The sequence below is a fragment of the Marmota flaviventris genome, chromosome 3, assembly GCF_047511675.1.
Source record: "Marmota flaviventris isolate mMarFla1 chromosome 3, mMarFla1.hap1, whole genome shotgun sequence".
In the NCBI taxonomy this organism is placed as follows: domain Eukaryota; kingdom Metazoa; phylum Chordata; class Mammalia; order Rodentia; family Sciuridae; genus Marmota; species Marmota flaviventris.
In genome coordinates this window covers 25,051,124-25,524,661 of record NC_092500.1, presented here as the reverse complement: position 1 = coordinate 25,524,661, position 473,538 = coordinate 25,051,124, and the positions used below count along the sequence as shown (strand labels likewise).

The 473,538-nt window shown below is 38.3% G+C and overlaps 4 protein-coding genes and 2 pseudogenes across 21 annotated transcripts; 2 read left to right on the top strand and 4 right to left on the bottom strand.

The window, feature by feature from the left end:
* Positions 1–75,657: 75,657 nt before the first annotated feature.
* LOC139705070 (nibrin pseudogene) lies at positions 75,658–77,670 on the bottom strand (annotated as a pseudogene).
* A 54,996-nt stretch (positions 77,671–132,666) lies between these two features.
* On the bottom strand, positions 132,667–163,614 carry Ndufa12 (NADH:ubiquinone oxidoreductase subunit A12). 2 transcript variants are annotated; one of them, XM_027927961.2, is made up of 5 exons: positions 163,480–163,614; positions 162,342–162,424; positions 157,878–157,965; positions 146,403–146,486; positions 132,835–132,945 (listed from the first exon to the last, which is right to left on the bottom strand). In XM_027927961.2, the coding sequence occupies exons 1-4, from the start codon at positions 163,563–163,565 to the stop codon at positions 146,450–146,452; spliced, it is 294 nt and encodes a 97-aa protein (XP_027783762.1). In that variant the 5' UTR covers positions 163,566–163,614; the 3' UTR covers positions 132,835–132,945; positions 146,403–146,449. The 2 variants fall into 2 exon arrangements, with proteins under 2 accessions (XP_027783753.1, XP_027783762.1); XM_027927952.2 differs by lacking the exon at positions 146,403–146,486 and having other exon boundaries at positions 132,667–132,945; positions 163,480–163,613.
* LOC114088263 (serine/threonine-protein kinase VRK2 pseudogene) lies at positions 138,776–139,794 on the top strand (annotated as a pseudogene).
* A 10,021-nt stretch (positions 163,615–173,635) lies between the features above and the next one.
* On the bottom strand, positions 173,636–224,626 carry Nr2c1 (nuclear receptor subfamily 2 group C member 1). Of its 6 annotated transcripts, none has more exons than XM_027952730.2 (14): positions 224,379–224,624; positions 213,486–213,559; positions 208,924–209,154; positions 203,032–203,113; positions 200,045–200,224; positions 198,741–198,888; positions 198,573–198,663; positions 196,582–196,763; positions 195,152–195,302; positions 188,471–188,592; positions 179,850–179,989; positions 177,666–177,803; positions 175,292–175,397; positions 173,636–174,064 (listed from the first exon to the last, which is right to left on the bottom strand). In XM_027952730.2, exons 2-14 carry the CDS (start codon positions 213,537–213,539, stop codon positions 173,890–173,892), a joined length of 1,800 nt encoding a protein of 599 aa, XP_027808531.2. In that variant the 5' UTR covers positions 213,540–213,559; positions 224,379–224,624; the 3' UTR covers positions 173,636–173,889. The 6 variants fall into 6 exon arrangements, with proteins under 6 accessions (XP_027808531.2, XP_071465734.1, XP_071465735.1 ...); XM_071609633.1 differs by lacking the exon at positions 224,379–224,624 and adding an exon at positions 223,936–223,968; XM_071609634.1 differs by lacking the exon at positions 224,379–224,624 and adding an exon at positions 223,624–223,922.
* Positions 224,627–229,705: 5,079 nt separating this feature from the next.
* Fgd6 (FYVE, RhoGEF and PH domain containing 6) lies at positions 229,706–343,493 on the bottom strand. Of its 3 annotated transcripts, none has more exons than XM_071609630.1 (21): positions 343,325–343,493; positions 335,481–337,899; positions 302,193–302,346; positions 288,635–288,702; positions 288,500–288,530; positions 278,461–278,612; positions 275,152–275,308; positions 272,550–272,637; positions 259,087–259,137; positions 255,801–255,859; positions 255,649–255,720; positions 254,686–254,754; positions 254,076–254,159; positions 253,090–253,169; positions 245,994–246,096; positions 245,074–245,220; positions 243,517–243,619; positions 241,810–241,937; positions 235,583–235,711; positions 233,781–233,929; positions 229,706–230,890 (listed from the first exon to the last, which is right to left on the bottom strand). In XM_071609630.1, exons 1-21 carry the CDS (start codon positions 343,338–343,340, stop codon positions 230,854–230,856), a joined length of 4,296 nt encoding a protein of 1,431 aa, XP_071465731.1. In that variant the 5' UTR covers positions 343,341–343,493; the 3' UTR covers positions 229,706–230,853. The 3 variants fall into 3 exon arrangements, with proteins under 3 accessions (XP_071465731.1, XP_071465732.1, XP_027808312.2); XM_071609631.1 differs by having other exon boundaries at positions 243,517–243,607; XM_027952511.2 differs by having other exon boundaries at positions 302,193–302,343.
* Positions 343,494–343,866: 373 nt separating this feature from the next.
* Vezt (vezatin, adherens junctions transmembrane protein) lies at positions 343,867–411,616 on the top strand. Of its 10 annotated transcripts, XR_011707048.1 has the most exons (14): positions 343,867–343,989; positions 371,537–371,671; positions 375,790–375,879; positions 376,837–376,953; positions 380,461–380,636; positions 382,136–382,411; positions 385,160–385,309; positions 387,875–388,022; positions 393,814–394,139; positions 397,723–397,916; positions 405,261–405,361; positions 406,992–407,199; positions 407,303–407,366; positions 409,515–410,587. XR_011707048.1 is itself a non-coding variant. In XM_071609625.1 (13 exons), exons 1-13 carry the CDS (start codon positions 343,954–343,956, stop codon positions 411,125–411,127), a joined length of 2,475 nt encoding a protein of 824 aa, XP_071465726.1. In that variant the 5' UTR covers positions 343,867–343,953; the 3' UTR covers positions 411,128–411,616. The 10 variants fall into 10 exon arrangements, 9 of the variants coding, with proteins under 9 accessions (XP_071465726.1, XP_071465725.1, XP_071465728.1 ...); XM_071609625.1 differs by lacking the exons at positions 407,303–407,366; positions 409,515–410,587 and adding an exon at positions 410,598–411,616 and having other exon boundaries at positions 385,172–385,309; XM_071609624.1 differs by lacking the exons at positions 407,303–407,366; positions 409,515–410,587 and adding an exon at positions 410,598–411,616.
* The last annotated feature ends 61,922 nt before the right edge of the window (positions 411,617–473,538 follow it).

The following is a 473,538-nucleotide window of genomic DNA, read 5'->3' as shown; positions in this document are numbered from 1 at the left end:
GAATAAGAAAAAGACAACAGCATGGGCTGGGGATGTGGCTCAAGTGGTAGCGCGCTCGCCTGGCATGCGTGAGGCACTGGGTTCGATCGTCAGCACCACATAAAAATAAAATAAAGATATTGTGTCCACCTAAAGCTAAAAAATAAATATTTTTTAAAAAAGAAAAAGACAACAGCATAAGAGCAATTCTGCCAACACAAGGACTTTATTCTCCTCCTATTTGTTAAGTCAAAGAGAAGAATGCTAGAATGTGTTCAAAATCACCAGGGAGAAATCGACTGGTGACTGATGCCAGATTAATGGTCTCACAAGCAGAGAGGCATGGTCAGGGGGAAGAAGTCCTTGTTAAACTATCTCCCAAACGTCCCATCTCTAGGACATTATCTTGCTCTGTAATTGGAAGTTTCCAGAATCTTCAATGTCTGTTTGCAATACAGGTTTCCTTTTTTCTAAACCAAATCTCAGAAAATTAGGGAATTGCTTCCCTTCCTAGGCCACTGTGATAGTCACCTAACCAAAACTATGCCAAGAGGCCCCTACTGGTCACCTAAAATGGTCAAATTTATTACAAAGGCACAGTGTGACCAGAGAGGAACCTGGAAGTTCTGAAATAACAATAGCAACAAAGAAAAAACACATCCTAGGATATGTAAACCCTTGTTTCCCAAGATTTAAAGCACTCAAGAATCTTGGGTCTAGGTATTACCCCAGGAGGACAAGAGAGGTGCTGGAAAGGTGCTCAACTGAGTGTCTAGAAAAGCCTCACCTCACAGGCTCCACAGTTGAAGAAAAGTCACGGGAAATGATCCAGAGCTAACAACACTTTCTGCAGTGATGACGATGTTGTCTATCACACTGTCTAATGTGATAGACACACTAACCAGTCACGTGTCTACTCAGCACTTGAAATGTGTCTAGAACAACTGAGGAACTGAGCTTTTACTTTAATTTTAATAACCACATATGGCTAGAGGCTGCTGTATTGGATAGTGCAACTAGTCTAAAAGAAAATTTTTCCACAAGAATTCTACAAAAATAGATGGTTAGGGACCAAGGAAGGATTTCTCCTGAGGCTGTGAAAAACAGACTATTTTACTTAACAAAAGAAGCAGAGAAAATCTACTTGCTCATAAGTTGTGGACACTGCTGAGATGGCTCAAGATAAGCATCATTTCCATTTTACCAAACAAAGAAACTGAGATACAGGTCAATTAAATGACCACTCTTTGTAGAAACTCTACATGAGCAAAGGGTGTCATATGCTGTCTTTGCAAAAATACTCCAATATACACATTATCTCTTTTCACAGATGTGGAAACTGAGGAAAGACTACACAGCAGAGCTAAGATCTGAACTCAGCTCTAACTTCAAAGCCCACACAAAATACTGTTTAGGTCTTTAGCAAAAGTAAGATTCCTTTCTTAGATTTTATCAACAAGATTTTTTGTTTGTTTTTGAGCACCTATTACACACATCACACCATGCTAAGTTCTAGAGTAAATGTGGGGTAGGGAAACAAAACTAAACAAAGAAAACCATCAATAAACTGAACCTCAGAATTGTGTGGGCTTCCTGTTCTTCAATAACAAAGGTAGATTAATATTTTAATTACTTACAGCTAACTCCTCTGGCATATTACAGCAACCAACCAGCCCAGAATAAAAAAATGAGCTAACAGTTTTAGCACTTCAAAAACATACAGAACCAAACACATAAGTTACAAGAGAAAAAAATTTATTAGACTTCATAACAATTAAAATCTTTTGTGCAAAGGACATCATTAACAAAGTGAAAAAACCGTCCACAGAATAGGAGGAAATATTTGCAAATCATATATCTAATATGGGATTTATATCCAAACTATTATTTGTAAAAGAAACTCTTAAAACTCAACAATAAAAAGACAAACAATTAGACACATTTTTGTGTGAACAAATTTTTATTTCTCTTGGTTTTATATCTTGGAATGGAATGCTGGGTCATATAATAATTCTATGCTTAATATTTTGAGGAAGTGCCAAGCTAACATAGCTATACCATCTTATAGGCCCTTGGCAGGGTATTAGAGTTCCGATTTCTCTACATCCTCATTGACATTTGCTTGTCTTTTTAATTTTAGCCACTCACAGAATTATGAAGTGGATCTCATGATGGTTTAATTTTCCTTTCCTAATCACCAGTGATGTTCAGCATACCTTCATGCACTTACTAGCAACCCATGTCATCTCTGAAGAAATGCCTACTCAAATCATTTGCCAATTTCTCAATGATTTGCTTTCATTAAGTTGCAATAGTTATTCATATACTCTAGATACAAGGTTTTTTTTTGGTCAGGTATATTGATACATCATTTGCAAATATTTTCTCCTATTTTGAACCTGTTTTTTGAGTCAAGTCAGGTTCTCCCGAATTGCTCAGGAAAATGAAAACCACAACACTTTTTAAATTAGCATCTCACTGAAGACTTGAATTGGGTGTCAACATACTTTATATACAAACAGAGATATGAAAAATTGTGGTTTATTTGTGTATGAAGAATTGTAATGCAAAAAAACAAAGTACATGTATAAAGACATAAATTGGCATGAACATACTTTATATACAGAGATACAAAAAATTGTGCTCTATATGTGTAATAAGAATTGTAATGCATTTCACTGCTGTCCGTGTATGAAAAAAAAATTAGCATCTCACTTTCTGACGAAGAGCAGTTGAGAGACCCAAGTCCACAGCATGGAAAGGGCTCTAATGACTTGAAAATAATCATTCAGACTACAAAAGGAAGGACATGGAGGAGTACATGGACATAAACACAGAAATTGCCCCTGGGTGTTCCTTCTACACAACTACCTCCACTGTGAACTAGCGCCAAAATCAAAATACATCTGAGAGGAGAGGAGATCCAGATAGGAACTAGATATGCAAACTTCTCTTAATAGATAAACCAAGAAAAGGGAAGAAACAAGATTCATTCAAACTGATCCCAAAGGCAAATCTTGTGGGGAAACCCAACAAGATAAACACAGTAAATTCTCAAAAGAGCCTAGTTATGAGTGTTACCATAATACTGTAATGCAAAAAAAAAAAAAAAAAAAAAAGTACATGTATAAAGACATAAATGCATAAATTTATATTTTTATAAATTCCTACATTAATGTTTGAAACAGCGGTTATATAAGAAGACATAATGGAGAACTGGCTTGACCAAAGTCCACAGAAGAAAAAAAATGGTGTTTTGATCAACCAAAAACCAATGAATACCAACAGTGCAGCACAGCTGCTAAGCAGTCAATATCGCCAGGCAGTCCCTGTTCACACCAAAGGAACAGACAGGTCCACCAAACCTTCCCAGCCACTTAACCTCCTTGAACCCTCAGCTTCCACTGACTCATTTGGTGTCTACACATAGGCTGAGTTTGGATACAAAAGACACAATCAAAATCATGTCCAGAAAAAAGTGACCAAAGTGGCTATAGGTCTGGAATTTAAATTAAATATACAACAATTGATAGAAAGAAGGTATTTGTACAGGTGAAGGCTTAAAGTAGTTGAATAACTTCAAATTAAGAATGGTGCTTGCTGGTTTGTATCACCAATGGGTGAAAATTACAGGTGAGCTGGGGTTGTGGTTCAGTAGCAGAGTGCTTGCCTAGCACATGTGAGGCTAGATTAAATCCGCAGCACCACATTAAAAATAAATAAGGGAGGGCTGGGGATGTGGCTCAAGCGGTAACGCGCTCGCCTGGCATGCGTGCGGCCCGGGTTCGATCCTCAGCACCACATACAAACAAAGATGTTGTGTCCGCCGAAAACTAAAAAAATAAAACATTAAAAAAATAAATAAATAAATAAATAAGGGGCTGGGGTTGAGCCTCAGCTCGCCTAGCTTATGTGAGGCTCTGGGTTTGAGCTTCAGCACAAAATAAAAATAAATAAATAAAATAAAGGTATTTTGTCCAACTACAACTAAAAAGTATATAAATAAATAAATAAAATAAAGTTATTTTTAAAAAAGGAAAGAAAATTACAGGCAAGGCCAAGTTAGGCTCCATACCGAAAATAATTTTCTTATCCAGGAATGGATCCTATGGGCTAGAGAAATTATAAGCTCTTTCTTGTTGGAAATGCCTGGGAGCTGCACGGGGTTATCTGACCACAAGAGCAATCTAAGGAATCCTCTGGTGGGCAAAGGGATATACTTAAAGTCTTAACCCTTTCCAACACTGCCACCTGTGCATCTATGATTCATTCTGCTTATGGCTGAGGTTCATCAAATTAGTGGACAGAGCCCAGGGTTAATCTCTTCTCCAGCCCACCTTGGCAGACCCTGGGGCTGGGGGTGGGGGGAGAGACTGACTGCAAGTGGGCACAAGGCAACTTCCTACAGTAATGAAAATGTCCTAAAAGTGGATTATGGAGTTAAATGCATAACTCCACAAATTCCACACACAAAAAAAAAAAAACACTGAATTTACAATGGGTGAATTTTATGATCTATAAATTATACCTCAATAAAGCTTTTTAAAAGTTGTAGCCCTAATGGGGATATGGCTCCTGAGTTCAATTCCCAGCACCAAATAAAATAAAATAAATAAAGTCGTAGCCCTGAGACACATGAAACACTGGGCCTGGTTCAAAGGGCAAATGTTTTGGTCACATTCATTAGTACAAAGGCAGAAATATAAAGGAGTGGAAGAACCATTTCCCCTTCTATTTTATTTATTAAAAACAATCTCACAGCTGGATACATGACACATGCCTTTAATACCAGCAACTTGGTAGGCTGAGGCAGGAAGATTGCAAGTTCAAGGCCAGCCTCAGCAATTCAGTGAGACCCTGATTCAAAAAACCAAAACAACAACAAAAAAGGGCTGTGTGTGAGCTCAGTGGTAAAATGCCTGCTTGACATACAAAAGCCCTGAGTTCATGCCCCAGTACCATAAGAAAAATAAAATTCTTCAAGTATTTCAAAACTTAAAGCTGTAAGTATGTGAATTCTAATTTTGGAGGTAGTCTAAAAACCAGCTTTCTTGACGACAAGCTTTTAGCATGTTCCCTAAACTGAGTATGCTTTCTAGAATATGGTAAAGAACAAATGCTGGAGTTAGTAATTTTATTATTAACACATCACCATGACCCTATCTCTCTCGAGATTTAAAAACTTGAGCAACATGAACATGTCCTCAATGTACATTTAGTGCTTCATTATCACTAAACTCAATTTAATTCACCACCCAAACACAACCAAGTTTCCTTGCAACCCTCAATCATCATCTTAGGGACTTACACTTTGAAATAAAGTGCCCAAATCATTTTTCTGAATAGAACAAAAGCTATACTACACTCTGGCTAGAATCAAGGTATGTTCCAAATCAACAATAGAAAAAAAAATTTTAAATAGGTACATTTTTGTTGTTTGTTTCTTTCTGACACAACTGTACAAGGAAGAACATGGGAAATGGGGAAAATAACACAGGAAAAATAAAGCCATCTGCCAGAGGAGCTGGCACAATAACACAATAACACTAGGCCCTGCACCAGAGCATCCGTCACTGCAGAATCAAGCAAAGGGCTGAAGTATAGTACAGGCTGCTTCAGGGTAAGAGCTGAAACTCAGCTCAAAAACCCCTTGATTTTTTTAAATTTATTTATTTATTTTAAGTCTTATGTGAAAAGAGAAGGGAAACTGTACTCGGGTGAATTCTATTCTCAAAGGCAAACATCTCTGGTTCTCCTTTCCTTTATTCTGGGCAGGGGATGGGGAAACAAGCATCTGGAAAAATATCTGTGGCACCAGGCAGACCGCACTTCGTCACTGATGTCAAGAAAAGTACAGCAGTCACCTCTGGCTTGTCCCACCAGCCCACCCATACACCACAGCTAAAAACACCCGCTGTCCCAGCACATCTCTCTACAAACACCTCAAAGAACATCTAGGGAGACACACATAATGTGGCAGGGGGCCAGGAGTCTGCACCAGGGAGAGACAATGACCCTACAGTCCCCACACTTGCTGGTCAGCCACAAAAGCCCCACGACCTCAAAACATTCAATGGAAATATGTCATGGAATTTACCTGTCATGAGCACAGCTCCAACTCAGCATCCAAGGAAACCTCACGGCTTCTGTGGGGACTTCCCCTGGATACCATCTAGCCCTAACTGAACAAAATAGGACAAAACACAACTTCCTGGCAGAACTGTCCATCATGGCCAAATGTAAGCGACCCTGAAATCTGACTGGACAATAATGCTCCTATCATCTGGACCTGTCTTTGAATGCTATCTCTGTTTTGGTGTTTCTGCTGCAAAGTTCCTAGAACATGAGTGTTGAGAAGGCCTACGAGGCCTCAGAGAGGTGAACTAACTTACCAAAGGTTACAGAGGAGGAAAGCGGCCCAGCCAAGACTAATACCCAGCTTTATCACCCAAAATTGGAAAATATTATTGTTCTGGATTACAAGAGACCCTGTTCCTTAAAGAGGACATCCTCCACCCAGAAAGAAAGTGCTCACAAGGGAATCTAGTCCTGAGTCTAGGCTGATGCTAAGGTTCAATCCTTTATCAGGATTGAAGTCCTATCCTTTTTCAAGGTGCATGACCAGGGCAAGTTCCTTAACCTCCATTTGCTCACCATTATTAAGGGGCTAATAACAGCATCAACCCTGTATTCTCAGGATGGAATATGTCATAAAGAGTTTCTATATAACTTACTTTGTATACAACCAGAGATACGAAAAATTGTGCTCTATATGTGTAATATGAATTGTAATGCATTCTACTGTCATATATTAAAAAATTAATAAAAAAAAGTTTCTAGTGCTGGGGTTGTGGCTCAGAGGTAGAGAGCACTTGCCTAGCATGCGTGAGGCACTGAGTTTGATCCTCAGCACCACATAAAAATAAAAATATAGTGTCCACCTATAATTAAAAAAATAAAATTTTTTTTAAAAAGAGTTTCTATATAAATTAATAACCATCATCATGAAAGAGAAGGGGAATGAGAGTGAAAAAGTTGGGGAGTCTATGAAAGAAGGTAGAAAGTTAGGGTTTGGTCATTGAAAAAGGAGAGTATTATTTAACTTTAAAAACTTTAAAGACATGCCAAGGATCATATTAACTATGGCTGGTGGGAGGGAATAAAAGCAAGGCAGAGGCATGTTATGAAGTATTATGTATGGTATGACTCCAGGAATGCCAAACGGTCATACCTATGCATATGTGCATACTTCAAGCACAAAGTGCATGAAAAGATGTAAAGTACTAACAGCCACTGTCTGGGCCCCAAGGGACTTACAGTTGGCCTTTGTTGGCCTTTTTATTATTTTTCTTTTTTTCCTAAATTTTATGCAGAAATATATTATTGCTTTAGAAATCAAAACAAACATGGGTTTTAAAGGTTGTTTTTAAAGAAGAAATCTGACACCAGCCTGGTCTCAAATGGCCAAAAGCCTATTACAGAGCAGTTAAAATGGAAAGTGAACCCCAGGAAGCAAGGTCTTTCTCTCAGACAGCCAATGGGAGAATACCTGTGTTCAGGAAGAAACCAAAGGTAGGGGGACAGCAAGAACCTCAAAAACCCACCAAATAAATGTGAAAGACATTGCCTAAGCACTTTAAGCCAGGCAGGGGCTCTGCAAACAAAAAAATCAAAAAATAAAACAAAACAGGATGAGGACTTCAGCAGCTCCTAGTTTAAACAGGGGAGATTATAGGCCTAGAAACAAACACACAAAAACCAGAATGAATCCTGGATAAAGTGAGTCAGCCGCTGACCTTCCCCACCATCCCTGGCAGATCAAGTACCAAAACTAAAAAGCAGAAGATCAAAATGGATGAAAACAGCATTATACAAAGTAACGCATGAAGACACGAATGATATGAATATACTTTATATACAACCAGAGATATGAAAAATTGTGCTCTATATGTGTAATATAAATTGTAATACATTCCGCTGTCATATATTAAATAAATAAATAAATAGAAAGAAAGAAATTAGAAAAAAAATGGATGAAAACAGAATAGCTGCCCCCACTGGAGGCAAGGTATGGGCAGCACTGTGTTCTACCCTCTCAGCCTGAGACCATTCTCTGACCCCAGCTAGGACCAAAACTTCCTTCTTTTGACATCTAGATGAGAGAAACAGGTCTGCTAATTCTAGAATCGCTGACAGATGCAAACTAGAACCCAGAGAGAACTTCGTGTGGGGTCTTATGATGACTGAGTTAACAGGGAGCAGAGGAGGAGAAGGGGAGGTTCTGGGGAGTGAAACTAACCAAATTATATTGTTATATTGTGTGCATGTACAAATATGCAACAACTAATCCTGCTGTATTATGTATAATGGTAGTGCACCAATTTAAAAAAAGAAGAGAAAAAATGAGAGGAATCTAAAAGAAAATGAAAGACTGTGTTAATCTGGCACCCTTCTCAGCAAATCTGCCTCTCTCCCCACCCCTCCAGCTGGAGTTCCCAACTTGCTATGGTTTGGATGTGGATTGTCCCCAAGGGTTCATGTATTAGAAGGTGATTCCCAATGAGGCAATCTGAGAGATGACGGGAACTTCAAGAGGTGGGGTGGTAATTAGGTCTGCCCTTAGAAAGAATTAATGCAGTTTCTGTGGGAAAGTTGTTACAAAGGAGCAAGTCCAACCCTGAAATGCTCTGGCTTCTTATCTTGCCTTGCTATGTCTCTTCCACATGCATCCCCCGCCATGTCCTCTTCCATGATGTGATTCAGCCAGAGGAGTATAGGACAGCTTCAGCAGAGTGAGTGCTATGCTATTCAGACTTTCAGACTCAAAAAAAAAAAAACTCTTACACTGGAGGTTTATTTAGCTCCAAAACGGTAAGCTCATGGTTTTGGAGCTCCATTCTTTATAAAGTACCCAGTCTCAGATATGCCATTATAGCCACTGAAAACAGACTAATAAACTTCCTTTACAGAGATTCCTTGTAGCTCTTACGAAATGGTGGTTAGAAAACATAAGATGCAGAACAGACCTCAGAGAGCAGTAATGAGGCCCCCAGCTCCTGTTTGGGGCCTCATTCTCCTCCAACCTACCCTGTGATCACTGAACAATCATCTTTCTCCCATGCATGGCATCTCTACACCTTTCCCAACAAGGCCCTTTTTGAGTAGCAACCTGGGATTACAGCATGTTAAGGTTTATCCAGATCATTCAGTTCTCCCATCCCACAGATGAGAATAATTAAACAGAATATAAGGAGACCTCTATGACTGGACCTATCAAAGTCAGATGAGATGATGCTCTTTCCCAAGGAAGAGAGAAAGGATCATGCAAAAGAAGCCTTTGTCCTCCTATAGCCTCAAGCACTGTTTCAGCAGCCACCATGGGAAAGGGCCAAGAGGGTCAAGGAGGCCTAATCTGTCTCAGTCTACTGTGCCAATATCCGCCTCCAACTGCCCAGGATGAGTGTGTGAGAAGAGTAGATCCCAGTTTGTTTACACTACTGTTGGCTCAATTTTCTTTGGTTACAGCCAAATCCAATCCTAATCTACTACCCATGCTCATTCTCATCAAAAACGCTTAAAATCATTTCCCCCAAAAAAAGTTATCGGCAAAAGTGATGCTATATTATCATTATAGCTCATGATTATTGTTTTAAACACATAGACACAGAAATATGGGTGTATTTATATATACATAAAATATTTACGAGTGCTCCTCTCCTCAATTTATAATGTGGTCACAAACCAGTAAATTCATCATAAGTTGAAACATGATAAAATGAAAGTGCATTTAATATGCCTAATCTACCCAACATTGCAGCTGAGCCAAACCTACTTTAAGTATGCTCAGGACCTACAGTTGGGCAAAGTCATTTAACACAAGGCTTATTTCATAATAAAGTATTGAATTGAATATTTCAAGTAAACCCCGAAGACAGGATGAGATGTGAAATCACAACATCCAAAAAGTGATGACAACAGAGAGCACTGTAGAGCACCGGTGGTTTACCCTCAGGATCATGTGGCCAACGGGAGCTACTGCAAGGCTGCTGCCTGGATCACAAGAAAGTATCTCCTGCACATTGCCAGCCCAGGAAAACATCCCAATTCAAATTCAAAGTACGTTCTCTACTGAGTGTGGGTCCCTTTCATACCAGCACAAAGTCAAAAAAAAGATCACAAGACAAACCATTTTGAGTCTGGGACTTCTGTTCTATCTTCCAATAAAAGAAACAGGGGCTTCTCGGAGAAATGGCTTACTCAAGACTGGAGCAAGAAAAATATAAGATAAGCTTAGAGCATCTTGGTATGCTAGGAAGTAAGAAAGTGCTTAAAAGTACAGTGGGCGGGGAGAGAGACAGGGGCATGTCAAATAGACATACGAGTCAAACCAAAGACTTTCCGGTAGCCACAGCTGGAACAATTGGAGTAAAAAACAAAAACACAAAAGATTGTTTTAGATTTTAACCCAAAGAATAAAACAAATATCCATGAGCCCATAGTGGTATAAATATGGCTGGACAAGTAAATATAACAGAAGGGTGAAATCTTCTTTACGAAAGATTTCCAAATAATAAATGCAGAAGGAATGAGGGAAATAGAAAATCACCATTAAAACACCATAGTAATAACTGCTCTAGAAAGAGCCATAGATGAATACTAAAGTTAATGAGGGAAACTTTATAAAGAAATAGAATATTTGCACAGAATTCTTTGCACAGAATATTTTAAATATCTGCCTAAAATATTTTAAAAATATTATTAATTACTATGATTAATATATGCCCCCAAATTATTTGATACTCCTCCTTCCAGGAGACGAAGTTTAATTTCCCTCCCCATGAGTGTGGGCTGCACTTAGTAATTTCTTTCCAATCAATTAATGATGGAAAGGGGGGAAACAGCAGATTTACAGTAGCATAAGCTGGCAGACACTGTCTTATAACAAGGAGTCAGGGTTATAAACAATGGGAACCCATGCTGATATCATGTAGACCATGACTGAATGCAGTAAAAAGGGCCCATCACCTCTATTAGATTCTTCCCTAAAATTCATAACCTCAGCCTAATCATGAGGAAACACTAGACTATCCCAATTAAGGGACATTCCACAAAGTACCTGAACACTATTCTTCAAATATGCCAAGGTCATACAAAATGAGAGGAGATTAAAAAAAAAAAAAAAAAAAAAAAAAAAAAAACTTCTTACGCTGGAGGAGACAAAGGAGATATAATAGCCAAATACAATGTGAATTGGCTCCTGGAACAGAAAGAACATTAATGGAAAAACTGTGAATATCTGAATAAAGTCTATGGCGAACAACTAAAGTTAATAGTATTATACTGACGCAAATGTCTTAGTTTTGATAAGTGTACCATGGTCATTTAAGATATTAATATGAAGGGAAGCCAAGTAGAAAAACGGTATAAGAACTTCAAACCATATTTGCAACCTATAATGGTTAATTTGGGGTGTCAGCTAGACTTGTATGAGGGATTCTTTGATAGCAGATGAAGCATAATTTCTGGGTGTGTCTTAAGGATGTTTCCAAGAAACTGGCAATGCAAGTCAGTGGATTCAGAGGATTCTCTCCTTCCCCAAGCAGTTTGCCCTTCTCTGCTGCCCCTGGACATCAGATCCCAGCTTCTGGACTCTGAGACTTAAACTAGAGGCCCCTCGAGGGGGCTCCTGGATGGGGGTTACTCCTGAGGTATTCCTACTCCTTCCCTACCCCTGAAGAATCTCAATTCAGACTGAGCACTATCAGCTTCTCTGGTTCTAAAACTCACGGAAATTTTCAGTCCTATAACTGTGTGAGCCAATTGCCCTAATAAATTTCCTCTCACATAAGCAACTGGTTCTGTCTCTGGAGAAATGCTAACAAACAACTCTTATGTAAATCTAAAATTGCTTCAAAATAAATACCTTAAAAACATAAAAACAAAACGATGTTCTCAGAAAATAGATCATGCTCATCCTAAAGTTTCAGATCCCCACAAGTCCCCTAAGGGTGCCTAGTCACTCCCAGATAAGAAGCATCAGAAACCTCTCTACTATCAACTCTTTGCAAATGATGCCACAGCCCGGAGGACCACACATCAGGAGTGAAGGGGGTTGTCATCTTAGTTACACATCTGAGTCTTCCCACCAAGGTTTCTTCCTAAATCCCACTCCTGAGGGACAAAGGATGAAAACAGTGGGGAAGCCCTGCCCACAGCAAGGTTCCAGCACTCAGCACGATGTTGAGACCTATGCAGGATGAGTGACCAGCACACCCAAAGGAGAGTGCCTCAATATTAACTCATTTTCAGGGAGGGTTTGTTTCCTTCCTTCCTAAAACAACTTGATTATGCTTAGTGCTACCTTGAGAGATAAGCTGTCCCCTAAACTCTCAACCAGCCATGAATGAGATAGAATCTTCCCAATAAACTTGAGGTTACTGAAAAGGTCCCATCACCTAAACATGTGACATGTACTTCATGATCATTCCTGTCATCTCTGGGTAAGGGACATTTTGATTTTTAAGATATAGTGACCAATTATTTGCAAAAAGTGGCCTTAAGTTCTCCATCCCTCATCCTTGTATCCACATCCTCTATTCAACATGATCATGTGGCTTCTTTCAGCACAGGAGAGAGTTGTCTTACCAAAACTTAAAGCTAGGGGGCTGGGGTTGTGGCTCAGTGGCAGAGCGCTCGCCTACATCCCATGCGAGGCCCTGGGTTCAATTCTCAGCACCACATAAAAATAAATAAATAAATAAATAATAGATATTGTGTTCAACTAAAAAATAAATATTAAAAAAAAAAAAACAGGGCTGGGATGTGGCTCAAGTGGTAGCATGCTTGCCTGGCATGTGTGCGGCCCAGGTTCGATCTTCAGCACCACATACAAAAAAAACAAAGATGCTGTGTCCGCTGGAAACTAAAAAATAAATATTAAAATTCTCTCTCTCTCTCTCTCAAAAAAAAAATAAATAAATAAAACTTAAAGCTAGGATGTAAACCGCTTTGGCCAACAGGATGTGGCAGAATTAATGATGTGCCAGTTTTAAAGCTGAGTTTCTGCTCACTCACTTGGAAGCCTGCTCTACAACCATCAGAATGAGACAGGGCTAGCCTGCTACAGGATGAGAACACATATACCATAAAGATGAGCTGAAGTCACCCAGCCAGGCCCCAGCCAACCCACCAAGCGACTCAGATACATGAGCAGTACCAGTTAAGACAAGAACTGCCCATGAGACCAGTTCCTACTTCTGGCCTGCAGAATCGTAAGCTAAATCATTTATTTGTGTTTAAATCATATCATTTTAGGACAGTTCGTTATACAGCAAAATCTAACTGATACATCTTAAGTGTGCAATTTTAATGTTCTTAATTTTTTCTGATATTAGAAATGTTACCTACTTACTGGAGAAAAGTCAGAAATACAAAAAAGGAGAAAATCACCAATGACCTATACTAGAAGAAAACCAACAGCCTGGTATATTTCTTCCATTTTAGTGTACGAATGTGAGTAAATTAAAATGGGATGAATTTTGTTTTAATTCTGTATCTTGGTTTTTCTTCCCTACTGAACATCCAATAGGGAATTGTTCTTACGCCGTTTGTCTCTGAAAACAGAATTTTAATGGTTTCACAATATTCTGTTTATCATGGACATACGATAAATTAAACCTGTGCCACATATTTCGGTAGTTATTTTTTATTGTTGTAAGTAATGTGCTGTGATCTGAACTCAGAAAATTATGTTCACTTCTGTGATTATTTTCTCTAAAATCAACTTCTAGAACTGAAATTCTTGATTCAAAGAGTATGAACTGCTAGTCACAAAGCCAGTCCCTGCATACCACACACTCATCTTCTTTACTGCAAACAAACATTCTATCACGTTTTTTACCCTATGTTCTACCATGTGCTCAGAGTGCCCCCTCCTCCAGCAAAGGAGAGGAACATCTTGACTGTCCAAGCTGTGGGCTGCTTAATCTAGCCCCATCTGTTTTTGTACCGGCCATTTACCACGACTCTGGCCAGTAACACATGAGAAGTCTTCTGGGGGAGCTTTTGGAAAAGACTTCCCTTATGAAAAGAAACCCATCGAAAAAGGCATGATCTCTTTTCTCAACTCTAGATGTGTGAAGATGTGATGCGTGGAACTGATGCAACCTTCTTGTGATGATCAGGAGCTAAACCAAAGGAGATGAACCCATACAGAGGACAGCAGAGCAGGAAAACGAAAGGATCCAAGTCCTTTATGATGTTGCTGATCTGCTGAATCCCCTGGAAACACTCCACCTCTGGACAGTGAGACAATAAACCTAAACCTCTTATTGTTTAAATCATTTGTGGCCAAATTTTATGTTTCTTGCAGGCAAGGGACAGAGACTCTTTCAAGGTTTTCGGCACCTATTACCATACTGAGCTCCCAGAAAGACTGTAGCTACAAACCTCACCTTTTCTGCAGCACTATATGAGCTTAAAAAGTGATTGGGAAAAAAAACAAAAAATGCAAAATATCCACTATTCTAACATCCAGAAACTTATTTAATCCTCATTAATTCAAATTTTTTAAAAAACATCTACAAGTTAATGTTCCTTTGTTTGCATAGGTCAAACAGTGTGTTCCACGAGATTTTTCTGTGGAGTTTATGCTTTGGGATATTACTGAGAATGGGAGCATTTTCCCATTAGAGCTAACAGATTATTGCTGGTATAAAGTTAGTTGAACTCATGAGTTTAACTGAACTCCCAGTAATTCTTGATTTTCTTACTTTTATTGGTATGTAATTACATTGGTTATTTTTAAAGATTTTTCTTCTTCCTACTATCAGCTATGCTTTATATGTTTCATGCTTTCTTGCACTGGCAAAATAGTCCAGAACAATAATGATTACCATGCTGGGTCTTTTATTTAAAACTTTAAAGAAAATCACTAGTGTTTCACTACTAAGTATAATGTTAAATGTTTAAGATTTATGTACATGTATGTAGATGCACACCCATTTTTTTTAAAAGAGAGAGAGAATTTTTTTAATATTTATTTTTCAGTTTTCGGTGGACACAATATCTTTATTTTATGTGATGCTGAGGATCAAACCCAGTGCCCCGTGCATGCCACGCGAGCGTGTGGCTTGAGCCACATCCCCAGCCCCACACATATTATTTTTGATTTACAATATTCTTACATCATTTTAAATAATATCCTATAAGATAATTTTTAATGTTTTTTAGTTGTAGATGGACACCTTTATTTTATTGGTTTATTTTTATGTGGTGCTGGGGATTGAACCAGTGCCTCACACATGCTAGGCAAGTGCTATACCACTGAGCCACAACCCCGGCCCTATAATTTTTAAGAAAAGGATGTTATCAAATGCATTTAGGCATCTATTGGTATCATCATATGATTTCTCTTACTAAAAGTGACCAAAGGGTCCTTTACAAACTTCCCCAAAAAAGTTGAGTTACTTGGATAAAATATTCTGAATTCTTTTATTAGTGTATCTTTCAAACTTCTTAATGTGCTTTGTTAGTTTTTTTTCATCAAGTGGCCAGCACAGTTCTTTCACTTGAGTATGACAGCAATCATAAAGCATGAGAATTATTTCATATTTGGAAATTTGAATAAACTCATACGTACAATTATAATAGCAACCCATGACCCCACAGTAAGATGGGAAAAATCCCAAAAGATTAAGTTAAACAGCTCCCAGAGGAAAGGGCAGCCATCTCTGAAATGAAAGTATTGTGTAAATGGACACTTCTACACTCTGCTACCTTCAGTCTGTGCCTAAGGTTTACTTTTCCTTTTAGCATCTAACCAACTATGCCAGTATTTTCTGATGCTGGGACTTAGTTCTAGCTGGTTTGTTTTATTCTTTTCTTTTGTACCAGAAATACTTCTCCATGTTTTCAAACAGTCATACAGACAAGAAAGAAAACTCTGATTTCTCCATTTCTGAACACAGAGCCATCGACCTGTCCATTTTCCATCATCCCCATTGGTATCCATTATGTATTCACAATAATTCTGCAGAAAGAATTATCAGAAAACCTTCCTAGCCCACAATAGCCAGTGTTTAACAGCTCAGGTGTCCAGGGCAGTAAGTTGAGTGGTTCTGTTGAGCTTGGCTGGAATGACTTACCCCGGTGTAATTATCAGTCAGGGGGTCAGATGGTTGCTGCTTGGCCAGGAAAAGCAGGGTCATTTTAGCTCTGTTATGAGCGTGTTCTCATGGCAATGTTGGATATGAAAGGGAGAAAGGAGAAAGGGGCAAGCTTCTTGAGGCCTGGCATACATCCATCACTAGTACTATATCCCACTGCATCCCACTGGCCAAAGCCAAAGTCACAAGGCCAGCCAGGCTCAAGGGGTGAGGACACAGACTGTCTGTCTCTTTGATTAGAACTGTAAGTCACAGAGGGAGAGGAAGAGAACTGGCTACGGAGCTATCCACGCACTCTACCACCTGCATCTCCTCTCCATCTTCAGCTCACAGTCTGCCCACCAGTGAACCTACATCCTTTCTTCACACATCTCCTTCCCATAGCAAATCCTTCCCTCCACAAGAGGGAGGGCTGGTTTATTAGTCCCACACTTCAGCTGTCTCAGAGAGCCAAGGAAGTGGCAGGGCCTCTGGTCATGGTAAAGAGCAAGAACTGCTCAGTGAGCCATGCAGGAATCCCCCAGGTGGGAGTCTGGGACAGATAACAGACAACATAGCAGAACACGGGGGCATGGTGGGAAGCAAAGGAGGATGAGTGACTGCTGGGGAACCATGTTCCACATGTCTGCCTTTTAGTTAGTCAAGAATATAGGGGAAAAAAGCTGGGTGTAGTGGTCCACACTTGTAATCCCAGCTACTCAGGAGGCTGAGGCAGGAGGATCACAATTTCAAGGCCTTCTTTGGCAATTTAACAAGACCTGTCTCAACATAAAAATGGGCTGGGGATGAAGCTTTGTTATAGAGTACTTGCTTAGCATATGTAAGCCCCTGGGTTTGATCTTCAATATGAAAAAAAAGAGAAAAAAGAAAAGTTTAGAACATAAAGAATAATACTCACTAGGGGCACAGCCTCATCCATGTCAGTAGTGTGGGCAAAGGTGAGCAGGTCTAAGTTAAGGCTTTGTCACTGCTAGCTGCCTCACCTACAGATACCTTTTAGGAAACAGAAAACTAAGGTGCTAGACAAGTCTCAGTGAGGCTTCCAGCAGCTATAGATCTTGTTTTATCAAACTTACATATCTTCACATATATTAATTCTTAAGGTGACTTGTAGTATGACTACTTACACAATTTCCAAAATCAGAAGGAACACTGCCAACAGCACAACATGCAAACCAACCTCTCGAGGCCAGCCTATGCAATTAGATGATCAAAAGCTGACAAAGAAATATTATTCTGCTAAAAAATCTTCCTGTGAAGGGAACTAAACACGTACATTTTTCAAAGCAGCACAGGTTCACCTGTAATTGAAGAAAGATTCAGATCTATTTCAAACAACTATTCTTTGAATTTTTTCACACAAGGGATTACCATTATTTTCCTCATTTCGGTTGTTTTTTAAAAATTCAATTTGTTTTTTGAACAGATGATACATGTACATAGCACTAAATTCATAAGCTACTAATTTACATAAACTGCCTCTTTCATCTTTATCTCTAAGACACTCAATTATCCTCCTAAGTTACAGTTTCCAAATGTTCTATACAAAGAAACAAATGTGTGTATAAGCAAACATGTATACATGCTATTCTTTTAAAACTATTAAATGGTATATATCGGTATACTGCCCCCACACACACTTCATGGTATATTTCAAGCATTAATCCATGCCATAGGCTTTAAAAAGACTATCATATTCTGCTGTATAGATATCCTATTATTTAACCAGAACCTGTTAATGAATGTTTAGATTGCTTTCAATGTTTTGTTATTTCAACTTTGTACACAGGTCACTTTGAATAGCTATATGTGCATCTCTAAGATAAATTTCTGCAAATAGAATTGCTCAGTATATGGTAACTAGGCATTTGTAATTTAGACAGATACAGCTAAACTACCTTCCAGAGACTTAGACCAGGGCATAGTTAATAATGATCCACAGTCCAAATCCAACCCATGATGTCTTTATATTTCTAGAGAGTTGTTTAAAAAATAAAAGAAGAAAGAGGAAGAGGAGGAAAAAGGGAAGAATATATGACAGAGACTTTACATGGCCTATAAAGCCTAAAATATTTCCAATCTGGCTTTTTATGGAAAAAATGTGTAAGCTGGATACAATGGTATACATCAATTGTCCCAACTATTCAGGAGGTTGAGGAAGAAGGATCACTTGAGCCCGGGAGCTCGAGGCCAGCCTATGCAATTCCCATCTCAAAAGGAAAAAAAATTTTGCTGACCCCTACACTAAGCCAACTTATATCCCCACCAGCAATGTACACCAGCAAAGGTTTCTCCACTATTGCTGTTCTAATCTTTGGTTAAATTAAGATTTAAATAAATGCTTCAGGTTTTATTCCAAAGAAAATAAGGCACCCATAATATTTATATATGGGCACTACGATTTTTTTCTGGGCAAAAGTACAGCTTGTTCCAGGATGCAAATATAAACTGACACTTGAATTTCTCACCTCACAGTCACAAGTGGAAAGAAAAGGTTAGAATCCCCAACTGTTGGAACTGGAAGGAATTTTAAAGGTCATTCAGTCTGAGTAGAGATTCTGTGTACCATTAAAATTTCAAAAAGAATTTAAAGGATTGAAACGTTGCTGCCAACCTTTTATTTTGCCAAGTAAAGTCATTATAAAATAAAAGCAATCCAACCACTATCTGCTTTCATTATCACTTAAAAAAGAATTAAAACAAAAAAGAATGGACCCAATATTAGAATAAAGGAGAGTCCATTAAACTGAGTACACTTAGCATCATGAAAAGTCAATCGCGCAGACATTTTCCTTCTGCCAATTTTGCTTCAGATTGAGGAAAAGTCCATATCATATCACATTTGGTAGCCAACCTTGTTGTTTTCTAAATAATCTAAAGCCCTTGCATCCAAATGACATGCTCAAGGTTCAATTCTGATGGCAATCAATTTGTGGCAGACCCAGAACTAGAACATATGACCTCTGCCTCACAGCCCCATGGTCCAGCCACTACCCAGCCCAATCACCTCCTTCCCCATCTCACTGCTCTTCTGTCTGGGGTCTGATCAGCTTGTCTCTCATCCAAATGTGTTTTTAGTCCTTTTCACTGAAGATTGGGGGAGCAAAGCAACAACAAAACAGAAAAATCCCTCTCTTCCAAGTAGCTGGAGAATCCTAAATTCATGCATGCCCAAACAACACGCACTCACCCACTCCAGTCAGGTCTGGTGTCTCCCCCTGCCATCACTGATCCTTATAAATAGTCTCCAGCTCATTCTCAGCCATTATGCTGCCCATGGCAGAGAGGAAGAGGGGAAGTACATGCATGAGTCTCTACATGCATTTGAGAATTAATCAGCTTCCCCTGAATTTCAGAGCCAAGGAATGACCTTGAGTAGGGAGCTAAAGACACACCACAACTACACCGGACCCAAGCCACGGCCCTCCTCTGCCCTCGCCTGGTGCTCTTTCAGCTTTCTCCTGTGTGTCAGGTTGTTTTCTTGAGCCCCTGGGATGCTCACCCATGTCCTGACAGAGACCAGCCTCATTTTGTACCACCTACTCCATGGGCACAACACTGTGGCCCAGCTCCTCAGCCTCTCCACTCAGACACGCAACCACTGAGCTGGCACTGTTGTTTCCAGCTAGCCCTGAAACACAGGTTGAATGATGCTCTGGACTACGAAGCTTCCTGCGGTCCTTCCTGCATCAGGAAAAGGATGCACTGAGAGTGGTGAGCGATGATGACAACTTCAACACACAAGGATTGGCTCAATCATTCTAATTTCAATTAAGATTTTAGCTCTCACACAGCAGGCCTCTCATAGAAATCTTGAGCCTAAGAATTTGTGACACTTTTTTAAATGAACCAAGCAGGACTCTTGCTGCCAATCCAGGTGGTGGTGGTTGTTTTTAAGTCGTCCCATTTCCCACACAACTGAAGATAATTCTTATCCTCTTACAACACAATATAACTCCTGCCCCTCCGTTAATTAGCTTCTCATTTCTTTTAACTTTTTTAGTTGTAGATGGACATAATAACTCTATTTTACTTATGTATTTTAATGTGGTGCTGAAGATCAAACCCAGTGCCTCACATGTGCTCGGCAAGTGCTCTACCACTGAGCTACAGCCCCAGCCCCAGTTTCTCAATTCTTTATAAAGCTTTTTAACAGAAATACTAATCCAGGAGAAAAACTAGTTCATAAATGGAAATTTTTTTATTCCTTGTAACAGGTTATGAACAAAAGTATCCAAATTCTCACCAAGACACCAAGAAATGAAACACAAGTATACTGAACACAGGCAAAGGGAGTGATCTCTTTGCCAATACTTTAAGCTTCCCTCAAAACAACTTCTTCAGGTTTTGGCAGCAGGTTCTGGATAGCATCACATCTCTATAAATCAGCTCAGTCATGCAAACTCAGTTATTTATTCTCCAGAACAGGATATTGATTTAAATTTGATGTTACTGATAAAGGAGGAGGTCAGCCCCAGGGACTCTGGCTCCTTATTGTGGAAGAGGGGGGACTATCTTGCTCACTACAGCAGGCGTTAGCTTCCTAGTTTGTGGTTGAGACTTCCATTTAAAGAGCAGAGAATGGCATGACTCAAATTGGTCCTCAGAGTCATGAAATGACAGAGGCAGAAGACACATAAGTTATCAGGAAAAGCAGTGAGTTAAAGAGACACATCATAGAACGGTGAATAACACAGAACATATATGTATGCATGCATGCAGAAAATTCCCAACTGTCAAAGCCTGTGATATGGTACATGGTTAGCACCTTTTCTCAATGTTTCATTTATTCACCTATTAACTCATTTAACAAATAGTTATTAAGTGCTCACTGGGTACCAGGTATTAGTACTAAGCACTGAGAATATGGTGGTGAACTAGACATTTCCTCAGAACTTACAGTCCAGGGTTTACAGTGTAGTTAATAAACAACTGGGGAAATGGAGAGCAGGGGGAGAATTACCATATGCACCAAAAATGGATTCTCAATTTACAAAGAAGTAGACATACCTATAAGTAGTCTAATTATAGATGAGTAAACCAAAATAATAATTCCATTCACTCAGAAAATGTTTATTGGGGGTGAACTATATGTTAGTCACTGTATTAAAAGGTAAATAAGAAAAATGACTGATGAAATTCCTGGCCTTAATGGGCTCACCAGCTAAATGAGAACATGAAAAAAAAAGTCACACAGAGTTTTTAATATAGGTAGCAACGACTTTCGTGAAGATGGAGAAAATGCTGAGAATGGGGTAAGGCAGGTAAGAGGGGTAGAAGGAGGACAGCCCTGGAGACTGAGCAGTCTCCAAGTATGAGTGAGGGGATGCCAGAAGGCAAAGGCGAGGCTCACATCTGATGGAGGGAACAGCATGTACATTCCAACTGAAAACAGTGCCTTCAGGGTGAGCAGAGAGTGCATCTGGGCAGCAGCCAAAGACAAGGCTAGAAAGGGAAACAGATGCCACGTCCTGAAGGGCTCTGTATTCCCCAACTATGTGACTGGTCTTTGTCTTGCAGGAGACTGAAGCCTCTGCTGTTCTGAGTAGTGAGGGATTAGATCTGCAGGCTGAGAGCATTAACTTGGCTGAAGTAAGAGGTACTGCGTATGCTGCTGGAAATGTGGCTGGAGACTCAAAGACCAGGTAAGCAATAGACAGCCACAGCCATACAGCGACAGTGCCTGAGGCTGGTCTTGAACTTGCAGTTCTCCTGCCTCAACCTCCTGAGTCACTGAGATTACAGACATGTGCCACCACACCTGGCTTGTCATTTTTTTTTTTTTTCCTTGCTACCTTGATTTTAAATCAAAGAGAATTTAACTGAAAATGAAAGAAACATTATCTAAAAAGAGCTCATACATTACCACTAGGTGTGGCCTCTTCATTTAAAAAAAAAAAAGACTTACGATCATATTACAAGAGGAATAAAACTACTTAACCTAGGAATTTCATTAAGGAATTCCCCAAAAAACAATCTAGATGAAAAAATAATTTTGCTCAAAGATATTTTTAACTACACTAGTCAAAATAGCCAATAAATGAAATTAATCCAAATATCAAAAACAAGGAATGATGAAGCCAAATGTCATCTATCAACATGTCTAAATATTACACGAGCATTAAAATAACTATATCCATTCATGGGAATGTGTACTGGGAATAAAAAGCAAACTCCAAAACATGATGCAGGTTGAATATTCCTTATCCAAAATGCTTGGGACCAGAAGTGTTTTGGATTCCAGATTTTTTTTTTTTTTTTGATTTTGGAATATTTTCATACATATAATATCTCAGGAATGGAATGCAAGTCTAAACACTAAATTGTGTTTCATATACATCTTTTACACAGAGTCCAAAAGTAGTTTTACACAATTTTTTTAAAGAATGTTAATATTTATTTTTTTTTTTTTAGTTTTCGGCGGACACAACATCTTTGTTTGTATGTGGTGCTGAGGATCGAACCCAGGCCGCACACATGCCAGGCGAGCACGCTACCGCTTGAGCCACATCCCCAGCCAGTTTTATACAATTTTAAACAATTCTGTGCATGAAACAAAGTTTCACACTGGGGAATTTTCCACTTGTGGTCTCATACTGGCCCTCAAAATTTTTTGGATTTTGGATCATATCAGATTTCAGACTTTCAGATTAGGGATGCTCAACCTGTACATACAATGACTACAACCACAAGTACTATTATATGTCAAGCAGAATGCTAAGTTTTGGGAACACAAATATAAGACAGACATGGTCCCTATCTTCCAAGCTCTCATCATCCACTGAGAAAGTCACACAAGTATAACTACATGCACAAAAAGTTCTAGAGCAAAGCATGGCACTATGAGAGCCCAGAGGTGTACTCACCTAACTCAAAGCCAACATACAAGCAAAGCACAAATGTGGATGCTAAAATCTGGGGCAGAACCCATACCAGTTACAAATCTTGATAATCCCAAACATATGCCTGTTAATTTTGTTAATTACCCTGGACAGAAAAAGAAAAATTCTTTTTTCAAAACTTATGACAGAGCACACACACAAATCCCCAAGAATATTTGCATGGAGTCCCTTTGGGAACCAAAGATCTAAAAGTAGGAAAGTGGAAGGGAAAGATGATCAAGACACAGCATCTGGCTGCTGGTGCTCCTGACAAGAGAAGAAGAGGCAAAGATGACAACATAAGCTCGACACACCTCTGCATCCATGAGAATGGCAATATGACGCCCAAAGCAAGGAACCCAAATACAGGATCAGGTGTAAGAGCAAAAGTAAGTTCCACTTCTCATACACTGAGTATTCAGCACTCTGCTAGGAATTTATCACTGGAGATCTGGAGGCAGTGTGGACTCATCATCCCAAAGTCATCTTCCAGAATGGATGAAGTTCAAAATGGATGGAGCGGCGGGGCTGGGGTTGTGACTCAGGGGCTGAGCGCTTGCCTAGCATGTGTGAGGCACTGGATTCAATCCTCAGCACTACATAAAAATAAGTAAATAAAGGATATTTGTGTCCACCTACAATGGAAAAAAAGAAAAATGGGTGGAGCAAAGGTGTGAACACACCTGACATTGCTGAGTATAAAAGATACTCCCCCTTTATTCTCTTAAATATTTAATCATTTACTTACTTTCAAAAGCATGTTGCCAAGGGCTGGGGCTATAGCTCAGTGGCACAGGGCTTGTCTAGGATATGTGAGGCAGAGGGTTCAATGCTCAGCACCACATAAAAATAAACAAATAAAATAAAGGCATTCTGTCCATACACAACTATAAAAAAAATTTTTTTAAACATGTTGCCATTAAAATACTAAAAATAGCAACACAAAGAAGACACATTGACCTCATCTTTCCCATGGAAAAAAAATTCTCTATTTTATAATGAGTATAAGTTTGAAATACAACTTAATTAAAATAAACTAATAAATCTAACTTTTCTACAGTGATTTATTTCCTTAACATTTTCTTACCAGCCTGTGAACTTCTGAGGTAAGTTCTTCTGAGATAAGTTCTTAGAACTTCTGCAGTTCTAACAAAGTACCTGAGAAATACTCAAGACTATCTATATAGGACAATGCTCTCTCTACTCCTAAGAATTCTGCAAGCAGAGACACTTTGTTATAGTTCTCAACACCAGGAAGCTACACAGTAGTATATGGGAGCATTTGTGTGTCTATACATACTGCCGAATTTTACTGCCAAAAACAACCTGCGCTGCCAACATGAAGGTGGATGCTTTCCCTCATTTGAAACCTACAACTACTCACATGTAAATGAGTGGCAATGAAGAAAATGTGAGAAATTCAGAACCAGTTTATCTTTTCATACTACTGAGATTTTTTTGTTTATGATCACTTATGTGCCAACATTACAACAGTGCTATTTCCAAAAATAACTCAAAAAAGCATTTTCAATTATGAGCCTTGTGTAGCAAAACTGGCAAGGATATTGTAAATCTGTTGCAGATCCTGATATACAGAATCTCAGACTTTCTTTCACAAACATGCTTCAATGAGAAGAAGGTAAAAAAAAATGCCATAAATTTCAGTGTTGCAGAGGGAGAACTGAAAGAGGAGAAGAAAAAGCTGGGTTTATAACTCTGGGTACTTAGCCCTGAAATACCAGCTCTCACTATTTCATATAGACATCCATAAAACGATAAGGTGAGGATAATTCTTGTTCTTCCTGACCCTCTCTCTTCCATGTCCCTTACTATTTTAAAGGGAAGGCCAAGATAGAATTAGAAGGAAGTACTGGGTTACTTAACCCCATCATCAAGGATTGGGAAATATATCAGAGCTTTCCAGCCTGGGAAATTTGTTACAAACACAGAAATCTAGGTCCTGTCACAGAAATTCTAATGCTATAAGTCTAGGGTCAGCTTGGGAATCTCATGATACCCATGTGAAACATGAAAAGGAGACTACACTAACTAAGCCTTAGCAAATAGCAGTAGCGGCTTTCACATCTGTAATGGTTAATCTGAATGGTCAATTTGATTAGATTAAGAGATGTTGCAGATTAAGAGTCTTCTGGGTGTGTCATCTAGGAATGATTGGCATGTGGGATACCAAACTAAAGTGGAGACCCTCCCTAAGCATGGGCAGCACTTGGGAAGAAAAAGGAAGCAGCAGCAAATGCAAGCTCGATTCTTCTTGAATGGGTTCTTGATTGCTGCTGCAATCACCTGAGGATATCACACTCTGGCTCCTTCACTCTTCCAAAGTGGACTCTGCCAGTGATTCTCCAGGGGTTTCCAAAAGCCTTCAGTCCAGGGTAGCACCGTTGTTCCCTCTTATTCTGAGGCTTCAGACTCTTGGACTGCACAGCTACTAGATTCCTCCAGCTCTCCAGCCTGCAGACAACCATGTGGACTATCCAGCTTCTGGTCATTGAAGCCAATCTAATAAATCCCCTTTCTATAATGATACTTCCTGTTGATCCCACTCCTCCAAAGAACCCTGACTAATACAACCTCTTCATGGTTTACAAAATAGCTTTCACATAAGCTATTTCACTTTATCCTGACAAGTCAAGTGCTTGTCAATCATCCCCATTTCACAGACAAGAAAAATAAGTCACAAGCCTGTATGCATCAGACCTCAGTTCAGATGTCATAGCACAATGCTGTTTCTACTACACCATTAACAAAATATCAAATTTCTGAACACAGGTGAACTCTAACCTGACCTTGGGCCTCATCTCACAGACAATTCATACAACCAAATCAACTATTAATTGTAGTGTGCTTGAACAATTCCTGCCTGTGTCCATAGTTCAAAAAGACCTATGTATGGGACTGGGGTTGTGGCTCAGGGGTTATGTGCTTTCCAAGCATGCGTGAGACACTGGGTTCGATTCTCAGCACCACACACAAATAAATAAAATAAACGTCCATCAACAACTAAAAAATATTTTTAAAAAAGACACTTTGTATCCTAATAAGCCACTTTTCATTATATAAGCACCAAAAAAGTCCATTCAAATAGAACCATAATAAATTTGAGATAAAGTACACAGCTTGTAGCACTCTAATTTTATAATCTGTTAATGAGAAATTATCTGAAAAAAGAAAAGGAATGTATCTTATCAAATCCACTTCTATAAAGGAAACAATGTTACTGCCCTCACTACTAATTTCTGTAATGTTGTGAATATTAATTGCTTTATTTTAATGAATAAGTCTAAATTTCTACTTAATGTACCCTAATAAGATCCAAAGAATAGGAAAAGGTGCCACAAGCATCAAGCAGGAACATAGGGTTGTGTGTGTGAGGCGGCAGCAAATGAGGCAGGCAGGGGATTAAGGTTGTTTTTTTTGGTTTGCAATGGGTTTCTGGTTTCTATCCAGGTAGCTGTGCATGACCCACTGAATATAAGGATAGGCTATGGCAGAAAAATATGGCTTGCCTACCAGAAAACAAAGTGCAGATACACCAAGAACACAGTGGACCACTAGTGCTTCAGCGTATAGGGCAACAAATTATGGTTCAGAGAGTAATCACAGCCCATGACCTGTTTTAGTCAGGCCCACAAGCTAAGAATTTTTTTTCATTTCCAAATGATTGGGAAAATCTGAATAATAATAGGTTATTACATGTGAATATTATTAGAAATTCACGTTCAGTGTCCATAAATAAAGTTTTATTGGAACACAGCCACAATTGTTCATTTTTTGTGCTGCCTATGGCTGCTTTCACATGATAAAGCAGAGTTAAGTTGATGCAACAAGAGACCATATAACCCTTGAAGCCATATAACCCTTGAAGCTAAAATATTTACTATCTGCCCCTTCAAAGAAGTTTATCAACCTCTGCTTTAGGGCAAAGCGGTGGAAGACTATTAGGCCACTTCTTGAAAACTGATTCTGATCTAGCCTTCATTTGCTAAATATGAAATAAAATACTGAACTCAGAATCATCTTGAATACACTGTCTTTGATACTGACCTTTAAAGTCATTATCCCTGTCTGAGTGTCCCAACAACTGAGATTATTCCTGTGGTTTCCTAGCCCAGAGCAGGGGCAAAAAGGGCTTCTGCACATTCAATTCCATTATTACAATGATGGATGCCTAAAGAGAGGCAGCCAAGCATACTAATCCAGCAGGGCCCTCTGCATGGCTGTGTATGAGCCTCCTTTTATTGAGAAACGGGTAGCTCTACTCTATCAACAGATACCTCAAGCACTGTTGCCATTTTCCCAGAATCAATATTCAAAAATCAGATATGCAGCATAGAAAGCATAATTCAAAATATAATGGCAGGAGGGTAGCTCAAATTATAATGGCAGGAGGGTAGCTCGTCAGAGTCCAGACAGTTGTAGTCCATTACCAGCAGCCTAATTTCTGCCATCTCTGAAGGCAACACAAATTATGAAACATTTGCTATTGTTGCACCAGTCAGCTAATTCAATTGTCAGAATATTTCAAACCCTGTAATTTGGATGGAAAAGAGAGGGAGACTAGCTCTTTTGAACTGCCTGTTGGACTATTCCATGAGCTTGCTTAGGGGTGGAAATGAGACCCTCTCCATCAGGAAATTTATGTTTGTAAGTATCCTGGGAAGCCAAATAAGCTGTATAATGGTTTAGAATAAAAGTGACTGGGTGGTTTATTATTAACATTGCACAAATTCTAATTTGCAGTTTTATCCCACATATGGTTCAACTCTCATAGTATTTTACTCACATTTCAAACTCCACAAATTCCAGCCCTCTTTCTCAGTGTTTTTACCTAAACCCTCTGTGAATGACACTTTCTCGTTTCATGACATAACTAGTCCTTAGATTCCAAGGTAATAAAGGATCCCTTATACCAAAGAACTCTGTGAGCTTGCTTCCCCAAGGAAGACTTGAATACACTTCAGTGAGCCAGTACACCACCTAATACTGGCTCATGTGAGGGGACATCACACTTCATTTCCCTGAGCCCCAGTCTCTACCCAAAAGTTGGGATTAATGCCACTACCTCAAATTTGGTTTTGACTCAGTAGATAAATTTACTTAAAAAGAAATCACTGAATTATACACTTTAAATGGCTCAATGTTATAATACCTAAATCATTCTTCAATAAAAGTGTCTAAATTTTTAATTTTAAAAATTCTTTTAGGAAGAAGTCATAGATAAGAAACCATCAGTGAATAAAAAGAGAGGAAAGCCTATAGAATGAGGAGCACAACTGTAACAATCAGGAAGACATGCTACTTGAGAAGAAAAGAACAGAAGGCTGAGGTACATAAAGCAGGCTTGGCAAGAGCAATGTGAATGCATGGATGTACTGAGGAGTCCTGTCCTGCTTCAACTCTCACCTTCCCAAATCCCCAACACCACAAGTCCTCTCCCTTGCCCTACAAACTTCATCACCTTTCACATGACCTGCACTTTGGATACATTTTTGACAGTGTACCCATCACACCCCATGGTAACTATTTGTTTAAATGTCTGCTCCTCACTGAAGTGTGAGTTCCTGGAGCTCAAGGGCTGCACATTTTGGTAATTCTAGTCCCCAACTCAGCCCAAGGGCTCAAAAATGTTAGGTGAATGGGGGCTGGGGCTGGGGCTCAGCAGTAGTGTGCTCGCTAGCACAAACGAGACCCTAGGTTGGATCTTCAGCACCACATAAATATAAATAAATAAATTAAAAGGTATTGTGGGCTGGGTTGTGGCTCAGCAGTAGAGCACTCATCTAGCAACTACACCTAAAAAAATAAATATGAAAAAAGGGTATTCTGTCCAATTATAACTAAACAAATAAAATATTTTTTAAAAATGTTAGATGAATGAATGAATAAAGACTGCTAGCTCCAAAAGGGGATAGTTTTGAAGAGCCAATTAAGCATATATGCCTACATGCAAAATATGTGATCTGTATTAGCACAACATCTTACACAATGCAAGCATTAAGCAAATGGCGGTTCTCTATTACCAAACATGCCAAGAACTATGCTACAGAAAGAAAGCCTTTGGTGGGGGTGGGAGGGTATAGAGTTACTAGGGGCTGAAGTCAAGGGAGCTCTTCCATTGAGCTACACCCAGTCCTTATTTTTTGAGACAGAACCTAGCTCAGTTGCTAAGGCTAGCCTCAAACCTGCAATCATCCTGCCTCAAGCCTCCTGAGTCACTGGGATTACAGCCACAGCACCTAAGAAGTCTATTTTAAAGTAATATAATCTATGAAATAAAGATGTTCAAAAGCATGGAAAACAAGTAAACCTAATTTTAGATGATCCTCTGCCCTATCTTCCAGGCTTAAGGGCCCAGATTTTGGCCAGCCTTCAAAAGACCTCACAGAACTATCTACAATTGTAACAGAATCCTGCATGGGCTTGCAGGCTTGTATCCACACTGTGCAGCAGTTGTTGGGTTTAACTGAGGATTAATTCAAGATCCTAGTATGAATGAGTAGGGACAAGAAGTAACAGAGCAATGAAAAATAGAAGCAAAAGACAGTTATTCTTAACACTCTCCTTCACCCCAAAGTAAAATACCATGCAGCATGTCAGGGGACTGTTAGACTACTTATTTAGCTGGTCTCAGATGGAATCCCTTCAATAGATCAATAGACATTTATTGAGTTCCTACTACTGCTTTAGATGCTAGATACTTCAATGAACAAAATATTTAAACATGCTCAAGAAAGGTAAGAGTGGTTCTGCTGATCTAATTTAGGACTTAGTTACAACTAAGAACTGAATAAAGAGCACAGAGCCACGTGCAGTGGTGCACAACTGTAATGACAGAGATTCGGGAGGCTGACACAGGAAGATCTAAAGTTCAAGACCAGCCTCAGCAACTTAGCAAGACTCTTAGCAACTTAGCAAGGCCCAGTCTTGCTAAATAAACAATATATACAAAAAAATTTTTAAAATTAAGTAAAAAGGACTGGGGATACAGTTCAGTGGTAAAGGACCACAGGTTCAATCCCCAATACCAAAATACACATACATACACACATACACAAACACACACACACACACACACACACACATACACACACTTTCTTTTTTTTTTAACTTAATTTTGTTTGTTTATTTTTATGTGGTGCTGAGGATAGAACCCAGGGCCCTGCACATGCTAGGCAAGCGCTCTACCAATAAGCCACAACCTCAGCCCACATACACACACTTTCCATATATAAAAATTTAATATATGACAAGGGTGGCATTGCACATTAGTAGAGAGGGATGAATAATCAAGTGTTACTAGAATAACTGGTTATTGATACAGAAAGAAACCTGAACCCCTAAATTTATTTCTAAGAGTATTAGTTCAAAATAGTAAAATATTAAAGCTGAAACTTTGACTCTTATTAAAAAACAGGTGATTATCTTTAGTCTGTGGGAATGGGATGATTCCCTATGAAACCTCCGCCGAAAACTAAACATAAACATTAAAAATTCTCTCTCTCTCTCTCTCTCAAAAAAAAAAAAAAGAATAAATTGATATCGTCAAATACATGAATGTATTGCCACTCAGTGAGAGAATGATAACCCCAAAGAGAAATGGTCAAAAATTTATGACCAGAAGAGAAAACTCAAAAATGAATCCATTAAATATGTCCAGCCCATACTAGTAGAATCACAAAAGCATAGTGAGATGTCATATCCATAAGATTTGTAAAAAAGTTTAAAATCTAATAGTACCCAGTAGTAAAAATCTGACCATTCCCACATTTTTGGCAAATTTCTTGGAGAAAAATACAGCAACATCTAACAGCATTGACAGTGTCCTTATCCTATCACCAGCCACTCTATCCCAAAATGCCTTACCACTGACATACAAGTAGGTTAAAAAAAAGAAACATAGCAACACTACTTAAAACCATCTAAATATGTGGCAAAAAAGAGAAAGAATAACTTACCAGGTATTCCATTACACAAATATATTTAACTCTAAAAATGTGTGATTAGCTACTGGTATCAAGTGGACAAATGTATATATAATGCTGAGCAAGAAATCAAGTTTCAAAAGAATACATACATACTTGAGTCACAACATACGTATATGTACATATATGTTATGACATATAGACATGCAAAACACCAGTATATATATCATTTAAAGACGAATAATATGCATAATAAAAATATAGTGAATGATAATATGTAGTGAAAGATACATATGTGTAGTATATGTAGTGAAAGTATTTAAATGCACAAATGTGTTAAATTCAGAATAGTGACTACCTCTGGAAGAGGGTACTCAGAGTTCCTTCTCTATTAAAGTTCTGTTTATTGGAGTATTTTATTAATGACCGTGATATGCACATATCTTAAGTGTACAGTTAGAGAGGTTTTGTTTCTGGTTTTGTTTCTGTTTGTTTTTTTGTTTGTTTGTTTTTGAGCACTGGGGATAGAACTCAGGGGCACTCAGCCACTGAGGCTGGCTCTGAACTCACGATCCTCCTGCCTCAGCTTCCCAAGTGGTTGGGATTATAAGCATGCACCACCGGGCCTGGCCCACAGTTAGAGTTTTGACCAACATATAAATGCATATAAACCAGTTACGAGAAGTCAAAACATTTTTTATCACCCTAGAAAGTTTCCTCATGCCCCTTGCTCATCAATCCTTCCCCAGAAACCACTGTTTGGATTTTGATGTTAAACATAACTTGGTATTCCCCACTCTAGAACTTGTCATTAATGGAATCACACAGTGTGCATCTTTTGTATCTGGATTGAGATCCATCCACATACATGCACATATAGTGAGTAGTCTGTTCCTTTTTATAGCTGAGTATATTACATTTTATAAATACACATCAGTTTATTCTGTTTTGGGGGGGGTCTTGTTTGGTTTTTTTTTTTTTTTTTTTTTTCATTTTTTTACTTTTAAGTTGTGTAGGGTACACAGAACATGGCTATCAATTTTTTTTTCTTTTTTGGCAGTGCTGGGGGTCAAACACAGGACTCTACTGAGTCACAATCCCAGCCCCTTTACTCTTTTTATAATCTAAATATTCCCTTTTTTAAAGTGTATGCCTCTAAGTGCTAGAGATTTTCTAGGACTACACACAGAGGTGAAATAGCAGAGTTGTAGATTGTGCGTGTTGTCAAGTCTACTAGATATTGCAGGTTCCAGTTTTGGGTTATATGTCTTCTGAATCAGCACCTCAGAAGATATTGCCTGGGAATCTCATTTTAATAAGCTCCCAAAAGATTCTGCTGTATAACAGGTTGTTTAAATCACTGCTTATAAGTTCTCTAGGTGGCTTTCTATAACCCCAATGGCTTCAACTGTTATCACCTATATGCCAGTAACTCTTAAGTTTATAATTTTTTGACGGGATTAAATCCAGGGGTACCTTACTACTGAGCTACATCTCCAGAACTTTTTATTTTTAGACAGAGTCTCACTCAGTTGCTGAGGGTCTAGCTAAATTTTTGAGGCTGGCCTCAAACTTACAATCTTCCTGCCTCAGTCTCCCAAATCACTGGGATTACAGACATGTGCCATCATGCCCAGATGTAAGTTTATAAATTTAAATACAACTTCTAAGCTGCAGACCTCAAAAACCATCTGGCTACCCAAAGGACTTGAGGAATCTTTAACTCAAAGTATATAAAACAGAAGCAACCTGTCCAATGCCATCACTTGATTTTTCTTCCAGTGTTTTAGGTCTCAGTTCATGTCACCACCACACACTCAGTCTCCTTCAGCTAGAAACCTGAGAGTCAGCTGATCTTCACCACTCTCCTCCCTTTCCCTCCACGTCCTATCAGACACCAAGTACTTTTGATTCTACTGCCAAAGCACCTCTTGAATAGAACACACTTCTGCATTCTCCTAACCATCTCCCTTGTTAGGCCTCTGGTGACTGTAACACCTCCTAACTGGTCTTCCACCTCCAGTCTTGCCCCTCCAATCCATTCTATATCTAGTAGCCAAAGAAAACTCTGGAAACAAATATCTGATTTTCAAAACTCTGCTGAAATATTCTTTCACTGCCCCATGACACTTCATAGCACAACTCACATGGCCATTCCTGACCTGGATAGCCTCACTCTGCCTTTCCAGACATTCCAACCTCAACTCTTGCCCTTGCATCTTTGTCCTTGACCCATGTTTCCAGCCACTCCAAATGCACCTGACTTCCTTAAATGTGCTACTGTTCTCTTCCCTTTTGCATATGCTGTTGGCTCTACCTGTAATACAGTCTTCCTCCCTTTTCTCTGGCTGTCCTTTCAGCCTTCAAGTCTCAACCATTGCCTCATTCTATAAGGCTTATGAACTACCCTGACGAGGCAAAGAAGTCCCACCATAAGGAACTTTAGTACTTTATTTACTAGTACTTTACTAGTACTTTATTCTTCCTTTGCAATAGTATGAACCACAATTCACAGTACTATTTACCTATCTTTGGGAGAGACGGCAAACTCCACGGGATAAGGGCCATGCAGAACTCACCCACAATGGATTCCTGGAACATAACAGGAGGGTAATTTTATTTTTTTTTAAATGTTAATATTTATTCACTTATTAGTTTTCGGCGGACACAACATCTTTGTATGTGGTGCTGAGGATCGAACCTGGGCCACATGCATGCCAGTCGAGCACACTACTGCTTGAGCCACATCCCCAGCCCAGGAGGAGGGTCATTTTAAATGTTTGATGTTTAATGAGTCTTGCCCTATTACCTTTATTCTACATGCCAACAATGCGTATATAGCAGTCTTAGAGTTCCTTCAACTGGAGATATGCACAATTCTAAATGCAGAGAGTTATACGTTTTCTGCAGTGTCCACATTTTATTCTCCTACAGCTTTGGAAAACAGTGTCTCTGCCAAGGGTGGCAAGACTTAGAACTAGCCAGCTTGACTGCAAACCTTTAAAAAAGAAAAAAAAAAAAAAGCCCCATGTATTTTTCAACAGTGTCTCACCTCAGTTACAAGGGAGACATAATGCCTGAAATCTTGTTAGGATTACAATGATTGAAGTGAAAAGGCTCTTGGCAAAAGGATTGGAAGTTTATATTTTCTGTGTGCTGGGATTTTCAGTCTAAATCACAGCTGGGTGTACTCAGCCGCTGCCAAGGATGGAGGACACATGTAAGTTCATCAACCGTTTACCCAGGGGAGAAGCTATCAATTTTACATACCCTCCTTCCATCCCTTTTTTTTTTCTTTTCTTTTTAGCCTAAACATTAAGGGCACAGACTCTGATGCCAGAAGCCTGGTTTTACAACCTCTGCTACATCAATTCTTAGCTGTCATATGTTGGGTCAATTACTTAGCATTCAGTGACAAGCTTCCTCATTTGAAAATGGGAATAAAAAAGCACCCATTTCATGGGTTTATTGTGAGAATGAAATGATTAATTACATGTAAGACAGGGCACCTAGAGCTCAGAAACATTACCTTTTCTTATAATTAGACATACTAGGCTGGTAGGAATGGGTCTGGAGAAGAAGGGATGTGAAACGGAACAGAGAAAACAGAAGCAAAGTAATCTGCTATGCAATAATAACTGAGCACTTTCTAAGATCATCACCAGGACCTCAAAAAATGCTTGACCTCAGGTCAAGCAGTCCAATCACAGCTAGTCAAGAGCAGCGCCGAATTCAACCCAGGCAGGACTTCCTCCAGAGATCAAGTCTGAAACCACTAAGAAACCCTGTCTTCCATCTTTGAAACTTCCCCTTTGGGAAATGGAATTCCCAAAGTATAAGGGAGAAAGTGAACCAAAAGGATGTAAGGAAGAAAGTATAAACAAAATAAGGGCAGACTCACCTATTTTCACAATTTTAAAGAGGTAAAGTGACAGGTTTCCCTTCATCATCTCTTTGCAGTCATCAAAGAGCCTGCTGTCTTTGTGGTCACTTTACTTTGAATCCAGTAGGCCAGGTTAAAATAAAAATCACTGCTACAGACTTCAACAGACTGACAGATCCTTCTCAACCCAGTCGGACGGATTCAAATGTGAAACAGAAATGCCAGACATGAAATAGAAGGCTGCCTAGGGTAACAAGACGTGCAGAGGTGCTCTGGAGTCAAACTGACAAAGGATTCAAAGCCTAGCTTGGCTCTGTCACACCAGAAAAGAGACATGACCTTCCTGAGAGCTTTCTTCATCTGTAAAATGGGAAGAGGAACATTTGCCTCTCCCTAGATAAACCACTTTGATACCTTCCCAAGAAGAACAGGGAGACAGGCACTTCATACTGGTAGAAGCAGAAATTAGTTCAATCTCTTTAGAGGCATTTTGGCAATCTCTCTCCCCATCTCCTTCAATTCAGCAAACTTACCTAGCACTTAAAACATGCCAGGCGGGCTGGGGTTGTGGCTCAATGGTAGAGTGCTTGCCTTGCATGCATGAGGCACTAGGTTCAATCCTCAGCACCATATAAAATAAGTAAATAAAGGTATTGTGTTCATCTACAACCAAAAACAAAACAAAACAAAAATTAAAAATAAAAATAAAACGTGCCAGGCACTACACTAGGCACTTGACAAATATTAACTTGTTCCATTCTTATAGTAGGTTGTTTGTAAAAATAAGCAGGATGACTCCCGACTCCTTTCAATGTATCCTTGTTCTTGGAGAGTCCCTCCCCTCCCACAGACTCTAAGCTTGGCCTCTGACTTGGTTTAGGATAACAGCAAATGCAACTCAGCAAAGTCTTGAAATGTGTTCATGCTTTGACCTCTTATGCTGCTGTACAGAACCCTGAGACCACCATGTGAAGAAGCCTGAGAAAGTCCAAAGAGCATGAGAAAGCACGTGCTATCCCAAATTAGATCCTCAAAGACCAACTCCTCTGTAATCATCAGACTTGAGAGAGGCTATCCTATACCATCCAGCTACCAGCTGACCACAGAAACATAAAAGAATCCAGCAGAGATCCCTGGGTGAGCTCAGACTACCAAGCCAACTCACAGTTGTGAATTAAGTAAAGTAGTTACTGTTTTAAGCAACTATGTTTTGGGGTGATTTGTTATGAAATACAAACTGATATACTCCTATTAGGTAGTAATTATGTTAACTACCATTTTGCAAAAACGCAACTGAGACAAAGAGGGGCTAAACTACTTGCACAGGTTGTAAACAGCAGAGCCAAGACTGAACCCTGGGCAATTAGTGCTCTTAATCCCTACATGATACTGCTTTTTAAAAAGTTTTCATATCACTTGACTCAGAAATTCCACCACTTGACTCAGAAATTCCACCGTAATTTAATCATATAGACATACTCACACACATGCAACATCAGATATGTATAAGTTTATTTACTGTAGTATTATTAATAACAAGACATCAGAAACAAGCAATTTTAGTATTACATATCCATACAAAAAGTATCCCATATGCAACTATGAAAAAAGCAAGTAGACCTATAAATTCTTTTGTTGCAAGGTTCAGAAGAGTGTAGTTATATGCTACCATGTGCATAAAAAAAGGGAAAAAAGTATAAACATAATTGCATATACAGAACATACATACATATAAAATTTTTGGAAGGACACAAGAAATGGACTGAACATCAATTACACTGGGGAAGGAAACCACTGCAACAGAATAAGAGACACAATTTTCACTGTAAACCTTTTAATATCTTTGAAATCTTAAATTGTGTAATATATCTCTATTAATTTTTTACTCAAAAGGTTATGAAAATGAAGGGAGAAAGTAGTAGATGATGGCACAAAGAAAGCATTCACTAAATAGTAGCTACTATTATATTTTTCCACATCTGATTTCTAACTCTTAACAAAAATAAGGCTTTGGTGCGTTTGTGGGAGGGGTGTAGTACTGGAGATCAAATTCAGGGGCTCTGACACTGAGCTATACATACTCACAGTCCTTTTTTCTTTGAGACAGGATCTCACTAGGGTGCCCAGAGTGGCCTTGAATTTGCCATCCTCATCCTCCTGCCTCAGCTTTCTGAGCAGCCAGAATTACAGGCGTGCACCACCATGCCCAGCTAACACAAGTTTTTTTAAAGCAACCAATGCTCTTGAATTCCTGGCTCTGCATAGGAGAGAGCTAATTTTGTATTCAAAAAATAAGGAATAAACCATTAGCTTGCAGTGTTCATGACATAAGGGTCAAAGCACTGTCAGCTTCTTAGAACATTCGGGTTGCTACAACAACATACCACAGACTGGGTAGCTTATAAACAATAGAAGTGCATTTCTAACAGTGTGGTAGCTGGGAAGTCCAGGATGGAGGCCCTGGCAGATTCAATGCCTGCTAAGGGCCTGCTGTCTGGTTCATAAGTGCCTTCTCCCTATGACATCACATGGGTAGATGGAGGAAGCTCCATGGGGCATCTTTTATAAGAGCACTAAGCCTCAGGGTTCTGCCCTCATGAACTAATCACCTCCCAAAGGTCCCACCTCTTGAGGGCCTCTTGTAGGTCAGAAATTCAACATATGAGCATGGGGTGGGGGACACAAACCATAGCACCACTATCAGAGAAACCCAATCACTGGGTATTTTCTATCCTTCATTCTAATAGCAAATCTGCTCTCTTTCTATAGTTATACTGATCTACCACAGGTGAAAGATTGCCACATGATTAACCAAACTGTTAAATTATCTGCTTCTCCAGAACCAGGAATGGTCTGTGGCAGGGAAAAAAGTTTGTAAGCAGTGGAACATAATGTCAAGAACCAGAGCTTTGGAGTCAGGCAAAGCTGGGTACAAATTCTAGCTATAGCCAGGCATGGTGGCACACGCCTACAATCCCACAGGCTTGGGAGGCTGAAACAGGAGGATTGTGAGTTCATCAAAATGGAGGTGCTCAACAACTCAGTGACACCCTATCTCTAAATAAAATACAAAATAGGGCTGGGGATGTGGCTTAGTGACCCTATATTCAATCCCCAGTATCCCCCAAAAAAAAAAAAAAAATTAGCTCCAACATTCAGCTGAGTGGCCTAGAGCAACACACTCAACCTTTCTGAGCTTACTATCTCACTGTAAAGTGTGATACCAGTTGCCATTTCACAGGACTCTTATTAATGTATGTACCAAAGAACAAGATATGCAATAAATGTACACTGAAAGCTACTTTTATTATCATTTAGAGCTGAGGTCCAGCCACTTTCTTCTCTTTTTCTTTCTCTAACACACACACACACCAACAATTAACAACCTTAGGATTCCCATCTCTCTTTCCTCTCCCATCAACAAGTTCAGAGGACTCTCTACATCTCTCCATAACCCCTGCACACAAAGATGGTTTCCCTTCTCCACCCCCATCCCATTCCATAATCCGTTCTACACACAACAGCCACAGGAACATTTAAAAATATATATATATATCACACCACTCCATTCTTCCACTTAAAATTCTCTAAATTACATCCCTATACACTTAGCTGAAATCCAGATTTCTTACCATGGCTAACATGGCCCTCCACCTCTCTCCAACCTCCACTCCTACACATTTTATTGTGCTCCAGCCCTGGTGTCCTCATTCTGCTTCTCACACAGACTCACCTGCTCCTGCCTCAGAGCCTTTACATCTAGAACACTCTTTCCCAAACCTGCACAAAGCTGACTTCATTTCACCAAGGAGCCCACAGTTAAAATGCCAACTCCTCAAAAATGTCTTCCCTGGCCACATAACTAAAAGACTTCCCTCCCTAACTCACTCTCCATTGCATTATCATCTTGCTTCATTTTCTTAGCAGCACTCAACACGAAGATTATTTGTTTTTGTGTACACCTTAATTATCTAATTTCTCTTCTAGAATGCAGTCTCCAAGAGAACAAGGCTCTTGGTTGTCATGCTCCCCACCGTGCAAACTTAGAGCTTAAAACACTGTCTGTCTGTAGTAGGTACTTGATATATGTCCTGTGGTGAGTGGTGATTTAAAATGCAGATTATAGGGCTAGGTTGTGGCTCAGCAGTAGAGTGCTCGCCTAGCACGTGCGAGGCCCTGGGTTCGATCCTCAGCACCACATAAAAATAAAGATATAAAGAATTAAATAAATAAATTAAATTAAGTTAAATGCAGATTACTGAGCTACAGTCCCAGAGATTCCTATTCAAAAGGCAAAAAGTATGGTCCAGGAATGCACATTTGTGAAAGCATCCATCTCAAGGCAGGTACTATGCAAATCATAGATTAAGACACTCTGGTCAATGCCCTCTATCTCCAGATGTTGATGCTCCCTCTAACACGCACAATTTAGGCCTACAGATCCCATCTCTGCCTCCTTCCTTAATTACATTGGTGGCAATGGAGTAAAAGGACATTACTGACCCCTGAATTTGGAGTTCAAACAAATAATCCCATCAAGGCCAGTTTCCATTTCCACTGTTCCACCAATGTCAGGCATGCCAAATAGCTGGGCAACCTGGCTGGAATCCTGTTCACCCCAGAAACACCTGAGAAGATTTGGACTCATTCCAAAGGTAAGTCAGGTAAATTTCCATATCAGCTCAACAGCCTTTCCAGAGGAAATTGGGATCAATTCCTACTTGCTCTCTACACCCTCCAAATATCTATCAATGTCTCTGTATCTCTCTCTCTCTCTCTCTCTCACACACACACACACACACACACACACAAGATTTAATTCCATGCATCAACAAAAAGACCTGAGTTCCTTTTGAAGCAACCCAGCAACTTCGAGGCAGAAATGGTTGGAAGGACTGCTTCAGGTGACCAAAATAATAAGCAAATGCAAACCTTACACATGCAAAGCCCAAACTCCAAATAAAATAAATGAATGGGCTCTGTCTGGGAAACAGTCTTACTCCGTTTTTCCCATTGCTTCTCAGTCTTGCGTCTTCAGGAAACACCCACCCACCCCTAGTTTAGCATCTAAACTCATCAGAGTTGGCCCTCAGTCCTTCAAGAGAGTGCTGAGTAGCCTTCCTTAAGTTTCTTTCACGCCCCTTCCACACTATAAGTGCCAATATCTTGCATCTGATTAAGTGTCCACCCCAAAGTTAAAATCCAACAGGACTGGTAACCTCCAAAGGCACTAACACCTTATGTAAATTAGCTGGCCCAGAGAGGTAAGATGCAGCTGCACTAGGCCCTGCGTGCTCCCAGGCTGTCCTTAAGGTGGACTAAACCCCGCAGCTGAACCTTTTATTTTCGTTTTCCCACTGAGAACTACGGCTGCAAGGGAGGGCGAGCGCAGGGCCCCTCACACCTGCTGCAGGGAAGAGGCGGCTGCACCCCGGGGCCATCCCCCAGCCACGTGCCGGGCCCCCCTCGGGAACTCCGCTCGAGTTAGCCGCTCGCTGCGCCCAAGGAGTCTCAGGAGGACATTCCTGGAGGCGACCCGCGAGGACCCCCCAGTCTACACCCACCGTCCCCGCCCCCGGCCGGTCCTCCTGACCTTCTTGGGCTTACCCTTCCCACCCGCCCCCTCTGGGTAGGCGCCAAGGGAGGCCAAGAGACGCCCGCAAAGTTTCCGAGGTTTCCCAGGAAAAAGCGGGGTGCGGAGCAGCAGCACGCAGCCTCTAAACAGACAGAGGTGCGTGCGAAGAACCGAGGAAAGGGCTCCTAGAAGCCGGAGGCGCGGCATGGGCGCAGTAACCCCGGCCTCGATGGCCAAGGCACGGGCGCGACCGAGGCGGGAGGCCCCCCCCGGGGGTCACCTCTCTCCCACGCCGTCCCTGGGGTGCCCGCTTCCCGCCGGCGTGGGGCCCCGCGCGACCCCGCCTCGCCCTCAGCCCTTCCCGCCGGCTTCCCTGCGAGCTCTCCCGCCGGCGGGCGGGGAGGGACGCGCTCCAACGCGGGCCGACCGCTCGCCACCTGCCCCTCGCGCGTGTCTGCTACGGCGCACTCACCCTCCGCATGGTGCCGGGACGTCCGGGTCGGGCGCGGCGGCGACGCGGACGAGAGGAACAGGCGGGCGGCGGCGGCGGCGGGCGGGCGGCCGGTCCGGAGCTCCGCGCTCCTCCGCGCGCACACGCGTGCGCCGCGGCCGCCGAGCGGGCAGGGGCGGGGCGGGCGGGGGCGCGCAGGGGCTGCGGCGGCGGCGCGGGGCCGGGACCCTGCGCGCCCTTCTCGGGGGGCCCAGCCCTTCTTTCCTCTCCCTCGAGTTTCCGCTGCACCTGGGTTCCGCGAGGCCCGCACCGCTGAGCCCTAAAAAGTTAGAGCTGAACGTTGGGCCCAGCTGTGGGGAGCCAAGTTTGAGGAGCGAGAGGCACCGGCTCAAAGCCAAGGTGGGACTTCTCAGCACCTCCAGAGAACTTTTCCCCCGCTGGAGGAGAAAGTGGCCCGCCCATCAATGCCCGTCCCTACTCTGAAGATTCTGCGATTGTGTTTTGGAAGTCCTGAGCATTCGTAAGGTTTTGGGGGATAGGTTGGGGTGAGAGTTAATCCCGAATTGACCCAGGGCAGGAGGAAAGAATCACACGAAACAGACAAGTTGTTCCCTTTAAGCAAAAGCTCTCAGCAGAAAAGGGGCCCGCACCTCCATTCCTGCAAAACCCACAGGTCTGTCTGGCAAATCCTGCGTGCGAAGATTTCTCATCACAAACGCCTCCCCACCCCCATCCAACTCCTCTAACCACGTGGAAAGTTCATCCCCAAATGCTAATGCTTTTGGAGGAAAGAAGATGCTGGAGTTGGGGGATATACTCTTGCTGGTCATGTAAACGCTACACATTTTTGAGCTAGGAGAGTCTAGGATCCAAATCCACAAGAAAAAGGGCAGGATGGTGAGTGAGAGTCTTCGGGAAGAAACCTGCCCCTTCTCTGCTTTGAGTGCTGAACAAAGTAACGCAAAGGGCGCAGAATTCAAGGCAGTCTGGATTCTGTGTAGGAAAATATACAAATAAATATAAACATCCATCCTTGTTTGCCAAAAGATCCTTTGTAATGAATATAAGGACGCTTGCCTTTCAAAGCCGGCTGTGACAGATTAGCAGGCAGACAGCAGTGGGCTTGTTAAACACAGAGCGAAGGCTTGGTAAACACTTCTAATGAAAGCCTCAGCTTTTGCATTACCTGGCTGCCAATTATTCTGGCTGATCAGCATTTATCACCACTGTCAAAGAAATACCGTTATGATTTTCCAACATTGATAAAGAGTCAGCAGCACTACAGAGACCATAGTATTACACGAAATGAGTACCTATGGTCTAATGAATAAAAACTTCTTGTCTGGATTTCTTTTTGGTGTCTAATAGCACAGATAAGGGGAGGAGCGACTGATATGGGGGAGGGCGATAAAGAAAGAAAATTAATAAAGCCTGCTATATCCCTTTTTACTTTCTTTTATGATCTGCCTACAGTGGGTTTATTCCTCCCTTGATATGAATCTTAGGATTTTTATTTGGTGTTTTGCCTGTGGGAGAATAATAACAACATTTCTAAGTGTATTTACTTTTTTAAATTTTTTTTAGTTGTAGGTGGACACAATAACCTTTATTTTATTTTTATATGGTGCTGAGAATCAAACCCAGTGCCTTGTGAGTGCTAAGTGAACACTCTACTGCTGAGCCACAACCCCAGCCCTAAGTGTATTTACTTTTGAGTTGTGTGCTTTACTTGTGTTATCACTTGCAACCCACACAACGTATGAAGTATATCTATTATGATTTTATGTTTTTTTCAGAGGAAGATACTGAGGCTCGGAGATGATAGGTAATTTGTCCAAGGTTGCACAGCTTGTTATTGGCACAGCCTAGGTTTCAACTCAGGCAGCCCACTCACCTAATGCTATGCTTTGCTCCCCTACAATGCTGTTTCTTATCAAAGTACAGCCGTAGAGAGATATTACTGGAGGTAAAAACACAAGCCTTTGTAGATCAGAACAGTCATTTCCCATCTCTGGGACTGAGTTTCCTCATCTGTAAAATGAAAACTTGGACTAAATAGATGCATTAAGGGCCTGTCCAGAAGTTTAAGTTCAAGATTTACAGTGTATTTTGTGCTTAGCTCTGTGGAAAGTCAACCTGGAGAAAAAATGCTTGTTACTTCATTGGTTTATATAATGTCTTCCAAAAGCCCCTTGTTTTAACCCCAGTTTATGCTATTTTCTACAACACTGCCCTTCTCCTCCTTAACTAACATTCTTTGATTTGTAAATGCAGCACCTAATCTAATTGATAGTAATTTCTATCAATTAGAAATTACTATCAATTAGATTAAAGACACAGTAAGACCCCTGGGTTTTTGTTTTTTTTTTGGGGGGGGGGATCACTTTCAATTGAGCAATTGTTAGTGTAATCTTCAAACATTAGCCTAAATAATTTTTAAACTTTCTTCAGAAACAAAAACAATTATTCAACTATACCAAATAAATGTCAGATAACACATCAGTTGCTATTGGAATACATTCACACTGTCCATCTAGGGAAATTCTCATGTTTCCAATGCCATTACTAACATGAAAAACTAATTTAAAAGTAAAACTAGATTGAATCAGATTTTCCTTTGGGGAACAGGCACGGGGAGGGGCCTTTGTTTCATATGTTTTAAGAATCTCCCATGTTTTAATGATAGTTTTCTCTGTTTCATGCTATCATACCCCTATTAGCCTTTTAAATTCAGATATGTTGTTTCCTTGAAACCCCCTAATTTTTAAGAACATGGTGTGTTTGTTCCTTTTTCAGTTGTGTAATAGTATCTCCACTTGTTGCAAACAGTGATCTTCAAGCTATTGATCTTCAGATTAGATTCATAGGTCGCCATCTTTGATGCTATAGGATGTGGATGTGTACTATTATCAGCAAGTCAACCTAATTTATTTCATTAGTTATAAATGTAGATAGACATTTGAAATAAAGTTGAGCAAATGGAACCAGTTTATAATCTCACATAAACAGTAAAAGAAAAATGAATAAGTTGTTCAGCTGTTTGTTGATAAGAAATATAACCAATTAGCATAATTTCTTACCAGTTTGTTATCCTCCATTTAGAAATGCATTAGTAATGAAATATTGTTTATCTCTGCCATATTCTTAAATTAGAATCATTCAGAAGGGATCTATTAATACCAACTATGGTGGGAGATGGAAATACATTAATGGTTGAATCAATTTATGTTTCCCTGAAACAGATCAAGAATAATTTCAAGGAATGTTTATCACAGCTACATGTATTGAGCACTTTTATGTTCTAGGCACTACGACAAGCCATTTTACATGTATCTGTTTCATCTTCCAAAACCCTACAAGATAGCTGTTAGTATTTCCTCTATAAAGGATGTATGAAAGATTTAGCAACTAAGATGCATCAATCTTAAATAACTTGCCAAAGGTTGCATGGATCTAACCCAAATCTGTCTGACTCCAGAGCCCAAGAGATTAACCAATGACAGATGAATGATGATATATCACAGACTCTTCTCACTCTGAAATTTCTTCAAAGCAATGGAAATATGAGCCAAGAATTTTATATCCAGTAAAACTGACTTTCAGGAATTATTCTAAAATAGAATGAGCTAAGAAGGAGTCCTTAAAGAAGATGAATCCTTAGCTTGAAAAGACTTACAAGGTTAGAACTAGATGAGTGAAGAATATTTTTCATAAAGAAATGAGCAACAATGTGGAGGTGGTTACAGCAGAAGACAGCTCTGAGGTGCTCCTGAGACACATGATTAGTAAGGTAAGCCCATTAATGAGGGGCTGGAGATGCTCAGCAGAGGACCATTGTACACATTCCCTACATTTTTAGTGATATATCACAGTTCTCAAAGATATTATGGTCACTTATTTTGGTGTAGAAAATCCATATGACTGCTATGCCATTTCTTTTCCTCTTGCCCTTGTCAAGGGGCCTGTTTGACTTCCCTGAACCACAATTCAGGGGCTGGGCATTCCATCAGTCCCTTTTTGTGGGAGGGGATTGAAGAAGCAGGGTGGAGTAGAAAGAGCTTACCTACAGCTGATGTGGCATTTGTCAGAGAATTGTGGTTCTGCTCTCTCCTCTGAAGGTCTGTGCCATGGTTTGCCCCTTAATGGATATTTTTAAAAGACAAAACTCACCTACATTCTATCCCAACAAAGTTCACATACTTATTTCCATACTGTTTCCTAGTCTTTGTCTACACACGTCTTTTTGCAATCTGTTTGTGTGGCCATCTCTTCTGCTGGACTATGAGCTCCTTTAAAGAAGGAACTATCATAATTCTCACATCTCCAGAGCCTATTACAAAAGAGGTATGCTCCAAACACATTTAATAAATATGTTCAAACTATATTGTAGGCTGCCATTTCCCTCAATATGTGGCTTTCCATGTTTTTTCAAAGCCTTAATAATTACCATTCTTGGCTGTTTACTATACACATCTTGCCAGGTGTGGTGGCACACACTTGTAATCTCAGCAACTCAGGAGGTTGAAGCAGGAGAACTGAGAGCTAAAGGCCAGTCTCAGCAATTTAGTGAGGCCCTAAACAAATTGGCGAAACAAATTTGAAATAAACCCTGTCTCAAAATAATAAAAGGGACTGGGGATGTGGCTCGGTGGTAAAGCATCTTTGAGTTCAACCTCTAGAACCAAAACAAAATCAAACCACATATCATTGATATATTATTACTTAATAACTGTTCATGTTGCCATTTGAGTTGTTCTCACTGTTGAAATTCTCTTGTTAGCTAATAGTTAGGGATATAATATGATAAGGAGAAAGATTTGAAGAATGACAATGTGGGCACAGTAGATCAAATGGTCCAGAGGTAGGGAGATAAGCTAGGAAGCCAACCTCAGTCACATAAAATCTTGCTGATGAAATATTAAGGCCAGAACCAGGGTGATGGTTGTGGCAATATGAAGGAAGAAACATTTTCTATAGCCACTGCCAAAGCTGGAAAGACATAGTCATGTATTTACCCCAAATGGGGCTGAATGCATGACAAACAGTGGCAAAATTGTCCCAATGGAAGCACTGTTTAGCACCATGGACAGCTCCTGGGTTGTAAAGTAGGCGCTCTAGGTGGTTCGTGGCCTTTTGTAATAAACAATAAGTAATATTGATTGAGCATATGCTCAATGAAAACTTTACATGCATTAGCCTATATAATTCTCATAAGGAAAAAAAATCACATAAAGCTTATACAATGTCATCCAAGTTCATACAGATAACAATTGGCAGAGAAGAGTTCTGAACCCAAGTAGTCTGGCTCCAAAACCCATTGCATCTATTATAAAAGACAATTACAGTTAGGTATCATAAATGCCATTACAGAAAAGCACAGAAAGATGATGTCTGAAATATATGACATAATGCAGGAAAGGGATGGACATCTGAGAATACATCCCAGAGAATGCTAGAACTAAGTTTTAAAAGATGAGTGGGATTTAACCATAGTCTAGAGGCACCTGAAGCCCTCTGTTGAGAAGGATTCTGAGGTCAGATCTAGGCTCAGCAAAAAGATTCCTGCAATAAATTAGCAAATATGGCAAAGAGTGATGGGACACCTGAGGCTGGAGAGGGAGGGGGCCAAATAATGAAGGCTCTTGAGCGTAAGGTAAGAAGTTTAGACATTTTTTCTAAAAGCTATAAAAAACACTGAATAATTCTAAGAAAGATGTGGCAGGATATGATTTACATTTTTTTAACTCATCCTAAGATTTCAAGATAAATATAGCAGAGTAATATATGATCACAGATTCTCCTAACACCTGATGTAATGAATAAAACTTAAAACGTAGAGAGGGGACAATAAATTTATCCTAAGTGTGTGGGGAGAGGCAAAGAGACTTCATCCACACTGTTTGGCAATTACCTAAAGCTCTGATTAGAGCTGTCCCCACAAAACAAGAGTAAGATGAAAAGAAATTAGATAGTGACCATGAAAATGTGGTAGAGCAAAAAAAAAAAAAAAGTGAAATGGAGAGAAAGGAAGATAAAGTATGAACTATCTATGAAGAAACCAGTCTGGAAGAAAACATAATCCCACAAAGTAGAAGGCCCACAAGCCAGGCAGGGTGTCACATGCCTATAATCCCAGCGGCTCTAGAGGCTGAGGCAGGAGGATGAGAAGCTCAAAGCCAGTCTCAGCAACAGCAAGGTGCTAAGCAACTCAGTAAGACCCTGTCTCTAACATACAAAATAGGGCTAGGGATGTGGCTCAATCATCAAAGTGCCTCTGAATTCAATCCCCAGTACCCACCCCCTCAAATAAAACTTTGCACTACAAAAACATAAATAAGAATATGAACCTGATGGGGTGGGGTTATAGCACAGTGGTAGAGCTCTTGCCTAGCATGTGTGAGACACTGGGTTCGATCCTCAGGACCACATGTAAATAAATAAATAAAACAAAGGTTTAAAAAAATCTTTTTTAAAAAAAGAATATGAACCTGAGAAAATAAGACCTCAAAATTGCAATAATGAAATGGTCAAGGAAGAGTAAAAAGGAGATTTTAGAGCTAAGGAAATGAATCAAAAATTGAAACAACACCATTATAGAGCTAATACATACATTACAAAAGCCAAATAACAGGAGAGACATGACTGAAAATTGAATTAATAGCATTATAAAAGGCTTGAGATAATTATGGCAAACACAAAGGGAAAACACAGAGGGAATAAAGCAATTAGGGAAAAGATAATAAGAATATAATAAGAGGACCAAAAGATAATCAAACATAAGGATAATTGGTGTCTCTAATTGATGTAGACAATCCAATAAATGCAATAAAATATGCATTTAGACATGTAATACATTTTTCCTGAAATAAAAGAAGAACTGAATCTGCAGAAGACAATTTATATTATTTGCCAAAAAAAAAAAAAAAACCTGACTTTGAACAAACTTCAAGACAAAGCCTAATTGGGTTACTTATTTTCAAGTAAAAATAATTATTTAGACATCTGTGCAGAACAGATATATCATCCATGGAGGTGGGGTTGGTAGGGGTGGAATCAAGCTGGATACAAATGTGCAAATAACCTTAATGCTTAATGCTAGAAAACAACAGAAAAATGTCTACAGAGCTTGGAGAGAGAAGCAGTGTGACCTAAGAATATTGAAAATAGCCACAGGGAGATAATCTCAAACATGAAAGAACTCAGGGGGTAAAATACCCACATGTCCTTGAAAAGAAAAGTCCAGCCAATCAGAAGCAAGGTAGGAATTTTTTTAAAAATAATTTAGAAAAGGAAATATGTTAGTCAGCTATTTGTTACTATGACAGAATACCTGAGATTAACAATTTATAAGGAGAAGAGATTTATGATGGCTCATGATTTCAGAGATTTCAGTCCACGGGGTCACTTGGCCCTGTGGCTTTAAGCCTTTGGCAGTACTGCATATCATGGTGGAAGTGTGGGGCAGAGGAGGTCTTTCAGGGAATCAGAGAGAGGAAGGGGCTATGGTTCCAATATCCCCTTCAGGAGCAAAACTCACCCACATCATGGAACTGCCTCCCACTAGGTCTTCCACCTCCTCGAGTTTACACCACCTCCAACAGTGCCCCCAGGCTGACACCAAGCTTTCACACATGGGCCGTGGGGATCTTCAAACTACAGCAGCAAGACAACAAGAGGAAAAAGTGCTGAAGACTGATAAATCAGCTAATAAACACAAAACTAAGACCAAACAACAGATGGAAGTTTAGCTGTGGGACAAAATGAAAATGTTACAAATCTGACAGAGTAAATAATGGAAAGATTTTTTAAATTAGGAGGTAGGAGGAGAGTGGGAGGAGGTATGGGGGTTAATTCCCTCATCTCCTACCTGGAGCAAACCTGTTATAATCACCTAAAACTGAAACTTCAATGGAAAGAAATACTTCACCCTTTCAAAATTCCATGACATTTTTCCTTAGCCTTGGGGATGTCTTATAAATAACTTTATTCATGGTGTGGGGGAAAATTATCCCAAACTGAATTATTACCTTTTAATTATAGATTATTTTCTTCCATAAAACAAATTTAAATTCAATAGATTAGTTAAAAATAACCTTGGTTGGGCTGGGATTGTGGTTCAGTGGTAGAGTGCTCGCTTAGTACGCGTGAGGCACTGGGTTTCATCCTCAGCACCACATAAAAATGAAATAAAGATATTGTGTCCACCTCCAACTAAAAAATAAATATTTTTTTTAAATAATAACCTTGGTGGTCATAAAACTATTTCTCCTCCTGTCTTATTTTTACACATAGACTTCTAGAATTATGTCAGCACTCGTGAAGCTGAGCATTGAAGCCAGATCTCAAGCCCAGCTCCCTATTTAAGTTCACCTGATCCTTGTCTTCCACAATAATCAAGGTGAGTCTGTAAGCAGTGATCAGCAAGAAAGCCTCTAACCTGTCCATCGTGTTATATGCCAGCAGCTTGCATGTGGGCAAACTAATTAGTAACAAGACTAGCCCAAGGAAATAATGATCTTTGTTCTTGAGATTTGCACAACTGAAAAGCATCTCATGACCGGAAATTAGAATCAGATATGCATCATTGGCCACAAACCTCCTCCTGTGGGAAAGGTCCCCAGTCTAGGATCCTCCATCTGTTATATAAACTACCCTAAATCAACCTCCACGCAGGATGGCTCTTTAGGATGAGAATCCCTGCCACCTTCTGATCAGCTTGCTCGTTGAAATAAAGTTCTTTTTCTACTACCACCTTTCCTCTCCGCTAATTGGCTTCTGTAGTATACTGAGCAAACTAAGCCTTTGCACAGTAACAAGTATTTCTGGGTCATGAGATTTTTCGGGAATAGGTGATTTATCCCTTGTTACTTTTCTGTATTGCTTGAATTTTTTTTTTTTTTAGCAAGAAACAGATATTTTTCTTTTAAAATAATTACATTTGGGCTGGGGATGTGGCTCAAGCAGTAGCGTGCTCGCCTGGCATGCGTGCGGCCCGGGTTCGATCCTCAGCACCACATACAAACAAAGATGTTGTGTCCACCGAAAAACCAAAAAATAAATATTAAAATTCTCTCTCTTTTTTAAAAAAATTCACTGCTCTATATAATTTGACATGGAAAGATGTCTTTGATAAATTGCTGACTGAAAAGGTTGGTTTCAAAATTGCTCCTACAGAATAATCTCATTTAGTAAAACCTATATATCATACATGCTTATATATGCATTAAAAAGTTTGGAAAGGCAAACACCAAAATCATAATGGTATTTAAGTAGGAACAGAGAATTAAGGGGAGAACTTAAAATTTCTCAGTATCATTTTTAAGCTTTTTAAAAGTTAAAGCTTCGGGCTGGGGCTGTAGCTCAGTGGTAAAGCGCTTGCCTCACACGTGTGAGGCAATGGGTTTGATTCTCAGCACTATATAAAAATAAATAAAGGTGTGTCTATCTACAACTAAATTTTCTTTTTTAAGTTAAAGCTGGGGGGGGATGGGATTGTGGCTCAGCGGTAGAGTGCTTGCCTAGCACAGGGCTACCCGGGTTCGATTCTCAGCACCACATAAAAATAAAGGCATTGTGTTGTGTCCATCTACAAAAAAGATTCTCATTCTCTCTCTCTCTCTCTCTCTCTCTCTCTCTCTCTCTCTTTAAAAAAAAAAAAAAGCTTGGGGCTGGGGTTGTAGCTCAGTGGTAGAACACTTTTGCCTAGCATATGTGAAGTACTAGGTTCAATTCTCAGCACTGCATATAAATAAATAAAATAAAGGTCCATCAACAACTAAAAACATTTTTAAAAAGTTAAAAGTTTAGGGGCTGGGATTGTGGCTCAGCGGTGGAGCGCTCCCCTAGCATGGACGGGACCCAGGTTCAATCCTCAGCACCACATAAAAATAAAGCCATTGTGTTGTGTCCATCTACACCTAAAAAATAATAAAATATTTTTTTTTAAAAAAAATTTAAAAAGTTAAAGTTTAAGAACACATACAAAATATAAATGTGCAACTTATGGAATTACTCAGATGACCACCCTTGCAATGGTCACCCAAATAAAAAAAATCACCTTGCCAAATAACCAGGAAATTCTTCTTGTGCTCCATCCCCTTTCCTCTTCACAGAAGTAAACTTAATTAGCCTGATTTTTTTTTTAAATATTTATTTATTTATTTTTAGTTCTCGACAGACACAACATCTCTGTTTATATGTGGTGCTGAGGGTCAAACGAACCCTGGCCGCACGCATGCCAGGCCAGCGTGCTACCGCTTGAGCCACATCCCCAGCCCCCCTTTTTTTTTTTTTAATGTAGAGACAGGGTCTCACTGAATTGCTTAGATCCTCACCATTGCTGAGGCTGGCTTTGAACTCTTGATCCTCCTGCTTCAGCCTCTTGAGCCAATGGGATGTGACTCAGCCTGATTTTTATAGTGCAAACTTCCTTACAATTCTTTATATTTGTGTCAATCGAGTGTGCATTTCAAGATGTCTTATACATTTTAAAATAATTTGATATGTTAATATCTTTTAATCTATCAGTTTCCCTTCCAATATTTTGTCTTCCTGTATCTGTTAAAGAACCCAAGGCAGTTCCTGTAAGCTGGTTTTGGCTGATTGCATTTTTATGGTGCACATTAACTGGTCCCTCTGTCCTCTGTACTTTACACAGAAAAGGCAAGACAGAAGTTTGATTCTATTCCTTTTTTGACAGTTTTCAAGATAATGAATCGGTTCCCTGAGTGATCAATTATTTGTATGAATTCATGGATTTAAACATTTTTTGGTATATTTCAATCCTTTGCAATTATTATTTTCCTGAAAGTTTAAATTATCCTGGTATTGACTAGTAAGCACCTCTTCAGCATGACTTCTGAGGGTTTTTTTTGCTGTGTCCCCCACAGTGTTTGATACTTTCCTTCCCATTGGGTATGACAAAATGTTCTAAATAAGCTGGGCCCTGTGGCACTTGTCTATAATCCCAGAGGCTATGGAGGCTGAGGCAGGAGGATCCCAGGTTCTAAGCCAGCCTCATCAACTTAGTGAGGGCCTAAGCAACTTACTGAGATTCTGTCTCTAAATAAAAATATTAAAAAAGGGCTGGGGATGTGACTCATCCCCAGGCACTCCTGGGTTCAATCCCTGGTTCAAAAAAAAAAATGCTCTAAATGCATCTTGTACATTTTTTGTCCCAAATATGAACTAGCCATTTCTCTGAGAACTCAGCATTTTTCCAAGAAGGCTTAATTTCTTTTCATGGTAAATTGTATTTCCAGACCACAATCTTGGTACTACAGATGCTCTAGTTGCTACCTTGGTCAGAAATGTTAGGCCTCTTCAAGGGACAGAATTAAAACTACAATACCACATACATGTATATGCAAAACTATTTGTATATAGTCTATGAACTATATTATTTTAATTATCCATCTATATATTTACACATACACATAGTCTTACATGACACTGATATATGTAGTCTCATATGATGTATATCATACTAATAGTTCCAACTCAAGCATATTTGTTTATATTTTACCTCTTCTGTATTATAAGCATTTCTTCCTTCTCCCAAATAAAATCTTGGCTCTTAAGAACACAGGTGATGATAGAATTAGAATATCCTGCAATTACTCATTTACTTTACCCCACTACTGTACCAGAATAGGAATACTACTAAACATGAGACTATTTAAGAATATTTTACATTTAATCTCCCCATTTTGCTCCCTTGTTTTAAATAATTATATCTACATTATCTGATTATATAGCCCTATATCATGTATATATGATACCCTCTTCATTTGAACAAACATTTTTTCTTTTTCTTTTTTCTTTTTTGATACCATGGATTGAACCCAGGGGCACTTAATCACTGAGCACATCCCCCTGCCCTTTTTATTTTTTATTTTGAGATAGGGTCTTGCTTATTTGCTGAAGCTGACCTTGAACTTGCAATCCTCTTGCTTCTGCCTCCAGAGTCTCTGGGATTACAGCCATGTACCACCACAGCTGGCCAACCATTTAGTCATAATGCAAAAACACCTGTATTTTTAATTCTCACCACCAGTTTCTCTTGTCCAAAGCTTGTTCTTAAGTAGAATCCTCTGGAAGGGGTCAAGGGAACAACACTCCCTGAGTTCTTACACGTTGATAACAGTTTCTCTGTTGATAACAGTTGGTAGATAAAATACTTAAATATTTGAAAGTCAGATTTATTGGATATAAAATTCCTGGCTCACATTTCCCATCCTTGAGTATCTTAAATATGTTAAATATGTCACTCTATTTTCTTTTGGGGTAAATCTATGCTCTCAAAAATCTGAAGTTAATATAATTTCTATTGCTGTTTTGCTTCCATGCTCAAAAGAAATATTTCTCTTTTTAAAACACCATACTTTTACATACTTTTACTTATAGGGAAATGCCTATAAGCGATGGTAGTTATGATATGACATTCCAAACTGTGCAGCATATTCTTTTCATACGCAGTTTCAAATCTTTTTTTTTTTTTAATTTTCAGGAGATTTTTCTGGAATCGTTTGTGTTCTGTTCCCTTCCTTCAGTTTTTGCCTTCAGGGCAAACAGGAATCTATTGCCTGAATGTTGGATCTTCTTTTCCTATCTTTAGCATTTGTCGCTTTCTCTTGAAAATTTTAGATTCTTCCTAATTCTTTTTGACTTATAAAAATCCTCCCTTTTGACCTTCTGTTTTTCTTAATGACTACCTCTTGCATTTGTTTTTATTCTTCATTTGTATAGACTTCATTTATTCCCCACTCTTTCCTAAATTCTAGTACCCCACTTTCAAACTTTCTTCTAATTTGATTCAAGTTATTCCTTTATACCTTCTCTCATTTTCCTTGTACCTTTTGGCTGACTTAAATGGAAAGTCATAGTTTGGGTCTGTTCTGGAGGCTTATCTTTCTGGGGCGACTTTACTGCTGCACAGCTGTTATTCTGTTCCATTTATCTTTTTCCTTAAAATAGCTCTGTGTAGGGTTTGATCTGTTCCACCACACGACCAGCACGCTGGTTTCATTTAAGAGGTTCGTAGCATAGAATTTAACTAGTGAGAGCAAAATAAACACACAGACTCAATTACCTTTTTCTATGACCAGGTCCGAGTCGGCTCTCCCCTCTGGCTCCTGCCTCAAGCCACCTGGTGGAGCAGCGAGGCTTACTCAGGACTAGCAGGAGAGAGAGAGAGCACGCCAGGGAGTGGGCTTTTATTGGGGAACAAGAAATTCAGGGGAAAATTCCATCCAATGAAGGTAGAGGGGGGCAGCATTCCAAGGTCAGGGTCAGTGATTGGCCTCAGGGTCAATGGTCAGTCACACCCCCACACGGACAGGCTCTCGCACCTGGAGAGGGTGGGGATTAGCTCCGACACATTTGGCCAGAACGCCTCACACCCAATCAGGGAGGTGCCCAATCACGTGCGAGAATGGCTTCCCACCGATCTGGATAGTTCTTATTGCTTATTTTTATGGAAAATTCATTCTCCTGACTTTTCAGGAAGAAGCATGACCCAGGGTAGCTTTTCCCACTTTCTAGAACTCCCTCTTTCTGATGTTTATATGAAGAGTTTTAAATATATATATATATATGGCAGCTTGCTTTCTGACATGTTTTTGCCTACTCTCCTTCCATGGTTGGTATCTGGACTTCCTCTCGCTCTCCCTCTGTCCTCCTCCTACTATCACCCACTTCCAGTTTCTCTCTGAAGTTGAACCCTATCCTGGAAGGGACTCCTGGCTGTCAGTTTGCAGACTCCATTGGGGATGGGCTGCACCCCTGCCCTCACTGCAAACCCCTTCCACCCACTCGCCTCTGGAGCTGGAAACCTCCTCTGGCTGTTACAACTCCTGTTCTCACACCAGCCTTCTCAGTGAATGCCCGTGGACCCCTGTGGGATTCTCCCATTCTCAGGCCCATCAGAAGCCCCACTGCCCACTCCCCCTGCTTTCCCCTGCCAGATGCTAATGTCATCCCTGTCTCCTTGGACTTGGGGTTCTTGTCACCTGCTTTGTTGTCAATATGCTCCTGGGTTTTGGTTTAGCCATCTAGTTGGCTCTGGTTTTATTTTGGGATTCAGATGCATTTTTAAAACTATAATGCAGCTACCATCTTCCCAGTTCACTTTATTATCTTCTATAGCAATTATATTTATCTGGGAGAAAAAAAGCAACATTTCATTTTTGGGGGAAAAAACATAAGTCTGGCTGCATTGTATTGGATAACTTTGAGGGAATTAGACAGATAGCATTGGTGGGTATGTATGAGCACAGCTGTACCGCTGTTACAAATATAAATACTTCCAGTTAGTAAATAATCCCTGCTCCAACCCCCCTCCCTCAAACATCCCTTCCCTCAGTCCACCTGAGTGTAAAAGGAAATAAAGAGTTAATGTCTGCCCAAGGAGGGGTCCTTTCAGGATCCTGATTCATTGATTCCCATGCTGTAGGGTTGGTTCAATATTTTGAACATTACAAGAGAGACCCCACAGGATTTGGAGACTGACCATATGTGGGAAGAGAGAGGGTGACAAGGACATGCGCCTTTTGACTGGGCCTCAGCTGAATAGTTCAGTCAGCATTTCCTAAGCTCCTCCTGGGTGCAGGCACTGTCCAACGCCTCCAGGGCACAAAGGCTAGAATGCCTTGTCCACACTGGGAAGCAGGGCAGGCCAGGCCAGGCTGAGATTGACCAATTCCCAAAGCAAGTGAAAGAACTTGCATTAAAAAAGAATTAAAGAAGCTGGAGCAATTCATCCCCAAGAACTCCTTTTTTTAGTTGTAGCTGGACACAATATCTTTATTTTATTTATTTATTTTATGTGGTGCTGAGGATTGAACCCAGGACCTCACACACGCTAGTCGAGCACTCTACTGCTGAGCCACAACCCCAGCCCCCTCCAAGAACTCTTTAAGACAAATTTCTCACTCTTAAAGAGCCCACCATCCAGTGACTCTGGGGCCACTTACCCACTTCAAGGATGTCAGTTTTGCCATATTGTATTACAGAGGTCAGTCGAGCAGAAATGGTGGCAGGGGAGTGCAGAATGAGTGACAAAGCTCTCACTCAAGCCATCATTGAAACAATCACTCTACCTTTGGAACATGATTGCCATGAGAGGCCTGCAGCTAATTAAAACACACGGTAAATAAGCCAAGTAAGGAACACTCTGTCCTTGTGCACAATGAATCAAGCAGTCTCCTTAGACACAAAAGCCTGTATACTTATCTATGGAGTGAATCAACCACTTAGTAATTCATGCTCTGTGTCCTCATTGGGCTGGTGATGCTTTGTTTGAATATGGAGGAAAAATGGATATGGAAGGATCACAGACTGAGAACACAGTGTTTGGTTAAATAACAAAAACAGTTTTTCTTATGAAGATTTTTCCACTTGGGAAAATGCATTTGAGGAGATGCTCTGATTTTTGTTTATCTAGTTGCTGAAAGCAGAAATGTCTGGGGGAGGTATAGAGGGTGGGGAAGATCATATAGGACTGAGTACTTACTGTCAGAAGCTAAGAAACACCAAAAAAAGAAAATAAATTACCTTGATATCCCTGATCCCCAAAGTCAAAAAATCCCAACCTAAGACAAAGTTCTTGCTCTTAAAGAGCCTGATCATATTTACTGGGAAAACATATATGAAGTCCCTACTGTGTGTCAAGTATAGTCCTTACTGTCATCAATTTCCACTTTACCCATCAGGGAAATTAACACAGAGAAACCACTGATATGACGCAGCTCAGAAATCCAGTGGTTCTCATAGCGGAAATGATGCTTAAACAGGAACCAGACATATATTATGAGTAGGACATTATTGTTTATACCTTCAGATGGGACTTCTGAGAATGAACACAGTCGGAGCGGCTTGATTAGTCTGTAGGAGTTTATGGGGCATTTGGGAACCCCCTACCTTGAAACCTGTTTCTGAAGCAGAAGAATCAGCCTCTATAAATTGTCATCTGACAAAGTGAGAATATTATATTGGCAACTGCTATCATTAACTGCTAGTAGTAAAGTGATTTGCAATGCAGGAAGGGGACCATCAAAAATCTCAGTGGGAATAGAGTATAGGAAGGGGACTGAGAGTAAAGGAGAAGGAGAGGGTAAGAGGAGGTACTGGAGAACGAGATCAACCAAGTTATGCTGTGTCCATCTACAAATGTATCACAATGAATCCAACCTTTCTGTATAATTATAATGTACTAATTTAAAAATAAAGGGGGCGGCTGGGATTGTGACTCAGCGGTAGAGCGCTCGCCTAGCATGGGCAGGACCCGGGTTCAATCCTCAGCACCACATAAAAATAAAGGCATTTATGTCCATCTACACCTAAAAAATAAATATTAAAAAATAATAATAAAAATAAAAATAATAGGGGGAAGCTGAGTAGAAGAAGGTGATCAAACTGAGGGAGGGGACGAGACGAGGCAAAGAGAAGATACTAGGGAATGAAATTGATTGAATTATGTTATGTGAATGTACAGATTTGTCACAATGAATCCCACTATTATGTATAATTATAATCCACCAATAAAAACCACTTAAAAATACTTTTCCCTGGGAAAGCAGGGGAAAATAAAAGCTTTTCAGTTATATCCCCTTCTGAAGAGATTCTCATATGGTAGTGAGTAAGAGCACAAGCTCTAGAATCAGACTCCCTAAATCCAGATCTTGGCTCCAATACTTAATAGTTGCATAACTGGATGAAGTATGTAGTCACTCCACGCCTCAGCTGTTTTGTTTTTAAGAAGGGGTCTCACTATTTTGCCCAGGCTGGCTTCAAACTCCAGAGTCTTCTACCTCAGCCTCTTGAGTAGCTGGAATTACAGACATAGGCCACTGTGCCCAGCATGCCTCAGTTTTTGCCTGTGTGGAATGGAAATGATGACATTTGTGGTATCATACAGCTATTTTGAAAGTCAGATAATTTACCACATGTAAAGTACTTAGAAAATCACCTCATTCCCTTCCAGGTCCTATACTGCCTCCTGCTGACCTACATCAATCATCCTAGAGAGAACCATAACACAGTCAAGAGGGGGAAAGAATCTTGGAGGCCTTCTACTCTTACCCCCTTGTGGAATCCTCACTGAAACCTTGGCCAAGTGACCTGGCTCCTACTTGAACGCACGCTCATGCCGAGGTTTCCTCCCCACTGAATCACCTGCTCCATCTTAGGACATTTGAAGGGTCTTCTTTGCATTGAGCCAGAGTCTGTTTCCTTAGGCCTTGCTTTATCTGTTGGAATCAGAGATAACAGGCTGTTTCCTATGCCTTTAAATGATGGTAAGCAGCTAACACATACCATTCAGCATATGGGCTCTGGGGACAGACTGAATTTCAGTGTCACCATTTACTGGTTGTGAAATCTTAGGCAACTTAATCTCTCTATGCCTTACATTCCTCATTTGCAACACGGGCATGCTAATACTATTAATCTCAAAGGGCAGTGGTGAGGCTCAAGTGAGATAACTTAATGAGCCTGGTATATAAGATTCAGTAAATATTATCATGATGCCGATGCTATTGCTAACCTCCCTGGACTAAACTCAGGCTAAATATCCCTATTTTCTTCATTTATCCCTCAAATAATTCCAAATACCTCTCACCCCTCTCCTCTGCACAGCTCCAGTGGCCAGGAGTCTTCTCTGACCATATCCTCAGAACTGAGCCCAGGACTCTAGTAGACTATTGCCCACCAAGAATAGGGTGAACCATCCTCGTCCCTTGTTTGGTTCTTTGTTCATTCACTGAGTCATTCATAAATGATTTGAAGGCTCCATATTTTGTTAAGGGATCCTAAGAGACAACTGGCCTTTTTTTTTTTTTAATTTTTTTTTTTGTATTTTATTTACTTTTTTTTTTTATTGTTGGCTGTTCAAAACATTACATAGTTCTTGATATATCATATTTCACACTTTGATTCAAGTGGGTCATGAGCTCCCATTTTTACCCCATATACAGATTGTAGAATCACATCAGTTACACATCCATTGATTTACATATTGCCATACTCGTGTCTGTTGTGTTCTGCTGCCTTTCCTATCCTCTACTATCCCCCCTCCCCTCCCCTCCCCTCCCCTCTTCTCTCTCTGCCCCCTCTACTGACATTCATTTGTCCCCCTTGTATTATTTTTCCCCTTCCCCTCACTTCCTCTTGTATGTACTTTTGTATAACTCTGAGGGTCTCCTTCCATTTCCATGCATTTTCCCTTCTCTCTCCCTTTCCCTCCCACCTCTCATCCCTGTTTAATGTTAATCTTCTTCTCATGCTCTTCGACCCTACTCTGTTCTTAGTTACTCTCCTTATATCAAAGAAGACATTTGGCATTTGTTTTTTAGGGATTGGCTAGCTTCACTTAGCATAATCTGCTCTAATGCCATCCATTTCCCTGTAAATTCTATGATTTTGTCATTTTTTAATGCAGAGTAATACTCCATTGTGTATAAATGCCACATTTTTTTTATCCATTCGTCTATTGAAGGGCATCTAGGTTGGTTCCACAGTCTTGCTATTGTGAATTGTGCTGCTATGAACATCGATGTAGCAGTGTCCCTGTAGCATGCTCTTTTTAGGTCTTTAGGGAATAGACCGAGAAGGGGAATAGCTGGGTCAAATGGTGGCTCCATTCCCAGCTTTCCAAGAAATCTCCATACTGCTTTCCAAATTGGCTGCACCAATTTGCAGTCCCACCAGCAATGTACAAGTGTACCCTTTTCCCCACAACCTCGCCAGCACTTGTTGTTGTTTGACTTCATAATGGCTGCCAATCTAACTGGAGTGAGATGGTATCTTAGGGTAGTTTTGATTTGCATTTCTCTGACTGCTAGAGATGGTGAGCATTTTTTCATGTACTTGTTGATTGATTGTATGTCCTCCTCTGAGAAGTGTCTGTTCAGGTCCTTGGCCCATTTGTTGATTGGGTTGTTTGTTCTCTTATTGTCTAATTTTTTGAGTTCTTTGTATACTCTGGATATTAGGGCTCTATCTGAAGTGTGAGGAGTAAAGATTTGTTCCCAGGATGTAGGCTCTCTATTTACCTCTCTTATTGTTTCTTTTGCTGAGAAAAAACTTTTTAGTTTGAGTAAGTCCCATTTGTTGATTCTAGTTATTAACTTTTGTGCTATGGGTGTCCTATTGAGGAATTTGGAGCCCGACCCCACAGTATGTAGATCTTAGCCAACTTTTTCTTCTATCAGACGGCGTGTCTCTGATTTGATATCAAGCTCCTTGATCCATTTTGAATTAACTTTTGTGCATGGCGAGAGAAAGGGATTCAGTTTCATTTTGTTGCATATGGATTTCCAGTTTTCCCAGCACCATTTGTTGAAGATGCTATCCTTCCTCCATTGCATGCTTTTAGCCCCTTTATCAAATATAAGGTAGGACAACTGGCCTTTTTGGCCCACATCTTGCACTTTTGACTCATGCTGAACTTGCAATGGACAGAAAGGGAGTCAGCAAATTCTGTCACAAAAGACAAACAGCACACATCTTGGGCTTTGCAGTCCATATGGTCTCCTTTACAACTGCTCAGCATGGATAATGCAGCATGAGGGCAACCTCAGACAAAGTGCAAGGCCTTAGTTACCAAAACAGGAAACTGACTAAATTTGGCGTATGAGCCATAGTTTTCCAACTTCTGAACCAATACTTATACTATAAGGAAGTCTTATTTTTCCACCTCTCACCCCCTGGCCAGCTTGTGAAGTTGGTTGTTTTTCTTGTTCATTTTTTTAAATGTAAGTACAAGGCCTTTCACTTATCCCTGTTCAGCTTTCTTCTGTTGGACGTTGCCATTCCTCCATCCTGTCAAGATCCTTCTGAGCCCTAATTCGGCCACAGTCCAAAGTAATCTCTCTCTCTCATAGAACTCTGAGCCATCTGCCAATGATAAGTTGCCTTGTAGTCAAGCAATTGATTAAAAATTTAAACTGGAGGGGCTGGGGCTGTAGCTCAGTGGTAGAGCACTTGCCTTGCAGGTGTGAGGCCCTAGGTTCAAACCTCAGCACCACATAAAAATAAATAAATAAATAAAGATATTGTGTTGATCTACAACTAAAAAGATTTAAACTGGAAAGATCTGAGGATAGCGCCTTGAAGTTTACAACAAGCACCCTCTCTCCTTGTTAATTCTGCTATATTCTTCAGGCTTCAGCCCTGTGTCACCTATTCCAAGATATTTTCTTTACACCCCCTACACATACCTGTCCAGTGTGAGTAGGGTCTCTTTGAATGTAGTTAACACCTTCCAATACTCTAACATTCTCAGTGCCCTGGAATTGTGTCTCTTTCACCAGGCCACATGTTCTGTTCCAGCTGGTGGCACACAGCAGGTGCTCAATAAATGTTGGCAGGACAAATGAATATGTACCTGTTTTCTTCTAATTACTTCTGTCTTGTTGCCTTCCTTTGAATACCAGCAAGGTTACTGGAATTTGATAAACTAGCTGGAGATAAGGTATAAGTGTGAGAGAGAAGCTCAATGTATTGTCTCTTCTCAGATTACCTGGGAAGTTCTGTTCTAGAAGGATTTTTAATGTTCTTATCACAAAGGTCTAAGTAATATGGCAATTTCAGGGGCCAGGGTTGTAGCTTAGTGATAGAGCACTTGCCTAGCTAGCATGTGTGAGGCACTGGGTTCCAGCCTCAGCACCACATATAAATACATAAATAAATAAATAAATAAAGGTTCATTGACAACTAATTTTTTTTAAAAAAATATTGCAATCTCAGGTACCATGGGAGAAAGATTTTGGGAAAAGGATGCAAATATGTTATCATATTCCTCAAATCATAGTTCATTGTATTCTCTTTATTAGACCTTTACACAAGAAAAGCCTGGACACAGAATCTTTGCAGAATATACATAAATGTTTGTAGATTACAAATTATTTCAGTAAATATCACCCGGGCCCCATGAAGTTCTTTTAGGTTGTCCCCAGAGAGTCTCAAACCAAGCAACTCTTATCTTCACTTTTAAAACCAATATCATGCTGTTCAAGTAACAGAACATCCATCTCAAAATCTAGTCTTATCCTGAAAAAAATTCATAAAGACAGAGCTGCAGTTATATTGTTATCATTGTTAATAAATTATTGAAAATTATTGACTGTCTCATTCATACTGGTGATAGGGCAGATCAATTCTTTACTGTGAAGGGACTTGATTTCTCTTTGGTTAGAAATTCTATTAAAAGTTTCCTATAACATGAACATTGAAAACGAGGGTGAAGACCTGGCACAGTTTCCTCTCGCCCTTGTCCTGCGTGGGTTATGAATTTTGGGTTTCCCTTGCATGAAGTATACCGTCTGAGAAATACAATGAAACATCACATGACACAGAAAGTAATTTTTAAAAAGCCAGGGGCAGGATGGCTCTCCAACCTTAGAGATCCTGCTTCCACACTGGAAGGAGAGAGGGAGAAGAGCCCACGTTTGCTTTAATTATACAAGGGGGATTCAAAGGATTTCAGTGGAATGTCCTTTTCCCAAATAAGGTAGGAGGAGGGCTGCTGAGCCCAGTGGGTAACTCCCAAGTCCAGAGCTACAGAGCAGCCTCTCTAGCCCAGCAAAGACTGAGGTCACCACGTGCTTTGCGGAACAAGCCACAAAATGACTTGCAATGCCAGACCAAAATCGCCTTGGCTCCAACACTGAGTAGAGGCTATTCAAATAGCTCAGGTGTGCCCCCCACCGCCCCCCCCCCCAGTTTCCCAAACATAACTCACTCAGCTACTTCACTCAGATACTGAAAAAACACCCCAGCTCAAATCAGAGCAAGGCTTGCAAGGATGCAGCAGCATCCTCAGAACCAGAACCCAAACCCAAAAGGGAAAGGGTAGCAGAAAACTGACTGTCCCTTAAAAAATTTCAGGCTAGTTGTTCCCTGTGTTTCCAGGGACCTCTTGCCCTCCCTGTGAGTTCCTAATAGAGACCAAAGGAGTGAGACAGTCACCTCCCACAACCCCTGGTCCTAGGTCTTTAGGCAGGACCACCTTTCCTCAACTCCTAACTCCTACTAGCCCTCCCTCCTGCCCTCCTCCCCTTTCTTTCCTTCCTTTTCTCTTTATAAGAATTGAGATTGGCTTTTCTTTTTTTAAAAATATTTGTTTTTAGTTATAGGTAGGCACAATATCTTTATTTTATTATTTTTTTTAATGTGGTGCTGAGGATCGAACCCAGTGCCTCACGCATGCTAGGCGAGAGCTCTACCTCTGAGGAGTTGGCTTTTCTTTAGCAGAGGACACACTTCCCCACTTCATCAGAGTTTCTTCTATTCTATTCCCTATTGACTGCTCCACACCAAGCAGCTCTACACATTTAAATTACTTGCCTGGTTCTTTGGAACATGGAGCAATTTGCAAAAGGGATGGCTAATTCTAATAGTTATTCTAGAGCATTTACCATGGGCAGGTATTGTACTATGTGTATTTTCCACATATTATTTCATATATTTACAACTTTATGAGGCTGACAACAACAACAACAAAAACTGCACAGTCTCCATTCCTGCTGCTTAAGCCACCAAGCCTATTGTATTTTTTATGGCAGCCTGAGCTGATAAACAAGAAAACTTCTGGATTATGTTGTACAGATGAAAACCAAGCTTGCTTGTGGAGGGAACTGGAGAAAGACACTCCCTGGATATGAGGCCAGCAGTCTCTAATCTTTACTCTTGTCTTCTGAACTTGCTAAGTACACCTGCTACAGTTTGGCTCAGGCACACAGGTTCCAAGTGGTGCTGTTGGGAGGTAGTGCAACCTTTAAGAGGTGCAACCTAGTGGGGGACTTTCTGGTCATTAGGGACATACCCTTGAAGGGTTCTTCAGCCTTCTCTCTCTCTCTCTCTCTCTCTCTCTCTCTCTCTCTCTCTCTCTCTTCCTGTCACAAAATGAGGAGTTCATCTACCATGCACTCCTGCCATGATGTTCTACTGCCTTGCCCCAGGCCCAGAAGCAAGAAGCCAACTGACCACAGACTGAATCCTCCAAAACTAAGATGCAAAATAAACCTTTTCTTTAAATTATTTCAGGTATTTTGTTTCAGTAATGGAAAGCTGATTAACACAGCATCTAGATTGAACAGTAAGGCCATACCGCAGGAAGCAAAGCCTAGAAGAAAAAGGCAATCTGTTATAATTTTTCAATATCACAGCTAAGCTGGAGAATTCCTCTATGAGAAACCCGAAGGTAGTAATCAGTAACTCACTAGGTCATCTTTTCTGTATAAGAAGAAAGCAGGGAAGCACCTGTACAATGATTCTGCATGTGAAGTTCCATATTATAAATGCAAAAGACAATGAAAGGCTGAGAAAGAATTGTGAGCAATCACAGGGAAATTGCAGTAGTTATATACATTTTACCCCTCCTGGCTTATTTTATATACAAACAGAGATATGAAAAATTGTGGTATATATGTGTAGGAAGAATTGTAATATAAAAAAACAAGTACATGTATACATACATGAATTGGCGTGAGCATACTTTATACAGAGATATGAAAAATTGTGCTCTATATGTAATAAGAATTGTAATACATTCCACTGTCATATATTAAAAAAAAAAAAGACCTCAATTACTGAAGGGAACCAGTACTCCTTAAAGATTCCTCACCACTATCATTCATCATTTTTCCTATTACCAATAAGATCATCAGTGAGCTACATAGACAGCCATGCACCCTGTACATAGAAAGGTCTCAATTAATATTTATTGGTAACAGTGGTGCATTAACTTTATTCCCTAAGTTTCTACTAACTGATGCCAGCAAGGGCATTATTCAGTTTGAAATTTAAAAAATAAAATTCTCATGGTAAACAGATACATGAGGTGGGAGGGAAAGGGAGAGAAAAGGGAAATTGCATGGTAATGGAGGGAGATCCTCATTGTTATACAAAATTACATATAAGAGGTTGTGAGGGGAATGGGAAAATAAACAAGGAGAGAAATGAATTACAGTAGATGGGGTAGAGAGAGAAGATGGGAGGGGAGGGGAGGGGAGATAGTAGAGGATAGGAAAGGTAGCAGAATACAACAATTACTAATAGGGCATTATGTAAAAATGTAGATGTGTAACCGACGTGATTCTGCAATCTGTATTTGGGGTAAAATTGGGAGTTCAAAACCACCTGAATCAAATGTATGAAATATGATATGTCAAGAGCTTTGTAATGTTTTGAACAACCAATAAAAAAAAAAAAGAAAAAAAATTCTCATGGGATCAACCCTACATGATAAAGTTTTCCTAGAGGTTTCAAGATCTTGCTGATAGACCTTTCATTGGTGTCCAGTGCCTACTGGCCTTGGAGAGCACAAGATTTGTGACCATTGTGTGCTGAGGGTTTTTAAAAAGAAGTTCCTCCTCCTGTGACATCTCCAATCCAACTGGAAACCAAGCAACCAGATTCCCGCTAAGCAGATGAGTTGTCCCAGGCCCTGAGTGTGTGGCTCGGAGCAAAAGCAAACCCTCTCCTTGACCCCATGTGTGAGTACAGCCTGAAACAACTGCTCTGTCCTGGGAAGGACCCTTTTCATATATTTCTGGAAGCTCTGCGTAACACATGATAACATACTAGTTTATTTGACATTACATTCAAATAGCAAGGGAAAACACTGCTGATACCATGCCAAGGGAAAATGACCAGTGGACAGGAGTCCATCTGGCTGTCTTGGCAGTTGGAGACCTGCTTTCTGTTCCTATTAGCAATAATTGTGGCATAGACACCTAAGCTTTACCCTCTGTTCCTTTGGACTCTTCCTCAGCCTTATACACTACTTCTGGTTTATACACTATTTCTAGTTTTATATACTATTTCTGGACTTACACTCTATTTCTAGTTGTAAGGGTATGCTGCCAGTTTATGAAGGATAGGGACAAGAGCTATGAAGGAGACAAATAAGAACCTCAGTTATAATAAGAGAAATGCAGAGTAAAACTACACTAAGTCACTATGTCTCGCCATCAGATAAGCAAAAATATAATACTGGATAACACACTTGGTCATTCTGAGGGCAAATAGACATCCTTACACATTGTCAGCAGAAAAGCAAAACGGTACAACTTTCACATAGGGTAGATTGGCAAGGTTAAGCAAAGTTTCACATGCATTGGTCCTTTAACTCAGCAAACTGACTCTGAGGGGTTTTCTATTCCAAAAAAGGAAATGAAAGGATTAGAAGATCACTTCTAGGTGACCTCCAATGAAATGAAGGATCTAGACAATGATCATCAATGCTTCCTAGTATCACAAAAAGAGAGACATCATGTGCTTCCTGATGGATGGTCATAGTACCTTCTGTAAAATATTCTTGCCAAAAAAATCAAAGTCAGTCTGATCAAGACTTTCAATTTAACTACCAAATTATAGAGACTATAAAGGACAGAAGAACAAGTTGAACAACATCATAAGGTATATAATCAACAAAATCCAGACTGTAGGAAACTCTATAAGATAACATGATCTGGCTGAGAATTTTCCAAAATTTATGAAAAATAGGAATCGTCAGATACAGGAATCGCAGTGAATCCTAAGCAAGATATATAGGAAGAAATCCACATTTATAAACATAATATTGAAAATGGTACACAGTAAAAAATAATTAGATCTTAAAAGTAGCCAGAGAGAAAAAAATATTTCTGCAAAAGATAGCTCACAAAAACAGGAGGAATTAACAGATTAGAACCAATATCTATCATTCTTCAGTGACATCAGATCTAAGGGCCCCTTTCCAGAGAAAGAATGCCTATCTTTGGAGAATATAAATGCATAAATCACCTGCTGAAAATCACTTTTTGTTTAGAAATCATTCTTGCCTTCTTTTCTTGTTTCAATTGAAGAATGGGAGGAAACTGTTCCTTCAGTGTTCAGGCAGCAGAATTGAAATTAAATTTCACTATGGACCCTTGATTTATACTCTTAGGAAACTAATAAAAGGAGTGAGCTAGGCTCTCTTCCCTGGCAGAATAGGTGATGCTTGCAGAGATTCGGTTGGTTCCTGAGCAATGATTCTGAGGTCCGCTGCCACCACTAGTAGAACTCACCAGCTCTGGGATGAGGACTGTTGGGACAACTAAGGAAGCTCATGTGCAGGCTGAAGGCAGGAGCATCAGGGCTACTTCCTGGATGAGGCAACTTATGTGATAGGAGATTGGGGAGGGGCAGAACTCTCCTGGATGTCTCTTTCTGCTGGGATCCTGGACAGCACAGACTTCCCCTCCCAGGAGAAGCAGTCTTCATTTTGGCAGGCCCCAGCACCACTTGTATGTTGTTGGGCCTTGCTGATCAACCAACCAAAATAGAGCAATGCTGGCTCTGGCTTGACAAACCATTAAACTGTCCCACTTGGTGTGCCAGTGTCAGGCAGGGCCAGAGGTACCCTAACTAGAAAGAAGAGAGATCTAAGCTAGATATCCCCTCACCCATCACCCCTGACAGCCATCATCCCATCAACCTGGGTTGCAACCTTCACCTTCCTGCTGGCCGTTCCAGGCCTGTGTATTCCATGCTCCATGCATACAAGATGTCATTTAGTCCAACCCTGTGACAATTGGAAGTGTGTACCTGTCCTCTTTTATATGGAGAAAGGAACTGAGGTTTAAGATAGCAAATAGCCAGTGGAAAAACTTGCATATCTCTGTGACTACAGATGCTCTTTCATATCCCTGGGTTCCAGGCCACAGATTTAACCAACTATAGATAAAAAATACTTGAAAAAAGGAAGTTGCATGTTTATTGAACATGTAACTACTATTTTATTTCTTGTCATTAGTCCCTAAACAATATAGTATAACAACTGTTTACATTGTATTAGGTGTTATAAGTAGAGACAATTAAAGCCCATGGGGGGAATATACATGTCATATGCAAAAATGACGCAAATTTTAATAAGGGACTTGGCCTCCATGTAGGGTGCTGGAACCAGGGGTACAGATACTGAGGAATGGCTGGACAGCACCCACATTATTTCCCACTGCTGTAAAAGACTCCTTTTCCTAAGGCCTGTGATAAGGGTAATTCCAGCCAGCACACCCCAACTAATTGCATGGGCTTCATCTCTCTAATTATCTTCATTTCTCTCACTCTTCATTAGAAAACCATTCAGCCAGCATCCTTCTAAATATTTACTCTCCAAGAGAGGACAGGCTGTCCTCCAGTGCTTCCTCAATCAACCTTAAGAGTGCCTGGCCTCCATTCCTCAATAATTATACACTACCTTCATTCAAGTCTGTTCAGTGATTCATCTGTCCATTCACAGAACAGCTCAGGCTTCTTTGGCAATGCCCTGTTGTCCACAGGGTGCAATAAATGCCAGGCAGTTGTCATCCCTTATCATCCCCTACTCAAATGGCCCAGGTCTAGGGGTTGAGACCGGCTCCTCTGGTTCCCTCAAAGACCAGTTAGTAACCTGACATACCCCTGCTCCTTGTTACTCCATATGAATAAAACCTGGTTCACAAGATTTTGAAAAGTTTTCCAATCACCATCACTTGAGCTTCCACTCAGCAGTTAGAGTATCAACCCAGGAGGGTAGAAAGGCAAGATGATGTTTGTTGTCCTGTGACTACAGCATTCATTCTGGTAACTTCAGATATTGGCAGCAGGATGGATGTAAATGGTGGGGTGTTTGCTTCTCCATGTCGGTGAGGCTCTTGCTTACCCTGTGGTTGTTCTCATTAATCAGTAACTGAGACAGCCATCTCCCAGGAATTTTTTTTAATGGTGTTTTACTGTCACTTTATTTTCCTAAAATGTCAGTCGGACGGCCAAGGAAATTTCCACCCGGAGTCCATGGAGATTGTTCTGAACGGAAATAGCCACCATCATGGTTGGCTGAGCACTAAATGAAAAATAGCATTATATGTCAAATTAATATTTTAGGAAAGAAAATATGCATAGCCTTGCTGGCATGCCCAGTGGTGTGATCTCAAGCATTAATTAGTCACAAAGCAACCTAAATGATGACTGGCAGACTAGAGCCACACTGGCCCTCAGTTAGGGAGCTGAAGCAAGAGGGAGAGAAGGAATAACTGTGACCAGGTCTCTATCCATCAAGCGTGGCAGACTGAAGGGGCACGAGAAGGCAAGAGTAATGACATTTTTAAATGGATTCATTTTGTGAGAGGACTGCTGGGTGAAAAGCAGTGGATTGGGACTTGTTAGAAACCACAGCTACAGCCTTAAGAAAAAAACATATTGTAGAAAAATGATGAGGGAAGATCTAACAGTTCCACAAAAAGCAGGTTACAAACTGGATGTACAATATCGTTCAATCTTTTAAAACTATATGAGAGAGTGAGCACATATGCGCGTGTCAGTGATTCTTTAATTAATCTGGTTTGACAATAGAATATTCTGGAATGTTTTTTTAAATACAGATCCGTTGAATATGCCTGTTGAGGTTCTGGTTTGTTAGAGGCAGTTTGGGGCTCAGGTATCTGTTGTTCTAAAAGCTTTTCAGGTGGTTCTCCTTGATAGAGCAGAGATGGCAGGGGAGAGAATGGGGTATTTCTGATTCAAATTTTTTATCTGTGGTTTCTTATATTTACATATTGTTCTGTGAACAGGCATCACATCTACCATCTGAAAAGATTATTAATAAAAATTATGATTTGCTAGGAGAAAGAGTCCCAGGCAACAATAATGATAACAATGACTAACATTTATTAAGTGCTCCCGAGTGACAGGTTTTACTAATGATGTCATTCATTTAGTCCTTACAGTGACTCTGTGACACAGGCACCAGTATTTCAGCCTTCTCGCATATGGAGCAATGAGAGGCCAGAGATTCCAGCTCAGACAACCGGAGAGCAACATATTATGAACACAGGGACGGTTACCTCTGAGCCTGAGGCTTAGCTCCCACATTCCACTTTATTTATGTGGAAAAAAAAATGAGTAGGGCACTTGCAGCTGTGTCCAGATACCCTCTGGGGACACTGAGGGGTCCCCTCCAATCACATCATCACCTGTGCCAGCTTTGAGCTTCCCTGGGTCACGTGACATTTCCCCTGTGCCTTTCCATCAGTGTCCTGTTCTCTCCAGAAACTTCTCAGTATTTGCTAGGTACCTGAAAGGAAGAATGACATCACCACACAAGTCACGGGGGGGAAAAAGAAAGAAGACTGAACACCCCAGGATTCTGGCTGGCTAATAAGCCATGCTATCAGCAATGCTTTGAAAACATTCTTAATTGGTTTTTTTATTGAAGCAGAGAATAAACTCCTCTGAAATGCCCCATGCCACTGTACAGGGGGGTAAGGATGTGAAAACTGCAGGGCTTTCCCCTGGGGAAAGGACGGGGCACCCACTGAGATTATTTCCCCATTTCACGGACGGTGGTGCCAAATCATTCAAGGACTTCCTGCAAGCGAAAATGTTGATGCCCCACACGAACCAAAGGTCTTTGCTAGTTCCAATGCATTTGTGGGTTTCAAAGATGTTTAAAAGTCAACAGGCATTTAAATCCATTCTCTCTCATTGTAAGTTTACCAGATAAAACACAGCATGTCCAGCTGAATTTGAGGTGTGGATAACAAATAATTTTTTGGTAAGGGATGTCCCAAATATTGCCTGGAAAAAAAATATATATATATATATTTCAAAAATTATTTGTTGTTTATCTGAAATTCATATTTACCTGGGAGTCTTGTCTTTTTATTTGCTAAATGTGGCAGCCCTGTTTCATGAGAAATATGATTTTATTTTCTCCTTGGAGATTGTTTTCTCTTCTCAGTGTCACGAGCTCAATGATTTGAAAATGCATAAACCAGAAAATTAATCCCAGCCCATCTTTTTGTACCAAACACCCACAAGGCCTTATTATATATTCCAAATGCATGTGAGCATACCCACCACACGTGCACCCACACTCCTTCACAGACATGCACACACCCAATACATGCACAGTATGAATGGACTTCCATTTCTCCTAACATTCTAAAATAAAAATCCCTCACTCCATTCTGATTTTAATGGCTTTCCCAAACCCTGATTTTTCTTTTTGGTCAGTTCCTGGCTATTCAAGAAGAAAGTCATATCTCCAGACCACTTTGTATGCCCAGCTACACTCACCGGGCTTCCCATAGAGAAGGTTGGCAATAACGAGACTTTATCTCTTGCATTTTAGCAAATTTGAATTTTTCGTTCCTTGCCATTGCATAAAACTGCCTATGTTAGCATAAAGGGAATGAAAGTTGTCTTAGGGTCAGATAATGGATGCAATTTAATAACAAGGAAAAATACAAAATTGAGAATTGAAAACTTGAGCCATGTAATAAAAACATTTGAAAATGAGAGAGAAGAAACATCTTAGAGCATTATGAATCAGCAGTGTTGAATAGCAGTTAAATGAATAATTCCCACACCCAGGCTATTTGAGTTACCAGCTGGCCAAATTACTTAACTGTATCTGTAAAATGGAAATAATAACAAGAACTGCCCCACAGTGTTACTGGGATAATTAAGCAAATATATAAAAACTGTGTGAAGTTGTAGCCGACACATAGTGTTTGCTACCATAATCACTTTTCATTTGCCAGGCACAGCAGTAGCCTTTTCACACATATTATCCCATTCACTTGTCAAAACAAAGCCTGTAAGATATGTGAATATGAGGAAATTATGACTCAGAGAGGTTAAGAGTCCTGCCCAAAGTCACACAGTTGGCATACAGCAAAACCAAGGTTCAAATTTTAATCTTAGAATAAAGGCATCATTCTCTCAATGACATAATGTTAAAATGACAAAAGATGGAAAGTACACAGGTGGCAAGGTGGTGGCTCTTTTAGAGAGGTGACAATATTTCCTCTGTGACCATTGCTTTTGGGGGTGGGCATGTGTCAGAACAGGTATATTTGGTGGAGAAGACAGGACCTGTTTTAGTTACAGACCTTATCTCAGTATCTGCCAGCAAACACCCAAACAAACAAATGTGGGGAGCTGCTCTGGAAATACACACCCTTGAGTTCTGAGCAAGAGATACTGAACAATTATTGTGCCTCTTGGGCTTTACCTCCTTCTGGCTTCAGAAGTAGGCGTTACCCAGTGGGGTTGAGTTACTCTCACCTGTTCCTTTGTAATCCTTCCCCTTTACCCTTTTTGGGATAGAATGTTCCATGGAATCTCCCCTTGTGTGTCCCCTATATAAGAACAAAGAATTCCAGTGGCTCTTTCTTTCAATGGAACCCTAAGGTCAGAGAGCCATCCCAGATTTTGAAAAGGTAATTCTGTGTGGTTTTGCATGCTTTCTTCATTGTTTTCTTAAGTTATTAGAATAGTCAGATCTGTGAACCCAGCATAGGTCGCCAGCTAGGAGAAATGACAATAAACAAACATCTGCCAGCCAGAAGAGGACCTCACTTTCCTGTGACCTCTCCAGGAAAGTCCCCAGGAGATGGAAAGCCTGCGCTGGTCTCTGCCTGACTCTCCATCATTAAGGCAATGTAAGGCCGAGCTGATCCACCTGTTCTGGGTGAGTGCTGGCCACGTTCCCAGGACTCTTCCTTGACTCTTGTCTCTATTTACACACGTACACTTCCACTCAGTCCCTTTAATACCTGTTAGAGGCTGATGATTCTCAGCTTTGTCTCTAGCTCAATCTTCTCCCCTGAACTCAGACCCACATCCGCCTACCCAGATCTCCCCTTGGGTATCCGAGAACACCTCAGACTTAACAAATGCAAAACTGATTTTTTCCCCCAAAGAAACGGCTTCACCCTGGCTCAGTGTGTGACAACTCCTTTCTTTTGCTTGTGTAGACGCAGTCCTTGAATAGCCCTCCAATCCTTTCTGCTGCCTCTGATAGTCAACCCATCAGCTCTTTCTACTTGTTCTACCTTCAAAACACATCCAGAATGAGAAAATCCCCACAGCCTCTGCCTACCATCCTGCTCCCACCGTCCGTACCCACCGTGGTAGATCCTTGTCTCCCTGACTTCAAGCTTGCCTCCTGCCATGCCTGTTCTTCACACAGCAATCAGAGAACTCCTGAAAAAAAAATGTCACATCTCTCTTCTGCTCAAACTCCTCCAAAGCCTCCCTTCTCATAGGAAAACCAAAGCCTTAATTAAAAAGGCCCCAGAAGGGCTGGGGTTGTGGCTCAGCGGTGGAGTCCTTGCTTAGGATGTGAGAGGCACTGGGTTCGATTCTCAGCACCACATAAAAATCAAATGAAAGTTATTGTGTCCACCTACAGCTAAAACAAATATTAAAAAAAAAAAAAAAACAGAAGCCCTCCCTGATTGGTAGCATTCCCTCAGCTCCATGTGCACCAGCCACAGGGCCGCCATGGAGGCCATTACACTAAGGCCATTGAACTTGCTCTTCTCTCTGCTGGGCACACTCCACCATGATGTCCTTGAACCTCACCAGACAGGCCTCCACCTGCTAGAGCAGCAGCCTCTAGCCTCATCTGGACACTCCCTCTCCCACAAGTTATATTTTCACAGCATTTACCACCTCTCAGTACCTGGTGTGATTTATTTATTTGCTCATTGTCTCCATTTTCCAGAAGGGAAGGTCCATGTGGATAGAGATTTTATCTGTTTTGTCGACTGTTGCATCCTCCAGGCCTAGAAGAATATGGGCTTACAGTAAGAATTTGGCAAATGCATGAGTAGGAAGGGCCTTCTAGGCATTCCCACGCCCCTCAACAGATCACCTCGTTGACTGCTTCAGTTTCCCAACCAGAAAATTGGATTTTTTAGGAGACTCTCAGTTCTGCACTCCTTCCCATCTTAGGAATTAAAATTTCTGGGGTGATCCTAAACAGATCTTCACCAGTTCACTTGCTTTTGTGTTGTGTATCCTGCTTCACTTGATTTGGTAGCAGAGGCTCATGGGCAAAGCCACATCGAGATCTCCCTGTGTATCGAAGCCCCCAGGAAGCTCCTAATGGAAACGTGCCTGGGGACATTATTCTAAAGGTTCCAAACAACCAGCAAATGATGAAAACCTCATTGCTCAAGTGGAGAAGAAAACAAGTCTCTCCACTCCGATGCCCACTTCCATGGCAACTCCAAAGGAGTTCAAAAGACCAGACTGACAATACTGCCAGCATTTATTTTCTTTCTTTGTCACTGCAGGAGATTGTATTTGCAGGCACATGCTGAGAAAAGGAGGACTTTAGAATTGAATGCACCAAGAAGGAAGATTTCCAGAACCTGATTAACCATCTTCCGCAGCATGTGAACAATTATTATGATGGGAAACTTATCCCATCATTGGCACATCCAATTAGGGACCTTCCAATCACTTGGGCACATCCATTAGGGACCTTCCAATCACTTCAAGTATGGTCAGCCCTCTGCACCCATGGACTTGACCAAACCCAGATTCCACCAATGACAGATCAAAAATTCCAGAATACAGTGTCTGTACTAAACATGTACAGACGTTTTTGTTATTAGTCCATATACAACATAACTGTTTACATAGTATGTACAAGGTGTTGATTATTATAAATAACCTAATGATCTAAAGTATTCAGGAGGATTGCATAAGCTATAGGCAAACACTACTCCATTTTATATAAGGGACTTCAGCATCTGTGGATTTTGGTGCCTGTGGGGAGGTCCTGGAACCAACCCTCCACAGATACTGAGAGATAATGGTATTAGGTCTCTTAGTGCAGAAATTCTTACACTCTTTAATTAAGCAAGGCTGTTAGAGAAGGCATTGCTGATTGCGATGGGAACATCTTCCAATCCTCTGGCTTCTACAGCATTTTCTAACAGTCAAAGTAGGGTTCTGCTTCCAGAACCCTAAAATGAATATTTAACATCCATTCCAAGTGCAAAACACTGGGACATATGATATCTCAGTAAGCTCCTGATGGAAATGTGTCTGGGGACATGTTCCTCAAAGGATGCAGGATTATCCAAAAGTGAATTCACACTTTTCTCTGGAATTATGATTAGTGATGTACTAGGCCAGAGTACCTGTTAATGGGTCCCAGGTTCAAGGATGCATATTCTATCCACACGCAGGGAATAGTGCTCTAGTGGAGGTGCTTTTTTTTTTTTTTTAAAACTGGGGACTGAATTCAGGGGCACTTGACCACTGAGCCACATCTCCAGCCCTTTTATATATTTTATTTAGAGACAGGGTCTCACTGAGTTGCTTAGTGCCTCACTTTTGCTGAGGCTGGCTTCGAACACACAATCCTCCTGTCTCAGCCTCCTGAGCTGCTGGGATTACAGGTGTCCGCCACCGTGTGGGGCTAACTCTGTGCTTTTTGACACTAAAATCAGCAATAATGGCTTTAGTATTCCTGAGTGGAAAGGCATTCCCAGCACGAATTTGTACTTCATCTCATGTATCTATAGAGATATAGATAAAGATCCATTCATACCATATTTCATTTGTCCTCCACTTTTAAAGATGCTTAGTAAAGACTTTTTTTTACTATTATTTTGTGTAAGACTAAAATAATTGTGCCAATTAAATTTGAACAAGTTATTGAATATAATTGTGTCCTGGTCACAGATGTTAAATTGTAACAAAAACAAACAAACAAACAAAAAACTGTTGCGCTCCTTAGAATTACTTGTGCATGTGCATGTGCATGTGCATGTAGAGAGAAAGAAAGATGGAATTAAAAAAAAAAAACTCATGTAGGTGGTTTGGAGCTGTTTTAATCTTTTCGTAATTTCTAAGATTTAGGAAAGTAACTGTTATATTACTTTCTTAAATCCACTTAGAGAATTTTTTTTTTTTGAAAACAGAACAAACTATATTCATTACCACACACAGCAAATGGAGTTTTGGGCACTTTACTTAATAAATTTAGGACATGGAGTACTTGGGACTTAAATCTCTGCTATACACCATTGAGGCATCCCTATTAGCATGAAGTAAATGCTTGTTAGGAAATCTGTTTCCACAGCTTCCCTTTAAAGTTTTCAATTATCTTCTCCTTTTTACATTAGGATTATATCTAAAGAGATCATCAGCCAGAGAGTCTTCTTTTGCTTGTTGTTTTTGTACCTCCATTTCCTGCTTAAGCCACTCTTCTAATTCTGTATTCTTTCGAGCATGGTGAGCTATCAGATCTGATCCTCCAATGATGTGTGGAAGCTTTCCTGCTCCAGGAAATATGGCCTTCTTGAATTTCTTTATTTGACCATAATCATAATTTACCACACATGGATCTCTGCAAGTGGAATTATTAACCACCAATGATCTAAATTCAGTCAGTAACACCTTTCTTGGAAGCATCTCACTATTGTCCTGAAGGTCATCACTGTTCTCTTCTTTAGTTGACCATAGTGACTCTTTGAGCTCACATTTCTTCCCCATTTTGTTTTCTTGAGATATTTTGCTGCTTTCTGGTATTGTTTCATTATTAAAATTATTATTTGTTTCTATATCCATCCTTAACTTCTTTCTTATATTGAACTCTTCCTCTTGTTTTTCAACTTTTACTTCACTTTCTAACTCTGGTTTCATGCTCTTGAATAACTGTTTTGATATTTCATCTTCTATGGCCAAATCATCAATTTCTTTTCTTTTTTTAATTGATCTAAGGTTTTCTGTAGAAAGAGATTTATCAGAAGAATTTTTCACACTGGATTCTAAATCTTCATCATCTGTAAATAAGTTATTTGATATTTTGTCCACAAGCTCATTCTGAGATAGATTCTCCGCCTCATTTTTCCATAGTGAGAGTGTAGCAGGTTGTGTTTGTTCTAAAAGAGAACAAGACATTTCTATTCTTGCTGATTTGGATGAAGACATTTCTTGATTTTCTTCATCTCTTTCCCTTTTTTTGGCACATGGTTGAAAGTAGTTTTTGATGGAGTTTGTCTGCTGCTGTTGAGAAGACCAATCTCTACTTTTATTTACACCTAGGAATTTGGTTGGTGAAAGCTGATAGTTTGGGACTTTTGTCCTAACCAAAGTATTTAATACTATATTGTTATTATTGGAGCTTGTTTTGGAAGGTTCCTGTACAGTGAATGTTTCTTGTGAAAGCATTCTGACTTCTTGTTCCATCTTGGAGATACTTATTTCTTTTGGCCTTTCATTCAAAAACATACATGTATCTGCTTGCTCTGATTCTGTGTCAGCTACATATGCTGTAGTATTCACTGAAGCCACTGGCATTAGTTTTTTATTGACTGACAAACCTTGTGAAAGGCTGGGTCCCGGAGTCGTCGTCTTTAATCCTGTATTGGGTTGGCCCCGAGGATCACAGTAATTTTCTGTAGTCATGAAAATAACTGCCAATCCAATTTCTGCTTCAGGAATAGGTCTAAGACCTTGCCTTTGGAGCACATCCATAATTGAATGGACCCATTTTTTCTGAGAATCAGGAATTAAGATCTGTGTATTCGTTATTCCTATATCAACAACACAAATTCCAGGAGCTGAAAAGAAACTATCTTCTTCTTCATTTTCTTCTGTTATCAACCTAGCTTCTCCACCTCCAAAAATGACTGCTGAACTTAATTTCTTATGCTGTTTGGCATTTAGAAATATAAATGTTTTCCCTTTGAAGATTTGTTTTCTCTCCTGTTGTTCTGATAGATCAATATTTTTACTTCCAATAGTTGGTTCATCAATAGGTGGGTAAAAACTTTCAATTTGTGGAGGCTGTTTCTTGGACTGAACTGCTTTCAGAAATTCAGTAAAATATTCTGGCTTTACAATTGGACGTCCACAGATGAGTGCACATATTGTCTCTGGCCGGGCCCGCAGCGGGAAGGAGCTTCCACATGGGTCCGGCTCCGCAGGACTGGAGTTGACCACCGGCTGCCTCGCAGCGGATAGCCGATGTGCACGCGATCACAGCCCACTTAGAGAATTTTAATAGAAGTTTTAAAATTATAAACCATATCAAGTTATTTCCTTTGCAACTCTAGTGAACACACACAGATTTCTCTAACGGGGAAATGAATTATGTAATTGCTCTTCCTGCAAAGGACCAAGCCCAGGTCTTTGCTGCTGCCTCAGAAGAGCCTGTAATGAAACAGTGTGGCTCACTGGCTTACACTGTAAGCTCTATGGGGCTTACTATGGAGCTCACTCGCTCTCTCATAGCCTCCCTCAAGCCTCTCTTGCCAGTGGTGATTTTCTGGTAAATCACCGGTTTCTTATTTGCAGAATCAGAGGGTAGAACTAGATTGATTTTGAAGCACCCTTTCTACTTTAACATTTAGCTTTTTAGTAATTCCATTTGACCTTAAAAGTGTAGGAACCAGCTGACAAATGTTTAATGAACTTATTATAATAAGACAGTCACCACTTTTTGAGCTTTTATTATGTGCAATGTGGTGTGGAAATTGCTTTCTGCATAGCACTTTATTTAATGTGATGTAGATGGTGCAAGGCCCATTTTACAGGTGCAGAAGCTACAAATAAAAAACAAAAGGGGGCTGGGGTCGTGGCTCACTGGTAGAGATTTCCCTAGTGTGTATGAGGCACTGGGTTCGATCCTCAGCACCATATAAAAAAATTAAATGAGTGAAATAAATATTTTTAAAAAACAACTGTGGTCATTTATTAAAAAAAAACAAAGGGTCTTCTTTGCTATTATAGAATTGTTGAGATATACTTCACCTACTCCACAGCTCATCCTTTAAAGTGTAAAATTCAGTGGTTTTTAGTATATTTAAAGAGTTATGCAATCATGCAAACCAAGTTTAGAACCTTTTATCACCCCCAAAGAAACCCATATCCTTTACTCCCAGTTACTCCCCATTCCCCACTCTCCCAGCTACTGGCAACCACTAGTCTAATTCCTGTCTCTATAGAATTGCCTCTTCTGGAAACTTCCTGAAAATTGAATAGAAACTGTGTGGTCAATATTTATAGTAGCACAATTCACAGTAGCTAAATAATGGAATCAACCCAGATGCCTGTTAATAAATGAATGGATTAAGAAATTGTCATATATATATGACACACACACACACACATATATATATATATTGGCATACACACACACACACACACACACAAATGGAATTCTACTTAGCCATAAAATGAATGAAATTATGACATTTGCCAGCAAATAGATTGAAATGGAGAATATCATGACACTAGCCAAAATCAGAAACTCAAAGGCCAAATGTTTTCTTTCATAAAGTTAGAGTAAAAATAAGGAAAGGAGGAAGGAAGAATAGGATAACATAAAGAACCAAACAAATACAAATCAACAGCTGAATAAAAGGAAGTCTAGTAGAGTTATGTTGCTCTGTACAACTATAGATGATTGCATCTCTGTGAGGTTTTCTCTGTGTCTTCTATTCCATTGATCTTTATGTTTGTTTTGACGTCCCTCCATTTAGCCTGCTGTAGCTGTTAAGAGCTTAGACTCTGGATCCAGGCTGCATAGGTTGGGATCACAGCTCCACAATTTACTTGTTGTTTGACTTAGGAGAACGGGAGAGGGGAGGGAGAACGGGAGAGGGGAGGGAGAATAGGAGGAAAAAGGGAGAAGAAAAAGGTGGGATCGTGAACTGAAATAGATTTCCATGCATGTATGAGTCTGTCAGGATGAACTCAACTATTATGGATAACTATAAAGCTCTAAAAACAGAAAGAAAATGTATGTGGTCTCTCCAAGTAGGGTCTTGTACCCAAGTTTTTCTGGCTGCAGTGTTGTTTACTGCCCAAGTACTACATGCTTTGGAGGACACAGACAAAGTAGGAGATTTGCATTGTCAGGCTCTCCAGAGAAGCAGACCTGAAGGCAATGTATAGATATATTTTAAAAGATTTGCATTCTTGATGACTGCCATTCTAACTGGAGTGAGATGAAATCTCAATGTAATTTTGATTGGCATTTCCCTGATTGCTAGGGATGTTGAACATTTTTTCAGATATTTGCTGGCTATTCGTATTTCCTCTTTTGAGAAATGTTTGTTTAGTTCCTTTGCCTATTATATATTATATTATATTTTGTTGTTGTTGTGTGGTAAGTTTTTTTGAATTCTTTATATATTCTGGATATTAATTCCCTGTTGGAGGAGCAGCTGGCTCCTATTCTGTGGGCTCTCTCTTCATGCTTTTAATTATTTTCTATGCTGTGCAGAAGCTTTTTAATTTGATACCATCCCACTTATCAATTCTTGGTTTTATTTCTTATGCTCTAGGGTCTTGTTAAGAAAGTCAATGTCTGCATCAATATGTTGGAATGTGGAGCCTCAGTTTTCTTCTAGCTGTTGCAAAGTTTCTGGTTTAATTCTTAGGTCTTTGATCCACTTTGAGTGGATTTTTGTGCAGGGTGAAAGAAAGTGATCTAGTTTCATTCTTCTACCTATGGATATCCAGTTTTTCCAGCACTGTTTGTTAAAAAAAGGCTATCTTTTCTCTAATATCTGTTTTTGGCACCTTTTTTTGAGTATTAAATAATTGCATCTATGTGGGGTTTTCTCTGTGTCTTCTATTTCATTGGTCTTTATATTTGTTTTGAGGCCAACAATAATAAATTCTGGCAAGGATGTGGGGGAAAAGGTACCCTCATCCATTGCAGGTGGAAATGCAAATTAGTATAACCACTCTGGAAAGAAAGCAGTATGTAGATTCCTCAAAAACTAGTAACAGAATCGCCATATGACCCAGGTATCCCACTCCTTGGTGTTGATCCAAAAGAACTAAAATCAGCATACTATAGTGATTCAGCCACATCAAGGTTTATAGTAGCAGAATTCATAATAGCCAAATTATGGAACCAGCCCAGGTGAATGGATGGTTAAAGAAAATGTTTTGACCAGTACTTAGGCATCCCTTAGCCTACTGAAGTTGGCATATAACATCGACCATGACAAGACTAATTCCTGCTTGGCTGAGGGAGACACTGGCCACTTGAAATAAGAGCAGACATAAGACAATATACTAATCACTTTGAGACTCAGACTTGACCTGTCTTGTTCACAGCTACAACTCTGCAGCACAAATAGCTGATATGCAGTAATGTAATGATAACATTTATTATGTATTTAACACATACCAGATGTTATTTAATCCTCATGCCACTCCTATGACATAATTACTGCTATTGTTGTCATTTTACAAAAGAGAAAACAGATCAGCTTTCCTGGTTCTCCAGCTGCCAAATGCAGATCTCTGGACTTTTCAGCCTCCATAACCACAGAAGACAGTTCTTTAATTTTTATTGAAGATTAATTAATGTAAATCTGTATCTATCCTAAATATCTATTAGTTCTGTTTCTCTAGAGCACCCAGAATAAATACAACACCATTTAACAAAAAAAAAAAAAAAAAGAGAGAGAGAGAAAAAAAAACAGGATATAGAGGGTAATCAATTGTCCCAAGTCGTACAACAAGTCAATTGTGGAGCAGTGATCCAAACCTAGGCAGCCTAAATCCAGAGTCTAAGCTCTTAACAGCTACAGCAGGCTGAATGTAGTAGGTGCTCAATAAACATTCTGTGGATAAATGAATGGACACCATTTGGTCATGTCATTGACCCTCTCTGTTGCACTGAACATAGCTGGTCACCAGTTCCTCCGTTTCCTTCATGGGCTTCTTTTCCTCACCTGCTTCCCTGTTTCCTTTACAGGCCAGCATTCTCCAGGCTTCTGCCCTGTGCCAACTGCTCTTCTTCTATGCTCTCCTTGAGTCATATCATCCAGTGTCGTGATGGAACCACCACAGTATATACTGATTAGTTCCAGATCCACCATCAATCTCTGGCATTGACTGTCCTGGAGGAATGGAGTTGAATGTTCATGGCTTCCTGAGACCCCACTTGAGGATTCTTTAAGCATCCCAAAGTCAACAAACATAAGGTTGGCTTATCTTACTGTATATACCGTCAGATTCATCCCAGCCCAGCTGTGAAAAGAGTGCCATCTCCTCTTCTCCCAAACAAAACCTACTTCTTCTCTCATATCCCCCACCCAGTTAACATCACCACCATCTATCCAGTGTCCAAGGCCAACAGGCTGACAGTCATTTTAGAGCTTTCTTCTGTCTCCCCAAAGCCAAGCTATGACAAAGTGTTATGGATCCTGCCTCTTTTCTTGCCGCCGGTAGGACTTTTGACTCTCTTTTGGAGACTCTATATTCCAATAGTGTCCTAACTCCTGAACCAGTCTCTAGTCTTTCTCTCTCACATCTGTCCTCTGAATGCTACCAGCACGAATACCACACTACAATACAAATAGAGCACCCCATTCCAAAAAATATTTAAAAATCCAAATCCAAATGTTGAGCCCCAACATGATACCACAAGGGGAAAAATTCTACTTCTGACCTCATGTGATGGGTCACTACCAAAAAATAGGTGCATTAAACATACTGCATAAGACTACCTGTAGACTATGTGCATAAAGTATATAGGATTCATAAATGAATTTTGTGTTTAATCTTGGGTTCTATCCCCAAGATATCTCATTAAATATATGCAAATATTCTAAAATCTGGGGAAAAAAATGTCAGAAACCTAAAGCACCAATGGTCTCAACCATTTTGGACGAGGATTGCTCAACCTATACAAACCTGCTTGCTCAACTCTATGCTCTTGGATGGCTCTGCCATTCACTGCCTTCAGGATGAAGTTCCAGCCTGTCACAAATCAGCCCTGATACAGCCCCTACCCAAACGCAACACCAAGCCTCTGCCCCATTCCCCACCTTTGCTATCTACCACCTTATGCTTTTGAAATGACAAGTTCACTGAATCTTTCCAGGAAAGCTCCTGCAGAGCCATGCTTTGTCCTCGTGGACTAGGGATCAGAGAGCGCCAGTCCACGCGAGAGGAGAGAGCACGTGCTCAGGGCTTTTCAGACCTCCATTAGTTTCTCCTTGAGGCCCAGCTGCAGTCCTGCCATTTTGCTTCACCAGACACTCCAAAAGATTTATAATTTAGGTCCTTTTTTGGCTTCTGCTGGCTCAAGTTGATGTCGGTACTTGTAACCAAAAGAGTTCCAACAGATACACTGATGAACTGAAAGGAAAGGCAGCTATTTACATTAAGTGATCTGCATAGAAAGAAAGAAGGAGCCTCTCCACAGGAAGAGGAGATGGATTGGGGAGATGGTCCCACCAGCCCCAGCACTGGAGTAAGAGAAGCTGCAAGCAGACACGAAGCTTCTATTTGACAAAGGGTCCTTCTTGAAGAAGCATGGCCTGTGTGCCCAAGTGACAAAGTGCCCACTGAGCAGAGGCTTCTCTCTCTTCGATGAGGGATGTAATCCAGCTTCGCCATATTTGGGTTCCAGGTAACACGACACTGATCTGGCATCTCAAGGGCTGGCTGCCTGTGAAGGGTGATCCTTATTGATATGATCCTTATCCTTTATAAGGACACCACTTATTTTAATTTTCCCTTGAGGTCTCCCAAATATAATTGAGTAAGATTTGAATAGATACTCAAGGTTCTAAAACATAGACATAAGACAGAATCTGCAAAATGTGGGTAATCACCATGAATGTGCCCCCATTTCAACCTACAGTCCAGGAAAACCTGAGGAAATCAGGTTCATAACATTAAATTCACTTGAAAAAGTGAAATAAAATAACTTACCACACCAAAAAAATTGAATTACCAATGGAACACTATTCTTTCTTTAAAATTTTTCTCTATGGCTCACAAGATATGTATGAAATTGTCATCTACTAAAAGAAGCAGCTTATAATTTAGCTTGCCAAGATTTTTCTTGTAATTCAGCAAAGGAGAATGGGAATACAGAAAGCTCCTATGCCAGGCCACCGAAAGTCACCTTTGTAAAAATATGGAGTCCCTGATTTTGCCCATTTTTCTTGAGCTCATTTGGGAAGAAAGTGGACAGGCATTTCTATAAACTTTCTGTTAGACCTACATTTTACATAGCTTGCTTGACCCAATTGTGAAATGACAAACCTTCCACAGCCTACATGAGATTAACACAACTGAATGTCCATCAACTCAATTCACCCACAGAATGGACGTCAGCTGGACTTAAAGGGAAACTTCTTCTCAAAAGAAAACTTTGAACTAAATTCAACTTGACACTTAATATAGCTTTCATGCTTTTCAACCTCTTTTATATTTTTATTAATAATGAGATAATGAGTTTGAAATTGAAGCTGATTAATTATTAAAATCTTCCTTTATAACATCTTAACTTCGTCTGTTATCATGGCAGCCTGGAAAGTGAAATGAAAGCCCATCAGTTCACTGGAAGAGGATTTGGGGGAATTAAAATGTTTTTCAGACAAAACTTTTTTTTTTTCTTTTTAGGTGCTAGGGGTTGAATTGGGGCCTAATGTGAGATAAACAAGTACTCTACCACTGAGTTACATCTCCAGCCCTTAGACAGCTGAGTAAACTAAATCTAGAAATCAAACCTGTTGTATGATAAGGAGCATATCCGAAAGCAAGTCACAGATCCTATGAGCTAAACATTGTTATTGTCCCTGTGTCAGAGTTGAAGAAATAGAGACTTAGAGGGCTCAAGTAACTTACCTAAGGTCCCATGGCCAGGAAGTGGCCAAGCTGGGATTGGCAGCAAGCTGATTTCAGAGTCCATGTCCTCACATGTCACAAGCCATCCTCGGGCTGTGTGTGAACTATTGCACATAGTAGCCAAATGGGGGGATAGGCCTGGCACTGCGGGCCCCCTGTCAGGGTGTGATCCCATGATGCAGGTACACCTCCCCCTCCAACTCTGCCTAAGATCCCACAGGGCACCTAAGATGGGTGTGACTTGCCAAGATGTCAATCAATCTGCTGACCATAAGACATCTGGAAGCAAGACTCCATCCTTGAAATCTTATCCCTGTCTCTGATGTCACGGCTATAAAATAATGGAAACGGGGCTCACACTCTCTTTCCAGCTCTCTCCTTGCAGTGTGGAAGCAGGACCCTTAAGGTCGGAGCCGTCCCGCCCTTGAATGAAAAATTATTTCTGTGTTGTGTGATTGTCTGTCATATCTCTCAGCCAGAACACTTCACACAAGGGAAACTCAAATTCATAGCTCGCGCAGGACGCAGGTGAGCAGTATAAGAATTGGCACTCACAGGACACTAGACAGCATCCTAGTTCCTACTGGATCCTTTCTTTAGCTAGTGTGTGTGTCTTTGGACTGTTTTGGTACTAACTCTAATTGCACCTGTACATGTATTATCTTTCAAGTACTTAAACCCTTCACTAGAAAGTAAGTCTAACTGGCTTAGCTTAAATTATTGTCCACATAAAAATTGTGGGGATGTGAGCTAGAAGGTTCCTCGAATGTACTCACTCCTTTCAATGAGTCCTTTACAATCAAGGCTTGAATAGTGGTAGGAAATAACCTAGAGAGATGAGAAGTGAGAGGACGACTGAGCAGTTGGTTAACTAGCACGTGCCAAGCGCTGTGCTGAGTGTTGGAATGTCTTCCCTCATTTATCTTTACAATCAGGACCAAAGACTATCAACATGCCAATCACATCTTATTGCTAGTTTTAAAGAATAGTGATGACATAAGACAACAGCCCAAAGAGGAATGAGGATAAGGAAAATGGCACAAAGAAAGAGCCATTTAAATTTTGAAATGTATATTCTGAATAGATGTCATATACAAGGGTCCAAAATCCAAAAGATAAGAGGGGTTTTTAAAAAAGTATTTAATGAATGAATTTGTTTAGGGGATTGAATCCAAGGCCTCACACATTGACCGAAATCCCCAACCTTTTTAAAAAAATTTTAATTTTGAGACAAGGTCTATGTCAAGTTGCTGAGGCTGGCCTCAAACTTGTGTCTTCTGCCTCAGCCTCCCAAATAGTTGGGATTATGGGTATGTGCCATTGCCCCTGGCCTAAATTTTTTTATAAAGTCAAAATAGTTTATTGATAAACTTTTCCTTAGATTAATAGTGGACATTTATCATTAGTTTCTACCTCAAATCTCTTTTTGATAGTTCTTCTGTATTGTAAACCCTATCTATGGGTAGAAACAAATAACAGATTTCCCAAGACCCTTTGCGGCTAGGATATAGACATTGACTATTTTCCAATGAGCTTCAAACCTGAGCAAGATATAGAATATGGGTGGGAGGCTGCAGACACACTATCCTCCCAGTAAGCATGGGCACGGAGGCATTTGGTTTCCTGTAGGTGCTCTAATGGGTGTTGTGTTAGTCAGCTATTCATTGCTGTGACCACAATACCCAACAAAACAACTTAGAAGAGGAAAAGTTTATTTTGGGCTCATGGTATCAAAGGCCAACTTCATTGCTCTGGGTCCAAGGGGAGGCAGAAAATCATGGTGTAAGGGCGTGGTGGAGGAATACTGATCGTTTCATGACAGGGAGGGAGGTGGGGAGAAAGAAAGAAACAGAGAGAGAGAAAGAGAAGAAGAAGAAGAAGAGAAGGAGGAGGAGGAGGAGGAGGAGCCGCCACAGCCACCTAGGGGACAAGATATAATCCCCAAGGTCATGCCTCCAGTGACCTACCTCCTCCAGCCACACCCCACCTGCCTACAATTACCATCTAGTGCACTAGTCCTTTTGAATTATGAATCTATCAAGTGGATTAATCTACTGGTGAGGTGACGGCTCTCATATTCTAATCATTTAACTTCTCATCATTCCTGAATTTTCTCATACATGGGCCTTCGGGGAGCATCTCATATCTAAACCATAACAGGTAGCAATCTGGTGGCCAATCCTAGGTTTATAAATATGGAACATCATCTGGCAACTGCAGCAGGACTTCTGCTAGAACAGCCTCAGGATACTTTTGCACATCGTGGTTGGCTGAACATCCCTCCGGCTGTGTAACATCCAGGCTTCAATCCTCGGCCCTTCCAAGAATTCTCACTGCTGTCAGGTAATAAAGTACTGTGAAATTACCTGAAGTGGATTCTTTTTCTGAAAGAGATGCCAGGTGTTGGGAAACAGGGATTAACCAATAATATGTTTGGATTTGAACATAATAAGAATGATATAGAGGTAAAACATGGCAACCAATGGCAAAAGAGTCACTAAACTAGTCAGGCAAGGGTGGCACACACCTGTAATCACAGTGACTCGGGAGGCAGAAGCAGAAGGACTGCACATTTGAGGCCATCCTGTATAATTTGGCAAAATTCTGTCTCAAAATAAAAAATAAAAGGGGCTGGGGATGTGGCTTAGTGATAGAATACCCCTGGGTTCAATCTCTGGGTCCAAAAAAGAAGTAAGTAAAACTTTTGTTACAGAAATTAGTATGATAAGACTTCTGCCTCAGTTTGGAGCCAGACATCTACAGATTAAATCTCAGGATGCCAGTATTAAAGTGAGACCAGCCCCCCTCCCCACCCCCTCACCCCTGCCACACAGGGTTTATCAGGGGAATGAAGGAGACCCTGTTCCACATCTCCTGGGGCTTTCAGTGAAGTCAAAGAAACAAAAGGGGAGCAGAGTAAGAATTTGGAGGAGCTGGTTGAGGAGAACCCTGTGAGGAGGCTTTTGCTCTGCTGCAAGTCTTCTCCCCTGTGGCCTGGGGCAGGGGTGCTGTCCACCCAAAGCCTGGTGAGGAGCTTTTCAGTAGACTAGCAGGACAGCTTTGCGATGTATGCCCTGCTGTTGGGAGACAAAGAGGACTGGAGCCTGACTAATGTGCAGGAAAGTAAAAGCAGCTGTGGACCGACTGCTCCACCAAGGGAACGCAGAAGTTAGCAAGGGCTGGCTGAGCACTCTGCAGAGGGAGCCAGCAGGACTATCGCACTGGGATCAGCGGGCACTCTAAGTTTGTTGAGGCAAGAGGCAAAGGAGACCTCCCATGATCATATGTGGGTTGCACAGGAGAAATCCTTGGGTCCTGTCCAAAGGTCCTCTAAAAGGATCTCAGCAGAACAAAGCTGAGTGTGTACAGTTGGATATCCAGAGACCGAGGAAAGGGCCGAATGAGACCACCTAGAACAGAGATATATCCCCTTAGTCAAAGGAACTGCAGGAAAGGGGGCCTGCAGGGAACCTCAAAAATTCCCATGCAAGGACCAAGAGAGAAAGAATCAGCCACGCTACGGGCCTGGGGTCACTGGCTTTTAAAATGTGCAAGGCCCTGACAGCATGCAGCTACCAGATCAAGTAGTCACTCACTTACCCCTTCCACTCTCATCTCTACCCTACCTTCACCCTGGGGAGGAAAGAAAAGAAGAGTTTGCAAGTAGAGGTAAAGGTAAGTGAGGCAGAGAGAAGCCCAGAAGCTGTGGGGAGTTTCATTCAGGGCTAGAGGAAGGTCAACTTCTCTTCAACCCCTGATGAAGTTTAAAGAGTTGGTGGGAGACACACATAAAATTGCATTTTGATCATAGCATGAATCATGCTATGGCACCCAGGGGCAAAACACAAAATTATCCCCCACATTCACACAGAATGAAGTGTGAAGCTCTGGTGGACAGAGTATCATAGGCTAGAAGGGGAGCCATCCCTCTAACTGCATGGAAAAATTGTAAAAGTATAAAGAAAAAAATGATGGGCTTAGGGATTTCAATTCTCACTTCAAAGACTGGTCAGTGAATGAGGCAGTGCTGTGACCTCCCTAAAATACTGTTATCTCATGCAGGCACAGGGCTAATGAAGCTGAAAATTAGAGACAGAGATGAATCCTGAAGATTGATGAATTACAAAAGAGAGTCTCACCAGTTCTTTCAGGCCACTGATTAGGAAAAAAAGTGATTCTTCCCTGAATACTGGAATGAAGATATTTTCTAGGTATCAGATAACTACAAGAGTCGAAAAACCTCAGAGCTCACAGAGCCTCCTGGGCCAACAGAGGCAGCCCTGCTTCCCATTCTGATGAGGCTGGTCCTGTCTTGCTCCTGGGAGGAGTTCCCTGCATGGTCACCTTGCGGGGGGATGCCTTATACCCATTGACTCAAGACCCACAACTGGAGTCAAATTCTAGTATGCTCTGAAATATAAATCAAATCTGGGAAGAGATTACACACTAAAAGAATAGTGAGATAATAAGAAAGTATTCCAAAAGTGTTAGGAAGAAGAGAGCATGATTTTCGACTGGGCCAAATTCAATCTTACAGAATCCCTCACCAGAAATTGTGGGTTCCATGTGCTAGATCAAACAACTGAAAGAAGTTTCAACTTCTTGTGGGGTTGTCTAAAGCTGAGTCTCAGTGGTGGCCCGAGCTGGTGAAGTGCAGATATCAGAGATTCCTTGATGTAATGTCAAGAGGAGACTGATGTCTTCAGAAGTTGGAAAACCCTAGAGTGGATTTATAAGATCTGGTCTACTCACCCACTGCCAGAAAACTACACATTGGCGAGAGGAGACTTAGCATGCTTGGATAGTGACCACGGGTGACAGAGGTGCTTTGATGGAAAAAAAAAAAAATGCTTCCTAAAGGAGCAAATTTCAGCTTAATTTTGAGAGGCAAATGCATCCTGATTTCTGAAAAATTATCTGAAGAATTTAACTGTTAGGGATATTTAAAGAAGCCTAACAGATCTGAGGGCCCTCAGATGAAATACATGGTTGCTAAAGTCTGATTTAGTTTCCTATAACACCAACGAAATCTAAGTCTGGGGAAGAGAAGACTTAAACTGATGGAGAGTTCAGTACTCACCAGAATCCCAGGCCCAAATCACCTTCCCAACTCAGAGCCCCTTGACTAATGGGGAGACCAGCTGCTCTGGGGAACAACCCTGCAACACACCAGGAGTGCTGGCTGATGTCTTGCTCTTCTCCTTCAACAATGGCTCTTGGAACCATTTACCAGGGTATGTGGGCCCCAGGAAAGGGGTCTGGTAGAACTTTCGGGAGTGTTATTATAATCTCCTAACTAAATGCTAATCCCTGGAGCCCTCAAATGCCATCTGTGGCTGTCTGGAAGGTAAATGGAAGGTTCTGGAAAACAGGTGATAGTGAACTAACTCGTAGTGGGATCATTTACAGTGATCACAGTGGGTCTTTGAACCTAGCCTATAGTTACTTACTTGGTCATTGGTATTTTTCAGGAATTACATTGAATCTTTAAGGATCTCTTCTCTCTTTTAGACTATGGCATATCCAGAGCTAAGGTCACATGCTGCACACTGGGTTCTCTCAAAAACTGTTGGAATAAATGACCCTACCATATAATAATTGCATTAGTTACCTACTTCTGATAACAAATTATTATAAACTCAGCAGCTTGTAACAACACACATTTATTCTCTCACAGTTCTGTGAGCCAGAAGTTATGGCACGGCTTTCTGGGTCTTTTACTCCAGGGTCTCATCTGAGGGTCACAGTCATAGCTAGGCCAGGATTGCCGCGTCACCTCACGATTTGTCAGGGAAAGGACCCACTCATTGACTCACAGGATGGTTGGAGAATTCAGCTCCTTGTGTGCTGTTGGACTGAGGGCCTAGTTTCTTGCTGGCTGTCAACTGGAAATTACCCTCAGTTCTTGCCACTCGGGTCATTCTACAGGGCAGCTACTCGTGGCAAGGCAACTTGTTTCCCAAAAGCCAGCAAGGAAGAGTCTGCTAGCAAGAAAGATGTCACAGTCTACTGTAGTGCACTCATGTCCACACAGTCACATCCCCCCTCACATACAGGCCAGAGGGTCCTCATCAGCTCAGCCTTTTAGTCCCTGCTCTTGCCAGGTTGCATAGGGAAACAAAAGTCACCTTAAGACGAAAATATCACTAATAAATATTATTGAGTTAGTCCCCACTCCAACACACATTTCACTTCTTAATGCCAGACCTTAATGTAGGTCTCATTTTGTCAGAGCGGCCTCTTGCTAATAGTGTGTGTCTACAGTGTAAATACAACTAAACCAATTACCTAGACACTTCAAAAGAAAATGATTTGAATAGTAGAGCTTGGGAGAAGCCTCTGGGAAAACCTATGAAGCTCAAGTAATTTTGCAAAAATGACTCTTGTTTGGATATGTTGGGAAATTTGAGTATAAAAGATTATGTATTCTGCTATCATGGCATTCTGGGAAAATATTATAAAAAATTTCAGCGAAATATATTATGTTCTTCATTCAAAGAACATTACCTAGGTACATAACAGCCTAAATAAACTAACATTAAATATAAGAAAAATAATAAAATAGTCCCATGTTTTATTTCAACTATTTACCATCAACGTTGGTCTTTTGTGAGTGATGCCTGGATTCTAACCCTAGCTATGTCAGTTAACAGCTGTGTGATCTTGGGCAAGTTATTCAACTGTCCTGTGCCACAGTTTACACACCCATCACATGAAGACACCAATGATAATAGTACATATAGGATGGTTCCACAGTTTAGCTATTGTGAATTGTGCTGCTATAAATATTGATGGGGCTGTGTCCCTGATGTATGCTGTATTTAAGTCCTTTGGGTATAGACCAAGGGTGGGATAGCTGGGTCAGCCAGAGACATGAAAATTTGTGCTCTGCATGTGTACTATGAATTGAATTGCATTCTGCTGTCATACATAACAAATTAGAATAAAAAAATAATAGTACATATAGTACCTCCTACCTCCTTTGACCTGAACAATATAGGTGTGAGGTCAGCACTGAGTCAGGTGCCTTTGACTGTGACTTGTGGTTTAAGTAAGGCAACAAGATGCTCCATTTTTCATTCCTAAAATATTGATGTTGGCTTTATAAATCAGAGTGGCTAAGTAATCAGGAAAGCCCAGGAGCACTGCAAATTGAGGTTAACCTCTTCATTTAAGAGGAAATGGCTTTGGAAAAAGGCTATGGGACACCAATCCACTTGAAACAGAGACAACTGACACGATGGACCATTCATAAGATACACAGAAGCAACTTTACCAAGGCCGGGCGATCAGGAGGGGCAGAATCAAAGCTACATCTAGCTACCTCCAAAACACAATGTGATGCTTTTTATGGACACTTCTCTTTGAATGGAGGATAAGCAGCAGAGAGAAGAAGCCTAGACTGGGAGAAATGCCCAGCGCTCAGAAAATAGGGGTGAGCCAGACGCCGGGTGCAAGCCTATAATCCCAGAAGTTTAGGAAGCTCCATCTAGCTCCATGGCTCTGGATGCAGGATGGGGTTCTAGACAGATGAGTGGTACCCAGGGGAGCTGGTGGAATGCTCAGTGCTTCTCAGCCCATATAAAGGAGGTCTACTCCGCCCACTTCAAACCCCGCACCAGCTGGGCTCAGGGGCGCATGCCAATAATCCCAGAGGCTCAGAAGGCTGAGGCTGGGGGATCGCGAGTTCAAAGCCAGCCTCAGCAAAATGAGGCACTAAGCAACTCAGTGAGACTCTGTCTCTAAATAAAATACAAAATAGGGCTGGGGATGTGGCTCAGTGGTCCAGTGCCCCTGAATTCAATCCCTGGTACTCCCCATCCCAAAAAAATAGGGTGAGTTCAGAAGGCAGCCACATCAGCATCCTTGCTTCCCCGCTCCTCCCTCTCCTTCAACAAACCCTCCTGCCCTGAGGGAAAGAGAAACAATCTAAATCAAGAAAGCAAATGAAGGACTGTTGAACCATCTTCCAGCTTTCTGTTTGAACAGACAGAGGAACCCAAAGCAAGGCCCAGCAGTGTTAGAGATCCTTTTCAAAACAGAGTGCATTCTGTGTTCACTGTAATACGCCAGTGGAGCGCGACACAGTTGAGAGAGACACAGGAAAGGGTTACAGGAGACGGAGCAGCATGGGGCTGGGAGGCTCTGGCACTCGGGATTCTGAGCATGAAAGCTGACCTGCCTGCTTTAAGCAAGTCTCCACATCTGCTGCTTCAGACGTGGGTGGAGAACAACCACAACCCTGAGAGTCAGGCTTGGGAAAGAAACTGAAGTGGTGGTATCCACGTAGCATGCCCCTGGAAAATAGGAATGACAGGAGAGGGACATGTTTTCCCACAGCTGGCTCTGGGGACGATCTGGAGAATATAATAAATCACTGATATCACTGTGGAAATATTTCAGTTCATCTTTGACTAAAAGAGACTCTGTGACATTTTAGATTCATCTAATGGTGAGGCTTGAGAAAGAAAGACCTCTCTGACCAAGGAACATGGAAAATTCACAAATTTGGGGTTGTATTTCTCTTCTCAGTAAGATGAGAAAGGGGGATTAGAGAATGTTTGCAACCCTAGAACTTCTAAAAAACAATATTATTCAGGTGGATCAAAGAGCTCAAGTTTAAATATATTTTCATTATCTCTTATAATGCTTTTGGCTATAGTTTAAACATTTAAAGGTAAAAAGACTCTCCAAAATAGTTCAGTCTATTATACTTTTGTTTAAGCTCTCTGAAATACAGCCTGTAATCTTGAGTTTATGAGAGCTACAATGTTTATAAACAATGTTTGTACATGTGTTAGAATGTCCAGTGTGGGAAGTGGAGGTACTCACTGTTTTGGATCAGATTCCCTGGAAGCAAAGCCCAAGACAGGGACGGGCAGCACATGACCTGTTGGGGGAACTCAGGAGAGAAGGAGAGGGCCTGAGGAGGAGCTCAGCAGGGTGGGGTCTCCAGCTGCACGTGAGCTCCAGCCCAATGCCTCGATCCCACAATCCCATGGGCTGCTCATCTCAGAATTGGTCTCTCCTGTGGGCAAGGCAGCCGGCCTCAGTGGAAGGCTCTGTTACACCTGGGGAGAAGGTAGCTTCTCTTTGACTGAGGGAAGTTCTCTGGAGGAGGAGGCCGTGAGTGTTTAGCAGCCCAAATTCACAGCACCTGAAGGATGGGTGTACCTGCCAAATAAAAGGCCCCTGGGCAGTGCACCAATAGCATCCAGGGCACACAGCACAGGTGTGAAAGGGGCACACCTGCCTTGTGAACACCACCGCACTACCTACAGCTTCGCTAGCCTGGTACCTAGGACTTTCACCGCAAGTATGGAAGAGGTTTTCACAGACAGTTGCTGGTATTACCTTTCTCCGTTTAAACCTTTTGAAATAAATACTTGCTCTGGCAGAGTCAAATATAAATACAATGGGTATCTTCATGCCCCCTGCCCATGGCTACGGACCAAAACAGTTTGAGATATATGAGTTGATGATATAAAGAAAATTAAAGGATTGGAAGAAAAGAAATCAAATCAAAACCTTACCATTCTCAAAGGAGGATGATTTTTAAAGGTGGAAATAAGAGGGAGGGAATCATAACAGAAAAAAAACCATCAGGTTTTACTTTATAAAAATATAAAATTTCGGGGCTGGGGTTGTGGCTCAGTGGTAGAGTGCTAGCCTAGCTTGTGTGAAGCACCACATACAAATAAATAAAATAAAGGTCCATCAACAACTAAAATATGTGTGTATATATGTGTATATCTATATATAATATATATATAATATAAAATATATATATATATTGTTGGGGATGCAAATCAAGTCAAGATGGCGCCTGGCAGTTTGCCAGGAGGAGGGGTTTGTGAAGCAACGCCAGGGAGCCATTAAGATGGTGAGGATTCCTTATTGGCTGCCTGCTGTATCTAGATGATGTTAATTGAGTCAAGCTGTGTGTAATCAGTTGGGTATATATACCTCTGCTGTCCCTCAGTAAAGCGGCTCCTGCTACCTCAGGTGCCCGCTATTTTGAGTTCTCACTCAGTTCCCGCTGAGTTCACTCGCAATAAAGTAGTTGCCGCTTCAACCTTCAAGTTGCTTGTCACCTCTCGGTTATTTTGCCCAGCCGGACTGCGGCAATACATATAATATATATATATATATATATACACACACACACACACATATATATATACATATATATATACGTATATATATATACGTATATATATATGTATATGTATATACATATATATATACGTGTATATATATATATACGTATATATATATATATTTTTTTTCAAACCATCAGGGAAAAAGAAAAACCAACACTGCGTAGATAAAATTAAAAGGTAAAGAACAACTAGGGACGAATACTTCTTCAAATGTGAAAACAAGAATTCCTGGGTTGGGAATGTAGTTCAATGATAGTGCATGAGGCCCTGAGCATGGTCCCCAGGACTGTAAAAAACAAATACATAAAAATTAGAATCATAGTACTAATAATTTACAAAATTCCTTAACAAATCAAGGCTACTAGATTGGTAAGGGCAGCATTTTCTCAGTATCCTCCCGGCCTAATTCTGGAGTAAAATGTGTACCCAGCAAAGGACACATACCATGTCTAGTCCTGTTAACATTTTCTGTCACCTTGGATAAGCTGCTTCATAGCTCTATGCTTCAGTTTCTTTATCTTCATATCTCATTACTTCAGTAATGGTAACAACCTCGATTCTGTTACCATAATTAGGGCTACAAGAGTCAGGTGTCCTACTAGGAATTAATGATCTATACATGTAAAAAGAGAAAATGAAGATTTAGAATGAGAAAAGTGAGCTACAGTTGGGGACAGAGCAGAAGTAAGAGGGAGGAATCAGCCGAGGTGTGGCTGACCAGTGTCAGGACATCAGGGCAGGACATCAAGCCTGGTTCTGGTGTGCTCTGGCACGAGGCCACTCTGGCATAGCTAAGGCTCTAACTTAGGTCAAGGAGTGACCAGGGACCCTCAACACTCATGGAGACTTCTGCCTTAGCTACTATAATGGAGACACATGTGTTTCTTCCTCTTCAAAGGCTCTTTGTAGTTAGGAGAGGATCTATGACAAAACTCCAGCCTGTGAATGTGAATGGAAGTGATACATGTCATTTCTGCACTGGTAAATATCATGGTCCTTCCTTTCCAACTGTTGGAAATTAGATGTGGTTCCTCAGCCTGGCCCAAGCAAATGACCACAGGCTCTAGGACAGAGCTACTAGATAGAAAGGGCTTGGAGCAGAGCCACCAGCCAACCTGGACCACTCACATTGCACAGTTCAGGAGGAAGCCGGTTTCATTCTCCCTTAAAGAGCCAAATGACTAGTCTCATTTGAACAATTTAGGCTGGCCTCATACAGCAGTATTGATCTAAACCCCTTTATAAAAGGTGTTCAGATCTTTTCCCAGAGATACATCCAAGCATCTCAGAATAGTTACCCTTCCAACAAACAGTGGGAGACAGCACACTCATGTGAAAGGCTACACATAGAATGTAAAAGTTGCTGCCAAAGGAGCTTCCCCACCCCCTTTGGCCTGCATCAGGGGTTGTCAAACTCTATCTGAAAAGGGACAAATAATAGAGACTATTTGGCTATCTGGGCAACTCAATCTCTGTTAAAACTATTCAACTCTTCCACTTTGTAGCACAAAATCTACCATAAGTACCTAAGTGAGTGGGAGGGGCTGCATTCCAATAAGTCAGTATTTACACAAACAAGATCAAGGCTATGTTGGGCCTGCAGACCATAGTTTGTTGACTTCTGGCTCACAAGGATCCCTGGAATTCCCACTGTTAGAGAATCAATTTGTGTGTGTGTGTGTGTGTGGTCTATACCTGGCAGAATCTTCCTAAAATAAAAAATAAAAACAGGTGGTAAATCAGATGGTAAAAATTTGCATTTGGGGGTTCTAATGACAGCCTTAAGTTGTACCTGATTTTATTGAGAAATTCACATTACAACAAGTTGACATTCCTGACCAAGGGCTAAGACTAAACTTTTATGAAAATATGGGCATCGGGGCTGTGGCCAGGGCTCAGAGGTAGAGTACTCACCTAGCACATGCAAGGCACTGGGTTCGATTCTCAGCACCACATAAAAAAATAAATGAAATAAATAAAATAAAGGTCTCATGTCCAACTACAACTAAGAACTATTTTAAAAAATAAAATAAAAATAAAAATAGGGGCATCATATTTAATCAATTATTAACTCTTCAACTCTCCAATTGAATTCTTTCTAAAATAGATGAATAGCAATTTAACAGGACATTGCAAACACACCAATTTTTTAAAGTTTTATTTCTAGAGAAAGTCATGATTAATTGATCAGTTATCATGTCCAGACCCCTAACTGGGTGCTTTAGATACATCATCACAAAAATTTCCAAGATGCCCTATAGAGGGGAGACTAAAGCTTAGGCTCTTTGTCTAAGATTACCAACCAACAGAAAAACAGCAGAGTGAGAAGGGCCAAATGTCAAAGCCTCTAGTTCTATACTGCAGTGTCCTGGACAGGAGAAGGGAGGGCTGGGCAGAAGGTTGATGGGAAACCAGAGGCCCTTTGAGTTCTGGACCTTGAGGAATAGGTTTCCATGGTCAACAGCATCCAGAGGAATGCCCAGGGTGTAGCTAAGTGGTAGAGCATGTGCTCAGCATGTGCAGGGTCCTGGGTTTAATCCCCAGAACAAGCCCTCCCCCAAGTCATCCAGAAGCCACTGTGTGGTGTTAATGGATCACATTATAACTGACTGGTGAGCTTTCCACGTGTGAACTGTGAGTAGCCTACAAAGAGTAGACTTGAAATTATTAGATTTTTGAGCATTTACCTGTGTTTCAGGCAGCGTTCTAAATACCTTCCATGTATTTTGTCATATAATCTTCACAACAGCCCTTTGAGTAAGTGCTATTATTATCATCTCCATTTTATAGTTTAGGAAACTGAAACACAGAGAGATTAAGTAACTTTTCCAAGATCAAACCGGAAATGGAAGAGCTAGGATCAATCCTATCATGCTCAAAGTCCACCTCTTCACTTCCTAGGCCATACTGCTTCCTGAAACAGCAAACAGTAAAATTCCCCACTGCTGTAATTATTCATATCACTGTTCCTGCTCATTTCTTTAGGCAACTTCCCACAATTTGCAATGATGCACGTTTTGTTTTCTTTTTTGTCTTTTTCACTAAATAAAAAGCACCATGAGGGGGGAACCAGCCACTGTCTAGTTCCTAGTACAGTGATTTCTGTATAGCAGGAAGTGCTTCTCATCCTATTAAAAGTCAAAAGAAGCAAATAAACAGGTTGGGAACCCTTGTGCATGGTTGATGGGAATGTTAAACGGTAGAGCTGCTATAGAAAAAAGTTTGGTGGCTCCTCAAAAAGTTAAACACAGAATTACCGCATACCCAGCAATTCCACTGCTAGGTATATAGCTATATATTCCCAAAATTGAAAACAGGGACACAAACAAATACTGTGCACCAATATGTATAGCAGCATTATTTACAATAGCCTCTAGTTCTATACTGCAGTGTCCTAGACAGGAGAAGGGAGGGCTGGGCAGTAGTGGCCATCAAAAGATGAGTGGACAAAAAATGTAGTAAATCCATCAGATGAAATATTAGTCTACCTTAAATAGGAAGGAAATTCTGACACATGCTACAACATGAACAAACCTCAAAAACATTATGCTAAGTGAAATAAAACAAAGGGCAAATATTATGATTTTCTTATTTATACCTAGAATAAATAAATTCTAGAGCTGTAGGCATTTTCCCCTTTTTCCACAGTATTGGGGATTAAACCCAGAACCTCATGTATGCTAAGCAAATGCTCCACCATTAAGCTACATCCCCAGCCCTTAGAATAAGAAAACCATAGAGATAGATAAAAGAATAGAGGTTACCAGGGTTGACCCAGGAGAGGAGGCCCTGAGATAGCAAGAGGGAGGTGGACAAGAAAGCTCAGAGGGCACAAAAGATGAGATCTGGATTTTTTCCAGAATTTACTGTCAGATCAGATTGAGCCACCTCACCAACACGCAGCAGTGAGCGCGCAGAGCAGATTCTCAAACCTACCCTTACAACAGGCCTGGAGTCATTGTTATACAGTGCCAAGCAAACGTCCCTCTGACCTTTATGTCTCATAAACGCACATGGGGTTAATGACAAGAGGAAGCACATTGGGACTTTGGGGCTGGTCTTGGAGATGAATCCTGTCTCCTTTACTCACAGGCTTAGAAATTCCTTAACTTCCCTGAGTTACTTAGTTAACTCTCATCTATAAAATGAACTAATATCAATTTATTAAGGTAACACCCTATACAATGGTAATATCTATTCAGTAAATAAGTTTTATAGATTGAATGTCTGTGTGCCCCACCCTCAAAGTCATATGTTGAAATCCTAACCCCCAGCATAGTGGTTTTTGGAGGTAGAGATCTCATAAATGGAATTATTGTCCTTATGAGAAGAGGCCATAGAACTAGCTGGCTCACTTTCTGGAGGATGTGAAGAGTCAGCAGTCAGTCTGGAACCTGGAAGCAGATCCTTACCAGGTCCTGACCATGTTGGCCCCTAATCTCAATCTTGTAGCTTCCAGCTTTGAGAAATCAATGTCTGCTGTTTATTAGCTGCCCAGTCTATGATGCTCAGTTATAACAGCCCAGAATGATTACAACTGTGGGGAATGCTGAATACCAGGCTGGTATGTTGTTGCATGTTCTGCACGTTCCATTTCTTCCTCCCAAGCACACAATTACAGTCCTGTGCTCTGCCCATCCTCAAGTAAGCAGAAATTGCTCATACATTCATTCATTCTGCTCCCTGAATTTGAGACCCAAAAGTCAGTACCTTTTTCTTCTGAGCCGGTGCTGTAAGGAGGTATATCTTTGTTATACTACTATTCCTCCTCTGATATTTGCTAGGAACTTGGCACACTGCAGGTGGGAAACATAGACCGTGTTTATTTCACCAAGAGGGAGGCTGGAACACAATGCAGAATCAACGATTTTTCCAGAAATATTCAAGAGAAATCTCTAATTTTCTTCCTTCCCCATGGTCCAGTCCGCCGTTTCGACTGCTTCCTTGGAAACCAGATGAGGTAATGCAGCTAGCAATCAGGGGCCATTTGAGGTCCACAGGAACTGATTAGTAGGGCTGGCTGGGGGTTGATTCGCAGTCGTCACATCTTCTGAAATGCTCTCAAAGTGACTCTCCCGAATGATGAAAATTTCAGTTTAAGAGTCATTTCATTCTGAAACAATTGCTAAGTACCAAATGTCCCTAGCCTGTGGCTCTGGATAAGGAGTGTGTGATGTGCTCTCTCTGATTTATGTCTGTCCCTTTGAGAAAATGCTCCTTGCTAAGTGATGTTAACCTTTTGTATCATCCTCTATTTTTAGCCCCTAAGTCAGTGATGAATCAGGTTATAATCTGACAAGTGTTCAAAGACATATTACAGTGAAATTAAATTATGGCGCCTTAGACATCACAACATTTTAAAAGAACAGCTAGAATGTATTAACCCTGCCTAGTTTCAACCCATTCCCATTGTAACAGGAGTTTTTAAAATAATGGACTCATATCACAAAATTGAATAAGATTCTAAGATTAACTAAATTCCTTCCAATTTTAATCAAGTCCCTGGCAGCTCTTTCCAAAAACAAGAGCTAGAAATGATTTCTCTTGAATATTATCATTATGCCGTGAGCCAGACACTGCTGGTTTAGAAACAACAGTCTCCTCACATACATTTGAGTACCTAGAACATGACAGGCTCTCCTTGGGCCCTGCGAAGCCAGTGATGAGCAAAGGCGAGATGTAATTCTGATCCTTGTGGAGCCAGTTGAGCGAGGTGATAGCTATTAATCAAAAAATCAAATAAATGAATGGCTATAGTTGAAACTATGTTGTTGGGCTTCTGTTCCTGTCTCCCTTTCCACCCGTCCCTTAGCTCTGGTGTTCTCTCTCTCGTTTCCTTTTCCAGCAAGTTCTCTCCATGTGACTAGGATGCCTGCTTTTAGCTCCTGACTGCAGTGGCTCTAATGAGCGACAGTTCCAGAGGAATATTTGTCCTGAGAGGTCCAAGAAAGTTCCAGGGAGGATGCAGACCAGCCTGGTTCAGGTCACATGGCTCTTCTGGGGCAGAAATCTTCTGATCAGCTGGCCCAGGTCACACATGCACTTTTAAGGTAGGGAGAGGGAGGAGGTAGGGTTAGTGTCCCTGGCACCATTGGTTAAACAGGGTTCCTGGGGTACAGGAAAGGGTAATTTCTCAAATGAAAGCATGACAGGGCAACGAGTGTTTGTCCAACAAAGTGTCAGAGGATTCATGTTTAATGAGGAGTCAAGGAAAAGTATCGTAAGTTATGTTTTTTCTGTGTCCTTCCTGTTCCTCCAAGTGTCAGGGGTTGAGACTTACAGCATGGTAGAAAGAGACAGATCTTGAAAACCAGAGAGACAGGCTCAAGCTGCCCACACAGGAAGCTTTCTCCATCACTCCTCTCCTCCCTCACTATTCTTATCTGCATGGCCCTGGGCAAGTCATCTAGACCTCTCTAAAACAGCTTCCTCACTGATGGCATGGGATAATAATTCCACCCTTGTACAACTGTTGGTGGATCAAACGATATAATGTAAACGAAGAAATGCAGAGCGAGGAGTCTTGGAGGTACCTGATGGATGGTGGGTGTTTAGAAATCTCCTGGAAGAAACATGTTGTATAACAAACATTGTAAACAGGCTCCTAAGTTGTGCATTGGGAGGGGTGAGGGGTGTTTGGAGACAAGAGGAAGAAACTGAAGTGGGCACCCCCTTTCTCCACAGAAAAGCCCGCTTCACCATGGCTGATTTTAGGACTGTCAGCAAAAGAGTCTCTGAGAAAGAGTTCAATGTAGATAAACTTCCTATTTTCATGTCGCCCTGTTTATTTGGCCACTGACCGAGAAGATACCAGCACTCCAGGTGCTGGAACACCCCCTTACTAGTTTTCACAAACATATCCAGTATAGTACTTTGTAGAAATGTGCAAACAAGGCCTCTGGCCTTGAGCTGGGCTTCACAGAGATGTCGACATTTTTAAATTTTTAAGGTAAGTTACAACTGGGCTCCATGGTAACAGCTGGCAGGGGGAGGAAAGAAAGGGGAGAAGAAGCTCTCCCCTTCTCAGGTGTTGTCCTTGAAGGGTTAACTTGCCCAGAACAGTGAAAGAAAAAGCTGCTTTTATGTGAACTTCTGCAGACTGAACTTCTGAGCCCCTCCTCTTACATGCTGGGTATAAAGCTCTGAAACTCCCTGAACTTGGGGTTCAGGGGATTAATTGATTACAGAAAAAGCTGTGCCCTCTGAACCTGGCTGCAGCCAAAAAAACTGTTTCCTGCTATCTTCAGTGCCTTGCCTTGTTTGTCCCTACAACAAAACAGCTATACATAAATAAATAAGCAAAAATAAGTGCTCTGATAGAAATAAACAAGGTGACAAAATACAGAATAATAAATGTGGAGGCCTCCTTTAGACAGGCTAGATCAGGAAGGCCTCCCTTGGAGGGAGTAAACTGACGCCTAAAGGATGAGGACCAGATTGCTGTGCAAAGAGTATGGGGAGAGGAAAAGGCAAGTGCAAAGGCCCTGAGACAGGAAGAGAATGGTTGTGTTCAAAGAACAGAAGGAAAGCATGTGGTTAGAAAGGTGAGATTGAAGAGGTAGGAATCAGATCATAGGAAGCCCTCCAAGACAAAGGAAGTTTGGGTCCCACACTGAATGACATAACTGGTTAAAGCTCTAAAAGATAATTAAGGCTGTTGGGTGGAAAATAGATTAGATAAGAGTATGTGTGGGGAGACCATTGGAATTGTCCAGGTAATAGACAATTGGGGTCCAACCTCAGGTGGGGGCAGTGGAGATGGGGAGGAGTAGATGGACTGAAGATCTGTTCTGGTTGTAGGACACAGGTGGGTTTTTATGTGAGAGGGAAGGGAAGGGTGGAATTACAAATGAATCTTGACTCTGGGGTGAAAGTGGGCCCATTTATTGAGGTAAACAATCCCTGAGAAGAAACAAATTTCAGAAACTGAGTCCAAGGTGCCTACAGGGACTCGGGTGGAGTAGCAGTGAGGTGGGCAAGTTGGGTCTCAAGGAAGAGGCCAGAGTGGGGTACAAATTTGCAGCCAGGCACTGGATCTCAGGAGCAGAATGAGAGGGGGCAGTTTCCAGACTGAGGCTGTCCTGCATGAGCCTTGAGACGCCTAGAAAAAAGTCAGCAAAAGAAGAGAAGCCATGACCTGGGAAGGAAACAAGGACAGTTGGAGTGATAGAGATCAACAGAGGGCAATGTTTCAGAAGGAGGAAGCAGTGGACTCTGATGAAAACAGATGAGAGATTAGCAAAATGAGGACATGGGATGACCTTCGAATTTAGGAGGGAGAAATCCACCCTCCCCAGGGTTGCTCTCTGGTCTTTTTAAGACAGATCTGGCAGTGTTACTCCCTTGATTAAGGAACTCAGGGGCTGTCACCCACTCCCCAGCAGGGCATCTTGATCTGCTTCTTTAGCAGACAACCTGGCTCCCTCTGCTCTCATCCTGCGGCCTCTCATGTAAGCAGTGACCAGGTTCCTCCTGCCTCCCCCGCTCCAGGTCTGCACACCCTGTGTCTTAGACATGCTCTGCCCTTCTCCTACCCTGATCCAGCTGAGCTGTCATTCCATACCCGAAAGCTTCCCTGGTTCTACCTCCAGACAGTGCTGTTGGTACCACTGTTTTTTGGTTTTTTTTTTTTTTTGGATGGTGAGGATTGCATCCAGGAGTGTTTCCCCACTGAGTTATATCCACAGTCCTTCTTATTTTATTTTGAAATGAGGTCTCTCTAAGTTGCTGAGGCTGGCCTCCAACTTGCAACCCTCCTGCCTCAGCCTTCCAAGTAGCTGGCATTAGAGGCCTTTGCCACTGTGCCTGGCTCTCAGGATTGTGTAGACCTTCTCCTTGATCACAGTACAGTGCTTCTCAGGTTGTGTTCTCATTGTTCTCACACTTGTCTCACCCAGGAGACTCCAAGCCTGTGAGCCGGAGTCGAGTTCATCTTTAGCCCAGTGTAGCACCTAATTCATAGTAGATGCTGAATAGGTGTTGGTTGAATAAGGTCCTTAAAGACTGTTTGTTCAAACAGAAGTTCTAACTATTTGCTATAGTTTGGATCTTGAACATCCCCCATAGGTCACTGTTGTAAAGGTGTGGTCCCAGGGGCACTGTTGGGAGGTGGTGGAACTTAGAGAGGTGGGACCTTATGGGAAGTCTTTAGGTCACTGGAGCATTCTCCCAAAGGGAACTGTAAGTAGGAACCTGGCCCCTTTCTCTTGCTGTTTTTTGCTTCCTGGCCCTAAAGTGAGCAATTTTGCTTTACCACATACCCCCACCATGATGTGCTGCCTCTCTATAAGCTAAAGAGCAATGGTTTTACCCAATCATGAATTGGAGCCACCAAAACTGTGAGCCAAAAAAGCTTTTCTTTCTATATGTTGATTATCTCAGGTATTTTGTTATAGTAATAAAAAGCTAACATACTATTCTCTTTTTTTTAAGAGAGAGAGAGAATTTTTTAATATTTACTTTTTAGTTTTCGGCAGACACAACATATTTATTTGTATGTGGTGCTGAGGATCGAACCCAGCGCTGCGCTCATGCCAGGCGAGCTCTTGAGCCACATCCCCAGCCCATAACATACTGTTCTTAAAGAAAAAGCAAAGTTGAAATCTATCTTTTGAATTAGAATGTAAACACAAGTTTCCATGACTCAAAAAAATCACCTTAAAGGGTCTAATATTTTAATACCCTCTGTTATGAGTCTACCTATGCCCTGCCCTAATGTTAAGTCCTAACTCCCAATACCTCAGAATGGTACCTTATTTGGAAATAGATTCTTGACAGAGGACATCAAGTTAAAATGAGGTCATTAGGCTAAGCAGAGGGAAGAAGAGGTAAAGACACAGGGAGAACGCTGTGTGAAGATGGAGGAGCAGAGTAGTGCATCTATCTGTGAGCCACCGAGTGGCCTGAGGCTACCCGAAGCTGGAGAGTGGCGCAGAGTGGTTCCTTCCCTAACAGCCGCAGAGGGAATATGGCCTGCCAACATCTTGATTTGGGCCTTCAGAAAGAAAACAAAAAATTTCTGTTGTTTTAGGCCATTTTATTTGTGTCAGACTTAGAAAGCTAATTAAACCCTCCCAACATGGAAGAAGATAAAATATATTTTCTTTGCTTTTTCCTTTTGTCACTCTAAAATTTTTACTCAGTTTTTTCTACATGGAAGAATAAAAAAAGTCTAGGAAACCCCAGATAGCTCTGTATGCAATTTAGCCTAACATGGAATTAAGAAGAATCCCCAAAGATCTACTTTAATCAGCTCTAATCTGCATTTTATATTTATAGTGATATTAAATTAGCCAAATGCACTTTATAATAGTAATGCACCTAAAGGGTGGGGATTGGATTATATTGAATGCTCTATTTTTATTTAATAAAAGAATGTTATACATTTTCTTCTGTACATTTTATAACCCTGAGGAGACTCATTATAAAGTAATGGCCTGTTAATTTAAAAGTTCTTGATGAACACTGTAGTGTTCTGGATTGAAATCAGTGGGATGGGGAGTGGCCATGGTGGAAATTTCCAAAATCCACACAGTGGGTGTTTGTGTGTGTGTACTAATTATCCTTGGCTGATTTTGATAGAATGATAGAATAAAAAAAATATGCTGACACTTTTGGAGGCATTAATTAGTCTAACCAGGAGAACAAAAGCCACTTTAAGTGTTTACTTTTATTTTTTTATTTTATGTATTTATTTATTTTTAGAGAGAATTTTTTAATATTTATTTTTCAGTTTTTCAGTGGACACAACATCTTTATTTTATGTGGTGCTGAGGATCGAACCCAGCGCCACGCACATGCCAGGCAAGCACGTTACCGCTTGAGCCACATCCACAGCCCAAGTGTTTACTTTTATTTTTAACTGATATATAAAGATTGAACATATTTATGGGGTTCTATGTTTTCATACATGTGTACATTGTGTAATGTTCAAATCAGGGTAAACAGAATTCTAAGCATTTAAACAGAGAGAATTTAATTCAGGAAATTGGTTACACATAATTAAAGATCTAAGTATCCACAGCAGCAACGAGGCCAACCTGAAATTAACAGCCGAAGGTGCCACCACTGCCTTCAGGCTACAGCAGGGGTTCTCATAGGGTATTCTTGGCAGTTTGGGTGGGATAATTCTTTGCTGCAGGGGATTGTCCTTTGTATCATAGCATATAATTTAGGCTTGGTCCCTGGCCTTTGTCTACTAGATGCCAACATCATCCTCCTGCTCCAGTTTTTTTTTTTAAACTCTTTTTTTCAGTTGTAAATGGACACAATATCTTTATTTTGTTTTTTTTTTTTATTTTTATGTGTGCTGAGGATCAAACCCAGAGCCTCACACCTGCGTGGCAAGCACTCCACCCCTGAGCCACAACCTCAGCTCCCTCCTGCTTCAGTTTTAACAACCAAAATTGTCTGAAAACTTTGCCAAATGTTCCTTGAGTGTGTGAGTACCTTGAGTGAGGGGAGGGTAGACAGACATTTGCCCCTGTTGTGAGCAAGCTATGCCATTAACTTAGACCCACACATTTATCTTTCCACAAGCTACACCACCATCAGTAGTTGCAATTCACCAAATGCATGTGGGTCACCTGATTCTAGAAGCCAGGTATTTATCAATTCTTTTATTACATTCCAATCTTAATTTTTTATATCTATAATAATACTCAAGTCACACATCATACTTCACACTATGATATATACTGGTCACAGAAAGACTAAGAAAGAGTTAAGGTGACCATAGGGTTATAGGATGTTGTGCCAAGACCACAGGCCGAGAGCAGATATGAATGGAAAGAGCCAAAAAGCCGCTATAGATAGTCAGATAAGAATTGCAATGAACAAGTTCCACAGAGTTGTCAAGACCGAGGGTCCAGACAGACAGAAGTTTTAGGTGTCAGCTGGAAGTGTCATCTTGGGGTGAGCCATGTGATGTTGTCTCGGGCAGGAAAGCCACACTGTGCTGAAGCCAAGAGCTATAGAACTAGAAGTTTGTTGCTGATTTTCCTGGGCAAGGCTTGTGCAAGCGACCAGGTGATGGGGTCAGGGTGCTGCTGTGTCTAATCTTGTGGGGGCTTCTCCTTTTATGAGTCTTAGATGAGGGGTTGTAGCTGGAGAGGTTGATAAGCTCCTGTGTCTGGTGTTTCTGATATGATTTGGGATGTCCACATATCCAGGTACTCCTGATTTAGTTTGATAAATTGACACAAATAAGTTATTTATAGACCTGTGCCTATGGTTGTGCTGGGAAGATAGGGGTTGTTTACTCGTAGAAGCAAGGTGTAGTCATTCCACCTTCACACTGTACACGGAAAGGAGTAGTTTACAGCCAACCACTGCTTTACACAGTGGAGGAACTCCAGGTGAGGCATAGTCTAAAAACTACTATTCTATGCATCATGGAGTAACTCAGAGGAGAGTACAGCCTGCTGTCCACACCCCTTGCTGCAAGGACAAAGGAGGAGGTAGTGGTTATTGGAACCCAGGACCAGAGTCACCCAAGCAAGAAAGCTGGAACCATAAGCACAGAGGTCTGTCCATGATAGCTAGCCACGGAGAAGAGGCCTGAGGCAGAGAGGCTTCTCCCTTGTCCCCACATTCTCAGGCAGGTGGGCACTGGCTTCCTGCAAAACAAAACAGAGTGAGGGCAAAGAGAGGAGAATGGTCCTGAAAATACAGGCTTGGGATCACTACAGGGATTTCCTTAACACTTGGTTTCTGAATTTGGACAAAAATTTAAATCTGACGTCCAACTAGTGCTCATTTGAGATAACAGATTGCCAGATGAATACTGCTTCCTTGAGAGCCAGACTCTCAAGCCACACATGCTTAGCTTTTAAAACCCCTCCAAGGTCCTGGGAGGGCCCTAGCAATGTTTTCAACCCAACCTCAGGTCCTAGTAAAATTTGCACCATACATCCCGCACTTCAGGTAGCATCAGAGTGGCCCAGGCCAGCTTCATTTTGGAGAGCAGACTGCAGGAGATTGCACTGGGTGTCAACACCATCCTGGGACCTGGGCAACAGGATCCTGCCCTGTCCCCACACTTACACTGGCTGCACCCTGGCTTTCCTCCTGCTGAACCCTTCCATTCAGGATGAGAAGTTCATAGGGGGGCATGTGCCCACCCAGAATGTATCCCCCCTACTCCCAGTTCTTACCCATACTTTGAGCACCTAGGATCTCAGAATTCCCTGCTCATATGACCCTAAGCCTGCTTCTTGGATTTCCATGGATCCCTCCCCTGAGTTGTCTTCTAAGAGTAGATCATGCTATAGGGGTGACCACCCCCAAATCCAAATGTGGCCAGAGCATGGCTGTTTGCTGAATGTTGTGCATGACTAAGGGTATCCAAATCCATGCATTGAGAGGTCCCCTTGGTATGGAATAGAGCTGAGGGTAGAAAGAGAAGAAGGGTCATGATCAAGCAAAAACAAAAACAAATAAACTACATAAATTATTCTGACATTGAGAAGCAAATCTAAGGCAAAGAAAAAAAAAGATTTGTTTTTTTCCAAATTATATCCAAAGCAGTAATTCATTAAGAGGAAGATAAGATTCTCCAATCGAAGTAAAGAATGGGCTTTCATATTGTTTGGAAATGTATTTCTTCTTCATCTTACTTGATATACTGACATCATAATCCATCAGAACAATGAGGTTACCAGTGATAAACTGAAGGTCATGAATTCAAACAGTATTTAAGATTAGTAGCAGGCTAGGGATATAGCTCAGTGGTAGAGTGCTTACTGGAAGTTCCATGCCCAGCATGCAAAAAAAAAAAAAAAAGAGAAAAGAAAGAAAAGGGCTGGGGCTGTAGCTCAGTGGCAGAACACTTGCCTAGCACATGTGAGGCCCTGGGTTCAATCCTCAGCATCACATAAAAGTAAATTAATAAAACAAAGGTATTGTGTTCATCTACAACTAAAAAATATTTTAAAAAAAGAAAGAAAGAAAGAAAAGATTAGTCCCTGTGTATGTGTGTGTGTGTGGGGGGGGGTACTTGAGATGCACATGAAATCTTATAGCTTATATATGAAAGAAACTTGATGTAAAGTTTCCTAAATTTGACAACAATTTTAAAAATTTACATGGTTTGATAGCCAGGCATGAGGCTAAAAAACCTTTTCTAATTTATCAATTAAAAAATATTCACCCATGCTACAGGAAAGACTGGATTATCTTTCTCTAGACAACGTTACGAAATAGTTTCAGATGAAGACATGTGAAGAGGTATGCAGCTGCAAAGCAGAGACAAGTATTAAGAGATGTGTCAAGTGATCAAATGATTAAGATACCGTTTTTCTGGATTTGTGTAGTATTTGTCAGCTTCTTAAATTTTATAATTTGCTCTAATTTATTTTTTCATTGAAGTCAACATTCAGTTTCACACTCAATCTTACATTCATCATTTTGTGTTCTGTCCTACAGAAGAAGCCCACTTCCCCCGATCCATGCTTTAGTTTCCACAGGACCTGGACCTTTCCCGGCATCGTCCTTTATTACGTGAGTTGTTGGGGTGTGGAAAAGTGAAGTAAGAGGTGCTCAGGGGCTATATCTGGGGAAATTTATAGAAAATTATCTGAAAGGGCAGCTCGTCCTGACCCCCGTGATGTCAAGATGGATCCTTTCAAGGTAAACAAGTCAGCAACTGGCACTTCCTGAAAGCTATTTTCAGAAGGCTGAATTACGTCCTCATTTCTCCCTGTTTTTGTTCGGTAGTCATGGTGGCAGCTGATAACACGGGAGATAACTGGGCCGGGGCAGATGACTGTTTAGCTATGACTCCTCAGCCTCCCACACCAAAGCGAGCAAAGAAAGACAGTGGTTTAAAAAAAAAAAAAAATCACACACACACACATACACACACACACACAAATCCAGCAGCCCCCCAGAACATGCCATCAATCCCAACAAAGAGCTGGTATCTGTTTGGGGGCCCCAAGGACGGATCCCTGCAGCAGGGATGCAGGTCTAAGGGCACACAGGAGCCACAGCAGATTGGTTACACTTGTGCAACTGCAGGCAGCAGAGCCGTGGATGCTCTCATGGAGCAAAGCACAGGGATTTGTTCCTAGGATGGAATTTATTATTTCTTTTGGAACGAAGATATTTTGCCCTGAAGCGTATTAGGTTTCTGAGTGCTCACATTTCTTCAAAAATAGTTATTAAGATTCACGGATTTAATTTCTGCCTAAGTTGCTATGGTTCAGGGACTTGGAAAAGATAGGCGACCCGGGGCGATGCTGCCTGTCCGTCTCCCAACAAAGCTTCTTTGCTTCCCGGAAGACTTGATGGTTTAAGTGGGTTGAACACAGGCTTTCATCCCTTCTCTCTCCTGAAATCTCAACAGCATGACTGAAAAAGAATAAAACAGGTATAAGAAGGGAATGAATCTTTATGGAGAGAGAGAGAGAGAGAGAGAGTGAGAGAGAGAGAGAGAGAGAGACCTGACTGGAGATTTGACAGCATTCTGGAAGCTGTAGTGTAAAGAAATAGGATTTAGCAGGGCAGAGGAAGTGGGATGGGAAATACCTTACCTCTTTCACTGTCAGGGAAGAACAGAACGGCTTTTGCAAAGTAATATTGAATTTATATATACATATTCTATATATATATATATTTGAATTTATGTGTATGTGTGTGTGTTCTGTACCCAGGAATGTTTTACCACTGAACTACATCCACAGCCCTTTTCTATTTTTATTTTTGAGACAAGGTCCTGCTAAATTGCCCAGACTGGTTTTGAATTAGTGATTCTCATGCCTTAGGCTCCTGAGTTGCTGGGATTACAGACATGCACCCCTTACCCAATTTGAATTTATATATTATGGGATTATTTTCTTTTGTAATATGGATCACTTAAGGTTATAAAATTAAAAGTTTTTACTTTCTAAATAGGGGCAGTTAATCAGGAGTGGGTTGATTGTTATGCTAGACCTGCTTGCCATCCTAAGCCAAGAATTTCTATTTCTGGAGAGACAGAGCCAGAAAAATCCGACACAGGGAGACTTGGGAGGGATGTCACACTGCAAACAGAGGCTGGGTGGAGTCAGCTCTAACTGAAATGCACAGCCTAAAGGGAGGGAAGATTGGTTTCTGCAGGGGAAAACGGGGGTGATAATAACGACAGCTTATGTGTAAACTGTGGCCACGTGGTGTTTACAGTGCTTAATGTACATTGACTCAGTCAACTTCCACAACAACCATACGCTGGAGGTACAGTTACCACTTACATTTTAGTTAAGAAGACCAAGACCCAGAGTTTAAGGAACTTCTGGCTCACACAGCTAGTAAGTAGCAGGGCTGAGAGATGAAGCCATAATCGTATCAAGAGGGGGAAGTGGTTCTTGGGTGACAAAGACATGGAGAACCCTGACTTAGGTTCTCAGGCTTTCCTGGTTCACCGTGTGGACTTCATACGGTCTTATCGGGTTTCCACAGTTACAGTGTGGGAGCAGGAAATATAATAACACTCAGCTGGTTTCTTCTGAGAGATCCTTTTCTGCAGCGTAAGTTTCCCTGTGGATACAGGTCTACGGTAGCCTGAATGATGGTCCCTGGAAACGCCGTGTCTGAGGGTTAGGGTTAGGGTTAGGGTTAGGGTTAGGGTTAGGGTTAGGGTGTCTGAGGCCCTAATACCTCTGGTGTTGTGTGGTCAAAGGCATTCTTCTAATGTGATTACATTTCAGATCTTGAGATAAGGAGGTGATCTTGGAAGGGATCTCCAGCCTTCATAGAAGAGTATGGGCCTCTTTCACTTCTAAGCTGAGGGGAGGGGCTCACAACTACAAATCCCCCTGCAAATAGTGCACTGATCCCATATCACAATTCCAACCACGGGTAAGAACCTGGAACAGGATTTCAGCTGGGACATAACGAAATGTGGGCACTGATTACATACTTCATTGGATACCCATTGTTGTCTTCTATTTTCTGTTGCTATGATAAAATACCTGAGACTGGCTAATTGATAAAGAATAGCAGTTTATTTGGCTCCAAGTTCTGGAGAGGGGCAGTCCAAAAGCATGGTACTGGCATCTGCTTGGCATCCAGTGAGGACCTCCCTGCAGTAAACATCACAAGGTGGAGGGTTAGCAAGTGTGTGTTACCTCATGTCCCTCCTCCTCCTCCTCCTCCTCTTCCTCCACCTCTTCCTTCTTCTCCTCCTCTTCTTCTTTTTTTGAAACTAATAGAAAATATGCTTGATTGGAGGCCAGATTATAGATGATTTTAATTGCAAGGACAAAGGAACTTAGATTTTATTCTACAGGTAATATGGGGGCCACCAGTAGTTGCTAAGCCAGGAAATCACATGATTGAAGTGCTATTTTAGAAAGATTCTTCTGAGGGCTGTGGCTGTGGCTGTGGCTCAGTGGTAGAGCACTTGCCTAGCACATGTGGGGCACTGGGTTTGATCCTCAGCACCACATAAAAAAACAATAATAAGGGCTAGGGCTGGGGCTCAGTGGTAGAGTGCTTTCCTAGCATGTGTGAGGGACTGGGTTCAATCCCCAGCACCACATAAAAAAATAAACAAATAAGTAAAGGTATTGTGTCCATCTACAACTAAAAAAAATTTATAATAATAATAATAGTAATCAACAAATAAAGTAAAGTTACAAAAAAAGCTCTAAAAAAGAAAGATTCATCTGAGAGATGCTATCCAGGCAACTTAGAGTCAGGTGCATTAGAGGACCTAGAATTCTTAGCATGAAATCGTGAGGCCTTAATCTGCCTCTCTCATGGTGATGAAAAAATTGACAAGTTGGAGTCAATGAGGGTGGATTTGGTAGGAACTGTTTTTCTCCTTAGGAATCTGGTCTGGAAAATGGAAGGGTTGCTCGGTGTTCATTTGTTTCTTTTAGGTCTCCTTCTTGCCTTCTGATGTTTCTGGATATTTGTTTATAGTCAGGCAGGTGTCAGAGGTCTTAGTCCATAGGCAGCCATTGCCTTGCACCTAAGGTGGGCAGCGCAAAATCTTGGCAGAGGACAGCAGCTCAGGATGTGGCAATCAGGAAGCCGAGAGCCCCTTCTCCGCCTTGTAAAACTACCAGTCCCATGATGGGGGCCCCACTCTGGTGACCTGATCTAATCCTAATGACCTCTCAAGCCATCACTTCTAAGTACCATCAACATATGAATTTAGGGAATAAGTCTCCAAAACAAGAAGTTTGGGAACCATAGCACCCATCCAACAAATGGTTTATGATCACAGAAAGTAAATCTCTCCCATTAAAATCAGGGAGTGTACTCTAAAACATTGGTGGCATTCAAACAATATACATTGATTTCACTCAGGAATCAGAATTCTTAGTTTGTTACACAGGCTTTGCTTTGGATTTAAGGAAAGGATCATGAATAAAGCCAGGCTCAGTCATATCTATAAAAAGGGTGAAATTTGTTAGTCATGGATAAGAATTGGTGTGTAATCAACAGCTCACCTATTCTTTTGATGAAAACTATGTCTATTCATATTTAACCTATTTTTAGATTGTAAATTCATGATCCTTAATGACCATTATAGCTGGAGGATGACAGGGGGAGCTTCACTGGTTCCTGTTGAATCACCAGAAACTTGAGCAGATGGGAGGAACAAACAGTGTAAGCCAGGAAGGGCACTGAGCAAGTCCTTTATTTAGGGTATATCAGTCATTTCAGATCTGCAACAGGACTGTGAAGCCAATGTGTTCCTTAGAAAGGGGAGAAACTTATTGGGTGCACCCATAGAAGTCATGAAGCAGAAAAGACATTCAGCCAGGAGCTGCAAACAGACTACGTTACTGGTAGAGGAATAAGGCACGGACCTTGACTAACACTAAAAACATGAGGCACCCACTCACTCTCTAGCCTCTGCTCATGGCAGACATTACAAAATGATCACTGCATACATTCTTGCTAAGACAGGAAAGCTCAGAATCTTTCTTAGCACAGGTCTCCAAAGATCTACTCCCTATTAATTGGAGTTGGCCTATAAGATAAAAACTGTTTCTATCCCTGATTTAGATCAAGAGGTAAAGGATCCAAACTTTAGGTAGAATGAAAGCTGTATTAATACCTGTCTTGAGAAATCACTAAAAGCACACTGCACAGAACAAAAATTTGGACAAGAAGAGAAGGGGGTTCTTCCAGGGGCTGAAGCCAAGACAGCATCTAGGAAGTTGCAGGAGGTGACACTAGCCATACTGAAATCCAGACAGATGTTAGCAAGTATTTCCTCATGTCTCTTTGCCCTCAATGGGGCCATGTGCCTATCCTGAACCCACTATGGTCAGCTTGTGGGTTGAAGTTCATCAGAGCCCACCTATGGAAGGAAGATCATTTCCACCTAAGCCACATGACTGAGGGGAAAGAGGCAGCTCTACAAAGGAAACCGAGGCACTCTTACATAAAGAAGGGACAGTGCTGAGGAGTAAGCAGTGAATGTTTATTTCCAGAGACTTCCTGAGAAGGAAGATGAGGTATGTATCTACAGGGCAGTGCGGAGTGACTTGAAGCCCACGGAAATGATTTCTGGAGACTGGATAGGAAGTACTTTCCTTCTTTAAGGAGACCTAGGGATATGTACTTGCCACAAAAATGGAAGCATATTTAGGTTGTAATTCAGAAGGCTCCCAGACCTAGCCAAGGGGCCAGCTTGAATTTTCCTGGGCTTTTAGCAGTTTAGGCCAATTATCCAACATCAAAGGTTGGAACCACCCAGGACCTAGGTCCTACTGCCCAAAGACAATAACAGTAAGCCATCTCTCAACCCAAGCAAACCCCATGGTTGTCATTTTTTTAAAAAATATTTTTTTAGTTGTAGATGGATACAACACCTTTCTCTCTCTCTCTCTCTCTCTCTCTCTCCTTTCGGTGCTGAGGATCGAACCTAGTACCTCACACCTGCTAGATGAGTGCTGTACCACTGAGCCCCAGCCCCAGCCGCAGCTCCAGTCCATGTTTGTCCTTTGGTTGTTGTTCCTCACAGTGGTTAGCAACAAACTGCAGAAGTCCGGTCCTTCGCGCTTGCCTTCCAGGAAAGGAGAGGAAAAGGAAGCTGGGGGATGGAGTCCCATTTACTTGTCATTTCTGGAAACAGTTCTCCCAAGAATGAAAAGAGAGATGGTGACTTTGAAAAGAAAGAAAGGCTAAATGCTTGGGACCTGTAGAAAAGAAGAAAGGTACAGGAAGGGAGGGATAAGAAGCAGCCAAATGGGCTTAACAGGCAGAAATTTTTGCATTACAGAGGAAAAGGAATCTATAAACAAGAAGAAAATCATCAAAAGAAGAACTGGGAGTCTGCTACAGTTTCTTCACAAGTAGGATCATTTAGGTGAGCTATCTTTCAGCTGTGTTAGTAAACCTTTCCCAAACTGACTTGGAAGAGAACATTTCTTGGATTACTTACTTTAAAAGGACGAATGGAGAATGGACTTTAGGCAGGGTTTGATCCAGCAAAATAAAGATTGTAGTGTCTTCTCATCTGCACTCTCTTCATCCTAAGGCTGGCTCTCCTTATTGTTAACGATGCCTGTCAGTAGCTCATGAAGTGGAGGGCATGCTTCCTCATCAATATCAAACAGAAAAGTAAGGCATCTGTGTCCCAGAATTCTTATCAAAGGACCTCTAATTGGATTAGCTTAAGTCTTGAACCTACCTTTGAGCCTATCACTGTGTCAAGGAGGAGGAACATTAAGTTCTGACCAGGAAATGGCCATGGTGTCTGTCACATAAAATCTGTAAGAAGGGTGGGAGTGAAGGTACTCCAAAGTAAATGGACGTTACTATGCAGAAGGCATAAGAATAGAGGCTGGACTGCCAGCAATGATCTCCTAGTGCCAGCTGTACAGGGATATGTTAAGTGTATGTAATACACATTCTAAATTAGGGCCTGGGACATAGCTCAGTTGGTACAATGCTTGCCTCATAATGACAAGGCCCTGGGTTCAATCCCCCCCGCACCCCCCCACACACATGGACATTCTAAATTAAATCAAAAGTAAAAACAAATAGTGAAAGTCTCCTGAAAATGACTTTTGCTAAAAAAAAAAAAAAAGTGACTGGAGTAGAAGGCTCCCATGGTGTGCCTGTGGTCACGCTCAGCTGGCCAACAGCTGTTCCACCACAGGAAATGAGAAGCAGTGAGAACCAACTCCCATGAATAATCACTGAAGATGGATCCTGACATACACTTTACCTAGCATGCTTGGAAGGACTTGTGGATACACCTCAAAGAGTGAGTTAATGTTCTGTTGAGTTCTGGGTTTATTTATTCACAAGGGTGGCTTCCTCCTGAAACCCAGCACTATGTTAACATTCTGCATGTCATTTTGGTTCAAGTAAGCCACGGGAAGATGGATCATTGTTCATTCACTAGAGAATTTCCCGAGTTAAGGAACAGGTATAATTAATAATGTTGGAACAGCCCAGCTAAAACTCTAGCTAGTTATATAAAATAGAAGACAGAGAATAATAACAGTCATTCTTTTGGGGCTTAGAAGAGAAGAGTAAGACAGATTTGATAGCAAGACTATTGTTCTATGGATTTTTTTCCCCCTTTCTGAATGATTGGTCCTAATCCATGTCAGGGGTCTAAGAGTCTGAAAGAGTGACATATTTATCTGAAATTGAATTTTCCAACTATTAGGTCAAAATATAACAATAGATTTCAACATCTTTTCTAGTAATGAGGTGATTGTTTAAATAAATTATGATATATCCCTACAATGGAATTTTATTCATTTAAAATGCTGCTTTAGATGAAAATATATTAACTTTGCATGAGGTTCACAGTATATTTTTATTAAGTAGAAAAAGCAGGTTAGAAAATGGCATGAAGGTTAGAATCACACTTTTATAAAATATTCAATATTTAAATTCTTATACCAAAAAAAATGAAAAAAATATATTTAAAGGTGTTAACAATTTTTCTCTGGGTGGTGAAATCATGAATAATCTTTTAAAATCTTGTTTATATTTTCTAAATGTTCTACTGTGTACATTTATTACTTTTGTAAAAAAAATATAGAATAGGGATAATCTGTTTAAAGCCCCCTCCATATGTTAGTTTTTAAAAATTTGTTCTAATTAGTTATATATAACAGTAGCATGCATTTTGACACATCGTACATAAATGGAATATAACTTCTAATTCTTCTGGTTGTACATGATGTAGAATCACACTGGTCTGTTTGACGTTTTAATTGTACTTCTATTTAACTTTAAAATTCTCGGTGTTCCCATAAGCAGTCTCGAGTCCTTTGTGGACTCAGGTGGGGAATGAATGCATGTGAGCACGGGGAATGAGTGAGTGGATCAGTAAGCACAGTGCCAATTAGAGCAGGAGAGGAAACTGTAGGGAATCCAGTATCAGCCGCTGCTCCCTTCCTTCCACTTAGAACATCTAAGTGAGTTCCTGTTCCCCAGGTAGCCTCATTCCAGGTTAGCAGAGCCAGCCCCACCTGCATGAGGCATTCTGGAGTTTCCAGGTATGTAGATGGAGTTTTCTTGCTCCTAGGAGCAGTATCTCAAAAGTCTAGACTAACTAACTAGGTGCGGTGAGGCAAGCCTCAAATCCCAGCTAGTCTCCAGAGGCAAACTTGACAAAGCAAGCCTGAGACTAGCCTTAGCAACCTTGGAAGACCCTGCCTCAAAATAAAAAATAAAAGGGGCTGGGGGATGTAGCTCAGTGGCAGAGCGCTTGCCTAGCATGTGGAAGACCTTGGGTTTGATCCCCAGCCCTGTGCACACACAAAAGAATCAGTATATCTGATATTAATGTTGAGATTGACAATCTTTTTGAAATGTAAGATCTTTTGTCACGCACAATTTTCAGTTTAAAGTGTGCTTGGCACACAAATATCTATTGTGAGGTATACACACACACATACATACATACATACATATATGTAATTTCTTTTTCTTTTTCATCCTTGAGCTACATCCCTAGTCTTTTTATTTTTTTGAGACAGGTCTTCACTAAGTTGCTCAGGCTGGCCTTGAACTTGTGATCCTCCTGCCTCAGCTTCCTGAGCCACTGGGATGGGCGTGCACCACCACACCCAGCTGTGAGTAATTTTTGATAGAAATGATGAGAAGGGGGCTGAGCTCTACATGTGGGTTGATGTAGGGTAGAAATGGGAAACATACATGGGACTATAGTAACATTCTGTTGAGTGAGTTAATTTGGCAGAAACGGGAATATGGAAGCAAGGGATATGCTCAGTGGTAGAGTACTTGTCTGCCATGTTCAAGGCCCTGAGTTCAGTCCTCAGCAACACACACACACACACACACACACACACACACACATAATGCAAGTATGGAGTCAAAGATTAATCTAAAAGAACTGTTCTATCTGTTCCTGAATCTTTGGATAGATATTGAACTTGCTTCAAATGTGAAGGAGAGAGGACAGCTTGAATCAATTTTATCGAAATTTAAAGGAACAGGAAGATCCCAACTGACATTTGAATTACAGAGCTCATGGTTGCCCTCCCCTCGTCCCCAGCTACATTCCTAGTGACCCTTTACAAAATCTGACATTGCCTCTGCTTTTGCAATTCTGAGAAATCAGGAAGACCTCAAGTTGGCTGTAATTCTAAAGGATGAATGGATGCAGATGGTGTATCCTAGCAACCGCTGAAAAGAAATCAAGTGATACAAGCTCCATGAGTAGAAGCAAAACATCCACCAAAACACAGTGGAAAGTAACATGGTCTAGCTACTGGTTGTCAGGCCAGAACTGGTGACTGTAGGCTGACCTTGCTGTTAGGACACTGTGAAGATAAAACAAAAGCAAAGGGGTGAGCTGGGTCAAAAGAGGCCTCATAACAATGACTCTAAATCAAAATGCTTAAAGTCCAGGTTTGGAGCCACAACCACAGCCAAATAAAATCATTTCATTTGTAAATAACTAAAGGTCAAAGAAGGCTATTAAATAAATCCCTTTAATCTAATGACAAATGACATTTATTTCTATAAAGCCACATAATATCCCATAAGATGCTAATATTCATACCTCATAAGAATGAAAATGACTCCTTTCCATTGCCTTCCTTATAAATTTGGAAAGCACTGATGGCCAAGTACCAACTCAAGAATACTAATGTCCTATGGCAATAGTCAGGGTTATTTTTACTGCAATGAAAGAAACTTAATTGAGGGGGAGAAAAAACAAAAGAGGGGGTGGTTTGTGGGGAAGGAGTCAATCAAAAATTCAAAAGAAGACATCCAAGAATCAGGGTAGCTCTGAGGACCCCACAAAACTAGAAACCAGGTCTCTCTTTCCTTTTCTAAGGGCATTACTTTTATTACCTCAATCTTTTTCTGAAGCTAAAAACATGGTCACCACACCCCTGGAGCTGTCTGTAGTTCTGTGGCCCTGGGAGCAAGGAACACTTTCTCTGCTAGTTTTTCTTGGAAAAAATCCTAGGGAAGAATTTGATCAACCTAGCATGGAATACGTATGTGCCTACTCCTGGGCACCTTGTTAGGGACAGGAGAATGCTGCTAGGATCAGTCAGGTGGGCTCACCTCTGGTACAAGCACGGGAGGTGGTATATTCTGATTAGTAGGGCTGGTATGGAAAGAAGCAGCCCCTCAAAAGACCTTTCTTGTTTATGCAACTTATTTATTATTTATTTATTTTGTACAGTAGATTGAACCTGGGACCTTACGCATGCTAGGCAAGCGCTGTACCCCTGAACTATACCCCCACCCCAGATGTTACTTTCTTTCGTTCTTTCTTTTTTAGTTGTAGTTGTTAGTACATTTATTTATTTATTTATTTGGTGCTGAGGATCAAACCCAGGGCCTTGCACATGTTAGGTGAGTGCTCTACCGCTGAGCCACAACCTCAGCTCCCAGATGTTAGTTTCAAAAAGGAAAAAAAAAAAAGTGGTGTTAAGCAGACAACAAATGCCCCTCACATTTATTGAATCAGTGATGAGAGTAAATTTCATTACCTGCTACTATCATTAGTTTGTCTATTTTTGTCATGGCAAAGGTAGAACACTACAGAATTTAGAACTGTCTGGAATGTACTGTGAATTTGATATGATCTTCCTAAATCATATATAATTAGCTAGCACAGAAGTTAAGAGATTAGCTGAAAATTGCTGAAAATATCAGATCCCACTTTTCTGACAAATGAAAGAAGGGTACAACAAAGATAAAAGTTGATAATCATAGCTGTATTTTTAATTTTTCCAAATATAACAATTAAATTTTTAAGAACTTTTAAAATCAGCAAATAATTTAAAATTGAGTTTCTATTAAAATTTAAGGGAGGCTGGGGTTGTAGTTCAGTGGCAGAGCGCTTGCTTAGCATGTGTGAGGCACTGGGTTTAATCCTTAACACCACATATGAATGAACCAATAAAATAAAGGCATGCTGTTTACCTACAACTACAAAAAAACAAATTTTTTTAAACTTAAAGGAATTTTCTATAAAATCATTTCAAAATATTTTTAAGTCATAGTGATCTATAATATTGACATTTAGTGTAAAGTTCAGCTGAACTAGTTATTTATATGATCTATTCATTTAAAATAAATAATAGTAAATAGGCCTAAAATTGATCATGCTTTCAGGAACTCCACATCAGTAAACTTAATGATTATTTTTAATTTTTATTAGGATTTTGGATCTTCTCCTATGTTTCCACCAAGAAAACTAAGGTATGAAAATATTAATAACAATGTCTACCAAACGTCAGAGACTTTTCCTGCTAATGACTCTGAGGAGGATTTAATTATCCCTCTGTCACAGGTGACTTCCTCCTAGGAGATGACAAGATCCAGTTGACCTAGGTCATTCCAACTTCATAGTCATATTTCCTTCCAGACTGTCATCTTTCTTTCCTGACTCAACAATGCAGGAGGGAAGAATAAGGCTGTGCAGGAGGTTTGCTAATAAGATATATGTCTAAAAATTGAGAGCTATAGGGCTGGGGATGTGGCTCAAGCGGTAGCACGCTCGCCTGGCATGCGTGTGGCCCGGGTTCGATCCTCAGCACCACATACAAAGATGTTGTGTCCGCCGAAAACTAAAAAATAATAAATATTAAAAAAAATTGAGAGCTATAAAAATAATTATTGAATCACAAATTATGTAAATGTGCTATAGAGTTGATTAAACAAGTTAACTTCCTAATTTTAAAACATTCTTTGGGGTTGAAGATATAGCTTAGGGTTAGAGAGTTTGCTTGACAATGCTGGGTTTGACCCCCAGCATTGCAAGAAAAAAACAACAAAACATAATAATAACAAATAACCCAATCAGTACATGGGCAAAGGAACTGAACAGACACTTCACAGAAGAAGAAATGATTGGTCAACAAATATATGAAGAAATGTTCAACATTACTAGCAATTAGAGAAATGAGATTTTATCTCACTTTAGTCAGAATGGCAATTATCAAAAATACAAGAAGACTTCCAAGGGTAGCTTTGAGGACCCCACAAAACTAGAAACCAGGTCTCTCTTTCCTTTTCTAAGGGCATTACTTTTATCACCTCAATCTTTTTCTGAAGCTAAAAACATGGTCACCACACCCCTGGAGCTGTCTGTAGTTATAGTGTACCTTTTCCCCACATCCTCACCAATAATGTTGGTGAGGATGTGGGGAAAAGGTACACTCATACACTGCTGGTAGGACTGCAAATTGGTGCAACCACCCTGGAAAGCAGTACGGAGATTCCTCAGAAAACTTGGAGTGGAACCACTATTTGACCCAGGTATCCCACTCCTCAGCATATACCAAATGCCTTAAGATCAATGTATCATACTGACACAGCCACATCAATGTTTATAGCAGCTTAATTTACAATAGCTAAGCTATGAAACCATCCTAGGTGCCCTTCAACAGATGAATGGCTAAAGAAAATGTGGTATAGATACACAATGGAATATTAGAATCTGTAAACAGTTCAAGATGGCGCCTGGCATTTTGCCAGAGGGAGTGGTTTGTGAAGTAACGCCAGCAAGTCATTGAGTGTGGAGATTCCTTATTGGTTGACTGCTGTATCTAGTTTATGTTAATTAAGATAAGCTGTGTGGAATGTATATATACCCCTCCTGTCCTACAATAAACAGCTCCCACTCCTGCTGTATCAATGTACACAAGTTGTTCGTCACTGCCCGGTTATTTTGCCCAGCCAGGCGGGCTGCGGCAGATGGTGGCCCGTACGGGGAGCCCCGGGACACTAGGGGGTGATGAAAAAAAAAGCTGCCAGTCCCTAGATAGGACGGGAGCAAATTTGCTCGTCCCTAGGCAGATAGGGTGAGAGGAAAAATGGCCATTTTGAGAAAATGGAGAAGATTGATACAGTATGTTTGTGTCTTGTTTTGTCTTGAAATGTTGTATTGTCTTTGTGATGAAAATATAGAAGGGGTGAGAAGTAAATTACTAAGGGAAGAAGGCACCCCAGTGGAACCAAGAGCAGTTAGGGCATGTGTTGATGGAAGCCTGGGAACTCTAGTCAGAAAGAAGAAAGTTCAGAGGAGGAAGGATTATCAGGAAAAAAGTTGCAGCAAAAGGCAATTACTGAATACTTTTCGTTACCGGAGGGTGCGTGAATCGGCGAGGTGGCTGCCACGTGCGCTAGCCGGTCATGGTGCAGCAAGGACTTTCCAAGCGGTGGCAGCTGGCTCTTCCCCGCCCCCCACCCGGGGAGTGGGACGCCACTGCGAGAGCCCAAATCCAGACCTGACCCGGAGGCACAGTCTCCAAGGCTCTTGCTCCCTGTGCCCAGTGGCAGTTTGAGTCCGGGACGCTCCCTGGGACTTTCCTCGGGAGTCCGGGACACTCCCCGGACTCTCTCTGGGGCCATCTGGGGCTGCCCTGGCTGCTGCAGGCGGAAGACGCCCCGCATCCCTGAAGTTTGATCATTTCCAAGGCCAGTAACTACAATGGTTCTCCCACACCTGGAAGCTAATGAGAAATGAGCACTATTAAGACTTATTTCAAATGTAAAAAACCTTGAGATAATGTACTAAATTGTTCAGAAGGTTGTTTTCTTAGTGCCTGCTGGAATACTACAGGATTTTCTTTAGCATCATTGCTGGAGTTCCTGCCTTCATCCCAGTGCCGATGAAGACGAGGGTGGAAGAATTTCCAGTGTTGCTGAGAACCGGACGAGACTTCGGATCAAGCTAGCTGCCTGCAGAACTTACCTGAACTGTGATTTACCTGGACTGTGAGTTAATCTATTTAGACACTGCTTTACCTGGACTGAGACAACAAACTGTAATCTACAACAAATTGTAACTCAGTATCTTTGCTAACGGTGTCATTGCTGGTATAATTTTTCCAAGGGCTTCTTGCATGGAGCCATCAATTGGCTTGATATTGTAGCATTTTGTATCCTCCCCTTCTGCTTGTAGCAGATTATTTACGGTGTTTGTGTAAAAACCACTATGGTCATTATTTAAATTAAACAAAAGGGGAAAATATTAGAGTCTGTAAACAGTTCAAGATGGCGCCTGGCATTTTGCCAGAGGGAGTGGTTTGTGAAGTAACACCAGCAAGCCATTGAGTGTGGAGATTCCTTATTGGTTGACTGCTGTATTTAGTTTATGTTAATTAAGATAAGCTGTGTGGAATGTATATATACCCCTCCTGTCCTACAATAAACGGCTCCCACTCCTGCTGTATCAATGTACACAAGTTGCTTGTCACCCCCCGGTTATTTTGCCCAGCCAGCAGGGCTGCGGCAATGGAACACTACTCAGCCATAAAGAGAAATGAGATTATGGCATTTGCTGGTGAATGGATTGAACTGGATATTATCATGCTAAGTGAAATAAGCCAATCCTCCCAAAACCAAAGGCCAAATGTTTTCTCTGTGGATGCTAACACACAACAGGCAGGGGCAGGCTGTTAGAAGTACTTTGGATTAGATGAGGGGAATGAAGGGAAGCATGGGGATGAGAATAGAAAGATAGAATGAGGGCTGGGGTTGTGGCTCAGTGGTAGAGTGCTTGCCTAGCATATGTGAGGTACTGGGTTTGATTCTCAGCACCACATAAAAATAAATAAAGGTCCACCAACAACTAATAAAATATTTTTTAAAAAAGCAAGAAAGATAGAAGAATTGAATTGGACATTACTTTCCTATGTGCCTATATGAACACATGAGCAATGCAATTCCATATTAGGTACAACCACAAGAATGGGAAGTTATACTCCATGTATGTATGTATGTATGTAAAAATATATTCTACTGTGATGTATAACTAAAAAGGACAAATAAGAATTTAAAACTTAAAAAAATAAAATGTTCTCCAAAAACAGAATAGACACAATTGCATTGTGTAAAATGAGATAAATGCCAATTCTAGGCCCCTAAAATCTCAACATACAACTCAGTGAGCAAACAAGCAAGAAATAAAGGCAAAGCGGCCATTACTCAATCAAACGTAGAAGTGTGCCAAGTGACCACTAGCAAAATGTGAGAATGAAATCTTAGCTTCTTCACCAATGGAAAATTACTTAAGGGTTTAATGAGGCTGTGGGAGCTGGGTGTATAGAGATAGTAAGGGAACTGGGGCAATGGCAGTTATATGACAAATATTAATGACTATCTCATTTCTCAACCTGAGAAATTTAGGTCAGTCTATATGGGTAAGCTGCATCCTAACATAACAATCTTTTGGGGGATTGTATAGTAAGGCCCACCTAAGCAAGGGAGGTCACTGAGGTCACAGAGAAGTACATAATTCTACACAGGAGGGGTTTGTCAAAAGAGCTCTAAACTTTTTTTGTGTGTGTACCGGGAATTAAACTCAGGGGCACTCAACCACTGAGCCACATCCCCAGCCCTATTTTTAGAGACAAGATCTCACTGAATTGCTTAGTGCTTCACCAAGTTGCTGAGTTTTGAACTTGTGATCCTCCTGTCTCAGCCTCCCGAGCCACTGGGATTCCAGGCTTGTGCCATCATGCCTGGCAAGAGCTCTACATTTTTTTTAAATAATTTTTTTTAGTTGTAGTTGGACATAATTGTGCTCTATATGTGTAGTAAGAATTGTAATGCATTCCACTGCTGTTGTGTATTTTAAAAAATGATAAAATCAATTAAAAATATTTTTTTAGTTGTAGTTGGACAGAATATCTTTCTTTATTTATTTTTTTGTGGTGCAGAGGATCGAACACAGTGCCTTGCATGTGCCAGGCAAGCGCTCTACTGCTGAGCCCCAGCCCCAAGAGCTCTACATTTTTTTTTTTTTGAGAGAGAGAGAGAGAGAGAGAGAGAGAGAGCGAGAGAGAGCGCGAGACCGAGCTTTTTAGTATTTATTTTTTAGTTTTCGGCGGACACAACATCTTTATTTGTATGTGGTGCTGAGGATCGAACCCAGGGCCGTGTGCATGCCAGGCGAGCCAGCTACTGCTTGAGCCACATCCCCAGCTCCTGGATTAGGGTTTTTGATCAAAGACATTAACTACTCAGCATCACTCCTCCAGCCTTTGCTAACAAAACTTTAATCTTATTCCCCATTTATGTCTTCTAACAAGGCCAATTCCTTCTCCAGCTCTATGGATGACTCTTGATTAAAAGCCAAATATGGTGTCTCATGATTCCTGCCCAGTGGTTTTGATGTGGGCATCTGATATAATTCTGGCCAATGAGAACATAAGAGGAAGTCTGCTGAAAGTTTCTAGAAAATTTCTGTACTCTCAAGAAGGGCTATAAGACAGGTACATCCACATAGAAAAAATAAAAAAATAATGACCCCTGGTCAATAACTAATAATGACCCCTGGAACTGTGGTGGCTGTTTTATAACTACAGAAAGATGGGAAACCAGAGCCTTTGGTAATGTTATTGAACTTAGAAACAATCTAAACTTTGTAAAGCTAATTATAGTCTGTTATGTATGTTATTAAAATGTTTTATTATTTAATGGAAATTAAGATCAGATTTATTTTTTTTATTTTTATAACTCTATTTTTTTATGTGGTTCTGAGGATTGAACCCAGTGCCTCACCACTGAGCTACAGCCCCAGCCCGAAGATCAGGTTTCTTTATAGCCATGGCTTCTGAGATTTTCCCCAAACCACAGACATCAAAACCCAATGTCAGGCCATTCTAGTCAGATGATTCTTCTAGCCCTCTGTATTTGGGTGGTTTTATGACATTTAGAAATCTGTCAACACCATTTTCCCTCCCATCTCCCCCACCCCCTTACTCCATGTCTTACCCATCCCACAAGCCATACTGCACTTACCTTCAGGTAATTAATTTGTAGAAGAAAGAAGGAAGAGGCTCAACTCAATCTATAATAAGCAAAAAAAAAAAAAGAGGGGGGGTGCTAGGTTGTGGCTCAGTGGCAGAACGTTTGCCTAGCATGTGTGAGGCACTGGGTTCAATTCTCAATACCACATATAAATAAATTAATAAACAAAATAAAGGTCCATTGACAATTTGAGAGAGAAAGAGAGAGAGAGAAAGAGAGAGAGGAACAGAATAATCATATATATAGTGCTCACCCAGGGGACAGAACTGTTGTAAGAGGATTACTCCCAATAATCAATTAGAAATGAGTTTTTAAAATATTTTTTTTAAATTGAGATAAACATTATGAGCATAAAGTTCACCTTTCAAACTACTTCATGGTTTTTAGTATCTTCAAAATGTTGTACAACCATCATTACTGATTCCAGAACATGTCTATCATCCCAAAAGAAACCTCATAACTGTTAGCAGACTATCCTGATTCTCAAATCTTTTTCAATTCATATGTCCTAACAGCCAAAAATTTTACTGAATTTTGTTTCTGTAGTTTGATAATAATGTGGGTTGTTTTGTTTATTTTCTCAATGCAAAATTATGCTTTTATATTATATATGCTTTTTCTAACTATAGATGCTCTCCCAGATTCTGAAGACCAGTCCTGTCCCCCATGGGTGTTATCCTCCTTTAGCTCTGGGTGAGTATAGCTTTATTAGTTAGTACTTGTGAAATGTGCATATTTTGCTTGGATGACTTTCATATGGCTGACTTCTGTGAGTTTTGTTTTTCTACCCAGCTCAAGTTAGAGCTAGTTATTTGTGCTTCCTTAGATAAAATTCTTTTTATTTTATTTTTTTAGTTATTGATAAACCTTTATTTAATTTATTTATATATGGTGCTGAGAATCAATCAAACCCAGTGCCTCACACAGGCCAGGCAGGTACTCCATGGCTGAGCCACAGCCTCTGCCCCAGAGTATCACAAGTTCATTAATGCTGACTGTAAAGAGACGGTTTTTATAAGTGAAAAAATGGTTTGTCATGGTAACTTAATATTAAAATTTCAAATTAGGACAACTTTGCTTGTGCATAATTTTCCACCCTTTTTTATTGCTTTGAAAGAGTATCATAAATCACCTAAAATGCGGTGTTGGTGCTTAGCCTTATTTAATGACAAAGAATTGACCACCATTTTTTTTTTTAAATTTTTATTGTGGCTCAAATTTCCAAGACATGATATAAGCAACCAAATCTGTAGACCTCTCTGTAACTAGAAACATTGGTAGAATCATCATACATGGGAATTTTAAAGACCTGGATAAATCTTCCAATGTATATGCAGAAACTTCATGGATTATATGCATTCACTTCAACATAACACTTTTGAGTTATTAAGATAAAGCAATATATTAGCTTACAGTGATAGATCCTGACAAACACTTCTGGTTCATAATATTCCTATATCTTTAAAATTAATAATTAGGACTGTATTTAATAGGAAATATATCTAATAAGTAAATGCCAGTAACGAACTTCATTACTAGAGGAGAATTAACAAAATCATAGGATTTTTAAATCAGTGAGAACATTTGGTGGCAAATGAGAAAAGCCTAAGACAATCTAGATTTAGAAGAAAAAAAGTAACTTATATTCCTGAAGAGTCTAAGTGGAGTGTAGCTTCAGGCACACGTGGAGCCATGATGGAATCTGTCTTGCTCCTCTCTTGGCTCCGCTTCCCTTTACACTTTTTTTTTTTCAGGCTACAGTGGCTCCCAGTGGCACAAGGTACATATCCTCCACTTTTCGAGTTTCGTGGAATGAGAAATTCTATTTTCCAGTGTTTCCAATTAAACTCCTAGACTTGAGTTTCACTGGATTGTGTTAGGTCACTTTTATCTCTTGGACCCATCACTGAAGTGGGTAGGATACGGCACTCTGAGAACTAGTGGCTGTGATCAAATCCACTGACCCATATGGCCTGCAAGTAGGAGAAGGATGGTCCCCAAGGGAAGCCAGGGTTCTACGGCCAGAAGCAAGGGCAAGCATGAACAGAAATCCTGCACATGCTTTCCAGGAGCCAGGAGTCCTCTGACACAGCCAACACAGCCAGTGGAGGGGTGACCCAGAACTAGCATGGTGTCCTACTCCAGGAGACCATTCACATCATACTCTCTGAGAAATGTACAACATAGTAGCCCCTGCCTATCTCCTCTTCAGGACAGGAGGACTGTTCTTTCCAAAGGATTAAAAAAAAAAAAAATCTACCACCACGTGTCCATTCCTGTATTTCCTTTATATTCATAAATCTTAGTAACACACACAGACATCACCTTCCTGGAGCCAGAGCTGACAGATATAGTTGGATTACTGCCCACTTTGGATGTAACTGCATTTCATACTCACAGTCACTTGGTACCAGTGCCTGATTAAGTTGTGTTAGAGAACAGCATCATAAATAGGACTTCTCTATACACAGAAGTATGACTTGGAGCAAGATGAAGGTATGGAGGTCACCAATCTTTTGGGAAATAAAACATGCCAACATGGTAATTAGTGTTTTTTTTTCTCCTACAAAAACTGGCAATGTAACTTAACATTTCCTATAACTATCTGCATGCTTTAATATTATTCCCCAAAGAGCTTTTACTTTCTGAAGTTTCAGAATTTGCTGTTAAGTGCTGTTGTTGTTTCATTCTAGTCATTATCTCACCTCTAATAAAATGATTACATTTGATCAATACTTCTCTACTTCATTGTCTATTTCTATGGTGTATATAGTGGATAGTGACTAGTGTTCAGTAAATGTTGAATACACAGATATTCCCAGGTACTCTTGTTTTTTTTTCCTCCTAAAAAAAATTTAAAAAGAAATTTATATAAATAAGAACAGGGGCTGCTTTAGACTAAATAGACACAGAATATCCTGCTGAGGAGGTGTGACTGTAAAGTGAGACATCAATAATAGAAAAGAGGGAGCAACACAAATGTTACTAGGCCAGGCAGAAAGAAAAGCAAGGACAAAGCCCCTAGGACAAGACTGAACCCGGCATTTTGAAGAATGGAAAGAGGCTAGCATCACATCATGAGCAGCAGAGGGAGAAACGAGAAAGACGTCTGGGAGGTCCTAGGGCATGCCTCCAACGTGAGCAGGGCAGGACTCAACAACTGCCTTTTATCTGTGAAGTATGTTTTGTGGCCAAGGGCACTGTCCTGTGGCTATGACAATGCAGCAGGCATGGTTAGCCCATAAATGCTGATCTTGGCCAACACATGATAAGGAAATTTCATAGATCTAAATTCAGAATAAGCACCTATTTTCATGGAAACAGATCACCACTCCCTTCCAAATGGAAGATGTCCAGTGAAATGAACCTGCTGTCCCTTCACCACTGGGCTTAGTGTTTATGTTGGGGACCCCCAGAAGCAGATACTGAGAGGGTTTGCTCTCAGGAGGTGGTCTCAGTAAGTACCTGGCTGAGTTATAGGATGATAGGTTTAATTCTGAAGGTTCATTTTTTAAGTGCTTCCCAAACTTTTATAGTAATCTTCAATGTTGCTTTCTTCAAGTCTCTGACTAGCAAGTGATTATAGATCCTGACCTCAGGTCATGTTTCCTTCAAGTCAACGTACAGATAAAAGATATTGCTAAGAGCAGGGTATGGTGGTACATGTCTGTAATTCTAGCAACACGGGAGGCTGAGGCAGGAGGATTTACATTTGAGGCCAGCCTCAGCAATTTAACAAGGCCCTAAGGAACTTAGGATACCCTGTATCAAAATAAAAAAAAAAAAAAAATAGCTGACTCAGTGGTAAAATGTCCCTGGATTCAAGTCCCAGTAAAAAAAAAAAAGTATTACTTAAAATCCTGGGATGTTTGTCCTCTGTTGTCCTTTAAGACAAGGACTCAAAGGGGACTGTGATACACAATAATATACTTGTAGTTGGTCCTACACACTGTCTAATGTCTACAAGCCAGGCTTGCCTTTTTAATTTTCAGTTAATTGGACAGAAACTCACCACATTGGCAAAGGAACGGCAAGGTATAGGTATAGGGGAGTCAAAGGCATGGACAGAGTGGGCAGAACCTGCTGACACTAAATGTGCCTTTGTGGTCCTGTCTATCAGTCAAGTGATGGAGTGCTACTGGAAATGGTTGACTCTAAGCAACTGAATTAGAGAGCACCTGGTATCCCATCATCTCCAACATCCCCAGTAGTGAATTGGCATTTTTTCTCAAAAGAATAGTAATCTTGGGCTGGGACTGTGGCTCAGTGGTAGCACACTTGCCTTGCAGGTGTGAGGCACTGGGTTAGATTCTCAGCACCACGTATAAATAAATAAAATAAAGATCTATCAACAACTAAGGGAAAAATATTTAAAAAAATAGTAATCTTGAAGCAAGTATGGCCCTACTCCCAAATCCTGTGGGCTTCCCTTGAATCCCCTACAGGTTTATCTCTAACTTCAGTAAATACCAGATACCTGGAGAGAGCTGAGTAACAAAGCGGCTTGGACTGCCAAAAGGGATGATTTACTCTGCCAGCTTTTTGGGTCCACTGGTAAATGAATAAAAACACCTATATGTGGCTGAGGATGTAGCTCAGCATGTGGGAGGCCCAGGTTCTCAGGGAAACACCTGTATGCTATTGTCTGTCTTGAAAACTCCAGGGTAGCACAAGGTGTTGTGCCTTTCCTGGTTATAGAAGGGTTAGGTGCAGCAGTTTGTCCTGACCAAGGAAGGGGCTATCTCAATATGTCCTAGACCCCTGAATCCCTCAGAATTTCACCAAGAAGTCAAGTTACTCTATTTCCATGAGATTCAGATCCCAGCTTTTGGCATGCCTATATCCTGGGGTATCCGGGATTTGTTGCTCTGTATCAGTGTAGTGAACTGATGTGACAGCTCATTATTTGGGGAGGCATTAAATAGCCTCATGTAACAAATCTTAGGTCAGATTTGTATTTCTGTCCCTGTCAGGTAAAAGCAAACAACGGCTGGTTAACTGTACAAACCAAACTGGATAAAACATGAAGTAGATGAAGACTTACATACAGAATGTCAGAAGCTGTATTAATGTGTTTCAATAGAGACCATGTCAGCAATAGCAGCTTTAATCCTGGTCATCTCAAGATTAGGTTTCACTGCAGACCATTGCCATTCTCCATGACCTACCAATCTTTCCCATCAATCACCTGGAAGTACACTGTACACGTGAGAATAGGAATTACCACATTTGTATTTTTCTACCCTTTGATGGTTCTACTGATTTCTATAATTATCTCAAAGATACATTGCCTTTTCACTTATTCTTTGATAGCAAGGCATATTAGTCAATTCTTTGCTGAGTAACTTTATAAAGCAAAGAGGTTTATTTTGGCTCACAGCTCTAGTCTAAGGTAGATGGACAGCATCTGTTGCTGGCTTCTTGCTTGTAGCGTTGCTCGTGTTTGGTAGTGGAGGGCATAGCCAAGAAGCTTGCAGACGTATCCCTTTTAGCCTCTTTCCTTCTCCTTATAAAGCAACCAGATACAATCATGGGGGTCCACCCTGATGGCCTTATTAACTCCTAATCACCTCCTAAAGACCCGACCTCTAGACATCATAGTCACAGTAAGTTTCTACTCTCTTAATACTTAACAATGGAGATTCAAATTTAACACAAAAACCCTTGGGGGACACCCTCAAGCTGTATCCAAACCACAAGAGGAGGGAACATTTCCCTGACTTGCCTTTGGCCCTTCTACCACAGGGACACTTACTCCTCAGAGCAGGGAGCCAATGTTCTGCAAAGGATGTCCATCACTTCTACTCTGAGGAAATAAACTGTGAGATAGAGGTATGTATGTGTTCACTGTACCATCAGGCTTATAGTGAAATGGGGTTCAAACTCTATTCATCTCCCTTAAGCCTCTGTTCTGACCAGTTGGCCATAGTACTTTCAATCCCACCCCCAAATTAGTTCTAACTAAAAAATGGGAATATTTCTATTTTCCAAGTACACCTCACTTGAGAAAGTGGCTGGGTGGAAGGGCCATATCTATTATTATAGTAGTACCTATATTTATTATTATAGTAGTCCTTGAATCAAGGGTTAAGAACTTCTAATTATTCACAAGTTTGTCTTGTCAATTTATTTCTAGTGACATTACAAAACAATGCTTTGGGCCTTGACAGAGGAGTTGGTAAAATGGTAGATTAACAGAGCATGTGAAATCTCAATCCAGCACAGGCTGGCTGCCTTTTAGTGTCTGGTTCTATGTTACATTAGCCAACAGCAAACTGCAGACAGCTGCCCAAAACAGCACAATGAATACAGTATCTCCTGAGATACAATTCAACCTGATCCAGTTGGGTATGGGATATAAAGTCTGGATAAGGCTGTGAGCAACTATTGCTTCTTATGACTACAGAAGAGTTTCTGAACTGCTTTTGGATGTTGACTTCTTCAGCTTAGTAGTTCACAACCTTAGCTGCAAATGGGTGGGCAGTTAAAAATGACTGATGCCTGGATTTCTCCCTCAAAGAAATAAGAATATATTGGACTGGAGCCAGAGATAATTCACAGATTAAAATAAAATGTTAAAGAACCCAAACCCAGGAAAGAGGAAATGTCTGATGACCTTCTCCTTAGAGAGCTACAATAAAAGCCATCTTAAAAAAAAAAAGCCACACAGTTCTAAAGTCTCTGTCTTTGTGTCTCTCCATTTAAGTTTTAAATTTCCATGAGAAAATCTGCTTGGCTCAGCTTGGGTGTCAGTCTTCCCCTATCAGCCAGCAATGCAGTAAAGGTAATGACTAAGTAAATAACAAAGCAAAAACACAACCACTGGAGATGTTTTCAGAAAATGGGGAACTCTACACCAGGCAGCCACCTATCTGACATCTACTTTAATTACCTACGCTGGTAAGCTCCTATTTTGCAGTTCATGAATGACAAAGTTAAGAAATGAATGACAGAGTTAAGGGCAAAAAGGCACAAAAGACACTACTTGATCAAACAATTTTATTCAAGTTAATGGTAAGCAGGAAAAGTGCAAATTCATGAAAAGTCCCATATGTTACATGTTGAAACCGATTTTCACTGTCTTTACTTGTGATGTGTTGAAGGTGGGACCCATTCCTGAATCTTCTTTCTGGTGGTGGAATAAGGTACATACTGTTCTGGAGTGCCACTCACGTTGAACTTATGGTTTGTCCAAATGAATTTTCGAGCAGTAGGTGGTTTTGTTGTTGGAGGGTCATCGGTCATACAGTGAAGCCAACGATGCCTTAAAGAGGTGGAAGAAACTGTTATGAGAGGCATACTGTGGGAGGAAGGTTAACATGGCAGCTCTAGAGCAACTTTGTTATTTGGGTTAAAATCTCAACTCCAATACTCACTCACTGAACTTCTCTATGCTTTCATTTCAACTCAACATCACTACTTCCTATAGATGGTGTAAGGATCAAATGAGGTAATATAAATAAAGCATCTACAAAAATTTTTATTATTATCATTACTGTATTTCATCAAATCTAAGAATCATCAATGTTCAGATATATCATTATTTTATGTGTTTCTCAGAAGGAAAATATTTGGCCAATTAAATTATGATAGACTGTCAACTATAATACATATCTTAATCATAAATGTGAAAATTATTTTAGAGCTGATTAAATACAGAACTAGCATTACATGCTAGTGGCTGATTCTGAATTTTCAGTATGCTCATGACACTCTGGCTCATGAAGCTATGGTCCAAAATCCATGAGGGTCTTGCTGCACAAGAGGGTCTTGCTACATTAAGAGGGTCTCTGTGTGCATCTTTAACTCCAGTTTGAGTCCAAACACTATAACATATACAATTTTTTAAAAATATTTTTTTAGTTATAGTTGGGCACAATACCTTTATTTTATTTTTATGTGGTGCTGAGGATTGAACCCAGCGCCTCACGTGTGCTGGGTGAAAGCTCTACCGCTGAGCCACAACCCCAGCCCCTAACATATACAATTTAAATATTAAATCACATCCCCCAAATTCACAACTATTTTGGTTATAAGTGCTTAACAATCTAATTCTAAAGGCTATTTGATAGGGGAAGTGTGAGAAATCTGGCCTAAAAGCTGAGTACATGGAGAAGAAAGGAAAGAGACAGTGATGACATTGCTAATGACAGAGAAGGAGGAATCAAAGTTCAAGAGACAAACATTTAGAATCAAGCAGGAAGCTAAGCCAAGAAATTTATATGGAAAAGAAGTGGGAGAGAGAATTCATCAGATCATCCAAGACCTGGAGCTCACAAGACAGCAATGACCCTATGGAGAAAAGAAATGATGGGAACAGACACAGAACTGCAGCTCCAAGGGAAAAAAGGCAATTATCCAGCTGCAGAGAAAAGGATAAGAGGAAGAGGTTTCACTGGAATAAAGCTAAAGCTAATGAGCAAAATTTATAATACTATGTAGGCTGAAGAAAGTCTGCTAGCAATAACTGACAGACATAGCTAGGTAAAACCAGTAAAACAGAGATACACATGACAGCTATTATAGTAAGGTCTGAAGATAACTGCATCATGATCAGCTAACTCAGTGAAGAATGAAGAAGCCTGTACGAGCTGCATTATATCCTCTGAAGGAAACGGGGGTTGTTGAAGTGACCTGGACCAATAAGCCACAACTGTTAACAGAGCACTGAAACCCTCTGAACTGATCCAGGTGAGACAGGCTCCACTAACCACCCAGAGGAGGTAGCTATGAAAAGCAAGGCTGTCACTTATCAAAGGGCTTTATGTGAGCTTGGTGAGTCAGCTTAAGAAATAAACACTTTTATTCAAATAACTGTCAAGACACTTGAAGGTTAAAATATTTGAGAAGCCACAGTTCAAAGCTTATATATGTATCTATTAGGTCTCTTAAGACAGGAAATGGAGAGAGAGAAAATGTACAAGTAAAAGATAATGTATATATCACAATACATAAAATCTGAAAATGTTTATTCTAGCAAGGCTACAGCCCAAAAGACAGGAGATGAGGAAATGATAGTCTATATTCATTATGGTAGTTTTAAAATAAAGACAAGAAACACACTGATTATCGTCTGTAAGGCTAGTATAATAACCCTTCTGTTGTTACTGTTGTTAAATAAAGGACAAGAAATTTTAACTTTTAGATTTCCACACCAAGAATTTTATTTGCAACAGATTTTCAACTGGGTTATTAAAATTTTTTAAAAATTTATTATTACTATTATTTTGTTACCAGAGATCGAATCCAGGAGTGCCTAACCACTGAGCCACATCACCGGCTCTTTTTATTTTGAGCCAGTCTTGGTAAGTTGTTTAGAGCCTTGTAAAGTTATTGAGGCTGGCCTTGGATTGGCGATTCTCCTGCCTCAGCCTTCACGGGGAATATAGGCATGTATCACCACTCCTGGCTCAAGTCAGTCATTTTTATTCCAACTAAGTAAAGATGTTAATGTACAAACAGCAGTGTCTAGAAAATTCTGTTTTGCTTGGCATTCGACTGACTTCAATTTTTTTTTAATCACTAGTATTATCTTAAAAGACAAAAAAATAAAATTACTTAAACATAATAAAGTCAGTGAGACAAATAGGGAGACTGGGAAAAATGGAAAAGTTACAAAAGAGAAGAATATAATGAAAATGTATTACATTTTGGGAGTAACTCAGTATTCAAATATCAAAGTTGTGTCAAAATAATTAGAAACAAAGATATTAAATCATAATTACTGTAATCTTGTACACCAAATCCATCCAAACCACAGGATGACGTAAATAAATTTAACAAATTAAAAAACCATACATAATTCAATACAAGATGACCAAATCAAATCTTGTTAGCACAGTAACTATTATTTAATTAAATGCAATCTGATTCAAAATCCCATTGGGTTTCCTCTTTAGAATTTGACAATGTATTCTAAGGATCTACTGGAAATTTACCCAAGAAAAAATTGAAAACTCTGGCATTACCAGATATTATATGTCTCAAATATTAGAATGGTATCAAAACTGGTACAAAATATAACAATAGTCCAGCACAATGGCGTACACCTATAATCCAGTGGCTTAGGAGGCTGAGGCAGGAAGATTGCAAGTTCAAAGCCAGCTTCAGCAACTTAGCAAGACCCTGTGTCTAAATAAAATATAAAAAAGGCTGGGGATGTGGGTAAGTGGTTAATTACCCTTGGGCTCAATCCCAGGTACAAAAAAAAAAAAAAGTATAACAATAAAGTAGAACAAACCCCTCAAATATGCCAAAGTATACAGAAGGTAAGGCCAGCATTTTGAATCACTGAGGAAAGTATAAAGTTTTCAATAAATTAGTAAATGCTTAATGGTTTTGGTTTTTTAAAAAAATCAAGTTAGACTTCCCAAGTCATTCAGCTAACAGATTCCAAACAAATTAAAGATGCTCAGATACAATGTGGGTGAATATTTATATTCATAAGATGTAATGATATTCACAAAACATGAACAGTCAACTTCTAAGCTTAACATCAAAGGTAAAAAAAAATAAAGAAAAATAAAGCTAAAGGATTTTATTACATAAAGTTTGAAATATGTGTCCTAAAACACCGCAAACAAGATTAAAGGCTACAAGAAACAAACAAGCTTTATAATATACAGAAAATGACTCATCTACCACTACAAATCAGAAAGAAAATGTCAAACATCCAATGTGAAATTGGAAAAAAGGATATTAAAAGAGGTCATAAAACATTAAAATGGTAAACAAAAACAGTTTGAGAAATTCAAATTAAAACAAGATAGGTGTTACTCAGTGGTAGAGAGTATCAAGCATGTTGGAGGCCCTGGGTTTACTACATAGCACCAAACAAAAACAAAACAAAGCGAGTAAGAGAAACTTTACTAGGTAAATTGGCTGATTATTTTTTAATTTTTTAAACAATACAGTTTTAGTAAAGTTACAATAAAACCAACATTCAACATTCATGAATGTTTTTACCCTGAGTATAAACTGGTACAGCTTTTTTTTTTTTTTTTTTTTTTTTGGTATCAGGGACTGAACTCAGGGGCACTCAACCACTGAGCCACATCCCCAGCCATATTTTGTATTTTATTTAGAGACAGGTCTCACTGAGTTGCTTAGTGCCTTGCTAAGTTGCTGAGGCTGGCTTTGAACTCATGATCCTCCTGCCTCAGACTCCTGAGCTGCTGGAGGTATATAGCTTAAATGGCAATTTGGCAATAGGTGTAAAAAATACTTGTAAAACATGTATGCTGTATGTAATAATTTTACTTACAGGAATTTACCTTAAGGAAATGTGAACACATAGGTAAATGCTTACGTACAAGAAAGATGCTGACCACAGCTTTATTTGTAATAGTGAGAAAATGAAAAGAACAAAACCAAGAATAAAAGGGAATACTTAAATAACTCATGACACACCCGCATGACAGAAAAAGTGTCACGATAAATTATATGTGTGTGTGTATGTGTGTATTCATGTATTTTGAGCCACATCCCCAGCGCTTTTTTATTTTTAATTAGTTAATAAATTAATTAATTTTTGGTGCCAGGGATTGAACCCAGGGGAGCTCAAACACTGGGCCTCGCTAAATTGTTTAGGGCCTTGCTAAGTTGCTGAGGCTGGCTTTGAATATGTGATCCTCCTGCCTCAGCCTCCCAAGTTACTGGGATCACAGGTGTACGATACCATGCCCAGCTTATTTTTTATTTTGAGATAGGGTCTTCCTAAATTGCTGAAACTGGCCTTAAACTTGTGATCCACCTCTCTCAGCCTCTGGAGTCACTGGGATTACAGGTATATGCCACCACACCTGTAATCCCAGTGACTCAGGAGGCTGAGGCAGGAGGATTACAAGTTCAAAGCCACCCTCAGCAATTTAGCAATGTCCTCAGCAACTCAGCAAGACTCTGCTTCTAAATAAAATAGAAAAAGGGGCTAGGGATGTGGCTCAGTGGTTGAGGTTGAGTGCCCCTGGGTTCAACCCTGGTTTAAGGAAAAAAAAAAAAAAAAAAAGTAGGTTGTTTATTTAATTTTAAAATACTACTCAGATAACATTTGTAAATCATGGGCATTGTTCTAAATATTTCACAAATATTAGCTCACTTAATCCTGGTCAACTCTAGAGATACATTTTTAATTCCAATTTAAAGGAAACAAGGGCATCAAGAGTTTATTTAAATAACTTGCCCAAGGTAGTGGAACAAGTATTCAAACCCAGGCTACCTCTTCAAAGAGTCCCATTACATTAATAACACAAAGAAAAAGACATATGTGCATAGCAAATAAGACTGGAATAAAATACAACAAAATGTTAACAATGATTGTTTCTATATGGTGGGATAATAGGTTATGTTTATTTCCTTAGCTATCTTCTATAATGAACACATATTATTTTTTTTAAAAAAGAAAGTATATTAAAAAGAAAAATTCGCCTAATTCAAACCAACTCTGGAAGTAGTTTATAGACCTTCCCCAAGTCATCTGTCATTATTTTGAGACTCTACAGGTTCTATCTACTTCTAACCTCATTTCATCCCACTTAAGCCAACATTAAAAAACAAACAAACAAAAAACCCTTTTAAGTACTCAAATGTTTTAGTGGCAGTGACTGTTTCTCTCAGTCTACCTTAATGAAAATTTCTTCTAAGTCAATTCTACAATGCCATGTCATTCACTAAAGATTACACAGAAAAAGGTCAAAATGACTTTTTAATCTAGAAACCTCAAAATTTTCTACTCATGACTCTCTCTGGCATGTACTTAAGCTGTGATAGCCTGTGACCACAATAAAGATTTATTCTGGATTGAGGACCACACTTTCAACATGTGAGCTTTTGCAGGGGGCATTGCAGATGCAAACCTTAATACTAAATATTATTTTCCCTTTTTCTGAAGAACTTCTTTTAACATTTCTTGCAAGTTGGCCCTCCAAACTAGATAGAGATGCAAAACCATAACGAAAGTGAAATATCAAGAAAATGGCCTGTTATTTTGTGAACTTACATCAGAGAGCTACAAAAAAAGACAGTATAGTAAGTACAATTAGCAAAACAAGCTAATTCTATATATATACTTGCTAAATCAAATGTGGATATAACTCAAACAACTTGATTATTCAGGAAATCCCGTTTTATGGATCTAGTCTGACTGAATTCAAGGGGAGAAGTTACAGATTTATGATAAGAAGAAGATTAATAGATTTACAGAGGCTGGGGTTGTGGTTCAGTGGTGGAGTGCTCGCCTAGCATGTGTGAGGCACTAGGTTCGATCCTCAGGACCACATAAAAATAAATAAATGAAATAAAAATATTGTGTTCATCTAATATATATATATTCATTCATTCACAATGACATAAAAGCAGAAAATCTAATTTTAGGTTAAAAAATCCAGATCAGGCTTATCTTGCAGATTATAACTTTCCTACAGATATCTTCACAAAGTGAACCACAAACAATATCAGAAGAACCCTAGAAAAGGTAATAATAAGACAACAGGATTTACACCTGAAATCCTTGGCTACTGCATGCTGCAGTGGTTGTGTGGTGAACTTCTCTGGGAACAGAACCTAAAGGACCCCATGGCTGTCTAGTTAAGTGAGCTCCCTGAGTCAGTGCTGAAGCAGGCTCCTTCCTTGTTGCTGTGAAACAGCCCAATTTTTGATATGTGTTCATAGTTTAGCATATGATAAAAACCCAAACTATCAAAGGCTCAAGAAAATTCTGAACTCAACTAGAATACCTTTAGAACCACTGAAATTTTCCACTGAAGGACAATGTACATGTTGTATATTCCAACCAATCAAAAAGATGATTCACAAAAGGCTGCTATAAAGCAAGTTAGTCTAAAGCAAAAAAGTAATAGAAAAAGTCCACAACAAGAGAAATGCTGAGTCCTTCCCAACATGAAATAAAGTACAAGAAGAGGACAATATGATTGGACTGATGAATAGTGACACAGCTTAGGAAAGCACAAGAAGACAAAAATATCACGAGTCTTCAGAACTTCAGAATGAGGTAAATAGTTTCCTACAGAAATGTAGCTATATGCAATTCCCAAACTCATTTTTAAACCCTATCAAGATTTTACCAGTCCAAATCAGGCATGGTGGTGCATGCCTGTAATCCCAGCAGCTCAGAAGGCTGAGGCAGGAGGATCACAAGTTCAAAGCCAGCCTCAGCAAAAGCAAGGCACCTGTGAGACCTTGTCTCTAAATAAAATACAAAATAGGGCTGGGAATATAATTCATTGGTCAAGTGTCCCTGAGTTCAATCCCCAATACACACCCCAAAAAAAGATTTTACCAGTCCAGCTGGGTGTGGTAGCACTCACCTATACTCACAGTGACTTAGGAGGCTGAAGCAGAGGATCACAGTTTGAGGCCAGTCTCAGCAACTTAACAAGGCCCTAAGCAACTTAGCAAGACCCTGTATCAAAATAAAAAATGAAAAAAGGGCTGGGGATATGGCTCAGTGGTTGAGAGCACCTCTGTTCAACTGGGTTCAATCTCGGGTACAAAAAAAACCCAAAAACCCAAAAAACAAATAAGCAAACAAACAAAGATTTTACCAGTCCAAACATAATCAATAAGTCAAGATCTCCACCTTCCACTTCCACCTTGGTATACATATACTTCCATGACTGATATGGGGATCACAGATTTAGAAATTTCTACAGAACTGTGGTCTACAACTCTCCAGTTTACTCTTAGTGAAGAGACAAAGGACAAAGGCAGATGTACATCATTATGGCTTTGTCATACTTTTCCTTTTGATAGTAGCATGTGTTGTTTTACATTTTCTTTGAAGATCTAAAATAAAATTCCTTTGATGATTAAAAAAAAATTTATTCTGGAAATTGGAATCCAGAACAGTTTTTTTGTTCATGAGAAGTAATACATAGTTTATTTCCATATCCTGGTTATGAAAATTTCCAACAACTCATCTCTGTAAAGTGTTTAAATGAAATCTTTTTTTATAATTTATAAATATGTGTATATATGTACATATTTTAGTTGTAGATGGACAGAATACCTTTATTTTATATTTATTCTTATGTGGTGCTGAGGATCATATCTGAGGCTCAGTGCCTCACACGTCTTAGGCACTGAGCTACAACCCCAACCATCAAATGGATCTTAAATGAAGCACTGTATAACAAGTGAAACATGCTAAAAGGTGAATTTTAAAAATCAAAGCACTTTTGTGTTCATTTTATAATGAACATAATTTTAACAGGAAAAAGTTATAAAGAATATAACATTGGAGAATCTACTACAGTCATGCTGTTTGTAGTTTTTTAGAACATAATCTCTTAACATTCCAATTTTCTGTAGCAGAAAATAAAACAGTAAGAAAGACCTATTTTGAGAAGAATCATGCAACCCACTGTATTAAGTAATACTTGTTTCAATCCAAATCAACGTACTATATCCCTAATCTGAAAATTTGAGCATCCCTAATATGACAATCTGAAATGCAAAATACATTTTTGAATCAAAATACATTTTGAATTTTGATTTTTGAATCCTGATGTGATGCTCAAAAAGTTTCAGGTTTTGGAATATATCAAAATTTGGATTTCTAGATCAGGGATGCTCAACCTTTAAAATCTGGCAAATATCCCCCCCCCCAAAAAAAAAAAAAACCTTTAAAATTGGAAACATTTCTAGTTACAAGCACTAGAAATAAGGCACACTCAACCTGTACCTAAAAAAGGTTAGATTGAGCAAATATGCCAAGAGGAAAAAGACAATATTCTCCACTATTGATAGCTGACAGTTTATTTAAGGGAATAATATTTATGTTTATACTCATTCATTCAATATTTATTCAGCAACTACCACGTATTAGGAATTATTCTAACATGGTAGTTAGGGAAACAACAAATTAAATGATATATAATAAGACATCAGGCAGAGGTAGGTAAGTGCTACCAAGTAAAAAAGCTACATAGAATAGGAGAAGGGGACAATGTGAGAGGAGAACAGAGCTCTTTTATAGGGCTGGGATTGTAGCCCAGTGGTAGAGCACTTGCCTCGCATGAGTGAGGCACAGTGTTCGATCCTTAGCACCACATAAGAATAAATAAAATAAAGGTACTGTGTCCATCTACAACATCAACAACAACAAAAGAATAAGAGTCAATGGAGTAGGCATCTGAATAAAGTGAAGATGTATATTATGATTTGGATATGAGGTGTCCCCCTAAAGCTCCTATATTAATAGAGGAATATTCAGAGGTAAGGTGATTAAATTATGAGAAATGTAACCTATTTCTATGGGCTAACTGGGTGGCAGCTGTAGACATGAGGGGCATGGTTGAAGGAGGTGGGTTACTGGGGCATGCCCTAGAAGAGTTCATCTTTCCTGCGGCTCCTTCCCTTTGCACTCTCTGCTTCCTGGCAACCACGAACGGAGCAGCTTTCGTCCACCATGCCCTTCTGCCTCACCTTGCGCTCAGAGCAGTGGAGTTGGCCCAACATAGATTGAACCTCTGAAACTGTGACACAAAATAAATCTAAGTTGCTCTCATCAGGTATTGTGGTCACAGTGATGAAAAACTAATACAATGTGAGCCATGCAAAGCCTAGGGAAATAGCTAGGGCACAGAGACTGAGGTGGGAATGTGCTCTCCATTCAAGGATGATGTGGCTGAATCCAAATCAGTAGGGCAGAGAACAGGACAATGTACACAGAGCTAGAAAGGACTGAGAGGACATAAGGTCTTGCAAAACAGTAAAGATTTGGGAGTTTCATCATCAATGTGATGGGAAGCCAATAGATAGTTCAGAGTGGAGATTCAACGTGGTCTTATGTACATTTTAAAAGAATCACTCTAAGCTGAAGGTGTAGCTCAGTGGTAGAGCACTCACTTAGCATGTATGAAGTCCTGGGTTTGATCCCTGGAACTGTAGAAAGAGAACAAAAAGAAATACTCTAATCATTTAGTAGGTGGAGAATACTAGCGTGTTCCAAGAATCCATCTGTTGGGAGGTGGGTGTTGCAGAAGGCAGGCAGGAGATAACTGTGGCCTGGACAAGGGTAATAGTTATGGGGGTAGTGATGAGATATGGAATATATTCAGAAAGTAAAGTGGGGTGGGAGGATAAGTAGAAGAAATATTGAGAGGTATGATCAATGCATAAAGAATGCATGCATGGAAATATCATAGTGATTCCCATTAATTTGTACAATAAATATGTGTTAATAATTAAAAAGAGAGTAAAGCAGAAAGAACTTGCTGATACACAGTAGAGAAAGAAGAGCAGAGATGTTATGTTTCTGATGTGAGTGAACAAGGATCATTTGAGTACTTAGGAACATTTTGCTTGATAGGTTTGTTAGTCTAACTATTCACTGGGCATTTGAAGAACTGGAAAAAAAAAATCAAATATGTTAAATTTATAAATGTAACCTAAAATGCTTAAAGGAATGTAATTAACTAAATTTGCAAATGGTTATAACTGTCTAGGAGAATTTAATCCTTTCCATTGGAGTTTATGAAACATTCATCAAAGAACAAGAGGAAATGATTGTTTTTTATTTTTATGCAAAAAGTATTTAGTATACTAATCTTGTTATCCTATTTATAAATTGAACCTAAAGACTTAAGAAGAAATAGGTTTTAAGACTTACAATTGTAATAGCAGGGTGTTAATTTTAAGCCCAAATTGCCTTTCTATATACAAAACCCTGAGGCACTAAAAAACTCAAATTGACAAGCAGAAAATTTAGTGAGTTGGGAAAGATGTCTGTGATATATTAAATGAGGAGAGGAGGAAGCAAGTCACAAAATACTGTGCATATTATGTCAAAAATGTATATGTACATTGTTGTTTATAATCACAAACTTTCTTCTAAAGAGGGTATGACCAATAAACTACAATCTGTTCTCCTCATTGTGATCCTTCTTGGCCAGTGTGGTGGCCTGCACCTGTAGTCCCAGCTACGTGGGAGGCTGAGGAAGGAAGATCTCCTGTACCCAGGAATTCAGGGTTAGCCTAGGCAATATTCAGATACTCCAACACTTAAAAATAACAACAACAAAATATTGCATTTCTATGCAAAAGCAAACTGTTGAATATTTGTTGAATCAGTAAATGAAAGTTAAACAGTGCTTGCTTCCAGGCTGAGGAAGTATGAGTTTATTTGTTTCTACCTCATTTCTCTGGATTTCCAAGCTTTTCCAGGACTACTCTTATAATCAGATTTTGTGTGTGTGTGTGTGTAGGCAGGAAATTTTTATGTGGTAGGTCCAGGGCCTCCAAGTACCCCATCTACTACCGAGCCACATAACAGCCCAGAAAAAAGTATTTAAAAATAATGAGAGGACTGCTTTAGTAACATGAAACATTACTTATAATATTAATAAAAAAATAAAACTGAATATAATATGAACACAACTACATTAAAATACTTTAAAAGAACTAAAGGGAATATGTGGTTCTCTTAGGGGGCTGTAATGATCACCATCCCTTGTCAGTATATTTATAAACTTTTCTGATTTTTCCATGTCTGTTTTTGCTTTTCTGCAGTGCTGATGAAACCCAGGCATACACCCCCAGTCTCCACATTTTTAAAAAGAAGAGATTCTATACAGATTCAATGAACTTCATATTGCCATATTACATGACACTTCTCTGTCATTATCTTACTCAACCTTTTAGCAACAATAAATAAAACCTGTCTTCCCTTCTTGAAGTACTAAATCTCTTTTCTTCTACCTTGCTAACCACTTCTCATTCTTCTTTGCTGGTATGACCTATGCCCTAAGTTTCAGATTCATATATTTAACAGTTTACTTGACACATCTATTCACTCGGGCTTCTAACAGGTATCGAAAACTTACTAAATCCAAAAGGAGACTTCCAATTCTTATCTTCCACCCTTCCACCACCTTCCCTTCTCCTAGTATGCCATGTCAATGAATGGTTCCACCACTATGGTACCAATCACTCAAGTCCAAAACCAATAAATCGTCCTTGATTCCTCTGTCACCTACACATAATCCCCCACCTGTCATCCTAGTTCTTTACAAAATCTTCTAGAACACATCATGCCAACTGAAAAAAAGTTGACCACAATGATGTTGGATATCCTAAATTAACCTTAAAAGGGCAAAAATATTTATTAGTTTCACACTGACTCTAAAAAACTCTTTAGGACAAAATTATTTTCTTTAAACAAAGAAATCTTTAACATACACAGTTATTATTATTTCTTTTCTTTTTTTTTTTTTTTTTTGTGGCACCAGGGATCAAACCCAGAGCCTTGTACATGCTGTGCAAGCACAAAAACCACTGAACTGCATCCCCAACCCTTAAAAAAATTTTATTTTGAGGCAGCATCTCACTAAGTTGCGGGGGTTGGCCTTGTCCTCCTGCCTCAGCCTCCCCGGTAGCTGGGATTATAATTGTGTACCACCGTGTCCAGTTATATACTGTTATTTTTTAGAGAATATATTTATGTATTACTTGAGTAATTAAACATTAATTTTAATAAGAAAATAAATCATAAGAAGGAGAGATAAGTGCATTACACTGAGAAGGAACATATTACTTAGAAATGAACAGAAGGTGCCACCAAGTGGGGAAACAGTGTATTTGCCATAGAGAAAAATCAAAGCAAGCCATGTTTTATTTTTAACTTGGCTCAAAGGAATTCAAGCTACCAATATTTCAAATCACACACACAAAAAAACTTTATAAAAGTAAATGAAAACAATAATTTTAGACTGATATGCACAAAATAACCCAAACTTTCTACCTTTCCACACTCAACAAATTTTTACCTCATTGAGTTTCATGTAGAAACTACTTACTTATGTGGCTTTTATGTCCTTCATTTTATGCAGAAGTTAAAGACCATAACAAGAAAAATAAAGGCTTTTGGTGCAACCACTTTGGAAAGCAGTGTGGAGATTCCTCAGGAAACTTGGAATGGAACCACCATTTGACCCAGCTATCCCACTCCTTGGTCTATACCCAAAGGACTTAAAATAGCCTACTATAGTGACATAGCCACATCAATGTTTATAGCAGTTGAATTCACAATAGCTAAACTGTGGAACCAACCAAGATGCCCTTTGATAGATAAATGGATAAAGAAACTGGTATATATACACAATGGAATATTACTCAGCATTAAAAGAGAATAAAATAATGGCATTTGCAGATAAATAGATGGAGTTGGAGAATACTATGCTCAGCGAAGTAAGCCAATCCCCCCAAAACTAAAGGCCAAATGTTTTCTCTGATTAGTGGGTGCTGATCTATGAGGGGGTGGGGGCAAGGGAAGAATGGAGGAATTCTGGATTGGGCAAAAGGGAGGGTGGGGAGGGTTTATGGGGTTAGGAAAGATGGTAGAATAAGATGGACATCATTACCCTAGGTACATGTATGATTGTACGAATGGTGTGTCTACACTGTACACAGCCAGAGAATTGAAATGTTGCGCTCCATTTACACTTTGTGTACAATAAATTGAAATGCATTCTGCTGTCATGGACAACTAAGTAGAATAAATTTAAAAAATAGAAAAGAAAAAAGGAAAAAAAAGACTTTTGCAGATGGAGCAATTAACTAACTTTAAGATAAAATAGAGGGCTGGGAATATGACTCAGTGGAATACACTTGCGTAGCATGCTCAAGGCCCTGGTTTCAAGCTCAGCACTGAAAATAAATAAAATAGAGATTAAACAAAAGTGGAACAAAATGATATTTGTTACCTACCTAAATACTTTCATGGCTGGGGGTATAGCTCAGTGGTAGAATGTTACTTAGTAGGTGCAAGGAGCTAGGTTCAAGTCATCTACACTAAAAATACAAACACAAAACAAAAATGCTCTTTTGAGAACATTCTATTCAATTAAATAAATCAATTCCTGAAGAATTCCTGTTGCTAATCCCATAAAAAAATAAAAAGTAGGAAAATGAAAAGGTACTTTAACAAAAACAACAGACACTAAATTATAGTATAATATTAGCCAACCAGCTAATATTCACAAAGTGCCTATAAACTCCCGGAGAACAAGCACCACACGTTTTTCTCACTAATGTAAATGTATAACCCATCAATATCTGATATGGTGGTATTTCAACAGATGCCGTGCTAGGTTCTAGACATAAGTTTCTTATTTTCAAGGCGTAACTAGTTCCATTGCTCATCCAAGACATCTGCACCACCATATACACCTTTTGTTTATTGGTTGCTAGCAGATTCAAAGCAAATGCCTCAAGACAAAGGTAAACAATATGAATCCATTTCCCTGAAAGATTTCTATTTTCCCCCCACAAGATTACAGAGAATTAAGTGAACATTAAGTGAGACAGAGATGGTGACTAAAAATCTTCCTTAATTATATCAAAATCACTAATGCCTCCAAAGGGAAATTCATCACCAGGTGAGATTATTCCGCTACTAACAGACATGTCAAAAGACTATCATTAGGGGGCTGGGCCTCAGTAGTAGTGCACTTGCCTGGCATGTGTGAGGCACAGGGTTCAATTCTCAGCACCACATATAAATAAATAAAATAAAGGTCTATCAACAACTAAATATATATATATATATATATATATATATATATATATATATATATATATATAAAAGACTATCATTAGGAGCAGAGGCTGAGGCAGGAGGATCACAGGTACAAGTTCAGCTTGGGCAGCTTATTAAAACTGTCTCAAAATTAAAAATTGAAAGGGCTGGGGATGGTGGTAGAGTGCTTGTCTAGTATGTATGAGGTATTGGATTCAATCTCCAGTGCTACAAAAAGAATACCATAAGACACCCCTGACACCTGAAAACTCGGAACACAGGACAGGAACCACAGCTTGCTAGATGGGCAACATCATATGTTCCTCTGACTGGGAGTCTTTGCAGTTGTTCATGCAAGTGACAGCTCACCCGGCCACCTGGGAGCTATGTTCTTTAACTCTCTACATGACACAGCATAAGCTCAAGGGACATAAGAGCCACATCAAACAGGTGCAGGAGCTGCCCTGACTCAAAAGCTTCATGCTCCACAATGGCCAATGTCTCGCAAGGTACACGTCAGTCTAAGAGCAGTAGTACTCAGGCAAGCCTAAACACAGTCAACTCATGAAGCTTTCATAATCGTCTGAATCCAGATGCAATTCACCAATCAGAGGTCAATTTTATCTAGCAATATAGTTGATACAATCTATCTGGTTTTCAGGAGCAACAGAGCAAAGCATTTTACTGAAGGTCATGTTCTCTTTACCATTAATTTGTGATGTTCAACTGTATATTGTACTAAGTAAGATCACACTGAGGCTCCTATCACCAGCATTCTTCTCCATCCTAACTTCCAGACTAGTTTTTTCACCTGAATACTCACTATGGTGTGTCTATAAGCAGAACAATTTTTTGGTGATACTGGGGATTAAACCCAGGCCCTCATTCATGCTAGGCAAACGTTCTACCACTGAGTTATGCCAATAGTCCAAAAGTACAACTTGCTAACTACCCCTTCCACATCTGCTTTCTCACCCCAATGTCTTCCCCATCCCAGTTACTATTCTAATAGTAATTCAGATAAAAAAATCTTAACATTTAGGGCTGGGGACATAGCTCAGTTGGTAGAGTGCTTACCTTGAATGCACAAGGCCCTGGGTTCTAATCCCCAGCACCACAAAAAAAAAAAAAAAAAAAAAAAAATATATATATATATATATATATATATATATATATATATATATATATCTTAAAGTTCATAAGGCACTCAAAGAATTCAACAACAACAAATCTGGTTTTTAAAATGATCTGAATAAACATTCCTCAGTATAAGACATACAAATGGCCAACTACAGAAAAAAAACTTTCAACATCACTAATCATCAGGGAAATGCAAATCAAAACCAAAAATGATCCGGCATACTTGTGCATGCCTGTAATCATAACTACTTGAGGGGTTGAGGCAGAAGGATCGAAAGTCTAGGATCAATCAGTCAGGGTAACAGAGAAAGACCTTGTATCAACATAAAATTGGAGATATAGCTCAGTGGTGTAGCACTTGCCCAGCATACACAAGGCCTTGGGTTCAATCCCCAGCATTGCAAAACAAAAACAAAACACCAAAATGAGATATCATCTTACCCCAGTTTGATGGCTTTTATCAAAAAGACAATAATAAATTCTGGTGAGGATACAGAAGAAGGAAAACTCATACACTGTTGGTGAGAATGTAAATTAGTATAGCCATCATGGAAAAGAGTAAACGGTAAAACAAATTATGGTATGATACAGCAATTCCACTACTGAGTATGTCCAAAGGAAATGTAATTAGTGTATCAAAGAGTTATCTGCACCCCTGTATTTATTGCAGTACTATTCATAAGAGCCAAGATCAACCAAGGTGTCGACCCATGATGATTGTATAAAGAAAATGTAGTATACAGACACAACAGAATATCATTCAACCACAAAAAAATGATGAAATCTTGTCATTTTAAGGCAACATGAATTGAACTGGAGAATATTTTGCTTAAGTGAAATAAGCCCATTACAGAAAGACAAATATAACATTTTCTCCTTCGTACGTGGATGCTAAAAGTTGATTTCATAAGTAGAGAGTATAGTAGTGATTCCTAGAGCCTAAGAAGAAGGGGAAGATGGAGGAAGAATAAAAGGTTAGGTAACAGGTACAAAAAATGGTTAGATAAGAAGAATTCATTCTAATATTCCATTGCACAGTTTGGTTAGTATAGTTCACAATAATTTATTATATTTTTTATAAAAAAAAATTAGAAGAGAGAAGTTTGAAGCTCCCAATACACACCCCCCCCCAAATGATTAATGATTAAGGAGAGGGAAATGCTAATTACCCTGATTTGATCATTGCACACTGCATTAAGTGTATTATCATACTGAACCCTTTATCATACTGAACTTTATCATACTGAACTCTTTATTGCCGAACTCCACCAGCACTCCACACACGCTCCCCGGGAACACTCTCTCCCTCCACCGGGGTCTGCGCGCACACTCCCTGGGAACCCCGGGAGAACTCAATGGGAACTCCAAAGTAGCGGGCCCAGGCAGCAAGAGCCACCTTATTGACAGTAAAGTCAGATATACAATTGAATACACAGCTTAACATAACCATCATCATCTCAATGGCTGGCTGGCCAACCACTCCCTTCTGGCAAAATGCCATGAGTCATCCCAACTCGGCTGTGGCCCTCAACATCTCCCCCCTTCTGTTTAATTAAACAACAAGCAATGTGGCTTAGGGACCGTGCCTGTCTTAGGTTGTCCAATACTACATATGGTCCTTACCCGTCATCGGATGAGCTGACCTCAAGGCGTCAGCCTCCTGTCTTAGGTTGGTACCATTGCAATTGGATCTTACCCGTCATTGACTACCGATCCAGCATACAGCCATACTTGTGGATAGGCCTTTGCACCAGTGGGGGGGTGAGGTTCTTTGCCTCACCTCTGTTGGCCCCCAAATACCAGTGGCGGGGTGAGGTTCTTAGCCTCACCTCTGTTGGCCCCCAAATACCAGTGGGGAGGTGAGGTTCTTTGTCTCACCTCTGTTGGCCCCCAAATTTGGCCTTTGCTAGCAGAAGGGAGGAGGATGCAAAATGCCACAACACCAAGCCAAATGACACCAAGCCAAATGACGGCTCTTTTTGTTCTTGCGGGGTTCCGAGAGTGTGCGCGCGGACCCCGGTGGAAATGGTCCCTTGATGGAACAGTCAGAACACACAATACTTGCTGAGAATGCATCACGTACCTGCCCCAGGGAGCCAGGAGGCTGAGGCAGGAGTATCACAATTGTGAGGCCAGCCACAGCAACTTAGCAATATCCTGATTCTAAACAAACAACAACAACAAAAAAAAACCTCACGTACACACAATACTTGCTGATAAAGTTTAGCAACTTACATGAGCAAGGTTTGTGGCACCCCAAAACAACTTCAACAGTAACATCAAAGATCGCTGATCACAGATCACCATAACACATATAAAGAAAATATTATGTATTACAAGAATTACCCAAAGTGAAAAAGAGACAAGAAAGGAGCACTTGCTGTTGAAAAAATGGTGCCAATAGACTGGGTGGGTGTAGGGTTGCCACCCCAGATTACACACTGAACAAAACTTCAATGTGTTAAAAAAATGTAGTATCTGAGAACTGCAGTAAATGAAAGCACAATAAGACAAGGCACCCGTGTACTTATTTTCCCTTGCTTGTCCTGAGAGCATCTGGGAGCACTGAAATCCCAAGAGCAATGAGCATACCTTGCATTCAGATTTTAAGTTTTAAAATACCATTCTCCACTAAAAAAATCATGCAAGCAAACAGAGGTCCCTTGGAGAAATAGCTATTTCCAAGGCTGAGAAAGGAAACTGTAAGGAACATGGAAGATTTTGAGTCAAAAAGCAAGAAAATGCTCCTAGAATGATGGAAACATTTCAAAAAAACCCAAATGCAGTAGGAATGGGTTCCCACTTAGTCAAACTGAGATCAATTTGAGCAACAAAAAACTACAGTAATGTATTATAACCCACTGATTAAAATAGGAATTGATACTGAAATAAATAATAGGTTAAAAGTTTGATGACTAATGGGATATATAACCTTCACATATCTCCCCACAAAATGCTAATAAATTACAAAAGGACAATGAATTAACTTTAGAATGGAGAAACCTGGCAGACATCTCTTAAGTAATAAAAGCTTTCATTAATAACCAAACCATCAAAATTGAGAGCTACTTTATAGAAAGCAACAAAAAACCATGGCATTGCTTCTGTGATATTTCTGTCAAAGAAACAGTCTGAACCTAGTCTTAATGAAACATTCAATAAACTTACACCAAGGGTCATTTTACAACAACTTTAATGTTATTTTCAAAAGTATGAAGGTCATGAAAACCAAGAAAAAGCTGAGAATCCACTCCAGTGTGAAGGAAACTAAAGAAATATAAGCTTCCATGAAAGGTATGATGAAATCTTGCTATGGACATTGTTGTGACAAAAGGTGAGACTTGAATGGGTTCTAAAGATTAAGGAGTAGCAGTTGAAGTTCAGAATATGCTACCTCAAAATGTGCTGCTATGGCATATTGACTATTTTGAGTTAAAGGCATTTGAGAAATAGCAGGTACAAGAAGAATGCTTTGATTTTCCTTCTGTTTCTTTTTAGTTGTTGATGGATCTTTATTTTATTTATATGTGGTGCTGAAAATTGAACCCAGTGCCTCACACATGCTAGGCAAGCGCTCTATCACTGAGCTACAACCCTAGCCCTTCCTTCTGTTTCTTAAAAGCAGGATATAAAATTGCCATGTAAAAATGCCATTCCTATACCAAAAGGAGAGCACTGCTCTTCCTCAAGGAAGGGAAGTTGAGGTGGAGGGAAATACATACAAATAAACTCGTTAACCCTATTATATTTCATCATCTCATTTACAGAAAACTGAAAAACTTAAATTGAGCAAGAAACATACCACTTTTGGTAACTCTGAAATAAACATTTATATTTTTAGAGTTCTATTCTTTTGAGATATTCATTCATATTAATTATATCACTTATGATGTTAATAAATTATGTAATAAGCTCTAAATTATGATTTACAATCTATTTTAATGCACCTGTGTGAATTTCATTAAAATATTCACTGAATTGAAAACTTGGGACTTAATAGGTTAAACTAATGCTTATCTTCCTAGCCATTCTTCATCCAATTGACTACTCTAGCCCAAGTCAATCTGCCTTGTCACATTTTCAAAATGCACTACTCTTCAAACAATTTAGTTACTGCAGTCTAGACCCTGAATGTCTCCCAAAGTCTAGGTGTTGTTAAAGGCTTGGTCCCCAGGATGGCACTAAAGGGAAGTGGTGGAAGCTTCTAGGGGTGAAGCCTGGGGGGAGAAATGAGACTAGGATTTAGGATTAAGAGAGAGAGGAAATGCCCAGGAGCAACTTCGATACAGAAAGTGCTCAGAAATAACTAATCCTTCAGTAGAATGAGGGAAATATGCAAGTACAGGGAAAACTGGTGAGAAGCTGTGCAATTCCATCCTGGCTCCACCTCTAGTACAGCCCCCAGCACCAGCCTGCTATAAATATTAACATCCCACACCAACAGGTTGCTGTCTCTCCCCTCTGGAGACAGTCCACATTCAAACACACCAAAGGCATCTCTCTGGCAACTGCCCTCACTTTCCCTTGAATATGTATCTAGTTTTCTAAATAAACGTCTGTCTGTGCCTTAAAAAAAAAAAAAAGAGGTGGGACCTATTAGGAGGGCTTTAGGTCACCTTCAAAGTGATAAGGTGACTCTAGCCCCTTCTTCATCCTTTCTTTTGCTTCCTTCCAATGAAGTGAGTGGTTTTGCTTTGCCAGTGTACTCTATTCATTTATTTTGTGGTGCTGGGGATTGAACCCAGGGCCTTGTGCATGCTAGGCAAGCACTCTACCAAGTGAGGTAAATCCCCAGCTCCAATGTACTCTTGTCACATTGTGCTTCCTCATCACAGGCCCAAAGCCATGGGGCCAACTGATCATGGACTGGAACTTCCAAAACTGTCAGCCAAAGTAAACCTTTTCCCTTTATAAGTTAATCATCTCAGATATTTTGTTATACTGATGGAAAGCTGACTAATGCCTCAGCATATAAGTAGTAAACATTAGTGTATCATTTAGTCTTTATTTTCTTATAAGGGCTCGTGTCATGCAAAAATTCTATTAAATAGGGCTGGAGGTGTAGTTCATTGGTACTGTGCTTGTTCAGCAGGTGTGTGACACTGTACTTGATACCCAATAAACAAACAAAAAAGCCAAAAAATTATATTATATACATTTGTATGCTTTTCTCCTATTAGTCTGAATTTATGTCAATTGAATGCTCAGGCCAACCGAAAAGCCCTAAGAGGATAGGTGCAAAATTTTGCCTCCTCTATATGGCAAATTATTTATTGATGGTTATATAGGAGAATATTCTTGTTTGTAGAAATTACACACTAAAGTATTTAGGAGTGATGAGACATCATTTTGGCAATTTACTCTGAAATGATTCAAATACTTGTAATGGCTCTGAAAATCTGATTTATTCCATCTAAAAAAAAAAAAAAAAAGCAAATCAGATCACATCCTATCTACCTTACCTTCCAATGACTTCCAAAGAATTTTTGAAAAAAAGCCAAGATGTTTACCATGGCTTACAAGATGTACATGATCTGGCCCACTTGCTTCTCCTATCTCATTTATTAACATCTTCCCTGCACTCATTACACTCCAGACAACTGACCACATTACTGTTCTTTTAACAGACTGAGCAATACACCTCAAACATACAAGGTTTTTGTACTTGTGATTCTCTTTGCTGGGAATTCTTTTCACCCCTCTTCTGATTTTTCCTAAAATGTCACTTCCTCAAAGAAGCCTTCCCTGACGCTTGTCTTCCTTATTTATATTTATCGTTACCTCAAACATTCCACATATATGGTTTTCTGCCTCCTTCCATAAGAGTAAGTACCATGTTTTACTCAATATTGTACCCTCAGTGCCTACAGTAGTGGTAGATAATCAGTAAGTAGTTAAATGAACAAAGATAAGTTGCATGTGTTACTCATTGCCTTTTGTGTACAACAGTATCTAGCCACCTAATTAAAGATAAATCAACCAAACTTCAAATTTATTAATGGATTAAAGAATCCACAAATTAAGAATTCTATAATGTATTATACCTAGCAGAGGCAGGGTATGAGAAACAAACAATTAAGCATCTCTAATACCACTTTTCCTTATGAAAACTCAACATAAACCTTTAAGCTTCCCATACAAATAGGGTCATTAAAAGTACTTGATTTTTCTTGTAATTCTGAGTTTCATTTCACATAATTTAAATCAGAAACCCTAACCCTATCTCCCAAAATGTTGACCATGAGCATCAATGTCAGATTAGCATATTAAAGGAGATAAATGCCAATTCGAACTCAAATAAACAAAACTAGGAGGATATCTCAGCTTCTAGAGCCTGTTTTCCACTTTATGTGGTCTGACAGTCCTCCTCACAGATGTGCCCTCAGAGGTAAAGCTCTTAAATCTAAAACCACAGCTCCCTAGACATTAACAGAACCACAGATTATTATTTCTCATTAAAAACATCCCAAAATCGGGCTGGAGTTGTGGCTCAGTGGTAGAGTGCTTGCCTAGTACACGTGAGACACTGGGTTCAAACCCCAGCACCACATAAAAATGAAATAAAGATATTATGTCCACCTACAACTAAAAAATAAATATTAAAAAAAATCCCTAAATCAAGTCCCAAATGTAGCACAAGAAAGCTCCTAATCAGTGTTGCTTTCTCACGTTAAGAACTAATTAACTTGAAGATGCCAACATTCCCACCTGGACACAGTTGCACAATCCTGTAATCACAGCAGCTCAGGAGGCTAAGGCAGGTAGACTGCAAGTTCAAAGCCAGCCTCAGCAACTTAGGGAGACCTTAAGCAACTTAGTGGGACTCTTATCTTAAAATAAAAAATAAAAAGGCCTGGAATGTAGGGATGTGGCTCAGTGGTTAAGCATCCCTGGGTTCAATCTCTAGTACCAAAAAAAAAAGATGCCAAAAAAAACTCTCAATTCATGCAAATGCAAATAGTAGACCAGTTTGAAAACTGGTTCTTGGTGAAATCTTACAGACATGTTTTGCTCAGCCAACAGCATTTCTAAAAAACTCTTTCGTCCAATCAAGTAGACTATTTAAGTAAAAAATTCATTCCTCAGTTTCATTAGCCATATTTTAAAGTGCTCTGGGACACATGAAGTTAGTGGTTACCCTAGTAGACAGCACAGATATAGAACATTTCCGTCACTGTGGAAAGGTCTGTTAGATATGCTGTATTTAAATTTCTGAATACTTTTTAAAAAAGATTAACACTGGGGGCTGAGGTTGTGGCTCAGCGGCAGAGTGTTCGCCTACCACATGTAAGGACCTGGGTTCGATCCTCAGCACCACATATAAATAAATAAAGGTATTGTGTCCAACTACAATGAAAAAAAAAAAAAAAGATTAACGTTGAAAAAAAAAGAACTCTCACAATGAAATACAGATTTCCACCTTCTTTAGAAAAATCATCATCTGGAAAACCTTAGTGGAATTTTTATCTAACGGAATGAGCAGAGTTGAACAGGGCGCTGCCTTCTTTGATGCAGGGTACTTTTATGCTTTTCAGCTCACTGTGGTCTTCATTACTACCTACCATATTATAATATGAACTTGGAGAGGCTGCCTTTGCTAAATTAAGTAGTGACCCTTAGGCCTGAAGATGTCCTATGAGTAAATAAAAGCAAAATAAAGCATGGCATCCCTGCCTTCTTTTGTATCTATCTCCTTTATCACCTTGAATTTTGGGTTGGTGATAAAGGAGAACCCTACTTAGTTCTGCACGCAAACATGCTAATCCTTTAAGGAGTGCTTACCTAAAAACTAGTAACATAAGGTTTATTAGCTCTAAATTTATCTAATCTATTTCATCCCCCTTTAAGACTTAGCATCTTGTTTCAGACTCTTGGAGTGGTACCTAGAAGTCTTCAGTCACTGTCCTACATATTCTAAGAAATCAACCCATGATGAGACTGCCTCTCTAAGCAGAAGCAATCATCTCATGGGAATAGAACTGTTCCCTTCCAGGATCACAGGTTTGATAAACACTCTGAGCAGCAAGTGGAAATTGGCCCCCTCAAGTGATAAGAGCTTCTTCAGAGCCACCTAATAGAATCAGAACTGAGAGAAGGATCAACAAGAGTACAATTTGACCAAGACAGCTTGGTATATATACCTCTTAACCCCTTCCTCTATTTAAAACTAAAGTTCCTATGAGCACCTTAAAGACAGGACTGAGATGCCAAATCTCTGCCTTCCTGATGTGGCCATTTTGACTAAAATTCTTTTCCTGCTTTTCACCATTACCTTTTGTTTGGTCTTGTGGGTGAGTGGCTAGGCGAGGTCTATTGAATGTCCTATGCCTAGGACTCTAGTAATAATATCTGAACTTCACTTCTTTATGTTACATGCCTGGGTTTCTAAGCAAAATGGAACTATTTCTGCTAATTAAGTTCAACTAAAACAAAATGCCATAGCCTACCTGACATACTTATTTCTAGTTTTTTGGTGAGATTTTTTAGACCACCTAGAAAGAATGTCCAAAGTTCAATTGTATGTCAACCAAATGGTTTTATTTCCGCAATCTACAAAATAGTTAAGTACTTTGCTTCGAAACATTTCATTCAAGAGCATTTAGCATTAGATTTAAAAATATGCATATTATAAAAACAGCTTAAAGAGATCTAAGGAATTTTAGGGTTCTCATTTTATAGATGAGGAAACTAACCTTCAGAAAAATCAAGAAACTCATATAAAGTCAAAATGCTAGAGAAGATCAGAACCAGGGTTCTTTTCACCTTTCCCCTACAAATAGGTAATACATACCACACCATTATAAACCCCAATATATATGTGATGTTGGCATGCTTCTACCAAAAGAGTTACAATCTCAGCTACTTGAGAGGATGAGACAGGAGGATAGCAAGGCCTGCCTGAGCAACCTAGTGAGACACTGTCTCAAAAAATAAAATAGAGGATGAAAACCAATGTTAGCACACTTGCTTACAAAGCAAAAAAGAGAAAAAGAAAGAAAGAAAGAGCCTATGTTTTCTCCTGTTGAATTTGGGCAGAGGTTTCTAACTGCTTTAACCAATGGAATACAGAAGTGATAGTGGATGATCCAAGAACTAAAATAAGGCACTATGGCTTCTGCCCAGCTTGCTCTTCCTCAGAGTACTTGCCTAAGGAAGCCTAGGAAACATAAAGGTAGCCCAATTCACAGCCTCAGCCATGCCCCCAGCTGACAGTCAGCATTAACTGGCAGGCGTCAGGTGAAGAACTCTTCAGATGATTTCAGTTTCCCAGCTGAGGACCCAGACATCTGAGAGTCAAGACAAATCAACCTTGCTTGGCCTTGTCTCAACTCCTCACCCACAAAAATGAGAGACAAATAACTGTTGTTTTAAGTCACTAAGCTCTAGGGTAACTTGTTATGCAACCATTGTAATTGGGATAGAGTCTTTCAGAAGATCAATGTCTGCCTTATAAATATTCAATAAATATTTGAGTAATGAAATATTGCCCAAGTCAAATGAAATAAAATGGTGGCTTAGCTTACCATTCGGGAGGCACCATGCTTCCATCCACATCCCAGAATGTGTTTTTGCCATTCATTTCAGTAGTATATATAACCCATCGGTGACGGCCTGGGTGGAAAGATGTGAGGAATAAAGGAAATCCTTTTTTTTTAAGTAATAAATGCATGATATCAAAGAAGACATCCTTGTTTTTAAAATATTTTTATGTCCTCTTACATAAGAGGACTATGAGAGGAATAATACCATGGGTGTATTAGTGAAGGCAAGCTCCAGCAAGTGTGTGGCTGGCAAGCTTTATCAAAAGCCTGTCTGCCCCCAAGGCAAGATCTCTGAACCAGGGATTAAGACAACTCAATGATGTGGGTGGGGCTCTGACCTTTCCCAAAGGGAAGAATCCTTGCTTCTCCCCAGTTCCCTGCAGAGGGCAGTATCAGAAAAGTTTACCGGAATGTATTCACAGCTGCTCAGTTTACTCAGAAAAGTGCTCTTCCTGAGATCAGAGCAGAATGTATTCACAGTAATCATACTTGAATTATGTTTCCATACAAATGTTTTAAAAAAACATTTCTGATCCTTTTGAAAAAATATGAACTATATATAATAAGCAAATGTTATAAATGATAGTTGGGTAAGTAGGACAGCTCATATCATCAAAACAGTACGGCTACATTTTTAAAAAATATATTTATTTATTAGTTTTTTAGGTGGACACAATATCTATATTTTATTTTTATGTGGTGCTGAGAATCGAACCCAGTGCCTCACGCATGCTAGGCGAGGGCGCTACCACTTGAGCCACATCCCCAGCCCCATGGCTACATTTTTTATTTAACACATTTCTGTGCTATAGTTGGCGGTTTAACCACTGCTTACAAAACTGTTTCTATTGGGTTCTGAAATAAACACCCAGGTTTCAATCAGGGCTTTGTTACTTACTATCAGGCAAACGTTATAAGCTTCAGTTTATTTATCCATTAAAAGTAGATGACTATTTCTACATCTTGTGGTTGCTGTGAAAATTAAATATCAAATGCATACACATAGTTCAATACTGGGTGTATAAATACTCAATACATCAGGCACAGGAGTGTACACCTATAATTCCAGTGACTTGGGAAACTGAGGCTGGAGGATTATAGGTTTGAGGCCAGTCTCAGCAACTTAGTGAAGCCCTGAGAAACACAGCAAGAACCTGTTTCAAAATAAAAAGAGGTCTGGGATGTAATTTAGTGGTAAAGTACCCCTGGGTTCATGAGTTCAATCCCCAATACCCCCCACCACCACCGGGAAAATGAAGAATGAATAGTAATTCCCTTTACCTCTTCCTCACTGCCACTAACCCTAACCCTCAAGTTGGGAACATTGAATTTATTCCTATAATAGATCTTAAATCAATAAGCAAAAGGTAATCTGCATTTAGTTTACAGGGTTCTCCTAGGTGAATATATAATCAACAAAGATTGACTAATGTTATTTATATATGACCTTGTTTATTAAAAGAAATTACAGATATCAATCAATATATTTTCACTTTGGAGAAATCAATCTTTTTAAAAATTTTTTAATTGATTTTTTAAAAAATAAATGACAGCAGAATGCATTACAATTCTTATTACACATATACAGCACAATTTTTCATACCTCTGGTTGTATACAAAGTATATTCACATCAATTCATGTCTTCATACATGTACTTTGGATAATAATGATCATCACTTTCCATCATCCTTGCTAATCCCCTGCCCCCTCCGTTCCCCTCCTACCCCTTTGCCCTATGTAGACGTTCATCTATTCTTCCCATGCTCCCCCTCCCTATCCCAATATGAATCAGCCTCCTTATATCAGAGAAATCATTTGTTTTTTTGGGATTGGCTAACTTCCCTTAGCATTATCTTAGAGAAATCAATCTTAAGGACAGATATGTAAGAGTAAAGTATAATCCTATGAGGCAGGGAAATATGAAGGCAGATGCAGGAAACCTTGAAAAAGGTTTCTTTCATATATTAGGCAATGACAACAGAATTAGGCTCCAATGATAGACCTGGGCCTCAAAAATCTAACATTTTGTTAGACATCAACTACAATATATTATCCAAATGTTAGAAGTCCATAGTCAGACCCAGCAATTCCACTTCCAAGAATTTATTCTTAGAATATCTAAATGAATATGGATGTAGTTATAAGCAAGTTCCCTGTAGCAAAAAGTAGAAGGCAAGCTAAATGTCTATCAACAGTCAAGAGTTTGAAAAAATAACAGTTCTTCTATAGAGTGGAATATTGTGCTAATTAAAAACAGTGCTGTGATTTTTTTTAAATAAAAAAACAAAACTAGGTATTCAAACAAAAAAGAACACTGTAGGTTCATTTAGCTAATAAGGAAAAATGATCCATATTTTTTAATGAAAAATATTTCAGTTTACAAATATGCATAATATAAATAAGTGTAGGTTTATACATTCATTAGAGTCTTAAGTAAGTACAAGCTAATTAAAAGAGGTATTTGATTACAAGGGGGGGGAACATTCATTTTTTTACTTCATACACTAAATTTTAATGTTTTACAACATTATCATTTTCTTAAATTAGCAGAAACGAAGACAGCTGTATTTTCAATGAAGAAAGAAGAAAGAAGTGAAAGAAGAAAGGAAATTAACTTAATCTTAGTTTATAACAGTGATGAGCAGAAAGAATATTGCCCTGGGCTCTGCCACTGTTTCTATTACTTGGTTAAGTCTCTTTGGCTAGGACATTTCTTGGACTTTGGTTTCTTCACCTATAGAACAATAGTTTTTAGATAACCTTTTACAATCTGTTCCAAGTCTAAAATTCTATGGTTTCTATATTGAAAATAGTATGGTTATAGAGTATGTAAGAAGATACTTAATTCTCATAGACCAAACTGCATTCAATGTAACCATAGCATGGTTTCTATACTCCTAAGAAATATCTTTCACTGTCTGGTGATGATGACCTAGTTCCTCATTTGAAAAATGGGGGAAATAAGGAGACTAAAGTATTTGCCTCAAAGAAATCTTGAAGATTAAAGTAGCTGATGAATGTTATTTGTTTAGCATAGCACCTAGCTTCGGTAAACACTCAATAAATGCTAGGTCATTACTTCACATTATATATTTTTCCCTTGGATGAAGACTAGTTGTTTTTTCCTCTTTGATACCTTTCATCTCAATCAAGAGAATTTTTTTTTGAGAATCTTTTTATTATTATAAAAACAACAAAAGCACATAGTAAAAAAAAATCCAACAATTCAAGAAGGTAATAATAATAACAATAATAGCGCTGATATTTACTGAGCACATATGTACCAAGCATTAGGCCCGTGGTTCTCCGGCAATTTTGCCTCACAGGAGGCAAATATCTACAATGCCTGTAGATATTTTTGGTTGTCACACCTGCAGAGAGAAAGTGCTACTTGCACGTAGGAGGTATGTGCCAAAAATGCTGTTGCCCGTTCTACACCTGGGACAGCATGTCACAACAAAGAATTATCTGGCCATGGTGTTAGTTCGAGGTTAAGAAACCCTCCATTAAGATAAGTTCTTCCTGTTCTCTTTTCATCATTTTTTAATACAACTTAAGATGAGAAGACTGAGGCTTAGAGAAGTTAATAAGTTAACCAGGTCACAAAGTTATAAAATGGAGGGATAGAATATTGAACCACCATTATCTGATTCTAAGTTTCTTGTGTTTGGAAATGTAATATGTAAACCAAGAGTATATATTTTCTTCCTTTGAGGATACCAAACATCGTTCTGCAACTGGAGAACTTTATTATGCATATCTTTAACATCTTTGTATATAAAATTATAGGTATATCATTCTTTTTTTTTTAAAGAGAGAGAGAGAGAATTTTTTAATATTTATTTTTTAATTTTCAGGTGGATACACATCTTTATTTTTTTTTTATTTTTAAGTGGTGCTGAGGATCAAACCCAGCGCCCCGCACATGCCAGGCAAACGCACTACCGCTTGAGCCACATCCCCAGCCCAAGGTATATCATTCTTAATAACACAAAAGCATTCTAAAAAGTGTTTAAATTCATCATTATCAACTTATACATGATAATGTTGCTTTTGAGATTTATTACTAAAAGCCTGCTGCAATAAGTGTCTTTGTCTCACAAGAATATTTATAGGATGAATTTTTTTAAGTGCTGAGACAAAAGATAAATGCAGTATAATTTTTCACAAATATTGCCAAACTGTCCTCCAAAATGCCTGAATTAATCTATTCTATCCCTTTCCCCAAATTGGGATATGTCCCCACATGGAAAAGTACCTCTAACTTTGTTAAGTTGCATTCTTGTAATATCAAGTGAGGATTAGCATTTCTCATACTTTTGTTAATCATTTAGTTTTTCTCTATTGAGTTTTTCATTTTTTTCCAAGTAAGAACTCCTTTGTACGGTATGAAAAATAGACTCCTATCAAATCCCAAACCCAAATGCCAAAAATACTGCACTCACCAAAAAATTGCTTGTTGTCTTCATAGTATTTGTTTCCATATTTGTCTTCCCCCACTAATGTACCAACTCTCACATCATTTGCTCTGTAATTATCCCAAAGAAAACAGACATTTTAGAATGATTCATTGTTCACAACAAACCAAAATAAAGTGAGAATACCAACTTTCAGACACAAAGGCTGCTACATCAATTAGAAAAATGAGTTGCTGTGGATGGTCACTGGTTGTATACTTCTAGCCTTCACCTCCAGGCTCTTGCCACTTAATACTGAAGAATCAGCTTTCAGGTTAAGAACTCTAGTCTTAACTTAGCTCATGCTGCCCCACCGTCCCAGTATCATGCAGACAGGATGGGAAAAGATAAACTAATGCAACTAATGCGCTTAAATTACACTAAAAATACAAATGTAACATATTCAAATTATAGGACTTTTATCTACTATCCCTGTGCAAACAAGTTTGGAATAAGCAAATCCTCCAGGAAGTCAGGGAGCCAAAGTATTTCGTCTTTTATTTATTTACTTTTTTTTTTTTTTTTGTACTGGGGATTTATCCCAGGGGGGAATTAACCACTGAGACACACTCCCTGCGCTTTTAATTGTTTGAGACAGGGTCAAATTGCTGAGAATGGTCTCGAACTTGCAATCCTGTCGCAACCTCCCAAATCGCTGGAGTTACAGGTGTTTGCCACCGTGCCCAGGGCTTCATCTTCTAAAAATGATTCAAATATTTCTTGGTTCTTTCATTCCACTAGGTCTCCAAATCGTTTTCGGGGAACTATGTGCCCATCAGGGATGTTTGGAATAGTGAAGACCATTTTGGTTACCTCCTTCAATCTCTTATCGCACTGGGAGGGAACTGAAGGACAGTTCAAGGAAAAAACTTTCCCAAGGTCACCATGTGAACGTCTCTGATAATGCACATTACACTCCAGGGGGCGGGGATGCTCCATCTCTAGAGATGGCTTCAGTTCTGTCCTGTGGATGCCCGGGACAGACTTCGACCCGGGGATTGCAGGCAAAGATTGGGCCGGCTGTCCTTGAGATTCTCCAAGGTGACCCAAGCCTGGGACCCTCCTCAAGGAACCAAGCAATGCAAATCCAGCCCCAGAAACCAAGAGCATAGCTCTAGACGCCTACCTGAAGAAAACTCGCAAATAGCCACGGAGACCGCCGTGGCCACTGACCTGCTGCAGCCCGCGTTTCAGGACCTGCAGCAACTCCATCTTGCCTGGCAGGCCCCGCCTTCCGGGTGAGCCGTGCAAAACCCACCCGGCGGAAGCAGCCACTCAGCCGCAGGGAGCTGACGCGCTGAAGGTTCCGACACTCGGCTCTGAGCGTGCGCAGAACTGCAACTTTCCTGCACTGTGACTTTCCGACTTCCTAAATGGGCGTTGTCGGTTCCTCAGTAGAGCAAAGGCACCTTAAACTTTAATGTTGTCAGAGGTTGCACCTAGAAGGCGAGTGTGTGGTGGAAAGCTCGGCTTCACAAGGCTTTCCAATACAAGGGGTTCCTCCTTTGGAAATTTGTTTCTTCATTTAAAAAGGTTTGGCTCAGACTATTCCAGAAATCCCTTCCAGCACCAAGATTCCTTAGAAACGAGATAACTATTAAGGAATTTACTACTGACCACATAGGAGTACACATGAAATGGGGTACATATATTGGTGATGTGTTGGCAGGGGAGTCTCACCCTTTGCTCTTTCAGACTCCATTCCACCATATCATTTCTTTGAAATGTCAAGATTTATGTTTATTCTGTAATTATAAATTTTCCTAATTTTAAGATAGTTTTAAAAATGGAAACAATATTATTTCTTGAAGGACCAAGTAATAAGACTGCACCCTGAGAAATAATGTAATTTTATGTTAGTAATTCTTCAATTCCAAAGGAGAAATTTCCAATACCAGGATTAAATTTTCCTAGACTCATCAATTGTTCAAAATCGTGTCATAGGGGCTGGGGATGTGGCTCAAGCAGTAGCGCGCTCGCCTGGCATGCGTGCGGCCTAGGTTCGGTCCTCAGCACCACATAACAAACAAAGATGTTGTGTCCGCCGAAACTAAAAAAATAAATAAATAATAAATATTTTTTTAAAAAATCGTGTCATATTCCAAAGGAATGTACAAATGTCCCTAGTTGGTCTTTTATTTTCCTAATAATTTCTTTTTTTTTTCAGTTTGCCCATATAAGATCCACACATTGTAAATGGTTGATTTTTTTAAAAAAATATTTTCTTTAAATTTATAGCCTCCCTCTGCTGACTCATAGTGGGGTAGGGAGGGGGAGCATGGGAAGAATAGATAAATTCTAGATAGTGTAGAGGGGAGGAAGGGAAAGGGAGGAGGCAGGAGATTAGCAAGGATGGTGGAATGTGATAGACATCATTATCCAAAGTACATGTACGAAGACATGAATTGGGTGTCAACATACTTTATATACAAAAAGATATATGAAAAATTGTGGTATATATGTGTATTAAGAATAGTAATGCTGTTATTTGTTTATCAATAAAAAAGAAAATAAACAAATAAATAGATTTATAGCCTCCCCCCTTTTTTTTTCTTCTTTCCTTTTAATTTGTTAAAGAAATAGCCTATTTTTCCTATAATTTTTCATTGCTTGGAGCTTGGTAATTGTGTACTAGTGATACTCTATCCTGTTTTTCCTGTATATTTGTACTTAGACCTAGATGTTTGACCAGTTCTGACTTCTTTCTTTTTCTCCCTTTCTTTTTCAGTACTGGAGATTGAACCTACTTAGTATGTAAGTTAATATTTAAGTGTACATACTATGTACACTTTGTACACTTTCTTCTTCTTTTTTTAAACTCTCTTTTTTTAATATTTATTTTTTAGGTGTAGATGGACACAACACAATGCCTTTATTTTTATGTGGTGCTGAGGATCGAACCCGGGTTCTGCCCGGGCTAGGTGAGCGTTCTACCACTGAGCCACAATCCCAGCCCCATACTATGTACACCTTCTACCACTGAGTGCCACCTCCAGGTTTTGAGTTATTTTTACTGTTAAGTATACTTCGAAGGTAGCCAGAGCCTTTCTTCAGAGAGCACATGGTGTCTGCACATGGTGCTTTTAGCCATCCTTGATGAGCACTGCCTAAATACTTCCATTCCTTTTCATTTATTAACCACAATTCTTCTATAAAGAGTAACCTGCCCTTAACTATTTGGTTCCTGAGATACTGTTCATATAGGAAAGGCAAGATGTACTTTATCCTCTCCCTTATGCAACAGTCTTTAAAATAACAATTTTGGGCTGGAGTTGTGGCTCAGTGATAGACTGCTTGCCTGGCACGTGTGCACTGGGTTCGATTCTCAGCAATCATATAAATAAATTAATTAAATAAAGGTCCATCAACAACTTAAAAAAATTTTTTTAAAAGAAAAATTTGGCTTCTTAGCAGTGTGCTTTGTGCATGTGTGTGGTAAAAAAACAAAAATTTAATCTTTCCAGGGATGGTACACATGCCTGTAATCCCAGAGACTTAGGAGGCTGAGACCGGAGGATCACAAGTTCAAGACCAGCCTCAGCAATTTAGCAAGGCCTGCAGCAACTCAGTGAGAACTTGTTTCAAAATAAAAACTAAAAAGTGCTAGGGATGTGGCTTAGTGGTAAAGCACCTGTGAGTTCAATTCCCAGAACCAATCTCCCCCCACCACAAATAAAACCCCAACTTAACCATTTTTACATATACAATAATGTTAATTACATGCACATTATTGCACAACATCTCTAGAACTTATTCATTTTGAAAATATTAAATTGTATACCTATTAACAGTCCCCCCTCCTTTATCCCTGGGGAAGATACCATTCTATTTTTTGTTTCCAAGAATTTGACTACTTCAGACATTTATATAAGTGAATTCATGTAGTAGTTGTCTTTTTTGCAATTGGCTTCCTTCACATAGCATAATGTCCACAATGTCCACCCATGTTGTAGTATATGACAGTGTCTTCTTTTTTAAAAAAAGTATTTACTTTTTAGTTGTAGTTGGACACAATACCTTTATTTCACTTAATTATTTTTATGTGGTGCTGAGGATTGAACCCAGAGTCTCACACACGTGAGGCAAGCGCTCTAATGCTGAGCCACAAACCCAGCCTGACAGGGTCTTCTTTTAAAAGCCTGAATAATGTTCTATGTTACGTATATACCAGCTTTTCTTTATCATTCATTTGTCCATGTCATTTAAGTTGCTTCCCCCTCTTGGCTGTTGTGAATACTGCTACAGTGAACATGAGTGTGCAAATCTCTCTAAGATCCTGTTTTCAATTCTTTTCAATGTATATCCAGACGTGGGATTGCTGGATCATATGGTAATCTTATTTTTAATTTTAAAGGAACCTCCATATTGTTTTCCATGGTGCCTGGCTCATTTATACTCCTACCTGCTACAATGCGCAAGAGTTTCAATTTCTCCCCATCCTCACTAACATTTGTTACACACACACACACACACACACACTTTAATAGTGGCCATCCTGATGGGTGTGATATTTCAGTGTGTGTGTGTGAGTGTGTACTGGGAATTGAAACCAGGGGCACTTAACAACTGAGCCACATCTCTAGCTGCCCCCCGCCACACACTTTTTTTGTGTATTTTATTTATTAGAGACAGGGTCTCACTGAGTTGGTTAGGGCCTTGCTAAATTGCTGAGACTGGCTTTGAACTGGGAGATCCTCCCTGTCTCAGCCTCCTGAGGGATTACAGGCGTGTGCCACCTAGCCAGGCTTATTTGTATTTAATCTATTTCAGTAATGTCTTATAGTTTTTAATGTTCAAGTCTTCTACCTCCTTTGTTGATTTTATTTTTTGATGCTGTTGTAAATGTGTTGTCTTAAATATTTTTGAATTGTCATTGTTAGTACATAGAGTACAACTGACTGTTTTGTGTTTTTTATCCTCCAATTAACTTTACTAAATTTATTCTAATCTTTTTTCTTTTCCCCTTGGCAGTGCTGAGGATTGAACCAAGGGCCTAGGATCTGCTAGGCAAACAATCTATTAGTGAGCAACATCCCCTGTCTTTGGTGAAATCCTTAGGATTTTCTACATACAAGTTACATCATCTGAGGAACAGAAATAATTTTACTTCTTTTCCAGTACTGATGATTTTCTTTTTCTTGCCTAACTGCTGTGGCTATGACTTCCACTAATATGTTAAATAGGAGTGGGCATCCTTGCCTGTCCCTAATCTTGGAAAACATTTTCAATTTTTCACTGTTGAGTATTTTGTTTTAGGTTTTCACTCGGTCTTTTTGAGTTCCTTTCCCTCTATTCCTAGTTTATTTATTTTTTATCATAAAATAACATTTAATTTTGTCTGTATCGAGATGATTATGCAGTTTACTTCTTCATTCTATTTATGTCGTAGATTCCACTGGTTTTTTGTTTGTTTGTTTGTTGAACCACCCACAGATTTATTCCGGGAATAAATCTGCTGGTTATGGTCTATAATCCTTTGAATGTGCTGTCAAATTCAGTTTGTTAGTATTTAGCTGAGGTTTTTTTGCATTGATAGCCATCAGGGGTATTGGTTTGTAGTTTTCTTATGTCTTTTCTGATTTTAGTATCAGAGTAGTGCTAGCTTAGAAAGTGATTTTGGAAATATTCCTTTCTCTTTGATTTTCTGGAAGAATTTGAGGATTGGTATTCATTCTTTCAATGTTTGGTAGAATAATCTAGTGAAGCCATCTGTTCCTGGTCCTGGTCCTTTCTTTATTTTTGATTGTTGATTTCATCTCCTTATTAGTTTTAAGTCTGTTCATATTTTTTATTTCTTCGCTATTCTTTCTTAGCATGTTTCTGGGAATTTATTCATTTTCCAAGATATCCAATTTATTGATACAGAATTACTTTTTTTTTAAACTATTTTTAGTTGTAGATGGACAAATAAATATCTTTATTTATTGTTATGTGATGCTGAGGATCAAACCCCAGGGCCTCACACGTGCACGGCAGGCACCCTACCACTGAGCTCCAGGCCACAGCCCCTTGTGTTTTTATTAATAAACATTTTATTTCTTTTTTTTTTTTTTTTTAGAGAGAGAGAGAGAGAGAGAGAGAGAGAGAGAGAGAATTTTTTTAATATTTATTTCTTAGTTTTCGGCGGACACAACATCTTTGTTTGTATGTGGTGCTGAGGATAGAACCCGGGCCGCACGCATGCCAGGCGAGCGTGCTACCGCTTGAGCCACATCCCCAGCCCCAACATTTTATTTCTTGGCATCAATTGTAATTAATGTCTCCTTTTGTTTCTTTTTCATCTTTTATTCTTAGTCTAGCTAAAGATTTGGCAAATTTGATTTTCTCAAAAACCAACTATTTTTTCATTTCTTATTTCTGTTCTAATCTTTATTATTCCTTCTGCTAACTTTTGTTTTCCAGTTCCTCAAAGTATAAAGTTAATAGTCATTATAGTCAGGAAAGATTTTGGGGGGGGGGGGTAATCAGGGATTGAACTCAGGGGCCACTGAGCCTTGTCCCCAGCCCTATTTTGTATTTTATTTAGAGACAGGGTCTTACTGAGTTGCTTAGTGCCACACTTTTGCTGAGGCCGACTTTGAACTTGCGATCCTCTTGTCTCAGCCTCTCGAGCTGCTGGGATTACAGGCATGTGTCACCGTGCCCAAGGAAAAGATATTTTTAATACAGTCTCCTTAAAATTTGTCAAAACTTGTTTTATAGGTGGGTGGAATTCTCCTGTAATTTCAGCTACTCAGGAAACTAAGGCAAGAGAATTGCTTGAGCCCAAGTTCAAAGATAACTTAGGTAACATAGGAAAAACCTGATTCAAAACAAAAACAAAAACAAACATGTTTTGTGATATAACATTTGATCTGTCCTGGAGAATGTCCTATGTATGTTTGAGAGGAATATGTATTATGCTGTTGTTGAGTGCCCTTCTTCAGTTAGATCTAATTGGTCTAAGTGTTGCTCAAGTCCTCCATTTTCTGATTCATCTTTCATCTGGTTGTTCTATCCATTATTGAAAGTGGGATTTCAAAATCTCCTACAATTATTCTATTTTTTTTTTCAGTTCTGTCAGTGTTCACTTATATTTGGGCATTCCAATGTTAGGTACATAAATAATTGTTATATCTTCCTGGAGAAATCGATCCTTTTATCACTATACAATTTTTTTAGTCTCTTGTGGGTGATGATTTTCAACTTAGTCTATTTTGTCATATATATAATTTGGCTATCCTACACTTTCAATTATCATCTGCATGGATTTTTTTTTCAGCTGTGTGTGCTTACTTATCATGTCCTTTGTCCATACAAAGGTTTATACATATGTATGTTTTTATATTTTGAGAAAAGGCCTTGCTATGTTACCCAGGCTGGTCTCAATCTCCTGGGCTCAGTAAACTTCCTATCTCAGCCTTCAGAGTAGCTGGGATTATAAGCATATGCCACTATACCTAGCCAAGGGTGTGTACTTCATCTTAAGAATCTACAATCCAGCTTAACAAACAGAATACTGTGATAATATATTTTCTAAAAATGACTTAAAACTCTTTCCTCCTTTTTTTTTTTGTTCCAGGAATTGAATTTAGGGGCACTCAACCACTAAGCCACATTCCCAGTCTTATTTTGTATTTTATTTAGAGAAAGGATCTCACTGAGTTGCTTAGCACCTTGCTAAATTACTGAGCCTGGCTTTGAACTCTATCCTCCTGTCTCGGCCTCCTGAGCTGCTGGGATTAGTGTGCGCCACCACGCCTGGCTCCCGAAATTTAAGAGAATTTTTGCCACTCTTGTATTATGAGGTATAGTTTTGGAAGCTGGGAGTGTAGCTCAGGGGTAAATGCTTGCCTTAGCATGCATTTGGCCCTGGATTTGCTTGACGATCTCTCTCTCTCTCTCTCTCTCTCACACACACACACACACACACAGTTTAATGCTCCTCGAATGTTGGTAGGCCTTTGCCTCAATGAACAAAATGGCAAGTAAGTGATACTGTTTGGTTTGAGAACAGGCGAGAAAAGACGATCACTTCCCCATTGTACTCACTCTTAACATCTGCCCCAGTAGCCACAAGGAAATTACAAGAGGACAGGCACATAGCGGAGTAGTTTCTTTGGCTGTCTTCCTGCCAACATAAAGGGCTATTCTTTATCTTTTAGTCCATAGCGATACGATAGCTTAAACTTTATAAAATTTTGTATGTATCAATTTATAAGCAATCCATATGGACAAAAGTCATGCCTCCCATCCCCCCCACCTTGTCTGGATAACCCCTTCTTTACCTTGGCCTTCTAAGTGAGGTTGCTGAGATACAATATCCTTTCCTCAAAATGGCCAGTACACTTCTGGCTCCACATGTTCTTCTAGAAGCTTGCTACTACTCCTCCCCAAGAGATGCAGAGTATTTCCCCTCCTTTTGAAACTACAGACTTTTATGGTGTCTCTGATGAACAGAGTACAGCAGATACAGTGGATGGCTTCTAATGACACGTGACAAAAGGCAGTGGCTTCCACCTGTCTACCCTTGTTCTTAGAACTGTCAATATTGTGAGGAAGCAAACAAAGGGAGCGTATACTGTGTATACATTCTGGCTTTAGTCCCACCTCAGCAAATGGCCACCAGCAACTTCCAGACATGTGATTTCATAGATTCCAAACCCACCCTTGAGCAGACCCAGATTTGGCTGAATGCAGCAGAAGACAAGCTGTTCCTATCAGGCTGTCCAGGTTGTAGATTCATAAGCAAATCTATGTTCTTTCAGGCTTTGGGGTGGTTAGGAAGCAATAGATAACTGGAGCACTATTGATACTTTTGAACACCCTTATATATCCCTTCTTGTTTGCACTTTCCTACCCCACTAGAAATAAGTAGTATTCTAAATTAAGTATTACTAAGTCTCTTGCCTTTTTTTTTTTTTTTTTGGTACCAGGGATTGAACTCAGGAATACTCAACCACTGAGCCACTGTCTTGCCCTATTTTTTTTTTTAATTTAGAGACAGGGTTTCACTCAGTTGCTTAGCACCTTGCCATTGCTGAGGCTAGCTTTGAACTTGCAATCCTCCTGCCTCAGCCCCTCAAGCTGCTGGGATTACAGATGTATAATACTACACCCAGGAAGACTGTTGCTTTTTTAAACTCAGTTTTACCACATAAGTACTACTCTTCAAGAGTATACCCGCCCCCCCCCCCCCCAACGAACTGGTTAAGTTATACTCTTCTGTATAATTCTGGGATTCATCCACATTGACAATTTACTCCTTTTTGGTGTTGCATAGTATTTCACTGGGTACCATACCACAATTTACTTATCCATTTCCCCATCAATGGATATAATCTGCTACTGCAGATTGAACCCAGGGGTGCTTTACCACTGCACTAAATCCCCACTCCTTTTAATTTTTTTCAGACAGTGTCTCAGTCACTGAGGCTGGTCTAGAATTTGTAATACTCTTGTCTCAAGTCCTTCAAATCCCTGGGATTACAGGTATGCACTATTTACTGTGCCTGGCTTTATTTATTTATTTATTTTTGCTCCTACAATACTGACATAAATGTTTTTTGTTTTGGTCTTGGGGACTGAGCCCAGGGATAACGTACATTTCTACTGCTAAGTTATATTCTCAGCCTCATGACATGAAGGATATCCAAATACTGAGCAAATAAACACTGAAATAAAATATACTGGCAGGATACAGAAATTTGTAATGCAAGTCACATTTTAATATAGTTTTAAAAACACTTCCAAATATATCTACAAATTTAATCAGGAAAAATACCTGAAAGTAACAATGTAATTAATCATTAGTACATTATTTTAAAGAATTATTTTTCTGAATCCTTGGCTTACTACCTTGGATTAAAAAGGTATCAACCTACTGACTTTTCCAGGTGGGCATTTTATATTAAATGAAGCTTTTCACAGCTGATAATTATAAAATAAAGGTGACAAAAATTATGATTTAATTTAAGTAGGGAAAAAATTTCCCTTAATACACTGGTAAAAAGCGTAAGTTGATACTTTTGAAACTTTTTGGCTACTACTAAAAATAGTAATTAGTAAAATCTGCATCACCTGCAAACTTTAACTTTTCCTCTATTGTAAAATTGCTTATTAAAAAATGTAATGAGTGCAATAAAATCTTTATATTTGTGTTTGAAAAACCCACAAGCAATTTATCAAAATAATTCATAATGAAAGCAGAGTAAAGAGATTTAACAGAACCAGCTGTGCTTGTAACAGTACTGTGGAAGGCATCCCAGGAGTCTGAGATGCTGTTGTGGCAACACCAGTTTCAGGGTGAGCCTCACCTACTGCTAAAGCAGCTCTCCTCCATTTTACAGTGAAAAATCAGTGCATATTCCTTTATCTTTGATCAATTGCTTTTTTGTTAAACTCGCTTTGGAAACATGGATGGGCTCTGATAAATCCATTATTTAACAAATTTAGGGTATTTTTTAATAACCTAAAAGGAATTGGCTAGAACCCAGAGCAGGGACAAGAAGCTACAACACAGATCAGAAAAGAGGGAAAGGACAGAGTTATTTTATGGAATAGAACAACAATTTTAATACCTATTTTGAAATACTGAAACATTTTGGGTTCAGTTAGTCTCTACTATGTTTAAAACACAGCAGTAAACCAAAAAAATTAAACCACAAATGCCACCTTATTCTCAAAACCAATTCTCAGAACCATTTGCTGCCGTGTAAATAAAAAGTGCTTGTAACTAATAAGGTATAATAACACTAAAAATCACAAATGACCTATATCTCACTGCCAGCAATGAGTAGTATATGCTTAAGGACATCATGATATTTACAAAAGTCAAAAAAATACATATTCAATTATTATTTCCTACAGTTCTAATTTTATCATTATACCATTGAGCATAAAATAATCTTTTGATATGGCAATTAAACAGATTACATTATGAAGAATAAAATGCAAGGAATTCTCTGTAAGGATATTTGACCACTAAGTGTTCGTACTAGTTCAAAATGAAGCTGAATATGAATAGAACACAATTTGGGGGAAAAAAAGAGACTAATTTATTTGCTTTATAAAATAGAAATCTTAGTTTAGATGGTCTGGAGGTGACAGCTTCAGATGTCATCTTTACCAAGAATAAATCCATAGTATTTCTTATTTATTTATGTAAGACAGAAAGGGATATTTAATTCCTGCTGACTGCCCAGTCACTTCAAAAAGTCTTCTTGAATTTTGGTTAGTCTTTTTTTTTTAAGAGAGAGAATTTTTTTTTTTTTTTTTTTTTGAGAGAGAGAGAGAGAAAGAGAGAGAATTTTTTTTAATATTTATTTTTTAGGTTTTGGCGGACACAACATCTTTGTTTTTTTGTATGTGGTGCTGAGGATCGAACCTGGGCCGCACGCATACCAGGCGAGTGTGCTACCGCTTGAGCCACATCCCCAGCCCTTGGTTAGTCTTTAAAGTCAAAATTTGCACATACTATGGAAGCAATGAGTACAATTTGGTGTTTTCCTGTGTTCTGGAAAAGAACAATAAGTTTATAGCACTATGATCTCAGCTTTCAAATGCTGTGACCAATTATTTGAGAGTTGTAATCTGCAGGTTCCATTTTTAAAATATGTGGGATGACACTGTCAATCCGTACATTTCCAATGAGACCTTTGAAAAATAATTCTTCCGTGATGGTAGCATTCATCAATCTCAAAGCTGGCAACCTGAGTAGGAGTCTCGATAATCTAAAATGAAAAAGAAAAAAGGGGGCAGGGGAACAAAGTTGAAAATACTAGAGATTTTGTAGAAAGATATTAGTAATTTATGCATGTCTATTACTTATAGACTAATTTAATAAAGATCTACTTTTTGTGTGTAAAACCTAAGACAGTCACCTGGATACCAGTGTAGTCTAAAAGGCTCTACATGAAAGCCTTGTTCTCAACTGTTGTCCCACTTGGATCTAAGGACCAGGTAACTAAATTATTAAACCATGGGTCAGGTTATACAATTAAGAATGACTTAGCAACTCCTTTCAGATTGTACAAATGCAATGTTTTGTGTTATTATGATATATGAGATTCAATAAGTTTTCTTGATTATGCTCTGCAAAAAAAACTATTGGAAATGGTGTAACAGATAGCAGTTGTTATAGAACATGGAATCAAGACCACTGGAACCAAACCTTGATTCAACTGCCCCTTATGCAAAACCTCCTCTGGCCTTGCCTTAACAATTGAGACCAAATGAGACAAGAGCTCCTGTATAGCACATTTCTACTACTAAAATACTCAGTTCCTGTTTGTTCCCAGCAGGTGAGCCCCATCCACAGGACTGAAAGGAAGCAGGGTAGGAAAACTAGTCAGATAAACCAAGGCTGGTTTTCTTGATGGAATTGGTTTATAAATCTACATGACTTGGTATAACACAGTGTTATACATAAAATGTTCTTTTATTAGTTTGAAATATGCTAAACTGTTTTATTCATTATATATAAGCACACTTACATAGCTCTTATTGCATAACAGGTGTGCTTCTAAGTACTTCACACATATGAACTGACTTAATCCTTATCACACTGTAGTCCCCCCTCATTGGTGGGGTTAAGTTCCAGGATTCCCAGTGGATGCCTCAAACAGTGACCCTGAACAAGTTACTTATCCTGTCTCTCTTACCATATAAAATGTGAGAACTGATGAATATACTATGCGTAAAGTACTCACAACAATGAACTGTTCCTTTATTTTCCCCTCTGGTGTTGGGGATCAGCCCAGGGCCTCCCACATGCCAGGCAAGTGCTCCACCACAGAGCCACATCCCAGTCACACTACTGCTTCCAGTAGCATTAGCTAGTCCAAAGATAATGCTGCTGAAAACATTTGATTATTCTTATATTGGAAAATAATGAAATAATAAGACTCACAAAATATTTTTAAATGAATTTAATTATATAGTATTTAAGATCTAGATACCTGTAAGTGTCATCTGGATATGTTCTGGTTATATAATCTTGAAATTCTACATAAGCCTTTTCCTGAAATTTCTCAATCTGTTCCATATTTTCTAGGCCTGGATGATCTGAAACAATAAAGAATATACTGTTACCCTAGTTCTGAATGTTCATTTAATGAAATCTTGAAAGTGGAGATGAAAATATAGTTTAGTCAAAAAAGAAGCCAATTTATATAATGCGCAGCACTTTTATTACACAAATATTTATTAAGCCCACCTATTATATACCAAACACTGGACTTTACATACTTGAATTATTTTCTCTCATATACATATTCTAGCATCTAATAAAAAATGAGATCACTGGATGTTACCAAAATAAATAGTTTTCTTGGGCTGGGGTAAGTGGCTCAGCAGTATAGCACTGCCAAGCATGTGTGAGGCATGAGTTCGATCCTCAGCACCATATAAAAAAAATAATAAAATAAAATAAAGGTATTGTGTCCATCTATAACTAAAAACAAAACAAAAACAAAAGTTTTCTTTCTGTTCCAAAGGCAGTGAGATTTTGACCATTTTATGGTTTTAAAAAGGAATGAACAACCAAAATGATACAGCTTAAAGAATTATCTTTTATTAATAGTATGTGCATTTAGAAGGTATTTTAGTATTTTTTTTTTTTCTTAAGGAAAAAACCCTACTATTGTTAGGTAACAAAGTACTTATGAAATTGTGAAACATAAACATTATCACTATCAAAAAATGTAAAATAATCTACATAAGCATTTCTTTTAAATATTGCTTTTTTAGTTGTAGATGAACACACAAGTATCTTTATTTATTTTTATGTGGTGCTGAGGATGGAACCCAGTGTCTCCTCACACATGCGAGGCAAGTGCTTTACTACTGAACTACAGCCCCAGCCCCTACACAAGCATTTCAATGGTCACTGTAACATTTCACAAAACTGGGAATACTAAAAGAACTTCATAAAAATGATGCATTCAACTTTCATCTATAGAAAATGAAGGTGGCACATTGCCTGTGATAAAAATGGAGACATATGATGGCTGCAAGTATGGTTCAGTGGCAGAGCACTTGCCTAATATGTGCAAGGCCCTGGTTCAATCTCTAGCACCATTGAAAAATGGAGACACGTTACTAAATCATGTGAACATTAGAATAAATAGTACAAATAAGCTCTAATTATCTTACTGTTATCACTGAAAAATTTGTTCAGATAATTTCATTATGACACACAGGGACAGAAATACATAGCAAAATGAAAAACAGACCCTAATAAAAACTCTTAAATTTTTCCTATTCATAAATTGATCATTGAAAGCTTTCTGTCATTTGTCTTTGGAAAACTAGAAAACTGGCAGGAAAGTAAGAAACTAGGTCTAATAAGATGTTTGAGAATTTAGCCCCCTGACACAGCAACAATTGTTTCTCATTCTGGTATTTATTATGTCTAACAAAATATACTTACAAAATTTCAATGTTGACCTGACAACCCAAATAAATACAGTCTATACATGCCTTCACTGCTTTTCCAACCTTCCTTTTCATTCTCAGATGTCTAACACCCTTAAAATTCTCCAATATAAAGAATACAAGGAAGATTTTTTGGTAAGAGTTGTGCAATCATCACCACAATCTAATTTTAGAACATTTTGTCCTTCCAAAAAGAAACTTTCTACCTATTAGGAGATACTCCTCAGTGTCCTAGCTCTTTAGACCCTATTGACCACGGTTATGTACTTAATTTCTCTTCACATCTGCCCACACTGCATTATTTTATATAAATGGAATCAAACAATATGTGTTCCACTGTGACTGGCTTCCTTCACTTAGATGTTTTCAATGTTCATCATATTATAGAGCACATATCAGAATTTCACATCTTGTCATGGCTGAATGATACTCCATGGTATATATATGCTGATTCTTCAGTCATCTGTTGATGGACACTTGAGTTGTTTCTACTTTTGGGCTATTATTAACAATGCTGCTATAAAACATTGATATGCACATTTGTAAAAAATATTTTTTAAGTTGTAGATGGATACAATTTTTATTTATTTTTTTATGTGCTGCTGAGGATCAAACCCAGTGCCTCGTGTGTGCAAGGCAAGCGCTCTACCACAGAGCTACAACCCCAGCCCTGATATGCATATTTTTGTGTAGATACATATTTTCACTTCTCTTAGACTGACAGGAATGTAACTTCCAGTCATAGTGGTAATTCCAGGATTATTATTTTGAAGAACTACTGAACTCTTCTCCAAGACAACTGCACTATTTTACATTCCAACCAGCAATGTATGAGGGTTTCAATTTCCCCATTTCCTTAAACACTGTACTTTAATTAAGAAGTAAATGTTTATATACCTGGACTGAAGAGTACTATTGCCTTCAGATAGGCATATTCATATCCATCAATGCAGAGTTTAACCATGCTGTTACAAAACTCCTGTAGCTTGAAGATGTGCTCCATCAACAATTTTCTCCTTTCTGGTGACATTTTATCTTTAATTAAAAAACAAACACTTCTAGTTTTCATCTAAAACATAAGACTATTTCGATGCATGATATTTCCTTCTTACTGATTTCTAATTTTGAATATAATCAATCTATAAATGTTTAAAATTCAGAATATAATTATAGATGAAACTAATCATCTTCAGATATTGCTCATTCAAAAATTAAACTGTTATTACAGTAACACTTAAGGTAACATTTTCTTTCAATAAACATCTTTGAGAAGGAAAGATTTAGAGACAATCATCCCCAAAATTGGCCAAAGTACAAAAGACTCCAAATATAGTAACAGTATTTTACTTAAGCTCATATTGATCGAAAAAATAATGCACAAACCCATCTTTAAGAATTAGCAATACTACTATAATGAAACAAATATTTAGCAAAACAAACAAACAAACAAACCCTGCCAAGATAAAAGAAAAACTGAGAAAAAAAAAAGTTTTACAGTAAATATTTTAGTGTACTGTGGAAGGATGTGTATAAGACATTAGTAATTAGTCAACCATAGCCCTTCTGAAGGTAGGTGGTATGTGGCAAACTACAAGTATACAAGAAAAGAATTAGGAATAGAAGTATATAAATAAGATGGAAATGTGGTACTGCCTTCTAATAGATCTACTGAAAATGAGATTTTTAAGGTGATTTCTCTGCTCTTAAATATGAGGAGAAAGCAGATGATTTAAAGATAATGTAAGGGCTGGGGTTGTGGCTCAGAGGTAGAGCACTCCCCTCACACGTGCCTGACCCTGGGTTCGATCCTCAGCACCACATAAAAATAAATAAGTGAAATAAAGGTATTGTATCCTACTACAACTAAAAAGTAAATATTTAAAAAAAAAAAAAAAAGATAATGTAAAATAATGAAAACCAGAATATAGTAAGGAACTAAAAAGTAGTCCCCAGTATAAAAAGCATTCCTGAGCTCAAAAGGCTGAAACACCCTCCTGGTTATAGTGATAAGCCATTCTAAAGTTAAGTACTTTATAAACCAGTTATTGCCTGTCTCCTGAAATGAATGACAATTGTAATCACCTTGGCATCTAGCAAAGGAAAAAGAAAGTAAAAGTTGTTCCATGACTCTTCCTTTGTGCACATGAGAGAATATATACTCTGTTGAACTGGTATGAAACCAGCCTATACTGGGAATCAAAGGGCTATAATGAAGCAAAGCAGTTTTAAAATTGGGAAATATATATTTTAGAGATTTGAGCACCTCTACATTAGCTTTTTGGATTCTGTACTGTACTATAAAAATACATAGGGTCTGGTCAAAAATAGTCTGGGCTATGTTATAGATGTGATCTGTCCCATTATGTTGCAACTTGGGTGCCAATGTAGGGGTGTTAGGAGGTAAGGCTTTTTAAGAAGGATTAATGTCTTCCCCAAGACTGAGACTCATTCTTTGGAGAGCAGGTTGTTATAAAATCAAGTCTGGCTTCCTTGACTTTCTCTGGCTTCCTCACTAGCCATGTGCTCTCTTTCCTAAAGGTACCTGCCTGCCCTTCTGCTTTTCTACTATGAGGCCCTCACAAGAAGAGGAGCAGATGGCAGTGCCAGCTTGTTCTACCTCCAGAATCATGAGCCAAAATAAACCTCTTTCTTACAAATAACTCCAATTCAGGCATTCTGCTTCAGCAACAGGAAATGGACTAGGATAGCCTGCCAGACTTAAATATCCTAGTTTTCAATTTTGCTGCACTCTCATTTAACAGTATTTTCGGATGATTAATAAATCTTATCTAAAATGTAAAAATTGTGGGGCTGAGCAATAGAGCACTTGCCTAGCACGCGCAAGGCCCTGGGTTCGATCCTCAGCACCACGTAAAAATAAATAAATAAATAAAGGTATTGTGTCCAACTACAACTAAAAAAATAAATATTTAAAAAAGAAAATATAAAAATTGCATTAAAAGGGTAGGTACCTAAAACATTAATATAATCATCAGGATATCTAACTTTAGTCATAACCTTCTGTAAAATGGATGCCTCCTTCTATATCCTGGAAAAGGTAATAAATAAGGTGCTTTTTACCTTGTTGAAGGCTACTGTGAAGACAATTGACAAATGTTGCTAATATAGTTGCTACATTCATCACTTGCCAGCACTGGGCAAGGCCAAGAGTAAAAAGTTCATTCCAGTAAGCTTTTACCAATGATATGCTGTTTTCTTGCCTATTAAAAAACAAAAACAAAAGTATAAATCAAATATTAAAATAAATTTTATAAACTTCAAAACTGATCCATGTACTTAAAAATATTACTGAACTAAAATTACTTAGAAACACCAACTGAGCAAGGATTTATCAATTCTATGTTTTGCATAGCTGAGGGCAACTGATGAAAAGTGCTTAGAATTGAAATATTAGCTCATTATCAGTTAGTTTCTAAGAATAATTAAAAGTAATATTATAAACTTAAAATAAGACAGGAGGAACAGAAGTTTTTGGCCAGTCTCAGCAAGTCAGCAAGGGCCTCAGCAATAAAAATAAAAAGGATTGGGATGTAACTCAGTGGTAAAGTACCCCCTGAGTTAAATTCCGAGTACTCTCCCCACTGAAAAAAGCATGTGTGTATGTGTATATATATCAATTAGCCTTTTGTGTTTGTGTGTGTTGCTGGGGATTAAGTCCAGGGCCTTATGCATACAAGGCAAGCACTCTTCCAACTGAGCTATATCCCTAGCCTGGCTTTCTTTTCCTTTAAATTTATAAAGAGGTAACTGAATTATTTGGCAGTAGCAAAGCAATAAATTTGGTGGAGAAATGATTCATTCTATAATTCAGAAGAGACATTAGTATCCCTGTGAAGGAGATACCCACAATTTTACTATGAATAACACAAAAAGCCAAAGGCCTTTCCTGAATTTCTGAATAAGAACTCTCTTCATAGCATAAGAAAATAGAAAAAGTATTTAGAAGTACAAAGCACTATGGTTTAAAAAATCAGTTATCCATTTGAAATTAGACAAGTAAGCTCCCCAGGTCTCAGGCTGCATAACTTTCTAAAATGCAGAGACACTGTATATACTATATCATGCTTAAAATTATAAAGAGGTGCATGTTCTCACTTATATACGGAAGCTAAAAGTTGACCTCAAAGAAGTATAGAATAGTGGTGACCAGATCCTGGAGGGGGTATGAGGAAGGAAGTGATGAAGGAAGGTTAATGGTCTCAGGGGTGCAGGGGTGCAGCTATTAAAAACAAAAACAAAAGTATAAATCAATACTTGCAATTTCAGTTATTCAGAAAGCTGAGGCAGGAAAATCCCAAGTTCAAGATCTACCTGAGCAATCTAATGTTCTGTAGTGCAATAGTATAACTATGGTGGATAATAATTGAATATTTCAAAACAGCTAGTAGAGAGGATTTTGAATGTTCCTAACACAAAGAAATGATATGTATCTAAGGTGACAGATATGACAGTTACCATGATCAACTGATTATAAGTGTAATAAAATGTCACAATGCACCCCATAAATGCGTGTAATTACAATGCATCAATTAAAAAATATGACTATATTGAGAAACAGATCATAACATGCTAAGTTCTCTCTGAGGCATTGGATAACTAGCAGTTAACAAGATATATTACGTATGCCTTCATGAAAAAGAAGGGAAACACTACAGAAGTATAATTTCAAACGCTCTATATAAATACTATATATATGTGTGTGATTATACACATAGTAAGTTTCAGGTAGTGACAATTCTACATTGCTATAAAGTAGTTTGATACATAAGAAAATGACAAGGTTTAGCTAAGGTGGTTAAAGAAGCCATTGCTGGGCTGGGGATGTGGCTCAAGTGGTAGTGCGCTCGCCTGGCATGTGTGCGGCCCGGGTTCGATCCTCAGCACCACATACAAAGATCTTGTGTCTGCCGAAAACTAAAAAATAAATATTAAAATTCTCTCTAAGCCATTGCTGAGGCAGTGAAATTTCAGTAATTTTGAGAAAGATGGCAGAGAAATTTTTTAAAAAATATGGGACTGGGGATGTAACTTGGTGGTAGAGTGCTTGCCTAGCATGTGTGAGGCCATAGGTTTGATGCACACATACATGCATGCACACAAGCAATATCTATGAGAATAATATTCCAGGAAGAAGAAAAAAATAAATGCAGATGCCATGATGATAACAAGTGTATAATAGGTGTTCAATAAAAAGTGTTGTGTGGGCTGGATATGGTGGGCACTCACTTGCAATCTCAGCTATTCAGAAAGCTGAGGCAGGAAAATCCTAAGTTCAAGATCTACCTGAGCAACTTAACAAGATGCTGTCTCAAAATAAAAGAACATAAAGGTCTGAGGATGTAGCTCAGTGGTAGAGTGCACCTGGGTTCAATTCCTAGGACAGAAGAAAAAACAGTGTTGAGTGAATTACTTAAAAGTGGTCTTCTTGAAATGTTCTTCCCTGCACTGTTTTCTTTGATTCAAGGAGGTTGATTCATTGTGGGATAGGGAGAGGGAACATGGGAGGAACAGACGAACTTTAGACTGGGCAGAGGGGTTGGAGGGGAAGGGAGGGGACACGGAGTTATGAATGATGGTGAAATGTCATGATGATTATTACCCAAAGTACATGTATGAAGACACGAATGGTGTAAATATACTTTGTATACAACCAGAGATATGAAAAATTGTGCTCTATATGTGTAATAAGAATTGTAGGGCTGGGGATGTGGCTCAAACGGTAGCATGTGTTCGGCCCAGCTTCAATCCTCAGCACCACATACAAACAAAGATGTTGTGTCCGCCGAAAACTAAAAAATATGTTAAATATTAAAAAATTCTCTCTCTAAAAAAAAAAAAAGATAAAAAAAGAATTGTAATGCATTCCGCTGTCATATATAAATTAAAAAAAAGAAATGTTCTTCCCTGCGTTGTTTTCCTGGTTAATAGGGTTATTTGACCCTTAACATATTTCAAAGTTGACTTTCTTGAAGAGACATTCTCTTGCAACATTCCTCTCCCTTCCTTGGTGCTAACTATATGTTCATAGTTCATGGTATCCTAATTTATTGTTTTAAGTCTGTCTCCCATATTACATAAATCCTCACTGAAGGCAATGTTCTCTTGTGTTTCTCAATCTCAGTGAACAGCACAGTACATGGCATACAGAAGGAATTCAACACATGTTTTCTGATTTTGGGGGACATACAGCAGGTAGAAGTTAAGACTTAGAAAAGACAGTTAGAAAACCTGTGGGGTATGGGTCCTTCTACAATCAAGCAATCTTTAAACCAAACCTATAAATTTTATTTTAAGATAATGAAATTATAAGATTGGTTTCCTTTGTCCAAAGAGTTCTCAGTTGGTAAGAACATCCTAATCAGAAATATGTGCATCCTAATGAATGGTACTTACTTTTTTTTCCTTCTTAAATTAAGATCATCAGTGTGTTCAACAGAAATCATTAAGAATCATAGCTTTCTTTGTTACATTACATTTTGTTAAAAAATAGAATAGGCCGGGTGCAGTGGCACATGCCTGTAATCCCAGTGGCTCAGGAGGCTGAGACAGGAGGATTGCAAGTTCAAAAACAGCCTCAAGAGAGCGCTCGCCTTGCATGTGTGAGACCCTGAGTTTGATCCTCAGCACCACATTTAAAAAAAAAAAAAAGCCTCAGGCAATGGTGAGGTGCTAAGCAACTCAGTGAGACCCTGTCTCTAAATAAAACACAAAATAGGGCTGGGGTTGTAGCTCAATGGCAGAGTACTCGCCTAGCATGTGTGAGGCACTGGTTTCGATCCTCAGCACCATATAAACAAATAAAATAAAGACATTCTGTCCATCTACAACTGCAAATAAATAAATAAATAAATAAGCAAGCAAGCAAGCAAAAAAATAGGGCAGGGGATGTACCAATCCTCTGCAAAAAAAAAAAAAAATATATATATATATATATATATATATACACACACACACACTCTCAATACAAAGGCTAATACTGCAAACTTAAGAAAGTAATTTTTTCTGATCAGGAATTATTCAGGTGAGATTTTTAACTCCAGGTTGATCTCTTTCTCAGTCAATGCTTCAGAAGGATTATACATCACAAGAAATTGGCTATTAAAATAAGTTTGAAAGTTTAAATACAAAGAAAACCCCTATTTAAAAAATTAATATATAGGGCTGGGGATGTGGCTCAAGCAGTAGCACGCGTGCCTGGCACGCGTGCGGCCCGAATTCGATCCTCAGCACCACATACAAAACAAAGATGTTTTCGCTGAAAACTAAAAAATAAACATTAAAAAAAAATTAATATATAGAAAAGGATTCAAAATTTCAATCTCAGTTTAAGCAAAATCAAAGAGAAAGATAAAAGATACTAATGTCCACCTTCTTACACCTAGCAATTCTTCTTGTAAGAATCTATTTTATAGAAATAATACACAGGTAGGCAAAAATGTGCATTATAGCACTGGATATAACAACAAAGAAAACTGGCAATAACTTAAATGTCTACAAACAAAATACAAGTAAGTTAGTTTATAATAAACCCATAAAAAGGAATAGTGGGTAGCTATTAAGAAAAACAGGGTAAATTACATGTCCTGCCGTAGGAAGAAGTCCAAAATATATGTGAAAAAGCAAGGCAAAAAATAGGCTATGTAAATGTGTGTTCTGATGGTTTAATAAAGGTGTCATAGAAAAAATCTAGGATATCAAACTATTAACAGTGGGGTTAGTTACCTCTGGAGAGTGAGGCTTAACTTGATAGTTCTATACTTCAGTATTATTTTAAACATGAGGAAATGTTAAAAGTGAACCAATTTTCACCTTGACCTCTAACTAACTCTGAAATTTTAAATAGGAAACAGCTAAACAAGGTAATTACCTAGTGAACACAGGAAAGGAAATAAATAATAGAGGCCTGTGCTATACCCTTATAAGAAAGTACCTTGAACATGTATGAATATATGAATACACCAGTTAATCTCACCATTGTGTACATATACAAGACAAAAATAAGATATACTCCAAACTTGTATAAATACATCAAAATGGTTTCTACTATCATATAACTAAAAAGAATAAAAATTAAAAATATATGGAATCAGGACATAAATTTGACGGTAGATCCAATTTTTATTATGTTTATCAATATGACTATAATGTTGTACAAAAAATTTTCTGATTTATTACATCAACAGTGAATTATTTAAAACTGTGTTCAATTTTCACAAAGTTGAGAATATTTGTTATTCTTTATTTCTAGTCTTGTTCCTACTTATAATTTATAGTTTAATTTAACTATTGTCATGAAATATATCCGAATGACTTTAAAAAAAAAAAAAAAGGAAAAGTACCCTGACAATATTGGGAAGGCTCAGAGAAAAGGTTGATAAGTACCATTGCAGAAGATGAGAAACATCAAAATTGTTACTAAAGAAATAAGATAAAACTGGTGATTAAGGAATAAATTACCAGGTAATTTCGTTTTCAAAGGAAAAGTCAAAGAGTTAATAAATAATAGAAATCAATTACAGAAAGCTCTCTATCTGCATCTGGAGTCAAAACAAAACCCCCCAAACCCCTGGTACTCTAGCTAGTTATGTTGTTTAAGTGTTTTTTAAAAGTTCATTCCATTAGGAGAGAAAAACAAGAACCCCCTTTAAAAAAGGTTCCCAAAAGTATGAAGAAAAATGACCACTTCGTACTTTGTAGCAGGCAGAGGATTAAATTTACATTCATTATCTCACATAAGTGCATAACTCATAAGCAAGTGTCTGCTCCTAATCTAGAGGGGGGGGAAATTAGTCTCATTTAAAGTAACCCAGTCCAAAAACATGTAAGTTGCAGAGGAATTAGAACCAGGATTTAAACCCAGATGTTTAAAGGCTATGTTTTTTTTTTTTCAAAAAAATAATAATAATTCCTTACCTAAGTTAGCAGGTAAACTATGAAAGTAAAATTTCTCAGTAGAGACACCTCATTTAAAGCTAATACTTTGGGATGGTAAGGGCATATTGGCTATCAGTTTCTGTTTTTGTTTTTTCCTGTTAGGAAAAAAATTAACAAATGACTATTGTAGTCACATTCTACTACCTATTTCCAAAACATCTTTCCTTTGAGAAGCAGAAGGAGCTGGGTAGCAAATGAAGTTAAGGTACCTTCAAGCACTCAGAAAGCAATATAGGTTATAACGATAGCAAAAAAAGGCACTAGAGCTGGGATTGTAGCTCACTGGTAAAGCACTTGCCCACCATGAACAAGGCCCTGAGTTTAATTCCCAGCACTTCAGAAAAGCATTAAGTTGACTAAATCACCTATACCCCACGATTTGTAATCTACACAAATAACTCATCACATTATTCTTTCCCTGGCACCATCTATTTCAATTGAAGGCATGTCCTTGGGGGAAAATAATCAATGATATGGCAATAAGCCCACAAAGTTACCAGTATATTGGATTGTTTATGGTATTTTAAAAGATTCAACTTTCAGGATTAACATTTCATGGAAGGTTGCTTAAATTACTTAATAGTCTCCTGTGGCAAACAATGTTTTTCAGATTTTTTTTAATCTTTATTTTATTTTTATGTGGTGCTGAGGATCAAACCCAGTGCTTCATGCATGCTAGGTGAGTGCTCTACCTCTGAGCCACAACTCTAGCCCCTTGTTTCAGAATTTTGGTGACATAATATTAAGAATCTAGGTGGAAAGGACTACTGCCATACGTACTCCAGGCAAATCAGGCATAGTGCCCCCATTGCCCTTCAACAGAATGTCCTATGACTATGTAGAGCTTCACTTGAATTATGAAGAAAGAACTAAAAAAAAACCCTGAATTCCTTTAAGTACAGAAATTATGTTTAGAAAATACAAATAACTACACAATTAAAAAAAATTTTAAAGCTACTATCCTCTTCCACTAAGTCATCAAATAACAAACTGCTTATCTGTTTCTCTCTATAAAATTATGTTGTTGTTTTTTTGCCAACTTCTGTATCTAGCAATAAAAATGCAGCTCATGCCAGTTCCTAGATTTAGAAGTTTTTATTTCTACATAAAACTCTTCCATCATTAGTATCTAGTCCTTATCCATCTGATTAAGTCAGCATAAGATCTATATCTAGACAGGCAATAAGATATAAGAGTTTATGTACCACCTAATGGTCTTGACTGCTATCTTAGTAATTATTCTAATCGTAAAGAATCCTGTGGTTGTTACATTGAAAGTGATTTTCAATAAAGACCTCTCAGGGAAATGTGATTATCACACTAAAATTATTTTATAACCAGAAACTTCGGGCTGCCCCCCAACATCTGGATTATTTGCAATAGGATAATCATACTCAAAAGAAGCACTGAAGATCAATGATGTCATGACTAATCCATGGAGTTGAAATTACACCCCAAATTCCTTTCTTAGTTGACATATTACAATAAAATACACCAGGTTGTTTTTCTGGCCTAAGTATACCAGTTATGATCTTAAAGAACTTTTTTTTTTTTTTTTTTTTTTTTAAGGTACTAGGGATTGAAAACAAGGACCTTGCTCTACCACTGAAATAGATTCCCAGCCCTTTATTTTACTTTAGAGACAGGGTCTCGTAAATTGATTAGGCTGGCCTCAAATTTACAATCCTGCTGCCTCGCCTCTTGAGTAGCTGGGATTACAGACGTGTGTCACAGTGTCAGGATAGTTTATTACTTTAAAAATAATAAGTATACAGTGAGATTTGGTGCAATTTAGTGAGATCCTGCCTGAAGAAAAAAGGGGTGGGGTACAGTTTACTGCCTGAAGCCCTGAGTTCAATCCCCAGTACTGGGGGTGGTGGGGAAGGAAATAATAAACTGATATTGTGTAAAATTTTACACTGTGTTTTGAGAGAAGGAGCTAACAGCATTTTAATAGTTATCACTCTAAATCAGGTTTTTAGCCTATGTAATTGTACTACTTAATTCATGATTGAATACACTGATAGATATGTCTGACACTAATTAGTAATTACAGTTTCAAATATGTCTTTTACTTTCATGTTTCAGTTGTTTCTTAGTTACACTCAAAATACTGTCTATCGGGATGGGTAGAGACATCCATTTTAAAAAAAGGAAAAACAGATGGAAAGGATGTGAAAGTAAACTGTTTAGAATACAGATGTACTCTTCAGTGGTAAGATCAACTCTTTAAATCATTGTAATTGTACTATGGGGTTTACATTTTCATTCTTTCTCTTTTTCTACTGAACCACACAATTAGAAAAATAATTATCTCTATTTTTAAACATAAACTTTGTAAGCAAACTTTAGCTCCCAATAACATGGCTGGAATGAATACTGAAAGTGATGGTGGGAGGAGAAACAACCTGGGGCAATCCTACAGCTGCACTGTCCTTGACACAACCAAAGGCGGCCATTACCAATGCCAGCCATGATCTATCAACTTTAATACTTATTATATTCCAACTAAAATTGTTAACTTGGTCAGTAAACTATGAAATATGGATACTCTCCCACATAAAAATAATATAGAGAAATTGTTAGTTAGCTGCCATAATTTGTCATATAAATGACACAATTTAAAAGTCACAATGTTACACGTTTTTATTCCTTTAATGCAAATTCTCCCAAAATAAAAAGTTTTTGCTTAATATACATTTGTGCTACAAAATCACATTTATACTCAAGGACTTCAAAACACTCACCCTAGTGCCTGGAAAGAAGGAATCGAAAGTGCCCAGTGCATTGATAAGAACAGCAGTCTGGAGGCAGACTCCCCAATGTAGTGCACATTCAGGTACTCAGGCATAGGAGAAGGCATGGTGAGCTAGTATGAACAGGGATTTAGGTAAATTATCTTATGACTGAAAGTTCTAAATTATCATTTTTTTAAAAAATTTGAATGTAAACAGAACACATCAATATGAATCTAATATGCTCATAAAAATCTTGAAATTATCCAAATTACTGGATTTTAAGTTAACAAAAGGGTTTATAAATGAGATCACAGTTTCTATCAAAGCAATATTCAGAAAAGCAGAATCTAACTTAATAAATATCAACCATGGTATTATTTGGTTGTGTTACTTCCTATCTTGGTTCATCAATGCGTTTTTTTTTCTCCTTCCCTACTAACAATAGTACACAAACAAATTCACGTGCAATCCTGTTTCATTTAGACTACAGGGTTAATAACATTCAAATGCTTACAGAGGTAGGAAAGTTAACAAGTAAAGCAGAAATACCGGTGCCAAATGGGGAGAGCATACTCCCAGACAAACGGCATTGCAGTGACTTGAATCCAGCATAAATAAAACATGAGAATTTGGGCTCAACACTGCCATTCCTTCAATTTTTCAAAAAGCTCAGGATTTTTGTAAAGTCTTATTTAAAAAAGGGGGTCTGGAGATGTCACTCAGTGGTAGAGCACTAGCCTGGCATACCTGACGTTCTGAGTTTGAATCCCAGTATCACCATCAAAAAAAAAAAAAAAAAAAAAAGTACTAAATAAAAAAGTATTTAAAAAATTATTCGGCCTCCAATGTGGGTCATAAGTAATCTTAACCCAAAAATCAGAAATCTGAAACACTTCATAGCTCAAAAATTTATGGATTTTGGAGCACTGTAGATTTTCATATTAGGAATGAACAACTAGTAAGGTCTCTGTCAATATTCCAAAATCCAAAAAAATTGCCAAAATTTAAAACACTCTGGGTCCAAGCATTTCATACTCAGTCTGTATTTCTATTCCAGAAAAATTCATGCACACACACACACACAAAAGCACATATCACGGGCATCGTGGTGTGCAACTCTAGTTGCAGTTACTCAGGAGGCTTAGGAAGAAGGATCAAATAAGCCCAGGAGTTGAAGACCAACTAAAGACATTCTCTGTAGCTCTACTTCTAATGGTGAAACTAAATGCTGGCAACAACCCCAAATTTCCTCAAGGGAAAAGAATAATCCATACTACAGAACAGAATACCTTGTAGGTATTAAAAAATATAAACTGAGATGCAAAAACTAGAAAAAATATCTTGCAGACATCTAAGTGAAAAAATTACAAAACAGAATGTTGATGATCTGATTTATAATACAGAGAATATTTAAGTGTTCATACATATATATGTATATAGAAAGGACAAAGGAAAGCACAGTACACAGGAAATAGTGACTAACTCTGAGGTGGGGTAAATAGATGTGCACAAATGTATTTTGCTGGGGAACGTATGTATAGCTTTCACCAGGTTCTCCTGGTGAAACATCAAAGTTTACATCAAAATGATGTAAAAATTCTCTAGAAATGCTAGATAAAAATGTAAAGAAAAAACTGTCTTTGTTCAATATTAGCCACAAATGGTTTACCTAATTATTAATGGTGTTAAGGAATAAAACAGGAAGATTAATAGATGAAATCCTATCTAAAGAAAAATAATTTTTTTTGAGGTTCTGGGAACTGAATCCAACTCTTTGCACATGTTAAGCACATGCTCTACCACTGAGCTACATGCTCAGACCTAAGAAGAAAAAATCTGAAATGTTTCATAATGTTTACTGAGGCAGTGAAATAAAATACAACTGAGACAATTCTTTTTTTTTTTTTTTTGGTTCGGAGGGGCACTTGACCACCATGCCACATCCCCAGCCCCATTTTGTATTTTATTTAGAGATGGGGTCTCACTGAATTGCTTAGCACCTCAGTATTGCTGAGGCTGGCTTTGAACTCTCATTCCTCCTGCCTCAGCCTCCTTAGCTGCTGGGATTACAGGCGTGAGCCACTGAGCCTGATGAGACAATTCTTAACACGTCAAGCAAACTTAAACATCTTAAACATTTAAGACAACTGTCTCTACACATGAACATTTATATTTAAAAATTGAGAACTATCATACCATTTCAGAATTTCTCAAGGTGAGTAGGGGAAAAAAAGCCTGAAAATTTTGGGGAATTACCAAACATTTCTAGTTTTATGGGGGAGGAATGAGTAAAAAGCAAAACAACAATAAAAAAATACCCTTTACTAAATAGTTTTAAATGGCCTTTAAATAAATAAAATACTTGCAACATGTAAAAACTAGGTACAATGGCTTTAATTCCCACAACAGTGGTGATAATATAAAACTTTCCCATGTTTTAATCACAAAAGTTGAAATAATTTGCTATATACACTGAAGAAGCTCATTATTAAAAAAAAAACAACTATCACGCTATATTATTTTGGAAAAAGAGGAAATGTTTTATGATTTATCTTTTACAGACTTTAATATGCCTCTACTGTTATGATCAGAAAGTTAATGTGGATGAAGAAACAACATTTTCTTTATACATATATAGAAGTTTCTACTACAAAGCTGTTAAAGCTTCCCCAAAATGTCTGTGGATCTTTATTTTTATAAACAGAATGATACATATTTTCTAAACTATAGAAAATTAATAAATTGAACTGATTTTTTAAGGGGTATAGACAAGACCTAAACTTGACCAATCTATTTTAGAGGTTATCACTTGCCTTTGCAATTATCCTTCTAACACTATTTCTGTATGGAATTCTGCTAATAGTATACATGATGTAGGCTTTACGTTACTTTAGTTAGGGTATGGATTCTACCTTTTAACTCTTTATTAATTATTTATATGACTATGTAGACTGTTCATCCAAAAACCATTTACAGAAAGCATCCCTGTGCTACTATTTCAGTAGAGGAATAAAATGAAAATGGCTAAGCTAGGAAATGATACATGTGTGAGAAATAATGGGCAGTTGGATCAGAATGTGGAAGGCCCTAAAATGAACTTAGTTCCATATGGGTAAGAGAAGCTACTGAAAGTTTTATTGATTTTTTAAATTAATTTATTATTATTATTATTTTTTTGTAGTAGGAATTGAACACAGAACCTTGCACATGCCAGGTCAAGGCTCTACCACTGAACTGTATCACCAGACGTTTTTAAATCTTGAGATGGGGTCTGATAAGTTTCCCAGGGTGGTCTCAAACTTGAGGATCTCCTGCCTCAGCCTCCCACATTGCTGGGATTACAGGTGTGTGCCACTATACCTGGTTTAATTAAAAAACTGGCACCAGATGCAGTATAATCACAGTGACTTGAGATGCTGAGGCAGAAAAATTGCAAGTTTGTAAGCAACCTGAGGAACTCAGTGAGGCCCTAAGGATTTAGTGAGACCCTGTCTCAAAATAAAACTTAAAGGGCTGGGGCTCAGTGGTTAAGTGACCCTGGGTTTGATCCCAGGTACCAAAAAAAAAAAAAAAAAAAAAAATTGGCAGCCCAGGGATCAAACCCAAGACCTCCCACATGCTAAGTGGAGTGTAGCTCCACTGAGCTACACTCTCAGCTCAAGGCTTACAAATAGCCAAGTGGCATTATTAGATTGAATTTTTTTTTTTTTTTTTTAAAGCAAGTATCACTCTAATACCAATGCACAGGACAAGATGAAGAAGACAGACTGGAAACGATATTACTGTTAATAGTTCAAGCTGGAGATTTTAAAAGGTCTAAAATATGGTGACAGGAATAAGCAGAAAGGGACAAACTCAAAAATACCAGAAAGGTTAAATTTCAGTTATGGTATGGATAGGAATAAGGCATGGGGAGAATGACAAGGATTTCCAAGATGCAAACACTGGTTACTAAAAACACTGTGATTCTAATATTGAGATAACTCACACAAAAAAAGAAAAGTTTTGGAAATCATCTTTTGTCTCATAAGTTGATTTCTAAAATGGAAATACTATCTATATTGATTATTCTTAAAAGAAATTTTCACAATCAAGTGAACTAGGTATATGAAATCATACCCAAGACTCGAGTTTAATAAAACTGTTATACATTATTATCATTCTAGATTTTTCAACTTCCAGTTTCATCAGACTATTTTTCTATTATTCTATTTTTCTATTTATTATTCTATTTCTATTATTAGACTACTTTTCTTGACTATGTAGGTCATTTTGAAAAAGACGCTGAAAAATTTCTTAATATCTTTCTTCATCTACCAAGTGAGAATAAAAATTCAAATGTCCCCAGAAGACTGTAGTGAGACTTAAGGGAAGAAATAAGAAATGTATGTGAAAATGTGCTGTAAAAAAATTGAAGAACATGCTATAATTTAGCCTAGCAAATAAGAGAACTGAGCTATCTCATTACAGATGTCAGTCTTCAAGTCATGACCAGTAAATTTCAATGAGAGAACCAACCATGAAATGACCTGGCTCTAGGAACTTTTCAAGAGAAATCAAGGAAACATAAAACTCTCGACATAACAGAACTGTAAATAATAATCAAAACAAGCTGTCCTTTTCAGCAGCAAAGAAGCTTCACAGTGCTAACTCTGAGGACACACGGGGTATAACAGTCAAAGATAGAATGGAAAAAAGCCAATTCCAGAAAGAAAAACAAAGTTCTAGTTTTTCCAATTCATCTGTTTAAAACTCTTATTTCAAGGGAGCAAAAATCTTGAGGACCAACATCAAAGACAAAAAGTTGAACAACTTCTTTCTAAACAAGTCCTTTGTCCTTTTTCCTCACGCTGGGTCCTCTTCCTGCATTTGTCTCATTATGCCCTTCTTCCCATTTAAGTAGAAGAGCAGAAAATAAAACCAACAAAAGAATATCTTCTATTTAGAATAAAAACAACACTGAGAAAAAAATAATCAAAATCTGCCTTGCTCCACCCTTGTTTACACCTAGCATAATTTTTTAGGATGATACTAATTTTGGAGGGTTGGTAACTGAGGATTAAACTTGAGGCACTCGACCACTGAACCCCAGCCCCAGCCCTATTTTGTATTTTATTTAAAGACAGGGTCTCACTGAGTTGCTTAGTGCCTTGCTTTGCTGAGGCTGGCTTTGAACTCTCAAATCCTCCTGCCTCAGCCTCCCAAGCTGCTGGGATTATAGGTGTGCACCACCTTGCCCAGCAGATTACACTAATTATTCATATTAAATTGCCCTGTATAGGGGCTGGGGTTGTGGCTCAGTGGTAGAGTGCTGGCTTGCATTCCTGAGGCACTTGAGTTTGATCCTCAGCACCACATAAATATAAAATAAAGATATTGTGTCCACTAAAAAATAAATATTTTAAAAATGCCCTGTATAGTACAGATAAAACATTTTGAATTTTACTAAAGTTTTCTTTAGTAAAATTTTATATGAAAATTGGCTTCACTAATATATTTTACTATATTAAATTATAGCAATCTGCCATTATTAAAGTCACAATGCGTTTTCTCTAGCTGTTTCTACAAACTGAATTTTACAAAAAGACATTATCATACACAGTTTTGGCTAATGTTATATTTATTTTCTGTTCATTATTTCTACTGGTAATACACTTATTATATAAATAACTGTGCAAGTTTTCCTAAGAAATTTGTTATAATCTACCATAAAATTATGAGCAATCACCCTAAGGCATTACAGAATAGTTAGGCCCTGCATTGATTGCTAAGGAAAACCTCCCATGTATATTCAATCACTTTACATACATCTTGCTAACATCAGCCACAGCTGGCAGAGATACAGAGTGGTTAAGATGGAGCGCCAAATAATAGGTTCTTAAAGTGAGGTCTCAATAGTGAGCATATTTATAACTCTGGAACAAATAACATTTGAAAACAAAACAAATACTAAAAAGTGACTTTTTAGTCTACTACATATATTGTTTCTAGTATTCTATGTGTATAGTTTCCATTCTGAAGAATATATTTATGGCAAAAAAATAAATGTGTCTCCTCCAAAATGGTTAAAAACCAAAAGCTAGGGCTGGGGTTGAAGCTCAGTGGTGGAGCTCTTGTCTAGCACGTGTGAGGCACTTGGTTCAATCCCCAGCACCATGTAATAACAAATAAATAAAATAAAGGTATTGTGTCCATCTACAACTAAAAAATTTTAAAAATTAAGTAGCATTAAAAAAAACTAATATTATTAAAATTTTATACCTTCTTATAACAACACTGAAAAGTTAATTAGAGTGATTAGAAAAATGGAGTTCTTTGTAGTACCACAGAATATCTGGTTCTTAGTTATTGATTTACACCAAAGTAGTAGTAGCCAGGTATTGAACAAAAAGCAGTGTACTTAAAACATCATTAAAGCCAATGCTTAAACTTCAAAATAAAAAAACAATTATGGTTAAAGAGCTGTAAAAGCTAACTTTTTAAGACTTAAGCACACTAATTACTATCATAACAGGATGCTTTATTGAGCCATTATCTTTTCTAGTCAGATGTATACATTAGTTTTCGTTTTGGAATTCTAACCAGGGATATTTTTTTAGTTTAAAAGTACAACAAACACACTTTCATTTTTTGAAAGGAACATCAGAATCAAATAGCACAATAAGAAAATTTAAAAACATATAGAAATACCCTGAAAGCTACATGTGAATCACTGAGAAGTGGCCCCTCTTTTTCGATGTAATTTATGCTTGAATCTCCAGCAATTAGGTGTACGCTTCCTTCCATTCCCTCTACAGTGCTCTCTCCAGGATTCAATGCTTTTGCAAGAGTGTCAAATGCCCTAAAAAGAGACATCAGAAGCTGTGAGCTTGACCAATCTCCAAGAGTAAAATAAAAATTCTACAGAAAATTCTAGAATTGTGACCTAAGCCTAGTGGTTCAGTGATAGAACATTTGCTTAGCATGCAGGAGGCCCACCCTTTCCCACAAAGATTTAAGACCTAAAATATTCTTTAGAAAATAGGTTGGGTATGTGGGGTTAAGTGGTACAGTGCTTGCCTTGTATGCATGAGGTCCCAGGTTTAATTCCCCAGCACCACAAAACAAAACAAAACAAAACAACCTCCACAACTTTAGAAAATAGATATTTGCTATATCAACAGTTTATTTTAATGACTTGTATGATTCTCTTCAAACTCAACAAATTAAACTTTTATACGTATGGTATGAAACACTATATTATCAGATTAATGTAATATCAAGGAATTAAGTTTCTTCTAAAAAAAATCTTAGGGGGGGAATTCTTGTGCTCTATTTACAGAGTTGGGACTTAAAAATTCAGAGAATAATTTAAAATCTGGTTACATAGGTAAATGTAAAAACTGTTAAGCACTTGAAATAAGAATAATAAACTATTAGTAAATAATTATTCAAAGTAACACCCCATATTTTTCAATGATATGCCTTCTAGAGCTCCTTAAAATCTCATTTTAAATAAAGTACTTATTGTGATTCAATCGCAGTTTATCAATATTTTATTTTATTTATTTTCTGGTGCTAACGTTTGAACCCAGGGTCTTGGGCATGCTAGGCAAGTGCTTTACCACTGTGCTACAGCCCAGAACAATATTTAATATTTTAGGTGACAGAACTACAAGAAAAGTTTGAAGACATTTGGTTTCTAAATCCTAAGCGTTAACACTGACAGAATAAAAAACAGAATTCTGCATTATTTTCCTCAAGTGTAGTTCATTCAACTGGGTGTCTTTTACATTTATTTTTATCAATAAAAATTATTGTATGTGGAATCAATAAGACTGTTTAGAAAGAAAATATTTTGTGCTTACATAAACAGAAGATAAAATCTAGCAATTAAAATATCAGATGCAAATTACTACTCAAGAGGGAAAATATTCCTAAATTTTACGAATACATTCTAATCTTATTCACTTATTGCTTATTATTTAGAATGTAATTTGCTCAACATTTTATATTAAATGCAGTTTTTCAGTTAAAACTTACTACACTTTAAATTTTCTAAGTCTAATAGAAACTTTAATCAACAGTGTTTAAAACAAATATATACCAGTAAATGCTAAAACATTTAAAAAGACACTTACCTTGAAACATCACCATTGCTCTGTGTTTCTTGAAATTCACACAAAGATGAATCACCATTGCCTAAACTTTCCATCATAGATATTTCATTACTATTTTGAGAAAGATCTTTAGTTTTTCCAAGGTTTGCTAATGAGGTAACCACACTGGCCAATGTACTTAAATCTCCCTGACATGATTCAGCCTAAAAAAAAAAAAAAAGTATTAAAATTCTGCAAATTGGCATCAATTTATTTTAAAATCTGAATGTCCAATTCTAGATTACAAAATGCTTTAAGTGCACTAAGATAAATGAATGCTTGCCTGGCATGATTAAGCCTCTGGGTTCAAACACCCCCACTCCCTTTAAAAAAAAAAAAAAAAAAAAAAAATCACCCAATCCCATGTTCTTTTTTTATTGGAGTTGAACAATCTTTATACACGGTTAAGATGTTGGCTTTTTCTTACACAATACACTTTCCCCCATTTGACTTCATTTTTTTATGTTTGCTAACAACTATAGAATATATCCTGTATGCATTAGCTGTAATTCATTAGAAACATTTTTTTCCTTAACTCTTCACTTAGTAAATATAACTAAGTGCTTCATTTTCTTCCTTCATCAATTTTTCAGAGCAATGAATTGATACCTTAGCAACTTCTAATGGTGACAGATTTTCTTTTTAAATATTTTTTTAGTTGTAGATGGACACAATATCTTTATTTTATTTATTTTTTTATGTGGTGCTGAGGATTGAACGCAGTGCCTCACACTTGCTAGGCAAGTGCTCTACCACTGAGCCACGACCCCAGCCCCTGCGTATCATTTTCAATTAATACATTTTTAGATATCTGAATTTGTTACACAACCCCAGCCTCTTGTTACATTCTTTCTTTAATGCTCAAATTATCCCATCAAACCTAATGAGAGGACTTCCAAACCTCCTTCTATGGCCTACTGGCAAGATCCTTTAATAATATTTTTTCAATTAGTACTTTGCTTTATGGTTTTTATTCATACTGTTTTTAATATTTATTTTTTAGTTGTAGTTGGACACAATATCTTTATTTTATTTATTTATTTTTATGTGGTGCTGTGGATGGAACTCAGGGCCTCACACACGGTAGGTGAGCCACAATCCCAGCCCCTCATACTGTTCTTTTTTTTTTTTAATATTTATTTTTTAGTTGGACACATGCCTTTATTTCACTGATTTATTTTTATGTGGTGCTGAGGATCAAACCCAGGATCTCACACATGTGAAGCAAGCGCTCTACCACTGAGCCACAACCCCAGGCCCCTCATACTGTTCTTAATCCTAAAATAATAACTGTGTTTCTGTTGTTTCATTTGTTCTATTGATTCTCTATGTGAATGAAGTTGATTTTGGTGAATGTATAGCAAAACAAACAATTTCTGTGCTCTCCTCAAATTAATCAGTAGGCAGATAATTATTTAATAAATATCAATTACATGACTATTACTTCCATGTGTATTTTACTTAATCTTCATAACAACCCTGTCAGACAGGAATCACCATCCCTCTATCATCAACAAAAGAATGATCCTTTAAAATCAGGCAGTAAAAAGCACAGGCGGGACAGGAAGTCAAGTCTATATGACTGTACTCCATGCTTGCAGCCACTGCTCCAAACAGCCTTCTTATATATGAGTAAACAGTTTTAACTTTTAAGTATTATAATTTTCAGCTAAACCTTAAAGACACATGTATTCTCCTTCCATGAAACAACTTATACAGCTAGATTCTCAAGTTTTTGTGCTGGTGATTGAAGCCTGGGCATAGCATACTCTCTTCTCAGTTACAATCTGAGTCCTTTGGGCCTGTTTGTAAGAGAAACTTAATATACAACATTGTTATAACCACTTAATAAAAAGACAAATAGTAAAGCACAGTGTCTGGGCAGATAGTAATTAAACAAAAGTTAGTTCTCTTCCTTTCTTAAAGGAATTATTATATTTTAAAAATTTAGCTTTAAATTGCCCTAAACACACCTTATCTGGTGTCATCAGCACAGTTGACTCAGTTTTTATTCCAGACTGATGAATATTCACAAACATTCCTGAATCCAACAGTCCTGTTGACCTGTAACAAATAAGTTTATGTCTCAGTATCACTGGGAAAAAAAAATAACTAACTACTTAATGTTTGTTTTACTATACCTTGCAGTTTCACTATCTGTTACAAAAGTTGGAGTTGCAGCTAATGGGCTTCGAAGGTCTTTTCGGATATAGATTTTCTCTGTTGAAGCAGCACAGTTAGAAGATTTTTCTCGGGATACTTCAATGGGTTTTCTTTCACACTGAACAGCTATGAAAACGGATTGATTATATCATAATACAGAATTCATGCCTATTATAAATGTAAGCTCTAGGTCAACAATCCTGCTAATAATGGAAGACAAGGCCACTACACTGAATTCGACAGATAACCATCAATACTTAAAATACAAGCAAATTTTTAAAAATTGCTTCATATTTGTAAAATAAACCAGTTGCATCTCTCAGTTTCCTGTCTCTCCTCCACTCCTGTGGTAGAAATACGAAGGAATTTTTATTTTTTAAAAGCTCATTGACACAAAGTTATGAATCCCTCATGTATCTATGAGTTTAAACAAAAAAATGAAATAAAATGTGACCAATTAAAAATTATACTAATAAACACATAAAAGTCTAAGATGGATCTTTTTTAAGCTAAGGGCAAGGAGTTTTTTTTTTTTTTTTTACAAATATTTCAACTGTCTGGTCTTTATTTATAATATATATACTGTAACATATATTAAATTCACGTAGGTATACATAGTACTTATAAGAATTTTATTTCATATTACTTACTAGATAAAGTAGTATGGTTGTAAACTGTACATTTTCTGGCAGACAAATTGCCAGCATTCAAAAAAATTAAAAAACAATTGCCAGCATTCAAAGCCAAGTTGTGCTCCTTATTAGTTGTATACCTTGGATAAGTTTTTCAACATCTGTCTAGTAAAATGGATAACAATAGTATCTTCTGTAGAGAACTGCCCTGAGAGGAAATTAATATATATGCTAAGTGTAGTGTTTGTATTCTGAGAGCTTTTATTAGCCATTATCATTATCTTATTAAGTCACTTTTTAGTAGTTTAATCAAAAAGCAAACTGGGGTTTATAGCTTAGAGAGGTAAAGTGCTTGCCTAGCACATGTGAGGTTTTGGGTCTGATCCTCAGGCACTGTTAGGGGGGAAAAAAAAGTAAACTCGAATCTAGTTAGTCATATTTTTTTGGGTGCCAACTTCAAATTACAAATATATACTAGATATATTAACAGTCAAAAAATGTTTGTTGAATAACACACATATGTACATATTCTTATATTCCGAGTTGGAAAACTGAAATGAAAATTTGGCATTTTTAATGTGTTAATTTGAATATAATTCTAGTTTCCTGGAATTCTTAAAAGTATTTTCTCCTTTAAAGCTAATACATACAGTCTTGTTTCATTCCAAACGCAATACATCTCTGTAACCTGCAGTATTGACAGCGGTTTCGATGGTGTTTATTGATAATACAGTCCTTTGATCCTCGACATGAATATACTAAGTTTTTTCGGATGCTTCTTTTAAAAAATCCTTTGCAGCCTTCACAAGTTACTGCTCCATAATGACGCCCTAGAGATAAAATGTTAAGACAACATAAAAGTCACATATTTTAGAACAGAAATGAAATAAACGCATTTCTTCCTTTTAAATAATAAATTTGATAAAACTAAGATTATTGATTCTGACGTGCAAAATTTTTTTAGGAACTATTAAACAGAATGAAATAATTATACTTTGTGATAAATTATAAAAAATATGAAAATTTTAATTTTATAATGTAAGCTCAACAATGTTAAAGAAAATTTGGGAAAGAGCAATCACCTATAATCCCCTTTTCTTTCTTTTTTTATTAGTTGCTCAAGACAATACAATGATCTTGACATATCATACATTTGATTCAAATGGGGTATAAATTCTTATTTTTCCACGTGTACAGATTGCAGGATCACATTGGTTATACAGCCACGTTTATACGTACAGCAATACTAGTGTCTGTTGTATTGTGCTGCCCTCCCTATCCCCCCTCCCCTCCCCTCCCCTCCCCTCCCTCTACCCAATCTACTGTGACACATTTCTTCCTCCTCACAGCATCATATATGTAATTTTATATAGTGATGAGGATCCTTCCATTTTCCATGCAATTCCGTTCTCCCATTCCCTCCCACCTCTCTTCCCTGTTTAGTGGTAATCTTCTTTAAATTCCTTAATAGGACACCTATAGCACAAGAGTTAAAATCAAGAATCAACAAATGGGACGTATTCAAACTAAAAAGTTTTTTCTCAGCAAGAGAAATAATAAGTGAGGTAAATAGGGAGCCTACATCCTAGGAACAAATTTTTACCCCTCACACTTCAGATAGAGCTCTAATCTCCAGAGTATACAAAGAACTCAAAAATTAAACAACAAGAAAACAAATAACCCAATCAACAAATGGGCCAAGGATCTGAACAGACACTTCTCAGAGGAGGATATAAAATCAATCAACAATTACACGAAAAAATGCTCACCATCTCTAGCAATCAGAGAAATGCAAATTAAAACCACTCTAAGATACCATCTCCCTCCAGTAAGAATGGCAGCCATTATGAAGTCAAACAATAACAAGTGCTGGCGAGGATGTGGGGAAAAAGGTACACTTGTACATTGCTGGTGGGACTGCAAATTGGTGCAGCCAATTTGGAAAGCAGTATGGAGATTCCTCTGAAAGCTGGGAATGGAACCACCATTTGACCCAGCTATTCCCCTTCTCGGACTATACCCAAAAGACCTAGAAAGAGCATACTACAGGGACACAGCTAATCAATGTTCATAGTAGCACAATTCACAATAGCTAGACTGTGGAACCAACCTAGATGCCCTTCAATAGATGAATAGATAAAAAAAAATGTGGCATTTATACACAATGGAATATTACTCAGCACTAAAAAATAACAAAATCATGGCATTTGCAAGGAAATAGATGGCATTAGAGCAGATTATGCTAAGTGAAGTTAGCCAATCCCTAAAAAACAAATGCCGAATGTCTTCTTTGATATAAGGGGGGGGGGGTGACTCAAAACATAATCCCCTTTTCTAACATAGAAAGTTTTTGTTTCTTTTTTTTTTTTAATATTTATTTTTTAGTTGTAGTTGGACAAAATACCTTTATTATTTTTTATGTGGTGCTGAGGATTGAACCCAGGGCCTGAACATGCTAGGTAAGTGCTCTACCGCTGAGCCACATCCCCAACCCGAAAGTTTTCATTTATAAGATCACTTATTAACTATTTTATTATATACTTTAATCTGAATACAATATACACCAGAAAGGAAGATGAAATGTAGTCTAGTATTTGAAATATAATCATCTCTACTCATAAGTTTCACTTTTGAAATTTCTGAAGAAATCTGTTACATTTTGATTATCCCGTGATCATTTCTTTTGCATACTTACTAACAAACTGGGAAAAGTTCTAATGGAGATTTTCATAAAGAAGTTTTAGAAAAGAGTAACAAACTTAAAACTCTTGAATTGTATACCACTGGCATCTGTGAATATGTATGAGCAGATATGAGTATATTTCTGGCATGAAATAATAATGATCAGAATGAAAGTGACTTAACTCCAAGTACCAGTAATAAGCTTTGAGAACAATCTTCTCAGTTACACAGAACACCGAATCCAAAGATTCCCCAAAGCTTTTTTCACTTCAATAATTCAAATTACTTTGTATTCCCAGAAGTTGACAACTGACGTAATATATTACTAAAAATCACATCTTATTTTAAAATAATACACTGAAAAAAATAATAAAGTGATTCCTTTGACAAATCCTCCAATTTTAACTTTCAAAAATGTCTACGTGTACACTTAAAGTGAAACTTTCCATGATTCATTGAAATAATCATTTTATATCACTACAAATCAAACTGCACTGAAGTAGAAGGTGAAAGAAAAGCTCTGGGGAAAAATTAGCTACATTTTGAGCAGGGTGCAGTGGTGCATACCTATAATACCAGCTACCCGAGAGGCTGAGAGAGGAGGATCACAAGTTTAAAGCCAGCCTTGGCAACTCTTTGAGACTCTGTCTCAAAATAAAATTTAAAAAGGACTAAGGATGTAACTCAGTGGTAGAGTGTTCATCTGGTATGTGGGAAACCCTAGGTTCAATCACCAATAGTGGGGGAATAATCACATAAAGTCATATGTCACTATAAAAATGACACATTCCTTTTTCTTTTTTGCAGTGCTGGGGATGAATTCAGGGCCTCACACATGCTAGGCAAGCACTGTAACACTGGGCCACATACCCAGAACTATTTTTGTTTTTATTTTTAGAAGAAAGATAGTATGTATTTTAACAAAACAATACATATAGGTAATTTTTAATGTTACCTGAAGCTTTGTCTCCACATACTACACAAAGATCAAAAACCTTATTTGGTCCCTGGTCTGGGGAAGAATTATCTGTTAAGAGCTTAAAAAAAGAGAGAAAAGAAAAATGTTATTACTCGGTAACAATCTCATTCTGTTAAAAAAATTAAAGAATATTCAGTCTTTTTACTTTATCTTAAGTTAATCTTAAACTGTGAACTCAAATCAATTAAACTCGTCTTATATATAGGTGAAAATTTCAACTATTGTAAAAAACAAGGACAGCAAGAATATCTTTTCAATTTGTTCCATAACAACTCCATTAAAAAATCAAATTCAACACACAATTACATTAATATCTTTTTGATGTTGGTTTTCTTGTTTTGAGACAAGGGTTTTACTATGTTGCCCAGGCTAACCTTGAACTTGAGACCCTTCTGTCTCAAACTCCTGAGTACCAGGGATTCCAGGTATATACCTCTATACCCAGCTACATAAATTTTTTTTCTAAATGCATTTTAACCATAAACATACTATTTCAAAGTTATTTTTATTTGTTCTTTTTAGTTATACATGACAATAGATTTTTTTTTTTTTTTTTTTTTTGGTTTGGGTATTTGGGATTGAACTCAAGGGCACTGAACTGAACCACATTCCCAGCCCTATTATGTATTTTATTTAGAGACAGGGTCTCACTGAGTTGCTTAGCACTTTGCTTCTGCGGAGGCTGGCTTTGAACTAGTGATTCTCCTGTCTCAGTCTCCTGATCCACTGAGATTACAGGTGTGTGCCACTGCACTTGGCTTGAATGTACTTTGATATATCTTACATATGTCGAGGACAACTTTCCATTCTGTGGTTGTACAGGATGTAGAATTACACTGATCATATATTCATACATGAACATAGAAAAGTTACATCCAATTCATTCCACTATCTTTCCCATCCCCATCTCCACACCCTTCCCCGCATTCCTCTATCTAGTCCCAATCCTGTGAACCTCCACTTCTCCCTCCACACACCCTCCCAATGTGATCCTTCCCCATTGTGAGTTAACACTGACCTTTGGTTTTTTGGGACTGGTTTATTTCACTTTAACATGATAGCCTCCAGTTCCATCCATTCAATGGCAAATGCCATAATTTCATTCTGTATGACTGAGTAATATTCTGTTGTGTGTACATACGACATAGTTCTTCTATTGAAGGGCACCTACGTTGGTTCTATAACTTAGCTATTGTGAACTGAGCTGCTATGAATATTGACATGGCTGTGTCACTGTAGTATGCTGATTTTAGTCCTTTTGGCATATGCTGAGGAGTGGGATAACTAGGTCAAATGATGGTTCCGTTCCAGGTTTTCTGAGGACTCTCTATACTGCTTTACAGAGTAGTTTTATAAATTTGCAGTCCCAGCAGTAAGGTATGAGTGCACTTTTTCCCCACATCCACACCAACATTTATTGTGACTTGTATTCTTGATAACTGTGATTTTTTTTTTTTTTTTGGTGGTACTGGGGATTGAACCCATGGCCTTGTGCATGTGAGGCAAGCACTCTACCAACTGAGCAATATCCCCAGCCCAATAACTGTGATTTTGACTGGAGACAAATTCTCAGTGTAGTTTTAATTTTCATTTCTCTAATTGCTAATGACGTTGAATATTTTTTCATATATTTCTTGACCATCTGTATTTCTTCTTCTGTGAAGTGTCCGTTCAGTTCCTTTGCCCATTTATTTTTTTATTTTATTTTTAATTATCTTTAAAACATTTTTTTTAAATTATTTTTTTAGTTGTCGTTGGACACAATATCTTTATTTTGTTTACTTTTAATGTGGTGCTGAGGATCAAACCCAGGGCCTCACACATGTTAGGCGAACATTCTACCACTGAGCCACAATCCCAGCCCCTAAAAAAACTTTTTAAAATGGGGGAGAGGGCTGGGGATGTGGCTCAAGCGGTAGCACGCTCGCCTGGCATGTGTGCGGCCTGGGTTCGATCCTCAACACCACATACAAACATATTGTGTCCGCCGAAAACTAAAAAAATAAATATTAAAAAAAAAAAAAATTCCCTCTCTAAAAAAAAAATAAAAAATAAAGTGGGGGGGAGAGAGAGGGAGGGAGGGAGGGAGGGAGGGAGGGAGGGAGGGGTATAGATGGACACAACACAATGCCTTTATTTTTATGTGGTGCTGAGAACGGAACCCAGGTCCCACCCGTGCTAGGCGGGCACTCTACCTCTGAGCCACATTCCCAGCCCCAGCCTTGCCCACTTATTGATTGGGTTGTTTGCTTTTTGGTGTTAAGTTTTTTGAGTTCTTTATATATCCTGGAGAGTAATGCTCTGAGGTGCAAGTGCATAAGATTTTTTTCCCATTCTTCAGGCTCTCTCTTCATGTTCTTGATTATTTCCCTTTGCTGTGAAGAAGCTTTTTAGTTTGATACAATCCCATTTATTGATTCTTGATTTTACTTCTTGTGCTTTAGGAGTCTTATTGAGGAATTTGGTTCCTAAGCCATCATGATGGAGATTTGGGCCTACCACTTCTTCTAGTAGGTGCAGGGTCTCTGGACTAATGCCTAGGTCCTCGGTCCACTTTGAGCTGAGTTTTGTGCAGGGTGAGAGATGGGGTACTAATATTATTCATATAGAATGTCAAATTATTATGGCAGACATAAATGTTTATAGCAGCTCAATCCATGACAGCTAAGCTATGGAACTAACCTAGGTGCTCTTCAACATACAAATGGATTAAAAAAAAAAAAGTGGTAAATATACACAATATAATATTACTCAGTTATAAAGAAGAATGGAATTCTGGCATTTGCTGGCAAATGGATGGAACTGGAGACTATCATGCTAGGCGAAATAAGCCAATCCCAAAAAACCAAAGGCTGAATGTTCTCTCTGATATGCAGATGCTAACACACAATGGGGGTGGGGGAGGGACATAAGTTCTTTGGATTAGACAAAGGAAAAAGAAGGGAAGCAGGGGCGAGTGAGAAGAGTAAGGACAGTAGAATGAAACTGGACATAACTTTCCTATGTTCATAAATGAATATACGACCAGGGTGACTCCATATTCTGTACAACCACAAGAATGGGAAGTTATACTCCATGTATATATATGTACATACAGTATGTCAAAATACATTCTACTGTCATGTATAACTAAGAAGAACAACACAACAGAAAACCAAAACAAAACAAAAAAATCATTGCAGCAGTTACTAATCCTATCATGACACGTCTTTTTTGTTTGTTTTGTTTTAATATTTTTTAGTTGTCAATGGACCTTTATTTTATTTTATTTGTATGTGGTGCTGAGAATCAAACCCAGTGCCTCACACATACTAGGCAAGCTCTCTACCACTAAGCCAAAATTCCAGCCCCCATGACATGTCTTTGAAGAGCTTAGAAACTGGGCTGGGGATATGGCTCAAGCGATAGCGCGCTCGCCTGGCATGCGTGCGGCCCAGGTTCGATCCTCAGCACCACATACAAAGATGTTGTGTCCGCCAAATACTAAAAAATAAATGTTAAAATTCTCTCTCTCCCTCTCTCTTAAAAAAAAAAAAAAAAAAAAAAGAGCTTAGAAACTTTCCATATGGAATGGCCTGACAAAAACTTTTAAGAGCATAAAAAGTCCTGAACTTTTTGAGGGGAAATGGGTTATTATAAATAAATTTTGATGACATAATTAATCATAACTTTGAAAATATGATCAACATACAAAATTCAGACTTTGTACTAATGAGGTATGACTGGGGACATGTGCAGGTTGAGATCACGGGCTCTGGTCTGATGAACAGTAGCTCCTAACTGACTAGAAGTGAAATTCAGTGGGATGGTCTTGGGCAAATTACCAGGCCTTTTAAATTATATAAAGAGCTCATCACTAAACAGGAGGAATGTGAAGCTAGCAAAGGAACAATAGTTTCTTCTGTTTTAGGGTTATCTTCCAACTTTCATATTTTTTTTTCCAAAGTTTTGAAATACTAACAAATCATCAGTGTGGTCCAAAAACAATGATATAGCATTTAAACACCTTCTCTTGCTACTTGAAAACCCCTGTAATCCCCACCTTTTTCTCTCCATTTAGGAGTGTGAATGTCTTCATGAATAATTTTCATTTTGACAACTTTAAATGGAGGATAAAAAAACTTTAAATGGTAAACTTTAAACTTTAAATGATTCTTAAAATGACTGTCCCTTACTATGTAATATAAGGTATTATTTCTTTCTATATCACCTCAAAAATCAGTCTTTAATAAGTACTTTAAAAAATTCAACACCAAGCATGGTGGTGTATGCTTGTGATGCCAGCTACTAAGAAGGCTGAGACAGAAGGATCAGGAGCTGGAGGCCCGCTTAAGCAACACAGTGAGACCCCATCAAAGAAAAAGAAAAAAGTAATAACAAGTGAACAAAAATTTCTGATAGTAGATGTCCTCTGAAAGGACCTATGACAAGTATCACACTTCCTTAATGGCATACTGATCACAAATGGTGCTTATTTTTAGAGGCTATTATTTTAATACAAAGAAGTCAAAAGGACTGCTCATATTTGAATCAAATCTTCTCAGTCTAGGGGAACTGTAACCTATATCTGTTTCTCTTTTATTTTCCTCAGAGAGAATCCATAAAGTAGGCAAGTTCCAATATGATCTTTATTTTAAAAATAGAGATTTTTAAAAATTTTTAATATTTATTTTTTTTAGTTTTCGGCAGACACAACATCTTTGTTTGTATGTGGTGCTGAGGATCGAACCCTGTCCGCACGCATGCCAGGCCAGCGCCCTACCGCTTGAGCCACATCCCCAAGCCCAATTTTTTTTTTTTTTAAAAAGCAGTAACTTTACAACGAAGAAACATGACATAACAGCACTTCAGCCAGGTGATCAAATTTACCTCACCATCCATATTACATTGAGAACAAATACTTTTTTTTTTTTGGTACTGGGGATTGAACTCAGTGTGCTTACCCATTGAGCCACATCCCCAGCCCTTTTTTACGTTTTATTTAGAGACAGGGTCTCACTGAGTTGCTTAGGGCCTCAATGAGTTGCCAAGTCTGGTTTTGAACTCAAGATCCTCCTGCCTCAGCCTCCTGAGCTGCTGGGATTATAGGCATGTGCCACCGCTCCCAGCAGTAAGTACTTTTGATAAATGATGAACTGGCATTTAACTCCCATAATCTTTTCCACACAAAACTATACCCACCTCAAAACTGTCAAGGCCATCAAAAACAAGTAAGAAACCGTCAAAGTTAAAGCCACCACTATAAACCTTTTAAACTATCAATTCTACTTCTGTGATATTCTATCCTCTATAGAAACAAACAGATAAAGGTGTGAGAGTAAAAGCAGACAATTCATGGATTGCTTGTTATGTCAATGAAGGTGTGGTTGACAAGAAAGTAGGAACAATGCTGAAACCAGCAGCAACACTTCCTAGTTCTTGATCTGGCAGCTTGCTATGAGTACCACAGAAGCCTGGTTCCAGACACCACAGGTATAAAAGTTGTTCCTGAATTTGACAGTGTCTACTTTGAACCTCAGAAGTTGGAGGGGACTCTCAGAACCAAATTTTGTAGCATGCTCTAATAGTTATTCTTAGAAACCTGGCCTAGAATTGTATTCATTATTAAATTGCTCCCTAGCCAAACTAGCTAGAATGGATCTTCCGGATATAACTAAGAACTGCCCAAAATATCTGGGTGTAAGGGAGGGTTATGAAAGTACAATGGCCCACAGGAAAAAGCAGTCACCACAGACACTCTGAACACAATTTACACAATATTATACTCTACATAATATGCATATATTTGAAGTCTTTATGGCAGGACTTTAATTTAAGCTTTTTAACTTTTTATAAGTGTAAAAGGGAGATACTTCTACAGTTATTTACCTGGAGATGTGGTGCAGACAGATCAGGAGTTGTAAAAAATAACTGGTTAACACCAGCTGCATCTGGAGTTGTGAGGAAAACTTTTCCTGGAGTGGAATCTTGTCTGGTCAGAATGACCTTGCTTGGAGTAGAACCATCGTGATTTGTCAGAATGAACTGCTTGCCTTGTGTATTATGATCAAGTGCTGTCACAATCTGGATTTTTTGCCCAGTTTGCTGCTCTGTAACAATCTAACACAATCAGGTTAAATTAATAATCGATTCAGCATAATATTTTGTTTTTCTTAGTGATACAATTTTCGTATATTCGCAAAGCTAGAAAAGCTACCACTATAAACCTTTTAAACTAGCAATTCTACTTCCATTTTACCCTATGGAAACAAACAGATAAAGGTATGATAGTAAATCATTTGACCTTATTGTTTTGGTATGACAGTAAATTATTTGACCTTATATTGATTCCTTTTTCCCTCTTATTTCCCACCTTAATTTAGACAACCATACATTTGTTGTTCTGAATTCTGGGGGGATATAGCAGGGAATGAAACAAAAATCTCTGCCCTCATAAAGCTTTTACTTCAGTGTAAAAAGATACAAAAAAATAATAATATTGTAGGTATTACTATGAAGAAAAACAAAGCAAGATAAGGTGAGATCTGGGCAACAGCTCAGATTTTTATGAAAAATAAGTTTATCTTCCAAACAGTATTTAATAGAGAGAATAGCACTATTTTTCATTTTTTGCAAATTCTTTATGTCTGGTTAGTAGAACTTGGAATTTCATGTCTGCCTCTTCATTCAGTCTGTTGAAATATGTTGTTTGGATTAAATATATAAAGCAAGCACAGTCTTACATTCAGTATATAAGTGGAGCATGGTATTTTTATAGCCTTCTCAAACTGTGGAAACTGTTTTTCTGTTTGTTTAAAGGTTTTTTGTTTTTTTTTTTAAACTATTTTTTATTTATTTTTATGTGATGCTGAGGATCAAACCCAGTGTCTCATAGAGGCAAGGACTCTACCATTTAGCTACAACTCCAGCCTGGAACCTGTTCTTTGATATAACACCAAAACTTGACAAGGGCTGACTTCTCAGAGGTTCACTGTAATATCGTAAAATCCACTGGTCTATTCTACAATTTGAATGGATCCTTTATGCATGCACAATTTTGTAACATTATGCATTGCATTGTTCACTTGCAAAACACTGGTTCAGTGAATAATATACATCTTACAAATGTTGACACATTTCATCACAGGATAATATCACATCATGTAGCTTCTAAAAACTTCTACTGTATATTTGTGAAAGAACAATAAAGATAAGATAAATAATATTTTAGTACTATTATGAGAACAGTTTTGACCCTGCTGCCTTTGTGAAAAGGTCCCTAGATGATACTTTGAGAACATCTGGATGATGGTACTGTGTGTCTAGGAAAAGCAGTATTTGAGGGATTTTTGAAAAATTCTTATATCACTATCAACATAGAAGACTTGTGACCTGAAAAGATGAGAGGATTTTTCCCCACTAGCAAGTAGGCAGTTTTGCAGTAGACATCAACTGGGGGTCTTCTAATTTATTTTAATTCTAACACAATCTACCCTGAAATAGGGTTAGATCCCACAGGTTGAGGCTTCAGTCTTCATCTAACACTATTCCCATTTTAGATCTAGTTAGAAGTCTAGGTACTCTTCCCCCTCTAGTACTGGGCATTGATTCCAAGGCCTCATGCTAGGCAAGTGCTCTATCAATGAGTTACAACCCAAGCTCTCCACCCCACTCCACCCCACCCCGCTCCAAAAGAAACCTCTTTTTTTGAGACAAAAGTTTTATTTCTCACCAAGTTATCCAGGTTGGCCTTGAACTTGAAAACCTCATGTCTGGGCATCCTCTGTAATTTCTGGCAGGGAGTTTAAGTTTGGGTTTTTATGACCTCTTTAGGTTTGATTAATTTGTACAACAGCTTGTAAAACTCAGGGAAACATGTTTATCAGTTTATCATAAAGAATGTTTTAGAGGACAGGAATAAGAAGCCAGACGAAGAGATACAAAAGGTGAAGTATAGAAAGGTCCTGAATGAAGGAGCTTTTGTCCCCATAGAGCTGGGATGAAACATTCTTCTGGCATGTGAAGTTGAGTTTTTGTTTGCCATTTTGTGAGGCTCTATGTTAAGCTTTTCTTTATTAAAAAAAAAAACCAACAACAACAAAAAACCAACAACTTTTTTTTTTTTTTAGTTGTAAATGGATACAATACCTTAATTTTATTTATTTATTTTTATGTGGTGCTGAGGATGGACCAGTGTCTCACATATGCCAGACGAGTGTTCTACCACTGAGCCACAACCCCAGTTCTATCTTTTGGAGTTTTATAGAGACTTCATTGTACAAGCATGACATAATCATGTCAAAATATGATTGGACAAAAAGGGTATGATCTAATACTAACAGAATGAGTGGGGAAACCCAGCAAGGTTTTTGGGTTTTCAAAAGAGCATTCTTTTCTTGGGGGTATGGTGCAGGACCCCTTCTGTAATTAGGGTCTTATCAGGAAACTTTTTTTTTATGCCAGTTGCAAAACAGATTTATTTCTACGGTTTGCATTGGGGAATAAAAAAAACAAAAAAAAGAGTAGGCAAAAGGAGGGTAGAAGAAAGTCACAGAATGAGACTTTGTTTTCTGAGGCTTACATGAAGCCTAAAGTGTTACAAAACCCATGGGAGTAATGAGCCATGTACTCTGAATAAAACCTAAAAACATATCCTACCACAGGCCATTCTCCGATTTCTGAACATGGATCCCTTATAGCAAAACAATCATTATCTGTCAGGGTATCTGCGTACGTTGCAGCATTCGTAGAACAGATATAGCACTAGTATTAACAAAAATACATCTATAATATGGAGAAGCCAGTGTGGGGTCGGGAGAAATAAAAAGAAACTAATTTGTCTTATGTCATTATAAACATTTTTATATTTTTGTACTAGTCAATTATTATTTGTACCTTGTAATGAACTTGCGTTGATCAATTTATAAAAATCAACTGATTAGATTTAATATCTCCTCAGACCAGTCATTTTTTACAGGTAGGATATCCTAAGGAGGCTTCAACTTAATTTTTAATCAATTTCATTATCAATATTAAAAAATTTATATAAGGACATTGAATCTTACCAATGCCACCAGTATTATACCGTACTGAAATATGGTTATGGTGTAATTTTTGTGGAATTATGGATATATTTACTTTATCTTTCTAACACAATCTACCCTTAAATATTAAAACCTTAAACTAGGTATTATTAAAGATAAGTGTTATCACAGTTGGCTATAACTTGGTTATTTTTGGATTTTATGTTAATTGGGGACAAAATCAATTACCCTGACTCATCTTATAGGCTTAGACTGAGACTGGGTTTTCTTGGGTACCTCGGGTTAGCAGGTTGATTTCCCTCCTAAAGGGAGGACATGAGTAGTGAAGGGGTCAGGGCGGGGGTAAGAGTAAGTTATAGACTGCTTTCTGAAGCATGTTTCTGAGGTCTGAAATGCTAATATTATTCTTGTTACTTAAAAAACAACATTAGAGGGCTGGGGATATAGCTCAGTTGGTAGAGTGCTTGCCTCGTATGCACAAGGCAATCCCCAGCACCACATACACGCAAAACAAAAACAACAACAAAACTTTAGATAGGGTAAAGGGGAAAAAAGGAGGAGGGGACATGGGGGTAGAAAAGATAGGGTAATGAGGTGGACATCATTACCCAAAGTACATGTATGAAAACATGAATGTTGTGACTCTACCTTGTATACAACCAGAGACATGAAAAATTGTGCTCTATTTGTGTAATATAAACTGAATTGCATTCTGCTGTCATATATAACAAATTAGAATTAAAAAAAACAAACCCATATTTGACTGTGGGAATAATGAGCCAAAATAACCGCCACAAAATACATCATTTAATAGGTACCTTTTGCTAAAGAATAGGATAAAACCATTTAAAAATAAATTTGTAGCCAGGTGTGGTGGTACATGCCTGTAATCCCAGCTACTCAGGAGGGTGAGGCAGGAGAACTACAAGTTAAAGGCCAGCCTGTGCAACTTAGTAAGACTCTGTCCCAAAATTTAAAAAATAAAAGAGGGTGGAGATACAGCTCAGTGGCAGAGCATTCCTGGATTCAATTCTTTCCCAGTACAAGGAAAAAAAAAAAAAAAAAGTCATCTATACTGTCTATACTGACATAGAATAATTCTTACAGGTCCATCAAAACTGACCTCAGATTTTGCACCCTCCAAAATGCATCCCCTGGGTAGGTCCTCACCAACTCTACACTCTCCATTAGTTGTTTTTCTTTTGTGCTCTCCAGCACACTACACAGGTATCTATCATATTCTTATACTATATTGTGACTGATTATTCAATTAACTCTCACAAGACTGAAAAGCTATCTTAAAGTTGGGGTATAATTCATCTTTGTACCTTCAGAACTTAGCATATACATTTAGCATAAATAATAAAAGTTTGATGAGTCAGTCAATGAACTGTTACCTAGACGTACCTCTCCCATCTGTTGTTCAATAATCTGATGTGCAATTTCTTCTATGGTTGCCATGATCTAATTGTCAAAATGACCTGCCAAAAATAAAAGACACATACTTTTTTTTACAATGATACCCATAAAAACACATTTATGGGGAAATTTATAAACTTAAGATTTGCTTAAAAGTAACTCAGTTGGGGTGGGTGGAAGTAGAAGAGAACAGACAAGATTGGTCTTGTTTTGACAACTGCTAAACATCTTATCAGCTGGTGACTTTCTGCTTTGCATGTTCTGAAATGTCTATTGACAAAACTATTCCAGCACCAACAATTTACTTTTCAAATAGACTAGACAGGAGAACTCTGAGTTGTAGTTTATTAATTTAAACAAAGGCAAACCTGTGAACAAACCTGATAGTTCTTTTATCAATATTTTATAAAAAAATTTATAAAAACTGATAGCTGATTCAATACATTAAAAAATTTCCCAGGCTGGGGTTGTGGCTCAGCAGTGAGCACTTGTCTTGCATGTGTGAAAGAGACCCTGGGTTTGATTCTCAGCACCACATAAAAATAAATAAAAGGTATTGTGTACACACATACACACACACACACACACAAAATCTCTAGAATTTTGCAACTCTTCTTTAGTGGCAATTTTCTATACATATTAAGGTTAACTTGAATTTAATACCTGGTCTCCAAATAAATTTGAGAAACTGAAAGAAAAAAAAAGAGAGAGAAACTGAAACATCAATGGCTTGACTTCAAATTAAGGTTAACTTGAATTTAATGCATAACTGTCTCCAAATGAATTTGAGAGACTGAAACATCAATGGCTTGACTTCAACTTTGCATTTTCTCTACATTTTACAGTCAAGATTCAAAAAACTTTGTGATTTTATCTTATACATTGTTTGTCATATATTTACTAATATTCTCCAAATAGAATTACTATTAGCTGCCAAATTATCTGAATTGTTTTTATCTTTTTTTTTCAGTTGTAGATGGACATAATACCTTTATTTTATTTATTTTTATGTGGTGCTGAGGATCGAACCAATGAATGCCTCACACATGCCAGACTAGCATATTATCTATCACTGAGCCCTAGCCCCAGCCTTGAATTGCCTTTTTCTTTTAATTACTTAGAATATCTTAAGTTTTAATTAGTTGTGCTAAAAGCAATATTCAATATTTAGCTTGATTATTCAACTCTCTCTTACTAGATTGAACAGGAGTAGCCCTAACTTCTCTGGAACCATCAGAGGAGGAGACTGGCCCCAGCATTCTAGGAATAGTTCCTTCTGAGCTGTTGTGATAGTGTAGGTAGCCTTGACAACCTCTGAGACACCCTTGGTGTCATTTTTCCCTTTTAATAAAAAGACAACAATGTTTGTAGCTAGATAATTATACTAGTCTGTTCTGCAATCTCAGAAGTCCAATAGTCTTTCTTTTTCATCTCATCACTGTCCCCTTGAGTCTAAGATTGGTAGCATTTCAACAACTCTACTGGTCTCCCATGCAGTTCATGGAATCCAAAGACAAGAGTCCTCTGCAGATCTTTCATGGATAATCATATTTCTATGCTATTCCCAGTTTCAATGAGATGGCTGCTGGATCTATAAGTCATATACCCCCAATCTCTTGAAAGATGGTTGTTCAGGCACAATCCTTTTTTTTTTTTTTTTTAAGCATTTTTAGTTATAGATGAATACTATACCTTTATTTTATGTGTTTTTTTAATATAGTGCTGAGGATCAAACCCAGTGCCTCACACTGCAGGCAAGTGCTCTACCACTAAGCCATAATCCTCAGGCACAATCTTGACAATTGCTCCATAACATGCTTTATGGATCTCTGTGTGTTGGGGGTTGGGGGAGTTACTGGGTATAAAACCCAGGGATTCATACATACCTGACAAGTGCTCTACCATGAACAATACCTCTAGCTCCCACTTTCATATTTTTCACAGTAGGAATAAGCTAAGAATTTTCCAAATCTTCAAGATGTCATTTCCTTTTCCTTACCAAATCCTTTTTTAAAAAACAATTTTTAGTTGTAAATGGACACAATACCTTTATTTATTTTTATGAGGTGCTGAGGATTGAACCCAGTGCCTCACACATGCGAGGCAAGCGCTTAAGCTAAGAATTTTCCAAATCTTCAAGATGTCATTTCCTTTTCCTTACCAAATCCTTTTTTAAAAAACAATTTTTAGTTGTAAATGGACACAATACCTTTATTTATTTTTATGAGGTGCTGAGGATTGAACCCAGTGCCTCACACATGCGAGGCAAGCGCTCCACCACTGAGCCACACTCCAAGCCCACCAATTCCTTTTTTGCTGGGTGTGGTGGTGCATGCCTGTAATCCCACCAACTTCAGAGGCTTAAAGGAGAAGATCATAAATTCAAGGTCATCTGAGGCAATTTACTGACACCTTGTCTCAAAATAAAAAAGGGCTAGAGACAAAGCTCCATGATGGAATACCCTTGGGTTCAATCCTCAGTACAGTAGGGAAACAAATAAATAAAACCTTTTCCAGTTTATCTTTCCTCTTAAACTTTACTATAAGCAGCAAGGAAAAACCAGACTGTGCCTTCAATATTTTGCTTAATAATATTCTCATGTATGCATCCCAGTTCACCTCTTACAAATTCTACCTTCCACAAAACACTAGAATACAATTCAGCCAAGTTGTCACTTTATAACAAGAATCATCTTTCCTTCAGTGTCCAGCATATTCTTCATTTCCATCTGAGACTTCACAAGAAACACCTTTAATGTTCACATTTCTATCAACCATCTGGTCATGACTTATCCAAGATGAGAGACACTTTCTCTACAGCTTTCCTCTTTTCTTCCTGAATCCTCACCTCTGTAATATAAAATATCCATATTTCTATCAAGTCTTTTCAAGGCAACCTAGACTTTCTACCACATACCTCAGATCTTTCCTAGTTTCTACCTATTACTAAGCTCCAAATTTTTAGATAATTCTATCCATTTCCCAGTATCTGGAGACATAAATAATTATGAATATATCCCATAAAGAACAACAACAACAAACTATACCTAGAAGGAAACATAAGAAAATGGTTACCCAGGGTTCAGTCCTCAGTTCTGCAAAAAGAAAAAAAAAAAAAGAAAAAAGGATATAATGACCACTTCCAAGAGGGTAACTTATTTTTCACTGAATAAGTATTTCTTTAAAATTTGCCTAAATGTAAGAATTACACATGATTATTGCTTGCTTACTTAAGTGTATAAATAGGAAAGCCTAAATTTCAAATATCAGTCCAATTATAACTGTGCTAAGACTTTTTAAAAAAATATTTATTTTTTAGTTGTAGCTGGACGTAATACCGTTACTTTATTTATTTATTTTTATGTGGTGCTGAGGATCAAACCCAGGGCCTTCCACATGCTAGGCGAGCGCTCTACCTCTGAGTCACAATCCCAGCCCAATTGTGCTAAGATATAAAAAGAAAAAATTGGGGTGTCAACATACTTTATATACAGAGATACAAAAATTGTGGTATATATGTGTATTAAGAATTATAATGCAAAAAAAAAACCATTGATGTGGCTGCGTCACTAAAAACAATTAAAAAAAATAAAATAAATAAAATAAAAATTGAGGGCTGGTAGAGAGAGACAAAATAATCATTGTTAGGCTAACAAGCAGAGCTGACCTTGGAGAAAAGTAGAAAAAGGGTCTTAAGACACAATCAAGTATCTTCTTCTCTATTGTCAGCTTCTATGTTGGTAATTTTCAAATTTGTAGTAAAGAATGAAATGTATTCTTATTTCAATGAAATGAAAAGTATTCTTATTTCAATTTTAAAGTCCTAGTAATGGGTTCTGATTAGCCCAGTCTAAGTTATGAGCTTATGTCTTGGATTAATCACTAGGTAAGCCAGGAAAAAAGGTTACTGGAATAGGCAGCTTCCATTTTTGGAAGGAATAGGCAGCTTCCATATTTGAAAGGCCCATTTCTCAAATGATGAAGACTAGCACAGACATGCTACTGACTGTATGAATTCAGCTTGACATGACTGCAGCCACCCTAACTCATAACCCCATGACTGCCCCAGAGTAACTTAATCAGTTTTTCCTGCAGTTTTCCATCAAATTATACATAAGACCATTAGAGTCTGGTATGTAGAAATTTACAACTGGTCCCTAGCACCATGAATATACCTGACTCTTTGACAAGAGCTTAGAATAGGCCAGGTAATTTCCAGTTTGGATGAAGTCACTTCTGTTTGAACCGATATATACACCCCTATTTCTGACCCAAACTATGCAGATCCAACTGGTCCTGCTACAGCCTAAGATCAGCCTTCTTCAAGTCCCTCAACTGACTGTTCTCTGTGAAATCCTGGATCATCTATCTCATGGCATCTTGGGGCTCACTCTCATATACTGGGACTGGGTAGTTCCAGAATGGCCAGGTAACCACTTTAATTTGCTTCTACTACTGATAAAAGAACATCACTAAACTACTCAAAAACTTAATTTGCTATTTATTCCAATTTTCTCTATTAGAGAAATCTCAAAAAAGAAGTGAGGATGGGGGATGAAACCCCTAATAAAATACTAAATATTGTTTTTGGCTTCATTTAGATCAAGGTCCTTTAATTTCTTGCTTTCTGAGTTCTTTAGTAAATAATAACTTTAATTTAAGAGGTATGTTGTATTAGATAATCTCCAAAGTTTCTAGAGAATTCTCAGAAATTTCCCCAAGATAAACATACCAGACTCCTCCCTGCCTTAATTGGTTAAAGGGCATAAGTAGTGATGGTAAGGCAGCTTTGAAATTCTCAATACTAAAAACTTGAAGATTGATTGGATGCAGGGGTGCATGACTATAATCCCAGCTACCCAGGAGGCTGACACAGGATTACAAATTTGAGGTCAGCCTGAACAACTTAGTAAGACTATGGGACAAAATTAATTAAAAAAAAAATAAAAATAAGGGCTGTGGATGTGGCTCAAGCGGTAGCATGCTCACCTGGCACGCACGGGGCGCTGGGTTCGATCCTCAGCACCACGTAAAAATAAAGATGTTGTGTCCACTGAAAATTAAAAAATAAATATTAAAAAAATTCTCTCTCTCTTAAAAAAATAAAAATAAAAATAAAAAAGAGGGGCGGGAGTAGTGGCTCAGTGGTAGAGCACTTGCCTAGCATGTGTGAGGCACGCACCACATATAAATCAATAAAATAAAGGTCCATTGACAACTAAAAAATTATTAAATAAATAAAAGAAAGGGGGGCTGCGTATGTATCTCAGTGGTAGAACATGTAGGCAAGACCTTGGGTTCAATGTCCAGTAACCCCCACCCCCAAAACCTTGAAGACTTGATATTTAAGACCTTTCTATTATACTTTCTCATGCAACAAAGGACATCAAAGCTTACCAATTGCCCTGATATACTGATGTACCGAATTTTCTTTATGGGGGAAAAACTACTGTTAGAGTAAGAAAAGAACCAATTTTATCTACAGTTTCAAAGAAAAGCTAATAAATGAGGAGGTTCATCAATGGGAACTCAATAACACAGAGACACAGTTTTTAATTGTGTCTAGGGAAAACTTAAGTAAATTATTGTTAATGAAGATAATAAAGAATTTTTTAAAAATCAAATGAAAAAAAAAAAAATCAAATGAACATGAAAATATGTATTTCATGTGTGTGTGTGTGTGTGTGTGTGTGCTAGTTATAATATAATGAGTAATTTATCAAGATCTCCAGGACACTGTTGATGTTCTAGCACTCTGAAAAAAGCATATCTATGATCCCAGCTACTCAGAAGGTGGTACATGCCTATAATGTCCCTTTTCTTTTCTTTTTTTAAATTATCTTTATTTTATTTTTATGTGGTGCTGAGGATAGAACCCAGTGCCTCACGCATGGTAGGCAAGTGCTTTACCTCTGAACCAAAACCCCAGCCCATAATGTCCCTTTTCTACCATCAACATGGATGACTTGTGTCCACAAGAATAGACAAATTATAACCAATCTAGTCTCCAAGTTTCTTGACCTCAAAACCTCTTATGGTTCAGCTAACTACTACTTGAATACTTTGCAGCCAGACTGCTTTGGCATATAGATCTTGTTGGGCTCAGTGGGGCATGCTTATAATGCCAGCAACCCAAGAAGCTGAGGCAGGAGAGTCACAAGTTCAAGGCCGGCCTGGGCAACTTTCAAGACTCTCAGAAACTTAGCAAGATCCTGTCTCAAAAAATAAAAAGAAGTGGGAATGTAGTTAGTCATAGCACTCCTGGGTTCAATCCCCAATACTCTTAATATTCTTCACAGATTTCCCTTATCTATAAGGATCTGAGGTGTCATTTGTTAAACTACACATTCTAGCTGTACATATTATTGTAATTTCTTGAGTTTAACCGTGTTGTTTCATACTGCCACATCTTTGCTAATGGCTTTTCTCAGTACCATAAATACTAGGGAATCAGTAGATCAATACTTACTTTCCAAGACTAATTCAGCACAAAAGATGAGGCAAAACAGGTATTCTTTACAGATAGCTGGTAGAAAACTAAACTGTTTTAACCTTCCTAGAAAAGTAATTTGCCATTGCGCATCAAGAACTTTAAAAATGTTCAAACTTATTATCCAACAATTTATTCTACAGTCTTGAATTCAACAAATACTCGTTGGGCACATTTTATAGGCCAGGAAATTTTCTAGGAGATGGGGATACAGGAGAGGATCTTAAACACATCAGGGCTAGGGCTATGTAGCACAGTGGCAGAGCACTTGCCTATCATGTGTGAGGCACTGGGTTTAATCCACAGCACCACATATAAATAAACAAATAAATAAAAATACAGGTTCATCCACAACTAAAAAAAAATATTAAACAACAACAAAAACAAACACATCTTCCCCTTGTTATATTTATGTATTGGTGGGTGAACAGAAAACAAAGAAATAAATAAAATACAGTATCATCAGCTAGTCTTGTTTCTGTTGCAAAACAGAATACCCAAATTTGGATAAGTTATAAAGAAAAAAGGTTTATTGTTGGGTGTAGTGGTGCACACCTGTAGTTCTAGGAGCTCGGGAAGCTGAGGCAGAAGGATCTCAAGTTCGAAGTCAGCTTCAGTGACTTAGAGAGGCCCTTAGTGAGTCCCTGTCTCAAAATAAAAAATAAAAAGGACTGCGGATGTGGCTCAGTGGTTAAGCACCCATGGGTTCAATCCCTGGTACCAAAAAAAAAAAAGTTTTACTGAATTAACAAAGTGCTCCCTAAATGAACAGGAGTAGTGTTAAAGATGATCAACCCTAAAAGAGGAGGTCCCAGGTAATCTATTAGAAGAGACATGAGTTACTGAAGGATAAGTGTTTTTACCAGCCTGAGAGAAAAAGCAAAACACATGAGAATGCTGTCTTTACTACTCCAGAGCTAATTAACAGAAGGCACAGAAACCTACATCATCCCTTGTTCAGTTACCTTCACATCTTTCCCACAGAAATAGATTAAAAAAGAAAAAGCCTATGATGTAGATGGTGCCATCCTTTTCCATTCAGATTAGGAAACTTAACATTGCTTTTTGACTCAACTTCTATATCTGATACGGTTAATTTATTTTCCTAACATCTGCTCCTTGTCCCCATTCTTTCCAGTCCCACTCCCATACTCAATATAGGCTACTATCACCCAAAGCACTATTTTGCAATCTTTGTATTGTGACCTGTTTATGCATGGGTAAAATAATTTAGTAGACCGCAACTAGAATAGAAAGAAGAAAAGAAGGAAGAGAATCGAACACAGTGCATAAAAAAATAAATAGCATATATAGAAATAGCATATCAGATTTTTTTTTTAAAATATCTTTATTTTATTTTTATGTGGTGCTGAGGATCGAACCCAGTGCCTTGCAGGTGCTAGGCAAGCGCTGTACCACTTGAGCCACAATCCCAGCCCGCATATCAGATTTTTAAGGGACAGAAATATCCTGAAGAAAACTATTTCAATTTGGTATATATTATGCAAAACTTATTTGTGTGGTATGTTGTAAGATCTGAAAATATGATATAAAATAACAATTCTCCTCTTTTCTTTTGTGGAGGTGGAATAGGTCCCTTTGAAAATCTGATGAAGTTAAGGTTTCCTCAGCAGAAAAACCCAAGTTCACATTCATTCATACTACAAACCATTTTAAGTGCTATAATTTTCAAAAAACCAGCCCGAGAACCCCAACTTAGGAATTCTTGAGGTAAAATTTTGGGAGTTGATTATATATAACTGAAACCATGGAAAGGAAAACTCCAGATAAGGGAGTTTTATTTTCTATTATTCCTGAATATACCATTTTGATTTCCTCTTCCCTCATTTAAATTCAACTTGACCTTTGAGATTTAGTTCCAACACTTTTTTACCCAATTTTTCTTTCTTCTTCCTTTTTGCCCTTTTCTTGTGGTACTGGGGATTAACCCAGAGCCATAAAATAATGCTAGAAGTGTTCTCCCACTTAACTACTCTCAACCTTTAAAAAAAAAAAATGTATTTTTTTAGTTGTAGATGGGCACAATATCTTTATTTATTTATTTTTATGTGGTGTTGAGGATTGAACGCAGTGCCTCACACATGCGAGGCAAGTGCTCTACCACTAAGCTACAACCCCAGCCCACTCTCAGCCCTTTTAATTTTGACACAGGGTCTCACTGAGATGTCCATGTTGGCCTCAAACTTGTGATCCTGTTTCTGCCTCTAGAGTAACAGAAATTATAGGCATGTGCCACCACACCTGGCTTACCCAATATGTCTAGATTGGTGTAGCATTCATTGTGTACAGTAAGATTGTTAACAAGGATTCAGGAAGAGACTTCCATTCATTACTAACATGTAAAATTTTTATATAGAGTTGCAATTTTCTAAAGATGGTTCCTAAAATATTTAAAAAGACTGTAGGTCATATGACTCAATAAAGGCAAAAAATTCATACATATACCATTACTTATTGTATGCTGTTTTTTCTTTAGTCTTTCTTATTTCCCTTGGATAGGCATCATATACTTTGTGTGGCACACACCATCAATAGGTTCTCAGGAAACATTGACTTGTGTCTTCCTCAAAACCCTTAAGATACCAAAATGTTCTACAATGAATAATGAAATGAGTTACATTTCATGTGATACCCTCCACCCCTTGGATAGCTGAGACTGAACTCTGGGGCACTCGACCACTGAATCACATTCCCAGCCCTATTTTGTATTTTATTTAGGGATAGGGTATCACTGAGTTGCTTAGTGCTTCACTTTTGCTGAGGCTGGCTTTGAACTCCCAATTCTCCTCTCTCAGCCTCCAGAGCAGCTGAGCTGGAATTATAACTGTGTGCACCTGGGGCCCAGGGTTCAAATGGTACTTTTTTTTTTTTTTTTAATACGTGGTGCTGAGAATAGAACCCAGTGCCTCACACAGGCTAGGCAAGTGTGCAACCGCTGAGCCCCAGCCTCAGCCCCAGCCCCTTCCCGTGATACTTTTTATAACAGAAAAATTTTTGTTAATACAATGAAAGCAACACTGTTAAGATCTTTCAAAATTGGTGTGGAAGCCATAAAGGAAGCAGGACTCAAGCTGCTGCCAAGGAATGTGAACTTTGGTCACCTCCATACTTCGACCACAAGACTCTGGAATGACCAGAACTGGAAAATTACATTATACTCACAGATTCAAGATGCACACCAAAATATTATTAGACCCTTGTTTTATGGGCCTTTTTACTAAGCATATATGTTCCTTTTTGTATCTTTGTAGTTCATTGAGCCCTTGTTTTTTCAACATTCAACAACTCACGTAAGTGCCCACCATCCTTGAAACACGGATTCAGAGCTATTTGAATATGTGTCTCCCCAACTGCAAATTTCTAAGACCCCAAAGTTCTTTTTCCTTTCATTGTCTTGAGTTGAACTGATCCACAATCTCTCTTTCAGATCCAACAACTCCACATATAAACCAAATTCAAAATCAACCGTGCATCACCCAACACACAAGTAGACAATGCTAAAATAACCTCAAAATCCGAGGTATACTTACAACTTCCGGGGAAGCAAAAGCCCTAAAGACCTTAACTTCAAGCCTGCTTTTCTCTTCCAGTTACTTTACACGCTGACCTACTTACTGAAGGTTACGGGGCGAGTTGGCAACATTTGTATTTCATAAAGTGATGTTTGCGCGAGTTGGAGGCAGAGTTCTTAACAAAAGAGCTACTGGTAGCTTGGACATGTCTACTGCAGCGAGGACCCTGGGCCATTCCGTTTTTTTTTTTTTTTTTCCCTAAAATTCAGAGGTCCTAAGGCAGAGGCTACTCTCGCCTCTATTTGTCGTGAGAGAAAAGTGAGAGTGGAGAGCGCCATTCTATCTTTACTGTGTAAGCTCGGAATCAGTCCGCGGCCACGGAAAAAGGGTTCCAGGCCCAGAGAAGGAGATGCACCTCTCCAGCGTCCCGCCCGCCGCCGCCATGCGCCCTCGGCTTCCCGGGGCGGGGAAAGCGGCGGCGGTGGCGCCGCCGAGACGGAAGTTTTTCCTGTAGGTGAAAGGTCAGAGGTGCCGCGGGAGAGGGAGCCGTGTGCACCGCGCCACTCGCTTGCAGTCCCCGCGCCCGGCCGCCCCGGCCTCTAGCCTGACGCCGTGTCCCGCCGCGACTACAAGGCCTCAGCCTCTCTGGGGGCCACGACGCTCCGGCCACTCCTCGCACCCGCGGCCCGACCCGAGCAGCCCGCCGCGGCACTCCGAACAGATCGGCAGGGCCGGGCGGCGACCGCAGGCAGTGCGAACGCGCTAGGGCTGCGTCCGTTGGCAGTTGGGATAAAGGGGCACTCCCGACCCCTTCCCAGGCGCCGTCACGGCCCTGTCCTCCCACCCGGCACTTCTTACCCGCGTCTCTCCGCTGCACTAACTCCTCAGTCGGGCGCCGACCCGACAGTCCCGCTGCGGCGGCAGCTGGGTGGGGAAGACGCCCCGGGAGGAGAGTTGGAGAAAGCTGAAGGGAGTGGGGAACCGAGGCGAAGTAGGGGTAAACAGCTTTCTGGGTTTGTGTTTTGGGTGGGGGGGTCAGAGTTCGTGACCCCTCCCTCGGCTCGGCCGTGAGCTCTCCAATCCACGCCTGCGCAATAACGACGTGGAGAAGCAGCGAGAGGGGGTCGTGACGTTCCCTGGGTGGAGCGGAGAGACTGGAGAGTGGAGCAGCGCCCCTGAGAGTCGGCCGCCCCCTGTCGGCTTGGAGGGAAACGGCTCGCCAGATCTGCTTGCCCATCAGCCACTTTTACAAGTGATGTGTGCCCTTTAGCTTAGTGTTTGCCAAATGTAGTCTATTGAAGGCATTTTGGGGTCAATGTTTCAGATTTGAGTAATAACATTAACCGACTAGGTTTTATGCAGTTCTATTTCTAATTTCTGGAAAACTGGATTCTGCTAAATGCTCTTACATTACATTCTATTAGAGAACAAACGAGTCTGGTATATCCCAGATATTTAAACTTCCCTTAATATAAAAATCTGAGGCAGAATCAGGTAGTAAAGAAATAGTAGAGTTTACTTAACTATTGTGCATAAAGAAATAATGACTAATGGAGCAATAATATCATTAGAATGTTGTTTCTGATGGTGTATTTCAAGTACGCGAGACAATCAATACCTTCTGGCCTCAAGATTTGTGAAATGAAATGGCACTACCAGAACCTCACATTCTGACAGTGGCTGCTTGTGATAGGAAGCCCCGCCCTGTCTTCAAAGTACTGTGTAGTTTAAACTTTAGGATAAGCTCTCCTTGAAATTTCTTCGGCATTTAACATAGATCAGCTATAGGAAAGCAGCCACAGATTCAGGGTGGAAATCCATGTTAGGTAAAACAAATATAGAGGAGAGTGGTGGCCCACACTTGTAATCCTAGCTACTCTGAGGAAGCCGAGGCAGGAAAATAAAAAATTCGAAGCCAGCCTCAGCAACTTAGCAAAACCCTGTCTCAAATAAATAAATAAATAGGGTTGGGAATGTAGCTTCTGGTGATTGAGCATCCCTGGATTCAATCCCTATTACTGAAGAAAAAAAAGTAACTGAAAAATGGTAGGGTTTAAAAGACATCACACCAGTAGTAATATTATAGTAGATTTATTTTGTATAAATATAATACATATTAACATTACTTACAATGCTAATTTTTATTTATAAATGATCTGTATATGGACAATAAGATACAAATTATAGTCACTTTAAGTAGAAAGTGTTTCTAGAAATACAAATAAAAAAATAGTTTTTCAAGATTGGTTCTTATATGCCATGACCAACTCCTATTCCAAAGGAAAGGGAATTTGATATTTAGGTTTTTTACTAACTCTATCTTTAAAACAAAATTCTAGTAGAAACTATCTCTTATATGGGAAAGTTCATAGATAATATTTTCCTTTAGAAAATTACATTAAAAGTTTCATAGACAGGGGCTGGGGGGTATGACTCAGTGGTAGAGCAATTGCCAAGCATGTGTGAGGCTCTGGGTTCAATTTTCAGCATCACATAAAAATAAATAGAATAAAGGTATTGTGTCCACTTACAACTGAAAAAAAATTTTAAGTATCATAGACAACAGAATGATGTGTACTGGAGACACTTTAGAGATCCATAAGCAGGAATCCATGTCAACAACAAACAGTATTAACTGCATGCAAGTCACTATACCAGAAGTGGTGGGGCAATCTCAAACAAGAAAAGTTGCTCTCAAGGACAGAATGTGATAAGAATCATATGAAAGTTTATGAACTATAAGACTATAGGAGCATAGAGGAGAATCTACTCAAACTGAACAAGGGAGAAAGGACTAAATCATAACTAGAAACTGTTAGAGAAATCTGGGATAAACAGGCAAAGATGGGGATGAGGTATAAAGGAAAACAAGAAGAAATAGTGTGGACAGAGACAGGCTGGATTGTATGGTTCCTGAGGATTGGTTCCATGCTGAACCACTGGGAATGCCACTGAAGTCTTCAAGAGTAGGAATGAATCAAGACTGGAATTATGCTTTAGAAAAATTGCTCAGGCAGTGTTTAAAATGGACCACACAATGAAGGCAATGAAGAAAAATAAGTGTTTTTTTAAAAATAATTTTTTTTCCAGTTCTGGGGATTGAAGCCAGGGCCTCTCCCATGCTAGGCAAGTGCTTCACCCACAGAGTTATATTCCCAGCCAAGAAGAAAAGTTACTGCAATCACTAGGAAGAGGTAACAAGGACTTGGGCCAGTCCTATGCAAAAACAACAGCAGGACAACGAGGAGGGAAAGGATACAAGAGGAATTACAGAGTCGTTTTTGAGATCTGGAGCCTCATGTGTTATCTTTCTATTACAAAAGAAAATAAACAGATTTGAATAGGAAGAAAATTAGTTCAGTGTTAGTTAACACAAAATTTAATCTGCTTGAGGACTCATGAAGATATCCCAACAGGCAGTTGCAAACATGGCCTTGCAGGATAATGAAGAGAGTAGTGTGTGGTCTAAGTTAGAACAGGGAATTAGGGTTATATTTAAATTGTTGATAAGAATTCTGTTCTATTTTTTCCAGTTCAATGTTTTCTCTGAAAAGACCCAAGGAAGTACTGTGGGAGAAACCAATATATAAATACAGCATCTGCCTTCAAGGAGTGTACACTAAAGTAAGAGAAACAGGGTTTACCTCTCTGAAAATCATGGTAACTATATTTGACTATGATGAACCTCAAACTTTTCAAAACCTTAACACATGGAAGCATATTCAAAGACAATAACAACACATGCTGTGGTAATATTTATATTTTAACTAAATTATTAAAATAGGAGGCTTTCCCTTCTTCTAGGTATTCTTCTAACCAAATATAAAATATACATTTGGTTAACAGAACTATGAAGTCTTCGTCACTTAGTAATATCATGATAAATTATGATTAATCAAGGGTTTGTCTGATGTTCTCATTTATAGAAATGCTGCTGGGACAGGGGATATAGCTCTGTGGAAGAGCATTTGCCTAGTGCAAGGCCCTGGGTTTGATCCCCAATACTCCCCCCCCCCAAAAAAAATAAAAGCTAGTTGCCTAGGCAGGATGGTACATACCTGTAATCCTCACAAATCAGAGAACGGAGGCAGGAAGATCACAAGTTTGAGTCCAACCTGGGGAACTTAGTGAGCCCTGTCTCAAATGAACAAAGAGGGGCTGGGGGGCGTATCTCAGTGATGGAGTACTTGTCTAGCATGTGTAGGCCCTGGATTCAATCCCAATACAACAAATATAAAACAGCAAAAATCCCCACACAAAACAAAACAAAAAACTACTAAATATTCAAGCATTCAGTTGGAGAAGAGGGAAGTATGTATCTTGGGCAGCCAAAGCACAGTAGGAGGATATTGGCTACATTAGAAAACAGGAAAAGAGACTGGAAAGAGGTTCAGACAAGTGAAATCATGACAACCTTTCCATTTTCTTTGGACTCTGGTGGTCCTCTGCATTTACAGCTGCTACATATAAAAGAAGACTGTTGGTTGGGATACTTGCAAGAATGCTGTCTTTCCCCTAGTTTAGCTGGCATCTTGTCTAGATTATTTTCAGCATCCTTTTTTTAGCTTAGATATATAACTGCCTCTCTCCTTATAAACAAAAGGAGACACTGAAAAAGGGTTTCATGGAAACACATGTATCTGTAATATAAATATAGTATTCTTGGGATCTAGAGACTTGTACTTTCTCCACACTTATAGACTGTACCCCATATCATTTTTTTCCTTTAAAATGTTAGCTATCAAGAGATGTTTTTAAAAATAGTTTACAACAGATTGTAAGTAACTGGGTTCTTAGTTAGCACTGAGTGAGCCAGATGAAATAAATAATAATTGATCATCTTTAGTAAGTTATCAAGGACTGATATGGGGGGGGAGAGAATCTAACACTATTTAACAAACTACTTTATGGGGATGAATAATCTGATGCCTTCTATTTTATATTTTTCAAAATGGCTAAAAGAATACAGTTATACATGAGTTTCACATGTAATTAAGGAGAAATACTATAAGTCTGTGCTAGCTTTGTCTTTTCTATGTATGTTTACTTTGTGTGTGTTTGGGTGGGTACAAGAGGTTAAACCCAGGGGTGGTTAACCACTGAACTATAGTCCCAGCCCTTTTATTTATTTATTGAATTCTTTTGTTGTAGTTGGACACAATACCTTTATTTCACTTATTTATTTTTATGTGGTGCTGAGGATAGAACCCAGGGTCTTGCATGTGCAAGGTGAGTGCTCTCCCGCTGAGCCACAACCCCAGCCCCCATCCCTTTTTATTTTTTATGTTGAGACAGGGTCTTGCTAAATTGCTTAGGGCTTTGCTAAATTGCCAAGGCTGTCCTCAAACTTACAATCCTCCTGCTTCAGTTTCCCAAGTTGATGGGATTATAGATGCAAGCCACCACACTGGGCTAGTCTGGTACTTTATTCAGCCAGATGTCAAAGATAGAATAGTCTGGCTGATAATTTTTAGATCCTGAGATTTATGCCAAATTTTAAAGGCCAAGAACTCAAGGGGGAATTAGAACCCCAAATAATCTGTTGTATTGCTAAGTGCCAGACAGTGCAACAGAAGGAAATATTTATTAGGCATTCATTGGCCTCCAAAAAGAATATACTAAAAATGCAGAGGTATTAAGGTGGGAAACTTAATTTATGTGATCTTGATTAAAGTGAGCTACAAAGAAATATCAGTTTACCTGATGTGACAAAAATACTTGGGAGGATAGCATGTTAGGATTGTGTGGAAGGCTGCATAGGGATTATGACAATGCCATAGCAGGAAATAGCCAGAAAAGACTATAGCTACAAACTCTAGATCTAGTTTGTTTGCATCTAAAAGGCCCCATGAAGGCATTCAGGATGTAATTCTTTTGACTATCAGTATCACAATGAATTAGAAAATCCTTTACAATGAAGGAGAAAATTCTTGTACCCTTTAATGATATAGATTATAGATAACCTTGCCTTTTAAGATAATTTATAATTTAAACTCAGTAGACAAAATGTATATTATGAATATCAGGAACAACTTTATAATCACTGTGCTGATTTAATTTTTCTTTTTCTTAAATTTTTTTTGTTATAGATGGACACAATACCTTTATTTTACTTATTTATTATGTGGTGCTGAATATCAAACCCAGTGCCTCACATGTGCTAGGCAAGGACTCTACCACTGATCCACAACCTCAGCCATTGATTTTATTTTTCTATTGTTGATCCACAATTTTATGCATAAGATGGTTCATATATTAAACAATAGTATGCCAGAATTAGCAATGTAGGTGCACAGATAGTTAAAAAAAGGTATTTTTATTACCAAGGTCACATTACAAATGGTATAAAAAGACCTGAAAAAGAATACTATACAATTTCAGTTGATATTGGCTTAGAATTTGTGTTTTTCTAACATGGTAATTCCAGTTCATTTTTTTTTAAAGCTCAACATTATAGGAAATGTAACACTTACAGATATAAATACCTGACTTGGGCTCAGAATTCTCAAAATAGCAGGGAATATTATATAAAATAATACTTGCCATATTTTGCTATTTAAAAAAAAATACTCAATTAATGAAAAGCCCATAGAGTTGATTACTTGTGTCTCTGCAAATGAAAACATCCTCATTCCTACTCACAGTTTGAAAAAAGTCAGATTTCTATTCCTTTGTTATAATTCTTTGATGATTAATATTAACTCATGCCAGAAGACATACATAAGGTAGAAATACTTTAGACAATTTTCTGAAATTTCATTTCACAGTTACTGAGGTAGAAGCTAGCCATATATTTTTCACTGAAAGATTAAAAAAAATTCATCTAACTTATTAATTCAAAGATACGCATTTTTCACCAGCATTTTTATGATAATCTTAATTTCTAAACCAAGCACCACGTGGAAATTTGCTTCTTGATATGTGTTTTTTTTTTTTTTTTTAACTTACGAAGATTTGTCACTAGTGAAAATGTCACAGTGTAAAAGCAGAGAAAATGATGTGGACTGTGTCACAAATAATTAACACTGTATATAATATTAAGGTAAGTTTTCTGGTCTCTAAAGAAATGGTACTTTAGAATTCAGTGTGAATCTCAGAAACAATTCTGACCATTAAGTAAACATCACAACTTTAATAAATAACATACATGAAAAAGCAAACATTAATTAAAAAAACTCCTTATACCTAACAAAATAATTTCTTATATCTGATGAAGTGTTTGGTTGGATTTATCTTGGCAGTGTTTATTTTTATAAAATGCTTGAATTGCTTTTACTCCATTCTGATGAAATTCCACTTCCTTGGAATCACAGAAAAGATGAAACCAATACTGCTATAATATTGTGCCTTCCTGAAATGCTTCTATCCACCTGTTAATAAGAGAAATCTGTTAGATGTGTAAAACCCAATCATCTGATATATGTGAGCACAATATGGATCATAACTGGGCCTGTAGACTGGATTACCATGACAGGATATTTAAGATCTTAGGGCAAACTAAAATCCTTGTATACATGGAACTGCCTTTTATTTGGTAATATGGTTCAAAATTTGGCCTGCCAAGTGTCTCTCTTATGATTATGAGGCAGGCGAAAGGGAACATTTCATGTGTAAAAAGTTCTATAAAGTCCCGATGCTCCCATGTAATTGGTTATGGAAGTAGCTATATCAGCAAAGGCTTTTATTACAACTCCTTTTCTCTTTTCTGGTGTTCTGACTCAGTACTAGTAAGAACAGTAGCTGTGTGCCTGTTTCCTCCTCCTTTGACCCTACCAGAATTTCTTTGGATATCTCCTACCCTCCTCCAGACTGGTCCCAATACTTTTCATTAAAGGACATCAATATGGCATTTAGTCCACTCCCAATTGATCAAAATTCTACATGCAATATGAAAGCTTTTCAAAAGTTCACAGAAGTCGTTCCAAAATTCTTTAGTCTCAATGTTTTAATTATTAAATGCTGCAATTATTCATTAGGCTCTTGGGGGTAGTTTCTTTTCCATACCTATTAGTCTTATTGCTTCTGAACTTATTTTTCCCTTCCTTCCTGAAATATAATTTCTTACAGTAATAGGTTAAAGAAAAAGAGTCCAGCCTGGCGCTATGGTGCACACTTCTAACTCAGCAACTTGAAGACTGAGGTAGGAGGACTGCAAGTCAGCAACTTAGCAAGACCCCATCTCAAAAAATAAAAAGGGTATGGGGTTGTGGCTCAGTGGTGGAGTACTTGCCTAGCACATGTGAGGTACTGGGTTTGATCCTCAGTACCACATAAAAATAAATACACAAAATAAAGTCATTTTAAAATGTCATCTTTGCCTTATTCAAAGCTGGCGGTAGGGGTGGCTGGAGGTATAACTCAGTTAGTTAGTGGTAGAGTGCCCCTGGATTCAACCCCCAAAATGACAACAACAACAACAAATGGTGGTGGTGGTGGTGGGGGGGTCCAGGCAACTATGAACATTTGAAATCACTCATTTTAATTAGTAAGAACATCCCATAATAGATTCAGGTCAAATTTCAAGGGCAAAATTTTAAAAATTTTGAATTTTGTACATAAATAGCCTATAAATTATAATAGCAAAACTTTTAAAGTGTCTCACAATTTTCCAGTAAAATTAACACATTTTAATATTCTGTCATGTACAAAAAATGCAATCCATATGATATAAATAGCTTCAAAGAGAAACTTACAATTTAGCTTGGATCAATTCTAAATTATAAGTTGATTTTTTTCACCCAATTACATTTAATTCTGTTTTAACAGCCTTTCAGTTGAGTCAACTTAATGGTATAAGCAAAAGATCATGTATTTGAAAAGCAATAATTTTTATCGGTTTCATGATAAATATAGATGAAAATTATGAGAAAGACAATATGTTGCAGAATCTTAGGGTGATTACTATTTTGTCCAAATATTTTTTACAGAAAAAAAAGAGTAAAGTAATATAATTTTAAAATATTTTTCAATACCCACAGAGAATTATTTAGAAAAACAGGGGCTGGGGATGTGGCTCAAGTGGTACCGTGCTCGCCTGGCATGCGTGCGGCCCAGGTTCAATCCTCAGCACCACATACAAACAAAGATGTTGTGTCCGCCGAGAACTAAAAAATAAATATTAAAAAAAAAAAAAGAACCAGAAAAACAGCTATGCACTACAGAACATCCTAAAACTGGCCAGGGGTGGAGGGTGGGGGCAGCCTTACAGCATGTTTTTTTTAGTTGTAGATAGACACAATATCTTTATTTTTATTTATTTAAAAACATTTTTTTTGTAGTTGTAGATGGACAGAATGCCTTTGTTTTATTTGTTAATTGTTATGTGGTGCTGAGGATCAAACCCAGTGCCTCATGCATGCTAGGCAAGCACTTTGCCACTAAGCTACACTGTATGTATCTGGTTGGCAGTCAGAACACAGGCAATTCTGATATGTAGATTCTAATTGCCTTAAGAAACCACCAGACTTGCTTATTCAAAGCACTCTTTTTTTTTTTTTTAAATCTTCAAGCACATTAAAGCCCACTGAGAAAACATGAACACACATCTCTTATGAAAAACACAAAAGTGTATTTTGTGAGCCAAAGTACAACTCAAATGAAAAAGAGGTATTTTGTTCAGCAGGGACCCTGACTTCACAAAGATACATACACCTCCTCTAATCTGTTAAACAACTTTATAACATCTAAATAAATCAAGATTCCTGTTGGAATGTTGAAGAGGCTTTCAGCTTTCACCATCTAAAATGATATCCATTTCCTTCTACTCAGTCACTGAAAACAGCATGGAGCCTCTTCACATGTTTGACCTTTTTCTCAGAGAAGTAAGTTTGTAAGCAGCTGTTTCAACTCCTGCTGTTGCACAGCATAATTGAATCACTGGATGGCCAAAGCCCTGGAATGTTTCAAGGGAAGATTCTTAGCCTCAGTGATGGAGAGGTCAGATGCCTCAGCTTCCCTTCCTCAGCAGAGCTGCACCATGCTGCTTCCTCTGAGGTCATGTGTGGACAGAATACTTTGGACAGGACTACCCATCTTCTTTTCCCATCTGTCTCCTGAAACTATTCCAGATATTCCTTGCTTTCCTTTGTTTTAGAACAATTCTAAAGAGTTTGAATAATATATTAAATCTGTCTAATTTGGACCCATGGTTTAAATTTTGAGTTGTCCCCATGCCTTAAAGAAGGTAATCTTAAAGTCAATCATTTAAATAGGAAACTTGAAATCTCACATATAAAAGGAAAATAAGTCTACATTACTTACTTCTGAGCTGAGTGAGCATCATCTGCTTTGAACACATAAAATAACATGTTTTTGTGCAGTAACTGAAATACTTTAGACTCTGAATTCTCATCTTTGACTTGAGTGACAGTGAATCCTAATAAAGGCTGGCTCTCCAAAGCTGCCACATCCTAATTTAAAAATAGACAAATAAAGATGACCTTTTAAACTGAGACACAATTCAGACTTGAGAGCTTTTGATCAATGTAGCTCCAAATTAACTTCATATACATATATGTAAAAAAATTCTATTATTAATTTTTAATTTATTCCACAATATTTATTGAGCCATCCACTCCCCACCTCCAGACATTGTGCTAGAAAATTTCAGCATGTTCACATCCATTGAATTTCACATTATTTTCACTACAACCAAGGAAAGTGACTATATTACTTTAATTTTATGGATGGAGAAGCACAGCTTGGAAAGGTGAGTTACCCAGATCCTCCTAAAGAACAGATTGGACCCTGGAGGTTTTTCTAGGCTGTGAGAACACCAGGGGCTTTGGATAGAAGAAAAGGACAGAATTTCAGCAACAGCTAGAAACTGTTTATAACCCAAAGCCTATTTTATTATGCTGAGGCCTGACCAATATAATCAGGGGACTGTTGGATATGGAAAATGACAAACCCCAAAATAATGTGGCCTAGGGAGAAGGAATGAGGGAGAAGGCAATACATTGATCCTTTCCCGAGACAGTCTTTCCCAGTGACAAGACAGGCCCTGGGGAGGAGATATTTATCAAGTCTGAAATGATAGTTTCTGGGAAGAGGCCAAAACATTGATTCCACCTTACACAAATTCTTTCCCAGACACTAACCACTAACATCACATCCTCCATTTGGCCCAGTAAAGACAGCCCAAACTGACATGCTCATTAATTAAGTCACTTCTCAGTGTAATCAATATAAGCCTAAACTCCCCCTCTGGCCCGTGGCTCATTTTCCACAAGGAAAGTGGGTCCATCAGAAGCGTTACTCCTTCCCTAAATAAAAGCTGTGCTGATCCGTGAAGTTTGCGTCAAGCTCAGTCCCTTTTGTGTTTACAGGGACAGTCCTGAGAGTGTCACCCAAGAGAGCTGGACAGAAAGTGATACTGGTGCAATGGAGATCAGGAATGGGTTCTTGTTTCCCAGTGTTGAAGAACTCACACCAGAGAAACGCCAAGGCAAGTATAGCAAGTTTTATTTAAGAAAGTGATAGAGACAGACTTCTTTAAAGAGAAGGGGGCCTTGGAGCCGAAAGCCTGTGGGAGGGGGTGGACTTGCCTTTCTTATAGACCTCATAACCCCACTCTTTAATCACTGCCTTCTCTTTCTTCCCTGTGTAAGTGACTGGGAGCAGGAGCATGGAAGTTAATTGTTAGCAACCCAGAGTGCAGAGGAGCACAAGAGGAGGTTAACCGTTAGCGACCCATTGTTCTCTCTTTGATAACCAGTTCTCAGCCTCTTGACCTGACCCACATTGTTCATTACCTACACTGACTGCCTGACCTTTGTCTCTGCCTCAAAAGGATAAGAAGCTCTGCCTTTAGTGAAGTGATAGTAGTCACCCAGGAAGACTTGTACTTTATTACTGTGGAAAATTCTTAACAGGTGAGTAAGAGCTCTCTACTAGGTACCCATTAAAAATGACACCACCTTGCTCCAAACCAAAGCAACAAGGAGCTGGGGAAGGGCCTGGATTCTACCCCCACCAACACAAAAAACAAAAGCAGAACAATAAAACGTACACAAACTAAAACAAGACCCTCAAATTACTCATCTTTAGATTTCACATCTTACCTCACTTGCAGCATATGTATACAACACTTTATTTTTTATGACAAACCACAAGTGTTTCCATGGTTTCTTATTGCCCTTTGATCTGTACAAATAGCCACTCATAGAAGAATCTTCTGTGTTTGCTGATACCTGTAAGTAAGCCCCATACATAGTTTAATGGTTTTTGGACAAATTGTAAAGAACAGCAAAGTTGCTTGTAATCATTAAGAATTAATAGCAATCACCATAACAACAGAATCTTTCAGAATGAAATTGTGCATTTTCAAAGTCTGCTACAATACAAATTTGCATGAGCATAAAAACCCTTGCTCTTAGAAACAAGTTCTAGAACTTTACCTATTACCATGCTTGCACGTGTGTGTGTGTGTGTGTGTGTGTGTGTGTGTGTGTCTGTCTGTCTTAGTAGGATCCTCTGAATTTTCTGGTTTGGTAGGAGAAGAAAAATAACCCAAAAGCCATCCATGCTTTTTTCTGAAGATGCAAAATTTTGGGACTGCATATGTTATCTACTGCTTTTCTTGCAACTATTAGGGGGAAATTATTTAAATCGTTAACTCCACTCCTGAAGTAACTTTTTGGACTTCTAAAAACCATTCAATGAATAGTAAGTAGAAAATCCCCTCATCCCCAATGAGGATCTAACCCAGGGCCTTACAATGCTAGACAAACACTCTATCATTGAGATAAAAAGCCTGAAAATTCTATTAATGGAGGTTGTTTTAAGGATCAATCTTGTTCCCCAAACTATGTTCTGAAAGAGAAGAAGCTATTGAGGCATGGTGGTACATGCCTGAAATTCTAGTTACTCTGGAGGTTGAGGCAGGAGGATCTTGATTAGTTCAAGGTCAGCTTGTGCAACTTAGACCTGATCTCAAAATACAATAAATAAATAAAGACTAAAGATGTAGCTCAATGTAGAGTGCTGGCATAGCATGTGTGAAGCCCTAGGTTCAATCCCCAGTACAAAATCAAAAGGAAGAAGAAAAGAAACAGCAGCGTATTTTTGTTTTATAAAAGTTGAAAATGCACCTGGGGTTGTGGCTCAGTGGTAGAGCACTTGTGTAGCGTGTGTGAGGCACTGGGTTCAATTCTCAGCACCACATATAAATAAATAAAATAAAGAAGGTTCATCAGTATGTATGTATGTATTTATATATATATATAAAGTTGAATATGTTCAAATTTTTATGCAAAAAAGCATCAGTGATTATAATCTGGCAATTTAAATTGCTTTTTTTTTTTTTTTTTAAATCATGTTTAGGATTCGCCTTATTAGAAGTGTGGCAGGCAGACTCTGTGCGTGTGTGTGGTTGTGTATGTGTGGGTGTATTGCTGGGAATCCTCATGGCCCATAGGCAAGCACTCTACAAGTGAGCTACACCTTAACCAGGTGGGTAGACTCTTAAGGTGACCTCCTATGATCCTTGTCTCTGACAGTCACAGTGTCATGCTTCCTCCTATTGAGCAAGGACAGAACCTATGACTTACTTCTAATGAAAAGAATCTGATGGGGGGTGGGAAAAGGAAAGACAGTAGAATAAATTGGACATAACTCTCTTATGTTCATATCTGAATATTCGACCTGTGTAACTCTACATCATGTATAACCACAAAAGTGGGAATTTATAGTTCATGTATGTATGATATAAAAAAAATCTGATGAAGGTGAAGGGATGTCACTTCATGATTATGCTAGATTATATAAGACTCCCTCAAGCTAGAAAACTGACCACAGAGACTTTTCCCTTTGTAGTTATGTTGAAAGGTCCACTGGCAAGGGGCTGAGGGTGATCACTAGCAGAAAGCAGCTTCTTAAGAAGCTAGGCTTTCAGTCTGCAACAGCAAGGAAATGAATTCTCCAAAAAACCTGAAAGAGCTCTGAAACAGCCCCTTTCCCAGTTGAAGCTCCAGATGAGAATTCAACACTGGCCAAACCTTGATTATGGTGCTGCAGAAGTCCCAGCTAAAACATGCCTGGACTCCTGAGTTAGTAAATGCAGGTTATTTCAAACTACCAAGTTTGTGGTAATTTGTTATACAGCTATGGAAAACTATTATGGGTGGGTGACAGGGGTTCTTTAATTTTATATTTGTAGTGCCAGGGCCTTGTTCATGCTAGGTAAGTGTCCTACTGCTACCCAGCCTTGTGAATTTTATTTTATCTAAATTTAAGTTTTTTTATGGTACTGGGAATTGAACCTAGGGATGTTCTACTATTGAACTATATCCCCAGCCCTTTTTTTTATTTTTTATTTTGAGACAGGGTCTTACTGAGTTACTAACTTGTTACTAATCAAAAGTCATTTGAACTTTTGATTCTTCTGCCTCAGTCTCCCAAGTAGCTGGGATTACGTGTACACACCACTGTGCCTGACTAGCCCTGTGAATTTTAAAAGTATATCTTTAATTATGCATTAATGGATGAATTATATGAACTTCTTTTTTTTTTTTTTAGATAGAGAGAGAGACAGAGAGAGAATTTTTTAATATTTATTTTTTAGTTTTCGGCAGACACAACATCTTTGTTTGTATGTGGTGCTGAGGATCAAACCCGGGCCGCACGCATGCCAGGCGAGCGCGCTACCGCTTGAGCCACATCCCCAGCCCTATATGAACTTCTTATAAATTTCACAAAAGGATTATATATTGTTTAGTGGAAATTTTAATATCTAACACTAAGTTACAAATGTCAATTAAGTGAAAGTAGACTTATGTAAAAAAAAAAAAAAGCATCCTTTAAAAGTCTATCAAGTAGGGCTGGGGTTTTGGCTCAGTGGCAGAGAGCTTGCCTGGCACGTGTGACGTACTGGGTTCAATCCTTAGCACCACATACAAATAAATGAACAAAATAAAGATACTGTGTCCATGTATAACTAAAAAAATTTTTTAAAAAAGTCTACCAAGTAATACCAGCTACCTTGTTTCTTAAAACAAATTACAATGTTTAACACTCAAATGAGATTTTGCATAAAATACAGTTGCACTGGGATACTACAATGTATTCATACAAGTGTTACTAGCCACACAAAATAAATCATAATACTGAATACCTACACACAGTCTTCTATTATCCATTAAAAAGTAATATTGGTGTTAACAATTTAACCACCTGATTCACTAAGGTTTTAATTATTTTTTAAATAACACACAAGGGCTGGGATTGTGGCTCAGTGGTAGAGTGCTCGCCTAGCATGCATGAGGCCCTGGGTTTGAACCTCAGCACCACATAAATGTAAAATAAAGATAAATGCCCACCTAAAACTAAAAAATAAATATTTTTTTAAAAATAAAAAATAAATAATACTCAAGGAGCAGTCTGTCATTACTAAGGGTACCAAGAATCTGAATGTAATTCTAAAACAGAGGGTTTTCTAAAAGTTTTCTAATTTCACTGGAATAAGGGCTGGGATGCATGTAGCTCATTGGTTAAAGTGCTTGTCTAGCATGTGTGAGGCCCTGAGTTTAATTCCCAGTACCAGAAAACAAAACAAAACTTCTCAGTTTGTCAAAAATTTAAACATGGAATTATCATATGACCAAGCAAGTCCATTCCTAAGCATAAACCTAAGATATATGAAAATATATGTCTACACAGAAATCTGTACATAGATGTTCATAGCCTGTAAGAGCCAAAAGGTGGAAAGATCTCAAATGTCCATCAAGGGATGAATGGATAAATTGTGGAATACAGATAAAATGAAATATCATTCAGACATAAAAGAAATGAAATGGGGCTGAAGTTGTGGCTCAGTGGTAGAGCACTTGCCTGGCATGTGTGAGGTCCTGGGTTCAATCCTCAGCACCACATATAAGTAAATAAATAAAATAAAACATATTAAACTAAAACATATTAAAAAAAAGAAATGACATGCATGATACATGCTATAATACTGACACATGCTGTAATTTTGACAAACCTTGAAAACACTGTGGTAAGTGAAAAGAACCTGGACATGAAAGTCACATAGTCTACAATTTCTTTTTCATGATATAACCAGAATAGGCAACTCCAGAGAGACAGAAGAAGATTAGAGGTTGCTAGAGGGTGGGAGGAGGGGAAAAGGGACTGATTACTGAATGTACAAAGGGTGTTTATATGGAATGATGAAGAGCTTTTGAAACTAGAAAGATATCGTGGTTACCCAACATTGCGAGCACACTGAATGCCACTAACTGTATACTTTAAAATGGGTAATTACATGTTATGTGAATTTCACTTCAATTAAGTGAAACAAAACCAAAGAACATAGCTTCCCAAGGAAAAAACTATAGTTTGATGTTTACAGCACTTAAATATACATATTAACTTCTCCGGTATGACTGTAAAGGTCAAAGAAGTGCTCTCAAACATTAGCACGCATGTGAATCACCAGGGTGCTTGTTAGAATTTTTGATTTTATAGACTTTGGGTGAGGCCTGAGAATTTCCAGGTTCTCAGGAGATACTGATGCAACCGGTCTCGGAGCCACTTAGAAAATCAGTTGACTAAAGGAAGAAATGGCTGTATTCAAGAACTGGAGGGCAGCATAAAACAGGACTAAAGTTAGACTGAATCTAGGCTATACTCTAAAGAGTTTTGTAACCAATGCTGACAAATTTCAACTGAAGATGGGAACAAATTGAAAGAATTGTATTTAGAAACTAGTATGACATTGGAGAAGTTAAAAATTATAGAGAATTGAGAACCACTTCAGTTGATTAAGAAACTTAAGGCAGGTAGGTTATTTATTTATTTTATTCATCCATTCATTCATTTATTTATAAACTTGCTGTTTTGCCCAGGCTGGCCCCAAACTCCTGGGCTGAAGGGATCCTCCCTCCTCAGCTTCCCAAGTAGCTGGGACCTCAAGGGTGAATGACAGCACATGGCAAGAACCTCAAAGTTATGAATGCAGGTTTATACTTGGGAACTGAGGGATAAGAAGAGACAGTTTAGAAGTGCTCACTAAATTGGCTTAACCAGTTTCACATAAAGGTTGGCAATTAGAAACTTTAAATCCTTATTGTTTCATCAGATAAGTTATCAATCACTTCAACTGGGAATATACCTTTAGTTTTACCTATGAATCATGATCCTCATCAAATTTTTAGAGTTGTTTGCTTCCACTTTGTATAACAGAACACCTTCATGGTAAACAAGCAGGAGAATCAAAAACCCTAGTCAGATCTGGAGTTGGTGGCATGTACCTACAGTCCCGGCTACTTGGGAGACTGAGGCTAGCCTAGGCAACACAGTGAGACTGCATGTCAAAACAAAACAGCTGGGTGTGGCAGCACACACCTGTAATCCCAGTGACTCGGGAGGTTAAGGCAAGAAATGACAAGTTAGAGGCCAGCCTCAGTAGTTTAGCAAGATCCTGTCTCAAAATAAAAAATAAAAAGGGTTGGGATGTAAATCAGTAGTAAAGTGGCCCTGGGTTCAATCCCCAGTATCAAAACAACAACGACAACAACAACAGATAAAAGCTACCAGCTCTGTGGGCTATAATACTAGCACAAGAGGAACTAATAAATAACTAATTGTGATGGGAGGGGCCAGAATGGCAATGCTGTCTGCTCTCTGGCACTTGTTGATTGACACTTACATTTGAGGAACTGTGACAAGGTATCAGTGTTGCCTGTGGATTTACTGCTGGCAGATGCTGCTATGACTGTTTAATAAAATTTTCTTTGTTACCACGGTTGTTTTTTTTAAAATATATATATTTTTAGTTGTTGACAGACGATTATTTTATTTACATATTTCTATGTGGTGCTGAGAATCAAACCCAGTGCTTGACACATGCCAGGCAAGTGTGCTACCATTGAGCCCCAGCCCCAGCCTGACTATTTAAAAATTTAAGATTAAAGGATGTCAACAAATAACAAACCATGTAAATCACTAAATGCTAACAAAGGGCCCCCATTATTCTATGAACTCCTTCCCTCTGGAAAGAGGCCTCCTTGAAGTAATTTTAAAAATTCAAATGTGTTCATCTTAGCTTTATTCTCTATCATTACTATAAAAGGTTCTCTGAAGCTTTCAACAGCCATTTTCTAAATGACTCAGGTCATAAGGGAGACCAAGCAAGATTGTAAGAAATCAGCCATCTCCATCACCAGTATTAAAATTCATATTTTAATAGCAATGGGAAATGACATCCTCCTTTATGAAATAAAAACAGCATGTTATGTGCATATGAATAATTCAACCTCTATCTCATTATAAGTTTAATGGAAACACTTACTTCTTTGAGAGCGGCTGGGATTTTTTTCTGTTTCCTCCCTGATGGAATACTATGTAAGACTGATGATAAGGCACTTGAAGGAGATTTGTGATTCCCAGGAGATCCAACCTTAGGGGAGTGCTGGCGATCTACAACAAACCAGATACACTTATGTAGCCAATGGTGATGGGCATTCTGCGCTTCAACTTAATTCAAATCAATAAACACATTGTACAAAATAGCCATAAAAGGATGCTCGAGAAATGGATGACATCCATGGCCCTGGAAAAAGGAAGATGATTGCTGAGAGCAGAGTGAGAGGAAGACTCCACTGTCTGATTTTCTACTTTTTGAACTTTAAACCACAAGAAGAAATTATCCTTTTGAGCCTTTAAATTTCTGAAACATATGAATGTCCTGCCAAATGGAAAAAATACCACCCCCCAAAACTTACCTACTGACTTAAAAAATACCTAACTTTGTTCAGTATCTAGATACTTAACCAAGTAACAACATTACAATGAACAAGGTACTAAAGAGGAGGATACAAAGGAGGGAACAATTAATTCTGACTGCAAAGGAAACCCTAGGAAGAGAAGGAGACATTTACATTGGACACTGAGGCATAAGTAGTTTGCTAGGTGTAAGAGGGGGTTGAACACTCCACACAGAAGTCAGCGTAAGCAACTGCATTATAAAATAAGGAAGCTAGGAAAAAAGGGACCTGGAATGCTTTTTAGGTTGGGTGTGTCAAGACCAGATCAAATTTAGAAATTAAATCTGGCAGTAGTCAGGAGAGATTTGTAACAAGGAAAACTCATAAGAAAATTATTAAAGTAATTTAGACCTCATTAGGACTGATACAAAATCAACACAAACTATTTGAGAAGAAGCTGACAAGATTTAATAACCAAATAGGTGTGGATGACTAGAAAGGAAGATTCAAAGATGAATTTTGAATGTCTACAGTTCATACTATGGGTTCAAAGAACAAAGAGAGGAACAGAAAGGCTGGCAAAGGAACAGGGGATGTGTCTACATGGAAAATGTACAGACTACAATGTACCGTTAATTCACAAATACATGGATTCTGAAACAGGATGTCATCTACTTTTTTTCCCCATATAGATATTCCTCTCTGCTGAGGAGAAGTTATTTTTCATGGACATAAAGGACAATCTTTTCAAGATTTAGATTCTATATGTTTCAGAAATTTAATTACATTTCCCCATCCAAAATGTAGACTTGAATGGTCCTACTTGTATTTGCTTGGCCTGGAGGATGCCTGAAAATAACTAGAGGACATGTATGAAGCATCATTTTGTATTTGTTCAAAAATCTACAATAAAATCTCATTAAAAGTGTTACCAGGCATGTTTCCATAGAGCATGACTTTATAAATAGAAAATGATTCTTACCAGCACACTATTATGAGAAACAAGAAACTTCAAAATAACTTGCAAGTTAAAGTTCCCGTTTGTTTTAAGTATTTCATTTTGTAATTTTATACAATTGGTTTTCTTAGCAAAACATTTTCACACTGTAAAAACAAATTTCAGTCCAACTTTTCTTGGAAATTACCACAAAGTATGAGTTAAGAAAGCTTAATAGTAATTTTAAGACAAGCATCAACAATGCTAATGTACCAAAGATGATTCTTTCAGAAGCCTATTGGAAAGCATCTAGGGAAAAATGGAATTTCTGGTCAAATCTTTACTTATACATTACCTAGTTTCTGCAACTCTTGGAAACAGTGTTCACATACTCTTGCTGGCTGATTTTTCAGGTAATCTAAGCCATACTTATTTGATGAACAAGCCTGGCATACAATCTGAAAACACATTACAATTATTTTGTTTAGAATAACTTTTGTTTCCAAACTATAAAGTAGGTCTTACAGCACTGTCCACTTTTCAAAACAGTTACATGCTCATGTTCTCTTACTTAACCTCATGGAGTTCAGGCATTCAGTGGACTAGCATGTGATATCACACTTGAAAGACAGAGAGGCCACAAATCATCACAGAGCAACTACTATGTAAAATAATGCAGTCAAAGAGCTAATATGCATCAAGTGCTTAGAACAGTGCCTAGCATGCAGTAAGTCCTGATAGCTGCACTGACCATTATCATCATCATCATCACCATCACAGCTGCAGCAATGACCACTTCTATGCTCCTCTGCCAAGTGTCTGGCTCCGTACCAAGTTCTCTCTAAATGGAACCTTGTTCCTTGTTTAATCATTTTATTTTTTGGTACTAGGGATTGAATTTAAGGGCACCCAACCACTGAGCCACATCCCCATCCCTATTTTTTGTATTTTATTTAGAAACAGGGTCTCACTGAGTTGCTTAGTGCCTCGCATTTGCTGATGCTGGCTCTGAATTCATGATCAAAGCCTGCCTCAGCCTCCCAAGCTGCTAGGATTACAGGCATACGCCACCGCACCTGGCTTGTTTAATCTTTAGAGTAATGTGGATATCATTGTTATTAAGCTCACATTACTGATGTCAAGAAGGCTTATGATATAGTTAGGATCTGGAAAGTACCCCAAAGGCCTATGATTAAAAGCACTGGTCCCCAGATTGGGTGTATTGGGGGTAGTGGAACCTGTAAAAGGGGGGGCCTTGTGGGAGGCTTTAAGTTATGGAGGGTATGTCCTCATAGGAAATTGTGGAACCCTGGTCTCTTCCTCTTTTTTAAAATGCCATGAACAGTAAACAGCTGAGGTGAATAGGTTTTCTCTGCTGTGTGCTCTGCTCCTACTCCCACCATAATGTGCCACCACAGGCAAAACCATGAGCCAAATAAACCTCCAAAACCATGAGCCCAAATAAACCTTTTCTCTTTTTAAGTTGATTTTTTCCAGGTATTTGTTACTGCAATGGAAAGCTGACTAAAAAAACTAACAAGTGTCATTAGGGATAATTTGACCACTGGAAGTTCCCCTTGCTATATACTTAGTATGTAGACAGAGGTGGTTTAAATAACTAGCTATAAATGTGAAGATCATTTAATCATGGATTTGTTAGTTTGGGTTTCTGAATGTAAGTTCTCTATTACTGACCTCAGAAAGTACATTTGGGGTGAGAGGAAGGAAGATTTCCCCTCCCCTGTTCCTAAATATTTAGAGAAGACTATCCATGTTTTCTACCACAACCATCTTGGTTATTTTTTCTTTTGCTGTGATGACTGCAGGGGTTTCTGAGGCGGAATATGCTTCCCCACTGTGCACAGCCTAGCGAGAGGAGAAATCACAATGCAGATGGGTTGTCCTCTCTGACCTTTCCACAGGCCCGGCAGTGGTGTCGTCTCCAGGTGAGAGTAAATTCGCTTGTGCAGATCATACACATTGTGGCTCTGGTATCAGGAATCCAGATGGGAGCCTTTGATCCAAGGGGACTAACTTCATCTTTATTTTCTGAGTCAGCCTGCGGGAAAAGAATGACTTCTGATTACCTCCATGCACACAGCCTGTGACAGAACGGAGACTTTTTTAGCTAGTGGTGGTGCCATCTCCGGGTGCTGATAGTATCATTAAAGATGTAGGAGGAGGGGCTAGGGTTGTGGCTCAGTGGTAGAGTGCTTGCCTCACATGTGCGAGGCACTGGGTTCAATTCTCAGCCCCACATATAGATAAATGAATAAAAAAAAGGTCCATCAACACTAAAAAAATATTTTTAAAAAAAGATGTAGGAGGAAACATGGGCTATTCTATTTTTTGTGTTCTCAGGATATTGAGGTTAGCTATATTCTAAAAATCCTCTTACTGCAAAATTAACTTTAAAAGTGGGATAACAGCTGATTAGCTTCTTCCTTAAACTATTTTGTACTTTCTAAATTTCCTACAATGGGGACTAGGGGTATAACTCAGTACAAAGCATGTGTTCAGCATACATGAGGCCATGGATTCCTCCCTAGCAATACACACACACACACACACACACACACACACACACACACAGTAAATAAATAAATTTCCTACAATTAAGTTTTATAACTAGAAAAAAACAAGAGTATGCTACATGTTACCACAGACTCGCAGTTAGACATTCACAGATGGATAAACATGTATTGCTAAAATTAGACACCCACCTCTGATCCTTCTCTGCAACATGTTGCTTTACTAAACCCCTGTGACATATTTCTTTAAGGTAAAAACTGTTTGAAGTACACTGGAAAAAGAAACAAGGAAAGATAATACCTCCTCGAGACTCCTACTAGGACAGAAAGTGGTTCTTTTCTTGGCATACTCTTCTATTGACCTGGAAATTGCTTCTAGCCATTCATCCCTTTCAATGGCAGAACTGTTGGGGGCAAGAGAAGGTTCCATCAACCAGATGTCAGCTTTGACTTTTTGCCTTTTTCTTACTTCTGTTAGTTCTCCCATGGCAACCAACTCCACCACCCTCCAACACTACTCGTCAAAAGCAGCAACTTGGAGGTTTATGTGAACAAATAATCAGAGCAGGCAATAGGAAACCCAAAGCATTTTAGTAAATGCAATGCTTTTGTCCTTTCTAAAAGTACTGCATTATATTAAGGAGCTTCTGAAGGCTCCTAAATTTACAAGTATCTTTGTTTGGTTTATGGGCTAACTGTCCCAATTCATAATTATAATTATTTACATAACCAAAGAGTTTCCTAAGACATAATCTTAGAATTCAGAAATACACCAAGAAATTCTGTTTCAAACACCTACATATAGCACAGAATATTAAATACCTTTAGATTATTAACATATTACCAAAAATTTCTAGAAAGGATAGCGAGGTGAAGGGAATATATTTTTAATATCATAAAACAGATGGTAAAAAAAAATAATAATAAAAAAAAAAACAGATATTGAAGGAATGGTTAATAAGGGTTTAAAAAGCCCACGGCTGTTTTGAGGGCTCCTCTCCCTACTTGGCCACCAGGTTTTCTGTTCCTTCCTCCGAATCATCAGGTGTATCTTTAACTCAACTCTAATGGAAATGGGCCAAAGAAGGGAAAGCCTTCCAGAAAAGGGCATTCTTGTTCTGCAGTTTCGCTCCATGCCTCTCCCCCCAAAACTCTGTCATAACTTCCAATCATCACTGGTATCAGGACATTTAAGAAGCTATTTAAAAATTTTTGTTTGGCATATTTAAAACTGAGAGGCATATATTAAGTAACATAAATAGGAATAAATATATTAATTTATACATATACATGGGGGGAAGAGAGAAGGAATGGGAGAGACAGACTTTAACAATCAACTTAAAAATCCATCATAATTAAATAAAATCCATTCATTATAGATTTGTGACTGTGTAAGAAAATGTCCACTTTCTAAAATACTTTAGAAAATCATAAATTAGAAAACTGAATAGCACCGGGCATGGTGGTACACTCCTGTAATCTCTGCAACTTGGGAGACTGAGGCAAGAGGATGGCAAGTTAGAGGACAGCCTGGGCAACTTGGCAAAACTCTATCTCAAAAATAAAAATAAAAAGGAATAGGAACATAGTTCAGTGGTAAAGTACTCCTGGGTTCAATTCCCAATACCAGGAAAAAAAAAAAAGAAAAAATTATGCAGCAATCTTGATGATTTTTGCATCAAGTGATTAAATGCAGTACAGTATATTAGTCACTATAATTTTAAGTATAAAAACTCCATCATAAGTAATGGCACATATAGGGCTGGGGTTATGGCTCAGCGGTAGAGCACTCGCCTAGCACATGGTGAGGCCCTGGGTTCGATCCTCAGTACCACATAAAAATAAAATAAAGATAAGTAATGGCACGTATAAACATACAATGCTGCATTGAATTTTTTTCACAGGGTTGGTAATTGAATCTAGATCCTTGCCTATATTAAGCAAGTGCTTTACCACTGAGCTGTATTCCCAGCCCCCTTAAAACTATATTTTGAAAGGCCCAGAGCAAATCAAGAAGATACTAGAAACCACTCATCTTTTATACAATAATCACTCTCAGAAATGTACCTCCCTATTAAATAGCTTTGAGTGCCATTTAGAATATTCAGTAGTAAGTACATAAAAAGGTAGGAATACGGTTTACAAAAAAAAAAAAAAGCTTAAAACTAATATATTTTTCAAATATCCATTACACACAAAGAACAAAACAACAAAAAAAGAAACACCTCTCTCTAAACTAAATCTACCTCAGTTATCTCTACTATTCTAGCATTACTGCCCCAAACAGCTACTATCTACTAATGAGTATATGTCAGCCTGTAAGAATACTTCCAAATGTCATCATGCCTCACCCTCAGAGTGACCCTATGGAATAGATACTGAATCTCACACACACCCATCTCCCCTCTATGACACCATCACTCATCATCTCCATTTACTGATAAGGAAACTGAAGATTAGCCATGTTAGATAACTGGCTTTATAGACAACAGGCTACTACCTCATAAGCTGGTATTAGACCCAAGTGTAATTTAAGACTGAACCCTTCACAATCGGGTCATTGCCAGCTTGTTCAAGTTCTTTGATGGACTACACTATGGTGACACATGCTCAGGCTTCTAAGCAAACATTCATATGATATTACTATCTCTCCCTCCCTCCCCCTGGCTCTTTACTGGAAGAAGTAACAGAAAACAGAGGCAGATGGCTAATTTGAGAATGGCTGTTGGATTTTTCTGGAGCCCTGGGAGCCTGTGGAAAGTGACTCAACTGTGCAAATCATGTCGCATATGCTGTTCTCTCATTTAATCATTCCTGGCTCTCTCCTTTGTGGGGTCTGCCAAGACGATGTTTACCAGCTCTTGATAACACTTCCCTCACAGACCACACACACTTGCCCACAGCATCCAGAGGAGACATTCAGCTCTCTTTTTGTAACATGATTAGTCGAAGAATAGGCATCTTTCTTGGACTGGGAAACGGGACATTCTTTTGTAGAATTTGTATAGAACTAGAATTCAAAGTTCTGTCAAGCGAGTACCATTTTTCTGTTAATTGAGATGAATTACCAAGGGGAAAAAAACTCTTCAATCAAAGGGACTGCTGGTGCATTAGACAGAGCTACACCACTGTTTGTACTAACTGTGGGATGCTACTGTGAGGTTCAAAGACTAGACATCACTTTGAAGCATCTGAGTAACATTTACAGGGAGAATATTAAGGGCCAGAAACTAAACCAGAAACTGGGCACACATAATACACCTCACTTTTAAAGGCTCACATCCAACTGAGACGAGAAAAGCAAATAACATAAGAGAGAACAAATGTAAGGCAGATAAATAACAGAAGGGATAAATTACTTATTTAGGTGTCAGGGAAGGTTGCAGAGGTGATGACCAAGTTAGAACTTGAAGAATTACAAGAGTTAGACAGGGAACTGCAGTCTTTCTGTGCAGCCTCATTAAAGTCTTCTAGCTTTATTTATCATCCCAACTGACGACACCCAAATGTATACCTGTAGCCCAGGCTTCCTCCTGACGTCCTGATCCTTACATAAACTACTCTGACAGCTCCACATAGACCTTCCTCACATTTAATGTACATGTCTGAAACTAAATGTCTGACTTCCCCCTGAAGCTGCTCCTTTCTCAGCGTTCCTCTGCATAGTGAGTGGTCCCACCACATACAGACTGGAGACTCCTGAGGAATAACTCCTTTCTCTCATATCCACATCCAATTAAATGCTTCCTTTAGTCCACCTCCCAACTGTGTTCTCAGTAGCACATCACTCCCTGGTATAAATTATTCAGTGGCTTCCTGTGGCTCTTAAGCTAAAGACTCAAATCCATAAGGTGATTCTGCAAAATCCATCCCACTTGTCCTTCCAGGCAGGTCACTCTCCTTGTCATGTTCTAGCTCATGCCACACTGGCCTTTCAGTTCTTTGAATACTCCATGCTCCCTTTTGTCTTGGGATCTTCATACTCATTGTTTCTAATGACCAGGAGGCTCTTCCAGCACCTACTCATCCTTCTTAAGTCAATATGCACAGCAGGCCTGTGGGGATTGTCCTCCTATCCTCTCTCTAAAAATCTAGCCTGGGCAACTTGGCAAGACTCTATCTCAAAAATAAAAATAAAAAGGAATAGGAACATAGTTCAGTGGTAAAGTACTCCTGGGTTCAATTCCCAATACCAGGAAAAATAAAAAAAGAAAAAAAATTATGCAGCAGTCTTGATGATTTTTGCATCAAGTGATTAAATGCAGTAAGTATATTAGTCACTATAATTTTAAGTTTCATAGTACCTAGGACTTCTCCTGTGTACTATTAATCACAATAATACCTACTAGTGGTGATAGTTGCTAAGTCTTTCATTTGTCTTCCCTAATGAAATGTAAGCTCCCTGAAGGAAGGGACTTTTTAATTACCCACTGTATCCTGATGCCTAGTGCAATGCCTGCCAGGCTTGAGGATCCAAATTACTTACTGAATGAAGGAGTGAATTCCAGGTGGGGTAGCTACCTGGGCAAGGCAGAAAGATAGTAATATGCATGGAGACTGTAAACTTTGAAACCAGGCATTGACTTTTCTCTAGAAAGTACTATACGGCACCTTCTTCTTCTATAAGGCGGTTTCATCTACATTAAAAATCTAGCAGGGCCCAGATGTGGTGGTGCATACCTGTAATATCAGTGGCTCAGGAGACTGAGGCAGGAGGATCACAAGTTCAAAGTCAGCCTCAGCAACTTGGCGAGACCCTAAGCAACTCAGCAAGATACTGTCTCAAAAAATAAAAAGCGGGGCTGGGAATGTGGCTCAGTGGTTACGTGCCTCTGAGTTCAATCCCCAGTAGCAAAACAACAGGTTTGTTTGTTTGTTTGTTTTGGTTTTTTGCCTGCAATCCCAATGACTTGGTTGAGGCAGGAGGATCTCAAGTTCAAGGCCCTGTGAGTTAGCAAGGCCCTAAGCAACTTAGTGTGACTCTGTGTCAAAATAAAATGAAAACAGCTGGAGATGGGACTCAGTGGTAAAGTAACCCTGGATGCAATCCCTAGTACCCCCAAAACAAAACACAAACAAACAAAACTTCCCTGTCATGTAGTGTAGCCACCTTAATCTTTACCTCAGCTAGATCTCAGCCAGACCTTCTAGATAACTTGCAGCAGATTCTCCAGCAGCACTTGCTGCTTCACCTTGTACTTTACATTATAAAGATGCGTCTTTCCTTAAATTCATGAACCAACCTCTGTTAGTCACAAACTTTTCTCCTGTAGCTTCCTTACCTCTCTCAGCCTTCAAAGAATTAAAAAGAGTTAGGGCCTTTCTCTGGAGTAGGCTTTAGCTTAACGCCTACTTTGTCTTAAAGCCTGTGGCAGGTTTGATCTTCTATCCAGACTACTCAAACTTTCTCCCTGTTGATAGGATGTCATTCATGCATCCACTGGAGCAGCACTTTGAGTTTCCTTTAAGAACTCTTCCTTTTCATTAACACCCTGGTTAACTCACTTTTAGCCCGTCCTGGTTTTCAAGATATCTTCCTCACTAAACTTAGTCATTTTTAGCTTTTGATTTAAAATGAGATATGTGTGGCTCTTCCTTTCACTGGAACACTTAGAAGATATTGTAGGGTTACTAATTAGTTTAACTTCAATATTGTTGTGTCTCAGTGAATATGGAGGCCCCATGAGAGTGACAGGGGTAGGGGAATGACAGGTCGATGGAACAGTCAGAACACATACAACATTTATTCATTAAGTTTTCCATCTCATGTGGGTATGTTCATGGTGCCCCCAAACAACAAACAGATCAAAGATTACTGATCACAGATTACCGCAATATATAAAATAATAATGGAAAAAGTTTAAAATATTGAGAGGGCTGGTGGTGTAACTCAGTAGGAGGGCACTTGTCTAGCATGCACAAGACTCTGGGTTCAATCCCTAGCATTGCAAAAATAAGTCAAGTCAAATCAAATCAAATCAGATATTGTGTGAACTGCCAAAATGTGAGTCAGACACAAAGTATGCACTTGCTGTCAGAAAAATAGCACTAACAGATTTGCAGGTTGCCACAAAATTTCAATTAGTAAAAAATGCAGTATCTATGAAGCACAGTAAAGACAGGTATGTCTGTATGAGTCACACAGCTTCAGGTTTCCTTACTGCTTGTTTAACATTATGGTAGTATGTTTTGGTTAACACAAGTCACAGCAGATTTCAGTTTAAGGTAATTGGTATCATAAAAAACAATGCATTTAAAAGCAAAAGACTTCAAATTGTATCCTAGCTTCACCAGCTCTGTATACATGAAAGGGAAACTCAACTTTTCTATAATTTGGCTTCCTCATTTTCAAGGTGAGATGACACCTACCTCATACATTTGCTATGCCTTTAAATGAAATGTGAAAATTTTCTAGTAAACTATAAAGCACTAGTTATTTTTTAAAATCTTATGTTTCGGGGCTGGGGATGTGGCTCAAGCGGTAGCGCGCTCGCCTGGCATGCGTGCGGCCCAGGTTCGATCCTCAGCACCACATACAAACAGAGATGTTGTGTCCGCCGAAAACTAAAATAAATAACAGGCAATTTATTGAAAAAAAAAAATCTTATGTTTCACTGTAAAAATATTTGAAATTGTCATGTTTGGATCTGGAATGTCCTTCAAAGACCCATGTATTAACAGTTTGGTCCTTAGTGCTACTGGGAGGTGGTGAAACCTTTTAAGAGGTGGAACGTAGTAGAATAAAGCTAGGATTGGGATGTGCTCTTAAAGAGGACATCCTTCCTTTTTCTGGCCCCTTCCTTTTTCTCTCACTTCCTGGCTGTGATGAGGTGGGCAGCCTCCTCTACCACATGCTCCCATCATAATGTGCTGCCTTGCTATGGGCACTACAGCAATGGGTCCACAGACCAAAGAATGAAACCTCTGCAACTGTGAGCCAAAATAAATGTTTTGTCTTCTAAGTTTATTTCTGACTGGTATTTGTTACAGTGATGGAAAGCTGACTAATACAGAAATAGTCACTCAAAAAAAAAAAAAAAAAAAAAAATCAGTGAGGCTGATAGTGGTAGCTCAGTGGTAGAGTGTCTGCTTAACACGTGTGAGGCCCTGGACTGGAACCCTGGCACTATCAACAAAAACAAAAAGATCATTTTACAGCAGTGTTGTCCTATTTTGAGGGATATTTTTATCTTTGTGCTTCTATTATACTATTATATCAGTTGTCAGTCATTTATGTGCATGTAAGTCAACTTTGGAAAAAATCAGTTTTAGGAAAGAAAAGGAAGGAATAAAAAGTCTAATAAAAAACCTAAATGTAAAAAAAAAATGCAGGAGATATGACACTGTCTTACTGGCAAAAATTCATCTAAATGTGTACATTTAAAAAAAAAATTTACCTGGCTGAGAGAATGAAGGAACGTTCAACACTTTCAATCTTTAATTCATTCTGATATGCTTCCTGGGTGGGTTTTCTGACCTGGAAGAAAGCAAAAAAACCTGAGCAAACTCATCCTATTGTAAATTCCAACTCTGAATTGCAGCTGAAGTTGCCTAGTTGCTAACATCCAGGACCAACATTCCTACTCAGCTTGATCTCCATCTCCATCATCTAATCTCCATCACCTACTCTATGCTTCAGATGAATACCCACATCCAGGCCAAATTTCCCAGACCCAGGCCTTTGGTCACAATATTCCCTCCAGCCAGAATTCCTTTCCCCATATTCCAGTGTGGCCACCTATGAACCATACTTTAAGGCTCATTGGCTCTTCTGTCTTAGACTTCCTTGATTCTCCTCTTTCCTAGATGTCTATCAAAATATGCATGCCAGTTCCTCTACTATGCCCATCAAAAGATGTGTGTTTATTTTATAAATTCCTAAATACCTTTCACTATGTCTTTACAGTGATATTTATTACTGTCTACTGTATAGTGTATTATCTTTCTAACTGTGTACTCAATCTTTCTGGGGAGGGAGGCTGAGGTAGACAAAAAGAATCATTCCTCAACTCATCCTCCTACTTTTCATCAAACCTACTACCATGTTTTGTTTATAGTCATTCTCAATAAATATGGTAGAAATAAATTAATGCATGAGTGAACAAATGACATGAATGAATAAGCAGATGCATGAACAGTAGCATAAGGACAGAGAAGAGTTAATGACATGAGAAAGATGATTTCTTAGGGATTCTTCTCTGCATATATAAACATGTCTGAGTAAAAAAAAAAAAAAAATGTTCTAGGGCTGGGGATGAAACTCAGTGTTACAGTACTAGTCTAGCATGCAGGAGGCCCTGAATTTGATCTCCAGCACCACAAACAAACAAAGCAAAGCAAAACAAACGAACAAACACAAAAAACCTCTAACAGATGCACTGACCTTCATTCCAGCCAATGAGAGCATGTTGTTCAGTTTATACATCCCAGATTGTACCGGTGTTGTATACAACAGGGCATCATTAAACTGAAAGTAGAAATATTTCATAGGACAAATTACAGAAAGTAATACTAGCTACAATGATACTGATATGATAAAGAAAATAAAGGGAAAATATTACCTCATGTTAATAGCTCTCTGAACAAAATACTTATGTTCTGCTGATATATACTAAAACCATGTAAAATGTTTTAGGAGAATATTATTCAAAAGGCAATTTCTAGAAAATGTGTTTCCTTTCTAAGTTCTATAACAGATTTAAGGTTTTCTGAATTCTAAATCCCACCAAGGTTTCAGTCTCCCTGAAAAAATAATTGCTTTTTTAAAAACAGTTCTACCAATCTAGAAATTAAACTAAATTCCAAAAGAAAATCATTTTCTGATATGCATCATAACAGACCTTATTTTCTATACTTGAAATGAAACTAAATAATATGGCCAAAGACTCCACTAAAACTGGTATTTGAATGTGTTGTGTTTGTGTGTTGTATATAAATGTCTTGTTACATTAAGCAATGACCTGGACACATCAGAGTTACATGTGGCCTCTTACCAGGAAAAACATTCGGGGCTGCATGACCTTCCGGGATAGCTTCTTCAGAATTCCTTCTTTGAGAAAAACCTGATTCATCCAAGCAAAAACTCAGTTATTCCAACCATCGCATTACAATTGCAATATACATACAATTTCTTTTTCATTTTTCTTCCCTAAGAATAATTTTTTTTTTTTTTTTTTTTTTTTTTTTTTTGGTGGGAGCCTGGAACAACTAGGACAAATTTCCCTGTGACTTTTTATAGTCATGCCTTTTTTCTATTGTGGTGCCGGTGATCAAGCCCAGGTACTCCTGCAAGTGTTCTATCACTGAGCTACAATCCTGCCCACCCCCAATACTTTTCTTTTTAAACCCTGTAAGTCACTTAGAAACTGGACAAAAGGAAAGATTAAAAAAAAAAAAAAGCCAGAAAATAAAAGGAAAACAAAACAAGAATAGGATTAGATAAGCATACAAAGTTTCATAAATCATATATTGGCCCCAGGGGAACTATATGGACTGATATGTAATTGAGTGCGTACTTAGTCCTGAGGCATATACAGCATCCGGATAACTGCATTTTGTAATTTTCCCGAATTCATTCCCCAGGCCACTTCTGTGCTCTATGAGGAGCATCAAAATATCAATTTTCTCCCTCCCTTCATAATCCTCTTTGCATCAAAGATTTTAAGTATAATTGACTTCAAAGCTGTGTGAGGTTAGCTGGTATTACAAAATAAAAATGATCCCATTAAATCATTTTATTGGGACTCTGTGGGGTCCCTTGCCTTTCTCCTAATTGAATTGGACTTCTTGTCATGGTGACTTACATTATAAATGTTTTGAATGGATGGAGCAATCCATATTAGGTCAGCGAAGACTAACAATAATGAGTAATCTATTTTCATAACTAAAATAAAAATTAGCTACAGATGGTGCCTGAATACGTGTTAAATTTGCAAAAGGTAGTCTATAACACTTACCCGTCCAGGCTGCACTATTTCATGGTGTCCATTTAAGCTGTACTGAATTTGCATAAGTTTCTGAAAGTTGTCCTAGAGAAAGACAACGTAGAGCACATGAAGGCCCAGGCTCCCAGGTTGAACAGTGTACTAGTCAATGATAAGATACTTACTCCTTGCTTCATGGTGTCGTTGGCATGGTTTGCTACCTCTATTACAACTGCAAGGGCATCTAAAATAGAAGGGGGCTTCTGGTTATTACCACTGACACACACAGTTTGCAACATTAAGCATTTCCAGATGACAGGGCAGTTATTTCATAGCAACCAAACTCTGGTGGAGCTGGGTTAACTGTGAGTAGGCGGAAACATAGACAATAAGGTTCAATCGGGATGTATCCAAGGAAAACAAGCAAAACATAATACCTGTGAACAAAAATGAGCCACAGAAAGACTCCAAAGAGACAGGGTAGACCATGTTTATCAATAACATAATTTCAGGGTTTCTTTGTGCTGGGATTTGTTGCCCTCTGGAAGTTTACAAGGGTTAGAATAGGATTTTACCAGGAAGCAAAGGACCACATCAATATAGACTGTCACAGGGAAGAGGGATCATGAGAGACAAGGATCCTGGCATAGGAAACAAGAACTATGAGAAATAATTATTTAAAAGGCTCAAGGGTTGGGGTATCTGGTCTGATTCCAAGAGGTGTGGGTTAGAAAGGAGAGAAATCTAAGATCTAATGTGCTTCCATGTGGCATTTCTGGAAGCACACTAGATCTTAGGAACGTACAAGCATCATTTTTTGAGCTAGCTTATTCAGCTTCATGGATCAATCTATGTTTTATACTTTACATTCGCCTCTTGCCTTCTGCAGTCTTTTGTAAAGTATTTTTTGAATACTCTGGTCTTGTCACCTTTGGAACTGGATATAAAGGATAAAGTCTGCCTTTTGTCTGCTTTTGGGAAGTACTTGTTTTCCATCCAAGGCAGCAGCACTCCCTAGGGACATGTGGACATGTGTAAAGACAACTTGTGGTCATCACAATGACCAGGAAGGTCACTGGCCTTTAGTGGGTAGAAGACAGGGATTCTAAACACCCTGCAGTACTCAGAAATCCACAGAAATAAGATTATCCTGTATAATATGACAGTGGCATCACCAACTGAGAAAAAATGAACACATGATGAATAGTCATGCCCTTCAGAGGCTTTGTGGAAGTGATGATGTTTATCAATGATAAAAAAAAATAAAAGACCAATTTTTTAAAAGGGGTTGATATTTTTTGGTTTAATTACTGTAACTCATCAAGAGACTCTCTAAAAATAACCCTGAAACTTTCCATAGTCTTTAAACATTATTGCGATTAGTTTGTGTGTGTGTGTGTGTGTGTGAGAAAGAGAGAGAGAGAGAGAGGGAGAGAGAAATGTTGGGGATCAAACCATGTCCTTGCTCAAGCTAGGACAGAGTTCTAGCTACACTCCCAGCCCTTTCACTGTTATTAAAGATAAGCAGAGGGGCTGGGGTTGTGGCTCAGTGGTAGCCCGCTTGCCTAGCATGTGTGAGGCACTGGGTTCGATCCTCAGCACCACATAAAAAATAAACAAATAAAATAAAAGGTATTGTGTCCATTAAAAAAAAGATAAGCAGTATTTCCTTATATAGCAATCCCAACCATATATCAGAATTTATGCACCTGGCACGATCATCAGAGCACATATTCCATGTTACCCTATGTGTGTTCCCCGCTTTCTGGCCTGATGGGGCTCCCAGTGGGTAGAACAGAGAAGCCTTGGGATGTAAGAAGTGCATGAATGATAAAATGGCTGTGACCTAGTCACCTGGTCTCCAAGCTCTGTCTTCTCCAGTCCATTCTGCGATTCTGCTTTCCCCACATCATCTCTACAAGAGGGCCTGGTGACTCTTCAGCTGGCTGTCAGCTTACCTCGCAAAGATGTATTTTATCTCATCTCCCTCACCCTCAGGCAACCTAATCCGCAGCGGCCCACCACACTCTTCTGGTGGCCTGTGCATCTTACTGTTCTCTGTTTATTCTAATTTATGCCTTTGTGAAAGTGTGTAATTTCCATTAAACAAGCTTCTTAATCTCTGGCCCTATATTTGTTTCATCCACAAAATGGAGCTAATGACTCACTTTATTTGAAGGCAGAAGCTCTGGGACATGGAACAGATGTCTCTTGAGGTCCCATTTGCCAAGATCTCTCTACTATTTTTTGTTCTTTCTTTTTTTCCTGGTGCTAAGGATTGAACCCAGAGCCTACAGCCTGCCAAGTATGTGCTACCACTGAGCTAACCCCCAACCTCTGCCAACAATCGTTATCTTCACAGCACAGACTTTGTTCAGCAATGCTCACTCTTCTTCTTGCCCACCCTTTAGCTCCTCTCCAGATCTCTTCTTTCTAAGCAAATCTTCCTGCCTCTCCAACTATCACCTTTCTCCTTCTCTCAAATCATTCTGTACTTCTCAGGCATCCTCACCCTCAACCATCTGCTGGGCTGGGGACACAGCTCAGTGGTAGTGTTGCCCAGTATGCAGGAAGCCTGGGTTCAATCCTCAGCACTGGGAGGAAAAAAATAAAAGAAGGAAGAGGAGGAACAAAAGGAGGAGTGGAAAAAAGCCATTTGCTTTCATTTCTTTTCTTTGAGTACTAGGGATTGAACCTAGCAGCACTCTACCAAGGAGTTACATTCCCACACCTTTTAAAATTTTGAGACAGGGTCTCATTAACTAGCCCACATAGGCCTAAAACTTGCCATCCTCCTGTCTCAGTTTACCAAGTAGCTGGGATTACAGGAATGCACCATTGTGCCCAGCCCGTCTGCTTTATTCTTTATTTCATGGGGATTATAGACTTCTTCATCAATTAGATTATATGTTCACAGAATAGAAGAAGCAGGTCATACTGCTTTTCCTTTAAAAAGAAATGGAACTTTAAAAAATATATCATCATTAAAGAATCCCAAAATAACATGGTATTTTAGACTATCCTTGATTCATATAGCTTAGGCACTTCATGGACTCATAACCTTCAAGCTTAAAAGAACCCTGCAGATCTTCTCATTCAATCGCTATGTTTGAAAGATGAAGAAGTGGACATCTACAGAACTTGAACAGGGGCACAGAGTGACTGAGCACATTCAGGAGTGTCCTGACCCCAGGCCATGCCAGGGCCATTCTCTCAGGAAGCTGGCTCTTGGTAGGGCTGCCTATGACCTCTAGAGACCCCTACAGTCTCTCTTGTCACTAGCCACATTTTACTACTTTACTTGGTTCTATTTTAATCTGTCCAAAAGATTTTTTTTTAAAGCTTTAAGCCTTCTTATGAACCGAACAATTTTGTACAAGGGTTTTGCTATCAGTATATTTTTTACTTTCCTGATCTAAATAAAACATGATACAGAAACGTTTGCAACATGGGATGGCAAAAGTTATTTACCTTGAGTGTCTCTGTAATCTCCAGAATCTTCTAAGAGATTCTTCAAATAATCTAGAAAAAAAAATATTATAGCCTTTAGCACAATGAAGCACTGAACCTCCAAACACTTATCTTCTTATTCAGTATTTCACTTGGTTTTGTTATTCTCCAACTTGTGCTGACTTTCTAAAAACATGAAAAAATAAAGCCTTGAAAATAAAATTGAAATCAGGACTTAGAATCAGAGCTGCACAAACCCTTAGAAGTCACTTCTATCGTTGTGAAGGAATCAGATGACTGAGTAAAAGAACTCACTCAAATCACATGATCTCTTTGTTCCAGAGCCAGGACCAGAATCCAGGTCTCCTGGTGCCTGTTCAGTTGTTCTTTTGCCCCAACATACATCAAACACCTTAACCGCCAAATCTAGTAATATATATATATATATATATATATATATATATATATATATATATATATATATATATATAATACATATATATACATATGTATGTATATGTGTGTGTAAAAATATATTTATGGTACTGGAGACTGAACCTATGAACCCTCTGCCACTGAGCTACATCCACAGCTCTTTCTACTTTTTATTTTAATAGGAATTATTTTAATAGGAACTTGCTAAGTTGCCTAAAATGGCCTTGAACTTATGCTTCTCCTGCCTCCAGTTTCTGCTGGAATTATAGGCATGGGCCACTGCACCCAGTCAGATCTAGGACAAAATTCTAAGACAATTAATCTAAGCATCCTTCAATGCCCAGGGCACCAAAGGAACTCAATACATGTGCCTGAATCAGTGGTTTTCAAGTGGGGACACATTTACTCACCAGGGGACATCTGCTAATGTCTGGAGACATTTTTAGTTGTCACAATTAGGGCTAAGGGGGTGCTACTGGCAGCTGGTGGCTAGAGGCTATGGATGCTGCTAAACACCCTGTAATAAAGCCTAACAACAAAGAATTATCTGGCCTAAATGTCAATATGCCTGAGGCTGAGAAATCCTGGTCTATATGACGATGGCTGACAAATAAACAGTATGGTATATAGTACTTCTGAAAAGACAAACGAAACCGAGGCAAACGGTTGTATGTAACAAATCTTCAACACCAACGAATGTCACAGGAATTCAAGGGAACACCTCCTTCTCTGCTGAGAAACACAGGATGGCTTCCCTGTACCTATCAAATCAGTGCAAATTCCTTTCCATGAAATTTACCATACCCCACTGCCTGGTCCCTTTCCATTCATCTGACCCTTTGTCCTTAACCACATAATGGGTTGTGCATAATTCCTTCAACACTTCTCATATTTCCTTGCTCCATGCTCTTTGTCTCTAGGACTCCTTTCTTCTAAATCCTTTTCACTGTCACTGTATATAATTCAAGTCATATTCTGTGTGTGTGTGTGTGGGGGGGGGGGGGGGGGCTGGGGATTGAGTCCAGGGCTTCTGCATGCTAGCATGTGGTTTCCCACTGAGCTATACTCCTAGCCTTCAACTCAAATTTTTCAAGGATTATCTCAAATTTTTGTTCTCCTACAAAACTTTCCATTTGAAAGAACCATTTTCTCCCTGTGAATAGGATCTGACATGGCAGTTACTTGTTTTATGCCTTCTATCATTTTCTTTTTCACTGGATTCAAAGCTCCTTGAGGACAGGACCCACATCACCTTTATCTCTAAGAGTTTTGCACACAGGGGATAACAAATGCTTAATGAGTTAAAAAAAAATTTTTTTTTAAACTGGGAACTGAACCCAGGGCCTTGCACATGCTAAACAAGTGTTCTACCTCTGAGCTACACTCCAGTCCCCCAACATTTTATTTAAAGGCAGGACTGTGTCTTAGTTTAGGTAAAAGGCAATAAAGGCAGAAAACAATCTGAATGCCAGTAGGAGTCCAGAAAATAAAAGGAGGAAAGGCATGTTCAAAGACTGACTGCATTGCTATCAGACCCAATCTCTATTTAGCAACACTATGGAACAGATACAGTTTCATCCTGTTGATTCTGAAGTCATGCTCAAAGGCACAAAGGAAAACTTGGATGTCAGTGCCAGCTTTTTGAACGTAATAATGACCCACACACGCCCAACTGCTGAAACTTCCTAAGTCATTGAGACACTGATCCAAGAGCCTGTGTAAGTCTAGACATGCATATTACCAACACCCAGCACTGGCAGTGAGCTGTGATGAAACATTGTGTGTAATAACCACACTGAGGTTCCCTGCACTGGGGCCTAGGTTCCATCCTGGCAGGAATCACTTCACTATTTACAACTTGAAGTAATCTCAACTCACAGGTTGAAGAGCATGCCTCTGATGGAAGAGCTTCTGAAAACCACAGAAATTAACAAAATACATTGATTATGCATTATACTTAGCTCTACTTAGAAATGAAAAAAAAAAAATAACCTTATTCTCATTCTGATTCCTTCTGTATATAAGCCATGTTTGGCAAATCCAACTGTTTAATAATCCTGTTGCTGGGAGTGATGTGGTTGAGACAAACTTACCTTTCTTGTTAGAGGTTCTCAATGCCTGAGTTATCTCATGAATCAAAAGTAATTTTCTTTAAGCTTTTAGTCAGTTGAAGTGTATGGAAAGGAAAGCAGGTTTGCTTAAATACCAGATACATGACAAATTTCAATTTTGTCTTCAAAACTGAAATATATTTGAGCAAACAGACATTTCTCTACACCAACGGCTCCCTAGAAGATGTCCATATTAGGAAATCCTGACCTCAGAATCACTGTGCTGAGTGAGCCTGATAAGCTTTTGAGCTGCTTTTTGTTTTGCTTATAATTAAGTTCGACCACAGGCCTGTCAATCTGAACTTTTAAGAACCAAGTCTATATACACAAATTGGCTAAGCAGAAAACATGCCACAAAAGTGTTGCAACATCATGCTATCGTGGAAATGATGGATTTAAGTCTGCTCTCTTTGCCAATTTTGGAAAACCTCTTAATAATGTTTTCCAAGATCCAATTTTCCAACTTATCCCTCCATGTATGCTTTTAGGGTTGTGTAGCCATATATCCTTCGGAGAACTTCTACCTTTTCAAGAAGACAGGAATATGATCCCCTTAAATAGTTATGAATCACCCAGTGCCTTAGATGCAGCATGATAAGTGTCTGACTGATCACCCTGAGTCAGACGGGAGGAGCACTGAAACCGCGAGCTGCCCCAGTGACTGCTATAACCAAGGTGGAACCCAGGAGAGGAGACTAGACAGACAGGCCTGCATTGGTCATGGGAATTATTTACCACCTACCACTTAGGACCAAGCTTCCTGGAGAAACTTTCATAATAACAATGGGGAGAACAGTCATTTCAGTTTGCCATGTGAGACTTGTAGTATCTTATGGCTTTCCCGCTCCTGCCCAAACAAACTAAGTGAGCACTGTTCAAAATTTCACTAATAAAAGTGCATCAGATGTCACTAACTTTTTTTTGTTGTTGTTTCTTTAATCAAAGAAAAATGAAAATTGGTGCAGTGTATGGGCACCACAAAATGTATCCTCTGGCCACCAGGTGGCACCGTTGATTTATAAGTTAATTAACTCCTGATCAAAGCCTGTCAGTAGCACAAAAGTAACAGAAACACACCAAGTGCAATCTCCAGGGATATATGCAAGTTACCTTTTCACTCATGCAAGGCCAAGGATAAAAAGAGGAGGGCCTAGCAAATACAATACCTGGTTAAAGGTCTAACTTTTCTCTGTAAGTGTTCCTAGTAAGCCTTAGTACTCCTTGATTACCTCATCAGTCATTAGCCAACTGAAAAGAGAAACTATTCCGAAGCTCTACAGTTAACCTTTACTAAAAATTAGTCATCAGTGGGAAGCTGGGACTCTCTACATTGAACTCCCAGTCGGATTCCTAGACTGTGTGCTGAAAAAGTGTTGGTGGCAGAGCACAGAGGAAATGAGCATATGAGGGGGTAACATTCCAGAGACAAGTGTTTCGAATTTAAGGATATTTCTTGCTTTGTATTATTCAGATTTCTTCCTCCCTCCATAAATATTTAGTGAGCTCAGCAACACATACAGAATTACAGGATCCTGAGAAATCCTGGCTTGTAAAATAAAGTACAGACCATTTTAAAAACCCAAATAAACATCTAAGCATCAAGTTACAAGATTGACATCTTCAAGGCAGCTTGGTGAAGTAGTTGAGAGCCTTGAAAGGAAATCAGAAGATGGAAATTCTTACTCCCCTGGTCTAGTCATGTTGAGTCAAGGCTCAGTACCTTAAAAATGCATTTTTATTCTTTTTTACTTATTTTTGGGGTGTTGGGGAACAAACCCAGGGCCTAACACATGCTAAGCAAGTGCTCTAACCACCGAGCTGCACCTCCAGCCTCCACAGCATTTTTGGATGTCAATATCCCCATACATAAAAGAATCAGGCTGGCAGGTTGGAAAACTGTAATGACTCTCATTCTAAAGCACTGTGAGGCATACTTTGTTTAATTCTAAAATGCATTAGGAGAAGTTTGGAGATTCAAAAACAAAAGAGAAAACTTAAACCACAAATAACACCTCTCTAAAATAATGAGTACAATTTTCAACCATTTCCTTTTCTTATAAATGCTCAATTTGACATAGTAATATATAGAATTTTATACTCCACTTTTGCCCATGATGATCTTCCCTTACATCTGTTGTTCAGGCAATAATTATAAATACCATTCTTTTTTGCTCTTGAAAGTTAACAGGTTCAGATGATAAGTGGTAAGTAGTGTTTGTTTGTTGTAGTACTGGTTCTTGAACCCAGGGGCTCTCTACCACTAAGCTACATCCCCAGCCCAGGCCTGCCTAAGGGCGGGGGGGGGGGGGGGGGGGGGGGGGGGGAAGTGGCCCTTTTGGATTCTCAGCCTCCAGGCTAATGGCTTGGAAAGCAAGCAGTACCTTTCTGTGAATAAGAAAAGGCCCCTTCATTTGGGCAGATGCACCCCTCAGCAGGGCACAAAATATGGCTACAAAGCACAGGCTGCACTCGGACCTCACTCATGTACCCTGGAGCAGAGTACAGCCACACGAGGAAGCTTGTGTCTGTACTAGACTTTGATAACAGTAGTCCCAAAGTTGTACCCCCAGAGGACGCAGGAACCAAAATTGACTCCAGGCTTATCCTAGGTTACTTTTGCAGCAGATCTCACAACGGACAGAAGAATTTCTCCAGGTTAAGCATACCCAAAATGCCCTTAGATGATGAGTCAAACCCACAAGAAGTCTCTCATCAAAAGTAAACATTATTTTGCCTTGGCTGAGACTATGTTTCTTAGTGGATACATTTTCCAATCATTAAGGCTGCCAGTTTATCAAGTGAGAATCGTTAAAGAGTACAGAAATGGCCTTGGCATAGTTAACCCACACTTAAAAAAGCTCTTATCCATATTTTTCCCCACCATCCTATCAACAAAGAGTAAATTTAGGTTTATAGCATATTTTGCTATCCAACAGCCCAGTGAAAAATAAAGAAAATATAAGCACAAAGTAAGTTCAAATTTAACTAAATTTCAGTGTTTTCTCCAGTTGGAACAGTTCCTGATGGGAGCCCATGATTCCGACAAAAACTGTGAGAGAAACTCTAGCAACAAATTCTGCTTGCTAAATCTTTGCCAAGACAAGTCCCAGCAACCGAGGCATTTGGCTACTTCCAGGGAATCTGGGTCAAATCTGTACTCAGAATTGGAATAAGAATGGTTTTGCAGTAAGGTCTATGGGGAGAAGTCAGGGTCTCAGCAATTTTGTATGGGCAGAAACAAGCACATGAATATGTAACTGAAATACAGATTTTTCTTTCCACAGTGAATAGTAGGCAGCCAACCTACATACTTATGACATATCACCATGGAAATCAAGGTATTTTAAATAACACCTCACAGTTGCAGCAGAAAACTCAAAATATTATTGATTCTTACCACTACCTTAAAAAGCATGTTAATTATTGGATCTGCCACCAGATCTTATTTCATGAAGTCCTAAAGAAGCACAGGTATTACTATGCCACACTTTTAAGATATTTTAGGGCAACAAATTAGAATAAATTAAAAAATTTTTAAAACAGCTAACAGGTAATAACTTCACATTTACTTTAGCTTTATTCAAATTCATTGTTTCTTTCATGCATTGTAATGAATCAAATCTATTTAAAGGTCAGTTTGAATATATTTAAAAATTAATTTCCCCTTATTAAGTAAGAAAGCTGCATATTTAGCTTTTAGGTCAAATTAATTAAATGAACAGTATGATGTCATTAATTTTAACTAATAAGAATAAAAAAGAAAATTTCAGTAAAAAAAAAAAAATATATATATATATATATTTTAGGGCTGAGGGTATGCTTAGTATGCACAAGGCCCTGGGAGTTCTGTCCCCAGTCTAAATAAACAAACAAATAAATAAATAAATTTAATAACTGTTTTTCAGCACAATTAGTTTTCCTTTCAATCTTATGTAATTAATCCTATAACTTAAAAAGTTTTCTGAGAGGGACACAGGCTGTGTTAAGATTTCCAGCTAGATCCAAGCACAAAAAAAGTGAAGAATTCCTGTTCTACGAAGAAAGTGAGATTACACTGAAAAGCTCTAAGGTAACAGAACAGGTACAAAAGTGTGTTTACCTCTGATATCCTAAAGTCTTTCCACAGTATTAAAATACTTCACAGATATAAATTATTTAGTAACATCTTTTTCAAAACACATTGTTCAAAACCACAATTCAAAATGACTTGCAGCAGAGCAAGAACTGAGCTAATTCACAGCAGCAGTTCTGAATGGTATCATCCTCCTATTTCACATGGACAGAACTGCCTTATATCAGGGCCTTTGGGCTCATCAGAAACTAAATTCCAAAAAAAAAAAAAAAAAAGAAACTAAATTCCTTGGCTGTAGTCCAGGACAGCCTCACTTTCTATCAAGTTCTGCCCCTAGAGAAAGTGTTAAGAGTGACTTATATTAGCCCTGGATTTAAAAAAAAAAAATACTTACTTAACAGAAGTTTTGTTTTTTAGTGTGTGTGTGTGTGTGTGTGTGTGTGTGTGTGTGTGTTTTAAGAGTAATCCACTAATTTGAGTGCTTGAATCTGATTATAAGCTTGTTCACAGCTAAGTTTATAGCACCAGAATACTGTAACAGATGTGTTTAATAACCCAGGTTCTACCGACATGGGAAATCCTGGATTCCTAAAACCTAAGGGAATTAATACCATCCTAGACAAAAGGAAAACACTACAGGAAAAAGTAATATGATATATTGTTAAAGCAACTTTATTTAATATAAATATTTTGAACAAGATCAAAGAAACTACCTGATCCACACTGAATCAAAGTTCAAAGGATTGTTTCTCCCCTCTAAATATACAAGTGGAAAAGATTTTTCAGAGGAATTTTTAAATTATATTTTTCATTATATTTTCCCTTCTATGATCCTCACTGATTCAACTTGTTTCAGCACCAATGTAGTAACTTTCCACAAGTGAAAGGCTCTTTATTGAAAAAAATATATATATATTTACAACATATAACACCGGTAGAGGAAAAAAACTAAAAGTATCTATGATAGTCATCTCTGGATGGCAGAAGATGAAAAGGGATTTTGCTTTTTTACATAAACTGTATATTTGCGTAGCATAAAATATTCATTCAAAGCAAAAAAAAAAAAAAAAAAAAAGTGACCCTTGCAAAAATAATAAATCACCAGAACATTCTCACTCAAAATAAGCAAATAGCTTTGTGACTGCTATTTGCACTTATTTTGCTTCTGACTTAAATGGCTTTACAATCTAGTTGAGAAGACCTAACACAAATTTGTAGAATAATTAAATCATTGAAAGATTCAGTCACATAACAAATGGTGAGAACAAGGATTTTTAGGATTGAGGGGAAGAAGAGCTCAGTGGGAGCCTAAGCAGTTGGGTGAAGCCTCAGAGAGGAGGCTGTAAGCCCCACTGGGGCAGGAGCCACTGCTGAGCTGTCTGCCAGTGTCCAGCTCAGGGTGGCTCATATTCATATTTGCTGAGTGAGTGGTGAATGAGAGAATGTGGCCTTGAAGGACATGTTTCAGGAGATTGTGAGAAACCTTCTGCAGTTAGAGCAAAGGAAAAAAAAAAAAAAAGGTTTGGAATTCTGGGTTATAAACTACTACAGATAAGGACATTTTCAACTTTTATAGTTAACAGAATGAAAGTGTGTCCTAGGCAAAGGCCTTAAGCAATAATATGCTAAGTGACACAGGGTGTGATAAGATGTGGCCAGACCAGTATGGAAGGGATTGCTGCAAGTGCTATGTTGAGAAAGGCTGATCTGGATCATCACAAGGAAATGGAAAGAACAGGGATCAGAGGAGCAAGAAAACTTGTTGGTAGATCCTACTGGGAAGAAGAGGTGAAAGGGAAGGATTTCAGTCCTTTCCACAATCTCGTGCCTGGGAGACATGAAGAATGCTTTGACTCTTCAGTGTTTCTTCATGATCCAGCAAACATTCATTGGTGCTACTGCATGAGGGTTGTGAACCTCATAAGAAGGAGCAATTTTTTACTTCCCTGAGGCTTTCTTTTTTTTTTTTAATATTTTTTTAGTTGTAGTTGGACACAATATCTTTATTTATTTTTATATGGTGCTAAGGATCGAACCCATTGCCTCACACATGTGAGGCAGGTGCTCTACCACTGAGCTATGACCCCCAGTCCCTTCCCTGAGGCTTTCAATTGACTGAGTCCCCAACATGTGTCGTGATCTGTGCCAGACATAATGGGGGACAATAAAGACAATTCCTACCCTGCAGACACATGAGGGTAGGAAACAAGCATCAAAAGTAAATTAATGTGGCTCCTAGACAATGTTTGCTTTCCTCCTGATTGCTGCTTCTTTTTTTTTTTTTCCAGTCTATTTTTTTTTTTAAAGAGAGAGTGTGAGAGAGAGAGGGAGATTTTTTTTTTAAGAGAGAGAGAGAGATAGAGAGAGAGAATTTTTTAATATTTATTTTTTAGTTCTCGGCGGACACAACATCTTTGTATGTGGTGCTGAGGATCGAACCCGGGACGCATGCATGCCAGGCGAGCACGCTACCACTTGAGCCACATCCCCAGCCCCGATTGCTGCTTCTTGATCTCCATTGTTTCCAACCTAAAACAGGATCTGAACCCCAAACAGACTTAATCTAGCCCAATGCCCTGGCACAGAGTAACCAGTATGAAAGAAAATTTACAAGCTTTTAGGCTTAAATTAAGTAAATTACTCACTTTATTTTTCCTTAAATATTTCATTATATAACTGTACATATTCTCCTAGATCCCATATGTGCCTTAATTAATACTATTTAGGTGAACTTTGCAGGACATGTCACCTCTCCAGATGTGCTAGATCCTACTTGGAGTTGATTAAAAAAAAAAAATTCTACCAAGAATTCATTTTATTCATTCATTCAATTTTTGCTGTTGGAGGACTGAGCTTGTGAATGCAAGGCAAATGCCCCCCTACTGATAACTTAGTTGGAAGATTTTTACTACAATAAAGGAAGAGATAGGCTCAGTAGAATACCCTAGAGAACCTAAAATTGTCCAGGAAAAAAAAACGATGCAAAAACAAAAGGATGGTTATTTGAACAAGAGCGAGGACTGCTGTTAGCAGGGGATTTCCACTTAATCTTTCTCTAAAGAATTCCAAAAGAAATCCTACTTTATCAGTCCTTTATCTATGCATTTCTCAATCTTCCCCTCCAAAGAAAGCAAACTGGGTACAAATCTCTACACTCCAAGGCAGGCACAGGAACCATCCCCCATTCTGCCTAAAATATGTGATAAATTAACATTACTACAAAGAGTTGCCTCAAATAAATTCTCATTCTTCCTTTCTGCTCCTATACATCTTATGCATCTGGAATACCTTTAAATTCCGAAACATAAATCAAAGTACTTATTTTAACAAGGCTATTTTGCAGGATTAAATCAATTGAGTTGTTTATCCAATGGGGACACATTTAATTAACATACTTAAAGAGATGCAAACTTAAGACTTAAAGTCTAAACATAAGTGTATAGACAGGGTCATGTTGGCAGTAGCAGTAGAAAAACATCTTACAAAATAGGGAACAATCAGATCATAACAATCAATAAATGGGCCAAGGAACTGAACAGACACTTCTCACAAGATGATAAACAATCAATCAACAAATACATGAAAAAATGTCCAACATCTTTAACAATTAGATAAACGCAAATCAAAACTACATTAAGATTTCATCTCCCTCTAGTCAGAATGGAAGCTATTAAGAATACAAACAACAATAAGTCTTGGCGAGGATGTGGGGGAAAAGGCACACTCATACATTGCAGGTGGGACTGCAAATTTGTGCAGCCAATCTAGAAAGCAGTATGGAGATTCCTTGGAAAACTTGGAATTGCACCACCATTTGACCCAGCTATCCCACTCCTTGGTTTATACTCAAAGGACTTAAAAACAGCATACTACAGTGATGCAGCCACATCAATGTTTATAGCAGCACAATGCACAATAGCTAAATTATGGAACCAACCTAGATGCCGTTTTATAGATGAATGGACAAATAAACTGTGGTATATACGTACAGTGGAATATTACTCAGCATTAAAAGAGAAAAAAATCATGATTTTTGCAGGGAAATGGATCGAGTTGGAGAATATCATGCTAAGTGAAGTTAGCCAATCCCAAAAAACCCAAGACCAAATATTTTCTCTGATATGTGGATGCTGATCCATAATGGGGGTGGGGGATGGGAGAACATGGGAGGAATGGAGGAACTTTAGATAGGGCAAAGAGGAGGGAGAAGAAGAGAGGATGGGCATGGGGGTAGGAAAGAGGGTAGAATGAGATGGACATCATTACCCTAGGAACATGTTTGAAGATACGAATGGTGTCACTCTACTTTGTGTACAATCAGAGACATGAAAAATTGAGTTCTATATATGTTCTATGAATTGAAATGTATTCTGCTGTCATGTATAACAAATTAGAATAAATAAATAAATTTAAAATTTCCTGGATAGCTTTCTGGAATCTAACACTGATCTAGTTTTTTTAGGAGAAGGGGCATGGGTGTCACTATATTACAGATAAAAGATATAGTCCCTGACCTCAAGAGTTTATAAGCAAATTAAGGAAGTCATTATTTCAAGTGGCATAAATATTAGCAAATTTACAAAGTATCACATGAATATCTGCTAAGTCACATGGTACTGATACTAAAGGGTCACAGAAATGGGGGAAATCGGAGATGGCTTCAAAGATAATGGAGGACTTCAGCTCAGGCTTGGAGGAAGGGAACAGTTTGAATTCATGGAAAGAAAAGACACTGGAAAAATAATTCAGCTTATTTTTTTTAGTTCTAACTTTGTGACCTCAAACAAGCCATTCATCATCTTTGCCCCTCAACCAATCTGCCGTTAGTGAGGGCTTGCTATATATAAGGTATTATGCATCACTTGAATAATGGGTAAGATTTTCCACTTTAAAAAACAGGGGAAACTGGTTTAAGATTAAACAGAGGCAAATCAAAACTAAAAATAACTCTAAGTTCACATGATGTAGGTATTATAAAACAAATGAAATCTGTTTTCTTAAAGAGAATTTTTAAAACTGGCTTCTACCATTTCACCATTTCACAAAAATAAACTCAGCATGCAACCTAAATTAACCACAGGTAGCTTTTTTAGTATTCAGATCAACCATAGGGTGGGGAAAATTTGTTTTTCCCATTATATTTTCAAAATCATGATGCTTCTTTCTCACATTTGAAACCACAGTTGTCTTTTGCCACTAAAAACAGTACTCATTCGACAGCTGTGGAAATAGCCTGTGCTATTCAATAGCTAGTTTATGACAGGGCATTGGATTTATCTAGCAAAAACACAACATGTGTATCAGTACTTCCTTTTGCCCTGTGTATTCAAAATCTCTGCCAAAAGTGAAAGAAAGTACAGATGGGCAGGATATCCTTCAATTATTTGGTTTGCTTTATGTCATTCCAGAGAGAAATCTAGTGACCAATTCACAGTTAGACATTAAAATTAAATATTTGACATGCCTTGGGTAGCAGGTCCTGGGGCTAAAAGGCTTGCCTTTCTCATCTGCAGTCTATCTGTCACTAGCAAGCTTGGAAGGCCTAAAACCTTTGTGTAAAGGGAAATGAGGATATCCTGGTTTTCCAGGATTCACGTACTACCTCCTCTATAGCTCTTTTTAAGATAAAGTGATTAAGGAGAAAAACATGCACATCATTTCCTAAAGACACTAACTGGAGCTAAGTACCTCAAAAATCTGTTTACATAAAATTACAAAAATTAACTAGAAAGTTAAGGTGGCATTTCAACGTTCTTGTCCACTTTGAAACAATGCTCAATGCACATGTGTATGTATATTAAGCCACTGTACATGCAATACATTTCAGCAAATATTCCAGGGCACCTAGTAGTATGTGTTGTATATTGTGTTTAGTATGGAGACTATGTCCATTAGTTTTTTTTTAAATTTTTATTCTAATTTGTTATATATGAGAGCAGAATGCATTAAAATTCATATTACATATATAGAGTGCAATTTTCCATATTTCTGCTTATATACAAAGTATAGTCACACCATTTGTCTCTTCATATATGTACTTAGAGTAATGATGTCCATCTCATTTCACCATTTTTTTTACCCCCTTGTCCCTTCCCTCCCCATCCCTCCCCTTTGCCCTATCTAGTCCATTAGCTTTTTTGTGGAGCCAAACCACTTAATCTCTAAAAGCCTCGTTATGGTTTGGATATGGGGTGACCTCCCAAAAGCTCCTGCAGGAATATGTTAATGTAGGAATATTCAAAAGTAAAATGATCAGATATGAAAACTATAACCTAATCAGTCCATCCTAGTTTGAATGGACTGACCGGGTGGTAACTGAGGCAGGTGGGGCATGGCTAGAGGAGTGGGTCAGTGGGGATATGCCCTGAGGGGGTTATCTTCCCTCTTTCCCTTTCTCTCTCTGCTTCTTGAACAGAGTAGCTTCCCTCCAACACGCCCTTCTGCCATGATGGTCTGCCTTACCGTGGGCTCAGAGTAATGGAGCTGGCCCACCATGGACTGAACCTTTGAAATTAACAAAAATGAACTTTTCCTCCTGTAAGTGGCCCTTCTTAGGTATCTTCTTGGGATTAATAATATTAATCATGAATGATTCAAGGTTGTTGTGGGGTTGGGATGGTGAAAGATAATCACAGCAAAAGGAGTTACATGTATGAATGCCCAGAGGTAAGAGTGCTCAGGAAAAAACAAAGATCTAAAAGTAGGTCATTTCAGGGGAATGTATGTGTGAAATATATAAACATACCATAAATTCATGCATTAAGCAGAGTGGCTACTGGAAATCATAGAAAAAGACATTCTGAGGAAAGGCAGAGCTTCGTCAGGGCAATAGGGTTGGGTGGCTGGTGAAGCACGGAGAAGCCCACCTGTCAGCAGCAGCCTGTACTGAGGGATCCTCTGAACTGGCTTGAGCAGGTAGTGCTTGAGGGCCAGATTAGCACAACGCGGGCTCATCTGAAAGGAAGAGACATCCAGAGTAAACACCATGTGGTCCAAGAAGCAAGAGACGCAGGTTCAAGAGCTCAGGAAGCCAAACTTGAAACAGCCAGCAACTGTGAAGGGGACTCAGAGATGCTCCCTTTCATGGTGAGGGACAGCTATTCACACTGTTCACAGCTATCATACTGCAAGGGAAGCCATAGCCAGACTCACCACCAAGGCCCACCTCTCCTGAAGGAGATCTCTGAAATGCCTGCTCCCAGAGAACACTTATTCTTGGCTCTCTCACAGAACATGATGGCTACAGTCTGCGTTCCCTACTCAGGAGTTCCCACACAGAGGGAAATTTGCCAATGTAGTTCTAACTACAAACCCCAAAGGACTAAGAAGGAAATGCTCAGCCCCCCAAATAAGGTGGCAGAAATAAAACCTCTGGGAATTGGACTCATATGATAATCAGAGCCTTGGGGTCAATATGCTCATAACAACAACAGAGTGGTGGTGGTAGGGAGACGCATAGAAACTAAAGATAACTCCAAGAGCAGACTTGGTAAGCATGCTTTCTCTTACAAGGCTGAGGATGCAAAAACCTTTTTCAGCTGGGCATATAGCTCAGTTGGTAGGGTGCTTGCCTCACATGCACAAGGCCCTAAGTTCCATCCCCACCACCACCAAAAAAAAAAAAAAAAAAAAAAAAAAAAGCCAGCCTCAGCAAAAAGAAAGGTTCTAGTCTCTAAATAAAACACAAAAACCTTTTTCAGATGAATGACCCTATAAAAATCAGTTGCCAAATAAAAGTATATGTAGGATCCAGGTGTGGTACACTTGTCTGTAATCCCAGTGATTTGGGAGGCTGATGCAGGAGAATCACAGGTTCAAGGCCAGCCTCAACAAATTTACAAGGTCCTAAGCAACTAACAGAGTGAGACTCTGTTTTCAAAAGAAAAAAATTTAAAAAGGGCTGGGGATGTGACTCGGAGGTAATCCCCACTACTCAATCCCCACTACAAAAAAAATAAGTACATATAGGAACTTTGATGGTGCTGGGGATCAAACATAGGGCCTTACACATACTAAGTATATACTCTACCACTAAGCCACATCCCAAACCTGGGACCACATTCTGAATTGACCTTAAAAGCATCTAATTCTGCCTTCAAAGCTCTTTTCCTCAGTATGTATAACAGACATACTGAAGCTCACCCATTCTCCAATCCAAGAGTTTACTTGGAGGTGGTATCAAAATGGCCAAGTAAAAACAATTCTGCATTCATTTTATTTGTACAGGGGCACACTACCACTGAGTTAACCCGTGCCTTTTTAAATTTTGTATTTTGAGTCAGGATCTTGCTCAATTGCCAAGGATAGCCTCAAACTTACAATCTTCCAGCCTCAGCCTCCAGAGTGGCTGGGAAAACAGACATGTGCTACAGCACCCAGCTTACACCTTTTTTTTTTTTTTTTTTTTTTTTTTGTAGCATAAAGACACCACAGGAGAGGAAAAGAAGAAAAATGGACTGCAAGTGATTTTAAGTCAAATTATTTGTCTATTGCACAAGTGAGAAATAAGTAATGTTGTTATATTTTTGAAGTATAGCTGGAATTCACTTACTCTTTTAGTTTTGAAACAAAGAAATAAATACAAAATATAGTAATCCAATCAGTAGAGTAGACTTTAAAAACCAAGTGTCATTTTATCCCTTAAAGCTTTGAATCAAAACAAGAAGTTTTAGATGATATATGCAATAGGCAGATGCTTAATTTTTCTCAACTTTGACATTGAAACTGCTATTTATTTATCTAAAGGCAAATGTAAATTCTATTTCCCTCTCACAGGTACAGGTTGTTGGGCAAATAAAAAAGTTAAAAATAAAAAATGCTTCCTAGAGAAGTCAGATTCATTGAGACAGAAAGCAGAGGGTGTGTGAGGGCTAGAGGAGAGAAAGGTAAGAGTCAATGTTTAATGGGTACAGGGTCTCAGTGCTATAAGATAGAAAGCATTCTAGAGGTATGGTTGCAAAATGATGTCCATAACCCTCTCAAACTGCACACTTAAACATAAAAAACGCCAGTGTGGTGGTGCACACCTGTGATCCCAGCAACTCCAGAGGCTGAGACAGGAGGATCATAACTCAGGGAGAATCTGTCTCAAAATAAAACATTTTTAAAAAGGGCTAGGGATGTAGCTCAGGGTGGAGCACCCCTGGGTTCAATCCCCGCTATTAAAAAAAAAGAAGCTAAGATGGTAAATTTATGTTTTGTATTTTATCAAAATTTTATAAAAGTCCTATCAAAATACTGTTTTCCAAGGGAAAATAGTTCAAAGGGCAATAACAGATTTTCAGAATTAAATCCTGTACACTGAGTTTTCACTATTTGATTTGACTAATTCCTTCTTTGATTTAGAAGGTGTTCTATTTTAACACATTTTTGGTTGCAAGCTTCATTTTCAATGACCTTAAATTATTATTAAAGCTCTAAAAAAAAAATAAGGCAAAGGAAATGTTCAACACTAGATGGTACAAATACCTCAAATTCTCTAACAACAGCAGCAAAGCCTGGGTTTTTCTTGCATTGCTCATCCAGCAAAGCTATATTCTTATCAAATTCTTTGATATATGTAGAATACATTTTTAGATATGGCCCCTTCTTTACAAAGATATCAGCAATTCTTTGTTGTTCGGTCCTATGGATAGAGGAGAGAGAAACAAAAATATAAAAGGAGCGTTGTTAGTGTATCCAAAACACATCCAATCAGAAGCAGACCTGTGCATGGAAGCCACCGACTATCTCCCTCTTTTATCCCCAACCTACTCTTCTCAAGTTCCCCTTCCGCCATCACATCTTGCCTGAACTCTGCCAGCTGACTGGTCTCCCTACTTCCATCCTTGTCCCCTATAGCCCATTCTTGAGTGCAACCTGAGAGTCTAAGAAATGTACATATCTTGTGCCCTTGAATGGTCCTCTATCACACTTAGGATAACAAACTCCTTCCTTCCTTCCTTCCTCCCTTCCTCCCTCCCTCCCTTTCTTTCTTTTCTTTATTTCTTTCTTTATTTTTCCCCTTCTTTGCAGTGCTAGGGATTTGGGGCACGCTAGGTAAGTGCTCTACTACTGAGTGCACCCTGATACCTAAAAATAAACTCCTTACCTTGGGGTGTAAAGCCCTCCAGGGACTGCTGCTGCCCACCTTTTGACCCAGGCCACCCTTCTCTCCCCTCTCCCACTACTCTCTAACACAATGGCCTTCTTAATATTCTTTGAATGTACCAGAGTTCATTCCCACTTCAGGCTTTCACTGTGGACATCCAGGCCTGGACATACGGAACATGGCTGGCTCCTCCTTTACACTGTGACATCAGTTTACACACTCCTCCTTCTCAGAGGGCCTTTCTTGGCCACCCAATCCTCATACACTACTCCAGCATTGTATTCATCCCTGCAGATCAGAAACTGCTTCTGATATTTGCCTTGTCTATTTTCTGGTCCTTCCCCTCTAAAATGCCTGGAAGCAAGTGCCTTGATGTTTTTTGTTTTTTTTTTTTCTGATGCTGGGGATGGAACCCAGGACAAGTGTTCTACCACTAAGCTCCATCCTGTCTATTCTGTGAAATATGATATGCTCTGCATAGTAAAAGCACAGACTAGAACACAATATATATAAACTCTTGTTGAATGTAAAATGAAATATTTCATTAACTGTTATTAAGAGTCAATGGGGGGGGGGGCTGAGGTCATAGCACAGTGATAGAGTACTTGCTTAGCATGTGTGAGGCATGGGTTCAATTCTTAGCACCATATATAAATAATAAATAAATAAAGGTCCATTGACAACCAAAAAAATATTAAAAAAATAAAGTCAATGGGAAAGTTAGGTGCAGTGGCACACATCTGTAATCCCAGTGACTTGGGAGTCTGAGGCAGGAGGATCAAAAGTTCAAAGCCAGCCTCAACAACTGGCCCTAAGCAACTTAGTGAGATCCTGTTTCAAAATTTAAAATGTAAGGGTGAGGGTGGGATGAGGGTGTGTGGCTCAGTGGTAAATTGCCTCTGGGTTAAATTCCCAGTACCCCCCCACAAAAAAATGTCAATGAAAAAATGTTATGTCAGAAACTTTGAAAAATAAAGAAAATGCTCCCAACCAGGTACTGGGGATTTAAACTTGAACATGTTCTACCACTGAGCTACATCCCAAGCCCCACAAAATATGTCAATTCAAAGACTTCTTAGAAGAAAAATATTTTATTAGAAAATATCTTTTTTTTAAAGATGTTGATAAATCTTTATTTTATTCATTTATTTATATGTGGTGCTAAGAATTGAACCCAGTGCCTCGCACCTGCTAGGCAAACTCTCTACCACTGAGCCACAACCCCAGCCCCAGTAGAATATATCTTAACCAAGGATTTGAAGAATTTTATATTAGCGTAAGGGAAGCTTTTTCCATATCTGTAGTTTTCATTATCCTGGTTTTTAGGAATGCTTAATATTTTCATACAGAACATCTATGGATCTAAATTTGAGGTAACTTTTAGTAAAAGCAAAAATATATTTAAATCCCCAAACACTTGAAGAAATATGCATATCTTTTAAAGACAATTCATATTTTTAAGATATTTTTATAAGGAAAAAATAAAGCATGTATAAGAATGTTTTTTTAATTATACTTTATTTTTATTATGACTTTTAAAAACTACTTTTAGTCATCTCTCAGTCCTTAATTGTGTGTTATTTTATACTCACGCTATAAATAAGAATTAATTGCTTATCTAATATGGTTCCCAACATGTAGAGGCACAACATTTCTAACATAGGCAAAGGTATTTTTCTGGATTGGGAAACTTTATCAAGAAACTAAGTGATGCTATTGTTTTTTTTTTTTTTTTTTGGTGGTATTGGAGATAGAACCAAGGGCCTCCTGCAAGATAGGCAAGTGCTCTGCCACTGAGCTATATCCCCAGCCCATTATTTTGTGACTCTTACCATTTTGTATTCCCCAATGGGCTTCAATAATATGTTCAATCCTCCTAGACCAATCTTTCTACAAATTTCCACAATGTCACTAAAGTTTCTGCTTCTTTTCCTCAATCCAATATAGAAAGCCTCCAATAATACCTTTTAGTATTTTCTTCCTGTTCTGAAATCTATAGTTTCCATAATGTCTTACATCTGTTTTTTTGTCTTTGGCAAACAAAACAAACAAACAAAAACAGTGAATGATCTCTTTCAAAATGCATGGGGCTGGGGTTGTGGCTCAGTGGTAGCATGCACGAGGCACTGGGTTCGATCCTCAGCACCACATAAATGTAAAATAAAGATTTTGTGTCCACCTAAAACTTAAGAATAACATTTTTTAAAAAATGCAGTTAGTTTCCTGACCTAGAAGATATATAAAACATTTTAAAACTTCTCTAGCGTGAAAATCTTGATGGGGGTAAATAGCTAAGGGTTAGAACACATGCATGCATGAGGCCCTGGGTTCCACGCTCAGCACCAAAAAGGAAAAAAGAAAAAGAAAGAAAAATCTTCATCATCAAAGGTCACTTATAGAAAGTTAAGACCATGGTGGTGGGGGGGGGGAGTTAAGTCTACTGAGTGCGGGCCCTTCTTGTCTGAGCAAGCATTACTGAAGAATTGTTTAAGTGGTATGTGTTGAACTCAATGGGTCAAGGTTATGAATTCTGGCCACTCCAAATCGTCAATCTACAAGTAATTGTCAAGAAAATTCAGTCTATTAAAACAAGGTAAGAACAACACCTTCCTGTCACAGATGGGGTTATGGCTTCACTTAAAATTGGAAAATTTGGGAGAGCCCAAAACTCAGTATATTATTTTTACCAATTCAACATTCTTTCCTCCAGTTCTTTCAGGAGATCCCGGTTGAGCTCATAGAGCTGAGGCAAGTAGTACAAGATCTGATTTAGGATCCGATCCTCAATCACTGGCTTCCCAAGTTGCCTGGAAGCATGGGCTACAGCATCCCGGAAATCCTATTATAGTTCAGAGGAGGAAAAAGAATATTATATATATATAAAAAACTTTATAAAAAGTATTCCCCCCATCACCCTCTTCCCTAAAATGATATAAACTGCAAAGTTCTATTTCCCACACAGAATAACAAATCAAAAGAACTCAATTCTTGCTATCCCACTTAGCAGACAGGAAATTTTTAAGAAATTACAAGGCTTGGGTAGATATTTGATTTTAAAACAGACTATATGATGTTTCTCTTAAACCTTTTAGTTTCGTCAGGAAGGTGTCTAGAAATTATATTGCAATTCTAGATTTTAAAAATACTCCAAAATCATAATATAAACACAACCATTTAAAAAGTCCTTAGGAGATCTTAACTGTCAGAAATATGAAGTCCATGTGGTCTGTTTTCAGAATATTGTATTTAGCTTTAATTGGGATGTAGCCCTTCCCTTTGCCCACCCCAATTTTAAAAATAGACAAGTGTGGGGGTGGGGTTGTGGCTCAGAAGTAGAACACTCATCTAGCAAGTGTGAGGCCCTGGATTCGATCCTCAGCACCACATAAAAATAAATAAAATAAAAGTATTGTGTTCAACTACAACTAAAAAATAAGTATTTTTTAAAAATTAGCCAATTGTGTGGATCACAACTCCTGGCTTCTCCTATCAGGGCGAGGGGGCAGTGCTGCCTTAAGGATAAAACAAGGGGGCTTCTCTCCCAAGTGTGCTTGCTCGCCAGACTTTGCTCCGTAGCACACCCTTCTACAGAAGTAAAGTTTGCTTTGCCTACTTCCAAGCACGTTTAATTCCTTGTGGTACTCTGGTATTTCTAACATTAACTAATTTTATTCTTTTTCTTCCTTCCTTCCTTTTTTTTTTTTTCCCTCTTGGTACCAGGGTTTGAACCCAGGGGCACTTAACCACTGAGCCACATCCCCAGCCCTTTATATATTTTTTCTTTTTAGACAGGTCTCACTAAGTTGCTGAGGATGGCTTTGAACTTGAAATCCTCCTGTCTCAGCCTCCTGAGCAGCCGGGATTACAGGTGTGCACCACCACACCAAACTACTTTTATTCTGGATTTAAAAGTCCCTCTTTTCATTTTCAGTGATCATTTCCCAACAACCAAAGCATTCTAGGTGAAGCATGCGGCCTCATTTTTCTCATCTGTTGAAGGGGTATAATGGTTATGAGACTTCAATTAGATACTACACAAAATCTTTTGCCATGCATATCATGTACCCTGCATCAACAAAACATTTTAACTTTAGATCTTAATTCCCCCCCTCCCTTTAGCCAACCTTTCAATATATACTAGGATTTGGACTTTTCACAAATAAGAAAATTTCTTTCACATATTTTTTCATTTTCTGTGCCCCATAAACCATCTGTACTGTGTTTTAATATGTCAACCCCATCACGCCCTATCACTCCAGATCTTGGAAAGGGTGGGGTAGTAGATAACTATTTGCCTAGATTTCCTTGTTCCCTGAGGGTGGGCCCTAGATGCAAGTAAAACAACAGTGGAATCTGAACGGAGGTCCAGAGGATTCAAAACATTTGTTCTTTTAGAAACAGTAGTTTTCAGCTGGGTATGGTGGTACACAGCTGTAATCCCAGTGATTTGGAAGGCTGAGGCAGGAGGATCACAAGTCCGAGGCCAGTCTCAGCAACTTAGCAAGGGCCTAAGCAATTTAGCAAGACCCTGTCTCAAAATAAAAAATAAAAAGAACTGGGGATGTGGCTCAGTAGTAAATTGCCCCTGGGTTAAATCCCCAGTGCCTAATAATAATAATAATAAACAATAAAAAAATCGTTTTCATTAAAATCTTAAAGCTAAAGTAGGGTGAAATGATTCTCATCATGCTTTATTTTCTTTTACCTTTATTTCCAACTGCTTTCCTTTAGGGATTCACTGGACAAATCAAATAAACAAAACAAAAGATACCATTTCCTCTCCTGATCCCTTCATGCCCCCAACCCATACATATGTTAGCCGTATTTCTTCTGGATAAAGCAAAAACAAAACAAACAAAACCTCATGATCTAAAAGTACACAAAGAAATTTCTAAAGTATGTTTTTTTTTCTTAATTTTTATTTTTTTGCAACACTGGGGACTGAAGCCAGGACCTTGCACATGCCAGTCAAGTGATGACCACTGAGACATGTCCCCTCCCCTAAGTATGGCTAGTCTAGATAAGTCAAACCTATATATATATATATATTTTTTTTTTTTTAAGAGAGAGAGAATTTTTTAAATATTTATTTTTCAGTTTTCGGTGGACACAACATCTTTGTTTGTATGTGGTGCTGAGGATCGAACCTGGGCCGCACGCATGCCAGGTGAGCGCGCTACCGCTTGAGCCACATCCCCAGCCCATCAAACCTATATTTAACAAGTGCTAAACCTCCCTCACTTAGGACTCAATACCTGAGATCATCTTTATTGGTTTTATTGTCACACTGGCCCAAAGGAAGCAGCTATAAACCAAAAGAACTAACCAAATTAAAAGAACTAACTTGTATAATTTAAAACAAGAATTTATAACTTGCATCAGCTCCAATCCAGAAAAACCACACAAAACATCTCCAGGAACCCAGTGGCTATTGGCCAAATTCCACCTCCCAACAGCTTGTTTCAATCATCACTCCCAATTACTAGGAGAAAATAGAGCTACTTAACACTTTTGAGAGTCATTAGATTGTCTGCTCTCAGGCAGACCCATAGAATACAATGACAAATAACTCTGCCCAAGTTGTGAATATATTAAAAACCCAGACATCTTCTTCAGTGTTGCTTTTTTTTTTTTTAAACCAGGTTAGCAATTGGTATAATTTAGACACAAGAGCTCCTTGCTCAGCAAAGCAGTGAACACTGCCCTTTCTTCTGGTAGAAGAAGGGATGTCTATGTTTGTCACTTGGCAGCATGATAGCTTTTGTTTTCCAGTTGGAAAGTATTTCGTCAGCCATGACAAGGACAGTAGATGTTAGCTGCTAAGTAACTTAAGGACTCAGTTTGACACAGCTTCTGCCCGACTCTGCATTCCATGTCTGTCACCTCTGCCAAAAAGGAAACTCGTTTATTTAAGACACATTTAACAGAGACCAGCCATATCCAAAGTGGGCTGACCAGTGAGAGGCCCTTGACACATACCATGCAAAACTCTGCTTTCCCCAGCATTCCTAGATGTTTGTAGGCATCTCAGAAAGAACTGATGTACCATTGTGGGTTTTTGTTGTTGTTTTCGTTTGGTACTGGGGATTTAACAGAGGGACGCTTAACCACTGAACGACATCTCCAGCCCTTTCTGTTTGTTTATTTAGAGACAAGGTCACACTAAGTTGCTTAGGGCCTCACTAAATTGCTGAGGCTGGCCTTGAACCTGAGATCCTCTGACTCAGCCTCCTGAGTAAGTGGATTATAGGTATGTGCTACCATGCCTGGCTCCATGAAGTCTTTTTTTTTTTTTTAAATTATGAGTAATATGTCAGAATAAAATAGAAAATTTAATACTTTAAAGAGCAAAAGACCAACATTTAATAAAGACTATAGGAATTTAGAGAGTATATATCCATAAGGCCTAGAAAGTTACATATTCTAAGCAGCACTTGACAAAGACTCTATGCTTGACCAAAGTAATCAGGTTCCTGAACCTTTTCTCTGTGTACTTTCCCTGTCAAATCCATCTTTAGTAAAAATCTTCAGCCCATGGTATCTGGCCCTGCTCCTCATCTGCCATCATCCCTCAGGTGATATGTGATCACGTTGGCCAATCTTCAGCAAGAATCCTGCTAAGCTGGCTTTGTTAGATAGAGCAGCCTTAATGCTGAGGTTCCCTGTTGGTCATTTTCCATTCACTGATTCCCACTACGCTCCTTGGCTACAAACTCCCATGCTGTGTTAGGGGTTAATCCCACGCTTTCTCTGCCACTACAAAATCCCACTGCAATGGTCCCTATGACTACAGTGATAATTCTGGAGGAAACTGGCCTTACCATGCTTTAACAAGTCTTATTGGATAATTTTTTTCTCCTGAGGGTATCAGTGGATTTCTTGGTGCCTTTCTGAAAACAGAAAAGAGCACTGTGGCTGGGGTGTAGTTCAGTAGTAGAGTACATACATGCTTAGCATATGTGATTCCTGGGTTCGATCCCTAGTACCAAAAAAAAAGAGCATTCCTTCCTCTGGGCCAATATAATTCACATACCAAGGCCTCCAACTTGGAATTTATGACCTCCATAATTACACAAAGCAGCGATGACCCCAATCTCACTCCCTCACTTCTTGGGCCACCATCCTCTGAAAGTAGTGCACTCTGCCCCACTGCCAGATGTAACTCATCACACAGGAACTACACACAGACTTCTTAATTTCTCAGCTCGTCATGAACTTCAGCCATTGCCAAAACTGGTGCCACTGGAAGGAGGTAACATCCTATTTTTTTATAAAAAGGATGATTACAACATATGTCTGGTTATTTTTCTAAATGTTAACAGCCAGGATAATTTGGGAAAGTGTGATGACACTTAAGAGCCAGAGGCAAAGCTATTTTGGACTAGAAGAATCTAAATTCACCAACACCTCGGAGACATCCATGAGGATGCAAGATGGCAGAATGAGCAGTTCGAAAATTAGATTCAGAGTTGACTTTTCCACTATAGGAAAAATGGGTAATGAAAATAAAGGGCTGGGGGGAAGTAGGGTGTGAAAATGTTAGGCAAGCTGTAGAGATTACTGGTATCAACTAACTCACTCTGCTTCAGACTTTCTAATATAAAATCCACCATAGTCTCTGCAAAATTTAACCACTCTTAGTTTTTGGTTCCACTAACCAAATTGCTTGTTCAAGTGGAATTTATAGAGATAAAAATGGACCTAAGCATATCTTAATATTCTTAATAATTTCCCAAAAACATATAAATAAGAACCAGAATAACTTTAAATGGATCTTTAATTCCTTTAAGATATTAACGTACTAGCCTTGACAGCTCTCATCACTTGGGGAAGACCCAGGGAAAAATCAATGCAAATAAAATCAAGTATGAATATCCTAGGCAATGAAGCACAAAACAGATGGCTTTGTTCATGGGGTCAGATTTTATATCTCCAGAGCCACAGAAGAGAGACTTAATCACCAGCTGTCCCCAGTAGGATTCCTGACCTCCAGGCATTACTTAACCACTATCATGACGCAGTGGATTACAAAGACCACATGGACATACGAACAGGAAGCTCTGTAAGTAAAAATCATAAAGAACCACTTCATGTTACATAAGAGCAAAGCAGCTACTGAGGTCTAAGAGTCATGATAAATATGCAGTAATGAGTGAGAAAACATGAAGTAAAACTACAAAGGGGCAGTCCCCATCTTGACAATTTTTGACTTTGTTTTTAAAATGAAAAATATTTTCACAATGAAATTATTCCTCTGTTCCTTATGCACAGACCTGCTAATATCATGCGGAATCATCAAGGCAAAACTGTATAAAACATGACTGAAACCAACCTTCATCTCAAGTTTCCAATCTCCTTTAAATAAGATTAGTAAGTAAAGATCGTACTGTATCCTAAGTAACAAAGGTCTAGCTTCATTACCATCTTTAGAAGATGAAAGACTAGCATTTCTCTCATTTCCTAGGCAACTGAAAGAAATCTAAAAGCAAGCTAAAATGCCTCAGGAGACACCACATCCTATATAGCATGGTCGAAATTTCAAGAAACAATTTTTAATCAATTTCTACACAATCACAAAAGGCAAGAAGTCAGACAGATCAGACTTCAAAGCCTGGCTTTCACATTTAGTAGAGGCTTTCTTTTGAGAGCTAGCTTATGCTCCTCACTTAAAAACTGGAAATAACACCCATTTGGTATGAATGGGTGTTATTTATGAATTAAGACAGATAATTTGTGTAACATAGTTATACAATGTACTACACAAGGTACATAGAGGGCCTTCAATAGAGGTCATTTATTGAATTAAAAGATTTGACAGTTTCAATGATCACATGAACCTCATTTAAGATCCACAAGGCCTTGGAAGCTCTGAAACAAGAGGCACATAGAAAGAGGGAAATACCAAACCAACATGGGAAAGGAGCCTCTGCAGCAAGACAAAGGCGCTCTTGACTATGAAACTTCATCAGTGAAGGGCCGTCCTCACAAGAACAAAGCTGCTCAGGAGTGAGGTTAGATAGCTACGTCATTACAACTCAACAGTAAATGATAATTAAATGGTTCCCAAGACTCGAAACAGGGTGCATCTAGTAGAACAGGATGAAGATTTTAAGATGGGACAAACATGGGAAATGAGGAAGCCTTCTATTCATTTTATAATGCACTTAAAAACAAATAAAAGATACAGACTATTTAGTATTAGGAATCAGAATGTTCAGGTGACCTTGACTCCAGCTCTAAGATTTTATTTTTAAATTTTGTTTTGTTTTGTTTTGTGATACAAGGGACTGAACCCATGGCCTTGCACATGATAAGCAACTGATGTGTACCACTAAGCTACGTGTCCAGTCCTTATTATTTTATTTTCAGACAAGGTATCGCTAAGTTGCCCCGGCTGGTCTTGAACTTGAGATTCACCTGCCTCAGCCTTTTGAGCACCTACAATTATAGGCATGCACCACTGCACCTGTCTACTCCATGGATTTTATTGAAAGTTCCTTAAATTTTCATTGGGATGAATCTCTCCACTTAAAAAAAATTAGCGGCACAAAGATGGCTTATTACTAGTACTACTTAAGTATAACTTAACCAGACCATTGTTGTCTACAGGACCCCCAAGTCTGATTGTTCCCTTTCAAATTATTTTTTATTCATATTATTTACTTGGATATGGTGATGCATACCTATGGATTTTCCAGAAATTTGGGAAGCTGAGGCAGGAAGATCACAAGTTCAAGGCCAGCCTCAGCAATTTAGTGAGTCCCAAAATAAAAAAATAAAAAGAGTAATCTCAGTGGCTCGAGAAGCTGAGTCAGGAAGATAGTTGAGTTCAAAGCCAGCCTCAGTAACAGCAAGGCACTAAACAACTCAGTGAGACCCTGTCTCTAATAAAATACAAAACTGGGGGGACTGGGGTTGTGGCTCAGTGGTAACTCACTTGCGTGAGGCACTGGGTTCAATTCTCAGCACCACATACAAATAAATAAAATAAAAGTCCATCAACAACTAAAAAATATTTTTAAAACAATACAAAACTGGGCTGGGGATGTGGCTCAGTGGTTGAATACTCCTGAGTTCAATCCCTGGTACCACCCTCCAAAAAAATAAAATAAAATAAAAAGGACTGGGAATGTAATGCAATGGTACAGCACTCCTGGATTCAATCCCCAATACCACAAAGCAAATAACATAACAAACAACAACACAACAAAAACCCAAACAAGTAAACCAACCAACCAAACAAAAAACCACATATTATTTTATTTCATTACATCAGACGTCTAAGTTTCAGTGGGAATATTTGGGGCACAGCAGCAAATGTTCATTTAACTTGAAACTCAAACAATATGTTTGGGCAATAAAATACTGTGTTTACTTGTTTTTAAAATAAATTACAAAAAAAAAAAAAAAAAAAACTTTACCAATATAGTCAACAGCTAATGGGAGAAACTATTCATGTGGAATTATTTCTTGAAACGAATTAGCAATGTGAAGGAAATTTTTAGAAAATGTTCCCAAAGCCAGAAATTCTTCATTCAGGAATTAGGCCTGTATGTTTCCAATGGACCAAGCAAACAGTGAAGGGGAATCATTTAGATAATAGCAATCATGCAATCCCTTTTTCATGTTCATCTGTATTTGTTAAGAGGAAAAATGAAGCCAGGTGTGTTGGCATATGCCTGTAATCCTAGCTTCTCATGAGGCTGAGGCAGGAATACAGCAAGTTCAAGGCCAGCCTATGCAACTTAGCAAGACCCTATCTCAAAATTAAAAACAAAAAGGACTGAGAATGCAGTTCAGAAGTAGAGTACTTGCCTAGCATGTGCAAGACCTAGGTTTTAATTCCCAATACCATGGGAATTAAAGAAAAATGAAAACAATTATACTCACTGCAGGGACATAATGGGTATATATTTTGTGAAACTTCTTTTCTCAGCTATTAAGTTTAATTTATGATGATAATAATTACATCACATTAAGTAAAACTCCACTTCAAATTCTGTTTCATTGTTTCCTCTACTTTAGCCCTTTCTTATTGTTAAGTCTTAATATTTTACTGAAACATAATTGGAATAAAGTAACGCTAAAAGCACTTTAACTGCAAATGCATAGTGAAACTTGTAAAAACTTGCAAGTACAAAGGAATGCATGAGAAAAAGGAATATGTGGTCAGAAGCATATAATTGTTTCCCAGCAGGTCTGTTAAGAGTTGACAAGTAAAAAATTGAAAATAGAACTTTAAAAAGTTAGCTGTAAAAATGTTATTCCAAGTGTCTGTTCTTACAAGCTATTCAGCTAAGAGAAAAACAGTTTTGAACAACAAAGAGAACATTCTTTCTACACTGCTAATGCAAAATTCTACTAACAGCAGGTGACTTCTGCAAATGTCCAAGGAGATATATTATCACTTTGAAAACTCAATTTTGATTGTATGTCCTCCTCTGAGAAGTGTCTTTTCAGGTCCTTGGCCCAATTTGGAAAGCAGTATGGAGATTTCTTGGAAAGCTGGGAATGGAACCACCATTTGACCCAGCTATTCCCCTTCTCGGTCTATTCCCTAAAGACCTAAAAAGAGCATGCTACAGGGACACTGCTACATCGATGTTCATAGAAGCACAATTCACAATAGCAAGACTGTGGAACCAACCTAGATGCCCTTCAATAATAAGATAAGAAAAATGTGGCATTTATACACAATGGAGTATTACTCTGCATTAAAAAATGACAAAATCATAGAATTTGCAGGGAAATGGATGGCATTAGAGCAGATTATGCTAAGTGAAGCTAGCCAATCCCTAAAAAACAAATGCCAAATGTCTTCTTTGATATAAGGAGAGTAACTAAGAACAGAGTAGGGACGAAGAGCATGAAAAGAAGATTAACATTAAACAGGGATGAGAGGTGGGAGGGAAAGGGAGAAAGAAGGGAAATTGCATGGAAATGGAAGGAGACCCTCAGGGTTATACAAAATTTCATACAAGAGGAAGTGAGGGGAAAGGGGAAAATAATACAAGGGGGAGAAATGAATGACAGTAGAGGGGGTAGAGAGAGAAGAGGAGAGGGGAGGGGAGGGGAGGGGAGGGGGGATAGTAGAGGATAGGAAAGGCAGCAGAATACAACAGACACTAGTATGGCAATATGTAAATCAATGGATGTGTAATTGATGTGATTCTGCAATTTGTATACGGGGTAAAAATGGGAGTTCATAACCCACTTGAATCAAAGTGTGAAATATGATATATCAAGAACTATGTAATGTTTTGAACAACCAACAATAAAAAATTAAAAAAAAAAAAAGAAAACTCAATTTTGGTATGAGGGCTGGGGATGCAGCTCAGTGCTACAGTAGAGTGCTTATCATGTATGAGGCCCTGGGTTTGATCTCCAGCACCACAGAAGGAAAATAGGAATGAAAGTAGGAAGGAAGGAAAGAAGGAAGGATGAAACAAAAGAAGCTTCTTTATTATGAAGATAGAAAGATTGAAGACTTTGGAGATACGAAAATAAAGGCTTTATTTTTTTAGAAATCGTCTGCATTTATCTACAAATACACAAGATACATATGTTTTAGAAAATGCCTATTTTTACATATATGTGTGAATTTAAAGACATAACCAGGTATTAGAAAACATATGCATTTAATTCATTTAAGTTAGTTATGCTGAAAACTTTTTGGGGTAGGAAAGGGGTAAAGTCTTAGAGTTGAAAATACTAGCAGATACTTACAATATGCAGAAGTTTTAACACATCCACAAATCTGCAAAACAAAACAAAACAAAACAAAAGACAGCAATGAAAAAATGTTTTAAATGAGCCAATAAAGAAAACAGCAGTCTTCTGAATTGTAAACTAGATACCTACACTTTCTCTGAGCTCATGATCTCCTTGGCAATATGATGAACTTTACTTTTGATCCCAGCATCTTCATCCTGTGGATAAGAGTTCATTAAGAGAGCATGAGTCTAGGCCATATCACCCTAAACACGCCTGATCTCGCCTGATCTCAGAAAAGATCATGAACTCATGAAAGGATAAAGGAGGTCAGCTATTAGCAGTCAGGAATGAATTTCAGTTCTGATCTTACAAGTGTCCTACTAACATATGGTTCACACTGATATAGAACATCTCAAAGGCCAACGTGGAGCATTAGATGAGAGGTACTCCCTGACACAGAAGTAGCTGAGAGCCGTGGGTAATGGGATTGATGGACTATACTGGGGAACCACAGGGCCTTGGTGCAGCAAAGCCATCAAGGTTTCAAAATGGAAAAGTCACATTCTGCAACAGAAAGGACCCTTATAGCTATTATATGAGTCCTTCAGGTACATATAAATAGCCACATAATTATTAATGAAATATCCAATGGGAATGCATAAAAAGCTTCACCCTAAGTCCTTCTAACTGAGAAACTGGAGTACGATCTGAATAGGGCTCCTCATACCAAACACTAATCACACTGTAGCCACAGGATCTCTTAATTTCCTTAAAATCCCTCTTAGATATATGCTGTTAGAGTCAAGGCCATTTTACTCTAAAGATCCAAAATAAAATTCTGCTTTGTTCTTTCTAAGATGAGGTGTACCATGTTGTCCAGGCTGATCTCAAATTCCAGGACTCAACCTTCAACAGATGAATGAATTTTAAAAATGTGGTACATACACATGATGGAATATTATTCCATCATGGAATTCTGGCATTTGCTGGCATATTGATGGAACTGGAGAATATCAAGCTAAGTGAAATAAGCCAATCCCAAAGAATCAAAGGCAGAATAGCTGAAATGAAATTTTTTTTAAACTTCTTTGTATGTAAACAAAATGCCCTAGAGGGACAAAAAATGTGCAGGTTTGAAATAAATAATAATACAGATGCCTCAGAAATAGATCTTAGTATTTTGTTGTTTTAGTTTAAACATTGATAGAGCTGGGCTTTGGCTCCAGGGAATTAGAGAAAAGGATATAAGTCTCTCTTCATTTCTGTTTTTGTTTTTATTTAAAGAGATTCCTTTATTTTGTTCATTTATTTATATATAGTGCTGAGAATTGAACCCAGTGCCTCACACATGCCAGGCAAGCGTTCTACCACTGAGCCAAAACTCCAGCTCCTTCATTTCTGTTTCTGTGAAAGATCTGAATATGCAGTTCCTCAGTGAAGGACAAATAAGACTAAGAATAAGCAATTATGACATTTTAGATAGCTAAAGGTGAAAATTATGATTGCTGAATGAAAGAAAACCCAACCAATAGCAGAAGACCAAGAAGACCCACTTAAAATAGGGATTAGCCAAGGTCCAAAGTTGATTTTAGAAGAACTAGGGGAGACATGGGGATTAGCTCAGTGGCCGAGAATTGAGGCCCTGGGTTTGATCCCCAGCACTGCAAACTGTACACAAACACATGCAAAAGAATTGGGAAGAGATCCCAAATTTCCCAATATCTAACCGAAGAATTATTGTATTACACACTGAATTTCCCTTCAATATCTATGAGTGACCTTGTCATAGCCTCACAAACATTCACTGCTGAACATAAACCCACATTCCCACTCCCCTAGCAAGATTTAACAAATCCAAATACTCTGCAGTATTTGCATAATTTTTTTTTTTTTTTGTACCAGGAATTGAACGCGGGTACTCGAGCACTGAACTATACCCCAAGCCCTATTTTGTACTTTATGTAGAGACAGGGTCTCACTGAGTTGCTTAGTACCTTGAAGTTGCTGAGGCTGGCTTTGAATTCTCAATTCTCCTGTCTCAGCCTCCCAAGCCTCTGGGATACAGGCATGTACCACAACACCCAGCTGCATAAAAATTTTTTAATGAAACAAATTGTTAATTATAACATTAAAGTTCTCTTCTCTTTCTCCAGAAGTGACCACCAATCTTGCAATGACTGTGTGTATTTGTTCCTTCTAAGTTTTCATACTTTATTACAGAAGAGTTTTCATACAATAACAAGAAACCCTGACCTTTCTGTCAGAATGTAAATACGGTTAATTGTGAAAATAATCTTTAAAGGACAATCAATTACTAGTCAAAGTGTAGAACAACCTAGTCCTTGCCTAGGATATCTGCCTTGCTCCTGGCTTGACCTTAGCTCTCACATTTATTGTTAAAGGGATAATTAAATGAAGGTTGACCTCTCTCCCTGTTATCATTCCTCTCTTCTAAGATAAGGTGTTGAATGATTGAGACTAATAGGTTGCATTAAGACTCAACTCCATTCATTCACCATTTAAACTATGCTTAAAAAAAAAAGAGGGAGAGAGCTGGGTGTAGTGGCACAGGCCTATAATCCCAGCTACTTTAGAGGCTAAGGCAGGAGGATAACAAATTCATGGCCAGCCTGAGCAACTTAGCAAGAACACCCTCTTAAAAAGAGCCAGGGATGCAGCTCAGTGGTGGAACACTTGGCTAGCATGTGCAAGACCCTTGATTCAATCCCTAGCACCATACATACCACACAGACCATACACCCACGTACAGAGAGAGAGAAAGAAACTATATAGTTAACATCCCTGGGGAAGTCATCTTAAGTGCAATCTGATCTTAGAGATCACGTGTCAATCATGCTTTAATAACCACAATTGCATACACATACATACCATACACATACTTGGATCACTATTATTTTGGAAAAATATTTAGCAAATCATTGCTTTTATATTATAATGGGTTTATCAGTATCATCTCTAGCTAGAAAGTTTAATGCTTATAAAATACGGTATAACTTTTAGAATTAGAAGTACATTAAGGAGAGCTGGGTGTAATGGTGCACATCTGTAATCTCAGTGAACTGGGAGGCTGATGTTGGAGGATCACAAGTTCAAAGGCAGCCTCAGCAACTTACTGAAGCCCTAAGCAACTTAGTGAGACCCTGTCTCATAATAAAAAATAAAAAGGATGAGGATGTGGCTCAGTGGTAAAGCGCCCCTAGGTTCAATCCCCAGTACCAAGGGGGGGGGGAGGAACAGGATTTCAGCAAAGACATAAAAATGGCCAACAAATATATGAAAAGTTGCCTGACATAATTACTTAATAGGGAAATGTAAGTTAAAACCAGCTTCACACCCACAGAATGGCTATATTTAAAAAAATAAATAAATAAAAGGTGTTGGCAAGGTTGTGGAAATAGTAGAACCTTTACACATTGCAGAGGGGCATGGTAGCCCTTGCTTATACTCTTTGATTCACGCTTTCTGCTGTCACCTGATATCACTGAGAACAGAGTTTGTACTTCTTATCTTCCTTGTTATTCTGAGGTCATTTCCAAGAAAGAGGAGTCTGTTCTACTTTATGCTGTCAATGTAAAATCTGAAGTTAGTAATTGATTTGCTAACATTTGATAGCAAGGTGATTAAAACAGCTCCCCACCAGCTGATTCACTGTTATATGGCTAAGCCTGACATAACCAATCATTAGGATCACCATCTACGCTTAAATTTCAGATTCCCAGGCACCTGTCTTGGAAATCTATAGGTCAGAGATGGAACATAAAAGTGTGTGTTAGTGGGGGCTGGGGTTGTGGCTCAGAGGTAAAGCGCTCACCTAGCATGCGTGAGGCACTGGATTCAATCCTCAGCACCACATAAAACAAAGATATTGTGTCCACCCAAAACTAAAAAATAAATATTAAAAAAAATAACAGTGTGTGTGTGTGAAAAGCGGGAATTAAAGACAGAGCCTTCAAGAAGCAAATAAGAGTAAATATGTAAATTAATGATATACAAGTCCAACTATGAACCTGACATCTTGAAGGAAAGAAAGATCATAACCAGACGGGTATGAAATCAGGAAAGGCTTCACAAACGGTAAAGCATCTAATGAACTTCAATCATTTTTTTTAAACAATCCATCAAACTTGCTTCCTAGTGTTAAGGCTCATAAAACAAGACCCCAAAGCATGATGCTTTGACATGCTGACCACTTTGAATTATAGGAAACTGGAGGCCTATGAAGCAGCCTTAGACTCAAGGTCTCTCTAACCTTTTCTTGTTTCTATCCACCCTCAAGCACAGGGAGGGGTTCTCACTGAAGTTTGCTTAACTAACTAAATAAAGTTCTTCCAAAAGAAATACAATTGCCTGGTGGGGGGGTTGTGCCTCAGAGGTAGAGTGCTGGCCTACCATACTTGAGGCACTGGGTTCCATCCCCAGCACCACATAAAAATAAAATAAAGATATTGTGTCCACGTACAACTAAAAAATAAATATTAAAAAAAAGAAATACAATTGTCTTGAATTTCCTCCTTAAAATCTCATTAATTGGAAAAAGCTAACCCACAGAGTATAGTAAAAGGTCTCCATATATATTTATACTTCCCTCTATTCTTCTGAGAACTTCTACCTGAGAGACTGTATCTGCATTATAAGACCACCTTTGTTCACAGTAATATCCTGCCCTCCTCCAATTTCATTTTCCCCTATGAGGAGGATGTTGAAGTTTCAATTATCTGGCCCTCTGTATATCATATTTTGTGTGGCTCCTATAGGATCACTAACAAATTTGCATGCTTTTCTTGTTGCTGATCTGTCCATTATCAGTTTATTTCAGCAGACTCAAATATGGAATCTTCAGATAGAAAAGTTTAGACTTTCCTATTCTAGCTACTGTACATACCCATGGATTAAAACCAGAAACATGAACTCTTCTTTCTTTTCTTTTTTTTTGTAGGGGGGGATACTGGGGAACCCAGGGCCACTTTACCACTGAGCTACATCCCTAGCATCCCTAGCCTTCTTTACGTAGAGATAGGGTATTGCTAAATTGTGGAGGCTGGCTTTGAACTTTTGATCCTCCTGCCTCAGCCTCCCGAGTGACTGGGATTACAGGTACCGCCACACCTGGCCTGAACTCTTCTTTCTTGCCTCAGAGCCATCTTTTATCATTCACACCAGAGTTGACAAGGCCTGTCAATTCATCCTTCTGAATATTTCTTTATTTTTTTTCCCCACTGTTAGATTTCCATCATGTGGCAAAATACCTGAGATAAAAAACTTGAAGGGAGGAAATGGTCATGGTCTCCGCAGTTTGGATCCATGGTCACTTGGTGTTGCTTTGGGTCCGTGGCAACATGACAGGAGCATGTAGCAGAGGAGCTGCTTAGCTCATGGCAGCCAGGAAGCACAGAGAGAAAGACAGGAAGGGGCCAGGGTCCCAAAAGTCCCTTGAAGGGCAGGCACCCAATGACCTACCTTCCTTCCACCAGACCTCACCTTTGAAAGATCCCACCACCTCCCAACAGTGCCACAGCCAGGCAACCAAGTCTTTACCACATGGGCCTTTGGGGATTCAAACGACAGCACTGTCCTTCAACCCTGCCTCCTTGTCTTGCTTGTGCTATCACAGTAGCCTGTCTGGTTTACTCGGCTACAGACTAACTGCTCTGCCATCTATGCTCTACATCACCACAAGGAAAATATCCTAAAATGCAAATACAATAATGCTAGTTATTGAACTCATCGCAGCCCCCTGTCACATATGGGTAACCAAGACCAAATTTCCCTTCGCCATGTAAGTGAGGCACCTCACAATGCATCCACCATCCCTGGCTGCTCTCTCCTACTCCTCCCCATTGTGTACTCAACTCCAGCCAAACTGGAATCAACCACCTTGTGACTCCAGTGTGCTCTGCCCTTACCTGTCTGTCTCCTTCACTTGTACCTTTCTTTTGGTTTTGACTTCCGGCCACGTCAAGGTGATCCTTCTCCCTAAGCATTTCTACCTGTTATGTTCCAGTGCATCCTTTAAAATAACACCCAAAGGTCTTCTCTTTGAGGGCTGCCTTGATATTCTCTTCCTGCCACCCCCCAAAGGAAAAGATCACTCTCTTGTTCACAGAGTATATACAGGACTTTACTCGGTGGATTGTGTTTATTTCCTGAAATGTCCCAATTCCCTCTAGTCTATGACCTTACTCACCCTGGTACCTGCAGATAGCTCAGCCCCTGAGCTTCTGCATGGTTAAAATTCAGGCTTAAATAAATGTGAACAAGGGTGGCTGCCACCTTCTCGGAATCGTAGACCAGGACATTGTTTTTACTATATACTGCCTAATATAAAAATGCAAATTTAAATAAACTAAAAACTTCTGTCCTTAAAGGAGTAGCATGCTGCACTAGATGATTAGGACTTTTCCAATTTCAGAATAATGGAAGTCTATTTATTCAATTATCTATTTTGCCTCTTAAACTAGGAAAAGTACCAAGCTAAATAAAGAAAGATGATTATTAGAAAATGAATCAATGGATTACAATCCTTTTCAAAGAACACAAAAAGTCCGAGATAATTAAAAGTCAAAAGAAAATGTGAAGTTTCTAGAGTACCTCCAACTTGTAAAAACAAGTGACAGATTCTCTCCAACTCGAACAATGATGAAAAACACACCTCTCTGTAAACCTCAAGAAAGGCCAAGTTTGGCATCTCAAATTTTTGGTTAATCAAAATTCTCACTTAAATGGTATCACATTTCAAAGCAGACTGCCTGTTAAATAACAGCATCTTCCAGAAATACACTGCTGTGGAAGTTGCAACATGAGACACAAACAAATGAAATTACTTTGTCAGGGTCATAAAGCAAATCAAACACATTCCAGAGCAGAACCTTTGATGTGAAATCCAGTTGTATGCTCTGATCTCAGTAATGGCCCAACTTGGTAAGTTCTCAACTATGTTCTTCTCTTTTCATATTTGTTCACTATGTTGCTTCATAAAATGTATCCACTACTCTTTAACAGAATTATTAAAAGGCCTTTTTCTATCCTACTCAAGAGATTTAATAAAATGAAACAATGTTAACCTCCAGACCTACCTGACAGCATCTCTTGTTCCTTAAGTTATCCCAAAGATGAGGTGAATCATGACCAATATCTAAAGGACAATGCTCTCTTCAGTTCTCACCCTTCTATTCACCAGGGAATACATCACAAGCTATTTCACAAAGATGATTTGGAAAAGGACAAGGAAACAAGCAGAATGAAAAGGGTGAATATTCTAACCATGAAGAAGCAGAATAAATCCCTCATTTTTTCCCCTTCAGTACTGGAGATTGATAAAGTGATTGAGCACTTTATCACTGAGACACATCCCCAGCCCTTTTTATGTTTTAATTTGAGAGAAGGCCTCACTAAGTTAATGAGGCTGGCCTCGAACTTGTGATCCTCCCGCCTCAGCCTCCTGAGTTGTGTGCATCACCATGCCTGGCCACCTCAGTTTTTAAACAAACATTTATTAAGTGCTGAAAGGAAACAACAAAAAATATAAAACTAAGAAAATTTGGAAAAAGAGACAACAGAGAACAGCATGGCTCATTGCCGCACCTGTTATAATTTGGATATAAGAGTCCCCCAAAGGCTCATGTGTTAAAGGCTTGGTCCCCAATGCAGCAATGTTCAAAGGTGGGGATTTGGGGGGAAGTGATTGGATCATGAGGGCTCTGACATCATGGAGGGATTACTCCAATGAGGGATTCATAATTTGATGGCATTATTAGGAAGTGCTGAAAACTGTGGAAGTGGGGTCTCGGAGGAAGTGGTCATGGGGGGAATGCCCTAGAAGGGCATATTTTGACCCTGAACGCTTCTGTGCTTCCTCTCTGGTTCCCAGCTGCCATGAGCTGAGCAGCTCTCCTCCACCATGCTCTTCCACAATGATGCTCTCGGCCCCACCTTGGGCCCAAAGCAATGGAGCTACCAACCCTGGACTAAAACCTCTGAACCCCTATGCTAAAATAAATATTTCCTTCTTTAAATTGTTTTTCTCAGACATTTTGTCACAGTGATGAGAAGCTGACTAACTTACCAATCCAAACATGTCCCATTGAGCTTTCTGAGAATGATGTACCAATTTGTTAATAGAGATAGATTTGGGTCAAAACCCCCAATTCAGGGCATTCTAAGGCAAATTACTTAACCTATCTAAAACTCTTTTTCTTCATGGGAAACAAACAGGACATGGGTCAGATGTTTATAATAGAGTGTTATGATGTGCAGCCACAGCACAGGGACAAGCAATGACACACACAGGAGTGGGAGAATGCTAATTTCCATTTTTTTTTTTAATAGCTTTATTTTATTTATTTATTTTTATGTGGTGCTGAGGTTTGGACCCAGATCTTTCGCACATCCTAGGTGAGCACTCTCCTGCTGAGCTACAACCCCAGCCCCTAATTTCCATTTCTTGTGTGGTACCATTTTTACCATTAAGGAGAGTAACTTTTTGAATTCCTACTTGCTTTTTCTTCACAAAAGACAAATAAGGGCACAATAGTTCCTACCCTTTCTTTTTTCCTCTTACAGATTTGGGCACTTTCATGAGGAAAATATTATTGGCATCTAGACATACATCAGTGATTAGCACTGACACACACACTGGTTATACGTCCAGGATATATGCCACCTGAAATAGTTTGAACTCTGTCTCCTTAAGAGGTCCCAATGTATTCGGAAATAGGGTCATTGCAGATAAGGCAGAGTGAGGTCATACTGACATCCAATATGACTGCTGTCCTTTAAGAAAAAAAGGCTCAGTGTAGAGACACTGGAGTGGCAATACCACGTGATGGCACAGGCAGAGCAGGAAGTCTGCAGCTACAAGGCAAGGAATTTCGAGAATTGCAGGCAAACCACTAGAAGCCAGAGGAGGCAAGGAGAGATCCTCCCCTGCAGGTTTCAGAGGAGCATGAGTCTGCCAATCTTGATTCCTAACTTCTAGCCCCCAGAACTGCAAGACCACAAGTTTTTGTTGTTTTAAGTCACCTGGTTTGAGGTACTTTAATCACAGGGAACCTAAGAACCTAGGACAACCTATTCCAAATGCAATCACAGAAATAAATTACACGTTTAAACATGCATAAACTTTCTTGACTTTCCAAGTGCTATTACCCTGAAGCTGTTGAACCTCAGAGCAACTCCAAGAACAGTGTTAGCTCATTTTACTAAAAGAGAAACAAAGGATCAGAGAAAGCATAAAGAAACTCCTCTTCCTATGCTCCTACTCCAAAGAACTGGTTTTTCTTTTGCATATTGATATCACCTTTTCTACTGGAGTCTCTGGAAAGCCAAATCTGTGGCCATCCTTGGCTGCTGCATGGTATTATACGATATGCATGACTGTGTGATAGTCTTCCTCTTAGCATTATTGTGTTTCCTTTAGTGGGACTTCCTTTATTCTTCAAGAGCTTTATTTAGATATGATTTACATACCATAACATGTATTTTCATTCCTTTAAACAGCTGAATAGTTCTTAATGCATTCAGGGTTGTGTAAATATCACCATAATCTAATTTTCTTACTTTCTCATGCAAAATAGAAACTATGCCCCTTACCATTCACTCCATTTGTTAGCCTTTCTGAGATAAACAACTTAAAAGAAGGAAAGATTTATTTTGGCTCATGGGTCCAGAGGTGTCTAAGTTCAGCCCACTGCTTTGGGCCTGTGGTGAGGCAGAACACCATGGCAGGGAGCTCATAGAGGAACAGAGTTGCTCAGCTCATGGGCCAGGAAGCAGAGATGGGGGGAAGGGGCAGAGGACAAGCTACACCCTTCAAGGACACACCCTCAGTGACTTTCTTCCTCTAGTTAAGCCCTACCTTCCAAGTTTCCACCATGGCCCAACAGCTCTACCAGCTGGGACAAAGTCTTTGGGGGACATTTCAGACTGAAACTATAATACCTCCCATTCCTTTTGAGGGTAGAATAATATTCCATTTTAAGGATACATCACATTTAGTTCATCTGTTTTTCAGTTTGCATTCTCTCCACTTCTTGGCTATTATGAATAATGATGATCTGAACATTCCTATACAGGAATGTTTTGTGGGACACATGTTTTCACTTCTTTTGGGTAGACACCTACGATGGGAATTACTGGGCCATAAGATAACTCCATATTTAAGCTTTTGAGGAACTGCCAGACTATTTTGTGAAGCAGTGGTATCATTTTACATTCTCATCAGTAGCATCTGAAGATTATAATTGCTCTACACCTTTTTTTTTTGGGGGGGGGCGGGGTACCAGGAATAGAACTGAGGAGCACTTGACCACTGAACCACATCCCCAGCCCTATTTTGTATTTTATTTAGAGACAGGGTCTCACTGAGTTGCTTAGTGCCTCACAGTTGCTGAGTCTGGCTTTGAACTCGGGATTCTCCTGCTTCAGCCTCCTGAGCTGCTAGAATTACAGATGTGTGCTACCGCTCCGGCTTGTTCTACATCTTCATCAGCACTGTTATTGTCCATCATTTTTATTACAGCCACCCTAGTGGGTGAAGTAGCACCTGACTAAGGTCTTCCTTTGCATTTCTTTGAACACTAATGATGTTGAGCATTCTTTCACAGGCTCATTGGTCATTTGTATATTTTCTTTTGTCTATTCAGATCTTTGGGCCTGAGTTATTTTTTTACTGTTGAGTTGTAATAGTTCTTTATGTAGTCTGCTTAGAAGTCCTTGATCAGAGAGATGATTTGCTAATATTTTCTCCTATTTTGTGTGTTTTCTTTTTACTTTCCTAATGGTACTGTTTGCAGTATAAAGTTTTTAATTTTGATGAAGTCCAGTTTATCTATTTTCTTCTCATCACTTGTGATCATCATTTACATTTTAACAACCTGTGTCTAACCCAAAGAGTTACTTACTCCTCCTGCATTTTCTTCTAAGGGTTTCACTATTGTTTTTACTTTTTTTTCTTTTTCTTCTTCTGGTGGTTTTATAGTTTGAGTCCTGACATTTAGTTCTATGCTCCATTTTGAGTTAATTCTGTATATAGTGAAAGGAAGAGGTCCAACTTCATCCCTTTGCAGATAGAAAACTGGTAACTCCATTACTATTTGTCGACATCCTGTTTTTTTTTTTTTGGTAGGGGGGTACTAAGGATTGAACCCAGCGGTGCTTAACCACTGAGTCACATCCCCAGCCCTTTTTATTTTATATTTTGAGACAGGGTCTCCCGAGTTGCTCAAGATCTTGCTAAATTGCTGAGGCTGACTTTGAACTTGCAAGCCACCTGCTTTAGCCTCCTGAGCAGCTGGGATTATTGGCGTGCACCACCACACCCCCAGCTAACATCCTGATTTTTTTCAACTTTTTTTGTGTGACATAACTTTTTTTGTTCAGTCACCTGAAATTCACGTGGATAGAGAGACTGGTATAAACAAACTGATTTTTAAAAACTATTTAACCAAAGTCATTCAGCTAGTAAGTGGCAGAACCGAGGCTGAAACATAGGTCTTAGGATAGTAACTTTCAAAATTTCTATTAAAACACAATAGTACCTTATATATAAACAAATTTCTTATTTACATTAAAGAGAAGGCAAACAATATGTATTTATTGGTAAGGTTACATAAAGCTTGATTTGTGATGTTTAAGATCTTGTTCGTTTGTTTTAATATAAACCAATAATTATATTTTAATATAAACTTCTAAAGGAGGAAAATTATTATCCCTGGCATCAGGTGAAAATGTTACATGATTAACTAAGAGACAGATCCACTTTTAACAGGGATATTGCACTGCGGCACAACTAAGAACATAAAACAATAAAATAAATACAGGAAGGGAAATGAAAGGCAGGCACTAATACAAAGGAAGGAACTCTGGGAGTCTCCATGACCACAGAATGACTGAGTCAACCAGACAGTGTTAGGACAGGCGGCTCTGAAGAGGCAGATACAACAAGGTTAGCAATTACTCCTCCTTCACACCAGGTATCAGCACCGTCCCCTGTAGACGTGGAAAACAATTTTGGTCACTACTTCAAGCATGTGGAGGAACTGGAAAAAGGCTCAAGCAAGAGGAATGAAAAGAACAAAACAATAGGTATTTGTTAGGAAGTGAAAGAACATGAGGTTGCTTATTAAGGAGAGTAAAAGTTGATTTAATTATGACCCTTAGAGAAGACCGTTTGAATGCTCTTCCTCAAATTTGTCACAGGCTCTGGCTTTATTCAGTCATTTAAATTTCAAACAAATATCAGTTTCTCAGATGCTTTCTCCAAAGCAGCCTCCTCAGTTTCTGGCATGTACCTCTGTTTTGTTCCCTGCATTGGCTGTAACCCTGAAATTCTTCTTGGATGTGTACTACAAAAGCATGGATGGTAAGCACAGCTTATTTCTAGTTAATACCAGTGGCACTGGGAACATGGTGAGTATTCTACACAGGTCTGTAGAATCCCGTCCAAGAGGCACCAACATGCCAACATGAAAAATGAGTTTTCAAATTAATGCATGACCAATACTGTCAAGGCACAGGAATCATTACTTGACAGTCAAAACAAAACCCACAGACTGCTGTGGGATGTGGTGAATCCTTGGATCAGTCATGCATCTGTCTTAGGAGTTTTACAAAATTCATTCACCTAAATAATTTCTAGTGGTGACTCCCAACACCATGATCAATACTTGAGAGCATAGAAATGAAGTCTCATTAGCAATAAATCATTGATTGACAAGTTCTTACTGCGTACTGGACAGGGTTCTACAGTTTTTCATATATCAACTTGATTAATCCTTATAATTCTATAAGTACTAACCTATTTTTCATCTACAAAGTGGCATCTTTAAGCTAAAGAGGTTAAAAAAAATCAGCCTTCAGTTACCCAGTTTGTAGCTGGTAAACTCTGGGACTCAGATTCAGATAACTGCACTTGTGCCATTCATTAAAGGTGGAAGTGAATTTAAACACAGAAAAAAATGTTCAACAGGAAGCATAGCAGATCGATTAATTATGGCACAGGAGTTAGGTGACGCAGACTTTCTGCATGGCTTGACTTACTGTGAGGATTCTTTCAGATTCCATCTTTCTGTAACCTTGCAGTATATCATGGGGATATTGCTACTGTACTAATTTTCTCCCTTTCAAAATGTCTTTATTGAAAGAAATGTAAAATAAATATTCATGTCAAACTGGAGGCATTATAATTAATTTCCCCATGACACATTTTAAACAATGACCAACACACAGACAATCTTCATATATGCCATGTTCCTCCCAAACATACACACATACTGGATGATTTCAAAGCAAATGATGACTGTACCGGAACAGCGATCTTTAGTCTATCCCTAAAAAGATGTGTTTGAGTTTGAAATGCATATAATTCCTTTCCTTCAAGAAATCTAAGAACTGGCAGCAGTACCAGGAGCAATCCAAACAGGAGTTTTTATTATCAAAAAAAAAAAAAAAAAGCTAAAAGACATTAGTAAAAACAATTTCTCAAAAATCACTAAGTCTTTATTTGGAAACATGATGACATTTTAGGTGCTACATTAGAACAGGAATTAAGTTTAAACTTGACAAATGTTGTAAAAGATTTAAGAAAGCTCACTAGGGTTTTTGTGCCTATCGTGCTGACAAACATTATTCCAAGCACGGTGACAGCCAGAAAGCACATAAGTAGAAACAATTAATCACCAAAACACACCTGTTTACCCTCCAGTAGTTCAGGCTCTCCTTTGCTGGATTCAGAGCTGACATCATCTTCATCAGAACTGTCAATGACTTCCTCCTCATCAGAGGGTAGGTCACCAAGACCAAGGTCGAAATCATCCTGTTCCTCCTGGGATGTTCCAGAACTGCTTCAATAGAAAGTATGATTCAGTCACCTTTAGTAACAAGTGCTGGCAAAACCAAACCAAAATCAATCACCTAATCCTTGTGATGTGAGCAAAGCACATATCTAACGGGTTGGTTCTGAGGGATGGAAATGGTCAGATTGGGCCCCTTCCCTTTCCCTGACTTGGCTGTCAAATGCATTCATATTCATGTTGGGCTTAAAATTTAATTCAACACCAATTTAATATTGTTTTGATGACAGGGAGGTGGATGGGAAGCAAGTTTCCCAGTTGTCACCATCCTGTGCTTCCATTCGTCTTTCCCCTAGAAGATCAGGCCTTTCCTCCCATTATAAACCAACAAGCCCCACAGGGGTCGGCTGGCTTACCACAAAGGGCACTGGGTGCACAGGTTCACCAGAAGCCTAACTGCCTCCTTGGGCCTCAGTGTTTAACAACAACAAAACCAAGTACCAAATCTATACGGGCTGGGAGCAAATAATAATAATAGTAATAATAAATAATCAGCAATGTATGTGCTACTGTGAACAAGTGCCCACCATCCTGGTTCTCGCTGGTTTGTATGCACATCACAAGACATGGGCAGGAATAGGGAAATGCTACAAATTCTCAGGCTCCACTCTAGACCTGCTGAATCAGAAACCCTAGAGGTGCAGGACCCAGCAAATTGCATTTTAACAAACCTTCCAGGTGATGCTGATTCAGGCCAAAGTCTGAAAACCACTGTTGGCCATTTACCAAGTCCCCCTTGCCAGCCTGATATCAAGGTTTCCCAGTCTGTACTGAGACAGACCTCATGAATCAACAGCCAGGGCTGCAATCCAAACTGTAGGGGGAATTCCACCGGAAAGTTCCCCAGGAAGATGATGGAAATAGTTCTTTCCAGTGTTGGCTGTCAAGATTCAGAAAAAAAAAAAAAATTGCCTTCAGAAAGACCTTTTTTGCTGTCAGTCTACAGGAATATCTGCAGAACAGAAGACTATAGATGGGGCCAGTAAAAGATCCAAAGAAAACCACAGGGGGAAGCACTCCAGCAGAATAAAGACACTTGCATTCCATTCTGGCAGGCTCTTTCAGCAGGTCACGGGAAGGTCACTCAACTGCCAAGGCTTCAAATTATGAGAGTTTCTAACAGGAATCTTAAAAGCTAAAGATAAAGCTTTTGCCAGTTCCAGATTACACATTGTAGGATACAGATTTGGTCAGAAACCATCCCTGCAGCCCAGGTGGTTGGATGCTGGCAGAAGGCCAAAACGAATGCCTTCCACCATCCAGCATGGGATTTCCTATTACTCAGTGGCCGGGGCCTCAGGGACTCTTATCTCTAGGTGAGTACACACCTTATCATACCTTTCCTTGACTTGGAGAAGACTCACACCCTGGGGGTGGGGTAAAGAGCAGAAGCTTTCCAGTCAAATCACTGGCAAGATTCACTGTCTCTGGGTGCAGGGATAAGAGCCAACCCAGCCTGGTTGTTAGCTGTTGATTTAGATTGGAAAGAATAAATGAGTGTTACTGGGCACAGTGGCTCATGCCTGTAATCCCAGCTACCTGGAAGGCTGAGGCAGGAGGATGGTAAATTCAAGGTCAGTCTCAGTAAGTTCAAAGCCAGCTTGGGCAACTGAGTGAGAGACCCCTGTTTCAAAATTAAAAATTAAACAAAAATTAAAATAAAATAAATAAATTAATTAAAATCAGAAGGGGCTGGGCGCAGTGGCACACACCTAATCCCAGCAGTTTGGGAGGCTGAGACAGGAGGACCACAAGTTCAAAGCCACCCTCAGCAAAAGCAAGGTGCAAAGCAACTCAGTGAAACCCTGTCACTAAATAAAATACAAAAATGGGCTTGGGATATGGCTCAGTGGTAGAGTGCCCCTGGCCAATCCTCAGTACCAAAAAGGGTGGGGACCTGGGGGTGTGGCTCATCAGTAGAGTGCCCCTGCCTTCAATCCCCAGCACATAAATAAATAAATAGTTAACAAAATATAGGCTATAAAGTCCATCCACACAGACAGAAGAAATCATACCTTTACTTGTTTGTTTTTCCAGTGCTAGGGCTTGAAACCAGGGCCTTATGCATACAGGGAAGTTTTCTACCACTTACCACACCCCAGCCCCACTTGTCTTCATCTTAATTTCTTATCTCTTTACATCTCCTAAAACCCTGTCAACATATGTTTGATTTCTGAGCAGCATCAGCATCACCTACAAGCTTCTTAAAAATGCAAAATCTCAGCCCCTACTCCAACCTACTGAATCAGAATCTGTTACAACAAAACTCAGGTGACAGTTGAGAAGTTATGCTCTAAAGGCTTTACAATCAGCACATCTGTGGACTGTTATGGATGCCATGGCATAAGAATTTTGGAGAATTAGAACAGGGCTGTGGCACTGTGAAGAAATCAGATTTATTTTGTCTAGAAAGCTGAAAGGTTTTTCTTCTTCACACATTTTGAAGGCTACTATTAAGACAGCTATCACATCCATTAGGGATACAAAAGGGATTAAAGTACAAGAGTTAACATTTAAGATCAAGGAGATGGCTGGATGCAGGGTGCATCCATATAACAGCTGGGTGAGTCTAATGTTTTTGTGTTTTTCGATGCTTTTCATGTATTTTATGTATAAATCACAAAGTTGAATTTTGACTATTTTTAAGACAAAAGTCTGTTAAGCTTTTTTACTGTAAAGAATTGTTATGCAAATATCTATTATTTTGTGATATTTATTGCAAAAGACTGGAAATGTGCTTTTGTCTGAATATAACAAAATATCAATACTTAATGGGAAATGAAGTGACAGGAAGAAAGTATTATGTAACTATAATGCAGAAAATATATTAATTAATAATTTTTAAAAACCATAATGCCATGAAATAGCAGCAGACTTTTAGTTCTCCAAATTCTTTCCCTGCTGAAAAGCTTCCCTGACTCCCTCTGTGTATCCCAAGTTGGCCCACTGTCTCTTCTGAATCCTATTCCATCTCATTCCACTGATGACATATTGTTTTCCTCATTAAAATGCAAACTCCTAAGGATCAGGAAATTGTGTTTCTTACCAGAATCCCTAACAGACTGCCTGAAATACAACAGGCCCCCAAGGATTTCTCCCCACTTCTCAGTAGTGCAGGTGCCCTGAATCAGAGTGGCTATATTAGGGGAATAGAGATGAAGGGATGGATGTAAGGAAAAAACGTATGGAAGACTTGCAGGCTTCAAATACACGTCACTAGCAGAATAAGTGACAGCAACTGAAACAAATAGGAACAGGAACCTACCTAGTTTTAAAGGAAAAAAAATAAAGGGTTTACCAGCAAATCCAGGAAAGATGGCATCTAGGATCCACATTTATATATTCATTTCTAAAACAATTAAATTGTTTCCTTACATAATTGTTTAAAGTTTTGAATCAACCTAGATTAAAATTTTAGACTTCTGATAAAGAAACACAGATTACTTTTTCTTTTTGGAGGGTACTAGGAATTTAATCTGGGGTGCTTTACCACTGAGCCACATCCCTAGCCCCTTTTTATTTTTAAATCTTGAGACTTAGGGTCTCACTAAGTTGCTTAAGATCTTGCTAAATTGATGAGGCTGGTCTTTAATTTGCAATCCTCCTGCCTCAGTCTCCCGAGTTGCTGGGATTACAGGTGTGCATCACTGCACCCAGTTCTAGAAACACGGATTCTTTACTGATACCACTCATGTAGCTAGGGCACTTCTTTTATTCTTTTTATTTCCTTCCCAATGTCACGGAAATAACACCCCAAAACTGTCTGCTTGGTGAGTTAAAGTAACAGGACATAGTGCTTCCTCCATATCTTCCTGCCTAGTTAGTTCACGATTTGATAGTTGGAAGTACAAGGAAAGTGAGACGCAACAGAAACTAGAACAAAGGCCCAGCTCTATTTGCCCAGACCATCCTCCCTAACTCAAATATGCTTCTGAAGGGAGCCCAGTGTCTAGAAAATTTAAAAAAGCCAGAGACATCATTCCTACTGATAGGCTCTGTCCTTCAGTTCCACATGTCAAGATCTATACAGTTGGAGTGAGAAATACTCAATGCCATCACTTTTTAAAAATCATATGCTTGATTTTTTTCTAGTTTTCTATATTGAAACAGAACATCCTCCATTGGAAGTACACCAGATTTCTTTTTCAGGTAACATGTCTCATAACAGTTCTGTCTGAGACAGAATTGTCTTTTGAAAAAATATTTAGCCAATTTCCTCTAGGAGTTTTTAGGAACATAAAACCTGCATGATGTTGAGCCAGGCCTAAGGGTTGCCAGGGTTCATCACAAAAACGTCCTTGTGAACCTCCACTAAATTGAAAATCCCAGCAAGGGTTAGAGGGAGAAGAACAAGGACAGCAGCCAGAAGGGAAGGAAGCCAAGTTAACTGAAGAAAGATCCCAAAGCACTATCAGCTCTGTTACGGACATTTTTAAGTTACCTTGTTTGGCCCTGATTTGACTCTAAATCCCTTAACCGAAGAACACTGTATATAATTCCTCCACATTTGAAGTTCAAAAGAAATTCATTCCAATACCCTCACCTTCAGAAGTTTCTTTCATTTCCAAATTACAACGTGTAAATCTGAATTTCTGTGGTCTTCCTCTTCCTCTGCCGTCTACTGCTGGCCCAAACTGAACAGAACCCACTAGTCCTCAGGATGTTGTTACAATTCATTTCCAATGCTGTCTCATTGTGATTTTGTGATTATGTGTTTCCTTTGGCTGCTTTCAAATTCATCACAGAATGAGTGAAAAAAACTATCAAAGACCCAAAGGATGGACATGACATGGAAAACTTAGCAAAATATTTTTTAAATAAAATATATAATAATTAGTTATGATAATATGCTAATAGCATAAATTTGGTTCACAATTTTCACAGACCATTATTCCTATTTAGTTTCACCCAAAACCTTTATACTCTATTACTTTCATTTCCTTATAAAACTATAGATTCCAGTGTCATGGTGAAACCATGCATCAAGTCAATAGAAAACTTCAATTTAAGCACCTTTCTTATTCTCCTTTTCGAGTCCTCCTTGCAATTACACAGAATTTCTCGAATTTTCTCCATTCTCCACTCAAATGATTTTCTCGGGAATGACCCCTAAAAATGAGGAAGGCATTGCTCTAATTCTTTTAGGGAACATGATACAACTTGTGAAATAAGCATACGTGACCATTTCATCCTCTAATAGAACAGGAATCATATATTCATGTTCTGTCTTTAGGTTTTCCACACAAAGGATCTTGCGTAATTATGTCAAATATGTGCAGAGCCTCTGTGACAGAACATAGAAGCCAAGAGATAATACAGAGTTTGAGGCAAAATTATCTGACCTGAATAACATCAGGTTCAACAAGTAAAATTCCTCTGCAGGGAGATAAACCAGATCATCTGGTAGGTCTTCCCCAGAACTGAGACCAAAAGAAACATGTAAAGGATCATGGAAAATAGTGGGTGCTGATGCTCTTAGATGACAGTACAAGAATGGAAATCCTTCCCCCCCAAAAAAGAAGTATGTACATAAATTGTTAATCTTGCCTAAATATTTTTGCCTAAAATTTTTACTTAAAGGTTAAAGCAAACTTTATTTTGTTTAAGAAAATGATTTAATTACCTTGATCTTAGATAAAACAAACAAAAAAAATCTGTAGCACATATGATTAGTGTAATAACTGTTTTGAGTTAAACTATTTAATATAGAATTAAAGTAAATAAAATCATTAAAATACTTATAAGGAGGGCTGGGGTTGTGGCTCAGTGGTAAAGTGCTCACCCAGCAAAGTGCAAGGCCCTGGGTTCGATCCTCAATACAACATAAAAATAAAGGTATTATGTATAACTACAACTAAAAAATAAATATTAAAAAAATATTTATGGGCTGGGGATGTGGCTCAAGCGGTAGTGCGCTCACCTGGCATGTGCGGGGCGCTGGGTTCGATCCTCAGCACACATAAAAGTAAAATAAAGATGTTGTGTCCACCGAAAACTAAAAAATAAATATTAAAAAAATTCTCTCTGTCTCTCTCTCCCTTAAAAAAAAAATATTTATAAGGATAAGCACAACAGGAGTTTGTTAACCCAAAAGAAAGAAGGAGTAAATGAAAAGCATTAAATGTTTTCATTAGTGTTTTATTTTTGGTCATAAATTTTAGAGGTGTTAACAACCAAGCCTTGAAAGCTAGCAAGCAAAGCTTCTATGGCTTCTGAAAAAGAAGCCACACAAGAATACACAGCTTCCCTGAAATATGAACTAGAGACTGTTCAAAACTACTCTGGGTGACCTTGTTAGGAAGGGTACCAGGTTTCGAGGACTTAGAGAGGCAGGCCTGCTTCGCTTTTCAGGGCCTATCTCCTCCACCCTTAGGAATGCCCACACCATTGCCCTCCCCAGGAATGCATTTATGATCAGGATTCTTAAAACTGTACCCTACTGATTAAAAACAAAATTACCTTCTGTACCATTTTAAATAGTCCTCACAGGGCAACTCTAAAAAGGGCTTGAAAAGCAAATGGCTTTCAGCATTTCTTAAAGTAGAAGAGTGCCTATCAAGAAGCCTGCATTCCTTTTATGTAATTATATTTGAAAGTCATTAGGTTTAATTACAAAAAAAAGCCATTTTAAAGGAGTTTACAGTAATGGCCAGTAATAGGGGACTGGTTAAATGAATAAACTGGGGTATTTCCAAAAAAACAAACTGCCAAGCAACCATCTAAAAACGAGGCAGGGCTATGCACCGAAACATGACTGCTCTCCAGGAAATACTGCTAGGTTAAAAAGAAAAGAGCAGGGCTGGGCCTGTATCTCAGTGGTAGAGCACTGGCCTAGCATGAGTAAGGCACCTTGGAAAAATAAATAAATACAATAAAGGTATTATGTCCATAAAAAAGAAAAGAGCAGGGGTTGGGGTTGTGGCTCAGCGGTAGAGTGTTCGCCTAGCATGTGCAAAGTCCTGGGTTCAATCCTCAGCACCACATAAAAATGAATAAAACAAAGGTATTGTGTTCAACTACAACTAAAAAATATTTTTAAAAAGAGCATAGAGTGTTCCCATTTGTGTTGTGTATATGTGTGTGTGTATATATGTATTTACAGTATATATGCATGTATATATAAATACACATACGCACAACAACACACAATTAAAAAATGTGTTTTGGGGGACTAGGGATGTAGTTGAGTTGAAAGAATGCTTGTCTAATATACAAGAGGCCATGGGTTTTATCCCCAGCGTGTAAAAAAAAAAAAAAAGTGCTATCTACTACTACTTGGTACTTTACTACCGAGATCCATCCCCATCCCTTTATATTTTTTAATGTGAGACAGAGTCTCGCTAAGTTGCTGAAGCTGGCCTTGGACATGTGATTCTTCTGCCTCAATCTCCCCAGTGCCTAGATTACAGACACGTGCTACCATGTCCAGCTAAAAAAGTGCTTTTTAAATATACATAAGAACATATACACATGTACAAATATGCTACCATATCCACAGGCTATCCCTGGAAAGACTCACAAGAAAGTGCCTTTGGGACTAAAGTCCTGAGGTGAGAGGAGGACTTCATTATCTACCCTTTGGTGTATTTTTAAAAAATGTTATCACACGCATTATCCCTTTTTCAAAGACCACCCCAATACTGCACAGAGAAATTCTGAAAAGTCACACACACACACATTTCTGTTATATGTCTACAAACTCTTTGGGGATATTTTATTTCCTTTCCACAGTGATGAAAATTAAAAAGAAAAATATTCTTGCCCTGTTCTTCCCCTTTTATCTGCACAACCCACAGGCTTAGAAGTTTGCCTATTTTCATAGTTGCCTTTAAAGAAAAACAAAACAACAACAACTTTTATTATTATTATTTTTTAAATATTTATTTTTTAGTAATCGGCGGACACAACATCTTTGTTGGTATGTGGTGCTGAGGATCAAACCCGGGCCGCACGCATGCCAGGCGAGCGTGCTACTGCTTGAGCCACATCCCCAGCCACAACAACAACTTTTAAATCTTAGGTTGCTAATATGTAAATATGGCCCTCTCTTAGTCTATAGGGGTTTGTCAGGGAGAATCACTAGCATAAGTCTTTAAATAATGGAAGGAGTCCCTTCTTCTAGGTTATAGAGGACCTTACAAAGGAAAAAAAGAGGTCAGTGTAGGGGCCTGTTCAACAGTGTGCAGGGGTCACAGAATAACCATAACACACTGTCAGTGTGGGCATCTCCCACAGCACCCTGCCTCGTGGAAGAGCTGCCTGGCCTGCAAGGGAAGAAGGCCATGTCCTCCAGGCTCCCGGTTCTCTCTTTATGACGCAGGCAGAGTCCACAGTTGAACACAGTCCAACAAACACTCTTGCCCCAGCTAACCCAGGTCAGGCCTGAGCTGTTCTAGTTAGAAATGAATAAACTGTTAGGAACATGTATCCTAAAACAAGCACTAGCTAAAATAATTATCACATCTAATTGCCAGCAATTTTGCTGTCTTAGAATCTGGAGGGCTTTAGGGAATGACTCCTTAAGATGCTCTTCAAAGAGATGTGTACTGGGCTGGGGTTGTGGCTCAGCGGTAGAAAGCTTGTCTAGCATCTGTGAGGCCCTGGGTTCAATTCTCAGCACCACATAAAAATAAATAAATAAAATAAAGGTATTGTGTCCAACTACAACTAAAAAATAAATATTAAAAGAAAAAAAAAGAAATGCATACTAACGGAGGGCGTAGTGGCATATGCCTGTAATCACAATGGCTTAGGAGGCTGAGGCAAGAGGATCCTGAGTTCAAAGTCAGCCTTGGCAACTCAAAGAGGCCCTAAGCAACTCAGTGAGACCCTGTCTCTAAATAAAATATTAAAGAGGGCTGGGGATGTGGTTCAGTAGTTAAGCACCCCTGGGTTCAATCCCTGGTACAAAATAACAAAAAAAAGAAATGCAGACTAAAATGTTTTTGTTAATACAAATAGAAAAGTATTCTATTGAGCTTAAAACTGCCTTCAATAAAATACAGGTTTCCAATGCAGTTTTGTCACTGTAGCAAAGATATTATTTTTATTGAAAAATAAAAAGGTTTTAGATAAACTCAGGTTGGCCTAACATCATTTCTCCCCTTTGTTTCCCCATGATAAAAGTACAACTACTTAGTATCAGAACATATAAAGGCCACTAGAAATAAACAATGAGGTTGAGATGGCTACATGAGAGTACTTCATATTTACACACCCATTCCCTCTCAAGCATATATTTATATATACATATACATGTATTTTATAACACTTAAATATATAAAGTAACTACACCATTTCTTTTTTCCCCTGTAATACTGAGGACTGAACTCAGGGGTATTTTACAACTGCGCTACATCCATCCTCAGCCCATTTAAATTTTCTTTTCTTTTCTTTTTTTTTAATTTTTGAGACAGGGTTTCACTAAGTTACAGAGGCTGCCTTGAACTTGAATTCTCCTGTCTTAGCCTTTCTCTCTCAGCAATTCTCCTGTCAAGTAGCTGGGATTACAGGCATGTGCTACCAGGCCTGGCCATTTTTTTGTTATGCCTTTTATTTCAATGAAATATTTATTTAGGACCTATTATGTTTCATTTGTTTTAGGGCCTCATTTAGGCCCTAAATCATCTATTAGATGCAGATCATCTATTAGAATTACTTGTAGATAATGTTCAAACGTAAATTCTAACATGACTTCTCTTTATTTTCCTGTTGAATGAGACTTTCCTAAACAGATAAATAAAAAGGAATTTGGGATAACCATGGTAATTAGGATGAAGGCAGGGACTACTTTCTAAAAAGAAAATAAGGGTTAGGGATGTAGCTCACTGGTAGAGTGCTTGCCTAGCATTCGAGAGTACGTGGGTTCAAGGCCCAACAACATATCAAAAAATAATAATCATGCATGCATGAAATAATCAGCATACACGAAGCCCAATATGCTGGGTTCAGTCCTGGGGGTGGGGATGGGGAACAATGAAGAAAAGAAAATAACTAAAAGTTAGTGCACGCTAAATGTTAAATGCAGACACTAAGAACTATGGAGCCAGAGACATAAGAGACATGAGTACCTTATCCAGGGTGTAGCAGTCATCGAGATTCAAAGTGACTGCACTTGAGAAGTGACTCTAGCAAATGAAGGAGGAGCAAAATATTCTGAGTGGGAGAGGCCTGGAGGGGGAGGTGTGATGGAGGGCTTGGAAGCAGGATAGAAGTGATGTGGAAGGTGACCTGGATGCAGATGCATGGGAAAAGTGTGGGGAGGGCATTTCTGCACCATGTGAGGTGAGAGACCACCAGGAGATACAGAGAGGTAGCTATTGCCAACATGGTTGGCAAGCAGCTGAGGTAGAAGAACAGTATCCACAATGGCAGATCCAAACTCAATCCTTCCTGTGGCTGTGCCAGGTGCTAACACCAGGGTAAGGAACCTACCAGGGGAGCTGGCCAGGGGGTGAGCCTGGTTGGTGAGAAAGTGAAGAAAAGGCTCACTTTTGATTACCTTCTCTAACAGCCCTGTCCTGTGTTGGGTGCACACGCCACACACGGTTTCCTCTAATATCTTGTCATAATCCTAACTGACCACTGGAAAGTGGTGAGACTTCTGGAAAAAATGACCACATCCTATGCTCTTGATCATGACTCAGTAGAAAACCACTGCAGTGTCAGGCATTAAGGCCCAGCAATACATTCTGCCTTGACAACAACTGGGGGAAACCAGGAGCCCCTGAACAGCCTAGCCCCAAGTTCCCCTTCCCACCGTTTCCGGGGAAAAGTTCTCCTGGTCAAATAACCCTGCTTATGCTTGAATGATGGGTTTTAGTGCCCTGACAGCCCCTGGAATTATTCAAATGAGCCAACTGTATACTCCTGTAGGCACCAGAGGGTGGATGCATGAGACACCTACCCTCTTAATACCACAAAGCCTGCCTCCCACAGCCCCTGGGTGTTTACTTTGTCCCAAGTGTAATCCTCAGTAGCACTGCTGGTATGTGCATCCTCCTCCTGAAGCCCATGAACATAGATGACGAATAAACTGTTGTTGGTCTTCCAGTGTTTGGCCATCACCATGACCTAGGATGGGATTCCCTCCCTCATTAATGTGGTGAAGAGAAAGTAACTAAACAGAGCACTGATGGTTTTTAATAGGATTATCCTAAGAAGTCATATTGAGGGGTGTTCTAAAGTTAGTTTCGTTTTCACCTAATTATATTTTGCATAAACATCCAAAAGACTCTGCCATGATAAACTGAAGCAAGTTTCCAATCAAAGACATTAACATTAGCTGTTACAGAAATCTGACATTCTCCACGTAACATTATGTTAAATGTTACATCAAATACAGACCCCACTATAGTAACAGTGAATTACAAGGAAATCAGTAGTTTAACCCAAAGAATGTCTGCTGTCTAATAGGAACCACAAACACAACTGGGATTTCTCACTGACATGGGGAAAAGGGTAGGAGGCTTCATTGGGAGCCCATTAGGAACCAGAGAAGTGGGAGTTAAACTGGGCCTCATGAATATAATTCAATCCCTTCCTTATTTACAGCTAGGTAGGAACAATTCCATTTGCCACTTTTCTTTCTGAGGTAGATCCACAAAAGATCTCTCTTAAAGATCTACTGTAGACCAGGAATAAATCACCAACCATCTCAGAGACCTATATGAGACCTCCTTCTTTCTGAGAGCACCCGTGGACACAGGTCCATTTTCTCAAAACTGGAGGTTCAAGAGGCACAGGGGAAGGGCATGGCTTTCTTCCGCCACTCTTATCCTACACACCAGTATATCATTCCACCAGCTACAATGTTGACTAGCTCCCTGTGTTTATTTTTAGCTTCTCTGACCTGGAAACAAAGAAAAACCAAAATCATTTCTATAACTGAGATAACATGAAAGAGCTGGAATCAGTGAAAATGGAAGGGAAGTGAAAATGTGTATTCAGGAAGTGAAATACACAGATCCACTTTTGACAGGATCGCAAACATTTCTTCATAGTTTCGTAGATTTCTAGGCGCAAAGGAAAAGCTATAGAGGAGAAGAGGTACCAGTTTCAGCCTCAGACAGACCTGCATTTGAAGCTGGGCTCCACCACTCACCTGGCTAACAGTAACTGATTAGCTATTTAGGTTATTTAAATCTACACTCCGCTCAACTATAAAATTGAGATACGAGTCCCTGCTGTGAAGATTAAATAAGATAATGCGAATGCATCTGATACTTGCAATGGACAAAATATTAAAAAACAGACATGATAAGAAAGAGACCATCAGGGTTCCTTAAGTAAGCAAAATGACAAGAGGAACTAGAATATTTGTTCTTGTTCACCTCTGGTAATCCCAGAACTTAGTATGATACCTGATCTATCTCTTACATGAAATGTACAAATGAATAGACTTTATCTTAATGTTTCACATGTATATGTATACAGTATAGTATGAATAGGTAAACCCAACCTGCTGCCTCTCTGCATAATGCACACAATCTAAGAATATTTTTTTGCACTTTTAAATAGTGGGAAAAAAATTATAACGTGAAAATTATGTAAAATCTAAAAATCAGTGTCTACAAATAAAGTTTTATTGGAACACAAACATGTTCATTTGTTTTTATACTGTATGTGGCTGATTTTGCACTACACTGGTAAAGCTGAATAGCTAAACAGAAAAACTATGGCCTACAAAGTCTAAATATTTTCCACCTAGCCCTTTATGGAAAATGTTTGCTGAGCTTTGATATAATAGATTACCTGCAAGAAGCAGTATATTTGCTTTGGACCCAAACTGCCTGTGTTTTGAGTCTTGGCCACTTACTAGTTTAATGAAATTTTAGTTAAATCTTTAACCTCCATGTGCATCAATTTTCTCATGCATAAAACGGGGATGATAACAGTGCCTACCTAGTTTTTTTTTGTTGTTGTTTGTTTGTTTGTTTTTTTGGTGAGGGTCTCCTTTTTTACTTCCCTCATATATATTTAGAAAAATATATATGAAATAGAGAAAAACAAATTATTGCTGTAGACACTTAAAAATCTATGCATGTATACAAAGCTGCTTCAGAGAGAAGCTTCTGCATTACCAGTCATGTGAAATAGTTTATCATCAGCTTGAATGTTTGAGTAAGGAACTCCTACGCAGAGGTCATATGGTCACAGTTTTATAACAAGTCACTCCTAGAGCTTGGTTTCCATGCTAATTTCTCCATTGCTTCTAGATAGTTTACTGCTGTAAAGTAATACTCATAACTCCAAATTACAGTTAGATGCATATCACAATATTATCTCTTATTTGTAAAAGAATTTCAGTTGCTAGCATAAAATGGCTACTTTAGAGGATTCATCTACTTTTCAAGCAATTTTTTAATTTTTTTTTTGTTCTTGTAGATGGACAGAATGTCTTTATTTGTTTATTTATTTAATGTGGTGCTAAGGATTGAACCCAGTGCCTTATACATGCTAGGCAAGCACTCTGCCACTGAGCTACAGCCCAGCCCCTCTCAAACAGTTTTAGTCCCTCTTTGGTTAAAAATGACCATTTCAATGAGTGACAGAGACAGAAAAGGGCCTAGGAATGACATTGTATGTATGTGTTCTGTATGCAAAAAAGCAGCTGATTCCTTTGGAAAATGTGACCTTCATTCTGGAATGGAAAGCAAAGTACCCTTACTTCTTTTCTAAATACAAATTTTTTCATACTGGACCAAAGTGGAAAGAGCCCAGCAGATTGCATTTCACAACACTGATCACCTGCTCCTAGTCTGGAACCAAAAGCATAAAACAAGGGGAGAAGAAGGAAGGATGAAATTAACATACCAGAAAATTGTAAGAAAAGAAGGAAAGAAGAGAGAAATAAGGGGCAGGTGGAAAGAAAGAGCACCATCCAGATATGTGGGTGCATGTGGCACACGTTTCCACAGACATTTACTAAAGTGCCAGTTGGTCAGACTGTGAATGGCACACAAACCTCAGGGGAGGAAGACAGGGTTCCTGCCCTGGGGAAACTGTGCTGTCAGCCTGTCTTTCTGTATTCCTCAAAGATAATTAACAGCCTTCTTGGGACAGAGTCTGACCACTCCTGAACTTTCCACTTATTCTAAAACTTTCCATATTAAAAATGAAAACAAACAGAACAAAAAAATGCAAATAAAAAACAAAACAAAACCAAAAAACCCTTGGGGAATAATGAGAAAGAAGGGACATTTTATTTTTCACTTTAACTTCAACAACAACAAGTGTTTAAAAAAAAGTTTTTATAATTAAACAAATTAATACATAATATAATTAAACATCCCCATTCTTGGGCTGGGGTTGTGGCTCAGCAGTAGAGTGCTCGCCTAGCATGTGTGAAGCCTTGGGTTAGATCCTCAGCACCACATATAAATAAATAAAATTAAGATGTGTCTACCTACAATTAAAAAAAATTTTTTTAAATCCCCATTCTTCTTTCTATAATATTAATCTCAATAATTTCAAGCATCCCTTATCCCTTATTAACAACTTTTTTTTTTTAAATACTTGGGATGAAAGAGTCAAAGACACAGTAGAGGAAGTGTTGGAGACAGGTATCCCCATCTGATCTCCCCCCCAAATGCAAAATAATCAGAACATGGTGACATGTGGATTATGGTAACAGTTTTCAGTACACTTTCTGTAGGCAGTCTCTACATGAACTCTTTGATTCCCCTATGTACCTCCCACCCCCAGGAAAAAATGATAAATTTCCTGTATTTTGTAAGGTACACCCAAAGAAGAAAGACAGTTTTCATCCACAGTAGCAGGTAAGTATGGTAAAGTGGAAGCGTCTGAAAGGCCTACACCTTATGTTCATGGTCATGGAGTTTATTTACAGAATACTCCCAGGATATTAGTAGATTAGACAAGATCTCAAGGAGCAGACTGAAAAGACATAATTTTTAGAATAGTGTACAGAAATACTTTTGCTGCTGCAGTGTTTTGTTTTGGCATCACTGGGGATGGGACCCAGGGCCTCACACATGCGGCAAGTGCTCTGGCACAGAGCCCTTACTTTTTGCTCCTTAAAAGTATGAGGGCTCAATTAAGAATTAAAGAAGTTTAGAATTAGTACTTTCAAGAGTCAATCTAGCTAGGTGTGGTGGTGCATGTCTGTAATCCCAGTGGTTGGGAGGCTGAGGCAGGAGGATCCTAAATTCAAAGCCAGCCCCAGCAACTTATTGAGGCCCTAAACAACTTGGAGAGACCCCGTCTCTAAATACAATTTTTAAAAGGGCTGGGGATATAACTCAGTGGTAAGCATCCCTGGGTTCAATCCCTAGTACAAAAAAAAGAGTCAATCTAATAAAGTCATATTCAAGAAAATGGCTTAGGCCGGGTGTGGTGGCACATGCCTCTAATCCCAACTTGGGAGGCTGAGGCAGGAGGAGCCAGAGTTCAAAACCAGCCTGAGCAACTTAGTGACACCCTGTCTCTAAATAAAATAAGATGGGAAGGTAGCCCAGAGGTTTCAGTTCCTGGTATTAAAAAAAAAAAAAAAGAAAGAAAATGGCAGTGGTACAAGCCTGTAATTTCAACTACTCAGGAGGATGAGGCAGGAGGATGGCAAATTCAATCTCAGCAATTTAGTGAAACTGTCCCAAAATACAATAAAAAGGCTGGAGAGGTAGTTCAATGATAAAGTGAAGATCTAGCATGTATGAGGCCCTGGATATGATCCCCAGTATCAAACACATTAATAAATAAATAGATAGATAGATAAGGGAAAACAGCTAAAATCTCATTTTATTTATTGTATAAAAGCATCAACAGTTAATCAACTAATTCAGGGGCATAAAAACAAACCAAAGCTAAGGGTGTAGCTCAGTGGTCAAGCATGTTTGCCATGAGCAAAGTCCTAGGTTTGATTCCTAGCACCATCAAAAAACTAAAAAAAAAAATAAAAACATATCTTAAGTCATTTTACTATCCCCCCCCCAAAAAAGCTCTTGAACTTAGCTACAACTAATATGTTTTGCAATATTTAAATTTCCCACTGCTAAAAGATCTCATGAAAGTATTTTAATGAGATCAAAGCCATTAATAGTCATAGAAAACTTTCATCCTTCATTTTATATTCTTCACTTAAGTATTAGGGACAATTTTCATTGCAAAAATTTCTTTTAAACTTCCAAAAAGATGATGCTCCACACACAGTGAATGTGCAATGAGAACTTGTAAACTACAAATAGTATTTAAAATATTACGAGGAAAGATGTAATCTATGAAGGAGCTTCCACCTGTTGTCTTTGAAAACCCACAAGCATAATTTACCTATCTAGGTAAACAGACAAGACATGGCATTTTGTATGTTGTACAGTAAAATAAAAATATGACTTTTCTTAACATTTTTCTAAAAGATGTGGTAGTTCTCTAAGGTAATATTCTTATATATTTTCCATAATGATACTGGATCAGTTCATTCTGGGGTTTGCAGAACACTTTATTTTATTTAAGCCATACTTATGTGTTGTATGGAGACAACAGAGCAAAGAATCTAAAATAGTGTATTTTGGCAGATAGCATGTTCAACTACTGAAATATTTATATGGATGCTCTTGTATTTATATACAAGAGAAAGTGTGTCTTCTATAGCTAAATGATTCTCATCATTCTCCCACAGATACAAAAATTTACCAAGCCCTTTCCTATGATGAGTTCTGCTAACTCCAAAGTTACCTACGCATTGCCCGATTTTTTCACTTTCAGTCTTACTACTGGGATAGTTCATAGTTCCTTCTTTCAAAATTAGTTTCTTCAAACTTCATATTTTCTTTTTAGTAATAACAATCATCTTTGCATTTTCTGACAAGCACGTGAAGATACCTTAAGATCTATATGACTTAAGACACTGTTAAAACCTTTGATTGGTGTGGGTATTTAGACCTTATGTCTTCTTTTGGGAAAGAGGTCTGAGTTACACAAACAATGCTTTTTTGCTTAACCATTCCATAATACAACAGATGCTCACTATGTAATGAATAAAGACAGACACATGTAAGGTCTTTTAACTTAATTTCTTTTCTCCAAGGGAGCTTTGTTTTACCAAATGGCAGTAATTCTCCCAATCAGTGTAACTGCTTTCCAAAATTAACAGATGTTTCCTGTGCATTCTGTAGTCTAGTCAGTGGGACACTAGTTTACTCAAAATGCAGCTGGATTCTGACCTCACAAGTAAAAGCAATATTTAACCTTACCACTATTTGCTCAGATGTGATCACCTAATTTGTGCCAGGTATCTGCTGGGGCCAAGGATACAAAGGTGCTTGTAATCTCTCACAATATTTATTCTTAGAGATATTTTTTTTGGCAGGGGGAACAGGGGAAGATTAACAAGTGTTAGAACAGAATGATGAGTTAGTAGTGCTATGCAATAGTAAAAGCCCAAGGAAAAGGGTGATTTGTTCTGCTGGATATATAATAAAATCATACAGTAAATGTAATCTATTACTTTTATTATGCTATGAACAGCATATGTCAGGCGACATGTTATGGAAGGGATGGGGGACAAAAATATACAAAAATTCACTGCCTCATTCACTCTTTCAATAAATTTTTACTAAGCAGCTATTATGTGTCAGGCATAATAGGTACTGTGAATAAAGCAATGTAACATAACTAAGTAATGCCAACTCATACAGGCAGTATTTTAGGAGAGATTCATGATCAAATAGATAATATACTAAAGGGAACAGCAAGTTTGACAAAGAAAATTAGAACTGGACAAATGGATAGAGAGAAACAGAATGGATGTGGGGGTATTTCTGATACTTTTCCTACATTTGAAGGGGAGATTGACAAAAAAGGTTGACATCTGAGTTAAGTTTAGAGGGATGAGAAATAGCATCATCCTTAGGCACAAGACATCTTCATGCATTGTTCAGAAGGGCTTCTTGGGCAGTGGAACAAAGCTATGGAAGGGAATGGGGTGTTTAGGAATGTGGTCAGTTTTTGTTTGTTTTTTGTTTTTGGTACTGAAGATTGAATCCAGCGACACTTTGCCCCTAAATTTTTATTTTGAGACAGGGTCTTGCTAAATTGCTGAGGCTAGTCTAGATGGAACCTGCAATACTCCTGCCACAGCCTCCCAAATTACTGGGATTACAGGCATGCACTACCATGCCTGGTGTAGTTAGTTTATGTAATAAGTTTCTGGTTAAGTGCATAATAAGATTATGAGATTGGGATGGCAGAGTGTGGCCAGGCCATAAAAAATTCTAACTACAGAGTTAGAATTTTATTTTCTAGGGACTGGGACACCAAAAGATGCTTAATACAAAGTAATTCTTTAAAAAACAAAACAAGAATTGTTAGTAGAAAATAGGCAAAAGAAATAGCAGTGGTGCAAGCCTGTAATCTCAGCAGCTCAGGAGGCTGAGGCAGGAGGACTGTGAGTTCAAAGTTAGCCTCAGTAATGTAGCGAGGCCCTAAGCAACTTAGTGAGACACTGTCTCTAAATAAAAAATAAAATAAAAAGGGGTGGGGATGTGGCTCAGCGGTAAGCACCTCTGGGTTCAATCCTTGGTACCCAAAAAAAAAAAGAAAGAAAGAAAGAAAAAAAAATAAGCAGAGGGCTGTGGAAGTAGCTCTGAGGAAAAACACTTCTTGGCTTAGGCTCTGGGTTCAATCCCCAGGATGGGAATGGCAGGTAGGGATGGGGTGGGGGGCGAGGAGAAAGAGATTTTCACCCAAAAGAATACACAGATGGCACATATTCACATGAAAAGACGTTCAACATCATTAACCATCAAGGAAATGCAAATGAAATCCACAATGGGATTTCATTACACACCTATCTGAATCTATAAAATAAATAACAGTGACAAACACCAAGTGCTGGCAAGGATGCAAGACACTGGAAAACAGTTTGGCAGTTTCTCATAAAACTAAACATGCAATTACCACACAACCCTCAATTACACTTGTGGACATTTATCCCAGGGAAATGAAAATCTACTGTCACACAAGAATCTGAATACAGATGTTAATTACAGCCTTATTTGTAAGAGTTAAACATTGGAAACAGCCTGGATATCTTTTAACTAGAATAACACAGGGCAATAAAAAGGAAAGAATTATTGATATATACAACTTGGGTAGACCTACAGGGAATCATGCTGAATGCAAAGAGCCAATCCCAAAAGATTATGTCCCACACAATTCCATTTTTTTTATAACATTTGTTGGTGGCGATGAATCATTCATTATCTTGGCTGTGGAGGTAAATACAAGAACACACACTTGTGATAAAATCAAATAGAACTGAATACATGCACACACATTTGAACAAGAGTACAAACAGAGAAATCAGTGGACTGTATCAATGTGAACCCATCATGTCCTGCTGGCCTACACATGGGACACATATAAAAACCTATAAAATCTTTACAAGTTTATATCTATAAACTTGCTTAATTTAAGTCTTGATAGGTGTCCTACGTACAGGATAATGGGATATAAATACCCTTGTTGTGATGTTTTTCTAGGTTTTACAAAATGTTACCATTGAGAGAAACAAGCTAAAGTGTACTTAGCTTCCCCCTGTGTTATTTTCACTGCATGTGAATCTATAATTGTATCAACAAATTTTTTTCATTAAAAACAATAAACAACCAGATTGTAAATTCTTTCTGAGTACGAACTGCGCTCAACATCTCTGACTTGTAGGCTACATTTCCAAATATTGAGAGCGGCCTGAGATAAGGTCATAATACAAGGTAATTATTGGTTTCCGATATACCTGAGAGGAAATTAAGTTTACTAACTTCCATAAAAGTAAAAAATATACATTTTAAATAAAATATACATTTTACTATAAATTCTACATACAAGTTACTATGTAAATTCTATGAAATAAAATCTAAAAATCCAGCTATCTCTGAAGTACCTGATGAACTACTAGGGAATAAAATCACCTGAAAAGATCCCCACTGGTAGTTATATGTCACTACAAATCTGGGACCTTTGAAATCAACTGTCACTAGGCAGGAGTCTCTGGGCAGCAGAGCCATGGAATCCTGGCAGATTGAGGCCACAGGATTTCATCAGGCCTTCAGAGCAGAATCCCATCATGGTCCCTTTTCCATCCTTTGTTTTAATATGTGAAATGGGGGAAGACAAGAGGCAGAAAGCAAGTGATGTAAGGCTGTGGAACACACCTGTGTCCACACCTGTAGACTAAACACTGCAAGTCTATACTTACAGCCTTTAATAAGCAGACTCCTGACCACCAGGCCAACTGGGTAGCTATTTCTGAGTAGATATTAATTTGGATTAAACTGAAAGAAAGCATTACAAATTCATTAAAATTCGGAATTATAGGATATTATTAATCAAATACAGTTTGAGAACTCTCACAAACTGGTATCAATTTTTTTTTTTTGGGGGTGGGGGTCAAGGGATGAAATCCAAGGGCACTCTACCCTGAGTTATGTCCCCAGCCCCTTTTATTTTCTTATTTAAAGACAGGGTCTTCCTAAGTTGCTAAGGCTGGCCTCAAACCTGTGATCCTCCTTCGTTGCTGGGACTATACGCGTGCACTACCATGCATGGCTTGGAAACAAACACTGAGAGCCAAGCAGAGGTCTTATCCAGCTTCCTTTTAGAGAAACCTGTTATAACCAGCACAGTAATTAATTTATGTAAATACAGTGTAAAAATATCCATTGGGGTGTGCACAGAAGGAATTTAAATATACTTCCTATCATATAGTTGGCAGCCTTTAAAACGACAGCAAACAAGTTCATCTGAGCCTAGGAGAGGGGTTTACAGGGACAAGTTAAAAGTCACAAAGGGACAAATGATGACTGAACTTTTTCCCTCCTGACTGATGAATTGTGTTAATCCACCTTCACTAAGCCAGTCTGTGTGTCTGATAAGCAGTGGGAAGGGGGTAGGTCACAAGGGGACATCTCAATCAGAAGGAGATTCAGCAATCCTCCTAGGGAACAGGGCCAGTGATGGGCATGTACATCAGCAGTTCCAGCAACAGAGCTAACAGTGTCCAGGAACTTCTCTCTACCTATAGCCCAACTGTGTGTGTGCCTTCCGCCAGTGTCCAGGTCTTACTCTGTTATAATTCAAAGTCTCTAGAAAGACTACCTCCTCTAAGAAGTCCTCAGTTCAGTAGTGACAGTGTATCATCTGCCTCTTTGGGGAAAAAAAAACTCCTAACATTCATTTAAGTCCACATTTTTTCACTAAGATAACAAGGATATTACCTTATTATAAAAGCTCTTTTAACCTTACAAAATTATTTACTTTGGGAATCTATAAATAGTGATTAATCATTAAAGTGTTTTAGAAGTCAAAAAGAACTTGACAGAGTGTGAAATGAGGAACAGAAATAACAGATAAAGGGGCTGGGGATGTGGCTCAAGCGGTAGCGCGCTCGCCTGGCATGCGTGCGGCCCGGGTTCGATCCTCAGCACCACATACAAACAAAGATGTTGTGCCCGCCGAAAACTAAAAAAAAATAAATATTAAAAAAATATATATATAAAAAAAAAGAAAAAAGAAATAACAGATAAAAAAGCAATCCTCAGAGCTGGGCGCAGTGGTGCATGCCTATAATCCTAGCGGCTGGGGAGGCTGAGGCAGGAGGATTGGGAGTTCAACAACAGTGAGGCACTAAGCAACTCAGTGGGACCCTGTCTCTAAATAAAATACGAAATAGGGCTGGGGATGTGGCTCGGTGGTAGAGTGCCCCTGAGTTCAATCCCCAGTAGCCCCCCCCACTCCAAAAAGCAATCCTCATATAAATCAGTGGGGAAATGTGAGACATGCATAATCCTTTCCATGTCACTAATGTCCACATGCAACTAGTAATGACAGAAGGACATTTAACTTGCTTGAGAGGTGACCACCACTAAATGGACCAAATGCAAATATGCCATAATTCAGTTCAGTTTCCAGCCTTTGAAACACCTGTTGCCTGACCATCAAAATTTTTCCAATCAATGAGCTCTTCTTGCATGAAAAATCTGGGGCCTCTGAAAATGTTACCAGTGTCTATTCACATCCCTGCAGGTGTCTCTCTTCTTTCCCTCTACATTGTGAACAAACTAGAAACAGGTATATATTCCCCATCATGTCTCCTGGGTAGAAAACTCAGAGAACACTACAAATATTAAATATAATAAAAGAAAATAATGTCAAAACCATGGCTCACAGCAAAGAATAAAATGATCATGCTCTGATTTTAAAACTTGTCTCAGAATCTGAATTCTTGGTATTTTACTCAGTTTATCTGCATTATTTATGTGTCCTTGGCAAGTCTCTTAACTTGATAAAGTTTTTATTTCCTCCTCTGTGAAAGAAAAATTATAAAATCTATCTTACAGGGTAGCAGGAACTAAGAAATACATGCAAGAGCTGCTAGCATAACCCTTGGCATACCACAGATATTAAGTAAATAGTAGCTGCTGCTACCATATACCAAATCCATGCTATTTGACACGAACAGCACTCCCAATCTTTGGTAGTGTCTAGTTGAAAGACTTTTAGTGAGGTGGAGAAAAAACTGGATTGATAGGAAGTCAAACAGTTTGGTCAGGAAAGTTGTGTCAACATATACTAGTGGTAGCATCAGACATTTGTAAACCTAGTTTGGTGGCATGAGGAGACTGAGGCAGGAGGAACTTTGGAACCCAAGAATTTGAGAGACCAGCAACATAATGAGACACTACTTCTCAAAAAGCAAAAACATAAAACCAGGTGTTGAGGTGCACACCTGGATGACAGGGTAGGATCACTTGAGCCCAGGGGCTCAAGACAAGCCTGAGCAACAGAGCAACACCCTTGTCCCCAAAACAAGACAAAAACAGGGCTGGCGATGTAGTTCAGTGGTAGAACACCTGCATAGCATGAATAAGGTCTTGGGTTCAGGCCCTAGCAGCTGGGGGTTGGGGGTTAGGGGATCGGGAACAAAAAAGAAAAGAAAAGCAAGAGTTTTCAGAGGTTGGGTATAGTTCAGTGTAGAGCATGTGCTTAGCATGTGCAAAGCCATGGGATCCATCTCAGGGGAAAAAAGAAAGGTGGGGGGAGATACTTGTTTGCTCCACGTTTAACTAAGCATAGTTTGAATATTCAGCTCCCTGAAATCACCATTTAAAACACTGAAGCCACATAATTCTGTGTTCCTGTGCAGCTGTGTGCAGCTCTTCTGCCTGCTAGAAGTAACAATACTTGTTACAACCCAAGAGAAAAGGGTAATGAGGCAAGTAAACCTGGGTCTTTGCAGTGCCTAAGATCCCCTGAGTCTTCTAAACCCTGCTGATTCTCTCTGCAATGCTTCCCCAGCAGGAGAAGAGATAAGACCATGTTGTAAAGACCATGTTGTGAAGCTCCAGGTTGGAACCCTGGTTTTGCAATTTCCCATCTCTGTGGTGGGGAAAGCCAATTATTCTCCCAGAGCTTTGGCTTCATCAGCAAGTGAAGAGGCAGGGCTGGATGCTTTGTAATGACCCCTTTAGTTCTAAAATCAAGACATTCTATGAGCATATTCAACCTAAAGCCATTACAAGATATACTTGAGTTTCCAAAACTTTCAAACCAGTTAATTAAAAAAAGGAGGGGGGGCTATTTATGTTACCTTACCCCTAAATTTCTAAAAGACTAAGATTTCTGAAATTTGCCATGAAATAAATCGTGTCTGGATATGTGAACAATCTCATCATTGTCATCCTTTCCTCATCTCTCCCATCACCTAACTGGGGTGGTAGAACAGACTGTGTTTAAGCCTGGGGATTTTAGTGGAGATATTAAAAGAAAAATTAAGTGGTGAAAAAGCTATTCATTTAAATTGAAACATCTTGTAATCCCTGTGACTCAGGAGGCTGAGGCAGGAGGATCTCAAGTTTAAGATGAGTTTCAGTGCTGGGGATATAGCTCAGTTGGTAGAGTGCTTGCCTCACATGCCCAAGGCCCTGGGTTCAATCCCCAGCACCAAAAAAAAAAAAAAAAAAAAAAAAAGATAAGTTTCAATAACTTAGTGAGATCTTGTCTCAAAATTTAAAAAACTTTTACAAAGGCTGGGAATGTTGCTCAGTGGTCAAGTGCAATGGGTTCAATTTTTGGTATAAATGAATAAATAGAAACTCTCTTTACTTCTGACTGCTAATATATTCAAAAACCAACACAGCCAGGCATGGTGGCACATGCCAGTCTGTAATCCCAGTGGCTTAGGAGGCTGAGGCAGGAGGATCCTGTGTTCAAAGCCAACCTCAATGATTTACCAACCCCCTAAGCATCTCATCAAGACCCAGTCTCTAAATAAAATATAAAAAAGGGCTGGGATTGTGGCTCAGTGGTTAAGCACCCCTGCATTCAATCCCTGGTACAAAAACAAAAACAAAAACAAAAAAACAACCCATAGCTAGTTGTGGTGGTACAGGCCTGTAATTCCAGTGGATTGGGATGCTGACGCAGGAGGATGGAGAGTTCAAAGCCAGTCTCAGCAAAAGCAAGGTGCTAAGCAACTCAGTGAGACCCTGCTTCTAAATAAAATACAAAATAGGACTGGGGATTGTGGCTCAGTGGTAGAGTGCCCCTGAGTTGAATCCCTGGCACGCACCCACCAAAAAAAAAACCCCTAAAGATAAGAGAAAAAGGTACAAATTATTTCTTTTCTATATTGTATCTGGCTTTCCTGGACTTGAATTATAGTTGCCAAAAAAATAAAAAAATAAAAATTGGAAATTGGAACTATTTTTAAGATTTAAAAAACCACCCAAGCCAAGCTATTCTAAGAGTATTAAAAACCAAATCTTGGGCTGGGATTGTGGCTCAGTGGTAGAGCACTTACCTCACATGTGCAAAGTACTGGGTTCAATCCTCAGCACTACATAAAATAATAATAATAATAATAAATAAATAAACAAAATAAAATTATAAAAAAAAAACCCAAATCTATCTGTAATCCCAGTGGCTTGGGAGGCCTATACAGGAGGATCACCAGCTCAAAGCCAACCTCAGCACCAGCGAGGTACTAAGCAATTCAGTGAGACCCTGTCTCTAAATAAAATACAAAATAGGGCTGGGGATATGGCTCAGTGGTTGAGTGCCCCTGAGTTCAATCCCCAGGATAGATAAATAAATAAATAAATAAATAAATAAAATCCAAATCTATTCTTTAATTTGTAACATTTCAAATCTAAATATGCCAAGTATTTCCACTGATAGAAATGTCATCAAAGGGCTAACTTAAAAAAAAAAAAAAATGATCTCACTAGAATTTACTGTTTTCAACTAAATCCACATGACCTAAAAGAACAAGCAGTTACACCATTTCAAACACAAAAATGACTAAATGTGTTTGTTTTCCTTTTTTATTTTTATCCAAACATTCAGGGGAAACTGATTTTCTTTGTTCAGTGTTTATTATTTCACCTTTTCTGCAGCAGAAACCAAAATACTTTATAAATGGGACAATCTGTTAAACAGACCCTTGAAGATTAGGGCTCAAGACCACTAATCCTGTACATTTCCACGATCGTCCATTTCCATGAAGTCACTTTAACAACACGACTCATTTATGTATAAGAGGGTATAACAACACCCAATACAGCTTTACTCCAATTCACACTTAATTAGAACAAAAAGAGATCTATAACATATGCAAACCAGCAAGGCTGAGAAATCTGGGAAAGAGAGCTGCAGAAGACAGCTGTTTTTCCTGGAAATACTATCATGGTACTTTACCACCCCATTGCTAGTCTGTTTGGCCACCCCTGTTTTTACAGCTACAATGACACATTATCTGTGCCCAATGTCAAAACTACTTACAAACACATTTGTTTTTCCTACAGAGATCTACAAATACAATTAAACCAAACCACCAAAGTAGTTTTTCCATACCACCCAGAAGACACTAGGCAGTTCCATTCTTGAACTTAACTTTGAAACTCGTACTTTTTAAAAGTTAGAACTTCCCACACCCAAAATGTGTTATTTTGCAAACTGCTCTTTGGACCTAATATAGCTTCAAAAAAGTATTAAAATAAATAAATTGATATACAGATGTCTAGTTTTCTTTTTTAATGCAAAAATCCCTTCTCTAAATACCAAATTTATCTATGCAATTCCAGGAAAAGATGATGCATTTAAAAGAAATGTCTAAAGAACATAGAAAGTTTACAAAAGTAATTTACAAGCACAGGCATTACTCAGGAATACCTGATATATGAATATCAAACAGGAGCCTAGGTCCGGAATTCCCCTGAGCCACCTGGAAAATTTTCCAGTCAAAGGTCATCTTCCCCACCTTCATCTGTTCTGTTCCCCATTAGTACTTCCCTCCTCAACACACTAACCTTTTCCTCCTTGAATGCACCAGCATTGCAGAGTCATAAAATCTATTTCTTTTATTGCTATTACATTATTGAGAGTCTCATTTCCTATCACTTTCTGTTGCATTTTTCACATAGAAGGCTAGAACCCAACTCCTATTCACTGTTTTGTTTTTTATTTACTGTCAAAATGCATCCTGATTTCCAAACATCCTAATTTTAATCCATTCACAGATTGGTCAGTTGTCTGATTATCTTTATGTATCAGGTGCTTATCAGAATTGCAAATGCTTAGGAGTGGCCCTTTGGTCACCCTTGCCACATCTGCCTTTCCCTAAAAAGTTCATACTGGGACTATTTCTTCAGCAAATAGGTTAAGATTTCCATTTTTCAAAGCAGTTTCTGTCTCACTACTGTAATTAATTCTAATTTTATGAAAAAAATCATCATATCCTTGGCCAAATTATAAGATTAAAAATTTAAAAATTTAATAAGAACCCAGCAATGGAAAACTTATCAATTAGCTATGGAGATAACAATGCCACCTCCCTGCCACCCCCACTTAAATGTGAAAATTTCATCTACCTCAAAAAAATGTACTGTTACCAATCAGGACAGAAGATGTATGTATGTATGTACACTCACACACCCACTCTTTTAACTCTGCCTACAAATACACCTCTAGTTGCACCTCTGGCATATAAAAATAAATATCTGATAAAATATCATTTATCTGCTTTGGCAGGAAATAATACTGAAGCCATGGAGCTGGCTAAATACTATAATTTAACTAATTAATAATATTTAAAAGGAAAAAAGAGATGCTTTATTGACAAGAAATAAAACTAGAGGCCTCTAGCTGCAGTTTCTGGGTAAGTGTATAAACAAGCAGATTTGCCAAAACTGTGTGGCTATGATTCTAACACAAGAAACAAAAAGTTAAAGAGGCATACAAATTTTTGATATTTCCTGAGCTGATGCTGAAAATAACTTAACAGGAAAGGGCTGCTGTTGAGATATATTTGTCCCAACCCCCACCTCTTTGCTGTGTATAATCTTATCTGTGCTGTGACAACATCGAGAAATTGCTCATTAGGGCTCTTAACTTATCCTTTAAACATTATATTAAAATCCAACAATACCACCAGATGGTAAACGCAACCAGAGAGAGATGTCTTCTAGACCAGGTCTGATGATTAAAGTACAAATGCCCTAACAGGATTGGACATGCTGGTAATGCCATTTGGCAGCACTTCAAGCCCAGGCTCATTTGTAACATAGACAGAAACACTTGGTTCTTTCCTTCATCAGAGATAAGAGTATGCAGGTCAATGAAAAAGAAATGATTCTGAGATTTAGTTATTTTAAATTCTGTTTCTTAAAGAAGACCAAAAGATAAATGCAAACCTGTGGAAGGATGGGGACTTCTGGGCACAGTTTCAAGGAACAGCAATCCACATTTCTGATTCAACTTCCTCTCTCCATGTGCTCTGCTTTCTCCCCCAAGAGCACCACTAAAGTGCTCTTACCACAGTTAAAAAACAGCCTAAGTGCCAAGTCTAATCCCATCCATTTTAAAAGCCTTGATTCAAGTGTCACTACCCTCTGTAAGGCTTTCTTTTATACCCTGTTCCAGTGTACAACTCACATAAGTACAACTCAGAGAAAGCTTGGATTTATAAAACCCCAGTGTGTTATAACAGATGCCTTACTGGGAGTAGACACCCCTTCTCACCTTTGAATGTACAGTGCTTGACACCTGGTCACTATCTGTAAAATAAATAAGCTGAGTGCTTGCTAGGTTACTCAGGAAACCTAATTACCATACTTTTTCTTTGAAGTGCTTAGCACAAAACACAGGAAAAACCTGGAATGTTTCCAGGAAAAGTTTTTTTTCTCTACAAAGTCAAGAAATCTGCCTCAATTTCAAAAGAAAAATTCTAACATTTGGACATTATTATTTTGCTGATTTGTCTATCCACCTTTAATATCAACCACTCAAAGTTTAGGAACCTTCCTATGAAAATCAAACTCCCTGAAATAAAAGTGGTAGTAAACGAAAACTCCTCAACTGCAAACCAGTAAACTAGAAATGTCCATTGCTTGCTAGGTATTTCAGTTTCATGATATTTGAAACATTTGGGGGAAGAGGTCTCATAAATATATAGCACAGTGGAATACTCCAGAGAGCTCACAATCTGACTTCCAACAAAACTGCATCTGAGACCCCAGAGCAGTGATCAAATGATAAACTATCTGGAAACACCCATTGCTTCTACAGCCATGAGACCACCCCTTCGACTCCTTTCACCTTCAGATGGGGCAGTTAGTCCTTCCCCACTCTGGGCTTCTGGATACATCTACTTTACCCCACCCAAAGTCCTCCCCCATTTCTTCTTCTCACTCTTGTCTAGGGTCAGAAATTTAATTAGCAGAACTTTTTAGTCAGCAAAGGAGAAGTGGGAAGGAAAGAGAGAAGGGCTCTGGATTATAAACGAAAGGAGGTAAAGAAATCCTTTGCTTACTAGTTTCCAACCACCCCACCCTTCCTTCTCCTTATCACTCCCCAAGCCTTCACAGTCTTCTCCAGCAAGCCCAGCCCCCAATTTCCTCATTCTTCTTTAGTCACCTCACCCTTTGCGCAAACCCTGCTGCCTCAGAACTTTGGATCTGTCCTCTGAGATGTCAGGTGCTCACTCCATCCTGGCCAGCACTCCAGACTCAGCCCCAGCCTGCATCACACTGGAGCACACAAAAGGGCCAAGAAAATTCCCCTGGGGGCAAGCTCTGACAGTGAAGGTTAATATAACCTGGGGCTAAACTGGGACCTTTACCTCCATTTCCAAAACTTTATTCCGGAAATACACTGTCTCTAATTGATATGAGTTTTTAGAATACCAACAAATTTAGAACTGGGGACTCACTACCATTATTCCTAATAAATGATAAGCTGTTGGATTTATGACACATCTATATTTTAAAGACAATGACCCAACCTTGCCAAATGTCTGTTTACTCATCCAGAATTATTATTTTTTTAAATATGTAGCTAGTGATTGATCTAGCACCCTAGGCAAGACCTAGACTCTCCTCCTCGAAGGCTGAGAAAATGTTAGAGACACTCTGCCAATGACTATAGCATAAAAATCTTATGAAAAAATGGAAATGAACCCTGTTAAGATTTTAGAATTCCAGGCAGCATGTTGGATTTTGGATTAATTATTGCAAGGCACAGGTCTATGTTTACAGCACCCAGACTTCCATACAGGATTCCCATTTGAATCATTTTCTGCTCACCTGAAATATATGCCCTGCATATATTTATTTTATTTATTTTATTTTCAGGTGTCCTCCTTATGAAGACTTGGATTTGGCTTTCTCTTGATTATTCAATGTTGTTCACAAAAGGAAAGATCTCCCAGGCAATACTGCTGAATGAAGGCTTTTGATTCAGCTGGCACATTTAGAAGTCTCAAAATCTGTTTAGGGCTCCCTGCTCCAGGCCTAAACAAAAACCTCTAGGGAAGCAAAATTCAAAAGCAGAGCTCTCCCACCCTTTACCAGGCTGCCTGCAACCTGTCCAAAACCACCTTCAGTGTCCTGCGGCCTCCAGAAAGACCCCCCTGTATGAATGAATGCCTGCCCAATTGCACTAGCTGGGAGTGTACACTCACCCCTTCAACCTGGTTCCCCCCAATTCAGCAGCAAGGCCCTAAGCCAGGCCTTGAAATAAGAAGCAAGCCGGTCAAAGAACAAGTTTCAGAAGTGAAGGACCTGTGTCACAGCTAAAGCTAAGCCCTTGAGACTTAAACCCAAGGGCCCACAGGACACTTATCCCAAGGGCCAGACCTCCAATTTCAAGAAAGAAGTTTAGCTCAGCCAAGAGTAACAGTATATGTGGAGAGCAGGTTGGGCTCAGCTGAGTCACTCTGTGAGTACAGAACAGTAGTTTTCAGGCTGTGCTTGAACCTTGATTACTCCATTTTGTAAAGCAGTAGTTTGCCATAAGCTACTCCATTTTGAATTTAAGTGCTAAGGTGGAATGACCCTACACTTTGTACAAGTGAACAACCATCATCCACCTGGCACAATCATAAAGAATAAACTGATAAGTAAATTAATTGTGCTAATAAGAATGACCACCCATGAACTCATGGATGCATGGATATATCAAACTCAAATTGGATTAACCAGGCCCATGAGCTTATTGATCACACCCGTCCATCAAATGATGTAACTCCCTCATTAGAGACCCACAAACGGATGTTCTTCCCATCCTGAGAACAGACTTGGTGGCAACCGGACCCTATCACCTGGTCACCTGTCACAAGTCTTGCCCAGGAAAATCACCACAGTGACAATCTCCAAATCTCTGTCCTTGGGTTTTGGGAGAGTATGACTTCTCCTGTGGGTGATGACCACACAAGTCCCACTACACTATTAAACTGCCCACCTCCAGATCTTGTCCTAGAATAAGTTCCTGCTTTGACAGCTCTGCACGTTCTTTGGCTGCTTTCTAATCTTGTCTGACCACCTGTGGTAACTCTGCTCTCCACCTTTGCTCCCTTTCAGCCTTCTGAACTCCTATGGATGCCTTAACCCTTTCTTAGCCTTTCTGTAACCTATAAATGTAAAATTGTGTGATGTGACTTGAGTGTTACAGATACTAGAAATTAAGACTGGAATAAAGAAACCTGTGATTGCCAGGCTTATGATTTCCAAGTGACCCACAAGTCTTCAGTGAACTACCACTGATGAAAGTGGTGTAGCCTATGAATTTATTGTTATTCAATTAATTCTGATATTGTGGAAAGGCACAAATGTGTTTGGTCTATGTTAATGACGGAGCACACTCAGGACAATATATCTTAAAGAAACCAATAAAATTCATGACATACGCACATACACATATGGAAATGCATGCTAAGAGAGGCCAATACCAAAAAAAAATTGCCCTGTAGAGAAAACATCAAGCATGAAAAAAGAGAAAAATTTAAAATAGATGGATAATTAACATCAGTTCTCTGTTGAAATATTTATGCCAAGGAAGAAGCTTTTGCCTAGGTACCAATGTGTGGGGAGTAGACTAATATAAAAGCACAAAAAAGCAAAAATGGGGTTAGATGAGAGAAAAATTAAGCAAGGGAGGTGAGGAGCTTTTCACGGGTAAAATAGAGGATGACAGGTAAAGAAAAACACGAGAAAAGCATCTGGAAGTTGAAGCAACTAAAAACACTTTCATGATACACTGACTTGCTTGACAATTCAATGTGTTTGGTTCACAAGTTAATGATCCCCCCTCCCCTTTATTAGCCCCCATGTGCTGGGTGGGACAGTCTTCCTATAAAAAGTAACACTTTAGGAGCCGAGTATTTACTCAAAAACCTGATGTTGGGGGCCTAAGAATAATGTGAAGACCTCAAAAGGGTCTGTGCTAGTCAACTTTTTGTCACTATGACCCAAAGACCTAACAAGAACAACTTACAGGAGAAAAAGTTTATTTTGACCTCTCAGTTCTAGAGGTCTCAGTTCATGATCAGCCAGTTCTTTCCCTCTGGGCTAGAGGTGAGGCAGAACATCATAACAAAAGGGCGTAGTGCAAGAAAGCTGCCCCCCTCCTGGAGGTCAGGAAGCAGAGGGGCAGGAAGGGGTCAGGGGCCACAGGGAAGAGGAACCTTTTTGGGACACACCTCAGTGACCCATTTCTTCCAGCCATACCCCACCTGCCTACAGTTGACCATCAGTCAGTCCATTCAAAATAGAATGGGCTGATTAGGTTACAGTTCTCATGACCTCGTCATCTCACCACTGAATATTCCTGCTTAACACAGGAGCTTTGGGGGGCGGGGAGACACCTCACATCCAAACTAAAACAGTCTGTTTTTTGTTAAGCACAAATTGAACACTTATTTCCTTTGCCTCTTTTTCATTCGTTTTCTCCTACTGCCATCCCAGGTCTCCTGATCACCTACTGGACTCCTTGCTTGGCCTCATGGAAGATAAAAAGATATGACTAGAACCCTTCATGGAACTTAAAACTGAATGCGGAACATCAGATATACCAATAAAAAAATTATACCATAAGATAGACTCAGGTAAAGGTTATATGCTATAAGAATATCATAGCATAACTGAGGGTTCAGAATGGAAATCACACTTCCCATTAAGTATCTGTAGCTTTATGAAGTCAATGAGCTGAACCATCAAGGTTGGGCACAACTTTAGTAAGAAGGATGAAGTAGGTATTCTAAAGTTAGGAAGTGCATACACAAAAGTGAGAAAGAAAGACTAGTTATGTGTTTCCTGCATTCTCCCTAGGTCTGAGGTTGGCAATTAGCCTTCAACAAGCAGAATAAGTAATCCTCAAAGAGCTATAACTTCTGCAAATACAGAGGTTTCATCTCTGAATATGCCCTGACAAGGATATCACAGGTGAATCAATGGATTTCAGTAACTTCAGATTTCCTATATTTAGCAAATAATCTTCACTGAATTAACCAATTTTCCGCCCTTGGTTCCCTGCTGTGACTTCCCTGCTACATCTTCTGAGCTGATGTTTGCAGGCTCTAGGAACTCTCTCTTCCAGGCCATCCTGGTAGTACTACATGGTTATTTAAATTCTTTGAATGAGCTACTAAATAAGTTACCCACTACAAGCCTGCAACACAAATACCCATTCCTACTCTATGATATAAGGAGGCTGCACATGGAAATACATATACTTTCTAGATCAGTCCCTTGCTAAGTGATTTTCCCCACTGCATTCCTACTCATGGGGTTGTTGAAGGTTTAACTACAATGATGAGTGCAAAAGTGCAATGTTACCTGAAACGCTGATGTTTGGGTCCAAGTTGCCACTGGCCATCTGGAGCTTCATATGGTTCTTCTACCTCATACACATTTGCATCAGTGTCCTCCCCACTGCAGGAATCCTGCCAATCCAACTCTCGAGTTTTCCCTATAGCCATAATAAATGGCAAATTTTCATACTCTGGTATTTCCTCATAATGGCGTATATTTTCATATTCTGGAGCACAGCTGTTTGTAAGAGACCTGCAAACCACCTGACACGATGACTCCTTGGAGAGCATTTGGTCGTCTAAAGACTCAGCTCTCAGACCATTAACTGTGCTGGTCTGGCCCCGTGACTTCTTCCTCTTCTTTTGAGATTCCAGGCTGTAATTATCTGCAGAATATGCCTTGATGGGTTTACTTCTCTTCTCTTCTCCCATCATGAGGTCATGCCAATTACTTTCAATCCCTTTCTGCTCCCCACAACTGCCTGTGTTTGTGTCTCCGAGCTGGCTACTCTTGGACCAAAACTTCTGAAAATCACTCTTCATGAAAGAGATGGACAGTTTCATATTGAGCCACTTCTTAAGAGAGGTTTTCTTTGGAGAATCTTTACAAGGCTTAGTGCACCTGTCCATATCCACAGCAGATAATGATTTTGCTCTAGGCTTGGTGAGGGCAGCGGGAGGCTCACTATGTGAGGATGTAGTAACAGACTTTAAGGATTCTGGGTTCCCTAAAAAGGGTAAAATAGGATGAGGTAATTTCCACACAGGCTTTTCTGAAGTTCGTTTAGGCATGTCAAAGGGGGATGACGATGACATACCATGGTTTGAGGCACACAAATGATTTCTTTCTAGAACCTTCTCTGAATTTTTTTCTTCATTTGAGGGATATGAACTTTTCTCCACAAGTTCCTCTGAGGCAGCCTTTTTAAGTACTCCTGCAGCAGGCAAGCTGTGTCTTTGAGGTTTTTTGGGGACAATTTTTGAGGAACTTTCCTCTGTTACTATAGATTCCTTTTGCATTTGAGGGACAGACACTCCCAAGTTACAGGCAGTAGGCAGATGTTCATTGTACGTTAATTTGAGTTGCTTTGGCAGGCTCAAAGATAGAGTACTGCATCTTATAAAACTGGTCCCTTGGTCCGTGGCAAGTGCCATGCTAGCACCGTCTACTGATGTACCATCAGAACTCAAATTAGAGTCTGTATCTAAAGAAGGTGCCACTTTTTCAAAGGAAGATGTTTCCTGACACATGGCTTGTGAATTGACTAAATCTTGACTGTCATCGTTGGAGTTGCTATTCAGTTCACTATTATTTCCTGGTTTCACTTTGTCCACCTGTTCTTGGTTACACAAAACATCCTGATGAAGAACACTGACTTTGTTGGTCTTCAAACTGTCCTCAATAAGACAAGACGAGCTGTTGTTGAAATTCTCTGGTTCTTCAGTACTTTCATTAGGAGTGTCTATATACTTTTGGCGTAACAGGCGAGCAGGACGTGTTTTTCTGGGCTTGGGAGTTGGAAATCTGGGGGTACACGGTACTAAATGAATTTCTAAGGGACCAAGGTCTTCAACTTCTGTTTTCTTACTAACTCCATCTGAAGATATAAAAGTATTCCTTTTTCCATTTTCTAGAGCTTCTTGATCAGATGAATGAAAGTGACTATTTCTTTTTTCACTGCTGTTCTGACAAGTTTCAGGACTTTGAAACTCATCCCTAGGAAGCTGTACGTGGCAGCTGTGATGAACAGGAAGTTTTACAAAGCTCGACAGAGAAGGTGACAAATCTGCAAGTTCAATTCTGAATTGTCTGTTGGAATTACAGCCACCATTCCTCTCTGGGTTGTCTGTGGATCTGTGCTTCTTCAGGGAACTTACAGGTGACATCTGTTGTGTTAAAACATCTTTGAGCTTTCCTTCTAGGATGCTTGCCTTTAAAACTACCCCACTCTGATTCTTGTGTTTTTCACCACGAGAATCCCACCTACTCTTGGTTTTTATAGTCAAAGAGGACTCATCAATTTTACTATTTTGTAAATTTTCTTTCATTTCTAGGGGCTCTAAAACAAGCTGCTTTACATATGAATCTTCTCTATTCCCAAGCTTATGGACACACTCAGACCTGCAGGAATATATTGGTAAAATATAATCACTGCTCTGATCCTCAACATTTTTGCAATTAAAGTTGTCAGTGCTTTCAGGTAATTCCAGTTTATGCTCCTCCAGGTTCACAGAGATTGTTCCTGATGATGACTGCCCAATGTCTCGGACAGGTGAGCTCTTCAGAACTTTCGGTTTCGGTGCGATTGCTGGTTTGGTTTTCTTTGTTGATTGTGGACCACTAGCAATCACAATGTCAGGTTTAGGTGCAACCGGTGGAGGAGATGGCTTATTATTTGCTACCACAAACTTTGGCTTGGGGGCCACTGGTGGCTTCTTGACCTCTAGAAAGAAAAAAGTATAATTAAATCATAAAATAACCAAAGCACAAGACAATAGAGGATTATATTGGATAATACTTTTACTTCTATGAATGTACATGTTAGTAGGCAGATTATATCACATTATGTAGAGTCAACATTACTTTTGAAGATTCCTTAAATTTCTAGTATATGTAGCTTTGGTATGTTGTATATTATTTAGTAGGTCCAATGCAGTTTTTCCTTCAATGTTGACACTAAATAAAATAATTGATTTCTTCTGTTAGAACCTATACACTAGTTTTCAGTTCATTTGCTGAATGCTAAGAATTAGATTTGCCTACAGAATTCAACTCTTTAAATTTCTCATATACATAAGCCATAGTGTCTTTCTACCTTCATTTTATCAAGAATCTTTTTAGACTCTTCAGCAAATAGAAATCCCAAAACAATTTTAAATAAGAATACAGATATCAGAAATTTCTACCCTGAAAAAATGAAAATGAATTCTTTGGTATTATTTAAACTCATAATAAAGCTGACATTTCTCAGTACAGGTGTTACCAGTCGGGCATTTTCATTATATTCCTCTTGGAGCTTTGTTTTTTAAATATACAGACATCATTTAGAGTCTCTGATGGTAGAGCTTGGACAATTGTATTTCTTCTCTATTTCATATGTGATTATGTTGTTCATTCTTCTTCTTCTTTTTCTTTTTTAGTTGTAGATGGGCACATACCTTTATTTATTAATTTTTATGTGGTGCTGGGGATTGAACCCAGTGCCTCACACCTGCCAGGCAAGCACTCTGTCACTGAGCCACAATCCCAGCCCTGTTGTTCGTTCTTTGTTAATAACCATTATTCTATTGCATTTAAAAAATGGCCACAAGTTCTAGTGTAGCAATTCTTCCTCAACATTCCATATAAAGTATTTAATTATCTCCTATTATACAATGCTGGATTTGTGTAGACCTGTTCCTGGCATATAGGAACTTGATAACAGCTTTACACAAAAGACCTATTAAATAAAAAGGTATATAAAGACCGTATATCTGTATTTCTTAATTTTTTTAAAGATCTCCCACATAAACTGTCACTTATCAACCATATTTACCCAAGGAAACCTGAGGTGAAACATGTTTTATCTTGTACTTCTTATAATTATGCCTATTCCTTTACCAGGATTTAATACTTAATAAAAACCTTACTTATTAGGGGAAAAAAATGTTTTCTCAAATATCTGTTGCACAAAACTACTGGACATTGTTAATTTACTTGAACACACAGAGGCTTTGATATTTCATTTTGTGTTGATTTTCTTTTCAACAAAGGAAATTAGTCACAACGTTTGGAAAAATATTACATGGAACTAAGTTAAAAAAAAAAAAAAAGTAGGGTACTCTACTTCCTTTTCCCAACCAGGAAAGAAATTCCCAAACCTCTAATACTATATGCACAACCAAGATTATACAATAACAGATATCTTCTCACCCAATTTCTTGATATAATATTATCAAAATTAAGGAGGATAATGAATTTTCAAAACAATGAAAAATTCTACAGAGAGGATGGGGGTGTGTCTGCAATCCCAGAGACTGGGAGGCTGAAACAAAAGGATCTCATGTTCAAGGACAGCCTAGTCAACTTTGTGAAACCCTGTCTCAAAATAAATATAAAAACGGCTGGAGATATAGCTCTGTAGTAAAGTACCCCTGGGTTTGATCCCTAGTAAAGCAAATTCCCAAAGTAGGCAATTTTCATTCATCTGTTCAATAAGCATGTTATTATTCTTGAGGGTTTTTAAGGCAGAAAATAATTTTGCAAAACCCTTCAAAGTCTAGTGATAATGCTGATTGGTCCATTAAACTGTCAATCAATCAAGTTAAATCTTCAGAGAAAGTGTGAATTCCATAGGACTTTTCCTAACCTCCTATCTTAAAAAGAAACAGACTGTCATGTTGATTTTATTTCTGTCATCCTTGAAACATCCTACCTCTGGGATTTTTGATAGAATTCAAAAAATCACTTTTACAAGATGAAAAGAGTTCTGGAGATGAGGCTACCCAACAATGTACTTAACATTTATTTCTGAATTGTATACTTAGGAATGGTTATGATGATAAATTTATGTGTATTTTACCACAATTTAAAAAATAATCTCATCTAATTAATCTTTTACTTTTTGACCTTTAGAGCCTTGTGAGAAGTGTCAGTGTAATTAACCAACCATTTTTGCTTTTTAGTTGAATCATTCTTTTAAAAAATCTCTGGTACCAATTTCAGTCTTTTCTTTGAGTCTTCTTCCAAGAGACATAAATTCTTATTCTCTCTTGGTGTCATAGAAATTAAATCAACCACATATGAGCTGAGGTTGATTTCCAAAAGTAGAGCTCAGCATTATGCTCCTTAAGCCCTTAATGTATACTCACTGAATTACGCAAATACCTGTGAACTTGGGCTTAGCATTGTTGGTTACCTGTGTATTAAAGGGAGTCAATAATGTAACTCAGGAACTGGCTGACCTAATTGTGTGCTTTTGCAGAACTGGCTGCCTCAGTTTCCCTACTTTTAAGTGGGTGACTTGAAAGATCTATGAAGATTGTACTTCACAGATATCTACTTTGGAGAACCCTGATATGCTGTAGCCTCTTTGTCCCGTGTTATTTTTCTTCAGTACACCTTTGTCTGTCTTTGCCACTAGAAGGCAAGCTCCAGCAGGTTGCTACTTTCTCTTAGCTAACACATAAATATACTCATTATTATGTCTCAGTGACAGGAAATTCCTTAAAAAATAATCAATATTCATTTTAACCTCACATGATAGTTTGAAAAGTAAGTAGAATCAACCAATAGCATTAGTGAATAATTCCTTAAAATGATTAATAGAAACAAAGGTTCAACTATGTCACTGGTATTGCAATATACAAAATCTTTCATTATTATTTTTTAATGGCTCTATTTTGAAAGAAACACAACTAGAAGAAACAAGACATTATATAATATTGTGTGCCACAATATTAAACTCTTGAAATAAGCGCATAATGTTTGGAAATGAATTCAGCACCTTTGGATTTTAATACAGTATGAACAGTCAACCCCAAAGCTTCTTTAGAGCAATGTAGCAAATCTTTTATTTACACAGCTGTTTGGCTCCAGGGAAATATAAGGTAAGAAAGTGAAACACTAATACAATTTTACTATTACAAACAAACTTGTCTTCTGTTACACACAGATGGCTGTGGCTCACTTGCACTCTCTCTTGGCTACTGGGTCAGATAAAATGCAAAGCACAGACATTAATGAGACAATAACTTATACACGTTCAAAAAGATACAAGACATACACCAATAATTTCTTCACCTTTTTCACATACTGCTTTGAATAATTCTAAACTCTACTGAGCATCAATTCTTCCATAGATGTAGAAAAAGCAAAGCAAGCTCTTCTTCAGTATACATACAACTTGGATGTTCTACAACATTCCTCTACTTTCTTAAATTAAAACAACGCTCCCAAATGCAATAGATTAGATTCAAAACAAACACCCCTGCCTGCAAACTATAAATAACTTTCTTAAAATTTAACTATTATGCCAAAAAAGCACTACGTGTTTGCAGGTTAGCGTATAAGAACAATATATATGTAGTTTTATAAGGATGGGATAGAATTAAACCCCAGCTCTCTTTCATAATCTAGACATAATAATAATAATAAATTTTATCAGAGGGTGAGCAAAAAAAATAGCCAATGCTTCTCAGAGAACCATACCAAAAACCAACGAACTCAGCTATACACAGGAAGTGTCCCTCTTTCAAAAACACCACAAAAATGTCCGTGGATTTCTTTAATTGTAAAGTTGATCAAATATAAAAATAGCTTGCAGTACTTTAGGGTAATTCCAATGAAAGAATCATAAACTTTCAGACTGGGCCCTAGAAATCAAGTTTACATATATAAATGTCAAATGCTTCTGTACCTGTTCACTATAAAGTATTAGGACTAAAATTGAACACTGATACTCATATGATGAATATTTTAAATATTTTTGACCCCACAAAGAAGGGAAGAACTATACATGGCTGGAAGGATTGTAAAATTGCTAAGCACTTTTAATTTAATTATATTGGTTCAGTCATTAAAGAAACCTTGACAAGGCACAGAAATTTGGGATGAAAATAATACAATATAAGCTTTCCTTAATAAATAAAAGCTTATAAATAATTACAATAGAGCTTTATGACATTTCTCATGTACGTTGCACATAACATCAAAAAGGAAAAAAATCCACAAAATCTTCTACAGAAATATTTCACTTCTTGGTTTCTTATTTCTATTGGCTAACTTCTTGCCTCATTAGTTGTAATCTGATTATTCCTAGCAAACCAACACTCCAGTATATCTAGGCTTTAGAGATAATACATATCAGAACTTTTAGAGTGCTGTTTGACAGCTTCAGGTTGCAGGAATTTTAAACAAATGCCAAGAAAAGCAATCAGAATTTAACATGATACTTAGGTGCTGAATCTACAAGTAACTTTTAGGAGAAGATTCAAACTATTTGATTATAAAATTTCTAAGTTTCTTTCAACATAGACAAAGGTTAAAAAAAAAACAAAACACCACTTAATACATTATTAAGTGGCTGGTTTTAAAATTAACCCATGTTCTTATGAAATGACTGTATCACCACTTTGGTAATTATTTTGTAAAATAAAACTTGTTCCTTAGAATGTTCAGCAATATATTGTCCGCCATGGATCGAAATCCACACAAAGGTAAAATAGAGGCTTTGTCATTTGAATAAGGGGAAAAGCCCAAAGGAAGCAGACAGAAAACAAGGCTTTGTTTACACTAAGCAGGTAGAACTAGGGGGGAGAAAATCCCAGAAGAAATGGAGTGAAGATGAGCATTTCCAGAGGCAATCCCACTGTACACTCAGGTTATCAGGAGTAAAACCAGGAGGACATGAGCAACAATATTTAAACCTCTTTTATAAGAAATGGAAAGGGTTTTCAGTCCACCCTAGGTTTAAAGCGACTCACTCTAGTGGCTCAGTTCAATACTCTGGGAACACTGCCCTTTCCTAGAATAAATGATTTCTTAATAGGGGAACCTATGCTACCCTCACACGCAAAAACAAAGTCACTCCAACTGTAGGAGAAATGATCAAATGCTCTCTTTCCATTGCGCGTTTCACCTGGAGTTAAGAGCCCCCAGCACAGGTCTCCCTTTGAAGGGAAGTCCCAAGAGGTCCAACAGCCCTCTCTGAAGGGAGGGACGAGTGAATCGAGCAGCAAACCCCATTCGCTTTGCAATTTGCCGAGATGCTAGGGAAAGGTACAGGCCACGCGACTCTCCCACCCTATCGGAGAAAGTTGCCGGAGAGCCCCAGCTTGGAAAGCGCTCCTTACAAACTTTCCAGCGACAGCGCGAGCGCGGCCACTTACCGGCGGCAGAAGTCATGATTTCCCAGAGCAGCTCGCCTCCCCGCTCGCTCCCCTCAATCCATGTTCCCCTTTCACTCCATTGTTTTCAGAGTTTGGGCAGAAGAGAAAAGCCCCCGCAGAGCCCACATTCTGTCCCGTGCCACCGCGGCGAAACCCGAGCGCCGCACAAAGGATGCAGCCGGCTCCAGCTACCCTACTGCGCTCCCGGGCGCGAGTCGCTGGTAGCAGGCGGGCGAGCACGAGCGCCGCCCTGCCGCGCTCCGGGCAGACGGCCAGGCGCGGGCACGAGCAGAACTCACCGCGGCTCCGCTGGCGCGCGCCCCTCTCAAACTCCAAAAAAAAATTTATCAGTGCGGCGGGCGCCCCCTGTTAGTCGCGGCCGTAAAAGGCAGACAAAAGCCTCAGCGTCTTCCAATCGAAGAGCTAGAACTTCATTCTGCCCCCGCCCCCACGCTGACTCTCTGCACCAATAAGCGGACCAAAAAAGGGGGCGTGAGCTGCGAGGCATGCTGGGAATTGTAGTTGTCAAGACCTACGGGACGGGCAAGAGCAGAAGCCTCGGTGCACGCCTGTTCTCCTGCCTGCCTTCATTTCCCATCGTGCTGAGGCGGGTGGCATGGCGGAGAAGGATGACACCGGAGTTTGACGAAGAGGTGGTTTTTGAGGTAAAGGGAAAATGGCGGTGGGTGTGGGTTGCCTTTGTTTGAGAAGGACGAAAGGGAAAGCAAAGGAGACTGGGCGATCCCGGGGCGAGGGATCGACTGACGCGCTCTTGACGGCCTGGACCACCCAACCCCAGCGATTTTGGGGCCTAGTATTGGCCGCAGCCTGACAGGTGTAGCCCCAGGCGCCTCGGCCTTGTTCTCAGGCCCGCCCAGAATTCCCGGTCAGAGAGGGGTTGCCCGGCCCTAGGGCGGGATCCCAGTCCATTCCTTCCACGAGACTAAAGCACCGCGGGGGGACTGTTCCTGGGCGGGGCCGGAACGTGCATTCCAGATACTATTACAATTCTGCTGTCCCCTTTTACATCCTTGAATTTTTGGGTCGCTATCCAGTAGTGCCTTGGGTCACTGTTCACCGTCTAGGTGTGGTTCCCGAAATGAAGGCAGCAGGTGCCACTTTTCTGGCATGGATTAGTCTATGGGTGTGGGACCTGCAGTGAGTGGTTAGGGCTGGGGCGCCTTAGCATCTAGGTTCCATTCTTTTGTCCTTTGCTATTTCGCGAGGTGTAGCCAGTTTTGAAATCAAGGCTCTGGATCAGTGCTTTTGTGTAGGACTATTTCAAGGCGTTCTCTGCCATCTTGAATGAAAAAAAATCAGGCGAGTTTTTTTGATACCATTTTTCTGTCAGGTAAAAATTCACATCGCTGTTTATATGCATTGCATATGTGTACTTTAGCTCATCCTAGATTTTAAGAAAAGGAAAATGACCCCATGCCATACAACAAGATAATGAGGAACTAACTGCGGAATGTTAAATGTTGACATGTTCAACTGTCATTGGAAGATTAATTTGGAAACGGCTGTCTCTTCTTGCAGCCTCCAAGAACTATACCCGGTAAACGAGATCCGAGATGAATCTTGAATTATGAATCGAATTAGGAAGATGGAAGGGAGAAAAGATATCGTAGGAGAAGAGCTCTGAGTATGCCTAGGGTGGGAGATGTGGAAGTACCTGGTGTGCATTTTTAGGGGCTGGGGTGTGGCAGTTCACTGTGTAAAGTGGTTTGATGTTTCCACAATGTAGAAATTGTGGGAAATGTGGCCATTTCACTATAAAGTAGAATCTGGGTGCAAGGAGTTCACTAAATTTTGGAAACGAGAGAAGAAATAATGGAATAATGCTTTGGATAGGCATTTTCAATTGCATATGGGAGTTGAAGGAGGGAGAAATCTGGGTTGCTTAGATTTCTAGAGCAGGGGAAACTGGTAACCATATTTTTTAGCCCATTATTCTTTGATTTTTGAGTATAATAGTAATAAATGCTCAAAGAACATTTTATTGTGGAAAATAAACACAACTAAAAAAATTAAATGACCCATTTCCCACCACCCAAAGATGGCCACTACTGACAATATGCTATGTATTCTTACAGACTTTTTGTTCAAATGAATGTTAATGTGTATGAGATTTGTTAACATAAAACATATACACGTAGAATTTTATATATATTTTTTCACTTAATTTATCATACATCTTTTTCTACTCATCACTCTTTGAAAACATGATTGTTAATATGCTATCCCATCATGTAACATATCATAACCAGTTTCCCTTTATGAATAGATTGTTTCAAAATACTGTAGTAGTCAAACCTGATATAAGTCCATCTTTTACTGAAACTCTGATTTTCCTTAGAATATTTTCTAGGATCTAGTAGGTCAAAGAACATGAACATTTTAAGATTTATTAAGAAAGGTTATGCCAATTCACATTTCTTTTAGGAATAAGAAAGTATTAATTTTATCAAATTATTATCAACAACCTTGTTAGTTTCCTTTAATCTTTGGAGCTTGATAGGCAAAAACTGCATTCCATTGTTCTGATTTACATTTTGGGTATTTATACATTTATTAGCTATTTTTATTTCTTTGCTTGAGTGATTCTCTTCATTCATTTGTCCACTTGATGCTACCCCCCTTTTTTTTCCTGCAAATGCTGGAGATTGAACCCAGGGTCTCTCACATGGTAAGCATTCCTCCTACCTTGAGCTACATCATACCCAGCTTAGCTTCTTAAAAATTGACTTAGGAACTGGGGTGGGTATATGGCTCAGGGGTAGAGTGCCTCCTGCCTACTTTGTTGCTTAGCATGCTCAAGGCTCTCTAATCAATTGGGGTGTGGAGGAAGGGATGATGGATGGATGATTTACATGAGTTCTTCAAATACTATTAAGCCTTTATTAAAATGTAGGAAAAAAAATTCCAATTGCTGCTTATTTACTCTAAGTAATACACATTAATTTGTATTGTTTTAGTGAGTTTTTTCATTGATATAGACAAAAAACTGACAAGAACAATTTTAGGAGGAAAAGTTTATATGGGGCTCATGGTTTCACAGGTCTCAGGCTATAGACAGTGACTCCATTGCTCTGTGCAGCACATCATGGCAGAAGGGCGTGGAGGAGGAAAGGAACTCAAGACAGGAAAGCCAGGAAGCACAGAGACAGCTCCTCTTACCACAGACAAAATAGAAAACCCAAAGATGGATCCCCAATGACCCACCTCCTCCAGCTACACCTTACCTGCCTACAGTTAACATCCAGTTAATGTCTATCAGGAAATTAATGTACTGATTAGATTAAAGTTCTCATAACCCAATTATTTCACCCCTAAACTTTCTTACATTGCTTCACACATGAGCTTTTGGAGGACACCTCATATCTTAACCATAATTATAATATTAAGAATAAGCATACATCATAAGTATGCAAAAGACTGATGTATGTACACACATTGCACACACCTATGTAAGCAGCTTCCAGATGAAGAAACAGAATATCAGGGCTGGGAATGTAGCTCTGAAGTAGAGTGCCATGGGTTCAATCCCTCATATGGCAGAGAGAGAGAGAGAGAGAACATCAGAGAGAGAGACAGAGAACATCACTGGGACAATTAGAAACTCCCTTCTCCTTTCAGTCACTACTCCCCACCACAAACATAAGTTCTATTCAGACTTGTAGTAACTAACCTAGATGACTTTTGTGTATGCGTATTTTGGGGGGTTTGCTTACAGACTTTCCAATTCCTTTTACATTTTCTTTTGTATCTGGAGTTTTTTGCTTTCTGGCTTTCTTTGTGAGATTCATCCACATGATGTCAACATTTTTATTTGGGCATAGTATTCTGTGTGAATATATGAGGATTTAATCTATTTTTTTTTTTTTTTTTTTTAGGATAGTCATGAGGTAAGTTTCCAGTTTGAAACTGTTATGAATACTGCTACCGTGAACTTTTTGGTATGTGCTTTATTAAATGTATTTCTGTTGGCTATATACTTCAAAGTGGAATCAGTTGAGTCATAGGAAAAACATAAGTTCTCCTTACATATTGTCAAATGTTATTACAAAGTGTTTGTACCAAAGTGTTCTGCCAACAATGTATGAAAGGTTAAGTTCTCACCACCACTTGTTCATTTCAGTCTTTTTACCATTCTGGTGGCTATATCCTGGAATCTTCTTGTGGCTTTAATCTGTATATCCTTGATAAGAAAGTTAAGATATTGGGCTGAGGTTGTGGCTCAGTTGTAGAGCACTTGCCTAGCATGTGTGAGGCACTGGGTTCAATCCTTAGCATTACATAAATAAAGTAAAGTTATTATGTTCATCTACAATTAAAAATATTTATTTAAAAAAAGAAAGTTAAGATGTTTAATATGTTTATTTGCCAATTGTAAAGCCACTTTTGTGAAGCCACCTCAAGTTTCTTGTATTTTTCTATTATTTTGTGTTATTGAGTTGAAGAAATTCTTTATATATGCTAGGTGCAAGACCTTTAATGGATATATATACTTTACCTTTAGTGGATATATATACTTTAAATCTCTTATCTCAGTCTTATATACAAGATCTGCCCTCTGTTAATAGTGTCTTTCAATGAAGAAGTTCTTAAATTTATTTATTATAATTCAACTTACCTTTTCTTTCTTTCTTTTTCTTTTTTTCTTTTTTTTTTGTGGTGCTGGGGATTGAACCCAGGGCTTTGTGCATGCAAGGCAAGCACTCAACCAACTGGGCTATATTACCTTTTCTTTTATAGTTAATGCTTTTAAAGAAATATTTGCCCACCCTACCCGGCACAAAGGTATTTTCTCTAAAAGCTTTACTTGACCTCTTGCATTTAGATCTTCCATCCACATGGAACTGATTTTTGTATGGTATAAAGTGAAGAATATGAGTTTTTTTCTTTATTTCTTTTTGCCGTATGGATGTCCAATTGGGTGGCATCATTTAATGAACACACTGTTCTTTCCCCACTGAGTTGTAGTGTTGTGACAAGTCAGGGTATCTTTTATGTGTGAATTTGTTCTGAATTCCCTCTTCTTTTCCATTGGTCATTATCTTGCCCTTTCCCATGTTTTTTAATTATTGTAACTTTGTAATAGGTATTAATATCTAATTGGATAAAACCCTTCAGCTTTCTTTTTCTTCAAATTGCTTTTCACTATTCTTGCCTTATTGTATTTCCACATAAATCTTGAAAGACTGTCAATTTCAGTTTAAAAAAAAAAAAACTTAATGAGATTTGATTGAGATTGCTTTGAATCTGTAGATTAATTTTGGAATACTTGACATCTTTACAATATTGAATCATCCAATCCCATGAACATTTATTGCTTGCCTTCCAAATGAGTCAGGCAGTTTCCCATCTTTTTGTGCTCTAGTACTGATTTTACAAAATGAGAATTATCTCTTCCATGAGGATATAGCTAAATGGCCCTTATAGGATCTAGGTCTTTGTTGGAGAATGGATGTTGTATATCACTTCCTTTTTTTTTGTGTGTGTGTGTGTGTGTGGTTATTGGTCAATTACATTTTTTTGATAATTTTTTATTCTGAAAGACTATAAGCAGGTACTTAACCTCTCTAAGCTTCAGTTTTCTCAAAAGTAAAGTAGAATTAATAGTACCTATCTCATAGAGCAGTTATGAGAATTAAGTACTGAATATAAGTAAATTATTTATGTAGTACCTGGGCATATAGAAAGTATTTAGTAAATATTACATATTATTAAGGCTTTCCAGAAAATTGTTCTAAACCTTAATTATAAAATTATTAATATAAACTGTTCTTAGTAGTTTCTTAATTTTTAGTTTTACTTATAACACTAATTAGAAATCATCTATGTATATTCATACCCTCTCTTTTTATCTTGTAGTTTTGCCAGAATATTGATTTGCCAGATAGACTTTTCTTTTTTCTTCCTCTCTTTTTTTAATTGGTGCATTATAATTATATGTAACAGCGACAGACTTTTCAAAGAACTAGTTATTGGTTTTGTTTGATCAGCTCAATTCAGCTTGCAGTTTTAAATTTTAAAATTTTCCATTTCACCTATTTCATTTTTTGTGTGTTTATTTTGCTGCTTTTCTCTAGGTTCATGATTTAAAAACTTAAATGAAGAAAATTTATAAAGCTATAAATTTTCCCATGAATATTGCTTTGGCTATATCTTTTAAGTTTTGAAACATAGTTTATCTCATAGTGTTGTCATTTCCATTTCAACTTCTTCTTTGACTCATGACTTATTTAACACTCAGGTATATAGGTGAGGAATTGATGTTATTGTTGCATGCATCCCTCAGACCCCTAATTCCACCCTGACAATTATGAACTGTATTACCTGTGTTCACCTGTATTCTTCTGCTCATATGATTTCATCTGGGTTCAGTCAGTAGGAAGAACCTACAGATCAGGAGGCACTGGAAAGGTCTGGGTTTTTATTCTTATTCTCTCTCCCCACAGGGCTACCACTTAGTAGTGATTACCTTGTACATAAAACTACAACTCTTATTGGGTAATTGTTCCCTTGTAACTTCAGCCTTTACAGAGTATCAGTAACACTGATTATTTCCTTTGATCTTTAGACCTATGGAAGATAATGACTTCCTGCTGTTGCTGATCCCTGGGTACTGTTTGTCTGAGTGCTGCTTACAGCTTTGTAAATGGTCATTTCCCTCTCTCTCTCTCATCTTTCTTTTTTTGGTGGTACTGGGACTGAACCCACTGAGCTGCATCCTCACCCTTTTTTCATTTTTAGACAAGGTTTCACTGCATGGCCCAGGTTAACCTTGAACTTTTGATCCTCCTGCCTCATCCTTCTAAGTAACTGGGATTACATGAGTGTGCCTCCTTCTCAGGCATAATGGTCATTTTTATTAAACTCTTCCTAGAGCAGAAAGCTTATTGGGCATGTTTCCTTGCCACCTACCACTCAGCCACTGCAGAGTATTTCAAGTTTATTAAACCAGCCCTACTTCTAGACACTAAATATTATGGCAGACATACACCCTAGTGAAGAAAAGAAAGCCATCTATCAACTATACACAGAAGGTGATTTCAAAATACAGGGAGTTAATGGTTACATTATTATTGAAAAATCTAGAGGATCAAACTCCATCAAGATTATTATTGGTCATGAAGCAGGAAAAGAGAAAAAGAGAAGCCAAAGGAGCAAAAAGTGGACCTCTTTCCCTTTACCTTCCTAGTCTCTCACAGGTACACCTAATTGGATGAACCCTAATTCTAAATTTATATCTAGCACTCTAGCTGCAGGCTAATTTGGGAAATGTCAAATGATGCCTCTGCAATACAAGAGGTGCACTGGAAGAAAGATGTAATGGAGGTTGAACAAGCTATTCCACTGTATCTATCACAGGGCCTAACCTCTTCTCCCTACAGAAATTTGTGATATTTTTGGCATATTTGGGATAACGCTGTTACTTTAATGATTATTAGAGCCAGAAATCAGACTCATTTATGTCTTGACACCCAGAGTCACATGATACGTTAAAATTAAAATTTTAAATCAAGCAGAATTTTGGAAAATATTCCAGCAACATCTCATCTTTTAAAACTCCTTTGAGGATCTGGGGATGTGGCTCAAGCGCTCCCCTGGCATGTGTGCGGCCCTGATTCCATCCTCAGCACCACATACAAACAAAGATGTTGTGTCTGCCGAAAACTAAAAAGAAAATAAATATTTAAAAAAATCCCCCCCCCTCTCTCTTTAAAAAAAATGATTTAAAACTCCTTTGAAGTGTCTTGTTTTAATTTCTATTTCCTTGATTGTTAGTAAATTTTACCATCTTTTCTTACATTTGTCATCATTTATGCTTCTTCTAGAGGTTGACATTGAGTCCTTGTTTTGGTCAGTTTTTTCGTCACTGTGACCAAAGACCTGAGAAGAACAATGTAGAAGAAGAAAAGTTTTTTGAGGGCTCAGCTTATGGTTTCAGAGGTTTCAGTCCATTGATGGCTGACTCCATTGCTCTGGGCCAGGGATGAGGCAGAACATCATGGCAGAAGCGTATGGAGAAAGAATGCACCTCAGAACAGGGCAATCAAGAAACAGAGAGCTCTTTTCAAAATATAAACCCCAGAGGCATGCCCCCAGTGACCCACCACATCCAGTCATGCCCTGTCTATGATTACGGCCCATTCAATCTTTATCTGTGGATTAAAGTTCTCATAACCCAATTGTTTCACTTCTAAACTTTCTTCCATTATCTTATACTTGAGCTTTTGGGGGATGTCTCATATCTAAACCATAGATAAGTCCTCCTAGTCTGAAAGGAGAAGAGCCCTGAAAGATGGTGTAGGAGAGGGACTGAAGGAGGAAAGGAAGAGTGAGATTTCAGGCCATTTTCCAGTCCTTGCCCTAGAACCTAACCACCTTCATCTTAGGGCTAGATTCCCTACATACCTATAAGGTTAATTCTGTTATATTGGAGTATGGCTCCTCCTTCTCTAGGATAATTTGTAATACTAGGGTTGAGCCTGGGGTACTGAGTGACATCCCCTGCCCTTTTTTTATTAATTTTTTGTTGTTGTAGTTGTTTGTTTTTTAGACAGGGTCTTACCAAGTTGCCGAGGCTGGCCTGGAACTTTTTTGTTGTTGTTCCTCCTGCTTCACACTTCAAATCACTGGAATTACAGGTGTGACCACCATGCCTGGCTAAGACTTTATGTTAATCAGAACCTTCTACAGTCATCTTATCCTGAGGCCAGTGTAACCTTTCTTGGATTTCTCTCTCTCTCTCTCTCTCTCTCTCTCTCTCTGGCTAAACACCAGGAAAGGGGTTTAGGAAATGGACAGACACCTTGTCTCACGTGAGCATGAAATAAAATAAATACTGAAATAACAAGATTATTGTTTTACTCTGTTATTGTAATTACTAATTAAGATGTTTGAAAGTTAAAATTATCCAGTCACCTTTGAAAGGTGTTAAAGTTCTGATGTTGCTCTTTCTTAACTTTCAGATTTCTTAGTTATAAATTAATTGCAGAGCCAGGCACAGTGATGCACACCATAATCCCAGCAGCTTGGGAGGCTGAGGCAAGAGGATCTCGAGTTCATAGCCAACCTTGGCAACTTAGCAAGGCCCTAAGAAACTTAGCGAGACCCTGACTCAAATAAAAAGGGCCCGGGATGTGGCACAGTGGTCATGCGCCCTGGATTCAATCCTTGCTACATACATGCATGACATACGTGCATATATAAATAGCAGAAATTTCGAGTCATTCATTTTTTTTTTAATTTTTTTTAAGAGAGAGAAAGAATTTTTTTAAATGTTTATTTATTTTTCTTTTTTTAGTTCTCGGCGGACAACATCTTTGTTTGTATGTGTGCTGAGGATCAAACCTGGGCTGCACGCATGCCAGGCGAGCGCGCTACCGCTTGAGCCACATCCCCAGCCCTCGAGTCATTCATTCTTTTTAAAACTCTGCTATTCCAGGAGAGAAAAGTACCTGGAAGGACTGGGGATGTGGCTCAACGGGTAGCGCGCCCGCCTGGCATGCGTGCGGCCGGGGTTCGATCCTCAGCACCACATACAAACACAACTTTGTGTCCGCCGAAAACTAAAAAATTAAAAAAAAAAAAAAACCATTAAAAAAATTCTCTCTAAAAAAAAAAAAATTAAAAAAAAAAGTACCTGGAAATAAGACCTTTTTATCAGAAGGAACAGTTTTTCTGCCTCTTTACATTATTTGTCATGCATCTAAACCATTTCTTTGTTAAGTCCTTCTTATAGAGACAGTGCTGTCCTTAAGGAACTTTTTGCATTCTCCTCAAATCTGTCTTTGGTAACCTTATTTTTCATAGTTGAACTCTTTACTGGCAAGGTTTTTGGTGTTTGTTTGAATTCATTCTCCTTCTTCCTTTGTTCCTGACTGAGAAAGATAACTTTTATTCCTTCTAGCATGATCTCTTTCTCTGCTTCATCCTTTATACTTCTCTGTGAGTTGTATATTAACCCTTTTTTGGCAGTATGTTCAGCTTTGGCACTTTTTTGTGTGTATAACACTAAATCAATCAAATGAAAGGAAACAACTCACAAAACCTCCCACATGTAAAAACAAAGTTTTAAAAAAGTTCTCCTTTATTTGAGTGATTGCTTCTTTGCATTTTTTAAGGTTATTATATACCTCTAAAGAACACTAAGGCATTTTCCAAAGTGTTACTTGTAGAGTCCTACTTGCATTATTGATTTGAGTAATGGAAGGAAATTGTTTTGGTCTGTGAGTGTACATGTGGACAGTGTTTGCAGTTTTGATAATGGAGCTTGCTATCTGGAATAATTATACATATAAAATTTAAGATATTATGTCATCTTATTTTTCCTCAAAATTTATCTTCTGCTTTAGTTTATAAACATAAAACCCTAAAACTTCATTATTTAAAATAATCTTGTTCCAAATAGTAGCTGAGATTAGAAGTATACAAAATTTATACTTTTATCAGTATCATAGAATATTAATGTTGTTATTAAATCTCAAGGCTATTAATTTGAAAGTGACAACTAAAGCTAGTTTATCACCAGATATGCAGAAGAAATTACATGTTTAATATGAATTATAAAAATTATTCTAGGGGAACAAGTCTGCTTTTTCCCTGTTTGTGTTGTGTTGTTTCTTCAGTTTTGGTTTCTCCACATATCCTCAGGGCTCTGATATAGATATTAAATTTTTTTTCTTTTTAAAAATCTGAACATTTGAAAAGAGGAATAAGTATGTCTCTCTTTTATCCTTTGTTTGTTTTAGGATTTTTCTTGGTGTATGTGATCCTAGGGATGAAACAGAGTCTTATGCATGTTAGGCAAATGCCCTACTACTGGGCTAGTCTCCAGCCTCTTTTGTTTGTTTGTTAATTTGTTTGTTTTCTTGCAGTATTGGGGATGGAACCTGGGGGTGGGAGGCTCTACCACTGAGCTACAACCCCTGTTCTTTTTATTTTTTGAGAGAGGGTTTTGCTAATTGTTGAGACTGGCCTCAAACTAGTGATCCTCCTGCCTCAGCTTCCAAGTAGCTAGGATTACAGACATGTGCCACCATTCCAGGTACTTTATTTTTCAATCCCAGAACTCTTTTATGTATTTTCATTGCATTTTTAAAAAAATGCAAGTCCCTTTGCCTCAAGCTGTAATACACATAGCACTTATATTATTTATTATGGTACTTTATGCAGTTATATTAAAAATTTTCATTCTGTAAAAAAACATCATGGAAAGTGAACTAGTCAGTGAATCAAAGAGACAGACTTATATTAATTAGTAATGAGACTCTGAATGAGATCAGTTTCCCTAGAGCTTGTTTCCCAATTGTAACAAAATCATCCTTTGTACCAGACCATCCTTAGTATGAAATTTTTCTTAAATCCATTCTAGGAAATCTGAAACTACCTTTGAGGCTTCCATTAATTAGGAAATACAGGAAGAAAATTTACTCATTTCCAGTATATTTCTAGGTTAGAAACCTAGACTCCATTTTATTTCCCTGCTTCTGTACCAGGTGTCCTCCAAGTTCCTGGAAGCAAATCATGCCTTATGGGTTTAGGAGAAAAAAGCCCCAAGCTCAGCATCCTCACTGCACAGTGAGGCAGACTACTCATCTTCATTGCCTGGGGTTTGGGGCTACTGTTCACAGTATCCATTGTGACTTCCTCTTATTCCCACAGAAAATCAGCAAATCAGAATGTCCATTAGTCTTTATTTGAAATAACATATTTGAGGATACTATTTATTTTAAAATCTACATTGTAATTTATGTAGCTGACAATTATAACCACCTACATGGATAGATTTTGCTAATTGACCCACAGCCTTTAATTTCATATCTCTTAAAGATCTTTATGAAAATAGATTTTCTATTTCAATATATACCTTGCCCTGACCTTGTTTTCCTTTTGCTTTTAGACTCTCCTTTTCTAATGTAGGAGAATTATGAAGCATTTTGAGAGAAAAGTCCACCTTTTTATCTCTTCCCAGAACTATAGAAGTACAAATTCTTTTTTTCCCCCCCAGTACTGGGGATTGAACTCAGGGCCTCACACATGGCACATGCCAGGTGAGCACTTTACCACTTTACCTCTGAACTGCATCTCCAACCCTTTCTATTTTATTTTGAGACAGGGTTTGGCTATTATTACCCAGGCTAGTCTCAAATTTGTCATCCTCCTTCCTCAGTTTCTCAGGTAGCTGGGATTACAGACCTATGCCACCATATCTGGCAGTAGCCTTTCTTTTGATGAATATGTTTGATTTTTTTTATTTTATTTTTGGACTTATGGACTAGTGTGCTTAAATAGCATTTATACTATTGTATACAAAGACCTTGAAAACTATTCTAAAAACTTTTTGCTGTTTAAAGTACTCATGAAAGAGCAAGTGGGTAAAATGATTTTCAGTGAAAATATTAGAAGACTGCAGCCAGGAAAATTTATGAATATATTCTTATCTATCCTACTAGTTTATAAAAAATGTTTAAAATACATTGATATTAACTAACATCCTTTGAAGGCCCACTCTTCTAATTACTTTCTTCAGCAGTTGCTGAGTAATAGTAGCACTGAAGAAATAATATTCAGGTTTTTTTTTTTTTTTTAAAGAGCTGCTTCAGATAGGAAAATGCTTAGTAATGACAAAGGCACGCCCTCCTATTCAGTGGCCATTTTGTACTGTACTTCTGGAGAAACAAGTGGGACTCATCCCTAGAAGAGGTGCGTGGGTCAAGAAGAGAATACATACTAGAGGATTTAACTTCCTCAACTTGGAGAAATTAGAACTATGCTGTCTGTGAGTAGCATAGCTGGACTAATTTTTATGGACCCTTTTAACATAATCTTTTTGAATTTTATAATGAGATTTTGCTTTGCTAATATTGAGGAATAATGAATGTTTGCATTTGGGGCTGTTGGTGTAATATTTAGAAGTTATATTCAAATGTGAAAATTCCAAAGTATATTTCCTATTATTTTATAATATCTTTAATTTGCAGGACACTGTCCTATGATATTATCAAGGATTAAGGGAGGGACAGGCAGTAAGTAGTTAATTTCAAATTATACTTTCTGGTTATGTACTGAATTAAAGAAAAGCCAATATATAATGATTTCTGTAGAAATGTAGTATATTGGCAAAAAAATAATAGTAATGGGAAAATTTATTTTCCATTGGGTTTTGTTAATTTGGGCAGAGTTTTAATTCTTTAAGTACCTTTTTCATTAATAACTTAGAAAATTGCTGCCTTAAATAATTTGGTGATGATACATCAGTTTATCTTGTGGTGTTTGAAAAGAAATAAAGAAGCCATAGCAATTGATAAAGAGTTTATCCTTTTGGGTAGTATTTTCTAGAAAAAGAGAATTGCTATTTTATATGAGATAATCACATTTACACCTATGGTTTTAAGCTATTTTCAAAGATAATAGATTATTTAAAAATCTTTTAAAGTAGCAAATAATGATTTCCAGGCAAATATTCTCCAGTGAGATCCTTAAAATACAGATACGTTGTTCTTTAAAGGTTTCATTCTAAATAGAGGTCTGTTGGCATGGCAGAAACTTAAATATATATAATTTACTTTGTACCATATATATGTGGGGGGGGGGGTGTACACATTAGTTTTTTAAAAAACAGATATTTACAGTTGATACAAAATTTTAAAGTGACCTGTTAATAATTTGGTGAGTTCTGTAATTTGGGAATGGAAAACCAAGGCTTCTTGGTTAGGGGGAACACAGATTCATGTAGGTGGGAAGGCTGCATTAACAAAGTAACTCCTCAAAAATCACAGAATTTCAGGTTTCAGTACTAATCCTTTGTGCCTTATATTGCCTTCTATTTCTAGCTAGTGTGCCTGTGTCTTCCTGTTGCTTTTTGTGTTTAATACAGACTAGAGAACCCAAACATCTGATAATGGTTAGCATTTTGTCAGATCCAAGAGTCTAGTTTTGATATAGAACTGACACTTTATTTTTTATTTTTATTTATTTTTTAGTTTTAGACGGACACAATATCTTTATTTTATTTTTATGTGGAGCTGAGATTATAACCCAGTGCCTCAGGCATGCTAGGTAAGCACTCTACCACTGAGCCACAAGCCCAGCCCAGAACTGACATTTTAAATAAAGGAATCTGTAATAATTAGAATACATATATGATGTTGTAATGAGAAAAAGAAAAAGAAAAAGTGTGTCACATTAGATTGGATAGAGAGAAAGGATGGGAGAGGAGGGGAGAAGTAGGGAGGATAGGAAGGGCAGCAGAATAGAATAGACAATATGATTTATATATCAAAATACATTCTACTGTCATGTATGACTAAAAATAAATAAATAAAAATTTTAAAAAAGGAATCTGTAATAATTAAAGTAGATCTTTAATTTTGATGTGGAAAAGAGCACAAGATTTTTCTGTTCATTTGATGGGCTAATGATTAGTTGGGCATCTTCTTTTTTATCAGGCTTTTTGCTGGGTACCATTTCCCACACAAATAGCATATGAATATATTCTTATTGTAAGAAATTCAAATAATACCAGGGAAAGCATTAGCTTTCCCTTCCCCTTCCCTTATCATTTTTTTAATCCCCCACTTCCCCTTTTCTCCATGTAAGTAGCTATTGTAGTCACTTTGATATGTGTTCTTCCAGATCAGTTTCAGTACAATTATATTTCTGTGTGTATATGAATGCATGTGTATCCTTCTGTGACACAGAGATATTGTATAACTTGATTTTGTGGGTTTTTTTCAAAACATAAATGGGGTTCTTAAATAGTTGCAGTATTTAGTGTTCTTGTATGTATGTTCTGGCATACTATTATAATTACATTGATAGGCTAGATACCTAGAAATGGAATTGCTAGGTTGGTGGATATATATACTTATATTTTTGCACCTATACTCCAACTAGATTGAAATATCTGTTTCCCATACCTTGCCAACATTATATATTATCAGACTTCTTAATTGTTGCCAACTAATAGATAAGAATTTTATTTTAAATTTGCATTTCTTAAATCAAGGATGAAGTTTAACATATTTTCATTTATATTAAATCAGTTGTATTTTTTTCTTTAAATTGCTTCTTTATATCCTTTCCTCATTTATACTATTTAAAAATGTTTTTCTTATTGGTTTATACAAGTTAACTGTACAATAAAGAAATCCGTTGCATCATATTGGCTGAATTTTCTCTCCATTTTCAGTTAAGAGTTGTTTTAAAAACCTCTTGAGCAGCAGGGTGTGGTTGATATATGCCTGTAATTTCAGTGGCTCAGGAGGCTGAGGCAGGAGGGTTGCAAATTTTAAGCCAGCCTCAGCAATTTAGTGTGATCCTGTCTCAAAATTAAAAAAATAAAAGAACTTGGGATGTGGTTCGGTGATTAAGTGCCCCTGGATTTGATCCTTGGTACAAAAAACAAAACAAAACAAAAACACCAAAGCAAACAAACAAAAAATTGAGTTAATTTTTTTTATATTCTTATAAATTTGAAAGTAATTTATAAGAATAGATTACTATTGTTTTTATAGTCCCTAAGAATCTTTACAGCCAGTATCTGGCCTTGTATGGCTTGGGGCAAATGCTCTTACTGAATTCTTGCATATGAATTATAGCTCATCTGAAACAAAAATAAAGTAATTGGTAGTAAATGTAGATATTGTCAAGAGAATAATGCTGACCTATTTTGAGTTTTCTAACTTAATCAGCTAAATAGTTTTTAAATTACAAGTCTACTTTCTGTTTAAAAAAAATAAAGTACACACAATACCTCACTAGACCAAGTTAATGAACTTGTTTACTCCAAATTATTTACAGTTCAGTGGATAACAACAGTGGCTCTATCAGGCTGCTGAGGTTCAAATCCTTGTTCTATCATTCACTAACCTTGTAACCCTAAGTAAGTGCCTTAGTTTCCTCTTATCTAAAATTAGCTGTGCCTCATAAAGTTATTATTGCATAGATGAGATAAGTTAGTACATAAAAATACTTAGATTAGTGCCTAGCCCAGTCTGGGTAATCAGTAAATATTTGATAACTGCTGTTATTTGAGGGGAAATAGGTATGGAGGAAATCAAACAGGAGAACCTAAACTGATCATCCTCATTTGAGGAAAAAGTACATCTGGCCAGGATCACATAAAATTAGGAACCTCCACTGACATCACCACACCTGAGGTAAAAGCTGCTGTTGCGATGGGAGATGATCAGGGCCATTTCCATATACCACTTATGGTCCCTATAGCCTGTGGGAAACAACAGCACTGAAATAAATTCATCTTTCATTATCTGCAGAGGATTGGTTCTACGATTTCCTGTGGATAACACAATCTGAGGATTCTCAAGTATCTTTTTTTTTTTTTTAATAAATAGAATTTTTTTTTAGTTGTTGATGGCCCTTTATTTTATTTTGCTTATTTATATGTGGTGCTGGGAATCGAACGCTTTATGTGTACAAGGCAAGCACTCTACGGCTGAGCCACAACTCTGGCACCTCAAGTATCTTAATCTGAAGATGCTCAAGTGTCTTATATAGAATGGCATAGTATTTGCATATAACCTACACACATCCGCCCATGTACCTTAAATTTTCTCTGTATTACTTAAAATACCTAACAATGGAAATGCTATATAAATAGTAAGAATACATCTATATTATTTAGGGAATGATGACAAAAATAAAAGTCTGTACATGTTCTATGTTTTTTTCTTTTCAAAAAAAAATTTTTTTTTGTCAATTGTTGCTTGAATCTTCACTTGCAGAACCCTCAGGTGGGACCTACTGTATTTGTTTCATTTTGTTTAATTTACATGATCTTATTCATACTAGTGCTTGCTATATCTCTATTTCTTTTAGAGCTAAATTTATTTATTTATTCCTTCCTTCCTTCCTCCCTTCCTTCTTTCCCTCCCTCCCTCTCTTTCTTTCTTTCTTACTGGGGATTGAACCCAGGGGCACTTTACCACTGAGCCACATCCCCAGTCCTTTTTATTCTTTGCCACAGGGCTCACTAATTTGCTGGGTCTAGCCTCAAACTCATGATCTTCCAGCCTCAGCCTCCCAAATTGCTGGGATTATAAGACTGCTCAACTGTGCCGAAAAAAGTTCTAGTTTCTATGAAACTTAATAGTTACAGTTTGCATGAAACTTAAAGCCACTGATAAAAGAGAATAATTTGAGATGAGGACATTCTGAAGGGAGACAAAAATATGATTTAATTAAAAAACATATCTGGCAGGGATTAGCATTTTGGACCTTAAAGAAAATAACAGGTGATATGTATGACCAATTTGAGACACAGAAGTTGATTTTTCCTCAGAGACAGTTGTATATTAAGACTGGGCTTTAGAATCCAACCAGCTGAGTTCGGTTGAGTAACCAAGCAAGTTATAACCTCCCTATAACATAAGTTTCCTTATCTGTAAAATGGGAGTAATAATAATACCTCTTTAGAAAGCTGGTTTTAGAATTCAGTGTTCTGAAACATGCTTATTCAGTGCCCAGCATATAAGCAACTCAACAAATGTGAACTATTTGTAGTGTTGCTGTTATTATTTTCCAGCTTTGACTCTTTTCTTCTCTAATATATTGGGCTCTCTTAGAGCCTTTTTGTCTTCTCATACTGTTGTATGTAGTTCATCTTGCATATGTCATCTAGTTCATCTACATATGTTAGCCATATGGACTTCCCACCATATTTATATGGTAAAAACTTGAATCTGTACATTTAGTAGGCCACTCTCCTGATCCCAAGATATTTTAGGTCAGTGGCATTCACCTTTGACTATTTCAGACTTGTTGTTTTCCTTCTCTGACTTGTTGCTTTGCTGTTATTTTATGTTTCAGTAAATAGCATCACTTGATTATTCAAACTGGAAAGGTAGGAGTCATCTTGTTCCCTCCATTGCCATCTGTTTTTAGTCAGTAACCAAATCATTTTTATTTTAATACCTAGACATTTATTAAAATTTTCTCCATTTCCATGTATCTCCTGGTCTAGTTTATCCAACAATAGGAGACAGAATAAGTAAATAATGGCACATTCATAGACTTGAAATGCTATAAGGACACTACAAAGGAATAAGGTAGAATATAAGGCCTACTATGGAAAGATCTTTAAGATGTAGTAAGTGAAAAAAGCCAGGTACAGAGAAGAGTATAAAATATATTTCCACTTACATTGAAGGTACCAGGTTCAGTGGCACATGTCTGTAATCCCAGGTGCTAGGGAACCTGAGGCAGGAGGATGGCAAGTTTGAGGCTAGCCTCAGCAATTTAGTGAGATCCTATCTCAAAATAAAAGGGCTAGGGATGTAGCTCAGTGATCAAGTGCCCTGATTCAGTCCCCAATGCTGCATAAAGAAAGACTATTCATATATACATAAATGGACACTAAACTTTGGGGAAAGGATTCACAATATAAAGAATGTTTATTATCTTTTGAGAGAGACCAAGGGTTAAGGGTTGGATAAACAAGCTTAATTCTCATTTTATGCCATTTTAAAATCTTTTTGTATTATTTAAGTTTTTAAATTTAAAAATAGAAAAGCAATAAAAAAGTGAGTTTGAGCAATTAAGCTTAGTTTCCTTTTACAAGTAAAATAAGTTAACAATTTCTTATATATTCCTAGCAAGAAGTTAAAGTCAAAAAACTACTAAAGCCACTCTAGTACCTTACACACAGTAGGTGCTCAATAAATATTTGGTTACTGACAAATGAATGAACAGCCATTGTCTGACTTCTAGTCAGATGCTTTGTCCACTATAATGTTCTTAGCTCTCAGTCATTGGTATCTATAAAATGAACAGATAGTTTAGGAGGAACCAGAGAAAATTTGGCCCTCAGTTGTTGCTTTTTAAAAATGCCTCTGAGATCAGCTCTTCTGAAGAAGGGACAGAAAGAGTGTGCATCAGGGTTAGTGTGAAAAGAGAGCATCAAGGGTTCAGACCAGGACAGAGGAAGTGACAGAGAAGGAAAACAGAAAAAAAGCATTGTGACACAGTGACTGTTATCTTAGTAGCCAGCACTGGCTGTTTGTCCCATAGAAGGGCTGGATTATAGGCCCACAACACAATCAATCACAGGGAATTTGTTCCTGCCCCTCCTCACCAGGATATCCAAATTAGCAAATGCCACATCCCATATAGAACATGGTATAGTAACCCCACACATCCTCTTGTGTACTTTAAACCATCTCTAGATTACTTATAATACCTAATACAATAAAATACTATGTGAATTGTTGTTATGCTGTATTGTTTAGGGAATAATGAAAAGGCGAAAAAATTAGTATATGTTCTACAGATGTAGGAGTTTTCTATCCGTGGTTAGTTAAATCCACAGATGTGAAATCCAAGGACTAGAGGGCTGACTCTACTAAAACTGATAGTGTCTATAGCCAAAGAAAACTAGTCAACATGGAGACTTTTGTAGAAGAGGCTAGGTTTATTTAAATGCCTAACCTTCCTAGTTAATATCTGTGTCCCTGTTAGTCAGACATGCATTTCTTTTTTATGTTGACACCCCAAATATGAAAACTGAAGTTCAGTTAAATGAACAGCAAGTTCATGTAGAAAAAAATCTTCCAGTAGTCTAGCTCAGCTAGAATTCTTATAGGATTTAAAATTTAAATCCTTATTAAAGTATACATAAGATTCTATAGAAAATTTTTCTTCATATATTTTTAATATTATGATAATATTTCTGAGCCTATTTAAAGGTTCTTATTGATTATCATAAAAGTTATTTAAGTATAACCAAGTAGTGCAGTTATTTGTCTTTATATAGTATTAGTGGCTTTTTAAAATTTCAGTGTAAACTCTGAAATACATTTTTTTGTTTTGTTTTGTTTTTCTGTGCCAGGGATCAAACCTCAGGGCCTTGCATATCTAATCAAGTGCTCTACCACTGAGCTACATCCCCAGCACCTCTGGTGCATTTTATTTGCAAGTAGTTCATTTCATTCTTATAAATTCTGTTGGATTTTGGGGTTACAAACCATGGAAGAATAATTGACTTTCTATTCTGAGTTTTGCTTTTTTTGAATCCATTATTCTCTTAAAATAAGAGCCTGGGCATTGTCATAGGAAGTCTGTAAGACCACATACTTGCCTTGCATTATCAGAGTATTTTAAATGAATGCATAAAATATCATGTGTGCATGTTATGTTGGTTGATGCCTGTGTGATTAACTCACAAATTCATTTAAAGACATTGCTTCATTATTTTTTTATTCCTTTGTGGCATATTCCCTTTGAGTAGAAATTAAAAGTACCACTACTATTATAAGGAAAATAGTTAACATTTGTATTTTAATATCTAGTAAATTGACCTTTTTCCCAGATTAAGATAAGTTGAATTTTTGTGTGTGTGTGTCAATTTTGCATTTTTCTTCCATACTAGCTTCTTTAACCTTTTCTGTCTAAATCTAGGAAAACCTGGTATATGATTTTAAAAGAACATTCATTGTGGACATTAAAATTATATATTTAGGGCTGGGGTTATAGCTCTGTAGTGGATTACATGAGGCACTGGGTTCAATCCTCAGCACCACATAAAAATAAGTAAAATAAATAAAGTAAAGATATTGTGTCCATTGTTAAAAATTTAGAAATAATTATATATATATATATAAACAGAGAAGAATACAATGGAAGCTCCATGTACTCATCATCCAGCATCCACTGCAGCAGCTTTAATATTTTACTAGACCATTGTACCTTTTCCTTTCCCCCAACTATTATATAGAACTTTGTGCTAAATCAAATGCCATCTTATCTCACACAATCAGGCAAATCCAGAATACAGAAAATCTACAGATCTAATTACCCAGTTCCTCTCTGGCCTCAGACCCAAAAGATTACAACTTGTTCTGTTGTATTTAAAGCATTTTAGAAGAGTTAAGCTAATAATAAGAGCATTTCATCCTTCGCATCCATTTCTGAAATAATCTTTACGCTAAAGTGTAAACCAACAATAATGATACACTTCTACAGAATGTACCATGGATTACACAGAAAACAAACACTGTGTGAAATGCGTGATTCAGACTTTATATATCCATTAGTGTGGGGTCTGATATCTTTAGGTTGAACAGTAGAGCAGGAGTTGTGTGTAGGGATAGTATGTAGTACCATTAATACGGAACTTGATTGAGTCATTTTCTTGAAGTACTTGTTCAGCAAAACTTTGGGGGTTTCTTGTCTATTTTTGTTTATTTTTCTTGCAAAAATATGTTTCAGCCACCAGAACAATCAGTACAACCAAAGATTCTTGGCTATTTTTCATTTAGCAAAATTCTTTCTTGTGCTATGATGTGTTTTCTGTCAGCTAGAATTTACAGGAATAGTGAACCACAAGGATTTCCTGAGGAGGAGCTCCCACATGCCATGTCTGAGGTTTCTCGTATTTCTTTTGGCTGCAGGAACATTTCTCTGATACTTCAGAATTATAGTTTGAGTCCAATGCTGATGATTTCTCTTCAGAAAACAACGTAACTAAAACATCTGTGGTTCTACTGTGATTGAACCAAGGAAAAATTTATAACAGGAAAAATTACCTAGCCTCACCTACTCTCCCTTACCCTCTCACAAAAAAGTCCCTTTCTAAAGTAACTATTAACCTGTAATAACACTATGAGAATAATAGATATTTCTGTGTATTGATTAATTTTTAAAACCAGTGGACCCCAAATTCAAAGTAGTTAGTACAGTTGCAATAGGGAATCTCATTTTGCTATAAAAGAAAGCAATCAAAATCAAAATAAATTATTTTATATTGAATGATCAAGCATTTTGTTGTTAGTCTTAGTTTTGTTTGTCTGTTTGGTGGTAGTAGGGATTGAACCCAGGGCCTCGGGCTGGGGATGTGGCTCAAGCGGTAGAGCGCTCACCTGGCATGCGTGCGGCCCCAGTTCGATCCTCAGCACCACATACAAAAACAAAGATATTGTGTCCGCCAAAAACTAAAAAATAAATATTAAAAATTCTCTCTCTCTCTCTCTCTCTCTCTCTCTTAAAAAAAAAGAACCCAGGGCCTCATGTGTGCTGGGTAAGTGCTCTGCCATTGAGCTATATCCCCAGCCCCAGCCCTTTTTATTTTGAGATGTCTCACTAACTTCTCCAGACTGGCTTCTAACTTGTGATACTCTTGCATCAGCCTCCCAAGTACCTGGAATTACAGGCATGTACCACCAGGCCCAGAATGGGTGATCAAGTTTTAGTACTAAGACATTATTCACTCTCATTCTCTCATACATACACACAGTACAAAGACGCATTGGTAAAATTTTATTTTCTATATTAAGATTAACCTTTTCAAGGGCTGAGGGTGATATAACTCAGTGGTAGAGTATGCACTTATAGTTGGGTTCAATACCCCAGCACATTGAAAGAAAAAGAAAGAGAGAAATAAAGAGAAAGAGAAAGTTAACCTTTTTGGAACAATGATGCATCAAGTTTTGGCATAGCTATTCTTTGTTGATATTATCAAAAATAAATGCAGGGCTGGGGAATGTGGCTCAAGCGGTAGCGCGCTCGCCTGGCATGCGTGCGGCCCAGGTTCGATCCTCAGCACCACATACAAACAAAGATGTTGGTTCCGCCGAAAACTGAAAAATAAATATTAAAATCCTCTCTCTAAATAAATAAATAAATGCAGTGGCCCGTACCTATAATCCCAGTGACTCAGGAAACTGGTATAGGAGGATCACAAAGTTCAAGGCCAACCTAAGCATCTTACTAAGACCCTCAGCAGCTCAACAAGACCATATCTTAAATGAAATGTGAATGTAGCTCCTGTGGCACTATTTGGAAGTGATAGAATAGTTAAGAGGTGGGATGTACTAAAAGGAAATTTGGTCTTTATGAGTGTATCCTTGAAGGGGACATTGGGTCCTTGCCCTCTTTCCCTCTCTTTGCTCTGGCTGGCATGAGGTGAGCAACTTTCCTATATCATGTACTTCACACCATGATGTTCTATCTAACCACAGACCCATTACAGGGGAGCCAGATAGATGACCGTGAACTGAAATCTCTCAAACCATGAGCCATTTCTTTTTTTTTTTTTTTAAAGAGAGAGAGAGAGAAAATCTTTAATATTTATTTTTTAGTTTTCGGTGGACACAACATCTTTGTTTGTATGTGGTGCTGAGGATTGAACACGGGCCACACACATGCCAGGTGAGCGCGCTACTGCTTGAGCCACATCCCCAGCCCCACCATGAGCCATTTCAAAATAAACTTTTCCTCCTTATAAGTTGATTGTCTTAGGTATTTTGTCACAGCAACAGAAAGCTAACACACTGTTCATGCATTCAGTGTGATGCAACTTATGGTTTTATGTTTTGTAATGTACTGAGTGAAGTACATAAAGAAAACCAATTTAAACAGAAATTAGTTGAAAAGGAAGAAGTATTTTAATAGTTTCTCTCTCAGTCTCTGTTTTGGTGGTGGGGATTGAACTGAGGGATGTTTTACCACGGAGGGAGCACGAGGGTAGGAAAGATGGTAGAATGAGACGGACATCATTACCCTAGGTACATGAATGATTGCATGAATGGTGGGATCCTAATTCATGTACAACCAGAGAAATGAAAAATTGTGCTCCATTTGTATACAATGACTCAAAGAACATTCTGCTGTCATGTATAACTGATTAGAACTAATAATTAAAAATTTAAAAATAAATTTAAAAAATATGTTGTTTACATTGACATTGTAATGACTTGAGCCCTGAATTTTTAGACCATAAGGTGTCTCAAAAATTTTGAGAATCATTGGTCAGGATGTGGTTTCCCAAGATCCATCAAATAATCTCCAAGTTATTTTGCAGTTTGAGAAAAAAAAGTGATAATTTTATCCACAAATATTTTTAAAGTATTAATTTCACCAGAAATTTCCTCTGTATTCTTAAAAATTGCTCATGTGCTGCAAGATCCATCTTGGTCAGTTAGTCTTGGCTGACATCCAGTTAGTTAACCAAAGAATTATTGGTTTTTATTTGTGTGTCATTGCTTAGATTTAAATTTTTCTTTTGGCTCAAAAGTGATTGAAGCATAAAAGAAGAAAAAAAGCAGTAAAATAAATGTCACAGTTGAGAATGTTGTCATAAACATAGAAAATGGAGCTTTTGCATTCATACAGTTTCTGGGTTTATGTTAGGAAGAGATCTGATTTGCACTAACAGCCAAAATAGAAAATTGCAAATATGGCCAGGAGGGGTGGCAGTCACCTATAATCCCAGCTCAGGAGGCTGAGGCAGGAGGAACACAAGTTCGAGGCCAGCATCAGCAATTTAGAGAGACTGTGTCTCAAAAAGTACTAGGGATGTAGCTCAGTGATAGAGAGCCCCTGTATTTAATCCCCAGCACCACAAAAACAAACGAAATTGTAAATATGAAATATAACAGTAGATGTCTAGAAATTACATTTTATTATTTTGGTGATGCTGAGGATTGAACCCAGGGCCTTGTGCATGTGAGGCAAGCACTCTATCAACTGAGCTATGTCCCCAAACCAGGTTCATTTTTATGTTTGGAGAAAAAGCAGAATAAGCTACTGGGAGTGTTATGGTTTTGTTATGAAGTGTCCCCCAAAAGCTCATGTGTGAGACAATGCAAGAGGGTTCAGAAGAGATGATTGTATTACAAGAACCTTAACTCAATCCATGAATTAATCACCCAATGGGATTAATTGAGTGGTAACTAAAGGATGGTGGGGTGTGACTGGAGGAGTGGGGCATTGGAGGCGTGGCTATGGGATATGTATTTTGTATCTGGAGAGTGGAGTCTCTCTCTTTGCTTCCTGATCATCATGTGAGCTGCTGCCCTCTGCCATACTCTTCTGCCTTGATGTTCTGCCTCACTTTGAGCCCCAAATAATGGAGCTGGCCTTCTATGGACTAAGACCTCTGAAACTGTGAGCCCTCAAATGAACTTCCTCCCCTACCGTTGTTCTGGTCAGGTCCTTTAGTCACAGCAGTGAAAAAGCTGACTAAAACAGGGAGAAAGGCTGTATCACAGGACTCTGTTGGACATTATTTATGGTTAGAAGATGATCTATTAATGCTTTTGTTTTGTGAGTTAGGCAAGTGTTCTAGATTATGGTAAAGCAAACAGGAAAGTATATGTTTAACATATATGAAGAACATATCTAGAAAACAAAGTGTTCATTGTTTCTTTTTTATTTATTTATTTATTTTAATCTGTGCTACAGATATCCCATTTTGTTCTTTTTTGAGCAATGACGTAACTAGAAAAGGAGGGGTTAGTGCTAAGGGAGCATCTGCTGTATGTGCAGTAAAAGGAGCATTATAATCTGAATAAAAAGAAATTTACTTCCACCCCCCACCCTCCAAGCCTCTTCTCAAAAAACATTTAAGAGTGTGCCTCCTGTGTCTGGGGTTATAGCTCAGTGGTAGAGCACTTGCTCAGCACACATGAGGCACTGGGTTCGACCCTCAGCACCACATTTTAAAAAAATAGATAAAGAGTATGCCTCCTGATTTCCATTGAATCTTTATAGAATAGGAATCAGTAAATAAAGTTTTTGGGCCAGATTCTCCCACCCCAATTTTTAAATGGCTGGTGAACAATGATTTTACTTTTTTTGTTTGTTTGTTTTTCAGTACTGAAAATCCAACCCAGGCTCCTGGCATGCTAGGCAAGTGCTTTACCACTGCACTATATCCCCATTTTTTAAAATTTTAATTTGAGACTAACTTGCCTAGGCTGGCCTCAAACTTTCAATCATCCTGCCTCAGTCTCCTGATTATCTGGGATTATAGCCATAGGCCCATCCTCCCTGGCCACCTTTTCTTTATTTAAATTGTTGGAGAAAATATCAAAATACTTATATTCTGTAAAACATGAAAATTATATAAATTTCAGATTTCATTGTGTGGAAATAAAGTTTTATTGGGATATAACTGTACATGGGTTTATGTATTGTCTCTGTTTTCACACTTCAGCAGCAGGGTTGATTGTTGGGACAGAAACCATGTGGTCTGCAAAGTCTAACAGATTCACTGTCTGGCCTTTTATAGCAAAGGTTTGCTGCCCCTGACTTAAAGAAACTCTGCTTTGATCAATGTTATTTATTGTTCTTCCCCATGGGAATTCAAGTGAAGAAAGAGTTCTACTGCCTTAAAAACAAGTGTTTTGTTTTGTTTTTAAAGTATGTAAACTTTTCAAAAGGTCAATCCAGACAAATGGGCTAGTGTTCTTGTTCTTTTGCCACCCTGAAGGGCAGAGCAGGTTGGGGTTCACAGTTCAACTTGAAAACACACATTGAGGGAGGGGAGGGGGGATAGTAGGGGAAAGGAAAGGTAGCAGAATACAACAGTCACTAATATGCCATTATGTAAAAATGTGAGTGTGTAACCGATGTGATTCTGCAATTTGTATTTGGGGTAAAAATGGGAGTTCATAACCCAATTGAGTCAAATGTATGAAAGATGATATATCATGAGCTTTGTAATGTTTTGAACAACCAATAAAAAAATAAAAAAAAAGAAAACACACATTGAATAATTCAAGGCAATATTCAAGTATACATTGAGGTGATACAAAGATTAACTGTTTATGCCACCAGAGATTTTTAAATCTAGTAGAGGTATAAGAAACACATCTTCCTCATAGTTTTAAAAATACATTTCTTAAAAGAGATTAGACATAGATTAAAAGAAAGGCAATTGGCTCAAATTTCTGTTCTTTCAAATTGGGGCCCAGCATATTTCTACTCTCTCTTATTCTGAATTCAACAATATAGTCCCTAAAAGTCTAATTTAGCTGTGGCTCCTTTGTTTTCATAGCATCCATTATGTTCCTGTTATTGTTAATTTGCTTGGTTTCTCTGTACTAAACTATAAGCTTCTTTAGTATCTTCCTTACTAGACAAATGAAGAATTATTTCTTCTTTGAGCTTAGTATAATATTTCAGAGCATTGGCTTTGGAGACAGATTTAGTAGTCAATCCCAACTCTTCTGCTTTCATCCAGAATCTGTTTCTACATGTACTAAATGGGAATAGCAATAATAATTATAATGATGACAATAATAAAATCCTTTCAACTTTGTTGTGAACTACAACTGAGATGATGCAAGTAAATACTTGAGATTTGTTAGCTGTGTGAAAGTTGTCAGCACCAAAATAGATTCACTTATTTCAACCCTAATAAAACAGAGTCCAGAGGCAAAGAAGGGAGAACCTTCACTCATGTGAGCCCGAAACAGGAACTGCCAAAAAGGAATGGAAATATACTAAACCAGAATTTTCCAGTTAAGCTACTTCTGTAAAGACCCTCTGCTAGCAAGAGCCTGTACCACCAATGAACAGTGCTACCTCCTGCAATAAGCCCCTTGTAAACCAGGGGTCTCTGTTTCAAAATACCTTAAATGGAATTTTCCTTTTTGCCCTTAAAAACCTCTTTGCCTCATCTCTTGAGGCATCTGTAGTCTGCCATGGTGCAAGTGAATCTCAGATTGCTGTCCCTTAGATGGCATAACTGAAGCACAGAGGATTGTAAATTACCATAGGTTACTTAGCTAGTAAGAGGCAAAATTGGGATTTGAACCTATAGTTTGCCTCCAGAGTTTGGGTTTTTAATTACTGTGTTCAAATGCATGTATTACTCTCTGGTTTGCCATTACTCATATGTGATTTATAGTTTACCTACAGTAATTCTTTCAAAGAGTTTTATTTGTAGTGCCAAGCATATGATAGATAATACATACTTGTGCTAAACAAAGTAATGAAGATGATGTTATGATAAAATTGTAAATTAATACAATACAATCATTGCTTAACATTTTTTGGCTTAAAGTAATTACCATGTTTCACTGTAGGTCCTCTTAGGAATTTTAACCAGCATTGGCTATTTTGAAGCAGTCTACTTTAAGAATACAAAAATTTGGGACAAAGATACTGCTTAACCAATCTATTTATATTCCTAAATTCAGTTTTGCTTGCTGGTACTTGCCCAAAATATTCTGTGTGTTTTATTTAGAGTTTTTCCTTTTTTGGGTCTCTCTGTTAAATGCTTGTTGATTTATTGGTATTAAATCACATTGATTGCAGCATTCAATTCTCACAGAAGTCTTAAAGACTTTGGACATACTAGTCATGACAGTGAAGTTTGATGTTGAATTTGGCGTCTTAAACTTTCGAAAAAAATAAGGATCTTGAAATTTGCTTTATTTTATATGTCTCTTTCAGAATTCTCCACTTTACCAGTACTTACAGGATTTGGGACACACAGATTTTGAAATATGTTCTTCTTTGTCACTAAAAACCGAAAAATGTGCTACCACAGAGGGACAACAAAAGCCTCCTATGAAAGTCCTACCGAAAGTAAGAGAGCACACTGATATTCATTCTTTCTTTTTTTGGTATGGATACTGAATGCAGGGGTGCTTAACCACTGAGCCATATCCCAGCCCTTTTAATTTTTTAATTTTGAGACAGAGCCTTGCTAAGTTGCTGTGGCTGGCCTCAAACTTGGAATCCTCCTGCCTCAGCCTCCTGAGTTCCTGAGATTATAGATATGCACCACCACATCTGTTGAGAACATATTCATTTGTGTGTGGAGGGAGGGGGGCTGCTAGGAACTTAAATAACCCAGGGCCTTCTACCCACTAGGCAAGGACTGTTGTCACTGAGCAGCATGTCAGCCAAGCATGCTCATATTTTTATGTTTTTTTTTTATTATCTTACTAAATACTTTTGCCTCCTATAATAAAAAACAAAACCATCTCCTAAGCCCCTCCATGTCCTTCCTCACATTGGTGAGGTGCTAATTTTTCATTTTATCAGTGGTACAAAATTGTTCAGGTAAATGGGAATCCTTACTGCTGCTTTGGACTGTTTTGTGGATAACTTAAATAAACTGAGAAAATGAACATGGTTGAATTAAAATATATTATTTCTTTAATATTTAAGTTATCCAAAAGGATTCAGAAAAATATACTAAAACTTTAGTTAGAACCGAACTAATAGGAATCCTCTACTTAATGGAATTATCCCCTCTAAATCTTTTTTTAAAAGAATACAAACTATAAGAAAGCAAATTGAAGTTTTTGAAACACAGTTTCAAGGGTATATGAAAAAAAATGGGTATGTTTACCTCAATTTCTGATGCCTTTATATTTAGAGGGTTATTTTTCATCTATACAGTAAATTGCTCATGTAAGTGATATACAACATTGTGAAGCTGAGATACTAGAAGAATCTCCATTAATTATGTCTTGGAAGATGCATCTACAAAATTCCTTATATTTTATTAGCTATATTTACTGAAATATGAAAATATTTAGTACATTTCAGTTTTATTCAAAGGATTTAGAAAAAAATTAGCCAGATTACCTCATTCCTTAATCCTTCTAGTTTAATCCATGTTTTATTACAAGACTCAGTTACTGTTATGAAGAGATATTCAAGTTTCCAATTAGTCATTTACTCCTTTGTGATAAGGAGATAGAGAATAAATTGACAGGAATATTTTCCTGATCCTGTTAGTAAAACATAAAATGCCAGGTAACCAAGCTGGCCCCTTTGCAATAACGAACTAAACGCTAAAGAAATGTTTTTATCTAATACCCAAAAATGGGAGTTAGGGGAATTAATTCTCACATGGTTCACAATTTACTCCTTCTTGCCCTTTTCTTTCTTGGGAAAGGGTTTGAAAAACAAAACCTAAAGTTAGGTCTGATAGGCTATTTTTAGATTAGCACTTGTATTTGAGATTACTTAGCATCAGCAGACAAAGAATAGCTAAGGGATAATCTTTGGGCAGGGATGGGAATTGGCTTCTAGTTTTGGAAGTGGTTTTTGGCATAAACTCAGGTTTTGTAGATATTAATGCTTGTCATTTATGATAAGGATTTTTATTTATAGAAATGTTTATAAATAAATCAGATAAAGAGCTTATAATTGAATTCTCTCAGTAATTGAGGTGAAAAAAAGAAAAAAAAAAAAAAAAAAAAACGCAGCCAGAGGACATTTTTAAAACTTACCATGTCTAGAAATTTCATTTAGTCTTCCTATTGTACATCTCTAAGCAACTTTTTTTTACTGTATGAGCTATATCTTCCCCAAATGAATTTTCCCCCTGAATCTGGGACAGCTAAAATTTAGAAGCATTTATTGAATTATTCAGTTCATTCTCAGGGAATGTATTTTTAGAATTGTGCCCAAATTTCTGTTCAGGGAGTGAACTGTCAATTATTTTTCTTTGCAAACAGTGTTTTTGTATAATATATGTTCTTGATGAAGCAGTCATTAGCATTATTAATTGCCTTCTCTTTTTTCATGTTAATGATAAGTATTTATTGTATAGTCTCTTCTAGTATTTGTATCATGAATATTCAACCTTTTTTTTTTCTCATTTTCTTTCCTGTGGTTGTTCTTTTTTTTTTAATATTTTTTTTAGTTGTCAATGGACTTTATTTATTTATATGTGGTGCTGAGAATCAAACCCAGTGCCTCACATGCTAGGCAAGCACTCTACCACTGAGCTATAACCCCAGCTCTGTGGTGGTTCTTAAATGTTCCTTTCATAAGGTTTTTTTGTTTGGTTGGTTTTGTTTCTTTACAGTCCTGGGGATTGATCCCAGGGGTATTCTACCACTAAGCTACATTCCCAGCCCTTTTTACTTTTTATTTTAAGACAGGTCCTCACTAAGTTGCCCAGACTGGCCTCCAACTTGCAATCTCTCCAACTTCCAATCCTCCTACCTCTGCTTCCCGATTATAGGCGTACACCCACCATTCCCAGCTCTTTCGTAAGATTTTAGCATCAGGCCTCTTCTCTCCTTGGTCTTTCTTCTCTGGGTAATCTTATCTACTCTCTTGCCTTCATTGATTGGTTATATACATTCTCCAGGCTTTTATGAGTTCCAGATGCTTACTAGACATTTTCACCTGCATGTGTTCCAGTAAGCACAGATTCAGTATGCCCCAAACAGGACTTCTTTTCTCAGTCACCCCCAAAACAAACAAAAAACATATTCTTTCTATATTCCCAAATTACTACCCTCTCTCAGTTATCTCACCATTTCCTATCACTCCTGTGTTGCTTTGGTAACTAAGTGATATATCAGGTCAGCTTCTATGTATCTTAAATCTAACTCTATGTATTACTATGTTTACATTCAATACCTTGCTGAAGCCTTTATCATTATTTATATGACTTATTAAATAATCCTCCTAGTCATTCTGCAGACATTACTTGCCATTACAGCCTTTACACCATTGCCAATTATTTTTGTAAAATGCTGATTTATTGTTTTGTTTTCTTGCATTAAAAACCTTTGGGGGCCCCTCATAACCTATCAGATAATGTCTAAACTATGATGTTATCTAAGATCATACCATGCCTTTCATTATACTCCCCCACCCACCCCCATGCTAGGGATTAGACCCAGGGCCTCCCTTATTCTAAGCATACACTCTACCATTTAACTATACCCTCTGCCTTACCTTTTTTTTTTTCTTTAATTGACACATAAAAATAGTAAGTTTTTATGGAATCCATATACCTTTTAACTTCCTGAATAATCCCTTCTTCCCATAATGATAACTGTCCTGGGCTATGCTACCATTCCCATGGTCTGTGCTTCCTTAGCCTCTCTCCTTTGCTCATCCTCTTCCCTTCCCTGGAATGTCCTCCTACCTTTGTTGAATTCCTGCTCCTCTGATAGGGCTTAGCTCCAGTATTAGCTGCTCTTTTGACCTCCTCTCCTCCCATACTTTATTCTAGACTTTGCATTGGTATATAATTATTTCTATTGTCTCTTCTATACTAAGTTCCTGAAAACAGCAGTTATGTGTATTTATTTTTAATTCCTATGACCCTTTGCAGTACCTGGGTATTGTTATCACTTAATATAAATTCCATCATGTAATGAATATAACCTCCTTTTTCTGGCATGCTCAGAAATGGGCTATTAAGTTAAATTGTATTTTGGGTTGATTCAATAATAAATCTTTTATTTCAGTATGTGACAGTTTTTCTAAAATGATTAAAACATCTTTCTGCCTTAATATTATGAAATGAAATAATCTTAATATTTGAGAACTTGGCATGCCCTAGGATTTCATTCTGAAATAAATACCATCGTCACATTGACATAGATAGTATATAGTGTTCCCAAGACAAATGGATTACATTAGAATGTCTTTTGGCTGCTTTTGAAGAAACAGATTTCTAGGCCTCATTCCAAACCTATTGAATCAAACTTTTCTTAGTTTGGAGGCTCAGAAAAATATTTCTAATTAAAAGCTCTAGGTGATTCTATTGTACAACCAAATTTTGGAATTAATGAGGAGACTGCAACATTGACAAGATGTATAACCTGGACAATTTTTCTGATAAAAATTCTGATTAACTAGAGGTAAGGTATTTAGAGGTTTTTTTACTTTTTGGTTGTATTTAATTAATGATCCTATATAATGTCATTCATCTCCTTCAGCAAGGCATCCTGTTAAAAGTGGCTGAAACCATCAAAAGTTGGATTTTTTTTCCTCAGTGCAGTAAGAAAGATGACTTACTTCACAAATTGGTGAGTATTCACTTTACTTCTTTTTGTCATCTTACAGGGCTTCAGTTTATTAGACAAATGATAAATCCGAATGTATTTTGCTACTGATTTTGGCAGTGATTTTTCTTTTTTTTAATTAGGAATTCTGCAACAACTGGGGACCTTTTAATTCATAGCTTATTGTTCATAGCTCTTTTAAGAGGTTAGTAACAACTTAGAATGGAATATTCTGGTAGTTATTGGAACCTTGTTTTTTAGACTTATAAATTAGTGCTACCATCTTGCTTCATTGACAAGTGTTCCTCTCAGGAGGGAAGAGAATTCATCTATTAGTGTGATCAGTTTAGTCTTGGGGGACTGGTGAATCACAGAATTTCACAGACATTTGAAATGGTCAGTCAACACTGAGGGTCTTTGTGATTCCTGTGAGGTTTTCTTTCTATTTTAAATTTTTTTTTCATTAGACTAGGCTGTAATTAATGTATCTATTGCTTGACTCATGACCTTCTTACAATCTAACAATATAAAATCCAGGAAGTATAGCTAAAACATTCAAATTATAAAGTTCTCATGGCTCCCAAAAGGAGTAACCAAGTTATGAATGAGCAGGTTTCAGGATCCTCTGCAGGCCTGTGACTCTAAGAATTGTCATTCTTGTAAATTAACATCTGTAAAGAGATTGTTTACAAAGTGCTTTCACATTTTGATTCGCTACTCCAAACACACTATAAGGTTGAATATAGTTTGCCAGTGAAAAGCCTAGATTCAGACCACCTAGTTTGGTTTAATACGATTAAGTGAATTGCCCAAGAATATTTAGCTACAGAACATGATAGAGCCAGAATCTGAACCCAAGTCTCTTGGTTTCAAAACTTTTGCTCTTTCCACTCAAAACTACTACCTTTCTAGCTTGAATATTATTATTTTTTGACTAAAATTATGTTTTTAGCAATCCAGATTATCAAGTTCTCTGTTCAGGGTTTCATCTTTGTAGAAGGTGTATTGAGAAGGTCAAGGAAGTGTCTTATCATCTACGTAGAATATCATCTTTACCCAGGTGGAGCCATCTCATTCTTCAGTGATACTAGGACTGTGGTAAGGTATATGGATCCACATATGTTTTTCTGTAGTTTATTCATTGTTTGCATTGGCCTGGTCTTTTGTTCTTTGGTTCATTGTCAGTGGCCACATGTTTCATGTCATGTTTCTCTATAAAGTGGCAGGCAGCCTCTGTATGCATCCCTTTTGTGCCTGTATTATGGAGAATTATGGGAATACATAACCAAAGAAGGAGTTGACTAAAGGAATTGACCACTGGCTTCTGTCATGTGATTGTTTGACTTTACCCGCTTGGTTGTGATATATTTAATATGTTATTAATTATACAGACGTTGAAGCAGACCCTCTTTTTTTAAATAAAAATACTGGCAATTTTTCTGATAGTTGAATATTTTACTGTTTATGTTTATAGTGCCAAAAGATTGAAACAAAGAGAGATTCTTTTATAGCAATTATGATGGTAGTGTTAGTAGTACTTTTTAAGCATTTTTTGACCTATGAAATGCTTTCACACATGTGTCTCATTTGATCCTATCAGCTTTATGAAATAGCATTATGATATAGAAAACTGTGTAAGATCATTGATGCAGAAGAAAAAATTAGAAATCTCTTTATTCTTTAATGTGTCTTCTCATATCCTTTTCATTTCATCCAAGCAGAAATCATCCTAAGTTACTTTCTCATGCCACTTTCCTGTGTAGATCCTGAGATTTCCATTATCCATCAAATCAATCCAAATTGCTCACTTCAGCACTAAAGAGTCTGCATCATTTAGTATTAACCAACCTTTCCAACTTTATCCACCTTCCTTTTCTTTAATTTTGTATTCTGTATGCCTGTGTATGTGCTCTTATACTGTGGTGGAACTCTTTTCCATTTTTCTCTTGATCTCTTGGAATCTGTTCAGTAAGCAATCCTAGCTTTTTCTCAAGTTTTTTTTCCCCCCACAAACTTCATTCCATTGGATCTCTTATTTATTCATCAACCTAGTAATAATTATCTATATTTATGTTCTATAAGTTTTTGCATTGTATTATGTTCAATGCATGCTTTTCTTGTCTTTGAATTATTTCATATGTACTAACAACACTAACAGCTAACACTTAGAACTTACTGTGTGCCAGAAACTGTTCTTATTATTTTATAGATATCAACTTATTCTGCACAGCCCTATAAAGTAGTACTTTTATTATCCCCCATTTTACAGATGAGAAAACTAGCACAGAGAAGCTATTAACTTGCTTAAGTTGTGAGCCCAAGATATAAGCCTAGGTTCCAAGTTTTGATACTCAAACTTGTTGAGAATGAGCCATTTTATATAGTGCACCTTCCAACAGCACAGGGCTCCCACCTTCTGATATGTAAGTCATTCAGAATTTGTACCTTTTAAATTTCTTCCTTTGTTTGATTTGAACCTGGACTTCTCAGTTTAAATAAGGCTGTTGTGAGATGTTTCTTAATATGGCATATGACTATTTTCCTAATAGTTTGATTGCTGTAGTACAGTATATTTTCTATAGTTAATTATTTTTATAAATAGTAATATATAATTTTATAATTTATCCTGAAGAAACTTATTAATTTAATCTTATTCCACTTAAATAGCCATTGTTATCAGAATATAGCTCAAGTTTTTCCTCTGTAGAAGCAATCAAATCCCTAAAATAACACTGCTTTAGTTATTTGAAGTGTCTTGGTTCCTTTCAAGTTCACTATTATTTTAGGTTGTTGGTGTGTTATATATTCTTTAATCAGATATTCCCAAAGCTATTAATATTGCCTCTAAGCATATTGATTTGAGAAGGCAGAGTATTCTAGTTTTGCAGTTGAGTGTGATGCTAGGGAATGATGTTTAAACAAAGGAAAAGCAAAGGACTGCCCTCAAACCTAAGACCTAATTGGTTTTATTTTTATTATAAAAGGCCTTGTTCATTTAAAAATTATTTTTATTTTGATAATATAACAAAATCACTCTGTTACTAAATTTAATACAAAACAAAACATAAAATTTTCTGGTGAGGCTAACTGCAGAAAAGCAGAATTAACTACCAAAGACTATGGAAGATACAGGGGATGGGGAAAGGTTGGTCAGTGGTTACTAAGTTATATTTAGATAGGAGTAATAATTTCTCATGTGCTATTGCACAATAAGGTTACTACAGATATCCATAATGTACTGTACATTTCAAAAAACTATAAGAAAGGACTTTGTAAGTTTTCACCATAATGAAATGATAAGTGGGGAGGAAGATATGTTTAACCAGATTTAAACATTACACCATGTATCTGAGTATTGAAACATTACATGGTACTCCATTAATATGTACAATTTTTGTGTTCTTATGTATCACTTAAAATTAAACTTAAAAAATCTATCAGAATTCTGGAAAGTAACTTCATCTCTTTTGACTTTTGTTTTCTTCTCTATAAAATGGAGAAGAGGATGATTATGTACATCACAGGGTTACTGTGAAAATTAACCTGACTGCCCTAACACTGCTACCTCTTCTGTTACCTCTCTACCATGTGCAATGTGCATTCTGCACATATCATATAAATTCTGCTCTCCCAAATTAGAAGAGCTTCTATCCTGACTGTCCCACTCTTCCAACTCTTTGATCTGATAATTCTTATTTATCCTTTAAGACTATGTCAGGTTTTACTTCTTTAACTTTGGCTGACTTTAAATTTGGTTCTTCTGGTCATTTTCTTAGTTTCATAGTTATACCTCATCACACTTCTTTACACATTATATCTTAACTGTTTAATTTTTGGTTCTGTCCATTAAACTATTAGGAACTCCTTAGTAAGAGTAGAGACTGGTAGGCCAAGTGTGAGCTCATTGGTAGAGTGCTTGCCTAGTATCACAAGGATCTAGGTTCAGTCCCCTAATACTGCAAAAAAATAAAAATAAAAGATAAGATTTGTATGTCTTGTCCATTTTTTGTGTCTTCGGTGTCAAGCATGATACCTTGCTTAAAGAAGATATTCCTTGACATATGGATAGAAGGAAGAGAGTAAGGAATAAATGAACTGGTATATGTGAAGGCATTTTGTAAACTATAAAGTGCTATGGAAATGTTAATGTTGTTTTACATTACATACCTAATGATGTACTTTTAAATAATTGAATGTCCATTTTTAGAAGGCCTTGATCCTGTTGATGTAATTCTTAGATATGGCTTTATCATTACAGTATTCAGGGTCAGCATCTTTTATATTGTATTCACCATATTGCCTCCCAACAATTTAAGTAGGCTTGAGTAGACAGTGTTATTAATCTGTAATTACTTTATATCTCATTATTTAAAATTTATATTTCATATCTAATATCTTAATGTTGATCTCAATTTTTATTGTTTCACATATATAGTGAAAATAAAACCCCATCTATCATACTTAAGATAGATTGGACTGATGTTTCTTTTGGGGGTCTGTACTGAAAATGAACACCTCCCAAAGTTTATAATACATTAGAAGCTTAGCACTTAATACAGTGGCACGTATGTATTAATTCTTTTCTTCTGGCATTTTAATGGCAAGGATACTGGATTCCGACTCGACTTACTGCATACCATCCTGCAACAGGAAGTCCTGTTACAAGAGGATGTAGAACTAATTGAGCTACTTGATCCCAGTATCCTGTCTGCAGGGCAACCTCAACAACAGGAAAATGGACACCTTCCAACACTCTGCTCCCTGGCAACCCCTAATGTTTGGTACTGTCCAGAAAACATCTATCTTTGACTGCTTACATATAGAGTATCACAGAGGAAATGTCATCATGCTTTCCATTGTAAAGGCATTATAAACATCCTATACATTTAGCATTACAATGAATGTAATGATATGCTAGAGGTTAAAAAATGTTTCTCTGAAGTAACTGCTATTTAAAGTAAAGCCGGAAAAACATATGATTTGATTATCATATACTTCCAACTCCGTAAAATTAGTTTTGTGCTTAGCAGCTCAACAAAGAAGAATAAATATAAGCCAGGTGTGGTGGTGCACGCCTGTAATCCTAGCGGCTCAGGAGGCTGAGATAGGAGGATTGTGAGTTCAAAGGAAGCCTCAGCAACTTAGAGCCTAACCAACTCATTGATACCCTGTCTCTAAATAAAATACAAAAAAGGGCTGGAGATGTTGCTCAGTGGTTAAGCGTCCCCAAGTTCAATCCTCAGTACAAAAAAAAAAAAAGTATAAATGTAGCAAAAGAAACCTCTCTTACCCAGACATCTACGTACATGTGTGCTTACAAACCTAGTCAATTCTTTGTAGTTCTTTATAAAATATAGTATAATAACCACATTATAGAGACACTAAGGATAGAATAAGACATAACAGTCAACTATTGCTACTGTGGTTGAGAAGAGATCATAAGGAACATAATTTAATTATTTAAACTATTCTAAAACTTACTGAGGAGGCTAAGGCAGGGGGTCACTGGAATTCACAAGTTAGGGGCCAGCCTAGATAATGTAGCAAGACCTTGTCTCAAAAACAAACAGATAAGCATTATCCTGAAATTTTTCAATCACTTGAAGTGCCTGCATCTAATGCAAAAGTCATATTTTTTTAAATAATAAGAAGAATGGTGAAATGATATTATATATAAAAAGTTGCTGATGTCCTCCTATTAGCATTTATTAAATTTGACAGAGAAGGGAGGAATGAATCAAGGAATGCACTAAATCACTGTTCCAGTTATATTAGGCAGTTACATTCTTTGGCCTCAGTCTTCTAAATGTCTTTCCTGTCACACTGACAGATGCTTCAGATAGTGAAGTATGATACTTTTCAAATCTGCAGTCAACCAAATATCATCATGAGGAAGTAAGCATCTTTTCCTTCAAAAGTAGAAGAATTTTCTGGGTAAGGTGCCACAAACCTGTAATCCCAGCTATTTAGGAGCCTGAGGCAGAGGGATCGCAAGTTCAAGGCCAGCCTGGACAATTTAGGGAGACCCTGCCTCAAAATAAAAAGAACTAAGCATGTAGCTTGGTGGTAGAGCACCCCTGGGTTCAATCCCTAGAACCACACACACACAAAAATTACAACTATTTCATATTATCTTATTAAATGTCATATTTTCAAAGTCTTGTTTCACAAAGAATTTATCAATTTTAGTACACCTAAATTTACTGTTGTTTTTACCAGTTGACTTATCTTTCTTTTTCTTGTCTAATGGATATCCTTCTCTTGGTTTCTCTGTTCCTAGGGATGTCTCAATGCTATTTGCCTTCATTAGTTTGCTGATTATGCTTCCTACTTGGTGGATTGTATCTTCTTGGATGGTATGGGGAGTGGTTCTATTTCTTTATTTAATCATACGAGCATTGAGATTATGGAGGACAGCCAAACTACATATGACCCTAAAAAAATACAGTGTCCGTCTGGAAGATATGGCAGCAAATAGCCGAGCATTTACTAATCTTGTGAGAAAAGCTTTACGTCTCATTCAAGAAACTGAAGTCATTTCCAGAGGATTTACACTGTGAGTTCATTTTTCGTTTCATTTTAAAAATTATTGTTTTTCACTACATAGTTTAAGGAAACTATTTATTATCTATTTTCATTTATCTCTTGAATTTACTGGAAAAGAGCATGTTACCTGTCAGCCCTACTTAAAGTCTATTAACTATAAAATGAAGGGTTAAAGACATTATATGCTAGATTTAACATGTAGTATGATTCTACTTACCTCCTTTGAGAAACCATAGTACTTCGAGGATCATGATTATTTTATCTATTACCATGTATTTATTTGTATGAGATAATATAAAAAGACTGCCTGACACTGAACCTAGCATGCAATCGGTACCCCATATATGTCTGTTCCCTTTATTCTCTTTTAAATATCATCTTTCTCCAGTTTAAGTGATAGATGTATCTGACATGGATTAATTTTGAAGTCTTAATCTGTGTTAGTAATATTCTTTAGGTAAACATTGGTGGTATTATAGCACAGATACTTTCAGAATATCATGCAAATAGTGATGTTTCGTATTCTCATTGACAACGAAATATTCACCAGTTCAGCCATAAGTGTTTAAGCTACTGCCATACTTGCTACTTATTTTTTTCATTAAAAAAAAGTTAAATGAGCACCAACTATGTTCCATATACTATGCTAATCACTTTTACATACAACTAAAGGCAAGTTGTATGGTAAGTGATAGAGCACATATCCAAATCCATTCCATCTGACTTCTAACTTATTTCCAGTAAGTTGTTGCCTACTGAATGCTCACAAATGGTGGCTGGACTATAGTATATTTAGTAATTTATATTACTTATTTAACAATTTCAGTCTGTATGTGGGAGAAAGTATATAATAAAGAATAACCATTACTTTTAGTTGTATCTGGGAAATTGTGAAAATCAGAAGTGAAAAACCTCTGGTGTCTTGAATTCTTCACTCTGCTCTAGAATAGTACTTAAACAATCTTGACAGAAAAGCTGTATCTGGAACATTATGGAACAAAGAAGAGGAAGAAGCTGCAGTAGTTATAATGTTCTTTACTCTGTTGTGTTCTACACAACAGTTCTGAGTGTTCATATTATTCCTCTGCTCAACTCAAAATAAAAGTGCTCAGTATCTATGGATATTTTCCTTCCACTAGGTTAGGTCTGCTTCTTACTGGTAGAAGATAACGATTTTATGTTGTTTGTCAAATTTTAAAAATTAAAAATCACACTTAAAATAAGTAATATCTCCTTTTCATTCTTGACTTACACAGCATTTTATTGAAAGGCCTGACTGATTAAGCTGAATGGCTGTGTGCCTATCTAATGTTTAGGCATGTGTAGAGGATTCTGTGCCTTTGTCACTTTCAGGTTTTTACCTATATATATGGAATTGGCATGAAAAGGTAATGTGGGCCAGTTAGACACAATTTACCTTTAGATGATGCTTTTCTACTGTTCAGATGGCAGATAGGCAGAAAAAAATATTGGAAGAAATTGTGTTTCATTTATCTCCGTCTAACTAGACAATACACTGAAAAAATGAGAAATAATAAATCGTGAATCATAATTTTTTACAAATATTTTTACTTTGTAAAACTGGTTTAGTAAATTGGAACACAAACAATAGTTCCATATGTTGAAATTACGCGTGCTATTTTGTTTCTGTCTCAATTTGTCCTCTCTAGAAAATAATTTAACCCTTCTTTGCCTTGAGAATAAGCCTGTTGGAGCTGGGGCTGTAGCTCAGTGGCAGAGCACTTGCCTAGCACATGTGAAGCACTGGGTTCGATCCTCAGCACCACATAAAAATAAATAAAGGCATGCTGTCCATCTTTTTTTTTTAAAAAGAATGAGAGTATCAGTCATTGTCCATATATTTTAATTTGTTTTAACATTTTTAAAGTTCTGAGTTAGGGTTTTAAAAATAAGTTTATGGTTATGTTATAGAAAATTTACAAATATTGATATTTGTTATTATCTAATAACTGTAATATTTAATCCTGCATACTTAACAGTCATAAAACAACACATAAATCATTGCAAATAGATACTTTCCATTAATCTTAAGGAAAGTGACATAAAATGTGCTCCTTTTGAACGATTTTGAGAGTAGCTCTCCTACCACGTAGTAACCCTTACTTTACCTTTCTACTTGCATTCCCCTGTTGGCCACTGGTCCTGTTATCTTTCTGCGCCCCCTACTTCATTTTGAGTAGGTAAGTGCCAGTGGCAGCAGGTGGGTAAGTAATTTTACCCTACTTTTATGAATGTACAGAATGTTATTTCTATAAAGTATTTGATTGTTCTGTACAAGTAACCAAATATATGATTAATTGAATATATGTAAATGTATATTAAGAATGTAAATCTGTTGATAATTAAAATCCTTCATATATCTTGTGGATATGGGTTCTGAAAACTGTAAAGTAGTTCCACTTTAGTGTATTTTAGAAGGTAGAGTATCTTTATGGAAAAAATATGCAAATTCTTACATAAATATTCTTATATTTCTATTCTATCACAACTGATGGTTTCCCCATATCATAGGAAACCTTTACTCTTTGAGATTTTGATTTTTCACTTGTGTTTTTTTCTGATGGCCATGTATGGGTCAGGGAAATGGTTATTTATGACACCTGAATTGGGATACTTATAGTCATTTTCTAATAAAAATTATGAGAAAGGAATTCTTTCTAACGTTAATAGAATTGTGGATTTAGGAAACAAAAACTTTAGGACATCTGTACAGTTGTATCACATTTTACTTTTCAAGTTTGCTTGACAGGGTCAGTGCTGCTTGCTCATTTAATAAAGCTGGACAGCATCCCAGTCAGCATCTCATCGGTCTTCGGAAAGCTGTTTACAGAACTGTAAGAGCCAACTTTCAAGCAGCAAGGCTAGCTACCCTATATATGCTGAAAAAATATCCTTTTCTGTCTGTATTTGAGAATAAACATTATTTCAAAGTCCATTATAGGTGCATCCTGTAAAAGTTAACAGTAGGTTTGGACTGTGATTTTGAAGCTAATTTTCATCATCATTTCTATTTTAAAACTGGAAATGCATTCCAGGGAAATGACAGTAACAGGAAGAAAGCTCTTCTGCTCTGGTGTGGCTCATTTTTAACAGGGAAAAAAAAATATCAAGACCCTCCCTTCAGAGATCCACAGAATAAAGTCAAAAGAGCCTGGATTTGCTAGGTCTGACATTTTTAAAAATGGCTGAACATGGTAATAAACTGGCAACAGTAAATCCTTCCCCTTTCAAAAAGCAGACACTAGAATCAGATTGCCTAAATTCAAATTCTCACTGTTTTGGTTTCTGCCCAGGTGACCAGTTTCTTAATCTCCTGTACTTTACTCTCCTCATCTTTAAAATGGCAATAATAACATGATTTTCTTCATTGTGTCTTTGTTCAGGTCAAATGAGTTAATGCATGTAAAGTGATCAGACAGTCCCTAGCATATAGGAAGCACTCAAAGACTACATGACAGTAAGTCTGTCACTTAAATTTACTAAATTAGGAAACTACTTCTGTTTGCCAGAAAATAAAAGTGTATATGATCTTTGTTTTAGGAAAATTTTCGTGGCTATATTAAATCATGAATAATTAAAGAGACTACCTGGTTATATGTAAACAACGGGAAATTTGCAATTATTAAAACAATAGTGATCTGGCCGTTAATACTTTAGTGTGAGATGATCTCCAAGTTTTATTTAGTGAAAAAAAACAACAAAGTGCTCAAAGCAATATTTATAGTATTCATGCATAAAGAGGACTATGTAAATATGTAGGGATAAATAAATATGTGTTTGTGTGTCCAGGTGTATATGTCCTATAATTATTAAATATTTCCAGATAAACAAATATTTAAATGTATGTATGTATACAATACTTGGAAGGATACATAAGGTACGGCAATAAGGATTGCCTTTACTTTTGATAGCAAAACTAGGTGACGAAGTGATGGGATAGAAAATAGTTTTCATGGGCTGGGGATGTGGCTCAAGCGGTATCGCACTTGCCTGGCATGTGTGCAGCCCGGGTTCGATCCTCAGCACCACATACAAACAAAGATGTTGTGTCCGCCGAAAACTAAAAAATAAATATTAAAAATTCTCTCTCTCTCTCTCTAAAAAACAACAACAAAAAAAAATAGTTTTCACTGGACCTCATGAATTTTGAATCTTATTCAAAAATTAATCGAATAAGAAAAATTTTAACTAGCAAGTCAAGATGATTTTATTAGTTTTAAAAAAAATCCAGCCATAGGAAATGTTAGAAAGCTCCCCACATCAATTTATTTATTAAAATACTTTAATCTCAGTATCTAAACATTATATATTACAAAGAATAAAAACTATACACTAATCTCACAAATAGATATACAGAATATTTAACAAAGCATTTATAAATATAACCTAGCATCAAATCAAAATATTATCACAATATGACCGAATAGGCAAATGCTAGAAATGCAAGGATGGTTCAATATCAAGAATTCTATGGATATAATTCTTTCAAAAACAATGGATGGCCAGGCACAGTGGTGCATACCTATAATCCCAGTGTCTCAGGCCATTGAGGCAAAAGGATCATGAGTTCACGGCTAACCTCAGCAACTTAGTGTAAAAAAATAATTAAAAGGGGCTGGGGGGTGCTAGGAATGTAGCTCAGTGGTAAAGTGCTTCTGGGTTCAATCCTCAGTACCAAAATAAATAAGTAAGTATATAAACAACAACAAAGAGGAAAACTAACTTTTTGATTGATATAGATATATGTCCATAAGGAAGAAAACAAAGGAAACAGCAGCGGTCTATGTCAGACAACCCAGAAAAGGTTTAATGCCATTTACATTAGTAGTCTATGCAGTGTTTAAGTAATCATGTCTTGTGTATGGACTGAAACAAAGAGAAGTATTTACTGTAGCATAGTGGGGACCTGAGCTACAATACAATTTCAAAAGGCAGATGTTAAAAAGTACTAAATTAGCATTTTAGCACCTTTGAAGAGTCAAACTTTTATTTTTTCCTTTATTTTATTTATTTTAACGTGGTGCTGAGGATTGAATCCAGTGCCTCACACATGCTAGGCGAGCACTCTACCACTGAGCCACAACTCCAACCCTAGACATTAAAATTTTTATTCACAAGTATCCTACATCTGAATGTTGTTAATATGTAGGCCTTGAGATTAATCAGTGCTAAAAAATTGATATAAATCTCCAGCAAAAGTTCACAGTACATCGGGGCTAGGGTTGTGGCTCAGTGGTAGAGCACTTGCCTGGCATGTGTGAGGCACTGGGTTCGATTCTCAGCACCACATATAAATAAATTAATACATAAAGTGAAGGTCCATCAACAATTTAAAATATATATTTTTTTAAAAGTTCACAATATAGACTAGTAAACGTAATTTTGAACAATTTGACTGTTTCTTTTATGGTTTAATGAAAAGGCTTTGTTGATTGCCTTAACCTGATTTAACCTACCCCCTGAACTCTGAGAGTGACAATGTTACCAACTACATCTGTGTGGTGCCTTTTAAGGAGCTGGGCCTTGGTCTTAGTGAAGAGCAGATTTCAGAAGAGGAAGCACATAACCTTACAGATGGCTTCAGCCTACCTGCATTAAAGGTAATCCATTTGCATAAGAAAAATATCGAAGAAAAGACAGACACACTTGGATTAAACCTGTGCTTTCTGAACATAAATGGGTGTATTTGTTCACCTTCCTTGTTCGCTGAATATCATCATCATAAATATGTTAATGATGTTTGTGACACTGTTTTTAAAAACTGAGAGAATCATACAGATCAAATTTATGTTTCGTATCAAAATTCTTAAAATTCTTTATATAAGAAATACCTTAAATTAGAGCCTGGAAATAAGGGAATTACTTTAATAGGAAGCCAGTATGAGTGATTTTTATGGTCAGCCATTTGTTTAAACAAACATGGACAAAGCATTTAAGATTTATATCTTGGGATGGGGCTGTAGCTCAGTGACAAAGCACTTGTCTAGCATGTGTGAGGCACTGGGTTCGAGCCTTGGCATCACATAAAAATAAACAAATAAAATAAAGGCATGCTATCCATCTACAACTGAAAAAAAGCAACAACTATATCTTCCCTTGAAAAAAAGTCCCTCAGATTTTTTTTATATTTCATATATTAAGGAAAAGATTTTTCATATAGTAAAATCCACATGAAAGGATATGATTGATTGCATAAAAATTAAACTTCAAACCTAAAATACTAATTAATTTTATTTCTTTTTTTTATTATTAATTGATGCATTTTAATTATACTTAATAGTGGGATTCATTTTTAAATGTCTGTACCTGCACATAACATAATTTGACCAAATATTGCATATTTTAATTACAAGAAGCTCAAAAAATTACAATGATTTATAACAAAGGGCTTGTATTTTTCCCATATAAAGAGTACTAAAGTACTAAAACTTAAAGGGCTGAGGGTGTAGGTCAGTGGTAGGTTGCTTGCCTGGTATGCATAAAGCCCTGGGTTTGATCCCCAGCACTGCAAAAACAGACAAACACAAAAACAAAGCTTATAGAAGACAGGTCAGGTTAATGAACTGGCAGTTCACAAAGCAGAAATACAAATACAATAAAAAATTTTTTTAAAAGAGAGCCTTTATCTTTATTCTTTAGATCAATAATTATACTTATGCGGGGCTGTGGATGTGACTCAAGTGGAAGCATGCTCGCCTGGCATGCGTGCGGCCTGGTTTCGATCCTCAGCACCACATACAAACAAAGATGTTGTGTCTGCCAATAACTAAAAAATTCTCTCTCTCTCTCTTTAAAAAAAGTAATCATACTTATGCAAATCTTATTTTTATTTTTTGGTGCTACTAGGTGTTGAATCCAGGGCCTTATACATGCTAGTTAAGCCACATCATCAGCCCTGCAAAATTTTCTTAAGGAAATTATTCTAAATACAGTGAAGCTTTATGTATATAATAGCAAAAAATGGAGCATTGCCTAAGTGCTTAGCAATAAAGGACTAGATTTACATATTGAAAGACTGAGTAATAGCTATGACTTGCTTATGAAGATTTTGTAAAGTCTTAGAGAAACATCTGTTTCCAGTGAAATAATCAGGATACATACATATATAAGCAGTGTGGCCAGAATTCTGTTTTTTAAGAAAGACCAGGAGGGCTGGGATTGTGGCTCAGCGGTAGAGCGCTCGCGTAGCATGGGCGGGACCTGGGTTCGATCCTCAGCACCACATAAAAAATAAATAAAGGCATTGTGTTGTGTCCATCTACACCTAAAAAAAAATATTAAAAAAATATTAAGAAAGACCAGGAGAAAATATCAAAATATTAATAATACTTGTTGGGGTGGTAGAACTTCAGGTAATTTCATTCACTTCCAAATTCAATATCATGACCATGCTTTACTCTACAAAGGAAATAAAGTTTTTACAAAGGACAATCTGAGAAATTCTTAAAGAAGAAAATTAAAGCCAGGTGCCATGGTGTACTCCTTTGATCCCAGCAGCTCAGGAGGCTGAGGATCACAAGTTCAAAGCCAGCCTCAGCAATGTAGCAAGGCCCTAAGCATCTTGGCAAAATTCTGTCTAAAAATTTTAAAAATGTAAAAAGATGTTAAGTACCTCTGGGTTCAATCCCTACTACCCTCCTCACCCCCTGCAAAAAAAAATTGAGCAGAGCTGAGTTTATATATTAGCTCTGATTCTAACTGATCATTTGACCTTGAATAAACTATTCTTTGAACTTATCTGTAAAAGGAAGTTGCCACATCTGCCTTGTCGAGTGTTAGATTAAATGAGAAGACAAACAATATACCTATAGCAGGCTTGTCGTACAATGGGTATTCAAAAATAGTAATAAGTAGTATTCTTTAAGAAGGACTCAGCATGGGTTGGGGTGGTGGGGCATGGCACATGCCTGTTAACCCATCAACTTAATAGGCTGAGGTGGAAGGATGGCAAAGTTCAAGGCCAGCTTTGGCAACTTAATGAGACTCTGTTTCAATATTTAAAAAATAAATAAATAAAAAGAAGTGATATAGAGAATATAGCTCAGTGGTAAAGCATTCCTGGGTTCAATCCCCAGTACCAAAAAAATAAATTGACTAATTTAAATAAATAAAAGCTTGCTAAATTCTAACTATGTTCAAACCTAAAATATAGACAGCAAAGAGAAAAGGTGGGTCCCATGGAGTTAGTCTTTTATAGGTTTCTCTCTAGTTCTTTCTTGCCTCTTTATGGAGCCTTAAGCAAATCATTGGTTCTGCATTTATGAAGATGAAATAATTACAGTGCCTACCTCCAAAGGATAAAATATTTGCCAGTTATACCTTGCATAGAGTAAGCAATTAATGTTAGCTGAATTTTTACCTTGCAGGTGATATGACCTGCTCTAAAATGTGAGACTGTTCTCTGGCCTTATCTCCCCATCTTACCCCTACAATGATGCCAATTATGACTGGATCCTTTTTCTTGTCCATATTGTTTTTCACATCAGGCTATAACAGCATTTTTATATTTGCCTTATTTTGACAAATAGCTCATCTGTAATCAAACTCAATAATTGTGTAGTTGTTAGGACTATCAGGCTCCAGAATAAACCTTATCTTGATATCTGTAAACTACTACAAGTTCCTGTTATATTCAAAACATAGGTATTTCCACCTTTTATAGTTTCCACTGTACTTAGATAAGGAATTTTAAAATGGATTTTTATAAATTAAATTTTAAAAGAAACTTCTTTCTCAAAAGAGTAACACTGAAGTTTTATAAAAAGACCTAATGAAAGATGGTTTACAAATGAATCAGTTTTCCTTTGTAATCTTCATTGTGCCCTCTAAAGAAAATACATTTTGAACTAATCTTTTTATTGTTCATATATATTCCCTCAGGAACGCTTAGCAATAGGGAATGTTGCACCTGTGTTTGGAAAACAACCTTCTGAAAGAAACCTATAAAATACCTAGTACAGAAGCTGTCCCAGTACTTGATACTATAGTCAGGTGCCACTATATTCAGCTCTTTTAACTTTTTAACTAGTTTTTTGCTGTTTTTTTTTTTTTTTTTTTTTAATTTTTTTTTTTTTTAGTTTTAGGTGGACATAATATCTTTATTTTATTTTTTATGTGGTGCTGAGAATTGAACCCAGTGCCTCACACATACTAGGCGAGTGCGCTACCACTTGAGCCCCATCCCCAGCCCCTTGATTTTTTAAATTAAAAAAAAAATTAGTTGTAGTTGTACACAATAGTTTTGTTTTACTTTTGTTTATTTTTATATGGTGCTGAGGATCGAATCCATTGCCTTACACATGCCAAGCAAGCACTCTACCACTGAGCCACAACCACAGCCAGCCCTTAACTAGTTTTTTTAAACTATAAAGTACTGTGTTTTCTGATTTTAAAAATGAATCTACATATTGTGAAATGATTTAAATCAAAGTTTTCTTGTTGCCCATAAATTATGGGTATCCTCTTACTCAGAACACCTTCCTTATCCAAAGAATAAACAGATAAAAACATACATGCTTCTGAGTTTTTGGATTAAATATATAATATGACAGTAATTAGGTAAAAAATTAGCCTTTTTAAAAGCAGCAGTTTGCTATGTCAACTTTATTCTTTTAGATGCTCCTGCCAAGGGAGCATCCTGATTTGCACTTGAACCTCCTGCTTCCTAGAATTCTCTTCCCTCATGATGGTGTCATGGATTGGTTCTTTCAAGTGATGCTAATAGATACCTTCCTGGCCAACTCCCTTCCTCTCTTTTCTTCCCTTTCCTTTCCTCTCTCATCTATGTATACACATGTACACACTGGCTATTCCCCTTCTCTACAGTATTTTACTCCATATCTCCATTAACCAAGAAATACTATATTTTACTTGTTGATTATTATCTGTTTCCACCCCATACTTGAATGAAGTTTCATCAAGGTGGGGATTTTCTTTTTCATTTTTGTTCATATGAAGCTGTATTGTCAGTACCCCAAACATTGCCTTACCCACTGTAGTGCTCAATAAGTATTTTCTGAATGAACAAATGCAGTTTGTTTTTTATTTTTTGTTTGGTACCAGGGATTGAATTCAGGGGCACTCAACCACTGAACCACATCCCCAGCCCCATTTTGTACTTTTATTTAGAGTCAGGGTCTCACTGAGTTGCTTAGCACCTCGCCATTGCTGAGCTGGCTTTGAACTCGCAATCCTCCTGTCTCAGCCTCCCGAGCTGCTGGGATTACAGGTGTGCACCACTGCACCAAGCTACAAATAGTTTTAACAGTTAAATAAGAAGACATGTAATAATTCTAGTATTTTCTCTGTGTAAAAAATTGTTAAATAATTCATGAAGAAAGACTCACTTTTAATAAATATATTGTGTTTCATCAGCACCTCTCATCTATGGTGGAACTGTACTAAATCACATATGTGTTACTTACTATACTGAGATCATAAGTTACCATGTGTGATGACTACATAATTTGGTATATATATAATAATATATAATATTCTTGGCTAATCATAAGAGTTAGATCAGCTTTCAGAGTAAAGCTTTCACTCTATGCTTGTTGACTTTGAATTCATTCATGATTCTAAATACCTCTTGCTTGGAGGAGTAACATTCAACTTTAGCTGATGACCTGATACTCAGTTTCTTTACTCAGCAGTAAGAATTGGTAATATGATTTATTTTTTAGAACAGGGTCTGAATATCATTGCATGAATTGGCTCGTTTGTCTCCTTTTTATAATAGTCATTTAAATAGAAAATTGTGCTTTTCCAATATTAAGAGTTTGAAAATCATCTAAGAATTAATTAGGAATACAAGTTTTTCTGTCACCCCATATTTAAACATTGACTGCTGATGTAATAGGCTACCCAGTTCATCAGGTACTTGTGGATATTAAAGAATTCAGGAAAGTTATGGATATGGGAAGATATGAGAAAATAAGGACTTTAAGGCCCTGGATTCAATCTCCAGCTCCCAAAAAGAAAATCTTTTTACAGGGCCTGTGAAGTTAAACTTTGTCATAATGACTGTAAAATATTACTTGGCTTTTTCCAAGTTCCAAACAAAACCAGTCATGTTTTTTATTTAATAAGTGGATTGCAGAAGAACATAACTAGATGTCTTGAGCAAAATTCATGTTGGTTTCAGTTATCTACTGTTTGTGACATGCCTAACATGTCTGAGGTCAAACTAATATACTTAGGAATTGAAATAAAGATAATTGCACATAAAAAAAAGAGTTGGTTTCAACTTACTATATTCATTATTTCGGATAAAGTAAAAATTTTAAACCAAAAGTTAAGATAAGCAGATAAGAAGATTTGTAGTTTGTTTTAAATGTTTACCAGTGTTTTTTATTGGTCAGTTCTTTTTTTTCTTTTTTTTTTTTCCTTTAGGTGTTGTTTCAACTCTGGGTGGCACAGAGTTCAGAGTTCTTCAGACGGTTAGCCCTGTTGCTTTCTTCAGCCAATTCACCTCCAGGGCCCTTACTTTCTCCAGCACTCTTGCCTCATCGTATTCTGTCTGATGTGATTCAAGGTCTACCTCATGCTCATTCTGCCTGTTTAGAAGAGCTTAAACGCAGCTATGAGTTCTACCGGTACTTTGAAACCCAGCACCAGTCAGTACCCCAGCGTAAAACTCAGCAGAAGTCAAAAGAACTAAATAATGTTCACACAGCAGTGCGCAGCTTGCAACTCCATCTGAAAGCATTACTGAATGAGTAAGTTTAGAGGCCATTTAAGGAAATGTCCCTGTGATTAGCAAGCTTCATTCTTGTGCCATTGTAGTTGTTGGCTTGTGTCCTGGTTAAAAAGAAGAAACAAAATTGAGACATGCAGCATGAAGGATGGTTTATAGCTATAAATGTAGCAGAGAAACAAAGATTTGTAATTACTAACTTTGGAGAGTCACTTATAGTTTTTACTTTTCCTGATTTTAACAGAAAACATAGAAAGATAGGACAAAGCCAGTGTTCATTGTCTTTGAAAGCTGAAATGGAGAAGATTATGAAAAAATGAGCTGCTTTTAACTCCCTTAAGGTAGGGTTTTAAAACCGGAATCTGCAGTCTGAGAGAATACCTGCCAGTATTGCAATAGTACAAGAGCCATTATTACACAGTTGGAGAGTTATATGTTGCTATTTTTCTAAAGAAATTATAGCAGATTTGTAAAGTTTTCTGTGGCACAGAACTAACTTTTTGACTTCAGTTGAACAGGAAGAGGTAGGGCCCACAGTTTTGTTGATCTTCTGTTTTGCATAATATTGGGTGTTCTACCATAATTTTAAACTTTTTTTGTCCTACTTTGGTATACCTTTATCAATTAAAAATACTATTTTCAGGGCTGGGATTGTGGCTCAGCAGTAGAGCGCTGGCCTCGCACGTGCAAGACCCTGGATTTGATCCTCAGCACCACATAAAAATAAATAAATGAAATAAAGGTATAAAATAAATAAGTAAGTAAAATACAGATATGGTATCCAACTACAACTAAAAAAATAAATAATATATTTTAAAAAAATACTATTTTCAGCCAGGTGTCATGACACATTTCTGTAATTCCAGCAACTCTGGAATCTCAGGGCAGGCAGATCCCAAGTTCAAGGCCTACCTGAAAACTTAGTGAGACCCTGCCTCAAAATAAAATAAATAAAGGTCTGAGGATATTGATCAGTGGTAGAGCACTTGCCTAGAGTGGTTGAGGCTGGGTTCAACCCTCAGTCCTGCAAAATAAATAAATAAATAAAACCCTATTTTCTCTATTTCTTTCTTTCTTTCGCATATAAAGCAGGGTTTATTTAAAAAGGGGTAATGTAGACTTCTCCCAGGAGGGAGAAGGGGGCCATAGCTGATATCTTAGTATCCCAATAAGTGAGGGTATTCTGCTTTTTCACAAGTCCCAGGCTTCCTTTGTATTTCATCTATTTCTGCATGGAAATTTTCACATTTAAAATCTGAGTCAAAGCATATAATATCTATGAGGCGAAAGTGATAACCGCCATACTACAGAAACCAGAATGTAATCTGAATATAATCATTCCCAGCGCAACTTTTCTCTAACAGTTAAATGTCCATACTGTAGGACTGGATCAAATGGATGATTGAGTTCTTGTTGTGTTGGTGTTCAGGAAGGTCATAGGAATTTATTGAACTCATAGATTATAGTTGATGTCTTTGACCCAGATTACCAAGCAAGAAATAGTAGAAGGACAGCAGTTAATTTTATAAGATAAGAAAATGGGTCAAGAGGACTTGACATATCAATAAAATGAAAACCCTAGTTTAAGTGGAATGAGGAAAAATAAGATGTATATAGAGGATAGAAATTTAAGGTCAGAAAGACATTTTGAGAAGATAAGTTTTACCCATCAGTTGGAGAGCTGGGATAGTCAGATATAAAGCTCCTAAGGAAAATGAAAAAGCCATGAGGTAGGGTGTTCTAGTGGTCTATATCTTCTATTCTAAGAAAGCAGGTAACTGCTAACCCAATTCTTAGCAGGGAACATGGGAGATAAGGCTCTCTCCACTTGAGTGGGTAGAGATTGGATCAATAACAGAGAAAAATAAGATTTCCATGAAAAGGTTATATTAGCAAAGCCAGAGTGTCCGAAGAATTAATTTTGGGGAATAGAATCAGAAATACACTGGGTATATTGAAATGCATTAAAGGGAAGGAAGATGGCTTAGGAAAGGAAGAATGCTACCATGGGTGACATGAATACAGAAAAGAGGCTTGGTACCCTGGGTAGGAATTGTAGGGTATACAGGAGGTATGTGTCCTGTTTTAAAATATAATTTCTGTATATGCTACTATATCTAACCTTTCTAACTATTTGAACTAGAAAGTGTATCATTCACAAATTATTATATGATTTGTTCTGTAGTGCTGCTATACACCACTTTTAAAAGTATTATCTTAAAAAATTGTTTTATGTTTCATATTTTGAAACCCTCTTTTTGTGTTTCACTCCTCTCTCTCCCTTGTCCCCTCGGATCTTCCCATTCTCCATGCCTCCCTGTCAGACCATATTGCCTCTTTCCTGCACCAGGGCATTGACCTCCACAGTGTGCACTGCCAGGTTAAGTTTGCTGAGGCATGTATTTGCTTTCTCACTTAACTGAAAATCTTCACTGGTTTCCAAGTACAGCAGCTTAAAGTCTATACAAAACATTCTATGGAAAAGGTGGCCATAATCTGGCCACAGTCCAAGTTTCTATCTTTATTTCTCATTCCTTTCCTTCAGTCCTGCCAAAAGTGTGTAAATGCCCTTTCCCATGTTCCATTTACTTTTTGTAAAAGCACAAAATTATACATCCTTCAATGTTTCCTCAAAGTATCTCTTCCTTAGCTGTTCCCCATTTGTGCCCATAGCTGGTCATAATTTTCCTCTCATCTGAATTTGCATATGACTATCTGTGTCTCTGTTGTGTTATCTTTTGGGGCCTAGATTCAAACTAGCGGTACCAGCTTTGTGACTCTGGGCAAGTTTATTTAACTCTCTGAACCTAATTCCTTATGTGTAAAGTGAAAATAAAGTGTTTTAACTTTATATATATATATTGTACTTTTATATATATGATAATTTTCCTGTTTCAGTTATTAATTTTTAATAAGTAGGAGATGGGTTTAATTTATCTTTATAGCTCATAAAATGACTAGTATGCATGTAAGAAATTTTTTTAAACACTTTTTAGTTGTTGATGTACCTTTATTTTTTATTTATTTATATGTGATGCTGAGGATTAAACCTGGTGCCTCACACTGCTAGGCAAGTGCTCTGCCACTGAGCCACAACCTCAGTCCCAAGAAATATTTTTTAATCAATACATGATTTAAAAAAAAAAAAAAAGCCTTTTTTGCGGGAGGGTGTGCTGGGGAATCAAATCCAGAGCCTCATGCGGGTTGGCCAGGTGCTCTATCACTGAGTTCTAACTCCAGCCTCATTTACCCATTTTAAATGTACAGTTCAGTGGCATCAAATACATACGCATTGCTATGTAACCATCACCACCATTCATCTTCAATCCTTTTTTTAATCTTATAAGCTTGATTTTTTTTTAAGAGAGAGAGAGAATTTTTTTAATATTTATTTTTTAGTTTTCGGTGGACACAACATCTTTATTTTATTTTTTTTATGTGGTGCTGAGGATCGAACCCAGCGCCCCGTGCATGCCAGGCGAGCGCGCTACTACTTGAGCCACATCCCCAGCCCAATAAGCTTGATTTTTTAAGTAAACCTTATTAGTTATAAATTTTTCATTTCATATTTTAGAAGTCTGTTCCTATTTTTCTCTATTGCCCAGGGTTATAATTCTTGAAGATGAACTTGAAAAGCTTGTTTGTACTAAAGAAACACAAGAACTAGTGTCAGAAGCTTATCAAATCCTAGAACAGAAGTTAAAGTTGATTGAGCCCCATGTTCAAGCAAGCAACAATTGCTGGGAAGAAGCCATTTCTCAGGTGGACAAACTGCTACGGAGAAATACAGATAAAAAAGGTACCTGTGAGAGATTTTCCTGGTCTGTGTTTATTGAACATGCACATTTCTCTCTGGTGGAATTTTATTAGATGGATTTCTTGTCTGCATGATGAAACTGACCGCAAAATTTCTTAGTTTACTAAAAAAAAATATATATATTGAATTTATATGTACAACTTGACACTGAATTCAAAGGCTTAGCTCTTTTTTGTGTATGTGTATGTGGTACTGGGAATTGAACCCAGGGGCACTTAACCACTGAGCCACATCTCCAGCCCTTTTTATATTTTATTTAGAGATAGAGTCATGCTAAGTTGCTTAGTGACTACCTAGGTTGCTGAGGCTGGCTTTGTACTTATGATCCTCCTGCCTCAACTTCCTGAGCTGCTAAGATTGCAGGTGTGTGTCTCCATGCCCAGCTTCTTATTCTGAATTTAGAACATTCAGTGAATCGTGTCTCCTTTTATAAAATATGAAATGAAGAGATAAATTTTGTTAGTATTTTCTATTATCAGAACTTCTAGAGACACTTACAGTTAGGGTAATAAAAGTTACCTTTAGGATAAAATAATGAGTTTGATAGTTAGGGTCCTCATACTTAAGTTATCTTAAGATACTTACATCAGTTATTCAGAAATAATATATAAATTATATATAATAGTGCTGCTTATTCATTTTTATGGGTCCACATGTATTAAACACCATTATTTAATGGTAATATATCAGATCACTTTGTGATGCTAGGTAAAAACACAATCTTTTTTTTTTTTTTTTTTTTTTGATATTAGAGACTGAATCCAGGGGCACTTTACCAATGAGCCACATCCCTGTCCCTTTTTATTTTTCACTTTAAGACAGTGTCTTCCTAAGTTGCTTAGGGCCTTGCTGAGTTGATAAGACTGGCCTCCAACTTTTGATACTTCTCTAATTTGCCCTAGCCTCTCAAGTCACTGTGATCACAGATGTGCTCCACCATGCCTGGCATAAAAAGGCAGTCTTGAAGTTGAGTGCTATGGCTCATGCCTGTATTCCCAGCTACGGGGTTCACGGGGCAGGGTCATCTGAGGCAGGAGAATTGCAAGTTCAAGGCAAGCTTATGAAACTTAGCAGAGAAGTGTCTCAAAATAAAAAAGCCTGTGAATGCAACTCAGTGTTAGAGCACTTGCCTAGCATGTGTGAGGCCCTGGGTTTAATCCCCCGTACTGGGAGGTAAGAGAAGCAGTCTTGAGGTTTTTCCACCAAACTGCTTTTTTTTTGTAGACAGATAGAATGCCTTTTATTTTATTGTTTATTTATTTTTATTTTTTAAAATATTTTTTATTTATACATGGACACAATACCTTTATTTGGTTTATTTATTTTTATGTACTGAGGATCAAACCCAATGCCTCATATGTGTGAGGCAAGTGCTTTGCCACTCAGCCCCAGCCCCAGCCCTTTTTTATATATTACTTTATATCTAAATGTAATAATAATTGTAGTTCATAATTTTTTTCTCCAAAGGACAAATCTACTAAAGAATTTTAATATCTGCAAGTGATCAAATACATTAATTTTTCTATTCTAGAACTTTTGAGTACATATTCTATAAGGAGAAATATTCAGAAATATTTGTGGTATTAAAAGAGCATCCTTGACTAAGAGGGTAGGGTAGCTCAATGGTAGAGCATGTGCTTAGCATGCAGGTGGCCCTGGGTTCAATTCCCAGCACCAAAAAATAAAAGTATTATCCCATTTAACCCTCCTAGTGGCCATGGCTATACAAATTTAAATAAAATGAATGTTTTAAGAAACAAGTGCTTTAGTCAGTCACATTTTTTTGTGTTTTATTTAAAAGTCACTTCAAATTTTGAGAAAAATTGTAAGAGTAGTTCAAAATACCTTTCATCCAGATTCCCTGGTTGTTGCCATTCTACCACATTTGTTTTTTCTTTGTATGAGTCTGTATGTTTGGATAATTCTTTTGACAGTGGTGTTACTCTGAACAATAGAAGAGTAAGTTGCAGACATGAAGTCCCATCACCCTAAATACTTCTGTAAAAAAAAAAGGAGGGGGTGGGAGCTAGGGTTGTGGCTCAGCGGTAGAGCACTCGCCTCGCACATTTGAGACCTTGGTTCGATCCTCAGTACCACATAAAAATAAATAAACAAAATAATAAAAAAAGAATAGATTTTTTAATTAATTTTTTTATTTATATATGACAACAGAATGCATTACAATTCATATTACACATATAGAGCACAAATGTTTCCTATCACTGGTTATATACAAAGTAGATCCACACCAATTCGTGTCTTCATGCATGTACTTTGGATAATGATTTTGTAATTTTGAAAAACATGGACATTCTCATACGTAACTTCAGTATGCCATCAAGACCAGGGAATTAACACTGATGTTATATTGCCATCTAATCCTCAGAATCTATTCAAATCTCACCAGTTATCCCAGTAGTATTTTTTAATATGTCTAAATCTAGATCATGTGCACATTTAGTTGTTGTGTTCTCTGTTACTCTTTAGCCTATTCTTAAAATCTTTCATGATAAATATTTTGTGAAGAAATACTTAGAGGGGCTGGGGTTGTAGCTCAGTGGTGGAGCTCTTGCTTAGCATCGGTGAGGCACTGGGTTTGATCCTTGGCACATATTAAAACAACAGCAAAAAATAAAGGTTAATTTCTTTAAAAAAAAAAGAAGAAGAAAGAAATACTTAGAGGTTGTATAAATATAGCCTTTCTCATCAAAATTTTACTCACTATTAATACATATACCCCATATGACTCAGAAATATTATTCCTATGTATTTAGCTAAGGCTATCAAACCTTCATGTTCAGCCAGGTGCAGTGGTGTGTATTTGTAATCTCTGCCACTCAGGAGGCTGAGGCAGGAGGATCACTTGAGATAAGAAGTTGAAGAGCAGGTTGGGTAATACAATAAGACCCCATTTCGAAAGAACAAAAAATAATAAGCTTTTTGTTCGTAGGCTGGGAGTGTAACTCAGCGGTAGAGTGCTTGCCTAGTGCATACAAGGTCCTGGGTTCCAGCCCTAGCACTGCTAAATAAATAAATAAAACAAAAACTTAGTTTTCACAAAACTACATACATATTTACAGTGGCTTTGTTCGTAATTAGTAAAAACTGTAGGGCATTTATCCTTCAGCTGCTGAATAAATTGTTACATTCATCCATCCAATAGAAAGCTACTCAGGGATTAAAGGAGTGAAGCATGTAATAGTGTGAATGAATCTCTAAGCATTATGCCAAGTGAAAGAAGCCAGACTGAAATCACTTTATGCTATATTATTTCATTTATATGGTATTATTAAAATTGCAGAGGATCAGAAGCCAGATCAGTGGTTGCTGGGAATTAGAGATGGAGGGAGGAATAAGTTATAAAGAGCCCGCATAGGTTTTTATTTGGGTGATAGAACAATTCTGTATTTTGGTTGTGGTAGTTCTATGACTATGTAATTTACTAAACTCATAGAATTATATGCCAAAAAGTGAATTTTTTAAAGAGAATAAAATAATTTAGCTTATATTATTTGGATCCATTTGCTTTAGTCATTGCTTGCATTCAGTGTTTCTGTGATGGTTGCCAATTGGTAATTTTCTAGTTCTATTTTTCCTTTTACATTTATTAGTTGGCACGCTACTGTAAGATAAAATATCCCCTTTCCCCACACATTTACTTATTTATATCAGTAAACACTTATGGATTCTAATTTTATCCAGTGACTCATAACTCAGTACTATTATGACTTTGTTGCTCAATTTGCCCAAGATTTGGCCAGCGGCAGCCTATTTGAGCTGATTTGTATCAGTGTCATTCTTTGAGCACTTCCATTACTTTCTTGTACTTTCCTTGCACTACCCTTGACATCAGCCATGTCTCTAAGAAACCCTAGTCCTTTTTAACAGAGAATGGCATTTAGAAACCAAAATCTGGGGGCTAGGTATACATCTTGCCCCTGGAATGTTACTGCTTTTATACCCTTTCAGTGTATGGATAGAGCTACAAAATTTGTATATGTATATATGGACACATAGACACATCTATTTCTATTTCTATATCTATTTGTCCATGTTATAAACCATGAGTCATTCTAATACCTCTAATTCAATTTCAACAGTACATGATTTATTCTGTCCTCTGCCTTCCCATATTTGTACCTGCCTTCCCTGATTGTGAAAAACTTGGCTACCATCTTCTTCAAAATATTTACTTAACTCAATCCCTTTGTATAAAACTAATCACTTGACGCTGTGGGCTGTTTCATAAACTACATGGCCACTAACTCAACCTTCTCAGAGTTCTTCCCATTCTGGACTATCTTGCTTTGACTATACCAGCCCATGCCAGCCAAGAGTCTTTCCAACTCAGGTCCCAGCATCTTGCCATCCCTTGCTGGCTCTTTATCCCCAGCGTCCAGACAATTCATACAGGCTACCTCTTGCCAGCTACAAGTTAGTTCCTCATTGGTACCTGTATCGCACTGATTCCCACCAGTTGATACTTTAGTTGACCATAGCATTCTTAAAATTTTCTTTGAATATTTATTTCATGAAAAAAATAGGGTGCTTATGTCCTTAAAATTTTAAAAGCACAAAAGAGTAGAAAGGTGATAATGAAGTTTCTATGAAGTTGCCCCAATCACTGGATTGCCTTCCCTATAGGTAACTGCTTCTTCCAGTTTCTCCTGTATCCTTCTAAAGATTTTATACATATGTTATTATAAACAAATATTACTATTTTAAAATTCATTATAAATATCTTGTTAAATATTATTACATCATTATATATTATATAATATTATGTATTAAATTATTATCATTAATATATTATTGTATATTAAATTATTATATATTAAAATTATTAAATATATCTTATTCTTTCAAATTGACAGCATATTGTACTATTCATTAAATCTCTTAATGAATGCTTATGGTGTTTTCAGCCTTTTCCTGTGTTTAGGAGCCATTTGTAATTCCCATCTTGACAGCTGTCTATCCATACACTTTGTCCATTATTTTGATTGCCCACTTTCTTATTGATTTGTGGAAGCTCTTTTATGTGTTAGTGAAATGATCCTCTGTGAAATAAAATGCAACAGTTTTCCTGGTTTATCATGTAACTTTTGGTCTTTGTTTATGATAGGTTTTTCCTTATATATTCTTTTTTTTTTTTTTAAGAGAGAGAGAGAGAATTTTTTTAATATTTATTTTTTAGTTCTCGGCGGACACAACATCTTTGTTTGTATGTGGTGCTGAGGATCGAACCCGGGCCGCACGCATGCCAGGCGGGCACGCTACCGCTTGAGCCACATCCCCAGCCCCTCTTTTTTTTTTTTTTAAGAGAGAATTTTTTAATATTTATTTTTTAGTTTTCGGCGGACACAACATCTTTATTTGTATATGGTGCTGAGGATCAAACCCGGGCCGCATGCATGCCAGGCGAGTGCGCTACCGCTTGAGCCACATCCCCAGCCCATAAAGATATTCTTACTTTTTTTGTTTCTTATGGGTTTTTATATCATATTTTAAAAGATTCTTTATTTTGGATTTATTTTACAGATTCCCTCCTGATTTCTTCTAATACTCAATGTGGTTTCATATTTTTACATTGGCATTACTTAAGAATTGCCATAGAGTATTGGGGTGTGGCTCAGTGGTAGAGTACTTCCTTACTATGTACAAGGACCTGGGTTCAGTCCCTAGCATTAAAAGAGAATTACAATAGAAAAGAACCTCCAGAAAACAATAGTTTCCCATTATTAAAAATATCACATTATCTAAAATTCTTAAATTCATAACCTCTAGGGCCTTCAGATTGTTATAGTGTAATCCCTGATTTTTTTAAATCAATATGCATTTTAACAAGATCTGATCATGTGTTTGCACATTAAAATTTGAGAAACTGCTCCAGCACAGGGGTCTGCAGTTTTTTTTTCTGTGAAAGACCAGGCAGCAAATATTTTGTTTTGTAGGCCATCTGGTGTCTGTTGCAGCTATTCAGCTCCTTTAGTAGTATGAAAGCACCACAGACTGTATTTAAACAAATGGACAAAGTAGCATTTTAATATAAGGTCTTTTACAATCATTCTTGCTCTCAGGAAGTAGAATTGAGGGATAAAGTGATCAGGGAACTTTTTTTATTTTATACCCTTCTGTACTATGTGAAGTTTTTACTATGAACATGTGATTAAAAATCTAGAGTTCAAAGAAAAATTTTAAGGTATAATTTTAGATAATGGTTTTAAATATCAGAGAAATCCATTCAAAGTCCTCTTGTTTTAGTTGGGCCGCTTGATGGTGGTTAATTTTATTTTTCCACCTCAAACTTTTCACAGAAAAAGAATAAGTATATGGGCTGGGGTTGTGGCACAGAGGTAGCCCACTTACCTACCATGTGTGAGGCTCTGGATTCAAGCCTCAGCATCACTTAAAAATAAAATAAAGATATTGTGTTCACTAAATGTATTTTTTTAAAGGAAAAAAATAAGTATAATATAAGGAAATGCAAACACATGATTAGGTTTGTATAAGACCGAAGAGGAGAAAAAGATGAAGTTGAAACTTGAAAGATACCCACTCCTTTCCCCCAAATGTTTTACTGATATGCTAAAGTAAAAATTTCTTCAGATAAATTCAATAGAGCATACATATACCTCATATTCTCCCAGGACTGTAAATTCACTATTGAGCTTATGATTGGTACTTGGTAGATTTTTATTAAACGGATTACATGCTGGAGCAGGTTCTCCATGGAGTATTAAATATTCTTTGAGCTGGTTGAACACCATTTATAGATTAAAATTGGCCATGGTGAGTGAATTTATACCATGGAGATTAGAAATTAGCAAGTGCTATGAATTGGATTTTTGCTTTGTTAGAGAGCTGGATTATCAGCACATTGTTGAATGTTCCTCTTTATTGTTATTGATAGTAGTATCTTGGAAGCTGGAATGAGGCTCAGTGGTAGAGCGCTTCTTGCCTGTCATGTGTGAGGCCCTAGGTTCCATCCTTAGCATTAGGGGGAAAAGTGGTGATCTGTCTTTAAGACTGTTCCTATTCTCTGAACAGATTTTTTTGGTTCAATAGTATTTATAGTGTGTATCAGATACTGTTGTGAGGCAAAGAAGAGAGAAAACCAGTCCTCTTCTCCAAAAGTTTAACTCAATTGTAAATCTGCTGGTGTTGTTAACTTTAGTATCTTTGATTTTTTTGTGATAAAATTTAGAACAAGATGAACTTTGAAATTGACAAAAGAGTTTTAGTATCAGGGATATTTTTGCTATATGTCCATTCATTTGTGTATGGCCTGATTCTCATCTTTATTCTGCCCTCCACCTTTTAAAGGAAAGCCTGAAGTAGCCTGTGAAAACCCACATTGTACTGTAGTACCTTTGATGCAGCCTACTCTACACATTGCAGACAAAGATCCAATCCCCGAGGAGCAGGTAAGAAGGAAAATTACCCTTTATTACTTCCAAAGAGTTTCACATACAAAGTTTGCCTGCCTTTCTTTCTTTCTTTCTTTCTTCCTTCCTTCCTTCCTTCCTTTCTTTTTTTAAAATATATTTTAGTTTTAGATGGACACAATATCTTTATTATCTATTTATTTATTTTTATGTGGTACTGTGGATTGAACCCTGGGCCTCTCACATGTGAGGCAAGTGCTCCACCACTAAGCTACAACTCCATCCCACCATCCTTTCTTTTAAGTGACATAATTGTCAAATAGCTGATTGCATTTCTGTTTCTAATGAATTTCAAGATCACAATGTAAATTATTGAATTTATACAAAGGCATTAGTTCTTAATCCCCTGGATTTGAATTCCTTGAAACCACCAGATTTCTTGTCCAAATGTCTACTTCATAGAGGCTTTTAAAGTGCTTAAACACAATAAAGATTAGTGTTTGACCAAAGTTGCCTTCTGGAATGCTAGAAACATTTTTATCTTGATTTGTGTGGTGGTTGCTAATATGCATATATGTGTAAAAATCTGTACCTTGAGATTTGTGCACTTGACTTCATGGATGTTATACCACACATTTTTAATGGTTGCATTAGTTAGTGCAAAGATTTCTCTTGTTCAGTCTAAGCAAAACTTCCTTCAGTCATATTATCTTTCATATTCTTAATTATAAATGGAAACCAAATTAGCTAGTTTAACAGACAGATAATTTATTTAAAACCATTATCTAGCTTACAGAACATTTCAGAAGACTAGATAAACAGGCTTGAGCCAGGCTGGGGTTAACAGCCAAACTCACTCAAAAAGAACTGTTCCATTGAAGACCTCATTGCTTAGCCCAGGGGCACTGACATTGCCTTTCAATGCCAAATAGTAAATCCTACCCTCAGAACCACTCCCTCCCAGAACATGATCTGTTGGCATCCTTGCCAGAATGGCCTTCAGGTGCCTGCTTCTTTTGTCACAAACTTCTAATTCAGGTATATCTCTTTAGAGGATCCCATGTCATTTGCCTAAATCTTAACTGCAAGGAAAGCTGGGTGAGTAAATATTCTACCCTCTGGTCTTAGAGATGTGGAGAACAATAAAATGGGGTGATCCCTAATTCTAGCAAGAGTATTCAGACTTCCTGGGAAGTCAGAAAGAACCATAGATATTTCTCATAAGAACAACATTAACTGTCACATTGTCAGTCCTAGTTTTGATTGGTTTCTGCATAGCAAGAAAAACATAATTTTAACCATATCTGTAGTATGGTTATCAGGCGTGGAAAAATAACCATGGGTGTTATTAAACCCTTTTTTAGAATCAAGTGTTAAGCTTTTTGAATACTTCAATTAATCTATAGATCTTTTTAAAATGTTGTTCTTTTTTCCCCCTGTTTTTGTTCAACTATGCTTTAATGACCTATGCCAAGAGCAAGTCCTCTTTGTGTGTGTGGTGCTGGGGATTGAACCCAGGGCCTTATGAATGTGAGGCAAGCACTTTACCAAATGAACTATATCCCCCCAAGTCCTCATTTTTTAACTCAAGAGATATGTAGCTACAAATAAATAAATGCTGCTAGAAAACTGTCTGGAGTACAATGCTTTTTCTTTTATTCATTTTCAGGAATTAGAAGCTTATGTAGATGATATAGATATGGACAGTGATTTCAGAAAAGATGATTTTTATTACTTGTCTCAAGAAGACAAAGAGAGACAGAAGCGTGAGCAGGAAGAATCCAAGAGGGTACTGCAAGAATTAAAATCTGTGCTTGGATTTAAAGCTTCGGAGGCAGAAAGGCAGAAATGGAAGCAACTTCTCTTTAGCGATCATGGTAAGCACTGACTTCAGAGTAAAAGCTTATTTCAATGAAGGGGATTCTTTTTTTCTTACACCATGAATCTTACTGTAACTAATTCTTATGGCTTAAATTCTAGGTAACTACCAATAAACATAGTACTTTTTCTTCTAGAAGCAAATCAGTTTGATCAATAAAAATAGGTATGTAAACGTACTAGAAATATAAAATTAGACTTTTCTATCAGTTATTTAATTTTTTACTAAATTTTTTTTTGAAATGGACATTACATTAAACAATTTGGGGTATTTTAAATAAAATGTTTTCAAATTTAGTGAATTAAAATTTGGAACTGTTTTCTGTATTAAAGATAACTTGTTGAAACACAAAATTAATAACTCTGTGTTTACTATTGAAAAGTATGTTAAGGCCTAGGCCAGTTAGAGTCACTTAAGTGACCTGAGTGTTTCAGCAGACAGGAGGGGAGGAAGTTTTCTATGTGTCCTATCTCCATACTCTAATTTGTTTACTAGGCTGAATGGGAATAAAACCAAAGGTTAGCTTAAGCTTCTTCACATTACTCACCCTTCTTTCCTTCAGTCATGCTTCAGAAGAGTCAGGGGAAGGAGTGAGGGGAGGCTTGATCGTTGGCAGTTTGATCATTCTGACTAATTGCTAGTTAATGTATTGATTCCTGTGATTTCCAACAAGCTAGAGTGGAACTTCCCTTCCATTTGCAAGTATCTTTATGGACCCTCAAAATCAATTGCCTGCCTCTCCCTTTCTCACTAGAAGTAGTATATAGATTGCCTGTACTTCTGGAATGCTCCTTAGGGTTTTCTCCTCTTCTGAGCCCTCCTTTTCTCCCTGGTCCATGTCTACATTTCATGCTTTTAACTTTTCTCTTCCTCACCATCAGCCCCCTTTATAGCTGAAGTCCTCACTAGATTATGCTTGTTCATTATAATAGTCTCTTAGCTAGTTGACTTCAATTTTCAGTACCTTTTTTCCTAAGCTATCTTACAAGCTCTTTCCAGATAATTCTCAAATGGCACATTGATAATTGCTTTATTTTAAAAGCTATAGTGGCTCCCTCTTACAGTAAGTATCAGCCTGTTCATCTTAAGAATCCATCATGTCCAAATATATTTCTCACAGTTTTTAGTGAAGATAATCTTCCTCAATTTATGTTCAGCTAATTAGATATAATTCCACCAACTATTTTTATTCTTAAAGAAAATTTATGTCAAATCTTTTACCAAGAATTCTGTCTCTACAAGGCTACCCTGTCTACCAGTCTCTCCTCTAAATTCTGATTGCTCTAGCCCTCCTACCTCTCCTAGCTCTGTGGAACCTCACACTAGAGAGGCATTGTAGTGAGAGGCAAAGAAAGACTTGAGCATCAAAGCATAGCAGAAAAGGGAAATGATTAAGGGCTTTCCAGAAGCAGAAGGAGAGTTTCTGTAATATGCTGGTTCATATGTCGGGCCTACCTAAATCAGAGATTAATGGCGTTATGTTTTAGGTACTGTGTTATTTTTTAGGTACTATGTGTTCAGGTGTTTTGTTTTGTTTTGTTTTGTTTTTTGTCTCTGGAACTAAATTACAGTCTCCTTAAATAGGGACTTTAGTATCCCTCACAGTATTCATTTAGCAAATTATTCATTCAACAAGTAGTTATTGAGTACCTATTATATGCCAGGCACTGTTTACTGCTATACCCATAGCATATAAATCAGGAGACAAAAATGCATATCATCATCCCAGCTATTAGGAAGCCTTAGGCAAGAGGATCACAAGTTCAAAGCCAGCCTGGGCAACTTAGTAAAATTCTGTCTCAATAAATTTTGAAAGGCTGGAAATGTAGCCCAGTGGTAATGCACTTGCCTGGCATGCATGAAGCCCTGGGTTCAATCTTCAGTACTACCAAAAAAAAAAGCCTATATTCTCACAAGCTTGTCAACTGATCCTCCCCTTGTGCTGATTATATCCCCCCATTCAATTAGCAACAATCATGAATATCAGTCAACTTCTAACATGTTACATTTGTTAAGAACTAGCATATTTATAAACTAAAAAATGTGCGAAATACTGAAAATAGCATTGTATATAGGATAGTATCTTTTATTATTGAGTATTTTCTTCTCATAGTTTTAAAATTACCTATTAACATTATGGGCAAATGAGAGAAATGGGTCTCATTTTCAGGTATGTGCTTTTAATGCAGTTTGCATTTGAAAAGGCAATAATGCTGTGTAGTTTTTAAAAATAAAACTGCTGATACCATAAAATGCTTTTCCCATGAAAAATTTCAGTACGTCTTCCAGAGTTGTTTTCATCTCTGCCTACAGGGGTAAAGTCCGAATGGAATTAGAGAGGGAAATTCTACACTGGAACCTGCTGTGGCCATTTTTTTCTGTTGTTGCTGCTTCTCTAGTGGAGTTACTGCAGCATAGGGATGTTTCTTGGAAATGGACACGTTTTACAAAAATATTTTTTAAACACACGCCAGATCTTCAAGAAGCACTTTTTTCCTTCCGTCTTGCTTCATAATATATTGTATTGTACTAACCCCTCATGCTGGGAGGAGAGACTGCCTAGCAAGCAACCCACTGCCTACTAACATCAAGAGGGGCCTAAATAAAACTTCATTTTCCTTGCAAGGACAACTTCTACCGTATGGATATATGTTTATGTATTATACTTTGTTCCATAGTTGATCTTGAATGCAAATTTCATTTTGTTTGTATTTTTCTGTGGCGCTTCAAAATGTGTAGAAGTGTGACTTTACTTCCATTAGGGTCTTCTTAGGTGGTTGGCAAGTAAGTTAAATTATATATTTTTTTCCATGCTGTTTTAACTTGTAAATATATATAGATGTTGAAGATGCAATTATTATCTGGGTCACTTTAGGCCTTTTATTGAACCACATTTTCAGTGAAAACCACTCTGCTTATTCTTTAATAATAGTGGTTCTCAAATTTTAGTGTGCATTAGAATCAAGTGGAGCCTTGTAAAAAATAACTGGTCCCCACTCCCACAGTTTCCAATTTAGTAGACGGAGATCGGGCCCAAGAATTTCTGCTTCTAACAGATTCCTAGGTGATGGCTGACCTTGTTGGTTCAGGGACCACACTTTGAGAACCACTGCTTTTGAATAAGATGATAGCTTAAAAAACTCTTCATCAAATCTCCATCTCATTCCATTTCTTAGACATTTTATTTCTTATAAAGTTACCTAGACTTATAAATTTTTATTGCTTTTACTAGAAAGTTTTAACAAATTTTATTTATTTATTGTTCTTTTTAAGAAAAAAGTTACTAGGAGTTTAAATTAAAGTTTAAATCATTTGCAGGGTTCTTAGTTATTATTTTTCTTTTTTCTTTCCTTCTCTCTCTCTCTCTCTCTCTTTTTTTTTTTTTTTCCTTTAAAGCTGTGTTGAAATCCTTGTCTCCTGTAGACCCAGTGGAACCCATAAGTAATTCAGAACCATCAGTGAATTCAGATATGGGAAAAGTCAGTAAAAATGATACTGAAGAGGAAAATAGTATTAAGCCCTCCACAAATGACAATGAAATAAGTAGGACTGAGTATTTATGTGAGAATCAACGAGAGGATAAAAATAAAGACAATTCTGCAAATGAAGTCTTCCTCCAAGGGCCTGAAGAAGCAATGTGCTACCAGTGTGAGAGTGAGGACGAATCTCCACAGGCCGTTGGAGGTGGCCTGGCCACTGTCTCTCCAACTCCCAGGGACTCCTTGCAGCCCTCCATCAAGCAGAGGTTGGCACAGCTCCAGCTGTCACCAGAATTTACCTTCACTGCTGGCCTCGCAGCAGAAGTGGCTGCTAGGTCTCTCTCCTTCACCACCATGCAGGAACAGACTTTTGGTGATGAGGAGGAAGAACAAATGATAGAAGAAAATGAAAACGAGGTAGAGGAAAGTAAGAACCAAGATCAATGAAATGATTTTAGATTGTTCCTTTTACAAAAGTGTTTTAGCTTCAGGACTGGAAAGGGAAGATAAGTGTAAGTTTACTATCTATAAAGTTAAGATGTGAATTTCTAGGAAGAAACCTGGTTTGAACAACTGTCTCAGATTAATAGTTACCTGTAAGTGACAGATTTTTTAGGAAAATAAGAGAAAGGTAAGGGCTCTTTAAAATAAACTGCTGCTTTATTTGTGGCCCAACTGATAATCTTGGTAATTATTTAAGTACTTTTAATAAGAAATGAATTTATCATTTCTTGCCAGAATTTGCTACCATAAGGTGACTAGGTTAATTCTCTTGCAAGAACATTAACATTTAGTATGACTCCTTTTTACTGTATCTTTGCAGTTAGTAACTGCAGCTATTATGTTAATAACGAGTTGTTTGTATTTTATTTTTGTTTATACCAGTCTTAAAAAAAAGATACAGGTTCTGAATAAAAAAAAATTTAATTCATACAATTGATGTGTGCTGGGGTTTGGAACTTAAAAGTAGTTTCAAAAATAGTTGGGTTATGACATAATTCTTATTGTTCGTGTAAATATTCAGTAGTTAATTTTAAGATGTTCCTAATAGTCTTTAAAAGGAAAACATACCAGGTCAAGAAAAACCCTTTCAACTTTTTTCTTTTGTTATTACTTTTTCCTTCCTTTGTTATTACTTTCCTTGTCAAAAGTGAGATCCCTATAGTAAAAAACCCCACCCCCAACTTAGCATAATGTTCTTTGTATCAGTTTGCCTCAAGATAATTGTGCACCATTACCACAAGTAGGTCCAGTGCTACAATTTTCTAGCCTGTGAGCCTGTGAGACTCAGGAAACCTGTCAGCTTCCTGGAAAGAAACCTTGTCTTCCTAGTCTTCATTTGCAAGCTACCTCTTAGAAGAGACTGCTTTTCAAAGTGGCCAATCTCGTGTGTTGTGATTCCATTGTTGAAGACTGGTATTTTTTGGAGTATACTGTTTTTGAAACCTGTAACTCCTGTACCTGACATAGTTTATAGATATTATTTAGGGAAAATGTAAGAATAACTCAACTTACGCTGTTATACTACAGGGAAATTACATGATGAATCTAGATTATCTTTAGATAATCTAGAAATACATTTAAATTATGTCACTTAGCACTTACAGTGAGTAAATTTACTTATACTCAGAATTGTTTATTTTTTTTATAACTTTTTTTTTAATCCTGAGGAAAAACTTGGTTTAGCTTTATATGACTAGTAGACATCCTTTGTACCATAAGTGATTTTTGCCTTTTGCCAAAATTTTGGGACTTATCGTAATAAACCTCTTCAGAGTAATACCTTAGGTTGGACCTAGTTATACTAAATTTGAAGGAAAAAAGAATCTTCTTGTGTTGTTACTGACTTCTGTGTTCCTAAGTAATAAATAATACCTATACTTTCTGGTTTAAATCACAAACTTAGTTGCCAACTCCATTTTTCCTGGGATTTAGGAAAAGCAATTATAGAAAAACTTGGTGATCTTTATTTTAACCTATAACCTTACAGAGGAAAAATCAGAGTTTAATAATTTTAATTCTTTTATTCTATTTTGTTTCTACTATCCTGATTTGGGAGAGAGATCTTCATAACAGTATCAGTTTTATTCAGTGCTCTCTGAGGTGACACTTCTTAATTCTGAAAGATTAGATAATTTGAATCAGAATTTTCCAGTCTTCCAATCTGATCTGTTTTATTCACTAGCCATTACATAGTTTCATGAAAACTCTACTTGTTGAAATCATGATCTAAAGATCTTGGAACATTAACCAAATATTAGGTGTTTTGTAAGTAGTTTTTCAAATTTTTTTTCATCTTATAAAATATTTTCAAGATAAAATATTATCTTCTTGAAAATTCCTTGACGAATTTTTTCCTGAAATGTTCTAAGTTGATATTTCTCATTGTCGTTTTAGTGGGATACCTGCTTCAGAATAAACTAGAGGTCTTTTTTTTTTTTTTTAAATGAGAATTTTAGGACATACTCTCTGTAATTCTTAGCTTGAAATGAGACCTAGGTAATGTTCATGCCCAATAAAATGTAAGAATCCCTGTTTGTCACTTAGTTCTTCCAATGAATACCTTAGGAGATATAAGAAACAGGCCAATATAATATAAATAGGTGTTCTTGTTTACCAATGTAATATAAATAGGTGTTCTTGTTTATTACTTTTTCTAAGAATATTCTACTTTCTCTTATCAGGTTGTTGATAGTTTTAATAGCTGCCATTCTACATCCAGAAGAAGCCTCTGGGAAAAAAACATTTTGTGGAAAACACTTATAACTGTACTTTGCAAATTTTACAGTATTTTTTGACAGTATAAATCGTGGTAGTGCTAGTATCCTGACAGCTCTTAATACAAATATCGCCATGGTTTGTTTTATCAAGACAAGCCTAGAACTCAAAGGAAGGATACATGTGAGGGGCTGATTTAGGCCACTCTTTAAGACAGAATTTTTATCCTTTGTCCACGTACAGATAGGAAAGTCATGACAGAAAGTGGTCTGGTACAAGTTATCATGCCTTAAATCCTTTTTCTCAGCTTTTATTAAAGCCCTACCTATCTGGCACATCTAGGGCCAGACTCTTGTTGGTCTATGACTTGCAATCCTCTGCTTATTTTCACAAGTTCTTTGTGTTTTCTGATTTTATAGCTTACATCCTCATTAAAGCTAATGGTTCTCACAGTATATGAATATATTTCATTAGGAAACTGATACCTTAACTCAAATCAGAATTCTTAAGTTACTGAAGACAAGCAAATTGAGAGAAACACACTTAAGGCAAATTAATAAGAAAGTTTTAAGAGGATAGGTTCATGCTTTCCTATAGAAGAATAGGCTGAGTTTAAATTCCATACCCTTCATTTAAAAGCTGTGGGTGAGGGCTGGGGTTGTGGCTCAGCTGTAGAGTGTTCGCCCACCAGGGGCAAGGCCCTGGGTTCACTCCTCAGCACCACATAAAATAAATAAATAATTCAAAAATTAAATATATAAAAGCTGTGACCTAATAATGTTAGGGAGAGTCTTTCCAACAGAACTCAAATTCTCTGAATTTCTAAATGCTATTTGCACTTTCTTTTCAGGAGAAGATAAAAGGAAAAGGAAATAAAATGTTTGAGACTGAAAAGCAAGATTGGTTATAAATATATTAGTAAAACAGGTCAAAAATTTTTAAACTCAGTTTTCTTAAAAAAGTAATAGTCTGACTCACATTTTAAAAATTATAACACTTTTAATGTTAAAGTATAAAAATCAACTTCTGGTATATTTCAGAAGTTATAGGTTAATGAAGTATTAATCAGATAGGACCCTAGATTTCATTTCCCTCTGTTGACTATTTACATTTTACCAAATGATTAGAAATCCTTTGTCAAAAATCCTATGTAATTTGGTTTAATCACAGTATGTTGTTTCTGTACCCAAACAAAACCAGGATACAAGAACTAAATACCATAAGATGGTGATACATATAGCTAAACAAACCATTGCTTGAGGTTAAGTAGATAGTATGCTATGAATGACAGGGTATAAAGATTTATTTTTCCAGTTCCATTTATAGGAACATATCTGTGTAGTTCATAACTTAGATTAGAAAACTAAACTGCAAATAATTTAGGAGAGAAAATATAGAAAATGCCTAAGTACTGTAACAATTCATTCAGCTGTCATCATTGACAGGTTATTAACTTGAATCAGTTAATTTTTAAAAATTTTTTTTAGTTGTAGATGAACAGAATACTTATTTATTTTATGTGGTGCTAAGGATGGAACCCAGTGCCTCAAACATGCTAGGCAAGTGCTCTACCACTGAGCTACAGCCCCAGTCCCATTGAATCAGTTAAATTTTGAGGCAAATTCATTTAATCGCACCTCTCCATTTTTCTGAAGTATATAGAATGTAGTTTAACCTTTTCTTTTTCATCTTTAAGAATATCACCTCCTATCATGGGTGATTGACAAATTCACCCTCGGGGATGACAGGAATGATGTCGGGCCCCTTTACTGGCTAACTTCACATTGCTGTGCTTTTTTGAATACTGTTTGTTTTTCACAGTTTCTCTATCTTCCCTTATAATCAGCTGTGATTTTGCTGCTGTCTTGTGTGCCTGCCTTCTGCAATAGGCCCCTAATTTGCTGCTTCTAATCTGCTGTGGACTGAGAAACCAGATTGCCAAGCTTGCTAGAATTGTGTCTAAAATAAGAGTAAGTAGACTGCAACAAGGCTAAGGGCTCTTCTATCAGTAAAGTGCATGGACTTTGTGATACCTGTTTGGGTTCTTAGCATTCATCTGTTTGCCTCTTACTAAGGACTTGCTAAAACTGCTTGGTTGAATATGTGATTGCCATATATTTGAAGTATTAATTCTGTTTTAATATATTGATGTTTCTAGGATTCCCTGTTAATGAATTCAATGCTAAAAGAAAAATTTGACTACCATATTTGTATAAATCATTGTGTATATGTCAGGAAAATGTTAAATATTTTGTTTTTGTTAATCGTTCTTAGTTGAGTACACAGATTTGAAATTTATGGCATGATTAACATGACTTCAGCTCTGTCCACCAAGACTTATATTCTCGAACTATTGGTCTGAGACTAAACATGACTAATTTAGTAAGAACTGGCTGACTTGACTATTTGGGGAATGAGTCATTCTTGATATCCCAATTTTCTATTAAGCTTAAACTTCTTTCAGCATTAAATTTTTGGAATAATATCTGAAGGCAATCTTTATAAAAACTATTGCTGTCTTCTTAAACAATATATGAAATACACTTTAAGCTTTTATATTAAAATTATCATTTTTATTATACTTGGATAGACTAAACACTGAGAATTATTTGTCCTGTACTAAATGACTCCATTCTGCAGCACTTGTGTCAGTTTTCATGTCTTTGTTTTCAGTGGATGTTCTGATTCCTCCATTTATATTACTGCTTGCTTAAGTGTGATTGTAGCAATGTACTTTATTCACCTTCGTAGTGCACCTTCTGATCTGCTTGGGTTTGGGGGACCAGATGACTAAGATAGTTAGAACTGAGTACTAACTAAAGTAAGAGTAAATGGACCTACAGTGAAGACATGAAGAAGTGGATTGTGCTTCCTTGCATGGATGTTTGTGACATCTGTGACTCTCCACCTGTTAGGTTGCTGTCCTTAGTTCAGTGAGGTTACCATATTAGATACCTACTCTCAAAATACAAGTTGTTATTTTACAAAAGGAGCCATTTCGTTTCCATACTTTACTTTCTGTTAGGATAGTTCTATGCTACAATTCTTTGGCTCTGATTAAAACCAGGTCATTTGAATTAGCATTTTCAATCGTATTTTCTCTTTGAATTGGATGCCACGTGCTTTTTTTTTTTCCCAAGAGAAATGTATTTTTGTTTCCAAGACATAAAGTAGATTAAGTCCTGAAAAATAAGAAAACATTAATTATTTTTTAAAATATTTTTTTAGTTGTCAATGGACTTTTATTTTATTTATTTATATGTAGTGCTGAGAATCGAACCCAGTAACACATGCTAGGCAAGTGCGCTACCACTGAGCTACAACCCCAGCCCAACATTGATTATTCATATCATAGAGATCTGAGAATTAATAAGATTTATAAGATCTAGGCAATTATACCACAAAGTATTTATTCTTTGATATGCTACTTTTTCAAACAGTATCTTTATTTATTTATTTTTATTTATTTATTTATTTTTTACTGTTGAATTGCTTTATTAAATTATCTGGGAGGTATATTTTTTTTCTTACATATGTAGGACTGAGGTGCAAAAAGCTTAAATGACCCTTTGGGATTACACAGTGAATCCATGGCATAATCTGAAAGGATTTTATAGCAAAGCACACAGGGTCAGAATCATCTCCTTGAAAACATTATACCCTTATGTTACAAATGTTCCTAGTTCAAAATACATTATGAAATGCTCAAAAAATATCAAAAATAAATTTAACTATTTTAAATTGGCATCACCATGTACGGAAGTACCTAGAACAAAATCTGAGAGGTTTCCTGATTGACCCTCCATTATATTAATAAATTGCTAAATACTGTCAATTCTGTGTCTTTTTTAACAGTATCTTTATTTTTACTTAACTAAAGTTAATGTATGTTAAAAGCTTACCAAAAATTGTTGGTGTTCAATCTAATGGTATTGACAGATATTTGAATTACTATAAATTCCCACTGTCACTCTATTATATTTGGCATGCCTAAGTGATCATTTAATATGTAAAATAATCAAGCAGGATGACTTTCCTCTCTTGGGTGGAAAAAAACATGAAATTTGCATGTTGCAATATTTGCAAGTAAAATTCAAATCTGTCTAGAGGTAGATTTAGCATCAAACAATTTATTTTTACTAACAAACTGACTATGTTTTAGCAACCATATGTTGACTCATGCTTTTCATTACACACAAGGTGATTGGTAAATCAGTCTATTTATTTCATGACCATACTTCCTAGAGTCAGCTTTCAGGTATCCATGCTACCGGAAGGGAGTTATGAGAGAACAGTCATAAAAAATAGATTATCTATAGGGCTGGGATTGTGGCTCAGCAGTAGAGTGCTCACCTAGCTTGTGCGGGGGGCCCTGTGTTCGATCCTCAGCACCACATAAAAATAAATTAATGGAATAAAGGTAAAAAAAAAAAATAGATTATCTAAACCCATTTCTGGAGTTAGGACTGCCATTGCCGAAGAGATAGTCATGATGCCAAACCTGAGTTGGTGCTATAAGAAGAAAGCTTCTCTTTGAGTATAGATATGAGAGGAAAGTGATTCTACACAGTGTAATTGCTATAAAACAAAAAGAAGACAAATCAGTTCCAGAACTCAGACATGCAAAACTTTAGCATCAATCAGGAGGAATTGATTTTATGTATATCTTAAAATGTGTAACAAAGTAAAGTGAACATATCTTTAAAATGCTGTGAATTTTGATCTACTCTTGACAATGAAATAGAGTTTTATCCCTATGTACTGAAATTGTTTAGCAACATGTTATTGCAATAGAACAGTATTTATACTTCTGGCTATACTATCTTTAAAAATGAGTATAGTCTGAGATATGGTTATAGAATTCCTCCCCTTATATTTATATCTTAAGAATTTCTTAAGGGGTCAATTTCACTATTTGAAGTGTTATATTTTTTCAGTTTTATATCTTTTCTTAAATGTCAGCTACCTACAAATTATTGTACATATTTTGCTAAAACTGAAGCATGTCTCTTACAAGTTTATTCTTTTATGATATTCTAAACAATTACCTAACTTTTTTTTTCCTTCCCAATTAAATGTTTAAGGAAATTAACTCCATTTCTAAATCATAGTATTTTTTGCACTTTTATCACACTAATCTTTACCTTCTGTTCATACTATAATTTCCATAATGCTTACTCAGGCACAGTAGTTACATATGACAATGTATAGAAGGCTCCAGAAATATCACTCCCATCCCTTAAAGGTTGGCGTATGTCCTGGTACAGCCATGGAGGTCCATATGGGTGAAAAGCCCAGAAGTCGACCTGAGCTGAAAGCACTCCCAAGGAGTTTGGTTTTGTTTGGGTTTGTTCTAGGTATGGTCCCAGGGATCCCAGATCAAACCAGGCCCCTGGGCCTATCCTAGAACCAACCTAAGCTCATGCATCATTCCTGGAACATCACGAATGTGAAGACTGAAGATAACCTGAGGCTGACCAGACATCCTGTGTTCACCAAGATTCACATCTTTTTGTATGTATGTTGTCTTTTAGCAAGGGTTGGTTGGTTATCCCTCTAAAATTAGAGGGACAACATTTGGTAACACTACATAGTCTTCCCAGACTTTGACACTGTAGTAATTTCTCTTAATAGGAATTCTCTACAATTACTATTAATTGCCAGTGAAGAGAGTTATTCTTGTGATTTTTATTATCACATAATAGATTAAAATGTCTATTTTCAGTTGAAGCAACTTAGCCACCAAAAAAAAAAAAATCAATCCCTGACCCAAAAGCCCTCCTCAAAAATGAATGGGTTTTGTTCTCTTAAATACTCTCTACTCAACAATATTGTACCAGTTTCATTTAACTGAATAATAATTGTTCACAGTTTCTGAAGGGCATTTAGTCTTTGCCTTCTGGTTTCAATGCTAAGTGATTTTAAAATCTTGTTTCAGAAGACTACCACCTTTTTCCTTGAATCTATAATTGAATCTAACTTTCAGAGCTCACTTTGAAAGTTTCTGCTATTGTTAATGAAAACAAGCTAGGATAATGTAAAAATGGGTTAAGGGCTCAAATTTTACATCAGTAGTTTGCAGGAGATTTTTAGTAAGATTAAATTCATCTTGTGGCCTCATATCATAATTGTGGCATTGCTATAGTCACATAACATGTTTTTGTTGTTGTTGTTAATTTAGTAGGTGAGATCTCTGAAGAGTCATGCAAGCACCTTACACCCAAAAGTTATGGTGCACAATGAAAACATGCTTCTGCTAATGCTGGCTTCTGCAATAGCTTTAGACCATGTGTAAATAACTGCAAACTAGTCAGAAACTCCACATGTGAAAGAAACTTGAAACTGTTGTTCCTCCAAGCTTTACCACAGCAAAATTTGGTCAGTAAGCTATCCTTCAAAATAGGACTGGGGTCATATGGAGGCACATCTGAATAAGTCAACTGTGGAATTAATTTTATGCTGTATTCATCCATAGGTGGTATTATTTTTCCTTTTAAGTCTGATGTTTACACCTCTCTCTCAATGTTTTCTTTTCTGCAGTGTGTTTCTCTGTATTGGTGTGCTCATCTGGCAGCACAGTTAACTGTGTTTGTTGCCCATAGCCTGAAATGAATGTGAACCCATTTTAGGTTTATATACGGTACATTTATATTTTACAGTACAATATATTGTCAATATATTTTGGGGGCCCTTGCACTCTCTTTTAACATGGTTAGTTAGAAATACTGAAAATAGGAATGTGTGGACTGTTTAAGGAGTTAAGGCTTGCTTATATAGTAAGTTTATAAAGTGGAGTGGGAGATGTAGCTCAGTGGTAGAATGCTTAACATGTGCAAGACCCTAGGTACAATCCCCAGGACCACCGAGAAAATTTTAAGTGTACAGTTCAGAAGCTTAAGTGTATTCACATTGTAATGATATGTATCTCCAGAACATTTTCATCTTGAAAATTTGAAACACTTACCCGTTAAATAATAGGAATTCTCTATGATTACTATTAGTAATCCTTTTCTTTTCCCCACAGCCCCTGCTGCCATTCTACTTTCCATTATGTCCTCAAAGTTCATCCATATTGTGGCATGAGACAGGTCTTCCTTCTTTTTTAAGGCTGAATAGTTAAGTATTAACCACATTTGTTGATCCATTCATGTGTTGGACACTTGGGTTGCTTCCACCTCTTGGCTATTATGAATAATGCTGCTATGAATGTGGATGTGCAAAATCTCTTCTTTTTACACATAACATTTTCTTTATTAATCACTGTCTGTATTTTATCACATCAATTTTGGGTCAGCTATTTAAAAGAACCCAACTGTAGGTTTGTATATGTCTGTATTATTGTTGTTCCTTCTAAGCTTTAAAAATCTCTAAATAAAATCTGTACCTCCTTACCTCTTTAGTGTATGTAACTTTTTATTTATTATTTTTTAAAAATTATTTTTTAAAGACAGGGACTTACTCTGATACCAAGACTGGCCTCAAACTTTTGGGCTTATGTGATCCTTCTGTGTTTATTTTTCTCCATTATGATATCTTTAGAATTTTTTCTTTAAAAAAGGCCTTTGTCTGAAAAAAACTTTCATTCATTACCCCAACTTTGGTTTGTTCACTGAAGTGCCTCACTTGATAATTTGTCAGCATAGAAAGAGCCAAGTTAAAACTTCCATTTTCACCATTCCTGTTGGACATGTTCTAAGCATGTTATATTTGTTAACTGATATGAGCCCCCCTGACAGAAATCACATACATCAAGAAGGAAGTTAACATCAAGTGGCTCATACTTTGATAGGTAGGTCAAAAGGATGAGTTACTGGTTTGAACCTTTCGGGCTCACTCACACCCTTAGAAACGTTCCTGGAGTTCCAAAAATGGCTCTGTAGACTAAATGCTGCCAAGAAAATTCCTTGAACTGAACTTTTAAGTCTCCTCTTTCCAGAAATGACTTGATGCAAGGAATAAATATTGATAAAGAAAAATTTTGAAACTGGGCCCTTGTCTAAGATTTTCTAATTAAAAGTGTGAGGTGAGGTAGGATGTGAGTAGTTACTCTACCGGATTCGGAAGTCACTGGGTAGGAAATATCCCTTATGGTAATCATTCCTTGTCTTCACAATTTGCTTTTGAAGGTCTTTAGCAGATGTGCTGTAACCTTTGAAGATAAAGTTGGCAAATAATAATTTTCCCCGAATGTACATCTGTAAAATGTTAATAAAACATTTTCAAAATGTGGTTATTTAAAAAAGTAATTCTGTTTTTTCAAAGGAAGATCTTCAGATGTGTCTCTTTGAGGAAATGTTCATGAGTGTTTAGATAATAGTCATCACACATTCTCCTGAAACCTGAATATATTTGAGTTTAAGACAAAGGTTCAGTACTTTAGTCATTCGGTCACAAAGTGGCAAAACTCATATCCTAATTAATACTAAAGATAGCATCTGTTCCTAACATTATGACAATCTGTCTATGTACACATTTCATCATACAGCTAATCACTATAGTACAGAGCTCCTGAATTTGAAAGTCAACAGACTTGGAATCTGAACAAAACTACTTCTCTTTAAAACTCAGGCAAAGTTATTTAACCATATTTAGCTGTAGTTACCTCTATAAGGAAAAAAAAAACACATTGAATAATATTTATGAATTAGAGCAGAACCCTAAAAGCCTATTTCATTTCTAAAATTCTGTTTCTCCATTTCTTAATGGAGATAACAACTCTTCTGTGTAAAGCCAAGTTTGTCTTTCCATTCTAAGAGAGCATCTTAAGTTGAGGCACAGGGAACAACTTGAGAACATTCAACTTTTAGAGATTGGGAAGAAAGGATATGAAAAGGTGGCAGGGAAAGGGGAAAAAAATTTTAAATAAAAAATAGGGTAGCTAGTTCCAACACAAAGTTTCAGTCTTAATACTGTTCAGAATGAAGCATACCTGGTATCTTCAACTGACTGCTTGAAGTACCAGCACAAGTTTTAGGAAAAGAAGTGTATGGATTCAGAAGGAGCCATCATCATTCCCTGTGATTCCACGTTGTTCCTTTCCCCCTTAGATTGCCTAATCTCTACATTGTGAGGGGATATCCTCTTAAAAGTTTTTCTCCATGGGAATAGAATTGGTTTATTTATTTTAATTGGTTTATCTTCATTTCTGCAGCAAAAGAATAATCTTTCTGTGGCCAGTACTTTCTGTGAAGTACTGGCTGAAATGAAGTTCTATGTTGCTTGATCTGAAATACTTTGTGTATTGCTTTTGCCCTTTAGCACCCATACCTGGCAATTAGCCATGAAGCCCTTTAACTTGCTTGAACTTGGAAGATAAGCTATGATACCTACATAATGATAGATAATGACAGGGTTATAATACAAAGTGCATATGTGAATATTTTATAAGATCTGAAGGACCTAACAGTGATTGTTTCTTTTTTTTTCCTCCCTCCTTCAGCACTGGGATTGAACCCAGAGACACTCTACCACTGTGCTACATCCCCAACCCTGTTTACTCAAGGCCCAGGCTAGCCTTGAGCTTGTGACCTTCCTGCCTCAGCCTCCAGAGTAGCTGGGACTAGAGGTGTGCACCAGCTCTAAGAGTAACTATTTCTAAACAGTGACATAAGGGTGACTTTTAGCCAGTTTTCCCCAAACAATGAATGTGAAATGCTCAACTTGAAAGTAGAAAATTTTTAAATTGCTAGGTTGAAAAAGTTTTATTTGTATTCCAGGCTTATATTTGTGTGAATCAGAAGAAAGCTTTCCATTCTGTGTTTATTCAAGTTATTGCCTCCTAAGGTTAACCTGGCACCTAGTGACAAAAGAGGCAGGCTGTAGCATTTATTCAGTTCTTGCAGGAATAACTTCATAATATAGAAATACTAGCCTGGAAAAAAAAACAAACTCAAGTTTCTATAACATAAAGTATACCAGACTCAGTACCCAAATTCCACATTATTTCTTAATGACAATGTGTTGAGTTTAAATTTCAGTTGACCTTCAAAACCTAGAATAAGGATTGGAGACATCGTAGCTCAGTGGTAAAGCATGTGCTTAGCATGCCTGAGGCCCTGTGTTCAATCCCAGCACCAAAAACAAAACAAAACCTCTGGAATGATACAATCCAGAATGACCAAGAACCCCATTATACTATTTTCACTATGAAACTCGTGTTTTATAAAATGTATTTACCACAAAAGTTTATATTAATTTAAAAACTGTAACTTGTGCACATTTTTTTTAATCAGAAGCCTTAATGATCATTTAGAATTTGTGTGCTACATGCTTGGGCACTGTTCTTTGTGTCCCTGCTGAGGACAGAGCAGGGAACAATTTCTCATCCTCATTGAATACTAGAAGGGAGAGTTAGACAATAAACATACATACTGAGAGTGAAGTGCTATACATGCTATGCAAAAAATAAAGCCAAATGGGGGCTGGGGATGTGGCTCAAGCGGTAGCCTGCTTGCCTGGCATGCGTGCGGCCCGGGTTCGATCCTCAGCACCACATACAAACAAAGATGTTGTGTCCGCCGAAAACTAAAAAATAAATAGTAAAAAAAAATCTCTCTCTCTCTCTCTCTCTCTCTCTCTCTCTCTCTCTCTCTCTCTCTCTCTCTCTCTCTCTCTCTCCTTTAAAAAAAATAATAATAAAGCCAGATGGGAAACATGGGAGTGGGGATGAAGAATTAGTTTTTTATACAGAGCAGTCAGATATGAAAGGAGTGAGGGAACCAGTCCCATAAAACCAGAGAGAAAAGCACTGCAGAAGTAGTTAACGAAGGGCCTTGAGGCAGAACCACCATAGGCAAATGGCTGAAGCCCAGCAAAAAGAAAGGGTTGGCTGGGTGACAGGGGTGTGTAATGAACATGGCTTTTACTTGAATGAGATGGAAAACCATTGGAGGGTCTTAAGCAGTGGGGTAACATGATGTGATACAGGTTTTTAAAAGTGTTCTTATTTCTGTATGGAAGCCTAACAGGGATGGGGAAAAGGCAGACCTTTTGGCTATTGTAGTCGTCTATGTGAGGGGTGAGGGAGTGAGGAGCCATCAAATTCTGGATGTAGAAGGTAGAACCAATAAGATATGCTGATGTATGGAAAGGAAGATGAGGATTCTCAGGATTTTGGCCTACACATCTGAAGACTAGGTCTGTCATTTTCTGAGATGGTGCAACGAGCGAGGCTGGGGTTGAAGTCAGGAACTGGTTTTGCATGGGCTAAGTATGAAATACCTACTCATCCGCAGTTGGGAATGTTGAATAGTGTCTAATATGTAAGTTGAAATGCAGAAGGAAGATCTAGACCGGGTAATGTCAGCATTTTGGGTGGTGTGTAATGTCATGACCAAAGGACTGAGGCAAAACCTTGGACCTCTACAATTTAGACATCAGGACATAAAAAGGAACTTTCAAAGAGGTCTAAAAAGGAGCAGGTAGTGACAGAAGTGGTGTCCAGGAAGATGAATGAACAAAGTATTTCATACAGGATGGAGCGATTAACATGTCAAATGCTGCTACAAGACCAAGAACGAGGAGGCCATTTGTGTGTCTTCTTTGGAGAAATGTCTGCTCAAGGCTTTTGCCCAAGTTTGAACAGAGTGATTTGTTCTGTTGTTGAGTTGCAGTTCTTGGTGTATTCCAGACTGTAACCGCTTATCAGAGATTTATGATTTACAAATATTTGCTTCCCTTCTATGGTTTGTCTTTTCACTCTTTTTTTTTTAAGATGGACACAATACCTTTATTGTATTCATTTATTTTTCTTTAATGTGGTGCTGAAGATTGAACCCAGTGCCTCACATGTACTAGGCAAGTGCTCTACCACTGAGCTACAACCCTAGTCCTCTCTTCATTCTCTTGACAGTGCCCTTTGATGATCAAATTTTAAATCTTGATGAAGTCCTATTTATGTATTTTTTCTTTTGTTGCTGTTTCCTCATCTTTTTCAAAGGGGACAATAATACCACTTAATTCATGAGATTATTGTGAGAATTAAATAATACATGGAAAAGGATCAGGACAGTACCTGACACATATGATGTGTTCCATAAATATTAACTATTTATTGCTGAGGCCCAGAAAACAATACCTCAAAGGTAAAGGCCCCAGCAGCAGCCTCCAAAGCAAAGTCTCTGTGACCTTACTTTGTCCTCCTGTTTCCTTCCCCGCCCCCCAGACACATTAAAGAAACTAGAATGTCCCCTCCTCAAGGCAAGTTATAGAAACTAGAATCTCTTCCCCACAAAAAAACAAGTAATAAAATCTAACAAATATTCCTATATTCCTCTAATCTTCCTCTGCCTTTCTGTCTCTGAGCTGATCTTAAAGAAATTCTCTGAACTTTTCTGACAATAGGTCAAAAGATCCTTTTTTCCAGAGGGGTCCTGCCCCATACCAGGGAAGAAGGAATGCCACCCAGAGTCCAAGAAGAATCTGAACAGAAAGGCCTTCTAAGTTTTCCCCTTAGTCTATCTGCATTAGATCACACACTTTGGTCCAATCATATCTGTACAAGGCTGTCCTGTCCATACTTCATTGAATCTAAGCATAAAATGGATACTTCTCCCTGGGTCTTAGAAATCTTCAATGTGAAAGCACCTGTGTCACATAAAACTGTGATCACATAAATTTATTGTGCTTTTCTGTTGTTAACCTGTCTTTGGTATAGGAGTATTGGTTGTGACCCTTTATGATGGGCAGGAAGGGCTCTTTCTATACTATCAATCAACTTAAGTTTCTTGTATAAAACCCAGTGGTCAGAGGAATAGTACAAGGATATGTCACTTAGAAGCCAGAGGAGTTGAGAGTTTTAAACAGCACAGACAACAATACAAAATGTTGCAGAGTTGAGTTTTAAAAACAAAAATAAAAAATAAGGTTAGATATGACACCTAAAAGATCAAAACAGTAGTATGAAACTTGAGATTTTGCTAAGGTATAGCAGAGAACACTAGATTTGGAGTCCCCTGGTCTTTTACCCCTTCACCTCTGTAGTTACCTCCTAGGACTACAGCTTCCCACCTATTGGGGGATGATTATTTCCATTTTAAAAGGCCATTGACAGTTTTCTAATAGGAAGCATAATAGTAACTCCTCATTAATTATTATTATCCTAATAAATGCTTCTTTCTTATTTCCCTATCTCATTCTAACCTCCCAACTCAACATAACTTCCAATAAACTCTATCCTATCAGGCACAGCCATCTGTGAAGTGTGGTATTCTCACTTACAGAAATGGCTCTCAGGGTTGCAATGATGATGAGTTGAAATTGATCCATGTCAAATGCTTGTACCATATTGGCTGCTGTTTTAGTCTAATGGAATGTCTTGGCCTGATGTTTATGGTTCTGTCTTAGGGTCCACCTCCTGGATCACTGCATTCCTCATAGGTCATGATGTTCTTCAACCTCCACTGTTGCTATTGGAAGCAGGTGCTTATATATTATCATTCAACAAAAAGAGTTCTTTTGTGCATTGTGTTTTGGTTGCAGATATGAAAACACATGTTGGCCAAACTGTGACTGCTCTGCAGATGTTCTGTTTGAGAGGTGCTTTTTTTTGGGGGGGGGGGGTGGAGTTGAACTCTGGAGCACTCAACCACTGAGCCACATCCTCAGCCCTATTTTGTATCTTATTTAGAGACAGGGTCTCCCTGAATTGCTTAGCGCCTCATTTTTGTTGAGGTTGGCTTTGAACTCGAGATCCTCCTGTCTCAGCCTCCTGAGCTGCTGGGATTACAGGCCATGTGCCATGGGGCCCCTGTCAAACACCTCCAGCCACCAAAGCAAAGGGGTTTTCAGTGGAGTAATTGTCCTGTCCTGATCACTTTTACCCTACACTTCAGGGAAGTAAATGATATTTATGTAAATTATATTTAGCTTCATATTTTGTTATCTCGTTTCTTTTTATTTTTTCTTTCTTTTTTTGGTACTGGGTATTTAACCCAAGGCCACTTTGTCACTGGGCTACATCACCAGCCCTTTTTATTTTAAGACAGGGCCTCCTTAAATTGTTGAGGTTGACCTTGAACCTGTGATCCTGCCACCTGAGCCTCCTGAGCCTCCCAAATCACTGGGATTACAGATGTGTGGCGCCACCTCTGGCTGGTTCATTTGTTTTGTTTTGTTTTTAAGGTTTATATCCCTTTTTTAATTTATTACATATCCCAAGTATCTTAGGAATTAATATGCTTTGAAAATGTAGTGAGTTCTATAATGAATACCTCAATGGTTTTTTGAAAAGCCACATAAGTCATTATTTTACAATATTCTATTTGTTAATGATGGATGGTAACAAGTAGCACATTTCATTTGACACATATTTATTGAGTGGCCTTCTTGGTACAAGACACAATCACCCTGTGAGATAAGTATCCCCATTTCATAGACAAGAAGAGTGGTTCAGATGAGTTAAATAGCTCAAGGGCCCCTGATGAAATAGATAAGTAAATAAAATTGAAATAATAGGCCAGGTTCTCCCCAAAGGCTCTTGGTCTTCAAATTAGTTGTTTCAGGTTTCTCTCTGTCTTTTGCATAGGTCATCACATGTAGGAACACACATTCACACACATGGTCCTGTAGGCACAGATGTAGAGGACTCCTAATTCCACTTCAAGGAGTATCACACACCCCTCAGCCTGCATTTAGCTTAATCAGGGATCCCTAAAAGCAATTCACCAAATGGTCAATTCATTCCTCTGCACACTGTTCAGTCATATATTATAATAGTTACTCTCATTTCTTTGGCCGTTCTCCCCATGCCGCTGTCCTCAATGTTTAAATTCCTGTTATTTATCGGGTTGATGGGAGAATCTTTGCAAAAGCACTATGTAAACTGAGAAGGTTTTCTTACTTAGTTGGGGGGTTCAATCTGTCCTGCTTTGTCTAGTTGACTGTGGTGAGAGTTTAAATGTTTAAACACAGCAATTAGATCATTGTTCCAGGAATTGAATTGAGAAACTTCTCCAAACAACTCAAACCCAGAAAACCATCCCTGCTTTGCTCTCTCCAACTAAACATATTAGGCTATAGTGACCAAATATTGACCTAATGACTAATTAAAAGCAAAAAGAGGGCTGGGGTTGTGGCTCAGTGGTAGAGGCCTGCCTAGCATGTGTGAGGCACTGGGTTCAGTTCTCAGCACCACATATAAATTAATAAATAAAACATAAACATTCATCCACAACTAAAAATATATATTAAAAACAGTAAAAATATTCTAACTATCTGCTAAAAAACTTTCACACAACTTCAACAAAATTTCTCAAGATGCTTCCAGAGAGTAACTCCTTCATAAGTAGATACCCCAGAAGGGGTATATATTAGTTCAGCAAATGGAGACTCCAAAATACTCCCTCCAAAGCATCCTGAAGAGTCTCATTCATACAAAACAAAGAGGAGACAGCTCCCCACTCTTCCTGCCAAACATTATATCCCAACTGGTACTTCTTGTTCCCCAATGTGGAGTATGAATCAGGATACCCGGATTCATATTTCAGCTCCACTCTTCCGCAATGTGATTTCGAGGATTCTGTTTCCTTATGTGTAACACAGAAATAGCACTGTCACCTTATAGGCTTGTGGCCAGGACTCGAGGAACTAATTATTTATGGTTGACAAGTGAAAGAGCCAAAGTAAAGTTAAAAGTCCTGTTTGAGAGAATGGTGATCATTCATTTGGTTAAAAAAAAAAATTGAAAAATCTACTTATTATTTCAGTCAGTGTTGTAGGCACTGGGATGCAGGAATGAACACAATGGACAAAGTTCTTGTCCTCAATGGGGAGATCAGACAGTAAGATTGTAGATGTACACGACGCCCAGCCATGATGAATTCTGTGACCCAATAGAGCAGAGTGAGGGATGAGAGTGGATGAGGCTGCTCTTTTAGTTAGTAGGAAGAGAAGGCCACAGAGGGGGGTGAGGTTGTGAGAAATGAGAAACAACCAGCAGAGCTCGCAGCACACCTGAAGGCTCTGACAGGGAAACAAGGAAGCCAGGGAGGCTGCAGCTGAGTGGGCAGGGAAGAGAAGCAGCCAGAGGGCGCAGTTACACGGGTCTGTGGCCCAAAGAAAAGATGTGGGATTTTATTTCAAGTGTGACAAGAACCCTTGGGAGGATTTTAAGCAGGGGAGTGCTATATCTATTTTGTATATAAAGATTTCAGTGCACTCTGTAAAAAGAGAGAGAGAGAGGTCAGGGCAGAAACAGGAAGTTAAGTCTGTTGGGAGTCGCCCAAGCTCCAAAGACTCCAAAGACTAACTTCACCACCCCCAAGAAGAGCCGTCTAATGGTGAGTGCTGCTGGCTCACATGATCCTGCCATCCAATGGTGAGCCCTGCTGGCTCACATGATCCTTACCCACCAATTAGAACGCACCCCAAAGCCAGCTGCCAAAAAAAAACCCATTAAATTGTTAAGCTGTTTCAACTGTCAAAACCACCCCCGGCTCTATAAATATGCAGAGCTGCCTCAATAAACGGGCATTTTTTTCTCCCACGGCAAGCCTTGATTGTTCTTTCAAAGTTAAGGACTGTTGTGAAAGAGGATGACCCGTGGGGGTGGAGAAGAGATGGTGGGAATGGTCAGAGTCTGGATATGTTAGGAAAGCAGAGACTACAGGGTTGACAGATGGATCTCGGAAAGATCTGAAAAAAAAGACAAGTCAAGATTTATTTCAATTTTTGTGATCCTGAGGAAAACCATTACCTGAATAAAGAATTGGAGGAGCAGGTTGGGGATGTGGTGGAAATAAAATTCCTCCTGCTCCTCCTTTGTTTGTTTTTGTGGCACCAGAGATTGGACCCAGGGGCTATTGCATACCAGGCAAGCACTCTACCACTGAACTACAACCCCTGTCCCTTTTTTAGTTTATTTGAGACACTCTCCCTGTGTTGCCCAGCCTGGCCTTGAACTCTAATTTCAGCCTCCCAAGTACCAGATTTTAACACAGAATTGTCACAATGGATAATCACAAATGATTTTTCACTGTTTTCAGTCCAAGAATTGGTTTATAATCTTTCATTGTGTAATAGTTCCATGGTATAATTCTGTTAGTCACTCCCCTTTTTAAAAAGGTAAATATTTATTCTCAAGTTTTCTGGCGGAATTTTTGCATCTTCTAAATATTAGAATCAAAAGCCTACCAAGAAAAGCCCAGGACCACACAGATTCTCAGCCAAGTTCTACAAGACCTTCAGAGGAGAATTAACACCAATACTCCTCAGATTATTCCATGAAATAGAGAAGGAGGGAAACCTTCCAAACTCATTCTATGAGGCTAGTATCAACCTGATACCAAAACCAGACAAAGAGACATCAAGGAAAGAAGACTTCAGACCAATATCCCTGATGAACATAGACCCAAAAATTCTCAATAAAATTCTAGCAAATCACATACAAAAACATACTTAAAATATAGTATCCTATGATCAAGTGAGGTCCATCCCAGGGATGGAAGGTTGGTTCAGGGGCTGAGGTTGGTTCAACATATGGAAATCAACAAACGTAATTCATTACATCAATACACTTGAAGACAAGAATCATATAATCATATAATGCAGAAAAAGCATTTGACAAAACACAGCACCGTTTCATATTCAAAACAGTAGAAAAGGATGCCTTCTCTCACCCCTTCTGTTCAACATAGTCTTAGAAACTCTAGCCAGAGTAATTAGAAGAAAGAGATTAAAGTGATATGCATAGGAAAAGAAGAACTCAAAGTATCACTGTGAAACAATGTTCCACATCTCTAACAATTAGAGAAATGAAAATCAAAACTACTCCAAGATTTCATTTCATTCCACTCAAAATGGCAATTATCAAGAATATAAGCAACAATAAATGAATGTTGGTGAGGATGTAGGGGAAAAGGTACACTCACACATTGCTGGTGGGACTGCAAATTAGTGCAACCACTATGGAAACAGGATGAAGATTCCTCAGAAAACCTGGAAGGGAACTATCATTTGACCCAGCTATCCCACTCTGCGATTTATACCCAAAGGACTTCAAAACAGCATACTACAGTAATGCAGCCACATCAATGTTATAGCAGCTCAATTCACAATAGCTAAGCTATGGAACCAACCTAGGTACTCTTCAACAGATAAATGTATAAAGAAACTGGTATGGTAATAATGGAATATTATTCTGTGTAATAATGGAATATTACTCATCCTTAAAGAAGAATGAAATTATGGCATTTGCAGGTAAATGGATGCAGCTGGAGAATGTCATGCCAAGCAAAATAAGCCAGTCCCCCCCCACCAAAAAACAAAAAAAAAAACCAAAGGCTGAATATTTTCTCTAATATGCAGATGCTAGTTCACAATGGAGGGGGATAGGGAAAAAATAGAGGTACTTTGCATTAGGCAGAGGGGAGTGAAGGGAGGGGAAGGATTATGGGAGTAGAAAGAATAGGAGAATGAATCAGACACTATTACCCTACATACATACATAATTACACCACCGGTGTGATTCTGCAAGGAAGCAAAAGGAGCCAGAAGCAAGGTGCAGAGGCAAAGCAAAGGCTGATCATCCAAGCTGCCAGCTTTATTTATATCAATAGGTTACTCTTGGTCATTGGCATCATTACTACATATTGTTCATTGTATCACTAGGCAGGTTACAGAGTCAGCAACATTATGCAGCTTATTCCTCAGTTACATACTAAATTTTAATGTGCAATGTCAGGAGCTTTGTGTAGCTCTCAAGAAAGTCCATTGTATAAAGTTATTGTTATGTGGACCAGTTTAGGCGCAGTGAAACATTGTGGCTGTCTAACAAGACAGTTCAGTTTATTCCCAGGAGCTGAGGGCCTGAGATCAAGGTGGAGACTCTAGCACAGAATCTCTTCACAAAGGGCATTACCACAGCATCTAGGCATTGCACATGTATTATTTATCTTACTAGTTCCTGGGGGAAACTGCAGAGTATTCCAACTGTGGAAAACAAAACGCCTGTTATTCCCTGGGAGTTTGCTCACCAGAGGAAATTCACTGTCTTGTACATTTCCACAACCAGAACCCTTACATGATTCTACACCAGGTACAATCAGAAAAATAAGAAGTTATACTCCATTTATGTGTGATGTGTTAAAATGCATTCTACTGTCATGTATAACTAATTAAAAAAAAAAAAAAGGTAAACAGAGCAGCAACGTATTTACCAGTAGCCTGTGGATACACATTTATTTTCTCAAGCCCAGTAGTTCCAGCTTAAAATTCTCAGCATATGCGTATCCTCAGTACATTTCTGAAAGCTGAGTTGCCTGGTTTGTTTAGAGCACTGTGACACATCGTGTATCCATGATGCTGCACAGTGTATCAGATTATGAAACCAATGGTAGCAGGGCAGAAATTTCAGACACAGAAGATTAAATTTTGTAAAGTCCATACTTCACAACACTGTAGTAAATTTTCTTAAGTGTAATATTTTGCCTATAATGCACAAATCAATGCAACTAATGTGCTTTTATTTCAGATGGGAATTATGTTTGCTAAACTGTCATGAAAAATGATATACCTCGGCTTAGACTATTTATTTATTTATTTTTTCTCTCTTCTTTTTTTTTATTTATTTTTTTATTTATTTTTTAATTTTTTATTGTGGGTTGTTCAAAACATTACAAATTTCTTGACATATCATATTCCACACTTTGATTCAAGTGGGTTATGAACTCCCACCTTCACCCCATACACAGATTGCAGAATCACATCAGTTACACATCCATTGATTTACAAATTGCCATACTAGTGCCTGTTGTGCTCCGCTGCCTTTCCCATCCTCCACCCTCCCCCCTCCCCACCTCTCCCCTCCCCTCCCCTCCTCTCTCTCTACCTCCTCCACTGTATAACCCTGAGGGTCTCCTTCCATTACCATGCAATTTCCCTTCTCTCTCCCTTTCCCTCCCACCTCTCATCCCTGTTAAATGTTAATCTTCTTCTCCTGCTTTTCGTCCCTACACTGTTCTTAGTTACTCTCCTTATATCAAAGAAGACATTTGGCATTTGTTTTTTAGGGATTGGCTAGCTTCACTTAGCATAATCTGCTCTAATGCCATCCATTTCCCTGTAAATTCTATGATTTTGTCATTTTTTAATGCAGAGTAATACTCCATTGTGTATAAATGCCACATTTTTTTTATCCATTCGTCTATTGAAGGGCATCTAGGTTGGTTCCACAGTCTAGCTATTGTGAATTGTGCTGCTATGAACATCGATGTAGCAGTGTCCCTGTAGCATGCTCTTTTTAGGTCTTTAGGGAATAGACCGAGAAGGGGAATAGCTGGGTCAAATGGTGGCTCCATTCCCAGCTTTCCAAGAAATCTCCATACTGCTTTCCAAATTGGCTGCACCAATTTGCAGTCCCACCAGCAATGTACAAGTTTACCCTTTTCCCCTAGACTATTTAATTTTAATGTATATTCATGAGCATTATGTGCATCCTAACCTTCCACCGAAGACAGTTTATAATAAATTATTTTTAAGTAATAATGACACTTTTTTTTTCTTAAAAAATTCATGGTTGTACCTCACTTTTAAAAAGATGGTATGCATTTAAAAAATCTGCAATGATTATGCATTTAAAAAACGCAGCTGGGATTACAGATACGTGCCACCAGCACACCAGGCACCTTGACTGTTTTCAAAGCCCCAGGTGAGGTCACCCAGAGCAAACCCATATAGAAAAGGAAACAGACCTTAGTTGAACTACCCTAATTTCTTCTTAGAGGCCAAGAAAATTGGCTTGCTTTTAACCCTAGTTGTGTATGAAAATCACATAAGGGTCTATTAGAAAATACTCAGGCTCCACTCCAGCCCATTGCCCAACAACCTCCAGGGGATGGGGCCTGATGTAGATTGTAGAGTACCACAGTGGACAGTCAGCTTTGGGGACTAAGGATTTAAGAAAGGATAAGATGAAGAGGGAGAGAACGCTGTAGCTTGTAAGGGTAAAAGAAATTGAAGTTAAAGCGTAAAAGTTAAAGGGTAAAAGACCGGGTGTTGTAAAGTTTCTAAGCTGCAAGGTCTGAGTTAAAATGTAAAGGATTAGGTATTGTTAGGTTTCTATGCTACCTGCAAAACCTGAAATTTCTGTAGCTGTTAAGACAATGCTTGGAACTGCCCAGTAAATATTTCCCCTGACTATTTGGATTGTTTAATAAGGGCTCTGTGTGGTCGCACATAGGCATTGCAGGGCCTGGACCAATCAGTTTAAATGTAACCCCCTCCTTAGGAATGACCTATTACTCCAGCCTGACCTGTTCCTGCCAATGAATGAACCAATCATGTTTAGGAGTTGTTATTCAATTTTCCCGCGCCTCATGATGATTTGTTCTGATGTATACAAAGCCCTCCGCCCTCCCCAAAAAGTGTACTTAAGCAGTGCTCAGCCCCTGCTCGGGGCTCTGGGCTGCTTTCCCTTCTTGAGTGGGCACGGAGCCCCAGCATGCTGGTTCAATAAATCCCCCTTCTGCCAATTGCATGAGTGGTCACTTGGTGGTCTCTTTCTCCGACCTTTCGAGGGACCCTTACAAGCTCAGGTAGTATTTTTAAAAATAGATCAACACTAGGAAAGGAAAGAACTCTACCTCTGAATTATATCCCCAGCCTTTTTATTTCATTCTGAGAGTCTTGCTAAATTTCCCAGGCTGGCCTTGAACTGGCAATCCTCCAGCCTCGGCCTCTAAAGTAGCTGAAATTACAGTTGTGCACCACACCCAGCCCATCCTCATCATTTTTTACCACCACCATCACTAGACAAAATCTTAAAGATTGAGCTGTACACTAACATGTGAGTATAACTCCCAGCCCCTCAAAACAATAACAACTTAGAATTGCTTTGTTCTCCAATAGCCTTTTTATGCATTTTCTCATTTGAACATACATTTCCCTTTTGAGCATACATCAACCGTGGGAGCAACAGAGATCTCATTGACTTAAACTTGATTGCCACTCTATCTCGGTGTTCTAAATGGCTACCAGGCTAGGTTAGCTTTGAAAGCACTGCACTCTCACAGCCTCTTCTTCTTGCCTGTGGGGTTTTCCAGAATGTTCAACCATCAGGCAAGAACTTGATAGCAGTCCCCTGATAAGGCCACACTTTTGTCCCCAGGACATGCATTTTCCTGATTCAACTGTTGGAACTGAAAGCTTCCTTGAGATCATCTAATACAGTCCTCCTAGATTTACAGATAAAGAAACTGAGGACTGGAAAGGTTAATTATCTGTGGTCACTCAACAAGTCAGAGGCAGACCAGGAGTAGAACCAAGGTTTGCTGCTTTTCCCATACAGCCTCTTCTCCACTTCCCCTACTCCCCTTCCCTTCCCCTCCTCCTTCCCCCTGTTTCCTTCCCTCTACTCTACTGATCTTTCTGCTATTCACTTACAGTTTTTCTTTTTCTTTTTAGTTGTAGGTGTACACAATACCTTAATTTTATTTATTTTTATGTGGTGCTGAGGATCGAACCCAGGGCCTCACACATGCTAGGCGAGCACTCTTACCATTGAGCCACAACCCCAGCCCTAGTTTTTCTTTTTTAATCAGTGCCTTATGGACAGACATAATGGTGAGATTCACTGTGGTGTATCTATATATGCACATAAGAAAGTGAGGTCAGATCCATTCCTCTGTTCTTCCCTTTTCCTTCCTACCTCCCAATGCCCTTTCTCTACTCCACTGATTTCTTTTCTATTTGGATGGCATTCACACCCAACTTGACCTTTTCTCCTTCCTTATTTGGACTATCCGCCACATATCAGAGAAAACATTTGACCTTTGACTTTCTGGATCTGGCTTATTTCACGTGGCACAATAGTCTCCAGTTCTATCCATTTACAGGCAAATGCCACCATTTCATTCTTCTTTATGGCTGAATAAAACTCCATTGTGTATATTTATAGCCTCCCTTTAATTATTTTTCTTTATTGTACCAGACTATACATGTAACAAAAATTTCTTATATTAACCATTTTTAAGTGTACAGTTCAAAGGTAATAGAGTACATGCACCACCATCCACCTCCAGGCTCTCTCATCTTCCCAACTGAAATTCCATGCCCATTAAACAGTAACTCCCATGCCCCTTACCTGCCAATGACTGTTCTATTTTCTATCTATGAATGTGACTGTTCCTAGGTTCCTTGTATACGTGGAATCATGCAATGTCTGTCCTTTTGAATCTGACTTATTTCACTCTGCACATTGTCTTCCAGGTTCATCCATGTTGTAGCATGTGTCAGAACTTCATTCCTTTAAAAATTTGAATAGTATTCTACGGTATGAATATAGACACCATATTTTCTTTATCCCTTCATCTGTCAATGAACACTTGGGTTGTTTCCAACATTTGACTATGTGAATTAATGCCTCTCTGAAGCAAATATTTGAGTTCTTCCTTTTAATTCTTTGGGGTATACAACCATAAGTGGAATTTGGGGTGTCCCCCAAATGATAATTCCATGTTTTGTTTTTTTTTAAAGAGCAAGTGTATTCCTATATTTCCCAGGTTGGCCTCAAATTCCTGGGCTCACACCACCCTCCTGACTCAGTCTCCCATGTAACTAGGACTACAAGGAGTTGTGTCCTAGTTCCTGGCTTCTGTTTAAAGTTTTAGTTACCACCATGCTGTTTTTCATGTGGCACTTTACATTCCCTCTCCTTAGTTTCTGATGTACAGTAGAAAGAGTAGGTAGTGGAAGTTGTCACCTCAGCCCCAAGACTGATGGGCTTGTAAGGGTCCCTCGAAAGGTCGGAGAAAGAGACCACCAAGTGACCACTCATGCAATTGGCAGAAGGGGGATTTATTGAACCAGCATGCTGGGGCTCCGTGCCCACTCAAGAAGGGAAAGCAGCCCAGAGCCCCGAGCAGGGGCTGAGCACTGCTTAAGTACACTTTTTGGGGAGGGCGGAGGGCTTTGTATACATCAGAACAAATCATCATGAGGCGCGGGAAAATTGAATAACAACTCCTAAACATGATTGGTTCATTCATTGGCAGGAACAGGTCAGGCTGGAGTGATAGGTCATTCCTAAGGAGGGGGTTACATTTAAACTGATTGGTCCAGGCCCTGCAATGCCTATGTGCGACCACACAGAGCCCTTATTAAACAACCAATAGTCAGGGGAAATATTTACTGGGCAGTTCCAAGCATTGTCTCAACAGCTACAGAAATTTCAGGTTTTGCAGGTAGCATAGAAACCTAACAATACCTAATCCTTTACATTTTAACTCAGACCTTGCAGCTTAGAAACTTTACAACACCTGGTCTTTTACCCTTTAACTTTTACGCTTTAACTTCAATTTCTTTTACCCTTACAGGCTGAGTGATCTTGGGTGAACCACTGCACTGCTCAGACTCTGTCTGCCCAGTTGGGAAGAGATGAATGGCCCTTGGTTGGCTGATTATTATTATAAATGTGACACATGTACAGAATGAGGTACATAGATTGCTTTATAAATTAAAACAGATCCTTCAATGTGTGTTATTAGTTGTTTGTACTAAATTTGAGTCTAATCCACTCTAAAGGAGAAAAACCCAAGATTAGGAAGGAAAGTGCTCTTTAAAGAAATTTTTTACTTAAAAAAGGTTTTTCTTAAGGTCTTATTAAAGTGTGATAGCTCATGCCTGTAATCCCAGCGATTCAGTTGACAGACTGAGACAGGAGGATCACAAGTTCAAGGACAGCATTAGCAATTTAGTGAGACCTTAAGCAACTTAGTGAGATCCTGTCTCAAAATAAAAAATAAAAAGGAGCGGAGGGACATAGCTCAAAGGTAAAGTGCCCCTGGGTTTGATCCCCAGTACTGAAAGAAACAAAAGCAAACAAAATCCTAGGGTAGGAACAGAGAAAATCAGCACTTTCTGAATCTAGCCCTGAGGCAGGGAAGATTTCCAGGATGTCAACCTCCTCAGTTGCTGGAGTCACAGTGGGTGAGCCACCTTACCCAGCTTCCTATGCTTTTCTGCATTTCCAAAAGTCACACCACCCCAGCAGAACCCTCCGCCCAAATAATCTGTGACACCAGCTTTTCACAGAGCAGTCATAGGCGCCTCCAGAGACCTTCATGACAGGAAAACTAAGAAGGCAGCAGAAATCGGGGGATGGATGAATTGTGTGTACATCTCTTCAGGGGTGGACTCCTGCGGGCTCCACCCTATTCTCTCTTCATTTGCTTTCTGTGTGACTCACTAGGAAAAGGGGAGACTCCTAGGAGGTGTCTAGGTGTCTAGGTTCCCAGGAGAAACGGCTCTGCTCAGGGGAGTCCCCCCAAATTCCTCGTCTCTGCTGCCCAAGGCCTCCTCTATAAACCTTTCTACCTTCCCTGCAGATGACAGGGTTGGGCCCTGCTGGGCGGGGACCACCAAAACCCTGAGAAAATGTCCTTAAGATACCCTGGTGAGAGAGAATAGAAAGATGCCTGTGGTTGCAGTTGGCCTTACTAAGTGAGCCCCTGCTGTCAGGGTGTGGCCTGGAGAGTCAGGAAAGGCCTTAGGTGTCCAAAGGACAGAGTCCATCTGGGAAGTGACTTCCAGCTCTAGAGCTCTGCATTCTGGCTTCTTATGGCCCTTTGTTCCATGTTGCTTCAGGTCTACCTACTTCTCAGGGAGTAAGAGCCCCACAAATTGAAGTTCTCAGAACTCAATTGGAATTCTCCTGGAAAACATTACTGCACTTTTAGTACAAATGAACAATCAAAAATCTTTGTTGTTAAAAAAACTCAAAACCTTTCTTAAGTGTCATGCTAATTTAGCACAAATATATTAGACCAGATAACATCAAATAAGGCAAAGGAGAAGGAGAAAGCTTTAGGTATGTTAGAATGGCCTTAGGCTTGAGCCTAAGCAACTCCATTTTTAAAAACCTGCAGTTTCACCAGGCACACCCAAAGAGCCCTCCAGTATGGCCTCAGACAAGTTACTTTGCTTCACCCTGATAAAGAGAGTGAAGCCCCTGGCAGGCTGTCCTCGCCTGATGAGAGGGAAAGGCGAGATCAGGGTGGAGACCACCAGCCAGAGGTTTTTGACCCCAGGGTAAATGATGTCATTGAGAAATCCGGTCATAGCTGATAAGGATTGAAAGGGGGGTTTTAAAAAAATAAAAAACCCAAAATGTAGTATAAATGATAGAGCAAATGTACAAGGATTCAGCCAGTGGAAACAAGGATGCACTCGAGCTGGAGAGCCTGGTGAGGACCTGACATCCCATCACTTGTCATCATTTCCTGAGCCTCTTCGTGATCCTCACCGCTGTCAAACTCTACCACCTCGTCTGGACCTTGGTGAGAGCCGCAATTCCTCCCTACAACCCCTTCCTCAACCGGTCGTCCACTCCACGCCAAGAAAAGCCTGCCTTGGTTCTGGACCTGATCACCGCAGTCTGAGTGAGTGTGCATCTGCTGGACATAAAGCCTAAGGCTTGAGACTTTTGAACTTAGCATGCAGAGGGAATGTCTGTCATTAACCTGTCATGATTAAGTGTGTTTTGCAGTGCTTAGAATTAATCTAGAATTGTTTGCTGTGAATCAATTAATCTAGAATTCTTTGCTGTGAATTGATTATGTCTCTTGCAGTGCCGAGCATTAATGATTGTCGTTTTTCTTGATTAAGAACCTACAGAGTGAAATTGTATTGTAATTTGAGTCAATAAAGCATTGAAAGGGGCAGAAGCGTGTGGGCATTCTTTATTTCTCCCCTGGACTGCATATGTCACAATTTTGCCCCCTCGTGACAAAGTACTAAAAAAGTTTCGCGCTATACTTTCTTAAATTGAGTATCCTATTTGAGTCTTTTATCCTGATTAAAGAGTGTGGAGCAAAGCCCCACATTAATATCAACTTCATTGCTCACAAAACATTGTAGTGAAGAGTCAGTGTTTTGAATTATTATCTCCACTTCATTCTGGGGGAGGAGGAATGGAAGAGAATAAAAACTGGCCCATGGGGCTGGGGTGGTAGCTCAGTGGTAGAGCGCTCACCTAGCACATTCGAGGCCCTGGGTTCGATCCTCAGCACCACATAAAAATAAAATAAAAGGAAGATATTGTGTACAACTACAACTAAAAAATAAATATTAAAAAAAAAAAAAAAACTAGCCCTAATCAACCCACTTCCAGCCTCCTGAAGCAAAAGTACCACTCACTTTCCGCTCTCCCTTTACAGTGGAAACCTGGTCACAGCTCCCTGAGCCTCTCCTGCGTTGAAACACACGCCCATCATTTCCACCGATCACACTGAATCATAAACTACAGTTTGGTTTTGCCCTTCTGCCTTTCCTCTTGAAGAAAGGATCAAGTCATTAGACAGAAGAATAAAAAAATGTGACCTGGCATTTTTAAAATATCATGGCATAATGACAGTCTTGTCCCTTGCAGAGCTCACACTACGCTCACGTGTACGAACACCCGATGAATCAAGTAAATGGTTGAAATGAATTTTCAGTTGTGTGTTGGCATTGTTTTTAGCAAGCTTCTTGTCTTCCTTAAAGTATTAGGAAAATGCAGGTTAATCTATTATGAATAATCACATCTATCCGCTGTAATGCTTTGGCCAAAGAAACTGAGCCTAACATGACAATAGAACAGCTCTTCTTATGTTTTCCCTTTCGAGATGAAAGATTTAAAAAAAAAAAAAAACATGGACCCATTCTGCCTGGTTCTGGGAAGAGAAGCAGAGCGTTTCCCCACCATCCTCAGAACGCCATCTGCCTGCAGTCTTTCCTTTCAGGGACCTGGAACTTTTTGGCCACGGGACAAAGCACATTTTTTTTCCCACAGATCAACACTGTCACCCAGTGGACAGACAGCTCAGCAGGCAGAGGCTTAATCCTTGCTCTTGGCTTGACAGCCTGACACTGACAGTTAGTGTTTGAAATAGGAATCTGTTGGTTTCCAGCACCAAGAAATAATTGTTAATATCCTCTTACAGGGAACTGGGACAACCTCGGAGGACAAGCTTTGACTTGGATGTCACGGACGAGTGCCACTTAAGGACGAAATATATTTTCATTCTGCTGATGTTCTGTGCTGTTTTGTCCTCCATAACCACCAGTAAATTTAAAAGAAGCACAGGCTGTAAACCAACCAAGCTCTTTTTGCCAAGACTCCTGGGATCCACTGGGCTTGCAAGAACAGGGTGATAGTTGGTGACTGGCCAGATACTATGAGAAGACTCTCCTGACACATAATAAAACTCATTGTTCATTGTTCATAATGACAGTGAAATATATTTTGAAAACTGAATATAGATTTTTTTTTTTTTGGCTTGAAATCTAAGAAAATAATTCATGTAAGTGAAATCAGTGGATGAGCAATTCTTGCTCTCTGTCTTCTGTATGTCTTACAAGATCTACAAGATGAAGCCTCTGTCCCTTCTTATTTGGACTAAGTCGCTTTCTCTTGTCTAAACAGTTCTTTGGCACTTGGATCAAGCTGGCTTGCCTTCCATAGTGCGCCAAGAGGCTGTGTGCCTTCTTGCTAAGTGTATGTTTAATTTAGTTTCTTCTCAGCTGGAGCCCATCCACAAGCCAAAACCATTCATTTGGTGTCACTTTTATACTTCATATAAGCATCCAAAGAGACTTTGACCTTGCAGAGTCTCCATTAGAAGCAGTCTCTCTTAGTAATGAGAAAAATCAGTATTTGAATTGTGATCCTACCACTTACTAATTCCTTGACCTGGATGAGTTAACTTGATCTAAGGCTCAGTTTCCACCTCTTCTTCTCAAGGATAATATTGGTACTGTATCTATCCCCTGCATGGCTGTAAGGATTTACATAAGAAAATGCACTTGAATAGCTTAGCATGGAGTGTGGGCATGTGGTAAAAATTCAATAAATATTAATGTCATCATTATTATAATGACAGCAGTATACTTGATATTCCTAAAATGCAACTTTCATATAGTTGTCTTTGACTTGGTAATGCATCTATTGACTAGCAGATAAAAATCGAGATTTTTTTCTTTTTTGGGGGGTGGGTGGAGGGATTGAACTCAGGGGCACTCGACCACTGGGCCCCAGCCCCAGCCCTATTTTTTTATTTTATTTAGAGACAGGGTCTCACTGAGTTGCCTAGCACGTCACTTTTGCTGAGGCTGGCTTTGAACTCACAATCCTCCTGCCTCAGCCTCCTGAGCTGTTGGGATTAAAGGTGTGCGCCACCATGCCTAGTGAAATAGGGATTTCTTTTTTAGCTGGAAGGGTCTTGAGAGATCACCTAGTGTGTTGCTTCTCATTAAAATCTCCAGACAGGCTTTGAAAAACCATTGATACCACAGTGTAGCCAGATAAAAGAACTCTAAATGTATGGCTCCTTTTAGATGAAATTGAAGGAAAGGGAAAGCTAATCTATGGTGACAGAAAGCAGACAGTAGTTGCTTGGGGATGAGGATGTAAGAATTGATGGCTAATGGGACAAAGGAAACTTCCTGGGTTGGCAGTGACATTTCCTACCTTGATTGTGGAGATGGTGACACAGTATACATTTGTCAATACTCATCAGAACCATTCAGTTAAAATGAGTACATTACGTTGTATGTAAAATACATCACAACAAAGAGAATACCGACTGTATACCTCTCCCTTAGAAATTCTGATTTAGTTGTTCTAGGGTGAAAACCAGAAACCACTTTATGTTTCATGTACCGAAGGAATTGACCCTGGTTGAGAGTCACTCATGTAATCCAGTCTTTTCCTCTTCCAGATGAGTTTGACCCAGACAAATATGACTGGTCCCAGTGGAAAAGCCTGGAGCAAAAACTGAGTTTGCAGGTTCCTTGTGTCCCCAGCCTGACCTTTACTACTAACATTCCCTGTGCCTGGAATCTCTTCATGTCTGTTCTTGCCTGTCAGAACCCACCCACCCTTAGGGGCCACTCACATATCACAGTTCTCAGGAAGCCTCAGGCCATACAGCTCTCCCCACTGGACTAGGAACACTTTGGCAGGAGGGACTGAAGCTTGCTGACCGACTGATTTTTGTCTTCTCTATATCATACACTGTGTCTGGCACAGAACAGACATTGATCAACATTGTTGAACTAAAAAACCTGGTGGAAGGTAATTAACATGTATTAAGTGCCTCTCATGTGCCAGGAGTAGTTGAAACAAACACTTCACACAATTTTCTCATTGAATTTTTACAAACATTTTATGGGTTAGTTAATTATTCCTTTATTTCATAAAAGAGAGAAAACAGCCTCCATCCAAGAGGCTTAGGAATTTAGAACCAAGGTTGGGGCCCAGTTTTTTTTCCGGTCATCCTGCTTTCTCTACCACACTAGGCTGTGTCACGTATGGTAGTTATTCTTTGAGGTCTTAAATTATGCACTTCTCTGTGCCCTTATTTTTTCCACTGGCTTGTAAGAATTGACTTTTAAAACTTACAGTAATCTCCATATCAATTCATGAGGTGAAAGATTTGGCTACCGCCATTTTAAGAGTATCCAATTTTAAACTTCATTAGAGCAACAGTAAGGATAATCTGACAGTGAAAATCTGTACTTACAACCTGCAGTTGTAAGAAGATCTCTGGAAAAGAGTTATTACAGAAGGTTGTAATTCAAGCTAAGCTGTTTCTGCCTTCTCTCCAGCCTTCTGGTGACTCTATGAATGATCTCCAAGTCGTGAAAGCATGATACTCAACATTCAGTTAAAAGAGTCATCTATCTGTAAGCACATACCAAGAAAACTCCCGGGATGACACTGTGCCTTTGAACTAGAAGTGGACAATTGCTGCCTGTAAATTTAGATGCAGAGATGATGTTGTATTTGAGCAATCGAAAGGAATCCAAGTGACTCTAAAAGAAAAAGTCGTGAAGATATTAAACCACAGGCAATGAATCTCTTGCTCCATTCAGCAGTATTTGTGCTCTTGAACCCAAAAATTCTATGCACTATACCCACTACCTTCAGATGCCTTCAAATGCCTTCATAAACTCTCCAAAACCTCCGTATTGCCAAGACCCATGGACATTTCCATGTTTCTTTTATTACTTGATCTTTTTATGGCATTTGAAATTATTGAACAGTAAGTACGCCCTTCTCTAGCTCTCTCGTGGCTTCTGTGGCCCCAATCTCTTCCATCTTCTTTCTAATTCTCTAGATCTTCTCTCCTCTTCTTGAGCATGCACACTTTCCCCCGGGCCCTTGACCTCTTGACCTCTAAATTTCTCCTGCACTAAAAGCTCCCATCTTGTCTCCTTCCATTTACTTCCTTCCCACACTCTGTGGGTAACCCATACTTCTACCCTTTATGTCTACCAAATGCTCAAATACCTACCAAAAGCTTGTGTTGCTCTGAATGCAAGACTTGTACCTTGAGGTGTACTTTGACATCTCCCTTTTTTCGTGTCCCACCACATGTCTAATCTGAGTTCTTTGTCTTTTTCTTCAGTCTTATGGTAGATTAAACATGGCTATCAATTATTTGCCACTCCATCCATCAACTTGGGGGGTCTATTTATATGACCCTTGGATTTGGTCTGTCCTGGGGTAGGTTTTGACCAACTGCATTACGTTTGAGGCCAGACATTAAGAGAAGTACAGATTCAATTTCACATCCTGGAACATATCTTCTCTGAACAGGCACCATGTTGTGAGGACACCAGGCAGCTATGTGGAAAAGCCCTCATAAAAACAGACTCCTGGCTAGCGGCCATAACTGAGCTCCCCAATGGGGGGCTGCACCATCTGCTAGCCATTTGAGTGGGCTGTTCTTGAATGAGCTGTACTCAGAGTGCCCCAGCCAATGCTGTGTGAAGCAGAGTTAAGCAATCCCTGCTAAATCCTGACCAGTTCATGAGCAAATGTGTACTTTTAGTTTCTAAATTTGGGGGTGGTTTGTTATGCAATAATGGATCCAAGCCCTTGCCCCAGAGCTATGGAACAGTGCCCTGGGTGGGCTAAAGCTAAGGCAGCCCGTGGAGCCCAACATACCACCTTGGGCCTGAGGCATGGCAAGCCAGGGCGCACCTACCTGTCACCCTGTGGCAGCCCCATGTTGCCCAGTGCAGACAACCCACTCCACAAAGTGCCACGGCCCAGGAACCCCAGAACATCCACAATCCAACCTCCTGCTTCCCAGCCAGCCTGAAAAAATAGGAGTGGTGCAGACTTGAGTGGGATTTCAGGGCTAATCCATAGTGTTGGTACTTTTCCAAACTCTGATTAACATGAATTTGGACCAATAGCATTGACCGAAGTACAGTATAAACCCCTAGATGAGCACACTCGAGCAGCAACACTGATTGGGGTCCCCTCTTGCTCCTGTGAGAGCTCTGTTTCTATTCTTCACAAGTCAATAAATCTACTCCTTTCACTCTTGACTTCCATCATCCTGTGAGTTTCATTCTTCAGATTTGTGAGACAAGAACCTGGAAAGAAGTTGGGCAGTGAGTTGCTGGGGGTTTTTGCAACGCTCGAGGGCACAACCCCTATTTCCAGCTCCAACACTGAGTGCTGCAACACAGTCATTTGATGATGGTGGTGGAGGATATTCAGGCTTTTCTGGCTGCAGCCCTTGGCTAACAGGCTTTCTGGACTGCAGAGGCTTGTGGCTTGCACAGGCCCCACCCACCAGCAGAAACAGAGAATCCTGTCTGTCTCAAACTCCAGTTTTAGTAATACATGCTGGGACATTTCTTATCCTCTTCCCTCTCAAAAAATAATGCTACTGTTCTTCTAGTTGTCCAAATGAGAAGTGAGAGACCCCTTACACTCTTCCCTCACTCAACATATCGAATCTTACAGATTCTCCCTTCTCACTCCCATTCATACCCAGAACCCTTTTCCATTCCCACTTACGGCCTGATCATTTCTCACCTGGTTAAATGCAATAACAGTTCTCTCTGTTGTCATGAACTTTTCTGAATTGTTCTGTCAATGTCCTAAAATACAATCTTTTCGTGTTGTTCTCTGATTAAGGTCCTTCAATGAATCGTATTTTTTCAAGGAGAGTTCAAATTCTTTATCAAATCTCATAATCAGGCTCCCATGAACTCTCTAGCTGCTAGTCCCCTAGAATGCACCACCTCAATACTGATTTATCTCCTTCTCCCAGGTTCATTTCAGGTCCTCTGCCTTCCAACATGCAGCTCTCTGACATGACGTCCGAAATGGCAAGATGCTTTTGAGCCATCACTTATTTTGCTATTTTCAGATTATCTGTTCTCTGGGTTTTCTTTTTTGGTACCGGGGATTGAACTCAGGGGCACTCAACCACTGAGCCACATCCCCAGTCCTATTTTGAATTTTATTTAGAGACAGGGTCTCACTGAGTTGCTTAGCACCTCACTTTTACTGAGGCTAGCTTTGATCCTCCTGCCTTAGCCTCCTGAGCTGCTGGGATTACAGGCACGCACCACCACGTCCCAGCAATATTTGCTTTCTTGATCTTATTCTTACCTTGATATTTCTGATCAGTTCAACCATCACTTGCTGAGTTAGGTGTTGATCAAGGGAGGAGGCATTTATAAATGAGTGAGGCTCTTCCTATACCCAGGATCTCATGGCCCATGGGATTTGATGAACGCTGTTGTCCCGGTGGGGAGTTTGACTCCTTCTGACGGCGATTCAGCCCTCCCATCCATTCAGTTTGTCTGTCTCTTCAGGTGAAATCTAGCTCAGCTCAGGAGCCCATGGTTTCAGAAACACCTCTGAAGACAAAATTATCAGTGACCATTGTACTGAGGGACCATTCACTCAGTAATTGGTTTATTTATTCATTAAAAAATATGTCAAGTGTTTACAACATGCGGGGCCCAGGGATAGGCACTGGGGCTATGACAGTGAATGGGACACAATCCTGCCATCAAGAGGCTTCCAGTCTATGAGCAGAGGTATCAGTTTCAAGGTAGTGCCTCCCAGAAGCCACCCCCCCAACCATGGCTCAGACTACCTTCTTAGCAGCTTTGTCTGTACCCTTGATGCTTCCACCAGAGTACCTGGTGAATTCCTACGCTACTAGCTTCCAAAGACAGCTCAACCTTTTCACCACCATGTTCTCTTTTTTAAAAAATATATTTTTTAGTTGTAGATGGACACAATAATTTTATTTCATTTATTTATTTTTATGTGGTACTGAGGATTGAACCCAGTACCCCACACATGTGAGATGAGCGCTCTACCACTGAGCCACAACCCCAGGGCACCACCACCATGTACTCTTCAAGGTTTTCTGGTTATATGGAATGAAGAGAAAAACCCAGAGACACACCCAAAATCTCATTAGCAGGCAAGAAGAAACACAAAAAACTCTATGGGAAGTACAGCTTTCTAGCTTCCCATTCAGAGAGACAATTTTCACATTGAGCTTTAGATAGAGGACACCAGGCCTATAGCAAAAGCAGCTCAGGACATATGGTGAGCATCACCCTAAAAAGCAATTCATTAGAAGCAGTTCAGAGTTTTGACACAGTCCAGGCCTTTGACTTCCACATGCTTCAACCTGATAAAGAGCAAGATCTGGGCTCTCTAAAGGAACCCTGAGGCTATCATTAGGGTTGAGATGGAGAATGCAATAGGGGGTGGGGAGGCCAGAGAGGGAGTGGGCCCTAAGGACCTTGGACTTGACCCAAAGGGAAGTCCTCAGAAGATGTTAAATGGGAGAACAGCATGGTCATATTCAAATGTTAAAAAGAACACCTTGTAATGGGTAGGGGCTGAGACCAGAAGCAGAGAAGCAGAAAAACCAGTTAGAAAGGGTATTGGTGAAAATCATGTAGGAGGTGGTAAAGGCCTGAAGTAAGCAGAAGCAGTTTTTTGTTGTTGTTGTTTTTTGTTTTGTTTTTTTTAAGTCACAGTCAGGGCTGAGGCTGTAGCTCAATAGTAAAGAGCCCGCCTGGCACGTGTGAGGCACTGGGTTCAATCCTCAGCATCACATAAAAATAAAGATATTGTGTCCAACTACAACTAAAACATTTTTTTTTTTTAAAGTTACAGTGAGGGGCTGGGATTGTGGCTCAGCGGTTGAGCGCTCGCTTAGCACAGGCGGGACCCGGGTTTGATTCTCAGCACCACATAAAAATAAAGGCATTGTGTTTTGTGTTGTGTCCATCTACAAAAAAGATTCTCTCTCTCTCTCTCTCCCTCTCTCTCTCTCTCTCTCTCTCTCTCTCTCTCTCTCTCCCTTCTCTCTTAAATAAAAAAGTCACAGTGATAATAAAATCAATAAGAATTAGTGAGGCTTCATGTGTGACTGCTGAGGTAGCAGTAGCTACTTGGAGCACAATCAGAAAAAAGTTCAAGACCCAGTCTAAGCTTGATTAGTAATGTCTGTCATGGATGTAGAATGGGAGAAAACTTGCACATGACTGCTATTAACTATTCCTATTCTCTGGAAGAGGAAGCATAAAAATGTGCTGTATATTTCATAAAGTACACACTGTATGATTCCATGAAGATCCAGAACAGAGAGAACTAATTTATGGTGATAGAAGTCAGAATAGTGGTTACCTGGTGGTGGGAAGTTAGGTTGATTATTGACTGAGAAGGGGCAGGAGAGAACTTTTTGGGTCAGGAAATAAGTCCTTATCTTGATCTGGGTGGTACATATATACATAAATTATTCATTGTACTATGTACCTGTCTTAGTCTATTTTGTGTTGTTCTAACAAAATGCCTGATACTGGTATATATATATTTTTAATACCTTTATTTTATTTGCATATTTTTATGTGGTGCTGGGGATCAAACTCAGTGCCTCATGCATGCTAGGCAAGCGCTCTGCCCACTGAGCCACAACTCTGGCCCCTAGTGGGTGGTATATTAAAAAATGAGGCTTATTTGGCTCATGATTCTGGTGGCTGAAAAGTTCAAATAGCATGGTACTAGCATCTGGTGAGGAGTATCTGGCTGCACCATATGATAGAGAAGGATAAAGGGAAATGACCACAAGCAGAAGGGACCAAATGCATTCAGTGGCTTCACTTTACAGTAACCAATTTCCATGAGAACCAATTCAGGTGTATGGGACCCAATCCACTCCTGAGAGAAAAGCAGTAGTCTCTTCCAGAGTTGGTACACCCATGATGTAATCTTCTCAACACCAGGCCCTACCCCTTAGAGTTTCCACCACCTTAAAGCCATTACATTGAGGACCAGGCTTCTAGCACAGGTACCTTTGGGAGACAAACCATGTCCAAACCACAGTAGTACCATTGAGATTTGTAACCTTTCTCATATAAATGTGATACTTCAATAACAAAGTGGGGCAGAAAGTCCTTCCATGACCCTCTATGTGGCTGAGGCCGTCTAAAAGATGAAAACTACACCCACACAGTTCGTCTTTATACACAAGATACTGACCTGAATGCAAGGCACGCTTCTAGATCTATTCAGTTCCCTGTATACTTTGGCCACTTCTTTTATAATCCTGTCTCTTTCCTTAGCTGAGACCACATAGACTATGATGATTTGATCCTCAGACGACAGCTGGTTGCTTATCAGGTGATCGTACTCCAGGTCTGTCACTTCGGGAATTCTGTAAGAGCTACAACGGCATTTGTCCTTTTGCTTCCCACACAGTGTTCTCCTTAGGACCACAGGACAAACCAGCTGGGAAGTAAGCCACGTACCATTGCTTTCAATGAGAAGAGGGAGCCTAGAAATGTAATGTTAAATGAATCGGGTTAAAGAACTTAAAGGACAGAAAGAACATTCCCAAATTATGAGTGGCTGCTTTGGTAAAGCATCCCAAATTAATTCTGGACAGAATCTTATTTGCCAACAGGTGAAAATATTTGTCAATATATTAAGACTTAAATGTAAGTCTTTTCATCTCTGCAGGCAAATAATTGGCCAGTAAGAATAATATCAGAGTGTTGATTGCAGAGTGTTAATATTCAAGAAGAATGCATGCAAGCCTGCCCTGTGAATGGTTACTTTTATTCTCTTACAGTTAGGAAAATTCAATAATTTGATCCCAAACACACAAGGAGTAAATGGCAGAGCTGGAATCTGAACCTATATATCTTTTCATTGCCATCCAAATGGCTCCTGAAGATGAAATACCTGTTGCATTCTTCTGAGTTGGTTTATTACATCTATTAATAGACCAGATAAGCCACATAACTCTATATTTAGAATGGAAATCAGAAAGCTATATTTGTGTCCATCATCTGTCACTCTCAATGTGACTATACATCCTTTGACTTCTTTGAACTTGAAGTCCTCCTGTCTCAGCCTTCTAGCCACTGGGATTACAGGCATAAGCCACCACGCCCAGTTATGCCTCAGTAATAACATCTGTTATGTGCAGGTAAGTTCATGTTCCCATGAAACTTCTAGGGAAGTGAAAAAGGTTATAAAAATAATTTTCTCAATTTTGATTAGCTGAAAGTATTTTTATGAAATGTTAAAACTTGTTTAGAAATAACAACATTTTAATTAAGTTATTTAGAACTGACATTCCTAGTGGCAAGAAAAGTCCTTTTTTTTTTTTTTTCCCTTTTCCAGTAGTGGGGATTGTACTCTACCACTGAGCTACATTCCCAGCCCTTTTTATTTTTTATTTTGAGATAAGTTCTAACAAAGTTGCCTGGGCTGGCCTTGAACTTGTGATCCTCCTGCTTCAGCTTCCTGAGTAGCTAGGATTACAGGTGTGTGCCTGTCTGAGGGGAGTTCACTTTATTATCACAATAGTCACCATTGGCTTCAATTTCTTTATTCTGACTCCATGTATTGTGGACTCAATGTTTGTGTGTCCCTAAAACTCATATGTTGAAATGCCAATCCTCAATGAACCTGTATTAGGAGACAGGGCCTTTTGGGAAGTAAGTAAGGTTAAATAAGGTGATGGAGGATGGCTGATCTGATGGGATTAGTTCTTGCAAGAGAACCTCAAGAGGGCTCATTTTTACTGGTTCTGCCATGTGAGGACGTAGCAAGAAAGTAGCTGTGTGCAAGCCAAGAAGAGAACCTCCACCAGGAACCAAACCCCCTCCACCACCAGACTTTGTTCATGAACCTGTAGCCTCCAGAATTGTGAGAAATTAAATTTCTATTGCTTAAGTCATCCAATCTGTGGTATTTTGTTATAGCAACTCAAATTGACCAATATACTGAGAAACTTGTTTTGTTTGTTAAAGTCATGGCTTTCTGAAATGATTATCATAAGAAAGCCCATGCATGGAACTTGGGATATAGCTTAGTAGAAGAGCACTTGTCTAGTATGCACAAAATTCTGGGTTCAACCCTCAGTATCTAAAGAGAGAGAGAGAGAGAGAGAGAGAGAGAGAGAGAGAGAGAGAGAGAGAGAAAGCCCATGCACACAAATATAATACATTATTCTGGCACTTGCCTTAATGCCCAACCAGAGCTATGTCTTCTTTTTTCTTTTTCAGTATAATGTTAATTAATAAATTTAGATATAGGCTAATTTAGAAACAAATCTGTTTTCATGGAAAAAGAGGCAAATAATTTCAGTAGGATATTGTTTTTCTGAAGTGTTCAGAAGATGATCAGTTCTGTATCAATTACAGTAAAAGTTTATATTTGTGCATCATTGCATGCATGTAATGGAATAGTTCACATATTTATAAAAATATGAAAAATAAAAGAAATACCCTCACATATATCACTGTTTTATCAAATCTTAATGTTTTAATTCATTAGATACATATGTCTATTTTTTCATGTTATAATTTTAGGTAAAATTAAAAGACCCAAAAACTCCTGTCTGATTTCAGTCAATTCAAATTTTGTTTGCATGTCATTCTGATAATCAGTCACTCCAGTATCATTGCTCAAGCAATCCATGTTTCCCTTGCTGACTTGTGATGCTATCTCTGTTGTGTATTGAATTCTCCTGTGTGAACAGGTCTGAGTGGGTCTCTGTTCCATTGGTCTATGAAAGTCTGGTGCCAATTCTACAATCTCTTCATTACTATGGCTTCTTAAAAGTTCTTAAAATTTGGTAGGATGAGTCTTCTTGCTTTGTTTTTCTTCTTTGATGTATTAATGTTATTTCCAGAGTTAGCTATATTATAACCTGAAGAGCACAGTGTTCAAAAGCAAAGAATTTTTTGGCATGTCCAATTTGGTATACAATGTGATCCATAAAGAGTAGCAACATGATCACCTTTGCCAGGGACTGGGCAGCAACAGAGAGCTCTGAGAGGAGGTAGGAGTTGCATCAAAGAACTCAGGTGTGTTTTGAAGTGAGTCTCTGATCTCCACCCTGAAAAAGCAGACCGCTGGGAGTCCTAGCCCCAGTGACATTCTCTTGTTTTGCACTTACTCTTCCATTCCACCTCTGTCTCCTCAGGGCTTATCACCGGCCCACAGAGCATAGCAACATAAGGGCCCTGGGAGAGGCAATCTGAACATCCACGCACGACACCAGTGTCAACTTGGAATTCAGGTTTCAGGCTATAATCCTCCATATAAATTTCTGATCAAGAAGGCATTTTAAGTTCTTTCCCAGAACAACCCCTCTAACTTCATTGCAATGATAGGAAAAATAGAAAGGAAGCCACTTAAAGGACAAAGCTGCACTCCAAACCAACGGAATAGCCCAATGAACAGAAACCCCACATGTTGGGTTGGAGAAGTAGTTCAGTGGTACAGCACTTGCCTAGCATGCACAAGACCCTGGGCTCCATCCTCAGCACTACAAAAAAAAAAAAAAAAAAAAAAAGAACACCCGAAACCCAATATGTTATTGGGACTAAATCCACTAAATCTACTTGCTTAGCTTCAAGTCTAGAAGAAGCAAAATTGGACAAGAATTTGGCTCTTATGGGAAAATAGAATAAAATTAAGTGAAAACTCTCAAGGAAGGGGAAGGGGATGGGGAATGTTGCTTGGTTCATTTCTTGAAAACGTGGCCCAGGGTAGGGCCTTCCACCAATCTGCATGAGGCTATAAGAGCTGCTGCCTACTCCTGCTTGGTCATGGCTCACGGGATTCTTCATGCAGGTGGGAAAACATAGATGCAGCCAACCAGGACTAAAGGCAAGCTGCTCACTGGCCTAGAGACTGGGTTTGCAGTTTCCTGGTATGCACAGGGCAGGACACCTGAGCCACTATTACTAGACCAGGTCCTGACTGTGAGGCCTTCTCAGGTGGCAACTGAGAAGCCACGAGATGGGAAGAGACAGACAGACAGACAGACACACACACACACACACACACACACACGGAAAGAGAGAAAAAGCAACCTTTCACTTGAGAATCCAGAACCCCAAAACACAAAAAGTCAGCTAATTCTAAGAAAGTCCACACAATCAATAGTCAGAAGATGTATTATATCTGAGCACAATAAAAATAGAGCAAATCTAAAAAGTACCTTAAACAACAACAACTATGTTTAGTATCCTCAAGGTAAAAAATGATGGAATAAGGCTGGGGTTGTGGCTCAGTGGTAGAGCACTCACCTAGCACATGTAAGGCACTGGGTTTGCTCTTCAAACAACATAAATAAAGGTATTGTGTCCATCTATAACTAAAAAAAATTAAAAATGATAGAAATAGATAATTTTGGGGGGAAAAGAATTAAAAGGCTTTTGGTTAAGCTATGGTAGACTGGACAAAATTCAGGTTTACTTCTGCTCTCTGCTAATACCTACTACACTGTCTATAAAAGGAAACTAAAGGTAAAAATCTGGGAGTCCTATTATATTACATGTCATGGCATTTGGGATGCTTTTCTTTGGCTGCAAGTAGCAGAAAAAGCAACTCAAACTGACTTAGCAAGTACTGGCTCCCACAACTGGAAGCTAGAGGAAGGGGTTCAGGGTGGCATCATCCAGTGGTTCCATACCAATCCCCCCTTCTCTGTGGGTCAGCTGTGTCTGTAGCCAGATACAGATGTCCAAACAATCCTAGGTCTGACCTCTGCCCAGGATAACCCTTAAGGAGGAGCAATTCCAATGCTTGGATGTTCCCAGCATTCCCAACAAAAAGCCTGGAGTCCATTAGGTGTGGTGTCACATGCCCACCTCCCCAACTGATGTCAGTCACCAGAGAAGTGAAAATTTATAATTGCTTTATATCAACCAACGTCCATCTCTAGAGTTGGGATGTGGTCAAAAGCTGCTGGGGAGGGCTGTGGCTGGAGGCCCAGTGGTAGAACACTTGCCTAGCATGTGTCAGGCCCTGGGTTTGATCCTCAGCATCACATAAAAATTAAAAATAAATAAATAAAATAAAGGAATTGTGTCCATCTACAAATAAAAATATTAAAAAAGAAAAGCTGCTGAGGAGGAGTTAGGCAGATGCTAAATAAATTCAGGGTTCTATTAGGAAGAACGAAAATGGGAAGAACCCCCGGGTATTCAACTAAAATGTTCACCAACGTTCACCACAAAATGCAATGATTTCAAATGTGTACTTTAGGCAGACACATCAATACTAGTCTGCTTGTAAACTGTTACTCATATGGACCACCACAGAAGGGAAAACTGACACATGACTGAAATTTATAGCTTTCAACACTTCATCTGAATACTATTATACTATCAGCATTTCCCTGTGCATTGGCCTCTGCAAGTGAGAGTAGTTGCTGATCTTTGTAAAAGAAAGAAAGAACCACGGATTCTCTTTGCCTGCTCACTGCATTTCTCAGCTTTATTCAGTAAACTTGAATTTTTAAATATATTTTTAATTGTAGATGGACCCAATACCTTTATTTTATTTATTTATTTTTACGTGGTATTGATGATCGAATCCAGTGCCTCATATGCGTGAGGCAAGCGCTCAGTCACTAAGCCACAATTCCAGCCCAATGAACTTTTGAGGACTGTATTGGCAATTTTAACTTCAAATGTGGATCACTGTAGTTTCTGAGAAGAGGATGGAAAGACAAAGTTACCATGAAGAGGGTCCATAGACAATGGGGTAAAAAGAAATTAGCTCAGTCCTCTAAGAACTGGGATAGTTAAAATAGAAATAAATTGTCAGGTATGCTGGGGCATGCCTAAAACCCCAGACACTTGGGAGGCTGAGGCAGGAGGATTGCAAGTTTGAGGTCAATCTTGGCAACTTAGTGAGACCGTGTCTTAAAATAGAAATCAAAACATCTGTGGATGTAGCTGAGTGGTAGATTGCTCACCTAGCATGCCCAAGGCCCTGGGTTCCAGCCTCAGCACCACATTCAACAAACAAACTTAAAAAGCTAGGAAAAATTATCAAATCTCATGATATGCTCACATGTATAGAGAGCCAAGTACACATAAAAACAGCATATATTCTTCATTACCAGGATGGATCCAAAATTAACTACTTTGTATTGAGGGGTTATAGGGTAGTAGATTGGTAGAAACTTGACATGTTTATCTCAATTAATTCTCACACAACCTTGTGAAATAGGTACTATCATTATTGCACATTTATAGATAAAGAAGCAAAAGTTCAGAGAGGTACAGGTTGCTGAAGTTTCTGTGGCTAGTCTGATCTTGAGTGGATTATCAGGACATTATATCACTGTCCCTCTACTAAGTGTCATCATGTGTCACACACAGGATTTGACTGGAAATTGAACTACAGTGTAGGAAATCACATGGAGCAGTACTTTCACATAAGATGGGTTTTTTTCTAAGCATAGTGCTTATTTTTAATTTATGGGTTAGGTGAAGTCTCTCTGCTTTTTTATTTCAAGATTTAGAATCTTGGATTTAAAGGTTTCGGTGAAGTTTTGATAGAACCAAATGAAGTCCAGGCTGGGGCTGTAGCTCAGTGGCAGAGCGCTTGCCCTGCACATGTGAGGCACTGGGTTCGATCCTCAGTACCACATAAAAATAAACAAATAAGGGGCTGGGGATGTGGCTCAAGTGGTAGCACACTTGCCTGGCATGCGTGCGGCCCAGGTTCGATCCTCATGCACCACATACAAACAAAGATGTTGTGTCCGCCGATACTTGAAAAATAAATATTAAAAATTAAAAAATAAATAAATAAATAAACAAATAAAATAAAGACATGCTGTCCATTTACAACTACAAAAAAAAGAAAAAATAATAATAAAAAAAAAGAATTGAAGCCCTTACTGAATGTGTATTAATCTCTTCAAATGTCTACCTATGTTACTGAGCCATAAAAACAAGTTTACATTTAAATGTGAAATGCTTGGGTTTTGACTTCTAGAGTAATTCTGATAGTTTAAGTAAACATTTTAGAGCTGCCTTGCACAGTGCCTGCCTGCTTCATTATTGCACATTTGAAAGGATTTGGTTAATTTTGTTTTTGCACATGGTTCTGGCCTGGGGTCAAGGCTTCTATGGTCTGTCCCCACCCTACAATAGAAGATCCAGCTTGATATGATGACAGTCATTGTAGTCACAACAACCATTTTGCTTGTCAGGTGACCCTGGCACACATTCTAAACCCTATAGGATAAACAGTCATTAAGACAGCCAAGTGCTTTCAGCTGGTCACAGACATCTGGACTGTTTTTTAAATTTATGTTTGACATGTTAACAGTTGTTGAGAAAGCCCAGGTGCATTCTGTTGGCTGTGGCCCACCTTTGTCTAGCTTAGCATATAAATCCCTTTTTCCTGCTGTGGGGTGCAGGTATCTTCTGGATTTGCTGCTGTCCAAGACACACTTTTGTCTCTAAGAGGCAAAACAAATCCAGGAATGGAGAGTACAATTTATTAGGGGCTTAGAGGCAGAAGTATGTCTTGAATTATACTCTTCATTCCTGGATTTGTCTTGCCTCTTCCTTTGGTCTATCGGCACCTTCCGCCTTGGACGCTGGTCTTTCTGAAATACCTGCCTATCCTCTGTGTCTTCCACACCCTGAGCTCTAACAATGCCAAGTTGACTTGCCTGCACCATCTCAACTAGGTGCCTTTGCTCAAGTCCCTGATCTGGTGCTCATTAGCTGAGCCTTTGGGCAAATTACTTAATCTCTCTGAGTCTCAGTTTCTTTAGCCCTAAAGTGGAGATGGGAAGGACAGCAAGGGATTAATTATAGTTAACCCTTACATGTGTCATGAATACTAAATGAAATCCTGACCCCTAACCCCCAAATCCCTTCCTTTCAGCTAGGAGTATATCTCAGTGATAGAGTCCAGACTTGGCATGCACGAGGCCCTGGGTGCAATCCCCAGGACACAAACACACACGAACACACACACACACACACACGCCTTCTTTTCTATTCTCCCTCCCAACACCTATCATTCTGTCTATACTGTTCTGCTAGCACTTTCTTCCTTACTTTCTCTTTGTTAGTAGTGCACACTATCTTTTCTCTTCCTGCAGACATAAAGCCCTTAGTTGCCAGGAACCAAGTCCTTCTATTACTGATCATGTTTAACCCGCATACCTGTAGGTGGCAGATAACTGTTATGTGGAACATGAATTTATTGCACGGTCATGCGTCTGGTAGCAATGTTTCATTTAGCAGCATTAATTAGGTAGGATGAAAATACTTCAAAATACATGAAACATTTCCCTCACTGCATTTATAGCTTTCCTTTAATTTACTGTCTGCACCAAATGTTACTGGAGCAGCATTAGTCTGGGAAGCTCTAGGGATAGGGGGCAGATACATGCACAGCTGTTCTGCAGTATTGAAGTGGGAGAGCCCAACCCTTCTCTGGCTCCAGAGGCTGCCACCAGAATGAGACTGCGCAGCTCTTCCAGGATGCCTCTCCTCCCTCATGGTACCTAGACTTAGAGATGCTTCCTCTCCACCTTAAGTATCGAGCGTCTCTATCTGGTAGCCAGTCCCAGAGGTACAGATGCATCTGATACAAACACATTATGCTGATGAAGAAATGAGGGACACATTTCCTTGGGGAGGACTGGACAGGAAAGGCAGGGGAGCAGTACTTGTGGCACGCATGCACGTCATCCAGCATACATGAGGAGTTTCCAGCGTAGAGCTAGTTTTTAAATGTGTTCACTAAAGATGTGAAGGCGAACTAAACCGTGACTCCTGATTGATCTGAATTCCGCTGCAAGCCTGTTAGGAAGCAGGTTGGAGAGAGCTCAACTGCTTGAATCCATTTATTTATTTATTTTTATGTGGTGTTGGGAATCGAACCCAGTGCCTCACAAGTATGAGGCATGCGCTCTACCACTGAACTCCAGCTCCAGCCCCTGTGTCCCAGTTTCCTAAAGAGATTTTTCATTAGTGAGCATGAAAGTGGCCACTCCTAAACCCAGCCAGCTTACAGAGAAATCCTGTTAAGCAGCTTAACAGGAGGCCTGGCTGAGCATCTCTAGGTGGACCAAACGAGATGTCTACCCAATAGTCTCTTAAGCACAAGCTGGACTCTGAATTTTTAAGACAAATGAGGCTAGTTACCTGAAGGACTGATTGCCAGCTGCGGTCCTCTGGATTCGACCAAGAGGTGAAGGATTAAAGAGACCCTTCAGCATTAGGAAGGTATTTCGGTATCGATGATACTCCTTATCCTCATTTTTATCCTTTTCATCTTGTCTCAGAGGAACATTGACCTTTTGTTTTCTGACCACTTCTTGTGGAAACTTGGATATTTTACAAGGGAGCAGTGATTCCATTCCTGAAATGTAAAAAAAGTATATATTCCACTGATCACCCTTAGTAGACCAAAGCCCCTGCCGGCTGAACTAAAAATAAGAGTATTGGGGCTGAGGATGTGGCTCAAATGGTAGCACGCTCACCTGGCATGTGTAAGGCACTGGGTTCGATCCTCAGCACCACATAAAAAAATAAAAATAAATAAAGATATTGTGTCCACCTAAAACTAAAAATAAACAAATATTAAAAAAAAAAAAAGAATATGACTAGTCCTTGGTGTCCGTGGGGGATTGGTTCCAGGACCCCCATGGACCCCAAAATGTGGGCAGCTAGGAGGGAAGAGGCATTTAAATGTTGGTTCTCTGGGAGTTGGAAGGATGGGAACTGTTTATGGGGAGCAAAGGAAGGGATTCGACAACTGACCCAGTGCACATCTGTAGTGATTTAGCCAGTGAAGAAAGATGTGCTTGACTTTCTTCTGCAGTGTTCTCAGTTAGATAGCTATTGCTGTGTCAAGCATAGGGCTTATGTCTGTCATGGGGTCAAAGGCATCCATATTCCCTGGGTCTGCTAAACCTGAATCCTTTAAAACAGGAAAAGAAATACAGTTACAGATATCTACCAGATCTAGATACACAGACACAGGGGGCGGGAGGGGGAGACTACTTATGGCATGATTAGCAAACATAGATTCCTTTATTCATTCACTCATTTGTTTAGGAAGTAGGTCATCCAACAAGTGTTTACCAAGTGCTATTTATGGTCTAGGCAATGTGCCAGAAACAAGGACTAAAAACACAAAAACACACTTGTGTACTTAATGCCACTGAATCATATACTTTAAATGGTTAAAATGGTAAATTTTATATTGTATGTATTTAACCATAATAAAAAATTAGAGCAAAAGCCATTTCCCTATGCTCAAGGAGTCAGCGGAAACCCTGGATGGGTTATTGACAGTATAATAACAGCGGAAACTATGTTACATGTAAGCAATGGAAGGGATTAGAAAGACATAAAGGAAAAATGTAATGTTCATAATGTTGGGTTGTATGTAGCAGTAAAAAGCTTCAGAGAAATATGTCATGAGGATATTAGTCAGGTGTGGTGGTGGACACCTATAATCCAGGCTGAAGCAGGAGGATTGAAAGTTCAAGGCCAGCTCTGCAATTTAGCAAGGCCCTAAGCAACTTAGTAAGATCCTGTCTCAAAATGAAAAATAAAAAGGGCTGAAAATGTGGCTCAGTGGTTAAGCACCTATGGGTTCAATCCCTAGTACTAAGAATAAAAATAAAATATATAGTTATAGTGAGTAGTATATGTTTAGGTTTGAATGAGCTAGGAAAATTGTTCATTTAGTTATATACATATATATATATATAATTACATGAACATTTATGTATAAAACATAAACATAATTGTATACTTAGCTCATTATCTGGGTGTTATTTGCATAATTCTGATATGTTATAGTGACTGTATATAGAACCCAGGAGGAATATGAAGAGAGTTCAGGGGGCAATGATCCATGAAGAGAATAATGAAGTGGAAGGGGAAGGTTTTGAGGAATCTAGTTTATAGAAATCAGGAAATAAATGTTGAGACTTTAACTTAACTCCTGGAAAAGCCACTACCTCTGAAGGGCATGAACTTGAACTTGCCTATCATGATAACTACAATAAGAGTCAAAGAAACGATCTATGGCATTGATAACACTCACTAGGAATTGTGAGTCTTAGAACCTCTAAACTCTCCTGGGTAAATAAACTCCAGGAAAGTTCAGAATTTAAATAGAGAAATGAAGTAAATTAATCCCACAGGATTAAAACTTTAATGCATATGAATGAAGTTTGAGTTATGGGATAATTTTGTGTGTTTGTTCTGTTTGAAATATAAAAGGATTTTGATAAATTAGAGAATCTGAGACATTACCCTTGAGCTTTCCATTTAAACTGAGTAAACTGATTTGAGACTTGTGATTAATAAGTTTAAAAGTTTAAGATATTTTGGCTAAGTCCAAACATATAATTGGAATATTTAAAATAACTTGAGATTTCCTTTCACTGAATTTCTTTCTTTTTTTAAAAATTTTTAAATTGTTGATAGACCTTTATTTTATTTATTTACATGTGATGCTGAGAATTGAACCCAGTGCCTCACACATACCAGGTAAGTGCCCTACGGCTGAGCCACAGCCACAGCCACAGCCCCTCATTGAATTTATTTCTTTGATAAAAATTAAAAACTTGAGAATATTTTTCTTTTTAGGGTTACAAAGATGCATGGGAAAGGCTTGGGAACAAAGCATTTTTAAATTATAAATATATTTTAAAATATATAAAAGGTTGTTATTCATTATAGTTTGTATACTGCTAGAGATATGAAAAATGTGCTCTATATGTGTAATATGAATTGTAATGTACTCTGCTGTCATATATAACAAATTAGAATAAAAAATAAAATTAAAAAAGGTGGTTATTCATTAAGTTGTATAGGAGTCTAATTTTTAAGTGGAATTTAATCACCTCAATTTGAATTAACCAAGGAAAAGGTTAATTTGAGTTAACCAAGGAAAAGGTAATGTGTTATCTTAATAGAGTTTACAGATAGAATAAATATAGTTAATGGCCTTAAGAAGTTGACAAAAAATGGTGGGTTTTCTTTTTAGGAAAATGATTTTTATATATTGATCAGTTAGTAAGCAAATAATGGTGGCAATATGATTTATATTCTGAGATGAGATGTGAGGGAGTACAATACTACAGAAGAATCACTATATTGGCAGGAACCTGGATGTCAATACTTAACATTTTGAAAGAGCCGTAAACCTAAGCATCCTTTTAAGTATTTTAGGTGTAGTGTTAGTTTGTAATATTTGAACTTGATGATGATATATGTCTACTTCTTCTAAAATATAAATTGATTTTTTTTCCAAGCCTGAACTTATTAGGGGAAAATATTTAGGGAAAAGTAGAAATGCCACATTAAAAAAAAGAAAAAGAAAGAAAGAAATTGTGAAGCTTGATTCGAATACTACATTTTAAAAAATGTGTTAATTTTTGTGATTTACATGATGTGGAGTTACACTTGTCATGTATTCATAGATGAGCATAGGGAAGTTATGTCAGATTCATTCCACTGTCTTTCCTATTCCTATCCCCCCTATTCTTTCCCTTCATGCCCCATTGTCTAATCCACTGAACTTCTATTCTTCCTTCACCCACTCTTTGTTGTGTGTTAGCATTTGCATATCAGAGAGAACATTTGACCTTTGGGTTTTTTTTGGCTTATTTTGCTTAGCATGCTATTTTCCAGTTCCATCCATTTACCAGCAAATGCCATAATTTCATTTTCTTTATGGTTAAGTAATATTTCATTGTGTGTATATATAACACATTTTCTTAATCCATTCACCTGTTGAAGGGTACCTAGGTTGGTTCCATAGTCTAGCTATTGTGAATTGAGCTGCTACAAACATTGATGTGGCTGTGACACTGTAGTGTGCTGATTTTAACACCTTTGGTTATACACTGAGGAGAGGTATAACTGGGTCAAATGGTAGTTCTATTAGTTTCTGAGGAAATCTCCAAAGCGCCTTCCATAGTGGTTGTACTAATTTGCAGTCTTACCAGCAATGTATGAGTGAACCCTTTCCCCCACATTCTCGCCAACAATAATTGTTGCTTGTATTCTTGATAATTGCCATTCTGACTGGAGTGAGATAAAATTTCAGTGCAGTTTTAATTTGCATGTCTTTAATTTCACCTGACTTAAAAAACAATATGTAAGCCCTACATTAGTTTTAAAGATTATAATTTATATAAATGCAAACAATTCGACCAATTAGAACACAGAGGAAATTGATTCTGCAAAGCTTAGGAATCACAGCCTTAGAAGAAACTAGGTATTCATTTTTTTCTTAATTTGTTATGTATGACAGCAGCATGCATTACAATTCATATTACACATATAGAGTATAATTTTTCATATCTCTGGTTGTACACAAAGTAGAGTCACACCATTCGTGTCTTTATATATGTACTTAGGGTAATGATGCCCATCTCATTCCACTGTCTTTCTTACCCCCATACCCCCTCTCTTCCCCTCTCCCCTTTGCCCTATCTAGAGTTCATCTAATCCTCCCATGCCCCGCCTCCAACCACATTATGAATCAGCACCCTTAAATCAGAGAATAGATATTCAATTTTCTCCCAGCTCTATCTTTGCCTTCTAATTTCTCCTCTTTCCAAACTTTTTGAGTTATTTTGCAGGAAAGATCCATAAACAGCCTTGGTAGGATTTTTTAACTAGGCAGACTTCCAGCATCAACCAGGTGAAAGTAAAAGTTAGTTGACATTGCTCCGGACAGGGGGTGGCATGAGATGATCAGAAACCTCTGGACCTACCATATCAGGAAAACACGGAGAGTCAGCCTTGCATTTTATAGGTGCCAGTGACAGTGTCACACTTTGGGAATGCCATTTATAGAACAAAGTGATGGCAAAACGTCCATAAATCTTCACAGTGATGAACTTATTCACCTGGGGAAATAGAAAGGAGGGATTTTTTTGGTTGGTTTGTTTTTTTGCACAGAATTCCTGCTTTCATAAATCAAGTGGAAGTCAGATGTTTGCATATGATATTTGGAAGGAAATTTGGGGCCAGTGTTCACAAACAGTTTCAATCTCTTGGCTTAATTCTATTAAATCAGAAATGGGTTTTGGTTTTGGGCTGCTACGATTTATTAAGGGAAAGAAGAAACTCGAATGAGCAGAAACAATTTTGCTCGTGAAGTCAAAAAGTCATGTCTTACAAAGAAAGATGGATCCATTTTAAATTGAGAAAATGCTAGGCCAATTTATAGGTACCTCTGAGCCCTCAATTCTAGCCCTGAGACAAGGACAACCTTTCCTGTAAAATACAGTTGGTAACATCTGATTCGCTCAGCTTTGAGAAGATCCGTTAATAGCTGCCAAGTGTTTAGACATTTTACAAGCCTTAATGTTACTGTGGAACTCATGTTAGTTGGAGATATTTTATAAATTACAAGATGGAAAATTAACCATAGCCAAACGATTTCTTAAAATGTGAGTGAACATCTGGAGATGTGAAATACTTAAAAAGCTCCCCATAATACAGCATTTTAATTGAGTCAGGTGCTCTAAAGCTGTAAGGTTTAGGTACAAACTTTCCCTTGCTCCCTGGAGTCTGTCAGCTGAGGTCTTCTGTACTCAATAATCTACTCCATTAGTGATTTGGGTTTGTATTTTTGCAGAACAAGGGGTTGAACTCAGGCCTCATGCATGCCAGACATGGGCTCTCAATATTCCCAGCCTGATACTATTTTTTTTTTTTTTTTTAGGTAAAGGAAGAGAAAATTCTGATTTGAGAGTACTGGGAAATTTGCACATAGAATCTTGTCTGAGACATTTTTTTCTAAACCTACTCTTTACTTTCCTAACCCTCTAGAAATAAGCAGAACTTCTTCTAAAATTACCATCTAAAAAATATATGTAGGACACATGGCCACCACAGATGATTTTTGTAAATCCTATGGGAAGAGACTTAGACATAATCTTCACACAAAAGTCTGGAACAGCGTTGTCAGTGGAAATATAAATGTGAGCCACAAGTGTGAGCAGTTGGAATAATTCTAAATTTTTCTAATGGATATGTTAAAAACACAAAAAGTTGGTGAAATGCACTTTAGTTATATAGTTTACAACCAAACATATCCAGGTAGTAGTATTTCAACATGTAATACATATAAAATTATTAACAGAATATTTTACATTTTTTGTACTAAGTCTTCAAAATCTGCTGTATATTTTATACTTCTAGGATATTTCAGGGATGCAATACTAAACACAGCTCTGTATAAATGATGTCCTGGATGTTGGTTGTTCAGTACGCCACCAACACAACCATACACAGTGGCCCTAGACTACTGCAGCCCATTTTGTACACACACACACACACACACACACACACACTCACACACACACAAAGTAACTATATATGAATCAAGAAAGTCCAGCACAGAGATTGCAGAGTAGCAACTCTGAAGTATTTGATTTGGGTCTCTCAATGTTTGAATTAATTGCTAATTTTCAAATAGCAGAATATTTTTTTCCGAAGACTTTGAATTTCTAGGGCTTTTTTCTCCTTTTGAATAAAAAAATAAATAAGCATGCCCATATTCCCATGTGGAAAGTCTTTTGGTCCTGAGTAGAGGCTGCCCTTCAGGTAGGAAATGTCCTCGTTTACTGTAGTTCCTACCTGGTGGGCCCACGTCTAAGTGATCTGAGTCTGTGATCCTTGGTCCTACAGAGATACACATCAAGACCTCAATAGGATTAAGTCCTGCACAGTGAGACTGAGGGGAAGAGGCCTTTCGCCTGAACCTTGTATACTTGCCTATTTTGAAACTGTTTTTATATTATGCATGAAATGATTTCCTAATAATATGTTTTTTAAAATTTGTTGTTTAAACCAGCTGCTGCTTAGCAAGACAAACCCATTAAGAAAGGTCCAAGCATAGTGTGCCAAGTGAAATGCAGAACTGAAATAAAAAGTCATAACATCAAGGGGTTCGTGTAGACGGCCAAACGGAGCAACTGAATCCTTCCAATCCTCTTTTCCCATAATAGCATACTTTAGAAACTTAAATTATTGTTGTGACCTAAGCAGTAATCCCAAGAATGATAAATTATTAAATAATACCCAAATTTCAACTGGATCATCAAGTTCCCCCTTGAACGGCCACATCCATTCCCTTATGATTTTTCCACTTTTGTCGGTCACTATGCCGCCATCCAGATTAAACATCATTGCTATTATTTTCCTATGAAAAAGAAAGAAACGAGACCTATTTAGAACAAGAAAAATCCGCGGCTCATTGATTTGGCTGAGGTGGTAGAAGTCACCAAGATATAGCCTTTAAGAGTCCAGAAATCTTCCAGGTGCAGGAGTACACGCCTGTAATCCCAGTGACTCAGGGGACTGAGGTAATGCTACTGTGTGCCTAGCATTGGGCTGGGTCATGGGGGTGTAGTTCAAGGGCAGCCTTGGAAATTTAGGGAGACTCTGTCTCAAAATTTAATTTTTTTTCCCTTTTAAGTGTTTGAGGGTATTGCTCAGTGATAGAGTGACCCTAGATGAAATCCCCAGTACCACTGGGGAGAAGTTTCAAGAATAACTCCCCTGTCTTCACTCCTGCCTGGAGGATGGCCAATCTGTGCCTGCCCTAATGTCTCCTGGAAGGGAAGGCTGGTGCACAGGGCTGCCTGGTTAGAGTGCTCCTTCCTGGAGCCACACCCTTTCTCCCCATGACCCCGTCTAGAGGGTTGTAGGAATGAGATCTGCCATCACACATGCCATGCCTTGGCAGCAGCTAAGTCAATCAGGGGCGGACATTTGACACCGTAATGTGTTCCTAATGGATGGAACAATATATGTAAAAGGCCATGAGGAAGGAGGTGGCCACAATGAATTCTATGGACTGAAAGAAAAGCCAGAGTGACCAGAGTTGAGACTGGAGTGGGTGGCAATCAAGGATCAGATATGCAGGAATCCTAGGCCAACTCATGAACTTTGCTGGGTGTAGTGGTGCATAGGGAATTACAGTGTAATTCCAGTGACTCAGGAGGCTGAGGCAGGAGGACTGCAAATTCAAGGTCAGCCTCAGCAATTTAGCAAGGCCCTAAACAACTTATCAAGACCTTGTCTCAAAATAAACACTAAAAAGGGCTGGGGATGTGGCTCAGTGGTAAAGCACTCCTGGGTTCAATCCCCAGTACCAAAAAAGAATCATGAATTTTTATCTTAAGAGGAAAAAGACATAGAAGGGTATTAATAACAAAGTAAGGAAGTGATGTGACCAAATGGTTTGGGGAGGAACTGAAGCAAATGCAGAGTAAATAATGTATTGTTTAAGGAATAATGACAAGAAGAAAAGCCTAAACATATTTGGTAAAGATGAGACATCATAGACCTAGCTACATTTTCTAGTCTTGGTTGGTTGAGTCTGTGGATGCAGAAGCCAAGGGTGTGGAGGGTCAACTGTAGTTTATCATGTGCCATTCCCAGTATAAAAGGGGTAATTTTGGCTTAGGTAAGGGGCCTGCACTTTGGGCTGGAGGAGCAAAGCAACAAAGCCAGTGGGAAAGAACAGAAACAGCAGTCCCAAATGAGCCCTGGACACCTAGAGCACGTTATTTCTTGATCAGGGTGTGTGTGTGGGTGGGGGGAGTCTGGCCTCTAATTGTTCTCATTTTTTGAGGGGCCTCAGGGAAGACCCTACCGACCTGCCTGTGAGCCGGGCTAAGGCAGCTGTCTCCCTGTCAGCCTGAGGTGGTTGCCTAGGCACTGGATCTGGACAACAAGGGTCCTGCGCAAGTCCCTCCTGTGTCCACTTTCCTGCTGGCAGGGCTGCTGCGTCTCCATTAGGGAGGAGGACAGATCTCCCAGAAGAGGACTGGTTGATAAGATGACTCACAGTTAATAATGAAATGCCTTTGGGAGCAGCTTGATGGTTGTCCCTTCCTGTCCCCACCCTCCTTCCTTCTCTTTTTTTAACTTCTGTTCTGCTGAAAGCAGACCCCAACCTCTGCCAAGAGACGTCCCATGGTGCTCAGGATGAAACTGCCCAAGGGTGAGGCTTAGCACTGGGGCTTCTGTGAGAAGCTTCTAAGGACATTAGCAGATGCCATTGTCCATCTGCTTAGTTACCATTCTCTAAGAAGTGAGGGGAAGGTGAGGAAGACAACCACCTCAGAGGGGAAAGGGTGGGAAGTTTTGTTACCCCCTGTTTTGTGGATATAATTCTCATCCTAGTCATTTTATTTATGTAACCAATAGTCAAAGGGACCTTTTTTTTTTGGAATGAACTTCACTCTTGGGCAATATTATAGTTTGACTAGAGCAGCAAAGTGTCTGGCTCCAATCCAGAAAGTAAAGATTTTTGGATGCTCCTTACTTTCCATTTTAATTTTGTTGACTTGCAATTCTGCATGTCTGTCTGGAAAGTTAGTCCTAAAGGAAAGCTCAGCAATCACTTGCATCAACCACCAGCTAATATTTTTTTTCATTTGTAGTTTTTTTTTTTTTTAATTTAAAATTAAGAAAACTGGATAAAGCCTCAAAGGTCTCTAGGGCACCAGGAAGCACATCAACATTCACGTAATGGTTGTACCAGAATGGAGAGAAGGGAAGTGGACAGAGAAAATATTTAAAGAAATAATGGCCTGCAACATCCCAAATTTAATGAAAACCTAATCTATACATTCAAGATGTTCAAGGTAGGATAAAAATCAAAGAGCTCCATATCTACATGCTTCAGAGTCAAATTTTGAAAGCCAATAGCAAATAGAAAATTTTGATAGCAACAAGAGAACAATTAGCTAGGCAAATCAGTCTGACACATAGTGGGTGCCCTCAAAATGTTAATCATTATTTTAGTCAGCTTTTTTGCTGCTATGACTAAAGCACCCAATCAGAACAACTGTAAAGGAGGAAAGGTTTTTTAGGGTTCATGGTTTCAGAGGTCTTAGTCCATAGAAGGCTGGCTCCATTTCTTGGGGTTCAAGGGGAGGCATAACATCATTGTGGAAGAGTGTGGAAGAGGGAAGCAGCTCACAGGGTGTTCAGGAAGCAGAGAGAGACTCCACTAGCCAGATACAAATATATACCCTATAGCCACGCCCCCAATGACCCACCTCCTCCAGTCACCACTCAATTAATCCCATGGGGATTAATTCACTGTGTAGTTTAAGGCTATAACCCAATCATTTTTCCTCCAAACCTTGCATTATCTCACACATGAACTTTTGGGGGACACCACATCTATACTCTAACAATTATCATGAATTGTATCTTAAAACTTAGAGAAGAATCTTGTGCAAAAATATGCACAAGAATGAAAATGTCAACCCAACTTCAGACAGCGCCGGTTCTGAGCTGCTTTTCCAACAGTGAGGATAATATATTATCCATCGTCGAAGCCAAGAATAGGCCAACTTCAACCTATAGGACGAATGTACCTGCTACCTGTTTTTTATAAAGTTTTATTCGAACCCACATTCATGCCCATTTGTGTGTGGGCTCTTCCTGCTTTTCTGCTACAAGGGTAGAGCAGAGTTGCAACAGAAACTGCACAGCCCATGAAGCCTAAAATGATGGTCACCTGACCCTTTAATGAAAAAGTCAGCCAGTTCTTGATCCAGGTGTCTGCTTCGTTCCCTCCATTAATACCACTATGGCTTTGGAAAGGCTGCTGCCACCATGCTCCTACCTATGAGGTCAGACCCCCAGAGATTGCTGCTGACCTGAAGTTCCCTCTGCTCCACTGTTGTTGCCCATCCTGCATCCATTCCCTGTACCTCCCTAACAGATTCCAGTTTGCTCAGCTCATCCCCCTTTGCTCATCTCCTTACTGAGTCATTCCCCATTTACAGGGTAGAAACTGAGGAGTCTAGGTCACAGGATAATGGCATTCCTTGGCATTTGCTTTTAGTGGCCCTGGAACTAAGTTGGCCTAAAGATACTGAAAAGAACAACATTTAATGTATTATTATTATTATTATTATTATTATTATTATTATTATACCAGAGGTTGAACCCAGGAATGTCTTACCATTGAGGCACATCCCCGGACCATTTTTATTTTTTTTTGCTAAACTGCTTAGGGCCTTGCTAAATTGCTGAGGCTAGATTTGAACTTGCTTCTTGCCTGAACCTCCCAAGTCATTGGATTTACAGGTATAAGCCACTGTGCCCAGCTCATTTATTCTTGAAAAAGAGTTCCAGGCTGAGGGTGTAACATATCAGTAGAGTAGTTGCCTAACGTGCATGAGGATCTTGGTTCAATCCCCAGCAACACACACACACACAATTTTATTTTATTTCTTTTTCCTATTAGGCATAAAAGGAGCATGTAGCCAGTGTCACTAGTAGTCATCTTGTAAACACCTAACCACCTGGGGAACTGCTGTGGAAGGGAGGAGGCCAAAGATAACCAAATGAAAAGAACTCAGTCCTTGATGACATCACTGAGCCATAGTGCCACAGTCTGGCTGGGCACAAATAACCGGGCCGCCAAAAAACCTTGTAGGTTCAAACAGCAACTCTTTATTCCTGAACTCTCACCGGCACTCTACACACACTTCCCGGGAACACACTCCCTCCACCGGGCTCCGCGCGCCAATTCTCCTGGAACCCCGTGAGAACTCAACGGGTACTCCAAAGTAGCGGGCGCCCAAGGCAGCAGGATCCGCCCTAATCCCAGCAGGATCCACCCTCATCCTGGAGCCGCCCTATTCCCGGAACCTCCCTATTCCCGGAACTGCCCTATTCCGGGAACCGCCCTAATCCCAGAGCAGGGTCACCTTTCAACCATTCCCTCTTGCAAAATGCCAGGCGTCATTCCGACTAAACTGTGGCTCTCAACACATAGATTATGTGACACCTAGAACCCTCTGATCTTTGGTTTGAACTTTTTTTTTTCCTGCTATAGCAAAACATTGTAACTCTGCTTTTGTGGAAAAAAAAAATCATTCTGCTGCTTTGAATCCAATGTTTATTGCTAGGTCTCTTAGAACACTGTTTGAGCCAGCATTTCAAATCCTAATCCTGCACCCAATAACAGTTCCCTATAGCTTGACACGAATCTTCCAAAAGTCTCACTTACTCACTATTCAACCACGTAACAAATATTTATTGAGCACCATTATATACTAAGCAAGTACCAAGTATTAGAGATAGAGCAGTGAACAAGACTGACATGGCCCCTCCTACCGTCTAGCTCACATTCCAGTTGCATAGACTCAATAAATGAAATTTTAATTTTAGATGGTGATTGGTGCCAAGAGTAAGTAAATAAAGCTTTAGGCTACAGTAATGGGGGGAAAGGACAGAGCTCCTTAAGATGAGTGATTACATAATCTCTTTTGGAAAATCATCTGAAAGTTGCTCAAAAGGTTAAAAATAGAATTATTATGAAACCCAACAAAATCCAACTCTTAGGTTTCTACCCAAGAAAAATGTCTATACAAAAACTTGTATGTGAATATTCATGTGAGCATTATTCATAGTAGTCAAAAGAGTGGAAACAACACAAATGTGTATCAAATGATAAATGGAGAAAGAAAATATGATACATATACACAGTGGAGTATTATTCAGCCACAAAGAGAACCAAAGTAGAAACTTAAAAATACTATGCTACATAAAAACCCAATCACAAAAGACCATAAATGCATTATTTTATTTATATAAAACATACAGGATAGGCAAATCTCTAGGTGGATTAGTGGTTACCTAGTGTTCGAGGTGGGGGTGGGGAATGTTGAGTGACTGCTGATTGGTACAAAGTTTCTTTTTAGGTGATGAAAATGTTAAAGTTAGATTGTGGTAATTGGAAAACTCTGTAAACATACCAAACCACTGAGTTGGGGTTGGGGTTGTGGCTCAGTGGTAGAGCTCTTGCCTAGCATGTGTGAAGCATTGGATTCGATTCTCAGCACTACATATAAATAAATGAAATAAAGGTCCATTGACAATTAAAATTTTTTTTAAAACCCCACTGAGTTGTATGCTTTAAATGAGTGAATTTAATGAAATGAAAATTATGTCTCAATAAAACTATTTAAGATAAAAAAAAAGTAAGAAAAAATTTCTTCAAGGAGCTGACATTTAAACTGAGACCTGATAAATAAGAAGGAACAGTCATGCAGAGTTGGGACAAGAGCTCTCAATCAACTGGAACAATGTGTGCAATGGTGGTAAAGACAGACCAAGGCCCATAAACAAGGAGTGACTCATAGGAGACGAGATTGGAAGGGCTCCAGAGCAAGCACAGTCTTCTGAAACTCTCCAGATCACCAAGTTCCATACTGACACAAACTCTTACCAGGCAACATAATTCATAGGAAAGTCAGTATGAAATATTTCATAGTGAAACCTGTGGATGAAGCAGCAAATGGAAAGTTGTCAATCCTAGATTCCACAGCTGCAAAATGCCCAACTGGGGAGAAAAGAAGCATCAGTGAGTGGTTTTATTATTATTTTTTTCTTTTGTGGTGCTGGGAATTGAACCCAGGGCTTTGCACATGCTGGGCAAGCACTCTACCACTGATGTACATCCCCAATCCCCAGCCCTGCATCATCAAATTTTAAAAGAGACAAGTCTGTTGGCGAGGATGTGGGGGAAAAGACACACTCATACATTGCTGGTGGGAATGCAAATTGGCCCAACTCCAATGGAAAGGAGTACGGAGACTCTTCAGAAAACTTAGAATGGATCCACCATTTGACCCAGTTATCCCATTCCTCAGTTTAAACCCAAAGGACTTAAAAACAGCATACTACAGTGACACAGCCACATCAATGTTTTTGCAGCTCAACTCACAATAGTTAAACTATGGAACCAACCTGGATGCCCTTCAACAGATGAATGGATAAAGAAAATGTGGTATATGTACATAATGGACTATTACTCAACCATAAAAAAAGAATGAAATTATGACATTTGCTGGTAAATGGATGGAACTGGAGAATATCATGATAAATGAAATTAACCAATCCCAAAAGACCAAAGGCCAAATGTTTTCTCTGATATGCGAATGCTAATTTTATAAAAAGAGGAAGGTTAGGGAAGAATAGAAGTACTTTGGATTAGAAAAGAAGAATGATAGGAAGGGAGAGGGAATGGGAATAGGAAAGACAGTAGAATGAATCAGACATTAGAATCCTATGTGCATATATGATTACACAACCAATGTCATTCTACATCATGTACAACCAGAAGAATGAGAAATTATACTCCATATATGTAAAATATGTCAAAATACATGCTACTATCATGTATAACTAATTAGAACAAATTAAAAAATAAATAAAAGAGACAAGTCTTTCTTAAGTTGTTGTGATGCTGGGGAATGAACCCAGGAGTGCTCTACCACTGAGCTGCATCTGCAGCCCTCTGTTTTCTGTATTTTTTATTGGTACATTATGGGATTTGTTGTTACCTATTCATACGTGCACACAGTATAATAATATAATTTGTCCAATATGATTTCCCAGTATTTTCCCTTTTCTCTCCCCTTCTCCCTCCACCCAGTCAATTTCCTCTACTCATCTTCCTTCAATTATCTAAGGTCACTCCCACCTTTTTCTTTTTTCTTCTCTAGCTTCCATGTGAAAGAAAACATATGTCCCTTGGCTCTCTGAGTTTGGCTTATTTTGCTTAAAATAATGTTCTCATGTTCCATCCATTTTCCTGCAAATGACATGATTTCATTCTTCTTTATGGCTGAATAAAACTCCATTGTGTATATATACCACATTTTCTTTGTCCATTCATCCATTGACAGACACCTAGGCTGGTCTCATAATTTGGCTATTGTGAATTGTGCTGCTGTAAACACGGATTTGCATGGATCGCTGTAGTAAGCTGAACTTAATTCTTTGGGATAAATACTGAGGAGTGGTATAGCTGGGTCGTATAGTGGTTCCACTCCTAATAAGATATAAATCTTTTAAGCAACACTCATACTACAGCTAAAGAGTCCATTAAATCACCCCAACATTGTCCTAAATACATGTCTAGAGACATTTACAAGCTTTGTAACAAGCATATGAAGAATTCACATTTCTAGAAGGTTCTGAACGTGTGGGATTCTATAGAGTGTCAGTCAGAAACAGAA

Coding starts and splice junctions, on each gene's coding strand:
- Ndufa12 (XM_027927952.2), bottom strand. CDS start 163,565: ATGGAGTTGCTGCAGGTCCTGAAACGCGGGCTGCAGCAGGTCAGTGGC. Junction 162,425..163,479: donor TATTTGCGAGTTTTCTTCAG/GTAGGCGTCTAG, acceptor GGATAATTACAG/AGCAAATGATGTGAGAGTTG. Junction 157,966..162,341: donor AGACAACAAGCAATTTTTTG/GTGAGTGCAGTA, acceptor CTTTCCACCCAG/GCCGTCACCGATGGGTTATA.
- Nr2c1 (XM_027952730.2), bottom strand. CDS start 213,539: ATGGCAACCATAGAAGAAATTGCACATCAGATTATTGAACAACAGATG. Junction 188,593..195,151: donor ATTCACATGTAGCTTTCAGG/GTATTTCTATAT, acceptor TGTTCATACTAG/CTCACCATGCCTTCTCCTAT. Junction 175,398..177,665: donor AATAGTACTCTTCAGTCCAG/GTATATAAACAT, acceptor TTATTGTTTCAG/ATCATCCAGGCCTAGAAAAT.
- Fgd6 (XM_071609630.1), bottom strand. Junction 275,309..278,460: donor GAGGAAAGAATGTTGAATTG/GTAAAAATAATA, acceptor CTCTATCCATAG/GACCGAACAACAAAGAATTG. Junction 230,891..233,780: donor GATGCTCACTCAGCTCAGAA/GTAAGTAATGTA, acceptor TCTTATTAACAG/GTGGATAGAAGCATTTCAGG.
- Vezt (XM_071609624.1), top strand. CDS start 343,954: ATGACACCGGAGTTTGACGAAGAGGTGGTTTTTGAG. Junction 385,310..387,874: donor ACCCTATATATGCTGAAAAA/ATATCCTTTTCT, acceptor ACCTGATTTAAC/CTACCCCCTGAACTCTGAGA. Junction 405,362..406,991: donor ATCCAATCCCCGAGGAGCAG/GTAAGAAGGAAA, acceptor ATTCATTTTCAG/GAATTAGAAGCTTATGTAGA.